Below are 576,716 nucleotides of genomic sequence, written 5' to 3' on the forward strand. Positions count from 1 at the left end.
TAGGTTTTTGCAAGGCAAATGGGGTTAAGTGGCTTGCCCAAGGCCACACAGCTAGGTAATTATTAAGTGTCTGAGACCGGATTTGAACCCAGGTACTCCTGACTCCAGTGCTTTATCCACTTCGCCACCTAGCTGCCCCTGAGTCAATCTTTTTAAAAAAAAAGACAAGCCATTCCTCAATTGACAAATGGTCAAAGGATATGCAAAAGCAATTTATAGATGAGGAAATCAAAGCAATCCATAGTCATATGAAAAATTGCTCTAAATCACTAATTATTAGAGAAATGCAAATTAAAACATCTCTGAGGTACCAACTCACACCTCTCAGACTGGTCAATATGACCAGAAAGGACAATGATCAGTGTTGGAAGTGATATGGGAAATATGGGATACTAATACATTGTTGGTGGAACTGTGAACTCATCCAACCTTTCTGGAGAGCAATTTGGAATTATGCCCTAAAAGCAACAAAAATGTGCATACTCTTTGATCCAGCAACACTGCTACTGGGCCTATACCCTGAAGAGATTATGAAAAAGGGCAAAAACATCACTTGTACAAAAAATGTTCATAGAAGCTCTATTTGTGATGGCAAAGAAATGGAAACTGAGGGAATGTCCATCAATTGGGGAATGGCTTAACAAACTGTGGTATATGTATGTGATGAAACACTGTTATTCTATTAGAAACCAGGAGGGATGGAATTCAGGGAAGCCTGGAAGGATTTGCATGAACTGATGCTGAGTGAGATGAGCAGAACCAAAAGAACACTGTAAACCCTAACAGCAACATGGGGGTGATGATACACCTTGATGGACTTGTTCATTCCATCAATGCAACAATCAGGCATAATTTGGGGATATCTGCGATGAAGAATGCTATCTATATCTTAAGAAAGAATTGTGGAGTTTGAACAAAGACCAAAGACTATTACCTTTACTTTTAAAAAAAGTTATCTTATTACATAATTCTGCTATATCATACTATATATTTCTTCCCTAAGGATATGATTTCTCATCACATTCAACTTAAATCAATGCATACTATTGGAACAATGCAAAGACTAACAAACTGCCTTCTGTGGGGTGTGTGGGGGGGAGGGAAGCAAGATTGGGGGGAAAAATTGTAAAACTCAAAATTTTTCTACTTTTGCTCCCAAGCTATTGAACACTTCTGGGGAAAAAAATCACAAAACTAAGCTGATTTCATTCATTATAGATTCATGGCAGGGTGGCTAGGTGACACAATGGATAGAGCACTGGCCCTGGAGTCAGGAGTACCTGAGTTCAAATATAGCCTCAGACAATAATTACCTAGCTGTGTGGCCTTGGGCAAGCCACTTAACCCCAGTGCCTTGCAAAAAAAAAAACAAAAACAAAAAACTAGAAAAGAAAACCTATAGATTCATAGCACATAAGTCTTACATGGAACTATGTGCCTGCTAAACTATTCTTTTATTCTATCCTTATGGATTCCTCATCTCTGTACTAGAAATGCCAGGGCACTCTCCGAAAGGAAATACTTTGTTAACTCCTTGAACTAGGTGTTAAGTCTCTGATTTTTAAAAGGAGAGAAGCCTCCCCCAAAAGACAAGCAGACAGAATTTGGATAAAACTAGGAGATAGACCCAGACATAGCAGAAGACATTGAAAGCAGATAAGGACATCAGGCACAAAAAGAGTCAACATAGTAGACATCAGACACTGGCACAGAGACACAGACCCAGAAATGCCCAAGACTTAGACACTCAGTGAGAAAGTCATGGATGCTAAACCATAGGTAGACCTGGAGAGAAGTCTTAAAACAATCTGTAGTATTTATCAGCTATCACCAGAAAGATGGAAGAGGATAGGAGATTTAGAATCTCAATTGTAGAAGGGAGGAAAATCAAGTCAACAAGCATTTAATAAATGATTAGGCAGGGAAATCAAAACAACTCGCACCTATCAGATTGGCCAAGATTGACAAAAAGGGAAAATGATCAATGTTGGAGAGGTTGTGGGAGTATTGGGACATAAGATGCACTGCTGGTGGAGTTGTGAACGGATCCTACCATTCTAGAGACCCATATGGAACTATGCCCAAAGAACAATAAAACTGTTCATTCCCTTTGATTCAGCAATTCTAATTCTAACCCTATATCCAGAAGAAATCATTAAAAAATGGGAAAAGTCCCACATGTTCCAAAATATTTGCAGCTTTTTTTGTAATAGCAAAGAATTGGAAATTGAGGGGAATGCCCATCAGTTGGGGATTTATTGAACAAGTGATGGTATATGAATGCTAAGGAATACTATTCTAAAGAAAACAAATGGTCAGAATCTAGAGAAACATGGACTGAATTACAGGATCTGATGCTGAGCATAGGGAGCAGAACAAAGAGAATATTGTTCACATAATAACAACAGAGTTGATCAGCTCTGATGGATTGCAACTGCTCTCAGAGGTTTCAGAGAGCTAGGACAATTTTTATTAGACCAGCTACCGACAATGCTATCCCCATCCAGAGGTAGAAAAACAAAACAAAAAACCCTTCAGAATCTGATGAACACTACATTCACTTTTGAAAAAATTTCTCATGTATTTCCCTTAATCCTAATTCCTCATACTGAAAATGACTAATCTGTAACACTTTTTTTTAGGTTTTTGCAAGGTAAATGGGGTTAAAGTGGCTTGCCCAAGGCCACACAGCTAGGTAATTATTAAGTGTCTGAGGCCAGATTTGAACTCAGGTACTCCTGACTCCAGGGCCAGTGCTTTATCCACTGTGCCACCTAGCCGCCCCAATCTGTAACATTTTTAACACAAATGTGTATGTACAACATTCACCTGACTTTGCCACTGAAGGGAGGGTAAAAGGAAATTATGTAACTTAAAAATATGCATATGCATATGAATGAATGTTGAAAAACTTTTATAACATGTATCTAGAAAAATAAAATATCGATTAAAAAAATGATCAGGAGGGTGGTGCAGTGAATCAGAGCACTGAGGAGGACAGGAATTCGAAATCTGGCCTCAGACAGTTGTATGATCTTAGGCAAGTCACTTAACCCTGACTGTCTCACATCCAGGGCCATCTCCAGTCATCCTGATTAATATCCGACCACTGGATCCAGATGGTTCCAGAGGAGAATGTGAGACTGGTGACTTAGCCCACCACTCCCAAACTCAAGGTATCACCTCCCTGATGTCAGGGTCTTCCATAACAAAAGACAAACAAAAGATCCAGGTACTGTTCAAATTCAAATAGGATAAGTTCCTCAAGGAGCTTATACTCTAATGGGAGAAGACCTTATATAAAAGGAAGTAGGAGGTAGGAGTAAGGATAGAGAAGCTATCTGTGTGGGGCCATGGTAGAGAAGTCTGGGAGAGTCCTAAGTATGGGCTGTTTCATCTTCAAGGAACTAAAGAAAAAGGAACATCCCAGGGAACCATGGGTGTTGAGGAGCTAATTACACTGATTCTTTTCCCTGTTCTGTACTGTTTATGAAAACATGACATTTATATAGTGATTTGTGGGCAGCAAGACGTCATGGTGTATATCTTGTCTGGCTTGGAGTATAGAAGACTCATCTTCTGAGTTCAAATCCTGGGCAAGTCACTTCATCCTGTTTACTTCGGTTTCCTCTTTTATGAAATGAGCTAGAGAAGTTAAAGCCAAATCATTCCAATGCCTTTGCCAAGAAAACACCAAATTGGATCCTAAAAAGTGTAACACATCTGAAAGAAACTGAATTGAAAATATCATGCTACAAATATTGCACTTGAGCTTTGAAGAACCCCTGTAAGATAGGAATTAGCAGTTCCATTTTTATGCAGGCTCCAAGAAATTAAATGAATAGCTAGAAAGCATCATAGGCTAAATTTGAACCCAGGTCTTCCCTGTCACCAGCTCTAATATTCTGTACTTCACCAGAGAGGAGGATCATTAGCTGATTTCTGCAAAAGAAAGGAAAGTTAGATTTTTATCAGGTTAAATAAAACCTTGCCTATAATTAAAGTCTTGTTGAATGTTTGAAGAAAAGCCAAGGGCCCTTTGGAGAAGAGACATGTGCTGAATTCTTATACTCTCAAGAGAAACTCTAGGTAGGGTGAAAAGGAGTTATAGAAATTATTACTGAGAAAAACCCTTAAGGTGAAATAATGTTCAGGAGCCCAGGTCAAATCCCACCTTCAATGAGGAGTTTTTCCTGATCTTCTCCCTTCCTCTCACCCTTCCTTTTCTTCTGAAATTACTTTTCATTCACCCTATATGGAATTTGTTGTTGAGTCATTTCAATCATATCTGACTGTGACCCCATTTGAGGTTTTCTTGGCAAAGATACTGGAATAGTCTGCCATTGCCTTCTCTAACTCATTTCACAAATGAGGAAACTGAGGCTAACAGGGTAAAATGACTTGCCCAGAGTCATAGCGTTAGTGCCTGAGGCCGAATTTGAACCAAAGGAGTCTTCTGCCCTGCACTATGGCGCCACCTAGCCATCCACTACACATAGTACATGTGGGATTTTGGGGGGGGTGCTATCTCTCCCACTAAAATGGGGTAAGTACTGTGCTTTCATTTTTATTTTGTATCTTTAATATTGTGCCATAGTCACTAACTTATACTTAATTAATAAATACTGTTGACTGAATAAGGCTTGTGGCCTCTTTGTCCCCACAGTGACGATAATGAACTTTTCCCTGGCTTAGAATCCTAGATTTACGATAAGGGAAGCAGAGTTGTAAGACTGAGGGGTGTGGCTGTGGACCCAGGTCCTCCAATGCTCTGGCACTTTCCTCCTCCCTCATGCACTGTGGCTGCTTATCCATGTCGTATTCCACCTCCAACTTCTCTCTCTGTCTCTCTCCCCTTCCTCCCTCCACACTCCTCCCCCCCTTCTTCCCTTCTCTTTGTCTCCTTTATCTCTTTTTCCCCCTCCCCTCTTTTTCTTCTTTCTTTCCCTTCTTTCTCCCTCCTGCCTTCTCTCCCCCCATCCTCTCTCCCCCTCCTGTCTTCTTTCTCTCTTGTTTCTCTTTTTCTGCCTCTGTCTCCCTCTCTGTCTCCTTTGTCTCTTTCCTTCTCTCCCTTCTCTCCCTGTCCTCTTTCCCTCCTCTCTCTCTCTCTCTCTCTCTCTCTCTCTCTCTCTCTCTCTCTCTCTGTCTCTCTCTGTCTCTCTCTAGTCACAGAAGATGATCACCTTGGGTAAGATATGCCCTTTTTCCCACTTTCTTCCCCTTCCTCCAGGACCTTCCTCTGTCAGTGAACATAAAGAACCGTTCTTTAGATGGGGGGGGGCAAGGCTGGAGGGTGAGGGGGGAAAGGAGAGGAGAGCTCCTTTGGTCCATGCTACCTGCCATACCCCTTAGGTGGTTAGTGCCAGATTTGGATACATGAAGACCTGACTTTGAATCTTGCTTTGGACACTAGTTATTTGAACCTGGAAAAATATTTTAACTCCCTCCCTCTCTCAGATTCAATTTTCTCATCTGTTTAAAATGGGGATGATAATAATAATAACACCTATTTGCAGGGATATTGTAAGGACCAAATGTGTTCAGTGTTAACTATCATTATTTCTGTTATTTCCTAACTCCTCCCTTTCATGAAACTGCCTTCAAATCCAAACCCTCTTTCCACTCACTCTCCTTCCTTCCCTCTTTATTGGATAGAATAAATAGAGGGGCATGGTGCTATGACCCAAAGCCCCCATGCAAATTCTGTAAGCAGTGTGAAAAGAATAGTGAGGGGTGGCTAGGTGGCACAGTGGATAAAGCACCAGCCCTGGAGTCAGGAGTACCTGAGTTCAAATCTGGCCTTACACACTTAATAATTACCTGGCTGTGTGGCCTTGGGCAAGCCACTTAACCCCATTTGCCTTGCAAAAAAACCTAAAAAAAAGAATAGTAAAAAGAATCCTGGATTTGGGTACCTGGATCCAAACTATTGCGTTACTTATGACCCAAGTTACCTTGGGCAAGTCATTTCCCTTTGGGAGGCTTTAGATTCCTTATCTAAATTAAATAAAGACATTGGACCAGTTTCTGAGGCTCCTAATAGCTTTCACCAACTGAGGCAGGGATTCTCCCTCTCCTCTATCTCCCTTCCTAGGAAGGCCATCAGGGTTCTCCTTGGGGCAAAAGACACGTGAGCTAGTCCCTCAGGCCCAGAGCAGGTTCTCCCACATTCCTGGGTGAGTCGTAGGTGGAGGGTGTGCCTGCCTCAGGCTCCTGGGGGAGGCCCCTGAAGGGCTGGGGAAAATCCTATGACCAGAACCCTAGGCTGCTCGGGCCACCCCTGGCCCAGTGGGGTTTGGGGCATTAACTCCTTCTCTCCTGGATGCTAGCTCTCCATAGCTTCAGAGAAGAGAGCCCTGAGACTCCTTACCCAGACAGAAACCTTCCATGACCCTCCTGGGATTCGTAGTCACACAGGTTTGGTTCCCCATCCCCCTTCTTTCTTCATTTCTATTTAGGGGAGAGAAAATCAATGCTTGTTAATTGACAGTTTTAAATTTAATATGAAAAAATATTGTGTCCTTTGTGAAGGAGGTGTGATTGGGAAGAGGGCCTAAGAAGCCCATTGTGCTCTATATATGGAGATATAGCTACATAGATGTATAAATCTATATCCTTATCCATATATGTAAAATGTGGTTCACATATATATAATAATATGCATATTCATATGTTCATATAAATATACATACAGGTATATAGGGAGGGAGGGAGGTCCAGTCCACTCCCAGCTCTCAAAGTATCTCCTGTTTCCCTTCTCAAGTTTCCACCTTCCCCCGTTTGATGTCTCTTCCTGGGATCCTGGTCCCCCAATGAGAAAGGGACATTCGCACTCAGAACCCTGGGCTTCTCCCGGTCTTACCCTTCCAGCCCCAGGTTGCATTCCCAGGCAATTAAGGCCCCCGAGGACCGCTTGGGGAAGTTTTGACCACCAGGGGGCAGCAGGCAAGCATCAGCAAATCCTTGGGGTGTCTGAGAGAGGATGGGGTGGGAGAGGAGCTACAGTGTGGTGGGGGGGCAAAGTAAACGAGTTCTTGGAGAGCGGGCAGGGGCGGAGCCGGGGGAAGTGATAATTGCCTCCGGCTAGGGACTGACTTTGTGTATTAACAATAAAAAATTCCCCACTGCCTTAAGACTCCCATTTAACTGACTTTATGCCCATTTTGCAGATGAGAAAGCCTGGGTTACCCAGCAATTGGCATGGACAGGATTAGAACTCAAAGCCTTCGGGCTTCCAGGCCAGTCCTGAGCCAGTGCCCAAAGCCTTCCCTGTCTCCTCCGCTCCGAGTGAGGAAGCTGCAGACAGAACTCTGAATCCGGCACAAGATGGACATCTGGTCCCTGCACCAACACAAATTCCAATAGAAGCTCCCCGGGCATGAGGAATCAGCCTGGGACTGTCCTAGTCTTTCGGTTTCCTTGGCCTCCCCTCCCTCCCATATTTAGATCTCCAAGCACAGAAAGAACTCATCTGCAATATAAAGGAGTGGTGGGGTCCGCGTTCCCCAAGCTCCCTTAATCCCAACCATAGCGCCAGCCCCCACCCAATTGAGAACTCAAAGCAACTCAGGGCAACAGCAGCCCATCCCGGCTGCCTCTTTCTCCAGACCCCCTGAGGAATTTCCCGAGTGCCAGGGTGGTACCACCAGGGTGCCCACCCTCTCTCCTGCCAATTTCCCCCACCCCGGTGTCCACCCCAGAGGGTGAAGGATGACAGACACTGACAATCATTAAACCAGCCTAGCCTGATTTCCCAGCAGCCTCCCGCTCGCCAGCCTGCGACATACTATGCAAATCACCCAGGGCAGGGAGCCTGGGTCCCGAGGCCAGGAAATCCCCTTGGTCCAATGAGGCTGGCCGCCTCAAGGCTAACCAGCTCGGGTTACATCAGGGAGCTGCCTATAAAACGCTCCTGCCCTGGGAGGAGTCTGCCTTAGGCTTCATTTAGGGCGGAGTAAGGAGGAGAGCTGGAGGTAGATAGCTAGTGTGTTCACTTACCTGCTTGCTTACCTGGATTACCTCCTGCCGCTGCCTTCCCTGCGCTCTCTGGCTCCAGGCTTACACTGGTAGGTTCCCAATTCACCCCCTATAGGAAGCATGCCTAGGCAGCATGGCAATCTCCAAAGTCTCATTGGGCTAGGAACTGAGGAGGGGAATCCCCCCCCCCCCCCCATCTCGAGCTTGAGGCTCCTATAGAGGGACATTCAGGTCTTTTACTGACTTGTCCCAATATTGGATACTAAGACTCTCAGGGAGGCTTGCGTGGGGGAGGGGTCTACTTTGAGGGGTTCTTTAGAACGAGTCTCTCCATCCCAACCTGTTTCAGAGTATCAGGTCCAGAGGAAGGGATCTTGGTGATGGGAAGAAATCAACATCGGAAAAATGACTTTTCCTACCTCAACCTAGAGAAGAATTCCCATGGAAAGTTAGAGTGGGGAGACAGACTTAAATTCTAGGCTGCCTCCCTACACCAAGGCGACCTTGAATCTCAGCCCTATTCTCCAGACAGTATTGGAAATTCTTGATCAGTCCCAGCGGTTTGAGAGATGCTGGCTCTGCCCCTAACCACCTGAAGTGGAGAGAGAAAGAGAGCAGACTGACTGATAGCCCTGATGTTACCACTAACTACATGAATGACCTTGAGAAAGTGGCTTTATTTATCCTCCGACCTCCCTTTTGTACATTCACAAAATGGGAGAATTGAACTCCATCCAGATTGGAAACACTTTAGCTCCTCTGGGAAGTTCTTGAGGGGGTAGAGATGGGGTGTTGGGATTTTTTTTTGTCCCCAAGTCTCTGATCCCTAAGAAAAGTAATAAAAAGTGGGGCTAATACCCCACCTGTGGAAGCCTTGATCTTCTGATCCCTGACCCCAGTTTTTCATCTCTCCTCCACTTGAACCAGAAAGAGGGAGAGAGAGAGAGGGAGAGAGGAAGCCTCATGGCTGCATCTTGTGAGATCAGCAACATTTTCAGCAACTATATCAACGCCATGTACCAGGCAGAAGACCCAGCTCCAGCCTCATCGGCCACCTTGGGTGGTGACGACCTGGTACTAACCCTGAGCAATCATCAGATGCCCCTAGAGGGCACAGGTGGGTCCTGGGAGCAAGGCGAATCTGGGGAAATGGAGCTTAGGAGTCAGGAAGGCATAGGAGAAGGGAGACTTGGATGCCTTCTCCACTCTGAAAAAGTGGAAGAGATGCAGGGAGAAGAGTGAATGAGAGTAACCTAGAGAGGGAGTTGTGGGAGATTGGGGGGAATATCCATGAAACAATAATACAACCTGGGCCCTCACAAAGGTCTGTGGGAATAAAGTGGGAATGGAGAGGCAGAGGTAAGTCCAGGCTTCCGTTTACCCTGCTAACCTAGTGCCCTCTTCTTTTGTTAGACAAAGCCAGCTGGTCAGGGATGCTGCCCCAGCAGTGGACAAAGGCCCAGGTCTTAGAATGGATCAGCTATCAGGTGGAGAAGAATAAGTATGATGCAAGTGCCATTGACTTTTCCCGATGCAATATGGATGGTGCCACATTGTGCTGCTGCCCCCGGGAAGAGTTGGGCCTGGTCTTTGGACCTCTGGGAGATGAGATCTATAACCAGCTACAAGACCTCTGTGAGTGCCAGAGGGAGGAGTCTGTCCCCCACATAGCCCAGGGTTAGAGTCATCAGTTAAGTTACCCCACCATCACCATAGAGAGCAGAACCCTTGATTTTCAAGGGCTCTGATGGCAACCTAGAAGGCAGATTGGGAGTTGGGGATTTGGTTTCACCAACAGGTTCAGGGGGCAAACTAGTGTATTTAAGTAGGGGACAGGGTTGGCATTAAATTAAGCCATTTCCTAAGGCTCTTGGGTGGGGAAGAAGCCTAGAATCTCAACCTCTAGTCAGATGGATCATAGAATTCTGGAAAATGGGAGAAAGAAGAAGAGCTACTCAGTATCCCCAGCTGATAGCTTGACAGCACTCCTCCCACCCCCCAAATTCTGACTTCTCTCTTGCCCTCCTTTTCTTTAGCATCTGGCACATCTGATGAGCTGAGCTGGATCATTGAGCTCCTGGAGAAGGATGGCCTCACCACTCCAGATATCATGGGAGACTCTACCTTTGGTGAGAGTCCTATCTTTCTCTTTATTTCTGCCTTCTTAACCTATTTACCAGCTGACCTCCAACCAACCTAGGGTAGATTCCAAAAATCTCCATGACCTATTCTCCATAGGCAAGCCATTTAACCTCCTAGAACTGTATCCTTTATGGATGAGAAATGGTGGGGAGAGGGGGAGGGGGAGAGAATTAAGGGTATTCGATAAACTGATCTCTTAAGGGCTCTGGCCTGGTCACTCACACCCCTTACCTGGAAAAATACACTTTGTCTTCCAGGACCCTCATGAATATTCTCTGAGAGAACCCCACCCAGTTCCTGATCTAGCCCAACTGATCCCTGCTATCTTCTCTCCCCAGATCATGGCAGCCCCTTCAACCAAGATTTGTTGGATGACTCAAGGTTGGTCAGTCCCTATTACCCAGGAAGCTATGGGGCGGGGGCTCCTTCACCAGGCTGCTCTGATGTGTCCACTTCAGGTAAGAATCTTAAGTCCTGGTGCCCTGAAACTACCAAACCCTCAGCCCTTCTGTATCCCAAGTGACCTTGTAAGGGATAGAAACTACAGCTGAACTGCCGATAAAAAAAGGACAGGGTTAGCTAAGGAGAAACGGCTCAGCTGCACTTGGGATGCAAGGACTCAGATAAGCCCAAGTTAAGGGTGGCCAGGAGGGTGTTTGCCAGCTTAGGGAATTCACTTACTTTCTTTCCTTCTCTGATCTAGGGACTGGAACCTCACAAAGTCCCCACTCAGACTCTGGTGCAAGTGACGTGGATTTAGATCCCACAGACAACAAACTCTTCTCTTTTCCTAATGGTAAGTGAGGGAAGAGGGTATAGAGGTGGCCCTCCCCAGTGTGGGAGCACAATCTCTGAGCTCTTTGAGGGGAGTAGTCAACTGTCTGGGCAGGGGAGGAAAAGACCTAACTAGGGAAGTTTTGTGAAGACCAAAGTGGACACTACCAACTGGACTGAGGTTGACTGGTGAAAAGCTCAGAAATTAGAGAAGGTGGGGCAGCTAGGTGGCACAGTGGATAGAGCACCGGTCCTGGAGTCAGGAGGACCTGAGTTCAAATCCGGCCTCAGACACTTAATATTTACCTAGCTGTGTGGCCTTTGGCAAGCCACTTAACCCCATTGCCTCACAAAAACCTAAAAAAAAAAAATTAGAGAAGGAAGTGTGATGGGTGCTTTTGAGTGCCTCAAGATGAGATTGGGGAAAAGGGCTGACTTTGGAGGAACCTGAGACCAAGTGAAAAAAAGTGACTGGGTCAAGGGGAGAGGGTGGTTAAGGGAGCTTCTTTTTAAACCTTGTGTGTTTGGGAAAACAGGTTCTAGTATGAGTGAAAGGAATGGTAATGGACCTCAGCAGTCTTGACTTCCAGCCTGAACCTGCTTGAGTTTGGATTCCTAGCTAGGGTTGTTGGGATGGGGGAGGAGGGACAAAGTATTGACAGATAGAATTCTTAGACATTCGGATATATTTCCAGAGAAGCTGAAAATTGATTGAACTCCCAGCTTAACCCCATTTTCCTTCTTTCTTCTCTCCCAAGATGACTTCTCCAACTATAAGAAAGGAGACCTGAAATATGGAAAGAGGAAACGAGGACGGCCCCGTAAGCTGAGTAAGGAGACTCGAGAGTGCCTGGAGAGCAAGAAAAGCAAACATGGTAAGAATAGCCCCTCTTACTATGGTTGCCATCCTTGGAGGGTGATAAATGGTCCTTTGAACTATTTAGTTTCCAAAAGACCTTCCTCAACTTTATATGCTCACATTTAGCATAGATATGCCCGCCATCTGTCAATGACAGCTAAGGTTACCTTCCCTGTGAGAAGTAAGATTTTTTTACCTAAAGAAACTGATGGGGCATCCAGGTGGCCTAGAGGATAGAGCACAGGCCCTGGAGTCAGGAGGACCTGAGTTCAAATTGGACCTCAGACACTTAACAATTGCCTAGCTTTGTGACCTTGGGCAAGTCCTTAACCCTGTTGCCTTAAATAAATAAAAATAAAAAATAAAATAAAATGCATAAAGAAACTGAGGAAAGTGATTTTCCTGAGCTCATATAGCTATTTTGTGGCAGAATCAAGAATCAAAAATAGTCATAGTTATACCATGGAAACAATGTAAAGACTATAATAGAGACTGCCTTCTGAGAGGGGGGTGGGGGGGAGGGAAGCAAGATTAGGGGAAAAATTGTAAAATGCAAAATAAATAAATTCAAAAATAGTCACAGATTCTTAGGTAGAAGGAATCTTAGAGCTTCTCTAGCTGGACCTTTTTATTAAATCCAGGAGAAAACAGGCAGAAAGAAGTCATGACTTGACTTAAGCATGACTTGACTTAAGCGGTTACCCCAAATTAGGACTCCAGTTTCCTGACTCATTCTGAAGTTCCTTTAGGCAAGTACTAAACCTGCTCTGTTGAGATGAGGATAGGGACAGTGAATTTGGGACCATTGAGGACCCAGGGGTAAGGGGTAGGGAAAAGTTGCAAGGTATGATACATTAGAAAGAAAATTGGATTTAAATTGAGCTCAGATTTCTGTTACATAAAACATCAGGATAAGTTTATTTCACTTTGGAACTTAAGGTTTTTTTAGTTGCAAAATGGGCAATAATAATATTCTGAGGATAAAACTGAAAGTAATTGAATCCCTTAGGAATCATTAATTGGGACCATCTAGTATTATCATGAGCTTTTTCTTTTTTCTTTTTTTTTTAACTATGTTCTTCTGACCCTTGAGGTGACAGAGGACTGGAAAGCCAAAGAATTCCCAGTCAGACTCTTAAAAGCCAGAATTTGCAGGTTTCAAGTCTCAGGATAGAGGCTTGGATAATGGTGAAAGAGGAGACTGAGGGAAGTTATTAGCTACATTGCTCTTATCCAATCAATTAAATAATAACCATTTGTGAAGAGCTGTTCCACTGTACATCGACAATAAATGAAGCAAAATTTGACCTCAAGTACTTAGATTCTATTGGATGAAACAGAAATAAATCTATATAGAACAAATACAAAGGAAGTAAAAAGATGGTTAGAGCTGCTGTGTTCGTAGGTTAATTCTCAGTCTTTGGGGAAGGCAGAGTCTAGAATGGGCATCTAGTGAACAGACATTGCCCCCATCTTTAAAAGCAGCAAAACAAATGGGAATATAGCCAAAATAAAAATTGGAAGCATGATAATTGCAAGAATGAAATGAGGAAAAGGATAGGTCCCTGGACTAGAAGGAAGAGCCACACGTGTTGTTTCTCTAAAGGCCTTTGGAAAAACAGATTCAGTGAAAGACTCTCAGAGTCAAACCAAGAAAACCCTGGGGTTTTTCATCTTTCTAGTGAGTGATAGATTTGGAACAAGTGAGTTGATCCTGCTTGGCTCCTCAGCTTACTGGTTCTTTGTTCACAGCTCCACGGGGGACACACCTATGGGAGTTTATACGGGACATCCTCATCCACCCAGAGCTCAATGAAGGCCTTATGAAGTGGGAGAACCGGCATGAGGGCGTCTTTAAGTTCTTACGATCTGAGGCTGTGGCCCAGCTGTGGGGTCAGAAAAAGAAAAATAACAGCATGACCTATGAGAAACTCAGCCGTGCCATGAGGTGAGCTGTCTAGAGGGTGGCCAAGCTTGGGAGAGGGCCAGAAAGCTCCTAGTTGGAGGGAGGGGAAACAGCATCATTTGGTTATGACAAGAGAAAAGGACCAGAGATTGCTTCTGATTCATAAAAGTATAGAATATTGAGAGGCAGAAGGGACCTTATTGATCATTTCTGTCCCAATCTCTTGATTTTACAGATAAGGAAACAAGTTCAGAAAGTTAACCTTCTGAGTGACTTACAAATGACTTGTACAAGGTCACAGCTAATAGATATTGGAGCCAAGACTACTTCAACCTAGAGTTTCTGACTGCCAAGCCCAGTCTCCTTTCCAAGCTGCCAATCCTAATGTTTAGGTGTCCTTAGAATAGGGTAATTTTATAAGGGCAATACTCAGCTGTGAACAGAATATTCAAGGGAAGTTTGGAGGCCCTGGTATTAAGACCTTCCTTTTTTGGGGGGGAAATTGGATTGCGATCCCTTCTATTTCTATCATTCTATAGATGATAGACACACACCTGTTCCCAAATCAGGTTACTCTATGGCATGGTCTTAAGACAAGGAACTGGTCATAAGCAGGAAAAGGGATGGGTAACATTGACCAGACCTGGGTGAGGTTTGCTCAGGAAGGCTTCCTGGAGCAGGGGAAAGGTTATGGTCAAAGATGTGGAGAAGAGAAAAAAGGGAGGGAAGGTGGAAGAAGAGTTAGATTTTAAAAGAAGAGAGGACAGTGGGGCAGGGGGGGGAGTAAGGGGGGGGAGTACCTTTGAGAAATTGGAGGGGAAACATAGGTGTATGTTGAGATGAGAATAAGGATTTATGGGATGAAGTGAAGGAGAGATAGAGTAGGAGAAAAAACTGCTCCAGTGGCTGTGTTTAGAGAGCCTGGTGTACTGGAAAAGGGGTACTGGATTTGGAAACAAACCACCCCTAGGTTCCAATCTTGCCTACTGTGTGACTCTAGGCAAATGACTTAACCCTTTGGGGCCATAGTTCCCTTATCTGTAAAACGAAGGGGTTAGATTAGATGACCTCTAAGAATTCTTCCAGGTCTCATTAATGATTTTGTAAGCTGGAAGGGATGTTAAGATAGCATCTGCTCTCTTCTTTTATAAAAGAGACAGATGAGGCCTAGGGGGAGGAGGGAAGTTAAAAGGGCTTGCCCAAAGTCACCCCCTCACACAGGAGGAGCTCTAGGGAATCCCCAGTATCTAGCATTATTTTATTGTTCCCCATCTTCCACAGGTACTACTACAAACGAGAGATCTTAGAGCGGGTCGATGGTCGGAGACTAGTTTATAAATTTGGCAAGAACTCGAGTGGTTGGAAGGAGGAGGAGGTCGTCTTGAGCCGGAACTGAACTAAAGTACGATCTAGGGACTCAGCAAACAATGAGCTCAAACCCGGACCAGAGACTTGTTCAGACATTCCAGGACCCCAGCCCTCCAAATCCCTTAAAAGAGGGTGGGTGCCCGTGTTGGCGCTGGAAGCCAGTGGGTGCGCCGCAGTGGAGTAAAACTGAACTTTGGCCTGCCATGGGCTTGTTCTCAACAGTTGTTATGGATTATGGAGACTTTGGGCCCCTCCCTCCTCTTTTTTCCTCTTGGAATTACAAACCATGGTACTGCTGACTGAAACCTAGAGGTCTCTGAGCTGGGATCCCTGAATGTCAAATGGAAGCTAAGGACCCTCTTTTTTAAGAACCCTGGGACTGATACTTTGCCAAGTAATGGGAGGCCTCTGAAGAAGGCCATAGAGAGAAGACCTACCAGCACCTTGCCTCCAGGCCTGCCCTTTTCCTGTGCTTGGACTCCGCGGGTCGTGGGTCAGAGCACTCCCTAATTTATGTGGTATAAATATGTAAGATGTACATAGAAATCTATTTTTTCAATGATACCCCTGCCCTCATACACTCCTTGACCTCTGTTGATGTGTGAGGATAAAGACCAAAGACAATTGTTCTGAGGCCAGTGACTACAGAGACTTCAGCTACTATAAACTGCTCATGGCCTTCCCCTGGACCAGGATGGATTTGTTTCTTCCTTTTGCTAAATCTGCAACAGGGGCTTGGGGGTTGGTGAAACTAGTCCCCAGGATTCCTCTTATCTCCAGAATGGATCAAAAAGTTGCAATAAAACATCTTCTGGGGGGTTGTTTTTATTTTTAACCTATGACTTGTCTGTCTTTTGAGGGCTTGGGGTTTTGTCTTTGGATAGGATCAAGGTGATTATAATGATGATGGAGGGGGCAACTGATAAGGATACCCACCCAAGGGAGGGAGAAAAGGTATGATCAAAGAAGGGGTGAGACCTTATGGAGTGAACTCGACACATTAGACACTTAATTTAGTCTCTGAAATGGGGGATAGTCTTGGGGAGAATCATTCGATATTCAATAAATTTCAAGTGACTGCTATGTCCCAGGCACATGTCAAACAAGACAATGAATGCAGAAACTTTCTAGCCATCAATACTAGTTCTGGGATCCATGACTGAACCATAAGAACAGCACGAAGAGTCATGGATTCAGTCGGGATACTTGGGTTCAAGTTTTACTTTAAGAGCTTTTCCTCTTGGGAAGGTCACTGTCTGGGCCTCACTCAATGGTATGATGAAGACCTCAGACTTCCATGGCTTCTGGAGTTCCTTCCAACTTTAAATTTATGCTCCTAATCTAGTAACTATCAGAAGCTTGTATTTCTTATTCCCTAAGGATAAGAAAAAATAATTGCTGACATTTCATTGACTCCATTTTACTAGGGCTGGCCTCCAAAGATGGGAAGATGGCTTCAAGCCCTGTATGTCTGTCACCTTGAGCCCATATATTCAAAGTGCTCTAGACAACTAATGGAATTACCTGCATTGGCAGAGGAAGTTTTTTCATGAGGGAATTCCTTATAGCAGTGAGTTAGATCACAGACCCAGAATCTGAACTTCTGATTCTTGCAGAGTTCCAAATTAGCACTCTTTATCTACTCCACTGCACTTGGTATGTAGAAGGCAGGAAGCCTATCTATAGTCTTTTGGAGTTGAGGGATCTAGGAGTTGGCAGTGCCCTGGACTAACTAATTATAAAAAAATTATCTATGTCCATTAGTAGATGACTTCAAATGACTTGAAAAAATTTGCCCAGGAACCCTTAAGAACACTGGATCAGAAGTCAGGAAATCAACTCTCATCCCAATTCTTACCACTGGAGCAATGTGACAGTTTCTTCATTTTCCAGATGAACAGTTGAGACCAGAAAACCTGATTTTTCCAGAGTAAAACAGTATTCAAATCCAAATTCTCTGACTCAAATCTGGTACTAGAACCACCTATATATAGTTGATATAAGCAAGGTGGGGTAGATAGAATGATTTATAAACTAAAACCCTGAGAATGCCAGAATATGATATACAAGAAGCATGTTTGACTTTCCAAGGCACCTGGATTACTATAACTTGTTTAGTAGGGCAATAATTGCAATGTGAATTTATTTTCCAATGAAACTGGTATTATATAATCATAGAAATTTTCTCCTGAGGAAAAAAATCCTTGGAGAAGATAAACCTTGGAAATGAAAGTGTTACTCTGGGTGGTAATAGGACACAACTTTATGCTAGCTAGGAATCAGAACATCTAGCTAAGACTTACCTGCTTATGATTTTTTATCCAGTGTCCTTTCCTAGAGTTCAAGAGTTTCTCTCATACTTTGCCATCAAAGTTAGAGACCTTAATAAGAGAAGAGGTCCCTAGGCTTCTAATCCTAACACCTTCATGAAATAATGTTTCTCCTCCAGAGCTATCTGGGTGCAGTGGCCAGATATGAATCCGGTCGACTGGAGATGGCCCCGGATGCAAGGCAAACAAGGTTAAGTGACTTAACCAAGGTCACATAGCTAGTAAATGTCAAATGTCTAAGGCCAGATTTGAACTGTCTTCCTGACCTCAAGGCCAGTGCTCTCTCTATTCATTGCACCACTGATTTACCAAAGACTCCCCTGGGTAGCAAGAAGCAAAGTCAAAGACCCCAAATTCTGTGTTCTTTCCATTACACAGTACAAAGATGCCATAGTAGTTTTCCTCGCTCTATATCCAACTGCCTCTCATGGATTGGGGAAAGGATATTGGTTCAACAGTTGAAGGATGTTTGCTCAAAATGGGCCTCTGCCCAGCAGGCTTATTGTCCCATCCTGCAGCCAAGTCTATATCACAGGGTGGGGAAAGGCACGGCAATCTTAGAATATTTCCTCATTTTAATATGGGATCTGGCCTTCACTTTCCCTATCTGGGAGTCAAGGAAGGCAAAGGAGATGGGTGACCATCAAAGGTCATCTCACAGTAGAGCAAGGACCCTAGACTGGGGCTCAACAACCTGAACTTTCATGGCAAGGAAGAAAAGAGTTCAGGGTCTGGAACCAAAGGATCTGGTTTTAAGTCCCCACTGCCTGATTCTATTCACCTTGGGCAAGTGAATCCACCTCCCAGTTTTCTTATTTGTAAAATGAAGGGCCTGGTCTAGATGATTTCTGAAGTTTTTCTCATTTCTGTATCTCTATAGACCTGTGATCTAATAGTTTGGAATTTGCAACATAGGATACAGCTGTCCTTTGAAACTGTACCCTTCCCAATGGTGTTATTGACTCTTTCTTGGTGTATCATTGTAGAAAAAAAATAAACTTTCTACTTGATCCATTCTTCCAATTTGAAGTTCTATTTGTGTTTGTACTGAGAAAACTGATGACTGGTCTATTGGTGTAGAAAGGATACAGTAAAATGTCCCAAAGAATCAGGATATGAATACAGGTCCTCTGACTCCCCAAACTGCCTCTGAATATCTTCTCTGCCCAAAAAACTATTCATCCTGAGAGAATCTGCACTCTGGTATAGGATTTGTCACTCAGGGATCCCCACAAGCTGTTGGTGGGGATACACTCATCCCTTGACCCCCAGAAGTTTTAGATTGAAACTTTTCCACCATCAGAAGGAGAGAGGAAAGAAAATGTCCCAAAGAGGTGATTGGGAAAAGGAATAAGGCTACACCCAACTGGGGAAGCTGCCCCTCCACCCTGTACCCTGTTTGCCCAGAATAAGGGTGGGTAACAAGGTAAGAAACTCATAAAGTTCATTTTTTTCCCTTCCTTTGATTGCTATGCGGGTGTGTCCTGGGTGTGGGGTAGTACTGTGACTATGAACTGGGGGGATGGGAATGGGGAAAAGGGGGTAGTAATGGTGTCACTGGACTGTTGTTGATGCTGCAGCGAATCGGCAGGTTGTTGGGTGCTATCTGCTCTCTGTCTGTTGGCATGTTATATGGGTCAGAGAGCGGTCAAGCAGCTTCTTTGTTTGGGTGTGCCCGTTCGGGCTGGCCCTGTTGCTCCCTGTCTCCCCACATAGGCCTGATATGGATTGTTTCTGGCTGTTTACTGACCTGCTGGCCTCTACACTTTTATTACTGGGCTGTGAACCATGTAGTAGGGTGGACATGGGGTCAGGAGATCTGAGTTCAAATCTTAACCGTGAATGCTTGTGAACTTCCTTGAATCCTTTAAGGCTATTGGGATATAGAAAAATGCATAGGATTCAAAAGATGTAGAGCGGATATATCCAACTTGCTCTTTTTAACAGGGCCCATTGGGTTTTTTTGTTATCCGCCTAGGTGGTAAGGTGTATTCAAGGATGGTTATTGTATTCTGTATGAGGCCCTAGAGGAGTTTTTGTTCGGCTTTGCCACCCAGAATATCCAAAAGGTTGGACACCCCAGTAGTAGAGGCAGAACTACGGAAGCTGAAGACTGATTGATTGGATTTGGGGACTGGGAATTATAAAGTCAACAACAACAACATTTTATTAAAAAAAATATTTTTGGAGATAATCAGGGATGATTTTCCGGAGGTCACACACCTAGTAAGTGAGGTTTACTATGAAGGGAGACTCAGGTCCTCTTGGTTCCAGGGTCAATGGCCTATCCACTGAACCACCTAGTTTTTTAAGAAGTTAAATATCTATTTTATTAAAATGTCACTAAATTTATTTATTTTACTTAGTTTTTAAATTAATCTTTTATTTTATTAAATCTGATACCTGTGATTTGAAGCAAACTCTATTCACCCTTACCAAAAAAGTAGAGGTATACCTCTCTCACAGGGTTGATAGATTTGAAGCCAAGTGTCATCCTATAGAGGAGTCAATGCCCCAGAGAGATCACACAGGTAATTAGCAGCAATCAGGATTCAAAACCACATGGTCTGAACCCACTTCTCATGGTTTGTTGTCAAGAAAGATCAATAGATTAAATTAAACAAATTTCTGTTATTGCCTCTTGGGTCAGGACACTGCTAGACTAGGAACCGACAAACACCAAAAGGAAACAGTTTCTTACCCTCAAGGGGCTTACCTAGGGGGGGAGGGTATAAGGAGGAGATAGAACACAAGTGTAAATGTATATTCAAAATGAATCTAAAGCCATTTCAAGAAGGAGAAGATACCAGTAATTAGGAGGAAAGAGAAAAGGCTAATTGATGTGAGAAGTAGCACCTGAACTGAGCTTGGAAGGAAGTTAGGGATTCTCCAAGGTAACAGTTAGGGAGTTCATTCCAGACATGGGGGATCAATTGCGAGATGAATATTCTATTGGAGAAAGAACTAAGCAGTCCAGTTAGACTGGAATGGAGAGTGAAGGGACACAATAATGAATTGAATAGAAATGTAGATGGAGATGAGACTGAATTAACTGGAAATGTAGATGGGAATAAGGCTGGGATGGACTGGAGGTTTTTTTCATTTTTATCCTTGGGAAAGCCAGGTTATGTTTTAAGATTTTTTTTCAGTGTATGTGTGGGGAGTGGATAACATGGTCATATCTGTATTTAGCAGTAATTTATAGCACTGATTTGAGAGAGAAGAAACAAGTCTGAAAGGTCAATTGGGAGGCTATTGCCATAGTCCAGGCAAAAAAAGCAGAGACTATTAGGATAGGGAAAATGGAAAGGATTTGAGAGATGTTATAGAGATAAAATCAAGACCTGGAGAATGATATGAGGCCTGGAAATGGTCCTTGGTTGGGAATACTTTCCCTTTATTGAAGAAGACCAAAATGACATCGCTATGATAGAGACAAGTTACTGTGTGTTTGATTGTGGCTAGTCAGAAAAATATGAGCTGAGAATGTTCTACCGCAGGTCTATCACAGATAGTCTCTGGGGATTGGGAAAGTCAACAACAATAACAGAATTCTGCGTTTTATTGACACTGGATTAAAAATAGTACTGAAAACTGCAGGGTTCAGATATCCCAAAGCGCAGATATCCCAGACAAATTCCTATAATTCCCTTGGCATCTATAGCAGCTCTAGTTTTCTATGTCTGGCCTTCATTTTTGAAGAAGACCATGACATCAGGGAGGTGAAGTGAATAGAGCACTGACCCTGGAATCAGGAGCACAGGAGTTTGAATCCAGCCTTAGACACTTGACTCTCACTAGCTGTGTGACCTTGGGCAAGTCACTTAAGCCCGATTGCCTTGCATACAGGGCCCTCTCCAGTTGTCCTAATCCATATCTGGCCACTAGATCCAGATGGCTCTGGAGGAGGAAGTAAGGCTGGTGACATGGCACAGCACCCCCTCACTCAAAAACTCAATTCACATGCTTGTCATGACATCTGTCATGGACTTTGAAAACAAAGGACAAACATTATTTCTGTGTCTGATTTCTCTCTATGATTTGCGGGGTTGTTTTGATCTTTAATCTTCATAGCCAATCAGTGACCAAAGTTAAGATCGCCAACCTAAGTGACTGGAAGGGTGCAGATACCATCAACAGAATTCTGGCTTGGATATATTGAGTTTGAGTAACCTGAGGGACAACTATATATCCATGAGGGCTTTCTAATGAATGGAGATTTGGGTGGTGAGTGGTACCCTTTCTTATTCAACAACTGACTCCCAGACACCTCCACTAGACCTCTCCATTTCCCATAGGTTCAGTCCTTTTCATTTTTAATCCAAGAAGAATAATCGAGATTATTTTCTATTGTCATCTATGGGTCTGCAAGTAAGTCAACAAATGATTCTTTATTGTTGTTTTTCCGTCATACCCTTCACGATCCACTTGGGGTTTACTTAGCAACGATACTAGAGTGGTTTGCCACTTCTTTCTCTGGCAAACAGTGAGGTGACTTGCCCAGGGTCACACAGTGTTTGAGGCCACATTTCACCTCAGGAAGATGGTTCTTCCTAACTCCTGACTCAGGAGCAATATCCACTTGGATCTCTACCTGCCCTGTTTATCCAATTTGTGCCAGACACAGTGAACAGCATAGAGCACACAAAGAAAGGCAAAACCAGCCCCTGCCCCCACAGTCTAAAGGAGGTGACAATAAGCAAAACACTAAATACAAATGAGACTTGAGTATAGCTCAAATTGGGGGTATTCTCGGAGGCAAGGCACTAACTTTAGGGGTGGGAAAGGCTTCATACCAGGGATGGATGAATGAATGAGTGAATAACAGTTATTAAGTGCTCTAGTGAGCACCACTAATGTAGCCCTACACTTCCTACTCTGGTGGGACACAAATATAGTCCCGGCCTTCAGGAAGTTTGCATTCCCACCAAGGGTGGGCTAGGAAAGAGGGCTAGGAAAGAGGAGTGGACCCCCAGGAAAATCAGTTGATTTGCCCTTTCCAGGAGATTCGATTACTGTTGTTCTATTGTTCTGAGAAAATGTGTGTGTATGGGGGCGGGGGTGGGCAAGGGTCAAGGGAAGAGTTATAGATGGAGAAGCGTTCCTGCCCAAGATTGGCTAGTGATGAGGACATAGTTGAGAGACATCCTCAGAAAGAGGTCCAGAGGGAACCCATAGTCTAGTTGAATCACCCTTAAATACCAGCTAATCCTTTAGAAGGGCATCTTAGTTGAGAGCCAGCTAGAGCTGAGGCTGGAGTGACTAAAAGATGACTGTATCTGGAATCAGAGGAATCTTGGTTCAAAGCTTTCCCCCATCACTAGCTGTGTAATCTTTCACAAATCACCTAACTTTGAAGTCTCCACTGTTCCCTCAATAGTAAGATAAGGTGATTGGGCCAGCAGATCTGGGAGGTTCAAATCAACCCCTAATCCAAAGGAAGAGGGATGAATTAGGCCTTTGAAAATGGAAGGATTTGTTTGAATGCTCAACTTTGCATTTTAAATGTAGGCTGGACTGGAGGCTGAGGGGGGTGGGGAAGGGGAGTCTGGTGGGGGAAGGGTAATTATCTTGGTCTGTGACTGTCCCTCCCCTGCCCCAGTGTCTTCAGAAGTTCATGGTTCACCTAGCTTCTGTCCTCCCTTCCCTCCCTACTGGGTTTCTCCTAATAAGTATAGGGCAAGGTCAGCCCCGGGTAGCCAGAGCAGCAATTAGCCCAGCTTGGCCGCCCGTTACTGGAACCTTCGTGTCAATTCTGGAATTTGTCCAATAACCAACACCCTGTACAGCCTGACTCAGCTTGGGTTTGCTCCACCCCTTAACACCTGCTTTAACCAAGCCTTAAAAACCCTACCCCCATCCAAGCACCCAACACCCAAGGAAAGGTACTGCCCAGGAAAACTACAATTCCCACCATGCATTACTCTCTCCTGACCCTACACTCACACTCCTGGTGTACCCCTGAGGTTTATTAGGGACCCTTTCACGGTGGCCTATGGGCTTCCATTGGGTAAGGCTGAGGTAGGGGACCCGAAAAGGGAACTTTCTGAAAATGTTTCTAATGCCAACCAATTCATAGAATTCTAGGATTTAGAGTTGGAAGGGACTTTAAGGTCAACTAAGCCCACTGGCCAGATCTGTTGGTTTGCATAATAAAAGTTTTAGATAGTACCTTTGTCTAGGGTTTTCCCATAATAAAGACAGATCTTTTAGATAAGTGCCTTCTTCCCAACCTCCCCCTCCTTTAGGCTGGGAGTGCACAGATTATTGCCCCATAGTCAGTGATTATTGTCAGTGGAGACGAGACTCCTAGTGGGAAGGGACCTCCTGAAGGTCACAGAACTGTTTAGTGTTAGCATTCAAACTCCGGTCCTTTGAGGTTTTGTTTTTGTTATTGTTTTGTTTTGTTTTTGATCCTCACAGCTCAGTTTGATCGGTGGTACAAGGATTATTACCCCCATTTTTCAAGTGAGGAAATTGAGGCTCAGAGAGGTGACTTTGTCCAAGGTCACCCAAGAACCAGTAGAAGAGGTGACATTAGAACCCAGGTCTCTAGACTGTTAGGGCTGACCTCTTTCCCACATATTTTGAATATCTAACATGACTGTACCCTGAGAACTCTAGGGTCTTTCCCATACTTTCATTCCCTCCCCCACCAAATTCTTTACCAGCTTTTCTTAACTCTATTCACTGAACAGGGAAACACCTATATTCACAATACACAATTCACAGGATTAGGTGCTAATTAAAGAAAATTGCAATAAAAAGGGAACATTTGCAGTCTGAGGAGATAAAACATACTAACATGTATCTAGTATATAAAACAGTAGCACTGTGGGCCAATGGAAAGAATGTTGAATTCAGAATTATAAAAACTGGGTTCAAATTCTAGCTTTGCTCTTTTGAAGCATTCTTCAACAAATCATTTTATCTTTCTGGGTCCCAGTTTTCTCGTTTCTAAAATGAGAGTTTATCTTAAAAGTTTAAAAGAGCCATCTGATGCTGAGAAGTACCATTAAGTAAAGGTATGAAGTCCTATAGGAGTTCAGAGGAGGGGAAAATGGTTCTAGCTGGATGTAAAATCCAGGAAGACTTAATGAGGAAGTGGCATTTGAACAAGACTTTGGGGAATAGGTAGAGATGGTGGCATGCCAGGGTGAAGAAATTTCATGAGTCAGGAAAATTCAAGGCAGATTTCAAGGAGGCTGGATTAGATAATCTCTATGGTTCTTCTGCAATGTCAAACAAAGCGAACTTTTTTTTTGCAGTTGCTACTATTGTGTTATATTCAATATATACTTTAAACAACATAACAGAAGTTCACTTTCATATACAATCATTCCTTCTGTTCTTTGCACATCAAAATGTTCACATTTACATTCATATTTTAAAGTCACTTTTTTAAAAAGTAGCTTAGTTTATGTGAGAAGAGAAAACGCTGGAAACAGGTAGGAACCAAGATTGGAGAGGGGGTTTCAAATTTATTTAGAAAGCAATCACTAAGAATTTTCCAGGAGGAGTGTCATGATTCTATGTCAAGGAGGAAGATGTTTTCATGAAATAAACTGCTATCCAATTGTTTGAAATTTTAACCAAAATCAATTTGGTAATAGCCAATGGACAACCCACCAGATCTATTTTTCTCCTTGAAACAAGGAATCCAGGTCTGAAAGTTAATCCTACGCATAGCATAGTTTTGAATTCAAAATATATCTTCTTGGTTACTGATTTTCAGATTAATAGCAACCTACTTTTAGACAAAAAATCTGTCCTGTCTTATTTAATTGAACAAATGTATATTCTCAAAGGATGACAGATTATACTTTTTAACAAAATCATCAAAATCAAGGAAAGAAAATACTAGAATAGAATCAGGAAAGTCTGTTGAGAATCTAGTTAATGCTTCTTCCAGGCATTAAATAAGCACTGATCAGTCATTGCCATTCATATCCCTTTAGGAAAAGATAAAGCAAATTCTTGCTTTAATAATATGTAAAAAATTCTATGGTTCACTCTCCAGTCCATTCATTATGTCTCTATCAGGAGGTGGGTAGAGTGTTTCAGCATCAGTTCTCTGGAATCATTGTATTAATCAGTGCTCTTAATGATTCCTTTCCAGCACTGACATGAAATTATTTCTCCATCTCTGTCCCTCTCTCTCTCCTTCATTCCTTTCCATGGCCTGTCTTCCCAGGCCTATGATTTCTTCTTTCATCATTCATCACCTGTAGAATCCTTGACTTCCTTCAGAACTCAAGGATTGGGGCAGCTTGGTGGTGTAGTGGATAGAGCACCGGTGGTCCTGGAGTCAGAAGGACCTGAGTTCAAACTTGACGTCAGACACTTAATAATTACCCAGCTGTGTGACCTTGGGCAAGTCACTTAACCTTATTGCCTTGCAAAAAAACTAAATTAAAAAACACTCAAGGATCAATTCCTATAGGAGACTCACCCTAAATTCCACAGTTCCTAGCACCCCCCAAATATTGCAATTATAAAACTTTTGCATATATTTTGTGTTTCTCTGGGTTCACATTGTTTTTCTCCAAAGGAGTGGGGTGAACTCATTGTAAGCAGGTTTCGTTTTTTGTATTTGTTAATGTGCTGACTGTGAGTCATCAAATCATTTTGCCCCTGTCCTCAGTGTCTGCCTTTCTAAAATAGTCTAGATTTCAAGAATGATCTTTAAGATCCTTTTCCTTTTTTTTTTTTTGCAAGGCAATGGGGTTAAGTGACTTGCCCAAGGTCACACACCTAGGTAATAATTAAGTGTCTGAGGTTCAATTTGAACTCAGATCCTCCTGACTCCAGGGCCAGTGCTCTATTCACTGCACCACCTAGATGCCCCTTCTCCTTCTCTACCCTAAGGAGTAGTGATCTGGGTTCAAATCCTGCTCCCATACTAATTGTTTGACAATAAGAAAGTCATGTCTTCTTAGTGTCCTGGACAATATTTTGTGGTTAATGTTACTGAGAAATTGTATATAGGCATGGACAGAAGAGATGTCTATACATTGAGGCTCCTTCACTCATGAAATCAAATTTTTGGGCCTCTGATTTTTTTTGAGTTTTTTATTTATTTGGACCCTCACTACTCAGTCTAGTAGGCAGAGCTAGGGTTATTGTCCCCATTTTATAAGTGAAGAAATTGGCCCTGACTTCCCCCAAAAGGAAGATGAGGCCAGAAATGAATATTTAAGTCAGGTCAATTTAGGAGATCTTTGAATATTAGAGGACTCTTTTCCTACTGATCCCCCAGTCTAATCCATTTGTTCCCTTTCCTCCATGGTTAAACAGTCCCCTAGATAAGTCACTCAGGTGCAGGCAAGGGACAGGAGACTTGGTGCAAGAAAGCACTGCCCCCCATCTTTCTCACCTGTCTCTGTCTTTGTCTGACAGTCTGTCTGTCTCTCCTCTCTCCTCTCTCTCCCCTTACCCCCAGCCTCGAAGTGGACCAGACTTGGGGGCAGCCTGCCCCTGGGGGAAGAGAGCCTCAGGGATGGGTGATGTCAGCTCTGGCGGTTCAGGCTAGGCTTGTTTACCAGCCCAGTTCATCTCTCTCCCCAGAGGATCTGATTACCTCACTGAGCTGAGCAAATGTTTAACCAGCCGCTGTTCTGCCTGGCAGGCTGGCCAGCCGGCAGATGGGCGGGGGTTGCTTTGGCAGCTTCTGTGGCTCCAGAGCTCTCCCCCCCAGGCAGGCAGCAACCTCCACCCACTCACCCCACTCACCCTGCCCCCCTCCCCCAGAAAGGGCCCTGGCCTCTGGGGTTGGGGGTGGGGTGGGGTGGGGGTGGGGGAGGAAACAATTGTGGACCTGGAGGGCCCACTGTCCTGAAACCATCAGCCACTAAGTCTTAAATCCCAGTTAGAGAGATATGAATTTGAAACTGTGAAAAAGGAAGGCAGATTTGGAAGCTAGAAGGATTCAGATTCAAATCCTTTGACCTACTGGGGCCAAGCTGCATCCTATCTTTGAGCTGCCAGAAACAGTACTTGTCACATACTGTAGGTGCTTAATAAAATACCCATGGAATATTGAATGAGGGAAATGTGGGATTTTCCAAGCCAATCTACTTAAAATAGGCTTTCCAACCTTAACAGCCTGGCTCTCACAGCATCCTAGAATTGAGGGCTGAGGGATGGGCGTGGGTTCTTATTTTTATTCTTCTTATTATTATTATTGCAAACTTTTATTTTACAGATGAGGAAGCAAAACCAAAAGGGAATGGGGAGTGATCTAAGGTCTTACAGATAGTAGGAGAAAGTCAAAGTCAGTCCTTGAATATAGATCCTTTATACTCATATCCAAAGATCTTTTCCCACTTTGCATTACAAATTCAGCTCTCTCAGGCTAGGGTTCTTGCCACAACTAGCTTCCATCTAATCATGCCTTACTAAAGTGTCTCTCACTCTCTCTCTCTCTCTCTCTCTCTCTCTCTCTTTTAGGATTTTTGTAAGGCAAATGGAGTTAAGTGGCTTGCCCAAGGCCACACAGCTAGGTAATTATTAAGTGGCTGAGGTCGGATTTGAACTCAGGTACTCCTGACTCCAGGACCGGTGCTCTATCCACTGTGCCACCTAGCCTCTCCACTAAGTCTCTTTAGTCACCTCGGTTGCCTTTCTCCAACTCTCAGTTCAGGGACAATAAAACCTAGATCTTGTGACCTCAAATTCAGAACTCTTTCTGTCACATGGTGCTGAATCTCCCGATTTTGCAATATAAAACTGACTGCTAGAAGAGAGGGAGACTTTGAGAGAGCAGAGGTGTGCTCACCTTTCACCTTCCCTATGGAGCAGGGACTAGACTGAACACATTCCTGAAGGCAAGTGTGTCCCTCTAAGTCAGAACTCAAAAGAAAAGGGTGCAAGATTTTGGGTCAGATCTGGACTGATTCCCAGTTTTTTTTTAACCTGGGCAAATCTCTTAATCTCTCTGGGGCTCAGTTTCCCCACCTGTTAAAAAAGAATTTGGAGCTAGATACCCCTCTAAGGACCCTCCCAAGTCATTTCATTTCCATGGAACTCAGGTTCCCCATCTATTAAATAAAGGATTTGGAGCTAGATTTTCCATAAGAATCCTCCCAAGTCACTTCATCTTGGGGTTCAATTTCCCCATCTGTTAAATAAGGAATTTGGAGCTAGATGCACTCTTAAGGACTCTCCTAAGTTTTTTCATCTCTATGGGGCTCAGTTTCCCTATTTGTTAAATGAGGGATTTGGAGCTAGATGCCTTCTCAAGACCCTCCCAAGTCACTTCCTCTCTATGGGACTCAGTTTTTGAACTAAGGATCTCTGAAGATCCTCCCATATCTTAATCCTGTGAGCCTCTGAAGACATCAGCAGCTCTAGTCTAATCCCCTTGGACTCTGAAGTCTCACCTCCACTGAACAGAAACAGAAGGCTCCTAGTAGATATCCTCTCGGGATGGAGATGCCAGGGATGTGGAACCTTCATCAGTGGGAAAGACCCCCCCCACACACAGGCTAGAGACATAACATGGCAGAGTGGACAGAATCCTGGCTTTGAGTCCAGCCTTTGGCACTTGGTAGTTATGTGCAAATCACTTAGTTTCCCTAAAACCTCGGGTTCCTCATCTCTAAAATGGGGAGCTTGGATTGGATGGGTTGATTCACCTCTAAAGATCCCTTCCATATCTAGACCTCAGATTCCCTGATTCCCTGATTCCAGGGTCCAGGGACAGTCAAAGGGAAGGGAAGGGGGTTAAACAGTGGACAGATGACCAGATTACAGTCAATAGTTTGGGCTGCACATCTTGGTGCTGAGACTAAGACAGTGTAGTGAGGAGGTGTGTTAGATGGGCACCACTGTTAACAGGTGGCACTGGAGGAGGTGTGACCTGGTGGAGGTCACAAGGAAGGTTAGGATACCCATGCCTAAGAGATTTGATTATTCCCTTGCTTCTAAAACAGGCTAAGGAATGCTTCCCCTAGAGAGCTGAAAGGAACACTGAAAGGAGAAGAGAATCTTGTCTCCCAAATTCTAGAAATAAGGATCCAAAGACAGTGTTTGTCCTCATGTCCATTATTTTTCAGTCAATTAAGGCAAAAGACAATCTTTGCTCTTAATGGGAGGGTCAGCAGGCAAACAGCTATGTGTAAACAAGGTCTATAGAAGACAAACTAGAAATAGTCACAGAGAGAACGTACTAAAATTAAGGGGGGATAGGGAAAAGTTTCTTTTTTAAATTTTTTTATTGTTTTTTTGAATTATACAATTTTCCCCCCAATTTTTCTTCCTTTCCCCCACCCCCCACGGAAGGCATTCTGATAGTATTTACATTGTTTTCATGCTATACACTGATCAAACTTGAATGTGCTGAGAGAAATCATATCCTTAAGGAAAAAATAAAATATAAGAGATAGCAAAATTACATAAGATACCTTTTTTAAAAAAATTAAAGGTAATAGACTTTGATCTTTGTTCAAACTCTGCAATTGGGGAAAGTATTCTTGCAGAAAGCTTCTTGCAGTCTTATGGGAAAACTGGGAGACAGAGAAGAGGGAGGGAATTTCAGGCCTAAAGGACAAAGAGTGAAAATCCCCAGAACTGAGACTAGGGTCACAAGATTGCAGAGCTGGTGGAGCAGAGACTAGATAGAAATGAACTGGAAAGATAGAAAGGAACCATTGTTGACAGAGATGTCCAAAGTTCTTTTAAGGTCCCAAATCTCAAAAATCCCCAGGCCTTGCTCCCTTAAATATCTATGCCCCTATAGAGTCTGATTAGATTTGTCTCAACTGGCAAAAATCATCATAAGGTCTATACATTGCTTTATTGTCTCCAAATCTCTTTCATATTTCCCAAATTTCTTCCATATAGCTCTTTCTTCTCTGATCCTCACAAGAATAGCAGCAATTCACATTTTTATAGGGCTTTGAAAATGAGAGCCTGGTGGAAGGAGGTAGGCCAAGTAAATTGAAATCCATTTTGAAATGAGGAAACTGAGTCCTAGTTGAACTTACTGATCCAAATTCATATCATGGGTAAATGTTGGAGACCTGAGGCCCGGGTTTCATAGTTTCAGAGATTTCCTAGATGGGGGTGGGACCTTAAAATTCATCTAATCTAAACAGCTCATTTTAAATATAAGAAAATCGAGGCCAGAGTTTGCATTCAGATCCTCCAGCTTTTCAATGCCCCACAAATTCCATTCTAATTCTCAGTCCAGAATTCTTTCTGCACCTGACTGACACTACTGACCCTGTGCTGCCTTGTTCTTTTATGGCCATCCTGATTTCCTTTGCTTTCTCTGGACTCCCAGATCTGGAAAATGAAACCTAAACTCTCCACCCTCCTGCTACAAATGAAAGGCTGGCCTAATGACTCAGCTCCCACTTGCTTTTCTATCTTGGTTGCTTCTCCAGCAGAGACCAGGTCAGTTGAGTAATGACTTATTGACTTGTCACACAAGAAAGTCAGTGGGTAGTCTCACCATTAGTAGGGGTTTTTATAGAGGAAATAATCTCAGAATTTCAGTTAGGAGGGAATTGTAAGCTCTGTGAGGGCAGGAGGCTTTCATTATCACATTTGTAGCACAAATAGAAATCCTTGAATAAACATTTGTCCAAGTGTATTGAAAGAAATGAAAATTCCTCCACAACAACTCAGAAAAGGAACATCCAACTTTCACGGGGAGAGCTGATGCCCACCAGAGCTGAGCCTCCTCACCCAAGGGTCCTTTGTCTCTGGGGTCTTGGACCCTTTCAGTATTATCTGCTCTGCATCAACTGGCTGAACCAAGGTACAAATAAAAGATGTAGTTTGCCCCTCAGACTTGGTGTTCTTAGTGCCTTTGTCCTTCCCCTGGCCCCTTGGCCTCTGTTTACATCCTCCCTTTCCCGTAAATGAGTCGGGCACAGGGCCCTGTTGGCCTACAGCCAGGCACACCTGTCCAACAGGTTGGGCAGAGCCTCTGGGGGGGAGGGAGGGAGTAGGCAGCCCTGGCAGGTGATTCAGGTCCCAAAGGATTGAGCTCTGCTCCTCTACATGGCAGGTACTAGGGCTATATCCTTGCCTGTCTTGTATGAGGGATTTCCCAACCAGTCCCAAGTAATAGAGATGTTCCTGGAATATTGAGCAGTGAAAGGGAGAAGGGCCTCCTTAAGAATATTAGCTAACATTGATATAGTCCTTTAGAGTTTACAAAGCACTTCCCATGCTATTTCTTTGGGCCCTCAGAGCAACTTAGTGATTACTAATTATTATCCCCATTTTACAATGAGGAAAAGGAGGCTAAGGGTGGTTAAGTGACTTAGAAAACCACAAATTAACATTAGCCATGTTGTATTGTATTATATTATTTATTTTGCTAAACACTTCCAATCACATTTTTTATCTGGTTCCAGTCACAATGGGGTTTTGTGTCCTGAGTTTGACACCTTTGCCCTAGAGTACAGCTTCCTGCACTTACTGAGTGGGTGGGTGAGGGGAAATAGAAGCTGTGGTAGCTTTAGAGATGCTCTTTGAGGGTTATGGGAAACTTGAGAATAGAATCTAGCTGTGCTACTCCTTACTTATATATCTTCTTGTTCCATGTTCCCAACTGAACTCTGAAGTTCCATAGTCAATCCTGCCTTCAAAATGCACAAGCCAAGCTTCTTGACGTTGCCACATTTCAGTTGTACCATCTGTTTCAAGAGAGGAGTGACAATGATATGGGTTGAGTTGGTTTTGGGCAGGAGGTACTGCCATGGGGTTGGGTCATGGGGGGGAGGTAGAATTTTTTTTTTTTAGGTTTTTGCAAGGCAAATGGGGTTAAGTGACTTGCCCAAGGCCACACAGCTAGGTAATTATTAAGTGTCTGAGAACGGATTTGAGCCCAGGTACTCCTTACTCCAAGGCTGGTGCTTTATCCACTACACCACCTAGCCGCCCCAAGGGAGGTAGAATTTGAAGAGAGACAAGAGGGTCTTAGAAGTACCTCATTTTTCTGAGAAAGGGGGGGGGAAAGTCCTGAGTTAAGGCATCTGGAATGCTCATTCCAATTTGGTCAGAAAGGGAAGGTTCAGAAAGTGAGGTATAGCTAGGTGGAGAAGATAGCACCCTCCTTTTGGGATTCAGAGAGATGACCATACTCAGTCTCATGACCTGTTGTCCACCTGTTTGTTCCTAGTGGCTTCCTGACCTTTTATTCCATCTGGTATCATCTCTCTTACTGAACCACTTCTAGTTAATTAAGCAACAAATATTTATAGAGTATCTAGTGATGTGCTGGATGAGTTGGAAGATACAAAATGCTAAAATCTCAGAGTTGGAGGAGAGATGGAGACTGTTGTGCATTTACCCTTGTATCCCCAGGACTTAACTCAGTGTTGGTTCCCAGTAAGTATTTGCTAAATGTTGTTTGATCGATTGAAAGAACCAAGTATCACCTCTATAATATCCCAAGATGGCATTCATCTGACTTCTACTTGGGTACTTTCAGTGAATGAGGAGATCATCACTTAAACATGGTGGCCAATCACAGCTCTAATAAACTAAGAAGTCTCTCTCCAGGATATTCCAAAAGTCTTTCTGTCTTTAGCACTAAATTAGCTTAAAACTGCATCAAGTTGGGGCGGCTAGATGGTGCAGTGTATAAAGCACCAGCCCTGGAGTCAGCAGTATCAGGGTTCAAATCCAGTCTCAGACATTTAATAATTACCTAGCTGTGTGGCCTTGGGCAAGCCACTTAACCCCATTTGTCTTGCAAAAACTAAAAAAAAAAAAAAACAAACTGTACCAAGTCTTCTGAGACCTAACCCAAATCTGCCTCCTTGTATCTTCTAGTTTGAGGACATGCTAAACAAGGGAACATAGGGAAATGGAATCAACTTGTTTTGCTTCTCCCCAAATTGAAGTAGCTGAATTTTGTATTTCCAGTGTGTTGTGGCCTCCTTCACAAAACCTTCAAGGTCACCCATGACCATGGATGCTTCCCTCCCAAATTCCAAACGCCCTCATAAATTTACTGACCCTGTTCTATAGCTAGCTAATTCCTACCAAATCCTGTGTCCCCTAATCCCTTTGATAAGACTTGTTATCTGTAGAAGCATGAATTGTCTATGTCCTTGGCTACTTCTCTTTACATTTTTAAATCCTATTCAGGTCACCTATTTCTTCCCCATCCTAGACTTTTGTCTTTCCCCTCTCTTATTGAGTTCCCTGAATCCCCATTAAAAACCTGGTCCCCTCCAGATGATGCCTCATCCATGATCATCTTCTCCAGGTCTAGTTACTTTCCACATAAAACACTGGGGTAGAAGGAGGAGTTGATATACATTTATTTCTTATGTCCTCTTACTTGAAACAAAGTACCTTGCAAATAGTAGACTTTTCTTTTAGAAAGATTTTATTTATTTTGAGTTTTACAATTTTTTTTGCCTATTCTTGCTTCCCTCCCCCCACCCCCCACAGAAGGCATTCTGTTAATCTTTACATTGTTTCTATGATATACATTGATCTCAGTTGAATGTGATGAGAGAGAAATCATATCCTTAAGGAAGAAAAATAAAGTATGAGATAGCAAAATTACATAAGATAATGGTTTTTTTTTCTAATTTGAAGGTAATGGTCTTTGGTCTTTGTTCAAAGTCCACAATTCTTTCTCTGGATACAGATGGTATTCTCCATTGCCGACAGCCCCAAATTGTCCCTGATTGTTGCACTGATGGAATGAGCAAGTCCTGCAAGGTTGATCATCCCCCCATGTTGCTGTTAGGGTGTACAGTGTTTTTCTGGTTCTGCTCATCTCACTCAGCATCAGTTCATGCAAATCCCTCCAGGTTTCCCTGAATTCCCATTCCTCCTGGTTTCTAATAGAACAGTAGTGTTCCATGACATACAGATACCACAGTTTGCTAAGCCATTCCCCAACTGAAGTACATTTACTTCATTTCCAATTCTTTGCCACCACAAACAGGACTGCTTTGAATATTTTTGTACAAGGGATCTTTTTACCCTTTTTCATCATCTCTTCAGGGTATAGACCTGGTAGTGGTACAAATAGTAGACTTTTGATATATGTGTTGAATTCATTGAAAGCATTAGACACAGTCCCTGACTTTTGGGGAATAGACAGATAGAAATTCTAAGTTCTTATTCATGTGCTCAGCATGAATATAGTGAATAGAAAACAGGTCTTGAGCTCAGGAAAGTCTGAATTCAAAGTTTCTGACACATGACTTATGACTTAGTTACTTAATTTCTTTCCGTTCTAGACCAGGGCTGGTCAAAATATGGCCAGCATGCCGCAAGCAGCCCACAATGTGATTTTATGTGTCCCACCTGTGAGTTTTAATTTTCACAAGTGAAAAAGTAAAATAATTTGTATAGAATGTATATTAGATTTTAAATTCCATCACTAATAAATAATCTCAGTGTTAATTTTCTTTGGTATTTTTAAGCAGTATTACAGAGGAACATATCACACAGAATTTTCAATCAGTCTGTGGGATATGTTCTGTCTTTACTATGCAGACTGGTCAGTGTATACCTACCTTGTTGTTTTGTTTGCTTTCGTGCTTCACACTTTGTCAGTCACATTGATGACATATGTTTCCACACTTTTTTTTTTTAGGTTTTTGCAAGGCAATGGGGTTCAGTGGCTTGCCCAAGGCCACACAGCTAGGTAATTATTAAGTGTCTGAGGCGAGATTTGAACTCAGTTACTCCTGACTCCAGAGCAGGTGCTCTATCCACTGTGCCACCCAGCCGCCCCATTTCCCCACTTTCTATGGAGTTAAAAGTTCCATGACTTTTTGTGGCACTTGTAAACCTAAACACGGTAAGACTACAAATTAATCATTATATTGATGTACTGTGTTCTTTATTCTGGGTGTGGCCCTTGAATAATTATTTTATTTTAATATAAGCCTAAGATAACCTAAGGTTGAAAAGCCCTGCTCTAGACAACCCTCCAGAGAAAGAATCTATCTTAAATAGTAGGAGTTTCCTCACTGGAAGGTGCCTATATAATTGAAACCACAAATCCAGTCCCTATCCCTATTCCTTAAAATATGGTAGGCTCTGTGTTAAGCAATGGAAATATAAATATGAAATAGGAGAGAGATTTTTCTACCTACAAGTAGCTTATATTCTAAGGATGATCTAATTAGAGAAGCAGCCCATTTTGTGTGCCTTGACTATTTCATCACCACAATAGGACTTGGTTGAGGACTTTTGAGCATGTGAAACTCCCAGTCCTGGCTTAAAGGTGGATCAAAGAAAATTGCAATGATTGCCGTGATGGTCACCATCATAAGATGTATAGTCTTGGTGTTTTTTGCAGTCTTGCTTTATTTTCCTGTTTCTACCTCTGTTTCTTGCTTCTGCCCTCTTTCTATCCCTTTCTGTTTCTTTCAGTCTCTCTTGAGAAATCATTTTCCATTTCCCTGTTGCTATCCCTCTGTGGCTCCCCCAAGCCCCCATCTCTCCATCTCTTTGGAGACTCTCCAGAGTTCACTCTTTCTTAGGCCCTAGAGGGGCTGAATGATATCACTTAAGAGCAGTCTTCTCCATCAGTAATCCACCCCAGGGAAAAGATGGAATGTTGAGATCATCCTAGTACAGAAAAATGTCTTTTAATGCTTGTGTGGGACCAGCTGACCATATGAATTAGGCTTTTATTTTATGGATCTATGGTAGGAACACATTCTTAACCCAAGGTGTGCTCAAAACAGTATAATCATAAGCATTGCTTATGCTATGTCTTGTGTTTTAGTAGATTTCAACGTGTTGAGAAAAGACTCTGACTTTCTTCTTTAGAGGACAGAAAAAAGTCTTTATAGCCTTTATACTATAATAATTATTGACCTATGTTGTACAATACTAGTATAATATTCTACTATTACTAAAATTTTTTAGTGCTTTAAACTAATAGTATTAAGTGCTTTAAACATATAATAATAGGAAGTAGCAGGTGCTTAAAAATAATAATATTATGTGATAGGTGCTTTAAAATATTTTATGATTGACTATAATATTATAATAATAATAATAATAAATAGCTAATAATTTAGTAAATAGTAAAAGAGGAGAGAGCCAGCATCTGAAAGATGGTAGGGAAAAAAGTATTCAAGTTCTGCCTCTGATACATACTATGTAAAAAACCCTGTGGAAAAACACCTCAGTGACTTTTTAGTAGGATTATAAGTGGCAGAGAAGAAGACCTACATCTGTAGAGTTTCCTCTCTGGGAGTTTCTTACATCAATAAATAACAGGACAAGTCCCAAAAGAGAAACTCCATAAAATTAATAATAGATTATATTTACCCTAAAAGAAGTCTCATTCTAGCAAAACAAAAACATGTATGAAAAGCCAATGAACTAGGGGTGGCTAGGTGGCGTAGTGGATAAAGCACCAGCCTTGGAGACAGGAGTTACCTGGGTTCAAATCCGGTCTCAGACACTTAATAATTACCTAGCTGTGTGGCCTTGGGCAAGCCACTTAACCCCGTTTGCCTTACAGAAAGAAAAAACCTAAAAGCCAATGAACTGTATCAGGTAACATGCTAAGAGTCAAGAATGGACAAGCAACTGGGCTATTGGAGTTAATAGTTATATAAAAGTACTATATCAATGTTAGCTATTAGCTCATCTATATTTACATATATAATCTCACTTGATCTTCATTTAAAAAAACTGTTAGTTAATAGTACACGTTACCATTCTCATTTTGTAGATCAGTCATTTTTTTTTCTGTTAAGTACAACTCTTGATGAGCCCATTTTGGATTTTCTTGGCAGAGATACTGGAAGAATTTGCCATTTCTTTCTCCAGCTTATTTTTTTTAGATGAGGAAACTGAGACAAATAGGGTGAAGTGACTTGTCCCCAGGTCACATAGTTAGTGCGAGTCTGAGGTCAGATGAGCCTTCCTGACTCCAAGCTAACCATTTCATCCTGTTTGCTGTCCACTAAGCTGCCTTACTTTACAGATGAGGACAGTGGCAAAGGAAGGAAAATGAAGCTCTTTAGAAATATGATTTTATGTGATCCTCACAACAACCCTGCAAGGTAGGTACTTATTATTATTATTATCCCTATTTTAAGATGAGGAATCTGAAGCTATGTGACATTCCCATAGTCATACAATCAGATAGTGTCTGAGGGATGTGAACTCAGGGTCTTCCTGACTCAAAGCCCAGTGATCTATCTATCCCACCTAGTTAGCTCTTTCTAAGAGTGAGAGATATCTTGACTTGCCCATAGCTAGTAAGTATCACAAGTGGGATTAAATGCAAGTTACCTGACTCTAGAGCCAATCTGTATTTGTCCCTATTACCTCTAGAATGTCTTGAGGTTTTATAAATCACTACCTGTCTACCATCTCATTTGACTGGCAAAGCACTCTGTAATGGTAGAGATGTTATTCATTCTGTCTTACAGATTTGTGGGGCTAAGTAAGGTTGATCAGTTCATAGGGTCATCGATTTCCAACTGGGTGGAATCTTGGAGACTATGATTTGCTCATATCTTGTAAACACCAGGGGCTCGATTTGACCTGTCTCTCTTGGCTCCAAGACTAGCATTCTTTCTATGATAGCATGTTACACCTGAAGGCATCTAAAACCTTAGTTTCGGTATCCAGAGAAGATAACATGAGCTGGTCACAGATTTTCTCTCTAGCTTTAGGCGTCATCTTCCAAATTCCTGTCCCTTAAGTAAAGCAGTGTGGGTGTATCCAGTGAAACCCATCCTCTCTCCTAGGGAAGCTGTTGATGGTAGGGCATGGAGATCCCTGGTGAAGACAAAGGACCACACATTAATTTATTATTCTAACTGAAAGAACTTTTCCCAGCCAAGACCTCAGCCTCTGAAGGTGTCCTGTAGGCACCCAACCATGGTAGGGGAAAAGGAAAGGTCAAAGCTGTCTTGAGGTGGATTGGGGGGCCAGACTTGGGAGAACAGGTTAGGACAAGTCTTGTGCCTTTTTTGCAACAGACACAAATGCAATGTATTCTGAGAAGACAGAAATGGGACTGCCCCAAGAACCTGGTCTCCATGACTACCTGGCCCACTGTTTGCCTGGGGCCTTCTCAGAAATGGCCATTTGTTGCTCCAAAAGCACCTAAGGGGGTGGGTGGGGTGAGCTCCTCCTTTCCCCATCTCCCAGGTAGCAGTTTTGGTAACCATTGAGGAACTTGGTGTAACCTGAGCCAGCCTTGGTATACGTGTGTGCGGACATGTGGGCCTATGGCCAGGACATGGAGCAGGGCCCAGGAGACGTCAATCCTATTGGCTACCCCTGGTGCCAGCACTTGGCAAACAGACACCCAGTCACGAACCTCAACAAAGCCCAGCAGCTATTGGGTCAGCCTCACGGGTGGCAATGTTGTCAGAGGATATAAGGACTGTTATTGGGGTGAGGGAAAGGGTCATTGCTAGGAGAAATGCTTGGGGTTGACTAGAGGCTAGATTAAGGAGATTATTGGGGTGGTTCATTTGTGGAACCCAGTGATGCTCATGGAAATATGCCCTGGGGTAGCTGGGAGCCAGAAAAGCTGCCTTTTCTGGTTTCCTACTGGAGGACCTTCAAATCCAGTGAGACAGGCTCACCCAGCTGCCACTTGACCCAAACCAGGAAGGGGTAACTGGGGGCAAGGCTTGGTGGAGAAAGAGTAAGAGGTATGGGAACCCCCCCTGGCACTAAGGACTGCCTCTCTTCCTTGAACTGTACATTTTAATTTGTACCTTTCTAAGGCACTTATCATGAGTTTGGGGTATTAGACTTATCTGATTATGGGTAAAAGGTAAAAGACAGTTCATCAATTTAACTTGAATCATTTCTCCCAGTCCCACCACCTCTGTCCTTCTTAAGCCTGAGGTAGCACCTGTAAACACTATGATACTGAAATACCTTGTCTTGTCTGAACATTGTCCCTTTCACTCCCAATTCCTCATTTTATTGAATATTTATTGAATTGAATTGAATTGAGTTGAAAAGTTTAGTCATTAGGATTCAAAGATTCCCAGACCTTGACTGCACCTTTACTTTACTCAGGACCTCATGTTTTCCCATCAGACTTCAGGGTAATAGTCAATGTTGGAAGACAGAACTGGCCCAACTATTTTATTTGAAAATATTTTTCTTACTGCATTTTTATTTCTTACTAATATTGTATTTCCCCAAGTTAAATATAAAAACGATTTTTAGCATTCAATTCTTTTTTTTTTAGGTTTTTGCAAGGCAAATGGGGTTAAGTGACTTGCCCAAGGCCACATAGCTAGGCAATTAGTAAGTGTCTAAGGTCGGATTTGAACTCAGGTACTCATGACTCCAGGGCCAGTGCTCTTATCTGCTGCGCTACCTAGCTGCCCCCAATTCTTAAAAGTTTTGAGTTCCAAATTATTCCCTCCTTTATCTCCACCCTCCCTCAGATAATAATCAATTTGATATTGATTCCATATCTGAAATAATGCAAGAGATATTTTCATATTAGTCATGCTATAAAAGAAGAAACAGACCAAAAGAAAACAAAACCATGAAAATATAAAGAAAATGAAAAATCATAAACTTTGATCTGTATTCAGACTCCATCAGTTCTTTCTCTGGAGGTGGATAGCATTTTTCATTATGAGTTCTTGGGATTGTCTTGGATCATTGTATTGCTGAGACTAGCTAAATCATTCGCAGTTGATTGTCATACAATATTGCTCTTATTGTGTACAATGTTCTCCTGGTTTTGTTTACTTCACTTTCTATCAGTTCTAGAAGACTTTCCAGGATCTTTTGAAATTAGCTTACTCATCATTTCTTATAGCATGATATGAGAGAATTTCTTTACTATCATATAACACAACTTGTTTAGACATTCCTCGATTGCTGTGGTCCATGGCCGAAGCATTTTAGAAATAATTTAGAATTATGCTAAAAAAAATGACTAAATGACCATTCTTTTTGAACTGCATATCCCACTTTTAGGCAAATATCCCAAGGAGATCAATGATTTTTACACACACACAAACACACACAGAGTCACAGAGTACACCAACATATTTATTGCAACATTTTTTGGTAGTAGCACAAACAGGGTCTTTGTGTAACAACTAGAATTTAACTAAATGAATTGTGATATAGGAATGAATGGGAATATCACTGTATTGTAAGAAATGATAAATATGATGAATAAAGAGAACCATGGGAAGATTTATAAGATACAGAGAGACAAAACAGAAACAGGAATTCAATACACATAATAACCACAACAATAGAAGAGGAGATAACAACACATCAATCAAAACCTAATGCTATGAAATTATAATGACCAAGTTTGATTCCCAAAAAGAGGTTATGACATTATACCTCCTTCCCTTCTTTGCAGAGTGGGATCTGGGAACTGTGTGAATACTATACATAATGGCAGACTTGGTTGACTAGTTTTGCTGAACTATTTTTTCTTCCTTTTTTCACTTATTAAAAAGAATGACTGTTGGGTAGGTGGGGAAGATATTTATTGGGAAATGCAGGTGATGTAAAAAACAAGATACTGATATAGCAAAATTTTAAGTACTTAGTATAACCCCAGCAGAGCATGTTAAGGATGAGGTCTCCCAGTGGTGTACTGGTGGTTATTTCAAGTCTTTTAGATTCCCTTCAGAGTTCAGCTCAAGTGCCTTATATCATATAGAATCTTTCCTGAATGGTACAATAGAACCTGGATTCAAATGCTGGTTCTTCTATGAATTGTCTTATGATCTTGGCCAAGTCATTTTACCTCTCTAGCCCTCATTTTCCTGATATGTAAAGTGAAGGGTTTACTAGAACCTCTAAGGTCCTAAAGATTCCCCTACGTTTCCCCATCTGAAATTGTTCCCCAGTGTGTATTTTATATTTACTTCTATGTGTACTATTTTTCCCAGATAGAATGTAAACTTCTTGAGGGCTTTTTGTCTTCATCTTTGTATTTCCAAAGCTTAACACAATAGGTCCCTTAATAAGGAGGTTCATTATTTTTAGTTTTATTTTTTGCAAGGCAAATGGGGTTAAGTGGCTTGCCCAAGGCCACACAGCTAGGTAATTATGAAGTGTCTGAGACTGGATTTGAACCCAGGTACTCCTGACTCCAGGGTTGGTGCTTTATCCACTATGCCAGCTAGCCGCCCCCAGGAGGTTCATTATTGATTGAAATTCAAAAAATTCTTAAAATTATTATTGACTTAATGGATTGCCTCCAACTCCTCCATCCCACCAAAATGCAGCAATAGGGGGCAACCAATGAAGAAACAGTGAATCAGAATATGGAGTGTCCTGTTCAAAGAAAAAGAAAGCCAATTGCTCTAGAGTCTGTGGAATGTAAGGTGACTGGAAAGGTAGGAAGGGATCAGGTTGTGATTTAAAAACCAAATAGAGAATTTTATAATTGATCCTGGAGGTGATAGGGAGCCATTGACATTTAGTGAGGGAGAAAAGGTGAGGTGAAATAGTGCATGGGGCTGCTAAGTGGTGCAGTAGATAGAGCACAGGCCCTGGAGTCAGGAGTACCTGAGTTCAAATCTGTCCTCAGACACTTCATAATTACCTAGCTGTGTGGCCTTGGGCAAGCTACTTAACCCATTGCCTTGCAAAAAACCTTAAAAAAAAAGAAAAAAGAAATAGTGCACTTTAGGAGCTGGGTAAAGGACAGCCTGAAGTGGGGAGAGACTTGAGGCAAGGAGGCCAATCAGAAGACTATTTCAAATGTCCATGTGTGAAGAGATGGGAGCTTTTACTAGAGTAGTGACTTGGTAGGCGTGTGAATGGAAAGAAGGGGATGAATATGAGAAATGTTATACAGATAAAAACTATAAGACTTGGCAAAAGGATTGGATATGTAGGGTAAGTATAAGTCAATCGTTAATACTGACTAGTAGATCGTATGCTTGGATGAGAGATAGGATGGTGGAAATCTGTCAAATGTATTGTCTCCACCATTAGGAATTGAGTTCTTTGAGATCAGGGACTGTCTTATTTCTCTGTTAGTATCCCCAATACTTAATACAGTAATCTTCACATAGGAAGCACTTAATAAATGCTCCACTCATTCATTCATTCATGTGGGAGGGGAAGGTTTTGAGAGTAAGATAATGAGTTCTATTTTGAACTCACTGATTTTAAAAATGTCTAGAGGATATCTACTTTGAGATGTTCAAGAGTCAGTTGGTGACATAAAAGTGGAGCTCAGCTCAGGAGAGAGGTTAGAGTTGGATAAATAAATTAGGAAATTTTCTACATCAAGATTAAATCCATAGGAGCTATTGAGATCTCTAAGTAAAATTGTAGCAAGGGAGAAAGACCTTGTGGGATACCCATGATTAGTATGCATCACTTGGATGAAGATCTAGCAAAGGAGACTGAGAAAAGAACAATCAAAAATAGGTAAGAGGAGAACCAGGAGAGATTAGTGTTATGAAAAACCTAAAAAGGAGAGTTCCCAGAAAAAAATTTATTCCATGTTTATAATCTTGGGTAAGTCACAATTTCTCTAAACCTCAGTGTTCTCATCCATAACATGAAGGGTTTGTACTAGATGACCTCTAAAGTCCCTTCCAGTCCTTAGATTTTATGAGAGAGATGAGGTGATTTGTCCAAGGTCATATAGACAGTATAGGTCAAAAGAATCAGTCAAGTCAGGAAGTTAATCAATATTTATTTAAACTCTTATTTGCTGCCAGGCAATGTGCTAATAGCTATGTATAAATAAGCTTCAACCAAGATAATTTGGGAAAAAACAATAGAAGAAAGGCACCAGAGAAGATGGAAGAGAAAAGTCAGGAAGTTTCCTGAGCTCTCCCCAGTTTTTCATAAAAACAGTATTAAATTAAGCCTTGAAATGAATTTTGGAGTTACAGAACCCCTAAAAAAGACAGAGTGAAACAATTTTCCAGCTAAAGATAACTTTGAAGGACTTCAGAAAAGGTCTGTCTCACTTGGGTAAAGGGTGAGTCAACAGTACAGATGGTGTCTGGGCAAGTCAGCAAGAGGCTCTTAGTCACAGCATAGATAAGCAAACGATGCCTCTTGATCCAGGAAGAGCAAGCTACTGGCACGACAAATCAGCTGTGAGGCCTCTGGACCCAGCACAGAAGGTAAGGACCCCTGGCACAACAGGCATGAATAGGTTGATCCACCTCAGTGCAGTGGGCAGATCACTAGCACCTAAGATCCTAGAACAAGCTTGGGACAGTACCACAGGAACAGAGTTCAACTCTAAAAAGTCACAAAATAGACTTTAAAAATGAGTAAAAAACAATCAGAAAAGAATCCTGACCATAAACAGTTACTATGGCAGCAGGGAAGATCAAAACACAAACTCAGTAGAGGACAATGATGTCAAAATCTGCCTACATATAACATCTCAAAGGGGAAGATGAATTGGTCTCCAGACCAACAAGCCACCTTGGAAGAGCTCAAAAAAAAATGTAAAATAAGTAAGAGAGGTAGAAGGAAAATAGGGAAAAGTAATGAGAGCTATGCAAGAAAGTCAGCATCTTGCAAAAGGAATGACAAATATTGACTGAAGAGTGTTTCCTTAAATAATACAATCGGCCAAATGAAAAAAAAATCCACTGAAGAAACAACTCCTTTAAAAATAGAACTGATCAAATGGAAAATTGGTACAAAAGTCATCTGAAGAAAATAATACCTTAAAATTAGGACTGGACATACTATGTTCTCTTTTTAAATTTTCTTTTATTTTTTTCTTTCTTTCTCATGATTTCCCCCCACCCCACTTTAGTTCTAATTGTTCTTTCATAGTACGACTAATATGGAAATATATTAAACACAATTGTACATGTATAACTCCCTGCCATGGGGAGGGAGGAGGGAAAAGAGGGTGTAGAAAAAGGTGAAAATCATAAACTTGCAAAGGGTGAATGTTGAAAGGTACCTTTGCGTGTAATTGGAAAAAAATAAAAAGTTTAAGTTTTTAAAATTAGGATTGGACAAGTGGAAGCTAATGACTCTATATATCAAGAAGCAACCAAACAAAATCAAAATATTAAAAAAATTAAAAGAAAATGTAAAATATCTCATTGGAAAATCAATTGCCTTGGAAAATGGATCCAGAAGAGATGATTTAAAATTAATTGAACTACCTGAAATCATGCTCAAAAAAAAAGAGCTTGGACAATATCTTTTAAGAAGTTATCAAGAGGGATGGCTAGGTGGCATAGTGGATAAAGCACCGGCCCTGGAGTCAGGAGTACCTGGGTTCAAATCCGGTCTCAGACACTTAATAATTACCTAGCTGTGTGGCCTTGGGCAAGCCACTTAACCCCGTTTGCCTTACAAAAAACCTAAAAAAAAAAAAAAGAAGTTATCAAGAAAAACTGCTCTGATATCCTAGAATCCACTAATCACCTTCTGAAAGAAATATCAAAATGATAACTCCCAGGAATATTCAAGCCAAATTTCAGAATTATCAGGCCAAGGAGAAAATACGACAGTCATATTCAAAATCAAGAAGTCACAGTCAGGCTTTTACAGTATTTAGTAGCTTCAACATGAAAGATCAAAGAGCTTAGAATATGACAATCTGGAAGGCAAAGAACTTGGATTACAACCAAAAATCAACTACCCAGCAAAATTGAGCATACTTTCTTCTTTTTTTAAATTTTTTTTCCAATTACATTTCAACATTCATTTTTTTTTGTAAGATTTTGAGTTGTATATTTTTCTACTTCCTGACTTTTCTTCCTACATCTCTTCACCAGCAAATAATCTGATCTAGGTTATAGATGTACAATAATATTACACATATTTCCTGATTAATCATGTTATAAAAGAACAATCAAAAAAACAGGAAAAAACCATGAGAAAGAAAAAACATAAAAGAAATTTTTTAGGTTTTTTTTTTTGCAAGGCAAACGGGGTTAAGTGGCTTGCCCAAGGCCACACAGCTAAGTAATTATTAAGTGTCTGAGACCGGATTTGAACCCAGGTACTCCTGACTCCAGGGCCGGTGCTTTATCCACTATGCCACCTAGCCACCCCTAAGAAATTTTTTAAAGAGTAAAATAGTATACTTTGATGTGCATTCAGATTTTATAATTCTTTCTCTGGATGTGGATGATGTTTCCCATCCCAAATCTTTTAAAATTATCCTTGAATGTTGTATGAGCATAAACTTTCAGGGGAAATGATAAATATTCAATGAAACGGGGTCTTTCAAACTTTTCTTTCTTTTTTTTGGTAAGGCAATGGGGTTAAGTGACTTGTCCAAGGTCTCACAGCTAGGTAATTATTAAGTATCTGAGGTCAAATTTGAACTCAGGTCCTCCTGACTCCGGAGCCGGTGCTCTATCCACTGTGCCCCCAGCTGCCCTGATTTTCAAACTTTTCTGATGAAAATACCAGAGCTGAACAGAAAGTTCAATTTTCAAACACAAGATTCAAAAGAAGTATATAAAGGTAAACAGGAAAATAATGACATGTTATTTAATAGAGTTAAACTGTTTACATCCCTCTCTATTACGGCAGTTAGATGGCGTATACATAGTATACTATGTATGATATAAAAAGTTAAGGGGTTAAAAAAAGCATTGTACTGGGAGAAGAGGAAAGGGGGAGGCAGAACAGGGTAAATTACATCACATGAAGAGATTCCAAAGGCCAATTTCAGTAAAGGGAAAGGAGAGAATGAGTTTTGTTTGAACCTAATTTTCATCAGATTTGACTCAGAGAGGGAATAACACATTCAGTTTGGTATTGAAATTTATCTTACCCTAGAAGAAAGCAAAAGGGGAAAGAAAAGAGAAAGAGACTGATAGAAGGGAGGACAAATTGAGAGAGTGGTGCTCAGAAACAAAACACTGGTGAGGATGGACTGGGTGAAAGGAGAGACAAAAGTATAAATGGGGGGAAATCAGGAAAGAGGGAAATACATAGTTTATAATCACGACTGTGAATGTGAATAGCATGAATTCTCTCATAAAGCAGAATGGATTAAAAACCAGAATTCTATAGGATGTATTTTACAAGAAACCTATTTGAAGGAGAGAGTAAAAGTAAAAGACTGGAGCAGAATATAATATACATAAGCTGAAGTTAAAAAAAAAAGGAAGGGTAGAAATCCTATCTCAAACAAAGCAAAAGTGAAAATAGATTTAAGTAGAAGAGATAAGAAAGGAAATTACATCTTGCTAAAAGTTATTGGAGTCAATGAAGTAATACCAATACTAAACATATATGTACCAAGTGGTGTGGCATCCAAATTCTCGCAACTTGTTTCACTTCTCATCCAAGAATTTGGATGCCACACCACTTGGTACATATATGTTTAGCATTGATATACTAATGGGATAGCTAAACCTCCCCTCCCCTCAGAACTAGATAAATCTTACCACAGAATTAGAAAGAAGTTGAGGTGAATTTTCTCTGGAGAAAATTGAATATGAATAGAAAAGGAATAGAACTTTTTCTCAACAGGATATGGTATCTATACAAAATTGACCATGTACTAGGCATAAAAACCTCAAAATCAAATGCAGAAAAGCAGAAATATTCAATGCATACTTTTCATTTCATGATGCAATAAAAATTATGTGCAATAAAAGGTCACGAAAAGATAGATTAAAAATTAATTGGAAACTAAATAATTTAATCTAATCTTGAAGAATGAGTAGGTCCAATAACAAATCTTCTTGAAACAATCAACAATTTCATCAAAGAGAATGAGAATAATGAGACAACATATTAAAATATATGGTATGCAACCAAAGCAGTTCTTAGGGGAACTTTTATATTTCTAAATGCTTACATGAATAAAATAGATTGAGAACAAATCAATGAATTGTGCATGCAACTAGAAAACTAGAGAAAGAACACATTTAAAATATATTAAATACCAAATTAAAAATTCTGAAAATCAAAGAAGAGAATAACACTGTAAGAAACTAATTGAACTAATAAATAAAACTAAGAACTGGTTTTATGAAAAAAAATCATTAAAATAGACAAACCTTGGCTAATTTGATTAAAAAAAAAAGAAAATTGGGGTGGCTAGGTGGCGCAGTGGGGGTGGATAGGGTGGCGCAGTGGATGGCACACCAGCCCTGGAGTCAGGAGGACCTGAGTTCAGATCCGACCTCATACACTTAATGATTGCTTAGCTGTGTGGCCTTGGGCAAGCCACTTGACCCTGTTGCCTTGCAACAAAAAAAAAAGAAAAGAGAAAAAGAAAAAAAGAAAAGAAAAGAAAATCAAATTACCAGTAACAAAATGAAAAGGATGAATTCACCACTAATGAAGAGTAAATAAAAGCAAAAATTTGGAATTATTTTGCCCAATTGTTTGCCAATAAATCTGTCAATCTAGATTTATTGAAGAATAGTGGCAAAAATATAAATTGTTCAAATTAACAAATGAGTGAATAAAATGCTTAACCCCATTTTAGAAAAAGAAATTGAACAAACCATCAATGAACTCTCTAAGAAAAAAAATCTCCAGGGCCAGATGGATTTACAAGTGAATTCTATAAAACATTTAATTGTATTACTATACAAACTATTGGAAAAATAGGCAAAGGAGTTGTACCAAATTCATTTTATGACAAAACCTAAAGAAAGAAAATCATGGACCAATTTCCCTAATGAATATTGGTGCAAAAAAATTTAATAAAATATTAGCAAAGAGATTATAGCAATTTTTAATGAAGATAATATACTATAATCAGGTAGGATTTATATCAGGAATGCATGGTTGTTTAATATTAGGAAAACTATCTGCATAATTGACCACATTGGGTGTCTAGGTGGCACAGTAGATAGAGCACTGGTCCTGGAGTCAGGAGTACCTGAGTTCAAATTCAGGGTCAGACACTTAATAATTACCTAGCTGTGTAGCCTTAGGCAAGCCACTTAACCCCATTGCCTTGCAAAAACAAACAACCCCCCCCCAAAAAACACCATAATTGACATCAATAACAAAACTAATAGAACTCATATGATTATCTCAATAGATGCAGAAAATCTTAAGACAAAATACAGCCTCCATTCCTATTAAAAACATTAAAGAGCACAGGAATAAATGGAGTTTTCCTTAAAATGATAAATAGTATCTAATTAAAACCATCAGTTAGCATCAGATATAATGGAGATAAGCTTAGAAATTTTCCCAGTAAGACTAGGGTGAAATAAAAATGCCATTATCACCACTACTATATAATATTGTACTAGAAATATTAGCTTTAGCAGTAAAAGAAGTAATTTGAAGAAATTAAAATAGGCAATAAGAAAACAGAAGTATCACTCTTTATATATATATGATAATATACTTAGAGAATCCTAGAGGATCAATTAAAAACTACTTGGAATACTTAATAACTTTAGCAAAATTTTTATATACTATCAACAAAGTCTAGTAGCAAGAGATAGAAAGAAAAATTACACTTAAATTAACTACAGAAAATATAAAATATTTGGGTGTCTACCTGTCAAGACAAAGCCTAGAATTATATGAAAACTTTTCACTCAAATAAAATCAGATCTAAATAATTAGAAAATGTCAATTGTTCATGGATTGGCTGAGCTAATATAATAAAAATGGCATTTTTTCTTACATTAATTTACTTATTTAGTGCCATACTAATCATACTATCAAAATTATTTTATAAAGCTAGAAAAAAATAGCAACAAAATTCATCTAGAACATCAAGAATATCAAAGGAATTAATGAAAAATAATGCATAGGAAGATGATCTAGCCATACCAGATCTAAACTATATTAAAAAGCAACACTCATCAAAACTATTTAGTACTAATAAATATGGTGGTGAGTAGGTTAGGTACACAAGACACAGTAGTAAATGATTATAATAACTTTCTTTGATAAGCACAAAAACTTCAGCTTCTGCAATAAGAATACACTATTTGACAAAAACTTCAGAGAAAACTGGAAAATAGTATGACAAAAACTAAACATAGATTAACATCTCATCTCATCTCATATCATATAGCAAGATAAGGTCAAAATATGTACATGATTTAGATATAAAGAGTGACACCACAGTACCTGTCAAATCTATGGAGAAGGGAAGAATAATAAATGACCAAATAAGAGAGAGAATATTATGGAATGCAAAATGAATCATTTTGATCAATTTTTTTTTTGCACAAACAAAACCAAAGCAGCCAAGATTAGGAGAAAGCAGAAAGCTGGGAAACAATTTTTACAGCTAGTGTTTCTGATAAAGGCCTCATTTCTCAAATATATAGTCAAATTTATAAGAATACAAGACAATTAGGGGCAGCTAGGTGGCACAGTGGATAGAGCACCAGCCTTGGAGTCAGGAGTACCTGGGTTCAAATCCAACCTCAGACACTTAATGATTACCTAGCCCTGTGGCCTTGGGCAAGCCACTTAACCCCATTTACCTTGCAAAAAACTAGAGAGAGAGAGAGAGAGAGAGAATACAAGACAATTGATAAGTGATCGAAGGATAGAACAGGTAATTTTTCAGATGGAGAAATTAAAATTATCTATAATCTAATGAAAATGTCTTAAACCACTATTAATTAGAGAAATGCAAACCAAAACAATTCTGACACACCACCAAACAGATATCAGATTGTCTAATATAAAGAAATAAAAAATAAATAAAAAGAAAATGATTAAATGTTAGAGAAGATTGGGAAAATTGGGATACTAATGCATTGTTGGTGGACTTGTGAACTTATCCAACCATTCTAGAGAGCAATTTAGATCTATGGCCAAAATGCTATAAAACTGGGCATGTCCTTTGATCCAGTAATACCATTAGGTTTGCATCCCAAAGACATCATAAAAAAGGGAAAAGGACCATAGTACAAAAATATTAATAGAAGCTCTTTTTGTGTTGGCAAAAATTTGAAATCTGAGGGGATAGCATCGATTGGGAAATGACTAAACAAGTTGTAGTATATAGATGTAATAGAATATAATAGAATAAGAAATGATGAGCAGGTAGATTTTAGAAAAATCTGGAAAGACATGAATGAATAGGGAATGAAGCAAGCAGAACCAAGAGAACATTTTACATTTTTCATAGTAACAGAATATTGTGTGATGATAAACTATGATAGACTTTGCTTTTCTCAGCAATTCAAATATCCGAAACAATTCCATAAGACCTATGGGAGAAAATGCTATCCACTTCCAGAGACAGAACTGTGGAGTTTGTTTCTTTTTTTTTCTTTTTCTTTTTTTCTTTTTTGCAAGGCAATGTGGTTAAGTGACTTTCCCAAGGTCACACAGCTAGGTAATTATTAAGTGTCTGAGGCTGGATTTGAACTCAGGTCCTCCTGACTCCAGGGTCAATGCTAGAACTATGGAGTCTGAATGTAGATCCAAGCATACTATTTTTTTCTTTGGTTTTTGTTTTTTTCTTTCTCTTTGTTTTTCCCCTTTTGAGTGATTGTTCTTTCACAACATGAGTAAGGTGGAAATATGTTTAACATGATTGTACAAGTATAACCCATGTCAGATTGCTTGCTGTCTTGGGGGTGGGGGGAAGGAGGGAAAAAATTTGGAACTCAGAATCTTATAAAAATGAATTTTGAAAGCTGTCTTTACCTGTATTTGGAAAAAATAAAATACTTTTAAGTGGAGGAAGAAAGAATTAAGAAAATTCAGGAAAGCCTTCCTGTAGAAGATAGTATTTTAGCCAGGACTTGAAGGAAAACAGGAGGCAGAATTGAGGACAGAGAGCATAGAGACAATCTGTGAAAATACCCAGAGTTGAAAGATAGAATGTCATGTTTGTGGTACAGCAAGGAGGCCAGTGTCACTGGATCGAAGGGTATTGTGGTGGAAACAGAAGGGAGGTGTTAGGTATAAGAAGATTAGAAGTGAGGTTATGAAGGACTTTGAACACTAAATAGAACATTTTGTATTTGATCTTGGAGGTTATAGGGAGCCATTGAACTTTATTGAGCAGGAGGATAATATGTTCAGATCTACATTTAGCATGATATTTATCTCCAAGTGGAGAATGGATTGAGTGGGGAGAGATGTGAAGCAAGCAGACCTATTGGCAGCCTATTGCAATAGTACAGTCATGAGATAATGCCTTCCTATTAGACCAAAGTGGAGGTAGTGTCAGAGGAGAGAGGGAAGCATAGGTAAGGAATGTTATAAAGGTAAAATTGACAAACCTTAGAAGTAGATTAGAAATGGGACCTGAGAAAGTGAGGAGTCAAGTGTGAAATCCATGAGGCTGGGAGTATCCTGGTATCCTCAGTGGTAACAAGAAAGTTTGGGTAAGAGAGAGAATGTTGGGGAAAAGTTAATAAATTCAGTTTTGGATATGTTGAATTTAAGCTATCTACAGAATATCCAATATGAGATGTTTAGTAGACAGAGATGCAAGACTGGAGAACAGGAAAGGTTAGGAATAGATAAGTAGATCTGAGAACCATCTGCATAACTAAATTCACAAGATCTAATGAGATTTTTTTTTAGGTTTTTTTGCAAGGCAAATGGGGTTAAGTGGCTTGCCCAAGGCCACACAGCTAGGTAATCATTAAGTGTCTGAGACTGGATTTGAACTCAGGTACTCCTGACTCCAGGGCCGGTGCTTTATCCACTACGCCACCTAGCTGCCCCCTAATGAGATTTCTAAAAGAAAAAGTAGTAAGAAAAAAAGAGAAGGGCCAGGACAGAGCTTTGTGGTCTACTGACTGTTAGCTGGCATAATCTGAATGAAGATCCAGCAAAAAGTTTGAGGAGCAGACACAAATAGGTAGGAGGAAAAACAGGACAAGCAGACTCATGAAAGCCTGAAGAGGGGAAAATACCAAGAAGAGCATGTCACAGGGTACAGAGAAGTCAGGAAGGGCGAGGATTGAGAAAATCTGATTAGATTTGGCAATCAAGAGATCATTAATAAATGTGGGGAGTTCATCAATGATGAAGTTGAAGCCAGACTGCTGAAAGTTAAGAAGAGAATGGGAGAAAAGCATTGTAAGTAGTCTTCTTAACAAGTCCAGCCACACCAGTGAGGAAGGATATGGGAACATAGCTAGCAGGGATTTATGGATTTGATGAGGGATTTCTGAGCCTGAAGGAGATGTGGAAATGTTTGTTGGTAGCAAGGAAACAGCCATTAGAGGGAGATTGAAGATAAATGGAGAGTGGGGGCCCTTTTATGATTTTCTAGCATATATTTATAGGAATTAAGGATATGAATGGCAAAAGTGATCCAAGGTTGAAACTTGACTTGGAAAGATCAGTGATAAAATAAGGGGACAAGGGACTCAACAGGATAGTAGAGTGAAACTGGCTCATCAAGTAGTCATGTGAGTGAAAGGAGACAAATGGTCAGTACAGAAGTGAAGGAGGAGACTTGTCTTCTGATGTTAAAAGAGCTGTTATACAGAAAGGGATGGAAGGATTGCTGGTCATTATGTGGAGGAAGATCAGGATTAGAGGCTACAAGGCCCAAGGAAAAGCAGAATGACAATAGATTGTGATCAGAGAAGGGAATGTCAGAGTTAATAAATATGGAAGCAGAAGATTATGAGCATCTTTGTCTTTGACTGAGGTGGTGTGGAGGTGAAGTGAATAAGTTGAGAAATAATGAGGCAAGTCTCATTATTTGTATAAATCAGTATGATGTATATGTGATGTAGATCCCAAGAATAATGGCAGGAGTTGGGGAGGAAAAACTATGAGCCAGTCATTGAACTCATTGAAAAAAGAAGGAGAATGAACTGGAGGATTGTAGACACCAGCTGCCATTATTTTGATTATGTGCTAGATAAGAATTGAGTAAAGCAACCTCAAAGGAAGCGAGGTATTGAATAATGATGGTAGAGGGAGAATCTGGAAGTGGCAGTGGGGAGCAAGTATTCTAATTCTCCTAAGATGAGGGAATGAGAGAAAGTATAACAGTTGCTGGAAAGGATGGCCAGAGAGTCTTGGCATCAGAAGGGAACCAGCTCTCAATTAGAGCCAGCAGATGGAAGAAATGGAAAAAGAAAAGATATAAGACAAAACAAGTTTGTTGTCTATGGAACAGGAATTCTAGAGAGCAAATGGTAAGGGGGTATAGTTTATAGTTAAATATGGTCAAGGGGGATAGTTAAGGAGAATGGAAATAAAGGTTTTGCAGTGGACTTGGGGAAAGAAGTTCCAAATCTCTGGGATGGGGATGATATGATCAGGATGGAATGTGATAATAATCAGGAGGAAAGAATTTAGATTTTTCCTATCTATAGAGGTTTGATATCAGGCTGGAATTCTCTCAGGACCTTATACAATTCCTATAAGGGCATAATCCTTGAATCTGAAGGAATTGTGTTAATCCCCTTTACCCCAGAAAGGAGACTATGCTGGAGAGGATGGGATGGAGTTTCTTCTGGGCTTTTCCTCTTCCAGTCAGATGCTACAGTCTAGGTAAGGGGTGTTGCTTTGATGGAATGGAATACACTCTCTCCTCTCTCCAGTCAGTAGAACAATGAAATGAATCCACAACCTCTGCTCTCACTACAAAGACAGGAGGAGATTTTTGTGATGGAATGGAACTTTTTCTTTTCTCCAATCCTCTGAGTCTTCTACATCACAATCCAGGGCTCTTTTCAGGCTGTTTTTTCCCCCTAGTTCTCCATGCCTGGAGGAGACCTGTCTTCCAATATTTAAAGAGCTGTCATATGAAAGAGGGATTAAATTTGTTTGGTTTGGTTTTAGAAAGCAGAACTAGGCTCAATGGATTGGGAAAATTTTGAAGTTAAAACTGTTCACATTTTGAAAGAGGTACTGAATTATCCAATAATCAGTAAGCATTTATTAAATGCCTACTGTGACCCAGACACTGTGTAGGGATACAAATATACAGTTCACGTCCTCATAGAGATAACAAGCACAGAAATATTCATAAGCAAAGCCACATACAAGATAAATAGAGAATAATAAACCAAGGAAAGGCGTTAGAGTTAAGAGGAATTAGAGAAAAACTTCTTTAGAAAATGGGATTTTAGATGGGTCTTAAAGAAAGTCAGGCAAGGCAGGGCGCAAAGATGAAGAAGGGAGTTTTCCAGTCATGGGAGGACAGCCAGAAAACATGCCTAAGTTGAGAGGAGTGTCTTGGTGGAACAGCCACAAAGCTGAGGAATATGTGATAAGAAGCTAGGTATAAGAAGACTGAAAAGATCATGGGGCGGAGAAGGAGAGGCTGTGTGGGGACTTTGAACATCAAACAGAGGATTTTTGTATTTGATCCTGGGGGTAATAGGGAGCCTAATGAGTAGGGAGGTGACATGGTTGAATTTAGCTCTTTGGTGGTTGAATGAAGGATGGATTAGAGCAGAGACTGATTTGAGGCAGGTAACCACATCAGCAGGTTATTGTAATAGTCCAGTTGTGAAGCCCAGGTGTGAGGGTTTGTATCAGAGAGGTGGCACTATCAGAAGAGAGAAGGGGACATATCTGACAGATATTGTAAAGGTGAAATCAACAGATTGGATATTGGATATGATGAGAGGAAGGAGGCAGAGAATGTGAATAGTTGAGCATATTACCTGGTAGTGCCCTAAATAGTAATAGGGAAGTTTGAAAGGGCGGGGGGGGGGGGTGTTAGGGGAAAGATAATGAGTTCCCTTTCGAACATATTGAGTTTAAGATGTCCCCTGGGCATCCAGTTAAGTATATTTGAAAGGTGGTTGGGGTGTGAGACTGGAGGTCCAAAGAGAGGTTAGAGCAGGAGAGATAGTTATCTAAAATGGGAATCATCAGCTGAGAGATGTAATTAAATCTATGGGAGCTAAAGAGATCATCAAGTGAAATCATATCGAAAGAGAAGAGTCAAGGACCCAGGACAGAATCCTATGGTACACCTTAGGTTAGATGAAGCAATCTGGATGAGCATCCAGCAAAGGAGACTGAGAAAGAATAGTCAGATTAAGTAGGAGGTGAACAAAGAGTGAGTGGTGTCCCAAAAATCTAGAGAGAAGAGAGTATCAAGAAGAGGGTAATCAATGTAGAAGAGGGTAAACAGTGACAATGACTGCAGAAAGGTCAAGGAGAATGAGGTCTGAGAAAAGATTACTGGCAATTAAGGGATCATTGGTCACTTTGTAGAAAGTGGTTTCAGTGGAATGACAACATCAGAAACAAGGTGGTTAAGAAGAGAATGAGAGGAGAGGAAATAGAGGCACCTAATAACAAACATCTCAGAGTCTAAGTATAAAAAGAGAGGACAGATGTTGGAAAATATCTAACAGGAATGAACAGATCAAGTGAAGGTTTTTTTGAGAATGGAGAAAAGGAACATGACCTTTCTATAAGCAGTAAAGAAGGAGCTAGCAGGCAAAGACTGAAGATTAGTAAGAGAGCAGGGACATCATGGTTGATTCTTGTCCTTCATTATCGAAAAAGACCAAAATAACATCACTATATTTGAGGCAAATGACAATGTGTCTGACTGTGGCTAATCACAGGTTGGGCACAAATGGTCCACACCTGGGGTGGGTACTCTACACTTATGTATGTCATGTTTACTTTGAGCTGCTTCAATTCTGCCTTCCTCATAGAGTGCAACCCCCCCCCCCCCCACTAATGAGGGCATGCCACAGTGGGTGGTCCTGTGCTAGTGTCTTCCATGCTTTACAATCAATTCTAAAGTTCTTCAACAAGACCTTCAGGGTGTCTTGGTATGGCTTCTTCTGACCCCCTTGGGAGCACTTGCCCTGTGTGAGTTCACCATAAAATAGTTTTTTTTTTTTGGCAAGTATATGTCTAACATTCAAACAACTTGCCAAGCCCATTGTAGTATCTGTAGTAAAGTTGGAATGCTAGGCATTTGAGCTCAAGAAAGGACTCCAGTGTCAGGTATCTTCTCCTGTCAGGTGATCTTCAGAATCTTCCCAAGCCAATTTAAATGGAAGCAATTCAGTTTCCTGACATGGAACTAGTATACTTTCCAGGTTTCACAGGTATATAGTAATGAGGTCAGCACAACGCCTCTGTAGACCTTCAGTTTGGTAGTCAGTCTAATCCCTCTTCTCTTTTGGAGCCTCCCAAAACTAGCTTTTGGAGCTAGTTCTGGCTGTGTGTGCGTGTGTGTGTGTGTGTGTGTGTGTGTGTGTGTGTGTGTGTGTGTGTGTGTGGTGTGTGTGTGTGTGAACCTATTGTCACTGTGTACCTCCTTGGAAAGTCCATTACTCATCTTTAAAAAACCCAAACAAAACTGAGAGATGACATAGGAAATAGAGGAGAGAGGGTAAAATGGGATTATTTTGGGGGGGGGTATCTTGCTAAGGAGTAGGGCCATGTGTTATTGTGAGATGGAGTGAAGGGGTAGAAAATGGCAGAAGGCATCTGAGTGATACAAGATGAGGAAAAGGGGAAAAGAGGGAGCTCAGAGCAAATATTTCCATTCTTTTTGCAAACCATGAGACAAGGTTTACAGCTGAGAGAGTGAGGAGAGAGGAAACTATGGGAGATTTAAGGAGTGTTATCAAAGTTTGGAAGAACCACTGTTGAGAGTGGGTTGATAAAGGAGGATAGTAGCACTGGGGGTCCATTTAAAGTTATGTAACATAAATTTGTAGGTCTGTAACTTTCCTGCAATGGAAGTATTTAGCCAGAACACAGGTGTTCCCTTCAGTTGAATGTTGTAGATAGAATTTTTACTTCAGTGACAATTGAAGTAGATAATTCCTGGGCTCACTTCCAACTCTAAGATTCCATGGTTTCATAGCCCTGATACTCTAAACAGCAGAACCATGACACAAATTAGGGTTTCAGATCTGAAGTTCAATGTTCTTTGCATTATAAGATATGGTTATAAACTCCTATTAGGTCTTCCAAATTCAAGTATCATTTCTTGACTGAAGTGACTCTGCTTTTTTTGTGGGCTTCTACATCTTCTAGTCTGTATCACTCACTTGGCATTTAGATTTTTAGTCATCTTACTATAGGTTCCTTGAGAACACAGTCCTCATTTTACTCTTCTCTACATCTCTCAAAGCTGGGAGACATCCCCTTCCCTTCCATTTTTTGAGGAGGAAGTGAGTTAAGAGGAAAGAATATTAGCCAACAGCAAACATTTATTAAAAATTATGAACCAGACATTATAATAAGTTCTGGGATACAAATCCATGTAGGAAAAAGAGTCCCTGTCCTCACAAAGCTTACATTCTAACAAAGAAAGACAAATATCAAAGGTAGCCAAAAAAAGTGTAGGGGTTGAGGTAAAGATACCTGCTCACAGACATGGTGAAGAAATACTAGGGTTCGGGAGAGTGGAGCACAGAATGGAATGAAAGCTAACCTAGGAACTTTCCTTAAAATGGAGGAACTGATCAATCAGAAGATGGGGCCCTATGGGCAGAGTATATTTCCAATGTGAAAAGGCCAAGGAAAGAGTGAATTTTCAGGGTGGGGAAGTTAAATGGGCTGAGTGAACTTCTAAGATGAGAGAAAGCTGATACAGTACTTGAGAGAAAGTCCTGAGAGTGAAGCAAAGGGAGGGATGAAGCATTAGACCTGAAGTCAGAAGACTTGAGTTCCAGTTCAACCATTGAGTAGCTATATATTTTTTTGGAGAAAAATACTTAATTTTCCCTTCCCTTCCCTTCCCTTCCCTTCCCTTCCCTTCCCTTCCCTTCCCTTCCCTTCCCTTCCCTTCCCTTCCCTTCCCTTCCCTTCCCTTCCCTTCCCTTCCCTTCCCTTCCCTTCCCTTCCTTTCCTTTCTTTATTAATACTCTTTGCACTAACCAAATTTCTTCCTCCCAACACATATAATATCCCTAACAATTCATCCAACCTCCACTTAAAGATCTCTAGTCATGGAGATTCCAATACCTCATAGCAGAGTTCATTCTATTTTGCACAGCTTCCAACATTACAAAGCTTCCCCTTATATGACACTGAAATCTACTTCTGCAACTTTCCCTCATTGATCCTGGTTCCTCTGAAGCTGAGGGAAAAAAAAATTAATTCCTCTCTCACAACTCTTTAGATATCTAAAGAAAGCTGGCATGTCTCCATAAGTGTTCTTTTATCTGGTTTAAACATTCCCATTTCCTTCAACCATCCTAATGTGGCAGGGTTTCAAACATTCTAATGATCCACATAATTGTCCCATCTTGTCAATGTCCATCCAAAAATATTGAGTCCAGAACTAAACATATGGTGACTGAGTAGAGTTCAATGAAACCATAACCTCCTAAATTCTGGATAATGCTTCTAGCAATGAAATACAAATTTGCATTGGCTTTTTAAAATTTCCATTACTTTATTGTCTCATATTGTCTCATGATAACCTTATAGGAGGAGGAGGGAAGGGAATGAGCATTTATTAAACACTTTACAAATTTTTCATTCCATCCTCCTAACAGTCCTGTGAGGTAGAGGCTATCACAATTTCCATTTTACAGTTGAGGGAACCAGAGAGAAATGACCATCCTAGAAGTATCTGAGTAGTATCTGAATAGTAAGTATCTGAGGTGGGGATTGAAATCAGATCTTCTGAGTGGGATTTGAACTCAGGTCTTCCAGACTCCAGATCTAGTGCTCTAACTTCTATGACACCTAAGTTCCATGTTGTCCACTTACTCCAAATCTTTTTTCATAAGAGTGAATAGTCACAACTCCCCCATCCTACAGTCATATAGTTGAAATCAGTTGTAAGATTTTTACATTTCTCATTATTACATTTCAGTCTCTTAGATTCATCAAATTTTTTTCTAGTCTGTTAAGGTATTTTTTGATCCCTATTGTCTTCTAATATATTGGCAATCCTTCCTAGCCTTTTATTATTGATAATTGGATAACTTCTTTGCTTTTATACAAATCACTTAAAAGCAATACTAAATTCAGAAGCTCATGGTACTCCACTAGATATCACTGTTAAGATTGAAATCAATTAGGGCGGCTAGGTGGCGCAGTGGATAAAGCACTGGCCTTGGAGTCAGGAGTACCTGGGTTCAAATCCAGTCTCAGACACTTAATAATTACCTAGCTGTGGGGCCTTGGGCAAGCCACTTAACCCCATTTGCCTTGCAAAAGCCTTAAAAAAAAAGATTGAAATCAATTAATTGGTCCTTATTTAAGCCAGTTATTGTCTAATCCTAAATATACTTAACTGTACAAAGATCCAGTTTACCTTTTCCAGGAGGACATTATGACATATCTGAAAGATGCTATGGGGGATTTATTATTTGCTCCAATTAGGACCCAACCCCTATTTATAGATGGAAATGGAAAGAGAACCCATTGTCACGAATGGTACATATTTGCTAGTAGTCCTATAGCAACTTGTTCTCATCATTAGTAACAGGACTCAAATGCTCCAATACTTGATTTACTATGTGAGGAAGTTAAAGATGACACTGAAGAATATAGTTAGGGAAAGTAGTGGGATGTGACTAAAAAAAGAAAAACAAAATGACTGCAATATAATTTTGAAGGTATTGAAGTATTGTTTGCTAAGATATCTCAAAGAAAGGAAGTTTTCAAATGAAGAGAAAAAAATAAATCAGAGATAATATCACTGTCCCCAAATTAGAGAAACCATGAGAAATCAGAGGCACCTAGACCTGTTTTCTCATTTCTATAAAATAATGATAATGGTGAAAAAATAGCTAACATTTATATAGTGCTTTAAGAGTTTTGATGTAGTTTTTTTTTTTTTAGGTTTTTGCAAGGCAGTGGGGTTAAGTGGCTTGCCCAAGGCCCCACAGCTAGGTAATTATTAAGTGTCTGGGCTAGATTTGAACTCAGGTACTCCTGACTCCAGGGCCGATACTCTATCCACTGTGCCACCTAGCTGCCCCTGTAGTTTTTTTTAAAGAAAGATTTTATTTATTTTGAGTTTTACAACTTTACCCCCATTCTTGCTTCCCTCTCCCCACCCCCCACAGAGGGCATTCTGCTAGTGTTTACATTGGTTTCATGTTATACTTTGATCTCATTTGAATTTGATGACAGAGAAATCCTATCCTTAAGGAAGAAAAATTAAGTATGAGATAGTAAAATTACATAATAATATAACTTTTCCCCCCCTAATTTGATGGTAATAGTCTTTGGTCTTTGTTCAAAGTCCACAATTCTTTCTCTGGATACAGATGGCATTCTCCATTGCTGATAGCCCCAAACTGTCCCTGGTTGTTGCACTGAAGGAATGAGCAAGTTCATCAGAGTTGACCATCACCCTCATGTTGCTGTCAGGTGTACAATGTTTTTCTGGCTCTGCTCATCTCACTCAGCATCAGTTCATGCAAATCTCTCCATGCTTTCCTGAATTCCCATCCCTCCTGGTTTCCAATAGAACAACAGTGTTCCATGACATACATATACCACAGTTTGTTAAGCCATTCCCCAACTGAAGGACATTCACTTAATTTCCAATTTTTTGCCACTACAAACAGGGATGCTGTAAATATTTTTGTACAAGTGATGTTTTTACCCTTTTTGATCATCTCCTCAGGGTATAGAACCAGCAGTGGTATTGTTGGGTCAAAGGGCATGCACATCCTTGTTGCCCTTTGGGCATAATCCCAAATTGTTCTCCAGAAAGGTTGGATGAGTTCACAGTTCCACCAACAATGTATTAGTGTCCCAGATTTCCCACAACGGTTCCAACATTGATCATTTTCCTTTCTGGTCATATTGGCCAGTCTGAGTATGAGGTGGTACCTCAGAGATGCTTTAATTTGCATTTTGCTAATAAGGTATGATTTGGAGCAATTTTTCATATGACTATGGATTGCTTTGATTTCCTCAGCTGTAAATTGTCTTTGCATATCCTTTGACCATTTGTCAATTGGGAAATGGCTTTTTTTTTTAATTTGACTCAATTCTCTGTATATTTTAGAATTGAGTCCTCTGTCAGAAATACTGGTTGCAAAAATTGTTTCCTAATTTACTACATTTCTTTTGATCTTGGTTACAGTGGTTTTGTCTGTGCAAAAGCTTTTTAATTTAATGTAGTCAAAATTATCTAGTTTGTTTTGAATGTTGTTCTCTGTCTCTTCCTTGGTCATAAACTGTTTCCCTTTCCATAAATCTGACAGGTAAACTACTCCTTGATCTTATAGTTTGCTTATAATATTGTTTTTTTATGTCTAAATCCTGTATCCATTTGGATCTTATCTTGGTATAAGGTGTGAGGTGTTGGTCTAATCTAAGTTTCTTCCATACTAATTTCCAATTTTCCCAACAGTTTTTATCGAAGAGAGAGTTTTTATCCCAATAACTGAACTCTTTAGGTTTATCAAACAGCAGATTACTATAATCATTTCCTGCTATTGCACCTAGTCTATTCCACTGATCCACCACTCTATTTCTTAGCCAATACCAGGCAGTTTTAATGACTGATGCTTTATAATATAATTTTATATCTGGTAAGGCTAAGCCACCTTCTTTTGCACTTTTTTTTCATTGAATCCCTAGAAATTCTTGACTTTTTATTCCTCCATATAAATTTACTTACAACTTTTCTAACTCATTAAAGTAATTTTTTGGAACTTTGGTAGGGTACCAAACAGGTAGTTTAGTTTTTGTAGAATTGTCATTTTTATTATATTAGCTGGACCTATCCATGAGCAGTTGATGTTTTTCCAGGTATTTAATCTGATTTAATTTGCATGAGAAGAGTTTTGTAATTGTTTTCAAAAAGCTTTTGAGTCTGCCTTGGTAGGTAGATTCCCAGGTATTTTATTTTGTCTGAGGTTACTTTCTTTCTAGCTCTTTCTGCTGTTTGATGTAGTTTTCATATATATATATTGCAATATTCATAACAATCCTGTGAGATAGGTTCTATTATCATTGCCATTTTATTGAAACTGAGACTGAGAGCAATTTCTTCTTTCAAAGCCCCCCAATGCCTTACTTTGGTGCCATGATGCTAATATCTTTTTCTTTTCTTTTAAAAAATGTATTTGTATCTTTTGATTTCATATCACCTTTATTTCTAAATATAATCCTGTCCTTTCCATTGGCCAGAGAGCCATCTCTTGTAGACAAAAAAAAATGAGAAAAAAAGCAATTCACAGGGTAGCTAGGTAGCAGAGTGGATGGAGCACCAGCCCTGGAATCAGGAGGATCTGAGTTCAAATTTGATCTCAAACACTTAATAATTACTTAGTTGTATGACCTTGGGGAAGTCACTTAAGCCAATTAAACCAAAAAAAAAAGCAATTCAGAAAAACTATTATATCAAACTAGTCTGACAATATTTGCAATATTATACATCCATAGTATCCTATTTCTTTGGTGAAAAGAGAAGGGTATATTTTCTCAAAACTTTTCCAAGGCTTAGCCTGGTCAATATAATTTCTTAGCATTCAGTTTCTTTTTTATTGTTTTTCTGTTTACATTTTTATAGTCATTGTTCCTATTGCTTGTTTGGTTCTGCTTCTTTCACTTTTCATTAATTTATATACTTCTCTAATTTTTTTCATATTCATTGTTTCTTATAGTGCAGCAAGACTCTTTGAGGTTCATGTATTACTATTTGTCATTCCTCAAGAGTTGGACAGCTACTCTGTTACTCTGTTTCTCTGTTTCTTTGCTTTTATAAGTGCTGCTATGAATTATCTTGGTGTATTTGGGGCCATTCTTTTCATTGACCTTATTGGTATATATACTTAACAATGGGATCTGTGGGTTAAAAAAGTATAGATTCTTTAGTCAATTACTTTGCACAAATGGTTTTTCAAAATGATTGAATCAATTCATAGATCCACCAGCATTTTTCCATAGTCTCTTCACTATGGCTGTTCCTATCTTTTGGGGATATTATACTCCTAAAGGCTCTGCCAGAGAGCCACAAGTTCTACCAGGTTCTATGGATATGGAAAGATTTTGAGTACAGGACTGATGACAGACTATACATCTGTCATTGTAGGACCAGTCTAATTAATGAATTCAAAGAGGTAGTATTCCTAGGTTGGTCAAAGTCTGGCTATCATGTCATAAGGAGGAATTACAATTTGTAATAGAGTGAGACCCACACTGAATAAAAACACTGGAATAAGAGTATAAAATCTTTTTTTTGGGGGGGGGATTATACTTGTACTGAGTTGTCCAGTTAAATTTGTTCTGGGGATATCCTTGAAGGCAAATTGAGGAAAGAACAGGTAGATTTTTGCAGATAATTTTAAAAAATAATAGACTATAGCTTTAGAGTAACACAATTAATTTAAAAGTATGAGATTCTGTATAAATCATACAAGATTTTGCTGAACTTAGTACAGTGACTTGGATATAGTAAGTGCTTAATAAATTTTTATTAATTGATTGACTAAATTCTATTTATTGATGCAGAAAAAAAGTTTGACTAGGTAGAGCAAAATAGCTTTAAAGGTCCTCTTTCAGCAAGGTGCTTCCCATGCATATATTAAGGTTATTCAGGACTTCTCAATAGACATAAACACAGATATAACTTCATTCAATGATTCTCTGATTATGAATTTAAATGAGGCATAAAATAGAAAGTTATACATTCATCATTTGGAGGACCTTGTCAAGAGCAAGGTCCATATGAAAGGCATGTCTCTCTGTCCCTATCTTTCTCTCATTCTGTGAATGTTTAAGTGAGTCAATTTTGAATTAGAGCTAGGATAATTTATTTCCCTATTTTCCCCAAAACTTACTAAACATTTATTAGAATTTGCATTTCCATATATACAGTAAAATAGAAAGTTGCTATTCATTTGTTTCAGTCCAGGGCCAATTGTTCCTGATCCCATTTGAGGTTTTCTTGACAATGGTTTGCCATTTCCATCTCCAGTTCTTTTTACAGATGAGGAAACTGAGACAAACAGGGTGAAGTGACTTGCTCAGGATGTTATAGCTAGTAAATGTTTGAGGCCAGATTTGAGCTTAGGATGATGAGTCTTCTTAACTCCAGGCTCTTTACTCTATCCACTGCACCACCTAGCTGCCTCAAAAAAAATGTGTATCAAATTGTAATCATCTATTATTTGCAGCTTGCTTTTCTAGAGTACATAATAAATCCAACTCTTAATTTTCTTTTTTTTTCTTTTTTGCTTATAGATTTTTTATATTTTATTAATATTTTATTTATTTATTTTGAATTTACATTTTTTCCCTAATCTCTCTTCTCTCCCCCCACCCCCCATAGAAGGCAGTTGGTTAGTCTTTACATTGTTTTCATAGTATACATTAATCTAAGTTGAATGTGATGAGAGAGAAATTATATCCTTAAGGAAAAAAATAAAGTATAAGAAATAGCAAAATTACATAATAAGATAACTTTTTTTTAAAATTAAAAGTAATAGCCTTTGGTCTTTGTTCAAACTCCACTGCTCTTTCTCTGGATACAGATGGTATTCTCCATTGCAGACAGCCCCAAATTGTGCCTGATTGTTGCACAGATGGAATGAGCCAGTCCATCAAGGTTGATCATTACCCCCATGTTGCTGTTAGGATGTACAATGTTTTTCTAGTTCTGCTCATCTCACTCAGCATCAGTTCATGCAAATCCCTCCAGGCTTCCCTGAATTCCCATCCCTCCTGGTTTCTAATAGAACAATAGTGTTCCATCACATACATATAACACAGTTAAACCATTCCCAATTGAAGGACATTCATTCACTTAATTTCCAATTCTTTGCCACCACAAACAGGGCTGCTATGAATATTTTTGTACAAGTGATTTTTTACCCTTTTTCATAATCTCTTCAGGATATAGACCCAGTAGTGGTATTGCTAGATTAATGGATATGCACATTTTTGTTGCCCTTTGGGTGTAATTCCAAATTGCTCTCCAGAAAGGTTGGATATCAACTCTTAATTTTCTGTGACTCCTTCTGATATGACCTAACTTCCTTTCTTCTTCTTCTTCTTCTTCTTCTTCTTCTTCTTCTTCTTCTTCTTCTTCTTCTTCTTCTTCTTCTTCTTCTTCTTCTTCTTCTTCCTTCCTTCTTCTTCTTCCTTCTTCTTTGATCTTCTTTCTTCTTTCTTTCCCTCTCTCTCTCTCTCTCTTGCTCTTCCTTTCTCTTTTATCCTTTCTCTCTTTCTCACTTTCTTTTTCTCTTTCTTTCTCTGTTCCTTCCTTCCTTATCTTTTTTTTCTGCAATCTAGCTCCTCTCTTTTCCTGCCCCCACAGTGATGGGGGGAGTCCAGGTGGGGGGACAGACTGTGTTGGGTGGGGATAAGAAAACTAAATGAAAAAAAGAGATATTCTCTATGGACATTGTTGTTCTCCAGATGCTAGCTACTATCTACCCTGATTACATGAAGTTCTAGACTAAAGAGTCTCCTTAAAGAAATCCGTGAAACCTCAAAAGAAATTAGCCTCACAATTCACAGAGAAAAATCTTCTGGGTGAAGAATGTTTTACATTCAATTAATCAATAAACCTTTATTTAGTGCCTTCTATGATACTTGGTACAGTGATATACCTTTATCTTAGATAGTCATTGCAGATTGACAATAAAATTAAAAAGAACTGCCTGGATTTTATTTGGGAATTTGCATATAACTTTCAATTATTCCAAAAGGTTCCATGAAACAAACAAACAAAATTCTTCTTTCCTAACATCAGTATTCTTCTGGTGATTCTCTCTGATTATGGTATTCACAGAATAGTATAATTTGCAAAGAATCATACTGTAGGCAATCCAAGAGGCAGTATAGTGATGCAAGGCTGATATATGGAGGCTGTAACCGATTATCAATAACCTGTTTGCATAAAAGAAGCAGCACATAAGATATTGCCTAGGGAATGGAAAAATCAGTGGATAGGTCATATAACAGGAGCAAAGGATAATAAATGGACAGCCTTAATTAAAGGACCTCAAGAAAAGTCTTCACTGTGTTGGATAGGTCTCTTATGAAAGGTTTGTGATAGAATGAGAAATAGATGCTTTCTGATATGTGCACTAACAAATTATGGCAACTTCTAGAGACCTCCACCTTTTTTTTTTTTTTTTTTTTAGGTTTTTTGCAAGGCAAATGGGTTAAGTGGCTTGCCCAAGGCCACACAGCTAGGTAATTATTAAGTGTCTGAGACTGGATTTGAACCCAGGTACTCCTGACCCCAAGGCCGGTGCTTTATCCACTACACCACCTAGCCACCCTGAAAAATAGTTTTTATCTGACAATAAAATTCTATTCTTCTAAGGAAGAAAAAATCACTAAAATTTAATAGCAAGATAAAATCTAAACATAAAGCTTTTTAAAATGTTATTTATTTTAATTTGAACTTAAAGAAAACAAGCATTTCTATACCATAGAATAGAAAAAAGATCACTCATACATACTGCTATTTACCAGTTTTTTCCTCTGGATGTAGATTGTGTTTTCCCTTATAAGTCTTTTGTGGTTAATTTGAGTATTTATAATAGAATAACTTGGTTCTTCAAATTTGTTCTTAAAATAATATTGCTGTTATTATATATATGATGTTCTCTTGATTCTGCTCATTTTGCTTTTCATGATTTCTTGCAAATCTATCCATGTTTCCCTAAGATCATTGAGCTCATCATGTCTTATAGCATAATAGTATTCCATCACAATCATATACCACAATTTGTTCATTCATTTCCCAGATGATGGGCAATCCCACATCAGTTTTTTCTACCAAAAAGAGAGCAGTTATAAATATTTAAGAGAGCAGTTATAAATATTTAAGAACATATAGATTCTTTCTCTTTTTCCCTAGTCATTTTTGAAAACAGACCTATTCTGGGTCAAAGGGTATAGGAAGCTTAATAACACTTTGGACATAATTCTAGATTGCAATGATAGGATCAGTTCACAATTCCACCAACAGTGAAGTAGAGTCACAATTTTCCCACATACCCTTCATTATTTGTCACTTTCCCCTTTAAACATTTTAGTCAATTTAATAGGTAATCTGTCAGAAAGTGGGCATAAACCAATTATCTTACACCATTTACTAAGATAAGGTCAAAATGGAAACATGTCCTAGATATAGAGATATTACAAGAAAATTTGAAGAACATGGAACATATTACCTATGTTCAGACTTATGGATAGGCAAATATTTAATAATAAATGAGAGCAATGTGAGGTATAAAATAGTTTATTTTCATTATATTAAATTAAAAAGACTTTGTACAAATAAAGCAAAGTAGTCAAGATCAGAAAGAAAGCAGAAAATTGACAGTGTGGGAGTGGGGTGTGGTAGTGGTAGGGGGTGGAATTTTAAAGATAAGTTTCTTATATTAAGGTCTCATATCTCAAATATATAAAGAACTTTACCAAATGTATAAGAATATGAATCATTCCCCAACTGATAAATGGTTAGAAGATAGGAACAGGCAGTTTTCTGATGAAGAAACTAAAACAATTTATAGTCATATGAAAATATGCTCCAAATAATTATTGCTCAGGGAATGCAAATTAAAACAACTTTGATTCCCCCATCTTCAATGTCTGCCATTCCCCCTTCCTTTACTATGTTTTGGGGAATATATGTGTTGGGGGGACTTAACTAGAATAAAAAAAGGATACCCTTTGAATTATTTCCACACACAGCAGAATATCTCTATATGTGTAAAAGAATCTCTATATGTGTAAAGTGGCAACCATTTTATTTGTGTGTTTGTTTTTGTGTGTGTGTGTGTGTGTGTGTGTGTGTGTGTGTGTGTGGTTTTTGCAAAGCAATGGGGTTAAGTGAGTCACCCAAAGTCACACAGCTAGGTAATTCTTAAGTGTCTGAGTTAAGATTTGAACTCAGGTCCTCCTGACTCCAGGGCCAGTGCTCTAGATGGCAACCTCTTTATAAACTCTGACTTCCACAGCTGGAAGAGATCTTTGAGAAGTTACCGCAATGCTTCTGGGCAGCCCATTACCAAACTTACGTTCCTACAATTTTATCAGGTAACTGTTATCCTTTTTCTTCAAAGTCTCTGGAGAAGAGAACCTTCCCCTTTATCACTTTGCCATGATGTCACATAGTGGGTAAAGATATAAGGGGTATTTTAGACCCCTATTTAAGTCCTATTCTCATCAAATCCTAGAGGTAACCCCAAGTTCTTGCCGGCAATGCCAGTAGATCAAAAGAATCAGTCATATTGGCTTACTACTCCTTTTGGGGCTACTCCCTCAACTCCATATTCATACTCATAGGTTGGAATAACTGGTAGATGGCTGACTACCCCTCTTGAGGAATAGAAATAACTTATATTTTATACATTTCTATTATAGTAGCTCTTGAGTTCCCACCACCATGTTCTCCATGAATAATTAGCCAGCTGTTTCCATGGTTTAAAAAAAAAAGGGATTTAGTGAGAAAACATTTCTATTAATAGGTGGTGCAAAATATTCCCACTCCAAGTCTGGGCCATAGTCTCACACACATGTGCATGGAAAGAATGGGCTTATATTTAAAAGTGTAATGATAGTGAGGAATGACTATAGACAACATATATTTGCAAAATAGTGCCTCATCCCATTTTCCCTTTGTGGAATCCTGGAATTAGGAGTGTCTCCAGTCTGCTGACCACTCTGCTGATCATTGATATTTTTTTTATCCAAATCTTTCATCCAAATCTTCCCAAGAGGGACGCTATGGGCATCAGTATCTGTCTTTCTTTGGACTGACAATCTCTACTTGTCCCTACCAGCTTTTACCACCATAGCTCCCATCCTCAGAGGCCAGGTTCCAATGAGCAAGGTCACTGGAGGTAAACCCTAGAGCTCTGTTGATTCCTAGTCTGTTAAGGAAAACTGGAGTCCCTAAAATAACTCTGTGGGAACCCCAGGGTACAGCCCAGAGAGCAGGAGAGGTACAAGGAGGGGCCTGAGGGCCAAGGCCATGACAGATTTCTAGAACTGGGCATGGGGCCAGGGCTTTAGCAACTTAAGCAGAAGGCCCTTCATAGCCTATAAACAGTGGCACTCCCAGGCCAGGCTCAAGGTCCCTCCCTGACTAACTCCCCAAGCCTGTCACCTGCCTCTCCTATTTGCAGGTGTCAATGGGCCTTGGCTCAATTTCCAGCTGACACTCCCAGAGTTTGCTCCCCCTGGGGCAGCTTATCTCCCACTCCCCACAAAGGACTTGAAGGTGCTGAACTGTTTACTCCAAGATTTAAGAGGTTTACCTGGAATCAACATTGCAAAAGAAAAAATCTTTCTCCTTTCCCTCAATCTCCTTTGTGGTCCCCCTCCCCACTTCCCACCCCCACCTCAGCTATGATGCTGTAAGGAGAAAAGAGGGGCCAGGAAGAAGGCAGAATTAGAATCCTGGAATCTGACTGGTCTCTGCAACTACTGCCTCTCCACTGTCATTCCCCCACTCCCAGTAGCCACCAGTCAACCTTTGGGAGCCTGGGAGCTGTTTACTATCTCTGAAAGGACTGTGAAGGCTTAGCTCTCCAGGTTTCAGAGTCTAAAGTCCAGACTTTTCTGGGGAAATACCAATTCAGTTGTCACCTTCCTGAGGCCTTTTCTGAATTCTCTTCACCACCACCATCATGATCATTCTCTTCTCTTTCCCCTCTGTTACCTACCCCTGTAACATTTAATTATCTGTCCCTCCTTAAAATTTCTTTTAAAAAAACCCCACTTTGTCTGGTTCCCTCCTTTCCTCCTATCACTTTTTTTTTTTTGGAGGCAGTGAGGATTAGGTGACTTGCTCAGGATCACTCAGCTAGTAAGTATCTAAAGCTGGATAAGGACTCATATCCTCCTGACTACAGGGCTGGTGCTGTAACCACTGAATCACCTAGCTGCCCCACTTTTTATTTATTATATCTCTTTGTATAGATAAATGGCTCACATCTCATACCAAGGTTCACTGTTACCATCTTAGACTCTTGTATATAGTTGGTACCTATTGCATGCTTATTGAATTGGGATCTCAGATGATCCTCTGTCTTAGGATTTGTTTGTTTGTTTGTTTGTTTTTTAGGTTTTTGCAAGGCAATGGGGTTAAGTGGCTAGCCCAAGGCCACACAGCTAAGTAATTTTGTCATAGGATTTGAATGCACTCTTCTAGTGATTAGAGGCTTTCCTTGGGAAGCTGCCATAGGAGTTACAGGAGACTTTAGAGATCATCTAACATAACTCCTTTTTTTTTTTACAGATGAGGAAACTGAGGACAAAATCATTCTTCAGGGAGCTTCCATTCTATCGTGGAGAATACAACATGTACAAAGTTTGGTGCATATAAAACTTTTTATTCATTTTTCAGTTTTGTTCAACTCTTTGTGATTCAAGTTGGGGTTTTCTTGGCTAAGATACTGGAAGAAGAGTTTACCATTTCCTTTTCCAGTTCATTTTACAGATGAGGAAATTGAGACAAATGGGGGAAAGAGACTTGCCCAGGGTGACATAGCTATTAAATATCTGAGATCAGATTTGAACTCAGGAAGATGTCTTCTTGACTCCAAGACCAGCACTCTATCCATTGTGCCACCTAGCTGCCCTATAAAACATATTTTAAAAAATACAAAGTGAGTTGGGGGGGGTGGGAATCAGGGGAGTTCAGGAAAGGACTGTTTTAGATAGTACCTCATGAGTTCAAAGGAGCCTTGCAAGTTCTAGAGACACCAAAAGGCAAAGATGAGGAAGGAGAGCATTGCAATCATGAGGGACAGAAGGGATCCTAGAAACCATCTAGTTTAGAATGATTATTTTGCAGATAAGGAAACAGATCCAGTAAAGTCTCATTACACAGAAGTAGTAGGGCTTAGATTCAAATCCAAGGTCTTTGCTGCCAAAGTCAACGTTCTTTCTATTCTGTCTCTCACTCTGGAAATTCTAGTGAAGGTGCATCTAATGTGAGCCCTTTTAGAGTTTACACAGGGTTTTGAGCCTCTCAATAACTTTGTGATATAGGAACTACCAGCAAAGATGGCCAAATGATACAGTAGAAAGAGCACTGGTTTGCAAATCAGGGTTCAAATACCTTCTTGGATGTCTAATACCCATGGAACCTTGAGTGAGCTACTTACTGGTCATTCCCTAGCCTCCATTTCTCCTTTGTAAGTTAAGGAGGTAGGACTAGATGGTGTCTAGAGTCCCTTCCAGCTCTAGCCTGGAATATTTTAGGATATTTTATAGATGAGGAAACTGAGGCTGTGTACCCATTGTCACAGAAATGGTAGGTGATAGAAATGAATTTTGAATCCAGGACTTCCTAGCTCCACATCTGATACTCTTAACTCCCATCTTATACTGCCTCATATATGAGGAGGGAGAGCATTGCAAGCAAGAGGGACAGAAGGGAACCTATTTAGAATGATTATTTTGCAGATAAAGAAACAGATCCAGAAAAGCTGGGCTTATACTGGGTTCATTGGTCAACTCTGGCTTCACTCAGGGTGGTCTTCCTATGCAGCATCAGCCTCAGACCTTTCCCACACAGAGTTGGGAGGGGCACGAGACTTGGACACAGTCCCTAGTTGCCCTGAGTGTCCCCTCCTTCCTGGCACTGGCCACCCAAACCATGAAAGCTGTTATTCAGAACCTGATAACTGACTGGGCTGGGCTGGGTCAGGCCAGTGATAAGAAGCAGCTGTTTGAAGTCCAGAGAGATAAGGATAGCCTAGTAAATCTAGAGATAAGGAAAAAGGATGAAGGGGAGGTAGCTAAGCCTCTAGATTTTCCCCATTTCCATCTATTCCCTTCCTAACATCAGATCCCTGACAGAAGAAAAATGCATCCCTGGAAACCTTCTATTACCCTGGAGTTAATTCTCTTTGCTTCCTGCTGGCTTCACAGAGGTTTCCAATCTTTAGTCTCAGAGAAACATGGCAGCCAGTGTCGGGCAGCAGCTCCCACACTACCACATCCTATTATTCTGTGGTCCAAATCAAGACTCTGTATATCAATTCCCTCCAGAGTTTAAGCACGGAGGTTTTTGTATGCCCATAGAGGAGCACCCCCAAAGTCCCCCTCCCAGCCTACATTTCTTCACCAACTCCTACTTCAACATAAAAATGGATGGTCCTTCCCCTTTTCTGCTTCTCATTCTACTCCCATTCCACAGAACCAAACCAAATAGCCCAAACAGGAGGTTTTCCAGTAATAACCCCTCTCCGATCGTAATTGCCCTCCTGCCACAGATCCCTAGAAAACTTCTCTCTTCCCCTCCTCAACCTTATTCTCTCACTTGCGTAACTAACCAGTGAAGGTAACTCATCAACTCTGGCATGAATTGAGTCAGAGAAGCCTAAAATGTTTAACTTAGAAGGGATTTAGCTAGATCTTCTCATTTTACTAATGAGGCAACCGAGGCACAGATATGACTTGCCTTATGCGATGCCAGCAGTGCCAGGATTTGATTCCACATCTTCTGTTTCTAGCTTCAGTAACATCCCCAATAATTCTCCTTTTTGGTGGTGGTTTTGGTCCTTCCTTTTCAAAAAGGATGAAGGATATCCTGAGTGATATCCTTACTTGCACTATCCCTTTCTTAAGAGATCTAGAATTTCTGACTAGTCACACAATCAGCAAGAATTCATCTTGCTCCTACTTTAGTGATCATCATTATGCAGGTCTACAGAGACCAGTCAGTTCTTACTTCTCCAATTATAGGCACTTCTGTTCATCTCTATATTATTCATGTATTTGATATAATCTCTATGTGTATTGCATTCAACCTGTGTGTTTATTAATATCATATCCACATATCTCTTCCATCTCCCCACTAGACTGATTGCAAGCTCCCTCTGGGCAGGGACTGAATGTCTCATCCAAAATCTCTAATCCAGAGCTGCTGGAGGGCCATGATTGGGGAGGAGATGCCAATGAGCTGGAGCCTGGAACCTGCCCTGGAGGATTGCATGCGAGGTTGGCAACTAGGAAAGGCTGAGCTTAGATGCTGTGGGTCCTAGCATTCATAGGTAGGTTGAGGGGCTTAGTAGAATGGGAGGAGATAAAAGATTGAGGCTGCCCAAGTCTGACAGAGCTACTGACAGAGAGGAGACCAGATCTTGTGGACTCCTAGACATCAGACCCCATTATTATGTATCTGGCTTTATTTTTCTGATTATAATATAGACCTAGAAGCTCTAGGAGGAACATGAAGGCAGAGATAGGAAAAGATCCTTAAAGAGATTCCCTTAAGGCCTCTGATGGGGTTAGAAAGTCAGCAGGAAGGTGGGATACCCACAGAATTAGAAGTCCTCCCCTTTTTCTTTGCAGTACAGGGTGGGCTATGGTAAAGTTGATCACTTTGCCAGGGAGGAAGACTCTGAGTCCTCAGTGGGTCTGTGTGTGTGTGTGTGTGTGTGTGTGTGTGTGTGTGTGTGTGCGCACACAAGCGCACGAGCGTGCACAAGGAGCAGCTGGGAGGGGGAAAGGTGATGGTGGCACTGTGCCAAATCAGCTGCCACCCCTTTTCAGCAGTAGTGCCTCTTGGCACGTTCATACCCTTCTCTGAGCTGGCAGGGGCTCCAATTACCAGCCCTGGATGCCAAGAAGGTGAGACACCCCACCCTTGTCCAGGTCCCCCACGGCTTCTGGGTCCCATGGTTCTTTAGGGGCCCTGCCCCCCTCAGTGAGAAAGGGGTGTTCTCGGTGGGAATAGATTAGCTTTTAGTGCATAAGGATTAGGGGCCTGATGACAGGGTGTCAGAGTGTTCCTTAGAAAGGGTGGCTTCATAATCCTCAGCAGAGCACCAGGGGCTCTGATGCCCTTTGATCTGTGCTTTTGAAAGCTCCATTATACAGACACAGCCCATGTTTCCATAAAGGGAAGAACAATCGTTTCTAGCTCAGACAAAGAGCTCTTTGTACAGCTCTGGGACCTGAGTCCAGTCGTCACAGGAGGAGGGGGAGGAGAAGAACCCCGCCCTAGGATGAGGAGGGGGGCAGGGTGATGCTGGGTGAGGCAGCTGCGTGGCTGTCTCCAAGTCTGCCTCTGGTGGGCAAAGGGCACTAATGACATCATATTGTCCAAGGGCCACGCCCAAAGCTAATGGGGTGGGGTAGGTCTGGCAGTTTGATAGGAAAAGGACTATGGGGGCCCCCTAGCCATTTTACTTCAGCTTCTGGGAGTATCAGGGTATCAGACCTGGGTCCCACCTAGCTTTCTGTCCAGTCATCCATACCCAGGTTGCCCATCTGTGTCCACAGGAATTGCAAGGTCACTCCTGGTCCCAGTCCTCTTTAGATAGCTGCCCCGAGACTGAACACATAGGGTGGTTCTGGGATGAATTTGAGGTATAGGTGAAGGTATTTAAACTGTTTTTGTCATGGAGCCCTGCAACAGTCTAATTAACCTTCTCAGATTAATGATTTTAAATGCATAAAAAATGTCCATAGATTACAAAGAAAATCAATTATACTTAAATAATTATCAAAATTAGCAAGTTAAAAAACTTATTGTAACAGAAAGTGAAAAGAAAAAGACTAGTTATAAAAATTAATAAGTTACAAAAATAGATGCATGTAGCTGGTCAGGATACTCATTAACTTGGAAAGGAGATATTCAGAGAAAATTTGGAGCTATGAGCAAAGGATGGGGTGTGGGGTGATTTGAAGAAGATCCTTATGTCTAGACCAGTGACAAACCTAAGGAAAGACAAGGTGGACAACCACCTCTAGTGGGGGGTTGCAATGAAGACCACCTTATCATGACATTATAAATATACTCATTTTTAATGATAGAAAATCTTACTATTCATTTGAAGTATTTTTTTAAAATAATGTCAAGCAAGGTGTTATACTGGGGGGCTCAAAAGTCCCCCCCCCCGCACAGTGACAGAGTTGGACATTTTCACATCTTATTTCCATCATACTAGCTCTACCCCAGAATGAAGATTTAAGAACTTATCACCATTACCACTTGCTGGGGGAGAAGGCTGGAGGGTTGGGGGGAAGGTAACCTCATATTTTGCAAATAGTTTTGCATAACAAATCAGGTTGAAGGAGTGAAGCTACTACCCTGTCCCTTGTGAAGGCAAAGGTGGAGATAATGTGCTCTAGTGGGAACCACTGTCCACCCCATGCCAACATATTTGCCAGTCAAATCTGGACTTTCTGAAAGTTCATTGCCCATTTTTGTCTTCTTTACAAATGCAAGAATTCTCCGATCTGGGGGCCATGGTTTGGGGTTCACTCATGTTTGTCTGTTTCACCTTTCTCTGAGCATACTCTGTCAGTCATAAGAGAGACAATTTGGAACCTAGCCCTGAAGGAATCTAGGAACCCATCCAGAAATGGAGGGTGTGGGGTGGGACAGATGAGGGTCAGATTGGACTGTATGTTGTCCCTGAGAACAAGCAAAGGCCCATCTGGATAACATTTTTAATGTACTTGGGGAGAGGGTCATGAATGAGAGGTCTCCCAAGTATGATAGTTAGCTACCAGATGGCAGGATGGAGATGGAGAAAAGAACCTTGGGGCAATGCAGAGAAAGAAACTCCACTTGACCCCAGGAGAAGTACAGACCAAGGCATGTGGGACTGGAAACCAGGCCTGCAGGTGGCAAACCTGTTCCTGCCCACAGAGACTTGCTGTGTTGATTTTGGCAACTCCTGCCCAGAATCTCAGATCTGCCTCAGAGAAGACTGAAACTGAGACTGGGCAGGGCTTGGGGGGTGGCAAGAGCTGCTAGGGGCTGTTGGAGATGTTCCCAATCTCATCCTGCCTATGCTGGGTGAAGCTGGCTGGGGGGTAACTGGGCCTAGCTAGACCCAACTAGGACTGGGTTGGGGGGAGCCCTGAGGCTGGAGGGACATGGTGGGCATCAAAATGGAGGTACCGCTTGGCCCTAGGCCAGCAAGGATTGACAAATAGAGGAATCTAGGTCTGTAGAAGACAGCAGAGGCTATGCCAGCTTCTCCTTTCTCTCTTTGACTGCCAGTATATAGACTGATCTTCAGAGAAGAGATAAGAAAACTTGCTCATACCAACTTTATTTGAAATAGTAGTTGATTCATAGAAAAAAACAAACAAACAAACCACAAACCCTCGAGAGAGGAGAGAGAAGAGAGAGGAGAGAGGAGAGAAGAGAGAGAGAGAGAGAGAGAGAGAGAGAGAGAGAGAGAGAGAGAGAGAGAGAGAGAGAGAGAGAGAGAGATTTACTAAAGAGGAAGGGACAGGACAGAATGATCCAGAGACAGGACAGGACAATAAGAATGATTGTGAGAACAAATGGAGAGAGGGATGGTCACACTACTACTACTACTACTACTACTACTACTACTAATAGCTAATGTTAATGAAACACTTTAAAGGTTTGCAAAGTGCTTTACATAGGATGTCTCTTTTGATATCAACCCTTGGAGATAGGTATTGTAATTCCCAGTTTACAGATGAGGAAACTGAGATTTAACAATAATTAAACAAAAAAATTTAATAATAAATGAGATGGGATTCAAGCTCAGGTCAAATGACCTTCTTTGAGAGAATCTGAGAACTAAATAAATATGTAATGAAAGATTAGGCTCCACCCATTCAATGAATTACTTTTGCTTTCTGCAGTTATTAGATTGAATCCAAGTTGAGTCCCAGATTTTTGCCTTTCACTACTTTCTTTTTTAGCTTGTCTGTTTTGGGTTTTTTTGGTGAAGCAGTTGGGATTAAGTGACTTGCCCAAGGTCACACAGCTAGCACGTGTCATGTGTGAGGCAGAATTTGAACTCGGGCTCCCCTGACTCCAAGAATCCATACTGTATTCATTACACCACCTAGTTGCCCCCTTTCACTACTTTCTCAACTTGCACTGGTCAATATTCCATTTTAAGGAAATTTGACATCTGGTTTGCTAGGTTTTCTGTTTTCAGGGAACCTTTTTCTTTCTTCCATTGCCACCATCACTAGATTCTCTTACCCCAAACCTCAGTTCTATTTTAGAAAAGACCGAAACAAATATAGTTCAACTAAGTGGCAAAATGGCAAAGTGAACCCTTGGGTTCACTGAAATCAAATCCTGCTTCAGACACTTAATACATATATATCTTTAGACAAGTCACTTAAATGCTTTGTGTCTCCATTTTTCCTATAAAATAGTAATTATAATAGCACCTACCTCCCAGGGTTGTAGTAAGGATCAAATAATATGTGCATCCTGCTTTGTGAAATTTAAAGTGTGATATAGCTGCTAGAGAGTATTATTGTCTGGATCTGGCCAACAGTAAGCACTCAATAATTGTTTGTTGGATGCCATGTTGGCCAAGGCTGGCTGGGCCATTACTCCCTATTTTTCCTCTGTTCCTAACTCCCCCCTCCCCCATGCTAAACCACAAGGTGGTCTTTTATCCAACATTTATTAAACACCTATTCTCAGATCAGTTATGTCATACATCCTTGTTATTTAGCCGATTCAATACTGTCCGACTCTTCATAACTCCATCTGGGGTTTTCTTGGCAGAGTGGTTTAGCATTTCCTTCTCCAACTCTTTTCACAGATGAGGTACCAGAGGCGAACAGGGTGAAGTGACTTGCCCAGTATGAAATAGCTAGTAAGTGTCTGAGATCAGATTTGAACTCATGAAGATGAGAGTGGGTGATTCTGAGCCCTGCACTCTATCCACTGCACCTAGCTTAAATACCTTCTATGGTTTATGAGTAAATGTTAAAGCATTTTGAAAACCTTAAACTCTATATAAATGCTAGCTACTACAACAACTACTAGTATTAGTACAGCAGCTAATACTATAAGTACTAGTTCAGTAGCTACCATTAGTTATATTACTAGTATAGCAACTGTTGCGAGTTATACTGTACAACTAATATAGCCAATATTACTCCTATTATAACAACGACCACAGCGACTAGTAGAGTAGCAACTACTCTTTATACTATATGAGTATAGCAATTACAACTAGTAGTATGGCAACTGCTACTACTGTTGCTATTATGCTATTAGTATTATAGCAATTACTACCGGTAGTACGGCAACCGCTGTTACTGTTGCTATTACACTCTTAGTATTATAGCAATTCCCGCTGCTACTGTTGCTATTACACTCTTAGTATTATAGCAATTACTACCAGTAGTAAGGCAACCGCTGCTACTGTTGCTATTACACTCTTAGTATTTTAGCAATTACTACCAGTAGTAAGGAAACCGCTGCTACTGTTGCTATTACACTCTTAGTATTACAGCTATTACTACTAGTAGTATGGCAACCACTGCTACTGTTGCTATTATACTATTAGTATTATAGCAATTACTACTAGTAGTTATACTGTACTGCTACCATAGCAACTGTGACTACATTTACAAGTACAAACCACAACTGCTATTAGCACACAAACTGCTGCTTGTACAACCACTACTATTTACTACTGCTACTACTCCCACATAGAAGTTACTGTGTCAGGTGCTGAAGATATGATAAAAATCCTACAATCCTGTCCTCAACTAGTTTATACTCTATAAAGGGAAGAACACATACACACACACACACACACACACACACACACACACACACACACACACACACCCTCCATAGACTATTATCCCAAATAGTCTATGGAGGGTGTGTGTGTGTGTGTGTGTGTGTGTGTGTGTGTGTGTGTGTGTGTGTGTTTGTGTTTGTGAGGAAGCATGGCTCTCAGGGTACTGTCAAGAAAGGCCTCTTAGAGTAGCAAGGACTGATGTTTGAGATGAGCTTTGAAAGGAGGTCCAGGATCTGAAGAGACAAGAGGTAAAAAAGTGCATTGTGAACAAGGCAGGGTAATTAGCAGTCCCAAATTAAGACCAGAACTCATTATCAGGCTGGATGGTCCTCAGAATTCCATCTTTCTCTCTAGCCTAGACCTGGTATCTTTTAGAACAGAATATTCCCAAGCTTCTTTCAAGATCTCAAAGGCCATCTCTTTGGCGTGATCTCACTGGTTCAGCCTCTAAGTTGAGGCTTACTCATAGCAAGTCCAGAAGACTTTCCTGGGCGTGACTCATTCTTAGGACTTAACTCATGTTATGGGTGAGCGTGTGTTATCTCATTCCCCTATTCTGCCTCACTTTCTTCCCCTTCCCCAAGGGAAAAACAAAGAAATGCAAGACAGGGTTGGAATTCATCACCTCAAAAATCAGAATAATTTACAAGAACACAGAGAGGTCACTTGCAAAGTTCATACAAGATAGGACCTTTAGAGATGGGGTCAGGTGATAGAGATTGAACAAAGTAGATAGAGGGAAAGGTAAAGAACCAAAAATAGAAGTCAGGAGTGGTAAGTTCATAATTATAGAGCTGTCCAACTCTTCCATTTTACAGATGAGGGCATTAGGGTCCAGAGAAATCAAGTTATTGGCCCAAAGTCACACAGTGGCAAGTAGCAGAACCTAGGTCCCAAACCCAGCTTCTTTTCCTCCAAATCCATCATCCTACTGAACTAGATTTCTTATGAACAAAGACAAAGAGAAAGAAAAGAAGAAAGGAAGAAGGAAGGAGGAGGGAGGCAGAAGGAAGGAAGGAAGAGAGAGAGAGAGAGAGAGAGAGAGAGAGAGAGAGAGAGAGAGAGAGAGAGAGAGAGAGAGAGAAGTGAGTCCCACTATTGCTTAGGAGGCTTGTGAGGGTTTGAAGGGAGGGAGGGATGGATGGTGGAGGAAGATTATTAGAGTTTGAATGGTAGAAACACAAATCTAGATAAGAAAATATCTTACAGATCTCTGAATATCCTGGACTAGACACCCAGGATCAGGAGTGTGCTGGTAAACATTTAACAACCAGCCCTCTGAAGGCAAAAAAATCCCCAATAGTTTATTAACTTTAATCCGCATCATTAGCATTTTCTCCATCACCTTCTTAAGTTTATACAATCAACAAAACCATCAATTAAGCCCAGATTTGTAGTATGGAAATGTATCCATTGAAAGTGTCACAATTGACTGTTGAGCAGGTGTACCCGCCCAGCCTGGGTTCCTCCATCCTACCAGAATTCCTTCCTCCTTTTGAATTTCAGTTTCCTGAAATGGGATTTAGAGATGCCTCAGGGATAGAATAGAATAGAGGGACAAATATACCTGTCTGGATGAAGGTAACAGCTGAGAAGGAATGTTTTCCTTGCATACTTAATGGAAATCATAGCATTTTAGGCTATTAAGAGTCCCAGAAGGTCTATTCATATAACACAATTCTTTTGATTTTACAGATGAAGAAACTGAGCCCCAGAGATGTACATTGACCTGGTGAAAATAGCATGCTTAGCTAGTAAAACAGCTAGTAGCAGAGTCAGTAATCAAACCCAGGTGTCCTGATTCCTACTATTTTACATTATCTCCTCAGGAACTGACTGAGATGAGTTGTATCATACTGAGCTCCTAAGTTGGGTCCTGGTATTCTCTGCCCCTCATTCATTTATTTATTCAGCAGATATTAATGAGCAGCTATATTGTACAACACTATTCCTCAGACTTATACATCTAACCCTGGCAACAGATACAAACTCCTAGAAAGTTCTTGTTTCTAAAGAGAACCTCCTTGTTTATTCCAGAGATCATAGGAAAACTGTGACTAGCTGGATTTTTTTAGACAGAGAGTGTCTAGGAACCTAATTAATCCCTGGGATTAATTAATTTGGGGCTTTTATTCCAAAGATCTTAAATTAACCAAATACTTAGAAATTCATGTAAAGTAATTTTAAAAATAGAGATTTGTGTATAATGGAATGTTAAAATGTGGGATAAGGATGTTAAATGCTATGGGACTTTAGAAAAAGAAAAATCAATTTGAGTGGGGATCAAGGCAAGACTCTAGCTTGCAGATAGACTCTCAATCTTTTTCACTCTTCCCAACCTTGGGAGGTCTGGAGGGTGAGGTTAATAAAGTCAGCTTAATAAATATTTGTTAAGCTGCTATTATGTACAGAGAGCTCTGTTGGCTTATTGGGTTAAGACAGAGTTTAGGTTACACAATGGGCACTGTCTTCACTGGGCAGGAGGCAGTTGGATAAGCAATGTAGTATAGATAAAGCATTGGACTTAAAGACTGTAAGATCTGAGTTCAGATCTTGTCTCAGATACTTACTAGCATGTGACCCTGGACGAGTCACTAAACTACTTTCAGCTTCAGTTTTCTCATCTGTAGAAAGGGAATGATGATAATAATAGCATCTATTTCTCAGGGTTGTTGGAGGACCAAATGAGATAATATTTTTAAAGTGCTTTTAAGTGTTTTTTAAAGTGTTTTTAAATCAGGAAGATCTGAGTTCAAATCCAGATTCAGACACTTTGTTGTGTGACCTTGAACTGTCTTATTCTTCAAGACTCTATTTAGGGTTTTCTTGGCAAAGACACTGAAGTGGCTTGCTGTTTCCTTCTCCAACTCTTTTTATAGTTGAGAAAACTGAAGCAAACAGGGTGAAGTGACTTCCCCAAGGTTCCACCACTAATAAGTATCTGAGATTAGATTTGAACACAAAAATGAGTCTTGCTGCCTCCAGTTCTAGCCCTTTATCCACCTAGCTACATTAACATTAGAAGACTTAGATTAAGAGGTAGAATGGGCTAAACTATTTCACATAAAAGAGTCAAGGAAAAAGCTTTTGCAATGGAGTAGAAGATGAGGGAGAATGAGTGAGCTTTCATCCTTCCAAGAAATGGCTCAGGGGCAGCTAGGTGGCACAGTGGATAGAGTGCCAGCCCAGTATCAAGAGGACCTGAACTTATTTATTTAGTTATTTATTTTTAGATTTTTTTAAGGCAGTGGGGTTAAGTGGCTTGCCCAAGGCCACACTGCTAGGTAATTATTAAGTGTCTGAGGTCGGATTTGAACTCAGGTACTCCTGACTCCAAGGCTGGTGCTCTTTCCACTGCACCACCTAGCTGCCCAGGACCAGGAAGGATGGGAATTCAGGGAAGCCTGGAGGGATTTGCATGAACTGATGCTGAGCAAGATGACCAGAACCAGAAAAACACTGTACACCTAACAGTAGCATGGGGGCAATGATCAACCTTGATGGACTTGCTCACTCCATCAGTGCAGAAATCAGGGACAATTTGGGGCTTTCTGCAATGGAAAATACCCTCTGTACAGAGAAAGAACGGTGGAGTTTGAACAAAGACCAAGTACTATTACCTTTAATTTAGAAAAATAACTAATATCTTATTGTTTGATCTTGCTATCTCTTATACTTTGTTTTTTCCTTAAGGATATGATTTCTCTCTCTCATCACATTCAATTTGGATCAATGTATACCATGGAAACAATGTAAAGATTGGCAAATTGCCTTCTGTGGGGGGTGGAGCGAGGGAAGTCTGATTAGGGAAAAAATTATAAAACTCAAAATACATAAAATCTTTAAGTTCAAAAAAAAAAAAGAATGTAACTCATCCCAGAAACAGAGCCAATGGTATCTGAACATGGACTGAAGTACACTTTTTTTTCCTTTCACTTAAATTCTCTTAAGGTTTCTCTATCTTTTTAGGGGGGGAGGAGGGGGGTTTTATGTTTACTTTGACAAGATTATTGTAGTAATGTGAAAATAAATAAAACATTAAAATTTTTCTTTGAATAGTTTATTTGTTTGATAGTTAATAATGTATTTCATTTATCACATAAAGAATGTTGTTAAAAAAAAACCTTAGGTTAATGTGTATGCTGTAGGACTTCTGTCAATTAATGTTCTCATCAATAAAATAGTTGATCTATCTCAATATTCTTGTGAGATTTAAATGAGCAAATGCATAGAATTATTGTTGAAAGATTTGAGTGATGAAGAGACTTGAATAGCGATGACTTGCCTCTCTTTATGAACTGTGTCTTTATGATATCAGTCAGTAGGGTACCTTGTAATGTCTATTATGTGGGATAAGTCAGTTAGCCCCATTGCCTTGGGGAAAAAACGTCTATTATGTGCTAGGCAATGCACCCTAGCAAATAGAACATTGGCTTGAAGCAGAGAAGACCTGGTTTACAGACTGACTGTGTGACTTTGCTCATTAGTGCTTTTTAGATAAATTTCTGAGGCTAAATTTCATAAGAAAAGTTGAGCATTGATAGAGGGAGTTTCCTGATGAAATCACAGGTTCTTTCTCTATCCCTATTTGCCAGGTATCAAAATATTGGAGATCATTTGGATCAGTCCTTGTCCTGCAAGGTTCATATTCCATCAGAGAAGTCAATTCATTCATATAAAAGTACCACTTTTTTTATCCTTTTTTTTTTGTTTTTGCAAGGCAATGGGGTTAAGTGGCTTGCCCAAGGCCACACAGCTAGGTAAATATTAAGTGTCTGAGACTGGATTTGAACCCAGGTACACCTGATTCCAGGGCCAGTGCTTTATCCACTGCACCACCTAGCCACCTAGCCACCCCTCATTCATATAAAAGTAATATGAGATCCTACCTCTGAGATCAGCAAGGTCCTCATGGAGGAGGTAAGTCAGAGGTGGAGGCTGGAGAAGTGCCTTTGCAGGCATGGAAGTCAGCCAACCTGTGTCCAGGCTGGGAGAAAGAACTTCATGAACAGCACAAAAGCTAGCTTGGTTGGCCTGCGGAAGAATTGGATCATAGAAAGGCAATAGTGAAGAATAAGACTGGGGCCAGATTGGAAAACCTTAAAAGTAAAAGAACCTTAAATTTGATTCTGGGTATAATAAGGAGCCACAGGAGATGTTTGAGTTGGAGAATAACATGGGAAAAATCACTATGTCAAGAACGGGGGCTATTGCTAGTGATCCACATCTGGTCACTGGACTCAGATGACTCCTGAAGAGAAAGTTAGGCTGTGATGGCACAACCCTTCCTCACTTAAATCCAACTCACTTGCATGTCAGGCATCATCTCCTTGATGGTCATGGTCTTCTTCAGAAACAAAGGACAGGGGGCAGCTGGATGGCATAGTGAATGGAGCATCAGCCCTGGAGTTAGGGGGACCTGAGTTTAAATCTGGCCTCAGACACTTAATAATTACAACTAAATACCTTGGGCAAGTCACAATCCCATTGCCTTGAAACCCCCCCCCCCAAAAAAAACAACAAAAAGGATGAAAAAAAAAACAAGTCAAAGATGGGGTGGGGGGAAAAGAGGCTGGGAAGCCAATTAAGAGACTACCAGGTGAGAGTAATTAAGGTGTGAACTAGGGCAGTGGCCACATATATGAATAGATTTTTAAGAAGTCAATTATTCTAGTACTTCAGTGACTACAGATGAGAGATTTGGGGAGAATTTTAATTCCTTTTTTCTGGGGATGAGAGTTTAGCTGACTCCCACTCACTCCAAGAGATGACCCTTTAATCTCAAGTACAGCCCCTGTCAGGTCAAGTCTATCTAAAAAGACCCCTGAATATAGAGCCAATGATGGCCAGATGTTTATCAACAAAGAATTAGACTTAAGTGGTTTCTAGAGCCTGGTATTCCTTTTGCTCCTCTTGGATTCTTCTTTAGCTTTCTTGCAAGTATTGGCTCCAGCAGGATCTTAGTGTGGAAGTCTATCTCTTACCAGGAGAACTTGGACTTCTTAGGTAGTTTCTGTATTCTGCTTCTTTATCTCCTAAACCTTCCACAGATTTATTGGATTTAGTGAATTAAATTGAATTGAAGTGAATCTCCTGAAAACTGACCACAACAGAAGAAGACTCAGTAAGGTGTGGAGGGAGGTGTGACCTAGGTTGGTAGAGGGCGTGTTAATTCCAGTGAAGTCATGACTCTTGAAATATTGAAATACTGAGTTGTCATCTTCCTGTATTGCTACAGGAATCAAACCACCCAGGAGGGAGGGTCAGCCTCTTACCTCTGAGTCTCATGACATCAGAAGACAGAGCAGTTTCTGGGGGATTGATGACATCCTGTGTGATGTCACAAGTGGCTAGCCTAAATAAAGAGGAGCAAAGTATGTCATGATGTTTCTGGTCTTTCTCTCAGGGAGGTCAAGTCTTTGAAAACCACTCCCACTGAAGCCTCTTGGTGCTTTAAGCTTTATATAAAACCTTTAATCTGGAATCTTCTCCTGGAAAACCCTGGGCTAATATGGTCTAGTGGCAAGACCTTTAGATTTGGACACTAGATAGCTGTGGGCATGTACACCACTTTAGTTCTCCAGGCTTCAGTTTCCTCCCTTGTAAAATTAAGAAGTTGAACATAGGAGGTAGCCTCTGAGGTCCTTTCCAGCTCCAGATTGATAATCAGATTAGAAATCATAATTTGAGTTCTCCCCCGCCCCCAGTCCCTCTATTATAATAGGTGATATTTATACTTTATGACCTTTGACTGACCACCTTGCATCCAGGGCCATCTCCAGTTGTCCTGATCCATACCTGGCCTCCAGACCCAGATGGCTCTGGAGAAGAAAGTGAAGCTGGCAATTTAACACAGCACCCCTCACTCAAATCCAATTCTTGTGCTTGTCATGGCATCACCTCTTGGATGTCATGACCTTTCTCAAGAACAAGGGGAAAGCATCTTACTAAGCATTTAAAAATTATTTTCTCATTTGATCCTCAAACCACCCTGGGAGGTAGGTACTATGATTACCCCCATTTTACAGATGAAGAAACTGAAGCAAAATGATTTAAGTGACTTGCCCAGTGTCACCCAATTAGTAAATTGTCTGAGGCTGGATTTGAACTTAAATCTTCCTGACTCCAGACTCAGAACTCTATTCACTGGGCCACCTGGTACAAGTATAGGTAGGTATTATTATCTTGATTTCACAGATGAGAAATTCCTAGCCACACATCAGTGTCAGAGAGCATATTCAAACCCAAGATTCTCTCACCACAATTTCAAGCCTCTAATCATAAGCCATAGTGTTAGCTATATGGCCCCTTGCTACTTTGGGGGTCTCAGTATCTCAGAATTATGATTGTGAAATTACAATGATTTCTAAAGCTTTCTACTTCTAATAGCCAAGAGTCTTTGATTTGCCCCAGAAGGCATAGAGGAGAAAATCTTTCATTCCTTTGCATAAGGATCTCCCTGCAGGCCCCTTCCTCACACTTCCTCCCAGCTCAACTCCACCCTGCCTGTCCCAGCACCCAAGCAGCAGCTGGCCAGCTGACTGAGACTGTGACTCATTCAGTTGTGGGTAAGGAGTTTCAGGCCCCCCTTCCCCTGTCCTCCCCAGCCCTCAAAGCCTTAGATGTTTACATTGGAGAGCAGGTGCAGCCAGGTCATGCTACTGGGAGCCAAGTGAAGGAGGGGGTCCTCTGGACACTGAGATGGAGGCACTATAGACACCATGAGGTTGAACTTGATGCCAAGGACAGATATGCACTGCACAGGGCAGAGGTAACAGAGGAAATAAAAACATCTCATAAGCATTAGGTATAAATCTCTGCTCCCTCAATCACAACACAGGGAGCTCAATCAGGCCTACTGTCCCCAAACATGGGGGTCCTCTCTATAGGTCCAAATTTCTGACCCCTTGCTGATTTCCTGAGGCTTCATTTCTTTATCGAATCTTTCATCCTTCCCTAATATTGTCATTCGCTAGTAGGTTGAGTTGTAGTCTTATCTCTTCTCCTCAGTTCCAGTTTTACAGTTAAGACTTCAATCCATGTAGGTAAAGGGTGGGGTAGTGGCCTGAACAGAGAGGAAGAGTAGTAGTGATAATTCAACACTGGTTGATCACTGAAGTCCTTAAAAGAGGATAGGTTCTATGTCAAAGTGACCCTTCATCTCTTGATGAAAAAGGGGTATTAACAGTTTAAGGTTTAGCAGAGGAAGGTGGGCATCAAAACTCTCATAAGGCAGTGGTATAGTAGAGAGCAATGGGCATGAGCCTGGGAACTAGGAAGTGTCTGTGTCAGACACTAACTAGCTGAATAGCATTGATTGGATCATTGACCTTCTCTAGATCTTAGTTTCTGCCTTTGTAAAATTATGGGGTTGAACCAGATGGTCCATTCCAGCTCTAATGTTCTAGAAGCTGGTGTTTTCTTTGGTCAGATAGATGGTCATGGCAAAGGAAGTTGTTTGGAATATTGGGGCAAGAAGAAAGAGTGTTTATACTTTGTTCTTATGTGACTTCAGGTAAGATGCAAGTATGCCAGATGCCCTACCAAGAATCACTAGAGTAAGACTTCTCATCCAGAAGGTAACAAGCTGTGTGACCTTGGGAAAGTAAACAATATCAAGGAATTTCAATCTGGGAAGGACCTTGGAGAGCATCCAGTCTACCTTTTGATTCACTATCTCACTACTAAAATCTCACTAGCGACAATCTAGGAAAAAACTGATATATCCTGCGACTGGACACTTGAGAGGGACTTGTGATATAGGGACAGATAGAATATTGTTGACCCATAAGAAAAGACTAATATAGTGAATATCAAACTTCAAAGTGATAGAGAGTAATGGAGACACTAATAAACAATATAATTTTCTCACTCCTTTGTTCCCTCTCTTTTTGCCAGATTTTGGAAATAAATGCTTTAATTAATTAAATTATCACATCCACCAAAATGTTACCAAGTAAATCTTCATTTTAAAGAATTTTATACAAATGAAACTTTCAAATGATTTTCTATCAGTGTCATATTTTTGTAGATATAACATAGTTCAACTGTACTTCCTTAGAAGTACTTCTTTAGATGTATAGCCAGATCTGAGATACAAAGTAGACCTGAGATTTGAAAGAGATTTTTACGACTTGGGATTGTTACTAATAAGGTTCCTTATCCCCATTATTATGACTGATCAGTTCCTGAGATCTAACCTGTTCTGTTAAAATATTCAAAGGCATTGCTCATTATAACAACATCACATTTTGCAAAGTGAGATTTGTGTGCATATATCTGTATGATGAACTTTTATTCTATCAGCAGACTTATATTTTACAATGATTATTTCTTGTAGCTGGCAAAACCCTTCCTTCATTTTCACAGCATGTAGCTGTAGTGCTGAAATCTAAAGATAATCCACAAAAACCCAATGCTTCTTGACCTCACTTGGGGTTTTCTTGGCAAAGACACTGGAGTGGTTTGCCATTTCCTTCTTCAGCTCATTTTACAGATGAAGAAACTGAGGCAAACAGGGTAAAATGATTTGCCTAGGGTCACATGGCTAGTAAATGTCTGGGGTTATATTTTAACTCAGAAAGACTTATCTTCTTGACTTCAGGCCTGGCAGTGAGCAGATTCCTGCATTGAACCAGGGGAACCAGCACCAACCAAGACCTTTTTATTTATTTTTTAGATTTTTTTTTTCTTCAAGGCAATGGGATTAAATGGCTTGCCCAAGGCCACACGGCTAGGTAATTATTAAGTGTCTGAGGTCAGATTTGAACCCAGGTACTCCTGACTCTAAGGCCGGTGCTTTACCCACTACACCACCTAGCCGCCCCCACCAAGACCTTTTTAAACAGATCTTTGAACATGTACTGATAAAGAAACCTCATTTTCATAGGGGAGAAGAAATAAAAAATAAATCTAATGTGCAGTCTGATGTGACCCACATACCATACAGTAGATTCTACTCATTTTTCTTTTCATTCAATCATTCAAAAAAACAATCATTGTGAATTATAGGCTCCAGTTGCTGCTTTATTTTTGACTAGGCTGGGTGGTTTTTTTTTTTTTAGGTTTTTGCAATGACTTGCCCAAGGCCCCACAGCTAGATACTTATTAAGTGTCTGAGGCCAGATTTGAACTCAAATACTCCTGACTCCAGGGCCAGTGCTCCATCCACTGCACCACCTAGCCGCCCCCCTGGGTTCTTTTTAAAAAAAAATGTATTGATATCTCTTGTTTTACATTGTCTAAATTTTCTTCCCCATTCTTTATAACATTTTTTTTCTAATGAAAAAGAAGAAAAATAATCTGCAAATCTGATCAATATATTGGGAAAAAAATGTATGCACTGTTTCCTGCCCCTCCCCCTCCATGGACCTCCCACCTCTACAAGAGGAAGACTGGGAGGTGTCTTCTCACATTTCTTCTTTTTGGACTCTGCTTTATCTTTTAAATTTTGCAAGAGTTACTTTTGCTGTTTTTGTGGTCCTCAGTTGTTCTATTCATTTACATTGCTGATGTCATTGTGTATATTGTTTTCTTGGCTTTGATTACTTTATTCTGTGAGTTCCATGTTTCCATGCTTCTCTGTATTTATCATCTTTGTCATTTTTACAGCACAGTAATATTCCATTACATTCACATGCCGCAGTTTGTTCACTCATTCCCCAATGAATGGCTTTCTCTTTTGTTTCCAGTTCTTTTTTGCTACCAAAAGTGTAAGCTATAAATGATGTTGATGTCTATGAGACAGTCAATAACCTGCCTACTATGTACAAGGTACTGTGCCAAACCCTGGAAATACAAAAAGTCAAAAGACACTGTCTTTAGGAGCTTACATTCTAATGGGGGAGATATAAGCAAATGAATTTGCACAAATAAACTATATACAGGATATTAAAAATCCTTTATATCAATAACCTCTTTGAATTATATAACTAGCAGTAGAATCTCTTGTGAGGTCAGAGTTCTGGGCATTTTAGTCAATTTATTTACATAACTCAAAATTATTTTCCAAAATGATTAGACTAATGCACAACTCAGCAACAATACATTAGTGAGCCTACCTTCCTACAATTTCCTTTTAAAATTGAACATTTCTATTTTTGTTACTTTTGACAACTTGCTAGATCTGAGACAAAACCACAGGATTGTTTTAATTTGCATTTCTCTTATTATTAATAATTTATAAAATTCACATATTTTCTTTTTCAGTTCTAGTCCTTTTGAGAGATGTTTTTCCTTATCCTTTGTCATTTTATCTATTTGGGAATAGAATGGACTGTTAACCCAGGATCCATGAATTTGGTTTTGTTTTAAATACTGATAACTTTATTTCAGTATAATTGATTTCCTTTGTGGTTTTATGTATTTGATTCTCTGAATTTCAAAATATTATTCTGAGAAGGGGTCCATAAGTTTCATCAGATAGCCAAAGGAGCCTAGGTCACAAGGGTTAAGAAGCCTTAGTGGAGATGATCTGAGAGGTTCTTTCCTTCTCCACTGATCTAGTAAATTTGGTCCCTTCTGACCCTAAATACAGTGTCAATGATTAAAGTTGCTTTCAGATCTTTAGATAAGAGGTACTCTGGGAGGGACCCAAGCCCAGGAAGGGGCAGGATGGAACATTCTGGTCGATGTGTCTGAGTGAACCTGCAGACGTTGAGTAGGCTTTAACAGGACAGCAGAACCAGGCAGGTGGAAAATTCCTTCTGGCCTAAAGTCTTGGCAACCAGACAGCAGCTGTGCTGGGCCTGGCCAGTAGGAGCAAAGCGTTCATGTGGCAAAGAACAAAAAAAAAACAAAAACAAAAAAACCCACCCAGTTCTTAGGAGTGCCAGGAGGTACTTGGTAAGATCCTCAAGAAAAATCAGAAAATGTACAATCCCAAACCCAAGGAAGGCCCAGGCAGAGGGGGGCCAGGGAAAACGCCTATTTTTAAACTTCTCTTTTGTAATATGGTACTTTCTCTCTGAAGGAAGCCTATACCATGAGTCAGAAGTGGTTACATTGGCCTCTCCTGTTCTCCCCTCCTCCAGTGCTCCAGTCTTAGTGACCTGGGAAAGCAGTAGAATAACCATATTCTAAACTAATTAGAAGAATGGAAGAACAGGAAGAGATGGTCTTCCAACAGCTAGCATTCCTATAACATTTTAGTTTCCTCACAACAATGATGAGTGTAGATATCAAAGCAATGGGTCCAAGGTCATAGTTTGTAAGTGGAAGAAGCAGAATATAAGCCAAGGTGTCCATACTCTCTCTTAGTTAATGTTCCTAATTCAATGAATGAGATGGTTTCATCCATATTTGGACACCAGTGCTCTGGACCAGTAATGATAATAACACCACCAACTGATCTGAATGAAATGAAGAACCAAGGCATAGTCTTAATCAATTTATACAGGCCAGGCATTGTGTATTTGTATTGCATATCTTTATAGGAGGGGGAGGGGACAGAATATAAGCAAAAGCAAAACTACCTCCACTCAAAGAGTTTATGTTGTAAGGAAGGAAACAAGAATACAAGTAGTTAAGTCTAGTCAAGAAACACTTATTAAATCAGATTTACTTGCTTGTTAAGGGGGAAGGGGGAGGGAAGGGATGCAGGGAGAAAAATGTGGAACTCACAATCATACCAAAAAAAATGTTGAAAACTATCTTTGCATATAGTTGGAAATAAATAAATAAATAAATAAAAGAACTTATTAAGTACCTGCTAAATTAGGTTGAATGTTGAGGATACAAAGAAAGGCAATGTATGGTCCTTGCCTTCTGGACCACATATTTCTTTTTTTTAAATTTTCTTTAATTTATTTATACATTATACTATTTATATACTATTTATACATTATACATTTATATATTACTAAAGTATGTAAGAGTAAACACAAGACTCCCTCTCCCCACAAAAATATAAAACCTCATGAGAAATAAAGTAAAAGAAAGAGGAAAAAAATGTGTTTCAGTCTGTGTTCTGATACCATCAGCTCTATCTCAGGTGGATCACATTCTTTATCATAAGTCCATCAGAGAAGCTACTTCCATATTTTCTCACAGTTGCTGCTGTTGATTGTAATTCTCTCCATCCATTCCTCCCCACTACCATCTTTTATATTTTCTCTCTCCTTTCATTCTGACCCTCTTCAATAATGTGTTGTGGGGCAGTCAAGTGGCACAGCAGACAGAGCACTAGCCCTGAGGCCAAGAGGCCCCAAGCCTACATCTCACCCCAGAGACCCAGCAACCACCCAGCCTGGACAGGCCATCCAATCCTACCACCTTGCAAAAAGTAAAAAGAAAAATGTGTTATATCTGTCTTCTATTATCTACCCTCTCTATCACCCATCCCCCCTCCCTTCCCCCTGTCTCCCTTCTCTACTTTTTCTTCTAGATTTCTACACCCTATTGAGTGTGTATACTGTTTCCTCTCTGAGCCGTTTCTGATGAGAAGGAAGGCTTGCTCATTCCCCCTCACCTTTCCCCTTCTATACCATTGCAAAAACTATTTCTTGACTCTTTTACATGAAATATCTTAGCCTATTCTACCTCTCCTTTCTCTTACTTCCAGTACATTTCCCTTTCACCCATTGCCTCCATTTTTACAATATGTTATACCTTCAAATTCGGCTCTCTCCTGTGTCTTATCTATAAAAGCTCCTTCTACCTGCTCTATTAAATGAGAAGTTTCATATGAGTATTATCAGTATCATCTTTCCATGCAGGAATACATGCAGTTCATCTTCATTATGTCCCTCATAATTTACCCTTCTCATGCATCTTCTCTATGATTCACCTCAGTCCTACACTTAAAGATCAAACTTTCTGTTCAGCTCTGGTCATTGCAACAGGAACATTTGAAATTCCCCTGGTTCATTGAAAGCCCATCTTTGCCCCTGGAAGAGGATGTTCAGTTTTTCTGGGTAGTTGAATTCTTGGTTGCATTCCAAGCTCTTTTGCCTTACAGAATATTATATTCCAAGTCCAATGAGCCCTCAATGTAGTTGCTGCTAAGTCCTGTGTAATCTTGACTGTAGCTCCACAATATTCAAATTGTGTCCTTCTGGCTGCTTGTAACATTTTCTCTTTGACTTGGGAGTTCTGGAACTTGGCTATAATATTCCTGGGGGTTGTTTTTTTTGGATCTTTTTCCAGGGGATATCAGTAGATTCTCTCAATTTCTATTTTGCCCTCTGCTTCTAGGATATCAGGGCAATTTTCCTGTGGAAATTCTTTAAAAATGAGGTCAAGGTTCTTTTCCTAATCATGACTTTCAGGTGGCCCAATAATTTTTAAATTATCTCTTCTGGATCTGTTTTCCAGATCAGGTTTTTTTTTTAGGTTTTTGCAAGGCAATGGGGTTAAGTGGCTTGCCCAAGGCCACACAGCTAGGTAAATATTAAGTGTCTGAGACCAGATTTGAACCCAGGTACTCTTGACTCCAGGGCCAGTGCTCTATCCACTGTGCCACCTAGCTGGCCCCAGTTGTTTTTTTCAATGAGATATTTCACATTTTCTTCTTTCTTATTGGTGTTAAATTATTGTATCTTGATTTATCTCAAAGTCATCAGCTTCCTTTAGGTCCATTCTACATTTGAAGGATTTGTTTTCCTCAGAGAGCTTTCTTATCTCCTTTTCCATCTGGCCAATTCTGCTTCTTAAAGCATTCTTTCTCCTCATTAACTTTTTGAACTGTTTTATCCATTTGACCTAAGCTGGTTTTTAGCATGCTATTTTCTTCAGCATTTGTTTGGATCTCCTTGACTAGGCTGCTGATTTCATTTTCATGTTTTTCCTGCATCTCTCTCATTTCTCTTCTCAGTTTTTCTTCTCCCTCCCTTACTTGATTTTCAAAATCTTTTTTGAGCTCTGTCATAACCTGAGCCCAACTTCTATAATTCTTGGAGGATTTAGATGCAGAAACTTGGACTTTCTTATCTTCAGAATATGTTTTGGTCCCATGTCCTCCAAGGGACCAAAGTAACTATCAAGGTCAGGTTCCTTTTTTTTTTCAGTTTACTCATTTCACCAGCCTGTGCCTGCTTTTGGGGTGCTGAGTTTTATTGGGACTATTATTGGGGTGCTGAGTATTATTGGAACTATTATTATTTTGGAGCTTCTGAGTATTATTGGGACACCCCCACAAGGACCTCAGTTCCTTCAAGGTCTTATGAGAGACTCTGACTGCTCTCCTGGTCAGTAAATGACCACAAGCTTGCCCCTTTGCTCCGGGCCTGTGAGGAAGGTCCTTGCTCTATGGGGGCCCCAGACTGAATATGTTCTGAATATGGTCAAAGCCCCAGAGTCCTTTCCCAGCAACAGAAGACAGAACTCAACAGTCTCCCCCCAATTACCTTACCTTCTGTGGGCTGAGCGATCAGGGAGCAGTTGCTAGGTGGCTCCTGCTGGGTGACTATACAGGCCTGCTTCCCTGCATTGAGGGCCATGGTTGCACTGAGGAGGGCCACACTGGCCTAGGCTTTGCCCTTGCTGTGGCAGAGGTTTCCCTGCTGATCTTCCAAGTTGTGTTTGGTGCTCCCCGGGGTGGCAGGTCAGGAAACTGCTTCTGCTGCCAGGAGCTGAGGCTCCCAGGAACCCAGGCACCCTGGGGCTAATCTCTGAAGGCTAAAGTTCCTTGCTCCAGTGCAATGCCACCCCCTCCAACTCTGTGGAGCAGAGTCTTCCCATTATTTTCCAGGTTACCTTGGGCTGGAGAATTGCCTCACTGGATCTTTCTGTGAGTTGTGACTCTTGAAAATTTAGTTAGAGTCATAATTTTAGAATTTTTGAAATATTTTGAAGAGAGCTCCTAAGAAAGGCTGTTCTCCTGCTGCCATCTTGACTCTGCCCCACCCCCACCATATATTTCAATGGGGAAACAATGTTGATAGTAAAAACTAGTATTTATGAATAAACACTTTCCAAATAATATCTTAGTTGATTCTCATGATACCCTGGGAGAAAGGTACTATTAACTATTCCTGCTTTACAGCTGAGAAAACTGAGGCAAACTGAAGTTAAGTAATTTGCCTAGAGTCACACTGCTAGGAAGTGTTAGAGGATAAATTTGAATTCAGGTCTTCTAGACTTTAGGCCCAAAACTCTAGCCACAGCAAAAGTAACTATGTACAAGTAAGTTATATAAAGCATAAACTGGAGGTAATCTGATAGGAAAGGTAATATTAAGGAAAGGCTTCTTGTAGAGGGTAAGACTTTAATAGGCTTTGAAGGAAGACAGGAGGAGATAAGGAGGGAAAGATTAAAAATGTGCTACTATCTATCTATTGCTAGATAGATACTATATATAGAGAAAAAAATATATATATACAATGATAGTATATAAATATAGATTATATATATATACAGATAGATATTACACACACACACACATACAGATTGATAGATGTCTTTGAGCAGCAGTATGGTATAATATATATAGGGGGCTGCATTTCTAGTAAAGAAAACCTGGATTTAAATCTCCTTGGACTCTTACTAATTATACAAAACTAGGCAAATCACTTAATCTCTCTTGGACTCAGTTTCTTCATCTGTAAAGTAGGTCTCTTACAGTTTTTTTTGTTTTGTTTTTGCAAGGCAATGGGTTAAGTGACTTCCCCAAAGTCACACAGCTAGGTAATTGTTAAGTGTCTGAGATCTGATTTGAACTCAGGTCCTCCTGGCACCAGGACCTGTTCTCTAACCATGTACCACCTAGCTGGCCCCTTGTGAAGAACTTTAATGCTAAAAGATGTTTCTTTATATTTGATTCTAGAGATACTAGGCAGCCTCTGGGGGGTTACTGAATAGGGAAGTGATAGGAGTGGATCTGCCCTTTAGGCATTTTATTGTCAGCTCCCTCCTCTTGGGACCACCTTGGAGGAGAACCTGCAAAGATGTGATTCCTCCCTTCTATTCTCTAGGGTCACACAAGTCTAAGCAGTCAATGAGGAGTTGAGCATCTATGGATACTATTCAGCTAAATTGCCTGTATCCAGTCAAGCCTGGCTATAGATGGGTGTCACTGGTAACATGGGTGACTGGGTCACGGACCATGACTTGATCAGGGCCGACTCATTGCTACTACTGGAAGAGCAGCTCAGAGTACATGCCCTACTAACCCTGCGTCATCTCTGCCTAATACAAAGTACATTGTCAGTCTCTGCTGAGGTAGAGGCTCCAAAGATAAGACAGGACATGAACCTGTTTTAGTGACAGGAAATTAGCAGTCGCCCAGTTGGAGTCACTGACTCACTAACAGCCGGTAAGGAGGCCTGGGTAGTTCTTTTTTTTCTTTAAATTGATATTTTATTTTTCCAATTACATGTTATTAAAGTTTTTCAACATTTATCCATATACGTATGTATATTTTTAAGTTACATAATTTCAGTCCATACTCCCTTCCTACCCCCTCCACACAGTGGCAAACAGTCTGGTGAATATTGTACATACATATTTGTGTTTAACATGTTTACAGATTAGTCATTTTCTGTATGAAGAATTAAAATTAAAGGAAAAGAAAAAACCATTATATAATAAAGAAAAACATAAGAAAAAAATTTTAAAAATGAATGTAGTGTTCATTCAGATTCTGTAGGGTTTTTTGTTTTGTTTTGTTTCATTTTTCTTCCTTTGGATGTGGATAGTCCATAGCTGGGCTCCTAGCTCTCTGAACTACTGAGAGGAGCTGTATCCATCAAGGTTGATCAACTCACAATGTTGTTAATGTGTATATTGTTCTCCTGGTTCTGCTCCCTTTGCTCAGCATCAGTTCCCATAATTTGTTCCATGCTTCTCTAAAGTCTAATCACTCATGATTTTTAATAGAATAATAGTACTCCATAACATTCATATTACCATAACTTATTTAGCCATTTCCCAATTGATGGGCATCCCCTCAATTTTGCAATTCTTTGCCACTATAAAAAGAGCTGCTATGAATGTTTTGGAACATTTTTTATGATTTCTTCTGGATGTAGATCTAGTATTGATATTGCCAGGTCAAAGGGTATGATCAGTTTGATGATCTATGGGAATAATTGCATTTTGCTCTCCAGAATGGAGATTTTTTAAAGGTTTTTTTGCAAGGCAATGGGGTTAAGTGGCTTGCCCAAGGCCACACAGCTAGGTAATTATTAAGTGTCTGAGGCCGGATTTGAACTCAGGTACTCCTGACTCCAGGGTCAGTGCTCTATCCACTGCACCACCTAGCCGCCCCCCAGAATGGAGATTTTTATTCCTTATTCTCTAAACTTTGAAAATTCTGATCAGGACATACTCATGAATATATCATTTGATTGTACCTTAGGACTCCAAACAATATGCATAGATGCGTGTGCCTCTTCTGTTATGGAAATATGGAATACTAGAATTTACAGTCATTTTATCTTGAGCTTGAAGAGACCTTAGAGAGGCAGTATGGTATAGTAGAAAGTGTTCTGAATTTGGAGCCAGGGGAACTGTATTCTAATCTCAGTTTTGTTGTTTACTATTATGTGACTCTGGGTAACTTCTTTGGACTTCAATTTCCTCAGTTGTAAAAGTGTGGTTGCTTTCTAAAAGCAGGAATCCATAATAGGTGTTTCTTCCTTATCCCATGATAAGAACTGGGCATTGCTGGTGAAAGGATGAGTAAATATGGCAGGGGAAGGAGAGTTGAGGATCACATCTGGCTACTGGGAAAAAAAAAACAAAACCAACTCTAAATCCAAGATATCTCTTCTCCAGAGCCTTCTCCAAAAATGCAGTCCATACATGAATCATTTAAGTATTCTTTCTTTTGATCCATGTGTCCATCTAGGTTGATAAGCTAGAAGGTCTCCATTAACCCCTGCCCACTTCTCTTTCCTCCCTTATAGAAGTATGTCTCAACATATAACAATCTTATGACTGGATGGGTATGGGTAAGCATTCTGCTGAAAATTTAGTTCCTGTTTTATTGAATATGCAGAAACATTATTTCCATTTCCATGATGCTTTCTGAAAGCCTTAGAAGTTAGGTATTTCAAATTTTAAAAAGAAAGAAAAAAAGGAAAAGAAGAAAGAACTTTTTTGGGGGATTGTGCAAGGCAATGGGGGGGGGGGTGAGTTGTGACTTGCCCAAGGTCACAAAGCTAGGAATTATTAAGTTTCTGATCCTGGATTTGAATTCAGGTCTTCCTGACTCCAGGTGTACTACCTAGCTGTCCCTTGGACTCATTTCTTTTATTTTTTTAATTTATTTATTTTGAATTTTACAATTTTCCCCCTAATCTTACATCCCCACCCCCACCCCAGAAGTCAGTCTGTTAGTCTTTACATTGTTTCCATGGACTCATTTCTTTCTTTTTTTTTTTTTGGCATTCACGCTGATCTCATATTTATTAGCGATCTTTATATAGCGCCTCCCAAGGTTCCCCCTGCTCCTGGATCTGGAGGAAGCCTCAAGAGGTCTGTAGAACCAGGAACAGGTGGGAGAGGGCAAGAAGGCCAAATTATATAGCCTGAAGGAACGAGCGCAAGAGCCCCTCCCCCAGTTTCCCCCAAGTGGGGCACTCAGCAATGAAGAGGCTGGGCCAGGTGGTGGTGTGTGGCCTGTCAGTGTCTGCCTCCCCATAAGAAACTAATACAAACCTGGGGAAATAAATAAAATTCTTAAGGGTCTGAAAAGATGCTGGGCTGCCTGTGTAGGAGAGGAGCTAGCTAGCTCTAAGGGGTAGCCAACCTATACCCTGGTGAGACACAAAGAGGTTAGAGGTACCTCTCCCACCCAGAGGGAATGCATGAGGTTAGGAGCTGCCTTCCCCTAGACTATAGCATATGGGGAAGGGAAATAGGCGTGTCCTTGGCAAAAAGGAGAGGGCCCTTCTCTAGATTATTTACTCCTTGATCCTCTATAATCCTTGTTAGTCTCCCCCCTAATCCATCCTATCCTAAATTGCTGTGGAACAGGGCACCTTCCTTTTTAATTTCCCTCCTTTAGGCTCCCTGCAGATTACAGTTGGGAAAAAAAGGGTATCCCTGGGGTTATATATGCAGGGGGGTGCCTCCTAATTTCCACTTTCTTACTTTCTTAGTACCTACACAAAGGAGATTGTTGGCCATTCCAAACCCTCTGTCCCTCAGTCCCAGGCACCCTGAGGACAAGAGAGGTAGCTATTTCTTACAAGCCTGGTCCCTGTTCCATCCCTTTTACCATCATATAGGGAGAAGCTTCCCCCCCAACTTCTCCATCCCTATCCTCCAGGCCTAGGACCACTGGAGAGGCCCCTAGTTCCCATCCCTACCCATCAGTCCCAGAGCCCAATTCCTGGAGGAATGGGTGCCCCAACCCTCTCCCTCTCCTCAGTCCCGGGGCCCATGGTGAAGTCCGGGGGGGCTGACGGGGGACTGGAGGGGTGGGTCCCCGAGGCCTAAAGAGGTGACATGCTCCCCGGCAGATGAGGAAAAAGCAGTAGAGCTGTGGAGCAAGCAGCAGGGCAGCCCCCAGGTTGACATGGGCTGGTATATTGAGGGGTACAGAGAGCAAGGGCAGGCCGGCATGCTGCCCGTAGGCCCAGTACAGGGAGGGGAACAGCAGCACTCGACAGCACAGGAAGCTCAGCAGCATCCAGGGACCATTCACTTTGTGCAGCAGGGTGTGTTGCTGCTTGTACCGGATGAGGATCTTGCCTAGGCAGACAAAGGGTGTGCTGACGTCTGCCATCAACATGCAGCCCAGAAAGAAGTCCCCCTTGCCTTGGTGCCACACCACGGATAGTGGAACACAGACCAGCACCATGACTGCATGGTGCAGCACCATGAGGAACTCCCTGTGCAGGTAGCCTTGGGCCACAGCCCAAGTGCCTCCTGGGGGGCCAGCCCCTCCCTCATCCTTGTGCCAGTGACACGGAAACATGGCGTAGATGTCATAGATGAAGTAGGGCACTGCAAACTGAGTGTAAGCTGAGGATAGCCAATGCGGGTCATCCATGATATGTTTGCAGGAGGTGGAGACAATGTAGCCAGCTGTGGAGGCCAGGATAGCTTAGACTGAGGACACTAGCCTGGCTGAGACAATGACCGCGTCGGCCTTCTCCCAGCGCAGCTGGGGCAGCCTCTGGAGCGTGTTCTTGGAAAGGAGGAAGAGTCCCGGGAACACAACCCCCCCAGCCACCATTGGGGACAGCATCATGGCTCAGGGATTTGGGGCAGGGAAGAATGAGTAGAGCAATAAGGACTGGGGAAGCTGAGGCCTGTGAGGAGTTAAGAGATGCTGAAGGAGAAAGAGAGAAAGGGGGTTTGGTTAAGGGACAGAAGTAGAGATGAAGGGAGAGAAGAATTAAGAAAAGAAAGAATATAGACAGGAAGGACACAAAGAGGATAGGATGGGGAGAGAGGAAATAGTAACAGGAGGGACAAGAGAAAAAAAGAATAAAATGAAAATGGGGAAAAAAAGAAAAGAAGGGAGAAATGGATAGGGACCTGAGAGGAAAAAAGGAGAAATAAAGAGAGGGAGGAGAAGGAAAAATAGAAGGATGGAAAGAGATGAAGATGGAGAAGGAAGGGGTGATACTATGAGAGGAGAGAATGGGATAGAGATAGGGGCCAGAGAAAGGGTGAGGGCGCAGATCTCATTTCTTACTGATTAACATATTTCCAACCATCTTACCCACTCTATTTCAATGATTCTGAATATCTAAGAGCCTGGGTTCAATCGCTGTTTCAATCTTCTATTGCCTAATCTCTAATTTCCATCCCCCTTCACCCAACCTCCCCCAAATTCCCCTCTAAAACTAACCAGCCTTTCCACTTTGTTCTCAGGAATGTCTATTCCATAGGTAAGAAAGAAGTTTTCATCTTAGACCCTTTCACTTCTTGATACTTCTATCTTCTTGGCTTCACTGAAACCTGGTTCTCTCCTAAAGACAATTCTGGCTAACTAAGACAATTCTGGCTAACCTTTTCAGAACTGGTTAGAGTTTTGCTCACCCAGACTCACTTGTGAGTGAATTGTTCCCCATTGCCATTTCTAGGCTCTCTCTAACATCATCATTCAGAAATCTCTCCTCCTCTGAGGTTCATTCAATAAATATTAACACCCAATCAATATTCTGGCAGCTATTGTCTGCAGACCTCAGAGATATTCTCCTTCTTTTCTCAATTAGTTTAAAGTCTGTCTAACAGTCTGCTTTCCTTCTCCCAACTCCTGCCCTCAAATCAGGGGATTTCAACATACAGATGGATATTCCCTCAAACACCCTAACCTCTCAATTCCTCAATTTGTTCATTTCCCATTATCTACTTACTTCCATTTCAACTAAACAGAAATACTCATACCCTTGGATTTTTCCATCATCCACAAACATGTTCATGAATTCAGAATTTCCTTTATCTGGTTATAATAATTTGCCATTTTGCCATTCAACCTCTTTCTTGCAACTTCAGACCATGATTTTCATTCTCAATGTGACCCTCAATTCTTTCCTAGGCTATGATCATCCCTACAAGTGATTATACTCTTTTCCCTTCTCTATCTTGATTCTCTAGTGAACCAGTTCAACTCTACCTTGTGCTCCTTTCAAAAGACCCTTGACCTTTTGATCTATAGAAGACCTCACCCTACTAAACCTAAATCTTAAATTACTTCCATCATCTGCTGACTTTCCTCCTCATTACTGAATGAAGCTGGAGGAAAGTAGGAAATCATTCTAACTGGATCCACTCCAAAGTTTATGTTACATAATCTCAACTGGACCCTCACTATGGCAAGACAATCCTTTTGTTCCTATCTAATTAATTTACTATCCCCACTTGTCATATTTGACCTTTCTAAACCTTTTCAAGCCTCCCACAACATCCCATTCTCCCTACCCTCTCAGCTGAAAATCTTGCCTTGTATTTCATTGAAAAAAAAAACTAAAGTAATTTACAGAGGGCTCTCTCTTCTTTCTTCCTTATATTACATTATTTGAATGCCTTATGCTACAATCTCCCATGTTACATGAAGAGGTGAATTTTCTTCTTACCAAGGCAAACCCCTCTACACAAGTAAACTCATTGCAATTCATCTTCTCCAGCAAGTGGTGTTTTCTATCAACCCAATTCTCAATAATTTTCAACATCTCCTTAACTTTCCTACGCCCTTCACACAAACCCATAGTACTGCCTCATCCTTAAAAAAAACTCCCAGTAGTTTTATCCATCCCTGAGAGCTGTCTTCCAATATCTGTCCTCTCTCATTACTAAACTCCTTGAAAAGGTTGTTTATTATAGGTGCCACTACTTCCTCTCCTCTCTTTCTCTTTGTAACTCTCTACAGTTTGATTTCTTTTTTTCCTTATCTTTTTTTTAGATTTTTCAAGGCAATGGGGTTAAGTGGCTTGCCCAAGGCCACACGACTAGGTAATTATTAAGTGTCTGAGGCTGGATTTGAACTCAGGTACTCCTGACTCCAAGGCCAGTGCTCTATCCATTGCACCACCTAGCCGCCCCTTACAGTTTGGTTTCTAATCATATTATCCAACTAAAATTGCTTTCTCCAAAGTTACTAATGATCTCTTCTTATTGCCAAATCAAATGATGATTTCTCAATCCTTATTCTCTTAGACCACTCTGCAACCTTTGACACTACTGTTTACCCTCTTTTCTTGATAGTCTCTTGTCTCCAGATTTTTGTTATACCACTCTCTCTAGGTTTTCCCTTACTTCTCAAACCACTCTGTCTTTTGTTGGCACTATATCTATGTTATGCCCGATAACAGGTCAATCCTCCTCACTGAGTGGCACTTGCTCTTTTGTCCCTTTCTTTTCTCCCTCACTTGGTAATTTCAGCAGCTCCCTTGGCTTCAATAATCATCTCTGTGTAGATGATTTTCAGATCTACTTGTCCAGGTCTAACGACTCTTCCAATTCCCAGTCTCTCATTTTTATCTGCGTTTTGGACATCTAGAATTGGATGTTCTGTGGCCATCTTAAACTCAATATGTCTAAAACTAAATTTTTTATATTTCCTTCTGAACCCTCCCCTTTTCCTACCTTCCCTGTTATTGTCGATAGCAACACCATCCCCCAATCCCCTAGGCTTACAACCTAAGAGCTCTCCTCAGTTTCTCACTCTCTGTTAGTTCCCACATCTGATCTGTTAAATAAGGCTCCCTTCTCTCCTGACTCTGACACCAGTCTAGAGCAGGCCTTCATGACCTCAAGCCTGGACTATTACAATAAGCTTCTGGTTCATCTCCCTGTCCTAAGACCTAAGTCTTTCCCCTCTCCAATCAATCCTCCACTCATCTCTCAAACTTATCTGACCATGTCACCCTCTAGTCAATAAATTCCAGTAACTCCCTGTCAAATGTAAACACCTCCATTTGGCTTTTAAAATCCTTTTTAAGCTGACTACTTCTAACCTTTCCATTATTTTTATACCTTCCATCCAGTGACACAAATTCTCCTTTTTCCTCCATGTAGATATGCACTTTACCCTGTCCTGGCCATCCCCCTTGCCTAGAATGTCTCCCTTTCCACCCTCACCTAGTGGCTTCCCTGAATTCCCTAAATGAAATTCCATCTTTTACAAGAAGCTTTTCCTGATTCCCCCTTATTTCTAGTACCTTCTCTCTGTTGATTATTTCTAGTCTCTCCTCTATATATCTTGTATGTACATAGTTGTTTACCTGTTGTCTCTCTTCTGACATGTAGTAGACATTATAAATGCTAGCTGAGTAACAAAGAAAGGAAGGAAAGAAGGAAGAAAAGAACAGAGGGAAGGAATGAAGGGAGAAAGATAAGAAGGAGGAAGAAAAAAGGAAAGAAGGAAGGAAAGAAAAAGTTTTGAATTAGTTCTCATTTTACAGGTGAGGAAACTGAGTCCCCCAGAGGGGAAATGACTTGTCCAAGTTTACAGTTATTCACTGAGTAACACTACCACCACAACTTGACCTAAACTGATAATTTTCTATTTTTTTTATTTCATGAACCATTTATTACTCCCTGTCGCCCTCCCCCCAAGCATACTCCCTCCAGTTCTAGCCAAAGCATCAAGTTAAGCAAAATCTCTTCATGATGTTTTCATGTCCAGTCTCTCTAAGTATATTTTCTTCCTCTTTCTCTATAGTACTCCAACCATAGTCCTACAGCCCTCCCCAATCAAAGTATCAGGTATACTTTTTCCCACTGTCCCTTTAACACCCCAACCATAGTACTAAACCCCTCTTAAACTAAAGGATGGCTTAAGATAAGATCACTTCCTGATCTCTTTATACCTCTTCTTTTTTTTTTTTTTCTGGCTAGGCAATGGGGTTAAGTGACTTGCCCAAGGTTACACAACTAGGTAATCATCAAGTGTCTGAGGTTGTATTTGAATTCAGGTTCTCCTGATTCCAGGGTGGGTGCTCTAACCACTGTACCACCTGACTACCCCTATCCAACCCTTCTAAATATAGTCCCATTTTCTGCCCCGATTGTACTACAAGTCTCTAGTAAAGTAGATCACTTCTGATTTAATTATATAGAGAGCCTTTAAACACTAAAAGTACTGGAATATCCTGAAGGTCTCTCTTAGGAACTTTAGAATTGATTATAAGGCATGGGAGATACTGGTACAGGATCACCCAGTATAAGGTATCTTCTGAGAAAGTGCTGAGTTTTATGAGCAAGACAGCATTAAAGTAGTTCAAAGGAAATGTGATATACACAAGTTTAAAGTAAACACTCCAGGTGTTTACCTGGACTATTTGTGCCTGACCTGTGGTAGAGCATTCTGAGCTCTTTTTAATCTGATCAACCACAGTTAGACACACTGTAATTTGTTTCAAATATAGTGATGCCATTTTGGTCTTCTTCGATAAAGGACAAGAACCAACTATGTCTGTGTCCTCTAAGTACATTCTCTTCAACCTTATTTCAACCCTTTAACTATCCTAAGGGAAATACAGTTCTCAAGAGTTATATATTATCTTCCCTTGTAGGGGTTGTATACAATTTAATGTTCTTGACTGACATTTGTTTCCCCCCCGCCCTTTACCTTTTTGTCCATCTCTTGAGTCTTGTATTTGAAGATTGAAGCCTCTATTCTGTTTTTTTTTTAATCAGGAAATTTTGTAAGTCCTCCATTTCACTGAACATCTGCCTTTTCCCCTAACAGAACATGCTGAATTTTGCAGGGTAGTAAATTCTTGGTTATAATCCAAGGTCCTTTGCCCTCTGAAATATATTCTAGGGCCTCTGATCCTTTTATGTTGAAGCTAAAAAGTCCTGTGTAATTCTGATTGTGCTTCTTTTTGACTGCTTGCAGTATTTTCTTCTTTATTTGACAATTCTGGAATTTGGCTATGATAGTACTGGGAGTTTTTATACTGTGTTCTCTTTCTGGAGGTGTTCTGTGTATTTTTTTCCAAGGCAATGGGGCTAAGTGACTTGGCCAAGGTCACACAGTTAGGTAATTATTAAATGTCTGAGGTCACATTTGAACTCAGGTCCTCTTGACTCCAGGGCTGGTGTTCTATTCACTGTGCCACCCAGCTGCCCTTTTTCTGTGTATTCTTTCAAGGACTATTTTGTCTTCTTGATCTAGTCCATTAGGACAGTTTTTTCCTGATAATTTCATGAAAGATATTTTCCAGACTCTTTTCTGGTAGATTAGTAATTCTGGATCTATTTTCCAGGTTGTTTGTTTTCCTAAAAGGTACTTTACATTTTCTTCAATTTTTTTCAGTCTTTTGATATTGTTTAATGGAATCTTGGTGTCTCATAGATTTATTAGTTTCTATTTGTCCAATTCTAATTTTGGGGGTTTTATTTTCTTCAGTTAACTTTTGTTTTTCCTTTTCTACTTGGTTAATTTTACTTTTTGCTGAGTTGCATTTCCTTTCCAGTTGATTTTATTTTTTGAAAAGCTACATTCTTTTTCCAGTTGGTCATTTTTACTTTTAAGGAGTTGATTTCTTTTGTCAATTTTTCATAATTTTCCTGCTTGGCTCTCATTTCCTTTTTCCATTTTTCTTCTTCCTCTCCTCTTCAATTTTTAAATTATTTTTTAATCTCTTCTATGAGATTTTGGATTTAAATCCAACTCATAGATTCCTTTGAGAATTCCCATGGAGGTAATTGCCATTACTTTCTTCTTCTGAGATGGCATTTTTATCATCTCTATCTGCATAGTAGCTTTCTATGATTAGTACTCTTTAGGGGTTTTTTTTGTTCATTTTGATTGCTGAGCCCTGCTCCAAGGATTTAAGGGGCATATCCTGAGTTTTTTTTTTGTGCAGGGGCTGGGGTCTGATTTCTGGCTTAATCTTGGCAAGATGTTGCCTATGTAGCCCAGGAGTTGCCTATGCAAAGATTTGTTTCCCCCTTTATGTCCAGGCTCTATCTATGCTGTGGTTTGTTTTCAAACCAATCCTGTCTTTTCCCCCTAGAATTCCCCTGGGTTCATGAGGTTGGGACCCTCCCTGCTGGTTTGCTATGTAGCTGCCAGCACCTGGTCCACAGTGTGGCTAGAAACCTCCTGCTGCTCTCTGACTTCCCCTTCTCCCCTGAAGAGACAGATTTTCACTGAAGATCCTCCAAAATGTCTACAGCTGAAAACTTGTTTCGATCCTTTTTTGTTTTGTTTTGTTTTGTTTTGGTGGGATCTGTAGTTTTAATGTCTGTGCAGAGGCTTTAACATAGTGTAGGGAATAATTCTAGGAACATGCAGCCATCTTGGCTCCACCCTGGAAGTCGTCAATCTACTTTTTTTATCAATGGACTTAAAAAAACTGGTCATTTTCAACTCAATGATCTTTATATTGTACTGCCCCTTACCAGGTCTAGGGCATGACTATATAACTAGGTATACATACAAATGTGCACAGACACAGGTACATATTATCCAGGCTTATTCAGAGAACATTCATATACATATATATATATATATATATATATATATATATATATATATATACATATATATGTGTGTGTGTGTATACATATATTTATTTTTCAGTTATTCATTCTTTCTCTATCATAACTCTATCCCTGTGAATTCAAAAAGTTAGTTGAAATGAATTATAGAATAGTAGAAAATTAGAGCTAGAAATGTCATTTTATAGATAGAAAACTGAGTCTGAGAAGTTAGATGATTCATGCAAGGTTACATAGCTTAGTAAATATAAGATGGAAAAAGGAGTATTTACTTCCTTGTTTTCCAGAAGTGTGTATAGGGGCAATTTATATTGCCTCTAATAATAATAATAATAATAACTAACATAGAATAATTACTGTGTGCCAGAAACCTTGCCAAGCAATTTGCTCATGATCACACTGCTAGCAAGAGTCTGAGGTCACATTTGAACTCAAGGTCTTCTTGACCCCACCTCGACACCCAGCCGCCACTTGGAGGACCAAGGTTCAAACCTTAGTTTTGCCATTTATTACCTGTAACCCATTGAGTAACCCACTTAACATTCTCTGGGACTCAGAACTTCACCTGTGAGAGGAGGTGGTTAGAAAAGATGAACCTTATGGCCTGTTCCAGAGATAAACATATCCAGAAGTTATACATTATCAAATCATCACCAGACAAAAAGAATCAGAGAGGTGGAGGTCTTGGTCAGACCTTCCTAAAATGTGCCCCACAATATAAACCAGCTTTTGGTCTCTGATTTAACCAGACTGGTTTAACCTGACTTTAATTTGAACAGAAAGAAAGTTTAATCTCCTCTCCCTCTTTTCCCTCCCTCACCGAGAAGGGTGCATGGCTGGGCAAGTTGAAGTTTGGGGTTAGAAATGTTTGCTACACTCACATTTTTGATGCCCGATCCATTGCTCTTCATTATTGTTAAAAAAAAAAAAGCAGGTCTAGACTTCCTGGTGATTGTGTCTAATCTTACTGTTTGCTTAGAGTTGGATTTGAAGAGGGGAGAAACCTAAATCATTTTTAAATGACAAATTCTCTCCCTCCTCCCTTTCCCTTCCCCACCCTTTGAGAAGACATTCAATAGAACACATTGCAAATATGTAGAGTCATGAAAAATAAATTTCCTCATCACCCATGTTTCCCTCCCCCCAAAAATTCAAGAAAAATAAATAGAAGAAAATGTGCTTCAATCTGTGCTCTGGATCCATCAACTCTCTTATCTTCAGGTGAATAGAATGTTTCATTATGGATTTGTTGATCAATCACTAAGTCTTCCCAATTGATTATCCTTATATTACTGCTACATTGTTCTATGGGTACTGCTCACTTCAGGCTGCATCAATTCATCCCAGATTTTTCCACCAGTCACATTCTCAAAGCCCTATGGATCCCCTCTATCTCACTTCAATGTAGTCCACATCCCCAAGAATAGCTCCTCCTTAGTACAGCCTACCTGCACTAGTCTGTCCACTCCTCCAGACCAAGGGCCCAGTGGTATTTTTCTCTCCATTAATATAACCATTACCCAAACTCTGGCTCTCATTAACTCTCAAGTGAGCTAATATAATGGCCTATGCTTCCAGTCTTCTCCCCCACTCCCCAATAGTCTGTTTTGAGTTCTGGGATAGAGGCCAGGTGGAGAAAGAATGAATGACTGAGATATAAATATGTATATATGTGTATAGGTATGGTCTCTGAATGGGCCGAGTGTATTGTGTGTATACCTAGTTACATAGTTGTGCCCTAGATATGGTAAGAGGATGTATGATATAAAGATCATTGAGTTGAAGATGACTAATTTTTATTTCCATTGATAAGAAAGCAGAGTGCCGATTTCCAGGGCAGAGCCAAGATGGTGGCATGAAGCTAGCATGCTTCCAGGAGATCTTCCCTACAATGACTCCTACCAGAATACTTTCCAGCTTTTCCTAGTAATTAATGCTTTTTTCTTCTTCGGTTGCCTACATATCTATGTAAATATAACATAAACCCAGAGGAATATAAGTTCGTAGAAAGTGCAGATGGGTTTTTTGGTTTGGTCTTTTATCTTCTGTTTCTAGAACAGAACTTGGCAAAAATTGAACATCTGAAGTCTTTTATCTTCTGTTTCTAGAACAGAACTTGGCAAAAATTGAACATCTGAAGTCTTATGGAGAGTCAGGGCTGGAATCAGGAAAACCTGAGTTCAAACCCAGTCTCATATATATACTGGATGTATGACTCTGGACAAATTAAATGATCTCTAGGTCTCTGTTTTCTCTTCTATAGAATGGAGATAATAACACCCACCTCCCAGAATTGTTATGAAAATCAAATGAGATAAGTGTAATATATACAGTGTCTGGCTACCTTCTCTATTAAAAGCCTATTACCATCAAAAGACACTACCATTATTCCCACAACCTAAATTCCCGGCCTTGGTGTCATCCTCAACTCCTATCATCTCTCATATCATTATCAGTTGCTAAATCTTGTCTTTTCTTTCTCTAAAGAAATATCTCCTAAATGTATTTTCTCCTCTTGCACAACCTGAACCACCCTGGTTCAGGCCTTCCTCAGCTCTTACCTCATTACTCTGTCTTGAGACTCTTCCCACTCCAAACTATCCTCCACAAACTGCCAAAGTGATTTTCTTAAAGCACAGGTGTGACTATGTCAAGCCCTTTGTTCAATACATTCCAATGGCTCACCTCCAGATTTAAATACAAACTTCTCTCTTTAGCACTTAAAACTCTTTACAACCTAATCCCCCTTCTTATTTTTTCCAATCTTTTAACAAATTTTTCCTTTCCATGGTCATATGGACCTACTTGACTATTCCTCAAACAGGATGTTCCATCTATTCCTATTTCAACATCTTCCAATTGGCAATCCCTGAGTGTCTGGAATGCTCTCCCTCCTGATTCCAGACTCTTTAGAACCTCTGGCTACCGGTAAGACTCATCTCAACACCACCATCTCCTGGAGACCTTTTAGGATTTTGACTGTGACTGTTTAATAAATATTTATTGCATTGGGGATTAATGCCTAATCTTCCAACTACTCCATCTCCTTTGTACTTATTTATGCATATCTTCTCCATTAGATTCTTTTTGGTTTTCTTTTTCTTACATTCATTGTTTAACTCTATGCTTGCTTAAGAGATTAAGTGATTTGCCCAAGATCTTATGGGCATCAAGGGGCAGCTGGTGGCACAGTAGATGGGGAACTGGCCTTGGAGTCAGGAGGATGGTTCAAATCTAGCCTTGATACTTAATACTTGATACTTAACTAGCTGTGTGACCTTGGGCAAGTAACCTAACCCTGATTGCCTCATCTTCAGGACTCTCTCCAGTCATTCTGATCCATATCTGACCACTCACCCCAGATGAATCTGGAGGAGAAAGTGAGGTTGTCATCTTAGCACAGCACCCCCTCACTCAAATTCAATTCTTATACTTGTCATGGTACCACCTCCCTGCTGTCATGGTCTTCTATAATGTAGGACAAACATCATTATCATGGGCAGTGAGCAGGACAAATTTGAACCTAGGGCTTGGTTGCCCCTTCCCAGATAACTTCTTTTTTTTTTCTCACTTGCCTTAATTACTGAGAAATCCTGACAATTTTTTTTTCTTTTTTGGAAACGGTCATTCTTAGCCTCTTGGCTTCATCTCTCAGCTGTCTCAGTCAAACTGTGACCTGGGAAAGAAAAACCTAATTTTTAAAAGTCAAGCCATCTCCAGTCATCCTGATCCATATCTGGCCACTGGACCCAGATGGCTCCAGAAGAGAACATGAGCCTGATGATGTTGCACAGCAGTCAACTCACTTGCATGTCTTGGCATCACCATCCTGATGTCATGGTCTTCTTTGAGAACAATAATGCTTGCTTAGTAAATGCTTGATAGATTGCATTAGTTTTTGTATCCCTTGAGGATATCACCATTTATGGAGTTTAATATTTGTTGAACTGAATTAAGAAGAGTTGGGATATTAGCATTGTGAATCTGGGCCTGACCATTTTGGGGACTATGACACCTTCCTTAGTTGCCTGGGTTGAAGAGCTTCTAATCCTAGAGTGCTAAAGGTGAAGAGGATTGATAGTGCCATCTCAAGTCAAGAGTAGTTAGACAGCTAGCATTTATTAAGTGCTTTACTGTATGCTAAGCATTTTGTTAAGTGTTGAAATGCAAAGAAAAGTAGAAACAATCTAAGGTAATTGTATTCTCTTTTTTCTTTATTATTTTATTTTTCTAATTACATGCAAAGGTAATTTTTTTTTAGGATGTGGTTAAGTGACTTGACCAAGGCCACACAGCTAGGTGATTATTAAGTGTCTTGAGACTGGATTTGAACCCAGGTACTCCTGACTCCAGGGCCGGTGCTTTATTCACTGTGCCACCTAGCTGCCCCCAAAGGTAATTTTCAGCATTCATTCATTTTCAAGTTTATGAGTTCCATATTTTTTTAATCACCTTCTTTTCCCTCCCCCTCCTCTTGGCAACAAACAATCTGGTAAAAGTTGTACATGTACAATTGAGTTGAACATATTTACATATTAGTCTTATTGTGAAAGAAGAATTAGAAATAAGGGAGAAAAAATATGAGAAGAAAAAGCATAAAAGAAATGTTAAAAAATGAACATAGTATACTTCACTCTACATTCAGACTCCATAGTTTTTTCTCTGGATGTGGATGGCATTTTCTTTTCTTTTTTTAAAAGCATTTAAGTTTTATTTTCCTCTCAATATTTGCTTTACTTTCTCCTTTACAAAGTTTCATGGAGTTCATAGTTTTGTACCAAAATGAAAGGGGGCCAAGGTATATTTGCTTATTAAATATTTCAGAACTGTCTCACTCATTTTCATTTTTCTAAATATACATTACTGAGTTAAAAACTGTTTTAGGGGAGGCTAGGTGGCATAGTGGATAAAGCACCGGCCCTGGAGTCAGGAGTACCTGGGTTCAAATCCAGTCTCAGACACTTAATAATTACCTAGCTGTGTGGCCTTGGGCAAGCCACTTAACCCCATTGCCTTGGAAAAAAAACTAAAAAAAAACTGTTCTAAAACCAAGAACATGGAAATAGTTCTGCTGTGTATACGTAGCTAAGAAAAAAGGTTTTTTTCCCTCAACATTATTTGGACTGTTTCCTAAAACAAAGTGTAATCCACAGGGTGTCCCAAAAATCTTAGTGCAGTTCAAAGCCTTAGCTAAGATATTTGGGACATCTGGTACATCTCAGAAAGTTTTAAATATTTGATGATTAGATTAAAAATCATATGATACAAAGACATTCTATATTGGAGAAAATTTGTTAAAATCATTGTTTTGATTTTGATAAGGGATATCTTAGACACATTTGAACATGAAAATCAGTCTAGACCCAATCACTACTCCAAGGGTAGTGTCTATTTACTATTTACTAAACTAGCAGTGGATGGCATTTTCCATACCAGGTTTTAGGATTGTTCTTTATCCCTAAACTGCTGAGAGGAGCTGCATCCATCATAGCTGCTCCATCTCACAGTATTGCTGTTAATGTGCACAATGTCGTTCTGGTTCTGCTCACTTCACTCAGCATCAGTTCAAGCAAGTCTTTCCATGCTTTTCTTTTCTTTTCTTAATACTTTATTTTAATTTTATTTTTTCAATTACATGCAAAGATAGTTTTCAAGATTCATCCACCAATGAGATTCCAGTTGAGACTTGATGGATGTCCAGAAAACTAAGAGGTGGAGATGAGCAGATAGAGCTTCCAAATCATGGAAGAATAGCAGGTAAAAAGGTATAGAACAACCAAAATGTAGTGTAGAGTCCCTTCATTAATTCTAGTGGCCTTAGGAACCTAAATTCAAATCCAGCCTGAAATACTTTCGACATGTGATCCTGGGACAAGTCACTTAAGGTTTATCTGCCTCAGTTTCCCTGACTGTGAAATGGGAATAAGAATAATGCCCATTTACTAGGATCACTTGAGATAATTTTTGTAAAAAGATAAGTGTTTAGTATGATGCCAGGTCCATAGTAGGTTCTAGACAAAGTTTTATCCCCTTCTCCCTGTTATGTCCCCTCTGTGGATTATTTCCAATTTATCCTGTATCTAGCTTGTTTACATGTAGCAGTTTGTACTTTCTTTGTTAGATCACTATCCCTAAAGTAGAACTGGGGTTTTTTTTGTTTTGTTTTTGTTTTACCTTCCTTTGTACCCCATGTACTTAGTACAGTGCTTTTCAAATAGGCAATTAGTAAATATTTATTGACTATTGACTAGTATTCAATGGAATGTAGGATATATGAAAGGGTAAAAGGACTAGAAAGGCAGGTTATGAAGTGTCAAAGTGAAAAAAATGATTACATATATTTCATTTTAGATTTAATGGGGAACCACTAGAGCTCTTTGATTGGGAGTTTAGAACCTGAGTGGAGAATGAATTGGAGAGGAAGGGGGATTTGAAGACTAGTCTGGGGGCTAGGTGATGCAGTGGATAGAGCACCAGCCCTGGAGTCAGGAGTACTTGAGTTCAAATCCAGCCTCAGACACTTAATAATTACCTAGCTGTGTGGCCTTGGGCAAGCCACTTAACCCCATTGCCTTGAAAAAAACCAAAAAAACCAAATAAAAATAACAAAAAAAAAAAGACTAGTCTGAAAGCTATTGGGAGTATAAGACATACATTTCTTGACATGGCCATTGTAGAAATCTGTTTTGTTGGACTACTTATTTGTTACACACTCTACCTACTTTGCCAAAAACAAAAACAAAAACAAAAAGACTTGAGTGCCAATCCAGTCTAAGGCAACTACTAGTTGTTTGACTAGACAAGTCACTTCACCCTATTTGCCTCAGTTTCCTTATCTGTAAAATGAACTGGAAAAGGAAATGACAAAACACTCCAGTATCTATGCCAAGAAAACCCCAAATGGGCCATGAAGAGCCAAATACAACAACTATTTGTTATTGGGGTTTTGTTTTCCTTTTTCCCCCCTAATGTGAGGGAGTAGAAGGGAGAAAAAAATAAATGCTTGTAAATTGACAAATAAATTAAGAATAAAGTTTCGGGTAAATTTTATAAAAATATTTTTGCAATTGTCTAGATGAGAGATAATGATGCCTGGAACTAGGGCTGCAACTTTGTGAGTGGAAAGCTATTTATTATGATGTTTGGCTTTCATTTTTATTTTTTTTAGGGTTTTTTTTTTTTTTGCAAGGCAAACCGGGTTAAGTGGCTTGCCCAAGGCCACACAGCTAGGTAATTATTAAGTGTCTGAGACCGGATTTGAGCCCAGGTACTCCTGACTCCAGGGCCGGTGCTCTATCCACTACACCACCTAGCTGCCCCTTGGCTTTCATTTTTGAAGAAGATCATAACATCAGTGATATGATGCTGTGACCATGCACATGAATTGGATATGAGTAAGGGGATGCTAGTGTCACCCTCACTTTCTCCTCCAGAGCTATTTGAGTCTACATATGAATCAGGACAATTCAAGATAACCCTGGATGCCAGGCAATCAGGGTTAAGTGACTTGCCTAAGGACATACAGCTAGTAGGTATGTGAGGCTGCATTTGAACTCAGATCCTCCTAACTTCAGTGTTGGCACTCTACCCACTGTTCTATCTAGCTACCCCAAAGGTATTTATAGGAGACATGTGAAGAAAGACTGGAATCTGACCATGGATTGAATATGTAGAGTTAGTGAGAGTGAGAAGTCAGGGATGACACAGAGGTTTTGATCCTGAGTGACTAAGGATGCTGGTGCCCTAGAGAGTAATAGGAAAATGAGGGAAGGACATAGGGGTTGGTATTTGTAGCCAAAAGACTTCATGAGCTAACTGAAGGTCAAATGTCTCTCACCAGAGCCTTGGACTAATCCTTCACAAGAAAAAGATATAGAGAGGGTTATAACCCTATAACTATAGAGATGAGGCAGTTAACCCTCTGCCTCCCTCCTTTGCAAAGGGCAAATTTCCTCCAGGTTTTCTCCCCCTTTTCAGGAGGTATTGTCAACAACCTTTGTCACTCCCCTCAGGTGTAAATGAAATTGCCTAGGAGGCACAGAATGTGCCATCTACTTGGGCTGTCCCAGACACACCCTGGCGGTTAACTGGAAGTGAAAGGGTAGGGCTAGAAGGAGCTTGAGGAGACCCTGAGTGAATTGGGGTGGGGATGGGGGTAGGAATGGAGGGACTGAACTCTTAACAAGAACTTAGCCATGTACTCTGCCAGGCCAGGATTTTGGCTTCTCAGCTTGAGAAGCAGAAACCAGGACCTGCATCCCCCTGGTCAAGATTATTTAGCGAAGTAAGAAAAGCAGAATGGGGTAGTCAAGGGTCCCTTATCTCAGAGCACTGGAGTTGGGGAAGGAGGGAAGAGGAGAGCTTTAAAGATGGATTGTAAACCTACTCACCTTCCCCCAACCCCATTTGAAAGCCAGCATCCTGGAGTCCACATTGACCCTTGAAGGGTTAACACCTCCCCCCATCCTACTGCATTCCATTTAGCTGAGCTCTGGGCTGGCAGGCTCTTGCAGGGCATCAGGGCAAGAGGGAGAAAAGGACAGAACTGGGGTACCTGGCAATGAATAATTGACTCCCTGGAGGATGTCTCCCATGGATGGGAATGAATGTTAGAATGAAATCTAGTTGGGGGTGGGGGGAGGCTGCTTTTGACCCAGGTACTCTGTGTTCCTCTCTGCTTAGCTCTTCCCTAAGGTTGGACAATAGGATGGGATGAAAAAGAAAGCTCCAGAGGATGTTTTGAGCCTCAGATAGGATCAGAAGCATTACCCTCCCAGCCATCATTTACACTAATCATGAGCACCCCAGAAGATCCAATCTATGGCCACCATCTCTTTCTGCACTGTCTGGGTTGGGAGTGATGGTTTGATTTTCTTTCATTTTTCCTTCTCCCAAACTTTCCAGCCTGGATGATTGCCTAGTTGTTTACTCATTGCATTTTATGCACATAGTAGGACCTTTAATATCTCTTTCAAGGTTATTGAGAAGTAAAAGACCAACAACTCATTCAACCCCATATTTTAAATCCCTAGGAGGTAGACACATGGGGATCCAGGCCTGGATCAGTTCCCTGGACCTCCCTAAATTTAACTTCCACCTTGCAGGTTGAGCCGTGGAATTTTCCCTCTCTCACCAGTCTTTCTTATGGGCTGGACACATAAATCACGGCTGAGATGAAAGCAGGACCAAGGTAACAGGGAGCCAGGCTTCCTCCCTTTTAACCTTGATTTGTGCCATGAACTTGGGCAGTCTGGTAAAGTTTATGGACCCCTTCCTAAGATAATGTTTTTAAGTTCATAAAAACTTGCCTAGAATTACAAAGGAAGACAAAGGTTAGTGTACATTTTTTTCCCATCCAAGTTCATGGACTTGCTATATACATAGACCCTTTGAGAATGCCTAGGAGGGACAGGCTTGGAGTCAGGAAGAGTTCAGATCTGACCTCAGACACTCACTAGCTGCATTAGTCGGGGCTAGTCACTTAACTGGGATTGCCTCAGTTTCTTCATTTATAATATGAGCTGGAGAAGGAAACGGCAAATCACTCCCCAAATGGGAAGAGCCCCGCACTACTGAAAACAGTTGAACAACAATAGAATTGTATTTGCCACCACAGCTGGGACAACTCAGGAACTTTCTATCCCCAGGTTTTCTCCTTCCGGTCCTTCAGTTTTTTTTTCCCCTAAGAACACCCTCTTCCACTCCTTTCTGACAAATAGCCCCTCACCTCATTCCAAACACTCCTTAATTCTGTCTTGCCCAGATGGAAACCTCTGACCCACCCAACCGGCTCAGGAGGCTTCAGATCAGTGTAGTCCCTCCCCGCCATGCACATCTGGGCCAATCCCAGACCTTCCAGATCAGCTGAGTTTGGTTTGTTGGAGTTGTGTGTGTGTTTCCAAGGTTTTGTGCCTGTCTTCTATCAATAGAATGTAGGCTTCCTGAGGGTTTCATTTAACCCCTTTGTAACCTCAGCACCTAGTGTTGGCATCAAATAAAGGTCTGTTAATTGAACGAATCAGGTGGAAGTGGGGAAGTGGCAGGTTGGGGATCCCTATGGGCTGGGACCAAGTCTCTCAGAAGAGTGCACCAATTCATACCAATGGAATATTTTTTAATACAAATTTGTAAGTAATACTAAAGTTATACATTTCAAATGGCAAACCACTCCCCAAATAGGGTCGGGAAGAGCTTGGCACTACTGAAAACAGTTGAACAACAATAAGAGTGTATTTGCCACCCCAGCTGGGGCAACTCAGGGACTTTCTATCTCCAGGTTTTCTCCTTCCGGTCCTTCAGTTTTGTTTTTTCCCTAAGAACACAAGAGCACATTTGTTATCTCATTTTATCTTTATTGCCACCCTGTGAGATAGATAGTTCAGGGGTTGTGTAGCCAGCTGATGAGAAAGCTAGGACTAGGGGCCGGGTGGGGCCCAGGTTCTGGTCTTTGCAATGAAACATCTTTCTGGTTCTTCCTCATCTATTTTTCTATCACTAAGAATTAGAGGTCCCCTTAGGAGTCTAATGAGCCTAATGAGCCTGCAGGAATTCTTCCTATAGATCTTCAGGAATCAATCAATTATCAAGAGTAAGGTTCAAAGCTAAGTGATAATTTATTAACATTTGTCCTTCCTTCTTTTTTTATTTTTTATTTTTTTTATTTTTAGGTTTTTTTGCAAGGTAATGGGGTTGAGTGACTTGCCCAAGGCCACACAGCTAGGTAATTATTAAGTGTCTGAGGCTGGATTTGAACTCAGGTCCTCCTGACTCCAGGGCCTGTGCTCTATCCACTGCACCACCTAGCTACCCCTATCCTTCCTTCTTAAAAAAGACCTGGACATCAGAGCAGTGATGCCATGACATATAAGTGAATTGGACTTGAGTGAGGGGAGGTTGTGCTAAGTCAGCAACCTCCCTTCTCCCTTAGGAGTCATCTGGATCCTATGGTCAAATATGGATCTGGACAACTGAGATAGCCCTGGATGTGAGGCAATCAGGGTTAAGTGATTTGCCCAAGGTCATAGAACTTACTAAGTGTCAAGTATCTGAGGTCAGAGTTAAACTCCTATCCTCCTGACTCCAAGCACTCTATCTACTGTGTTGCCTAATTGTCTCAAAGCTACACAATAGGCGTACAAAGACCAACCACCAACCAACCAACAAAAACAGCAACCAGTCCCAGCCTTTAAACACTTTCCATTTGATTGGGGGAGTCAATGTGAACTTATATAAATATAAATATATATATATATATGGAGAGAGAGAGAGAGAGAGAGAGATTTAAAAAAAAAGACCGTAAGGTAATTTGTGAATTGAATCTTTTACAGGTTAGAGGGAGCAACGGAGAAGGTAGATTTTGAATGCAATTAGAAATTTTTAAAAATAAATTTTATTAATATGCTTTAATCTTTACATGGGGTATGTTCCATATGCAACTGGGTCCTGGGCTTGTAATTGGGAAGACCCAAATTCAAATTCAACCTCAGACACTTACTAACTCTATGACCTATGGCAAGTTATTTACTGTTTGCTTCTGTTTTTCCCAAGAGTAAAAGTTGAATCATATTAGTATCTACCTTCTAGGATTGTTGTGAGAATTAAATGAGATATTTGTAAAATGTTTACCACTGTGCTCATTTTGTTGTTGTTTAGTCAATTAGTCATGTCTAACTCTCCATGGCCCCATTTGGAGTTTTCTTGGCACAGTTACTAGAATGGTTTGTCATTTCCTTCTCCAGGTCATTTTACTGATGAAGAGACAGAGACAAAATGGGTTAAGTGACATGGGTCACATAGCTAGAAAGTGTCTGAGATCGAATTTGAATTCAGGTCCTCCTGAATCCACTCTGCCACCTAGATGCCTAATTAATAAATGCTTCTTCTCAATCTCTTTCTCATAACCCGCTACCTCTGCAAAAAGGAAAAAAAAAAGGGGAGAAATGTCTTTTCCTATCCTTTCTTTTGGTCCAAGTTTGTTGATTATAATATCATAACATTTTATTTTGTTTTTTGTTGTTCTTCCCACTGACTTATATATATATATATGTATATAATATATATATATATTGCTTTTCCTAGTTCTGCTTGCTCTACTTTGTAATCAGTACATGTCTTCCTATGCTCTATTTTCTTCATATTCAGCATTTCTTACAATGCAGTAAAATTGAGCTCCATTAATCTCTAACCCTTGTTTAAACCCTTGTTTTCTGAAGTCCTTTCAGGATCTAAACCACATGATTATATGAGCCTTGCTATGTAGGGATGGCAGAAGCACTCTGGGCAATGAAGTGAATACAATAATGAAAAGGCTTGCATTTCACTCCATTCAAACTGGCCTCATATTGTTCATTACAGATGATCCAATCAATAAGCATCTGCTTTGAATACAGTTCCTTGCTGCTTCAACAAGGGCTGCTATTACTATTTGAAAGTATAGAGTCTTTCTTTTTAATCATTGTTTTCTACTTGGAGTATATACATAGCAGTGGATTTTCCAGATTGAAGGATATGAATGTTTTAGACATCTTTTATCCCCCAGGATAATGCTAGATTGCATGACACAACGTTTAGACCAATTGTCAGTTCCACCAACAATGTATTAAGTGTTTCTGTCTTTCTCTAAACTCACCAACATTGACTATTCTCATCATTTATTATTGCCAATTTGCCAGGTATGGGATAAAAACAGATTACTTTTGATTTTCTCTTATTGTAATTTGGGTAGCTAGGTGGTGCAGTAGAATGAGTGCTGGGCCTGGAGTTAGGAAGACTTCATGAATTCATATCTGGCCTAGTTGGGTGACCCTGGGCAAGTCACTTCATCCTGTTTGCCTCAGTTTCTTCATCTATAAAATGAGTCAAAGTAGAAAATAGTAAATCACTCCAGTATTTTTTCCAAGATAACCCCAGATGGGGTCATGGAGAGTTGGAGACTACTGAAAAACAACTGGACTTATAGTGATTTAAGACATTCCTCCACATAGTTATTGCTAGTTTGAAATTCTTTGAAAATTGTTCATATTGGGGTAACTAGGTGGCGCAGTGGATAAAGCACTGGCCCTGGAGTCAGGAGGACCTGAGTTCAAATTTGACCTCAGACACTTAAGAATTACCTAGCTATTCTGTTTATAGTAGCAAAGAATTGGTAATCGAGAGGATGTTCATCAATTGGGGAATGGTAGAACAAATTGTGGTATATGTATGTAATGGAACACTATTGTTCTATTAGAAATCAGGAGGAATGGGAATTCAGAGAAGCCTGGAGGGATTTGCATGAACTGATCCTGAGCCAGATGAGCAGAACCAGAAGGACATTGTACACTCTAACAGCAACATGGGGGTGATAATCAACCTTAATGGACTCACTCATTCCATAAATGCATAATCAGGGAAAATTTTAGGGGATCTGTGATGCAGAATACCATCTGTACCCAGAGAAGGAACTGTGGAGTTTAAATTAAGACCAAAGATTATTATTTTCAATTTTAAGAAAGGTCATCTTATGTATTAGATAATTTTGCTATGTCTGATATTTCCTTTCTTCCTTAAGGGTATGTTTTTTTTCTCTCAACACATCCAATTTTGATATATGCATATCATGGAAGCAAATATAAAGACTATCAGATTGCTACTGTTAGGGGGAGGGGAGAGGGAAGGGAGGGAAGAGGGGAAAACTGTAAAATTCAAACCTTGCAAAAAAGATGATTGGTAGAAACTAGTATTATTTATAATTGGAAAACAAATAAAATATTTTAAAAAACAGAATTACCTAGCTATGTGACCTTGGGCAAGTCACAAACTCATTGCCTTGCAAAAACCAAAAGAGAGAAAAGAGAGAGAAAGAGGGAGGGAGGGAGGGAGAGAGAGAGAAATTGTTCATTTCCTTTGAAAAAATTTTTTTAATTTGGTCATAGATTTTTGTCTTATATATTTCTTAGTTGTTTATATATTTTGGATATAAGATCCTTATTGGAGATTTTAATGCAGATTTTTCCCATTGGTTTCCCTTATCCAAGTTGAGTTAATTTTGTTTACACAAAAATTTTTCAATCTTATGTGATCAAAATTATCTATTTTATCTTTTGCAATTGCTTCTGTATCTTGTATGGTTAAAAATTCTTTCTATGGAAATGAGGGATTCTAAGAGGAAAAGGAGAAATTGTTAGTTTTTGTCCTTTGTTTTCAGAGGGCCAAAATGAAATCAATCTGTCAGAGTCAAGGTACAGCCTGTCTGGCTGTGACTGATTATCATCAATCAATCATCAATCAGACCAATATGAGCTCAGAGTGCTCTACTCCAGGTCAGGTCCAGATAGTCCATGTAAACACCTGGGGTGGATTCTCTAACCCTGCATAGATTCCCAGACTCTGGGAATGGCCAATATAAAGACATGTGTGATGAATAGTAGGAGCTCAATGAGTCCATTCATTATTCTGTTCATTCCATTGCCCAGATGCTTCTACTCTCCCTATGGATGTAGTAGGTTCATGTGATCCATGTGACTTAGATCCTGAAAAGACTTCTGAGGTTATGAATCCATATTCATTTCCAACTCGACTCTCCCACTTGATATGGGTCAGCCAGTCCCAGCCCTGCTCAGATATAATGCCAGCCCAGCTTGGTCAAGGACTTTGCTCCAAACTTCCCCTTCCTGAGGAACTTCCCCACATCTGCCCAGAGGTTCTCTCCCAGGGTGAATGCCAAAGAACAGCTGGGCCTCTTTTCTGGGCCTGTCCCATCAGGAGCACCTTCTCTTGAGTCAAGGCAGGGAAACTCCCTGGGACAAGACTGGGGAATTCCTGGAGGCCACTTGAAGGGACATTTCCAGAGCTAGGAAAGTCTGGAAACCACTATCTTCCATAGAATCATAGGTGGTTGAAGCTGGATTTTGATGTTCATTCAGAATGTTATCCTTTTTGAATGAACATCTTTCACTCTGGAAGCTGTGTCTGAGATATAGACTTCTGAAGTGATCTAAGGACTCCCACTGGGATGCTAACTTTGTTCACCAAAACCTTGGTCTCATACTCTGGAAGCTAATATATATTTTCCATATAGAGAGCATTGTTATAAAGAGAAGATGACTGAATTTGGTGACAGAGGATCTGAGCTCAATTTCTTATCACCTATGTCACTTTGGATAAATCACCTCAATTCTCTGGGCCTCAGTTTCTCTATCTGTAAAATGTGCCTATCGCCCTTTCCCACGATTTAAATCTATGAAACAGTATCTAAACTTTAGACTCTCTCTCCTTAGGAACCCTCAGGGAGATCTCCTTGAGAGATATCCTACTTAAAGGAGATGAGAAACTGCAGTTTTCCCACGGGAGACCTTCTCTGTCAATGAACATTTGCTACCACCTAGTGGCATCTCATGAACTGGTCAACAGAGGGGGTATTCTAATCTATTCAGTTCAATCATTGTCAGTCTAGACACTTGTGTCAGTGCTAGGGACACAGAAAAGGCAAAAAAAAAGCCTGTCTTCAAGAAACTTATAGTCTAATTGAGAAGACAATATGCATACAATGATATAAATATATTATAATAATAAGTAAGATATATGCAAGATAAATTGGAGATAATCAACAGAGTGAAGACACTAGCATCAAAGGGAGTATTGGTTTAATTTAATTCAATAAACACTTCTTAAACTTCTCTTATGTATGATCTGCCCTAGATTCTGGGGTAAAGGAAGTAAAAAAAAATCCCTAGCTTTAAAGGAGTTTATAGTAATGGGGTGGGCAGCAAGATGGTACAGGAAGTGCCAGGTCTGGAATCAGGAAGATGAGTCTTCCTGAATTCAAAATCCAGCTTCAGTTACTAGTGTGTGACTCTGGGTAAGTCACTTAACCTTGCTGGCCTCAGTTTTCTCATCTGTAAAATGAGCTGGAGAAGGAAATGTCAAATTACTCCAGTAGCTTTGCCAAGAAAATCCCGAATGGGTCATGAAGAGACAGACAGAACTGAACAACAACAGCAAAAAGGAAGACAAGTATAGTGCCATCTGTAAAAAGGGAAAAATGCAAAGAGATCCATTTCTGTAAGAAATTTAAGGAAATTTCACCTGGAAGAGTCAGGGAAACAGATTCACCTGATGTATGAAGGGTTTAAAGGAGGCAAGAGACTGATCAATTGGAGAGAGCTTTAACCAAAGATAGGGATGGGAGAGGACAGGATAATGGGAACATCGATTTAGAACTGAAAGGAACCTCAGAGGTCATTCATTTTACAGATGAAGACACTGAGGCAAGGGGTTTGCTGCAGCTTATCCAATAGATACTCAGAACAAGTTATGAAATTTGTGAGCATTTACACCTTGGAAATCCACCAAACACTACAAAACAGAGCTTGATTTATTGTGTTGTCTAGACTTAAGAAAGCAATGGAGGAAATGTTACCAATACAGGTTAAATTTAATTCTTTAGAGAGTGGGTTGTAAAATATTTACTAGCACACTCCTGCCTAAAATAGGTTAAGCGACATTTCCAAAGTCACAAAGGCAGTGCCAGAATTTTATTTTATATTTAATTTATTTTTAAATTTTTTTCTCTTGGAATTTTTTTAGTTTTTTTGTTGTTTTTTTTTTTACAAGGCAAATGGAATTAAGTGTCTTTCCCAAAGCCACACAGCTAGGTAATTATTAAGTGTCTGAGGTCAGATTTGAACTCAGGTACTCCTGACTCCAGGGCCCATGCTCTATCCACCTGCAACACCTAGCCACCCCTTCTTGGAATTTTTTAATCATCATAAGAGAATGAGTGAGTGGGACACCAGGTTATCTAAGGGAGGATAAAACAGAAGAGTAAAGCTCTTGTGCTGGTTACTGGAGAGATATGGTCTATGAGTAGTCATTGTACTGCCAAACTGGGGAAGATAGGAAGATCCAGTTTTTGTTGTTGTTTTTTTAAATTTCATAATTTTCGCCCAACCTTGCTCCCCGCCCCCACAGAAGGCACTCTGATAGTCTTTACATTGTTTCCATGCTATATATTGATCCAAATTGAATGTGTTGAGAGAAAAAATCATATCCTTAAGGAAAAAATAAAAAATAAGAGATTGCAAAATTACGTAATATATAACTTTTTTTAAATTGAAGGTAATAGTCTTTGGTCTTTGTTTCAACTTCACAGTTCTTTGGATACAGATTGGTATTCTCCATCACAGATCCCCTAAAATTGTCCCTGATTGTTGCACTGATGAAATGAGCAAGTCTATTAAGGTTGATCGTTACCCCCATGTTGCTGTTAGGGTGTACAATGTTCTTCTGGTTCTCAGAGTCAGAGTTTTAAGTCAGATCCTCTAGCCACCACATTATTTTTGCTCTTGCTGGGATATCAAGTAAACAAACAGAACAGTAAGGCTAAAATGAGAAAGATAATTTGAAGTTATATCTTAGAAGGACTTGAATACCAGAATGAAGAGTTGATCGATTCAGTTGGTAAGAAGTAGGGAGCCACTGAGGGTCTTGGGAGAGAGAGTGGAGCCAGAGGGAGATTACTGGTCTTGGTGAAGAATAGCTTTAGAGAGGATAGAGTGTGGAGGCAGGAGTGGTCTAATAATTCTTATATTCTAATAACAACCAAGTTATTCTGAGTATTACATTTGCTCAAATCAACTACAAAGGACCTGTTAAGGAAGATGCTATCCACCTCCAGAGAAAGAGATGATAAAAATATGCATGATATTGTTTGTTGGGGGGGGGGGACAGTCAAGGTTAAATGATTTGCCTAGGGTCAGGCAACTAGTAAGTGTATAAAGATGAATTTGGACTCAAGTCTTTCTGACTCTAGTACCCATGCTGTTTCCTTACCATCTTGCTACCTTTGAGAGCATGATTTTTTTTTTTTAGTTTTTGCAAGGCAGTGGGGTTAAAGTGGCTTGCCCAAGGCCACACAACTAGGTAATTATTAAGTGTCTGAGGCTAGATTTGAACTCAGGTACTTCTGACTGCAGGGCCAGTGCTCTATCCACTGCGCCACCTAGACGCTTGAGTATGATTTTAATACATATATATATATATATACATATATATATATGTATATATATATATATATAAAATCTGTGTCAAATGGTGACCTTCTCTAGAGCAGGGCAAGGGGGGAGGGAGATAGATTGGAACATAAAATGTAACTCCCCAAATTAATTTGATTAAAAAATAATGTATCAGAACTCCTGATCTAATATGATCATTGACTAATTTTGACAACTAAATGAAATATATCATCCCAAAATTCATTTTCCAGTAGATAAATGGCTATAGGGTATGAAGTTTTTAAAAGATAGCGAAGCAGGTCTCCTTATCTTTTTTTTTTGAGGTCACACCGCAGGAAAGTGGCTATTTATTAGAATCCTTCCAGTCTAGCCTTTTTTTTCTTCTTTTCTATTATATTCTGCCTCTTTGGAAAGGCATGAGAGGGGTGGGGTGGAGGGAGAAGGCTGGGGGCTCAACCCTCAGAACACCTCAGTCTTCCATGGCTCAGCCTCTGCTTCGGGTAAGGTCATGGATCAGGATGGGGACTGTTTTCTCCTGGCTTCAAGAGGCTTTGTGACATCTATGACTAGGGGCCTTCAGAAACATCAGATCCCCAATTCAAATTCACCAGGGTTTTTTCCCCTTCAGGGAAGGTCAGAGGATCTAATTCCCTGGGCATAGTGCAGAAATCAAGGGCAAATCCAGGGGAGGGAGCAAAGGAATAACTTTAAAATGAAACCTCTTTCAATGGCTCCAGAGCTGAAAGGCTAAGACAACTTCCCCCCACCCCCACACACAGACACACAAATATAAGGGGAATGGGCAGTGGCACAACTGTAAGCCTGTGGATTCAGAAAGGGAACCTAAAGCTTCAACAACAGATGGGGGGGGTAAGGTTATAAATTTCCCTGCTGAAACCAAGGGAAAATTTTTGGCTTTGCTAGGATTCCATATTGAATCATTGCCACAGAAACAAAAATTTAGAGATGGAGGGGACCTTCAAAGCTATTTGGTGTCATTGGTGACTTTTCTAATTCTCTGATATATATCTGGAAGAGTTGGGATTTGAACCATACATGTTGTAGTAACTCTCCCTGGAGGGGTGATCCAAAGGAGAGGTTGTCCACTTTGTGAATAAGAACACAGGGGTAACCAAGGAGGGAATTAATGGGAGATATAGTGCTGGGGCTTTAGCATTTGAGTATAGTAACTCTCTCTGGGTTGAATGAGGATGGTTTGGTCTGGAGTTTTATCCTGGGACAAAGGAGAAGAGAGATTTGTATGTATTTTGGTGTTAGGATATCTGTCTTTCTGTGGGTCTGTGTCTCCATGTACAATTGTCTCTTCTTCTGTCCAGTGTCTGTTTCAGTATGTGTCTGTCACTCTAGTAATGTTGTCTCTCTGAGACTTAGAATGTGTCCATCTATCCCTATGTGTTCATATCTATATCTATTGGTACATGTGCCCCCAGAGGTCAGCCTTGGTGATCTAAGCTGAGAAGTAAGAGGTTTCTGAGTAGTGGAGGGCTCCTGGAGAAGGTATCCAGCAGACTCTGCTACTTGCACTTGTGGATGTAGTATCCGGTAGTATAGCCGAAGATGAAGATGACCCAGAAAAGAATAATTCCACTTATCACCTTCACGGCGATGCCCATCTTCCCAGTGCATAGTTTGGTACAGATGCTCTCGCAGCCCAAACTCTCCGAGGCTGACACATTCATGCTGACCTCATCCTGGCTGTTGTTCCATCTGCTGTACTGGACAGCGCTCTCCTGGGACTCCATTCTTCCAGTACAGGAGTGGGAAAGCTGGGCTCCAGTGGGCTGGGGGGGCAGGTCAGGGCTGGGCGTCTACGGCTTTGAGGGCTCCAGCATGTGTGGATCTGGGATGCAGGGGCACTGGCTGCTGCCCCCTCTCACCTGCAGCTGTCACCTGGGGCTCCCTAGCTGGTGCCCAGACCCCTGGCTCCTTGCGTTGGGGTGGGGCCTTTGGCAGAAGAGGCTGGGGGTGTCTTGCAAGGCCAGGAGTTGAGCTGCTTGGGCTCTTCTGTGTGGGCCGGGAGGCTGGGATTAAGGAGGAGGAGGAGGAGGAGGAGGAGGAGGAGGAGGAGGAGGAGGAAGGGGGTGGAGAAGGAAGGGGGAAGGGGGTGGAGAAGGAAGGGGGGAGGAGGAGGGGGCTGGCCCTCTGGCTCTGCCACCGGAGTCAGGTCTCCTTATCTTGAAGACAGTTATTGTCCTGTAAAGTAATTTAAAACTATGACCCAAAGTTATTAAACTGTGAAAACCTTTCAACCTAGGGTGCCATTACTAGTTCAATTGTCCAAAAAATATAAAAGAGAGAAAGAAAGGTCCCATAAGTACAAGAATACTTATAGGAACTCTTTTTGTGGTACCAGAGAAGTGGAAATAACAGGGATACCCATCTTCTGTAGAATGGCCAAGCAAGTTTTTTATTCTGTTATTGAGTCATTTTTCTGTTGTGTTCAACTCTTCATGACCCCATTTGGGATTTTCTTGGCAGAGATACCAGAGTGGTTTGCCATTTCCTCCTCCAGTTCATTTTTACAGTTGAGGATCAGAGGCCAACAGGGTTAAATGACTTGCCTAGGGTCACACAGCTAGTACATGCCTGAGGCTGCATTTGAACTCAGGAAGAGGAGTCTTCCAGACTCCAGGCCTGGCACTCTGCCCACTGTGCCACCTAGCTGCCTGAACAGTATTATGAATGTGGTGCAATATTCTTGTGTTGTTCGAAATGATGAAGGGGATAGTTTCACAAAAACCTGAGAAGACCTGAATGAACAAAGTGAACAGAATTAGAACAATTTATCCAAAAATAACAATACTGAAATGGCAAACAACTTTGAAAGACTTTAGAACTCTAATCATTTAACTACCAAGCATGATTCCAGAGGATTCTTCATAAAATATGCTACCTCTTGACAAAGAGATAATGAACTCAGAGCTAATAAAAGAAATTTTTTTTTACCACATATTTGTAGCAAGATTTTTTATACTAATTAATGGAGAAGGGAGGAAGGAAACTGGAGGTAGATTTTTGCCTAATTGAAACTTAATTTAAACATTAAATTTAAAAAATTAATTTTAAAAAGTTATAGTTTAGCAAGAGAGGTAAGAAGGGTCTACAAATAACAGTAACAGAGTAGATTATGAAAGAACAATAGGATTTGCTCCTGTTTATTGTACTTATGAAAAAGTGGGGCAGCTAGGTGGCGCAGTGGATAGAGCACTGGCCCTGGAGTCAGGAGTACCTGAGTTCAAATTTGACTTCAGACACTTAATAATTACCTAGCTGTGGGACCTTGGGAAAGCCACTTAACCCCACTGCCTTGCAAAAAAAAAAGTTCACTAATAGTTCAGAGGAGAAATAGGAGTCAGGGTCAGGACTTTGTGCTCACATTATCTTCCCATATCTGCCCAGAGGAGGGCTCTACCTCCAAGAATAGGATGGGCTATTCCTCAGGAAAAGCCAGTTTGTATTAAAGATCCTGGTCCTAGTTCTACAAATTTCCTAAACTTTTAATCTGGAAGAGATCTTTGAGATGATTGAATCTAACTCTTTTATTTTATCTATGTGGGAATTGAGATTCAGGGAGGCTAATCTGCTTGTCCCAAATCACACAGGGTCCAGAGGCCATACAGGTCAGAGAGCAAGATTTCTTGGTTCTCTTCCCACCCAACAGAGCAGGATCTTTTAACCTGGGGTATGAACTTTGTTTTAGTATTTTAGTAGAACACACCCATATAACATATAAGCACACACATATAAAACATCTATTGATTATATATTATATGTAATGTTTTATAATTTATATTTTAATATAATTGGCTTCCTTTGTAATCCTCTATATTTTATTTTATGCATTTAAAACCGTTATTCCAAAGAGGGGTTCAGAGGCTCCAGCAGAACGTCAAAGGGGAATAGCCAGCCTGCAAGATGCTGGGCTTACTCTAGGTAGGATTATGTTTGTGTATGTGTGTGTATGTGTATGCATGTGAGCATGTGTGTTGAGTATATGTGGAATTTGTGTGTATGTATGTGTGCTGGTGTTGTATGTGTGGTAGTTTGTGAATCAGGAAATATAGGTTGCTAGTCTCAGTTTTGACCGTGTTATTCTCTCAGCCTTGATTTTTCCTCACCTGTAAAATGAGTGAGTCAAACTAGATGATGTCCAAGATTTGTTTCAGCTCTAAAATTCTAACATCTATGACCAATCTGGTGGCTCCAGATGTAAGCCAGAGGCCTCTGCTCCTTGTTGCTCTTGCCCCTAGGGCTCTGATGGCCCAGCTCCAGCAGCATCCTCAAGCACAACTGAGCAGCCACAATGGTTACTGGCCACCTACATCTCTGAAAGGTCCTCAGGGACCATTTGGTGCTCACTCTTCATCAGATTGCCAGGACTTTCAGAGGAGGTAAAGAGAAGTGTGCAAAGATCAGAGTGTGAGAAGACTGAATACTAATACCAAAATAATGGTTTAATGGGAAAAGTCCTGTTTAGGGAATCAGGAAATTTGGGTTGCTAGTCTCAGTTTTGACCCTGTTATTCTCTCAGCCTCAATTTCCTCACCTGTAAAATGAGAGAGTCAAACTAGATGATGTCCAAGATTTGTTCCAGCTCTAAAAATTCTAACATCTATGACCAAATACACTTTCCTCAACTTCCCAGTGAGTGGAAGTAGAGTATTTGGCCCCCTTTCTCTTCTGTCTAGTTGTTTTTACATCATCCAGAAAGGACTTGCCCTTTTTCTTCTATCTTCCCCCTATTCCCAGGCAAGATAACAATCTTGCACTGATACTTCTCCAGTTGCAATTTTCCAAAGAAATGTACTTCTCTACCCCATGTCCTGGGTATAGAACCTAGGTTGTTGGGGATGAACCTTATCACATGTACCCCACATTCCAATGACATCACTTAAGATATTCCTCCAATTCTACCTCTAGAAGTTATTCCCCCTTCTTCTGCCCTCCCCCCATACTTATTATATGCCCAGGTGGCATGCCATCCTGGAAAGCTGCCTAACACTAAGATGTGGACTTCAGGAGACAGTTTGAGGAAAGATGGGAAAGATGGGAAAGAGATTTTCCTAAGGTCCTTAATAATAATAATAAAAATTAACAATAAAAATAATAATAGCATTTACCTAATGCTTTAGAGGTTTGCAAAACTATAATATCATTTGATCCGTGTAAGAACCCTGGCAGGTAGATGTTACTAATAACCTCACTTAACAGATGAGGAGGGCAGGTAGGGGGGGCAAAGTAGATAAGAGTATTAGACTTGGAGTCAGGTGGACCTAAGTTCAAATCCAACCTCAGATTCTTACTAGCTGTGTGACCTTGGACAAGTCACTTAACCCTGTTTGCCTCAGTTTCCTCATCTTTAACATGAACTGGAGAAGGAAATAGCAAACCACTCAAGTATCTTTTGCAAGAAAACCCCAACAAGGAGTTGGAAGTAATTGAAATGATGAACGACAGATCATTGATGTATGTATCATTTACTCTAGCAGAGGGTATAGACCATGTATTATTTCTCCAAACCTTCTATTTACTCTTTAATTCATCCCAAAGTGCCTAACCCAGTACACATCTGTTTGTTGTGTGAGGGTCTTCCTTCCTTTGAGTTTATGCTTGGGAATGTGTTAGGAATGTGGGAAACAAGGGACAAAGAAAGGACTGGAGAACTCTGCAAAAGAACCTGGCCAGGTTGGGTAGTAGATGAAGAGAGGAAGGGAAGCAAGAAAAAGGCTCTTGGCTAGGAGGGTGGGCTAGTTTTGGGGTGCTCCGGGTTGGGTCAGGCCCTGGCCTGTTGTCCAGTCCTCCTTTCCCCTTGGCCTGCTCAAGTTGTTAGAACTAGTGGTCTCCAGCAGAGGGCCAGGCCCAGCCCATTGGCCTGGGACAAAAAGGGGGTTGGTGGGGAGAGGTTTTCAATGCAGTGAGAACTAGGAGCTGATGCCAGATGCTCGGCTGCAGCCAGCCCAGCCGGCCGGCTGCCTCCTCTCCTCTGGGGCACAGGACCCCTTGCCTGGGCCAGCTCCTCTCTCGGATCTCTCACCATGCTCTGGCTGTGGCTCCTGGTCTTCTTCCTGGCTGCTGTGTCCACTGCTGGGCTCCAGGGCATCCCTGGGGTTACCCTACACTCTAGCAGGAGCCTCACCACCCTGGAGGAGGAGCAGGTACGGACCAAGAGGGGAACGGAAGATGAGGAGTCTAAGGGGTTGCAGCAGTACATGCCTGAGCAGTGGGCTGAATATCCTCGGCCCATCCACCCTGCTGGTCTACAGCCCACCAACTCCCTGGTGCCTACGAGCCCCAACCCAGACCAAGAGGGTGGTACCCTGGGAAGCGGGCAGGAGCCCTATGGCAACCTGACAGGCACCCCTGGGCAGAGGCTGCAGATTCAGAACCCCCTCTACCCGGTGACGGAGAGCTCCTACAGTGCCTATGCTGTCATGTTCTTGGCCCTGGTGGTGTTTGCTGTGGGCATCGTTGGCAACCTGTCAGTCATGTGCATTGTGTGGCATAGCTACTACCTGAAGAGCGCCTGGAATTCCATCCTGGCAAGCCTCGCTCTCTGGGACTTCTTGGTTCTCTTCTTCTGCCTGCCTGTTGTCATCTTCAATGAGATCACCAAGCAGAGGCTGCTGGGTGATGTCTCCTGCCGGGCTGTGCCCTTCATGGAGGTGAGGTGCCCCGCTGCTTGCCCTTGCTGTGCCCTCAGCATGGTTATCCTCAGACAGAGCTGAGGTTGGGGTGGCAATCCAGTGGGTGATTTGGGGGAAGGAGAGAGAAGTAGATGGGCAAACTAGTAGGGACCCAAGGCAGCATGAAAGAATACACAGAGCTCCAGATATCTGGGCTCAAAATTCTAGGCTGACACTTGCAAGCCATGTGTGACCCTGGGAAAGTCATTTCCCTCATTTAAAATGGTGTTGATAATACCTGGACTATCTCCCTTGTAGGACTGTAGGATTGGAAGTGCTTTGCAAAATTTAAAGTGCTAAATACATGTGTTGTTTTTGCGATGAGTTGGAAACATTCAAGGATGAGGGAGGATATGTCTAAGTTTGATCATTTCCAGCAAAGTAACTTTCACTAAAATCAAAGGATCAATCACCCCAACTCCAGGTCTGTGTTTCTGGCTTCTGATTCTCCTGGATGCTCATCTATCAAAATGAGAAGGGCTGGGGAAGGTTTTCAGGCTCACTATTCAGGGGTTTAGTGGGTCTGAAAATTGTTTTGAAAAGCTGTCCTACCACAGTTTTTTAACTAATTTTCCAGACCCTAAAATTTATTAGTTTTCAGTGAATCAGATGATCAGATTTATCCTCAGAGGATAAATGTAAGTTAGATATGGGTCCCATTTTCTGCTCGTTGGTGGCTCTCTTCCTCCTTTAGGAAATGGAATGATGTTGTTGGTGGTGGTAGTGGTAGTAGTAATGATAGTGGTGGTGATTTCTCTTGGTGTTCCTGGAGGGTACTAGGAATTGATGGTGATAAGATGCCTGATAGTAGCAGCTCAGAGTCCAGTCTCAGCTTTCTTTCCTTGTCTGATGCAGACTTGAACAGTTTCCTTCCCTTCTCAGTTCCTCACAGTTCTATAGTATTGTAATACTCAGGAGTCAGTATTATTGCAATGACAAATATAATCTCATTTGATCCACATCATAACCTTGTGAGGTGGGTGGTATTATGTCCATTTTTACAGTTGAGGAAACAGAAGCAAACATAGATTAAGTGACTAATCCAGGATCATATGGTGAGTGTCTGAGGTTGGATTTTTTTCTTTTTCCAATTATATGTAATGATAATTTTCAACATTCATTTTTGCAAAGTTTTCTGCGTCCCACCCTTCCCTTCCCCTACCCTAGGATAACAAGATCGTACATGTACAATAGTGTTATACATATTTCCATTTAATCACATTGTGAGAGAAGAATCAGACCAAAAAAGGGAAAAACTACAAGAATGAAAAAAAAAAACAAATTTTAAAAAATATAAAGCATTTGCTTCAGTCTACATTCAGATTCCCTAGTTCTTTCTTTGGATGTTGATGGCATTTTTTATTATCTCAGGTTTTTGATCACTGTATTGCTGAGAAGAGCTAAGTTTATCATAGTTGATCATTGCAGTGATATTGCTGAGGTTGGTTTTGAATTCAGTTCTTTCTAACTCCAAACTCAGAACTCTGTCCATTGTGTCACCAGCTATATCAACATTTATTTTCACATTACTACAATACTCTTGTAAAAGTAACCATAGAGAAAGTTCAAGAAAAATAAAGTGAGAGAAAAAGAAAAAAATGTACTTCGGTTTGTGTTCAGAAACCATCAGCTTTGTCTTTGGGATGGATCAAATTCTTTATCATAAGACCAAGACCATCAAAAGAAGTTGCTTCAATATATTTTTTTAGCCCACAGTTGCTATTTTTATCTGTATTTCCCTCCATTCTATTCCTCCCTTTTCCCATTTATTCTAGTCTCTCTCTCTCTCTCTCTCTCTCTTTTCACCTTGTCCTCCTCAAAGGTGTGTTGTATCTGACTACCCTCTCCCATGATCTTCTCTCTCCTACTACCTACAACCTCCTCCCCTTCCCCTGTCCCCTTTCTCCCATCCCTTTCCTCTCCTTTTCCCTCTAGGACAAAAATAGATTTCTAGAGTCTATTGAGTGTCACCAGCTATATCTAAATAAGCACATATAATTTTTGCAGGGAGGCATAGACAAAAAGAAAAAATTAACCAACCCCTGCTCTCAAAGACCTTACATTCTACTGGACTTCCCACAGATCCTGGGAGTCTTGTCCTGGCTCTGCCACTGTTTATGTGAACCAGGGTAGACATTTCACTTCCCTGGGCTTCAGTTTCCTCACTTAAGAAATGAAGGGATTGGAACAGATGCAAAGGTTTCTTCTAACTCTACCATTGGGTGATTTTTAAGTTCTAACCTTCTTCTGGGAGATTTCAGATGCAGAAATGATTGAATCAAAACACCACATAAAAGACCCCAGTAAACATTTGTGAGACAGGGTGAGGCCAAAGTCACACTCTGATTTTATTATTATCTAGAAATCTGACATGTACAAACAAGCTCCAGAAAGCTGTTGAGGACGGAGGTCTTGTAGTGAATTTGGTCCTTCTGCCCAGGAGTTTCCTCCAGGAGGAGATAGTGCTGAAAGCTGTGTACAGGTTAGTGGATCTCATGACCTGGGAAATGATTTGGAAAACTATGACAGATCTATATTTGGACAGAATCAAAGAATTTTCAGGACCTGAAAACCTTCCTGAGCCTTTTTCATTTTGATAGCTCAGTGTCCAAGAGAACCGGAAGCCAGAAACACAGACCCAGAGGTGGGGTGATCCTTCTATTTAAGTGAAAGTTACTCACTAGCTGGAAGCCTAATTTCTTTTCTAAGCTATGCCTAGGTTTTTCTGTTTGTTTGTTTTCCCCTATCCCTACCCTTTCACTGAGTTAGTGACAATTTGAGTGGCTGGTTAACTGGAGAACCCAGGTCTGTTTGGCTCAAGAGAAATCCTGTGTAGAGAGAGGCTGGGGAATGGACAAAATGCCCTCTCTAGGCCTGTTTCATCTGGACGTGACTCCTAAGACTGGAGTTGGGATAGATGAGATAGAGTAGATTGGGGTTAGTGGAAAGAACCATGTGTGTCTAAGTCAGATGTGACTCCAGAGGCTGGAAATAACCTGTATTTGTGTGTGTGTGTGTGTGGGGTGTCGGTGTGTAAGTTGGATGTGACTCCTAAGGCTGGAGTCAGGATACATGAGATAGAGTAGATTGGGATTAGTGGAAAGAACCATGTGTGTGTAATACAGACAGAGGGAGAGAGAGACAGAGGCAGAGACAGAGAAAAAGAGACAGAGACAGAGAGGGAAAGAGAAAAGAGGAGAGGAGGGGAAAGGAGGAGAGAGGAGAGAAGGGAATGGGAAAAAGAGAAGAGAGAAAGGAGAAAGGGAGGGAGAGAGAAAGGTAGAAGAGAGGAAAAAGGAAGAGAGACTAGAGCTATTTTTCTGAACCCAGATGCTTGTCAGTATCTTAAGCCTGTGCCCCAAAGTGAGACGGGGGTGGGGGGCAGGGGCTGTCCAGAGTTCACAAAGGATGCTTACTAACTTGGGGGGTATATTGCAGGGGCTAATAAGCTGGTAATTGTATTTTCTCTTCTAGAGGACAAGGAATTTGGACTGGAGGGGGCTCTGTACACAATCCCTGAGTGTGTCCGGACATTATTTGATAGCTCTGGACAGTTATTCTCCTTCCTTTGTGCTCCGATGTGGCTTTTCTCCCCCTGCTGCTTCTGGCCTCTTCCTCTTGGCACCCAAGTCTGTTTTCCTGGGCACTCAATAGCATGATGGGAACAAGAAGCAGGCTTGGTTGGAGGGGGGCTCTGCTTCCCCTCAGGGCCGGATTCTGACATTTTCAGGGGTGCTGGGGGAAGGAGGGGAGGGTGTGTGTACCAGTTGTTTGTCCATCCGCAGACCATGTTGTTCCCATTGGCAACTAGAACCCTCAAGACAGACTGCTCTGTCCTCACGGTTGGGGGGAAGGGCAAGGCATACTACAACCTCGATAATCACTTATTGAGTATCTACTGTTTGCAGAACTCTGTGCTGGCTTCTAGGGGAGATACAGTCCAGTGTCCAGCCTGCATGATCATGGAGCTAGGCCTAGAAGGACCTCAGTGGCCAGCTAGTCCAATGTCCTCATTTTGCAGATGAGGAAACTGAGACCCACTGAGGATAAATGACCTGCTCAAGGTCACAGAAGTGATAACACCAGGGGTAGGATCAGAACCCAGGTCCCCTGACTTCAGAGACAGTGCCTTTTCTCCTGTATCAAGTACAGTCTGGACAGAATTGCAGAATTTTAGAGGTGAAGAGTTGTTTTATGTTATTTTATTTGAATATGTCTTATTTCTTTGGAATAATGACAATATAGAGTGACTTTAGCCCCACCTTGTCTCTTGAAAATTCTCACCACTGTCTATACTGGGGTTTTGTGCTGAAGTTACTCAATCCAACCCATGTCCCCCTCCTCAAATGCCCTCTAAAATACCCCCTGCCAAGTGGTGACATCATCCAATCTTTGCTTGATGTCCTCCAATGAAAGGGAGCTCACCACCACCACTCAAGGCAACCCTTTAGTTCGCTTTTCCTGTTTACTTTGCTACACTCATCCCTCCTAGTTCCATCATAATGTTGTAATAAAGACTATTCTACAAGTGCACTAGAATCATGATCATCATCACTGATGCAAAATTATGTCATTGGAGATGGTCATTATTGTTCCTGGTGGTAGGGGGAGGGGAAGAGGCAGGGACTCTGAAGACCCACACCCGGGGTATTTCTAGGTTCCTTATAATCTTTCCCAGTAACCAAACCAAGGATTTCCTCTCCTAGGCCCAGTTGCATCCACCTCTGGTCTCAGCCAACACTATGCCTCTGTTCCCGCTCTCCTGTCTCATTGCTTGGTCCTCACTCTGCTCTTTCCCGCTCTCTGTCTTCAGGTATCCTCCCTGGGAGTCACGACCTTCAGCCTTTGTGCTTTGGGTATTGACCGCTTCCACGCAGCTACCAGTCCTCTGCCCAAGGTCCGACCCATCGAGCCGTGCCAGTCAATTGTGGCCAAGCTGGCGGTCATCTGGGTGGGTTCCATGACATTGGCCGTGCCCGAGGTCCTGTTATGGCAGCTGGCGCAGGAGCCCTCCCTCACAACAGGTGCCCTGGTGGACTCATGTATCATGAAACCCTCACCCGGCCTGCCAGAGTCCCTCTACTCCCTGGTGATGACGTACCAGAATGCTCGCATGTGGTGGTATTTTGGCTGTTACTTCTGCCTGCCCATCCTCTTCACTGTCACCTGCCAGTTGGTGACCAGGAGGATCCGGAGCACCCCGGGGAAGAAGGTAGAGTGCCGTGCCAACAAACACGGGCAGTGTGAGAAGCAGCTGAACAGCACCGTGGTAGGCCTGACCGTGGTCTATGGCCTCTGTACCCTGCCAGAAAATGTTTGCAACATTGTGGTGGCTTATCTCTCCACGGAGCTGTCCCGGCAGACCCTGGATCTCCTCAGCCTCATCAACCAGTTCTCCATCTTCTTCAAAGGCTCGGTCACCCCCATTCTCCTCTTGTGTCTCTGTAAGCCCTTAGGCCAGGCTTTCTTGGACTGCTGTTGCTGCTGCTGTGATGAGTGTGGGGCGGACGAAGCAGCCTCTGCTGATGGCTCGGACAGCAAGCTCAAGACCGAGATGTCCTCCTCCATCTACTTCCACAAGCCCAGGGAGTCGCCCCCTCTCCTGGGCCTGGGCACTCCCTGCTGAGTTCTGGCTGGGGTTGGGGGGTCACGGAAGGTGGGACACTCCAGACCAGGGGTGCATTCAGTTTTTTCTTCCCATCTTATCATCTATAGATGGACTTTATCCTAGAGAGGTTTGGGGATGTCCCAGACTCCTTCCCCAACAATGGCCCTCCTGGCCAGTTCTCCCCCCTCAATACTGCCCCAGGGTGGAGATCACTCAGCTTTGCAGTCTGGGTTGGTGGTAGACCTACCCCTAAAATCCTTAGCCCCACTCTTAGCCTCCACCCAGCGGAAGCTAGAGTACCCCTGCTGGCCCTATCCCAATTCTGTCCCCCAACTTTCCCTAGACCTGTCTTCAGGATCCTTTTCTGCCCCCAGGTTAGCCCTACTTTTTCTCTTGCCAAAACATGTACATTCACCTACCCAGTGTTCCCTACATTCAGAAAAAAGGGGGCTCCATTTGGGCTAGCCCCATTTGGCAGGGGCTGAGTGATCCCAGGGGTTTTGAGCGCCTCCATCTAGACAGGAGATCTCTAAGCTCTGGATGCCCCCCCCCCCCCTCTTCTTTCTTCCTTTCTCGTCCCTTTTCTTCCTAGGGTGGCCCTGGCACCATCTGGTTCCAATCCCCCTGCCAAATTCTGACCTGTAGAAGAACTAAGAAACCAATAAATTAGCTAGAACTACCCCCTGGCCCTGGTTGTGCTTTCCATGGTGCCCTGCCCTGGCAATGTCCAGTTTTCCTTGCTCAGCCTCCCTCACCCTGGGTTGGATGGGATCCTACATGTTCACCTCAGGGTGTTTGCCATTCCGGACACCACTGATCTCCAAGGAGGAGTTATTGCTTTCTCTATGGAAAGAGACTAAGGCCTAGTCTGGAAGTTTCCTCCCTATCTTTGGCCTGGAGAGCAGAGATGCTAAGAGGTCCAAGCCATCTCTTACCATGCCAGGCTCCCCTGCCCACGGGTCCTTCTTCTGCAAACAGATCCTCCTCTCTCTTTCCAAACTTGGGACTTCCAAACCCATGGCTCTATCTAGACCTTTCTCAGAATGGGGTGTTTTGCCCATTTGTCTTGCCTTCCCCTACCTTGAACCCAGTTAGACTACTGCCACTGATGGGGATGAGACCCCAGAAGAGCTAATTGCTGAAGCTAGTTAGGCCTGTAATCTTCGTCCTACATCTCCACTGACTAATTCCATTTATAGGATTCTTTTGAAAGTGATATAGTGGAAACAGAGTACAGGTTCTGGAGTCAGAGGACCCAGGTTCAAATCCTGTCTCTGTCACTTGGTACCTGTGTGATGATCTCAGGTTAATCACTTGACTTTTTCTGGGCTTTGATATCTCCAAAATAAGGGGGTTGGACTAGACTCTATGGCCCTTGAGATCCTTTTCAGGCCTGGGTTTTTGATCCTCAAGACCCTCTCCTCTGCTTTCACCCTTAAATTGGGCCCTATATCAAATCCACCCTCCGCCTTGGTTCATTTCCCAGAAGACTGGGGCAGGGGAGGAAGGGAAATGGCCACTGAGGTCAGGATTGACCAAGCTTTCTTAGAATTTTCCTGCTCCCCAGATCGACATCGGCTCTCTGAACCCCTTCTTTGAGGCTCCCAGCCCATCCCCAGAAATGTCATAAAAGAAAATCGTAGGAGCTGCATCATAGTTGGGAGGCCAGGCCAGAGGGTCTCTAGTTGACCTCCCCTTCCCCTCCCCACCCCCTACTTCTCCAAGGAATCTTAGCTGCCTTGTTTGCTTTCCCTGGCATCCACCCCCGGGACCGGGTGACGCCGCCAAGAGAGGGAGGCAGTTGCTAGGTGACAGCCTGCCATGTGCCCGCCCTTTGTGCTGGGGAATGACACCCACCACTTTCTTGCAGACCTGTTGCCACGGTGACCAAAGCCCCCAGCTTTGTTTAGAGAAACTTAAGATGGGATAGGGGGGTGGTAGCGGGAGGTGGTCAGGCTGGTGGGAGGACTTGCCCAAGCAGAGATTCCTTCCTGAAGCTATGGGATGTTTCCCTCTTCAGCCTCCCAGGAGGCTTCTTCCCAATCTCAGATCTCATCAGGGGACCAACTTCATCTGTTTGCGAAGCAGGGGGGTAGAAATGAGGGTCCAGAGAGGTGGGAATCGGGGGAGCCTGGAAAGAACAGTGCCCTTTGGTCTAGGTGCCCTACTTGCTGGCCAACTCAGAGCAGAAGGGGGTGAGAGGTGCTGCCTTCTCTGCCCCCCAGCTCTGCCTACGTGAGCAGCTTGCAGAATTAGCCAGCCAGGAGCTTGGGAAAGAAGCTGCTGTCCTTCTTGGCCCAGGCCAGCTGGGCAAACAATGTGGAGCTTGTTGCTTTGGGATCCGGTTTGCTGCGAGGTCCAGGGTTTGGTGGTGGGGAGAGGAGGAGGGGTAGGTCCCAGCAGTTGTAAGAGCTGGGGGGGAGACACGAGGCGGGAACACTTGGGAACAGGGCTGGGAAGGACGGGGCTGGCAAGGTCCTGCCCTCCCAGCCTGCTCTGGGCAGTGGGTTTGAGTGGCTGCCCGTGCCAGGCAGAGGGGGGAAGCCCTGGGCTGGCCCACCCCTCTCCTGGCTCCCTCATTTGCTCGGGGGCAGCTTTGGAGGCTTCAGCTCCACCAGGGTTTTCCCCATCCTGTCCCCGGGCTTGACATAATTCTGAAAGCCCACAGGCAGATTTGCATGCTATTTGCATACACAGCTGGGCACACTGGCCGGTCTGTTCTAGGACAGTTTTCTAGTTCACATTGAACTGCTTGGGGCTCCTGGTTCCTCCTCCTTTATTTTCCTCTACATTCTTACTTTCTAATTTGGACAAGACGTTGGAACTTTCTGGACCTCAGTTTCCTAGTCTGTAAAATAGGGATAACATCCCTTGCAGCTCCAAGGCTTGTGTTGAGTAGGGAGGTGAGACTAGACTAGGAATACCAGGTCTGTGTGTGGGTGCAAGGGGAGAGGATGCCCTAGAAGCTGAAGTGTGGCAGGCTCTCTGTTAAGGGAGCCCTCCTTTGATCCCCACAAGTACCCTGACAGAGGCTATTGTTATCGTCATTTTACAGCTGGGGAAATTGAGGCAGAGGTCAAGCGACTTGTCCAGGGTCACACTGCTGGCATGGGAGACTTTTAAAACACAAGTTCTTCCCAGTTCAGGCCCAGCACTCTCCAGTGCACCATTTGCTGCCTCTAACTCATTTCTCAGGCAGGTATGGTTGCAACAGGCCTGGAGAGAGGTATTCTACCTATCTCCCAAAGAAAACTGGGCTCTTGCAACTACCCCTCCCCCCATCTGTTTTTCTAAGGTGCACAGGGAAAAAGAAGGTCATGGGGGCTAACTAGGTAAAAATAGGTCATGATGGCCTCATTTTTATAAATAACCACCAAAGGAAGGGTGAGCATAAAAGGGTGTGTGTGTGTGTATCAGCGTAGGGAGAGGGGGTTGGCCAAGCTTTGCCCAGAAAGGCTAAATAGGCATAAAGCTGGCCCCAGAGGAGGGCAAAGGATGACAGGGAACCCCTTGGGAGACCTAACAGGGTTGCTGTTCGGAGGGGAGTTGACTCTGAGGTCTGGGGGGAGGAGGGGCTATCATTTCCAGTCCATGGTCCTAAGGCAGCTCAAGAGCCTCCCTTGGTTGAGGAGGTGGGGTTTGGCCCTGGAGCAGGGGAGGGCAGGTAAGCATTGCTCTGACAAGATGAAGCTTGCAACCATGAGCTCCTCTTCTCCAAACAGCCCCATCTTCTAGGCAGCCACCCAAGCAGTTCACATCTCACTGTCACAAAAGCATTGCCAGCCAGGTCATCGAACCAGAGCCAGCAGGGCCTGCGAGGCTGAGGACCTTGATCCCACACACTGCTCTTCCCCCTCAGACCTGGTCAGAAGGAGAATCCTAGGTGCTCCCGAGCACCAAGAGGATGTTGGGGGCTGGTTGTTGCCTGGGTCTAGGCATGTCTATTGTGTTCCAATTGACCTGTGTGGGTCTGCCTGACTACACAGCATAACTAGAAAAATAACCGGCAGTAAAAACCGCCCCAACACAAAATTGTTAATTTATTCTTGTTATTATTAGGAGGCCAAAAAAAAATTGTACAGTTACAAGAGTCATTTTCCAACAGAAGGAATCCAATATGAGCCTGAAAGTGTTGTAAAAAAAGGGAAGATAAATGCCACTTTACAATTCATTAAATAAAAACAAAACAAACCCCAAAGAACCAAAATCCCCCATGCTGAGCTCTCTCCTTGTGCAAGTCTGCAAAATAAGAACAGAAAGGGAGGCGGGCGAGAGCTGGGGAGCCCAGGTAGGAGTCAGGGCACAGGCCGTGGGGGCTGGCCAAGCTGTCCCTTCTGGAGTAAAGACCCGGGTCAGGCAGGAGAGGGGCTGGGGAGGAAGCTTAAAGGAGGATGCTGGCATCTTGTCCCCTCTGCCGGATTGATGATCTTTGGCAACTGGTTTGTGCCTGTTATCCCCTCCCTACCCAGAGGGGAGAAGTCAGGGGGATCCTACAAGGTTGGCAGCAGAGGGGCACAGGATGGCTACCAGTGCCAGGGCCAGGGTCCAGCCCCAGGACATCAGCCTCTTCCCTATTTTCCAAGCCTTATGCTCCCCCTCTCCTAGAGTTTTTCTTCCTCCCAAAAGATTTTTGCCCTCTCCTAACCCCCTACTGGCCCTGGCATAGTCATATGGTTGATTTTAGTCGTTGCTTAAATTAAAAAATTAAAATATATATACATATATATACTGTACACACAGGACAGTAACTGAACAGTGTTGGGATGGGCAGAGTGGGGATGGAGTGGTGGTGCAAGGTCAGGAAGATGGACGTGGGGATTAGGTAGAAAGGGAACAAAGGTCAGAGGAGAGGGAAAGAAGTTAGCGGGTCCAGGTGGGACCAGTATTCTTTACAATAAAAACAGGAGTTCAGACCTCAGCAGAACAGGACTCTGGGTCCCTAGAGAGTCCCCCCCCCCAACACACTGAGGGGGCAGGAGGAAGGGGGACAGTAGGGACCAGTGAGGAATGCGGCTTCAGGTTTGGATGATGGCGGTCCCTGGTCCAGGGGAAAGGGATGGACCGCTGTCTCAGCTTCTCCGTGACTTTGAATGTTGGATAAGCCACTGTAGGGTGATGTCTGTGGGAGGAAGAAGACTCATCAGGTAAGAGCAAAAGACTGGAGGGGGTTTGGGGGAGACAGGACCCAACTCAAGGGAAGGTGAGGGATGATTCCTAAAATAGAGCTGTCAGACAGTGAATGGAGGTCACCCTCTGACCTCCTGGTAATGAAAAGTATCTGCCATGCCCAGAAAGGAGAATGCCATAGACTTTTTAGAAGAGAAAGGGGGAAGTGAAAGTCTGATGGGAGTAAAAAAATTAGAGGTGCTCAATGTGGGGCTGGAGGCAGGCAGGTTCTTGTGGTTCAGGCCCCCTCCCCAAAGTGGTTTCCTTTCCTGTTTGGTTCTCATGAATAGTAATCTTCTGGATTCCCACCCCCCACCCCACCCCCACCTCATACTAGCCCCAGCCTCAAATCTACACACCGATGTTATCCTTTTCTTTGCAGGAGATAGAATAGCAGCAGATCTCTCGGTCCTGGATAGCGGACAAATTCCTAGGGGTGGGAAATAACAGGCTTTTTTCAGACTAGAGGGTCCATCCCGACAGAAGGAGAAGGGATGGGGTCAAGGTTAGGGGAACATGGACTCTGGGCAATAGTGAGGTCTTTCAAAAAAGCAGCATCGGCTGCCACCCTGTGGCAGAATCAGGGCACTGGAACAGAAAGTGATGCCCAGGAAGCCGGTTTCCTGAGAAAATACAGGGGGCATTTTGGATGAAGAGCTAGGAGGAGATAGAAAGAGGCATCAGAGAGGAGTGCTGGGAAAAGCAAAGGCCACTATCTCTCACTGTTGGGGTGACAATTTGCCCTTCCTGGGTCTCAATGATCTTCAAAAGCTCTGCCAATGAGCTACTTCAATGAATTTCAGAAATTAAGCATTGGGGTTTTTCCTGGAGAAACAAGGATTTTTTTTAACATCTGAATTTTTACATCTGAAATAACAGAAGCCCCCAGATATTATGGACTTTAATTTAATGGTCTTCTTCCATCAATATGAAGCTGTGAAGCCAGTGCTTAAGAAAGTTGAGGAGGAGCAGCTAGGTGGTACAGTGGATAAACACTGGCCCTGGAGTCACGAGGACTTGGGTTCAAATTCAGTTTCAGACACTTAATAATTATCTAGCTGTGTGGCCTTGGGCAAGCCACTTAACCCCATTGCCTAGCAAAAAGCTTTAAAAAAAAGTTGAGGAAAGAAAACAAAAGAGCTGGGGGTGAGGAGAGGGACACATCTTCCTGACCCCCCCCAGGACCAGTCTCAGCCTCCTGGGTCTCGCTCAGCTGGGGTCCTCCTCAGTCCTGGCTGGGCTCTCTGATCCTTTCCTGCTCCAATAAGAGACCCTCAGCTATAAAAGAGGATGAGCCACACTCACATTTTTTCAATTAGCTCCTTCTCATCCAGAGCGCCAGGGAGGTCTCGCTTGTTTCCCAGGACTAGGACCTAGGGTGGAGAAACCAGGGAAAGGGAGTGGGGGTCTGGGTTAGCATCTATCTCCCAAGGGGAAGGAACCTGGCTGACCCCAGAGTGAAGAGGCTTCGACAGGAAGAGCCTTTGCCTCCTTCTTCCCATAAGATCCAGACTCGAGCCCCTCCCTCTAATTCCAGCTCAGTGGTCCTGGCCCCACCCCTCCTTCCATCCCCCTACCTAGCCTTGTTGTTGTCTACTGTTCTCTCCCCACTCTCCCCTTTCCCTGCTCCAGCCTCCCCATCTTCTGTCTCCAGCCTTGGTTCACTGACCGGGATTCCCTGCAGCTGAGGCTTGTCCAATAGATTGTGTAGTTCATTTTTGGAGGCCTCAATCTTCTCCTGGTCAGCAGCATCTACCATGTACCTGTGCAGATGAAGGGAAATGGTGATTTAAAACCATGTATAGGCTGAAACATGTATAGGCTAAAGATCAAAAAAAGGCAGGACCTGAGATCAAGGGAGTCTAAAAGCTGTGAGGACCCTTGGAGTCCTACAACCCTCTTATGATGAAGAGGGAACTCTGGTCAAGGTATCATAAACTCAGGTCCAAGGGGGGCAGAGGGAGGGGGGGGGGTGGCTCCCTGGGCTTAGCCATAGCTTGAACACTGCATCTGACTTGGCCCCCCATAAAGGAGCAAGAAATTTACCCTTGTCCTGCCCTTGTCTGAAGTATGAAGAGGTTCCTGTGAAGGGCCAGTGAAGCTCTTGGACCCTGATACTTACACAATGGCGCTCACTCCACGGCAGTATCGCTCCCACATACTACGGAAACGGGGCTGACCTCCAATGTCCCAGAGCTGGGGATGAGGGGAAAAGAGCAGAAGGGCTCAGGGCCAGGAAGTCTGCCTGCCTGCCCACACCCCAGCCCTGTTGGTCCATGGTGCTGTCCCTACAAACACTCTCACCCCCAAGGCCTCTCTTCCACGTCTTCCCTCCAGCCTCCATACCCTCTAAGGTATTTCTCTATAGTGATATTTAGCATCCTAAATGAATCCAAGAGCATTTATTGCACATTTAGGGTGTGTGCTGGGGACACAGACAAAGGCTGTCCTGTTCTCAAGGTGCTCATTCCATTCTAATGGAAGAGATGCCATGCTCTGAAAGTGGATGGAAGCAGATTCCCTCATCACTATCTTCTCACTAGCCTCCAGGCTCCACCAGGGCAGGAGCCAGATGGTAACTCAGCTTCATAACCTTCCTGCACTAAGGGGCACTCATTCTCCCCCTTCTTTGTATGCCCTCAGGCTGTAGGGTTCCTGACAGGACCCGAAAGGAATGGAGGATTCTCCTGCTGCGGTCCCCTTCCTGAGTCAGGTTCTGGCCTTCTCCCCCCTCACCTTGATAGTCACGTTCCCTTTGGTGATTTTGCGCATGTTGAAGCCCACAGTTGGGATCATGTCTTCATTGAACTGTCCTGACTGGAAGAAGAGCCAGAATTAGAGGGATCCCCCATGAACACAGTGCAAAGAAAGTCAGGATGATGAATGCTAGGCTTCTCCTGGTTGAAGGCAAGCCCACATGTTCTCATTTGTCCTTTGTCCTTGGAATGGAGTTGTGCCTAAAACAACCCAGGGGCCTGGTCCACATTTAAACCTCTTCAAGGAAAGAAAGAACACAACTTCCATCAGGCAACAACCTTGCTGTTTCTTCACACTGGATGGTCAGGAAATTTCCAGAGTTTTAGTAATTACCATTTATGAACTGTTTTAGTTAATTATGCCATTTCTTTTTTATTTTAAATCTCTACATCCATATTCATTAGTAAACTACATCTAGTTTTCTTTCTCTGCTTTATCCTTCTTTAGTTGCACTTCTTTGTAAAGTGCTTTCCTCACAACAACTTTTATACAGTTATTATTCCCATTTTACAAATAAGGAAACAGACTCAAAAGTTAGAAACTTGACTATTAATATCTGAATGTTAAAGTCCATCTATGTCCTCTGATATGCTGTCTCTATTTCATAAAATAAAAATAGAAACCCTTCTCCATCTTTAGTCCTCAATGGGACTGTCTAGTCACTTCTTAGCATCAGCATGGTTGAGAGCTTTAGACATACCATTCAAGTTATGCCTCAGCCTATTCCTTTCTAGGGAAAAGTTCAGCATACTCTGGATTATCCACAGGTAGTGTAGAAGGTCCATGGGGAATGTGGGGGTGCCAGGGGGGCTCTTCCTGTGTTCCTAAAATATGTCTGGATTGCATCATTCCATCATCAAGGAACATGGACCAATTTTCATGCAAACCTGAGTCAAACTAACACTGGGAGAGGAATTGTGCCACGTTCAGATCATAGGATGCTCCAAAAACAAATAAATTTCCCCCCTCTTTTTTGTGGATAGCTTTTATTTTTATATAGCCCTGATTTCCAAATCTTTCTCTGATTTTTGCCACATCTAACATTTTGGTTTACCCGTGTTATGATGAGTCATTTCCATTCACTTGGATACCTGAGTTTGCTGTGATTCCACTTCTGTCACCTATTTGTAAACTGTTTCATCATTTCTATTTCTCCACCTCTGGATATCTCCAAGATCGCGTTGGTTTGATATTGTTCAGTCATTTTCACTTGATTCTGACTGTGACCCCATTTGGGATTTTCTTGGCAGAGATACTAATTAGTTTAACATTTCCTTCTCCAGCTCATTTTACAGAGGAGGAAATGGGGACCAACCGGGTGAAGTGACTTGCCTGGGGTCAAACAGTAAGTGTCTGAGGTCACTTATCTATCCGCTGAGCCACTTAGCTGCCCCAGGTGATTGTCAACCCCTAAAGATCCAAGGACTGATGGAGTAGTCTCCCATAGTGGAAAACATCTGAGTTTGGAGACATTTGCTCAAATCTTAGTTTTGCTATTTATAGGACTTGGTCAGTACCCTGTTCTGTGTCTGTTTCATTTATAACAGGGTTGTCCTGTTGTTTTTTTAAGTTTTTATCGAAACAAGAGACTATTTTGATTTCCCATTTTAGTGAGAGCTCTGTGGTAGTTTGGCTTCGTTTACTAAAGCATTGTGACTCCATAGAGAGTCACATAAAAATTACACTGCATGGCTGGCAGGTCGAATTTTGGACAACAACGATCTATAAAATGAAGGCAATGGGCTAAAAGTTCTCTAAGGTTTATTCTGCCCCTATATCTGATTCTCTAATCCTTGAAGCTGGTGACTGTGGAAAATGAATTTACTTTTCTGAGCCTCAGGATCCTCTTATGCTGCTTGAAGGGATTGGTCTAGATGGTCTTTGATGGCCCTTCCCCTCTAGACTTGTGATCCTCTGACTACAAGAAGGCCACAGGTCTCAAAAAAAAAAAAAAGATAGGACCAAGTGAAGTAGAAAAGGACTTCCCAGTTCACACAAGGGCCAGCTCTAGTTAGATTTTAGGAGCAGCAGCCTAGGCAACAATACTGCTTATCACTTGTGTGTAATTAATTGGTACTGAGGCCTTGAAGCCAAGAATGGATGGTCACCTGGTGGGTGGGTTTCTGACCTCCAAATCACCCAAAATCCAGAGAACCCAAAGGTTCAGGCTCCCTCACTGCAATATCCCCTCCTGGGTTTTTTTTTTTCCCAGGACATGACTGTGCCTGACACTAGGCAGGCAGGTCAAGTATTGGGATGGTAAATAGCACAGAACCTTCTCCATCTCCAGGTGTCCATTCACATTCAAATTATCATAGATATAAACTGAAAGGGACCTGAGAGATCACACAGTTCAGCTTCTGAGAGCAGTCCACTTGTCTAATATCACACTGAAGTAGGAGTGATAGAGTAGAAATCCAGGTCTTTTGAGACTTCAGATTCAGGGCACTTTCCACTGTACCACACTGTCTTTAAAGTGATTTGTTCTCTTCTATCCTTCTTCCTTTTCCATCTGCATGAGGCTCCTATAATACTCGAGTGTGATGAAATGCTCCACTGACTCTTGGTGTGTATGTCTTATCTGTCCCTATACTTCTATATGTAGACCATACAGCTCCTACTGGGGCTAGGCAGGTTGGCCAGAGAGAACACAACAGTGGCAGAAGCTTAATAATCTGAATTTGCTTCAGGAGAGATGGCAGCAACTGCTCTTCAGTGGGTTCAGGCCAAGCCCCAGAAGCCAGATTCACCAGGCACATGACATAACCTCTTCCTCCTTCCTACAAAGTGAATTTGGCAGGGCACTACAATGATGAAATGATCCCAGATGTAGAGCTGGAAGGACCTCTGAGATCTAATCTAATCCCTCCAAGAAGAAAGTGAGAAAGCTGCTGAGTTTAAGTGCTTTACAAATATTGCCTCGTTTGGTCTTAACAACAATCCTCAGAAGTAGTACCATGAAATTTTCTATTTTACTGGAGAGGAAACAGAGGCAGAAGGCCATTTCCTTAGGAATACCCAGCTAGGAAAGTCTGAGGCAGCATTTGAACTCAGGATATTCTAACTTTAGGATATTCTAACTATATGTTTCTCCACTAAGACCCAGAGATGTTAAGTGACTTCCCAAGGTCACAGGAAACATGGTGTATAAAAACCCAGGATTCAAACCCTAGGGACTTCAAAACCAGTGGGTCCCCCCTGCCAACTACCACATTTCACTCCCTAACATTAGCTTCTAATCCTCAATTTTGGGTATTCTGGCATCATCACCACAACTCACTTTCAGATTCAGGAGACACTTTGTCTACAAAATTCTTGGAGGTGGGTCACTACAGTTGGTTGTTGTTCAATTGTGTCTAACTCTTCTTGACCTCATTTGGGATTTTCTTGGCAAAGATACTGGGGTAGTTTGCCCTTTCCTTCTCCAGATCATTTTATAGATAAGAAAACTGAGGTCACCAGGATTAAGTGACTTGCACAGGGTCACACAGCTAATACGTGTCTGAGACTGGATTTGAACTCAGGAAGATGAGTCTTCCTGACTCCAGGTCCAGCTGTGCCACCTAGCTGCCCCCACTAATTATTACTCTACCCATTTTACAGAGGAAGAAGCTGAGCAAAATGAAATGACTCCGCTAAAGTTACAAAGTATCAGAGGCCCGGGCTTTCCACTACACTCTCAAGGCTCTCAGTGATCTGTTCAGTTTACCTTCCTTCTTTTAAACTCCTACACAGCTCTCTTTGTAAAACCTGACAAGCCAAAGGATGGGGCATCCAAGCCAGACCGTACAAAAAATAAGCTAACAACAACAAAAAGAAGGCTCCCTGGATGGCTGGCGGGGAGGGGGCCCTTTAAAGGAGAGACTGAGCTGAAGCTGGGAGGAAGGCACACTCCCAGAGGGTTTGAACGTGGCCATTTTCCTTCCCTGACAGGGGTCTGGCTCTTCCCCCAACACTTTCCAAGTCCCTTGGGCCATGTTAAGGCTAAAGTAGGGGATCTCAATACATCCTACAGTGAGAATGGATGGCCAAGGTAGCTGGGGAGCAGGATGAAAGCTTGGAGGTTGCTGAGTCCAACCCAGAGCTTTGTCCAAGGTCCCTCTGAGCCAGGACACAATCTCAAGTGCAGAGGTCAAGTTTGCCTTTGATGGCCTCCTCTAACTCAGTACACCCAGGCCCAATAAGATCCAGGGCAGAAACTTTCCCAATGGGGATCAAGACAAAGGAAATCCTAGGCCCATAACCTTGGGTCTGGGCCATCAGAGGTCCCCTAATACAGCAACTTCCTTATTTTTTGGATAAGGAAACTCAAGATCAGAAAAGGGGAAGTGATTTTCCTGAGGTCACAAAGTGAGTAAAAGAGCCTTTGCACCAAATTCTAACCTAGGGACTGCTAGGTCTTATACAAGTTAAGAAGACCAAAGTTCAAATCTTGTGTGACCCTAAGCAAGTCACTTGACCCCAGTTTCCTCATTCTATAAATATAAAAATAGTACCTTCTTCATAGAGTGGTTAAGACTACATAGAGTACCAAAAGGCTGCATGAGACAGGGGCAAGTAGGTGGCACAGTGGATAGAGCATTAGCCTGGAGCCAGGAGGACCAGAGTTCAAATCTAGACCCAGACAATTAACACTTACTTAGCTGTGTGACCTTGGGCAAATCACCTAACCCCTCACTGCAAAACAACAACACAAAAACAAGACTATGTGAGATGGAATGCACAAAGGCTTTGCAGAGGTTACCATGCTGTGTAAATATGACCACCACAGTTAATTCAGGCTAAAGGAACCCAAAAAAAGTCATTGACCTTTAGGAGGTTTTACAAAAAACTTTACAAAGAACTAAGAGAAAGCCCCAACTGTGAACCCTGTGACACTGTGATGATGCTCAAGGAACTTCCGTCTGAGGGGTTTTAGTTGCACAGTCCTAATGTGAAGGGGCTGGACTATGTGATCAAGAAGGGACCTCCTGCTTCTACCATTCTGGGGGAGTCTGAGTTTCAGTTCTGTCGATATAAAAACAGGAAGTGCTCCTGTCTCCTAAGAAGTGAGGAGATAAACCCTGAAAGGAAAAGGCCCCCTCCCATCTTCCAAGGAAAGTGAACAAGAATGCAGCAGAATAAGGATATTGGGGGAAAGGGGAATTCTGGGAGAATTGGCAGAAAACACTCCCTCCTCCTGCTCCATTAATAGGGATGGGAGCTAAGCCATAAGGCAGCTGGTAGCACTGGGCCTCCAGTCAAGAAGACCTGTGTTCAAATCTATCATCAGATGCTTCCAAGCTCTGGGACCCTAGCTAGGCAAGTCTCTTAAACCTCTTTGTCTTAGTTACTTGATAATTGCTCATTGTCATCCCCTAAGCTCCTGACTCAGCTTCTGACTCTTCAACTCCTCATTTTGCTGCTGTAAATAGAGGCAGGGACAACAACTTCAGCTGTACCCGTCTCTGTGCGGTTGGCCTTCCTCTGAAGGCCACTCCCTCACTCCCAGGTCATCCCCAATTCAAGTTCTCCTCCCAGCCCTCTGGGGCACAGACAGTAGACAGAAATGTCTTGGAGACAAACGGGGAAAGTTAGGAGGTCACCGGATGCTTTTTAGGACTTCCCTTCAAAGATGGCCCCTTAATCTGCCCTTTCCTCCTGGGTTCTGCACTGCTTGAAATGAGTACAAGAGGACTGGGCAGGCGGCAGCCCGGCGCCTTGGGGGTCCCCAGGAGCATCTGGGCTGGATCCCGGATAGCGGCCCTCCATCACTGGGTGTGGCACCGGCCGGAGGAGGCCCTGTAGCAGCCGCTTATCGGGGCCACGGTGGGGGGGCCGTGGGCGGCTCCTGTCCCATCCCGGGCCGGTGCTCCAGAGGTGGGGGCGGCGATGCCCACCGGGACGGGGCACCTCTAGATCTGCAGATCCCTCCCTTTCCAGGAACATGGCCCGGGCCGCTCCCTCGGGGGCCGCACAAGGGATGCTGGGTAGCGCCCGGCTCTGCCCCCCGCCCGGAGCGCCCACTGCTGCCCGGCTCTGCCCCCCACCCGGGGCGCCCACTGCTGCCCGGCTCTGCCCCCCGCCCGGGGCGCCCACTGCTGCCCGGCTCTGCCCCCCGCCCGGGGCGCCCACTGCTGCCCGGCTCTGCCCCCCGCCCGGGGCGCCCACTGCTGCCCGGCTCTGCCCCCCGCCCGGGCGGCCCCCTCCCCCTCGGGCCGCCCTTCCTCTTCCGGCTGGGAGGGGCCCCCGCGGGGCTCCGCCGGACCCCCCCCCCCGGGCCGCTTTCGCCGCGTCATGCCCCCTCCCCGCAGCCCCGTACCGCGATCACGTTGACGAAGGTGGTCTTGCCCGAGTACTGCAGCCCCACCAGCGTCAGCTCCATCTCCTCCTTCCAGAACAGCGCCTTGAACCAGTCCAGCAGCTTGTTGAACAAAGCGATCATGGTGGCGGCCGCGGGCCCCGCCCGCACGCCCGCCCCTGCGCCGCGCTCCGCGCCGGGCCCCAGCCCCGCTCCGGGCCCCGGCCCCGCTCCGGGCCCCGGCCCCGCTCCGGGCCCCGGCCCCGCGCCGGGCCCCAGCCCCGCGCCGGGCCGCCCGCCGCGGCCCCCCGGCGGCTCGGCTGCAGCCCCCGCTCCGGCCCGCCCGGCAGGCCGCCCGCCCGGCAGTCCGCGGAGGAGGCGGCGGCCCGGAGCCCGGCCGGCCTGCGGCGCCCGCCCGCCCCGCCGCCCCTGCCCGCCCGCCCGCGGCCCGGGAGCCGCCCGCACGCCCGCCCGAGCAGCCGCGGCCGCAGCAGCAGAGGCAGAGGAGCCGCCGCGTCCGGCCGCCCCGCCCGCTCCGCCCGCCGCGCCCCGCCCGCCGCTGGGTGTGGCTCCGGGGCCCGCCCCGCCGCCGCGCTGGGCCCGCCCCGCCCCGCCCCGCCCGCTCCCCTCCCCCGCCCTCCTCCCCTTTTCTGCCCTGGTTGCTCTGCGCTCCTTCCCCATCATCCCTCCTCCCTTTGCTCTCTTCCTCCCCTGCTCCTCCCATCCTCCCTCCCATCCCCTCTTCCCCCTTTCCTGTCCTCCTCCCCGACGCTCTTTTCTCCCTCCTCCCTCCTTTCCTGTCTGTCCTCCCTATCCTTCTTCTTTTCTCCTATTCTTCCTCTCCTTTCCCTCTTTCTGCTCTCCTTCCCTCCCATCCTTCCTCCTGTCCCTCCTCCCCCTTTCTGGTCCTCCATAGTCTTCCTTTCCTTCCATCCCTTCCCCTCCCCTTTCCTGCCCCCCTCCCGGACGCTCTTCTTTTCTCCCTCCTTCCTCTCACTCCTCCTCCCTCCTTTCCTATCCCCCATATTCTTCTTTTCTCCTATCTCTTCTCCTATCCTTCCCTCCTATTCTCTCTCCCATCCCTCCTACCCCTTTCTTATCCTCCCTCCGACTCTCCTTTTCTGCCATCCCTTCTCCTCCTTCCACTTTCCTTTCCTCCCATCCCTCCACCTCTTCCTCCTTCTCCCCTTCTCCTCCCCTCCCTGCCCTCCACACAACCCCAGCCTTGGGCCTGAGCCCCAGGTAAAGGGAGAGGGAGAGAGAGAGAGAGAGAGAGAGAGAGAGAGAGAGAGAGAGAGAGAGAGAGAAACAGTGTATGTCAACTGGGGATAAAGGTGGGCAGCTGGGGGAAGTCAACACTACCTTCACCTGGCATCTATCTCCTTCATGCTAGTTTCCAGTCCCTGCAAATAATCATCACTGACCTTTTGACCCTCTCTTTCATTGGCATCTTTGCTATGAGACATTTGTGTGTGTGTGTGTGTGTGTGTGTGTTTAGGTTTTTTTGCAAGGCAAATGGGGTTAAGTGGCTTGCCCAAGGCCACACAGCTAGGTAATTATTAAGTGTCTGAGACCAGACTTGAACCCAGGTACTCCTGACTCCAAGGCCGGTGCTTTATCCACTGCACCACCTAGCCACCCCTGCTGTGATACATTTTGTCTACTTGTATGAAAACTCAATAGATGCTTTCAAGACTGTGAGCCCCTGTCTCATATTCTATTGGCACACAGTAGGAACTTTAATAAAGGTTTGTTGTTTTAATTAATAGATAACATTTTAAAGTTTGCAAGGCCAAAGGGGATTAAGAATTAATTAGTACTTTTGCACAGATAAAACCACTGTAACCAAGATCAAAAGAAATGTAATATATTGAGAAACAATTTTTACAAGTATTTCTGACAACTCATTTCTAAAATATACAGAGAACTGAGTCAAATTTTCAAAAGAAAAAAGTCATTCCCCAATTGACAAATGGTCAAAGGATATTATACAAAGGTAATTTACAGCTGAGGAAATCAAAGCTATTCATAATTATATGAAAAATTGCTCTAAATCATTACTTGTTAGAGAAATGCAAATTAAAGCTTCTCTGAGGTACCACCTCACACCTCTCAGACTTGCCAATATGACCAGAAAGGACAATGATCTTTGTTCTGCTCATCTCACTCAGCATCAGTTTATGCAAATCCCTCCAGGCTTCCCTGAATTCCCATCCCTCCTGGTTTCTAATAGAACAATAGTGTTCCATCACGTACATATACCACAGTTTATTAAGACATTCCCTAACTGAAGGACATTTACTTGATTTCCAATTCTTTGCTACCACAAACACAGCTGCTATGAATATTTTTGTACAAGTGATGTTTTTTACCCCTTTTCATAATCTTTTCAGGGTAAGATCCAGTAGTGGCATTGCTGGATCAAAGGATATGCACATTTTTGTTGCCCTTCGGGTGTAATTCCAAATTGCTCTCCAGAAAGGTTGGATGAGTTCACAGCTTCACCAACAATGTATTAGTGTCCCAGATTTCCCACAACCCTAGGTAATTATTAAGTGTCTGAGGCCAAATTTGAACCCAGGTACTCCTGACTCCAGGGCCAGTGCTTTATCCACTACACCTCACCACCTAGCCGCCCTACATTCAATTTAGATCAATGTATAACATGGAAAGATTGTGAAGATTAACCAACTGCCTTCTGTTGGGGGGAGCGAAGGAAGATTTGGGGAAAATTATAAAACTCAAAATAAATAAAATTTTTTAAAAAAAAGAATTAATTAAAAAAAACCAAAAAAAAAAAGAATTAATAATCTCTAACCCTTCTAGGGTTGTTTTGAAGACAAAATGAAATAATTCATAAACTTCTTTGCAAAGCAGTATAAAAGTGCTGTCACCATTCCTATGATTATTAGTTGAGATAATTAATCTACATCTGTGCCAGGCACAGGCAGGGCCTTTTTTTTTTGGCAAGGCAATGGGATTAAGTGACTTGAGCAAGGTCACTTAGCTAAGTAAGCCTGGAGTGAGACTGGATTCAAACTCAGCCCCTCCTGACTTCAAGGCTGGTGATCCATCTACTGCTCCACCCAGCTGCCCCATGGGTAGGAACTTTAATTACAATAATACTCTTATTTTATAGATGAAGAAACTGAGGTCAGAAAGGCTACATGCTTAGCTCTAGCTGTATAATAAGTATCTGAGGTTAACCTTGCGCTCTGGTCTTTCTGACATTGAGTCCTATACTCTGTGTGACACCATGGGGTGTGTGTGTGTGTGTGTGTGTGTGTGTGTGTGTGTGTGTGTGTGTGTGTTTGTGTGTGCGCAGAGAAAAGATTGAGGTAAAAAAGGGGTAAGGTGTGACAGCTAGGTGGTGCAGTGAACAGAGCACTGGCCCTTGAGTCAGGAGGACCTGAGTTCAAATGTGACCTCAGACACTTAATAATTGCTTAGCTGTGTGACCTTGGACAAGTTACTTAACCCCATTTGCCTTGCAAAAAGGAAAAAAAAGGGGGGTGAGGAGAGGAGGGCAAGAATTTTCCAGTCCCCTTAATCACACAAAAACCATTTGTTATGTTTGTTATGTTTGTTATGTTTCCCTTACCCATGCCCCGGGGAAGGGTAGCCAAAGCTCTTCTTGCCATCTTATGTGGCCTTACTGAGTCACATCTGAGAATGTTGACAAAATGAGCTCACTTGATCCGATGATGCCTGAGGTCAGCCTTGCAGTGAAGCTTCAGAGTGTTAATGTGTGTGAGCAGCTGGGGGGTGGGGAGAGGAGGAATAGTGGGGAAAAGGCAACATTGGCATAGTACACTGGAAGGAGACTTGAATTTGGAGTCACTGAGCCTGGGTTTGATCTTGGGAGTCTCCTTCCTCCCTGTGTGGTCTTACGCATTATCTCTCTGGGTCTCAATTTCCCCATCTGTAAAATGAAACAGTAGGGCTAGATTTGCAGGGTCCCTTCCAGGCCTACAGATATAAGGAAATTGGGTTTGGGAGAGGCAGAGAGGAAAGTAGGCACCCTTGGTAACTGGAAGTCATGATGGGAATGGGTCTTTCTGAGAAGAGAATCACAGGACATAAGTTGCCACCAGATTCTAAGCCCCAGTTGTACAAATTGTACTCAGAGGCAACAAATAGCCTCATTTTGGTCTTTTATTTCCTCACCTCTCCTTCCTGTGTCCTACAGAGGCAACCCACTTCTGTTAAGAAAGATTCAGGCCTGAACAGAGTCGTTATGGTTAATATGATTCTTACTACTGTCCCTGTGGTTTAAAAAAAAAAAGGAGGGGGGTGGTCCAGCTGATGAGAATTTCTAACAGGGGATTTCCAGGGAAGAAGGCTTGTTTTAGGGGAAGGAAAAGGTTTGTCTGTTTGGTTAAGAAATAAACAGTTTCCATCATGAGATACCCAGGCTGTAAATAGGCCTGGCCAGCCAACCGTTACAGCCCCCAAAATAGTCCTATGGATGGGCACCTTTTTTCCAGTCAAGTTAGACATTTGCTGGGTGAGCCTGCATCTTTCTGGGCTGTCTGAACCACTCTAGTCCCATGCTTTGATTGCCTTTCTGGGCTGTGTATTTAAAGAGAGTTCCTGGGAAGTGTTTCTTGGGCCAAGGTAGGAGGTTTTAGTCTTAAGCTGTATGTTGTCTGCTGACTCAAAATCTATTAGGCCTTTTCTAAAAAAGATCTTCATTTGCCTAGAACAAAAATCAGACCTCCCTCAAAATTTTTTATTTTGGCTAAAATGAAGTGAAATAACAGAACCTCAGTAGAATCTTCTGAAACTCTTAGCTGTCTTGGTTTCTGCCCCTTCTTAACCCTTCCCCTTCCCCTAGGAAACCACAGCAGCTAAAAAAGAATTCGACCCATCTTCCTGATTAAGCCAGATTGAGTTTTGGAACTTGAATGACATTGGTGATAATCTTGGGCAACTCTCTCATTTTACATCAGGAAACAGAGTCTAGAGCCATGGGGATTTTGTCCAAGGTCACAGACTTGTAAGGACCAAATCAAAGATTTAAGCCTATGTCTCCTGACTGGATTCAGATGACCTTGGAAACTTGAAGTACCTGCTTTGAAGAAGTCAGTAATGTTTATGCTGCAATGATCTTGTCTATACCTCTCTCCACTCCCTTACTAGCCATCCCTTTTTTACTTGTTCTGATCCCTAAGCTTTGAGAAATTCAAGTTGCTTAAGTGAAATTCAGTTTTTGGAGACTTTCTGGAAATTAAGAGTGGTTATATCTCCTCTCTGATTTAATTTTCCTTCCCAAAAGGAAGTGAGGAAGGGTAGCACCCACTAGCCTTTCCAGAGATGGGAGCAAGAAGTGATAGGGAACAAAAGAGGGGGCAAGGGATAGAGAGGTCATATATGGAGCATCCAGGTGCCTCCTGTTCCAGTACCACTTGCTTCATGTGGAAGAAAAAATAGCTCCAAATGGGAGAAAGTATCCTGTACTAGAGACTTCAAATAGAGGAGCTGGCAAACCAATGAGATAATCGTCCTCTTGTTCTCCCTTCCTCTCTTCCCCTTTCCTATTACTCAGCTCTACTCCACCTCATCACTGTCCTCTGCTCCTGACGGGAAGGTGGGATCATGAATCCCAAACCCCCGTCTAATGACAGATCTGTGGTCAGACTTCTCTTCACTTCTCACCTGGGACTTCTGCCCCTTCCCCTAGGTTGGGTTGTTGTTCTTCTTTCCTTCTTAAGAGGACCAATGACATCATAGGGTGATATCTTCCCTTGAGTCAGAAGAGGACTTAAGTGAGGCAGGGTCGTGTAAAGTTATCAGCCTCACTCTATTCTAGAGTCATAGAAGTCCAATGGCAAGACAAAAGACAAGACAACTGGGGATGGCCCCAATACTCTGGATGACCTTGGCATCTTTGACATCTGACCAAGCTCTAAGCCCCCTACAGCACCTACTTCAGCCATCTTCATGGCCATTGGAACAAATTTTTCTCATCTGCCCATTCCACAGAGAAAAGGGCTCGGCAAGCCCTCACACCAGAGCTGCTTCTCTTTCAACCTTCCCCACACCCATTTTTCAATTTTTTATGTTCTATCTTCTCTCATTAGATTGTAAGCTTCTTGAGGGCAAGGACTTGCTTTTTTTTTTTTTGTACTTATATTCTCAGCACTTAACTCAAGGTCTGGTTCACAGCAGACACTGAAAAAAATGTTTATTGGTGGACAATTTACACTTAAGGTTCACAAAATACTTACCTCACAACCTTATAGGAAGGAAGTGGTACATGAGTTTTTGAATCTCATTTCGCAAATGAAGCAATGAATACTGAATGACTTGTCTATGATCATTCAGTGATTGTAAGGTTTGAATGAGGTTTTTCAACTCTATCCCTTTCTCCTCTATACTATAGTATCCTCCCAGAAAGTCATCTATTCTCAGAAAAGAATTATCCCCTGACTTTGGGGGGGGGAGAGGGGGAAGGGTAGGTCAAGAAAATTCTCAGGCACCAGAATTCTACTTCTTCCATATAGATAAACCCTGGGACCTTTAGAGATCCAATTTATTTCTTGGAGAATGATAAGCCCTGTAGGAATAGACTTGAGAAGAAAGGTGGGGAAGAGCTGTGCTGAATACTGAGGGCTTTTTCTTCCACCTGGTAAGTTGGATTGGTTTGAGAATTAAGGCCTTGAAGGAAGTCAAGTTCGATGTCTAGTCCACTAGAGTTGCAGCAAAGAGATGCATAGGAAACTCAGGTGACTAGAGCAGAGGTACTACCAGGTCCATGGATTGCCTATTGGTGGCACTCTTGGGCCTGGATACCTCTATCCTAAAAATGAACACCCTTGGTGACCCAAATGCAGACCGGCATAAATCCATCCCCTCAACCAGAGACCTGATTGACAAGTAAACCGCAATAGCAAACTTTGTACTTCAGCACAGAAGTATTTCTTTCATGTAGTCAGGAAGGAAGAAAGTGTGTAATTCAAGAAATTTTTATTTTTCCACTTGATCACCCTCTCAGAGCTTTCTTGTTTCTAATGGCAGACAGGGCCATTGATTGAAGGGTGAGGTAGGGACAAGCGAAGATGCTATGGAAATCCCCATAGCGACTCTCAGCTGGGTCCAAGTTCAGGACAGGATCAGGCACTTGAGAGGCCTTCATCTATCTACAAGGATTCACCTAGCTTGCAGAGGTTGGAAAAGAACATTCTAGAAGTCATAATCTTTGTGTGGAATTTCCCAGGAAGAGCAAGCAAAATCTTTTAACCCTATTCTTTGAGGAACAAGGGGGTCATGAATAAAGGCATCTTCCTTGGGGGGACCCAGGGATGGTACTACTGTGTCCACATTGATTGATCTGAGATATCATGGAACAGGAACCAGACATTCCTCCATGCTTAGATTGGAGGGGAGGATTTATAGGCCTCTTCTCTGATTCCTATGGGACAGCCACCTGGGAAGTTAGATTGGTTTAAGAAGCCAAGTTCAATGTCTAGTCCCCTAGAGATGCAGCAAGTTTTTAATATCATCTAGAACCAAACTGGTCATCTCCCAAAGAACTCTGGATAGAAGAAATGAATCTAAAGCTAGACTAAGCTCTTTATTTTTTTCCTCCCATCCTCATAGTAGCTAACAATAATGGTTAATATTTCTAGAGTACTCACTGTGGCCTAAGCACTTTACAAAAATACCATTTGAATCTCACAACAGTTCTGGGAGGTAGGTGTTATTATTCCCATTTGGTACATGAGGAAATTGAGTCACAGAATGGTTAAGTCATTTGCCCAAGATTAAACAGCTGGTGTTAAACAGGCAGGATTCAAACTCAGGGCTTCCTGGCCCCAAGTCCCAGGTTCTATCCCACAACACTACATAACATTATTAAAGTCTTTTTCATCTCTGGGTTTGGACTGACCATCTTCTGCACTGAGCCTTAATGATTTTTCTAATTTTTATGTAAGTAATTTGCATATTTATATTTATTCACTTTTATATTGATGCAGCAAGTATTTATAATATGTGCTTGTCTCCTTTATTAAAACTAAGATTCAGGGAGTTGGAATTGTTTCATTCTTCCTCCTGGTATTCCCAGTGCCTAACCTTACAGGAGGTATTTAATAAGCGCTTTATTGGATCGGATGATTGGGTTTACAGTTTGTAGGTGGGATTACCTTAGAGAAATCTACCTGATAAATGGCAGGTATGAATGGTGTCAGAGAGAGAAAGAGAATCTTTCTCCAGACATTTCAAGAGGAACTCTCCTTTCTCTCCCCTTCATTCCCAAGATGTTTTAGGCTGGATGCCCCAAGATCTGGACCATCTCTTCATTGTGGTCCCAAGATAGGGATTCTGGATTCTTTTATCTTCCCAGGAAATTTCCAGTGCACACAGATTGGGTGATGGACAGAAGCTTCTCTATAGGACTTTGGAAAGCTTTATCGGTGTCTGGCTTAAAGAGTTTAGCGTCACTAGCATCTCAGAGCTGATTGGCTTCTAAGTGTTGAGCATTGCACAGATAGTTTTGTTTAGGACTCCTTTGGATTGCAAAGAGTGCCAAAAGGAGTGGGTAGAGGGATAGTCAAGCAATATGTTTTTCAGTACCCAGGAATTGGGATGAGGCAGAAATAGTTGCCAGGAATTTCCCCAAGCTCCTTTTGTCCTTAGGATCTCCAAACACAAGGTCTATGATCAGAGGTTCCTGGAAGCATTCTTCCATGTCTAGTAAAGGAAACTTGGGCATGTAGGTAGCATGTCAGAGCAGAGATTTTCCTTCAGGCTTGCTGAAGTTGACAATCAAGTCATTGAGCTTGAAGCAGGCTAAAGGCTTGAGAATTAGGCACACGCGCACGCACACACACAAACACACACACACACACACACACACACACACACACACACACACACACGTGTTATGTCCTTGCTGTCCATTTCAGGACTGAGGACAAGAGAGGAAGGTAAGATAAAAGCCCTGGTAATCTCTGGTCTTTATCCTTTCCAACTCAGTTTTCTCTGGCTGCAGGAGGAAGATCAACTCTCTACTCCACTCTGGTCTAAGGACTGGCTTCTGGGTCACAAAAGGCCCCCCTCTGACCCCCACAACTCCCTCATTCCTCCATCTGCCAGTCAATGAGTTAGTGATCTGGGATACCAGGTCCTTCCCAGGGATGTGGAAGGAGAATGAAAACTTGGGGCATCGGAGGGCAATGCCAGTTCTAGGATCAGAGACCCTGGGGATGGGTATGACAGAGGTAGAGGACAAAGTTCTAGGCTTTTAAGGAGAAGTTGCCCCTTCTCTGGCTGGGTACAGTTTGGATGCTATATGACTTATATCACCTCTTCAACCAGGTCCCAGAAGGTCATGGATTTGGTTCCACAGGCAGCTGGGCAGCATAGAGGGCCAGGGTGTGGTGCAGGAACTGGTATTGCTCACTGGTCTGGATCATACCCCCTCTGGAATGAGAAATAACAAAGCTGATGTCGAGAGCAACCAACAAGGTCAGGGGAATTCCAAAGGCTCCAGTTCACCATCTTCACATATTTGGTATCTGCTCTGTCTCATATGGGATTCTGGTCTAAGACTCAAAAGCTGATTTCTTTGGTTTATAAGAAATAGATTCTCTGAACAAATTTTTTAAACCACCTTTTCACTTGTGTCCACTCTCTGTCTCTCAAAACCATCCCTTCCAGTTACATTTGCTTTACTCTGAACTATGTCTAAAGACCTGAGGAGGAGATAGGATCAAGAGATCAGAGAACAGAATTTGAGAACTGGAAGGAATCTCAGCAATCATTACATCCAATTCATATACACTCTGCTCTATCTTTTACTTAGACATCAAAGCGATTTTTCTAACTAAATGTAGGTCTCACTATATATCACTCCCTATAAACTCTAATAACTCCCCATTATCTCTAGGTTCAAAGTTTTTATGTTTGACATTTAAAGTCCTTCACAATCTGAACACAAAGGCTTATACTTTACTACCCTCCATATACACTATGGTTCAGTCGACCTGGCCCTCTTTATGTGCCTCAGGCCCTATATTTCATCTATAATATCTCTGCCTTTGTCCTTGTTGGTCTCAGTACCAAAAATATACCCAATTTTTCACCTGTTTCTTAGAATCCCTACTTTCTTTTAAGGCTTCTCTTCTACATGAGGGCTTTCTTGATTCTCTACCTAAATATCAGATTGAAGAAGCAGTAGGGAGCCCCTGAAGATTTTTTTAATAAAGAAGTGATATGATCCTACCTGTACTTTAGGAAGATTATTTTGGCAACTGTGTGGCAGATGGATTCTAGGAAAGAGACTAGAAGGAGAGAGGCGGTTGTGATAGCTGCAAATTGGATTCCTTTGACCTTCGCATATCAGATCTTCTATGCCAATCATCCATTGAAATTCTATCTTTCCTTCAAGGTCCATACAGCCTCCCTGACATCCCTCTCCTTCCTACCTGAAGAGGAAAGGGATCTCCCCCTCAAATTTCTTATAGCACTTTGCCTGGTCCATCCCTTGCCTTGCTTTGTCTTTAAGCATTGTTATTTGTGTGTCTTTCTCCAATTTTAGATAGGAAGCTCATTGAAGGCAGGGAGTTTCTGGGAGAGATATTTCAGATACTCATCACAGTGCCTATACCATTTAATAAATGTTTGCTATATCAAATTAATTCCATCATCACTTGAGACCTATTTGTGCATCTTTGACATGGTACATTTTCACATTAAATCTTTCTCAAGTGTCCCATTACAATATCTTCAATTTTTAGTTCTCTTCTTTTCTAGGTTTTATACTCTTCTCTAACCCCAACCTCCAAACTCTCCCAGCTCAGGGTAATTATAAAATATTTCTATACAGATACCAAATCCTTTTAAATGAGTTATTGAGGCTCAGAAGAAATTCATATAAATATGATACAAGTTGAAATTCTGGCACCCCCCCCCCCCAAGTCAAATGATCACTCTGCTAGTTGTAAAGTTTTGGTTTTGGTTTTTTTCAGCAGCAAAGCATTCTTTTTTCCCTCAAGACACTGATGTTTGAATGATATTTACAGGTGTGAAAACATAAGAAAAAGCCCTCAATCTTGGGCAAGTCTGGGTATGGTTGTCAGGGTGGCTCTGCTCACCCTCTTAGCTTAAAGCCTGAACCCACCTGTCCAGCCGAAGCTGGCATACTATGCCCAGGATGTCTACTTCCCCTCGAGCCTTGAGCTGTTGGCAGCCAATCCGTGTGGCAATGAAGCAGCCAGTTCGGCCAATCCCAGCACTAAAGAGAAAGCAAAGGGCATGTCACAAGGAGATCAAGTATCAGTTGACCCCAAGAGTCTAGTTTTAGGCTAGCAGAATTAGAAACCTGGGAGTTGAGGGGAAAAAATCAATGCTGGGGAAACCACCTTGGGGCACTGGTGGGCAGCACAGTAACTGGATGGGTCAAGGAAAATCTGTTTAGGAAGAGGACAGAGGAGTGGTTATTGCAGCAGTCAAGAATGGGGGGATAATTATTATTAGCATGTCAGTTATCCAAACCCATCTAAGGTTACAAGACACACACCTCCTTCCTACTATTTTCTTAAAAAACAAACTTCATCTGCTCAAAAATCTCTTGTCATGTTGTCCTTTCTATCAGCTAATCCTTCTTATGCAACCATCCTCCTCTTTGATAAACTCAGGTTTGGCCCCAACTAAGCAAAGTTTCTCATGCTTTTCTGGTAGGCCATTTCTTCATTTATTGGTTTTCTTTAGAGGAGAAGTCAGGGTTCAAAACCTACCTGTAATAGTGTAGCTATGGGCAAGCCATTTAGCCTCAAAGCCCTAGCTGAATTAATGTCAGCTAGTCATTATTTGCTCTGCACCTTCTCTATCTCATCTATATTTCTAGTCTCCCCCCACCCCGGCAACCCCCTCTCTCTCTGCTATGCCTCACTCCCCCTTTTTTTCTCCCACCTTCACTGAAAAAAATATGCAATCCTCTCCTCAGCTTTGTTAGGTTGTATCTCCTGTATCACTTGTCTGGGGACTCACCCGGACCATAGACTAGGCCAGCCCCCGCCTCCACTTTCCCACTCCTCCCATCCCGGTATCCTGCTCCCACAACAGGAGTTCACTCAGGAGGGAGCCTGCTTCTCTATGTCCTCTCTTCCCCAGATCTCCCTTCAGTGGCTGGGACAGCATTCACTGTATTCAATATCAGTATGGGCTATTTGATGATGATGATAATAATAATAATAATAATAATAATAGCAATAATAATAGCATTTACTTAGTGATTTAAGTTCTTGAAAGCATTTCATGTTATATTATCTCATTAATCCTCACAACTCTGTTTTTCAGATGAGGGAACAGGTTGTACCCATGGTCATTCAGGTTGTAAAATGGGACCTGAATTCAAGTTTTCCTAATTCCAAATCCAGTATGGTAGTAGTTTAACCATTTTGTCATCTGACTTCTTGACTGACCTTCTGGAGCAGGTGTGTCCAACCTGTTGGCCCTCAGGTCCATTCATGCATGGCTTGCATTTGTTATTTTGCTCCTTGGTGATGTGGGTTTCATTGTTTTCCATGAATGGATATTGAATTTTTTATGCTGCCTTTGATGGTTTTTTGTTGGGTAGTCCAGAAGCACTAAAAGGTTGGATACCCCTGTCCTAGAGTTTCTCTTTATCAAGGTCACACTTGACATCAATTTGCACAGGTTGGAGCCCTAAGACCCAAAACTGAAGGTTGTTTGTGTTTGCGTGTGTGTGTGTGTGTGTGTGTGTGTGTGTGTGTGTGTGTGTGTATCTAGCTCAGGGGATTGGGGTAGACCTAGAAGAGTTTGGGGAAGAGACAGTGGGATACAAACCTGCAATGGACCACAATTGGCCCCGAGTTGGCCTTTGTGTCTGGGCTTTCCTCTATTTCATCCACCAGGCGTAGGAGGGGCCCAGCTGACTCTGGGGTCTGGTGATCAGGCCATGCAGAGAAGAGGACATGCTTAACTGGACGACACTCCCCCTGATACTGAGAGATGAAGTAGTTACATGGACTGAGAAGCTCAAATAGATAATTCAATTCAACAAGTATGCATTTAGGATCCTATGGATTTAAAAACAAAGGTGGAACCAGTGCCTGCCCTCAAGGAGCTTACATTGTACAGGGGAATTAACACAGATAGGTATGCTCAGGTTAAATTCGTTAAGGAGAGAGCTCTAATTATTATGGAGACCAGGAAAAGGTCATCTTAGGAACTTGAAGATCTTAAAAGGTAGAGAGAAGGAGGGGGCTTTGTGTAAGGAGCCAAACCTCATTATTACTCAGAGAATTCAGTGGCCTAGTTTTCCTCCTGCCTTCAGTGGCTTATTCTTTTCCTCCATAAAAAACTGCCGGAAGTGGAGCAGAGCCAAGATAGTAGAGAAAAGGCAGGGATTTCCCTGAGCTCTCTTAAATTTCCTTCATATAACCTTTAATCACACTTCAGAACAAATTCTGGAGTAGTGGAACCCTCAAAATGACAGGGTGAAACAAATTTCCAGTCTAAGACAACTTAGAAGGTCAACAGGAAACATCGATCACACTGGGATGAGAATGAAACACCCTCCAGTGCAGGCAAACCAGTAGCGGGTCTTGGATGGCAGTGAGTCCTTCTGGAGCTTTCAAGCCTACAGATGGTAAGTTGATGGGTCAGCTGGTTAGAAAGAAATTACAAGGGTCCCTTTGCTGGCATTGGGAGCAGGAATCTGTTATGTTTCTCATACTAGGATTCAGGTTGCAGTCCAGGGCAAGGAGGAACAGTACCATGCAGGGAACAGGGACCTGGATCATAGTTCCATAGTGGAAGAATGCTTGTGGGTCACTCATAGAGCCGAGCAAAGGTAAAAAATGTAGCAAACATACTTCTTAGATCATACCACCTTGGAGGAACCAAAAACTTACAGACCTCTAGAATTAGCTCTGAAAATAGCTGCACAAAAAACCTAAAGCTTGGAAGAGTGCCACCTTTACCCAAGAAACAGAACCCAACTTTAATGTAATTCTAAAAGTCAGTAAAGATTAGGAAAAAAATTATTGACCATAGAAAGTTACTATGATGACAGAAAGATATAAACACAAACTTAGAAGAAGACAATAAAATAAAAACTACTACATTCAAAGCCACCAAAAAAAAAGTGAATTGTTCTCAAATCCTGAAAGAACTCAAAAAGAATTTTAAAAAATCAAATAAGAGAGGTAGTAGGAAAAAGTGGAAAAAGAAATGACAAGTGATGCAAGAAAACTATGAAAAAAGAACCAACAGCTTAATAAAGGATACACAAAAATTGAAGAAAATCACATCTTAAAAAACAAATTAGGTCAAATGGTAAAAGAGGCATAGAAATCCATTGAAGAGAAGAATGCTTTAAAAAGCAGAACTGAAAAAATGAAAAAGATTTACAAAAATTCAGTGAAGAAAAGAACTCTTTAAAAAGTAGAATTGGCCAAATGAAAAAGGAGATACAGAAACTTAATGAAGAAAATAATTCTTTATAAGTTAGAATTGAGTAAATGAAAGTTAATGATTCTGTGAAACATCAAGAAGCAATAAAACAATATCAAAAGAATGAAAAAAGAGGAAAATGTGAAATCTCTGGAAAAACAGGTGACTTGGAAAATAAATCAAGTAGGGGTGGCTAGGTGGTGGCACAGTAGATAGAGTACTGGCCCTGGAGTCAGGAGTACCTGGGTTCAAATCTGGTCTCAGACACTTAATAATTACCTAACTGTGTGGCCTTGGGCAAGCCACTTAACCCCATTGCCTTGCAAAAACTAAAAAAAAAATAGATCAAGGAGAGATAATTTTGGAATTACTGTACTATCTGAAAGCCACGAACAGAAAAAAAAACAAACCTAGATATTTTTCAGGAAATACCATGATATTCTAGAACCAGAAGGCAAAATGGAAATTGAAAAAATCCTTGATCATCTTCTGAAAGAGATCCCCAAATGAAAATTCCCAGGAATATTATAGCAAAATTCCAGACCTATCAAGTCAAGAAGAAAATATTGCAAGCAGTGCCTCCCTCCTCCCCCAAAAAATCTTAAAGATTGTGTAGCCACAGTTGGAATAATACAAGATTTAGCAGCTTCTACATTAAAGGCTTGGAGAACTTGGAATATGATATTCTGGAGGGCAAAAGAGTTAGGGTTACAACAACAATATATATCACATACCACTAAAACTTAGATAATCCTTCAGGGGGTAAAAATGGATATTCAATAAAACAGAAGACTTTCAAACATTCCTGAGGATAAGACCAGAACTGAATAGTAAATTTGACCTTCAAATATAAGATTGAAAAAAAAAGCACAAAGAGGTAAACAGACAGGGGCGGCTAAGTGGCGCAGTGGATAAAGCGCTGGCCTTGGAGTCAGGAGTACCTGGGTTCAAATCCGGTCTCAGACACTTAATAATTACCTAGCTGTGTGGCCTTGGGCAAACCACTTAACCCCATTTGCTTTGCAAAAAAAAAAAAAATCTAAAAAAAAAAAAGGTAAACAGAAAAGAGGAATCATAAGGAATTCATTAAGGTTAAACTTTATATTCCTACATGAGAAGATGATATTTCTAACTTAAGAACTTTGTCATTTGAACAATTAAAATGAATATATAGAAACAGAAGACAGGAGTATGAGTTGAATATGAGAGGAATAATAGCTAAAAAACAAAATTAAAAGATAAGAAAAAGGAATGCACTGGAAGAAAAGGGAAGGGAGAGGTAAAATAGGGTAAATCATCTCATATAAAGAAGTATGAAAAAACTTATAATATAGGGGTAGACAGGAGAACTTGAACCTTATTTGCAATGGAACTGGCTCAAAATAAGAACAGCAATACACTGTGTATAGAAATCTATAGGAAAGTAGAAGGGGAAGGTGATAAGAGAAGGCAGGTCAGGGAGAAGAGTGCTAGAAGGAGGGTAGAGTGTAGGAGGCAAAGTAATCAAAGAAAAACACTTGAGGATGACAGGGTAAAAGGAGAGGGGAAAGTAGAATAAACAGGGAAACAGGATTGAGGGAAATATACAGTTAGTAATCATAACTTTGAAAAAATTTATAGCAGATATCTGATAAAAGTTTCATTTCTCAAATAGAGAACTGAGTCAAGTTTATAAAAATAAGAGTCTTTCCCCAATTGAAAAATGATTAAAGGATATAATCAGGTAGTTTTTCAGATTAAATAATCAAAGCTATGTACAATCATATGAAAAAATGCTCTAGATAACTATTGATTAGAAAAATGCAAATTAAAACAACTCTAAGGTATCTCCCCACACCTATTAGATTGGCTAATATGAAAGAAAAGGAAAAGGACAAATGTTGGAGGGAATGTGGAGAAATTGAGACACTAAGACATTGTTGATGGAGTTGTGAACTGATTCAATAATTCTGTAGAACAATTTAGAAACATGTCCAAAGGGCCATACCCTTTGACCAACCAATGCTACTACTAAGTCTGTATTCTAAAGAGATAAAAAACAAAAAGGAAAAGACCCTTTGTGTATAAAAATATTTTAGTAGCATTTTTTTCTGCTGGCAAACAACTGGAAATTGAAGGGATGTTCATCAACTGGAGAATGGCTGAACAGGCTGTGCTGTAACATTGTGATGGAGTTGTGCTATAAGAAATGATGAGCAAGATGCTCTCAGAAAAACCTAGAAAGATTTATATGAACTAATATAAAGCAAAGTAAGCATAAGCAGAGCCAGGAGAACAGGGTACATGGTAACAGCAATATTACACAATGATCAGCTATGAATGACTTAGCTATTCTCGGATCCAAGACACTTCCTAAGGGCTTGTGATGAAAAATACTATCCTCTTCCAAAGGAAAAAAACTGATGGATCTGAATACAAATTGAAACAATTTTTTTACTTTATATTTCTTGGGAACTTTTTTGTGTGCATTTTCTTTTACAAAATGACTAACATGGAAATATATTTTACACAATTGAACATGTATAACTTATCTATATTAAATTACTTGTCTTCTCAATAAGGAGGGAGGGGAAGGAGGGAGAGAGAATTTGAAACTCAAAGTTTTAAGGAAACAAATATTAAACATTGTTTTTACATGTAATTGGGGAAAGAAAAATATTAAATTGAAAAAAGAATTGCTGAAGATTGGGGTAGGGCCTGGGGAGTTGAGAGAGCATAGACCCATGGTACAAACATGAGTTTCTTCCAGGAGACCCTGCTTTTTAGTCCTAGGTTTGCCACTGACTTGTAATAAAAATTTGGACCAAATTACTTTATTTCCTGAGTTCCAGTTTCTTGAAACATGGTAAACTAGGAGGGAGAATACACCTCCCATTCCCAGCTCCCTACCTCTCCCAGTTGTTATGAGGACAACATAGATATGAATACACATGGAAAAACATAATGTGCTATTTGGGATCTCTGCTCCTCAGTGGATCAATCAAGTCTTTACTAAGCACCCATTACAGATCATGTACTATGACAGCAATGAAACAGAACCTGCTTTCATTCTATCTGGGGAAGCAACATGGACACCTCTAAGTATGCACAGCATACATTCAGAATAAATACAAGGTAATTTCAGAGGAGTGGGGAGGTGCTAGCAGTTAGAAGAGCACAGCAGGAAAGGTCTTGTGTAGGAAGTAACATCTGAGTAGGAGTTGGCATTCTAATAGGTGGAGGGGGGGAGGAGAGGGAGGATTGGGGGACATGGAGGGGTGGGGGAGGAGGAAGAGGACTTGGATTCCTGAAAATGGGGAGAACCTCTGCAAATCCATGGAGACCAGATGGAATGATATGTGAGAAGAACAATAAGAAAGCCAGTTGGTCTGGACCACAGAGGATGAAAGAAAGTTAGGTGGCCCAGAAGATAGAGTACTAGCCTTGGAGTCACGGTCCCCAAGTTCAAATCTGCACTCAGACACTTGCTAGCTATATGACTCTGGGTACATAGCATTAATAAGCGTCTATTGAATTGATCCTAATAATGATAATAACTAACATTAGCAAAGCATTTTGAATTTTCCCAAAACTTTACAAACATTATCTTATTTGATCCTCAAAACAACCCTGAAAGTTTAAGCCTTATTATTCCCATTTCACAGATGAGGAAATGGAGGGTCCCAGGGCTTAAGTCAGATTTCTTAACTCCAAGTCTACACTCTAGTCACTGGAACTTATTGCACAGAAGAGTGACCTAAAGAAAAATCACTTTGGTAGTTGTATATGGATTGAAGAGGGGAAGGGTTTGAGGCAGGGAGACCATTTAGGAGATTATTGAAAAATTTCCTTCAAGAAACATGATGGAGGCCAAATACTAAGACTCGGAGACAAATTGGTTAGATGGGATAAAGAAAAATGAAGACTCAAGGATGACTTGGGAGTAGTAAAATTGAATGACGGGAAGGATGGATACCTTGTTTTAGGGCTAAGAGAAACTTTCGGAGGTCATTCATCCAAGTTCTTCATTTTATAGATGAGGAAACTGAAGCTCAGAGAGGTTAGGTAAGCTCAATATCACAAAGGGGCAGAACTGAGATTTGAACCCAGGTCCTCGGATTCCAAATATCAGGGTATGATATAGTCTTTTTGAAAGCATTTTCACTTCAACTTATTCTTATTCTTAATGACAGCTTGTTACTTAGTCCATCCTCTCCTTGCTTTGGTTCCAGAATATACCTCTTCCGATCACTACTAATTACAGCCAGACTCAGGGGCTAGGTCCAATCATTTCTCCTCAACTGTTCTCTTTTATGCAGAGATCACTAGAGGTTCAAAAGATCACAACCAGATATTTCTATCTGCCAGGGCTCCTCTCTGAGGAGCAAGTCTAGTGTCTAGGATCTGCAAATACTTTGACCCTACAGTGGATTCCTCATGTAATCAGCTCCAAGGTTTTTCACTTGGGACACCTTTCCTCCCTTACATATTGTGAACACAGAAATGAGTTTGAGTTTTCCCTAGGACACTCTTCCTTTCTACTCTTATTCCTCAGTATTCTATACTTGCTGTAACACAGTGGCAAGCTTATGCTCTGTTTTTTTCTTTCTTACTGTTTGTCAACCTTCCACCACAAATGCAGTCACATCAAGCCCTGTTGGATTACCAGCATCAACAGAAGTTTCTAATAGCCTAGGAGGACACTTAACAATCATGGACAGCTGCATAAAAATGGCAAACTCCTTGTACAACAGCCATCCACTTTAACAATTATGATACTATTGGAAAGCAGCAATTCTGTTTTATTGATTATCATGTGGTTTGCTTAGTGATTGCAAATCTTGGAATACCTCATTTCAGAAGAATCCCAAGTGATTCAAAGGGCAATGAAAAGGCTCATAGTGGGTTTAAGATTCCTGCTGCTCATTACCAACACTTAATTATTTGAGACAAATGGAATAAATGCTATCACTGAGGAGATATATAATTGGAAGAAGAGGTGGACAAGTCATATGGGAAGGATGTGAAATAGCAAGCAGACAGCCTATGTTACATTGGTATCCTTTCACAAAGACCAGACAACGGCTTCCTGTACTTTGAATGGGGCCTCTATGAAGGAGGATTATGGAAAGGCAGACAAGAATCACACAGGATGAGAATATATTGATGGCTTGTGATCTGAACCAGTCCATTTATAAGATCATGAATTTATCAGATGTCAAAAGAAAGGTAAGACTGGAGGTTACTCGAAGGCAAGAGCAATGTCTATTCTCTTTCTTGTGCCATAAATAAAAGTATAAGGTTTTGCTAGCATGGGATCAAGAAATTCTTGTTGAACATGGATCCTGATGAAGAATCTGGAAAATTCAATTTGACTCAGATTAGAGTTACTAGAAAAGACCAGGGAGGAAAGTGGTGCCTATTGATTGGGGAATGGCTGAACAAGTGCCTATGGTGCCATAAGAAATAATATGGTTGGGGCAGCTAGGTGGCACAGTGGATAGAGCACCAGCCCTGGAGTCAGGAGAACCTGAGTTCAAATCCAGCCTCAGACACAACAATTACCTAGCTGTGTGACCTTCAGCAAGTCACTTAGCCCCACTGTCTTACAAAAACTTAAAAAAAAAAAGAAATGATATGGTTTCAGAGAAATCTATTTGATGCAAGGGAAGTGAGCAGAACCAAGAGAATTATTTATATAATAAAATCATAAAGATAAATAACTTTGAAAGACTTGAAAATTCTGAACAATGTGATGATTAACCATAATCCCAGGGAAACAATGATGAAGCACATTATTTACCTTCTGAAAGAGAGCTGATAGACAAAAAATGCATTATGAGGCATACCTTTTTGGACTTGGGGGGGAGAAAGGGCTAGGTAGCCCCTACATACTATGGAGGTCTATTTCCTTTCAGGCTCTCCAGGTACCTTTAGGATGGGAAGATTTCAGGTAATATCTCTAGAGAGCAGTTGTTATACCTGAATGGTAAGTTGCCGAACAATATATTCTGGGCGCTCATTCACATCCTGGACTCGTATCTGGAATGGTCCATAGGTTTCCTCCTCTGTAGGCCAATAGTGAACACATTTCTAGGTGGAAGGGAGATGGTAATGAGAGAGGGAAGCAGTTCTGTCAGGGGATACTCTAGATAGGAATGCCTCTTTAGGGGATAAGAGATAGGAAATTTATGTTGTCAAGACTTTATCTCTCTTTGGGTGAGAATCAGGAACCAGTTCTGTTACTAAGAATCTGTGTTAAGGAATCAACTTTACCCCCAAGTAGTTGTCCCTACCATATAAAGGTAGAGGAGGGGAAGGGAAAGGGGAGGAATACAAAGAAAGGATCCTGCAATATTCTAACTAGAGAGAAAAATAGAGTCTTCTATGGTTAGAAAACTGATTCCCATGGATGGGCTATGATTGTTTCCCTAAGGTACTAGCTGCCTCTGCTTCATCCTTCTGAGGAGGATCAATTTCAATCCTTCCTTAGTCCAACCAATATTAGGAATTTGCCCTTTCCTAACTGCCCTCGTTTCTGTTGCAATATGATCTCCTGAATTGTGCAAGGGTGGTTTTTCCTGAGGAAAGCTGTTGCCTACCTCTTTCCCCTCTTGAAGCTGGGTGAGCATGATGATGAGAGATACCTCCTCTTGCCATACCATTTCCCAAAAGTCGGACACTGTATTGCGCATGGGGCCCTGGGTGGCAATGTAAACTTTCTCACGACCATCATAGCCCTGGGGAGATGGGACAAAGTGAGGAGTAAGAATCTCAGGGTTATTCTCCAAGCTCTTTCTCCCTGGAACTTAGACACCTTGACATTAGGTTGCAGCCCTTTTACAAAAAAAACACCAGAATTCTTGACAAACGCCCACATCCACACCCACCACCCCTCTCACAATTGGCATGACATTTACATATTTTAATTTTTGCTACATTTAATGTATTTAGCAACAAAATGCAGAGCAAGGTCTTCAGGTTCTCCCCTTTGGCTCCAAAATCCAACTTCTTTCCCCTCTCCTCAACTGATCAATGAATGATAAGCATTCCTTAAGCACATGCTATACATCCAGATACTATACTGGATCTACAAAGACAGAAATGAAATAATCCTTGACTTCAAGGGTGAGCAACATGCACATACACAAATAAATTAACAAACAGATGGATGGATAAATAGATAAATGAATAAATGCTGTCTACATTTTAAAAAAAAACCCTGACAATTTGGGGAAGATAGCAGGAGCTGGGAAGATCAAGGAAAGCCCCCTACAGAAGATCCTGCTTCATGTGAAGTAACAAGGGATGATGAGGGGTCCCTGAGCAACTGCAAAGACAAAGAGATAGTGCTGGAGTGTTTGGTATAAGGATGTTATAGTTCTGGGATACTTAATTTTCCACCCTTTAATATGCTTTTACTGCTGTATTCCAGATCAACACTCTCTTTTTGTATCCATGAAACAGGGATCAGGTAGTACTGATTGATTGATATGACTGATGCCTGTCCTTTGTTATAGAAGTATATGATAGAAACAGAACTGGATTGGAGGCAGGAGACCAGGGTTCAACCTTGGCTCAGTTATGTGTGTGACCTTAGCCAATTCACTTTTCTAGATCCAAATTTACTCTGGTAGAGGGGCTACAAGAGACAGACATCTAGGTCATAGGGTCAGCCTTTGGAGGCTATCTAAAAAAAGTTTGAGAAAGCAGAAACAAGAATTGAGAAAGTGACATGGCAAAGCCCAAACAGGTAGAATAAGGATTTGAACTTGGGCCACCTGACTCTAGATCCCACAGATTTGCTATGGAACCAGACTTTGCTACATGTTCGTTGCATAATCTTGGGCAAGTTTTCTTTCTGGTCATCAGTTTTTCTCTTCTGTAAAATGGGGTGAGGAAAGAAGGGCATATATAATTTTTTTGGCTTATTGTTTTAGACAGCTAGGGTTGAGTGACTTGCCCAGGGTAACATAGCTAGTAAGTGTCTAAGGCCAAATTTGAACTCAAGACCTCCTGACTCTAGGACCAGTTCTCTATCCATTGTGCCACCATCACTGCCCCCAATTATATGATCTTGAAGGTAATTCCCAGTTCTTAATCTTATGAACAGAGAGATCCAGTTTCGTCTCTTAATTGTTCTAAGATGACTTTCTATTTCCTAACACCTGCAGAAGGATGCCCTGTGAACCACCAGAGGGCAGCAAGTTTCATTTCTACTGTGTATGAGGTGATGGTATAGGTTCCTTACCTTGAGGCACCAGGGGAGGAAATTTTTGGCATGATGCATTCAGAGACTGAAATCAAAGCCTTTTCTCTTAGTTTCCTTAGCTACCAGCTACTCAATTTTTGGAGGATTCTCAGTCCTGATCAAGTAGCATCCTTGTGTTGGATGGGATATAGAGAGCAAGGGAAACTGAGTCTTGAGAAAGGGTCTTGTGAAAAGAAAAAGGGACTTCTTAAGGGCTGAATTACAAAAGCAACATTTTTCCTGTACCCCCTGCAATGTAGGGCTATAATCAAATGAGATGATATTTGTCAGACTCTTAAGAATAAAGCTCGTTTCAGAGAAGGTATTGAAGAAAGCTTGTTGCAGACCCCTCCCCTTCCTTAGACCCTCAGGGAGAGAAGACTGACAGAAGGGGCAACTCAAAAACAAACCTGCATTACAGTCTAACCAAGGCTTATTCTTTCCAGCCTTTGACTCTTACCTCTCACAGATTTCTAGAGGCACTAACTCTCAGTTACTTCAGTGGCTGATTTTCAGCTGGTTGGGGGGGGGGGGTCCTGCCCAGTTTATGGGGATTAGTTACTGTAGGCACTGTAGATAAATTCATTATTTTAAAGTCTTGAAAGGTGTCCTTTTGGAAATCAGGAAATCAATCACAGCAGTAGATCTAGATATACAGGGGATTCCCATTTGAGTATTGATTGGAATAAAATGGTTACTAGGTGGCTCAGTGGATGGAGTCCTGAGTTTGGAGTTGGCAAGACTCCAGAAGTTCAAATCCAGTCTCAAGACACTGATAAATTATGACCGCAAGCAAATCACTTCACCTCAATTTGCCTCAGTTTTCTCACCTAAGAAATGTCAACAACAGATAATAATCACATCTATTTCTCAGGATGGTTGTAAGGACAAAATAAGATAATATTTGTAAAGCATTTTGAAAAGTTTTAAGTACTCTATATATGCTTCTATTATTATAAATTGGCAGCAAGGGGGGTGCAATGGATAGAGTGCTGGGCCTAGAGTCAGGAAGATTCCTCTTCCTAAGTTCAAATCTGGTCCCAGACACTTACTTGGCAAATTATTTAAGTCTGTTTGCCTCAGTTTTCTTGTCTGTAAAATGGATGGAGGAGGAAATGACAAATCACTCCAGTGTCTCTGACAAGAAACCCCAAATGGAGCCACAAAGAGTCAGATATATTTGAATAGTAACAAAAAAAAAAAAAAAAGAAAAAAGAAGATCGAATAGGAACATGTAGAAGTTGCAAAAAGGCAAAAACTAAATTTAATGTCAGGAGAAAAACTTCCCAATAATTAGAATTATACATAACTGGAATGAAATACATTAGGAAGAAGTGGATTTCCTTCTACTGTATATATGTGTGTGTGTGTGTGTGTGTGTGTATGTGTGTGTGTATAGGTTGTATTTATGGCAGCTAAGTGACTCAGTGGATAGAGCACTGGACTTGGAGTTAGGAAGACCTGAGATCAAATTTAGCCTCACACTTATTATCTGTGTGACTTTGGACAAGTCATTTAACTTCTGTTTGCTTTAATTCACTGGAGAAGAAATAGCAAACTTACTTAAATATCTTTTGCCAAGAAAACTCCAAGGGCTATATGATCCATGGGGTCATGAGGAGATGGATGTAACTGAATACTAACAGCAACCTTCCTTTGTGGATATACTTAATATATATCTGTATATTATATATATACATATACATATGAATATATACACACAAACACACATATAGTGCTAGCTAGCTGATCCTTGTGGCTTGATTATAGGATGATTATTTTTTGGTTATGGGTTGAGTTAGATGGTTTCTGAGGTTCTTTCCATCTTTGAAATAATGTTATTTTGTGAATACCAACAGAATAAAAGAGAATTTTGGATGAACATAGAGGAAATTAGGTCTATTTTCAGACAAAACATATATATATATATAGTAACATATGTAGTACACATATGTTCATATTTAGTATCTCAGAATAGAAAATATCATTAATATCAATGTTTTCTTACAAGTTGTTCTGCTTGCAACACTAGGACAGCTTGAAGAACATTGGTCCAAGCTAACTTCATCATTTTATAGTGAAAATGAATTTGAATCTTTGTTTCATTTGCTGTATAATGGAGAAGCTGGATTATACCCATTAATCAACAAACATTAATTAGATGCCTACTATGTGCTAGGCACATAGATCAAGATTAGAGAATAAAAATAGCTCTTGAAGTCAAGAAATTTACATTCTTTTAGATTAGGCATTCTTAAGTTGGAGGTCTATGGATCCCCAACACTTGGTCTATGAACTTGTATGAGATAATTTTACATCTTTATTTTCACTACCCTCTAACTGAAATTTAATACATCCTTCAATTATTTAAGAATTAGGTTCCAAGATAGAATTCCTAGGTTTTGCTAGACTGTCATGATACCAAAAGAACCCTCATATTATTCAATGATGCTTAACATCCTTTCTAGCTCTAGCATTCTGTGCCCTCCCTGTGAGTCACCCAAGGGTAATCAGTTATGTGAGGAGGAGCTCTCAGACCCCAAGGTCTAGAAAATTACCATGGTGGGCAGAAAAGACCACTGACCTCACATAGAGCAGAGAAGTCTAGGTTAGAATTCCAACTCTTGACCCTTTCTATATGCTGTTGTTTCGTTGGTCCAGTTTCAGTTGTGTCTGACTTTTCATGACCCCAGTTGGAGGTTTTTGGACATAGATACAGTAGTGATTTGCCACTTCCTTCTTCAGATCATTGTCCAAATGAGAAAACTGAGGCAAACTGGGTTCAGTGACTTGCTAGGGTCACACAGCTGGTAAGCATCTGAGGACTGATTTGAACTCAGGAAGATGAGTCTTCCAGTACTCTATACACTGCATTTCTCAACCTTTCCCACTCACTTAACCAACTAAATCTCAGTTTTCTCATTTATAAAATGTGATAATATCTGTATCACCTATGTAACAAAGTGTTTGAGAAATGAGATTTCTGCTACAGTCTTTGAACTATAAAATATTATAGAAATGCAAGTTGCTGTTATTAGTGATTAGAATTTAACATAATTCCTGGCATATCTACTCCTGTAGATGCTTAATAAATTGAATTGAATGACAATAATGCAAATCACACAAGAAACCCCTTACCTGGCAATGGGATTATCATGGTGCTGCTAGAGATACTTACTCGGATGTAGTTGGCATTAATGTAATCCCCTTCCTCTTGGCTCTGTTCCCGGCCAAGACAGACCCGACTTTGGGGATCTAAGAGGAAAAAAAAACAATAACACTTGATGGAGGTCAGGAGGTATATGGAATAATGCTCATTATCAGCATTATTACAGAAGGCTTGCTGAAGGAGGACTTTATTCACTAGGTAATAGGGAGCCTTTGGAAGTCTGAGCAGAGGAGAGTGAATTGAGGATTAGGATGATCACCCTAGCAACACTGAGAAAGATGGATTGGAAAAGTAAGAGACTGAAGGTTGGGACCCCAGTCGGGAGTTATTGGAAGAGCTTAAGTGACATGGACACAGACTGAGTTGGAAATGGAAAGGGAGTAAAGGATGACAAGAGAATATAACTCAAGAATGTCTTGCTGATGGAAGAGCTGAGATTCAGAGAGAAGTGACTAGCTCAGGGTCACACAGCAAACCAAGAGAGAAATCAGGATAAGACTTGACTCATATCTAAATCCATCCATAACAATTTTTTTCCCCAAAACAAACTCAAGTAGGGCTATGGAAATAACAATAAAGGCAGGGCTAGAATGGGAGCCCAGAAAATCTGAATTCAAATTCTGACTTTGACACTAATTACCTATAAGACCTTGGGGAAAATCATTTCATCTTGCTTACCTGATAACCTCATCATCAACTGAGGTCCCTTCCAGCTCAGAATCAGGAAACTATGACCAAGGAGCATTATGGGCAAGGTAGCTTTCAGCAGGAAGAAGATCAGAGATAAAGTCTACTATTGCCCAAACTCTCTTGGTCAGAGGGCTCTGAGTGGGGAGCTCAGGAACAGCCTGTCTTTGTCATCATGTTATCCTGGTCTTTCTGCCCTCCCAGCACCTCTGCAGTTGGCTTAAGTTAGGTTCAATGTTACTTTCTCTCTAGTTGTTAGCCAAATCTCCGTGGACTATGGACATCCAAAGGATAGCAGCCCGATTTTTAGAATGGAAAATTCTCCTCTGGGTGTTGGTATAGTGAATTTAGCTGTTGAAATCACCAGGATGGGACTTTGTAGATGGTTAAAGTCACACAGGGTCATGAGAAGGAGAGAGGGAGAACTGAGCATCAGATAAGCTAAAGCAGTAAAGGGTTTTGTTGGAGAGAAGGGTTTTTGCTGCTTACCGGCTCTCTGGAATCAAATTTTCACATGCAGCTGAGGCTGAAGATTCAAACTCCTTGGAGCCCAGTGTTTCCCTAATTCCCTAATCTCATTGAAAATCTGCTGGGCCAGACTGTTTTTCCTCAGCTCCGTCCCTTTCCATTTGTTCACTCTCTAAAACTGGAGGTCATGTCTCCTCCAGCCCAGCTGAGTCTCCTTCATTGTTGATAGGCCACCTCCCCATCTCAGATAGGATTCCTCTATCCCAGCTGTGCTTTCTCCCATTCTCTCTGTCACTCTGGCTCACAACCATTCACATCACACAACTCATCTATTGTCAGATTTCGTTTTTTCTATTTTTACCAATATCTCTCATGTGGCACCCTTTCTCACTACTCACGCAATCACTTCCCTAACCCATGCTCTCATAACCTCTTGCTTGGGTTATTTCAATAGTTTCCTAAATGGTCCAAGTCTCTCCCTAGTCCAGTTCATTCTCCACTAAGGCACAAGGTACTTGTTCCCCTTCTACCAGTAACTCAATAAATTCCAATGGATTCCCATCCCTTCCAGAATCAAAATGATCTATTTCGCATTTAAAGCCCTTTATTATCTGAACCCTTCCTACTTTTCTAGTCTTATACTTCATTCTCTTCCATACAATCTACAATCTAGTTTCCATCTCCTACTTAGCACATTAAAAACTCCATATCCAGCCTCTAGTCATTTTCACTAGTTGGTCCCCAGTCCTCAAATGCTCCCTCTCCTACTCTCTACCTCCTGGCTTCCTGCAAAACTCAGAATCCTCCCTCCACTTCTTGGTCTCCCCAGTGCTTAGTCTGGCATTTAAGTGTTGAATAAATGCTTATTGATTGATTCTTTTTTTTTGCAAGGCAATGGGGTTAAATGACTCGCCCAAGATCCCACAGTTAAGTAAATATTAAATGTTTGAGGTCACATTTGAACTCAGGTCCTCCTGACTCCAGGGTCGGTGCTCTCTCCACTGTGCTATCTAGCTGCCCCTTATTGATTGATTTTTTATCCCACAAGTACTTCCTCTATCCCTCCTAGGGTCCTTCTACCTTTCTAACTAACCATCTCCTCCATCTCAGTTGTGTTTTCCCAAGCCAAGTTATGCCTCCTCCAACCCAGCTGTATCTTTTCTATTCTAGAAAGTATCTTCTAATCCAGATGTTTCCTCTAGTTTAAAAGCATTATCTGTCTTTTCCTCCTCCAGAGCTGCTACTTTTTTCATCTCAGATATGCTTCCTCCTTTCCACCATTCTCTTGTGAAGGGAGGGAGGAATATGGCACCAACCCCTCCTCTAGCTTGCCCTGGATTTTAGAGCTTAGAGAAGATGCATGTCATTTGACTGGTCCCAAGTGGCCTAATCACCCCTAAATTCCACTCCAGACTTTGCCTTCTCTAGCCCCATAGAGAAGTCTCCCATCCCGCCTCCCCTGCTCCCTGGCATGGCTCTTACTTGGTAAGATGGTCTTGTATCGATCCTTAGAAGCATGGCCAGGAATGTCCAGTTCTTCAGGATTGACAAAGTTTGGGGGAATCTTCTGGCAAGTGTGAGGAGGAAGGATGTGAGTGGCTGAACTCCTGCCCTGGACTCCCTGCCAAATCCTCCTCTCTGTGGATCACTTTTCCCATTGGATTGTATATCATAGATTTAAAGCTAGAAAGAACCTTAGAGACTATCCAGTTCCTTCACTTTACAGAAGAGGAAACTGAGGCTCAGAGGATAGGTGACTTGCCCAAGGTCACGCAGCTAGTCAATAGCTAAGTCAGGATTTGAACATAGGTCTTCCCAATTGCAAGCCCAGGACTCATTACTGCATCTATTTCACTGTCTTGCTAATTAGTTAATTAAGTTTCCTAGTTTTGATAATAGCTTACAAGGTTAGATGTGATTACAGTCAGAAGAAGAGGTACCAGAGAATCCCCAAGTTTTCTAAAACCTTTTACTGCCATGTCTACTTCAGCTCTGGGGCATTGTCTCTGACTGTTCTGCTGATCTCTCTTGGCACACACATTTGTCTTCAATTTTTTTTAACATTATAAGCAATTCTAATGATGCCAAATGGCTCCCCCAACTTCTGACATCCCCCTACTGTGGTATGAATTCAGGGTGGTGATTCAGAGCCAATTGGGGTGAAATGTAAGGGACAGCCCCACGTTCCTTACCGAGAACTCTTCCTCCAGTTGCTTGGGGCTGGGTGGCTGGTGCTGTAGGACCCAGCGGGTGAGGGGGTGTCTAGCAGTCCTTAAGAAATGGAGAGTGAGCTCTCGGGGTGTTGACACAGAGCAGATGGGTTCTACTGCCCCCAGAGAGCTCACATCCAAGATCAAAGCCACGTTGGATCCTCTCCTGTGAGCAAAGACAGAGATTACAGTTAGGGAGACCCTTCCCTGCATTTCTTAATTCTAGGGACATAGAGTTCCAGGATCTTTGCATTGGAGATCTCCAAGGGATCCAGCCTAACTTGGAGCTGAACAAGGAGCCTCCCTACAACATCCCTGTGAGCAGATGACATGGGTCCAGTCTTGAAGACTTCCAATCATGGAGAACCCCTTTCCAAGGAAGCCTAATCTACTTTTAAGCAACCCTTATTGTTGAGAAGCTTTTCCTTACCTATACTGTTCTGAAATCTTTTTGTATTGCTTCTATCTGGGACCAAGCAGAATAAAGCTAATTCTTCCGCATGGCAGGCCTTCACATCTTTAAGGATCGTTATCCCCTCCTCCCTCCCCCCGTCATCCTTCTTCAAGCTAAGTGTCCCCATTTCCTTTAATGGAGCTTGATTGGCACGTTCTCCAGTACCCAGGATGCCAGTCCACTGCTCTGAGCATTTTGGGGCTAACATTCTTGCTTCTCCCTCTTCCATGGAAGATGCCAACTAGTGATGCCTCATGTGGGAGTCTAGCCTTGCTCCTCTTTCTCTGTTTCTACAATTCTCTTCTCCCTATCCACACCCAACACCCCAGAGTCCATGAACAGTCCTTTCAGGGTCTGTTGTTGGTGAGGTTATCCTGAGAAATGCTCCTGTCAGAGCCTATTCACCTTTTCTTTCAAACTAGGCCAACTGAACTTGAGTTGTTTGAAGAACATGGGTCAGAGGTCTAGGGGACCTTGGGTACAGAGTAACCTGAAACCCTGTGCTCCAGACATGTAAATACATGCAAATAAGAACATCTTGGTTTCCCTACTGATTCAGGTCAATAGTCTGCTCTGTATTAAGGTGTCTGTTTTGGAAGGATGAGGGGCTTTTAACAGTGAGGAGAGATGGGCACTGTTGGGGAGAACAGGGGAAGGAATTGAGTTTCTGGGGTGGGGGAAACCCCCTTTCTCACACAATCATTCCTCCCCATCCTCCCACCAGGTCTCACCTCTCCTGAAGTCTGATGTGTTTCTTGGCAGTAGAGCTGGGGGCAGGGGCCTGGGCCATGGTTGCCCCCTGTGGCAGAACTCCGGAGCACTCACCACGGGCCTGGACCATGCTGGGCTGGGCCCCAGGGGGCCAAGGTAGGAGTCCAGAGCAGGCTCACTCAGCCATGGTGACCATCTGAAAGACAGCCATCCCGAAGCTAACAGTCACTAGGATGATGGGTAGGAGGCCTTCACGCCTGCCCAACCAGAACAAGGAATCTGAGCAGGGGAGGAGGGAGAGCAGGTACCGACAGGCCAGGGCTGGGACTCGTGGTTTTGCCCCAGTCTGTTGTCCGTTTTCTCATGGTGGTGTTATCACTCCCCCCCAGAGTCGGTTGCATTTCCGGGGTGGGAGCAGTGGTTATCTAGAGGATAGGCTTTTAGGCCCTGGATGAGCTGTCTAAGGAGAGGATGAGAGGGACTTTGGTGGTGGTGGTGGTGGTGGGAAAGAGATAGTAGTCTACAGAGGAGAAAGAGAAGAGAGCTAAGTTTAAGATATTTGTTTATGTGTATGGGTATCTATAATCATAAAAGACTTCAACTAGGGAAACAAGAGAAGGAGCCAGAGAAGAAAGAGGTTGCATCGGGAAAAGAGAAGAGAGAAGGTTGGAGGTAGTTTTCTTTTTAGCTTTATTGGTGATGGCCCCCAAGATTCTAGACAGCGTAGCCAAGTGTTGGAATCAGATAGGGGCCAGGCATATTTATCTCTCAATATGCTCCAAGGGATGATAGAGTGAGGAAGACCCAACACGCCTACCCAGGCCCTCTTTAACCATGGGCCCTCTTCCAGCTCCAGCTATAACTTCTGGGGTCTCTGTCCAGGGAGGAAGACCGAGGGGGTGTTTCCTTCCTCTTCCTGTCCTTCCCCAACTCTTGCCTCCGTAACTGTCAGGAAACAGCTTCACTGAGTCTTTAATCTATGGTAGCATGTGGCAGAACCCAGTTGGGAACACGTGGGGGTGGGGATGGGGAGGTACCTTGGCCTTTTCCTCTTTAGAGGACAATCCCGTCTTCCAGAGTCTCAGCCACAGCTGGTCAGACTCAGGGGATAAAGAGAGGCAGCTGTGGAGCTGAACTCCCAGCATTAGAAGAAGGAAAACAGGGAAGGCACACGGAGATCCATGGGATCCCAAGGAATATTGCCCTTCTGGGGCTTGGGAAGGAGGAAGACCTTGTCTTCCTTTTCCTGGGAGACCCCTTCAGTCTTTTGGTCCCTTGTGACCTCTGGGGCGTATTGAAATTTGTGTTCACTGTCCAGTCCAGCCCTAGGGTGACATAACCTTTCCTCTCTGCCACCTTCCCCTCCCGTGGATTGCCGTCATTGGTCAGAGCTGAGGGGATCCCACTCCCCACCTTCCCATAGGTCCCTTCTAGTACTTACTGCAGAAGCTGAGTCCCCCCAGGCTGCCTCTTGCCAGCTGTCTGTCTGTCTGTTGGAGGGCTGAGGAGGCTTCAGGAAGCCAGCTTCCTCCCTCAGCCCCTCCTTGCTTACCACCCACGCACACCCCAACCACACACTGCCCTCCGTGCACCCACTGTCACTGCCACCAGGGGGAGGGTGCCCGTTTGCTTGGGCCACTTGGCAATCCTGCCAGCAGGTGTTCCTCTCTTCACTTTCCCAAGAATTCCATTCAAAGCGATGCAATTAAATCCAAAGCTATAGGATCTTAAGCTAGTCACTTCCTCCATTAGTTTCCTTCTTGGTTAAATAATGGGGTTGGGTGAGATATCCTCTAAGCTTCCTTCCAGCTCTAAATTCTATGAGACTAAGTAAATTCAACAAATTTTTTTTTCAACAAATATTTATTAAGTATGTTCTACGGGCAGAGTATTTTTTTTTTAATTCAGTTTTTTGGTAAGTAAAGTTGTGGCTGTCTCTGGCCACTAGGGGTAAGTTCCCTGCGTCAGAGATTTGGAACTGGAAGACCCTTCCAAGTTCATTAAATCCAGAATCTTGTGACTCTGTACCCCATTTTCTGAGAAAGGAAACGCTGGTCCTTATAGGCTTCCCCAAGTTCACAGGCTTTAGAGAAGTCAGAGATAATTTAGTCCGATTTTCTTGTTTCACAAATGGGGAAATTGAGGGTCACCATGGTGAAGTAACGACTTTCCCAAGATCACTTGGGTAGTGATAGCAATTTTAGGTTTCAGTACCAGGTCTATAGAAATCCAGGCTGTTTTCACTGTACATCAGTACTTATTTGCCCAGCTCCTGAAGTAGCTTCCTTCTGTGAAAGGTACCAATAACTTCCAATTAGATGGGCTTAATGGTTTATAGAGATCTTTCTCTCTTCTTCCTTTCTGATCTGGGCAGAGTGGGTTGCCTTGAATTGTCCCATGGCACCTTTTACCTGGACACTGCCATTCCTGATCCTTCGTCTTTATCCTGCTTCCCCACCTACCTGGGCATCCACATTTCCCTCTGCTCACCTAGCATCCCTGGTTGGGAGCCTTCTCCTAAGCGTCTCTTGCCCTTTCTAGCTTCTAGACTTCACAGACAAATGGAGACCCTGTGAACCTCAGAGAGGATATGAGCTACCCGCTAAGAATGGACTATCTGGTCCCCTTGCTCTGCAGCTTGAGGGAGAAGCACCCCTCCCCCAAATCTGGAGCAGTAAAACCTAACCCAGCTTCTCCAGGGCCTGAGTCTACTACCAAACTGGCCATGACTCTCTCTGACCTAGCTATAGGCAATCCAGCTGATTAGCCAAAAAAAGGAGAATGATCATTGGAGAGTCCTTCCCACCCCGGCTTCCATTTCTCTCTGACAACCCCAACCCACCCCCGCATACCATCTCAGAAGACTTATGGATCAAGGAAAGCCTCTGGCCTGAGCGAAGGAGGTCAGCTGGCTCTCCAATCTCCTGTCTCCCCCAGCTGTCCAAATGGTTCCCAGAGAGGCAGCCCCAGCTGTTTGCCTTCTTCCCTCCCCCCACCCCCGCCTTGCCCTGCCCCCACACACCTGGAGGTCTCCACCACCTTCCTGGTTCTTTTGCCGGTCAGCAATGCAAACCTGTTCATGTTCATTGTAGGTCTTTTTTTACCTTATGCTGTCCCAGGCGTCCTCCCTTCTTCCTTCCCCAACCCTTCCTGCCGGTACCCCCACCCTCTCTTTCTTCCTCCCACTTCTCTGATTCAGCCATCAAACTGTGACAGCATCAAAGAAATGAGGTACAATAGGTGCTGGGAGAGAGTGGGGGGGGCGACCGTGCTGGGGGGCTGCTAGGAGTTGAGAGGGGGTAGGAGTGTTCATAGGCTCTTAGAGATAATCGTTCAGCCCCCTCATCCTACTGGGGAGGAAACTGAGTCTGACCCGACAAAGACCTGAGAAACAGAACAGGGACAGTGTTCAGACCTGGTGCTCTGTTCCCAGGGACATTTCATTGTCCCTCTTTGGCACTTCCCTTTTGAAGGACCATGTTTTCTTTACTATCTTTGTGACCTTGGGCAAGTCACTTCCCATGTAGACCCCTCCATTTCCTCTAGTATAAAATGAGGGGGCTGAAAGAGATTGTCTCTGAGGTTTCTCTAGCTCTGACTACTCTATTTCTCCATCTAGAGGGTGGAGAAGGGGTCACCTTGGCCTTGAATTAGGGGGAAAAGGAGAGCCCCCATTCCAAGAGGGCCGGATCCTAGGATTCTCTCCTTCCTCACATCTAGCTCCAGTCTGGGTTTTCGGGGTTGGGGAGGGGAAGGGGGAGTGGAGAAGGGGCCACCCCCTCAGGGTGCTGATTGTAATCAGGAACAGGAAGCTAGGATGCCACAGGGGGGCGGGGAGGAGGAAGCACGAGTTCCCCCCATCCTCACCCCTGGGTCTCCCTCCCCCATGTTTCCATGGTGCTGAACCCCCATTCTGGTCCTCACCAGCTCAGCCGGCCGGTGGTTTGTGCGTGGGCAGGCAGCCTCAGGCCCCGGGGCCTCCCGGGGATAGGTGGGAGGGAGGGAGCTGCTTAGGCAGCAGGAGAAGATCCACAGCCTGCACCTGGCTATCCCAGCTCCCCAGGGGTTCTCTGATTATCCCCCAGGCTCCCACCCCTCTCAGCCTTCTTCAACCCTCCTGGGGTGCTTAGCCGCTCGAGCCGGAGAAATCTGCCCTTCTGTCTTTGTGGGGCTCACCCTTCTAGGATGGGCCTGGGGTTCCAGTACCCCTCAACTTTGAACATTGGAGGTTAAGCTTGGACTCCTGAATGGAGTGAGTTTCAAACCCCAGAGCTGCCCCTTACTACTATCACAAAGTCACTTCATTTCTCTAGTGTCAATTTACTCATTGATAAAATGAGGGGCGGGTTGGATTAGATCAGGGGTCAGCAAAATCTGGCTCCTGGGTCAGATCCAGTCCACTTCCTATTTGTTGCATAAAACCAAGGTGAATTTGCCTCAAGGGCCATAGTTTGCCTACCCTAACTTCAGGGACTGAGTTGCCTGTGGCAAATAAACAAATATAAAGCACTGCCCAGGTACTTCGCAAGGTCCTGGGGATACAAATGCTAAGATTAAAACGGTCCCTCCAAAGGTCTCTGAAAATATTTCAGAGAGAAGGGAGTGAGACCCTTCAGTCTTCCTTGGTTCCATCTGGAGATTGGGTCTTTGGACTTGGAAGAGATACCCTGGGGTTGCCCAGGTCAGGTTCTGCTTTGGAGGAGCCAAACAAATAAGCAAGTACACCTAAAGACACATAAGACTCCCAGCCCCCCAGGGCCCTTGGGGTCTGTTGGGAGGAGGGGAAGGTCAAGGACACAGTTTCAGATCTTGGTAGGGGTCTGGAGCTTGGAGGGGCTGTGTCCTTTTACTCTGCCCTAGGCCTAGAAATTGATTCTTCCCTCCTGTTCCTCACCCCAGACTCCCTGGAGCTGTCTAATTCCTTGTATCAGCCCCTTGGGGGGAGGTTATTTGGGATGAGGGACTGGGAATACTGCAGAGTTTCTAGAATGCACTATGCCTTGGCAAACCCCCATTAGGATTCTGGAGCAAAGCAAGCACAGGGAGTTCCCTTGGCAGGAGGTTGCCAATCCCTAGAGGCAGGGGGTGCCAGCCACTCTATAGAATTTGAGGTGAGGTTAAGGACAAATTAAGGGCTGGCCTATGTGTTGGGACCTGGGACTCCCCAGTCCTGTATTTTTTTTTCTCTACCTTCCCCTTTTGTTCTACCCCCAGGCTCAGTTTCTCCAATGTAGCATCCAGATGCCAAGAGCCCAGGATTATTGCTTCTGAACTGCCTATCTTCGCCCTATTCCCTGCCCCTCATGCCCCTCCCATCAAGGCCCTGGGGTTGAGAGGCTGGGCTAGCCTGGGCTCAGCTGCACCCGCCCCCATATGCCCGCCCAGGCTTGTCTTGCTGGTGTGATGGCTGGAGCAGGGTGGACCCATCCAAGAAGAGTTAGGGAGAGGACTCCAGAGAACGTAAGTGTGACTGGGTGCTGGCCCATGGAGACTCTGCCCTTTCCCCAGGCCAGCTGGGTACCTCTTTGTGGCCATCCTAGGGGGGGAGTTTGGGGTCCCATGCTTTGTCTTCCTTGCCTTCCCGTGACTGGGGGAGGTGGTAGTAGTGTCAACTTCTCTCCTTAAACCCTCTTTCTATTATGGATTTGGGGATCCCCTTTCCCCCTCTCACTGTCTGAGGGAACAGAGAAGGATCCTGAAAAATCCGGGATCATCAGGGAGTTGGGCTTAGCCGGGTAGGGACCATGGGCAGCCCCTAGGTCTTTCTCCCAATACTAGTTAAAACAGTACCCAAGCTCTTCAGTACCCTTTTTGGACATGTGGGACTCAGCTGGGGTATGGGGAAGGAGCAGCAACCTCAGCATCCTCCCTTAAGTCTGAGACTCCCAGATCCAGACAAAATCATCATCTGAGCAAATCTGTCATCTCCAGAATTTGGCACTTTATTACCCTAGCCTCAACACTTCCATATACTACATATACAAAGTGGAATCAATTAGTCAGTCAGCCGTTATGGGCCAAGGCTGACTTCCTTGTACTAGGGATCTGAGACAAAACAATGAAATGATCCCTACTTTCAACAAGTTTGTATTAGAATACTGGAGACAATATGTCCATGTAGAATAACATGTAGAATAAATACAAGGTAGTTTGGGAGGGAGGGCACTAACAGATTTGGAGGTGGGTCGAGAAAGACTTCTGGAGGCGGCTAGATGGTGCAGTGGATAGAGACTGGACCTGGAGTCAGGAGTACCTGAGTTCAAATCCGGTCTCAGACACTTAATAATTACCTAGCTGTGTGGCTTTGGGCAAGCCACTTAACCCCACTGCCTTAAATAAAGAAACTTTTTTTAAATAAATTTTTTTAAAAATTAAAAAAAAAGAAAGACTTCTGGAGAATTGGAAAAGTGGCTTGAAAGAATGAAGAGAATCTGTGAAGTAGGGGGAGAAGAGAGAAGAGAGGCCTTCCAGGGTCTGAGATTGCCCAGAGCAAAGATAGATGGAGGAGGAATTCCGAAAAAGGCCAATGGGACTGTATTGTAGGGAGTGGGAAGGGGTGGGATACAAAGCAAGACAGGCAAGGTGGATTGGACTAACTTGTGAAATGGAAGTGTTTATATGTTATAACTATGAGGCAATTGGGAAGCACTGGAATTTATTGTGGAGAGAAGTGGTCAAGGAAAGACTTGGATGGAATAGAGAGAAACTATAGAGATGGGCACAATGAAGAATTCAAGTGATGAGTGATGGGGGCCAGATGAAGGGGGTGACTGTGGGAGTAGAAAAAATGGGTCACATGAGAAAAATGGAGTGGTCAAAGATAGAAATGGCAAGATTTGATCACAGATATGGCATAATGGAGAGGGGGAGACCAGGTGGGATAATGCTGATATTCTGAGTGGGAGATTGTGCCTTCCAAAGAAACAGAAGTTTGGAAGATGGGTGGGTTCCAGGGGGAAAGATCATGAGTTCTGTTTTGGATATTCTGAGTTTGAGGAAACTTTGGAGCTTAAATGTCCAACACATGTGTTTACAGTAAAGTCACCCACACCATAAAACATGTATTCACACAATATATACTTGCACACACTTGTAATTAGACCAACAAGCATTTATTAAGCACCACTATGTACTGGACTGAGGATATAAGGACATATATGGATATACTGTGTTCACACAACAGATAGAAACGCTCCTAATGCTTATAGATATGCTTGCTGGTGTGATGGCTGGAGCAGGAGGGACCCATTCTAGGGAGAGGACTCTGAGGAATGTAAGTGTGACTGGGTGCTGGCCCATGGGGAGTCTGCCCTTCCCCAGGCCAGCTGGGCACACATGAAATATTCTTAGAAATATGCACACACATGCATATAGAATGTATATCCAGCACCTCTTCATACATATCATACACACAATCATAGTACAGGTACACACAGCCATGTCAGGTTCCACTTTTCATCTTCCACCAGGTCAAAATGGTGGCTTGGACCTTCCCTCCTCTACTAGGGTAGGATTTCTTGGAAGAATGATCTTCCAAGAGGTGGGACTTCGGGACCATAAGCTCCTCTATTCTTCTCACTCACTATTCTCATCCTCCTCTTCCTCTCGGGGGGATGCCTGAATCATCAGATCAAGACTATGAGGAAGAATTCCTGGACAGACCCTCAAGAGCCAAGGCTGGGAAGGGTATGGTCAAACTTATGTTTGAGAGCCAGGACTCCTGGATCTAGGCCCTTTCCCCTTACATACTGAGCCCGGGAGGTAGCTGGAGATCCTGGAAGGACTTGGGAAAGATTCAAGTTGAGAAAGATAGCTTCTGATTCTTTGAGGACCTTGCTTCCTAAATGAGTGGGAGGTGGTCTTTTTTCTTGTCCTTTGTCACCTCCTTTTTTTGCTCTCTTCTGGAGTCTGTCCTCCTGAGACTCATAGGTTGTTTTGGAGTCCAGGTCCTAATACTGCTCCCCCCCAACCTCTATTAGAGCAGGTATAGCCTGCTCAGGCCAAGTGCCTGAGTTAGGGGAGACAGAGAGAGAGACAGAGAGACAGACAGACAGGGGCAGAGAGAAAAAGAGGCAGAGGCAGAAACAGAGAGAGCAAGAGTTGGGTTGGGTATTTGATTATGCTGCCCTTGACCAGCCTCCTCTTTCCTAGCTCAGATGAGGGGCTTCTTCAGATGTGACCTAGAGACCTTTGTGCTGGGTCTCATTCAAACCTACTCCATTGTCCAAGTACAATTGCTATCATCCTCTTTCCCCATTGCTTTCCTTCTCTTTAAATACCTGCTCCAAAAAGAGGGTGGGGGAACCGAGGCCTAGCTGGCTATGGGGGCCCCAAGCATGAGATGAGGTTAGCAGGCTTCCTCTTTGGCCTAGTGAAGGCCTTGCTGCCTGTCTCCCCTTTCACCAGCCCCAATCCCCTGAGCCTGGAGCCTGGAAAATCTGATGAGTCTGCAACTCCTAAGTTTCCAGGCCCTTATCCAGGGGCCTGGCGGCAGCTCTGAGGTTTGGGGCCAGACTGGGGGGAGGGAGCATCCCCCCCAGCTCTGTCAGTAGTGGGAGGGGAAGCTCAGAGGCTTAGACAAAACCATTGTAGAGTTGTCTCTAATCTCTCCATTAGATTGTCCTGGTTCTTGCAGAATGTCCATGTCCCACAGGATAGGAATCTTGTTTCCTACCCCTTTCCTTTCCCTGTCCTCCTGTATCCCTGCTTTCCCCATCTCAGTCTATCCAACCTCTGCCACCCCTTCCTACTTTGGCTGTATGTGAGCTAACCTCCCCCTTCACCATCACCCCATCTTTCCCATATACTAGCATGCTTCTGGCTTTAGGGTGGGGTAAGGCTCCCTGGCTGGGTATCATCCAGGTCTGGCCACCCAGACATGGACTGTATGGGACAGGAGGAGCCAGTTTGAGCAGCAGTGACAAAGGGAGAGGAATGAGTTAGAGGCCATTGGACCCCTCTTAGATCAAGTCCTTTCTCTTTCCTTAGGTTCATCCCCAAGTTGAAGGGGTGGAGGGCAAGGTCTACTGACTGACTCCCTGGCTTCTCAGTTTCCCCCACTAGGGAACATGTTGATTCTCTTGACTCTGACACCAAATCAACTCTTTTGGGTCTTCACTTCACTTTCCCAATATCCAGGTGTATACAGTGGAAACAGGGCTAGGCTTGGAATCAGAGATCAGTGTCCAAACTTTGTCTTTGTCTTTTATTACCTATGTTATCTTTGTTATCTTGGGCCAGGCATTTAACTTCTATGGCCTCAATTTCCTTTTCTGTAAAATAAAGAAGTGGACTAGATGACCTCCCTTTCCCCTCTAAGTTTATAATCCTGTGATTCTATGATCACAACCACAACTATGTGGCCTAACAGATAGAGCTCTAAGTCTGAAGTCGGGAAGACTCAAGTTCAAATCTAGCTTCAGACAGTGATTAGTTGTGCGACCCTGGGCAAGTCACTTCACCTCAATTTCTATGTCTGTAAAATGGGTATAATAAAAGCATTCACTTCCTGGAGTTGTGAGGATCAAATGAGATAAAAATTTTAAAGCGCTTCATCTAGTCCTTGGCACCAGTAGGTGATTAATAAACACTTTTCCCCTTCCTTGCCACACCTTGACCTAGATTCCAATCCCAAGTGGCATTTCACCTCAGTAAAATGAAGGGGTAAATTAGATGGCTTCTAAAATAGTTAATTCTGTGACCTGACGTTCCACCTGCCCAGAGAAGTGTGTAGGTACATAGGTACATACAGGTTGAAGCCTGTGCAGTCAGGACAATGCAGAGAAAAATGACACCACCCTCCATCTGTCTCCACTGCCATCATTGCCAAATGTCTTGCCCATGTGGGCTGCTCACATTGTACTCTTCTGTCCATCTCACCGTCGTTTCTATGATACATTAAAGTTAAAAAAGTGCCTTCCCCAAACAACACTATGAAAAAGCCAAATAGCAGTATTATCTGGCTTTTAACAATGATGAACTTGAGACTCATGGAGGGTGACTTGACCACAGTCACCTTCAGAGCAGGGATTTGAACCCAACTTGTTTAACTCAGAGGATTCTAGATTTAGAGCTGGAAGGACCTTGGAGGTCTTAGACTCCATTTTACAGATGAAGAAATTGAGACCTCAAGTGAATACAGCAAGTTAAGTATATGAAGTGAGAGTTCAGCTGAAGTCTTCTTGACTCTGTCTATGCCTCTGTATCTAATACAGGCACCTCTCTTCTAGAGGGATGGAGAATTGCATGCCTTTCCAGTAAGCCCACCCTACCCCAGAGAGAGAGAGAGACAGAGAGAGAGAGAGAGAGAGAGAGAGAGAGAGGAAGGAATTGGGGAAAAGGATGGGATTGGCATTAGGGATGGAGATAGGGTTTAGGACGGAAATGAGTTAGACATGGGGGAACTCACGCCTGCCTGCCCTCATTGTTTTCTGGCCTCGAGCTGGCACCTCTGTTGCCCTCCTCTCAAAGCCAGTCCCAGATAGGCAGGCAAAGCTCCTCTGTTCCTTGCTCTCCCAGCCCCACTCTCAGCCAACAGGCTGGGCGGGGAGGTTGGTGGGTGGGTGGGTGGTGGAAGGGAGGGGCTGGCTCCACCCCCACTGTCTCCAAACTATCCCTTTCAGGTTCGGTTATGAGGCCCCTGCTCTTCCTCACTGTCCTTCTCTGGCTCAGAGGAACCTTAGCAGAGGTAAGGTGGGCATGCTTGACTGGGGTGGCGAGGGGCTCAGGCAAGTGGGGCATTTCTGGGCTTGCCTCCGCTCCTGTGGCCCCACAGCTGGTCTGCATTAGGTTAACCCAGCGGCTGTTCCTGTGTTGACTGCTGGCAGACCAGAGACCAGACTTCCATTACTTTTCTGCTTGCTGCCCTAGAAACTCTGGGAGATGAAGTGCTTGTGCTTGGGACCATCAGAGACAATGACCCATCTTCTTCCTTCTGCCCCTGTCCCATGCCAGCTAGAAGTCTGAGTACTGGGCAGTTTATCCCAACTGTTCTCCTTCTTGCAGGATGATGATGATGGATGCAACCAGGTAGAGATACCCACAGAAAGGGAGCATGGAGGTAGGTGCTCAAATAAACCCCTGGAAAGTGTGTGCAACATCAGCCGATATTCTCCACTTATGTCTCCACTTATTCTGGCCCATGGTTATATTTTCTCCCTCTTTGCATCTTTTCTGCATGAACATTAATCTTCCCTAGTCAGTAAAATAGGTGAGGCTGGTGAGGCACCCCCTATTGTGTGGCATATGGTACCATACTTGAAGGCAGGAAATCTGGGTTCATCTGCCAGGAGCTGTGTGATCCAAGGCAAATCTATTTTCTCTTCTGGGCCAGAATCTTTTCTTGTGTAAAATGAGGGAGCTGGATGTTTGATGATGAAACATGGACCTGTTCTCTCCTCCTAGGACAGCCCCTGCAGGTGAACGTCAGTAGTCAAGGTCAGCCCACGAGCCTGATCCTGAATTGGACACCAATCCCAGTTGGACTGGGCTATGTTCTCCATCTTACTCGTCTGGGCCTCTCTGACCCCCTTGAGAGACTGCAGCTCCAGGCTGGCTCCAATGCCAGTGGTTTCAAGTTCCAGAACCTGGTTCCCGGGAGCCACTACAGGCTTGAGGTGACAGTGCTTCTGTCCTGCTCCCAGAATTCCACCGTCATCCTCACAACTCAGACCAGTAAGTGGCATCAGTGAGAAAACCTGGCCAAGGGGTACCTTCAGGAGAATTGGCAGAGGCCAGGAACTGGACATAGATGGGCAGTTTTTCAGGGATCAGATTTTACAGGATGATCTAATTTAGGGTCTAGATAGAATTTTAGAAATTGAAGGGAGAGGGTTACACTTCCCCTCACTCCCTTATCTGTTCATTGGATGTCTCCTTTTTGTTCTTGGCCTAGCCCCTTCACCTGTCCACAACCTGAGCCTCAACACCACTAGGAGCCCATTCAGGCTAGAGGCCTCTTGGGACTCTGCTCCTGGAGAACAGGATGGCTACCAGCTTCTCCTTTACCACCTGGAGTCCCAGACATTGACTTGGAACATCTCAGTGACTCCGGAAACTGTCTCCTACCATTTTGACAGTCTTTTGCCTGGCAGTGAATATGCGTTATGGGTTACTACCTGGGCTGGTGACCTCCATGCTAACACCAGCATCCACCAGTGGACAAGTAAGGAGAGTATCCTGACTGACCTTTGCTGGAGTAATGTCCTCAGGGGCCTGGCAACCTGGAGGTTGGGGTGAGGAGAGGGCAGGTAGGGCAGAACCTTATAGACAAAGTATTTTGGAGAGAAGCTCATTTCTCTGATCTTCCATATCTATCTACCCACCATGTCAAGATCACGTCAACTTCCCTCATTTTCTAACTTTTAAGGTAGTTAGGTGGCATGGTAAATAGAGTCCTGAATCTGAAATCACAAAGAACTAAGTTTGAAACCTGCTTTAGACATTAACTATGTGATTCTGGGTCAGTCATTTAAAATCTCAGGACCTTAGTTTCTTCATCTGCAAAATGAGTGGATTGGCCTTACTGGCTGTTATCCTCTGATCTTTCTTGAGATTAACCATTTTTCTCTCTCTCTGCCTCTTAGCTCCAATACCCCCAGAGCATTTAGTATTATTTGCCAGGGGTACAAGTGCCCTTCAAGCCTCTTGGAGCAGGGCTGAAGGGGCAGCTTGGTTTCACCTGACCCTTTTGGACCTCTTGGATGGTACCATCCTCACAGCTGTGGCCAAGCGGGACACCACCAACCACACCTTCTTCAACCTCTCCCCGGGTACTCCCTACCAGCTGTCACTCAATGCTACTGCTGGCCTCTTACAGACTGGAGAACTCAATGCCACCGAGTGGACCTGTGAGTGCTGTTGGGGAAGTGGTGCAAGAAAGGCAAATTGGCTATTCTTTGGTATCCCACAATGAAAAGGTTTACAACTGAATAGACCCCCTCCCTCTCCAGTTAATCAGTTGATAATTACCTGCAGTAGCAGTAAGACCCCCGTTCTTCTCTAACACATGCCATGTGGTAGTCATCAACATCTGGATGGGTCACTGAACATAGAAAGATGGTAGGGTATCCAAAATCCACCTAAAGCATAGCACCTACCTTCTAACCCTCTATTTCTCCTCCATCTCTTTCTCTTCCTTCAAACTTTTTCTTCTTTCTCTGTGATTGCTTCCAACAGATCCTTCTGCCCCCTTTGACTTGATGCTGACTCCTTGGCCCCCTGGGCTCTCTACGAGCTGGCAGGCAGGGCCAGGGCATCGAGATGGTTACCTGTTGCGGCTGAGTGGGCCGGCTGAGAGGAACTATACCTTGGGACCTAAGGCTGTCAATGCCACCTTTCCAGGCCCTCTCCCTGCTGGCTATTACACTTTGGAACTCACAGCTCTAGCTGGACCCCACAGTATCTCAGTTCTGGCTGATACTTGGCTGGAGTGTAAGTTTATATGTATGGGTATAAGGTTCAGGGTGGTTTCTTTCTGGGTACTGCCCATAGGCATCGGCCTTACAGTCTGAGGTTATCTGCAGCCTCCTAGGTCTCCACTGCCTGGGATCCTCTTGACCCATGTCTGTGGGGCATATATAGACAGAAAGGATAAAACCGTTCAGATTCCTCCAAGAAAGGAAGGAGGTAACACTTAGTTGAACCCAGAATTGTCTTACCTGAGCCTTTCACCTTTCTGATAGCACACCAGATAGGATTGAGCAATAATGCTTCTTATTAGATATGAAAATAGGACAATTCAAATCATTGTGCATTAAATACCTAGGGGGAGGGTGCAGAAGGAAGGGGATTTACCCAATCCTTGCTGTGTGCCAGACCTTTTGCTAAACCCTTTACAATCACTATCTTATGGGAACCTAATGGGTTGACACAACAGCCATGGGAGGTATGATCCCTTTTACAGATGAGGAAACTGAAGAAGACAGAAAGAGTCTAAGGTTAGATCTGAACTCAGATCTTCCTAACTTCAGGCCAAGAACTCCACCCATCCATCCAATATACCCCCTAGCTGCCTAGAGCAAATTGGGCCCAAAACAAAAAGATCATGCACTTGGAGCCAGAAGCCCTGGCTTTGAATTCTGTCTCTGCCACAAGCCAATCTCAATTTCATTGTTTGTGCCCAAGTTTCTACTGTATTTTACTTCCTCTCCTTAAAAAAAATATTGATATCTTTTTTTTTATATATTTCCTCCATTTTCAAATATATTTTCCCCTTCTTTCCTTTTTTTTTTTTGTTTTGCTTTGTTTTTTTAGTTTTTTGCAAGGCAAATGGAGTTAAGTGGCTTGCCCAACGCTACACAGCTAGGTAAATTATTAAGTGTCTGAGACCTATTTGAACCCAGGTACTCCTGACTCCGCCAGTGCTTTATCCACTACACCACCTAGCTGCCCCTAGGACCTTTCCTTTTAACAGAGAATGAAAAAGGAAACAGAAACAGTTGAGCAAAGCTAACCAACACATCACTCCAATCTGACAACATACACATCCATAGTACCCACCTTTGAGAAGAAGGGAAGGAGAGGACATTTTCTCCTCTCTTCTGCAGGGCTAGACTTGGCCTTTATAATTATGAACATTGTTTCTTTAAGTTACTATTGTTTCTATTTATGCTATTATAAGTGGATTGATTTTCTGGTTCTGCTTTCTTTAATCTTCCTCAGTTCATATAAGTCTTCATATTCATTTTTTCACTGGGCACTACCATCCATTATATTCATATAGCTCAATTTGTTTAACCATGTCCCAGTTGATGGGCATTCCTTTTGTTTCCAGCTCTTTACTAAGTCAAAATGAGCTAACTCTCCTTCATCTAAAAAATAAGGAGATTAAATACTTCACTAGCCTATCTCAGTTTCCTCATCTGCAAATGGGACCATAAAATTTATTTATACTGCTCATTTCCTGAGGAAAACTTTATGGACTGTGAAATCAAATTTTGTGTGTGGGTATTATTATATTATAATTGTTATTATTATTATTATTGCTATTGGTCCTTCAGTCTTTGATAAGTCAAATGACTTTTGGAAAGAGTTGATTGGGAAAACTGGTCCATAATTTCCCGCTTATATTCACAGGAGGGAGCAAACAACTTCCTCCAAACAGTCAATTCTCTTTGCCCCCTTTGGAATGGGAAGGCACAAGGGTTAAAAAGAGAGGGCGGGGCTTTGTCCCCAGGGTGGGACAAGAGTTAATTATTGGACATTTCTACCTCTGGTACTCAATTGTCTAGATTATTATTTCATACATATATGAATATATTCACATGTGAATATTTATGTTATATATATGTGTGTATATATATATATATATATATATATATATATATATATATACTTTTTATTAGTAGGTCAATTCAATTCAACACATTTATTTGCTATTTCCTCTGTTTAGGACTCTCTTCTAGACACTGGGGAGACAGATATTGGGAAGGAAAAGGTCCCAGTATTGAGGGAATTTAACATTCTATTTTTTGGGAGTGGGGAGGGATAAAAATGAAATCTTCACAGATAAAGAAAATAAAGTTATTTTAAGACTGGAGAGAGTACTAACAATTGAGAGGATTAGGAAAGGTTTTAATTTGGTAAAGTTTGTTTTTGTTTTTTTAAACCCAACTTTGCCTGTGTTGAATTGGGGTGGAAGGATTTTGGCTGACCACTTAGGTAAGTTGTAATGGTGATATCCAGGTATCCGAGGTGAGCCAGAGAGGAACAGGAAGCCCCAACCCAGACAGTCTGGAATTCAGTGCCCATAGATTATAAAGGAACCATCTGCTCTGCTTTTCTCATACACATTTCTTTATGTTTCCCTTGTGATACTCTCAGGCAGAATGGTGGGATACCAAAAGCCATGGGCTTGGTTTGAGCAGACTTGGGTTCTAGTTATGCCTCTTAGTCATCCTTAGCTATGGGACTTAGAACTGATTACTTCATCTAAAACTTAGTTTCATCATTTTTGAAATAAGGATAAAACAACTCACAGAGTCAGGTGGTTATGACCAAGAAAATGCTATGCAAGCATGAGCTGTTATTTGCTGTTCTGGCCAACCTATAGACAAGCCCTCTTTTTCCCTTAGTTCAGCAGAGACAGAATTGTTTTTCCCCAGAAAGGGTTTTAGTAAGTAACGAAGGGGAAAGTGAAACAAAGCCAAATACCAAAGCATAGGAACTTGACAGAGAGAAGAGATCTTATCCTGAATTTTGTAGCTAGCCACAGCTTGGCTTGGCTGGCACTACATATACAACCCACTCCTTTTCTCCATCATAACTCCGCCTGGGGGGTGTTTCCTTACTGCATCCCTTCCAGATTCCAAGGCCAGGCCCCAGCCTGGGCTTCTCCACCTAACTGGACTGCAGGCATCGAGGGATCGAGGCAGAAGGGTACTGCTCTATGCTGAGGGTTCCCCAGACATCATTGCCAATGTTTCTGTGCTTCCCAATGCTACCCACATCTCTTTCCGAGGGCTGGTGCCTGGTGCCCAATATCGAGTCGATGTTATCTTACCCTCAGGGATCACCACTCAGAGCCTTATGGGGCATACCTGTAAGTATCAGGATAAGGTGGTATCAGAGGGAAGGGTGACACAACAGAATAGATCATGGTGACAAGGAAAGAGGTGTTGCTCAGTCATCCTGAGATCAGGAACCCAGGCAGCTGCTCCCTGAGAGATTGCAGGGTGAGAACTGGCCAGTGAAGTTATGTCCAGTCTTCATCACTAGGTCTTACATCCTTGCAGGGCCCTTGGCTCCACAGTCATTGGAAGTCACAAGCAAGGGCAGCACCTCCACCCTGGATGTCCGATGGGTATCTCCAGAAGGAATGCGGGATGGGTACAGGGTTTCCTGGAAGGAAGAAGGGGCCCAGAAGACCCTAGGCTTCCTCAGTGTGAGCAGCAAGCAAACTAATCTGACTCTTAAGGGCCTCACCCCTGGTTCCTGCTTCAACGTGTCAGTTTGGGCCTGGGCTGGGCACCTTAATTCTACCTCCCAGAAGACACATATTTGCACATGTGAGTTTTTAGCTCTTCATTCTCCTGATATCTAATATAGGATATCTAGAATACTCTCTTATTTCCTGGCTTTCTGTATGTTCTGTAATAGTGGTGGTGGTAAGGAGGCTTTCTGAATCTGCTTCTTCTCTGTGTCTGTAGGTCCTGCCACCCCTGCCAACCTGAGCCTGGGCAATGAAGGCAAATCTTCTACCCTGACTGCCCACTGGAGCCCACCTCCTGGGGTCCTGGATGGTTACCGGTTATGGTTGTACCATCTAATGCCCTTGAAGCTTAAGGAAGAAGCAACACTCTCTTCTGAGATCCAGAACTTCTCCTGGTCCCAGCTACCCTCAGGCATGGAGTTCATGGTGAAGCTGGTGGCCCTGCGGGGTATAGAGGAGAGTGACATTATAAATGCCACAGCCTGGACATGTAAGCACACTTGGTACCCCATTCTTCTTGCCCTAGTTTCCCCCTATTCCAGCACATCCCCATTCTATTCTTGATTTCCTATATTTTCCTATTCCTTCTGTACCATCTGCAAGAATATCCATGGGGCTTCTGGGAATGCTGCCTCATTCCTAATGCAGGGCATTGCCCATGGATGCTAACCACACTGGTTATTTCCCAGATCCTGAGGCACCAGCAAATCTGACTCTCTTCAATGTGGGCAGCCCCGAGGCCCCAGCCCTACTAGCATCCTGGAAACCAAGTGGAGCACAGAGCTTTGAGTTTACTTTGTACCAGCTGCCGATGGGCAATGCCATTCACCATGTTATCCTCATGGGCAATGTCACCAACTATACCTTCTGGGGGTTGGAGCCAGGGACAGCTTACAATGTGAGGGCTGGTGGCATTGGGGGACCTTACCAAGCCTGGGCCCCCAACTTAACTTCATGGACTCGTGAGTAGCTGTTTCTATATCTCACTCTTGGGTATGTTGGGAAGTGGCTCATTGTGATTCATAGGGGAATCCAGGAGATGGAGAGAATACTGCAGAATTTCAGAACCAGTAGGGGACTTCAGAGGTCATCCAGTTCATTCCCCCGGTTCTAAGTAGGATGGTTCCTAACCCAACTTAGACTGCTATAGCAAGATTTTGGGTATGGTGACATGCACTCCCAAGGCCAAGAAAGGAAGAGGAGAGCAGAGACAGTTCAACAACCACTTTGAGACTCTTGTCCCTTTCTGAACCAAACCTGAATCTCATCCCTTGTCTGGGGGGAACTGATGATAGGATCAAAGTTCTATGAGGAGCTCTGTCTAATCTAGTTCTAGTCATATTGGGGAGGAAGAACAACAACCCTGCTTAAACCAATTTTCTTTCTTTCTTTCTTTCTTTCTTTCTTTCTTTCTTTCTTTCTTTCTTTCTTTCTTTCTTTCTTCCTTCCTTCCTTCCTTCCTTCCTTTCTTTCTTTCTTTCTTTCTTTCTTTCTTTCTTTCTTTCTTTCTTTCTTTCTTTCCTCCTTTCTTTCCTCCTTTCTTTCCTTTTTCTTCTTTCTTTCTTTCTTTCCTTTTTCTCTTTCTTTTTCTTCCTTCCTTCCTTCCTTCCTTCCTTCCTTCCTTCCTTCCTTCCAGGATTGAGGAACAGGTTATCTAAGATCATTGCTTATTACTTACAGCTTCCATCTCCTTCTCTGCTCTCTGTTACCTCTGTCCCCATTTTGCTCTCTCCACAGTTCCTTTGCCTCCAGTCATGGTCAATGTGACCAGTAAGGACCCAAGCAGGCTGAGGGTCTCCTGGGACCAGGCATTTGGGACCCAGGTTGGCTACCGAGTCACTCTTCACCAGGAAGACACCACAGTGAGCATCACGACTGTAGGACCTGAGGTGAACAATATAAGTTTTTCCAATCTGACTTCAGGCACCAAATACCAGGTGGAGATTGTTTCTCTAGCTGGGCCTCACCATTCTGCAGCAGCCAACATCACCAGCTGGACCCGTGAGTGGAGGGAATCAGAGATCAGGATAGGGAGGAGGGAAACCGAGTAGAGTCAACCAACCAATGTTTGTTAAACTCTTATGGCCTAGGACTGTGCTGAGTGTACTAAGAAAGGAAACAAAAAAGACAGTACCTGCCCTCAAGAACCTTACATTCTAATGAGGGAAACATTGTGTAAGCATTGAGGTATATAAGATAGAAGCAAAATAGAAGACACTAAGAGAAAGCAATTGCATCTGGGGCTGGCTGGGTCCAAAGGCCCCCTGGGTTATTCCTCTCTGCCTCAGTATTTGTCCATATCTCTAGTCCACGTTAGGAAGGGACCACTGCAAGTGCTTCTAGTCTGGGTTAGAAGGGGAGGGTGATGGAAACAGAGATGGGATGCTTTAGTTTTATTTCAAAATTAGTTGTGTCTTTATTTGCTTGTCCTCCTGAAGTTCCCTGGGACTGGAGTGAGCTAGAGGCTTCAGTGGACACTAGTGCTCTCAGGGGAGGGACATGGTACCAGGTCATGTTTGGGTGACCTGTGTGCTCTCTTATTCTCTCTCACCCTCTCTCTTGCTCTCTATCCCTGCATAGTCCCACTGGTGCCCAAGGAAATGTCAGTGACCATGCAAGGAGACAATGCCATGGTGGCTTTGACTTGGGCTGCTGCCCCACATGGACAGGAGGAATGCCAGGCCCACCTCTCAGAGTCTGGACAATTATTCCACAGACAACCTGTGTCCCTGGGCCAAAGCCGCCTCATCCTCAGGGGCCTGATTCCTGGACGTGCTGTCTTCCTCTCTGTACTGTGTCTAGCTGGACCTCTCAAAGCTTCCACCAATCCAATAGTGCTACTTGTTGGTAGGTTGGATTTCTTGGAGGCTGGGCAGGGGCAGTTGAGTATTAGTTCAGGTTAGTTCACTGATGCCCACTCTGGGTCTTTATCCAGGTTCATGCTAATACCTCTCAGACTGGCATTGCCCTTTATGTTCTTCAAGGTAGGCAGTGATGCCCAATATAGAATTTCTTCCTCTTTGTGGGAAGCACCCCTTGATGCGGTAACAGTTATTTCATCTCTCTATTCCTTTTGATGGGAAGCTCTACCACCCACCTACACATGGACATCCAGTTCTCTGGGGGATACTACTTAGGAAACATTGGCCACAAGATGATGATCATCTGGTCCCTATAGAGCCCAGACCAGTAGAAGATGTGCAGTGCCAACCCGAGGCCACCCGCCTGGCAGTCAACTGGACAGTACCTATAGGAGAAGTGGACACCTGTCTGATGGTGGCAGAGCAACTGGGGCCTGGAGGGAAAGTTCAACCTGTCTTCAGTGCCAACACCTCCCAGAATGTCCTCTGGCTCCCTGGCTTGACCCCTGCCACCTCTTACCGCCTTAGCCTCACCTTGTTGGGGAAAAATGGGCTGTGGAGTCAGACAGTGACTTTGCTATGTACCACCTCTCCAGAAGGTAGGCATGCATTGTCGGCATTATCCAGACCCCCCCCCCCTGCCCCCAGTGCTGGTCTTTGAACATAATCCTAGAATATCTTTTCCCCAGTACTCCTGGGTTCTTGATTGGTTGCTCTAGCAGAAAAAGTATTATGTTTGGAGTCATGGTCTCCCTAGGTCTCAGCTTCCTCATCTGTAAAATTAGGAGCATGGGCTAGATTTTTTCCCCTTTTGATATAGTTTATTCAGTTTGTTAAATATTTCCCAATTACATGTAAAAAGTTTTAACATTCATTTTTTAAAATTTTGAGTTCCAAATTCTTTCTCTCCCTCCTTTCCACTCTTCCCTCCTCCTTGAGAAGGCATTGATTATACATGTGAGAAGATATTGATTATACATGTGAAGTCATACAAAATATATTTCCATATAGGAATGGTCTAGATTTAAAAAAAATAAATTTTATTTTACTTTCAAATGAAGATCCACCTTTTCTGCCCACTTCCTCCTTTACTTCTCCCTTCCTCTCTCTCCTTCTCCCCCCCCCCCCACTGAGAAAACAAGAAAAACAAAAGCCCTATTAAAAACAAAATAAATTCTGGCCTAGATTTTGAAGGTCCCTTATATCTGCAGGGCCTGTGAACTCAAATTCTTTCCATTGCCTGTTTACCTTTTGTCTTCAGATCCAGCTTTTAAGACTATTACCAACAGTTTCCAAATTAGGCACTCTTTTATTGTTATTATTCTGCAGTTGGGTCTTGATCCTTTCCCACTTCTGCCCCTAGCTTGGCGCCCCCCAGAGATGGCAGCTGCACCTCACTTGGAGCCTGAGGCAGGCGCTGGGGTGGTGATTACACGGGACATGTTTGGTGAGGACAATGGGCAGATCCAATGGTATGGTGTTATTGCCACCACCAATGCCTCATGTAAGTGTCTACATATGAAGTGGAGCCCTGGAGACATTGCCTAATTTTGGGGGTGGGGTGGGTGGGTGAAACTCTGATACAAAGGGCTGGGACATGCAAAAGGGTAGAAGGGGATCTACATAAGACCAGGCAACTCATATTTGGAATTAGCATTTAATGGTGGGTACTACCAGGATTGTACTTGGTTGAATGACCTCAAAGGGGCAGACACTACAGAAATGTGGACATAGCCATGGGAAAGAACATGAGATATGGTTGAATGAAGGAGAGGGTCTAAAACTACTAGACTTGGTAGGTCAAGCTAAATGCTTATCTCATATGCTTCTGGACGTTCTGTGAGGAGTTTCCTTTGGGTGAGTAGAAATAATAGGCTGAAAAAGGAACGGTAAAGAGGAAAGGGTCTGTGGAGAGGAAAACCTCTTTATGGAAAAGTGGTCTATGTTCCTAGGATTGATAACTAGATGTTCTCTCTTCCTACTTTCCCATTTTCTAGTGGTACAGCCATCCCAGGAAGCCATCTCCCACACCTGGTATGACCATTACTACAGAGGACTTGACTCTTATTTGGCTGTCTTGCTGCCCTCCCCCTTCCGCCCAGGCCCATGGGCAATGCCCCGATCTTGGACGGTGCCTGTTGGCACTGAGGATTGTGGCCAGACCCAGCAGACCTGTAATGGGAAGCTCAAGCCAGATGCCCAGTATAGGTGAGGGTTGAAGGGGGCTAGATGGATCTGGAGAGAGCCTGGTTCGATTCATCAGGTTGGGCTGATACACAAAGACCACAGGTCTGCCTGTTCTATGGGTTCAGGGAGTTTGCCAGCTCTTCTGACCTCCTGGGAAAAATTGATAGAAATAAAGTTAGGGGGAGCCTGACCCAAGAAGGCGGGGGCAGGTGGCATCCCAAATGCTCCTGGCTGGGGAACTAATACTTTCCCCTTGAACCCTGAATGAATCCCCAGGTTCAGTGTTGCAGCCTTTACCAGCTCTGACCCAGTCAATCCTACTGTCTCCTTTACAGCCTTCTCAGGTAAGCAGGAAGTGAGAACATCTCATTTGTTAGAGCTGGATTTGGGAACTAGGAGAGGGAGGAGGTGGTTTTTGTAGATTCTCTTTCTGTGAATTATTTCTAGCATGAAGGGATGAGATTGAGGTTAGATGTTTTCCACATATGGTTACTTTCAATATTTATTATTACTTAGAAGAAGGGATAAAAAGGGAGGGAGGGAGGGAGAGACAGACAGACAAGAGAATAAATGGAGGGAGAAAGAAAGAGGAAAAGATAAGAAAAAAAGTAAAAGGGAGAGAGTGAGAAAGGGAGAGACAAAGACAAAAGAGGGAATTAAAGGAGAGAGAAAGAGGGAGAGAGAATGAATAGAAGGAGAAAGGGAGAGGAATGAGGGAAGAAGGGGGGGAGGGGAAGGGAAACTAGTATATTATATATATATATATATATTATACACAAAAAAGTCATTACAGTTTTAAACCCTAATAATTTAAAGGAAGGGAGAGATCAGGAAGGTCTGGCTCCAAATTCTTTAAGTCGTTTAATCTCTTTGTGGCTTGGTTTCTTCATCTGCAAAATGATAAATGGTGATGGTGGTGGGGGTTTGGACTCAACAGCCTTGAAGGTCTATTCCAGTTGATCCAATGATCCCAAGGTTATTCCTCCAGGTTTGAGTGTTTCATGATCTCTGAATGTTCTAGAATTCCTGGGTCAGATGGGACTGTTTGCCCTGTTATTTATCTCATGGTTGGTTGCCAGTGGAGGAGAGGGAGCATACCCACGAGTTGAGGACAGGACAAACCCGAGCTTTTGAGCTCCCATTCAGGATGCCATCTAGCCTCCAATGTAGAGAGGAAGACAGGGAGGAGCCTTAGTTTCTGGAGCTGGTAGGTGGTAGGGTAGACTGCTCATTTGTTTAAAAGTTTCTGGGCTTCAGGTGTTGGCATGACTTTGATAGGGGAAGCTGGGGGCAGCCCTCAAGGTGAGCTAAGTGAATATGTCTAGGTTTGGGTGGTTGGTTGGACACGCCATCTTAGGCTGCTCCATCCTTTCCTTCGTCCTCCCCAGAGCCTCGGGTCAGTGTCTCAGGGGCCTCGGTGCCACTCCTGGTGGCTTCAGGCATTGTATCAGGTTGCCTCTTTACCCTGTGTGCCGTCCTAGGCCTGCTCTGCTGGAGACGTGTGTGGGTTGAAAGGTAGGCCTTGTGGCAGGGGATGTGGAAGGGGAAACAGGTAGAAGGGCTTCCCATGGGCTCCAACTGTAGTTCCAGAGATTGAGGACTTTGTGGTGGGCGTTGAGGCCAATTGGCTGAAGAAGAATGAAATCTCCTTTAGAGGGGGTGGGTTTACCTCAGCTATCTGGTCCTTTTTCAGCTGACTTCCTTTTTGTAGGGCAGAAAAGAATCATTTCTCCCAAGAGATGACACCCTACAGCCTAAGGTGAGTGTTATTTCCTGGGCCCCCTCCCTGGGTGAGGCTGAAAGTTGCAGATGAGGCTGCCTGGGTGGATTAAGTATCCTGTTTAATTCTTATGGAAAAGATGAAGAGGTCAGAGCATCACTTCAGAGCTGAGAGAGACCTTTGAGGTGCTTGAGTCCAATCTCTTCATTTTAGTGATGAGGAGCTGTAGTGTTATTAAATGACTAGCCTGTGCTAGGAAGTATCAGAATTGGTTTTTGAACTCCAATCATTCCTAATGAAAAAGTCCAATGATCTATCCAAACTACCTTTGGATGGATTTATAACTGATAAAGTATCCAGACTCAGAGAAGTCATTAAGGGTTCCACGACAGCTTAGAAGATCCACTGTAGAGTGTACCACTTTTGACCTTTTACTGCTGATATAGACTTTCCATCAGTGACTTGGATAAAAACATGTAAGGATTTTCCTCTTATCTGCTGATGACACAAAGCTAGAGAGACAGTTAACATGTTAGATATTTGAGTTTAAAGATCCCCAAGAGATCTTAGATGGAATCTAATAGTATAAAATTTAAAGGCCAGGAAGGTAAAGTCTTATACTTGGGTTCAAAAAACCAATTTCACAAATACAAGATGGGAGAAGACAGGTTAGATGGCAATTTATCTGAAAAAGATTGAGGGTTTTTAATGGACTTCCAATTCAATATGAGTTGGACAAAAAATGCTTAGGAGGACAGAAAAACACTTTCATCAAACAGCAGAAGAGGATAAAAACAAGATAGACTCCTCCCATACACACAGAGGCATATCATCAGTCATATCATGAGTAGGCGTGGGGACAAGGCAGGAAATACATGTGACCATCGAATATGCATAGAACACAAATAGCCACTGAACATGGGTGCTTAGGGCAATTCATAATTCATTTCCTGGAGACTGTTGAATATTTTGAAGGGATGCCATCCACCATGCTTTTCTCTTCTAGGCGTCCCTACTGAATTTTTGCTGCTCTCTGTTGCCACCTTCTGGAGGTCTTCAGCTTTCATTTGTCTTCCCACCTCCACCTCCTCTCCATCTCTGGAGAGAGGTTTTGGCAGGCCTTTTAACTTAAAATCCCAGTATACCTATACTTGACTAAGGGAAGTCCTTTGACATTTTCTCAAGGGTTTTAATTGTAATTTCTTGTCATGAATTGACATATATCAACAAATATAAACATTTATTCTTCTATGTAAAGAATTGAAAGAGGGTTGTATGTGAAACTATGAAAATGACTTTGAAGATGTATGTGCAACTTATTTAAAATAACATATTAGTTCTAAAACTGTCCTGCTTATTAGTATCTTTCTCTGAACATCTGTTCTCCTTTGTACATTAAAAAGTGCTTCAATGACCTATTCTCTTTCTTTTTTGGTGTCATTATTGTTAATCCTTCTCCTCTCCCATGGTCTTCTCCCCTCTATTGTCAATGTTAATATTGATAAGGAAAACAAATCCATAGATTGGTCATATTTGAAAATGTGTGTCTCATTCTGTACCTCGAGTCCATCACTTTCATCAAGAAGTGGGTATTAAGCTTCATTGTCCCTCTTCTGAAGTCATTGTTAGTCACTGTATTGATCAGAGTTCTTAAGTCTTAAAGTCTTAAGAGTTCTTAAATCTTAAAAGTTATTTTTCTTTACAGTATTGTAGTCATGTAAATTATTCTCCTGGTTCTGTTCACTTCCCTCTGCATTAGTTCATATGTCTTCCCAGATTTCTCCAAATACATACTTTTAGTCCTTTTTACAGTACAATAATATTCTATTATATTCACATTCCTTAATTGTCCAATCATTCCTCAATAAACATTTCTTTATTTTTCAGTATTTTGCTACAATAACAAAAACCTTCTATGAATATTTTTATATATATAACTTTGTCTTCTTTCTTTGATTTCTGTGGGGGGTATATTCCTAAAAATAGTGTCACTGGATCAAAGAGTACCCACAGATGAGTGATTTCTTGATTATAGTTCTGGAATGTTATACTCATTAATGCCTATCCTCTCATAACCTCTCCAATAACTGTTTTGTTCTTTTTTTAAAAAAATCATCTTTCTCAATCTGATGGGTTAAGAGGTAGAACCTCAGAGTTGTTTTGATTTGCAGTTCTTTTATTAATTATTTAGAGTATTCTTTTCATATGGTGAAAAATTTTTTATTGATTTAAGGCAATGAGATTAAGTGATTTGCCCAAGGTCACACAGCTAAGTAAGTATTAAGTGTCTGAGGCTGGATTTGAACTTCTGACTCTAGGGCCAGTGCTCTATCCACTGAGCTACCTAGCTGTCCTCATATGGTTCTTAAAAGCTTGCATTTCTTCTCTTGAGAAATGCTTGTTCATATCCTTTAACCATTTATCTAATGGGGAATGATTCTTTTTCTTATATATTTGAATCAGTTCCTTCTGGATCTTGATTACCAGAACTTTATAAGAAAAATCTGATGCATAGAATTTCCCAGTTAACAGTACTCTCTTAATTTTGCTATATTGATTCTATTAAAAATTTTTCAATCAAAATTTCCTAATTTATCTCCTGTGATCATCCCAATTTCTAGTTTGATCAAGAGCTCTTCCCTTAGACAGCTAGATTGTGCAATGCTTAGAGTACTGGGTCTGAAGTCAAGTAGACATGAGTCCAAATTTGGCCTCAGACTAGAGAATAGATTTATGTGACCTTGAGTAAAAGTTTCCTAACTGTAAAATGGTGATTATAGTAGCACCTACCCCCTAGGATTGCTGTGAGGTTCAAATGAAATATATTTTTAAAAGTACTTAGCATAGTTTCTAGCATATAGTAGATGGTTAATAAATCTTCCTGCTTTCCTTTCCCCCTTCCTTCCTTCCTTTCTTTTTCTTCTCTCCCTTCCTTCCTTTTTCTTCACTTCATTCCTTCCTTCCCTCCCTCCCTCCCTTCCTTTCTCCTTCTTTTCCTTCCTTCCTTCCTCCTTCTTCTTTTCCTTCCTTCCTTCTTTTCTTCCTTCCCTTCTCCCTCCTTCCCTCATTCCCATAAATTGGGAGGACCCTCATAAGAGGGACCCAGTAGTTTCCTTCCTTAGGATTCTAATCTTTCTCTAGTGTACAGGACCAGACTACCAGCAGGGTAACCATGTCCTTGACTGACTGATTCCCTTTGCCCACAGGAACAACCGTCGGCCAATTGTTATTCAGAACTTCCGACAGAGCTATGAGGCTAAGAAAGCCAATGCCCATCATGCTTTCTTCCAGGAGTTTGAGGTAAGGTCCCTGCTCTGGTCAGAGCCTCAGGGTAGCTCACAGTCTCAGATGAGAGAACAGGTCCCCTTGATCTCTTCCCCACAATACCTCTTCTGAAGGATAAGGTGGAGGTGGTACCTGATTCAGCTCCTTGATCACCTGTTATCCACAGGAGTTAAAGGAAGTTGGCAAGGAGCAGCCCAAGCTGGAGGCAGAACACCCTGCCAATACCATCAAGAATCGCTACCCACATGTGCTACCCTGTGAGTACCAGGCAGGCATTAGAAGTGGGTAAGGGAGAGAAGCTAAAAGGCTTGGGATGGGGTCTTAAGTAGAGGAAGGTGAAGGGACAAGGTAGTTGTGCTCATTGTTCAAAGTTTTTTCCCTTAGATGATCATTCTCGAGTGAGATTGACTCAACTGGATGGCGAACCTCATTCCGACTACATCAATGCCAACTTCATTCCAGTTAGTACCTTCTGTAGGGGCCATCTGTCTGTCTGTGGGGGTGGCAGGTTCTTCTATAGGGCATCTGTCCCAGCACATGTCTTTATTGAAATAGGCTTCTCTGGTCTATGTGTTTTAGTTGTCTATGCTCAATTGAATATTTTTATCCATGTGGCACATTCATGTTTGCCTGTATTATTTATGCATGTGTCCTGGTGGTGTATATTTGTATTTTGATTATCTAATTATTCAGATTATCTGTGGGATGCTCTGTCCTTGCCATTGCCCTATCCCATGGGGTATAAAGATATGTATGTATGTGGGCACCTAGATTAAAAAAAAGTTCTATGGAGTCACCCCTCCAGGTTCCAGTCTTGTGATTTTATACATATATATATATATATATACACACACACATATATATATTTGTGTATATATGGATGTATATGTATACAAATATATAAGTAAATATTCATGTTATCACATATTTACATGCATGTACACATAAATATTATTGGGGGAAACACATTGAGGACCTCCATGTTGTATTTATGGGAAGGTGCACCATAAAAATGGTGTTTGTATTCTGGTGCCTGTCCTCTCCTCTCAGGGTTATACTCGGCCACAAGAGTTCATTGCCACCCAAGGTCCCCTCAAGAAGACGCTGGAAGATTTCTGGAGGCTGGTGTGGGAGCAGCAGGTCCACACAATTGTCATGCTGACTGTGGGCATGGAGAATGGACGGGTGAGTGAGCATACCTTGTAGTTGCTTAAATCACCACGAGGTGGCAGCGCAGACACCTTTCCTCTTGGGCAGCCTCACCTGTCTATCATGCTTGAGGATGGAGGTCCTTCTCCATAGAACTTCCCCTATATCCAGAGTGGAGGAGACAAGGACTTGGGACAAGCCTCCCCATTTTGAGGAGTGGGAAGACTGAGGCTGAAAGAGGGACAATGACTTCCCTGAAGCTTCCTGGAAGGTTGAACAAGGTCCCAGAAATCCTCATTTCTAGGTTGATGCTCTTTGTACCTGTTCCCATGTTCTTTTCACCCACATCATCTTCATCTGTGGGTAAAAAAAAGGAGTAAAGGAGGCAGACATGTCAGGAAAAATAGATTAGGCCAGGGAGAAGTACTGACTCATTCTTCAGATCCTAGGATGTCAAGTCAGAAGTGACCTAAGAGACAATATCTTTTCCTTCTCCCACCATTTAGAGGAGTAAATTGGTCACCCAGGGAGTTAATAACAGAACCCAGGTCTCTTGTCTCACTAACTAGGCCACCTCTCCCTTAGCCAGTGAACAATGTACAGAAGATAGGTTTCATGAGTCCCTTGAGTCTTCCAACCTCCATACCAAACACTCCCAATTCTTTCAACCAGTCCTTATTCAGAATAACTTTTGGATTATGCCTTGGATGAGTAGGATTTCACAGAGGGAAAAGCTCTGGATATGGAGTCCAGAGGATCTGAAGACAGTAGACATTAATTAAGTATGTACTATGTACTTGATAACTCTGCTAAGCCCTGGAGATAGAAAGAAAGGCAAAACCCCAAGAAGCTCCTGTTCTAATGGAGTAAATTACATATAAAAACTTGAATGTGCAAGATCTCTCCAGTGTAAATGGGAGGTACCAGCAGTGGAACACTTGACAAGGGTCTCCTTCAGGAAGGTCTCCTTCAGAAGGTGATATTTGAGTTGAATCTTGAAGGAAGCCAGGAAACTCAATAGGTGAAGCCAAGGAGAGAGAACATTCTAGGTGTAAGGAATGACCAATAAAAAGGTAGAGAGGAGGAAGATGAAGTATCATGGTCAAGGAATGGCAAGTGGACCAATGGACTGTCAAGGACACAGAGGGAAGACTGGAAAAATAAGGGACTGGGTGGTGAAGGACTTTAACAGCCAAACAGAAGATTTTTCTATTTGATCCTAGAGACAATAGGGAAACTTTGTTTACTGAGTAGGGAATTGGCATGTCAGAATTGTGTTTTAAGAATATTACTCTGGCTGCTGAATGGAGACAGGAACAGACTTGCCGGCTATTGTGATACTCTAGGAGGGGCTGCACCAGGATGGAGGCAATGTTTGGGAAGAGAAAGGGGCCCATAGGAGAGATGTTAAGGTTGAAATGCAAGATTTGGCAAAAGATTGGCTAACTGTGGTGAACTCAGGGGAGAAGTTGTTGTTGCCACCCAAGTTTAGGTGCCTCACTAACTGGAAAGATGGTAGTTCCTTCTCCATAAGAGGAATATTTAGAAGAGGGGAGAGGTTTTTTTGGGGGAAAACTAATTCCTGTTTTGGACTTGCTAAAGTTGGTGATATCTCAAAGATAATATGAGACTGGAGTAGGGGAAGTTAGAGTTGTCCATATAGCTCTGAGTTGGAATCATCTTTATAGAAATGATTGTTCAATCCATGGGATCCAATGATATCACTAATCAGGATAGTATAGAGGGGGAAGAAAAGAGGACTCAGGACAGACCCTTGGGGAACACACAAAGTTTATGGGTTTGACATGGATGAAGATCCAGCAAAGGAAAGTGAGAAGGAGCAGGAGGGTAGGTAGGAGAAATAGAAAACAGTAGGAGGACAGGAAGGGGAGAGTATCCAGAAGAAGAGGGTGACCAAAAGGCCAAGAAGGATGAAAAGTTTGAAAAGCCACTGGATTTGGAAGATCAGTCTTGCCACTTATTATCTTTGGTGTAGTGTGATTGTATGGTCAAACAACCTAAACTCACTTAATCTCAGGTTCCTCATCAGTAAAATCATGGATACAGGCTACTTGGTCTTCTAGGACCACTTCCAGGCTGAACTTCATCATCTTTTGGTCATTGATATTTGATAGGTGGAAAAGAGATGACCAAAGGCCTGGAGGGCTAGTCCTCTTTGACAAGAGTCATAGACATCTGGGAGATTAGAGGTAGAGAAATACCATACTTCACCATATTCCTCCACATCTCCCTTGTTCCTTAGGTACTGTGTGAGCATTACTGGCCATTGGATACCACTCCGGTCACTCATGGCCAGGTCACCATCCACCTCCTGGCAGAGGAGACAGGAGAAGACTGGACAAGCAGGGAATTTCAGGTGCAACATGTGAGTTTCCCCAGGGCAGGGTTGTGTGTGAGGGGGGAAAGTCTCCCTAGACTCTAATTATGAGGCGAGTAGTAAGGGATCCTCTACTTCTAAGGATCTCAAAGCAACTTGCTGCTTCATGTTTGCCTCCCTACAACCCTGGAGATTAGTTTGTTACAAAGTAGCAGGAGATTGAGACCCCATTTGACCTCATCTAATTTTATTTTATTTTCCCAATTACATGCAAAGGTAGTTTACAACATTCAGCCATATGAAAGTTTATGAGTTCCACATTTTTTTGCCACCCTCCTTTCCCTCCCTCCTCCCCATGGCGGCAAACAATCTAGTAAAAGTTGAACATGTACAATCGTGTTTTATATATTGACCTCATCTTCTTATCTGAGAGGTGACGCACTAGATAAAAAAATTGGACCAAGAATCAGGAAGTCCTGAATCCAGAACCTCCTCCAACACACTCTGGCTGTGTGATTCTGGGCTAGTCACTTAATCTCTCACAAATTCAGTCTCTTCCACTGTAAAAAAAGGGATAATAATACCACTGACCTTACAAAGTTGTTGTGAGGATCAAATGAGATAACATATGCAAACATATGCAAAATGAAAGAATTCTGATTATACAAATTAATTGCTAGCTATTCTTAGAAATATTTCCCCCTTCTCCCAAGCCTCAGCACTCTTTGGATCCCACACATAGAAAAAAGTGTTCAGTGTTGTAAACTGACTAGGAACACTCAAAATTTCTGGACTTGCCTGGGATGAAGATCCAGCAAAGGACAGTGAGAAGGAGCAGCTGGGTAGGGAGAAAGAGAAAAGAAAATAGTAGTGTCCTGAAAACTTGGGGTTTTTGGTATTTAGGACAGGTGCTATAAAGGCCAGGAAATCAAAGAAATAAGAAACATAGAGCTTGCCCTCAGGGAACTTCCCATCTAGTGGACTGCTCTCGAGGAGTTCCCAGGCTCATGAGGAAAGATGTAAAGGATCATTATTGAAAGAAGTCTAGGAGATTTTACCCTTGAACCCAGATTTTTTCCTTTTAGTCTCAAAGCCAAACTGACTCCTGAACCCTAAGGAGAGGAACTTTCTTGGTTCCTGAGCCCCTTCACCCTTGGTTTAATGAACTACTGGATGTTTAATTATTGCTCCCACCCTTCAACGTCCATCCTCACCACTTCCTCTCTCATTGCCGCAGTGTCTTGCTTTTCTGTTTTGGTATCCTTCCATCACTGGCATAAAGTAGGCACTTGTTTTTCCTGAGGGAAGTAAGGGGGGGATTCTCCTACAAGATATTTACAGTTGAACCTCATGCCCAGAAAAAAAGAATAATTTAGCCAGCCACACTGGCTAAATGGTACAAGAGATACCTGTGTTGACCCTTAGGCAAGGTGGCACTCTTCTTCCTCATCTTCTTTTTCCACTGCCTGGCTCACATTTGCCTAGCACCTTAAAGTTTAAAAAGCAATATGATAATGATAGTCACCACCTGAGGTCTTGCAAATATTTATTTTCATAATAATAATAATAGTCATTTTAATAATAAAAGCTAATAATAGCTTTATTATTAAAGCTATAACTTTAAGGTTTGCAAATTAGTAAAAAAAAAATACCTAGCATTTATATAAAATTTGAATCAGCTAGGGCCTTGAGTCAGGAATACCTGAGTTCAAATCTGACCTCAAATGCTTATTACCTGACTGACTGACCCTGGGCAAGTTATTAACCCTGTTTGCCTCATCTGTAAAATGTGCTGGAGAAAGAGATGTCAAACCACTCCAGAATCTTTGTTAAGAAAACTCTAAATGGGGTTGCAAGGAGTTGGATTTTGTACACCTGTTATTTCATTTGATCTCACCACAATCTTGTAAAGTGGATGTTGTTTTTGTTTCCATTTTACAGATGAGGAAACTAAGGTAAACCAAAGTTAAATGGTTTGTCCAGAGTCACCCAACTAGTAAGGGTCTGAAGCCAGATTTGAACTCTGATCTTTCTGACTCCAAGTTTGGATCTCTTATCCATTGAACCTTGTGGTTGCCATCTATGTTCCATTTTACAACTAATATCTCTTTTGATCCTTACAATAATCAAGAGCGTAAAAAAAGGTGAATGGAATTGAATGGAATTTGGGAATATTTCCTGGAAGAGGTGAAATTTGAAAAAGAGTTGAGAGGAAAACATTTCTATGGGCTTGGACAGGTTTGAAAATTGTGCTCACTAGGAATAACTTTTCACTGATGGTTATTTGGTGGTTTGGTTATTTAGTGGTTATTTTACAAAAAGCACTGAGATCTCAAAGAGCATAGTTCTCTGTCATTTAAACTGTATTTAAAAGTTATATGGAGAAAAGTCTGTGGTTGTCCTTCCTTAGATATTGTGTTCTCCACCCCCACCCCCTTCTCCAGTCCTATCCCAAACCTGAAGTCTCCACTCTGATGATTAGTATTTAGTAAGGTTATAGAGGGAGACTTATTCATCCTCTCCAACTGCTATGCCTCTGGTTCCCATCTTTACAGGCAGGGGAAGTAGCTTGGAGACAGAGCTGAAGGCTTCCCAAGTGTAAGTGAATGACCCAAGCCTGGCCCTAGGCCCAGTGAGAGGCAGGTTTCACCTAGGCTTTCAACTCAGACCAGTTCAGGTTTCCCTAAGGAGCAGTAGGCAAAAAGAGAGAACTGTCCCCTCTCACCCGCCCAGGGTCTTCAGCAGCAGGAACGCTGGGTCCAACAGCTGCAGTTCACAGCCTGGCCCGACCATGGTGTTCCTGAGGCCCCCAGTTCCTTGGTCGCCTTTACAGAGTTGGTACAGGAGAGACTGCAGGCTGCCCCCTGCACAGCCCCTACCTTGGTGCACTGCAGGTGAGTGATGGGAAGAAAAGGAACTGTCTTTAATGAGAATAGGCCTGAGGCATGAGGAGGGGAATGCTGGGGGTTGTCAGATTAACTTCTGTCCTTGACCCAGCTCGGTCTCCTTGTCTTCTCCAGGTCACCCCCACCATCTCTCTCAGTAGCTATCCAATGCCCATTTCTCACTATGATGTCTTCCCAATCCCTATCCCTTACTCTAATAAAGGTCCCCAGCTCTCTTCCCCAGAACCTCTTCATTTCCCACTTCCTCAAGTACTCAGCTATTAATATAGCATTTCCCCCTCTTTCTGCCCCTCATCCCCATTGTCCTCCTGCCAATCATTTCACAATTTTTTTTCTCCTGTTATATGTTGGGTACCATGTGTTTGAGTGTATGGGAGGGGTTGTACAAAGCCAAGTCAGACCCATAATCCCTGTACTTACCCTAGTCCCTCATTCTTCTCTTCCCGGTGCCCTTTTTCCATTTGCTTTTGACCCCCTCACCTACTGCTGAGTCTGACTAGGCCAGCCCAAGCAAGGGAATGTTATTTGTTGGGCCCCACTGACTGTCCTGGGGCACTGTGAGGAACTAGGACTCTACTCACCTGGGTCTCCCCTCAGTGCTGGTGTGGGCCGAACTGGCACCTTTGTGGCCCTGGTCCGGCTCCTACAACAGCTACAAGAGGAGCAGGTGGTGGATGTCTTCAACACAGTATATGGCCTGCGGCTGTACCGGCCCCTCATGATCCAGACCCCGGTGAGCACCAGGGTGGCAGACGGAGGACAGGGAAAGAGTGGAGGGGGAGAGAAGGAAGGCAAATATATCTGGTGAACTGGATGGGCCTGAGGGTGCTCAAGTGACCATTCTGGGAAAGCCTTAGTGGATTCTGAGGTGGGCAGAATCATCTTATTATATTTCACTTACTACTAATTTTCAACAATTCTCCAATATTAAAAAATAAATATTACTTTCAAATGAGCAAAAAATCTATTTTACCTTTTTTTCCTACCTCTTCTTCCTTGGAAAAAAAAGATGGAAAACAAAACCCTTTTAACACATAAGCATAATCAAGCAAAACAAACCAAAAAAATATCAGTTGACTTGAGTCTATCACCTTTCTGTCAGAAAGTTTCTCAAATATTTACCAAGTGTCTAATATGGTTAAGGCACTAGGTAAAATCTTTTTATACATAAAAATTCCAGGATCAGAAGGCCCACATTCTAATCCTAGCCCTGACTATCAGTTTTGTGACATTAGACCTCAGTTTCCTCATTTGCAAAACACTGATGCTCATAGGGTCAGAGATATAGAGCTAGACATGATCTCCACATTTAGTCCATCTTCCCCCAAAACTGTAAGACCCAGGGAAGATTAATTTGCCCACAAGCATATAAAAAGTAAACATTTGAGGTGGGATTTGAATGCAGACTCCTCCCAAAATCTAACAGGGTCTCTAAAGTTCTGATTTCCATAGGCATGGATGTCCCCAAATCCCCTATCCTTCTATTCAGCATTCTCCTTCCCCTCAACTCTGCTGTTTGTCCCACCTGGGAAAGCACTAAATTGGACTCTTGTCACCTGCTTCTTCCTACCAGGCCCAATACATCTTTCTGCATAGTTGTCTACTGGAAAAGATTCTGGAGGAGCCAACCGGGTCTCTTGTGTAAGTCTTCATCTCCTTCCTCTTTTAGTGTCCTCAGTCTGAAGGGGAGGTGCCCAGGGAGGCATGGAACAGAGGAAGCTTCCTACTATGTTCCTGCATTGGACTGCCCTGATCAGGGGCAAAGCTGGTCCCAGCTGGCATCTCATTGTATTCCCCTCTTCTGCCAGCTCCCGGCCAATCCCTGTGAAGAACTTCTCACAGCAGCATGCCAAGAGGTCGGCCCATTCCAATGCTGGCTTCCAAAGGGAATACGAAGTGAGATTTGGATGTCCCTTGCCCTCTCTCAGCCACATTCTGGTGCCATTGCCCAAGAACATCTCTCTTTTTGCCCATCCATTTTGGTGGATACAGCCCACTTCTGACACACTCCTGTGCCCATTACCTTTCTCCCCAGCTCCTTCTGGAAGCCATCAAGGACCAGGATAATTCTGCCCGACACCAGCTGGGCAGTGCCATCTCCCAGCTCCTGCCTTGTGAGTCACAGGGATAGCGCCTCTGAAAAAGGACCTATTCCTGATTGCAGAGTCTTATTAGTTCATCTTATAAGTGTGTCTATAAAGTGCTAGCCAAGACGGGACCATTCCCTTATGTGTAAACCTGGGGTGGGAAACCCAGATGGAAATGATTCCTTACTTTGATACCCAGGAAACTGGCAGGCACCATCAACTAAGTCTGGAGAATTGTGGTGTGTTCATTGGACTCTAAGTATTGGTTTAATTCAGCTTCAAATATTCTGAGGCCTGTCTTTTGCCACCTAGCAACAGGAATTTGATGGGAGAGGCCAGGTGTTACTGGTTGGGTGAGGCACAATTTTGATCCCTCATGCAGAAAAGCAGTTTGTTCTTTCAGCTAGCAAGGGAATCATCCTGAAGGAGATGATGGAGCTATAAAAATTGGGGCTGGGCCCCCTGGGGTGGCTTGGCAGTGTAATTCAAGGCCTGGCAGAAGACCAGTTAGAGTCCCTTCTTCATACTGTGCCTCAGTTTCCTCATTTATTGGTCAGTTAGGGTCACTTCTTCATACTGTGCCTCAGTTTCATCATTTGTGGGATGGAGACATTATTCTAGAGATCACAAAAGTTCCTTTCTACCTCTAACATTCTGGAGCAAACCAAGTTTAATTAAGGGAATGACCAACTTACCTTCCTATACCCATCAAGTGGGATGACCAATCTAAGTTGACAGAAAATTAGAGCCTAAGGACAGACAGAGCTAGACAGGTTTGCTACTGTTGGATTATTTCAGTTATGTCCTTCCCCTCTGGGGGTTTTCTTGGAGTGATTTGCCATTTTCTTCTCCAGCTCATTTGACAGTTGAGGAAACTGAGGCAAACAGACTTACCTAGGATCACACAACTAGTAAATGGCTGAGGTCAGATTTGAACTCAGGTTTTCCTTACTTCAGGTCTGTGCTCCTTAGCTGAGGACATCTTAATGATAACATCTCTCACTTCTTTACACTTCATAAACTACCTTACATACATTATCTTGTTTGAACCTCTCAGCATAAGGCCTGGGATTTCATCTATGTAGGTATGCTCTCTACTAATGCAGATATGAATTGTTTTGGCCAAAAATGTTCATCACTTGATAACTAATCCACTAGGGATTAGCTTCTTCCACTTTGAGTCAATCTGTTTTCCTTCCTCCCTCCCATCTTCTCCCTCTCTTCTTCCTTTCCTTCTTTTTCGCCCCTGCTTAGCTTCCTTTTCTCCCTCCATCTTCATCTCCTTCCCTGTATAGAAGTATAGCAGCCACTCAAAGGCTTGATCTTAATGCTGACCAGCCTGGAAGTTTTCAGACCCTCATTGCCAACCTCTGCTGATTTGCCCCTCCTTAAATCACCTGTTGGTTCCCTGTTCCTATGTCACTTATTTTTCTGGTACCAGACTTCATGCTGATACCTAATTGACTTAGCCTAGGGTAACTCCACCAGTCTACCAGGTCTCCCTAGTAGCAGGGATTGCAGGCATATACCATAATGACCAGCCCCTTAGACTTACTAACCCTCCAGTTTCCTTATCTGCAAAATGGGATCAAGTAATACTTATAGTAAGTACCCACCTCAAAAGGAAACTGTGGCATTTAAAGGGGGATAATTTATATAAAGCTCTTTGCAAACTTGCTATCTCTATAAAGATGTCAGTTACTATTGCTGTTGTTTCCTTATTTTATATTTAATTTGGTTCATTTAGAGCAATCCTGGGACAGATTGATATTTTACTATTTTGTGTTTAATATTTGTCAGATGACTTTGCAAGGGGAGAAATGATTGTTTTTGTAATTGAATACATTTGGGGGTTATACATTCATCTCCTGGGGACTCACTAAAGACATCTCTGAGACAGTTCTTGTAAGGAAAGGTGACTGTGCTGATATGTCCTTGATTCCTTTCCCACAGGCTCTTGACTTCAGTCAGGTATCTATGTTTTCAAAGCTTTTCATCCTCTCTCAATGGGAGATTAGGTACATTCAGTATGTCAAACTTTATTTCAAATCTTATTCTAAGTTTTTATACATTCATGTTATCCAAGAAATTGAAGTAACAGTTTTGTCTGCCATGATGCTCCAGTTTTGGGAGAGTTTATAGGGTGAGGTTGAGGCAGGTAGAAGACTTAGAAGATAGAGCACTGGGCTCGGAGTCAGGAAGTTCAAATCTGGCCTCTGACACTTCCTAGCTATGTGATCCTGGGTAAGTCACTTAACCTCTGTTTACCTTAATCTACTGGTGAAGGAAATGGCGAACCACTCCAGTATCTTTGCCAAAAGAAAACCCATATAGTGGTGAGATCTCAGATATTTTGAAGTTTGTGTCTGAAAGACTAGAATTTGCCATCTGTTTATTATATAAAGGATAGAGTGTAATCCTGGTCGCTTAGGTGCCCTCTTTCTAGATATTGTGCAGGTGCTCAGTTTTGCAATCTGAGAGTACTTGCACAGTTTCTATCATTTCTTTGCAAAATCTCTTCTTATTAGCTGGACTTGGTCATAAGATGACAGATTCACATTCTAAGATGAGCATTCCCAGCTTTGGTAAAACCATTAGCACTTTAAGAACTGAGGGTTACTTTCCATACCACAATGATGCCTTGGGGGAAACCATCAAAGAAGACAGACTATAATAATTTTTTATTTTACAGATGAGGAAACTGAGGCTTAGGAAGCGAAGTAACTTGTTTGAGGTCATATAGTTAGTAAATAGGTATGGAGCCCACTCTGATGTCACAGTGAGCCTCAATGAGCTTAAGGAGATGCAGAGAAGGAACCACCTCTTCTAGTCTCCTAACCATTCCTTTCTTTTCCTCCTTCACAGATGAACGTTGGAGAGTGAAGTTTTCTCCACTGGAGCAGAGTCCCATTGACTCTGTCCAGGCCTGGCTCTTCCCAGTGAGATGTTGCTCCTTGGGTTTTCCTAGATTCTTGCCCCTTGCCCCTTTCTTCTTTCCTTGCTTCTTTGTTATCCGGTGCTGGCATTATCAGGGTTCATGACTGGGGGGTGGGGAGGTAAGGTCCCCAAAGTTGTTGGAGGCACCTTGGTATAGGATTGACAATTTCTTGGAATTCTAGGGAATAGCTTCAGTCAGTTTCTCCTGCAGGGAGGACCTTCTGGCTGGGATCAAGTAGCATTGGCAGGTCCTGCAAAGGCAGAAGAGTTCTGGCAGTTGGTGTGGGAGCATGGTGCCCATGTTCTAGTCTCCTTGTGCCCTCTGGGTACTCAGAATGAGGTAAGGGGCTTGGTGGGGAAAACAAGGTTGTGGTGATCATTTGGTGGAGGCTGGGGGCCTGGGCAGTGGGTAGCCCCATGAGTGATATTGAGTTGGCAATATCTAAGCAGGAATGGCGGCCAATATTGGAGCAGCCAGTCCGCACCGAGGCATTGACTGTCCACTGGGTGGTAGAGAGTGATGTGGCAGGGTGGCCTTGCCTTCATCTGAATGTCAAACATGTAAGTGCCTGAACAGTAAGTAGGGATGAGGTGAGGGTCTGCCTTGGGGAGTGGGTAGGAGGCAGCCCAGATCTGGCTCCCACAGTGGGGAAGGAGGGAGGGAATGGGAGGTCTCTCTGTGGAGGTGTTCCATTGCATTCTGCCTCCTTGCCCCACTCTCGTGGGTCCCCAGGAGAAGAAGGAAAAGGAACTCCAGGTACAGCTGCTGCAGTTTCCATGCTGGGAATGTGGGCAGGAGCCTCCAGCCAAGGCCTTATTGCCCCTCCTGGCAGCCATGGGCCAGTGTTGCTCACGGGTCAAGAGCAAGAAACCAGCAACAATGTTCATTTATTCCAGGTACCAAAGAGAAGCAAGATGTATAGAGAGGGTTGGGGAGGGAGACGTCCAATCTGGATTTTGATCTTGGGTTTTTCTCCCTGATCTGGGACAAATCCCCTTAATCTCTTGGGCCTCAGTCATGTTCATCTCTTCAATGGGTCCATGTACCCAGTGTCCCCTTCTCAGCTATCATGTGTTTGTTAAGTCCTTACTGTGTGTGAAGGATTGTCCTGGTCCTTACGTGCCTCAAAGGGATAATTAGTCAAGTGTTTAGTAAGAGCCTACTATGTGTCACAGACACCTTGACTCTGAAGCAGGCAGAGGTCCAGTTTAGGGAAGCAATTGAAGGCTTCTTTCCCTGTTGCAGCTCAGGAATTGTCCAGCTGGGGATTCTCTTGGCCTTGGAACGTCTGCTGCAGCAGGCAGAATCCCAGCGCTCGGTGGACATCTTTGGTGTGGTCTTGCAGTTGGCACGGGCCTGTGGCTCCATGACGCCAATGCTGGTGAGAAGTGGGAGTGGATGGGCACCATCTTGGGATGTGGGTAAGGGCAGAGGTTTGGGCAAGTGTTGCACCAGCAACTGATTGTGGGCACCAGGTGGCGTTGCTGACCACCTCAACTCCTCTTCTGCTGGGAGAGAGAGACTTCTGGGGCCTGGGGAAGATCCAATGGGAGGCTTAAAGCTAGAAAGGGATTCTTGAAATCAGAGCCCATCCCTTTAATTTTACAAATCAAGAAACTGATAACCGCAGTAGTCTTCTCCTGGCCTTGGGCCTTTGGGCTTTGCGCACATTGAGATAGTTCCTACTCAGGCCTTCCCCTTCCCCCTTTCCCCCAGGATCAGTACATTTACCTCTATGACTGTGTGGGCAGTGCCCTGGTCCAGGGCTAGCCTAAGGGAAGGGGTACAGCTGCCCAGGAACCGAAGAGTCTTGGATTTCCTCCACTTTGGATTCAGATTGGACTTGGCTTGGCCAGTGTGGATGAGTCTCAGGGGCCTGGCCTGGCTCCCACCCCCTGTGGGGGTGGTCTCCATGTCCAATCCCTGGTACTATGAAATTGTTGTGGGCCTCTGGAAATAAACATAGATAATCAAAAGTTAAGGCTGGATGTATTCTGTCATCTCCTCCTCTCCTCCCCTCTTCACCCATGCTGAGGTTGGAAGAAGGGTCAGAGCCAGAAACTCATCAAGAGAAAAGAAAATGGGGAGGGTCTTTTATGTTTCATTCTTATTTCTAAGGGAGCTGGTGAGGATTGGGAAATTGGAGGTTCTGAATGGGATTACTAAGGGAAAGAATTCATATTTATTTGAAGATAAATAGCAATAATAAAAGAATAGTGTATGGTCTTCTGTGATATAAGAATGATTTAATATTTTAATATTCAATGGATCTATAATCTCAAAGATGTTTTTAGGAACTTCTAATGATTCATATTGAAACTACCCATACCTGCCCAACCTGGTCTATGACCTCCTATAAATCCCTGACTGTGTGTGTGTGTGTGTGTGTGTTCCATCCAATATGCTGGGGCCTTTCTTAAACTCTTATGACATTTGTCTTTGGTTACTTCTATGTTAGCTCGTATCAAGTATGATTGTGATACCTGTCTACTGCCCAGTGATGGACCAGCTCTCCTCCTGGGGCTCAGTCAGGTGCTCTCTTCTTAACTCCCAGGCCCTTCTCTCTGATGTTACCTGTTAGCGTCTTTTGCCACATTTGAACACTTCATTTTGTGGGATCCCCTTCTATATTGAACTAGGGTACCATCTGTCTGTATATGTGTTTCAGTTATGACATCTCTCTGGGTAATGGTGTGACTGTCAGACCTTTGAGCAAGGCTGCTAAGATTCATCTTTGGTTTCCTGTGGCATGTCTCTTCCTGAAGGAAGACACTGGGATTCCCTATTTCTAAAGCTCTGTTATCCTTTGATGTGGGAAAGTGGAGGTAGTGAATGTTGTGGTTCCTGGAGATGGTCTTGGGGCCTAGCTTAACCTGTTGATACCCGAATCAGCTGGTGAAGTATATTTTGTTCTCCTGGCATAGCAATCCTTTGGAGAGATGTCTGAGATTCCTGTACTTCAATAAGGTTTCCCTAGGTCTTAGTTTCTTAGTCCTGCCCCCCCCAATTTCCTTAGTTCCCAGTATTTATCTTATCTCACATAGCACTGACATCTGTCTGTGGTTAACAAGTTTCAAATCAATTGCTAATAATACTAATAATAAACCCAAGATTAATCTAAAAATTCAATAACATTTTATTGGTAAGAAACAAATAAGGTTATTAATGCAATAATAATTACTCAAGATTTCATCTTGAAACTGTCATCTGGAAATTCAAGCAATGATGCTATCAAAAATACAAAGCAAGAAAAGGTCATTGTTGTATCTCCAGGTGTTAATACATTGCTGTAACTCCCAGAGGCAGCTAGTGGTGCAGTGGATAGAGCCTTGGGGAATCAGCAGGACTTGAGTTCAGATCTAGTCTCAGACCCTCCAGCTGTGTGATCCCGGTCAAGTCACTTAACCTATGCTCCAATTTCCTCAACTATAAAATGGGAATAATAATCTCATAAGATTGTTGTGAGGCTAAAATGAGATTTTTTTCCCTTTTAAGCTCTGACACATAGCAGTCACTTTTTGAATTCTTATTCCCTTCCCAATTCTCTACTACCTTAGCCCCCAATCACTTAATCTTCTATTTTCTCTCAAGTTCCTACAAGCGCTAGCTCTTTAGTCTCCCAGTCTTTAATGGGATCATAAGTTATAGACCTGGAAGGAACTTTCAAGATAATTTAGATCAGAGGTATCAAACTTTCCACTTGTAAAACTCCCTAGTGTAACCCAAACCAGATTAAAATATAATTGGGAAATGATTTAATGGAATAAATAAAACTGCAATACAATCTGCTGCTGCTGCTCAACTGTTTCAGTCACATCCACTCTTTGTGACACTGTTTTTTTTTTTGGCAGGGATAAAGGAGTGGCTTGCCATTTCCTTCTCTAGATCATTTTACAGATGAGGAAACTGAGGCAAACATGGTTAAGTGACTTGCCTACACAGTTAGTAATAGTTAACATGAAGCAATGTGCTAACATCTGGAGATATGAACTCATGAAGATGTTTCTTCCTGATTCCATGCCCAGTGTACTGTGCCACCAAGCTGCCCATACAATATAACACATTAATTTGTAGTTTTCTAAGTCAGTATATGACCCATAGAGATTCACGTCTATTTGAATTTGACACCACTCCTCTCATTTTTCCATATAAAGAATCTGAGGATGGAGAAGGGAGACAATTTGCCTAAAGATGACACAGCTATCAGTAGGTCTGCTAGGTTTACCCTCCAAATATAGTTTTCTTTCTGAAGTTGGAGGGAGGTTCAGGTAAATGTTTTGGTAAAGGTTTACCAACCATTTCTCAGAAAAAGCAGTATATACTTTTAAAATTTATTCTGTATTATCAATGTTATCATTAAGTCTTGACCATTGGCATCAAACTCAAAGAGAAATGGGGCCACCGAACCTTATACAATGTTCCTTGAAGGCCACAGATTGACTTAGAAAACCAGAAATTAACATAATAAACATTCTCTGGTAGCATTATTTTGTTAAATATTTTCTAATTACAGTTTATTCTGGTTTGGGCCTCACTCCACCTACAAGCTGTGGGTTTGACAGTCAACAAAACAATAAATCAAACCGTGATTTGAAGTGGATTTCTGACAATTTAACAATTGGTTCTCAAAAACTAGTTTGATCTGACTCTGGCAGGCACACCCTCAGAGGTATCTACATGCCTGAACTACCCACCTTTCTTTAAATGTTGAACTTGATAATTTGCACGTTGTTGAGTCCCCATCTCTCCCCTTTGGGCTCCCATTTATTCTATAGAAAAACTGTTCCCTCTCCCTTTTCTTTTTCCTTTCCACACCTTCCCCTATTCTTCCACTTTCACCCATTTCCTCATTTCAGTCCCCTGTATTCCCAAGTCATCTACTCTTAGCTTCCTGAATTTCTTATTTGCCTCATTTTCCCCAAATTCCAGATCTTTAGACACTTAGTTCCCAGTGTTTCCTTTAGATTAGCCATATCCCAATGGGAACAGAGGAATGGGGATCTCCCTCTTCCCTCTCCAGATGTTCCCAGGAGCAGAAACAATGCATTATGCCTTATCTACCTGCTGACATCATTGGGGACCACCCACAGCCACAATCACTTATCTGGACTCTCCATTCCCTGCTGGGAGAGGCTATGGGGGAAGGAGGAGTCTTTTACTATATTGCAAGGCTAGAAAGTAGAGGCTTGGCTGCTTCTATAGAAGGATGGATATCAGGTCAAACTGGAAGCTCTCCTATCTCCTACCCTTCTTTGCTACCCTCATTAACAGGGGTCTTAAGAGGGACTGGAAACAGAAGCAGAAAGGGAAAGAGAAAGGTAAGGAAATTGTGAGGTGGGGGAGAGAGTCTAGGACACATTTACATTTGAGTAGGTCTGTCTGTGTTTGCACAATGGGTCTGGAAGATGAGCATTAGAAAGATCCTGAGAGAGCATATTACACAGAAGTTTATGAAAGGTGAAAGGTTTCAATCTGTATCATACCATAAATAAACTAGCCCTGGAAAGAAAGAATGAATGGAAATGAATTGGGAAGTCAGTATGTGTATTCAGGTTCCCTAAGAATGTGGACATGAATACAAGAAAATAGAGATGTCTTTGCCTCAAGAAGTTAACAATTTAATGAGATAGTGACACATGGTGGGGAGAGGTGGTCAGGTACAAATGTTAGAGACAGGAAAGTCAGAGAGAATGGAGATTGAAGCTAATATACTTTCCAGAACTGGAAGGATTGATTTTGATTATTGTTCTTGGACTCAGCATTGGAAATGGAAAAGGGGAAGAGGATATGGAGAACTATGTCTTGTTGTCTGTGAGCTCCATGAGGGCAGGACCAGACCTTGCACAGCTTTGGAACCTCCTATAGTTCCCTGAATAGAGTCTCTAGAGTTGGGCACACACTAGAAGGACTGGCTGGAAGTAAAAGTCTTGAGAGGACAGGACATGGAGACTTGCAGAGCTCATCCAGGCCAACCAGAAAGCACAGCAGAAATTCAGAGAAAACACAGATAAGGCTCTCATGGATTTTCCATGTCTCAGCCTTCTGGGAGCATGGTAAAGAACCTGGCATAGGATGGCATCAGGGCCACGAGAAAGGACAAAAGGATCACAAAACAGATTGATGATTGTAAGACCATGACCCTCATAGACCTGCTCTGAGATAGGTGTTATTGATAGGGAGACTGAATGAGAAGAGAAAAACCACCCAATTTTCAGACAGGACATTGAAATTGGTTAATAAGCATTTATGAAGCCCCTACTATGGGCCAGAACTGTATTGTACTGGTGGTACAGAAAGAGGAACAAGACAGCCCCTGCCCTCAAGAAGCTTACATTCTAATGCTTACAAGCAAACAAATATATACAAAGCAAGCCATATACAGGTTCAATAGAAACTACACAAAAGGAAGGTACTAAAATTAAGAGGAGTTGAGAAGGGCTTCATTTCAAAGATCAGATTTTAGTAGAGAGTTGAAGGAAGCCAGGAGGCAGACATAATTCCAGGAATGGCGGGGGGGGGGGTACTGCCAGAGAAAATGCTTGGAGCAGAGAGATGGGGTGTCTGATTCTTGGAACAGCCAGTATCACTGCATTGAAAAGTATGTACATAATAGGTATAAGAGGTTCTTTTGTTTGTTGTTGTTTGTCCTTGCTCTCAAAAAGGACGATGACATCAGGAAGGAGATGTCATGACTTGCAAGTGAATTAGATTTAAATGAAGGAAGGGAATATAAAGTCATCAGCCTCACTCTTTCTTCTGGAGCCATCTGAGTCTAGTGGCAAGATAGAGATCAAGATGACTGGAGATGTCTGGGTATAAGAGGTTAGAAGACTAGACAAATGGGAGTGGTGGGGTTAGGTTATAAAGGGCTTTGAATGCCAAATAGAGGAAAGGGAGCCACTGAAGTTTATTGAGTAGGGAGGGGTAACATGGTCAAACCTGCACTTTAGGAAAATGTCTTTGGTGGTTGAATGGAGAATGGACTAGAGTGGGGGAAAACTAATTAGGCAGACCCTCCAGCAGGTTATGAGGTAATGAGGGCCTGCCAAAGAGGCAGTAGGGTCAGAGGAGAGAAGGATATATGTTTGAGAGATGTTGCAAAAGTGAAATCAGTAGGCCTTGGCAACCCATATTAGATATGGGAATAAGAAAATGAGTAGTCATGGATGACAATTAGGTTGTGAGTCTGAGAGATTGGAAGTATGGTGGTGTTCTCAAATGTAATAGGAAAATTTGGAAGGGAGAAACTTTGGGAGAAAGAGTAGATAAGTTTTGAATGTGTCGAGTTTAAGATTTCTACTGGATGTCCAGTTTGAGATGTCTGAAAGACAATTGGAGATGGGAGACTAGAGATCATCTGAAAGTTTAGGATTCAATAGGCAGATTTGAGAATCATTGGCTATTTAGTGCCAATATACATAGATATTGATAAGATCACCAAGTAAAGTAGTATAGAAGGAGAAGAAGAGGGCCTGGGACAGAGTCCTGGGGAACACCTGTGGTTATTTGACATGATCTGAATGAGGATCCAGCAAAGGATACTGAAAAGAAGCAATCAGGAGTAGAATGAGAAGAGAGTGTCCCAAAAACCTACAGGGAAGGTATAGATGGGGAATAAATGTCAAAGGCTACAGATAGGTCAAGAGTAATGAGGATTAAGAAAAGGCCATTGGATTTGGCAATTAGGAAATCATTGATAACTTTAGCAAAAAATAATTTCAATGGAATAAGAAATCTGGAAGTTGGATTGTAAGGGATTCGCAAGAGAGTGAGAGGAAGGTGGAGGCCATCTTTAGGAGATGACCTTCTTAGAGTTTGGTCATAATGAGCAGAAGAAATAGAGTATAATAGGAGAAATAGCAGGATCAAGCAAGGGTTTTTTGAGGCTGAGGGAGACACAGACATGCTTTAGGCAGTAGAGAAGGAACCAGCGCACAGGGAAAGATAAGTCAGAAGACAAATGAGACAGGGGCAATGACATGGAGGGCAGTTTATTGGAGGAAACAAGATAGAATGGGATTACTTATCATATAGACGGGTTAACCTTGGAAAGGAATAGGGCAGCCTCTTCTGTAAGACTTCTGTGAGGAGTGGCAGAGAACATCTTAGTGACATGAGATGAGAAAAATGAGGAAAAGAGGGAGGTCATAGTGAGCAGTCACAATTATTTTCTGCTAAATATGACTCAAGCTTCTCACCTGAAAGAATGGGGGAGACAGGATCATGAGAATAAGAAGGAATAAAAGTTTGGAAGACCTACTGTGGACAATGGGATAGTGAGTTAATAAGGGAGATATAGTAGAATTACCTAGCAACAATGAAGGCCCAGTTGAGATTGTGTAAAGTAAATTTATAATGAACCTAATCAGAAGGGTTGTATGATTTTCTTTACTTTTTTTCAGCATTTGTGTAGATGGGAAGGCAATGGGAATGATACAAGGCTAAGGTTTGGCAGGGCACAAATAAGGATACGATAAAGGAGTCAGGGACTCAAGAGGACAACTTTGTGTTGAATTGGTTCACCAGAAAGTCAAAATGAGCAAAAGAAAAGAAAATGGCTAATGTGGCAGTAATAGCCTGTGTTAGAACTGAAGCATTGGAAGCTTCAGTGTAGGTGAAGAGTAGGGTTTGGTCTGGGAAAGCAGAGGGAGAAGTGGAAAGTTAATAGATTATGGTCAGATAACGGGGTGGTGAATTTGTGGGTGATAGAAAGACCAAGGATGTGAATATCTTTGTGTATGGCTAAGATGGGGTGGAGGAGTAGGTCATGAGAAATTAGTAGACTGAGGAACTGAATGGTTAGAATGTTTGAGAAGTCAGTATGTGTATTGAAGTTCCCTAGGAATCTGGAGTAGTGAAAGTAACCCTATAATAAACTGAGAACTGTATTATCTAGTGTCAGTCTACAGATCTCCCTGGGGATGAAGGGTCAATTTCTTTGCTTCCCAGACCCTTCTTGGCTATGCTTTCCAACTCTCTCTTCCTGGACTTCTAGGCTGGAACTCTGGAGTCTGAGTCAGATAGAATTCAACTTTATATTTTTTTTTAGGTTTTTTGCAAGGCAAATGGAGTTAAATGGATTGCCCAAGGCCACACAGCTAGGTAATTATTAAGTGTCTTAGAATGGATTTGAACCCAGGTACTCCTGACTCCGGGGCTGGTGCTTTATCCACTGTGCCACCTAGCCGCCCCCAGTCAGATAGAATTCAATGGGTAGCATGGTATATGGCATATTGGATGCCTCAAATATTTACTTTGCTTTATAATCCTGGAAGTAACCTAATCTCTGACTGCCTTAGTTTCCTCAGTTGTACAATAGAAAGAGCCATGGTTTCTACCTCCTCAAGGGTTGTTGTGAGGATCCATAGCTTATCACTTTGTCTGACACATATAGTAAATGCTAGTTCTTTTCCTTCTCTTCCCTGGGAAAGCAGAATGAATGAAGGCATAGGATGCTGAGGAAGATGAGGATAGAGTGAGGGAACGAAGGAAATTGTAAAGATGGAAAAGCTGGGTCCCAGCATAGGTAATGTAAGAAAGTGTTTGTTCACTCTACTAATTATGTTGGAATTTGAGCCTTCTTTCCAGGATGAGCCTGACTGTATTGGAAAGTGAAGATATTCATTAATTTTCACTTTTTCCTTTTCATCCCATCATCTGGACCTCAGAGGGTCACATAGCTCCTGAAATGGAGGAGGTAGAGGAGAAGGTTGAAAATCCTGCCTGTGATTGAACTTGGAAGAGAACTTAGAAATCAGAGACTCAGGCTCCTCCTGCTTCCCTTACAGCATTCCCTGAGCAGCAATCTGCAAAAAATAGAGATTCCATAATTCTTTAATTCTTCAAACCAGGTTGTAGGGGAAGACCTGAGCCCCTAGGTGGAGCTCAACCAGCTTTTTTTTTTTTTTTAAGTTTAACTCAATTCAGTAAGCAGGAGCCAGCTGACATTCCCCCTATTTGCTTCTCCCTAACCTTCCAATCCCCTGGGTCCAATGAATTCAGGATCCTCCAGGGACAAGGAAGGATAATCTCTGTGTCTTTAAGCACAAATTAAGTGCTCAGTCTGGAGTTAGGAAGACATCCTCCAGAGTTCAAATCTGACCTCAGACACTTACTAGCTGTGTGACCCTCAATAAGTTACTTAACCCCTCTTTGCCTTGTTTTCCTCATGTGTAACTGGAAAAGAAAATGGCAAACCACTCCAGAATCTTTGCTGATAAACTCTTGCTTCCTTCCTTCCTTCTCTCCCATGGGGGAATAGAATAGTGGCATAGGATGGTGAGGAAGGTAAGAGAGAGGATGTAAAGTGTAGCGCAGAAATGGGAACAGAAAAGGATTTTCATATCTCAGAGGATAGGGAAAAGACAGTATATGTAAAAGATCTGAAAAGGTCTACCATAAAGGCAATGTCTCAGGACACTGGAACCCTAGATTTGGAGTCAGAGGATCCGGGAATCCTGCTCTCTTTCTTAGTATTCATACCTTAAGGCACTTAACCCATCTGGGTCTCAATTTCATCATCTGAAAGACTGAACTAAACTTCTTTTTTTTTAAATTGATATTTTATTTTATTTTTCCAATTACTTGTTATGAAAGTTTTTCAACATTCATCCACTATCTTATTTATAAGTTGGATAATTTTCTTCCATCCTCCTTTCCCATCCCCTCTCCTCAGCAAGGAACATTGTGAACATTGAATCTGAACATTTGTGCTTAATATTTTTACATATTAGTCATTTTAAGTACCAAGGGGAAAAGAAAGAAAGCCATAGGAAAAACATTGAATTAAACTTCCGAGGGCTTTTCCTATGATTACATGGTTCCTTTGGGATCATAAGGAAAGACATCAAAGTACAATAGAAGAAGCTCTGGTTTCAAATCCCCTCTGCCATTTTCTTTGGTATTTATGGGAAGTTTCTTCTCCAATCTGGACCTCAGTTTTCTTTTCTGTAAAAAAGCAAGGATTGGGTTAAATTACCTCTGGATCTAAATCTAGGATTAGGCATCAAGGCTGTCTCCTTTAAGAGGGGGCTTCTGTTCTTGGCCAGCTAAATAACCCCTGTTAAGACTGTAGCATCTGCCACAGATATAGAATGCCCAAAGTAGAAGGATCATATAGGCCAAATTCTGCATTTTTCTTTTCTATTTTGGTTTTTTTTTCAGTCTACAAAGATCTCTCCCTCCCCAAACCACTCATTTTACTAAGGATTAGACAGGATTAGGAGAGAAGTGACCCCTTCCAGGGTTCCCCATGTCTAGGGTATCAAGAGAACTTTCTCCTTTTCTCTCCAATGTTGAAGAATTTAGATTCCAACTCTGGCTTGACCTGTGTGAATAAGTTATATAAGGCCTCTCTCCTCTTCCCTAAAATGGACTTTATTGGCACACAAGGCAGGTAGTCTTCATCTGTGCCTACCTACCTTGTGAGGAGAGCACCCTTCTAGACAGGAGCTAAGACAAAGTCAGCCCATCTGATTAAGATCGCAGAGCTGGGAAGCGCCCCTTCATTGTACACGACAGGGGGGAAGTCATTCACCCAAGTCCCTGCCTTCAGGAGGACCTGGAAGCCCACTCCCCCAGCTCTAAATCGTAACCTCCTGCACCTGGGTGCCCAGTGACCCCGTTCAGCCTGAGTCAAGTCATGACCCTCTCTGGACTTGAGTCCCTCTTCCATTAAATGGGCTTTATTCGGACACAAGGCAGGTAGTCTTTCTCTCTACCCACCTACTATGTGAGGAGAGCATCATTTTAGACGGGAGCCAAGACAAAAGTGGGTCCATCCGATTAAGATCGCAGAGCTGGGAAGCGCCCCTTCACTGTACACTACAGGAGGAAGTCATTCACCCCAAGTCCCTGCCTTCAGGATGACCTGGAGCCTCTAAAGACTCCTGCACCTGGGTGCTCAGTGGCCCTCCCCAGTCCCCCCATCTGCCGCCTCCTCCCCTCCCTGGACGTCTGTCTCTCCTCTGTGCTTCCCTCCGTATTCTTTCTGGGCTTTTTTTTTTCTTGAATGAAATTCCTGCCAGCTAGGAAGGAAGGAGGGAGCGGGGAGCGTGCCAGAGCGTAGAAACTCGCCTTGACTCCTCCTCCGCCTGTGTCTCCCTCCCTTGGCAAGCCCAGCCCGAGAAACTCCAGAGCGGAGATCACTCGGCAATGCCCGGCCGCCTGTGAGCGCGCCCTGCCAGCCGAGCGAGCCGAGCCGGGCTGCCCTGTCGCCCCAGGAGGGGAGCGCCCGGGGTCCCGAGGCTGGCCGGACGCGGGAGCGGGCGAGGGAGCCTGGCCCGCCGTGCCCGCCAGGTGCCCTTCAACCTGCCGGTCGCCAAGATGCCCACCCTGGCCCCGCTCTGGGCCGTGTGGCTCTCTGCCGTGGTGTGCCGCGGAGGGGCCCCCCAGCCGGGACCAGCGCCTGCCTGCCCGGCGCCGTGCCACTGCGAGGAAGACGGCATCATGCTGTCGGTAGACTGCTCCGAGCTGGGGCTCTCCGCGGTGCCTGGGAGCCTCAACCCGCTGACGGCGTACCTGTGAGTATGGGGCTCTCCTCTCCTCCCTTCCTCCTCTGGTTCCTCCGCTCCCGGGCTCGGGGCACTGCCCGGCAAGCCGCCTTTGTGGAGCAGAGACTGGCGACGTCTCCTCCGCCCCAGGAGTGCACCCTGGGGCATCCTTGCAGGTCTGTTCCCCCCACTCTCTCCAGATCACTTGCTGATCCCCAGGAGAGTTCTCCGCTCCTGCTGGGAGAGGTTGGGAATCCAGTTGGTGTCTCCAGGTGGGCAAAGCTCATGCTAGCAAAAATTAGGGGACCTTGATCTCCTAACTTTTGAGTTTGTCCAGTTGGCTAAAGTTCAGAATCATGGCCTTGGTCACCTGGATCCTATGAGCTTCCTCTCCAGAAAGGATAGTGCAGAGTAAGATGGAAAGAGGACTGGTCTGGGGTTCAAGTCCCATCCCTTCTATTAACTTCCTGGGGGGACTCTGGGCCAGTCACTCCATTCCTCTGGACTTAGAAAGCAGAAGGTTGGAGCAGAGTGGGAAATGAGTCTCAGGGAAAGTAGTCTCGTTGGACCTGCCAAGAGGACCCAGGACTCCTGGCTGGAGGGGCATGAATAGCCACTAAACCACTATTTTCATTTCTTGAGCACAAGGTTAGCGGAGAAGAGATCAAGGGTAACTCAGGGCTAGGCTGCTTGTCTTGAATGGTGGGGTATGAAGAGCAAGGTAATCTGTTTAACTGCCCAGGGCCAGGGGACAGGTTTTGTGAAGTTCACCCAGAATTGATTTAGGGACACTAGGGCTTGAGTGTTGAAAGCACATACTCAATTCTTCTTTACTTGGTTGGGGGTCCTTGGGGCACCCTCTAACCCTGGTTTGCCCTCTTCTCCCAAGGACGTCTCTGAAGTTGTATCCCGGGGGAGGCCTCTAATTTGTGGGCAGACAATGAAGTTGAATACCAGAGAACCATTTTTAGCAGCTGAGTTGGGGTGAGATAGCCTGGGGAAGAGGGGGATGTGTAGGAGAATTTCCTAGGGGTAACACCTCAGCTCAGATGCACCAAATCCTACTATCTGGAGAGGAAAGGGGTGTTGACCCCAAATTTCCCAAGTTTTGACAGGTTCTTAGTGTTATGTGTAGAAGGGGGAAAAGATTGACTTGGTCACACAACGGGATCGGGATGTTGTAGGAGTGAATGGCTAGATGTCTGTCCCCCACTATGTATACTCTTTCTGAAGACTGGGAAATGACCCTCCTCTGCACCCCAGAGAGCTCTAACATTCTCTTTCCAGAGCAAGTAAAATTGGGAAAGTCCAAGAAGTTGTGGGAAAAAAAAGACTCTTGGGAAGACCGGTCAAGATTTGTATGTCTCTGACATTAGGGTGTGGGTCTGGGCTTCCTCTGTGGTTCCTCCTGGATGATAGGGGAGGTGGCTAAGTAAAATCACTGCATGGTGCCATGGAGTCAGAAGAATTGGATTCAAATTCTACCTCTTGGACTTATCTGTAATATGACTTTAGACAATTCATTTACCTACCAATGGACCTCAATTTTCTGTAAAATGAGGGACCTGGACTAGATGACCCATGAGCTCTAGAGTTCTGATTCTCTGATAAAAAGAGATGCTCCTTCCTACTCTCAGATTACCTTGGTCCCTGAAGCTTCTGAAAAGTCAGTAGAGCTAAGGTGCTCCTGTGGGTAGCTTTTAGAAGTTGGACAATGAAGGAGATGATCAGAGGCAGTCTCCAGGGAGGAGTAAATCTATCCCACTCTTTTAGACAGGGATTTGGAAAGCCCGCTGCTCCCCACCCCAACTTTTCTAGCCTGAGAGTTTGAGGATATCTCAGAGGCACCATTCCAGGTCTTTAGCACCTTTCTTTGAGGAAACATATAGACTATGTTTCTGACATTCTGCCTCCTCTTTCTCCATTGGATCATTACTCTCCTCCAAAGAATCCAATTTAACCAGATGGGCAGGGGTCAGGTAACTGTCCTCTGTGAGATCATAAGGAATGGAAAGACCAACACTCCAATGTTAGGGATTCCAGATCATTGGAATACTTTTTGTCACCAACTTGAAACAATTTTCCCTAACCCATCCAAATGGTTAGCCCAACTGACTTGTCTGGAGTCTTCTTCCTGGCAAGATCCTGTTGATGGGGAGCTTCAGCTAGCTTCAGGCTGTATCCTAGAGCCAAGAAGTTCTCTCCCAAAGAGATGACAGATTCCAAGACAGTGCCTGGAATTTCACAGGAGCCCTTGGAATCTGGGAGAGAAAGGGAACACAGCATTATTGCTGTGTGTCTTCTCTGCTTTGTTTGGGCTGCGGAGGTTTCAGTGTGGAGAATAGGACCCTTCTTTGTTTCAGCCCTGGACAGATGAGCAAATAACAGCCCATTTACCAATAGTGTTCCTGGTGGTGGGGAACAGGACAAGGTGCAGAAGGGACATTCTAGTTTTGTTGAAAGATATGAGTAGTCTAGAGTTGGGGGAGTCATATGAGGTCATCCTATTTAATTTCTTAATTAAAAAAAAGAGAGCAATTGAAGATGAAATGTCTTGACTCCAAATCAAATATTCCTTCCCCAAACATCAACCCTATAGATGTAGCAGCAAAGGCCTTGGTGAAAGGTGGAGAAAGATGCATTTTATCCTTTGCTAAATGGTATCTAAAGGATTTAAAAGGAAGAGAGATTAGACAGTAGATAGCGCTCTGGGCTGGAGTCATGAAGACCTGCGTTCAAATGCAGCTTCAGGTATTTACTTAGCTAAATGACCCTGGACAAATCACTTAACCTTTGTTTGCTTCCATTTCTTTAACTGTGAAATTGTTCTGAGGATCAAATGAGGTAATATTTGTAAAGTGCTAAGGATAGTGCTGGCAGACAAAAATAGCTTAACAAATTCTGGTTTCCTTCCTGCCATATTAGCTCTCACATTTGAGTTTAAGGTAACCAGCAGATCTATTTGTTGGGAAATTCTTCTAAGGTCTTTCGAAAATTCTTGCTGCAGCTTCAACCAATTTCCTCTTGTTTGGTCAAACTTTGAATTTTAGATCTGATAGGAATCTTAAAGGTAGTCTACTCCAGTCTCCTGATTATGCAGATGAGAAAGTTGAAGACCAAAGTAGCTGAGACTTTTTCAAGATTATCCATTTAGTGAGCTGAGGCTAGATTCCCTCTCTCACACCAAGATTTCTGATGCTTCAAATAACACAACACTCTCTTGAATTTCTAGCTCTCAAAGATAGATGAACAAAATGCTAAGAACAGACATTGTATTGGTATTTCTAGTGCCTAGCACTATTCTTGGTAAAAAGAGGTGCTTGTTGATTGGTTAAGTTGTCTGTTATGTATACAGCAGGGGAATCAAAGGATGGGTGAAAAAACCAACTTGATATAAGAGTAGGACTTGGGGGGCAGATAGGTGGTGCAGTGGATAGAACACTGGCCCTGGAGTCAGGAGGACCTGAGTTAAAATCCAGCCTCAGACATTTAATAATTACCTAGCTGTGTGGCCTTGGGCAAGTCACTTAATCTCATTTGCCTTGCAAAAAAACTAAAAAAATATATAAGAGTAGGGCTGAATGAATGTTAAATGAATTGAACCAGAGGGAGTTAACTTGATGTGGATGAAGAGTTAACTCAGGAGTCAAAACCTTTGAAAGCAACCTCAACCACCTATCACCTGTAGATGATTCCAATTACTGGATTGTCCAGCCCTAACCTCTCTTGGTTAAACGAGGTGGTTGAATTAGATGACTTCAGAGGTCTCTTCTAGAGAGAGAGAAGCTCTTTGGGGAGTCAATTGTGGGGCACTTATTTTTAGCCTAATTTGATAATTATGGGCTTATGGGCCCTTGAAGGAGGTGAGAGGCTGTCTAGAGAGAGTATTTTTGATAAGGGAGATCAGTTCCTAATCATTTTAATTGAAACAGCACTTCAAGGTGGACAAAGTGCTTACTCCACAAGAACCTTCTGAAGTAGGTAGGGATAAGGACTGGATTTATGATCTCACTGACATGGGGGACTTCTGGGTGAGGAAATTCCCTCTACCAGTGCACATCAGCACCTTCTCTGTGACTTATAGTCCTAGAGAGTTGTTTAAAGCCCAACAAAGTTAAATCACTTGTCCAGGATAACAGGCAATATGTATAAAGTCCCAGAAGTGGGACCTGAACCCCAGTCATCTTGACCCTTTATCCACTATGCCTCTTTACTCTCAGCATAAATGTGATTACCACCATTTCACAGATTAGGAAACCCAAGTGGCTCATGGGCAAAATCCTTCCATGGAGAAGTGACTTGCCTATGGACAAGAGGTGTTAGTCAAGTATCAGTCTTTTTTTTAAAGGTTTTTTGTAAGGCAAATGGGGTTAAGTGGCTTGCCCAAGGCCACACAGCTAGGTAATTATTAAGTGTCTGAGACCAGATTTGAACCCAGGTACTCCTGACTCCAGGGCCAGTGCTTTATCCACTGTGCCACCTAGCCGCCCCAAGTATCAGTCTTAATTCATATCTTCTGACTCCAAATCCAGTGTTCTTCCCAGTATCAATGTGTGGCAGGGAAAGTTACTTATGTGTATGTGTATGTGTGTAGGGAATCATTTATTTCTCATTCCACGAAGTAGGTATTTTATAATGAAATAAAACAAGCTATTGATTTTGGAGAATCTTTAGGAGAAGTATCTCCTAGAGGAGCATTTTATTCCCTATGAAGTTGGACTTTGAGGGGACTATTTTTTTTCCATCCAAATTTAATCCACGGGAGGGGTTAAGGGGGAAGAGGTTTTCTCCTATTTGCCAAGACCTTGGGAGGAAAAGATGCTACAGCATCTCCTTTGAACATTTTTTCCTCCAGAGGTAAAAATCTTTCCTATTAGGGAGTTCTTCCTTATATCTAACTTAAACTTTGCCACTCAGACTCAATATATACAGGCACTTTGGGGTCCACCATATGCGGTGTTCTGTCTGGATTGGGAAGATGGAGCATAAATCTCGACAGACCCTTAGGTTCTCTATTTGCATCCCCTCTGAACTGCCCCATTCTCTAGGACAGCATTTCTAAAGATGGACATTTCTTTCCCACCCAAGTAGATAGAGCCCTGTCCTCGGTGCTAAGGGGCAGGCAGAGTAACGGGAAGTTCAATCTCTTAAATAACAAGTGTTCATGAAGTGCCTACTATGGGCCAGGCTCGATGTGAGCATTGGCTTTCCTTCCCCAAACATACTTTCAGTTGGATATCTCAGACCAGGGGGAGATTCTCAGGAAGGAGAGAAAGGTAGCTGAGGGAATATCATTCTCCTGGGCCTTCCTCCCCACCTGCCTGCTGTGAGCAACCCTGGAGTTCTGGCCCAGATGCTCTGTAGGATACAGAAGAAGTTTGGCAGTTTCCCCACAATTCCTCAGGGAGTTTCTATTCTGAAGGGGGAAACTTCCCTACCTGAAGGAGGACTTCCTCCCTCCCCCCATAGAAAATGATATAAATGAAAAGAAGAAAAGCCATACCCAGAACCACTCTTGGTTCCCAGTTTGCTACTTATAATTTGTGGAACCTTGAGTAAGATCACTTTGCGTCTTAATTCCTCCGCTAATAAAGTTAACGAGTTGCTCCAGATATTTTCCAAGGTATCTCTCCAATCTAACATGCATAATGCTTTGGATCTAACCCTAAGGTTCGAGGTTTTCCCTGGACTTTGCTTTCCTATAGCCTGCATTGGCTGGACAATGACTCAGAGAGGCCTATCAGAGGAATTGAGGGAGAGATGTCTAGGGTGCTGAAGAGAAGGGGCAAACGGGGGGGGGGGGAGTTATTCCAAGAAATCGGTCCCCGGGGGATATCTCCTGTGCCAGCCTCACTCCAAAGCAAGGCCTGGGGGCCCGGGCTCATCAGAGGGCAGACCCCAGGGGAGAGTTAGGGGTGGAGGAGGTTTGGGGAGGGGGTAAGGAGGAGCCAACACCCAAGTTCAAAGGAAAGGCAGGGAACAAAGCCTTAGGCAAGAGAAAAAGGAAACCTCTTGGTTGGTTCTGGCATCAGGCATGGGGTGCGGTTGGGTGGGGTGCGGCTGGCGGAGGAGAAGAAAGCTTGGTTCAGAACAGTTGCCCCCCCTCCATTCCCCACATCCCCACCCCAGTCCCCTTCCTCCACTATCCTATGAACTTTCAACTTTGGGGCCCAGCTCCTCTCTTCTCTCTTCTGTCATCCCCCTGTCTCCAGGTTGGCATCTTTGCTTTTGGCATTGACCCTTTTCCTCTCTTGATTGGTTGTCACAGCTTGTCTACCCCAAAGGTAGATGGAGGTGGGTAGACAAGCTCTCCAGAGGGAACAGAGATGAAAGGAAAAAAAGCAAGAATCTAGGTTTAGAAGCCAACCCACTCTGGACTCTGTCTCCTCAGCATCCCCCTTCTGCACCCAGGGAGATGTATAAGGGAATAGGTTGGGGAGATGCCTCCTGTTTGAGAGGGGATCTGACTTATCTTCTGATTCCTTTCTGGGGGGGGGGCATTGACCCCTCTCCCTCTCCCATGAACCCATTGGCTTACTGGAAAAGAGAAGACTTCAGGAAGGGTCTGCATCAGAGTTTCCTAGATTTAGATTTAGGGTCACTGAGATAAGGGAAGGACTCATTCTCCTCTCCTCTCTTCCCCTACATTCCACCTCAAGACGCCTAAGGATTTGGGGTCAGGACTGGGAAAGGTTGTTCCCTTGCCCTGGATTCTCTATCAATGTGTATATTGATAGAATTCAACTCTTCTTAAAAAAATGGAAATCCTTAGTTTTGTGACCTCCCTTCTTCCTCCCTGCCCCACCCCCACCTCCTGGAGCAGCTCAGAGAACTTTGAGGGTCTCCCATAGTTCCTATGCTTTTCATGGTGTAGTACCTCCAGAGGGCAGTGTCTTCCTCTAGATTCTGTCTTCTAAAGCTGTGTGACCTTGGAATGATTACTCACCCTCTCTGCTTAGGTAGAAGTAGGTGGGGGAACCAGGAGGATGAAGACAAGGACAATTGTATTTGAGTGCTGTGGGTTCCTTAAGAAAGATATAAAAGATGAAGAAAAATTTGAATCTAAGAGGAGAAGGAGGAGGAGGAGAGGCAGCTTCCAAATTTTTTTTGTTCATTTTCTAAACAAGCCTTTTCCAGTTGGACCCATTTTAATGAAAAGGGGGTGTGTGATGCCTATTCCCCTACAGTGGTTTAGGCCTCTCCTCTCTGTCCTCCAGACATGAAAGCCTGGGCCCCAGGAGGAGAAAAACATCAGAGAAGCCAAACTTGGTCAGTGAGAAGAGAGTTATTTTGGAAGCGGTGAGAGGGCATGGCAGGCAGGGGAGAGCTTTCAGAGAGCTCTGGGGTTGGCACATCGCCCCTCCCCCCGGAGCTGTGCCAACCTGAGCAGCAGGCAGGGGCCGGGGCCAGCTGCTCAGGGACAGGGCACCTCAGAACTGAGGCTTCCTTTCATGTTCCCGCTCCCAGCCCCTTCACCCACTTTCCACTATCTTTTCCATCCTTCCCTTAGGGCTGCCTGGAGGAGGGGATCTTTGGGAAAGATAAGGAGTCTTTTTTGCCCATCCTGTGCCCTGACTTTTCTCTAGCTCTTTGAAGACAGGTACTCCTTGTGACCAGCCTTTAGACACAGAGCTGAGACCTGGAGTCATAGGAAAGGCATTGTGTTATAGTTGAGTATTTCTTGGCTCTAAAATCAAGAGGCCTGGGTTCAAATCCTAATTTTTACCTAGGCTGAAATCTAACTTAAACCCTCTTGGCCTCAGTTTTCCATATCTAAAAAAAAATGGGACTAGATAATCTCTAAGGTCCTTTTCAGCCTTCATTGTATGATTTTGTGATCATAGGTTACAATTTCACTCTTCCAGTAGCATTTTCCAGTTTCCAGATAGATTCCTTTCTAGAGTCTAAGGTCAGCTAAGTTGATTCCCTTTGACCCAAAGGAACCTGCCAGGTCCCTCCCATTAGGTATATACCACATTAGTAATGTCCTCAATTAACCCTTATTCTGCCAGACTCAGGCCAAAGCCACAGGAATTCTGAGCTCTCCCAAGGGATGGACAGGACCATGGGTACCATATCAGAACCTGAATCCAAATTGGGGTGAAGGAACATGGAGGAAGGAGATCCATAATGTATCCAACTTCCCACCCCTATGACTTTAGCTTGTGCTCCACTCCAATAAACTTTTATTTAAGAATCTACTGTGTACTAGGGGATATAATTAACAAAAGTAAGTGCCTGCCTCCAGCTTACAATCTAATGGAGAGAGGCAACATAAAAAAAAGACAGGAGAGCAGAGGGTAAGTGGGAAACCAGGGGTACCCAGACAGGGGTTCCTTATTTAGTGGAGTTAAAACCGGCAAAGTAGGAGATGCAAAATGGAGCAAACAGAAAGTTCACTTTCTGCTCTGCAGTGGGAGAAGTTTGGTACTTTGCCCTCCAGCCCTCCAATTAGAGGGGAGAAGAGGCTGAGGGAGATCCTCCCAGAGCTTCCAATGTAATGATCAAGGGAAGAAAAGTCTGGGCAGTTAGAAGGCAGGAAAACCTGAATTTGAATCTTGCCTCAGACACTAGCTGTGTGATTCTGAACAAGTCACTATAAGAATAACATCTATTTCATAAGGTTATTGTAAAGGTATGATAACATGAAAAGTGCTTTGCAAATTTGCACTGTCTTTTTTTCATGAAGAGGACTATGACATCAGAAATGTGATGCCATGATATGCAAATGAATTTGCAAACTTGAAAACTATATAAAAGCAATTTCTTCTTCTTTTCTTGTTCTTCTTCATCTTCTTTTCTTTTTCTTCTTCTTCCTTCTTTCTTCTCTTTCTCTTCCTTATTATAGAGGGGGAAAACAAGGGAATTCTGCTTGGGAAATCTTATAGGAAGAGAGAATCAGCATTATTAAAAACTGTTTATTAAGTAACTACAGGCCACTTTTCCAAGTGCTGAGGGGAAAAAGAAAAATGATTTCTTACAAACATGCTCTTCAACATCTTATTGTGTAGTTGGGTAGATGAGAAGAGATCCTTCTGGGTGGAATGCCCTCAGTTTCTTGTGAGGGACCCAGACAAGTGCAATGAGCACTCAGGTGAGGGAGAGGGTTGGGACAGTCAAGGAAGATTTTAGAAAGGAGATAGACACTGGACTTAGATGAAGGGTTGGCCCTCTCTCTTGACCTCCAGCCTCACATCTCCAATTGCCTACTAGACATTTTGAACTGGATGTCCTATAGACATCTTAAACTCAGCATGTCAAAGACAACTGATTCTTTTCCCCCCAAACCCTCCCTTCCTCTCACCTTCCCAATACTGTCGATCTTCTGACAAAGTGATTTTCCTAAAGTGCAGATTTTGCCTTGTCCTTCTCCCTCTGCCCTCCCCTACCCATTCAATTAACTTCAATGGATCCCTATTACTTCTGAATGAAATCTTCTGTTTGGTGCTTAAAGCCCTTCATAACCTGGTCTCTTTCTAAAATCTTCTTACATCTCACTCCCCTGCACTGTGACTAACAAACCAATCAGTCCATTGACATTTATTAAGTGTTGGATACATATGCTCTATGTACACAGTAGGTGGTTAATAAATGCTCATTGCTTTTACTTAGCTGAGACTTTCACTTCATGAAAAAAATGTTCAGCTACAGATAAGGCTGTGAATAGGGATCAAGGCAGTACTTGTGTTTTCATTGGAATAGGTAACTCCCAGGTGAGATGCCTCCCTGTACTATTACAAGTCACCACCCATTCTTGCAACTTCTAGTATTAAAGAACTGTCTAATTGCATATGGACTTTGTTTTAAAATGCAATATTTTCATGTTCATTGACTTTTTATTTATTTATTTTGTTAACTATCTCCCAATTACATGTTAATCTGGTTCAGAGTCCATTCAGGAGTGTGGTGGCCTGTGTTTGAGTCCTCCAGTGTAGAGTGATGAGAAGGCAAAGGACTTGCCAGGATCCCCAAACTCCAGTATCTTTCAGAGACAGGACTTGAACACCCATTTTTCCTAACTCCCATTTGACCCTTTTTTTTTAGTTTTTTTTGCAAGGCAAATGGGGTGAAATGGCTTGCCCAAGGTCACACAGCTAGGTAATTATTAAGTGTCTGAGGCTGGATTTGAACTCAGGTACTCCTGACTCCAGGGCTGGTGCTCTATACACTGTGCCACCTGGCTGCCCCCATTTGACCCTTTTTCCATGTACCCCACAGTCTCTTGACATAGGAGCTCCAGGAATTAAGAATGGGGACTAGATCTATACTTTTACTGGCGTAAGAAAGTTCCAGGTGGACTCCTGTCCACCAATGTAGATCACCACCTGATCTGCAATGTATAGTTTTTAAATGTATATTTTTTCTCCCAATTACACATGAAAACATTTTAAAAACTTTTTTAATGTTTTGAGTTCCAAATTCTATTTTCTCTTCCCTCCCTCCCTCCCCTCCCTCCTCCCTGAGATAGTAAGCAATTAGATATATATTAATATATAATTTTTAATTGAATTTTATTTCATTTTCAGTCCTCATTTTCTTCCCTTCCCCTGCCCATTGAGAAGGCTAGAAAAAGAAAAACTACCACAAATATAAATTATATACTCATTTGCTGATGAGTAGTATGCATATATGTGATAGTATATGATACAAGAGAGACTGGAACCCGATGTGCCCCAACCCAAGACCTAGCTCCCTGTCCGCTTCTCCAAGCTGCCTCCACAAGGCTGTGAGTCAAGGCCCAGAAATGAGAGTAATATTGGCTCTCTTAAACTTCTCACACAAGCAGCACTGCTCCTTAATGATCTGTGATGACATCCCCTTTGGGAATGGGTTGGAAAGACATGGGAAGAAACTGAGGTTTGTAGGGAAGCTGTTCCTTTTTTCAAACAATGTAGATCCTTGCTGAGAGCAGGATCTGTGTCCTAATTCCCATTTCCATCCCTGTTGCTTATTTGCTTTTGTCAGTAGGTAGGGGGGTGGGGGGGTGTTCTTGAGAGCGTCCAGGCTGAAGGAATGATGAGAGTCTTTGTGGGAATGCCAGGGATTTAGATGTGGTTCTTAGGCTGGAAGTCATTGCAACAGGAGGGCAGAGCTCCAGGGGGAGAAGGGCAGCTTTGTAGCCTGACCCCGAGGATCTGGTCACCCATCACCTGTCACCTCTATTGAGCAATGATTCTATGTGCCCATTGTGGGTGGGGCTCCTCCATTGCTGGGCAGGGTTAGGTGGGGGCCTGCTTAGAACTGGGGAAGTGTAAGATAAAATGACCCTGATCCTCCAAGAGTCATAAGTAAGTTAGGACCTCATAACCTAGATTCTATTTCCTCTCTCTGTGCAAAACAGGGGTTGGAGACCCCCCCCCCCGCAAATTAAGCTCCAATTTCATCTTGGTATAAGCAGACAAGGTCAGCAGGTACTGATTACCTTTCTTTAAGGAAAAGTTTCTAGAGTCAGTCAATATTATCACTCCACATTTCTCGTCCCTTGTGCATCCAGATTCAACTAACTAAGAGAGTGCCTCAGTTCCCACATCTGTCAAGTAGGAATAATAATCATAATTCCTATTCTGCTTACTTCCCGGAACCCTTTGAAAAGTTCAAATGGCTCTCACTTGGTTTTATTACTCTTCGAAGAGTAGTGTGGTAAATAGAGAACTATTTGAAAGTGGGAGCATCTGGACTCAAATTCGGCTTTGAATATGCACAGACTGTGGGACCTCGGACCTCAGACAAGTAACTTAATCCCTTACTGGCAACTCTCAAAGATAAATATGATTGTCAATAAGGTGCCAGACTACATTGGTAGAGGGAGGGAGGTTCTCTCTAGCAATGAAATCACAGATCAGTTCCCTATTTCTCTATTTCAACATCTGTGTCCTGAAGACATATCTCATTTGCTGCTGTAAAACTGGAAATTATATAGAAATGCCATCATCATCATTATTCTCCTTTAGATTGGAAGCTCCTTAAGGGCAGGAACTAGGTCTCTTCCCTCCCCCTTACTAGCATTTAGTACCTAAATCAGGGTTTTGTTTATATTCTGGTAGACATTCGAGGTCTAGAGATAGAAGTCATTCTGAATATCAGCCATTTAGTCATCAAGCATTTTTATGCACCTATTATGTGTTAGGTTGTGGGGAAATAAAGGCAAAAAGGAAATAACTTATGCCCTGAAAGATCTTACTTTCTATTTGGGGAGTCAATATGTAGATATTAGTTATCAAGCATAACCAGACATCCATATATACATACAAATAAGCAATCAATATAAGTTGGAGTCAGGGGGAAGGTATAAGCAATTTCCTGATGAAGAAACTGAGGTTCAGGGAGGCTCATTGGATTATGATATCATTTGAATTATGCTGGTAGGCATGGCAGAGGACAGGGAAGCTTCCATGGTGGTGCCATGGTAGTGCCACTGCTCCACTCTCTCCTGTCTGAGAATCTATCTTCTACCCCCGCTCCCAGGTCTTCTCAAAATCTGGGGCAGTCTTCAGTTGAGGTGTTTGTAGGGGGTTGGGGATGAAAGAGGATCGGGTGTCCAAGAATTGTGAGTTGAGGCAGGAAGAGATGTAAACTAATCCCTTACCTTTGTGCTATAGGGCGGATGAGCAGGCAGGGATAAGAGCAGAAAGGAAGAGAGCTATTGTCCAGGACAAAAGTAGAGAATAAGAACTGGGCCAGAGACCCTGTGGGGGCCCACCCCTACCCCAGAAAACACACACATGCTCCCTCCCTTGGGTGGCCAGAAACAGTCTCCAATTCAGGACCCATTGGAACCAAGAGAAGTCTGTTGTCCCTCCCCTTGCCCCTTGGGAATCTGACAGAAAAAAGGAGAGACTATGAAGTAGTTATCTTCTCTCTCCCCTCCAAACCCACCCCCCAATTCCCTAGGAGAGAGAGAGAGAGAGAGAGAGAGAGAGAGAGAGAGAGAGAAACTGTCCTTTTATAATTTAAAAGACCCAGTGCTACCTGTGGTTGGGGCTTAAAGAGCCCCCCAAAAATCACTAAAAAGAGCTAAAAAAGAAACTAGGCTTTGAGCTTAAAAAGAAGCTAACTCTTCCCTCCAGTTGACTTGTGTTGGTTTTCTTGAGAATTGGACTTGATTGACAGACTATGGGCAGAAGGAAGGAGAGCTCATCTGGATCTCGGGTGGGATGGGATGGGTACTGAAGCTGCTGAGAGAATCAGTGGATTTGGCAATTTTCTAGGTTTACAAGTTGTAGAACTGCTTGTGCCCAGGCATGGATCCAGATGGAGCAAGTGGAGGTTAGGTTAGGAAGACAGGGTGAATGGAACCCTTGCTAGAATGGGAGTCAGTAACCAAGTAGGCTCTAGGGTCAGGTATATGTGTGGTATCTCAGCTGGTCCTTACAATAGCCCTGGGAGGTAGGAGCTATTCTTATTTCCAGTTTACAGATGAGGAAACTGGGGCCCGGGTCATGTTCTGTTTGCCCAGGCTCACCTAGCCAGCAGGATTCAAATGCAGGTCTTCTGACCCCAACTCCAGACCTCTAAAACTCCATCACGGTGTTGCTTCTAAAAGAACTTAGAATTCCAGTCACTCCTACTCAGTCCCCCCCACCCCCAGCCTCAACCAGCACAAACTTTCCTCTCTGGGCTTTCCTACCCTCAGTCTATGTTGGAGACCAGCTCTTAGACAACACCTTTAATGTCCTGGCAACCTACCTCCTCTCTCTCAAAGTGGAACTAGAACTTGAAGGGCTTTTGTTGGGTGCTAAAGGGAAGCCTGGGTTGGCATCAATGGGTTCCTTTCAATACCACATGAGTCAGGTCCTAGGTTTAATATACCATCCTCCCTTTTCTCCTTTCCCCACCCAGCCTTATCCTTTAGTAGACTGGGAATATGGAGTTTACACCAGACTTGCTGGGGAACTCTGTTGGCTGACTTTTCAGGACCTTGGTTTCCTCTTTAAATATAATTGTCCATGGCTAATGGGATGTTAAAGGAAAAAAGGGACAAGGATTTGGTTCTGGACTTGAAGATCCCAAGAAACCCAGGACTGAAGAGAGAGTCCACAGAATCACAGAAACTTAGGAATCATTTTATTCTAACCTGTGTCTGAACAGGCCTCCCCTTTCTTTCTATCAGACAAGTGGCCGTCTGAATTCCAATCAAGGGGGGCTCTGCTTCCTCCCCAGGCAGCTTATTTTGCTTGGGCATAGCTGTCAATATTAGGAAGTTTTTCCATGCACCAGGCCTAAGTTTGTCTCTCTGAAAATTCCACCCATTGCTCTTCGGTCAGCTCTTTGGGGACCCTTCCATGTGACAGTTTTTCAAATAGCTAAAGGCAGCTATCATGTACCCCATAAAGAAAAGGATGGTGTCATGGCTTCTGAATTCCAAGTGGGCTCTTAGTGGGACTCTGGGGATCTTAGGGCCAGGCAGACACAGATTACCCGGGAAGTGCCCTCCTCTAACCCATTCCCTCTCAGCTCCATAGCCTTTCCCCCCTCCAGCACCTCTGAAGGGCTCCATGCCCGGGCCAGAACAAGGCCCCCCATTAAGTATGTGCAGTGGGCGGAATGAGGAATGCCCACCTCCCCCCTGCCAGCCGACGCTACGCCAGCTCTCACTTCCATGTCTGATCCCTGTTTCTGAATGCAGAGGCCCAGGGTGCTCTTCTCCCTCCTCTCCTCTCTCTGCTTGCCCTGCTGGGACCTGCCAGAAAGTGTTAGCCCTAATGGGCCAAATTGGCACAGGAGCAGGGGAGGGGGAGGCAAAAGGCTACTCCTCCTCAGGGAAATGGGGGTCATTATTCATTTTCACAGAAATAACTCTTGAAGGGGTAGGTGGGTTAGTTCTCTGAATGTTGACACCCCCCCCCCCCATGAATTGAAAACTCTTGAAACCTACGGATCTAACTGCTTGATCTCGGGGTGAAGTTTCCTATAAAGGCCTGGGTTTAGTTTAGATTGCCAGAATTATGATTAGAGCTAATCACTAAATATCAAATCTAAAATCACTTAAGCCTCCAATTTTAGAGATGAGGAAACAAGCCCAGGAAGGTGAAGTAACAATCTAATTAATGAATGATTGAGGGGTCCCATTTTTCTGGACATCCAGTTCTTTCCACTATATACTCTACTGTGTGAGGGACCACTCTTGAAGTCATCTTGTGCAGTCCCCTGCCTCCAGACTAAGATCAGGTGGGGACTGAGTTAATTCCAGATGTTACAAATTCCAGAATATTGATTTTTCATCCCTATGATCATTAGGAAATACTGCTTGGTGTCTAAATAGAATCTTTTTTGCTACAGAGTCAAGAGGTTTCCCTCTTACTCTGGCTAGAATGGATGTCAATGAATCATATAGAACTGAAAAGGACCTTTCCAATATTGAAATCCAGTTCCTTTATTTTTAGAGATGAGAAAACTGAGGCTCAGACATTCAGAGATTTACTCATGGTCACAAAGTAAATTAAGGCAAAATCTCACCTTTCGTTTCTGTTTGTAGCAGCTGATAACCACTCTACTCCCAAGGTTCTCCTGGATCTCCTTATTTTCTTTTCTGGGCTCTGTTCTTTTAACCTCTCCTGGATCTCTGGGGTCTTCAACCAGGTTCTCAGAGTCCTATCTGATGTCCCATCGGGGGTTTTGACTTTAGCTCAGCTCATAACCATGACAGACTGAGGGATAGTGATGGTCAGTGGAGGAAGACTGGAGCAGCATCTACTTGGGCTAAGCTCTGCTGGGCAACGGATCTCCAGAACCTTTTCCCTTCCAACTGGTGATAGTGCTGGGAGAGAGAATGGACCAGGGACCATCCTAAATTTCCTTCAGTCACAGTCAAAGCAGCAAGGGCTTTCCCCAAGGGATCTCCATCTTGACTGTCAGGGCTCCTTATCAGTTACACTCTCCCCAACAGCTCTCGTCACCCACCAATTCAGATTCTCAAACTACAGCTCATCTTCCTATAGCCCTGATGATTTCCCCCATTCTAGACCTAACCAAGTCCCTCTGGTCCAGTTCAGTTTTCAATTGCTTCAGGAAACCTCTGAACTCACCTGTCCTGAGTCAATGCATCTAGTATTTTCTCTCATATTGATATCTTCAGTTCTTGGTTTTTCTCTCTCATGTCTAATTCTTGAACTTCCTTGAGACCAGGGACCATGTCTTCTTTCTCTATTTTTCCCTCCCTGGCTCTCCTATCTCTCCTACTATCAAATGAGATAATATTTGTCAAATACCTGAAACATAATTGCTTGTTTCCTTCCTTCCTTCTTTCCCTCCCTCCCTCCCTCCCTTCCTTCCTTCCTTCCTTCCTTCCTTCCTTCCTTCCTTCCTTCCTTCCTTCCACATGAACTTTGGGCAGAAAGCACCTGTACTCCAAGATGGCATGTGAAGATTCCAACTTCATCCTGGACAAAGTGTTTGCTGTCCAGGCTCCTGACTATGCTCTATGGCCTCCAGGCAGGAGAGAGGCCTCTCCATGCTCCCTACTAAGCCACTGCCAGGGGGTTTGTGTTTATCCTGGTCTCGGGTTTAATGAAGGGCAGAACAACTCTCAAAACACCAAAAACTTCTCAGGAGAGAATGGGGACTTAGTTCAAGTCTTGAGTGATTCCCTGGAGAGGGCCATTGGGGGCATGAATGCTTGGCCTTTGGCTTATGGACACTGGCTGAAGATCAGAAGATCAGCAGATCAAAAGATGGGGAGATCAGTGGCACAGCAGGTGGTCACTTGGAGGCGCCAGAGGCTGCAGCTGCTGCCTCATCAGTCCTGGGACTGACCCAGGACTCTCTCCCCTCCTGTTCCCTTCTCCCCAGTCCTTTTTCAGCTAATCAGAAACCTGGACAGGCTCCCCTTCTGCCCACCAGGGGCTCCCAAGTTACACTCTTGTCCCAGATGCAGGCCAGGAGTGGAAGTGGGACGATCTCTGAGTGGTCTTCAAGGCGACCTTTGGGGGACACAGCTCAAGTTCATTGGTACCAAAAAAGCAATTCTACTCCAAACCAATTCTACTCCCGATCCCCTGACCCGGCAGTGCAGAAAACCTGAGGATCCTATTTTCTATTTCAGTTGACTATCTAGTCTCTGACCTCAAATTTTTGGCTCTTACTGCAGCATGAGGGATGTTAAACTCTTATGCGACTGAGGGCGACTGTGGCATTTGTTCCCCTAAATACCAGACAAAGAAGGAGGGATCTTTGACTCACTTTGGCAAGTGAGGAGAGGTTGAATATGATGACCAGAATGACCTCTTACCCAGGACCTAGTATCAGTATAAGGGCAGAAAAGGACCATTAGTTAGAATAGTAATAGTAATAGTAATAGTAATAGTAATAGTAATAGTAATAGTAATAGTAATAGTAATAGTAATAGTAATAGTAATAATGATGATGATGACGATGATGATTAAAAGTTAACATTTACATAGATCATTTGTTTTTCAGTCATGTCTGACTATTCATGACCCCATCTGGGGCTTTCTTGGCAAAAAATAGTGGTCTGCCATTTCCTTTTCCAGATCATTTTACAGATGAACAAACAGGCAAAATTAAGGGGTTAGGTGACTTGGTAAGGGTTGCACAGCTAGTAAGTTTATGAGATCACATTTGAACTCAGGAGGATGAGTCTTCCTGACTAGAGGTATCCACCTAGCTCCTCCATATAATACACACTTCACAAAAATTATTTCATTTTCTCCTCACAGAAACCCTGCTCATTTTACATATAAGAAAACTGAGTCACAGAAAAATTAAATGACTTATCCATAATCACAGAATTAGTAAGTGTCCAATGCAAGATTTGAACTCAGGCTTTCCTAACTCTAAATCCAGAACTCTATTGAGTGACTAGGTTAACTGGATTGAGATAGAAATCATGTAGGAGAGCATCTTGAGTTGATCAAATAAGAGAATAATTATAAAACACTGGTACATGATAAATATAAAATATTATTATTATTGTTGTTAGTTTTTTGTAAGGCAATGGGGTTAGTGTCTGAGGTCACATTTGAACTCAGATCCTCCTCACTCCAGGGCCCGTGCTCTATCCTCTGTGCTACCTAGTTGCCCCTATTATGATTATGATTATTAATTATTATTATTATTATTGGTGGAGGTTTTTCCTGTCAGATGGGCAATCTTAAATTTCTTTTAGCTCACAAATTACTTCATTTCTTAAGTGTTTTAGACAACTCTCTTTAAGATTTTAAGTTGTTTAGAAGGTGCCAACTTGCATTGGTTTAGGAAATTTCCTCATCTGGAGGTAAGGAATGAATGAATGAAACCGCAGGTCTATTCAGGAATAGGATATCCCAATGGTAAAGGGATGCCAGGAACTCTGAGGGTGCATGTTGTGTGTGTCTGTGTGAATGTATTTGTGTATGTGTGAGTGTCTATGCATATGTGGATGGAGGTATATATTGGGGGGGTGTTATACCTTTATTTAAGGCAATGGGACTTAATGACTTGTCCAAGGTCACAAAGTTAGGCAATTATTAAATGTCTGAGCTTGGATTTGAACTCAGATCCTCCTGACTCCAGGGCTGGTGCTCTATCCAAGTTGCCCCCTGCCTATAATTTTCATAGGACATTCAGGAAATTCCAGATTCGGCCCAGGATAGGTCAAATGGGCTAGCCCAGTTTGAAAGAAGAAATGACTGGTTGAGATGTTCTGTTAGTCTGCCCTGATGGGTGGGACTATAAACTATATAGTTTATTATTAGGGTGAATTTGCTTTATCCGAAACTAGAAATTGTGGCTAGAAAGAGAAAAGAAAGGAGAAGAGGGGCATACAGATGGGAGAAGGAGACCATCCCGTTAAGACAGTAAATATTGAACAACTCGATGAGGAAAGGCAGGAACCCTGTAGGAAAAAATCCTTGCCCATCCTCCAGCTTTCTCCTTTAGGCACACCCCTGCCTGTCTGTTTATTTAGTAAAATAAAGACAGCAGGATTAGGAGCTTCAGCTAAACAAAGAGCACAGCGGATGCTGTGATCTCAACTCAAAGGAAGACCCTACCTTCTATATTCCTCCGCTTTCTCTAGATAACCTTACCGCCCTACCTGTCTCTGTTTTGGGGCTGGGGTGGCAGACAGGCGTGGATTTCTGGCAATAATAATAATAATAATAATAATAATAATAATAATAATAATAGTAATAACTCACCTTTCCATAATGCTTTGCAGCTCATAAAGAGCTATCCTTGCAACAGCTCTGTGAGGTAGGTGGAGCTTTGATGCATTTAAGGGATCTGGGATCTCATCAATCTTGGGTTTTCCTTCTATGGATGAAAAGCAGAGCTCCTCCATATCATCTCACCTGTTCTTGTGCATGTGTTTCCATACACCTTCCAAAGGTGACACCTCCAACTCACTCAGAACCTTCTCTAAAGTTCTTTTGACAGATTGTAATTCACATTTATGAGGTTCCTTAAAGCTAATAAGAGGGTTTTGTCACACCGAAGGTAGGTAGGAAGGTAGGTAGGTAGGAAGAACATCTCCATTTTAGAGAAGTAGACTAAGTGAAAGGCTTAGAAGGTACACACAACCACTGAGGATCAGAGTTGGAGTCTGAACCCAAGTCTCCTGACTCCAAGACTTGGAAAGAGGCTCCTAACTCTTCATGCATCATCAGGCTGCGGCACTTGCATTGAGCATCTGTTCTCTCTCCCTCTTGCTACATAACCGGCACACTTCTTTTTCCAGCTCTCCATGTCCTTGGTGTCCACACTTCTGGCAATGAAGTCATCTGCAGTAACTTGCTACCACCTCCTTCTGCCCACCATGTGTCTTTCCATTGCCCTTTTGGATTACTTGTAGCTTTGATTCTTTAGATAATTCCAGCATTCCATGATTCCTTTCTCCAAGGAGAATATTGAAGTCAAAAAGTTGAATATTTCTAGCATAGTAAAGTTTGAGATAACTAAAAACTACTGTGATAGTCCTTAAATGCAACTGTCTGAGCTGTTAAAAAAAAAAACCCACTAAATATTAGGCCCAGCTCATTTTCTACTTCCTTTTCCTAAAGCATACACACACACACACATACACTATGTGTGTATACATATATCTATATATGTATGTATATATAATTATATATATGTGTGTGTGTATATGTGTAATTTAGTCCAACTTCATGTCATAATCTGAGTAGTATGTTTTTTTCATCCGTTTGCTTTTTCTAGTGTAGATGGTTAGTTAAACCAATCTCTTTATCCTTACTATTGATTCCATGGAAAAGATCTGCAGTGTTCTAGGGCTCACTGCGATGAATGTCAACTCAAATAGGAGAACCTTGCCATCAGTAGAGAATCTCTTTGTTGGAACTTTATGAAGAGCCCCATTCATGAGGCTAGTGAACAATTGAGGTGAATGTCTCTCTGTTTCACTGCTCTCTTTGATGTTAAGTTTTCTACAATGGCAAAATGGAAGCTGGAGCAAATCCTCTGGAGCTAAAGAGGCTTGAAGTACAGGCTGAGAGACAGATTGTGTCTGTCTTATGGGAGGGTCTGACTAGCTAAATTAAGATAAAATCATTGCCAGATTGACCATAGAGTAATTAGTTTCTCAGCCATACTGACTTTTTTTTTGTTAGGTTTTTGCAAGGCAAATGGGGTTAAGTGGCTTGCCCAAGGCCACACAGCTAGGTAATTATTAAATGTCTGAGACTGGATTTGAACCCAGGTACTCCTGACTCCAAGGCCGGTGCTTACTGACTTTTGAAGGCTGTTTACTAAATCATGGAAAACTTTTTATCTATTTCCCTGGAGAGAATACCCAAACCAACAAAAGCATGGGTCCTTGAAGTATGGATGTTAATACTTAGTAGTTTAGCATCTATCATAGTCATATAATTTAAATATATGAATAGAAGATATTTTATCTGAAGAGTCTTCAAGACTTGATTTTTACTGGGTCAAATGCTTTTTTTTTTTTTAGGATTTTTTGCAAGGCAAATGGGGTTAAGTGGCTTGTCCAAGGCCATACAGCAAGATAATTATTGAGTGTCTGAGGTCAGATTTGAACTCAGGTACTCCTGACTCCAGGGCCAGTGCTCTATCCACTGTGCCAACTAACCACTCCAGTCAAATGCTTTTTCTAAAAAAATCAGTGAATAAAAAAAATCAGTGAATAAGCGCAGAATGAGAAGACAAATTTTCTTTACCTCTCAATCAAGTATGTGACCAAAATGTGGTCTTATGTAGAAGACCATTTGGGAAAGCCAGTTTGGTGATTTATATTTTCATCAAGGATTCCCAGTAGTTTACTAGCTTAGTATCATTTAAAATTTTTTAATGCAGTAGAAGTAATTTCTGATCTTTTCCTTTCTTTTTGGAATCCTCTGATCCATTAAAATAGCTTGAAAATCGATCCTCGAGTGCCTTTAAAACTGTGCCAACTATATGTCTTTGGTCAGATCCAGTTACACTGCCAACTTCATCTTAAATTCCATTGGTACTTCTGTGCAATCCAATTAAACATGTATTAAACACCTATTGTGTACAGAGAACTGTGCTAATTCCTTGGTAGGTACAGATGAGACATATTTATTGCTCTCACAGAGATTAAAACTATAAGGATACAGTCTAATAGGCTCCCAGTCTAGTATGTTGCTACTATCCAATGTACCAGAACTATCCAATATCTAGGGAGCTCTCAGTCTAGTACATTGGGTACTGAGACTGGTAGCATCCAAACATAGTGACTGGAAAGCTTTGTAGACCACCATCAAAGACCCTGGTCTTTCTGTTTCATTTTATCTCCCTTTTTTTGTTCTTCAGAGTTTATCTATAAATGCTCTTGGAATTTGCATTTAATTTCCAGTTCTCTCCAGTCTCATTTTTTCCTCTGTTGTTATTCTTATTTTGTAAGTGAACCCGAACACCAAATTGATGTTGCCCTGGGCTGCCATGACTCTGCTGTTGGCACAGAGATTGACAATTTGCTGGCTGAGTCAGTTTCTGGATACTCTAACCATCCTCACTGGGGTGACTACTTTGCACTAAGAAATAGTGATAGAGTCTTTACTTTTGTCTATTTCCCTTTTTTTCCTTTTTTGTTTCTTTTTAGCTGATAGCTTGTTTAAACAGGTGGGACTGGAGCAGCTGTAATCACATGTTGTATCTTCTTCCTCTCTCTAGCCTTTCTTCCCGTGTGGTGTTTACTTTGACCTTTGTTCTTCCAGTCGATGATATGACTGCACACAGACAGCTGATTCTGAAATGACTATCACATCTGTAAGCAATCATTTCCTGTCTGTTATATAGGGTCAATTTCATTTTTTTTAAAGTGTTATTCAATGTTCCCCATGTCTAGTGAATTCCATTTATCCTCTTTAACAAAAGCTTTTATGATGTACAGGCATGATGAAGCTTCTGCATAAATGACAAGGCTCTGGTTTCTTTCCTTTCTTAATCCCAAGTAGGTACAACATATATCATTGCCCTCATTTTACAGTTAAGGAATCTGAGTTTCAGAGATATAAAGTGATTTACAGCTGGTAAGGGAGAGAGTTGTAACTTGAACTCAGGTTTTCTGACTCAAAGTCCAATAGTCTTTCCACTATACCATTTATACAGATCAACCTAAATAATAGAATCCTATAGAGTCTCTGGCTCTGCCAAATAAAGTAGGAAGAAGCAGAGGGAAGATGAGAGAGTGGCTTTATCTATGGGGAGTTCCCGGAGGATGGGGAAGACATACAATCTGACTTTGCACTTATCTTCAGGGAACTCCCAGCCTGTTGGGGGAAACAAAACTCATCATAACCAGGATACTATCTGAAAGAGAGAAAAACCATAGGAAATCATACACTTGAATATAGCTGTTGAAGGAGTTGTAGTGTAGTTAAGTGAGAAAGTCTTACTGGAGATGGTATGTGGGTTTGGGCTAGTGGATGACTTGGGAAGAAGCATTTCAGGAAGGAGGAGATTGCTAGCTGTGTGTGGGAAATAAGGAGCTAATGTACTCAAATGAGAGAGAGAGAAACTAAGCTAGAGAGAAATTGGAGATGAATTAGGTGAGATGGAATAGAGACTGTAAATGGTTATATATCTTTGTCATCCCTAAAATGTGCTTGTATGTATTATTTGCTACCTCATTGACTTTAAGCAAGTTCAATTTTTCTCTAAGCACCTTTACTTCATCATCTGTCAAATAAAAGGGTTGTGTTAAAAATATATGTGGTTGGCAGGGACAATTTTGGGCTATCTGCGATGGAGAATGCCATCTATATCCAGAGAAAGAATTGTGGAGTTTGAACCTTTAAAGATCAAAGACTATTACCTTCAATTTAGAAAAAAACCCATTATCTTGTTATGTAATTTTGCAATCTCTTATACTTTATTTTTCTTCCTTAAGGATATGATTTTTCTGTCATCACATTCAACTGAGATCAGTGTATACCATGGAAGCAATGTAAAGACTAACAGAATGCCTTCTGCGGGGGGGGGGGGGGGGGGGCAAGAATGGGGGGAAAATTGTAAAACTCAAAATTAATAAAATCTTTATAAAGTAAAATTAAAATAAAAATAAAAATTATATGTGGTTGGAAGGATGTATTATTAATACTTTTTAGTGTTTTTGTTCACCACTTGCATCTGTGTTGCCTTGGGAGGTCATTCCTTCCCTCTAGTGGGTATTTTTATATTGAGCGCCTACCATGCTAACAAAAATACAATATAATATAGACAATGTTAATTTGTAGTTTTCTAAATCATTTTGTCATCTGCCAGATATATATGTATATATCTATACACACACACACACACACAAACACACACACACACACACACACATACATATATATATATATATATATATATATATATATATATATATTGTATCTTTGCCTCCTATCACATCCTCCAATACTATCCAGGAAGGATTTCCAAACATTTCCAATTACATCTTGCCATCTGTCTTTCTGTTTAAAGCTGTCCAGGAGTTGACTATGTACTCAGTTCTTCAGTGGATAACATATTTGGGACTTCCTCTGGAAAGTACCCAGCACAATCATTTGGAATTGAGCAATATCCCTTCCCAAGGATGCTGATTTTGGTTCAAGGACAATTGGGGGAACACTGTGGGTTTAAAACTCACTCTGTTATCCTTGCCCTTAAGGAGCTTCCAATTTATTTTCAATTTACATCCAATCTATTTTTCCAGATTGACTTCATGTTATTTCCACTCATGCAATCTGTTTTCTAACTTACCATATTTGCTGTTCAACTTGTAAATGACATCTCCTACCTGTTTGTATAGGCTGTCTCACATGCCTAGGATATACTGCCTCTTCTACTCTATTAGCAGCCTTAACTTCTTTCAAGGCTCAGGTCATATACTTGCTACTTCCTCCATGTAGTCTTTCCTCAGCCCTCTGGTGGTATTGCTCTTGACCTCTCATTTTTTCATGTAAATATTTGCCTGATGTATTCATTCTTCTTGTAGAATGTAAACTCTTTGAGAACAGACTATTTTTCATTTTCTTTTTGTATCCCTACAACAGTGCCTTGAACATAGTGCTTAATAAATTCTTGTTGAATTGTTATATTGAATTGTCATACTCCCCCAAGATTTACAAAACACTGTCCTCATAACAATCCTGCAAAGTAGCTACTACATTTTAAAAATATTTTAAAATACTTTCCCTGACTTACAAATGTGGAAACCAAGGCTTAAAGAGGTCACACAACTAATAAGTAGCAGAATCAGAACTCAAATCCAGGTCTTCCTGGCTCTAGGTCTGATATTCTTCCACATCATTGTTACAGGCTACATTTATCTTTTTTTCCTAGCCTTGCCCTCCCACAATTTTGAGTCAAGATGAGTTTGAAAATGGCAGTTTTAAACAAAAAGCATTTGCTGAATACCTGAAATTATAATAACAATATTTAGTCTCAAAGAAGAGATATGAGAAGGAACTTTCCTGCTTTGAAGAGGTGGAAGATCATGTATGGAATAGTATAGATGTCAAAAATTTTTTTTCTAGGTTTTTTGCAAGGCAATGGGGTTGAGTGGCTTGCCCAAGGCCACACAGCTAGGTAATTATTAAGTGTCTGAGGCTGGATTTGAACTCAGGTACTCCTGATTTCAGGGCCGGTGCTCTATCCATTGTGCCACCTAGCCACCCCTATGTCAGACATTTTCAGTGGTTCCTTGACTTTTGCTAAAACATTTTTCTCTTTTTTCATGCTTTCACATAAGGGGTGGATCTTTGAGAGGGGGAGGAAGAAAGTATATGTTAGAAAATGATGCCAGTAACAATTTTTTTTTAATGAGAGGTATACAGTTTAAAATATTTGCCCAGTGTATGACTGGACAACACTAACTTTTGTTTTCCTCCCAAACTCATTAATCATGATTTGCTGTCAAATAAACTTGCTCCATCCCTGATTCCAGCCCTAAGATAGTGACCTCCCCCCAAAGCCTTTCAGTAGGAAAACAGGTTGGGCTCTTGATATCTGGATTAAACTTATTGGTTTATTTTAGAATTCATATTATAATTAATTATTCAATTGGGAGTGGCTACCAACATCTAGCTAGGTCTTGGCAGATGATTCACAAACTTAAGTGTGATCACTAATAGATGTCTAATGAATGAATCACTCAAGAACAAATATTAATTCCATCACCAATTATTCTCCCTTCCTAAACATTCACTAGTATGTTCCACTCTTTAACAAGGGAGAATGAGAGTTTAGAGAGAAGATAGACCACTGTGGGTTAAAGAGTTGGGGAAAGTTTAGTAAATACTTGGACTTGTCCTGGGCTCTGATGGATGGGATTTGGCTAGGAATAGCAAGCTGTGATAGAAAGGTCATTGGATCTTACCCTAGAGAAAAATGAGAAGAAAGGGACAGGATAAGGGGGAATGGGGGTTGAGGGAAGGGGGGAATAGAAGACAGAAGAGAGGGAAGATCCAGGGAGAGGTTACTTAGATACAACACACTTTTGGACAGGCCAGGATAAAAGGAGAGAGAGAATAAAATAAATAAGTGAGGTACAGCTAGTAATAGCAACTGTGGGGAAAAATATCGAAGCAACTTCTCTGGTGGACTTATGATAAAGAAAGCAACTCACCCCAGAGACAGAGTCATTGGAATCTGAACACAGACTGAAGTACAATTTTTTCCTCTCTCTCTATTCTTGAGGCTTCTCATCTTCTTTGGGGGGGGGGGGTATGTTTACTCTTATGTTTGCTCTTATAACACATTCAATTTACATCAATGTATGGCATGGAAACAATATATAGACTGTCAGACAGCCTTCTGTGGGGGGAGAAGGGAGGGAGGAGAGGGGAAAAATTGTAGAATTCAGAGCCTTGCAAAAAATGATGGGTATATATTACTATTGTATATAATTGGAAAACAAATAAAATGCTTAAAAATAAATAAATAAATAAATAGCAAAAAAATAAAACAGATTCATTCATTATGACAAGGTCTACTTGAATAAAAAAAGAAAGGTCATTGGATGTAGAATCATTGAGACTGAAAACTGGAAGATGAAGTGGTTTTCCCAAGGTCACATGGATTGTAAGTGGTTTAGCTAGAATCTGAATTAAGACCTTCTAATTCCAAATCCAGTTTCAACTTTAGCTCTCCTGTTTGCTAGTTATGGGACAAAAGGCAATTCACTTTCCCTCTGAAGGTGATGAAGGGATTGTACAAGATGATGTCTGAGGTCTCTTCCAGCTCTCCCAGTCTAGTGAGGAAAGAGGAATCCAGCTAGTTTCTCAGAATGGGGGAAATGAGGTGAGACAGGAGATTGTTCTATGTTGGGGAGAGACTGGGACAGACAAATGGTTCCTCCTAGTTCAGGTTCAGTGTGGGCTGCAAACCATCCTGCAGGCATTGCCCCACTCACTTGGCAGTGCTCCACCCTGACTATTGCAGAGGTCTAGGCCCAGGAGGTAGGACCCAATAGGCCTGGATCTCTTTAATTTCTCTGCCTGTGGGTGGCAGGGCTTGGCAAGGGAGAGAGAGACATGGAAAAGAGATCGAGACGAAGGTTACGCAATCTCTCTGCCACACTCAGCTTTTGTGAAACCTTAGCCAAGCCCCAGACACAGGCAAAGTGACAGCTCACACAGGGAGGACCCTTTTTCCTTCCTGATATCTGTCCTTGGAGTGTCATAAATAATCCCTCAGCAGGGAAAACAGAGTACCATGTATACAATAGCACTCTCTCATGATAAATAGCTCATGACTGTGGGTTTCAGATGGACCGCAGGTCAAATCCTGCTCACCCTCCCAACTCTCTCAAGATCACATAGTTTCATATAAGAAAAGCCGGAAATAGCCCCATTAGTCTGTCTGTTCTTCTTTAGGCAGGGGTCCCAAGGGGGCTCAGAGCTGACATGACTGCTCCCCTCCTTCAGAATGGAGGCCCTGATCCCTGTGCTTAGTCCCCACCTTAGCTCATCACTGTGGTCACGCCAACCACACCCTTGGCACTACTTGGTCTCCATGTTTCCTCTTTTCCAAATGAAAAGGCATAGGTGGAGCCAGGGTTGGCCCTTTACCTGAAATTACTTCCTGTGGCTCCAAAGGATAATTTCCCAAAGTCTGGCATTTCTGATCAGAAAGGACCTTCCTTCCTGTGGTCTGTCCATTCCCAGCCTTCAGGCAGATTTCCCTGAGTCACTTGATTCAGGGATGAAAAAAACTTTTTACATTTAGTAAATTCCTTCTTTTCTTCCTTCTCTCTTAAGTCTCTTCTTCCTTTCTTTCCTCTCTTCCTATTGCTTTCTTCCCATCTTTTTCTATCCATCCATCCATCCATCCATCCATCCATTCTTCCTTCCTTCCTTCCTTCCTTCCTTCCTTCCTTCCTTCCTTCCTTCCTTCCTTCCTTCCTCTCTTTTTTCCTCCCTTCCTTTCAAATTTTTAATATAGATATTAATTCATCCAAAATATCAATAATAAACAAAAATGTTAATATAAGTAACATTTAAAAAGAAAAAGAAACTATATAGTTCAAAACAAAAAATAGTGAAAAGTGGCATTGTTTTATATAATTTACAAATCTCTTTTAATATCTGGCTTAATAGAAGACAGCTGTTTTCTAATTTCTCCTTCTGCATTCAATCTGGTGTGATATGTTGTTTGATTGAAGTATATGAAGAAACTTTGGCTTCACACAGAAATGTAGTTGGAAAAGGGAGGAATATTTTAGTAGACAAATAACGTTTTAGTAGTTTTATGAAAATGGTTTTGATCTTGTGAATTCCCTGAAAAAATCTTGAGAATCCCTTAGGGTTTTATGGATCACACTTTTGAGAACTGTTGGTCTAGTAAGTATATGAAGAAATTTGACTTCATACAGAAATGTAGTTGGAAAAGGGAGGAATATTTTAGTAGACAATGTCTTAGTAGTATTATGAAAATGGTTTTGATCTTGTGAATTGCCTGAAAAGATTTTGAGAATCCCCTAGGGTTTTGTGGATCACACTTTTGAGAACGATTGGTCTAGTAACTACTCGGATGGGTCTAATTCTCTTCATCACTTGTTGAGTTCTCTGCTCCTATATTTGAGATAGTGCATGGTATATGCAGCCCATCACTATCATCATAAATTAGTTTCCATATGCCTGGACTTAAAAATAGGGTGAACACAATAGGGGAAGGTTGACTGTCAGTATTTTTTTACTCGGAGGGTTGTATCTATAGCCTAGAAGCCTTTGAAGTTCTAGTCCAGAAAGGGGTTGAATGTGGATTTAGTTCTCTTGTCCTAAAATAATACATGAAGTGTTCTTTGTATGAAACATCGCCAATATCTGATTTAGTCTTTATACTAGTAGATGATTTCTTTTGCTCAGTATCCAACAAAGTAAATGTCCATTCTTTTTTTACTACTTGTTCATTAGAAAGTACAGTGAATAGAATGCCAGCTCTAGAGTCAGGAAGACTTTTTTCATGAGTTCAAATCCAGTTTCACTTACTAACTGTGTGAACCTGGACAAGTCAATTAATTCTGTTTGCCTCTGTTCCTTATCTATAAAGTGAGTTGGAGGGAAAAAAATGGTATCTTTGCCAAAGATACTGAAGCAACTGACCAATAAAAATGAGCAATAAATAGTTATGGTGGATGATCTTAATAGGGTCCTCTATTCAGTAAACAGACATGTCGCCTAGTGTCTCTTTAACTTTGTATAGGTTAGCTTTCCATCAGTTAGCTAACATGTGAATTCTAAGGTTGCTAAATAGAACTCTCTCTTTCCTTGTCATAGCTGTTAATGATGCACCCTAGCATTATGTCATCTTGTGTTTTGTTTTTTTAATCACAGCTCTTCTGAAGTAAAGCCATGGCTGGTGGGTAGTCTTCTCTAAACTTTCTCCCAACTAGAAAATGTAGTGGGGATAGTTATTTGCATCCTTTCCTTCATCTGGAGCTCCAAAGCATGAATTTGGGCTCCTACCCAAGCATGAGCAAGTATAGTTTAAAGAGTGGAGCATTATTCATGGTGGAACTGTATACATGAACTAGAAATGACATATGGTGTCTACGTGGAGCTTTTTCTTCTGGCAGGAGAGGTCCCAACATGTTCAAGGGCTTGTGGTTGAAACACTCAAGCTGTGGGTATCTTTGTGTATGGTAAGGTGTAGTTCTTGACTTTTTAATCTCTGCAAAGCCAATGTTTCCTTGGATCTTCTGTTCTCAAAGTCTCTACCTTGGTCAGAGAGGATCCTGTCAGGGAATCTATAGACTGAAAAATTATTTTGTCATGGGCAACTGAGGATGCTTTTTGCACATGTGGTGAAACCATCTGTTGTTATTAAGATGTGACTTACATTTTTATTCTCTCCTTTCAAAGTTAGAATGCCAATACAACACAATGCAGTGACTTGCTAGTACTTTTAATTTCCAACCATGCAGCATGAGTTGGTACACATTGGTACCAGTATCCCACTTCTTGGCGGACATTTGCAGCCATCTTAGGCTGGTAAAACCTGTTTCTGACTAATTCTAAGCTCCTTCCTCAAGTCATATGTTCAAAGTCACCCTAGAAGACACTTGTATCTATTGGGCAGCATGCCCTAGGTTTCACTAGTTGCTTTTCACTAGTTTCATGCCTTGGCTCAAGCAATATCCAATACAACATGTTATTGCAGGGCTCCCACTTCTGTCATTTTCTCAGCATCACTCTCTTGGGATAATAAAATCCTCAAATCTTTCATGTAGGCATCCTTGTTGAAAACAAAAGGTTTGCTTGGTTCTAATGTAACATAAGCTAACATCATTACATAGATAGGGGAGCTGAACATTTAAATATTTGAAGATTTTTTCCTATTTGTCTATCTGCAAAAGGCTTTGTAGGTCTGTTTTTTTGCAAGGCAAATGGGGTTAAGTGACTTGCCCAAGGCCACACAGCTAGGTCATTGTTAAGCATCTGAGGCCGGATTTGAACCCAGATACTCCTGACTCCAGGGCTGGTGCTCTATCCACTGCACCACCTAGCCGCCTTGCTTTGTAGGTTTTTAAGAAAGTCTTGCTTTTCATACATTTCCAGTTCTTAATCTCTTCGGTCACAAATGTATGAGTAAGGTCATTAACAACAGTGGTATAGTTATTTTTCCCCCAAGAAATCTTTTAAAAATATAACTTTATTTTACTAAATATTTTCCAATTTCATTTAATTTTTTGACATTTTTCTTTTTTAAAATTTAAGTTCCAAATTTTTTTCCCTTCACTCCCTCTCCTACCCCTTAAGAAGATAAGCAATATATCAGTTATACATGGGAAGTCATACAAAGCATCTTTCTATATTAGCCATGTTGCAAAAGAAAAGACACCAAAAAACAAAAAAAAAGTGTGAAAAAAGAATGTTTTGATAGCCACATAGTCCTTAAAACTGTTGTGAAAATAACCATCAATTTTCTGAAAAGAGTTTAAGTCTCTATGACCATGTGGGTGTGCTTATTTTAGAAGGGCTTCTACTTTCCAGATCTGTGCTCACACCTTGTTGGGATATGATATGGTCAACACATTTGACTTTGAACTTTAGGAAAAGTTACACTCTGCTGCTGGGGTAGAGAAGGTACTGTCCCAAGTTTCAAACTTCTCATGCTGCTGTTTTCTTTGTTGTTGTTTTGTTTTGTTTTGTTTTTTTCAAGGCAGATGGGGTTAAGTGGCTTGCCCAAGGTCACACAGCTAGGTAATTATTAAGTTTCTGAGGTCATATTTGAACTCAGTTCCTCCTGACTCCAGGGCTGGTGCTCTATCCACTGCACCACCTAGCCGCCCCCATGCTGCTTTTTTCAAATCTAAATCTGGAGACCTGTAGATTTTTAGTTCTTTCCAAGTGGTATGATCTAAAGAGAGGCATGGTCTCTGCTTCCTGACCTGTGCTCTGGTGTGTGAGTGACCCTAAGGACCCTTTTCTGCCCTGGAACTGTGACCAGGTTCCCTGTAAACTCTAGTGTGCTAGTGCTCCTTATTGCCTTTGGACTTTGACCTGAACCTATGACTGGATCCCTGTATGGGAAATGCAAGAGAGTTCTGCATCAGTATCAATAAAGGGATCTCTGAAATCTCCATATAACCAATTCTTTGACTCTCTTACCATCTGTGGGCTAAGAGCTCTGAAAGCTGCTATGGCAGATTTAGTTGCCCCAAGGTCTGCTGCTGGCTTTCAAGAGCACAACCTACTCTATTCTCATCCCAGTGAGACAGACCTTTCCTGTTGACCTTCTAAGTTGTCTTAGACTGGAAAATTGTTTCACCCTGTTCTTTTGTGGGTTTTTGCCATTCTAGAATTTGTTTTGAAGCATTATTTTATAGTTTTTTGGAGGGGAACTTGGGAAAATCCTTGCCTTTTCCTCCACCATCTTAGCTCCACCTCTTGTGGCCAATATAGTTGAAGAATTATCACATATCAAATTGGCAATTTCTCACCAGCTTCCCCAAGTCAATCTAACTTTTATCAGTCTTTTCCTCATATTCTTTTAATATTCTTCCAAAGACAATGATGTCATAAAGGTACATCAGAAAATACAGATAGTTCATACTACCATGACCTTCTCCATCAGTCCTTGGAAAGTGGCTAGTAAACCAAGATGCCTTGAGGCATGTGCTCAACTGGTCAAAACTAACTGAACAGATGCAAGTCTTTTTCTTCCTTAGATATAGGAATCTGATAGCAGCCATTACATAAATCCAGAACTGAAGACCACTATTGCCTAATACACAATCCAGGTATCTTGAACCCATGGCATAGTGGATCAGCCTTATTTCTGACTCTAAGGTCAGTATTCAGAGGCCTTGACCACCTTATCAGAAGGTAGCTTTACATGCTTAGAAATAACTCTTATTTCATGTAATAGGGTAGTTGGTAGTTTTCTGCCTCTGCAGAAACCTGATAATCTTGGGCAGATCAGAGTTGTTTTCTACCTTGACATAGTTGCTGCAGGCTTCTCTGGTTCAACTGATCATCTCTGCCCTGATCTTTGCCCTGATCATCTAGATCTGAGGATAATGTTAGTAGGTTTTTCTCCTTTATGCTAAATGGAAGTATCAATAAAGCTTGAATATGCTTCTTGTAATATCTTCCCTCCCCATACTGAGTTTGTAGCCTTTTCAAACAAAACTACTCAATGCAAACCTCCCAGTGCTGTTTTCCTGGGAGACATGGCTCTTTTCCAAAGAAGAAGCCAAATTTCAGTCTAAAGTATTTGTTTACCACAAGGGGAAGGAGTTCAGCTTTCTTTACAGGTGAAACATCCCTTTTAGCCTTGAGTGGGACTTTTGTTTTGATGTAGTAAGGTCTTCTTTGATTAGAAGAGCTCCTACTCTTTTAATAACTCTTTCTCTCAGAAGCAATCTCCTACTGTTAGTTCCTTAGATATCTATCTCCATGGTCAAAACTCTCAAGTAGAATTAGAAAGGGCAACTTTCTAGAAAAGGTAGATAGAGAACTGGATCCGGAGTCAGGGAGATTTATCTTCCTAAAATCAAATTAGATCTTGGACACTTACTAACCATGTGATCCTGGGCAAGTCATTTAACCCTGTTTACCTCAGTTTCCTCATCTGTAAAATGAATTGGAAAAGGAAATAGTCAACTACTCCAGTATCTTTGTCAAGAAAACCCCAAATGGAGGTCATGGAAAGCTGGATACAACTGAATAACAGAATTAGAAAAAACATCCTTATTTGTCTCACTTGTCTTAACATTAGGGACTTTAATTGTACACTTTTAAACCTTTCACATTTCTGCATAGGTATCTTTAAGATATCTCTATTCTTAAAGTGAAAATCTAATCTTAATAGTAGGAGGGTTTTAGACTTTCAATTGTAAACGCTTGCTAATGGAACTCAAATTCTACCTTATGCATCTTTTTTTTTTTAGAGACTGCATCATATGTGGCTACATCAATACCAAAATATTAACGTGAGCTAAAAAAGTACAGGATTATGGTAAATTAATATATTGTGCATAACAAAATTTCAAAGCAACACTTAGAAACTCAAAATCATGAATAAAATCTTGATAACTTTTCTGTATTTATTTGTAGGGAAGTTATACATACAGTAGGCATTCAAAACTGATTCATAAACACCTAACATATTAATAAAATTCAACCACAGACACATCACATGACAAGTTTCATGTTAACTTCAGGTAAGATATGAAGCCAAGTTAATTTGGATAAACATTCTAAAATTCCAGAAAATAAATGTTAAAAAACCCCCAGTAAAATTGAAAATAAACTGGACTTTCTGGAATAATCCACGGAAGAATGAATAATTCTAATATACAACCAGGAAATGAAATGAAGTTTTCTGTGCCTAAAAAAAATAATAATTTAGTCATTATGGGGAAAAAATGCAATACAAAATGTGAGTTCTGGAATGGAAAGGTAAAAATCCTCTGCTGAGGCAAAATAGCCAATGTAAGATAGATTACACTAAGACCAAAGAATATGCTAACAGGATTCACAACTGCCTGGCTGGAAAAAAATAATTATACTATTGTATAAATTACCAAACATACCGGATTCTATAAAAACAAGGAGCCTGATTCTGTGATCAATTCAAATTCAAAACAGTACCAAAGTTCCAAGACTAAAAATACAAAATTAGTGAAGAAGCAAGCAGAGAAATATGAAGGGGAAAAATGAATATCCCAAGGACCAACCCTCATGTGGAATGGAGTAATGGTCTATAACACAGGTTATGAGGCTTATGTTGTTTCCTTTCAGGAGAAGTGGATTGATTGCCAGGGACAGAGGGACTTAGGGCAAAGTCTGACTACACAATCCCTCCCCTGGCTTCTATTCTCCAATTCTCAATCTTGGGCTTATAAGGTTGGGCTCCTGTACATAGAAGGGGAAGGGTGAATTCAAGTTCAAATATAATGCTCTCTCTGGTCTTTATTTACTTATCCAGTTTATTACCTTTTGTGGCTTAAAATGTGGTGTCCTTTCCAACTCTAAGTCCTTTGACTTAACAAGAATTTGTTGAGTGTCTATTAATCCTCCCTTATATCTAATCTCCCTGCATCTAGCCTCCTGGTATCATATAAGCCTCCGTCTATCCTCTGGGGAGAATGAAGCATCTTTAGTCAGACCTCTCAGATCACTTCCATTTGCACATGCTTTCTCCTCCACCGCACTGTTGCCCAGTGTGGTGGGTCTTGCCTCACCCATGCCCACACAGAGAGGAACTGATAGCTGCAGAAGGTTTTCATTGCAACCTACTAGTCACTCCTCCAAGGAGGCATTGAAGCCGGATCAGGCTGTTGGGACTGGCAAAAGAAGGTTGAAGAAAGACCTTGGGATCATCTTCATGTCTCTGAGGGATTCTTCAAAGGAGATCTTAAGAAAAGGGGAGATTTTCCTCCCTGCCCCTCCCTATCCCTTCTTCTATCTGTTTGGACAGAGTGAAGTTATGCCTGAAGGCAAGGGTCACAGGAGATGAACAGTGGAGACCATCTCTGAATACAGATCCGGTCTCTTCCTGACAGCAGTGATGCAGAGTGGGGAAAGACAAAAGATGGGGCTACCTTTCTTCAGTATCAGGTTTCCACTACCTTAAAAGCTTCTTGTTTGTCTCCCCCTATCACAAGAGAGATAACCATCCTAGTGAAGACTGGAAGGAGGCCCAGATCACCCTGGCTTCCTTCCCCTCTGGAAAAGGGCACCAAAAAAAAAAAAGAGGTTCCCTAATGGGCTCAAGAACTAGATTCTCTTCTTGGGGAGACTCCCAAGTCCCCCCTCCTCAGGATTTCTCCAGAAAGGTCTAGGTTCTGTGATATTTCAGGATTCCCAAACTACCCCTTCCCGCCCACCCCCCCCAACATCCCCACTCTTATCAAACCTGTTCCCCATTGCTATGGTGACATGGCCTCACCCAGCTCCCTTGGGTGGTCTGGTTGCTTCACAGGACTGAAGCCCTGAGAACATTTTCCTAACATGCAGCCAGAAACTTCTCCTTCCTGCGCCTGGGGGCTGCCCCTCCCCTCCCCACTTCTCCCCTCCTTTCCCTTCCCGGCTCTTGCCAGCCTTCCAGGCCCCCTTCCCAACAGTGGCTGACTATGCTGAGTGGTGTGACTCTGGTCTCTTTTGAACATTTTGGTGCTCCAGAAACTGCTAGGAAAAACTAAACAAAACAAACAAACAAAATTATCTTAAATTAGATTTGAGACAGGCCTTATAGGGGGGACCGACCTTGAGTTGACGGGCTGATGTTGAAGGTGTGGCCAGTGTGTGGTAACTGTACAAGGTGAATTGAGGCACAGAGGTCTGAACTCCTTCCTTTCTTCCATTTCTCATTTGAAAATAATCTTCAGTTGCCCCAGGAGCTGGGATGGCGGCCTATGTGCTGGAGAGGAAGGATGGAATTGGTTTTGGAATGCACTCTGGCATTTCCTTCTCCCTTCCATCTCTTAGAATTCTTAGCTTCTTTGAAGGCTCTGCTCAGGTGCCAACTTCTAGGCAAAGCCTTTCCTGATCCCCCCCAGTTGTCAGGGCTCCCTCCTCAAGTTACCTTCTATTTGTACATGCTGTCTTCAGCCCCCCCCCCATCCCAAAGTAGAATGTCCCCTATTCATGGAAGAGGTCACAGATCATTTCACTCTTGCCTTGCCTTTGTGTCCTTGGCTTTTCCCGAACCCTCTTAATTCTAGGTCTTTCTCCCTGTTGATTATTTTCTCTTTATCTCCTTTGTAGTAATTTGTATTCATTGGTTTCCATGTTTTCTCCCCCATTAGACTATAAACTCCTGGAGGACAGGGACTGGTTTTTGCCTTTCTTTGTTTGCCCATCATTGTAGGTGCAGAAAGCTGGTAATAAATGCTCAGTGATGTGAATTTTGCTCAGAAATACACTCCAGCCAAGGACTCAAGAGCACTACTGGTCCTAGAGTTTCAGGTCTCTAGAAACAGCCTAATCATTTTCTAGTGTTTTTTGGAGTCTTTCTCCCTGTGTTCTTTCTGATCACTTCCTCTCCTCTAGTAATCTTTACCCTACTTTCTTCTCAGATTTTCTCTTTTCTTTCCCTAGGAAATAGACCAAAATCTAACTCAGACGAAGAAGTGGGCTCCTAGTAGGTCACACGCCCCCAGTTCCAAACCCTCTTTCCTGATATGGTTATGGCACTTGTTAGCTCCAAACTTCAATTTCTCTCTTTGTATAACCAATCAGTCAATAATAAACATTTAAGTCTCTATGTAGGCCTCAAGAAGTTTACATTTTATTGGGGCATAGACTCCTACACAGAGAAGTAAATATAGCATGTATACAGACATATAAATTATGAAGTAAATATAAGTATAAAACCTATATTTATATGTATATATAGCATATACGTATTTATATTTTATATACATTATATACAAATGTACATTATCTACATATAAGTATATATAGAATATATAATGGTTGTCCTTCATTTTCAAAGAAGACCATGTCATCAAGGAGGTGATGCCAAGACAAGCATGTGAATTAGATTTGATGGGGATGCGGTGCAATGTCACCAGCCTCACTTTATCTTCTAGAGTCAGATATGAATGACCAGATATGAATCAAGGAGACTAGAGATGATCTAGGATTTGAGGCAAACAAGTTTAAATGACTTGCCCAAGGTCACACAGCTAATACCAACTGTCTGAGGCCAGATTCCAAGGCCAGTAGTCCAACCAATGCTCTATCCATTGTGCCACCTAGCTTTCTATATTGGGGAGGAGTCATATAACACTTGGAGGATTCAGGAAAGGTCTCTTGAAGGAAATAAAGATTGAACATAACTTTGAGGAGAAAGGAGGTTCAAGAGACAACAATGAAACAAGAGAGCATCCCAGGATTGTTCAGAAGAATGGAGGAATACCTTGTGTGGGGAATAGCAAATATAGCCAGAATACTAAATCTAACACTAAATCTATTTTCCAAAAAGAAGGCTAGAGCCAAATTGAGAAGAGTTTTAAATGTCATATGACGGAGTTGGTATTTGAGGCAAGAAGCCATAGGGAACCATGGAAGCTTCTTTAGCTTTGAGGAATTTCAGTCTGGCAGCAGTTGTGCAGAATATGCTTTGGAGAAGTAGAAATTGGGTGCAAGAAGACCTATTTAAGAGGGTTTTGCAATAGTACATGTGAGAGGGACTAAGGTCCTGAACGAGGTTAACTGTGGTGTGAGAGGGAATGGATGGATGTAGGGATGTACTAGTAAACATTTAACAATGTCTTAAGAAAAATGTAGGTGCATTTTTTCATTTAATCTGCATTTCCCAATAAATTAATAAATCAAACTCTGATGTATGACTACTTGCTAGTTTCTGAGTCGTAAATGCTCACCCTGAAAATTTAACAATTAAGAGATGGTTGACGTTGGCTCCAGGACACCCCAAGGATGTGAAAGATACTGACAAGGTAGAATTGGAAAGACTTGATCAATGAGATCAGCTAATTAGATAAAGAGAGAAGAGCTAAAGACAGCTAGATTTCCAGTCTGATTGCCCTCAATAGAAATTGGGAAGTTGGGAGGAGGGGTAACTTCAGGAGCAAAGATGAATTCTGTTTTAGGCATGTTGAATTTGATATGACTGTGAAACATATAAGCAGAAATATCCTGCGGGGAGGTATTGATGGGGGCCTAGAATTTATGAGAGTGATGTATTTAGTTCTCTGCTTAGAGATGATAAATCAAATTGATGGCATCAACTAGAGAGAAAACACATAAAGAAAAGAGTCCTGGAATCCTGTCTGCACAGAGAGGGCTGGGTGTTGGATGAACTACCTGAAAAAAAGAGACTGGGAAAGATAAATCGACAGGAAAAAAAAACCATTATGGAGAAGTTTATTCAAAACAAAACAAAATAAAAAATAACCCAGGAAGGAAGGCAAGTGAATATCTGTAAATAAGAGGGGGTTGAATTAGAATATCTCTGAAGTCCTTTCCAGTTTTAAAGTGTGACCTTATCCTTTTACCTTTCCTGTAGAATTTAAACACTCCCTTAATTTCACAAATAAGGAAATCTAGACTTGGGTAGATTAAATGATTTTCCCAAGACCATGCAAATTCCAGATATGAGATTTGAACTGAGGTCCTATAGCTTGTACAGAGAGTCTTTTTCCACTAAGTCACTCAATAAAGGAATCATTACTGATGCCAAAGAGAGAAAAATTTCTGTAAAGAGGTTGAAAAGAGATGAGCTTTTGAAGAGTAGAGAACTGGGGAGATGAGAAAGTAGAGACTACTAGGTAGACAGTTCTTTCTAGGAGTTTATCCTTGAAAGGAAGGGGAGGTATGGGATTAAAGGATCAAAGAAATCATTTAGTGCACTTCTTTCACTTTATAGGTAATGAGACTGAGGTCAAGGTCAAGGTCATGGGTTGTAAATGTCAGAGGTAGGAGGACAATAGCTTTAGCAGACAGTGGGACTGGTGGAAGATTTTTGTTTTTTAAGAATGAGGAGCTCTTGGCAAGGGAAAAGTTTGAGTAGGCTCCTTCAAGGAAAGTAAGGAAGGACCTCAGACTTCTGGCCAGAAACAGTCAAAGATTCATCCAGTCTTTGCTGGAAGAATTCCACTATACACACAGACCCATATGTATATCCAGATGGATAGATACCCTCAAAACCTAAATGCACCTAAGGACCCGTGGACCTGAATCCATAGATGTACGTGAAGACAGTGTGGTGGAATGAAAAGAAGACTACCCTGAGAGTCTTGCCTTTGCAGTTACTCCTCTCATAAGACTGAGAAATGGAAGAGCATAGAAAGAATACTGGGTTTGTAGTTAGAGGGCATGGGTTCAAATTCTGCCTCTTCTAATCACTTCCTTTAGGCAATTCCTTTTGGCATTATTGTAAAATGAGGGGGTTGGACTAGGTGATGGTCCCTTCCGTATTTAGAAACTATAGACAGGGGCCGGGAATGTCTTCCTTCCACTGCAGGACACTGGCTCTCTTGGATGACCTCTACGTTCCCTTTTAGCTGTGTGCACACCCACGAGCCAAAAATGTTTTTCCTAGCCTACCCTCTTCACAGTGACCCTAGTTAAGGTCATGGGATTCAGAGATGAATGGGACCCTAAGAAACCTCTCTAGTTCAACTCCCTTACTTTACAGATGGAGAAACTGAGACCCCCAGAGGAGGGACTTGCTTAAGGTCAGACAGGTAATAAGTAGCAGAAGCGGGATTCGAACTTAGGACTTCTGATTCCTACACAATCTCAGAAGGATGGGAATCTCCAGTAAGACTTGAAGAGGAAAGCCCCATACCTTCGGCCAGATGCAGCACTCTTTCCATGTGTCTTAACTATATGCGTCAGGAAGGTGGGGAAAGGGGAAGGGATATGTGTGTGTATGTCTGTATGACTATATGTGTGGACACACACGCGTTTGTGTGTGTGTGCGTGTGTATGAGTGATCAGGTACAGTGTAGGGCTTCAGCTTTGAGGGTCTCTGCTTTGAAACCTTCATTCCTAGCCCTCCCGGCTGCCTCCCCCCCTCCCCTTAGCCATAACCGCAGCCCACCCCCATCCTTTTGTACAAACAGTCGGGACTGAATGGGGCTTCACCCCTGCCCCCTCCCCCACTGGAAATCCATTCTCCTCTGCTCTTCCCTTACAGACACTGAACCCAGTGTGTTGTCTTAACATAGGATCTGCTGGGGCAGGGGGTGGGAGGGAGGAGGAGGAGGAGGAGGGGGCGAGGAAAGAGAAGCACCGTCTATGCTGCAAAAGAACAATGAGCGTGCTAATCAGGAAGGTAAGAGCGGGGGGTTGTGAAAGGGGCGAGACTTCAAAGCTTAGGAAGCAGCCCCTGGAGGGACAGGTGAGTTATGAACTCTGAGTCACAAGCCCCGCGTTCGCCTTGAACTCCGGTTCCTGTGCCTGTGTACACAAGTTGAGAAATGCTCAGGGTAAATATTTAGAATTAATCGTTTTCGCAGCACCTCCAACCTCCCTGTCGGGGTGAGGGGCGCTCTGGGGGGCGGTGGGGGGGGGGAGGAGACAGAAAAGACCCCAGGCTTCCCATCCTGCAAACCTGAATTTCTGTAGTCCCCTCCAGGCCCCTCCCTTCCCGGGCCCCACGCAGGCTGCCCCTCTCATCCTTCCGCTTGGACCCCGCCGGGGCCCACCCGAAAACCCACACAATTGACCAGTCTCAAAAAGTTGGTAATGCCCCTGCTTCCTGACCTTCCTGCTTCCCCTCTGGGGGACTGCGAGTCTGCTTTAGGACAGGTGGTACAGTCACAACATCTGGAAGCTATATGGTACAGTGGACAGAGGCCAGAAGACCAAAATTCAAATCACAAGCTCTATGACCTCTCACTTACCCTCTCTTCTCTCTGCCTCACCTGTAAAAAAATGAGGAAGCAAAAAAAAAAAACCCTCCTAAAGTTGTGAATGTCAAATGAGATATTATCTCTTGGTTTGATATCTATAAACTGCACAGAACAACAACTCCTGGACCAACTCCTTTCCACTCCCACCCCCCACCCCAATTTTCAAATTCCAGCTATATGAAATTTATTGGCAATAATCATTTAATCCTTGAAGCAACTCTTGGAGAATTTTTTTTTAATCTGCCCCGAGATGAAACAATTCCACCTCTCAATACTGACTGGCACTTGCTCTGTATTGAATAGTCTTAGGGTTCTGGGAGCCACTCAAGTTAAGGAACTTGTCTAGCATCCTGAAGTTAGTATTCATCAGAGGTCAAACTTGCAGCTAGGTCTTCCTCCGGGGCTATTTCTCAATCCACTACACCACATTGACTTTCAAAATAGTTATTATTCCTATTTTACAGATGGGGAAGCTGAGACTCAAAGAGTTAAATAACTTGACCGGCTCCTCACAGCTAGTTTGTATCTGATTTGAATGCAATTCCCTCCACTCCCCTTGCCCTTGTCAAGAATTCTGTCCACCATGCCAAGTTGCTTTCCCAAGTTTAGTGGTCACCTGCGGCTTGTCATTAATACTTTTGAGCCTTAATTTCCTCATCTGTAAAATATGGACAATAATATTCTTTCATATCTAACCTAAAGGACTGTTAAAAAGTATGTTGTGAATCTTGAAGTGTTATATAAATGCCTCTTGTGCTTATAGCATCATGACCATCAAAATGTTTCTTTGATTCAGCCTTATTGACAGCATGGAAAGAGTCAATCACTGTGAAATAGGAACTATTGGTTCTAGTTCTGGCTCAAGAATAAATTTGCTGTGTGACCTTTCACAAGTCACTTAAAACAATCCAAGTCTTAGTTTTTCATGTATATGCTGAGGGGTTTAGAGTAGATAATCTCTAAGGTTGCTTTCCAGCTCAGACATGCTATGATTCCCACAATAGGGCCCCATCCTGCCCCAAAGATGGACATCTTTTCCTGGTGGGGAGAGAGAATTTCAGACAAAGGAGTGTTTGGACTTCAGACTTCAAATTTTCTTGATCCAACCTGCCCGGACCTGGAACGCCTTCTTTAAAGGCCACTGAGATCGAGCCCAGGCCTTATCAAAGATAAAACATTTGAGACTAAACAGTCTTTTTATAGATCTGAGCTGGGCTCCAGAATGCATTCTCCCCCTTCTTTCCCCTACCCCTCCACCCTAGACCAACTCCAGCTTGCCTTTTTGAGCAACAAAAATAAACCTTATGTGGGGGTTCTTGGGGAAAAGGACAAGGCCAGGATTCAACATCGAAAGTGGATTTCTGGGGAAAGGGGGCAAATTCACGACATGCTGAGGAGACCAGTCTAAGTGGTGGTCTGGACTGGGCTTACATCTGTCCCCCCGGGAGAGGTGGGTGGGAGCTCCAAAGGGTGGGCAACAGCTGTTGGGAGCTTGAAACAGGGTTTCCTGGTAGCCAAATGTGTCAGACACACGCACAGATACAAACATCAGTTGCAAATCCAGGCATTCATGGATAAACAACCTTTGTCCCGTGGTTCAGACACAAAACCACAGATCAAACTCATACCCACCCTCCATATGTATATGAGACTTTGGCACTTGCATGGGTGATACCAAAGGGCACCCAGGGTGTCATTGTAGGTAATTAGAGATTGTTCTTCTAGGGAAAATTCTGCCAGGGAGAATATTGAGGCATTCTTGAACACTTTCTTCCCCTTTGCTCAAGTAACACCCAGTGTTCTCAAGAATTATTTCCTAATTCATATAGAGCTTGAAATCCTCCCTCTTCCATGAAGTCCCCATAGATTGATATCTTACTCCCCATCAGCATCTCTCATAATCCCATTCTTCCCCTAAGACTGAGCTTGAGTGCCTCTCCTGATCTACCCAAACTAAAATATATTTCCTCTCCTTCCCCACTGCCCCTCCTTCAGATATCCCTAGTGTCTCTGTCTGGATTTCTTCTTTGATTCCAAAAAACTATTTGCTTTTTTGTTAAATCTATCTATAGGGGTATATTTTGAACCTTCTTCAGGAGAATGTAAGCTCCTTGAGGGCTGGGATTGTTTAGTTTCTTCTCTATCATCTATCCCAGAGGCTTAAGAAATGTTTCTTGAGCTGAGTGGCACACTGATGGTTACCTTCCCAGCTCCCCATCCCTAAAAATATGCTCTTCCTATAAGGAGGAGCACTTGATTGGATTTGAGATATAAATGCCTTTATTGCTCATGTTACACATCATCTTTGCATCCTTTGTATAGCCAGTCACATTATGATATCTAGTTTTGATTGTAAATTCATTGAAGACAGACACCATGTGTTGGTTTAGAACAGAGCTCAAGCTAGGAGACCTCTAAAGACTCCTGTAATGTTGGTGAACACATGGCAATGCTCACAGAGAGAGGGCTACTTACTCCACATCTCATCCCCACAAATTGCTCCACTTTCCTGATTCTAGTCTTTGTAAGGATACGATTCACAGATCAACACAGTCCATAGATAGATGAGAATCTCCCATCCCTAGGTGACTCAAAAGGTTAGAAAAACCACTCTTTTCCAAACCCTCCATCTACTTTCTGCTGCCACCTATAAACATCCTACCTGGGAGAGGTAAGCAGGACTCTACAAGGGGAGAGAGTATGAGTTCTGGAGTATGAATCTTGTCTCTGATGGTCAATGTCTATGTGACTTGGGGCAAGTCACTTTATCTCTTTAGGTTCCAGTTTTGTCATGGTAAGGTGAGAGGGTTGAACTAGCTGACCTTTGAGGTCTGAGGTCCTTCCAACACTAGATCTGTGACCCTCAGATTGTTATTTTAGCAACTTTATGACATGTCAAAGGGAAGGTGGAACTAAAAAAGTCACATAGGCTGGGGCAGTTTACCATCTTAGATAGGACAGGCAAGGCATAGTGATTTCAGTTGGGAGTCTGCTATGGAAACAGTGCTTCTCAAATTATTCACCTCTGAATCTTGCCCTGAGGTCTCTAGGGATTGGAGGAGGGGAGAGAGATTCAGAATCTCCACTTTGAGAACATTAATGAGATAAGACAGACAGATACAGAAGAATCTAAGAGGAGAAAGAAAAAGACTTGAAAGACTTCTAAAGTCCTGGAATATTCTAGATTAGATGTGTCCCACACTCAGCCCCCAAAGCCATACTTTATTACATTTTATTATTATACTCATTGGTAATAGAGGTTACATTGTAGTCATAACTAAATATTAAATTCTATACATGACTCTTGAAAACTTTTTGCTGAGTGATGCAGCCTATGCTCTTGATGGACAACCTTTTAAAATCTTTTTTTTTTTAATCATTAGAATGATTGGTCTGGAAATTTGTCCCTAATAATCACATCTTTTATATGAATATGTGCTGGAAAACAGAGTAATCCTTGGTTTCCCTAACCTGTTTCCTTTTAAGGAATTCAGATCCCTCTGCTTTCCCAGACTCAACCAGCATTACAGATTCACAGTGGTGGGGGAAAAAAGTGTTGGAGACCCGGGTTTTACTTCTGGTTTTGCTACTAACAACTAGTTATGTGATATTGGGTAAATCACTTGACCTTTCTAAGCTTCAGCTTCTTCCTCTGTAGAAATGAGGGTTTTGACTAAGATGATCTCTACAGACCCTTTCAATTCTAAAAGCTTATTCTTCTGACCCTGAGGCAGATGGGGTAAAGGGAATGTGGGGAAATTGAGGCACAGAAAGAGTATGACTAGTCTCAAAGAGAGAAACCATAGAAAGAAGCCCAGGATATCCTGCCTCTCAATCCACTTGTCTCTGAAAGTCATACATTTTGTAATGCCCAATTGGCATCGAGTATTGGAAGTAGTGGTATTTGTTATAAGAACTTCTGCTGTGACCCTCTGTACAAATGAATAAAAAAGCCCTGATAAATGCTTTGGCAAGAGTCAGACACTGGGCTAAGTGCTGGATACAAATAAGAATAATTAACAGTCCTTGCTTTCAGGAAGCTTACATTTCTCCAGGGGAGAAGAATTGGAAGGGAGGAGAGGGAGGCTTGGTTGGCCTGGGATGAGATGAAATCAGGTGAAAACTCACCCATCAGTGGCCAGAGGTAGGAATCTGATTTCCAGTCAGAGGAGGCCACCAAGGAGGCAGAAGTGCAGATTGCATGGTATGGAGATGACCTCTGATCATAGGATTGTGACCACAGCAGCAATGATCTCATTTCCTTATGTTTTCTTGCTTTCCTCTTAGGGATCTGAGCATGAACAACCTCACTGAGCTCCAGCCTGGCCTCTTCCTTCACCTGCGCTTTCTGGAGGAGCTGTGAGTAGAAGCTACTCTTTGCTGTGGCTAGGGATGGGGGTGGCTGGAGACAGGTAAAGCCTAGACAAGTGGAAGGCCTGGGAGATGGCATCCATGGGGAGCTGGCTCTGGGTTCCTCCAGGATGGGAAGCTGAGCTAGGGATTCCAGGCAGGAGGAGAGAAGAAAATTAAGGAGGGGCTGGGAGAAAAAGGAAATGCAGATGATACTGGTGACTCAGTTGTGTTCCCTCATCCAGCTAAGTGTCACAGTGGATAAAGTTGGGAATTAGAAAGGGGAAAGGAAGGGAACATGCATATAGTAGATGCCTACTGTGTACCAGACACTGTGTTATGCCTTTTATAAAAGACCTCATTTGAGCTTGGAGTCAGGAAGACATGAATTCAAATTTGACCTCAGATACTAGCTCTGTAATTCCCTAGGAAAGTCACTTAACTTCTGTCTGCCTCAGTTTTCTCTTCTGTAAAATGGGGATAATAATAATAATAATAATAGCACCTGTTTTCCAGGGTTGTTGTGAGGATAAAATAAAATAAATTATGTAGCATGCTTTGTAAACATTAAAATGCTACATATCAGCTATTTTTAAAAAATTGTTCTTTTAGATTTTATTTTTGTTTAGTTTTCCTCAATTACATGTTAAAAACAAGTTTTAACATTCATTTTTAAGACTTTGAACCCCACCCCCAGTCCCCCTAATTGAGAAAGGTTTTTGATATAGAGTAAAAAATCCATTATTATTTTTAATGTTAGGACATAGTATTTTTATAAAAAAATTTATGATCCACATTCTTCCACAGAACATGATTTTTATCCTGTAACATCAAAATTCGTGTCCCTACTGATGTTTTTTAGTCATTTTCAGTCATGTGCCTCTGTGACCCTTTTGGAGTTTTCTTGGCAAATGGTGGGTGTCTGAAGGTTTCCCTGACTCCAAGTCTGGGGCTCTCTCCATTGAATCATTCAGCTGTCCTTAACCCCACCTTAGAGTTTCTCATTCAAATGTCTTGTCATGCCTTGTTTGTCACAGGAGGTAGTAGGTGCTCCCTCATTGGAGTCTTTAAGCTAAGTGTGGACAGCCATTTAATGGGTAAATTATAGTGGGAGTCTTCTCGGGACAAGGGTTGGACTCAGCTGTTGGGGTCTATTCCAGTTCTGAAACTCTTTGATAATCCATTTGCAGAGGCTAAACCCACAAGAGGGAAACAGTTGGAAAACAATTTTGACACTGAGAAGTAAGCTAATGAATATTCAAGCGCAAATTATTAATTTCAGATGTCCCTTGTCTATTCCACACCCACAACTTTTCTAACATTCCTGTGACTACTATGATGGCAGCTTATGTGTTTGCCATCTTTTGCCCAGACCATTGTAGCAGACATTTAATTGGGCTCCCTGCTTCTAATTCCTTCTCTCCAATTGGTCCTCTCCATAGCAACCAAAGGGATATTCCTAAAGATCAGGGTAAACCATGCTCTGGAAGCTCCAGGTCCTCCCTGATGTCTCTAGGATAAAATACAAACTAATCTTTTTGACCTTCATAGTCGAACTTCAACCTATCTTTCCAGATGTATTTTCGATGACTTCTCCTTATGCACGCTACTCTCTAATTCACCTGAAACACTTACTTTATCCATATATGGCATCTGATCTTTCAGCACTCTGTCTTTGGAAAGACTGCCTATCTCTCCTGTCTGACATGCTCCCCTTCCTCAGTTCTCCTTTTGGATAACTTAGCTCTCTTTGAGGATGGACTTAAATCATCTATTAAAAGAAGAATCTCCTGATTCTCCCAGTTATTCTCCCCAGAAATTGCCTCATGGTTATATCATATGTATATTTTGTATTACATAATTATCTGTGTGTATGTTTACCCTCCTAGTAGAGTGTAAGCTTTTTAAAAAATTTTCTCCTTAAAAATACTTTTTTAAAGTGTCCCCTTTATTTCCAAATATGCCACTTCTTTTCTGTCCCCTGATAGATATTCCTTTTCATAAGGAATAAAAAGATAAAAAAAGAAAAGAAAAGAGCTTCTTGAAACTATTCAATCCATCAGCTAATCTGACAGGAAATGCAATATCATATACTCATAGTTCTCCCCTTTTCCAATGAAGGTCTTAGGTCAGGCTTGGTAAAATGTTCTTCCCTTACAGGCAAGGGTCTTTTCTTGATTTTGTATCTTCACCAATTAGCTCAGTCCCTTGCATGTACTAGTTACTTAGTCTGTGTTTGCTGAGTTGAATTAAAGATTTGATGTTAGTGTAGACTGTAGGTGGGAGTTAGCTTTCAAAGGTACCTTATCATATTGTCAAAACTCTAAAACTAGGTGGGTCCTTAAAAGTCATTTTGCAGCTGAGGAAACTGAGACCTCAAAAGATCACATGGGTACTAAGTGGCATAGCAAGGGATCGGTTATCAGACTATTGTAGCAGACATTTAGTTGGGCTCCCTGCTCCTGATTCCCTCTCTCCAGGTTTATATCTTATTGATAATCCCTGATAATAGCATCTTTACTTTGCAATTTATCATGAAAACACCTATAACTCCAGGTTTAGCATTTTCCCACTGTTCCAAGTTGTTTCTTAAAGAGAAGAGTCTTGAGCAACCATCTTTAAGGAAGTCATGAAGATGTGAGGTGGCAAGAGGACATTTTGGCATGATGATGAATGAGCAGCAAGATGAAGCCTTAAGATACTAGCACAGTGACATTAGGCAAATCACTTAGCTTCTGTGTGCCTCAGTTTCTTCATCTGTAAAAATGGGGATAATAATAGAATCTATCTCTCAGGGTTGTTGTGAAAATAAAATCAGATAATATTTGGAAAGCACTTAATAATACCTGGCACATAGAAGATACCTTATAAATACTATTTATCTTCATCATCATCAACATCATCAAAGATAAGGCTTATAGAATCACAAGACTTCCAAAATGGGAGCTTCTTCAGTGGTCATTAGTCCAACTTAGATATGAAGCAGTAGTCTTTCTGTAATTTACCTTACACTCTCCATACAAAATATGTTTAACTGGAAAAGGTGAGACTAAGGAATATGACATAGCTAAGGAATAGCAGAAGCCCTCATTTTCTACATTATTCAACCAACCAATCAAGTAGCAGTCATTTATTAAATGCCTGTGGGGATTTAGGGAATCCTAAGAAGAATAAGGGATGTGCTGTCTACATTTTGTATTTCTTTTGGCACCTAACCCAGTGCTCTCACAAAGTAGTTGGTTAATAAATAGATATTGAATTGAATTGATCCTAAGTTGTGGTTCCTCCAAAGGTAACTTTTAGTTCAAAATCCCATTTATACAGAATCTTCACATCTGAGAGCTCAGATAACCAGATTATATTTTCCTCAATACAGTTCCTCTCTCCTCACCAATATGTTTTTCAAGTTTTATTTCTGCTCCATTTTGGCTGTGTGACCCTGGGCAAATCACCTTCTCTTCCAGACTCTAGGAAATTCTATAAATACTGTAAATTTCAGATAGATGTAAGTCTACATTGGTAGTGGAAATTTCTCATTTATAGCCTTCTACATTAATGAAATCACTAGTCAATGGAAAAAAATGCATTTTTGTGTGATAGGAAAATGGAATTCATAAACTTGCAAATGGATGAATGCTGAAAGCTATGATGGCATATAACTGGAAAAAATAAAATAAAATAACAAAGAAAAATGTGTTTTCATGAAAAATAGCAAAGTAAAGATGTTATTATCAGAGATTATTAATAAAATAACTTAAAATTTTAATTCCTTTATCTTTTAATGCTTTTATATAATTTACTTAGGTAGGTCAATTTCCCCCTCCATGCCTCAGTTCACACCACTGTAAAATGCAGGCTTTAGATTTCTTGATCTCTAGACTCTCTTCCAGTTCTAACAGTCTATTATTCTGTGGTCAGAGTAATCTCTCTGAGGCTCTGCAAGATCAATAAATACCTTCTGAATCATTAAAGATTAAATTATATTTATGTAGTTTTCACACTGAGTACATTTTTCTTTTTTTTTTTAATTGGCACTCCCTGTGCGGTGAGTATGATAATTCTCAGTGACTCAGAATGTTAAATTTACTAGAACAGCCCATTTCCCTGAGACCTCTGGATAAATGAGAGTTTACCATATTTGGTTCTGGAATGCCCTGGGTCATATACTGTTCTCCCCCTCTTACTTGCACACATTTATACATATTGACTTTGGGAATGCAATAGGGGAAACACATACCTAACATATGTACTCATTCTTTGCCTCTGTCTTTCTGTCTCTCCTAGACCCCCTTTCCCTCACCCCTTCTTTTCTTGATTCTGTCATTATCTTAGAATCAGGCTGAGAAGTCAGGGATAGGATGCTGTGGGTGATCCAAGACTATAATCCTTTCCCATATAATTGAGAATTGACTGTAATTACTGACAAAACCCACCCCTCCCTTCAGGTTACCCTTCATATTCTCCTTCCTTCTGTTTTACAGCCGTCTTTCCGGAAATCACCTCTCCCACATCCCAGGACAAGCATTTTCTGGTCTCTACAGCCTGAAAATCTTGTAAGTATAGGTATTTGTCACATTACACACAGACATGAGATCCTGAACAAGCCGTGGGTGGAACTTTCTTATCAAAAGCCAATGGTGCCTCCCAAATTCTAGTCTCCATTTGCTTACTTCACTATTTCAGTGTTTCTTGGTCCTTATTTTTGGTGGATTCTTAATTAACAGAAATGCCAATTATTTGAATTTCTCTGATTCCACTTTGTCATGCCAATATACCCCACATGAGTATAAAAAAAAAAACAAGAAATAATACTCACCTTTAAAGAAAGGACATTCTACCAAGCTTAGCATAAGGAAAGATGTCTTCTGTTCAGTGGAAAAGTGAGAGGGCTATAGTTTTGAAACATTGCTATATTCTCTGATTTGTTGATGAGTTAGATAATTTTGAGGTGCCATTTTCTTTTTCCTTTTGCTTTTTTTTTTAAAAATTCTTTGTTATGAGTTGACTGTCGGGGAGGGGAGGTAAAGAAGAATATTTAGAAATAAAGGAAATATTTAAAAAGATTATTTTTTAAAGAGAAAAAATTTTTTAAAGTTTTAAGTCTAGTAGGAGAATAACGATATACAGGTAAGGGGTACATACAGGAAAGGATTGTCATTCAGATAGTTAAGAAGCTATAAATTAATATGTTGGTATATTAGGAAAGCTTGATATCCCAATACTTTGGTAAAGGGAAGAATCTTCTTTCTTGTTACTCCACTGATTCTGTGGTTTCAATGGATTCAAATTTTTGTATAAATTAGCCATAGAGGATTCAGTTCATATTATGATAGCTTCCTCTTCTTTTAATGTCTCGGGACAATGACCTACCTCCTTTTCCCATCCTATGTGACCCTGATTGTGTCTTCCTCACTTTTGGCATTCAAATCAGCTTGAGAACATACTGTAGCAACAGGAATAATGGCCTCCTGATACTTTTGGAGGAGCTTGAATTTTTGTAAATAAAGTGGGTTTTTTGTAAAATTACCTTTCTCTTCCACCTCAGCATCCCAATAGAACTTTTCCACGTAACAAATAGCTAGGCAAAATAAGTCAACGCAGTCATCATGTCTGAAAAGGTATTCCTTACTCTTCACTTATTGTCTACCACTACCTATCTGCTGAGAAGAGGGAGGTATGCTTCATCATCAGAACTTTGAAGTCATGATTGGGCATAGTTATGAAGTCTTGTACTGTTGTTTTTCCTTACATTATTGTGGTCATCATATAAATTGCTCTCCTGGTCCTGCTTGCATAGATCCGTGCCAGTTCCTACAAGTTTTCCCAAGTTCTCAGAATTCTCCCTATTCATCATTTCTCGCAGACATTATTACATTTGTAACCTGTGGCTCTGCTTTCCCAAGCATTCTAGGCTCATGCAGGTAGGATCTGGTCTTGGGGGCTGAGCCAGGAGGGTCATTTTCTTTCCTTTATACAACACCTGGAGTACTTCAGAAAAAATCTAAATACAGTCCATGTCTTGGTTTCTTAAATGAATGCAATAGGACTTCCAATTCTGACCAAATACTCAATAATTTGAATACATACAGAGTTTGGAAGAGCCTTTGTTTCAGTCCCATAGAAAATGCAAAAGACAGGAAGGACCTGAGAGAACCCATGAACAGATAAACACATTCAAACAGATAAATATATTCAAACCGCCTGATAACTCCTGCCAGAAGGGAATTAAATTTGGGATTGCTATAAGAGCAATACCCTGAAGTTCTGGTGAAATCTTTCTCTCCTTCAGGGTTCCTTCCAAATCCATAGTGCCCCCACCCCCCATGGCTTAGATTTCAAGGGAAAATACTTTGGGGGCTACTGAAAAAAATCTTCTATCTGCTACACTGTTAATTCACTGACTTTTCAATTAGGACATTGTGCAGGAACTATGTGGAATATTTTCTTTTTGCTCTAATGAGCACACCCCGTCAGGAAATCTCTCTAGAACATCTAATTACAAAGGTCTAGTGTTGGGGGATGAGACAGTTCCCCAAACTACTGCTACCAGGAACTGTCCTCTTCCTTTTCTGGCTAGAAGGCCAGATTCTATGATAATGCTCTGTCACTCATAAGCATTTATTAAGCACTGACTAAGAACCAGTGTGTTAATTGCTAAGGATGTGAAGAGAGGTAAAAGAGTCTCTTCTTTCAAGGAACTCAGTTTAATAGAGGAGACAACATGAAAATAACTGCATTTAAAGAAGATATATTTGGGATAAACTGTAGATAATCAATAGAAGAAAGGCAGCAGCATTAAGGTAGATCAAGAAAGGATTCCCATAGAAGATGAATTTTTAGCTTGGACTTGAAGGAAGCCAGAGAAACTGGAAGATGGAGATGAGGAGGGAGAGAATTCTAGGCGTGGGCACATCAATGAAAATATTGTTTTAGAATTCAAAATCCCCTTTCAGAATGAAATAATGTCAATGGTCACATTCTTTTATGATGGCGTGGGGGTTAACTTACAGTCCATGGATAGATTTAGGGGGAGGAGATAGAAAAAATTTACATCTTTATTTTCACTAACCTCTAACAAAAATAATAATGATAATTTAAAAAACCCAACATAATTCTGAATGGAGATCCATAGCTTTGCTAGGCTGCCCAAAGGGTCACATTACAATGATTACTTTGCACCCAGGACCATCTCCAGTCATCTGGATCCATATCTGGCCACTGGATGCAAATATCTCCGAATGAAAAAGTAAGGCTGATGACTTAGCCTAGGACCCCCTCACTCAAATCTAATTCACATGCTTCTTACGACATAATAATAATAATATTTATCCTTCAATTTCGAAGAAGATCACTACATCAGGAAGGTGGTGCCATGACAAGTACATGAATCGAATCTGAGTGAGGGAGTACTGTGCTAAATCACCAGGCTCACTTTCTCCTCCAGAATCATCTGGATTCAGTGACCAGATATGAATCAAAATGACTGGAGATGGCCCTGGATTCTGAGCAATCAGGTTAAATAACTTGCCCAAGGTCAGAGTCAAGTGTCAGAGTCGGGATTCGAACACCCATCCTCCTAATTCCAAGGTCAGTGCTCTATCCACTGCACCATCTAGCTGACATAACCTCCCTGATGTCATGGTCTTTTTCAAGCACCTCCCTCCCCCCCACCCCAATCCCCTTACACATCCATATGCTGTTATTTGTCCAGCCATTCCTCAAGAAAGAACTTACTTTGCTTCCAGTTCTTTCCCACTATAAAAAAAATACTGCTAAAAATATTTCTGTGTATCTAAGAACCATTTCCCACTATTTTTATTCCCCTTAGACTACAAACTAAGCCATGGTATTGCTAATTAAAGGAGATAAGTCTTTTCTTACTAGAGACCATGTTTGCACCTGTATCTCTTCATGTTTTTCAGTACTGAACCCAGAGAAACAAACCTGAATTCTCTCAATTATACTTCATTCCACTTCCTCCCAAAGAAGAACTAAGAATGGTTTCTGAATAGAAATATTTATTTTTCCCTTCTTCCTTTCTTTCTTCAGAAGTCTAACCTCAATGTCTCTGACTATAATTTTAGTCTAATTATCTTGTTTCCATTGTCAAAAGGAGAGGAAGTTCATTGAATTCCCATTCTTAGAGTAATCAATCATATCTTTTATGAGTCTAGAAAAAATTATTTGTCTATTCCCCCTTAGCCTTCTCTTCAGATTTGATCATCCCAGTTACTTTCACCTTTCCTTTTAGGTGCTATTTTTCAGAAGAGATATAGTTGGACACACTTGTCACACTGATTCCATCTGATTTTTCCTTGCAACTGATTTGATGACCACTTTATGATAATGGAAAACCCAAGACATTTCTATTCCAGCTCGAAATTTTTTTTCTTTCTCCCTTTTTTTACCTCTCTCTCCTTTTTCCTTCTCCCTGTTCTCTTCCTTATCTTCCTCTCTTTCCCCTTTCCTCTCTGCTTCTCCTTCTCTCTCTGTGGCTTTTCCTCTTCCTCTCTATTCAATTTGCTCCTAAATTGTGTTCATTGGACTACTCACAGATTTCCCTTATTTTCTGTTGCGAATTAGCCTACAATTGGTCTTCTTTGAGTTTCTCCCCTATATAATTCATCCTCCACAAAGTTGTCAAAGCAATCTTCCTAAAACTTGATCATGCCTCTTCCCTTCTCAAAACTTTCCAGTGGTTTCCTATTGTTTCTAAAACGCAAACTCTTTCATCCGGCATTTAAAACATTTCATGATCTGGCTCCAGTCTGTATCCCAGCTTATTTCACATTCATCATCTTCTTCACACACTCTGCATTCCAGTCAAATAGCTCCACTTGGTATTTACCAAACTTGGTATTCCAATTCGATGTCTTTGCATAGACGATCCCATCCCCTTGCCTGGAAAATGCTCCCTCCTCATCGATAGCTCTTAGAATTCACATCACTTTTTTCAAGGCTCAACTGGGCGCTACCTCTTAACAGTTTTTGTGTCCTTTTAACAGTGTGCTAAAGCCTAGAGACCTTCTCTTAGAATAACATTTTTAATATATAAATACATAGGAAATTAATTTAATGAACTGCAGTTATCAAGATACTAAACAAATAAGAGAGTCTGAAATCTATTCATGGACTAAGATAACCTCTTTGGCCCTGGAGTCAGGAAGATCTGAGTTCAAATTCAACTTCAGACTCTTGATATACATTAGCTGGGTGACCTCGAGCAAGTCACTTAACCCTATTGCTTCACAAAACTAAAAGGGAAAAAAACCTTAAAAAAACCACTCCGCCCAAAATCAAAAACTTCTGTCCTTCATGAACCCTGTCTTGAATGGTTATTAAGTCCTCTCTCCTTCCTCAAACGATTTTGCATTTCTTTATCTCTTTGACAGGTTGTATGCTCCTCTTAGAAAATAAGCTCCAGAGGGCAGGAACTGGTTTTCTTTTCTCTTAGTCTCCTCAGCACTTTACTTAGAGCAATCATTTAAATATTTAGTGTTTCTCTGCTCAGACTGCCTACCAGCTTGTCCCAATCTCATCCTTCTTGAGATAGGCAAATATGAGAGATAGCCATAGGGACTCAAGGCTTGGGTGCCAGAGGGTCTCTGAGGAGGAAGAAGCTATCCAATGCTATGGAGTTCTGCAATGAGGATCTTGTGGATTAATCACCAAACAATAGTCAGAGTCCTTAGTCCTTAGTGGTATCCCTTCCCTCCTCCTATCCCTATCCATGGTTCCTAACCTTAGAATCTTCTCTCCCCCCCCCCCCCCCCCCCCGTTGCCTTGTCTTCTGCAGCCCACTCTTGCTTTCTCAGTTCTGTCAATGTCTGTTTCTGTCTCTTTTTCCTTCATCATTTCTGTCTTTAGACTTTCTGAGTCTTACTTTCTGCTCCTGAGACTCGCTCTTGGGTTGTCTCTTGCTTTCAGTTTCTCACTGTCTCTGACCCCCCACCCCAAGACCGGTCTTTGATTTCTCTCTCTGTATTTGTCCCTCACTCATTGTTAGTCTTCTGAATTTCGACTTTGCCCTTTGGAGTGCAGACTGTTCCTAAGTGTCTCTATTTAGAGGAAATGTAACCTCTTCTCTCCTTCAGCCTGCTGCTTCTCTGTCTCTGTTTCTCTGTCTCTCTATCTCTCTGTCTCTGTCTCTCTCTGTCTCTCTGTCTCTCTGTCTCTCTCTCTCTCTCTCTCTCTCTCTCTCTCTCTCTCTCTCTCTCTCTCTCGTCTCTATTTAGAGGAAATGTAACCTCTTCTCTCCTTCAGCCTGCTGCTTCTCTGTCTCTGTCTCTCTGTCTCTCTGTCTCTGTCTCTCTCTCTCTCTCTCTCTCTCTCTCTCTCTCTCTCTCTCTCTCTCTCTCTCTCTCGTCTCTATTTAGAGGAAATGTAACCTCTTCTCTCCTTCAGCCTGCTGCTTCTCTGTCTCTGTCTCTGTCTCTCTCTCTCTCTCTCTCTCTCTCTCTCTCTCTCTCTCTCTCTCATCTCTATTTAGAGGAAATGTAACCTCTTCTCTCCTTCAGCCTGCTGCTTCTCTGTCTCTCTCTGTCTCTCTCTGTCTCTCTCTGTCTCTCTCTGTCTCTCTCTGTCTCTCTGTCTCTCTCTGTCTCTCTCTCTCTCTCTCTCTCTCTCTCTCTCTCTCTCTCTCTCTCTCTCAATAAACATTCACTGCCTGGGGGAGACATTTTGAACCCAACCGCAGCAGTGCACACGGGAGGGTTGGCGGCAGGCTGAGGCCTGCACCCCGGGATTAGAGAGTGGGGCACTGTTGGCTGGGCTTTTAGAAGATGTGAGGCTCGCGTCTCTCCCCTAAGTCTCCAGCTTAGAGATGAGCTGCCTTTCTTCTTCTCCTGAATTAGGCAATAAATCAAAGGCGCTGGGTAAAACCGCAGCCTGCCCGCCCACCCCCTTTCCACCAGCAGAGCTCTCAGTTGAAGGAGCCGTGGGGCCGGGCGAGGTTCAGGGTGGGAGCTCTAGTTCAAGCATCCCAGTGGAATTTGGCTGCTTGGGCTCAATCCCATGATCCCACATCCCATCCTTTCCAGGGTCTGCCAGGGTCTCTAGAGCCCAACCTGGCCAGCCCCCTGTCTCCAGGGATTCCCTCTAATCCAGCCTAGAGGGATTAGGGAGTGGGATAAGGGAACTGATTCTCTTGCTTAAACTCTTTACAACTGGAGATAGCATGCTCACCCTGTCCAAATGCCTCTGCACCATCAGTGGCAGAACTACAATGGGCAGTTCCCAAGAAATCAAGACACAAAAATGGAGGCTAGATAGGTATAAGGATGAACTTTCATGCCCATCATCCAGTAGACATGAAATGGGGAGGATATGAACTCAGGTCTGGCCTCAGACCCTAGCTGTTTGATCTTGGGCAAGTCACTTCACCTCTGTTTGCCTCAGTTTACTCAACTGTAAAACAGGGGTCCTAGTAGCTCCTACCTCCCAGAGTATTGTGGAGGATCAAATGAGATAATATATGTAACTCCTTTGGCACAGTGCCCAGCACAAAGCTGGTGCTACATACACGTTAGTTATTTTTCATTAATTAGTATTCTTGCTTGAATTCACACAGGTAGTAAAGGTAAAAGGTAGGCTTCCAATCTAGGTCCACTGATCCAGAGGCAATGCTCTTTTGACTGAACCACATTGCCCTTTGAGAGGATAGAGTCCTGATTAGTTTCAATACTTTCTTGTTGTTATTTATTCATTTCAGTTGTGTGCAGATCTTTGTGATCTCTTTTTTGGGGTGTTATTGGAAGAGATAAAGGAATGGTTTGCCATTTCCTTCTCCAAGTCATTTGACAGATGAGGAAACTGAGGTAGACAGGGTGAAGAGACTTGCCTGGGGTCATGCAGCTAGTAAGTGTCTGAGACCAGAATTGAACTCAGAAAGATGAATCTTTTTTTTTTTTTTTTTGCAAGGCAATGGGGTTAAGTGGCTTGCCCAAGGCCACACACAGCTAGGTAGTTATTAAGTGTCTGAGGCCGGATTTGAACTTAGGTACTCCTGCCTCCAGGGCCAGTGCTCTATCCACTGTGCCACCTAGTTGCCCCAAGATGAATCTTCTTAACTCCAGGCCCCCATACTCTAACTAACTGTGCAAATGATATCAAATTTTCCACAAGAGTGAAGGCTCATATTTTCTTTTTTTCCCAATTACATTCTTTTTTTTTACCTTTTTCAAGGCAATGGGGTTAAGTGACTTGCCCAAGATCATACAGCTAAGTAGTATTAAGTATCAGGTTATATTTGAACTCAGATCCTCCTGACTCCAGGGTTGGTACCCTATCCACTGTGCCACCTAACTGCCCCAACCCTCCAATTACATTCAAAAATAGTTTTCAGTATCCATTCTTTTGCAAGTTGTTTGAGTTTCACATTTTTCTTGGCCTGTATTCTGAATATAAACATTTTGTTGGTATTTCCATATGGTAATAAGACCTGGAACAACAGTGACGGACTTGGAAGAACCAAAGATGGGCATCACATGATTTATTTATCAATCATTTCCTATTGTTTAAGCACTAAGTGCTAAGTACTGGATGTACAAATAATAAAGCAACTCTTGCCCTCAGGGAACTCATCTTCTGATGGGGACACAACACATAGAGGAGGTTTCAATTGCAAGTCAGAGACACATTTCCAGCTGTCCTTAGGGAGCAGTGGCTAACTAATGCATCTTTTAAAACATAATTTCCATTGTTAAAGCCACATTCTTTGACCTTACCAAGGACTTTGATGTATTTCTTATCTGGGTCCTCAGTAGCTATGGCTGCTGAGAAGGCAGCAACTGCTACACCTGAAGAAGCAGCTGCCAGGTCACATCTTCAGAAAGGTGCTATTAACAGGGATCTTGGATTCAAGGTCCATGGCCATCTCCACTGAGATCTGAGGAGGGTAGTGGTCAATTTGGTAGCAATGGTTGCCTGGCACATTCAGCCTCCTGTCTCTTCCTCAGAGCTCCTCACTGTTTCATTGATGCTAGTTCACCTACCCTATGGGTGGCAATTATTGGGAATCAGGTTGCAACATGTAACCAATGAGAAACTTCAAAGAACTGGAATAAAGGGCATCATCAAATAACTGTTTGAAAGAAAGAGGGATGAGGGATGCTCTCCTGATCCTCTCCCAATGCTGAGAAGAAGTGACAAAGATCTCTAGCATGTTTGGTGAATCCCCTTGTGATGAGCTCTTTAAAGGAGTTGGGTGAAGTATATACACAATAGGTAGGCATGGATGGATCAGAGATCTGAATTATTGAAATTCAAAGTGTGATAAGGTTACAGATCCATCTCACTATTTGATGATCTTTTATTTTTATAGGAAGGAAAGAAACAAGAATTTATTAAGTTCCTTTTATATGACAAACAAATCTCGTTTGAGCTTTCCAACAACCCCTAGGAAGTAGGTGCTATTATTATGCCCAGTTTATAGTTGAGGAAACTGAGGCCCTCTCTAAGGAGCTATTCCTTGGAACAAAGAACAAAAAACAATTTAACAAAACAAATACATTAATAGAAACTGATGCTATGTGCAAATGTTCTATCTCCATAGTTTGCCACTTCTATGAACATGAGGGGTAGGGACCTTTTCTCATCTCTCTTGTGGGGACATTTGATCATTCTAATTATACAGCACTTAGTTTTATTCATCATTTTATCTGAATTGTATTTTAGAGTGGATAAAACTCATATTCCTGAGTTCAAATTGGTCTCAGACACTGTGTGACCCTAGGCAAGTCACTTCATCCTATTTGCCTCAGTTTCCTCATCTGTCAAATGAGCTAGAAAAGGAAATGGAGAACATCTTCATGTAGCACTTGATATTAATTCACTCATTCATTTATTTATTTAATTGTTATCACTCTTTAACAGATGAGGAGTAGAAGCTCAGAGATAGCAAGTGACTTTCCTCCATTTACCCAGACAGTAAGTGTCGGTGCTGGGATCTGGAAGCAGATCAGGCCTCATCCTCTGTCTACTGCACAATTACGCTGCTGCTGGCTGAATTGCTTCCTCCCTTCATCTCTTCACCCTGTGCTGTTGTTAGCTCAGGTGACAGCATCATTCTTTAGAGGAAGACAAAGGAGCATGCCAGGATTCCATCAGAAAACACACTGAAGAGAATAAAAACTGTTGTTCAGGGAAAACTTTGCTCTAGGCTTGCTTTTGATGCTTAGATTCATTTTTCAGTTTTGTTCAGCATCTTGCTGGCTCCCCAGATCCCTCATTTGATTCTGACTTCTGTGAAATGATGCTGACAGCACCACAGACTTCAGCTGTCAAATGCCTTCCTTGGGTGGTAACTCTGCTCTTTCTGGTTTCTAATTCTGACCATCATCATGTGCATTAGAGTTTTAGAAATTTGCTTCTGCTTTGTGGGGACTCCTTTTTTTTGACGAGGGTGGGGGAGCTGCTGCTATCTATAATGTGAGTATGTTCAGTCATCCAGTTGTATCTATTTCTTTGTGACTCCATGGACCATACTATCTATGGGGTTTTCTTTTTTTAATTAGATAAATATTTGTTTTCCAATTACATACAATGGTAGTTTCCATCAATCATTTTTTTTTTGCTCAGCCATAGCTACTGAGGACCCACTGCCCCCCCCTTAACAGAAGGCAATCTGATATAGGCTTTATATTTGCATTATGGGGTTTTCTTGGCAAAGATTCTGGAGTTGTCATTTCCTTCTCCAATGGATTAAGACAAAGAGAGGTTAAGTGACTTGCCTGGGGTCACAGAGCTAGTAAGTTTCTGAGGCTGGATTTGAACTCAGGATTTTCTTGACTTCAGGCCCTATTCACTGAGCCACCAAGCTGCCTCTTATCTCTAGTATACAGGATCATTGACCCTTATTATACCAATTGCCTTGTGCACCCTCCCAGAGATGGAGGGCATTGTTCCCAAAGAAATAGAAGTTCCTTCCTGATCCTGCCTGGGATTTTGGGGTATGCTCCCAAGCTCCTGCTCCTTTCCCTATTGATTTTTCTGACCTATGCTATCTTTATTGCCAAAGGATAATCTTTCTCTAGGAAAATCCTAACTCTATATCTGCCCCCTTCTTGAGAATCCCTGAGTGAAGGTTCTGCCCTCAGCTTGGATAACACTTTCTCATTCTGATAGTCCTGTGAAAGGTGAACAGGTTAACATATCCAGGTATGCTTCCCCAAGACATTTCCATTCCAATGATGCCAACTACCAGTCTCAGTGGCAGCAGCTCACTCACCAGGAGGCAGTAGCGTATGTAGCCAAAAAGACTATGGAATAGAATCATACTTTGGTTATATTTTCTTGGAATGTGTAAGAGAAGGGAACAGATGGGAAGACTTGCATGAACTGATGCTGAGCCAGATGAGCAGAACCAGAAGAACACTGTAACAACAACATGGGGGTGATGATCAACCTTAATGGATTTGCTCATTCCATCAGTGCAATAATCAGGAACAATTTTAGGGTATCTGCGACAGAGAATGCCATCTGTATCTAGAGAAAGAATTCTGGAGTTTAAACAAAGACCAAAGACTATTACCTTCATTTAAAAAAAAAGTTGTCTTATGCACTACATAATTTTTGCTATCTCTAATATTTTATTTTTTCCTCAAGGATATGATTTTTTCTCATCACATTCAATTTTGATCAATGTATAGCATGGAAATAATGTAAAGATTATCAGACTGCTTTCTGTGGGGGGGAGGGAAGGGAGGGTGGGGGGGATTGTAAAATTAAAAACTTTACCAAAAATGATAGGTGGAAACTAATATTGTATATAATTGGAAAACAAGTGAAATATTTCTTTTTTTAAAAAAAGAGAAGGGAACAGTAGGGGCCGCAGTCTCCTGTATGACTCCTAAGGTTTGTAGACCTCAGGGGTTGAGATGAAGAAGAGCTAGAGAGAAAAATAGAATCCATGGAACAGAGGACCTTCCTCTGTGAACTTTAGGATCCTCCCTATCCCTTCCTTAACAATTCCATCCAATGCCATTTCTGTCCATTCCTAGATTTTTAGGAGCAAGGTAATGAATATTTGACAGGGATCTAGCAGTTGGGGGAAAAAACAGACTAGGGATCAACTCTAGACTTATCCTTTTATCCAGATGTTATTCCAGGTGACATTTTAAATTTTCATTGCAGTTATGGAGAGCTCAGAGAAAATACTACTATTACTAATTATTATTAATCTGTCCTTGAAGAAAAGGACTTCTTATGTTGTAAAACTTTTATGGTAAATTTGGAAGCCTGTAAGAAATCCTGTAAGAAATCTCATTTAAATTCTGGTGAATTGGGTTCTGACGTTATCACTGATTGGGTGAAAACCTCAGTCATTGTGATGCAATTGCCCCTAAGAGTCAAAGATGAGAAGGCATAGATTTTTGTTCTGGCTCTCTTCAAAACCATTACAATGATTGTATCGACACAGAAGATAACTAATTGAGCAGCGCTCCTTTTGTATTCATAAGAAGGCAAAATATACCAGAAGAAATCAGAAAAGTGGATGCCCCATTTGCTGAAAATACTTCAGTGAAAATGACACTGATCACTAAGACCAACAAATGGGCTGAAGAGGAATATCTTCATTTTATATCATATTATTATTATATTATATTATTTCATATTATAACAGAATTGGAAATGGTAAGGGCTTCATGATTACTTTTTGTCAAAACCCAAGTCATGCAACAATATATTGCTGGCCAGTACAGAAATAATTTCATTTCTAAACCTAGATTTGTTGAAATAAAGGAGCTATTAAAATATGAATAGGAAAAAATTGAAGAAGCTGAGTTATTGAAAATCTTCACTTAATGCAAACTCCAGCAATTATATCTCATAGTAAAATATAACAGAAACATCACAAAACTATATCTAATATTGAAATATGATAAAAATGTTTCAAATGACTTTGAAAAAAGATAAGAATACTTAGACTGGAACTTCAGAAAGTCCCTATTGAGTTTCATGGCATGAATCCAGTTTGCCAACTATACCAAAGCAATTTTTATTTGCTACACCAGTATGAACAAATATATTCCTTATAATATTTGACAGAAAGTATAAAAAACATTTTAAAACTAGCATGGAGTATTTTTCCAATTATATCAAAATGACATTTGCACTCAAGTATAAAATTTTCAATGTGTCAAGGAAACATAGAGACCAATGCTTTGAGCATGAATCTGGACATCTAATTAACCAATGGGTGAAGGCAACATTTACAAATATCTTGGTCTTCTCGGAGCAAATTACACCTGAACATAAATCTATCAAGGAGCAAACTGTGGCTGAATATAGTTTCTTTAAAAAAAACCAAAACAGAACAACCCAATCATTTATTTAATTATTTTTAAAATTTAAAATTCTAAATTCTTTCCCTTCCTTCAGCTCATCTACTGAGAAGGCAAAAGCCATGATACTCATTATACATGTGAAGTCATGCAAAACATATTTCTATGGTAGCATGGTTGAATATGTTAAGAGATTTATATGTATCCTGAAGTCAAAGTTCAGTGGGAAGAACACAATCAAAGTATGTAATCTATGCAATTCCAGTCTTAATGAATTCTTTTGGAAGTATACAGTGTGGCATAACTGACCTGGAAAGTACCCTAACAAAAAACTGTATAACAATTAATGGAACTTCCCCCTCAGAAAGCCAAACACTTCCTCATCAAAAAAGAGGAAGAAGATTGATAGATATTATCAGACTAAATGACAAATTTCTCTTTTAATCTGTAGAAATACTTTTGAAACAAGCATCACTTCATTGAACAATAGCAAAGGTTATTAACATATACGCACCATTGGATCTGTCAGATGTAACCCAAAGCGCTTTACCTCCAGATGGAGCCTTTGAAATTTCTAAGATCCAAGAGAGCAATCAAAACAACTGTGGGAGATGTTCGCATGAACGCAGACAACAATATATTCCAATAAGTAGGCATCAAACAAATATCTGAGTCATGTGGCTTTGTTTATGGAAATGGAAGGGTTTGTGATGGCAACTTAGCACAAGCTCATCACAACCAGAAATTACACAAGTCATTTTTAAGGAGTCTGTACTTAATGATTGTTGCAGAATGTGCAAAAGAATGGGTAAAAACTACAGCACATCCCTGAAAGGGAGAGGTCAAAAACTTAGTACCTGCTGAGTATCCACAAGATGTGACCTAGAGTCTGGAAATATATACAAGGCATCCCAAAAGTATTAGTGCAGCTTAGTCACGATTAAAACTGCACTAAAACTTTTGGTGTAAGACTCTCACTTGCTTTCATGAAGTGATCCAACTCTGTAGATTGTAATTCTCTTCTCTAGAGCCCATCCATATCTACCTATTTGTGCCACTCTTGCCCAAGTCCTCCCTGAAGGTTTGCCAAAGTGGGTCCACACAGTGTGCAAGAGGTTTTTCCCTGAGTTTGCAAGGTGACCAGTGGAGCACTTTGCCTGGCATCCCTTACTTTGTTCATAGAATCAACCATCCCTTTCTAGAGTGTGTACTTTTTTGATGACATCTTTTATTTCTGTTCTCCCTCAAAGGTCTTTATTGGTTGCATGTTGCATCCAGCTCCCACCATCGCCCTCTGTGTGATGCTCATTTTCCATTTCTCCAAGGATGTCATGTTTATATCTCTGCTATCATACAACAGTACTGGTATATTGATATTAAAAAAGATGGGCCTTGGTTTCTAGGACAAGTTGAGAGTCATTAAAGAAGCTTTATAATTTCTTTTTTTTTAGGTTTTTGCAAGGCAAATGGGGTTAAGTGGCTTGCCCACGGCCACACATCTAGGTAATTATTAAATGTCTGAGACCAGATTTGAACCCAGGTACTCCTGACTCCAGGGCTGGTGCTTTATCCACTGCGCCACCTAGCCACCCCAGCTTTATAATTTCTAAGAACATTCTAGTCCACTAATCTTCTCTTGTTTTGTTCTTTACTTAGGTGATTTTTTTAAAAAAAAGATCTTTTAAAAGAATTATAAGCTCTATTATCTATAAAATTATTGCATAGAGCATAATTATAAATATAAAAAAACAAGGGGCAAAAATCTCACCAGAATCCTCCCAGCCATTAAAAAGGCAGAAGCAAAAGAATATACAAACAAGAAACAAGCAAATAAAATGTTTTTGTTCTGGGCTCTCTTCCAGGCCTAGTTTTGACCTTGTTTTCCTTTTCTCCTATGCTTAACATTTAGTTTTAGTCAATGTCCCTGTGCTAAATCCCTTTTGTATCCCTTTCATATGTGTCTTTCCACATTTCATTGTAGGTGTCATATTTTTGTGGTGCCATATTATATTATTATATAAATAGACCATTATTTAGGCATTTGGTTTAATTAATGTAATTAATTTAACTTAATTAATTGAAGTAATTAAGGAGGGGAGTTTTATCACGCTAGAGTAGGTACAAAGCTTAGATGGCCAAGTTGACAAGGGTGTAGAGCTGGTTCATTTGACCCCATCTTACCTCGTCTGCTCATTAGCTATTCCTGCAGGTATAACCTGGTCTTCCCTGGGCATCCCCAGTTCTCACAGAGAGGTGATTTCATGGAACCATTCTGATCCTAGCCCTACAGCTGAGATAGGAAAGAAAAAAATAGAATTTCTTTTTTCCAACTTTCAATCAGGGTATATTTCAGCAATGTTTCCTATCTACTGGCAGGACTGGGGAGTGCATTAGTTTATTTCTGAGCCTTGTTCTCCATTGGGGAAGGGTGGAAGGAAGCGGGAAGAGGAAAAAGAATGTATTTAACATTTAACATTCCCATGTGCAAGCCCTGTGCTAAGTACTTTACAGATATTATCTATCTAGTAGTTGAGGAACTCAGCTGAGGCAGACAGAGGTTAATTTACTTTCCCAGGGTCACACAACCAACTATTTGTTTTGAGGCTTGTTTTGAACTCAAGTCTTCCTGACTACAGGTTCAGTCCTCTATCCACTGTATTGGCACATAGTATCAAGTGTCACATTAGAGAGAGCAGGCTTGTTCTGTATTGTCTCTGCTTCTAAGGACAATCTTAAGCTGCATTAATAGAAAACAGAAGGAGGGAGGTGGTCATCACATTGTGAGGTCTGCTATGTTCAAATCAGATCTGGAGCAGCATGTACAAATCTGAGCAGCACTTTTCAGAAGGAACATTGACAAGATTGAGTTAGACCATTGAAGTGACACCAGAATGATGAGGGGAAAATCATTTATATTAAAGAATTTTAGAAGTTTAGCCCCCCTCTCCCCAAAAAGAAGTCTTAGGGAAGAATATGACAATTGTCTTCAAACTTTAAGAACTGCCACATGGGAAAGTGCTAGAGAAAATAGGTTTACTTAGAACTTTAAAGACATGAACTCATTACCTCCTTTATTCCTCTGCATTTCTTCCTTAAATACCAAGTGGGTCTTGGTGAATGATCACAGCTTCCTCAGGATAAATCAAACTTATTTAGTTTTACAAAGTGCTTTGCTCAAAATACTGAGGAAGGCAATACCAGTGCTATTATTTCCATTTTTAGAGATGAGGAAACTGAGGTTCAGAAAGATATCTGTGATCACACAGCTAGTAAATTTCTGAATTAAGAATCAAACTCAGTTCAATTAAACAAGTATTTATTATGGGTCCACTATGTGACAGACACTGTACTAGGGTGCTCGTGGCAGAAGTCATATCTCATGACTTAGTAGAGGATAATCAATAGTGTCAAAAGTTGCAGAGAGATCAAGGGGATTGAGGATGAAGACCATTGTCTTTGGTGATTATAAAATCATTGGTAACTTGGAGAGAGCAGTTTCAGTGGAATGATGAGGGTAGAAGCTGGATTGTAAGGGGTTAAGAAGAGACTGAGAGGAGAAAAAATGGAGTTACTTCATAGGTAGCCTTTTCCAAGAATTTGACCACAAAGGATAGAAGGGATAGATGATAGAGAGAGTGAAGGAAGGCTCCAGGGAGATATTTTTCACCTGTGTAAGGTAGTGGGAGTTCTACCTACAGATTCACAGATTCCTAATGATGTTTGTAAGTTCTAAGGAACATTTTCCTTTGTTGTTCATTTGTTTTTCATTTGCACCTGATTCTTCATGATTTCATCTTGGCAAAGATACTGGAGTGGTTTGCCATTTCCTTATTATTTTAAAGGTGAGGAAACTGAGGCAAACAGGTTCACATACTTAGTGTCTGAGGCTGAATTTGAACTCAGGAAAAAGAGTTCTAACTTCGAACTCAACACTCTATCCACTTCATGAAATAGCTGCTCCTCAATTTTTCTTTATAGTGAGCCAAAATCTATCTCCCTGTAATTTTCAGCCATGAATTCTAAATCTACTATTGATAACCAAACAAAATAACTTGTTATAATTCCTCTCCCATGTGATAGTTCTTGAACATTTGAAGGCAGTTGTCATATCCCCTGTAAGTCTTCTCTTTTGGGGACCAATCCTCCAAAATTCCTTCCTATAAAGGATACATATCACCCCCCATCGTTCTGGTTACCTTCTACAGCCTTATTCTATCTTTTCAATGTCCTTTCCAAGAAAACCACAAATAGGGTCATGAAGAGTTGGACATAACTGAAAACAATGAGCCAGAAAGTATATTGAGCCCTGAGGATAAAAAGGCAAAAATGAAAACAGTGCTGATCCCAAGGAGCTTACATTCTATTTAAAATTTTTTCTTTTTTAAAAAATGAACTAACATCCATACATAAACATTTTCAAATATGAAGAACAAAAAAGTCTATTTTATGTGGAATTGCAACTATTAAATACAACTTGTTTTGTGCCTGTCTTCTGAGAATATGTCTAATTTATCATTTCATATATATATACATATATATTATATATAGTTTATATATAGTTGTTTATATATTGTCTTTCCTTCCATCCATCCCATTAGATCAAGGGCTAGGAAGGTCTGGTCCTCAGGCCATATAAGACCCTGACAAAGCAGGACTCAAAATTCAATAAATCTAGGAGATTTTTAGAGGTGAACTAATTAAATTTTTAAGTTTGGGTCCTTAGCAGAAAATGGTTCCCCACCCCTGCTTTAGATTTTAAACTTCTTGAGGGCAAGGATTGTTTTTATCTTTCTTTGTATCCCCAGAAGTTAACACAGTGTCATTTTCATAGGAGTAGCTAATAAATGTTTGTTGAGTTAATTAGTAAGGATGAAATTTAGCAGGGAAATAAAATTCTACATTTGAGATTTTTAAAAAAATCAATTTCATAAATATAGAATGGAGGAAGGCATTGTCAGTCAGTGGTTTGTCCAAAAGAGAGAGAGAGAGAGAGAGAGAGAGAGAGAGAGAGATCCAGGAGAAACTGCAAACCCAAATTGAGTCAACCATGTGACACTGCAGTCATAAAAGTTTAAGTAATCTTAGGCAGCAATATAAGTGTCCAAAACAAAGATGATGCCTCTGGTGTCCTTTTTCTGCCTTGGTCAGATAACTTCTAGAGTACTATATTCAGTTCTTGGTACCATATTTGAGGAAAGGCATTGACATCTGGGAATGTGTCTGGAAGAGGGTGACCAGGATGATAGGAGAAATGGAGGCCCAGTCTATGAAGATCTTTGAAAGGAATGGGGGTGGTTCAGACTGGAAAAGAAGAGAGACATAAGAGGAACATGATTGCCATCTTCAAATATTTGAAGGGCTGGCATGGGATAGAGGAATTTGATTTGTTCTCTTTGGCCCTAGAAGACAGAAACAAAAGGCAATGGGTGGGAGGTGAAGAGAGATGTTTTGGCTGAATATAAGCAAAGACTTCCTAATAATTACAATTGTCTAAATAGGATACTTTAGGAGTTCATTCTCTTTGGAGATCTTCAAGTAGAAGCCTGATGGCCTTTTGTGAGGGATCTTGTAGATGGGATTCCTGTCCAAGTACAAATTGTCCTCAGTGACCTCCAAGTTCTGAGCTTCCGTGATTTCCTATATCCTTGGGGGAATGATAGGCTCAGTTTCTCTCACTTTGGGGGCTCATTTTCTTCTAAAATTTTCTGAAGAACAAATGTTTAATTAATGTCTTTTTTTTCTTCCTTCACTCTCACTTCCCAATGACTCCACTCCATCCAACCCCAATGGAAGCTGCCTTTAAAACAAAGGAGCACAGTTAAGCAAAAACAATTCATCCTATTATTTATGTCTGACAATATAATGACTTATTTGGTTCCTACCTCACTGAGGTCTTCTGAAGTCAGTTTTGGTTACTGTAGTAATCAGAGTTCTAAACCTTTCCATGTTGTTTTCTTCATATTACTGCGGTCTTATAAATTATTTTCCTTTTCTGCTAATCTCACTGAGAATCAATTCATACAGTTTTCCAAGTTTCTCTGAATTCTTCATATTTTCTTTTCTTATGGAATAATGATATTCCATTAAATTTATGTACCACAATTTACCCCAACATTTCCAAATCAAGGGACACCCGATTTGCATCTAATTCTTCACTAGGACAAAAAAAAAACCCGGTGCTATAAATATTCTGGTGTATTTGCTTTCTTTCCCTCCAACCTTACTTTTTTTGGAAGTATGTCTCGAGCTGTTTTCTCAACTACTACTTCTTATTCATCACTTATCTGGTCTTTTAGGAAGAAACCCAGTCTCAAAGGACTACTTTATTTTTCCCTTGTATCTGCTGCTTGCACTATGTTCCTTACCCTTGTTGCCCTAAAATATTCATTCATCCAGGTATCTGATTTCCTCAGCTATGGATAGAAGGTCCCACTTTTCTCTGGGTCATCCCTTCCCTCATCTCCTGTGGCTAGTACAGGTCTGCACTAGAGACCTTTCTCAGCTGCAGGGATTGAAGGGCTCCCAAAAGAAATCTTTTACCCAGAGGTCTCATTTCTACTCACTCCCTTATTAAAAAAAAAAACTCTTTCTCCTAATTTACAGATGAGGAAGCTGAGGCTTGCTGAGGAGAACCAACATCTATCTTCCTCCAGGTCAAAGTGACACAAGATTCCTAGTCTTCAGCTCACTCCATTTGATAGAGCATCTTTCACACTCTTAAGGACCCCACCTCAACCACAACCTAGACCCCAGCTCTCCTGCTCAGAGCCACATAGAGGGAGAGACTGTCTGCCTCTCTGCAGCCACACTGCCAGCTCCTCTTAACCTCATTATGCTCTGGCTAGTCTTTCTGCCTTATTGTTTTATGGCTAATGAGGAAGAGTAGCTTGACCTGATGCTCCCTGGTGGCCCTTAAGAGGAGACAGAAAGGACCTGGCCTGGGAAGGAGATTGCCATGATGCCTTGTACACATGGATGTGTGTATTTAAGACCCTTTTCTGTTCTAATTATAGGATGCTGCAGAATAACCAGCTGAGTAGAATCCCTGCTGAGGCATTGTGGGAGCTGCCCAACCTCCAGTCTCTGTAAGTCATTAGTGTGCCGACACTTGGAGTTCTGTGGACTCGGTCTCCTGGGGCTGTCAGCTTCCCCAGGCTTGAGTCACAGGCTCTGCCTTTGTTGAAGCCTCTTGGGCCCCCCTCCTTTTCTTCCTCCTCTTTCCTCTTCCCCTCACCCCCCACCATGTGCTACTCTTAGCTTTGGTTTCTGGGGAAGTGGGGTTATTCTCAGTGAGTATAACTGTGTGTATTTATGTGTGTGTGTGACTTTTGGGGAAGGTATGAAACCCCCTGGAGGATTGTGGGAACAGGACCTCCTGATGTGGGGCCACCAGAGCAGAGGCTCTGGTCGGAGCCAGCGGTCTGCCATGGGAGCCTGGGGGTACAGGAGGGATGGGGGGGGGGAATCGTCTGCTCTCTCTCCTTCCTACCCACACCCTGGGTCTGGACTGGGAGTTTGGATGTGTCCTTGTCTTGTCCTCTTCCAGAGAGATTTTGAGTCACCTTCTGCACCAGAAGAGTACTTTCATTCTATCCTTGCCTGGCTCCTTTTTTCCATCCATGAAAAGCTTGAACTCATCCTCCCTTCTTTCCCCTCCCTATTTCCTCCACCAAAACTCCATTCAGAGCTTCAGTGTAGTCTGAAATAATCCCAACCTACCCTTTTCCCAGGTGAAGACCCTTTGGAACTGAAGCAGGAGAGGAGAGAGGAACCAGGTCAGATTAGCAGGGGCAAGAGATGATGTGGGGGCATTTGAGTCAGAATGGAATGACATGCAAGAGTCATGTGAATTAACAAGTATTCTCTGGGAAACCAAAAATCAAGGAATTTACATTAAAGGCAGTGGTGCGCTGGTAAATGTTCAACAACAGGTTCACAGAAATAAAATTTACTGTAACACACTTTTAAAGTGCATTTTTAACATTTTACACATCTCTTTCTTAAATTTAGACAATCAGCTAAATAATAAATCAAGCCCTGATTTATAGCATTTACCAGTTTCTGAGGTGTAAACATTTACACTGAGAATTTAACCATTTCCTATGAGCTTGCTCCAGCATACCCCTATAAAGGAATCACTAGTATTCACAGCAAAGGAAACTGAGGCATATAGACTATGTGGTAATCCCAGTTCTCAATCTGTTAAGGTTGCTTGCTAACCCAAAGCCCTAACTCAGACCCTGGGGAAGAATACTAGGAAAGTAAAGATTGTCCTCACCTGCTCTTTGAGGCCAAAAGAAAGGGTGTCTTCTCCGCATGGCTGCTTTTCCGGTCCTAGAATAATACACATAGCTGACCCTGTCCAGTTTTGGAAGCTCCTAACTGGCAGAAGGTAAGCTCGATATTTTATGGACATGGACTTCATATTTCTGGATATGTCTGTGGCATATTCAACTTTTATTCTGCAATTTAGGGGTTCTTAATCTGGGCTTAAGGAGTTTAATAACTATATTTCACTATAATTAGTTCCCTTTGTAATCGTTTTATATTTTATGCATTTAAAATAATTGTTCTGGGAAAGGGTCCAGTCACCAGACTGACAAAGGGGTTCAGTGCAGAAAAAAGGTTAAGACCCCAGACCTAGATCCTCAGTTCTACCTGAAACTGACTTGTGTCTAGGCTGGAATTGAAGACAGAAAAGTTTATTTGGAAACTCAGATCTGCTGCTCACTTACCACTGTGACCAAGGACAAGTTATTCTCTTGGTTTCATTTTCCTCGTCTATAAAATGAGGTGATGAATTTCCTTCCAGCACTAAATAAATGATGCTATGAGCTACCCCAATTGTTGAAGCCTCCTTTTCTAGGCATGGTGACTGTACTTCTCTTTTCTCTTGCCCTTCCACATGCCAGTTCTGAGTCACTAGCCTTCAACACCACCCTGTTTACCACTCAGCCCTCACCACCCTTGTTCATACCCAATATTATGTCACCTATTGTTTAGAACCTAGGATCCTGGTGAAGTCTCTAGAATTTGAGAGCTAGCAGCCCTCACCTAGTTAAAAAAAGGGCAGGGGTATGTGTCTGATCTAGAATTGGGTTTAACGTGCAGAACTGGCATTCCAGGAAGCAGACAAAGGTCTGAATTATTCTATTTTCCCCTCTCTATGGGGAGGGGAATGAAAGAATGGCACTTAAACTAAGGACTTATCCAGACTCACAAGGACTTGAGCCCTTTGGAAAGAATCTGGGTCCTAGTGGTATCAGTACTCTGCAACTTTAAAGCTGGCTAAATGGGTAGATAGACTCAGAGGCAGGAAGACTTGAGTTCAAATGTGATCTCAGACATTTACTAGTTTATTTTGTCTCAGTTTCTGTATGTATAGAATGGAAATAATAATATCAATCTTGTAGGTAGCAGTGGCAGCTAAGTGGTACAGTGGAAAGAGTACTAGGGCTGGAGTCAGGAATTCTCATCTTTTTTAGTTCAAATCTGACCTCAGACATTTAGTAATTGTGTGATCCTGGGCAAGTCATTTAACCCTGTTAATCTCAGTTTCCTCATCTATAAAATGACCTGGTAGGGGTGGCTAGGCTGCACAATGGCTAGAGCACTGGCCCTGGAGTCAGGAGTACCTGGGTTCAAATCTGGTCTCAGACACTTAATAATTACCTAGCTGTGTGGCCTTGGGCAAGCCCCTTAACCCCATTGCCTTGCAAAACCTAAAAATAAATAAATAAATACATAAAATGACCTGGAGAAAGAAATGACAAACAGCTTCAATATCTTTGCCAAGAAAACTCCAAATGGGGTTATGAACAACACTTCACAGGTGGAATCAAATGAGATAATATATGCAGTTTTTTTGCAAATCTTAAAGTACCAGAGAAATATTATTATCTGTATGACTTTGGGCAAATCATATCGCTTTCTCTGTTCCACAGTTTCCTCATAGAGAGCTAAATGATGCCTAAGTCCTCTTGCCAGTTTAATGACTATGATAATATGGGTTTCCCAAGAATACAATACAGTATTGGTTTTGCCCCCAGCTGGGTGAACCTGGAATGGAGGAGAATTAAGGCATTGTCCCAGGTGGGAAAAACAGGGGTCTGCCCCGGCAAGAGGGAATGATCTGTGTTTCAAGGCTCTAGCTCTTCCTACTGCCTTAGAGAACCTCGATCCTCATTCAGTTTAGTGGGTTGTTGTTGGCAGTGGTGATCACAGTGCTGATGGCGTGTCTGTTCTTGAGAGTTAAAATAAACCTCAAATCATCTAACCCACACTTTACAGAGAAGGGAACTGAAGTTCAGAGAGAAGAGACTTAACCAAAGTCACATGAGTACTGAGTACTAGATTCAGGATTCAAACCCAGGTTCTCTGATTCCCCAAACCATCACTTTTCCTACTATGTCTTTCCACTTTTGCCTGACCATTTTATTAAGAGATGTTCAATCTTAGAGTGGCTAGGTTGCTCAGTGTGTAGAGTACCAACCCTGGAGTCAGGAGAACCTGAGTTCAAATCTAGATTTGAACACTTAATAATTACCTAGCTGTGTGATCTTGGGCAAATCACTTAACCCCATTGCCTTGCAAAAACTAGAGAGAGACAGAGAGAGAGACAGAGAGAGACAGAGAGAGAGAGAGAGAGAGAGAGAGAGAGAGAGAGAGGTTCAACTCAACCCTTCATCTGCCTTTTTTTCTTCTATTCCCAGTGTTTATTAGCATAGGGTCTGGCACATAGTAGGCTTTTAAAAATGTTTATTTAATGACTCTTAAATCCCCCAAGCTATTGTTGAGAGGCTGGTGGGTTTCCTTGGAAGACAACTCTGCCGGCCAAACTCAAATCCTTCATATTGCAGTGTCATCCCATTTGCTCTTTCTCTGGTCTCGGTGGTCTCCATCCAACTGCTTTCCTGGGGCTTCATCCCTTTCCTGGTTGTTCCCTTCTCCCCATTGGCTAATCCTATTAAGCTACAGTTTTCTCAGTCTTAACTGCTTCTGTTTCTCCCTTTGCTCCTCTTATTTGTACAGCATCCAACACCTTGCCTGCACAAGCTGCAGAGGGAGGGAAGGGATCGGGCAACCTAAGGTGGGAGAATCAACCCAGATCCAGCTTGACCTGTGGAAAGTGTCTCAGGCACCCATGGGTTATTCCCCAGAGCAAAGGACCTTTCTTTGCTACTACCAGTTCAGTTGCAGAAGGCACTGGAATTCCTGGAGCTGCTGCCTTCGAGGAACCTTCTGTACCTGACTCTACCCTGGGCTAAAGTGGGGATGGCGTTGAAGATGTTAAATGGCTTTCTGAGAATCTCCCCCACCTCTCCCCTCATCCGGAGGGAATTGCTCTATAGCTCTTTCTGAGAGATGAGAACCTATAGGTGGAACAGGGAATCTGGGCTTCTCTCCTTCCCATTCTCTAATTGGGTCAGGGCCAGACCTCACAGAGGAACCCTCATTAACTGCTAGTTGTTGATGTGAAAATGAAATAATTAGCTTCCCCCCCACAACGCCTACTTCCCTCCCTTTTATTTTAACCATTCCCCAAAAGGCCCCTAGTCAGGGCTGGGCTGGGCAGAGATAGGATGTGTTCCCCCTGAAGGGTTCTTCCCTCTTGTCCCCCATGCCAGAGAGTACAGATAGTGAATTGCTGTTTATTTAACTCAGAGGTGAGGTAAGTCTTGGCAAGGGAAGAGTTGGGGAGGAGGGGCAAAGAGAGTACACTAAGGAGGCAGGTAGAAAAGCAGATGGATGGAACAGGAGTGCCCCCACTGCACTGACTGAACTACAAGTGGCTTCTGATAGACTGGGTAGATTTAGAGTTGGGAAAACCTGGGTTCAGATCCTACTTCTGACTTTACTACTCTAGGCATCAGTTTACTAATCTGAAAAAGGAGGTTAACAGTCTCTAAGGTCCCTAGGGGATAGTGTGCTGGAATTGGAGTCAGGAAGACTTGAGCTCCAATCCACTTTCAGACAGTCACTTAACCATTGTCTGCCTCAGTTTCCCCACCTGTAAAACGGGAATACTAATAGCATCTACCTCTCAGAGTTGTTGAGAGGATAAACTGAGATGGTATTTTTAGAGTACTTTGTAAACATGAAAGTGATATATAAATCCTAAGATCCTAGTGGTTCCCTTTTGTAGGCAAGAGTGGTAGGTAGCCTTTGTTCCTCCTTCCTCAAACCTCACTTCATGGTCCAGCTAGAAGTTACATGTGATACAATGCAACCCAAAAGGGAGAGAGAACACATTCTACATCTATTTCTTGGTTACCTGTTAGGATAAGACAGTCTGCTAGAATAAATCAGTCATATTTCCCAAAGGTCAGGTCATTAAGCAGTTTGGGGGGCTAAATTACTACTTTTGCCACCCCCCTCTCTTTCCTCACTCCCCAAAGGATCCAAGTCATTCTAAAGGTTCCTGGCAACAAGCCTAACTGTCCTTAGGGGAGACTTACTTCCTCCTGAGGAAGTTGAATTCCATGATCTCCAAGATTCCTTCCAGTTATAAAGTCCATGATCTCAATGACTTCTCTTAGGAATTGAGTCTTGAACTTTGGGTAACAAAATGGCAAGAGGAATGGGGGGGTCGACAGGGGAGTCAGACAGATAGCCAGAGACATAAGTATGCCTGTCATAAGCTCAATTGTATATGAGAGAAAGACAATGAAAGAAACTGGGGCTCTCCCTTAGGAAGTTTATAATCTAGTTGGAAAGATTGGATTCATCTATGCACACTTCTTAGCTGTGTGACCTTAGGCAAATGACTTGGTGTCCTCACCTCTAAGGTGATTATCCCTGAGGATGGATATTCCTAGTTCTTGTATTCTAGAATTCTATTCTCATTATCCCAGAAAAGAAGTAAAAGGAGTAGTTGGAATTTAGAGCAGAGTGAAAAAACAAAGGTGGTGGAGGAGGTGGGAAATGGCTAACCAGTCCTAGTCATTCAGTGAAAAAAGGACCCTGAGTTCCAGTCTGGCATTATGTCCAGGTTGTTTGGGTTAGCACCTAGACTGGCAGATTATATGATCATTGATTTAATGCAGGAAGGTACCTGGTTTTTAGTTATTTTAGACGTGTTTGAGTCTTTGTGTCTGTATTTGGTATTTTCTTGATGGAGATACTAGAGTGCTTTGCCATTTTCTTCTCCAGTCCATTTTACAGATGAGGAAACTGACGCAAACAGGGTTAAGAGATTTGTCCAAGCACATACAACTAGTAAGTATCTGAGTCTTCATTTGAACCCAGGTCTTCTTGATTCCAGGCCTGGCACTATCCACTGTGCCACCTAGCTGCCCCTAAAAACTACCTTAGAAGCCAAGTTCAAACTCCTTATTTTACTAATGAGGAAAATGAGGCACAGAGAAATAAGTAATTTGCCAAGGGTCATTTGGCTAGTAGGTGTCTGAGGTGGGATATGAATCCAGGTCTTCCAAATTCAGAGGTTTATTTATTATAGTGCATTACTTCTCATGATACCCTGGTCCTTTTGCTTTGAGCACAAATGTCTTCCAGAGCAGGAGTGAGGGGGCAGCAATGCCAGTCACAAGCCAGAACTGAGCTCAGGCTAAAGAAACAAAGAGAGCTCATTAGATCTGAGGCAGGGTAGGATGGGTCAGGGGAAGGGTGGGAGAAAAGATTTGGGGAAAGACCACATGGAAAAGAAGAGGAAGAACTCCAAGGAAACTCAAAGCAGATACTTGGGGCTTGGATTAGGGGGAGGAGCAGTGTTTATGTGTGGAAGGGAAGGGTGGTGGTTGGGGAATCTCCAAGCCAGAAAGTCTCAGGGAAGGAATTGGAAAACACAGTGGCAGAATTGGGGGAAACCCAGCAAAACAGACCAGTCCAGAACACTTTGAAGGGGGAATGCATCATTGCAAAGGAAACCACATCCACCCAGCAAATATTCTGCCCTGTTGGTGAAAGTAATGGAGAACAGCTAGGGCTTCAAATCTAAAACTGTAGTTAGAACCTTCCAATTTCTACCTCTATCCTCACCTCACATGGCAAATCTGAAACACACTGTGGGGCTGACTGCTGAGAGGAAAGACCCGAGGGAAGTCTGCATGTGGGAAAGAAGAAAAAGAGAGAAAGAGAAAGCCAGATATAGTCACTGAGACAGGGAGAGAAAAATGGCCTTTGGGGACAGAATGTTTTTTCTCAGTCTCACTTTCCTCATTTGAAAACTGAGAGGGTGGGACTCAGTGACCTCTAATTCCCTTCCAGACTTCAGGTCCATGATCCTGTATCCTTACAATTCTATAAAAGCTCAAGGTGTTAGTAGTGGCACTAATCCTTTCTCCATCCTGCTGGCTGGCCTTTGACAGACAACATAATCACTATGTGCCTTAGTTCCTCCCTCTGTATAATGGGAAAAGTCCTATCTGACCCCACCTCATTTCTGGTCACCTAGGAATGCAATGAAGAGGGATGAGGTGGGAAATCAGAACTTGGTGATAAAGTAACTAAGTCATGCCAGGGGTTTATACTGGTGATTTTGTCATAGAAAGGTCCCCAATGGGAGGCATAGGAGTTTTCCTCTACTTTCCAGGTGGAAGTCTGAAAATTTGAGAATACTGACTCCTCTGAAAGGGAGCAAGGCAGATAGACACTTATCTTCAAACCCAGGGAATTCCATGACAAGAGGATTCCCAAGGAGATTGAGTAAGAATCAGCTGCTTTCTGTAGTCCAAGTTCCAAATTCTATTGGCTAAGAGCGGCGGGGGGGGGGGGGGGGTATGATATATCTGCAAGTTTCTAGGAGCAAGATGTGACTTCAGAGCTTTCCCTGAGCATCCTGACTCTTCCCAGACCCTCATAAACTCATCTTGTGGGGTAGGGAGAGATAAAAAAGGATCAGACTATTAGAATGAATCTAAAGATAATCTCCAATATTGAGCAGAACTTCCAAAGGCCCCAAGCTCCATCCAAATTCAAGGGGCAAAGAAGCTGAATAATAATCTATTGCAGTGACACCTAAAAACATTTCTAATAGTGTTATTCCATCAACTAGCTAATCTCTTTTATCTTTGCAGTATCCCTGAGAGGTAGAACATGCATTAGCCCCATTATAGAGAGTTTATGGATGAAGTCACATGGCTCGATGGAACTAAGAGTGGTTTCTCTGGTCACCTGGTTCCATCCCAGGTGTCCTGACTCCCAAGGCCAGTCCCGTGCATCTATTACACCACTGCTTTACCACAACAGGAGGTGCCTGCTAGAGACCCTGAAGATAACAAGTGAAACCTGAGGGGAGCAGAGTTTTGGGGTGTCTTCAAGGTTGATTCTCTGGAGAGTCCCTCAGAATAAGAGTATATGGAACCTAGCAAGACATGACTTCCTCGGAGAGGGAGGAAGAAAGAGGAGTTCTTCTGGCTCAATAGGGAGATGGGGACCAAAGAACAAGACAATACTTGGAAGGAAACAAAGGAATGGATCCTCCCTAGAACACCATCCCTTCTGGAAAGTGAAACAGAGAGTTTAACTCTAGAAAAACATTAAATCTGGTTACCATAGGCATTGTTCAACAAACATTTCTTGATGTCTCAAAAATATCCCTAATAACTGGTCACCCTTTTTTGACTTACAAACTTCCAGTAAGGATTGAAGACATTTTTCAAAAAATTGGAATGGGCTGCCCCCAGAGGTAGTGGAATTCCCCTGTTAGAGGTTTTCCAAAAGAGAATGGGTAACACTTTGGGGGGATATTGTGGAAATGAGATCTGGTCAAGAATGATTTAAACTCATTGACCTCAGTGAAAAAGCCTTTATTAAATATTTGCCTGTCACTGTGCAAAGTGGAGGTATTCATACACGTAAGCAGACGGTCCCTGTCCTCAAGGCTGGTGTGTCTTCTAGTTCTGAGATTCTGCTGTTATAAAAGCAGAGCTCTTTTCTACATACTTTTGATCAACAAGAATTCATTTAGCAAGCCAGATCTTGTCCTAAGGGCTAGAAATATAAAGGAAAAAAAAATGAAATGGTCCTTTTCCCTCAAAGGGATAGACAGATAACACACACTTAGAGGGTTATATAAAGTCTGTACAAAATTAAATATGAGATAGACAGATGGTTTAGTGGAGAGAGTCCTGGACTGGAATCAAGAAGGCTTGAGTTCAAATCTTGCCTCAGACACTTCCTAAACTGTGTGACTGAGGGCATACTTGACCTCTGTCTCAGTTTCTCATATGTAAAACTGGGATGATAACTGTTATGAGGACAAAATGAGATAATATTTTTAAGATGCTTTTCAAAATTTAAAGTGATAATATGAATGTTATTATTATTAAAGTTAATTATAATTAGTATTAATTTGGGAAGGGGAATTCACAAGGAGCTGAGAGGGGCAGGTGTGTGGGGCACTTTACTAAGATGAATAAGAAACCTTCCTTGCCCTTAGAGAGCTGAGAAACTGAGAGAAGAGGCTGGGGAAATTGGAGAGATCTCTGAAGGTAGTAGACAAGGGAAGCTGGCAAGTAGGACCATTCTTCCCCAGATCACAGTTGAGTATCTCATCTCTCAAAGGCCCTGGAGAAAACCTTCCTTGTTCATACTTTTCTTTAGGTGAGGGTGAGGGAATAGGAAGCAACAAGGGTCTGAGCTCCTGGATACTTTCCCAATGTCTTAAACCTCCTGTGTCTGGGCCTGAAATACTCTGGCTGTTCTTCTTCTGCACCAGGGATTTGAAGGAGACCTGGTGGGAGTGGTGGAGCTGACATCTAACTGATTTGCCAGCCTGCACCCATCAACCCCTGAGGCAGGTCCCTAAGCCCTTGTCACGTTTTGGGGCCAGAAAAAGGGGCTTCTGGCGGGGGATAGATTTGGGAGGTGGCGGGGTAGCAGGCTGTCCTCCCCAGCAGGGCTATTTTGAACTCCTTGATTATAGGCTACTTTATTTGGATCACCCCAGGGTTCCGGGAGTTGATTGCTACATATGGTTGGGGCAGCAGCTCTTTCTGGGACCCAATAGGCATGAGGGCAGCCCCCTGCAGCGGGTGGGAACCAGTACACAGGGTAATTTGGTTTCTTTGAGATGCCAAAAAAGTGTCCACCGTGGTCCAGGGCTCACATCCTCAAATGGGTGTCTCTTTCAGCTCTGAATGTTGGTCTGGGAGGTTGTTGGTAAAGACCAGGCCACCCAGGAGCAAAGTTGACTTGTTCTCACTGGAGATACCCCAGCACAGATATGAAGGACTTTTCAGGTTTTCCCTTAACCCTTACCCAGGTTGTCCTTGGTTCCATGGCTTAGAATAGGCTCTCACTTTCAGAATTCTCTTCCATAGTTGAGCTACCCTTCTCCCCCACCACTGGGGCCCCATGAAGCCCCAACAGGTCTGGGCCTGAACATGGTGGGAGGGCCTGAGGCTGAGTATGTAGGGAGCTAAAAAGCTCTGATTTGGCCACCATGCTGGAGTAGTCCTTTGGGCCCACATGGGCAGCTGTGCCCAGATGTAGAGCCAAAAGGTAGGGCTGCCACCTGGGGAGAGATGAAAAACAGATCCCAAACCTCCATTCCCTACTGCTACCTGCCAGTGAACTCCTGGCCCACCCCGTGTGTGGCCCTGTCTTAGGGACTTTGGAGAGACTTCTCCAGGAATTCTCAGTCTGAAAGTAGAGACAGCTTCAGTATTCAAGCAACTCCCGGTCTGACAGGGAAAGATTATTAGTTCAATGATATGTTGGTAAATGTTTATCAAATGATTCTACTACAGAAAAAATTATGAATGACATACTTTTAAATCGTATTATTAATATTTTTCTATCACTTTCTTTTTTATGATTAATATCTTATTTTTTATTTTCACATAATTCATTGAAGAGTCAATAAGTTCACACTAAATTTTAGTCATAGCTGAGATGACCTTTTTAAAATTTTATATATATATATATATATATATATATATATATATATATATATATATATATATACACACAAATTAGCACAAGCAGGCACAACAGAATCAATCTTCAGGTGGGTAGATCAAATAGTTGTACAGACTGAAAGCCAATGGTGACCACTGATGGTCAGAGTAATAGATGAAGCAGAGATCCTTAAATACAATTTAGTCCAACTTGATGAAGCCAATGTCTTTCGCATACTGCCGGAAGCACTGGTGGCACCTGTTCAGGCCGTGGCGGTTCGAACAGATGCAGCATGACCGAGACCCCCGGCCGAATTTTATGAGGGTGGCTCCAGTAGAGCTGTTGGTGACCCATGACAACACTAGCAAAGACACGAGACAAGTTTTCTATCACTTTCTTAAGCCTAGACAATTGATGAGAGACAATAAATCAAATTCTACATAAATGCTTTTATTTTATTTTAAATCATATTTTATTAACAGTAGCAGCAGTGGCCTGAATTTTTGCAATTGGACATAAGGAATAGCGTATCCTCTATCCAGATCTGCCCCCAATTTGTCCTGAGGATGTCCCAAGAAGTCCCCAGTTTCTTAAAGCCCCTTTTTTACATCTCCAGGAGATCTTAAAAAATGTTTTGAATGTTGACCTGCTTGGAAGCAGGAAGCTGGACCATATGAGACTTCAGTCTAGTGACCTTTGGATCCTATATGGAGAATCCCCTCTCCAGACTACAAACCACAGTGGTAATTCATCCTTCCTCTTTCCATGACACCTCATACTCCTCTGATCTACACTAGGGGTCAGGTCAGTGCATTGCCCCTAACTCCCCTTAAATAAGCCATCTGGAAAGTAGGGAGACCTCCATATTTCCTGGGTGGGGGGGACTACATATCTTAACATCCATCCCACCCTGTCTCTGTTTCTATTGTTCATCTCTCCTTGATTCTTACTGAGCCTCACCCAAAAATTCATGCTATTTCCATAGGTCCAAAAGAAACCTAACACTGTCAGAGCTGGGGAGACCATTTACTCTAAATCTTTCTTAATACAGGTAAGGAAACTGAGCTCCAGAGCATATGAACAGTTTTTTTGACACAGCATTCACCAACTGGGCCCTTCTTTTCTTCCAACTCTAGTTTCTTAGCCTGTAGTAAGATGTGGTAGGCAGAGAGATTGCCCTCAGAACCAGGAAGCCATCTGGGCTCAAGTCCCATTTGACACATACTGGTTAGGTGACCCTGGATGTCACTTCTTAGTTTAGACAATTCTTCAAGATTTGCAGAAAAGGTGCCAATGTGCATTAGTAATAGGGAGTTCACTCACTTGGAAATTGTATATATAAATGAAATCAGAGGACGGGACCCCAGCCTATCCATCTTCTTTGGCATGACAACACACAAAAGAATCAAGTGTCTATTGCAGCAGGAGGGACCTTGGTAGATCTCAGGTGGAACTTCCTGATGTGTTAATGCGGGGAGAGACTAGAACAGGTGATTATCTTTGGGGCAGAGGCTGTTGTATAACTCACACATTTATGGCAATATTCTAATTCCAATTCTTTCTTATCCAACAAGTATTTATTCACCGCTGTACTGAGATACAGAAGGCAAAGAGGGGAAACCCCTTCCCTTACGTTGTTTATATTTTACCGAAGGAATGCATCATGCAAGATCTGATGCCTTCCACCTGTATGCCCTAGGGCTTGTCACTTCACTTTTCTATGCCTAGGTTTCCTCATTTGTAAAGGAAAAGGGTTGTACTAAATGGCTTTTTATTATTTTGAATATTTACTGGATTTTTAAATTTGTCATTTGAAATTTTTTAAAGTAGGCAAGTTGAATATTTTGTGTCTTTAAGACTAAGGAAAAAAATAAATCTGAGAACTAGAGGCAAGGAGGGAATGTGTTTCAGACACGGGTGATAGATAACCTGGCATATATGAGGAAATATAGATCCATTTGGCTTTACACATTTCTATAGACTTTAGGATCTACAAAGTTCTTCTCTTATAACAAGCTGTAAAACTGAGCCATATTATCTAACCCGTCTTGAGAACAATATTTGCACTTTAAAAAATTTTGTATGATAAAAATTATAACAAAGATATCTCTATGTATTTATTAAAGATAATTTTGATCAATTACCCAACCAGTGTCTGGTAGGTGCTTAATAAACATTTATTGATGGCCAAAGGGCTGTTTAAAAACAAAAGGGGCTTACCAGATTTATAATGCAATTATTGTTATGCCCATTTTACAGATAAGAAAACATAAAGTGATTTGGTCGAGGTCATAAACCATTTAAGTGTTGGAACCCAGATAAGTGGTCTTGTTTTTTTGGGGGGGTGGTCTTCTTTGAGGCAACCTCCAGTTGTCTGGGATGGCTGAGATGAGGCAAGGGGGTGAGAGGACTTTAGTCCAAGGCATCTTTGACTTTTTTCTAAGGGAGAATCTTTTTTAAAAATTATATAAATATCTTATTTGTTTTACCTATCATTTTTTGGTAAGGTTTTGAATTTTACACATTTTCCCCCACCTTCCCTTCCTTCCCCCCCCCCCCGACAGAAGGCAATCCAATAATCTTTACAATTGTTTCCCTGCTATGCACTGATCAAAATTGAATGTGTTGGGAGAAAAAAACATATTAAAGAAGAATCTTAATACCTAAGATTTCTAAGCTATGAGAGCACAACGTAAGGAAAAGAATAGTGAGAAGATAAGAAAGGCAAGGGGAGGGACCTGATAGAGAAGCAAGGAGGGAAATAAAGGCAGCACATGTGCATAAAAGAAAATGGTTTTGCCAAGACCTCACCAGCTGGCATGAGCAGAGCCCCCCTCACCCTCCCTTACATCTTTCCAGCTCGTCCGCCAGTCCCAAGGAAAGGAAAGGCAGGTCTGAAAGAGTGGAGGCGGATTTTTTTTTTCATGTCTACAAGTAATTTTCCACCAGTTTAGAGCACCAGCTGCTGCCAGTGCATTAACTGAAGTATAGAATGATCCCACAGATCTGGGCAGGGAGAAGATTCAACCTCATGTCCTGGAGCCCCTGTTGGCTGATGGCTATTCTCTAGGGATCTCATTGATCCCATGAAGTTTAGGGTTAGTAGGGATCTTGGAGATTGTTTAATCCAACTCCCTTATTTTACAGACTAGAAAACTGGAAGGAGGAAAATAGAATAAGGTATGCAACTAGTTAATGGAAAATAGCTGGAACTAGAACCCAGGTTTCCTGACTTCCAATCCAGAGCATCCCAAAAGGGAGATCTGAATATAATTCATTAAACACACTTCTTTTGGAATACCAAGGTTGGCTAGTCTTCAAATACTGATTTGAAGGAGGAATGCCCTGTAGCCCCTGTCCCTCCCAGGCTCTATCTCTGAACTCTAACTCCAGAGCCAGCTCCCTAAGACAGATTGGATCTGGGGAAGGGATGAGTTGCTATTCATCTCTTCCATAGTTAGTAAAGAGAAGGAAAGGGTTTATCCTGCTGCTTTGGGTGAGGGTCAAATTTATACAGAGGCAAGGAAGATCTTGGACTCCCAGCAGATTCTGAAATTTGGACACTTAATGTGATCCCTCAGGGACTTTCAGAGGCCTCTTCAAAAAAGAATTAGAATAAAAAAACCAGAGTGCAAGCCCCCAAACTCTTTAGTGCTCAAATATTTCCTTCCTTCCTTCTTTCCTCCCTTGCTCCCTCCCCCAGGCCCCCATCTGTATGCTCCACTTCTCCCAGAGAATCTCACCTTGTGTTTAGGGTCCTCCCACTGAGGGCTATTTCTGGATTCTCTAGACAGCTGAACATCTAGGCTTAGCCATTTCTGCGGTTTGTTTGCAGTTGAACCAACTGGAGTGATTGAGGGTAGAGAAAACTGGGGAGGTCACTCAGTCCTAGGTCTTGCCACCTGGTCTCTAAGAGGCTAAAAAGGGGCCTCAACAGGACTCACACATTGGAGTAGGCAGGGCTGAGAAATCTCCAACTGCTGAAGTACAGCATCTTTAAGGAAAGAGATGTTTATACTCTAATCTGCAATGGGTAGGCAAAGCCTAGGGAAACTGAGTGGGTCAGAATGTTTGCTTATTGAAGGGATGCACATGTATATGTCCTTGGTGCAGGCAGCAAATAGGGAGAAATAAATTTATAGTTGATAGGGGCCTAAGAAGTTCATTTAGTCCAATCCTCTCATTTTGCAGATAAGGAAACCCGGAGACATTAAGAGACTTATCCAGAGGTATGTAGATAGTAAATATCAGGGGGTGACTTTAACAGATGAGTTTAACACACCCAAATCCAGTGTTCTTTATATCATACAGTCACTGACGTTGGTGTGCATTTAAAGACTCTGTGCTGATTTATGCAGCTATCTGAGGAAAATCTAATGAGAAAGGTGAATTTGGTATAAGATAAATATGAAAATAAATCCATGTAATACAACCAAAAGTCAAAAAGGGAAATATTTATTTTATTGATGTTATTATCAATTAAATGTACTTTTAGTATTAATATTTCATTATTTTATTTGATTTAGTGTTTTCGAGCAGCTAGGTGGCATTTAAGTCAGGAAGACCCAAGTTTGAATCCTGCCTCAGATACTTACAAACTGTATGATCCTAGACAAGTCACAACTTCTCTTAGATTCAATTTCCTCATATGTAAAATGGGAATAATAATAGTACATACAATGAAATAATATATAAAGCTCTTTGCAAATGTTGAAACTCCACATAAATCTATTGTAATTTTAATTATTATCTCCAAGAGGGTTTTTGATTATTTCTGCTTCTGTTTTCCTATCTCAGAACTGGAGATCTAGTTGACTTTATCATGAAAAAAAGACAGGTTTCACCAAGAGGAGAGGTCCCCTGAGAGTTTTTGACTTTTTTTTCTGTTTTCCAAGTTGAAGGCTGAGAATTTGTCCCTCACTATGGAACTTTTATCTTTTTTTTATCTTATGTTCCCCAAAGACACATCCTATGTCCCTCTCCCTCCCTTCCTCCTCTATCCCTGCTAGCAGAAAGAGACCTTTGCCCTCCCCATGGAATCATCCAGTCCTTTGGGTTCCCAAAGTCTCTTCTGCTCTGGCCTTGGCTATCAGTGCAGGTCCCTTAATCCCTCTTCTCTGACTCACAAAGACACAGAATCTCAAAGCTGGAAGGGACCCTTTAGGTCAGTCACTTTTACATGTAACTGAACATCTCTTAGAAGTGATCATCCAATCTCTACTCAAAGCATTCCAGTAATTTTTGTTGTTCCGTCATTTCAGTCATGTCTGATTCACTGCAATCCCATTTGGGGATTTCTTGACAAATCACTGGAGTGGTTTCCTTCTCCAGTTCATTTTACAGATAAGAAAATTGAGGCAGACTGGGTTAAGTGTCTTGCTCAGGGTCACATAGTCTGAAACTGGATTTGAACTCATGAAGTTGAGTATTCTTAATTCCAAGGCCCATGCTTTAGCTACTGTAGTGATCTATAGTGATGGAAAACCACTATCCATCCTGTGGTTTTGGAAGAATTCTACTTCAATTTTTTTTCCTTGAAACTTTCACCTTTTGCTCCCTGGGCTTTCCTTTTGGTCTGAGCATTCCAAATCTGATCCTTTTTCCATATGAAGACAAAGACAACCATCATCACTTAAGAACTCTAAATATTCATTTCTTCAGGTTAAAAATGTCCAATTCTTTCAAAGATCCTATTATGTCATAGGATTAAGTTCACCTTATGAGCCTTGGCACCCTCCTCTGTATCTGCCCAGTTTTAGTATGCCTTTCCACGTATGTGACAACAAAAACTTTAGATATGGGCAGAGTATAATGGGAATATTGCCTCCCTCCTTTTGGAAATGATGCCTTTTAATGCAGTCTAAGATTAATTAGTTTTTGAGTGACATGTCACACTGTTTATTTATATTGTCTTTGCAACCCACATTCTCTCATTGTAAAGTTGTTTTTGAACCTTAATATAATGATATATATATTATGTTAATAATACGAAATTTTAAGTATAAGATTTTATATTTATCCTGATTAAACTTCATCATATTAGAGTCAGTGCATCATCTTAGCCTTTCAAGAAATTTTTAGATCCTGTTTATGCAATTCAATGTGTTAGCTCTCACTTCCAGTTTTGTGTCACCTTCTATTTTGATAAGCATACTACTGGATCAAGTAATTAATAAAAATGTTGAAGGCATACTCCTGGGTCTTTTCATTAGAGATAAATCTCCAAGTTGACACTGATCCATTAGTTATTTCTTTTTGAGTCCAGGCATTCAACTAATTCCAAATCTACCTAATTATATTCATAATAGTTAACATTTTTACAGCACTATCCATATATTATCTAGCACACTGGCTTGGAATCAGGAGGATGGGAGTTTGAATCCAGCCTCTGACATTTGCTAGCTGTATGACTTTGGACAAGTTACTTAAACCTGATTACCCACATCCAGGGTTATCTCCAGTTGTCCTGATTCATATTTGGCCACTGGACCCAGACGGCTCTGGAGGAGAAAGTGAGACTGGTAACTTAGCACAACACCCCTTCACTCAAATCCAATTCATGTGTTTGTCATGGCATCACTTCCCTGATGTTGTGGTCTTCTTCAAAAATGAAGCACAAATATTATCTCTTTTAGTCCTGACAACAACTCTATGATGTAGTGGTTGTTACTGAGTAATTTTTCAGTTGTACCTGATTCTTTATGACCCCAACTGGAGTTTTCTTGGCATAGTTATGCCATTCTTGGAATAGTTATGCCATTTCCTTCTTCAACTTATTTTTACAGATGAGGAAACTGAAGTAAACAGGGTTAAATCACCGTTGCCAAGGGTTGCATAGCTAGTAAGTGTCTGAGAAAGGACTTGACCTCATGAAGATGACTTCCTTATTCTAAGCCCTATGCTCTCTCTACTGTACCATCTAGCTGCCTTTAATCCTTATTTTACATATAAGGAATCTGAGTCTGAGAGGTTAAGTGATTTGACCTGAATCAGACAACTTGTAAATATCCAAGACAGGAGTTTAATTTAAGCCTTTCTAATTTCCAAATCCTATGGCTCTATCCACTATGTCACCCGGTTACCATTGTCATCTAGCTCACATATTTTTAAAATGTCCCACAATAACAGGATAAGAGGTAAAACTCAACTACACTCAACTACACTGTGTTTACTTGTATCTCCATGATCTAGCAGTCTGATAAGTCTATCTACAAAGGGAAATGAAGTTGACACCATTTCAAGATAAACCCATAGTGGTTCATAGTGATCACTGCTTTCCTTTCTAAGCACTCATTAGTCATCCCTTTAATAATACTTTCTAAAATTTTCAAGGAATGAAAATCAATCTCATTGGTCTATAGCCTGAAGAATTCTGTTATTTTGAAAACTGGAATAGTTTCCTATTTTCAGGACAATGACGTTGCCCAGATTTTTCAAAGATCAAAGAGAGTGGTTAAATAATCCCAACCACAAATCCTTTTAGGAACTGTAAGTTGTAGTTAAGTAGCCTCATTGAAGAAAGCAAGGTGTTCTTTGATCATCTCCTCACTTACCTTTATTTTTAACTCCCAGTTAGTCATTTTGTTCTGCCCTTGCCAATCTACAGATCTTTCTCATTAGAAAAAAAAAAAAACAAACCAAAAATATTGTTGAATAATTCTATCTTCTTTCTGTCATCTGTTACCATGGCCCCATTAATTTAGGATGGTTCAGTCCTTTTTTTTTTTTATCTTTCTCCTTTCCCCAACACAGCTTTTGTAGCTATTCAATCATTTTCAGTAGTATCCTACTCCTTGTGACTGCATTTGGGGTTTTCTTGGTGAAAATATTTGCCATTTCCTTCACAAACTCATTTTACAGGTGAGAAAATCAAGGTAAAGTGACCTGGGTCACACAGCTAGTAAGTATCTGAGACTGGATTTGAAGAGAGGTTTTTCTGACTTCTGTCACAGTGATCTATCCACTGTACCACCTAGATGCCCTTCTGGACCAACTGAATTGTAGTTTATAGGATTTATCTGGCTATAGATATACAGACTAGATTGGTAGACAGCAATTATAGTGGGGAAAGCACTGTCTCAGTGGTGGAAAATTGTTTCTAAACTTGGCTTATAATCTGTGAGGCCCTTTTGATTTCTCTAAGCCTCATTTTCCTCATCTTCATCCCATCGAGGTCAGTGTGTTCTCAGGGGTAGGGCTCTTGGTACTACTCATATAGGATTGTGGCTGCTTTCCTCACTCATCCATTCTTCCTTCCACACTCTACATGTGGATTCGAGAGGGAGGAGAAAAAAAAGAGAGAAAGATAGAGAGAAATGTAAAAGAAAGAAGCCCCAAGAAGTATACATACATGTATTCTGAGATACTTTTAGTATATCATATTCATCATTAACATTTTTTCCATAATTTTCTTAAGTCAATCAATAAAAGAATAATTCAAATCCTGATTCGTAGCATTTGCTGAATTCCCCCAACAGAAATTGAACTCCCAAGTCAGTACAAACTGACTCCAGCCATTGTCTGTGTTACCCTGAGCAAGTCACTTAGCCTATCTTAGACTCAATTTTCTCATCTCTATAAAGGGATAATAATAATAATAATAGGACCTATTTCACTTGGTTGAGTGAGAATCAATAAGATAATATGGGATTTTAAAACTATTAAAGCATAAAACTACACTAATGCTTTTAGGTCACCTTACATAAATAAGTAATTTAAAGTCTTAAAATGCTATATAAATGTCGGCTATTACTATTACTTCCTAAAATAACCATCCATTTCTTCTTTCTGTTCTGACAGTCCACAGTACATTTCCATCATGAGATTGCTTCTGTTTTTCTCTATTGACTGTCACCCAAATACTGTCCACTGTCTTAAAATGAATGCCTCTTCTAGGTATATAATGTTATTCCACTGCCCCTTTTATCTAGCCAATTCCTTCTGAACGTAGCACATACTTCTGTAGCTGCATTTCCCAAAAGGTATCCCAACAAATTCTGTAGCCAGTCTCCCACCCACTTTCCTCATCCATTGGCCCTTCTCCAGTATCATTTTAGTCCCACAGCATAAAACATAGAACTGATACATGGTATAAGTTAGTCAATATTCCTTAATCATTTGACTGGCAAGTCTTGATTACAAAGATGAAAGGCTGGTCAGATCTAAGTGAGGATTTTTCAGAAAGGCTTTTTGGAGAAAGGGAGTTTGGGAGTTTTAAGTATATTCTAAAAGAGAGGAAGGACGGGGTTTGGGAGTAAGGAAAGAAGAAAGGCATTTCATGATGGAGGAAATAACTTGTACAAAAGGCAAAGAGATGGGAGTGTGAAGATCATATGTTTGAGGTCAAGAAGGAAGGGAGTGGTGCACATATTGGTTCAGAAGGAAACAGCATGGAAGAGCCCTGTAAAATTACTTTGATGAGATAGCAGGGGTTAGGAGAGAAAGTATCAGGGAAAGAAGCTTTATGCCAAAGCTGAGGGGTTGGAAATTGATTTGGAAAAATATTTCTAAACCAAAGGTTTGGGGGGGGGGGGAGTGAATAGGTTCAATATAGAGGTAACCTAGATCCTAAAGTGTTACCTTTCTTTGTAGGAAGGAGATAGCAAAGGCCTGTGGGAGGGGTCATAGGGAATCTGGCATCAAAGTCCAGGTAAAAAGGCATCTGTCCTACCAGATTGTAGTTTACCAAGGGCCTAGAACTGAGTATTGAGAAGGTGAATCAGAGATAGCGGTTCAGACATAGGAAACTCACCTGACTTTCTCCTACTTTTTTCTCCTCCCTTGAACCCTCTCTCATGGACTTTTTTGAATAAGTTATATGTAACATCTTTCAACTTGATACCTAATACCAAAATGTCTGCTAGAACAAGAGGCACAATGCCAGGATCTTAGCATTTTAATGACATTGGAATGTCACTTCCCATTTCCCAAACCTCCTCATTTTGACTCTCTCTCCCAAGAGGCGGATTGGGAAACCCCCAAAGTGCTTCCTCCTCCGCCAACCACAGTCATCCTTGGCCAGGGCAGGAGTCCAGACTCAGAGCAACCACAGTCCCAAATCCAGCTGCTGTGGTAGTCCAGGCCAGACTGGTGTGAAGGGTACCCCAGAAATGTTTTTTAATACTTGGGATCCAAATGGAAATTCTTAACAGTTCCCCCAAACACTTAAGGCTGGGAGACAGATAATATGACCTGTTGCAGTCCCCTTCCCCCACCTCAGAATTCCTGGATCATTACCCACTCAGTTGGCCACCTTCCCAAATCATCAGATCTGGGTCTCAAGGGGAAGCTCATAAAGACTACATACTTAGCCTTTTCCCACAGGGCGGATAATTATTTTTATATATTGCCACCGATTAAAACACAAGAAATAGCTTGGAGGAATGTTCAGGTATTGGGCCTTTGATGTAGACAAAGGAAGACCTTTCTCTGCCTCATCGGGCTCTTGCACACACATTAATTCCTCTGACAGATGGAGGGGAGAAGGGTTGTTTGTGAATTAGCCTGGAGACCTAGTTGCAATTGCCTGCATTTTAATATCCCACCTTTGATCTGTTGAAAAGCTGACAGGGAGAGGGGAAGGACCTTATTAGGTGGCATAAATCATACCTGATGAAATCACTTTCCTCTGACAATTTAAGACCATTCCCTGTCTCTAGGAAGAAAGGAAGAAGGAAAGATGGGAATGAGAGCAGAACAAGCATTGTCCTTCCTAGAATTCAGAAGCCTGTGGATTTCTGGACTCATGGATTAGAAGCCAGCAATGTCAAACTCAGGAAGAGCAGCCACCAAACTGTATATTATGATCCCTGGAGGCTGCATGTTCACTTAGAAAACTGCCTATTAGCATTATCCATGTTTTATTGAATTTTTATTTATTTTGACAAATAGTCCCCAATGACAATTCAATCTGCTCCCGGCCTCAATGGTGAATGTTGCTGTCCACATGTGACCCATAAGTTGCATTTTCTGACACCATTGATCTAGTCCAAATCCCTTAGAAATGAGGAAAGCCCAGAGAAGTTACATGATCTGCCCAAGGTGAATTCAGTCCTTCCAACTCCAAAACTGGAGCTTGTTCCACAATGTCATTAACAGGTAGAATTTTCTCAGTTTGGATATGGGTTACAAGAGCTAATTAATCTGCTTTCCACACTCAGACTAGCAGCTGGAGCTTCAGTCCCTGGCCACATAAACCACATTTTTTTGGTGAAGTCCAGACCACAGTATCTATAACATACTTTATGGAAGCACAGGATACTTTGTCTAGGAGACCTTGAGCCCTAGCCCTCCAGCCCAGCAATGAGGACCTTGCACGATTTGTTTTTATATCCTTCCCAGGAGAGGAGTCTCCTGATGGATTCCAGATGTGGTGAGGCACAGCTGGGACTTGAGCAATAGATCCCAGATGTTGACTCTGAACATTTAGAGAAGCTGGAAGGACCAAGGGTCAAGGGCTAGAGGAGTGTGTGCTAGTTTGGAGAAAGAGACACAGAAAACTAAGGCACAGGGCCTGAGACAAGAGAGAAGGCTTTTCTCCTCTCTTACCCTGCAGAGAAAGCTGTTCCTATGGGAACCCACTGTCTTGGGTCTGTATTCCAGTTTCTGTCACACACTCCTTGTATGAACAGCAGTTTGCTCATCTGCAAGTATTGTAGAAAGAGCACAAGAGTTGGACAGAGTGAACCTCTATTTTATTCCTACCAATTGTTGCCCTAAGCAAGCCCCCTTCTGGGCCTCAGTTTCCTCATCTGTAAAATGAGGAGGTTGGACTGGATTACCCCTGAGATTCATTAAAATTCTTATGACCTTTGTGACCTTAAACAATCTTTTTCTGAACCTCTTTTCTTCTGTAAAATGACACATTTATGCTAGATGGTCTCTGGGATTCCTTGAGGCTCTGGGATTGAGAATCCCACAAATCTATGATTTTATCAATTATAAGACTCCTTCCTTCTTTAACATTATAGAAGTCTCATAAAAGAGGATTCCATAGACCCTGCAGCTTCCTAGGTCTTTCCCTAATTCCCTTCTGCTGGACCCATCTGGGATTCAGTTTTTCAGTAAACTGAGGAATATCTGTGAACAAAGCTTTTTGCTAACTCTGGCCAGAAACCAGAGGGTTAGCATGAGAATGAACATTAGTGGTCATCCTAGATCATGGACATTCAATGTCTTGTTCAAGTTTTACAGGTAGTAGGTGGCAGTCCTAGGATTTGGACTCAAGCCAACCCTACAAATCTGGCACACCTTCTGCTACGGCAAGGTCAATAAAAGGAGGAAATTTCATCCTTAATCTAGTGACAAACTTACATGATTGGCCCTGTGAAGGAAACAGTCTAATGGGTAACAGAACAGAGACTAAAGATCATTTAAAGAGGATAGAGGACGAGAGAATGTTAGTGCTTTAAGAACTATTCTTTTTTTATTATTATGTGAGGTAATTAGGGTTAAGTGACCTGCCCAAGGTCACACAGCTAGTAAGCATCAAGAGCTTGAGGTTGAATTTGAACTCAGATCTTCCTGATGCCAGGGCTGGAGCTCTATCTACTGTACCACCTAGCTGACCCTTTAAGTGCTATTCTGAAAGGACATTTAGATACAGCTTGGTGGCGCAGTGGATAGAGCATAATATGGGAAATCAGAAAGGCCTGGGTTAAAATCCTGTCTCAGAATCTTACTTGCTATGTCACTCTGGTCAAGTCTCTTCACCTTTGTCTGCTTTAGTTTCTTCATCTGTATGATGGGGTCCATAATAGTCCCTACCTCCCAGGATTGTTGTGAGCATCAAATGATTTAATGTGTAAAGTGTTTAGCAAACTTTCAAGAGTTAGATGAATGTCTATTATTACTATACAGTGTGACCCTCTTATTTTATGGAAAAGGAAGTAGGTCCTGGAAAATTAATAGATCCTAATATGATAGATTTTTAGATCTGAAAGGACTTTGGAAGCAATTTAGACCAGTTCCTTCATTTGACAATTGAGGAAACTGAGACAGGCAGTGGTTAAAAGACTTCACATCACTTGATAATTAGGTCTTCCTGGAAGCAAGTCCAGGGATCAATCCACAATATCAATAACCTAGATACATAAATGCTATGGGAACCCAGAGGGAACAGGGTAATCAGGATGGACTGTGCTAATGGTGACAGAAGGCTTCTTGGAAGAAGGGAGGAAGGAAGTTTGGAGCTCTCTCAGTCTGGCTGAGGCAATGAGGGGTATGGAAAGAATGCCAGTGTTGGAATCAAGAGACCTGAGTTCAAATCTTCCCTCAAACATTCTATGTATGACCCTAAGCAAGTCCCTTAACCTCTGTGAGCCTCAGTTTCTCCACTTGTAAAATGGAGATAATAAAACTTGTAGTACCTACCTCACAGGATCATTTTGAGGATCAAAGGAGCTAATGCATATAAAGCATTTTATAAAACTTATAGGGTTATATAAATACCAACTATAGTTATTATTTAAGATGATGTCATCCTTTACTTAAGCTGCCACCCAGAATTCAGCCTTAGGATGGGAGGGAAGAAAAAAATACTTGATTTTTTTTTCAAGGATGAGTTCTAATTATAAAAGAATTACTTTCCTTCAGGGAGGAGGGGTCGAACAAAAGCAAAGTAATGGCAACCAAAATGAGAGGGTATCTCAGTTTCTCTCAGTCCCATCTACACACACACACACACACACACACACACACACACACACACACACACACACACACCCCTACCTCAGCAGAAGACAAGTCTTTAGTTCTAAGAAAGAGATAGAATTAAGGAGATTTTATTGAATTGTCTGAAGATAAACAAAACCAAGGGAAAGAAGCCTGTTCTTTGCAAGTAGAGCTCTTAAGGTAAGAACAGTATGGTTAAAAAAAAAAATCAACTTACAGAGCTCAACATTGATGAGGAACAGAGCCCTGAAATTTTATCCTTAGGTAGCCTTCATTCAGTCATAATTAGCTCTGCTCTCCTGTCACCCTGGGGAAATCCTGGCATGGTCTTCTTTCTGCCCATAATCCAAACTCTTTCCCCAATCATTGGTATGAGACAGTGACTGCAGCGCATTTTTGTAAACATAAAGGATGATGTAGATAGTGAACTATTTTTTTTTCATTCTCTATTCCTTCCCTTTTCCCAGCTCTTCCCACCTACTTCAGGAGGCAGTAGGTTTGTTTATAGGTGATATTCATTCACCACTTCATCAAAGCCCTACCTGGACAGGGTCACAAGTTTCTAATGCTTGGGGCAGAGGGAGAGTACCAATGGATTCATTCCCCAATGTACTTCCTGACAATGATGAAGGCTTCCCTCCCCCATACATGAGGACACATATGCAATCATGGCACCCCAGAATAGCAGTCATAAGGGACCTCAGTGGCTTACTTCTCTAGCTAAGTACCAAATCCTATGTTCTACAGCAGCCCAGGATAACAATCATCCAATTTTTATTGAAGACTCTAATGAAGAAAGGTGCAACTAGTTGGTATAGAACTTGGAAGTCTCATCTTCATGAGTTCAAATCCAGTCTCAGATACTTAGTAGCTGTAGGACCCTAGGCAAGTCCCTTTACCCTGTTTGCCTCAGTTTCCTCATCTGTAAAATGAGCTAGAGAAGGAAACCCCTCCAGTGTCTTTGCCAATAAAATGCCAAATGGAATCATAAAAATTCAGACATGACTGAAACAACTGAACAACAATAAAAAAAATGAAGGAAGCCTACTGCCTAATTTTAGGACATGTCTCCTGACATGAAGTTTAAATTTTCCTCTTTGTAAATTCTGTCCATTACTTTTTTTAGTTCTGCTTGCCCTTTGGAGCCAAGCAGAATGAAACTAATCATTGATTGAACCAAATATTTTTTGGTTCTTTTCATGACCCTCACCCACAAAATCTTCCTTTTTCCAGATAAAACATTCCTACTTCCTAGCAAGTCTCAACCTCTGCCTGCCTCAATTTCCTCAACTTTAAAATGGGAATATTAATAGCAGTTACCTCCCAAGCTTATTGTGAGGATTAAACAAGATAATATTTCTTTGAAAAAATCACAGTACAGTAATGGTACAAGTACACAAAAGGCACTTAATAAAGACTTGTTCCCTTCTCTTTCTCCCTTCAATCAGTTCTCATATGGTATGAACTCAATCTTTTCCTTCCTGGTCATCCTAATAAATGAGAAAAATCTCCAATTTATATGTATTCTTTGTAGAATATTGGTCCCAGAACTGAACACTAGAACTATAGATGTGTGTCACCTGGGTAGAGTGCAGTCAGATATCATCATCATCACCATCATCATCATCATCATCATCATAGCTAGCATTCATATTGAACTTATTAGGTGCCAGGCCCTCTGATAAGCACTTTGCAATTATCACAATCCTGGGAAGTAGGAGATATTATTCTCCAAATTTAAGAGTTCAGGAAACTGAGACAGAGATTAAGTGACATGCCTAAGGTCACACAACTAGTCTGAAGAAGATCTGAACTAAAGTGTTCCTGACTTCAGACCCAATTCCCTACTGATTTGGCCATCTTGCTGCCTCATCTTCCCAATACTGTACATTACTTTTTTCTTTGCTGTTCTGGTTCAGATCCATGATTTCTTTGATATAGAGAACTCCAAGTGTAGATGTCAAGTCCACCAGTGAAGAATTGAAAACTCAGCTGCATGGGGCAGCTAGGTGGTGTAATGGATAAAGCACCAGCCCTGGAGTCAGGAGTACCTGGGTTCAAATCTGGCCTCAGACACTTAATAATTACCTAGCTGTGTGGCCTTGGGCAAGCCACTTAACCCCATTTACCTTGCAAAAACCTAAAAAAAAAAAAAACTCACCTGCTGTTTGTGGTCTTAAAGTGCCTTCTGAGACCCTGAGAGGTACATTTAAACTAGGTCCTACTGAGTTTAAGGTTGAACCTCTGTTTGTCCTGCCATACTGATTCTTTTTCTTGGCAAGCCTGTGAAATAGCTGTGTTTTCATCTGTTTGACATCTTCTCAATTCCTTTATCTCTCCTTTCTACATGCTGTAGGATTTTTAAAAATTTCTTTTTTGGACCTCAATATCTTCAACACTAAAATGAGGGAACTTGACTAAAAATCCCAGGAAGAGACTGTATTTTTTACCGAAACTATTGATATTCTCCAGTAGTCATCACCATGTTCTGCACAAAGGAAGGGCTTAATAAATCTTTGTTGAATGAACAAATACAGTAATCAATCTCTAGTAAACATAGTAAAAAAAGTAATAAACGAATGAGTTCTAAGTTTCTTTTCAGTTCTATTGCCAATGACTCTCTGATCAATCAATTGCTTAACTCAGCAACATGATTAGTTGGAGGGATGGGCCCCATATGAAGATCACATACTTACTATGGGAAAAAGTAAGAGTTTTATGATGGGTTTTGATCTCTGAGTTTAGTTTCCTAATATATAAAGTGGGAATAACTTTGTCCTACTTACCTTATTAAGTTATTATGGGGATTGAGTGATATGATATATAGTTGAAAGTACTTTGAGAACAGAGAAACTCTGTGAAAATTAGGCATTGTGCCATAGGGCTTTATGTTCAGGATGACCTAGGCTAAACAGAGATGTGATTGGTTCAAGATGCAGAATGAGGCATACTTTTTTTTATCATAGTCAATATGAGAATTTGTTTTGTTCTTTTTTTTTCTTCAGTGGAGGAGGGGAGATGGAATTGAGAAAAATGCTTGTTAATTAAAAATAATTATATTTTTAAATATTTTTTAAAAATCTGAGTTGAGGTCTAGCCACTGATGGGGTTGTATGACCCACCCTCCACCCCGCCCCCCCAACCAGGGTTTGGGACTTAAAAGAATGAAGTTATACTTCCAGGACACGTATGTGAATGTTGCTATTTGATGGATGGGTGAAAGAAAGGGAGCATCTGCTGGTTCACCCCACAATAAAGAGATAGGCAGAATTTATTGTGTCATGTCATGTCATGACATGACAAGAGTGCTAGCTCTAGAGTCAGAGAAAGGACCTGTATTCAAATCCCAGCACTGCCTCTTATCACCTGTGAGATCTTAGGTGAGTCAAACAGCATTTTCCTCCTGGATAAAATGAGGGACTTGGACTAGGTGAGCTTTCATGTGCCTTCCAGCTTTGAATCCAATGAGTTCTGGACAAAATGCCTCCCACCTTCTAAACACCTTCTTGGAAACCTCAGCAGCTCCAATGCTGGAAGCTGGGCTTTACTGTAGAAGGCAGAGGGGTGGGGTGGGGGAAGGGCGTTTCTGCCCCTTTTAGAAGGCCCCCAGGATTCACTTCTGGTTTGCAGGTGCCAGCGTGCACTCTGCCAGGAGCTGTCTCTCCACCTGGCAGGCACTGGGTCAGAACTGTTGGTCCCTTCAGGCAACCAACGGCTTCTATCTGGATTCTTTCCCTCCCTCACATCCCCCCCAAAAAACCCCAAACATTATAACTCTGGCTACTATTTTCCAATTTCAACATTTTCTTCCCTCCCCTCCCCTCCCCACCCTTACCTCCTACCTACCCCCACCTCACCTAAGCCCTCCCCAGCATTCTATAACTTTTTTCTCTTATATTAGGAAATAAAGTGAGGAAGAAAAACAGGCTGCAATTCTGGGTCCTCCTTTAGAGCTTGAGAGGTCCAAGTACTGGGGAGTCTTGAAAAGAAAGATAGCAAAGCCAGTGGTGTGGGGGAGGAAGGGGGCTGGACACATATCCTTGGGTGTGAGTAGTAGCTCCTCCCTTGGCCATAGATCCACGCCTTGATTCCTTCCTTTATTTGTGACTTAGTTTCATGGAATCAAAGGATTTAGAGTCCAAAGGAATCTTAAGGTTCCTCCTACCCTTTTTATAGATGAGACAGATGGGGAGAAATAAGAGTCTAACAGTAAGAGTCAAACAGCAGAACCAAAAGTCAGACCAGGTCCTCTGACTCCAAATTCATTGAACTAGACTGATTCTCATTCATTTTCTGAAATCAGTTCCACCTCCATAGGTAGCAACCCATGCCTAGGTAAACAACTGGCACAAAACTTGCCAAAGGCAAATGGCAATAAACTATGCCATCATTTATTTTAGACAGAGCAAGGGTGCCAGTGGCAGAGACATTACACCACCCCGAGGCTTCTGCTGAGGAGGTCACTGAATGGGGGAGATACTAGGAGAGGGCCTGGCCAAGAGTTTTCCTAAGTTGGCCATTGATGGGGATGGCATCTTCCATCAGGCAACTTTGTGACATAATTGGTCCTTCTTGCTAAGTCTGTGTTCAGTCCAGTTTCCTTTGCTCTGGTGAAGGATTGGGAGCATCATTGGTGTTCTCTAAATCTCAGTCTTCCAGATTTCCACCTACATTACATCATGGCTACTCAAACTCCTCTCTGATACTAGAGATTCCTAGGGGCCAACCAGAGAGTGAAAGGAATACTACAGAGTCTGGGGATGTCTTAGGAAATCTTGTTATGAAACATGAATCATTTACTGATTGATGAGAAGTTCCACCTACACATCTGCCAGACTGGAGAACAGATCTCTTTTCACTTCCCTTATGTATTCTATTTTTCATTATTGTTCTTCTGATTTTTTCAGGCCATATCATCCTCTTTTAGTTACAGAGCCCATTGCAAAATCCTACTGAAAATAATAAGAGGGAAAATGACTTAATTCCTCCTTGACACATTCTTGTTTGTCTCCACAGATCCTTTATCCTACAATACACAATGGTGCAGTACATCATGACTGAATCAGGTGGTGGTCTATTATGAACATGAGATCTTTTTCCTCTCTCATTTCAAATTTAAACATATATGGATGACATTTCCCCCCTCTGGAAACACCTGGTATAGAATATGTCAAGTAGAAGTATGACTTTGCCTAGTCATTTGACTTCTTCAGTATTGTCGATATTCCCCATCTGCACATTATTTTACTAACTAATTTACTTACAAGAATCACAGAACTTAATAATGTAAAAGCTTTAATTGGCATAATTGGTTCAGTTATTCCCAACTCTTTTTGATCCCCTTTGAGGTTTTCTTGGAAAAGATGCTGGAGTGATTTGTCATTTCCTTCTCCAGCTCATTCTACAAGATGAGACAAGTGACTCTCCCAGGGTCACACAGCAAATGTCTGAGACTAGATTTAAAAGGAAGTACAAGTCTTCCTGACTCTAGGCCTGGCACACTATCTAATATTCCTATTATTATATTTTTATCATTATTATTATTGAATGAGATAAAGACAGTTGATTGCTTTGCTAGACCGATCAACATCTAACACTATAGATTTATAATTCTGGGCACGAAACAATTGTTACTTTAGCAAATGATATAATATAGATTTGGTTTTTTTAGTTTTTGCAAGACAGTGAGGTTAAGTGGCTTGCCCAAGGCTGCACGGCTAGGTAATTTAGTGTCTAAGGCCAGACTTGAACTCTCTGTACTCCTGACTCCAGGGCCGGTGCTCTATCCACCACCCCTATAATATAGTTTTAAAAGAGTGGGAGGAGGAACTCAACAAAGCTTGAAAGCCACCTCAGGAAGTTATCTGGTCTTTTTCCCTATCTGTAAGCAGATCAAGGCCAAATTCTTCTTATCCTAATCCTCCCTTGGAAAGGACTGTTTTATCCCCTCCTTAAAAATCTTGGAGTTTTCACTACTAGTTTGCAAAATAGAAAGAGTATTGAACCTGGAGATTCAAATGTGACCTCAGACTAGTTGTATGACCTTGGACAAGTCATTTCACCTCTGTCTACCTCAGTTTCCTCAACTATAAAATGAGGATAAGAATAGCGCCTATCTCATAGGGTTGTCATAAGGATTAAATGAGATAGTATTTGTAACATGCTCAACAGTGTTTCCTTCCTTCTTTCTCTTACTTGTGGTAACTCAGTTTCTTTTTCTTACAGTCTATTTAAAATCCCTTCTGCTTCAGTTTTCCTTTCTAGCAAAATGCCTCCCCACCACTTCTGACCTTCTTTCCCTCATGTGGCTGCCTTTATATGACTAGGCAGTATGATGGCAAGCACTCCTTGGGGCTTGGGGGAAGGGGAGAGAGAGGCCCCCATCTCTAGCATAACCTCCCTCCCTCTGGCCTGGGTTAAGGTATCATGAAGGAAGAGCTTGGCAGAACAGAGGTTAAAATGTTTCCCCAGGGATCTGAGCAAGCCAGCACTGGTCTATGGGGTCCCTGCTAATCTGCCCAATTACCACAGGTAGGAATCATAATCAGGAATCACTTAAGGAGCAGGAGCCCACTTGGAAGAAAGAGAAGGGCTGTTGGGGGCTGTTGACTTTTTTTTTCAAGCTTTAATTGGCATAATTGTTCTATCTTTCCTGCCAAGTGAGATTCTGTCTGGATAGATTCTCCTGCCTGGGGGTGAGGGGGAGGAGCTTCCCCAAGAAAAGCTTTTAGCTAAAGACAGCACACCTCTGTTCCAGGGAGGTTGGCTCATCTCTCCACCTCAAAAGATAGGAGGCTAGGTCCCTGGTGGTGAGCTGAAGCTAAAGCAAGACGTTCCCAAGGGGCCACGGGATATGTGCCCAGGAACCTTTTAGGAAATGTGCACTTCCCAACCTCTCTGAATCTCTGTTTCCTCATCTGTAAAATAGGGTTAATAATATCACCTACTTTTCAGGGATGGTATGAGAATCATTGAGGCAACCATAAACCTTAATTAGCAGTACACATAAATGTTGGCTGTCATTGTTGTTCCACTTGACTCAGAGGACTGAGAGTTGCAAGAGTGAGTTTTGGGGAGGCACCAGGTCAGATTATAGGTAGAGCATTCCTTTATCCTATATTTTCCAGGATAATCCCATATATCATTGTCTTTTGGGATGGGGTGTGTGTGTGTGTGTGTGTGTGTGTGTCTGAGTATACTTTTAACATAGCTATGTTAGCATAGCATCCCAACGCTTGCTTCCAAAACTATGATTATAAAATGGGGTGGGTTTAAATTCCACATAGAACAATTGCTCAGGATATCTGATGGCTGTATTAAGTTTCTGATACTGGTGACTTCCCAAGTGCTGTCACTAAAGACCTTGGTCTGGTGACATTGGTTCTTCTGTTGAGTTCAATTAAATTCAACAGATTTATTTCCAGCAACTTGGTGGCACAGGAGATAGAGCACCAGACCTGGAGTGCAGGAGACTCAACTTCCTGAGTTCAAATCTGGACTCAGACACTTACTCTATAAGGCAACTGAGGCAAATGAGTTGCAAATATGCAACTCTATGACCTTGGAAAAGTCACATAACCCTGTCTACTCAGTTTCCTTATCCGTGTAATGAGCTGGGGTCCAATAACTCTGCCAAGAAAAGTTCAAATGGAGTCACAAAGAATCAGATGGGGCGGCTAGGTGGCACAGTGGATAGAGCACCGGCCCTGGAGTCAGGAGTACCTGAGTTCAAATCTGACCTCAGACACTTAATAATTACCTAGCTGTGTGGCCTTGGGCAAGCCACTTAACCCCATTGTCTTGCAAAAACCTAAAAAAAAAAATCAGGTAAGACTGAAATATATATATATGTATAATATTTTAAAATATATATATATAGTTTAGTATAATACTATAATATATAAAAAAACCATAATATAGTTTAATATATATACTATAATTTTAGCAAGCCTACAGCTATAGTGTATTATACTATGTAGTATAATATGTACTATAAAATCAAACCTACAGCTTTGTATCTCCCACACTGGACTAGGTTCTAGGAATACAAATATAGAAATGATAAAACATCCCCTTCCATCAAGAAAGTTATATCTGAATATTTAGTGAACTGATCACTCATTCTCACTGCCCTCATGGAAATCCAACCTCATAACTCTTTAGCAACCATTACACTTTGAAAGTGTAACAACCACACCAAGGAGGAGAGAGAGTCCTCTTAAATTCATTTTCTCTTCCAAATTCCTGCTTCACTCCCTACTCCTAAGCTGACAGAAAGCTGCCCTTAGGTTACCTAGTGGCTACTCTGAGGAGTGGGAGTGGGAGTGGGATACAACCATACACACACACACACACACACACACAAAATCTTTAGTGCTCATGTGATTAGCAACAAACCTCCCAGGATTTAAATCTCCTACACTTCAATGGATTTGGGATGTCAATAATGAGGGAATTCCTTTCATTGGTGTGAGCTGTAGGTCACCCATACCCTTGTTTCCAGTGTAATTCTTGTCTACTTTATGCCCACCTGTCTCCTTTCACCTTTTCTATATGTCATCTCACTTCTCTAATTTCATATACCATAGATGATGTTATTGATATTACTTTTGGTACTCAAATCATCACTGATAATGTGCTAAAGTTGACTATATCCCACTGTGCAGGAGTCTTCCAAGACATGGTATTTCATGGTTCAAAGCCAAATTATAAACCACCAGGAGAATATTAGTGTTGAAAGGATAAGCTTTTGTGTCATTGAGTTACTTGGGATTTTTTTCAAGTCCTGTGCAGTTTTCCCAATTTGATCTAGCCTGATCTCTTAATCCTATTCAATTATGAGCCCAGATCATTATCCATCTGTGCAGTCTATTCAAGATAGATGTACTGATGGAATAATTTAGTAATCTGTCCATCTATTTGCATGTCACACCCTAGGTAATGTGGATTCTTCTTCTTGGTTTTCCCTGTATAGATTGCCTGGTCAATCCCTTTTCAGGGACTGTAGATTGCATTTAGTAAGCCCTAAATAATTTCAGAGCTTAATGGAAGCAACATAATGTCATCTGAAAAATGGAGCATTTTTAGGATTTTTATCAATAAGGGATATCAAGATACTGAGAGCAATCTACCTATCATTTCTCTCAAACTCATTGGATTTAGGGAACAAGACAGTTATTTTCTCTCTCTCTCTCTCTCTCTCTTCCTCTTGGGATCACAGAATATCATAATAATAACTGCTGTTCAGTTGTTTCAGTTGTGTTCAACTCTCTATGACCCCAATTGGAGTTTCCTTAGCAGAGATACTACTGGAGTAGTTTGTCATTTCCTTCTCCAGCTCATTTTATAGATGAGGAACTAGGACAAATAAGGCAGCTAGGTGGCATAAGTGATAGAGCACTGGCCTTGTAGTCAGGAGGACAGGAGTTTGAATCCAGTCTCAGACACTTGACACATACTAGTTGTGTGATCTTGGGCAAGTCTCTTAACTCTGAGGGCCATCTCCATTCATCCTGATTCATAACTGGTCTCTGGATCCAGATGGCTCTGAAGGAGAAAATGAAGTTGGTGACTTAGCATAATCCTCCATCACTCAAATCCAATTCATGTGCCCATCATGACATCACTTCCCTGATGTGATCTTCTTCAAAAATGAAGGACAAGCATCATCATTAATAGTTTCATTTTGGGGAGGCTAGGTGGCACAGTGGATAAAGCACTGGCCCTGGAGTCAGGAGTACCTGGGTTCAAATATGGTCTCAGACACTTAATAATTACCTAGCTGTGTGGCCTTGGGCAAGCCACTTAACCCCATTTGCCTTGCAAAAAACCTAAAAAAAAATAGTTTCATTTTACACATGACAAAACTGAGGCAGACGATTTAAGTGACTTTCTCAGGGTTATCCAGCTAGTAGTAATAGCAGCAACAGTAGCAGTAATAGTAGTAATAGTAACAGTAGTAGCAGTAGAACTAGTGGTAACTGTGGTAGTAGTAATAGCAGCAGTAGTAATAGCAGCAGCAGCAGCAGTAGTAGTAGTAGTAATAGTAGTGGTGGTGGTGGTGGTGGTGGTGGTGATGATGGCAGTAGCAGTAATAATAATAATAATAATAATAGCTAATTTTATATAACATTTACAATGCACCAGGCACTGTCCTGAGCACTTTACAAATATTAACTCATTTGTTCTTTTCAACAATCCTGGGAGGTAAGTGCTTTTAATATCCCCATTTTGGGGGCAGCTAGGTGGCGTAGTGGATAAAGCACCGGCCTTGGAGTCAGGAGTACCTGGGTTCAAATCCAGTCTCAGACACTTAATAATTACCTAGCTGTGTGGCCTTGGGCAAGCCACTTAACCCTATTGCCTTGCAAAAAAACCCTAAAAAAACCCATTTTACAGATAAGGATACTGAGGCAAACAGAGTTAAATGACTCACCCAGGATCACACAGGTAGTGTCTGAGGCTGGATTTGAACTCAGGTATTTCTGACTCTGGGCCATGCATTCTATCCATTGCACCACTGAGCTGACCTCTATCAGAATTGGATGGGGGGAAAAATTTACCCCCAAATGGGTCATTCAGCCTTTAAACTGAAGATTTCTAATAAAAGGAACCCCCATCTCCCAATGCAACTCAATCTGTTTTCCCTACCTTCTGTAAAGTCCCTCCTAAAATCTCCCCTTCTGCAAGAAGCCCTTTCTGATCCACTTTAATTCTAGCCTTCCCTCAGAGATTATCTCCAACCAAGTCTATCCATATCTTGTTTGTGCATAGTTATTTGCATATTGTATTTCCTGTTTGGTTATGAGCTCCTTCAGAGCAGGGATTCATCATTATTTTTTGTGACCTTGCTTTGTACTTAGATACTTAATAGATGCCTGTTGACTTTTGGAACAGGCTTTTTTTTCCCTTTGTTATCATCTGAGATATTCATTCTCCCTTAGGCTTTGCTCATTTTCCTCAAGTCCCCAGTTAGAGGCTGCTGGGGAGAGATGAGAATATTTCCAGTTCACACATCACAGGACAGTAGCTGTTTCAGCAGACTGCATCTCTTGGCTTAAGAGATGAGCTTCTTGACTCTGTCATTCACCTGGATGTCTGCCTTTATTTGGAAGTTCCCAGGATGACTAAACTGGCTTTATCCAAGTGGTAACTGGAGCTACCATGCTTGCATATATTTGAGCTTTACTGATGCTGTTCCTACCTCTTCCTCCTAGGCGGCTGGATGCCAATCTCATCTCCATGGTTCCAGAGAGGAGCTTCGAGGGGCTCTCCTCCCTCCGCCATCTGTGGCTAGATGACAATGCCCTAACTGACATCCCCATCAGAGCACTCAACAACCTTCCCTCCCTGCAGGCCATGACCTTGGCTCTTAATCGCATCCACTTCATTCCTGACTTCGCCTTCCAGAACCTTACCAGTCTTGTGGTGCTGTAAGTTACTCCTCCTTCTCCTAATACCCTGGAGAACTGTTCTTGGGTTCTTAACCCTTTTTTGTGTCATGGACCCTTTGCAGACTGGAAACACCTATGTAGCACTTTTCAGAATAATAATTTAACATGCATAAAACAAAATAAAAGAAATAGGATAACAAAAAAATAAATTATTTGGAGATAGTGATTAATATATTTTTAAAAACCCATAGATACAAAGTTAAGATCCTCTGTTCTAGAGTCTAATGTAATTTTGGTTAGGCTTCAAATATCTGGATTCTAGCCCATTCAGGAAAGCTAGTTTTAGCTCAACTATTGCATCTTGGGCACCTTGGGTAAGTCAATTAAGCTATATGAGCCTCAGTTTCCCCTCAGTTAAATGGTAAGAACCATCACCTTCTTGATCTACCTCCAGATTTTTATGAAGATAAATGAGAGGACTTTTAATGAGCTGTTTTTTTTAATGAGGACAAATGAAAGGAAAACTTTGGAAGTGCTTTGAGTTCCTTGAAAGAAAAAAGTTACAGGATAGCATTACACTTACATTTGGTTGCCAGAGAGTCTAATTCAGTTACTGAGAAGAGAGAAGAAAGAATAATAATCCTAACCTGATTTGGGCATAAGAGAAAAGAAAAAAAAAAAGAAACCTGCTGCCTCTCCAGTGCCTCAGTCACTGGAAAGATCTGAGCAGGGAAGGGGTGTGTGTGGTGTGTTTTGTGTGTGTGTGTGTGTGTGTGTGTATAAGAAAAGTAGGAAATAAGCATTTAATAAGTGTTAACCATGCTATGTGCAGTTAGATGGCTCAAGGAATCCAGACTCAGAAATTTCCTTGCTGTGTGTCCTTGGGTTAGTCACTTAATCTCTGTATGCTGATGATGAAGGATTTGGCAAACCAATCCCATATCTCAAGAAAACCTAATGGGGGGCAGCTAAGTGGTACAGTAGACAGAGCTATGGACCTGGAATCAGGAGGACCTGAGTTCAAATGGCCACAGATACTTAATACTCACTTAGCTCTGAGACCTTGGACAAGTGACTTAACCTCATAGCCTTGCAAAAAACAAAAACAAAAACAAAAAAAAGGAAAAAAGAAAGAAAAGAAAAAGCTAATAGATAGAGGTTCATGGAGTCACAGAGTTGAATGTGATCGAAACAACTGAACAACAACAACCCTACTATGTGTTAAACTAGTATGACATTTAATCCTCAAAAACCCTAAGAAGTAGGTGTCTTATTATCCCCAATTTACAGTTGAAGTAACTGAGACAGGCTAAGTGACTAGCACAATTTATTAAGAATCTGAGGCTGGGGGGCGGCTAGGTGGCACAGTGGATAAAGCACCGGCCCTGGAGTCAGGATTGGGTTCAAATCCGGTCTCAGACACTTAATAATTACCTAGCTTGGTCTGCTTCAAAAGCAAGTTGGTGGGGTGGTTAGGTGGTGCAGTGGATAAAACACCGGCCCTGGAGTCAGGAGTACCTGGGTTCAAATCCTGCCTCAGACACTTAATAATTACCTAGCTGTGTGGCCTTGGGCAAGCCACTTAACCCCATTTGCCTTGCAAAAACCTACAAAAACAAAAAAGAATCTGAGGCTGGATTTGAACTCAGATCTTCCTAACTTCAGACGCTATGTTTTATCCACTGTATTTCTTAGCTGCCTTCAAGTGAGGTTTTATGGTAAAGGAAGAATTCTTTCTCTTACCAACAAAATCCCAACAATGTATGAGTGAGAAATAAACTTTTCAAAGATCTTCCTAGAGACCAGGTAAATTCATCTTCTTTACTTACCAAGCCTAAAGAAGCAATGCAAAGCCATCCTTCCTAATTACAAAGCAAAGCCCGTCAGAGTAATTACCTGGGAGATAGCATCCCTGGCAGGAATTGGGGACTCAGGGTTAATTTTGCCTTCTCAATGGGAACTTTACAATGCAAATTAGTTTCCAGCTAATTGCTCTGAGTGATTGGTAAGTTCATAGAGCAATTACTAAGGGCTTGGAGGTCATGGGTAATTACTTTCCCACACATGCTAATTGCTGAAGGAACATGGCCCCAGAGCACTGCCATTAGTGGCTCTTTCCAATGACCACATACTTCTAGTGGTTCCTGACTCAGAGGAGCCAATGTTTATGACCAAACCCAGGACTGGGTCAGGGCCCAGGAGTAATGGTTGGATCTTGGGCTCATTTGAGAGATGGAAATTTTAGGCACATTGTTGATGAGGTCAGAGCCTCTACATGGGGGGGGGGGGGGAGTTGGTATCACTGACTGGAAGTGGTACCACTTTGGGAAATGGGGAGTTAAATTTTAGACATGTTGAGTTTGAGATGATGAAGGAAGATCTGAGTGGAGCAGCAAGGTCCTCTAGAGAGATGAAGAAAACGGGGCTGTACTGTGGTTGAACAGTCAGGACTGGACTATAGACTCCTAAGTTATCCAGAGGCAATAGTTCAACCTATGAGTGGACCAACAGGAATGTGAAGAATGGGGAAGAAAGGTTTGAGGATAGAGCACTGGGAGATACTCCCAGTGTAGACAGCCAGAGAAAGAAGAGGAACAAGCAAAGCAAGGGCTAAGGATGTGAGAGAAGATCATAGGGAGATCACAGATTCAGAGCTGAGAGGAACTTTAGAGACCATTTAACACATATTTTATAGATGAGGAAACTGAAATGAGACTCAGAGAGGTTTTGGTGACGTAGTCAATATTGCCCAGACAGAAACCAGAATAGAATTTGAACCTAGATTCTCTGAATCCCAAACCACTGTTCTTTCCATACACCATACTACCTCTCTGGGCTTCTATTTTCCTCTCTGTAAATGTGAGAATTGGATATATTTGATTTCTGAAGTTGTTTTCAGACCTAAATCTATATTCCTATGATCCATGTTGTTCAGTGTCTTGAAAACTAAACAAGGAGGTTCAAGGAGTGGGGGAATCATTAGTGCTTCAGAGAAGACAAGTGAGAAGAGATCCCCAAATGGAATGCCAGAGACTGTCTCCCTTATTAAGCTCTTAATTTCTTAAGACAAGGGAACTGAATCTTCTTTATTGAACTGAGAGCTCCTCAAAGACAGAGACAATATTTCCCCTTCCTCTGAACCATCTCTGTCCCCAATCTTCTCCAGTGTCCACATGCAGGATTTTGTATACAGAAGGTGTCACTCAAACCCAGTACTGGAGCAGACTGGGACTAGCCACTCTCAATCGAGACCTTCTTGCAGGAATGAGCAGACTCCTCTACTATCTTGGTCAAAAGAACCAAACTCAGACCACTTCCACCTTTTTTTGGATAATTTTCTGATTCTTGTCAAGCTGATACTTCTAGCTCTGAGTCAGTCAGTCAATCAAGAGACATTTATTATCGAGAGACCAATCCTATTCGAGCACTGAGAGTGCCAAAAAATAGTCCTTTCTCTTAAGGAGCTCATTATCCATTGGAGGAGACAACATGGAAATGACAATGTGCAAGCAGCCTATATTCAGGAGAAATAGGAGATAGTCAACAGAGAGAAAGGGTTAGTAGCACTGTCTGCCTAGAATGACCTCCTTCCTTTCTCCCTTTGGGCCTGTATAGAATCCACCCATCTTCTAAGTCTTATTTCCAGAAACTTTGCTCCCAGCACTTCCCTGAATTCCTACAGAACTTACAGTCTGTCCCACATAGCTTAGCACTTCATTATAGACTTTCTTCTATTATTTTTTCATTTTGTATGCATCATCCTTGATGTTGGATGAAATGGGTACTGAGCAGGGTGGGCTGTGGCTAGAGAGAGCAGGCCTTCATAGAGAAAATTTTAGGCTGTTTTCTATCAGACATCTCACTTCTCTAAATAGACAACTGTGGGTGGGCCCTGGTCTCTTCTAATTTCTTCAGGAAGAACCTGTAAGGCTATCATTTTCAAAAGAATTCCTCCATCAAATGGAAAATCAGTTGATTTTGAAATCAATATTTGTCTTGGTGTCTGGGGTAGGGGGAGATTAACTTATCTATTTATTGCCCTTCTTCCCTTCTACCACCTGCTATCTCCCTTATTTAATGACTTCTCCTATCTATACAGGTAGAGGAGGGGTCCTGATATGTCCATCAAACCATTTTCCCACCTTTTTATTCTCTTGGTCTTGATCTTAGGCAAATGCGACCTCATGCTTCATGTTGACACTTTTTTTCATTCCTTTTTATAGGCATCTTCACAACAATCAAATCCAGCATTTGGGTACCAACAGTTTTGAGGGACTGCACAACCTGGAGACACTGTGAGTGCTTGGGCAGAGGTTGGTCTCCAGCCCATGTTGGGGGGGGAGGGGAGTTGGAAAGGAGAGAGTGGGAAAGTAAAGGGCAGAGGTGAACTGAGTTGACATTGGGCTCCATTCATGAGACTAAAAGCTGCCAAGTGCCCTTGCCATTGCTATCTCTGTGAGGTCATTGAAAATAAGGAGTTGGTTCCATTTTCATATAGCATTGCAAAGATGACTAGAAGCTTGGTACACTTGGGTTATTCCTAGTTCCAGCAAAAGTTAATTGAAACAATGAAAACTATTTATACCAAAGAGAGTGTCAAAGAGAAGCTACAGGAATTGGGAGTATCTGTTTTGAGAGCCTGGAGGGAAGGACTAGTCAACAATTACAGTTGGGGAAGGAATAGCCATAAAGATTCAGGATGCCTTGCCAGCATTAATGCTAAGAGAAAAGATAGAGTGATGAATGAAAAATGGCCCATTCAGGGCTATAAAAAGAGTCTGAGCTATTGACTCTTAAAATAACTATATTATTTGCACATCATATGCATGGAATTCATTTAAGGTCAAATGAAACCCCAATCTTCCCATCCTTTTCTCTGGGTGTCCGCCAACCACCACACTGGGCTTGCTATGGTTAGAAAAAAGAGAAGTGGTTGGGTTTCTTTGAGCAGTTTCTCCATCTCATCTGTGTCTCTCATTTATTCCCATGCGGAAGTCTGGAAACCACCCCACAACTAGAGATCTCTTGCTTTGTTGTTTGTTCTTCATTCCAGAAGAATGCCATGACATCAGGGAGGTGATGCCCATGACAAGCAAGTGAATTAAATTTGAGTGAGAGAGAGATGTGCTAAGTCACCAGCCTTACTTTCTCCTCCACCCCATCTGGGTCCAATGGTCAGATATGAATCAGGATGGCTGAAGATGGCCCTGGATGCAAGACACTCAGGATTAAGTGATTTTTTCAAAGTCACACAGTCACATTTGAACTCAGGTCCTCCTGACTCTAGGGCTGGTGCTCTGTCCAACACCTAGTTACTTATAGATATCCTGCTAGAAAGAGAGAGAACAAGAGAGCCTCAAGTTCCACCACAATGCTGCTAGATGGAAACTCAAAGCAATAGTCATTCCTTCAACATAGAGTAGGCTAGGTTAGTGTCCTTAATCTAAGCTATAATGTTGAGTTCCTTTCTCCCCATTGATGTAAACTCTATTTGTGAAGTGGGGTTTTTTCAGTAAAGGCTGAAAGACAAGTTACAACACAGAGAAGTTTTATTTTGGCTAGGTCTGTTCTGCAATTCACCTATATCTGGGGTGATAGGGAAAAGAAAAGCTAGGAGGCTGAGACCAAATTACATTTGCCCCTGTCCTGTGGGTGGGCTAAGTCCTGGACATGGAAACACAGGATAGTGAAGATGGTCTTGGAGTCCTAAGACCTTAGTCATCCTCTTAGTTTTTCTGCTTCCTTACAAGTAGGACTCGAGAAAATTCAGTCCATCTTTCTGGCTCTCAGCATTCTTATCTGGAAAATGAAGAGAATGTGTTTGGTGATCCCCAAGGTCCTTTCCAACTTGAAATCTCATGGTTCCCTGAGCCTTCAGAGGCTACACCCATGTCTCTTTCCATCAAAGAGTCCTTAGAACTGAGTGGGTCCAGGACAGCATAGGAAAGATAAGGCAAGAATCAGGGGAACAGCATTAAAGATCTTACTTTGCTGGGTGACCTTGCCAGAGTTCTTGTGTTTCCATTTACTCAATAGTCCAGTAGCCATTCTGACTCTTAGAACAGAAGAATTCCTTAGAATAAAGTGTTTAGGGACCACTTGACTTTAAACAAGTAGGAAGGATTCCAATCTCAATTTCTCTGTTGTCTTGAGGATGAGGGGGTGGGGAAGGGAGAAAGGGGGCAAGGGAAAGAGGAGAGCCATATAAGGATATATTGGATGAGGGACAGCAACTTCAGAAAGCCACCCACAGCAGCTATTTCTTAACATCTGGGGCTCACTGCCTAATTCTCTCCCAATTAGCTTTTAGATTGCTGCTCCTAGCTGACTAGTGCTAGTTTAATTACAGAGCAATCACCCCCTGTTCCTTTCATCTGGGGCTCTCAGATGATTCCCCTTTCCACACCCATTATCCCACAAAGCTCAAGTACTGAACCCATTTTTCAGATGGCATAGAGGCTCCATGAGCAGAATGATGTTCTCACCTCTCCCTGATCTCTTCCATCCTTCCTCTAAATTTTTCTATCCATCATTTTCACTGACCCTCCCCCCCCCCCCCTTACTCACTGCCCAATCTACAATGACTTAAGGGGCCAACATCTCTCCTACCTTTTGAGGCTTCAATGTTTTTGATCTCCAAGAAAAAAGGGAAAAGTTTGCTCCTTTATTCCAGGTTGCTTGGGGCATTTTCTGGGGCCCCCAGCAGCCCCATCAGATGTCAAAAGGGAGCCAAAATGAGGTTCACGCTTTTTAATTGTTGCCCAATTGGCCAATTCTCTCTCTCCCTTCCTCCCTCCTCTTCTCTTTCTCTTCCCCTCCCTCCCTTCTCTTCCTCTCTTTCCCTCTCCATCTCTCCTTCCTTCTCTTTATCTCTCTATCTTTTCCTTTCTCTCCCCCCGTCTTCAGATATCCTAAAACTTTACATGGGAGCACCTCTTTTCTTCTCCTCTAGCCCAGGCTCTAAATCTCTAGCACTTTCACATCTCTCACCCCAAGTCTAAGGAGGGGAGGATCAAACCCCCGAGGCCCAAGCTGTGGTTTGGCTTCCCTTCCAGCCTCCTCCTAGGAACCAGAGAAGGCACCCACCAGCTATTCCACCTCAGGGTGGGGTGGGGGAAGCTGAAAGGAGTCCTCTCCTTATGCATACACCCCCCACATACATACATACACTCAACCACCCCCTCTCCACAAACCATACACGCCCAGCATACAAAGACTTCCAGAAATACATACCACACACATACCACAGACACATGTGAATCACGTACCACTTCATTCAAAGGACACCCACATATAACACCATACATACAACATAGACACATATGCCCCCACCCCCTACCTTCCCGTTGGGGCTAAGCACATTAATGCTTCTTCTCTTCTCTAACAAGAGCACTGATTTCCCAAGGTATCTGAGACAGGAACACCATAGTCCTCTTTAGACGCTAGAGAGAAAACTTGAGTGGATTTCCAAGAGTATCTTGCCCCTGAATCATTCTAGTCTGGACCAGGAAATCTGCACCAACCATTTCCCCCAGGGAAAATTTCACCTCCTCTCTCAGTCTGAAATAGGGTTAGTACCTGCTCAGGTTTGGAAATGACCCTAGAAAAGTGGTGATCAGACAAGAGACACAACCCCTTTCCTCTAAAGGTAGGTGAGCCCAGGGACCTAGCTATTACATAGTTACAGGGGCTAGAAACATCCAGTCCGGAGGGCTGTATAAGGCCTGAAAAATCATTTAGTCTGGCACTACACAGCAACCAAAGGCAAGACTTGAAATTCAATAAATCTAGGAGTCTTTTAGGAGTGAATTAAATGTTTGACCAGCTAAAGCAGGCTATTTTTAATTGATATTTTATTTTTCCAATTACATGTTAGGAAAGCTTTTCAACATTCATCCACAGGCATATGCAGATTTTTAAAGTTAAGTAATTTCCTTCCACCCTCCCTTCCCTACCCCATCCCCTCAGCAGCAAACAGTTAGGTGAATATTTTACATACACATTTGTGTTTAACATGTTTACAGATTAGTCATTTTCGGTATGAGGAATTAGATTAAAGGAAAAGAAAGAAAACCATGAGATAGGAAAGAAATACATGAGAAATTTTTTAAAAAGTGAATGTAGGGGCGGCTAGGTGGTGTAGTAGATAAAGCACCGGCCTTGGAGTCAGGAGTACCTGGGTTTGAATCCGGTCTCAGACACTTAATAATTACCTAGCTGTGTGGCCTTGGGCAAGCCACTTAACCCCATTGCCTTGCAAAAAACAAAAAAAAAAAGTGAATGTAGTGTTCATTCAGATTCTGTAGGGTTATTTTTTTGTTTGTTTTGTTTTTCTTCCTCTGGATGTGAAGAGTATTGTCCATAACCAGTCTCCCAGAGTTGTCCTAGCTCTCTGAACTGCTGGGAGGAGCTACATCCATCAAAATTGATCAACTCACTACGTTGATGTTCATAAATGTTCTCTTGGTTCTGCTCCCTTCAAAAATGATTATTTTTAAACTAAGAATTTTGTATGGCCCTTGAATGATGTTATTAAGATTCAAATGACCCCTGGCAGAAGAAAAGTTCCCCACCCCTGAAAAGGAAATAAGCTCCATAAGGGCAGGTAACATCTAAGTTTTTTTTTAATCTAGCTCATTCTCTAGCCTTGTGTAATGCACACTGTAGATGCTTAATAATTGTCAGATTTTAAAACTGTCACTTTTTTTAAAGGAAACAAAAAATATCAATAAATGTCACCTCTCCCTCCCTACTCCTCTCCTCTCTTAGATGGCCATCTCCACTTCTTGGGGGTAGAGAGGTCATAGAGAAGGTACTCCAAAAGAACCATGAGAAAAACAGGAGATAGAAGAGAGAGGGGAAAGTAGTTTGTGCATTCACAAGATGCAAACTTGTAGACAAAGAATATGGAATCATAGAGATCTGCTGCAAGGGATCCCAAGAGACCAATTGTTCCTTGCCTCAAGACAGAAAAAATTTAATAATAATAATAATAAGTAGCATTTATGATTATACATATATAACTCTGCCAAATTGCTTGCCATATCAGGGGAGAGGGAAGGAAGAAAAAGAGAGAGAATTTAGAACTCAAAATTTTTTTTTAAATGAATGTTAAGGGGCGGCTAGGTGGCGTAGTGGATAAAGCACTGGCCTTGGAGTCAGGAGTACCTGGGTTCAAATCTGAGCTCAGACACTTAATAATTACCTAGCTGTGTGGCATTGGGCAAGCCTCTTAACCCCATTGCCTTGCAAAAAAAAACCTAAAAAAATGAATGTTAATAATTGTCTTATATGTAATTGGGAAAAAATATTTTAAAAATATCTATATAACACCTGCTATGTAAACTGTGCTGAATGCTTTATAAATATTATCTAATTTGATCCTCACATTAATCCTGGGGGATAGGCACTGCTATTCTGATCTCCATTTTACAGTTGAGATAAGGAATACAAAAAGAGGTTATATGACTTCACCAAGGTCACACAGCCTGAAGTAGCTGAAGTCAGATTTGAACTCAGCTGACCCCAAGTCTAGCATTCTGTCCACTAGTCATTCAGCTGCCTCTAGATGAGAAAATTGAGGCCTACACATTTAATTCGTGGTGGAGTGGAGAACAGAGTCATCAGCGTCACTCTGCCCTCCAGAGTCATTGAAGTCCAATGGCAAGACCTAGGTCAGGACCATTGGTGATGGCTCCAGATGCAGTGGGAGACCTTGGCCTTTTCAAGCTAAGGTTTTCCCCAGGTCTCAGTTTAGCTGTGGCAGAATCCATTCAGTTGTTAAAAGCTAGGTAAGAAAGGAGGCAAAAGATGGACACCTTTGCCTCCACAAACATGAATCAGTCTGGGAAGGGAAGACCTTCAGAATTTCTGGCCAGAATTGAAACAATTGCTAATTATACTGTGTTTAGAAGCAGGGGAATGAATGAAATGGTCTTGGGATAGCCATTCCTGCCAAACAGTGCTGTTGCTCATTAACATTGATTCTCCCAAGACTTTCTAGACTTTCTAAAGATCAGAACATAATCCCAAACCCTGTACATCCTACTTCCCTTCCAAAGGATCCATTCTTGGACCTCAGGGTTGGATGTTTGATATCCATTTCTGGCTTCTCCCCCACCCTCTCCCCACAAGGATGTCTTCTCAATGCTTCTTCTCTGCTCAAGCTGTCATCCTAGGGCCTTGTTATCACCTTGTTAAACAAATTCAACCCAATTGGAACCACATTGACAATGAGGGCTTCCCTGCCTAAAGAATGAGTCCATAACCTTAGTGAAAACAGAGGAAGCCTGGCCCCAACTGTCTTTCTATATTGGGAGTAGTATTTGTGTGAGGGCACTGGGGAAAAAAAAGAATGGCTGATAGGAATTCATAGAATCTTTCTATTATAACATAATAATGTATATTCCATGTGAAACCTTCTTCCATGACACAATTACCACCTTCTTCACCCAAGGATCCATTTCCATAAAACCAAGTAGTTCCAGTGAGAACATTCTCTTCTCTCAGAACTACTGATCCCAGTAGGCTTCACCTCCTACAAGCTCAACTGATTTCCCCCTTACTCTACTCTGCCCACAGAATTGTCTAGCAATAAGTGTGAGGATCTATAGATTCCTGGGGCTAGTGCTAGTTTAATTACAAAACTATCACTGTGCTTTGTCATCTTTGTACTGTTTTTCAGTCATGTCCAACTCTTCCTGACACCATTTTGGGGTCTTCTTGGTAAAGATACTAGAGTGGTTTACCATTTCCTTCTCCAGTTTAATTTACTTATGAGGAAACTGAGGCAGGTAAGGTGAGGTATCTTGTCCAGGGTCACACAGCTAGTAAGTTCTTAGGCTAGTTTTGAACTCAGAGGAATTCTCCTGACTCCATATTGGGTACTCTACCCATTGTACCAACAATCACTCCTTTAATCTGGGGTTCTCAGACTATTCCCTCTGGGGTATTCAAGTACTGAACCTACTTTACAAATGAAGAATCAGAGACCATGAAGACAATTATGTTCTCTTCCATCCCTCCCAATGCCTGAACCTTATCACCTACTATCCAACCCTTCATCAAAATTTTTACTAGTCCCTCACCAACACTGAACCCTTGGCCTCATATCATTCTTAAGAGGTCAATCTGTTTTCCATTTCTATGCTTCAATAATTTGCTCTCCAAGGAAAAAGGGGAAAATGTTCTTTTTTCTAATTCCTTAGGAGCATTTTTGCCCCCCCCCTTCATTTCACCCCGTTCCCCAGTAGCTCCATTGGATGTAGAGAAAGAAATAATCTAAGAGAAAGGAACAATGGTCAGACTTCTTATAAGTGATACACAATTGATCTGATCCATATCTTCTAATAGAAATCTTAGCAAAATCCAAATAGCTCTCAACCCAATAAACCAAGCAGATCCATACAGGACCAGGTCACCAGGGTGGGCATACTAATTGGTGATACTCTTTGTGCCTTCCATAATATGTTTTCATTAAATTTTCTCAAAATTTATTTCTGTTCTGTGGAATACTTAAATTTATTTCTAAAGAATATGTTAATTATCTGTAATTAACTATAACTATCTGTAATCTGACCTATAATACACATGATATGTTATGATATCATCTAAGATTATATCTTATGAATGAATATATTTATGAAGTACTTATTACATATGAAGCACCATGCTAAGTTATAAAGATATAATTACAAACAGAAAAAAAGGAAGATGTTGCCTGCTCTCAAGGAATTCACATTTTAATTGGGAGAATGGGGGAAGATGTAGTGAATAGAGTGCCCAGGATAGAATCAGGAAGACTCATCTTCTTGAGTTCAAATCCAGCCTCAGATGCTTCCTAGCTGTGTAACCCTGGCAAGTCACATAACCCCACTTGCCTCAGTTTCCTCATCTGTAAAGTGAATTGTAAATGAAGGAAGTGGCAAACTACTTTTCTTTGCTGAGAAAACCCTCAATGGAGTCATGAAGAGTCAGAGAGACTGAACTACAACAATTGGAGTTCTCAATTTACAAACAAATATGTGTAGGACACAGAGTCAGTCTTAAAGGTCATTTGGCTTAATATAGGTCATATAGCTTGGATTAGAACTCAAGTCCCCTTTGCTTCCAGCAGGCACACTCAACCATGCAAACCATGCTGCCGTTAGAGTCTAACTCTCTGCTAAGACTATAATCATGAGAAACTGTTTCCCCTCCAGTTCCTAATCATCATGCCTTTGTGGCTTTATTAGTTGCAAATTTGTGGGGTTTTTGTGGCCTATGGAGGAATTTATTGTTCCATATAAAGGCTTTTTTTTCTCTGGCTTCCCCTAAGGAACCACTAATGACTTTTAACAGGCAAAAAATTGAGCCACCCATTGAGTTTGCTTGTGTTTTGTGACCATGACGAGTTATTAATAGTTACACTCGGTATGACATTCCCTTTGTCATCATGCTGGCGCCAGGGGGAACAAGGTCACCCTTGCAATGCCATTATTCTATTCTCTCCTACTGGCCAGAGGGTCTGCAGCTTTCACTATTAACTCTCCCACCTCAAAGACATACCATCCAGCTGGTTCAGAGAACAGAGGAAATGGGACTGAGAAGGAGGGAAGAGGTAGTAGGGACAATTCCCTCAGGTGAAGCCCTAAGGAAATGGATTTCTTTTAAATGACAAGTTTATATCTTGCCTTATTTGGAAGTATTCTTTTTAAGCACACTGTCTCTATTCACATTTTTGTTTCTTTGAGACACTCAAAAGCATGGCGGTGTTGGAAACACTACCAATGCAATTTATAGACTTCAAGACCTGTCTGGACACTTGATCAATCAATCAATCACCTTAAGAGGTTAAGTAATTGTTTTGAGGTCACCCAGCTAACATATGTCAAAGGCAGGAATTGAACTTAGGTTTTCTTGGTTTCAAGATCAACTCAGTACCCACCCACAATTCCATGTTGCTAGGTACTGAGCAAAAAATGGTCTAGCCTATCCAGGAACCTACTGGATTGGGAGTAGAGACATCAGAGCTAGTTCCAAATCTAAATATAACTTTGTACAAATCTTTGAAATTCTCAATGTTTCTGTTGTCTTCTTATATGTTAAAAAGAGGAGGTCACTTTAGATGACCTCTAGAGACCCTTTCTACTCTATACTACACTTTATTCTAGCTTATACTTCTCTCCTTCCATCCACATTTGTTTGTCCTGGAAAGTAATTTCTTACTGGCTTTGGGATTCTATTCTTTGCATAATTAATTATTTCTATAGTGTCTTCTTGTCCCAGGGTACATGTTAGGGGAGATTTTGCAATTCTTGGTGCCAGTCTACCCCAAGAACTTCATCACAAGACTATATCAGAGATTACCCAAATGGATTCAAAGAAAGTTTGCTCTGGTTTCAAAACAGATTGTTTTGATGTTGTAAAGGGGGTGCTGCAGCTACAGTCTCAGTCAATCAATATTTAGTAAGCATCTATGATGTGCTAGACACTGTACTAAGTGTTGGAGATAAAAAGAGTCAAAAAGCAGTTCCTGCCCCCTAGGAATTTACAGTCTGATGTAAAATATGGCATGCAAACAAATATATACAAAGCAAACTATATATTGGAGAAATAGGAAATAATACGGGAATTAAGAGGGTGTGGGAAAGGCTTCCTGTATAGAAGGTAGGATTCAGGTGAGCTTTTACAAACCAATTCCAGAGCAGTCTACATTTTTACAATTACATAACTGACTGAAGTTGAGAAATTATAAGAGCCCAAAGAGCTTGTTTTTGTTGATGATTAAAAAAACATTTGCTCGTGTAGAGAAAAATACAAGTTGTCTTCAGTTCATAAATTAAGATCATTTTTAAAATAGTATTTTATTTTTCATGAATTAAGACTTTAAAAGATTTCTTGCTAGAGGCAAGACAAAGATAACTTTGTTCTGCAATATTCTGATTATTACTATCAAATGAAGCATAAAACAAGGAGATGATGCTTGACAAAGCTGTATTATCACCATTGTGCGAAACGTCCAATGTAGAGTCAATGTAGAGGCATTCCATGTAGATGGAGAGATACTCCAGTTGTTCCTATTTTCAGAAGTTTGAAGTTGACAATGCATTTCATATATATTATTTCCATTGATCAGATGACAATTGTGTTAATTGTACCAGTTATACCTGAGACATTGTAAAGTTTTTTAAACAAGATGCATAATAATTCAAAAGAATTGAGCTCTTCAAGAGATCTAGAGAAACGCTTAACACATTGTTCCCTGTGGAGGATTTGCAGGAGGACATGGATATAGGTCACAAAAGATGAGAAGGTACCAGTGGATTGTGATCTACACTGTTGGAGGGAGAGGTTATGAAATAAGACCACCACTCCATTAAAGTATTGATGTGACCCATTGTTCAAGTCTGTTAAGATTTTTTGGGATCTTGGCATTGTCATTCAATGTATTAGTTATTCCTATTATCTTGGTAGGAGTTGCAAATTCCTTAAGTAAGCCATCTATGCCTTTATTCAAATTTTGTTATCCCTATTTCAGAGATGAGAAAAACTAAGGTTTAGAGGGGTCTGATCCTTTGTCCAAGGTCCAAAAGAGTAATTAATGAATCCTGGAATTAAACCAAATTTTCTGATTATGAATCTAAAGCACCTCCCAATACATCACACTGTTTTGCATGTGGGTAGTGGAATGGATGCTGGATCTGGTGTAAGAGAATCTAAGTTCCAATTCTGACTTGACAGTTTATGATCTGTAAGTCACTTTGGACAAATTGGTGGACCTGGATCCTTTTCTGAAAAATAAAAGGATTAGACTGAATTGAACTGAGTCTTTCTCTGGCCATCATCTTTTCTTTTGCCTTTTGATACCTCTTCATAAACAGTGGCCCATCCTTGACTCATGAGATGAATTTTTTTCTGTCAGTAATGAAGTCAATGGCCCTTATATAATTGTCCCACAGTTCTCAGAAGTTATTTGATTTATAATTTTTTGGTTATAACCTTCCAAATTTTGAAAGCATTCCTGGGTAAATGAGCTGACAAACCTCAATGCATTGCAGTCATAATTAGTCGGTGTTCTGCCTTCAAACAAGTCCCCTTAGCCCAGTCTCTTCCCAAGCATTTTTCTCTGAGGCTGTGTGTTTCTTCTCAAACTGATTTTATCAGTGTTCTTGCACAAATGTTCTTTCATTTTGTCCCCTTCAGCAACCAAAATATTCACATAACACATGGGCGGTACCTTGCAAATGAATTCTCTATGGTTATTTTATGGAAGGATAGGGACAAGAATAGCACAACATGAGTAGGTAACTATGGGCTGCTATCTGCCCTACTGAGAGACAAGTCAACAAACATTTTTTGAGTGTTAACTATGTTCCAAATACTGTTTAAAATAATAATAATAATAACATTTATATAGCATTGAATATGTTCCAGGCACTGTGCTAAGCATTTTTCAATTATAACTAAAATATATATTTAACAACCCTGGGAGTTAGGTGCTATTATTATTCCCATTTAACAGATGAAGAAACTGAGGCAAATAGAGGTTAAGTCCATGGTCATGTAACTAGTAAGGGTCTGAGACTATATTTGAACTCAAGACTTCCTAATTCCAAACCCAATCATGGGATATAAAAAGAGGATACCCTCAAGGAAATTACTATCTAAAAAAAAGGTCATGGATCCATTGAAATTTGGGGGCATAAGAAGAGGGAAGGGATAAGGTCCCTACCCAAGGCTGAACATAGAATGTAAACAGATGACACAACTACTCAACTTATAATTTGCTTCTTTCTCTTCTGTCAACGTGAATGATCTTCAGTCTAGAAAGGATAGAACAAGTATGAGTAAGAGAGGATAGACAGGAGAAAAATGAAGAAATAATAAGAAAATGTCTGATTGCACAGAGTCTTCATCCCTGATTAAATACATTCCAATGTTTAGAGAAATTCATGGAGTTACTCTTTATGACCTGGGAAAAATCATGGAGAATTCTAGAGTTGCCAATTAGACGGGATAAAGGCAGAGATTGTACTGGTTTTCAAAAATAGGACAAAGGTGGGTCCTGGAAAAAAACTCAATATTAAACCCTAGGTTGAATTAATCATGGAACCCATTAAGAACCAGCATAAATTCATTAAGAAAATACCAAATTAATCTAATATCCTTTTTAGATGGGGCAACTAAAAGAAATAGAATTGGTAATGCTGTAAACATGATGTAACTTGATTTCAGTGAAGCATTTAATGAAAGTTTCTAATGATAAACTTGTAAAAAAAAAGATGAAGAATCCAAAGTTGAGTGACTCAAAGCTGACTGAGAAAAGGTGTTGATTAATAAAAGATTGATGCTAACCTGGGGGGTGGGGAGGGAGGAGGAAGTTCCTTATGTTATGCCATGGGGCCCTGTCCTTACCTGCTCAACATTTTTATTAATATCTCAAATAGAAATATTACTGGCAAGCTTGTAAGATTTTCAGAGGACATGAAGCTAGAAGGAATAGATAGCATATTAGATCTTAACAGTTAAGAACTATGGACCAAAACTAACAAGAATGAGTTTAATAAAGATCTTTCTCTTTTCTCTTAATGATTATCTTTCTCTTAGGTTTCTATTCACTTACTCATCTTTGTTTTACCCTTTATAGACTGAAAGTCATTCAGGTTGACAGAGAGAGGAAAATATAAAAATCCTGCACTAAGGGTGAAATAATCAATTACACAAGTACAGGACAGAGGAGAAATTGTTAGTTCAATTTTAATTAAATTGTCTATGAATGCCTATTATGAACAAATAACAGAAGACATATAAAAAAAGTTTGTAGCCTTTAGATGGTCGCAAGGTCAACATGATGAAACTGATGCTGTTCTGACTCTACAGGTCTGACTCTACATGACTCCACTGACAAGTCCATGAGATTTTCTTGGTAACGATACTGGATTGGGTTGTAGTTTCCTCTCCATTGTGTCCCCATTTGGCCGATGAGGAACTGAGGCAAATAGAGGTTAAGTAACCTATCCAGGGTCACACAACTAATAAGTGTCTGAGACTGAATTTGAACTCAGGTCATCTGGATTCCAGGGCAAGATTCCATCTACTGCAATACCTAGCTGCCCCTGGGATATGATTATTAACAAATAAAACATTATGCTACATTTATAGATGAACAACATTCAACTCAAGAGAGATAATAATCCTATTGTTTTCTACTCTGATCAGATCATATCTAATGTTCGATTATAGTGACCAGTTTTGAAAATTTGTATTTTCCCTTTTCTCCTTTTAAAGTAAATGCTAAGGAATACCTTCTTGTGGTCTGGAATGCAGGGATAGACCACCAGTTCTGGAGTCAGAAAGACGCATATTCCTGACTCCTACCTTTAGACATCCACTAGCTATGTGACCCTGGGCAAGTTACTTAATCTTAGTTAAGTGTATGCCTTAGTTTCCTCATCTGTAAAATGAACTGGAAAAAAATGGCAATATCTTTTGCCAAAAAAAAACCCAAATGAGGTCAAGAAGAGTTGGACACAACTGAAATGACTGAACAAAAACATTTATCCAGTGCTTGCTATGTGCTAGGCAGGTCATGAAAAGTCAGATATGAAAAAAAATAGATAGAACAGGGACGACTAGGTGGTGCAGTGCATAGAGCACCGGCCCTGGAGTCAGGAGTTATCTGAGTTCAAATCCGGCCTCAGACACTTAATAATTACCTAACTGTGTGGCCTTGGGCAAACCTCTTAACCCCATTTGCCTAGCAAAAACCTAAAAAAAAAAAAATAGAACATTGGATTTGAAGACAGGAAGATCTGGGTTTAAATTCTCAATGGTTAACTTTGTGACTCTAATCAGGTATCTTCACCTCTTAGATTTATTTACTTCATCTGTAAAAGGGGCTAATAAAATACCTACCTCATTGAAGTGAAGATCAAATGAGATAATGTATCCGAAGCCCTCTGCAGCCCTTGTGGCAACTCATAAATGTCTGCCATTATTACAATAACTCACATTTACAAGGGCTTTGAGGTTTACAAAGCTCTTTCTTCACAACAGCCTTGTAAAGTAGAGCTCAGAAAAAGTTGAGAATCTTGGATAAGTACAAGATGAAAATTCTAGGAATGAAGGCAAAGGTCTCCCCAAAGCAGTTCTGAAAAGAAGCTGACCACCTTGAAAGCTAAGTGGATTTTCTAAGGCTCAAAACTGGATCCTTTGACTGGTTGTCATATAGAAGAAAAAAAATTAAACACATTTTCTCCAGGAATGAGAATTAAGATCAATGATTGCAATTTAAGGGAAGACAGATTTCCAGTTTATTTTTTTTCCCATCAGATCTGTGAATTCCTAGGGAATAAACTTGAATGAACCTAGTAAGGAACTCCAATACGCATAGGCATCTGTTCTGCAGTGTGAAATTTGAGAGAGCTAAGCAGGTGCATTGAGGGGAATAAGTGACTTTCCTAGGTTTGCACAGAACTTGGGCCCAGATCTAACTGACTCTGAGACCAGCTCTCTATCCTCTGGACTGGGCTTCCTCTCTTTAGTTCAACATCAGGACTCTTTGTAATAGCTAGAGCTGTCCAACAATTGAATAGCAACCTTGCAAAAGAGAGCAGATGTTGGAGCAGAGACTTAGTATATGTCTGTCAAAGGTATTGTGGCAGATAAAGTTTTTTCCTGCCCTGGAAAGTAGGTGGATAAAATGATCTCTAAGGAAAAAGCAGTGACTCTTGGGGGAGAAGACCTGGGTTCAAATCCTGGCTCTGATACTTACTCCCTATGTAGCCTGGGAAAATCATTTGACTTCCATGAACCTGTTTCCTCATCTATAAAATGAAAGAATTAAACTATTTGACCACTGAGGTCTTTGCCAGCCCTTGATCCAGGAGCCTATTACCCCTGTAAACCATCTCAGCAGAGGGTCTAAATGGTGGTAGATCTCAAACCTGAACTTGTTATTCAGTCATTTCAGTCATGTCTGACTCTTTGTGACTCTATTTGAGGTTTTCTTGGCAGCAATACTGGAATGGTTTTCCATTTCCTTCTTGGGGAGAAAGTCTCACCTAAGCATGTGAAGATTTTTCTTGGTGGAATGGGTGAATGAGAACAATTTGTTCCATCATCCATGAAGGTAGCTGAAGCAGGTGGTGTGATGTGCTTAGAGTTTTGTTAGGTAACGAAGATGCCAAGGTCATTCTTTGCATCCTGGACCATCACCTGTCATCTCCACTTTTGCCTTTGGACTTTTATGGCTCAGGAAAAGAGAGTAAAGTTGAAGACTTTGTGCAGCTCTAACTCACTTAAATACAGTCCATGTGCAAGTCAAGCTATCACTCCATGATCCTTTTCAAAACTGAAAAATGGGGGCAACTAGGTGGCCCAGTGGATAGAGTCAGGAAGACTCAAGTTCAAATCCAGCTTCACACACTTGATACTTACTAGCTGTGTGACCTTGGGCAAGTCACTTAACCCCATTGCCCCACAAAAACTAAAAAAAATTGAAAAATGAACATTCTAAGATTCTATGTTTCTAAATTCATGTTTGAGGTAGAGTGGCAATTAATAGCCTTGTTAACATAACTACTTGCAGGAGAATAAGAGGAAAGTGGAACTTTGGGCCTCAATTTTAAATTGATAAAAATATTATTAATTACTATCCTTATCCATCCCTGTGTAGACCGTTTTTGGAGTTTGATTAGAGCTTCAGGTCATAGTTTTTGTTCCATGTTTGGCAAAATGATATGATCTGAAGAGGGAAACTCCAGCTGTAAGACATATTCCTGTCTGTAACAGAAAAATTCTGTTAGCAAATTAAAAAATTGTTTTGCTTACATTTTTTATTCTTGAAACTAATTCTTGGGACAGCTAGGTGGCACAGTGGATAGAGCACCGGCCCTGGAGTCAGGAGTACCTGAGTTCAAATTTGACCTCAGACACTTAATAATTACCTAGCTGTGTGGCCTTAGGCTAGCAAGCCACTTAACCCCATTGCCTTGCAAAAAACCTAAAAAAAAACAAACCCTAATTCTTTCTTAATTACTTATTTTGAACCAATAATTAGTGTATTTATCTATTCACAAGCCCATTAATGGAGTATCTTAAGTTTTGCAAGAGGGCAGTTAGGTTGTATAGTGTCAAGTCTGCAGTGAGGAAAAGTCATTTTTCTAAGTTCAAATCTGACTTTGGACACTTATAAGCTTGTCCAGGGTCTTGGACAAGTCACTTATTCCTATTTGCATCAGTTTTCTCATCTATAAAATGAGCTGGAGAAGAAAGTGGCAAAGCATTCTAGTATCTTTGCAAAGAAAACTCCAAATGGGGTCACAAAGAGTTGGAGACAATTTAAATGACTCAGCAACAAGTTTTGCAAGTTACAGTAAGAAACTTGACTTGCCCTATATATTTTAGTACTGATACCTCCAATCAAGGCACAAAACAAATAATCAGTCAGGAGAATAACAAGCAGAAACCTTGGAATAAATTTCATAACCGTTGTTACTTGCTACATCCGAAAACCCAATATTTGTGAATTTCTAGGTTTTTTATAAATGAATAACACCAAAATTAGACTTCTTATTCTTCCATCATTTCAGTCATGTCCAGCTCTCTCTGTGACTCCATTTGGGGTTTTCTTGGCAAAGATACCAGAGAGGTTTGTTGCTTCCTTCTCCAGCTTAATTTACAGATGGGGAAATTGAGGCAAATAGGGTTACATGTCCATGGTCACATAGTTAATAAGTATCCAGGGTCAGATATGAACTTATGAAGATGAGTCTTCTTGACTCCAAACCCCACCGCGCCACCTATATGCCCATAAATAAGACTAATAATCCTCAAACTTTCTTTATATTCTTAGTTCTGAAATACATGCAGAATGAGCTAAATCTTAATTCCCATTATTCCACCATCTTCTCTTCATAGCTTGCTTACTTTTACATGAACTTACTTAAATGTTCATCCCCTTTCAGGCTTTACCATGAATTCCTTTCACTTCATAACCAGACAATTCACTATTTTACATGAAATAATTCAGTGGATCTGAATTCTAATCTTGATTCTTCCACCAGCTTGCTGTGTAATCTATGTGAGTTGGACAGATGCCCATTCCTACTCTGACATCCAGTGCCTCTCTAAATCCATAAACAGTCCACAGAACTTTAAAATAATCAGGTTCTGCAGAGAGAGGCCAGAATTAGAGGGTTGGCCTTGGGATTAGGAAGCCCCATTTTTATCACCCATTGATTGTGTGAACCTTGGAAAGTCAATTAACTTCTCAATGCATTAAGCAACTTTATAAAACGATTAGGTACAGAATAGTTGGCAATCTGCATTACAACTAGAAGTTACCTCACCAAGGGTTCATTCCTTAATTCCAATGGAATCACAGGTCTACAGATCTGCACCACAACCAATTACTCTCTCCCTCTTCTCTCTCTCTCTCTCTCTCTCTCTCTCTCTCTCTCTCTCTCTCTCTCTCTCTCTTTCTCTCTCTTTCTCTCTCAGCAATCAGGGTTAAGTGACTTGACCAGGATCACACAGCTAGTAAAAACCAGATCTGACCTCAGGTCCTTGTTACTTCAAGGCCAGTGCATTATTTATTGCACCAATTAGCTATCCCCCCATTTATTATTCTATAAGGAATTATTATTATTATTATTATTATTATTATTATTATTATTATCATTTAATGAATTGGGGGTATGGATTTCCTTACTTTAAGGGAGTAATTAGAATATACTTTGAACCGTTCCTCCTATAATTTTATAACATATAGGCTTAAGAATCATTTTGATTGTAAGTGATGCAAAATGGCACCAAATACAGTATAAGGATTAGTAGCAAGTGGCCTTAGAGTGCAAGCTGTGGTGTGTGTGTGTGTGTAGGGGTCAGAAGGTTCATTTCTCTCTATGCCCAGACTCTCCCTGCTTGGACCCTTTCCTGTTTGCACTGAACTTTTAAGAATTGAGCAGAACAATTAACTCCACAATCTTTGGGTTGATTCTGAGCTATTAAAGATTAAATAGACTATAAAATCGTGAATCGGTTTTCCAGTTGGCTTTCAGAACATTGTAAAACATTCTGGAAGGGAGGCAAGCATTTGCACCATTTGCCAAAAAGGGACATTCCCTGGCTGCTTCCTGTACTGTGCTTCAGTTTTTCCCAAGAAGGACAGTTCTATTAAACTAAAGCTACCCACCAGAGGAGTCAAGGTGTCTCTGGGAGTGTGTCAAACAGGTTCTACACAGTGTGCTCTTTGGAAAGTGTTCTCACCTATGACTCTATGCTTCAGAGGATCTACTCTGGCTGGGAAGAGAGATGGGGAGTACTCTTAAGCAAGATGAGGTAATATATTAGGAAATACTGCCTGGAAAAATCAACTTAACCTGATATTATGCATACACAGGGTAAGTAGAGTTTCCAAGACTATTTGCATTATTGAACTGGTGTAGATATTTGGATGGATTAATTCAATCTATCTTATTTGTTTGTAGTCTGCAATTCAATCAATCAATAAATAGAATTTATTAAGCACAACTTTATGCCAGACATTGTAAAGGGTAAAAATACATATAAATGTATGATAAATATATAAAACAATCCCTATTCTCAAGAAGTTTATAGCCTAAGGGGAAAGACAACAAATACCTATAAAAATGAGGATAGACTACATATAAAGAAATAAACACAAGATAATAAAATAGAAGGTAGCATGGGAAGGAAGACTCTAACAAGTGTGGGGATTAACAGCTATAGGGAGTTGGTGGTACTCCAGATGCTTCATGAAGGAAAGGAAGGATGCTCTGAGAGACAGGTAATGAAGGAGTGTATTCTGGACTTGAGGGACAGCCAGTATAATTCTTTACAGATAATTTCCATGCTCTTAATTTCTTTAATATCTATATAAATGTTCTCCCACTCTGTGTTCTTTGGCCATTTCAACCCTGTGCTGGATTGCTCATTAGTCTTCTTCCTTTATGGAAAAGCACCTACTTAGAAAGGGCAGCTAGGTGCCCAGTGGATAGCGTACCAGACCTGGAGTCAGGAAGGTTCATCTTCTTAAGCTCAAGTCTGACCCCAGACACTTCCTAACTGTGTGATCCTGGGCAAGTCACTTAGCCTTGTTTGCCTCCATTACCTTATCTGGAAAATGCACTGGAGAATAGCAAACTACTCCAGTATCTTTGCAAAGAAAATCTCAAATGGGATCATGAAGAGTTGGACATGACTGAAAATGACTGAACAACAAGAATAAAAGAGAGTGAGGGAATTACCACATTCCCCATGTATAAGATACATCCTTTTTTGAAAAGTTTGGAGTCTAAAAATTGGGAATGTCTTATACAGTGGTTGTAGATTTTTTTACTTGCATTTCCCACTTTTCACATTTGTTACCAGTATATTAGGGAACGTTTTTGATGTTCTGCCTGGAAATGTCTCAGAAAAGATTTTTGTCCAGTGCTGAATTCAAGTTCAAAGTGATCTAGTTTGCAAGAGTGAATGGAAATCATGCTGCTGAATGTGAGTTTGGTCCTCCTCCAACTGAGGAAACAATCCAAGACTGGCTATGGGAAGAAGAAAACCCCACTGAAAATGAGAGGCAAGGCAGCAAATGGCCTGAGTTAGAGAGGGAATTGAAGAGATGGATTGAAGAGCAAAGGGCCATTGGAATTTCTGTGTCCAAAAAGATGGTTCAGCAGGAGGCCAGAAGAATTGCTGATGAAAAAGAAGTGACTGATTCCCAAGGAAGACATGATTGGTGCTTCAGGTTCATGAAATGGAATGGACTAAGCATGCATCCACATACCAGACTTGACCAGGGAGTGCTTGTGATCCAACCCAGACCAGAGCACAGGCAGGAGAACAATCAGAGCTTTTCCTAAGACAGTGATTTGTCATCAAATGCAGATGAACTAATGGATGGGAGTTTTGACAGTGATGAGGAATTGTATGAATTTTATGATGATTAAAACTTGAGTTCAATAACTTTAAGTAATACATTTTTCCAAATTTCAGGCCCCCAAATTAAGGTGCATCTTATTCATGGGTGCATCTTATACATAGGGAAATATGGTATCTAATTTGCCTATTGCAGCAAGGATCAGATGAAATGACTTAAAAAAAGGATCATCAGCTTTGTCCTAGGGAGTTAGTACTATGGTCCCTCTACATTAGATTCTGTCACCCTAAAGTGCCATAGGGCAGATTGCAGGAGAACATGGTTGTCCCTTTGAGGTTTCAAAGATTTAAGGACAACCCTTACAAAACATCTTAAATTTCCATTACACATTATGAATCTGTCATCTATGAATTTGACTAAGTAAGCCTTCTTTGAATTTATTTAGATTTCCAACCTATTTGAGGGCAATCACTTTTTCCTACCTTATTTTTTTCCCTTAAAACAGCTCTTCTTCCATTCATTCATGGTCTTTTGTGATGAATTTTAATTTTCTTGTAAAATTAATTTCTTCAGCAATTTTGCTCCTTTTTTCCTGTTTTCATTATTCTTAGGGGGAATCATGAAGTCACCATTGCAAAAGTCTCTCCAGAAATTGCTATTAAGGTACTTACCTAAAGACTTCAGAATCAAAGAGTCACAGAATTTCAGAGAAGGGACTATGATCATTTACATCTGCATAGTTGTTTTTAATAAAGCACTTTCCCTATAATCCACCTGTGAACCTATCACAGACAATAAGAATTATCACCCCCATTCAGGAAACTTGAGGCTCAGAGAACTGAATTAACTTTCTCTTGACTACACAATGAACAGAGAGGGACTTGAATCCATGTCACCTGATTGCCAGTAAAGTTCTCCTTCCCCATGCTTTGGTCTCCAGGTTCCATTCCTCTCAACTACAGGAATTTCCTGTTCTCTCTCACCTTCCCCACCCCCGTAACCCAATAAGCCAGTCTCCAGTCACCTGTGGAAGTGTGGAAAGTCCTTTTCTGTTATTTAGTATTAATCCCTCTACTGCAATGAGAGCTCCTTTCCTTAATGAGAGTCAGAGTGATGTAATGGAAAAGACACTGAATTTATTTCTGAGTCAGAGAATCTGTTCTACTTATAGCTGATGTGACCTTGGGACAGTCAATTAGCTGCTCTAGGGCTCAATTTCTCCATGGGTAAAATGAGTAAGTTGAATTAGATGACCTCGAAGGTCCCTTCTACTCTGACATTCCATGAGTCTTCCATCTTCTACTCTATGAAATCCCTTCCCTATCTCAGATCATGGAATATTCTGCTTAGAAATTAAGTTCAGAACATAGTAGAGCAAGTTGGTCTCAGTGGAGAATGGAGGGAATAGAAGGGGCTATGCAATACATATACATGAATGGCAGGGGAGGAACTCTTGAGAGTAATAGGTTAATTAGTGAAGAAGAGGTTAGAGGACAATGATGCAGCTGGCAGTCAGACTTTTGTCTGAATTCTCTTAGCCCTGGTGGAAAGTTGCTACGAATTACCTGTAAGACTATTAAATGTAATGACCCAGCAATCTGGAGGAGTCTGTCATTATCACCATGTTAACATGGTATTTATACCCACAGTACCTGCTAGGGTGCCCTGTAATTAAAGGGCCTCCACGTGGTCCCTATGTTCTAGCCTTTTTCCAGGATAGGTGTGGCTTTAGGAGGCTGACCTGAGAAGGTGAAGAATGGTGTCATCTCAAGGGTTCTAGCCACTGATGCTGACCCTCCTCCACCTCTCACCTTACATTAGCTACTCCTGAGGGTCAGCTCTGAGCACCCGGACTTTCCAGGGGACCTCTGACTGTTTTCTCCTATAGGAAGAGTTGGGTAAGGGATGGGGACTTTGGGGCTAGTAGTAAAAAGGAGGGAGGAAAAGAGGTTGAACAGTCGTAATTATTGAGGCGGCACCAGGGTGGGGATCTGAGCAGGAGAATCATAGATTAAGGAAACTTAGAAATGACATGAACTTCATGCATATGAAGGCAAACATAAATCTTGCCAATCTGCAACATGGTCACTTACTATAACCACACCACAACCCAAGCTGAGAATGCCAAAAGAAACTTTTAGCAGGAGCAAGAGCCCTTCCTGATATGGTCAACCTGGTGATAAGGAATTAAAATTAAAGACTGTGGTCAGCCCCTTACCTATTTTTCCATGTCCAGGAATAAGTCAATGCCTCCTGAAGTTTATCATCTATTTAAGGGGCCATTTGGGGTAAAATTAGTTCCTCTCAGTGAGCACCCCCTCCCTTTACAAGAAAAAAAATTCATGACTGGTGATTTGGGGATCAGGATGGAGTGTGAATATTTTAAAATTTGTTTCCAGACGTTGGCAGCTGGATCTCCAAGGTTGGAAAACCCATTTCTCTGTTGAACCCAGAGCCAAGTTTCCATTTCTCCAGGACCCTGACATGCCCTGTTAAGCCTCCCCTCTAATAACTACTCTGCTTTTGCCTTCCAGAGACCTGAATTATAATGAGTTGTTGGAGTTTCCTGTGGCCATCCGGACCCTTGGCAGACTCCAGGAATTGTAAGAGCCTCTGTAGGTTTCCATGGGTCTTCCCTTCTTAGGAGAGAGGTCAGCTGTCTTGGAGGGTTTGGGACAGAGGCAAAGGGAGCCCCTGCTCAGGGGAATTCTTCACCCTCCTCCCTATCAACATTCCTTTAAAGTTGCTTTTGCTCCCTCACAGTTTAGGAATAAGTACTCACAGACCTCATTAGCCTGACTTAAATCATTTCTACTGTGTTTGTCATCAAGAGAAATGACTCTTGGCCTTCCCTGGCCCGGGGCTGCCTCTCCCCCCAAATGCATGGCGTGCATGGTGTGTGCCTCAGGGTCCTCCCCACAGCTGGACCTCATGATGCCAGGAAGAGAAAGGAATCAAAGATGAATCTGGATGATGATGAGAAAGTTCTATAAGCAGAAATTGCAAAGTCAAAAGGAGGAACTGGTCTAGGAGAGGCAGGAAATGAGATAATTAAGCAACCAATCCATAAGCTTTTATTTCATTTAGAGACATTTTGGATTTGTGCTAATGTCAGGTCATCTAGATACCTATGTCTCATATAAAGTAAGAGAGCAACACAAGGTGGAGATGAAGATTTGGGAGTCATTGCCTTAAAAATGAGGGTATAAGCCAAAAGAGTCAACAAACTCTCTCTGGGAATGAATGTAGACAGAAGTAGGTTCAGGACAGTATCTGGGGAGATACATGCATTTAGGGGTTAGAAAGAGGAAGAGAAATCTCTGAAGGAGATGGAAAAAGGATGGTTATAGACATACAAGGAAAAATTGAAGAAAGTTGCATCACTGAAGCCAATAGAGAAGAAATTTGTTTTGTTTTTAAAGAGAGGAAATATCCAAGCATATTGTATCCAGAGAGGAAGGAATCAATAGAGCGGGAGACATTGAAGATGCAAGATAGAGGAGAGGATTGATGGGGCATGACCCTTTAGGAATGGAGTGGGGAGAATGGGACCAAGGGCACCTGTTGAAGAAGTGATTTTTAGAAAACCAGAGGGACAATTCTTCCATTGATACATTCTGAAAAGAAGAGAAGGAAGATGAAGGGACAGAAAGATTTTTAGTTATCAAAAAGGAAAGCTGAGGGAGCACATTTTCTATGCCCCCAGGCTCAGGAAATTGGCTACCTTGGTACTACTGCCTTCATGTCTTTCACAGATTTATCTATAATCACATATGCAGATGTAAACTTAGCTTGCTTACTTATCTTCATGAAGGTCCTTTTTAATCATTGTTAGAAAATATCTCTCCTCAGTTGCCCTGGACCATAGTGGCCCTGAAGCTATGATTCTACTCTGGGCTTCTACTCATTTTACTTATACTTCCTCCCTGAAAATTAGTCTCCTTTGAAGGGAGAACCCTATAAATGGGATCTGAACTCAGCATTCAGCCTTCCATTCTGGAGAAGTTCTTCAAAGACAGCCTAAGCTTTGAGGCATTTTAATTCTTTCTTTCTCACACCTTCCAGGAAAAAGGAGAAATAGTTGGATTACCACAAAGAAGAGTTTTAGGAAAGCTTTGAATTTCAGAACTTTAGGTTCAGAAACTAGTCGTGGGATTTTAGGGTTGTAGGTTTTAGGCTAGCATGGACCTTAAAAAAGTCAGCAAAGGTAGTGCTCTGCTCCAGAAACACTGTGCATTTCTCTCATTGTACTAATTCTCTCTTTCATTTCCTCCCTATTTGTGGTTTATTCTCTCCTAGGGGTTTCCATAACAATAACATCAAGGCCATTCCTGAGAAGGCATTTGTGGGGAACCCATTACTGCAGACTATGTAAGGGCCAGCACTCTCCTGGCAGTAAGGGATTTTTTTTACCTTATAGTGGGAATCGGGTGGGGGTCGGGGTGGAACTACCTTTCCAGAGATCCCAAATTGAAACAAGGAGGACTATGTGCTCACAGTCTCTCTAACTCATTTCCCATTGACAGGATCAAAAAAATGAGAGAACCAAGTTAGTATGGGTTAAAGGGTTTGGAGAGAACTGATGTAGCTATATAGTTGAACTGAGAGTTTGGGTCTTCTCATTCCAGCCATTTTTATGACAACCCAATCCAGTTTGTGGGACGATCAGCTTTTCAGTACCTGCCAAAGCTTCATACACTGTAAGTTGGTATGAGTTGCCTGGGATAGCTAGGACTTCTTATCTCTACCCTCTCCCATTTGCTTTCTCACCTAAACTTTCCCTAAAATTTCCTTATTCTTCTTTACAAATCTTAACTGACACATAAATGTTTATTATTGTTGTTATTGTTATCATTATACCAGGAAAAGGGGATGTGTCTTGCAAATAATTACAGAAAACTTATTAACCTGATGAAATCTTTAAAATCTTAAAGGGCATGAGAATTTCATTGAAGAATTAGCAAGATCCCATTCCAAGATAAAATGAATTCTCTATTTTTTGGCACTTTGGATCTGATTTTTTGGTCTCCCCAGATCTGAAAAAGGGTGAAATGATCTCCCATCTTCAAGAACAGGGAAACACTTCCATTTAAAGAATTTCTCACAAGTCTTCATCAAAATCCTGTTTTGTACGAAATGTCTATGTGTAATGGTATAAAGAAAAGGACTGACCATTGTGAAACAGCTATCTTGGACTATAAAGCACTGGACCTGGAGTCAGGAAGACCTGAGTTTAGATCCAGCCTCAGACACTTACTAGCTTATTATAATTATTATTATTAATAACAAGAGCCTAGTTCTTAGAGTATGCTTGGGGATTTGCTATTCCTGGTGGATTGTTACAAAGATGTGCTGGGACTAGTTCTTATAACTCACCAGAAATGCTGCTAAATTTTCATTATGAGTATTTATACCTTAGAAATCAGTAACTGCTACAAATCAGAGCTTGATTATTGTTTTACTAATTGTCTAGATTTAAGAAAGAGATAGGTAAAATATGAATAATGTTGATTAAATTTAAAAGTTGTTAAAAATTTACCAGCATGTCCCTGGTTATAAATATGATCTGTATATATAGTACTTACCTGGGTTTGTGTGTTGATTAGAATCAGGCAAGGAAAAACTTCCTCAGGGCCAATGTCAATGATCATCTGGAGTCCTTAGAAGAAAGTTGGTCTTCTCCTGACTTAGGTAGCCTTTGAGGAGAACCCATCTTGACCTTATCCATATCCTGAGATCAGATCAGCTCACACTTCCTCTGTAAGTCTTTATTCCACATGACCTAGTCCACTATGTTAGAATTATCACCAACAAATATCTACTGAGTACCTGATGTATATGTATTATATATATATGTATTTTATATATATATATATATATATGTATATATACATATATATATATGTGTGTATATATGTATATATATATATATATATATATATATATATATATATATATATAAGCTCAGGAATCAGGTTATCTGTACTACATTCAGAGGAGCACAGTCTCTAGGGAAATCACCCTGAGGGAAAAGATCAGTGCTCCTAAAATGGGTCTAGATGTCCACTATGATTTTATAATAGAGGCAGCTTAATTTTGTAGATAAGTGAGTGGGACTTGGAGTCAGGAGGACCTGGGTTCAAATCTCTCCAGACATACCTACTAGCTCTGGCAGCTTGGCCAAGTCACTGTCAACCTCAATTTCCTTATCAGTAAAATGGGGATAAGAGCAACTACCTCACAGACTTTTTGTGATGGATCAGAGGAGACAGCAGATAGAAACTGTTACACAAATTTTAAATTGACACATAAATGTTTATTATTGTTATTATTATTATTACATTAGGAAAGGGGGGTGTTCCCTGCAGATAATTACAGAAAACTTATTAACCTGATGAAATCTTACCCTAGATTTCCCTGATTCCAGGAGATACTTGAATCATAAAATAAATTAAACTCTAGAGTTCTTATATAAATTACATGTCATAAATTATTACTCGTGGTTTAATTAATCAGCAAACATCTAATAAGGTCTGCTCTGTTCCAGGCACTATGCTGAGGCTATGAATACACAAGTGAAACAGTATTTGCTCTCAAAGAGTAGAATTCACATCTTTCTATCTTTCTCTTCTAGGAATTTACCATATTCCAGTTCATATTATAGTTCTCTGTGAACATGTCTTATCTCTCCATCTTAGATTGTAACCTCCCTGAGAGCCTGAACAATATCTATTTTTCCTTTGTATTTCCTCAAGCACTAAATACAGTTATCTTATACATAGTAGGTCTTTGATAAGTGTTTTTTGCATGAATGAATGAATGGATGAATGAATTTATAATCCCCTTCTGAATGCAGTAGATAGAGCCTGGAAAGGGACATAGAGAGTTCAGAGCAATTCGAAGGAAATCTGATTCTTTCTTAGTTTAAATGCATACTCATACTCCTTTGTAGCAGATATCTGGATGGCTGCCTATAGAAACCCATTGTTCTTGGTGGCAGCCTTGTAGCTTTTTGATCAGAAGTACCTGTGCAGTTGACTTTTTAAAAAATAAATTCCAATGTTCATGTTGGTTGTTTGGCATTTTTTCATGGTCAAAAAGCATAGGAATTCCCCCCAGCATTTTCTCTATTCCTATTTGCTCTTCTATTTCCTTGTTCTTTCTCTCCTGGGTGGGTAGGGGTGGGGTGACCCCAGATGGATGTATTTTGTTCAGCTGTGTCAGGTTGCTCTTGCACCTAAGTGCAAGTCTGGGTCCAACCCTACTGGCCACGGTTGACTTAGGATAGATTGAAGTGGAGTTCCAAGGGAAACTTAGAAGGTGGAATCCCTGGAGAAAAAAAAGCAAAGGTTTGAGGGATTGGCAAGGATGATTCTCAACCATTTCCTTAGTAGAGAATCTACTTTGACCCCTGTCTATCCCCAGCCCCCATCCCACAAAAACTATTTCTTTAGAGTTTCTGCTCTTCCTTCCTAGGTCACTGAATGGTGCAACTGATATCAGAGAGTTCCCTGATCTTAAAGGCACCACCAGTTTGGAGGTCCTGTGAGTAGCAATGCCCCCCCCACTTTGAGGGTTTTTCTTATGCTCTCTATGACATCACCATCCTAAGACCGCTCTAAGGAGATTTCCTCTTTCTTGGGGCATTAGGGTACAAAGGAAAGTGCATTATGTTGGAAGCTCAAAGACAGGTTCAAATTCCAACTCTGCAATATATTAGCTATGTATTCTTGGGTAAATGACTTTTTCTGTGCCTGTATACACACACACACACACACACACACACACATACACACACATGTATGATATGTATGACTATATAGAGAAATAGATACAGAGATAGCTATAATAAGGGCTTTGTACTAAAGGATCTCTCGGGTCTCTTATAGTTTTAAATATAGGATGTTATGATGAAGTCACTCCCAGACAGTTGACCTGTACCTGGTCCTTCTCTGACCTAGACTCCCCTGTTCTTCTGGCCCTGACTCTGGTCAAGCAGGTTGGCCTGAAGCCACTGGGGCTAGAGGAGTTTCCTCTTGAAGAGACTTGGTCCCATTGGCTAGCACTTACAACTTTTCCCATTAGGGATTTTTCTAGGAGCCTACCATTGTTGGTCACAACAAGGCAGGATGTGGAATTGGACTTCTGTCTTGTTCATCAGCTTAACTGCATCTGATAAATTTTTCTAGTTTGATCCTTCAACTTGCTCTGCTCAAAAGCCATGGGAAAGTTGTAGTGCCAGAGGAGGCAGATGGTTAGCCAGATTGCCTTCTTTATAATTCTGTAAGGCTTTTGCTTCTACCAGTGCTTAGCACAGGACCTAGTATGTAGGAAGTACTTAATAAATTTTAATGGATTGATAGATTGATTCCATTATTTTTCCATGCAATAGTCTTATCAAATTAGGAATGACAAGTCTGATCTCTGCATCATAGATAAGAAAAGTAAGACCCAGAAAAGTTGGAGGACTTGTCTAAACCCAGTTTGTCCATGATAGGACTTAGACTAATTTCAAGTTCTTTATGAAAGACTATCCTGTCTCTTCTCTCAATTTTTCAGTAAATCAATAAATATGAATTAATAACATAGTGCCAGACACTGTGCTAAGCACTAGAGGATACAGAAAGAGACAAAAGACAGATCCTACCCTAAAGGAGCTTACAACTTAATGAGGAGACATGCAAACAAATATATACAAAGCAAGGATAAATAGAAAATAATTAACAGAGGCAAAAAGGGTTGGGGAAGCCTTCATAGGGCCTATTCCCTACTTGAAAGCTTTCCAAATGGCCAACTGGCATCAATTTTCCTGGTCTCAGTTCTCTACTGGAACAGACACCATCCCTTGTGCCTTTATTCTCCAAGCTAACCCTATCTTTTACCCCATCTTGCCCTCTTCCTATGCATGTAACCTTCCTCTCTTTCTGTCTCTTAACAATTCCTATTCTGTTTCCCAAATTCCTTCCACCCCCTGTCAAACCAAATCAATGAGTATTTATTAAATGCCTACTATTTGCTTGGACACAAATATAAGCAACCCTCTCCCCAACAGTTTTTTGCCTGAAGAATCTTACTTTCTAATGGGAGAAGGCAATACATAAAAGAGAGTTAAAAAGGGGGGGAGAAAGGGAAATGTTGATGAAGTCTGAAGAATGAGAAGCTGAACCAGGAAAGGAATAAAAGATGTGGTCCTGGGCCCTTCCTCAAAATGATGGTTATAGGAGGGATGCAATGAAGGGATGGAACTGCAATGGTGGACAGATGGTCCAAGATGAGAAGGCCTTCAATGGAATTCAGATAGAAATGCTTCCAACTGCTTTCTCAGGGACAAGAAAAACTCTGCCAAGGATGTTTTGGGGGAAGACTGGAACCTGAGGTAGGATTAGGAGAGGGGTAAATGTTCTCTGACATCCCTGGGTATCAGGGCTCATTTAACATGACCAAAATATTGCAAGTGTCCTTCTCTAGGACCTCTGGTCCCTGGGTTTCCTGCCCCAACTCCCCATCCAATCTGCTCTCTGTTCCAATGGTCTGTGTAGTAGCTCAGCTGCAGTGGAGGGGAGGAGGGAAGAGAGGAAGGGAGCTCAGAGTGAGAGAGACAAGACAAATATCTTCATGGAATCAACACAAATATATAAATGCATTAAAAGAGAATGAGATGAGGGCCAGGAAAAAAACTATTCTGTCAGCTGAGGGATGGGTAGGAAGACTTTCTTGAAGAACTTGGTTAGAAACTAAACTTTAGATCATTCTCACTCTTTACCCAAACAAATATGTCTGTACTCTCCTCTCCTCCAACCAGTCCCCCCCAGACTTTTCTCTCTCTCTTGCTGCCTGTTGCTTGACCCTATTGTTGGCTCTGTCCTCACACATCAGCATCAGACCCAGAGATACAGAGAGGGAAAACTGTGGGATAAAGTTGGAGAGAAAATGGGGGGGGGGGACATGGATTCTAGGCTAGGTGCCAACTCTATTTGTCTTCTCTCCTTAGGACCCTGACAAGGGCAGGCATCCGGCTGCTTCCCTTGGGGATGTGCCAACAGCTCCCCAGACTCCGAGTCCTGTGAGTAGCTCTTTGACCTGCCCCAACCCTGACCTTGTGTCCCCTTTCCCCCATGGTCTTAGAAATGCCCATCTTATTCTTACTCTACTAAGTGAGATGATGTCCCTGATAGAGAAACACATCCAGGCCCTGCTGAGAGTCTATTAAAGAGGGGCCATCTTTCTTAGCTGGGTTTATACAAAGGAAATAAATCTCCCATGAAACCCCAGGAATACTTGTGTAGCCCTGCTATCTGTGAAACCAAAGGGAATTTTTCTTTTTCCTTGTCTCTGCTTATGGCTCTGAGGGCTTTCAGTTAGGTCCCATATTACCAAAAATGTCTGAGCAGATGGCACCAGAGCTCTTAATTGGAAAGATGATTCTGTGCATAAATCTGTATCAATAGACAATGCTAAATCTGCTCATCTTATCCCACCCTGGGTAGTCCCTTCCTTTGTCCACTATCTCCCCTAGTTTCTATCCCTCCATTTCTCAGGGCCTTCCCATCCTCTGCTCCCTTCAGGTATTCTCTCCAGCCCCTCTATCTTTCCCTAATCCAATGTTTCCCAGCTTCTAGTCAATGAGTTTGGGTCAGGTCTCACAGGAGAAACGTCATATTGTTCCCTCTCCTGGCCAGGTTGCAGGAATCAAGGTTTAGCAGAGGTAAGAGGGTGGGAGGGAGTAGTAAGTCATATCATTTTCAGGAGGTGAAGGTTGATGTCTGAGGATCAGGTGTGTGAGCAGTGGCCCTGCCCCCTAGGACCTTCTTACTCCCCCACTGAGTAAGGGAGACAGCACCCCTCCCTTCACTACCTTTCCCCCAGTTTGACTTTCCCCATCCCTCATACACATATCCTGCTGCTTTACCTCCTGTCTTGGCTTTTTCCTTCCTTCCTGCAGTGAACTCTCTCATAATCAAATCGAGGAGCTGCCCAGCCTACGCAGGTGTCAGAAACTGGAAGAAATGTGAGTCAGAAGGAGGGAGGCTGGGGAATCCAGGCTAGCTTCCCAGAGTCTGTCTGCAGGAATGGGGCAGAAAAGTTCAAAATGTACTATTGGTTTTTGTCTAAGGGGAGATTTACACCCCCCTATTATCAGGGTTCTCAGAATTGTTCGAGTCCTATAGAAATGTGAGGCATAATCATTATTGTCACTACCATCATAGATATTTTGGGGTAGATGAAGTCTGGAGCCCCGGAGGAGGCACATGGAGTTCAGAATAAGAAGTAGGCATGGTCCCTGTCCCCGGTATCTGATGGCTCAGAGGCAGTGGAGGATGAGGGAGACAAGACAAATACACAAATAGAATCAACAGAAATTATGTAAATAGAAGAAAACAGAGTGAGGTGAGAGTAAAGAGCTATTCAGTCAGCTGCAGACTCGGTGGGAAGGGTTTCTTGAGGAGCTTGGTTGGAAGCTCAACTTGGATCATTCCCACCCCTGCAGGAATAGCTATCAAAGGAGAGAATGCTATGGAGATAAGGGGAAGAAGCTAGGGAGAAGATGTCTAAGTGGCTCTATAAGGTTGGACTACAACAGGGTCAGGTCAAATCTAGAAAAAAGCCTGGAATATCATTGAGAAATGCCATTTTCTTTTTTTTTCTTTTGTTTGTTTGGGGGTTTTTTTTGCAAGGCAATAGAGATAAGTGACTTGCCTAAGGTCACACAGCTAGGTAATTACTGTCTGAAGCCCAATTTGAACTCAGGTACTCCTGACTCCAGAGCCGGTGCTCTATCCATTGCACCACCTAGTTGCCTGGAGAAAAACAATTTTCTTACAAAAGAGTTAGTCTTTGGGCTTTGTAAACACAAAGATGGCCTGGGGACTGACCAGGTTTCCCACCATTCAAATCTGACCATTTTGGTCTATATGACTATCAGCAACAAGGTATGGTTTGAGGGGAGAGTAGGTTGTAAAGAAGAGAGTATATCCTGTTCTTAAAAATTCCTAGGAGATTCCCTAATATTCCAGAGGTTCTCTCCCTATCACATCTAAAGGACTATTCTGGACTTCTGGCTTTTAGGGAGGAATGGGGAAGATCCAATAGAGGCAGAGAGAGAACCCAGAGACAGCTTTGATCTCCAACCCAAGAGCTAGAGCTAGTCACTGTTCCTTTAGAAGAGTGGTTTACAAACCTTTTGACATATATCTTATAAAGAGAGTATATTCCTCTTTTCCTGTGGATGTGATGAGGGGGAAGGATACAAGGGGATTTTTAGCTACGAGGGGATTTTTCCAGTGACAACTATATAGCTACTATGGCTATCCAGATTGGGATAACTTCCCAGAAGGGCTAAAATCTAAAATCTCAGAAGGAAGATTAGTAGATCGTGTCAAAGTAGAAAGGGGTAAGGGAGAAGAGTGTTGGGCTACCCTGTGGTCAAGTTGGAGAATAGTCTCACAACTGACTCTGTAAAAAAGGGTGAGATGTAATTACACATCCCATGGGTTCATACCATAGTTCCCTTGAGGTCCCAGTTATCCTGATACACATTTTGGAGGTAACTTTCCTAGAACCCGAGGACTATGAAGAGGCACCCAATTTGTCTATAGGCCTGTAGGACCTAACTATTCTAGGAGTATAGGAATCACACCACTGATCCAAGGACCTGAGAAGTAGGATCATAAGTCTTTGAAACAAGGAAAGATTGCTACTGATTATGGGGCATTTTAATGGATCAATTAATCAAGGGAAGCCCCCCCCCTTTCAATCTAATCCTGGGCAGGAGGGTTCTGACTGATTCAGGAATCTAGGGAGGATTCCCTCATCCAGGGAACAGGAGGGTCTAGTGACAAAGAAGGGATGGGGCTAGGATCCAAACCCAGTGGGAGCTCTGAAAGCCGACTCCTCTGGGCCACACTGGTGGTTTTGTGGCTTTGTTTCTTGACCCACTTACCCAAGCAACCGGATAGCCATCTGCTCCACTTAATCCTGGTGACTTCCTCGGGCTGGGCCCTTTCTTCCTTCGCCAGGAGAAATGGGGAGCTTCCTCCCTCTTCTTAGAGAGCCTTCCCATTGTCCCCTTTCTTTTTCTCACTCTGATTTCTCTTGCTGCCCCAGTGGCCTCCAGCACAATCAGATGTGGGAAATTGGTGCTGACACCTTCAGCCAGCTGAGTGCCCTTCGAGTCCTGTAAGTATTAAAGAGTATTAGAGAGTTCCCTATACCTTCTTATACAGCCCAGGATGCCCTGGGGGGGGGGGGGGCTCTCAGGAAGGTAACATGCTTCAGATGAAAGGCCCTGCCTTCCCTCTCCCCAGCCTAGCATACATGGGCATAGTATAAGCTTGTACACACACACTCCTATCTATTGATACAATATAAACATGCAAAATATAAACATCCCTATATACAAATATACATATAATCATTTTATACTCATATGTACACATATGAATATATTGGCATTCAATACATATATAGGGACATACATAGCTAGATAAATCTATATAATACACACTCATACACATACCTGTGCAATACACACCTATAAATATTGATATATACATTTAATATACATAGACTTTCTTTTGTTTCTAGAGACTGAGACAATTAGAAATTGCCTATTATATTCTACTACTCACATGCTCCTGAACTGCTGACCTGTACCAGCAATATAGATAATTCTTTAATCCATTTCTCAAACTGGCACTCATGGGTCTAAGGGTCTTCTGTTCCTTGGGGAATCAAATATGAACCCAGGGCAAAGTGGTACCTTCCTACTTGAGTAGGTTGCAGATGGTCTTATGAAGAACAATTGGATGGGAAAACTAGCAGTTTCAATTGCTTTCCTAACTTCACCTCCATTATTCCCTTTGGATGCTGTAGGGACCTGAGCTGGAATGCCATCCGATTCATCCACCCTGAAGCTTTTGCAACCCTCCACTCCCTGGTCAAGTTGTAAGTACCCAGCCTTCCCCTTTCTCTAGTTCCTGGAGGTAGGAGCTAAGACTTAAAGCCAATCAGCAAGACTGGGGCAACAGGAGGTCTACATGCCCCAGGGAGGGAACACTTAAAAATGTTTGATCATACATCACAGAGTAGTGTGTTTCTTGCTTAATCATTCATCTGAACAGACTCTGAAAGGCAGCAGGGCAAGATAAATAGTGGGATGACTTCCTATGAAGCTGGGAACATCATCTGTGAATGTTTTTCAACATTTCTACAATACTAACCTTCATTGTGCACATCCACCCTCTCTTACTAACCCCTTTCCTGTCTTCCCCTCACTAAAAAAATCTTCACTGCATTTAGAATTCTTGGTGGTGGAATTTCTTCTTAGACATGGTAACACTTTTACCTATTTGGAAGCTTAGCCAAAGTGTCCCAAAGAGGGATATTCCCTAGAGGCCCAAGACAGAAGCTTAGGATCTGTCATTTGGGGAGACAACTGGAGCCACCATTATGATAAACTGCTTTAAATTCTAAAGAAGAAAGATTAATCAGTCCACTGATTGTGTGCTATTGTATGATAAGTGTATTATGCTCCAAGTACTGCACTAGATAATAGGGAGACAAAGACAAGAAATTCAACAATCTCCTGTAAGGAATTTACTTTATAAAAGATCATTGCATCATTGCTTTAGAGCAAGAAAGGAGTTTAGAATTCAACCTCTACTTCATAGACAAGAAAACTATAGCCCAAAGAGATTAAATAGCTCACTTAGGATCACACAGTTCAATAAGGTCCCAGGTAGGATCTGAATCAAGATTTTCCTATTGCCAAACTCATCACTCTACCCCTTATGCCATATTACTTCCCTTCTCTCCTCAGATTCTCTCTTCTCTCCTTCTCCTTCTCCTCCTGCTCCTCCTCCTCCTCCGTCTTTCTTCTTCCTTCTCTTAGTTCTTGTGTTCTCTCTCTCTCTCTCTCTCTCTCTCTCTCTCTCTCTCTCTCTCTGTCTGTCTCCTCTCCTCTCCTCTCTCAATTTTTCTCTCCCTCTATCTTTCTCTCTCTCATTCTCTCATCTAGACCCAGGACTTAATCTCTGCATGGAAATTTCCTCAATGTTACAGATCAGCAATTCCCAGGGCAAATAGTAGGCACTTAAATGTTATTGACTGACTGTCCAGAGTCATCTAGTCATTGTGGGTCAGGGGCAGTACTTTCTGAAGCCAGAACTGACCTCTCCACTATACCCACCCTGCCTCTATAGAGAATTCATTTATACATGGAAGTGACCTTAGAGATCACATACAAACGGCGATGCTATCAGGTGAGGTGAAGTGACTTTCTAGATTAAGGACAATAGCAATCTCTTAGAGTTTTAAGATGCTTTTTTACAGACATCATCCTGTGGTACTTGCCCTCTCCCCCTTGAGGAGGCCACAGTAGGTATTACATCCTTGCTCACTGCAGGTGAGGAACTGAGGCTTAGAGAAGTATTGTGTCCAAGACATACACACACCACAAATCAGTGGCAGCAGCAGGACTAAACTCTAAGCCTCCAGGCTCTTGAGTCTGGGGCTCTTCCCACAGTTCCAGGCAGCCTCTCAGACACAGTCTGTGGTTATGGTGTTTGCTTTGGAGCTTTGGCCCCCTCTGTTTCGCCGGTAGAATAACATGGGTGTTCCTGGCTCTCCACTTTGTTCACCTCTGAAAGTGACTGCAGGGTACAAGGATTCCCAGACCGTTGACTTGGGATCAGGGCCTATGATGAGACCACAAACAGTGACCTCTTTTTCTGACAGAAGAGCCAGAGGGGAGCCAGGAGAATGGGATGGAAAAAGAAGACATTCCCCAGGAACATTTCCAATGAGCATGGGCTCTCCTGGGAAGGACAGGAAACCTCCAAGGGCTGTCTGGACCCTAAGGACAGGGAACTTTAAGTGGAGTTTTGCTAAACAACCAAATATCCCAGGTCTGAGGCTTCTGGAGCTTTGGAAAGGACTGTTCCTGACTGAATTTCCCAAGCACTTTGGCCCTATCTGTCCAAACCTTTTATTCTCAGTCCCTAGTTCCTATTGAATCTTTGTGAAGTCAGGGGGCATTTTTAATTGCTTTCACTGAGAACAGCAGAGAACTCATAGTAAACCCTTACTCATATTTTCAAAGTCCCCCCTCCCTGGCATTTAACCTAGGGATGGGGTCATGCTAACTCTTTCCTATTTCCCAGGCTCATTTCACATTCCATCTTACATCTGAAGGAGCTCTCCGGTCATACTGCTTGTCTTTCCTTAGGGACCTGACGAACAATCAACTGACCACACTCCCACTGGCTGGGCTCAGTGGGCTGGTACATCTCAAGCTCAAAGGGAACCCAGCTCTCTCTGAGGCCTTCTCCAAAGACAGCTTCCCCAAGCTGAGGTGAGAGGCCTTGATTCTTTCCCAATCACAGGGATTTCCACTAATGACAGCCAAAATGCTCCAGAAGAATCAAAGAACATCAGAGATGAAAGGATTCATAAACACCATCTAGTTCATTTTACAAGCAAGGAAACTGAAGCCTATAAGGGAGAAGTGATTTGGTGAAGGTCACACAGCTTGTTAGTAGTAGAGTTGGAACTGGATAGAATCAACTTTAGGCAAATTTCTTCCTCTCCAGATTTTTTTTATTATCTCATCATTTTCTGGACTTTGGAAATTTGGTGGGGAAGAAAAAAGAACAAGAGAGGCCTAAAAATATGCCTTTTGTTATTAATATTAATGATATTTATTTTTATATGATTGTACTTCAGAATACTTATTGTCTTGGGGGAGGGAAGGAGGGTAGAATTTGGAACCCAGAAATTTTTTAAATTTAAAAAAAATTTGTTTTAACATGTAATTGGAAGGAAATATTATTTAAAATATTAATAACATTTACCTATTGTTCCAAGCCTATGAAGTATGTAGCAGAAATACTGTTAGCATTATTTCTTTTTGGGGGGGGTTGTTGTTTTTTGCAAGGCAATGGGATTAAGTGACTTTCCCAAGGTCACACAATTAGGTAATTATTAAGTGTCTGAGGTCGGATTTGAACTCAGGTCCTCCTGACTCCAAGTCAGGTACTCTGTCTACTACACCACCTAGCTGCCCCTAGCATTATTTCTTAAGGGAAGAAACTGAAACTCGGAAGGGTTAAGTGATTGAGTGATTAAGTGATCTTGGTCACATTTTGGATCTTGGTTGAGACTGCATGGGATGGGATGGGAGGGATGGTCAAGGCCAAGGGAGCTCAAGGTTCATTGTACTTGATCATTTTTCTGTAAGATCCTTTGAAGGCCTGCCCCATATATATGTTTCTTTTTCCTTCCTTTCCTCCCTCTTGTCTCCTTACCATTCTGGCTTGCCCATTGCTTGCCAAATCAGAGAAGATGGCATACTTCTTGTGTGTCAGTGGGACCAGAGTTACCCTAATTGGGAATCCCAAGGGACCTTCCCTGTTGTCCCATCAGCTCTGTGCACACATGCTTTCCATCCTCACCCTGATCATGGCTTGGCTCCTGGAATCAGGGTGAGAGGCTCAAGGAATGGATGAGTGGAAAACATGCTGAAAGCCAGTCCCTTTGAGCTAATGACATCCAGGCCTCTTCCACTCAGGGTAGGGCAGTCTGTGTGGCCCAGGTCTTGTCTGCTACAGATTAATGAGATACCCGTGGGGCAGTAATTAAACAGTGAAACCAAACAAGCTGCCTGTTCTGGGGTGCCCAGGAGGGCAGGGATGAAGAGAGAAGATCCCCAAGGGAGAAGGCAGAGGGAATCTGAGAGAATTTCATCCCCCTCCATATCTACCCTAATCAAATACCATCATGAGTTTTAGATTGGTTGGGTAAGGTGGTGAGAGCTCCTGAGGCTTCTTCCAAGTAATACCAATATGGTACCAATACTGGTAAATTAATTCTTCCCTCTGGGCCTATTTCTATAGAGAATAATAATAAGAATAATAGTGATTCCTAGGTCCCTGCCTCACCTCTGAGGAACAGAATGACTTTTGAGCTCTTCAAATCACAGGATCATTGATTTAGTGTTGGAAGGGACCTTAGAGGTTGTCATGTAGTCCAACCCTTCATTGCACACATGAAAACTCTGAGGCCCAGAAAGAGGAAGCAATCTGCCCAAAGTCACAAAGTTAATGCAGCACAGGGCTGGAATTTGAACTCAGCTCCTCTGATTACAAATCCAGAACTCTTTCTACTAGATAATGCCCATGAGCTCAGCTTCATGTTGAATATTATGGTGTTCACCAGCTAATTATTAAACATGTACCATGAACAAGACCCTCTGAAGAGAATAAAACTTGAGTTGTAGAAGGCCTTGACTAATAGGTGGTGAGTCCCTGGGTTAGAAGTTGCTTAATCCACTCTTTTTCAAGGTCCTCACTGTTTCCTCCTCAGGGTCCTGGAAGTGCCCTATGCCTATCAGTGTTGTGCTTATCGCACTTGTGCTGGTTACTTCAAGGCTTCTGGTCAGTGGGAGGCTGAGGATGGTCCCATGGAAGAGGAAGAGGCCCTGAAGAGGCCCCCCGGGATCCTTGGCAGTCATACAGAGAGCCACTGTGAGTGAGCTGAGGAGATGGAAATGGGACTTGTGGGGAAATGACTGTGGGAGAATGAGTCAGGAGACAAACTGAAGGGAGGGAGGGTTGGAGGTTCCTGCCAAGAGAGGTAGATTCTCTATAATCTGGGGAGGGATCATTGGTCTTTGTCCAGTTAGGGAAAGACTATCACTGCCCGCTCCTTTTCCTCACCCCAAAGGAGAAGAGCCACATAATGGTCGGTTAGTTATCCAGTAGTTTAGCTCCTGCTAGTGCTGAATACGAGGGCGCCTTCCACTGGAAGCAGTTTTATAGGATTCAGAGATAGAAGAGCCTTTGAAAACTCATCTACTTCAGGGATTCTTAACCTAGCATCTTTAATATTTTGACAATTGTATTTAATTGTAATTGATTTCTTTTGTAATTCTCTGTAATTTATTTTATGCATTTAAAGTATTCTGAGAAGTGGTCCATAGGTTTTCCAGAGTGCCAAAGGGGTCTGTGATATAAAAAAGGTTAAGAAACCTACTCTAGCCCAATTCCCTCTTCTTATAGCTGTAGAAACAGGCCCAGAGAGGGCAAGGGAAAATCACAAAGGGGGTTAATAATAAAACCAATATTTGTACCCAGAGCCCCTGATACCAAACCTAAACCTTTTCCCACCATATCATGATTCCTATCTTATTTCCACCACTGTCGGTCTGCACACATAAAGAAAATGAACTCATTATAGTCTTAGCCTGAGCCAAGAAGAATTGAATTACATTTACACCCTTCCCTCCCTGCCAATAAATGTACAAAACTCAAACAACAAGCCCCCATCTCATACAATATATATTGGAGAATCAAATAGAAGAGAGGGAAAAAAAGCTCATTGTTTGTTCTTTGGAATGATTTGTGCCCCTCCTTCCTATTCCTTATCAAGCATCGTCTGGGGTTGACTTTACTGCTTAGTGACTATTCTTTCCAGAGATAATGATGATAATGCTATGGGTCCTGATTACAGTGACAGCCTTATGGGACAAGTTAGAACTCTGCCTTTGGAGTAGTTGGGATAAAAGGAAAAGTTAGGTGGGGCCACGGAGTTAGGGAGAAGAGAGTGGTTCAGAACCTTTTCAATGATTGGTCTCTGAGATCAAAGACAGACCTTTTTCAGCCAATTGTTCAGTGACTTGAGAAAGTGTTCCCCCTTGGGAGGTAAATGATGCTGGGAAGCAGGGAGCTTCAGAAGGGAGGGGAAATGGTCCTTTTTCTCTAGTGTTTTGTTTTGTTTTACTTTTAGATCTCTCTCCCTTCCCTTTGTCATAGAAAAAAATAAATAGCAAAATCAATCTCAGTATAGAACAGTTGTGGAGATAAGATGATTTAAGAGAGGAACAAATGCCTATTCATTGAAGAGGATGTATAACTCATGATAATGAAGATTGTTGAGAAAGGAGGGAGTGAGGGGCAGCTAGGTGGCACAGTGGATAAAGCACCGGCCCTGGAGTCAGGAGTACCTGGGTTCAAATCTGATCTCAGACACTTAATAATTACCTAGCTGTGTGGCTTGGGCAAGCCACTTAACCCCGTTTGCCTTGCAGAAAAAAAAAAAACTAAAAAGAAAGGAGGGAGTGAGAGAGGGAAGAAAAGAGAAGTGAGAGAGGAGGGGAAGAGAGAGAGAGAGAGAGAGAGAGAGAGAGAGAGAGAGAGAAAAGAAAAGGGAAGAGAGGAAAAAAGAAGAGAGTGGAAATAGAGAGACAAAGAGACTGAGAGACATATATATACATATATATGTATATGTATATATATATATATATATATATATATATATATATATATAGAGAGAGAGAGAGAGAGAGAGAGAGAGAGAGAGAAGGCAGAGAAAGAGATAGGGGGAGGAGAGGGGAGGGGAGGGGAGGGAAGGGAAGGGAAGGATGTAGAAAGCACTTTAAAATGTCCCTTACTGTTAGTTCAGAGTTTCTCCCTGGGCAGTGTTGGAGGCAGGCAGGACCCTTGACAGGCAGGGGCCCAGCCTCTCTGGCTCTAATCCCAGCAGACGGCTGTCCACAGGAGGATTTTCCGGATGTCTGGTATACACTCCCTGGGGTGGGGTGGGGGGGCTGGAAAGAGGAGTGGAAACTTTCCTTCCCTAAGGGAAACTTTCCACAGTTCTAAGCTCTGCAGTAGAACAATAGGGGTTCAGGCTCCTGGGCTCCTTGTTGCCTGTAACAGGAGCTGGGACAGAGGCTTGGAGCTTCCTGGGAGAACTAATGAACCTCTGGAAGAAGCACCAGGAACAGTCCCTAAAGCCAGGTTGGATTTCCTTCCTGTTGGAGGAACAGTTACTTAACACCTAAGCTGTGATTTTCCCAGCTTCAGAATGAGTCTATTATACTCATTTGTGTTTCATTCATGAATTTTGACTTCAAAGGATACCTGAACCCATTGCTAAGGGACCGGGATGATGGGGGGGAACAGGGAGGGAGAAGAGGAAAAATGAGGGGGGGTGAAGACTCAGGACACATCCTTTGCCTACACCTCCTAGATGCCCCCCAAAAGAATAAACTTTGGTATCTCTTAGTAGGTTATTGATAGATGGAGTAGAAGAGGAGAGTAAGGCATAGGAAGAATTGAAAATTCTTCCCTAACCTAAGTCATCTCTTTCCCTTTGGGAAGAAGCTGGACCCACTTACGTAGGAAAGAGACATAAGACTCAGCTAGAGAGACAAAACAAATACTTGCATCTTTCTGCATAGATGGATGATGTTTGAAATCCCCTTTTCTTAAATACATGATAAACTTTGTTTTGAAGTAGAATTACTTTCCTACTCATATTTTACACTGATTGACAATAATATTCAATATAATCCTACCCCTGAATTCATGCTGAATCTTCAGAGCTGGAAAGAAGCTGTAGAGGTTAACTTTCTACCTAAAGCAGAGGTCCCCTCCACAACCCCTGACAAATGGCAATCCAGTCTATGCGTGGATATTTTCAGTGGGGGGGAAGCACTACTTATCAAAATGGCATTTTAAATATTTTGACAATTTGAATTGTTAGAAAATTCTTTTTTAGATTGGGCTAAGGTCTATCTCCCCAAAACTGCCAACCTCTGGTCCTAGTTTAGCCTTCTGAAAGAACACAGAAAAATTCTGATCCTTCTTCCACATACCAGTTTATCAAATATTTTTAGACAGTCCCCCAAGTCCTCTCTTCTCCAGGTTAAATAAGTATCCAACTCCTTCAGCCATCCCTCACATGAAATAATTTTGAATCTCTTCCTCATTCTGATTACTCTCCCTTAAATACCTTCCAGTTTGCCAGAGTTCCTTATAAAATGGGGCACTCAGAGCCAAATACTCTAGATGTAACCTGACCAACACAGAATCCAGAAACCATCACTTCCATTATTAAAGGCAGATTTGATTCTCCCAAGGGCACTCTTGCACAGTGACTTCTGATACAATTTTCCTAAACAACTTGATGAACTACAGAGTGCTGAACTTTTGGGGGGATTCTGTGAGCAACTCCCTAAGGACAGTGCAGGCTTGTTCAAATGCTTCACTGAGAGGAATAAAGACATTTCATGGATGAAGTTTTTGGTCAACTCATTTCCACTCAACTAGAGTAGCTAGATGGTACAGTGTTGGACTTGGAGTCAGGAAGACCCAGTTCAAATCTTGCCTCAGATGCTTATAAGCCATGAATGGATTGAAGAAGGAAGTAAATTTAGGGGACTGCAGCAATAGTCCAGGCAAAGAGTGATGAGAACTTCAGTCAGAGAAGAATAAGTGAGGGGCAGAAAAGACAAAAGTGAGAGGGTTTGAAGAAGAATCATTTGATGAATTGAATTAAGGTTCATTTGGAGGGAGGGTCAAGCAAATGCTAAGGGATGAATAAAATTGGGTTGGAATTAACACTAGGTTGGAAAAAACCCAGGAAGAAAATAATTCAGTTAATCAAGAGATGTTGACATGCCTAAAGATTGAAATGACTGGGAGGAGTGGGCTGGAATGATTGGGGTGAGAGGTGTTGGATGGAATTAATCAGAAATTTTAGAGGCAAGTAGGGTTTGGAACAACAGGGTTTGAAAGAGAGGAAGAGGAAAGGTTCAATTAATTCTAGGACTTAGAGTTCTAATACATCTCCTCCTTTCCTATTCCAGATGACCTTGAACTGGATGAGTTCCAATTGGAGATGGAAGACTCCAAGTCACACTCAAGCATCCAATGCAGTCCTAGCCCAGGTAAGTTAAGAAACTAGTGGTAATGGGAGAAGGGGTGAAAGGAAATTATGTTATACGTAAATATGTTATGTGTATAATATATATGCTCCATGCATATATAAATTCTTTGAGTGGAGAAACTTAATTTGTATTTTTCCTTTCTTTTTCCATAGGGTATAACACAGTCCCTGGTAGCATTGTAAACATTTAATAAATACTTGTTGATTGACTTTATTTAGACTTGTTTTCCTGAGCATGTATTTTGCTCCATTAAGACCCTTTTATTTTATTATATAAACATAAATGAATATATATGTATAAACATATTTATCTAGAAATCTAACTATCTCTCTTTATATTTATCCATAGTTCTCCTAAGCATCTCCCAGGAAAACACTCAAAAGGTTAAATAGTTCATTTTTATCAGGTCATGTCTTGAACCCTTACCTTGAAGAATGATAGACAAGTCCACAGGGTTTCTTTTGAATTGCCAAACCATTGGTTACTTGGTGGGGTCCTAATTTCATTGGTCCAAAAGGGGATGCCAAGTGATTTCCCCCTTCCCCCCATAATTGCTCAGGCTCTCTTGGTCTAAAACCCTCCATTGGGGAGAGATGGATTGTCAACTACAGAATAATATAATATTCTTGGTTAGTCAAATATCTACTGAGTGCCTACTATGTAGTCTCAGGCAGTGTGTTAAGTGCTGGGTAGCAAATGAAGGCAAAAACATCCCTGTCCTCAAGGAGTATATGTTTTCACGGGAATTAATGGGTTAATAATTAGGTAAAGTCAAGATATGTACAAAGCAGATGGAAGGCAATTTGAAGACAGTTTGGAGGACCAGGAAAGAAGGACTTCTGTAGAAGATGGGCTAAAGCAAAAAATTTTTGTCTTTGTTTTTACCTATAAGAAATCATGGAATTTTAAGAAATTAAAAATTTTTCAATCAAAAAACAAGGGGGGGAGGAGCAGCTAGGTGGCACAGTGAATAGAGCACTGGCCCTGGAGTCAGGAGGACCTGAATTCAAATGCAACCTCAGACACTAAATAATTACCTAGCTGTGTGACCTTGGGCAAGTTACTTAAGTCCATTGCCTTGAAAAAAAAATAAAACGAAATTTAAAATTTTTCATTGAGAACATTCACATATATATATATATATATATATATATATATATATATATATATATATATATATATATATATATATATATGTTGTATGACATTCAAACTATCCTGGAAAGATTTCAGTCAGGTCTCTTCCTAAAGTTCTCCAGGGGGTAACACATAGTATACAAGGATTCCAACCTAGGCCAACCATTATTAATATTAACCCCCAAGAACAACCCCTTCCTTTTCAGAGATGAGAAGACTGAAGTCCACAGAAAAGTCACCCAGGTAATAAGTGGCAGACCTGGGATTCAAATCCAGGTCTTCCATCTCCAAAACTAATGGGTTTTCTACCATATGGCATCTTCAATTCTCCTTAAATCTAATAAAAATCAATTCTTCTGCAATTAAAGCCCATTTTCCTCAACCTCTGTCCCCTGCAGTTTACGCAAGATGCTCAAAGTAAAGAAAATGTCTCCATCCTTGGGAACAGAGTATCATTTATCCACCCCAGCTAAGCACATCATGTCTGGAGTCATAGCTGCTGGATAATCTTTCAAGTACCAGACACCATCTTCATTCTCTTCTACGCTACCCCTTCCCTATCCTCCCATCCTGCTCTTGCTCACTCCTTTGACTCAGTGGCCTGTTTTCCCCTTGCTGGTCACTGCAGGACCAAGGAGCTTCCTAAACCCACTCCCCATGTAGCCATCTCCCACTGGGAGTCCCCTGGTAGACCTGGCAGGTTCAGCTTCTATTCATGCCTTTAGACCTAGATTCCAGGTTTTGGCAACACAGCGCCTCCTAGTGCTGGTGAAAGTCCAGTCCATGTATCCTAAGGAAGGAGGGGGAAAGTAGCTGTTCTTTCTGGCTCCTGTGAAATTAGAAATTTCACATATTTTTTCCATATTGGGGGGGGGGGGGAGCAGAGATGCCAAAGGTCCAAATCCTATTGATTATTTTAAAATAGTAGCACAAGGGGTAACTAGGTGATTCAATGAATAGAGCACCAGCCTTGGAGTCATGAAGACCTTCTTCAGAAGGTTCAAATTCTGCCTCTGAATACCTGTGTGTCCTTGGTCAAATCATTTAATCTCATAGGACCTCATTTTGCAGAAGGAGTGACCTCAGTCTTTGGTGACTGACTTCTCTCTTCTTCCTAAAGACTAAGAGCTCAAGTTTAGACTGGAAACTTTTTGTGGGCAGGGACTGTTTCCCCCATTCTACTGGGAGTTTCTTCAGTACCCTATAGCACATTTGTTGATACTAATCCACTGCCTTAAGCATACAGTAAGTGCTTAATAAATGCTTGTTGGTTGCCTGACTCATTTCTAGAGATTGACTGCTTGATTCTCCCCACAGGTCCCTTCAAGCCATGTGAACACCTATTGGAGAGCTGGGGGATCCGCCTGGCGGTGTGGGCCATTGTCCTGCTTTCCGTGCTGTGCAATGGGCTGGTCCTTCTGGCCATCTTTGCGGGTGGACCTACCCCGCTGTCACCTGTCAAGTTTGTGGTGGGAGCCATCGCTGGTGCCAACACCCTTACGGGTATTTCCTGCGGTCTCCTGGCCTGTGTGGACACTCTGACTTTTGGTCAGTTTGCTCAGTATGGTGCCCGGTGGGAAACGGGCCTGGGCTGCCGGGCCACAGGTTTCCTGGCCGTCTTTGCATCGGAGGCCTCTGTACTGTTGCTCACACTGGCAGCTGTTCAATGCAGCATCTCTATTTCCTGTGTCCGAGTATATGGGAAATCCCCTTCGCTGGGCAGTGTCCGAGCTGGTGCCCTAGGTTGCTTAGCACTGGCAGGGCTGGCAGCAGCATTGCCCCTGGCCTCAGTGGGTGAATATGGGGCCTCCCCTCTTTGCCTGCCTTATACCCCTCCTGAGGGTCGTCCAACAGCCCTGGGCTTTTCTGTGGCCTTAGTCATGATGAACTCCCTTTGCTTCCTTGTCGTCACAGGTGCTTATATCAAACTGTATTGTGACTTGCCCAGGGGAGACTATTTTGATGCTGTATGGGACTGTGCCATGGTGCGGCATGTCGCCTGGCTCATCTTTGCCGATGGGCTCCTATACTGCCCCGTGGCCTTCCTCAGCTTTGCCTCCATGCTCGGCCTCTTCCCGGTCACCCCGGAGGCTGTCAAGTCTGTCCTGCTTGTGGTGCTACCCCTGCCCGCCTGCCTCAACCCCCTACTCTACTTGCTCTTCAACCCCCACTTCAGAGAGGACCTCCGGCGCCTGCGCCCCCAGGGAGGGGTCCCTGGTCCTCGGGCTTATGGAGTGGCGGATGAGTTAGAGAAGAGCTCCTGTGATTCCACCCAGGCCCTGGTTGCCTTCTCTGATGTGGATCTTGTCTTGGAAGCCCCTGGGGTGGGCCACCCCCCAGTGCTGGAGACCTTTGGTTTCCCCTCAGTGACCCTTGTCTCTTGTCAGCAGCCAGGTGTCCCCAGGTTAGAGGGTGACCATTTCATAGCTTCTGAGAGTGGCCGTCTGGGAGGGCCTCAGGTCCACCCCACTGATGGAGAACTACTGCTTGGGGCAGAAGGGGTTACGCCAGTGGGGGGCTTCCGGCCTTCCCTCTCAGCCTTTGCCTCCCACTTATAACTGCCCCATCATCTTACTCTTCTCTTCCCTACTCTTTCCCCTTTCCATCACCTCTCCATGTACAATTGCTGCTTATTAAATAAATAAATAAATGAAAACAACAAAAGCAAATTGTGTGATCTCTATCAGCATGCCCTAGTCCTCAGCTTCAGTCGTCTCCTCCCTGTCAAGGGTCCTCATTACCCAATGGCTCTCCTCTTATCCTACCCAGATATATCCCACATTCTCTATGAGATGAATTACAGAGATGAGACAACTTGTCTGATGGAAAGAAACAAGGTGGGGGGGTAGGAAAGGATGAAGGATGAAAAGATCAAAGATTAGTGATGGGGTCAAAGGAATTCTTAAACTCCACAGTGTATAGTGACCTCAAAGGTTTGTAGGATGGGGCAGCTAGATGGCACAGTGGTTAGAGCACTGGCCCTGGAGTCAGGAATATGAGTTCAAATCCAGTCTCAGACCCCTAATAATTATCTAGCTGTGCGACCTTGGGAAAGCCACTTAACCCCATTGCCTTGCAAAAAAAAGAGGTTTGTAGGATCAGAACTGGAAGGGCCCATAATATCAACTAGTCTAAGAGTTCTTAATCTTTTGAGGGGTCATAGACCCCTTAGACAGTCTGGTAAAGTCTGTAGACCCTTACAGAAGAATGTTTAAATCCATAAAATAAAATACAGAAGATTACAAAGGAAGCCAATTATATTGAAATGAAGATGTAAATTTTTTTCTACCCAATGGACCCCTAATATCTCTCTATAGACCAAGTTATAAATCTCTGATCTAATTCCATCCCCTCCCCTTTTAAAAGTCAATAAACTTTTATTAAGCACCGATTATGGGCCAATCACTGTACTAAGTGCTGAGAAACACCGAAAGGCTCAAATTTGTCCTAACCTCAAGGGTTTTGCAATCTAAGGGGGGGAAATATGCATCCTCCCTTTTTAATTTGCCGATGAGGAAACTGAACTCTAGAAATGTGAAGTGATTTGTGTAAAGTCAGATAGTTATAGAAAATAGCAGGGGTGGGGCAGCTAGATGGCGCAGTGGATAAAGCATCAGCCCTGGAGTCAGGAGTACCTTGGTTCAAATCTGGTCTCAGACAATTAATTCCTATTGCCTTGCAAAAATCTAAAAAAAAAAAAAAAAATGGGGGGGGACAAGGAGAGGTGGAAGGTAGGAGAGAGGAAGAGAGCTCTGGACTTGGAGTTAGGAAGACCTGTATTCAGATTCCCCCCTAAGATCTGAATGGTTTTTTTTAATGCATAAAATGCACAGGGTAAGAAAGAAAATCAATAATTGGAATGTTATCAAATTGAAATACAGTTATCAAATTATATATGTGTATATATATATTTTTTAATTCACAAACCCCAGGTAAAGAAATCTTGCTCCAGGACATCAGCACTGGGTCAGTAAACTCAGATGTCCTGACTCTGGGAAATCACTATGATGATTTCCTTCCGCTCATAGCTTTAGAGTTGGCATCACTTAGGCATCACTTGATCCAATGTCTTCGTTTACAAGAAGAAGCTACAGCCCAGAGAGGTTAAGTGATTTGCCCAAGACCACTCAGGAAGTCAGTGGCAGAAAGTCCATTCACATTTTCTGATTTCTGTAGCTATAACTTTTCCATAATCACTGTGACTGAATCTGTATTCCAGTTAAGACAGCAAATCCAGGACACATGACAGAGAGATAATTTGCTAAGCTTTTGGAATTCAGTTTTGACTAAAAAATTGCAATATTGTTCACCTCTGAAGGGACCACAAACTCCTAGGACTGTGTTCCTAGATGCTAGGGGCTCATATGACTTCTGTAGAACTGGGAACATTTCCTGAGAATGGAATTTCGCATTGATGGTGACTGTCTAATCTACTTTGAGCCTCATGACTGACCATGTCCCATGGTTCTCTCCATGATAGTGCCAACCACCCTCTCCCAGCAAATACAGTCTATAGTAAGAAAACTGCTATACGCAGACAAGCATAAAGAGAACCTCCTTGATTCTAGGTTGGCTTTTCCAGTCTGGGGCTCATCTGCAGAGAAAGATCATGTGGTAAAGCAGAACATGGATTTAAGTGAGCAAAAGCTAGATTCAAATCCCATTTCCAACAAGTACCACTTTTATAAACATGGGCAAATCACCTAACCTCTCCTGAGCTCAGTTTTCTCATTTGTAAAATGAAGATAAAAATACCTATAGTTAACTTCTTCAGTTTGTGAACATAAAATGAAATCAGATATGTGAAATGTTTTGTAAACATTAAATTCCTTTGTAATTCTTACTTATCATCACCACTATCAACACCATCACTGTCATTGTCATAATCATGTCAATACTTATTGCTATGACCTCCTCATTTCTACTCCTACTTATAAAGTTTTCCTCTATCTGTGAAACTTTGGTGTGGATCAAAGATGGATGAGACAAAGCCCATGTCACTTATTCTTCTCTATCAAACTTCCTAGGAATGGTGAGAGGTGGTTAAAATCTTCTTTTCTTTGCCTGGACAGCACCCCCTAAGATATTTCTATCTAGACTGGAAAGAACCCTGTACTTCCCCATCTACCTTCCCCATCCTTGAACTGTTCTTGGTTTTAAATTCCACCCCACCATCAAGTTATAAATATTTGGATTTTTCTGTATAATAAAATGCTCTTGAAGTCTCAAACACCATTCTAGTTTTTTTCCTGCTGCCTTAGGACTTATGGGGATTAGGGAGAAATTCTGGGTTAAGAAGTGGATTGACACTACCAAGAAGAAAGAATCGGGAGGCATGTGAATGTTTCTGAACCTTAAAGTTTGTGGAGGAGGTCTGTAGAGTTAGAGGGGACAGAGGTTCTAAGTTAGATGCAATAGTGTAGATTGAATTCTTTCCTTCTTCCCTGACTTGATTTGATTCAATTTAATTTAATTCATAAAATCACAGAATCTTAGGAGCTGGAAAGGATGTCTGCAGTTATTTAGTCCAACTTCCTTATACAATGAATATCCAATGAACAGCCTCTGTAATAAACCCTTCAGTTAGTGAGAACTTTTAAGCTGCTGAAGCTGTTCATTCCAATTTAACTTAATTCACATTGGAGTTGTAAAGGATGTGGGGGGAAACATTGAGTTCAAACACTCCATTTTACAGATGAAGAAAGAAATACCTAGATCTTTTATGTGGTAATAACAATAACACTAACATTTATATAGCACTTTGCAAAATGCTTTAATACCATAATAGTTAACAGTTATAGAGCACTTATTCTATTCCAGGCCCTCATTTGATCTTCCCAACAACCCTGGAAGGTAGGTGTGATTATCATCATCATCATTATTATTATTATTCTCGTTCTGCAGCTGAGGAAACTGAGACAGATGGAGGTTAAGTAATTTGCTCAGGGTCAATTAGTGTCTGAGGTTGCATTTAAACTCGAGCCTCCCTGAGTCCAGGATTCAGCCCACAGTGAGCCTCCCAGCTGCCGAGTCACACGAGTAGTATGATTCAGGTGAATTAATGAACTTTTAGAAGTATCTTGTGTACCTAACCTTTTTAGGTTCAGCAAACAATTGACACAGGTAGCAAACAATCACTTAGATGTAAAACTTGAGGGTCTATGAAGGGGTCCATGAAAGAGTTTCCCTTTCACTAAAAACAAGTCAACCTCTATCATCAATCTCTCAGATTGTATGAAACTCTACTATTAGAGAAAACTCACCTTCTTGGGGTTCCTCATACGCAGCACTCCATCGCCTCCCTCTGGAATTTGAACTGGCTATCCTACATGCTGGAATGCACTCCCTCTTCAATCTGGTCTCTTGGAACCCCTGGTTTTCTTCAAGGTTTGAATCCAAAACTGCCTTCTTCCTGGGATCTTTTGTGATCTTCTCAGATACTAGTGCTTTCCCCTAAAATCTCTCTCTGTAACTATATTGCATGTACCTATTCATACATGTGTGATAGATATATGTGGTTGGGACATAGAAAGACAAAGACAACTGTCTCACAGGAGGGATGGATGGATATCTAGTTTGGGATTTAGCTCACCTCTCTCTGGGGGAGACTAATTTTCCTCTGTGTGAGGGAAGTCGGAGAGTCATGGCTGGGAGCTCCTTTACTTATTCTTCTCCTAAAGGGGTACTCAGCTAGAATTAGATCTAAGGGTATAATACTTTGGGGAACCCAGGATCAACATCACTGATTGCTCTCAAAGGGAAGGTAGTTTTTACCTTGCAATTTCTTGGCTGAGCTCTTTCTTTCCAAATGCAAGTTATACAAAAGACCACCACTGATGACTAATACAGCTTATATTTGGCAAAACAAGAAATAAAAGGAAATGGGGAATTCATACAGATGAGACAAAAATCAACAAATATACAAAGGTAAATGGGCTATATTCTGGAATTAGAGGAGATTTAGACTCAAAACAGGAGAGATAAGATCTCACTGAGAGACCATACTCCCTTGCATAATGCTAGGGTTGTAAGGCTGAAAATCAAAGGACATGTTGGGGTTTGGCTCCCCAAATATCTGCTGTTCAAAGAGTCTTTCAAAAGTCTGCCCCAACTTTTTCCCAGAATCTTCTTTAAAGTCCTCCAACAATCTCTGAAGAAGTCCCTTCCTTCCCCACCCCACCTCCTAAGATCTAGGCTCAACATCCTATCATCCAAAGGAGAGACCTCTCCTTAGGTTAAGGCTGTCCTTCAGGGCACCACTCTTTGAGTGGGCAGAGGTGTTACACATGTATGCCAAATACTTACTGATGAATAGATTGGTTCTCTTCTCTTTCTCGGTTTCTTTTAAAATGAAACTCATCTTAGAAATAGTACCTCTTCAAGCTATTGTTATCAGCCTTCATACCCTACGATGAATGAGTTTATAAGATTCTGACCTAAGAGAACTCTAGAGATGATTTTGGAACTTCAGTACCACAGTGGGGTGGGGAGAGGGGAAAGCAGGCTTAGGAAGAGTGATGCAACAGAGAGCAGGAGAGCATTTTACAGACTATAGAGGTGGGAGGACCTTGAAAACAAACTCCATTTACTTCATCTCATAATGATGTTGGGGAGAAGACAGAGAAATGAGAAACAATTAGAAAGTGCTATAAAGCAAACTTCTAAGCCTGATGTTTGTGTAAAGGAGATAAAGGGTGAGTGGTAGACAAGGTGGTTTTCCATTCATTGAAAATAAAAATGGTTAGCTTGAATTTGTATTTAAAGTTTGCAAAGGGCTTCACAAACATAATCTCAGATATGAACTCAGAGAGATGAGTGTTATGATTAGCCCCATTTTATAGAGGAAGAAACTGAGGCAGAGAGAGGTTAAGTGACTTATCTAGGATCACACAGCAAATAAGTGTCTGTGGTTAGTTTTACACTAAGGTTTTCCTGGCTCCAGGTTCAGAGCTCTCTCTTTACTGTACCAGATAACTACTCCTTTAAAAAAGTAAAATTAAATTTAAAAAACAAAAACACCTCAAGCATGTCCAAAACATACTACTTCATCTTGGCACTATAATTTTTTTTGATTCATTGCAATTGTTGTTATTGTTAATGAATGAGGGGAATGGTTTTTAAAATACATTAAATGCAAAGGATTGAAAATGGACACTGTATATTTTTATATCATTACACAAAGCCAGTATAATAAAATTTAAAAAAATGACAGTTGCCCCTTGCTGTGGGCAGCCCAACCCCTTAGTTCTTAGCAAGAATCTGTTGTGTAGGAAGCCCTCCTTTTCAGATCATTATATATGTCTTCTGCCCATGCTTTCTATGTCTGATGAATAACTCCCACCCATCTTATAAAGGCATTTGGAAAGTATTTCTCACCATGGGACCCAGGGACTCCCTTCTCCTCATAGACTGACATTAAGCAACATGCCAAAGGTCCCATAGCACACTAATTAATGGTCCATGCCAAGAATCAGATCACAATGCTAAATCTGAGAGGGAAGTCATTCCCCTATTTCCCTATCTTTTGGTGAGGGCTCAAGTTTCTTAAGCCCAGATCAGAGGTTAAAAGTTGAGATAATATTCAACAAGGGTGGGGAATGGGGTAAAATGTTAAAAAAAGTAACCAATCAAGACAAGGAGAAAATTCACCTATGAATGAGTGGCCTTTCTATGCTACCCAGAAACAAAAAAGATGCCAAGCCAGCCTGGGCTTGCCTTGAGCCAGAATCAGCCCTAATCAGATCCAGCCCAACCTGTGAGTACCTAGCCCATCTCAGACAACATAGACCATAGAGAAAAAGGCTAAGAAAGAACACTGGACTAAGATCATAGAGTTATGGAATTAGAGCATGAAGGAATCTTAGAAATCATCATTTTACAGAAAGGTAAACTGAAATCCAGAGAGTGGTGAGCAGTCAAACTGGAATTTGAACTCACTTTTTATGTGACAGATTAAGTTTATTCCTGAAACTCAGATGTTCTCAATTCTTCCTATCTTTTTTAGAAAAAGATACAGCCTATCATTTAAAGCTCTTAACAATCTACCTTCTATCTATTCCAGTTGGCTTGGCCCACTGTCTATTCCTTGCCTGTGATTTGTCTCCCAGCTTTGTCTGCACAGGAACTGGTCCTTTTATGGATTGTATTCTGCCTTCCGCCTTATACAATCCCATACTTCCTTCCAAGCCCAGGTCCCTGGTACTATCTTCTGCACCCCTCCACACCCTGCCATCTCCCACCATCCCTCAAGTGCATGTAATCTTAAGGGCAGAGACATTGGTTTCCTTTGAATCCTAGGACTAATGCAATGCCTTATATGTGGTGTTATTCAGTCATTTCAGTCATGCCCAACTCTTCATGATCCCATTTGGGGTTTTCTTGGCAGGATACTGAAGTTGTTTGCCATTTTCTTCCCCAGTTTATTTTACAGATGAGGAAACTGAAGCAATAGGGCAAAGTGACTTGCCCAGGGTCATAAATCTGGATTTGAACTCAGGTCTTCCGGACTCCAGGCCTGGCACTCTATCCACAATATACTTAGCTGCTCTTGTAATCATAATACATAGGAACTATTATTGTCACTATTTAACAAATGAGGAAACTGAGACCAACAGGATGAAAGTGACTTGCCCAGGGTCATACAGTTATAAGTGTTTTTTGTTTTTAGGGGTTTTTTTTTTGCAAGGCAACCAGGGGTTAAGTGGCTTGCCCAAGGCCACACAGCTAGGTAATTATTAAGTGTCTGAGATTGGATTTGAACCCAGGTACTCCTGACTCCAGGGCCAGTGCTTTATCCACTGCACCACCTAGCCACCCCATGGTGTCAAGAATTTTCAAGGACTGATATCTCTCATTCTCTTCCTTATCACTATGATTTTATGCTGGAGTTCCTTATGCCTACAATGGACCTTAATAGATCAAGTCACATTGAAGTCTTTCTCTTCATTTAAAGCTCATCTCAGTTTCCACTCCTCCATAAAGACTTCCCTGACCCCTTCAGCTCAAGATAATGTCTCCAATTCCACTTCTTAACTTATCCTAACACTGCTGGAACTTTTCCTTTTCATTTTTATAGCAGATAAGAGTGGATAAATCTTGGTGGGTGGAAGAGGAGGAGGTTCTCTATAACTCCTCATTCACATCAAAGGATCCCATGATCCAGTCCTGAGCCTTAGGCTTCACTAACTAACATACAGTGATTTTCTTGGGGGCATTAACCCCTCTTCTCTGAGCAAGATCTGACATCAGGACCTTCTCATTCATTGTATTCCTTAATTATAATTCTAAACTGTTGTCACCTTTCACTTCCCCAGCTCCTGCTCACTGATGTGGAATGAAGCTGGGGAGTGTGTTGAATCCCTTACTGAAAATTTATGTAACCTCTCCTACTCCTCTCTAATTGATTCTCTATTTGACTCACTGTATTTGACTTTTTTAAAACCTCCTTTCCTTTCCTATAACCTCCTTTCCCCTACTGTTCTCTAATCCCCAAGCTCTTGAGAACCTTAATCCACACTTTTACCAAGAAAACTAAGACTATTTGACATGAGATCCTTCTCATTTCAAACCTCTTAACATAATCCCTGACCCTTCTTTACTCCAGTCTCTGATGAAGAGCTAGTTCTTTTCCTTGAAAAGATCAATCTTTCGGGGCGGCTAGGTGGTGCAGTGGATAGAGCACCAGCCCTGGAGTCAGGGGTACTTGAGTTCAAATCCGGCCTCAGACACTTAATAATTACCTAGCTGTGTGGTCTTAGGCAAGCTACTTAACCCCATTGCCTTGCAAAAGCTAAAAAAAAAAAACCAATCAATCCTTCTACATGTACCTTAATTTCATTTCCCACATCCCCTCCAGTAAGTCACCCCCACCATTGTATTCTATTATTCAACATTAGTCTACTGATTCCTTCCTTGCTGCCTACAAACACATCAATATACTTGAAAAAAAAACTCACTGGATTCCACATGCTCACCAGCTATCTCTTCTTTGCTAAATTCCTTAAGAAAATTATCCATACTAGTGCCTCTATTTCTTCTTTTATCATACCTAAACTGTGATTTGACTTCCAATTTCACTATTCAACTAAAACTGCTCTCTTCAGAGTTACCCATGATCTCTCGCTCTCTCTCTCTCTCTCTCTCTCTCTCTCTCTCTCTCTCTCTCTCTCTCTCTCTCTCTCTCTCTCTCTCTCTCTCGGCAATTGGGATTGAGTAATTTGCCCAAGGTCACACAGCAACTAATAAGTGTCAAGTGTCTGAGAGTGGATTCAAACACAGATCCTCCTGACTCCAGGGCCTGGGCTTTATCCACTGTGACACTTGGCTGCCTCAGTTAGTGATTTCTTAATTGTCAAATATTTACCTCAGTCTCCTCATCTGTAAAATGAACTGGAGAAGGAAATGTCAAGCCACTCCACTGTTTCTGCCAAGAATACTTCCAATGAGATCACAAAAAGTCAAACATGACTGAACAAAACACAATGTATAGCCCACTTCCACTTATTTATTAGAAGTGATTATGATATAAAAATGAGAAAAAATTCATATAATACTTAAAAAGAAAAAAGTTCCCTTTTGAGATGATTCTTCTTTTATAACATGACTAATATGGAAATGTGTTTAACATAGTTATACATTTTGACCTATATCAGATTACTTGCTTTTGGGGAGAGGGAGGGGGGGGAAAGGGAAGGAGAAAAATGTGGAATTCAAAATCTTACCAAAAAAAGTTAAAGCAATCTTTGCATAAGATTGGGAAAAATTTTAAGGAAAAAAAAGAAACTTCTCCCCTATGGAATCTCCCAATCAGAATTATCCAGTCCAATATGTAGAGAACCTCTAAAGTTCAGTTTAGCCACTCCACTCCATCCCAGGACATACAAGGGGTGTGGAACTTCGGGAGACAGGATAGAATTCAGCTTGTCAGAGGACTGGGGAGGTGATGTATGATGTTTCCAAGTCCCATGGAGAGAATGTATTGATTCTGATTTCTCTCAGGGCTTCCCCAAGAATCCGACGAGCAGCACTATCCTGCATTGGACTTTGTGCTTTCAATTGCACCCCAGCCATAATGGTGACCAGGTCCTCCAAACCTCCCCATAATCCTTTCCTATCCCCCTCTTTCCTCCCCCTCCCCATCATCCTCAGGTTTTTGAAACCAACCCTAACAAGCCAACCTGGGAGGGGGAGGGAGCATGCTGATGGAAAAATACACACTAGAACTGGAAAAGGAGTTTTATTTGTGTGTGTTAAATTCTCTCAGCAGCTGAAGGATAAATAGCCGGTGCCCAGCCTTAGCTCAGTGACTGCCCACAAGGTGGGTGGTAAAGTCTGTTCTTATTTAGCTAGTTTGCGGGAGTGGAGGGGAGGCAGGGTAGGGGGTGGGGCAGCTGGTGAGGGAAGCTTAGAATCCACACTGTTTATAGGATCAGTCATGGATGTCATCTTTCCTCTTTAATTAGGGGCTTTAGAGACGAGAAACTTTTCCCTGGGCTAGGAAACCCTCAGTTTACAGTTTTAGAGTAGTAGAACCAATTGACTACTGGGGAGGGAGATGAGGCAATTTTCTTGAGCCTTCCTATGATTATTCTTTCCCTTCCTCTACCTCCCACTCCCACTACAGATTTGATAACTAGAAAGTGTCTACAATATTAGAAACTGGAAAAGGTCTTAGAGGTGCTGGATGGACAGCTCCAAGGTTCCAAGAGGGAGATTGGTTTATCTCAAGAAAGGGATAAAAGGTAAAGGACAGGGTGGGGAGGCTAACCCTTATCTCTCTCCTCACTTTCCTACCCTAACTCCAACCTACTTCTCTGACCAAGAAGGAAAGGGTAAGGAAACAGGTCACCATTTTTGTTTTAGAATAATGTTAATTTTGCTTTTATATCATTAACTTTCCCCTTTCTTCTTCCCCAAGTCATCCTTTATAACAAAAATATGACATTTTATATCCCTCACAAACAGAAATATTTGTCTCCTTCTGTACTCTTGCTATGTAACTGGCAGAATTTATCACATCCTGCTTATATTGTTTGTCTTATTCTTTTGAGACATTAAGTTGAATAGCACAGAAGTTAAGAGTGTTGGAAAAATTCTGAATTCAATTCCAGCATCACTTACTAGCTGTGAACCCTGGATGAATCACTTAACTTCTTGGTACTTTGGTTTTCTCATCTGTAAAATGGAAATGCCACTTACCTCCAAAACTTGATCAAATGATATATTTGAAAAGTATTTTGCAAGTCTTCTATTATTAGTCATCTAAGTATTTCCTAAATCTAACTATTCACAAATTTACATCAAGGAAACCGAAAAACTGGAAGAGAAGATTAAAATTGACTTGCTGGGGAGGTCCATCAATTGGAAAATGGCTGAACAAGTTATGGTATAGGATTGTGATGGAGTACTTTGTACTATAAAAAATGAGGAGAAAGATGGTTCCAGGGAAACATGGGAAGCCGTATATGAACCAATGCAGAGTTGAAGTGAGCAGAACCAGGAGAACATTATACACAACAGCAATATTGTCCAGTGATCAGTTGTGAATGACTTAGTTACTCTGATAATATAAGACAATTGGAAAGATTCATGATGAAAAAAACTATCTACCTCCACAATGAGAAGCAGTGAATAAATTTTTCCTTTTTCCTTTTTCTGAAACATGGATAATATGGAAATTTTTTCATGATTTCAATGTAGAATTGATATCATGTTGCTTGCCTTCTCAATGAGAAGACAGAATTTGGAATTTAATTTTTTTAAAATAAATGCTAAAAATAGTTCATTAACTTTTTTAAAAATTGGTTTTGCACTTGCATATCTTTCAGGTGTCCAAAACAAAACCCCTGAGTATATACTATTACCTATATCTATATATTTTTGTCTAGTCCAGAAGGTCAAGGTCACATATTAGAGTGTAACAAGCCTTTGTCAACCAGATTAAAATATAATTGGAAATTTTTCTTTTTTTGCAAGGCAGTGGGGTGACATGCACAGCTAGGTAATTATTAAGTGTCTGAGGCCAGATATGCACTCAGGTCTTCCTGACTCCAGGGCTGGTGCCCTATTCACTGCACCACTTGGCTGCCCTGGAAATTTTTTTTTTAAAGAAAGATTTGAGTTTTACAATTTTTCCCCTATTCTTGCTTCCTTCCCCCCACCCCCCAAAGAAGGCAGTCTGTTAGTCTTTACATTGTTTCCATGGTATGCATTGATCTCAGTTGAATGTGATGAGAGAAATCATAACCTTAAGGAAGAAAAATAAAAGTGTAAGAGATAGCAAAATTACATAATTTTTTTTTTCCCTGAATTGAAGGTAATAGTCCCTAGTCTTTGTTCAAACTCCACAATTCTTTGTCTGGATACAGGTGGTATTCTCCATCGAAGAAAGTCCAAAATTGTCCCTGATTGTTGCACTGATGGAATGAGCAAGTCCATTAAGGTTGATCATTAGCCCCCACCCCCATGTTGCTGTTAGGGTGTACAATGTTCTTCTGGTTCTGCTCATCTCACTATCAGTTCATGCAAATCCCTCCAGGCTTCCCTGAATTCCCATCCCTCCTGGTTTCTAATAGAACAATAGTGTTCCATCACATACATATAACACAGTTAAACCATTCCCAATTGAAGGACATTCACTTAATTTCCAATTCTTTGCCACCACAAACAAGGCTGCTATGAATATTTTTGTGCAAGTGATGTTTTTACCCTTTTTCATCATCTCTTCAGGGTATAGACCCAGTTGTGGTATTGCTGGATCAAAGGGTATGCATTTTTGTTGTCCTTTGGGTGTAATCCCAAATTTCTCTCCAGAAAGGCTGGATGAGTTTACAGCTCCACCAACAATGTATTAGTGTCCCAGATTTCCCACATCTCTTCCAACATTGAGCATTGTCCTTTCTAGTCATATTGGCCAGTATGAGAGGTGTAAGGTAGTACCTCAGCAGAAAATTATTTTTAAGAAAATAAAAATGCAATAGAACATACTGGTTTTTTAAGCAATATGCACCAGCAGGGATCCTTAAAATTATTGTATTCAGTATCACTGTGCCAGTCAATACGTCTAAAATAACAAATCAATTAAGTTATTTAGGTGGTGAAAAAAATATTGTCTACTGAGTAAATTCTGCAATATATATACCTTAAGCTGATTTCATGATAGTTTGCTCTGATTGCTTTTATGGGGCAACAATATAGCTGTTTTGAGGTATTTTCATTTGTTTTTGAATTTATTATTTTTGTTTCATGGTCTGACTCTTCATGATCTCATTTGGAATTTTTGGGGCAGAAATACTGGGGTAATTTGCCACTTCCTCCTCCAGTTCATTTGAGGATGAGGAAACTGAGACAACAGGGTTGTGACTTGCCCAAGGTCACATAACTCAAGTGTGTGGGGCCAGATTTAAACTCACTTCCTGACTCCAGGCCCAGCACTTTATCCTTTTTACCACCTAGATGATTTTAGCTATGTAAAAATTATTGAGAGGCTAACGGGCAAATAAGGGAAAAAAATGGTTCTAGAATCACAATTTCCACTTTAGGCAACATTCCTAAAACCCAGTGATAACTGAACTGTTTGTAACAGCAATCCCTTAATCTGTCAAAGTTTCCTTGATCATGGTGGGAAGAGAGTAAAATTGTAATCAATAGCAACAATACTAATTTAACATTCTGATTATATACTCTCTTCCACCAGCTCACTCCCAAATACACACACAGGGTAAACACAGACCCAATGTTAAATGATTATTTATTTTTCAGGTTAAAAGGTTTCAAAATACATATGTACAAGATAAATACAACAAATTACATTCAGAGAATTAGTCTACTGCAGTATACATAAATATACAAAGCCTGTTTTATAAGGGAAAAATCCTTCCACTCTCATCAAAGACCAAAAAAAAAAAAAAACATTCAGAAGGATGAGGTTCACTCAGAATCCTTGACAAAAGTGGATTGCTATTAGCTGCAATGGCTTGCAATAGGCTTCCTAAATATCAGGACAAAGTCTCTTCTCTGGTCCCTCCAGCTTGGAACCTTTTCTTTTCTGTGGCACTTCTGCAACTTTGGGGTTACTGGGTTCTGGTAGATTCTCCACATCCTCATTCTCTTTGTTCTGGGAAAAAGAACAGAAAGGGTAAATAGAAGAGGAATGAGCAGCAACACTGGGGCTCTTTGTTTAGAGCACCATGGTAAAACTCAAAGTACCTTCTTCCCTTTGTTTTCCTTTCACCTACTGGGGGGGGAGGGGATAACAAAGGAGGGGAAGATGCCATTCCTCTCCTTTGCTTTTCTCTTAAAGATCACCCAAATCCTAAGCAAGCAGGCCTAATTGCAAAAGACCCCTTCACCATCAGGAGGCTCCCTCCTCTTGAATTCCCTTCAATTCTCCCCAAAGGGAAGAGAGACCCTATGGGGTCAACTGTCAGCTCAGGTCACTTGGATAAACACCTTCCAGTGAGATGGAGGGTCACCAGGTCTTACCATTTCCCCTGTCACTATGACCTGAAGACTTCAGTGATATATTGCCTGATCTACTCATGTAAACACAGAGAAATGGCTTTTTTCATTCATTCACTCATTCCTCCAAACCCCTGTGATTAATAAAAAATCCCAGCTGCCTGAACATGTGCCCTGCTTCATGGTGGACTTCCCTTACATGAAATCATCAAGAACTTTTATTCTGAAGGAGCCTGTAGTTCAGCAGTTTGGATTCTGAAATGGTGAAAAAAAAACTTGTAGCTAATTGAAACTGATGGGGTGAATCTAGAAGATTCTGCCAGGGGGTCACTTCTCTCTTCTTTCCTAAAAGGCCTCCGGTAAATTCTTAGGCAGACTCTCCTGAAAGCCGTCATCTGTCAAGCCCCAAACAACCCCCCCTACTTGTGTAGGGGAAACTGGAAGACAAGGCTCTTCACCCCAACCCCCAACCCACCCTGAACAAAATGTTCCGGTAAGCAGAGGAGGCATGCCCTCTAGTGTTACCAATGGAGCATGGCTGGCAGGTACCAGCTGGGCAAGGCAGAGAAAGGCCATCTGGTCCTTCTAGAGAGGGCACTGTGATGAGTTTCTCCATGGAACAACTTCCACTGAAGAAGCCCAGTCCCCCTTTTTTGGAGGATGCTTCCTTTTCTCTGGTTCCCTAATCCTACCCCCTGCAAACACATGCAGATACCTGAGCTCTAAGGTATTCTGATCCCATAGTCCTCTTCCACCAACAAGGGGACATAGTAGATATATTGTGTTTAGAAGCAAGAAGACCTGGACTCAAATCTTGTCCCAGATACCTAACAGCTCAGTGACTGGAAAAGCTGCTGTATGTTCCAGTTTCCTCATTTGTAAAATGAGGGGCTAGACAGCCTCTGGAATCCCTTCAGCTTTAAATCCATGCTTTTGTCAAATCTGTCTTTTCTGGAGGCAGAGGGACTGAAGGGTGAGGATGAGGTCACATGCACCTGTCCCCCAGGGCCAGGCAGAGTTGAGTGAGTGGCTCCCCTTGGTCTAAGAGAGATCCACTCACTCCTCACCACTGAGTCACAGGATGAGAGGTGTAATCTTTAAGGTAAAGGAGCCCTTTCTCCCCTCTTACTTTGAGGGGCAAAATGAAGAAAATCCAAATATTTCACAGCACAATATGTACCTGTTGGATGGGAGGAACCCATTATTGCTATAAACACAGGAGGAAGCCATTCAGAACATTACCTCTTGCCTTTGACGAGCATGCTTCTCGGTCCACTCTCTGGCATTCTTGAGGAAGATTTGTTTGTTGTACTTAAACTCTGAAGACTAGGAAGAAAACAAAGAAAACAAAGAAGAAGAGTCTTACCTCTGAAATCAGGTGCTACATCTTTGGGGTGAGTGGGGCTGCACCAGAGATGAGAAACTTACTATGTCAGCCATGAGGGGGTCATCAGGGTTGGGCTCCGACATGAGCAGTTGGATGGAGGTCAAAACGGTGGAAATGTTCAGAGATGGTCTCCAAGCGCCCTATACAAAGATGCAAACAAAAGAACTTCTATTACAAGGTAAATGATACAAAAGCAGGTGTTTTCTATAAACCCCTCACTTTTTAAAAAACCATTTTTTGTTTTTTCCCCCCAATTACATGTAGAGGAAGTTTTCAATATTTATTTTTGTAAAATTTTCTCTATCCCTCCCTTCTCTTCCCCCTCCCCTAGACAACAATCTGAAATAGGTTATACATGCTCAATCATGTTAAACACTTTTCTATATTAGTCACGCTGCCTCACTTACTTTTGGTGGCAGTTTGAGGACATCCAAGCAGATCCTCCCTGCAGAGTCAATGTTAGGGTGATAGATGGGAGTCAAAAAGCGTATCTTTGGAGGTTCAAATGGGTACCTTTGAAAGTATAGGACAGAAAGTTCAGTTCCTTGCTGCTGCTGCTACAGTTTATGGAATCATTCATAGTTTTCACAACAACGCTATCCCAAGAAGCCTACCTATGGGTTTTAGAAGGGCTCTTTGAGTCCAACCTTCTGGAGTGACTTTTGCTCAAATTAACCTAGGTAAAAGTGGGTCTACAAAAGTCAGCATTCAATTCCGGTATATAGAAATATCTAGAAAATATAGCCTCCCAAATGGAATTGACAGATATATTTGATTGCTTCTTAACCTATAGTCTCATTAATGATGTATCATGTGGTGAATCTCCTCAGGATGTCAGTTTGCAAGGTCTAGCTTGATGAGATCTAGAATAACCATTTGAATATTCAGAACTCCCCCTCCTCATCCTAAATGCAAGGATTTTACCTGATAAGGCCCTTAGGAGGTTCATATTGCTAGAAAGAACCTTGGAGATGATCAATTCAAATCTCATTTTACAGACCCAGAGAAATGATGAGTTTCTGAAGCCACATAAAGAATTAATAGTAAAATAGAGGCTAGAATTCAGTTCTTCTGGCTCCCAGTCATATGCCCAGCTCACTATAGCTTGCTGCCACCCAAAGGGCTCCTTGCCTTTGCAAGTTTGCAATCAAATCTGCACTGACCTTTCAGGAATAGAGACTTCCAGCTTGAAAATACCCTTTTCATAGGGTGTGTTGGTTCCACCTAAAATCTCTTGTAAGGCAAAAAGGAAAAAAAAGAGATGAGTTATATTGCTCAACACCTTAGTTCTAAATTCTCTAGACTGGAGAAACTAGGTCTGGGCCTACAATTTTCTTCCCAAGGTTCTAAAACCAGTCCCTTTCTCAAAACCTTCTTGCTATTCAATATGGTCATACTTTACCCACAAATATTTTTAGGTAAGGTATTAAAAGGCTTATAGAATCTTAGATTTAGAGATGAAAGAGACCTCAGAGGCCGCTGTGATCATTCTCCTCCTTTTACAAATAGGGAAACTAAGGCACAGAGAGGAAAAGTAATCATACAAATGAGAATTTAAGCCGCCCTGTCCTGACTCCATGCTCAGCGACCTATCCTGGTACCCTAAGCAGCCTCTCAATTTGATCATTTCCTGTCAAAGGGAAATAGGCTAAAGTTGCTCTTCTGAAACCTGGAAAAATAGAAGGGAATATGGCATCCTTTTTATGAAAACAGACACTTGGGCTAGAAAGGGACTAAGATGCTTGGTCTTTCTTCTAAAATTTAAGAGAAAGGGGCAGCTAGGTGGCGCAGTGGATAAAGCACTGGCCTACCTGGGTTCAAATCCGGTCTCAGACACTTAATAATTACCTAGCTGTGTGGCCTTGGGCAAGCCACTTAACCCCATTTGCCTTGCAAAAAAAAAAAAAAAAAAAAAAAACCCTAAAATTTAAGAGAAGAGACCAATTTCTGAAATTCAACCTGCCCTTCCCAAGGCTCATGGGGTGGGGGGCATACTTACGAGCTCGGAGATCATCCATTTGGTTTGTGTTCTGCCAGCATGTGATGCCTGGGGGTGGCTCTGTGGCTAACAGGTGCAGCTCCCGCTTTAGGCGTGAAGTTCTCTGCATGGTCTTCTGAGGAAGCTGGCACACCTTACAATGGAAGAGTGGAGAAAGAGTCAGCAATCATTCCTCTGGGGTCTCCAATCCACCAAGTACTCACGAAGTGCCTACTGCTATACCAGGACCAGGCTAAATGCTAGGGTTTCAAAAAAGGCAAATGACAATGCCGTATGTCTTCAAAAAGCAGAAAGACAATTGGAAGAAAACAGTACATGCCCAAATAACTAAAAACAAAATGAATACAATACCACTTCAGGGGAAGGGAATGCTACTAATAATCAAGGGATTTTGGAATGGGCTCATGTAGGGAGAGGGGGACCCAAGAGTTAGAATGGAGGAAGGAGGGCATTTCAGGAAGAGGTATGGAGACCAAATGCCAGATACAGGGATCAAAAGATTGTGTAAGAGGGTCTAAAGTAAGAAAAATATCAATCTAAATGAAATTAAAACTAGACTGTTAGAGCTTTAAATGTCAACAAAGTCTCAATTCCTGGTGGCAACAGGGAGCCACTGAAGCTTTTTTTTTTAAGGTTTTTGCAAGGCAATGGGATTAAGTGGCTTGTCCAAGGCCACACAGCTAGATAATTATTAAATGTCTGAGACCGAATTTGAACCCAGGTACTCCTGACTCCAGGGCTGGTGCTTTATTCACTGTGCCACCTAGCCACCACCACTGAAGCTTTTAAGGTAAGGGAGTGACATAGCTACATCTGTGCTTAGGCAGCAGGAGGCTGGAGCAGGAAGGAAAAAGCATAGTTGAGTGGCCATTGTCCAGGGAGATGCCCTGTGGGTAGAGATGGGGATGAATGGGAAGTGTTGTGACAGTGAAGTCAACACGAGCTGGCAAGAGTGATAAGAAGGACAAAGGCAAGAAGTGAAAGTAAGGAACCAAGGAGGACTCCTAGGCTATCAACACAGGTGACTGGAAGATAAGGGGTTCCATTTCAGAGACAGCAAGTCTGAGGTGCTTTAGAGGCAACCTGTTGGTGAGTCTAGCAGACAGCTGGCCATGATGAACTGGAACTTGTGAGAGATGAAGTTTAGACACATAGATCTGGGAATCATCTGTGTACAGTTATCAAGTGAACATAGGGAAAGTGATGGGACTACAGAGATAGAGAGGACAGAGAGGGTAAGATAGAAATAGAGGGGGGAAAGGGAGAGAGGAAAAAAAGGAAGAGGAGGAGGAGGAGATAAAAAGAAGGTCCGGATAAAGCTTTGGAGAATATTATTCCAATTTCCCCCACTATTCTTTTTTTTTCCCTACTATTCTTCTAAAGGGAACTGAAGTTTGGTTGTTTTTCACTTCTAACTGAATTTCACCAATGACTTCAAAGTATCCCTTGAATTCTTCAAAAGACCATGGACTTCACAAGCGTAGTACCTCCCCTGCAGATACAGATGGAACCCCTGCATACCCCAGTGGATGTGCAGTGATCCTGAAGAAAGCCACAAAATTGGGCTGATTTTATCCACTAAAACTTTATGATATGGGCAGCTAGGTGGCGTGGCATAGTGGATAAAGCACCAGCCCTGGAGTCAGGAGTACCTGGGTTCAAATCCAGTCTCAGACACTTAATAATTACCTAGCTGTGTGGCCTTGGGCAAGCCACTTAACCCTGTTTGCCTTGCAAAAACCTTAAAAAAAAAAAAAAAAAAAACTTTATGATACAATTCGGAATCCTCAGTCAGTGGCCATAATACTTCTTCCCCCTTTTTTGTATCTTTTTTTTTAACCCAGTAATGCTGATGTTTCTCACTTACAGCAGAGGTTCTAGCTTTCTAAGTGGTCTAAGAACATTTAGGCTAATGAATGAAGGATTCAAGTCTCCTGAAGGTAAGGATCCATTTTGGTTTTGTCTTAAGAAGTGGTTTGCCCTTAGTAGATAGAATATTGAATGAATTTTTTTCAGTCATTTCAGTCATGTCCAACTCTTCCTCATCCCATTCCTAGGCAAAGGGAATGGAATGATCTGTCATTTCCTTCTCCAAAGGAATGGAAAATTGAATGAATGGATATGAGCTATGTTGGCTTCCCTCTCCATGCCTCAAACTCTATCAAGCAAGAGGGGAAAAAAAAACAAAAATCAAAGTCTCTGCTCTCAAGGAGCTTCCAGTCTGCCTAATTTATTGCCATCTTCACCAGTTTCTTGAGTATGAAGTGAAACATTTTTGTTTTGATTTGCATCTCTCATTAATGATATATAACAATCTCACAATTTGCATTTCTCCTTTTGAGAATTGTTTATTTATATCCTGACAATTTATAAGCGAGAAATAATTTTTTGGTATATTTATATTTTGTTTATTCCCCATATAGCTTTGATATCAGATCCTTATTAAGCATTTAATTGCTAAGTCAACTTTCAGTTGAGTCCAACATTCTGGGACCCCATTTGAGGTTTTCTTGGCAGAGACACTGGAGTGGTTTGCTATTTCCTTCTCCAATTTATTTTACAAATGAGGAACTGAGGGAGTTAAATGACTTGTCCAGGGACAAGTCAGGTCCTCCTGACTCCAGTATTAGCACTCTATCCACCACCTAGTAGTTTTCCTTTATTAGATATAGTTAATACAATTATTTTTTTCCAAAAAAAAAAAAAAAACAGTTTGCTAGGCTGATTTTTATTTGTGCAAAAATTTTTTTATTTCATATAACTGAAATTACCTATTTTATACTCTGTAATTGTTTGTATAATATATTTGGCTAAAAATTTTCCCCTTAAATAGTTGTGAAAGGAACATGATCTTGATCTCATAATAAAAAAAAATGTTGTGAGCTTTTATATTGATGCTGAATATCCAATGAATATATTATGCTACATGATATAAGGTATTTGGCTAGCCCTATTTTCTGATAAATTAGGTCACTGATCAAGTTTCCCTAATACCACTTAACTCAAAGGAGTCCTTGCTCCAGTAATTTATTTTTCTGGGACTTATTAAACATTGGTTCCCTGTTTTTCACCAATTATCTAATCTAATGGCTTTCCCCCACAGCCTTCACCTGTTTTGACTTCTCTATAGTGTTGACTCTTCTTCACACCTATCCTTTTCTACTCTACCCTGTTCTCCCTAAGGTTCAAAGATGCTATCTTTGGTCAGTTCTCCCCAGGCCTAGGATTAGTCCTTCATTGGCTTCTTATCCCCTTCACTACCCCCTCCCAGTCTCTATACTTTCTTTCTCAGCAGTCTCATTCATTTTTATCAATTTGGTTACTTCCCTTCTCTTAATGATTCTTGCCCTGATCTTCTAAGATCTGGATCAGTATTAACCTTTTTTGTGTGTTATGGATCTCTTTGGCAGTACTAAATGAAATTAAAACTAGATTGTTAGAGCTTTAAATGTCAACAAAGTCTCAATTCCTGGTGGCAACAGGGAGCCACTGAAGCTTTTTTTTTTAAGGTTTTTGCAAGGCAATGGGATTAAGTGGCTTGTCCAAGGCCACACAGCTAGATAATTATTAAATGTCTGAGACCGAATTTGAACCCAGGTACTCCTGACTCCAGGGCTGGTGCTTTATTCACTGTGCCACCTAGCCACCACCACTGAAGCTTTTAAGGTAAGGGAGTGACATAGCTACATCTGTGCTTAGGCAGCAGGAGGCTGGAGCAGGAAGGAAAAAGCATAGTTGAGTGGCCATTGTCCAGGGAGATGCCCTGTGGGTAGAGATGGGGATGAATGGGAAGTGTTGTGACAGTGAAGTCAACACGAGCTGGCAAGAGTGATAAGAAGGACAAAGGCAAGAAGTGAAAGTAAGGAACCAAGGAGGACTCCTAGGCTATCAACACAGGTGACTGGAAGATAAGGGGTTCCATTTCAGAGACAGCAAGTCTGAGGTGCTTTAGAGGCAACCTGTTGGTGAGTCTAGCAGACAGCTGGCCATGATGAACTGGAACTTGTGAGAGATGAAGTTTAGACACATAGATCTGGGAATCATCTGTGTACAGTTATCAAGTGAACATAGGGAAAGTGATGGGACTACAGAGATAGAGAGGACAGAGAGGGTAAGATAGAAATAGAGGGGGAAAGGGAGAGAGGAAAAAAAGGAAGAGGAGGAGGAGGAGATAAAAAGAAGGTCCGGATAAAGCTTTGGAGAATATTATTCCAATTTCCCCCACTATTCTTTTTTTTTCCCTACTATTCTTCTAAAGGGAACTGAAGTTTGGTTGTTTTTCACTTCTAACTGAATTTCACCAATGACTTCAAAGTATCCCTTGAATTCTTCAAAAGACCATGGACTTCACAAGCGTAGTACCTCCCCTGCAGATACAGATGGAACCCCTGCATACCCCAGTGGATGTGCAGTGATCCTGAAGAAAGCCACAAAATTGGGCTGATTTTTATCCACTAAAACTTTATGATATGGGCAGCTAGGTGGCGTGGCATAGTGGATAAAGCACCAGCCCTGGAGTCAGGAGTACCTGGGTTCAAATCCAGTCTCAGACACTTAATAATTACCTAGCTGTGTGGCCTTGGGCAAGCCACTTAACCCTGTTTGCCTTGCAAAAACCTTAAAAAAAAAAAAAAAAAAAAACTTTATGATACAATTCGGAATCCTCAGTCAGTGGCCATAATACTTCTTCCCCCTTTTTTGTATCTTTTTTTTTAACCCAGTAATGCTGATGTTTCTCACTTACAGCAGAGGTTCTAGCTTTCTAAGTGGTCTAAGAACATTTAGGCTAATGAATGAAGGATTCAAGTCTCCTGAAGGTAAGGATCCATTTTGGTTTTGTCTTAAGAAGTGGTTTGCCCTTAGTAGATAGAATATTGAATGAATTTTTTTCAGTCATTTCAGTCATGTCCAACTCTTCCTCATCCCATTCCTAGGCAAAGGGAATGGAATGATCTGTCATTTCCTTCTCCAAAGAAATGGAAAATTGAATGAATGGATATGAGCTATGTTGGCTTCCCTCTCCATGCCTCAAACTCTATCAAGCAAGAGGGGAAAAAAAAACAAAAATCAAAGTCTCTGCTCTCAAGGAGCTTCCAGTCTGCCTAATTTATTGCCATCTTCACCAGTTTCTTGAGTATGAAGTGAAACATTTTTGTTTTGATTTGCATCTCTCATTAATGATATATAACAATCTCACAATTTGCATTTCTCCTTTTGAGAATTGTTTATTTATATCCTGACAATTTATAAGCGAGAAATAATTTTTTGGTATATTTATATTTTGTTTATTCCCCATATAGCTTTGATATCAGATCCTTATTAAGCATTTAATTGCTAAGTCAACTTTCAGTTGAGTCCAACATTCTGGGACCCCATTTGAGGTTTTCTTGGCAGAGACACTGGAGTGGTTTGCTATTTCCTTCTCCAATTTATTTTACAAATGAGGAACTGAGGGAGTTAAATGACTTGTCCAGGGACAAGTCAGGTCCTCCTGACTCCAGTATTAGCACTCTATCCACCACCTAGTAGTTTTCCTTTATTAGATATAGTTAATACAATTATTTTTTTCCAAAAAAAAAAAAAAAAACAGTTTGCTAGGCTGATTTTTATTTGTGCAAAAATTTTTTTATTTCATATAACTGAAATTACCTATTTTATACTCTGTAATTGTTTGTATAATATATTTGGCTAAAAATTTTCCCCTTAAATAGTTGTGAAAGGAACATGATCTTGATCTCATAATAAAAAAAATGTTGTGAGCTTTTATATTGATGCTGAATATCCAATGAATATATTATGCTACATGATATAAGGTATTTGGCTAGCCCTATTTTCTGATAAATTAGGTCACTGATCAAGTTTCCCTAATACCACTTAACTCAAAGGAGTCCTTGCTCCAGTAATTTATTTTTCTGGGACTTATTAAACATTGGTTCCCTGTTTTTCACCAATTATCTAATCTAATGGCTTTCCCCCACAGCCTTCACCTGTTTTGACTTCTCTATAGTGTTGACTCTTCTTCACACCTATCCTTTTCTACTCTACCCTGTTCTCCCTAAGGTTCAAAGATGCTATCTTTGGTCAGCTCTCCCCAGGCCTAGGATTAGTCCTTCATTGGCTTCTTATCCCCTTCACTACCCCCTCCCAGTCTCTATACTTTCTTTCTCAGCAGTCTCATTCATTTTTATCAATTTGGTTACTTCCCTTCTCTTAATGATTCTTGCCCTGATCTTCTAAGATCTGGATCAGTATTAACCTTTTTTGTGTGTTATGGATCTCTTTGGCAGTATGGTGAAACTTAGAAATTTTCAGAATATTTTTAAATTCACAAAATAAAATTACTATGACTACAAAGTAAATGAATGATATTTAAATAAGCTACATGCAATTACAAAGGAAACAAATTATATTGAAAGTTATAATTATTTTAAAAAATCAAAAAAAAACCCAGCTAACAGACCTTATTTAGGTTAAGAGTTGGAGTTCACTTTATTATTCCACTCTCACCTAATATTGAACATGTCTAAAATGGAATTCTTTAGCATTCCTCACCAATCTGATTCTCCTTCTGTCTTTATGATTTGTTAATGAGCACCTAGTCTTCCATATTTATAGGCACATACCATATCCAGTGAGATCTTGATAGTCTCATTTCTAATATCTTCTGTATCCAGCCCTATCTATTCTTAACACAAGCACATTAGTACAAGTCTCATTTCCAGTCACTTTGGTTCCAGAACACCCTTCTGGATCCTTCCTATTCCTCATCACTGTTCATACTGCTGCCAGAGTAACTTTCACACCCACAGATCTGGCCATGGCACTCCTCCACTTAAAAGTCTTGAGAGAGTGCTGCTGCCATGATCTTAATATTGAAATCCCTGTACCAGCATCCTAGCACCTCCACAACCTGGCACCACCCTACCTTTCCAGTCAAATCTCATATATTACTCCTCTCTGTGCTAGTCAAATCTGATGATTCTCAGATTTCTGCTTATCCCCAAACCCAACAAGTAATGAGCTTCCCTGATTTCAGTCCTTTGGTCTCAGGATTTTCCTCCAATCTGGAAATACATTTCATCCCCATTTTCCACAATGGACAAATCTTACCTGTTCTTTACAGCAATGTCTCAAATACAAGCTATCCCAGGATGTGTCCCTTTGGTCATGAATTTTGTAATGCTTTAATTCACACATCATGTCATAGTGTGTACTGCAGGCATCTTCTTTGATGTCAAATCCTACTAGACTGCAAATTCCTCCAAGATAGGAACTGTGTCTCATTTAAATGTTAAATCTCTCTTGGAGCTTAAGCAGAGTTTTGCCTGGGTAGTCCCTTCACAAATATATCACATTATCAAATTTTAGTTTTTCATTTGGGTGTGACACTTATCAAATCTGTTATATGATGGAATCAACTTTTTTTTTATGTTGGGCCTTAAGCTACCCATTTTTATGGACCCAAACTCAGGTTTTAGTAGATCTCATCAGATTGAAGTAATCTATACTTCAAGAATGCATGATCAAGCTATTGGTGGGTAGTTGTGCCACCAAAACAGAATCATCTACATTGGCTGTTTTCACTTCTTCATCCATTCACTTCTAAATTCCTCTCAATTTGACTTCTGGCTCTACTACACTCAAATAAATTTTCTCCAAGATTTCCGAAGATCTTTTGACAGCTAGATCCAACAGTTTTTTCTTCTAAGTCTTGATTCTCCTTGATCTTTCTGAAGTATCTGACACTGCTCTTCCTGGATACATACTTTTCCCTTGGCTTCCATTACACTACTTTCTCCTGGTGATTCTCCTACCTACTTACCCTTTTTAAAATCTCCATTGCTGTATCATCATAACTTCTGGAACCCTTAGCTTGGATATTCCCTCTTTTCTCTTCCCATTCTATCTAGGTTCTCTCACAAATCTCATCAGTACCCATTAGTGCAGTTATATCTCCTTGCAGATGACTTTCAAATCTATTAATCCAGTTCTAATCTTGCCAGATCTTTCTTTAAGGCCATCCCAAAGGCATTTCAAACTCAGTGTGTTCAAAACTGAACTGTCTCCTCTTCTACCCAAACCAGTCACTTGTTGAAACTTTTCTAGTCAAACTTGAAATTTCTCTCCCTCATTGCCTACATTTAATCAGTCACCAAGTCTTCTGGGTTCTCCCTATACATCTTTCATTTCAACCTCCTTTTCTCTGTTTGCACAACTATACCCAACTTGAGGCCTCTAACACCTCCCACCTGGATAGCCTTCAAATCTGTTTTTTGGCCTCCAGGCCTACCTCCTCCACACAGTTGCCAAAATAAACTTCCTGCAGAGGCCTGACTGTAAGTCATTCACTTGGTCAAAAACCTTCATTTCAATTCAATGGGCCTTTACAAAGTGCTTACTATATATGTCACTGCAGGATGCTGGGGGTCCCAGAACAAGGGTTTCCTCAACATCTTGGAGTTCCCATCCTATTGGGGGAAACAAGTCTGCATTTTTTTTTACTTGTCCTGCTACTCTGAATCTCCCCATTAGTGTATCATTTATCACCTGCAACTTTAGAGTAATTCTATTTTCCAATAGTGTGCACTATAGACATAATACACATGTGGAGAATAAATATTAAGAAAATTGGGAGCAATTGGTGGTACAGCCTTGGAATCAGGAATACCTGAGTTCAAATCTGACCTAAGACACTTAATAATTGCCTAGCCGTGTAGCCTTGGGCAAGCCACTTAACCCCATTGCCTTAAATAAAAAAAAAAATTGGGTTTAAACTATATTTTTATGAAAACTCGGGATTCTGTGAGAGGGTAGTGAGAGAGAATACGGCATCAGTTTGGCAGGAAGGTGGAAGCAGAGAGGTGAAGGCTGTGAGGTCAGTCCGGCTTTGCCAAAGTGGGCTTTATTTTAACTTTTTAGTTTCTGCAAGGCAATAGGGTCAAGTGGCTTGCCCAAGGCCACACGGCTGGGTCATTATTAGGTGTCTGAGGCCGCATTTGAACTCAGGTCGTCCTGACGCCAGGGCCGTCGGAGGCCTCTTGAAGCGGGAGACTGGCCAGACCCGCATCCACGCGGTTCTGAGGCCTCTGAATCCGCTTTAATCAACACGAGGAGAGCGCGGACCCTTGGGGAAAATGGGAGAATCCGAGGGAGCTGCGAGACGCGGAAACAAGGCCGGAGGCTTCGCAGCGGCGGGACGCGGCGGGAGGGAGGGCTTCCCTTCCCGGAGAAGGCGAGCCGGCGGGCGGGAGCGCTCGGTTCCGGACGCTCCGCTCGGGACGCCCCGCAGGGAGCCGGAAGCGTGTCACTGATTGGTGGAAGCCGTTGATCGACAACTCCCCCAGCCAATAGCGACTTTCCGGAAGCACTTCAAAGAGCAGCGCGATGTCTAACGCTGAGTGGCCGCCCCTCCCCCCAGAAAGCCCAACCCCTCCCCCCCGCAAACGGCACAAACAGCACTCCCGGCGGGCGAAAGAGGCGCCCCCTGCCCCCACGCTGCACAGCGGCCGCACACAGCGCGGAGGAGAGGGCTCGGGCCATTGGTAAGGGTGGGGAGGGAGCAGTCCTTCTCACCTGAGCTAGCCGAACCCGAGCTCCTCTGGGAGGGGTGTGGCTCCACGAGGGCGCCAGTTTCTAAAACCAAGAGCGCCGCCCCGATTGGTCCTCTCCTAGCCGCAGGGGGAGGAACGCGGCCGGCTATTGGTCCGCCTGCCTTGATGTCATTGCGCAGCTGCGGTGCAAAGCAGCACGCGCTATGGATGGTGGGCATGGGGAAAGGGGCGGGGCTTCCAGAGGGCGGTTGCCATGGTTTCTCACCAGCACAGCCCAGGCCCCTCCTCGGTCCAGGCTCCTAGTGGGCTGACTGACTGCGCTCTTAGGGCACGATCCCAGGCATGGGACCAAAAATAAAGTCCGTGACCTTAGATTGTTTTTTCTTTTTGTTTTTGTGTTATTTTTGTTTATGGGTTTTGTTTTTGGTTTTTTGGTTATTTGGTTTTTGCAAGGCAAATGAGGTTAAGTGGCTTGCCACACAGGTATTAAGTGTCTGGGGTCGGATTTGAACCCAGGTCCTTCTGATTCCAGGACCACTGCGCCACCTAGGTACCAAAACCTGGGGGTTTTTTTTAGTTTTTTTGCAAGCCAATGGGGTTAAGTGACTTGCCCAAGGTCACACAGCTAGGTAATTATTTAAGGTTTTAAGGTTTTTTAAGGTTTTTTTTTTGCAAGGCAAATGGGGTTAAGTGGCTTCCCCAAGATCACACAGCAAGGTAATTATTAAGTGTCTGAGGCTGGATTTTAACTCAGGTCCTCCAAGGTCAGTGCCGTATCCACTGCGCTGCCTAACTGACAAAGCCTTAGATGTTTTTGCACAAGTTCAAGTTTTTGCACAAGTAAGGCTACTGAACAAAATGGACTTGAGATGCTATTCCAAGGATGCAGGTTGATCTCATTACCACTATGACTGAGAATATTGAGGATAAGGACCTTATATATAGAAATGGAATGTAAGAGGTGTGTTGGAGTAGCATTAAATATTAAGAAATGTTCATATAAATAAATCCAGGAGTTGGGAGAGCAACTGGGTTGAAGCTAGATAGAACAATTACTGATGGGGGAATATACCATCTAGATGGGACTTGTGAAGAGAGAACTGGTACTGGAATCTGGAAGATCTGGATTCAAATCCTGTCTTAGACACTAACTGTGTTACCTTAGGCAAGTCACTTAGCTGTTGTGTATCTCTTTCCTCCACTATAAAATGAGGATAATAATAGCACCTACCTCTCAGGGTTGTGAGATTCAATAATAGTTATAAAGCACTTAGTACAGTGCTTGGAACATATTAGGCACTTAATAAATATCCAACTCAATTTTTTTAATGAATTAAAAATTGTCTTTGGGAAGAAAATATAAAAAAAAAGACAATATCAATTTTATTCTTCCTCAGACATGGAATGGAAATTTTCTTTCCTCAAAGGAAAAATGTCCTTTCTTACTTCCTCCTTCCCTTCCTTCTTTCCCTCCTTTCTTCCTTCCTTCTTTCTTTCTTGAGAGGTCTCAAGTGGTATGTTTCCAAAGATCTCTCCTTTGCCCCACGTTTTACATTTTTTGTCAATGACTTAGAGAAAATCATAGATAAGTTGAATTTTGAGATGGCCCAAAGAGAGGAGGCATAACTAACATATTCAGTGACAGAGTGAAGATCCCAAAAGAACTTGACAAACTTAATAAGAGCATTGAGACAGCTAGGTAACTCAGTATAGTCAGGAAGACCTGAGTTCAAATCCAACCTCAGATTCTTGGATTGCCTTTAAAAAATGAACCAAATCTAATAAATCATGTTTAATAGGAATAAATGCATATCCTGTACTTGGATTAAAAAAATTCAATTCCTCAAATACAAGGTGAGGAAAGTGCTTAGTCTCAACTGTGCTCTTACTAGTAACAATACATCTTTCCTATCTAATCTCTTCACTGCTTCCTATACAGCCTATTCATTTTTTTTTTTTTTTTTGGATTTTGCAAGGCAGTAGGGTTAAGTGGCTTGCCCAAGGCCACACAGCTAGGTAATTATTAAGTGTCTGAGGTTGGATTTGAACTCAAGTACTCCTGACTCCAGGGCCAGTGCTCTATTCACTGCCACACCTAGCTGCCCCTCACAGCCTATTCTAAATGTCTCTCCTCAAGCTTTGCAAATCATTCCCTTTCCCTTTTCTCTTAGGTGAGAATCCTGTTTATACTTTGCTGCATTCCATCCTCTCTACTTCTCAAAATCCTTTGACATCACCTCTAATCTTCTTCTCCTTCAGTTTAGTCTCTGAATAAGAGGTGGTCCTTTTTTTTCCTACAGGTCCAGCCCTTCCCCAGACTCTTGATTCCACACCCCACATCTCCAACAAACTGTCTCTAATATTACCAACCTCTTTAACCTCTCTAATTGTCAAGCTCTCCATATCTACTGGTTTCTTCTCTACTGTCAGCAAACACCCAAAGTCTCCATTGTTATTTTTTTTAAATCACTGTATCTTACCTTTCAAGCTACAGTATCTCTATATTTCTCCTTATTTGCAATCAAATTCTTAGAAAAAGTTGCCTATACTCAATGCTCCACTTCCTTTTCTTTTGTCCTTTATTCTTTGAAATCTGACTTTTGACTTCTAAGTCCACCCAAATACTCTTTCCAAAGTTACTAATGATCTTTAAAAATGATTTTTATTCATATTTTTTGTTTTTAAGTCATCCAATTTTCTTCCCCTTGAGTTAGGCTCTTCTTTGAGAGTTATACCCTATAACAACAATGGAAAAGAAAAACAACCTGGCAAAACAGACACGAAGAGATTTGACATTTTATGTAATGTTCCATACTTACAATCCATCACCTCCGTCAGAAAGTGAGAGAAATACCTTCTCACTCTCTTCTATGGGACCAAACTTGTAAAAAATAATTTCATATTATTTGTTTTTGATTGTTATTGTTTCCATTCACATTGTTGTACTCATTGAGTATATATTATTTTCCTATTTGCTTTGCATCAGAAGCCATGTTTTCCCATGTATCTCTGTATCTTATTCATCCTTTTTAATAGCCCATTAATATGCCATCATATTTACAAACTCACAGTCTGCTTAACCTTTCCTCAATCAAATTCTTCCTCCATTTTCAGCTTTTTGCTAGTATAAAAAGCTGTCACTATAAGTAACTTGGAGTATATGACCCAGTGAAGGATCTCTTCATTGCTCCCTCTGATGGCAGTTTCTCAATACTCATTCTTCTTGACTCATCTGCAGCCTTGGACATTATTGACCAGCCTTCTTCAATATACTTTTTACTCTCTGGTTGTTGGTGGCTCTTTGATTCTTCTCATACTTGTTCAACTACTTCTCAGTCCCTTTTCCTGGGTCATCCCCTATAAATATGCGTGTACCCCAGGCTTTGTCCCAGCCTCTTTTCTATTCACTTATTATATTCTTTCATTTGGTAACCTTGTTAACTCCTGTGGGTTTAATGAGCAAATCTGTGTAGATAACTATAACTATTAATCCTATATAGATAGGATATTTATTTATTTGTTTGTTTGTTTGTTTGTTTATTTTTAGGTTTTTTGCTAGGCAGTGGGGTTAAGTGGCTTGCCCAAGGCCACACAGCTAGGTAATTATTAAGTGTCTGAGGTCGGATTTGAACTCAGGTACTCCTGACTCCAGGGCCGGTGCTCTATTCACTGCGCCACCTAGCCGCCCCAGGATATTTATTTATATTGACTGTATAAGTTTATCTATTCAGTCCTAATATTTCTCTGGAACTCTAATTCTAAATTCTGCATATTTCAAACTGCATGTCCTGCAGATCTCTCCAGCCCAACTGTCCAAAGCTGAATCCCCCCAAACCCAATCCTCCAGAATTTTCCTATCTTCATGAAGGGTTGCCACCATGTTTCTCATAATTCACTTTCTCAATTTCAGTGTCATCTTCAAATCTTTTCTTTCACCAAACATATCCAATTATTTGTCAAATTTTGTCATTTCTAACTTTGTAACATTTCTCTCTTCCCTTTCTGCTGCTGCTCCATCTCCTTTCTGTCATGGTAGACTCTCATGCTTACTCCTCCTGGTTCTGGTTCTTATTACTGCTTATCTATACTATTGGCAATAGTCTACTAATTAGTGTCCCCCCAGGTCTCCCCTTGTCCATTCTATCTTCCTCTGGGCCACCAGGTGGTGCCACAGTGCATAGAGTGCCAGACCTAGATTCATCTTCCTGACTTCAAATCTGGTCTTCTAAACACTAGCTGTGTGATTCTGGGCAAGTCAACTTAACCCTGTTTACTTCAGTTTCCTCATCTGGAAAATGATCTAGAGAAGGAAATGGCAGACCATTCCAGTGTCTCTGCCAAGAAACCTCAAGGGGGTTCATGAAAAGTAGGTCACAACAGAAGACCATCTTCCCTAACAAACCAAAATGAATTTCCTAAAAAAGTTTCCAGTATTACCATGCTCCTCCCCTACTCAGTAATCTTCAGTGGCTTCCTAATGTCCGTAGATTTTTATATAAGCTTCTCTATTGGCTTTCAAAGCTCTTTACAGCCTGTCCCCAATCTACCTTTCACCCTTAATAAAATTAAATTATTCCCCTTCTTAGCCTCTTAAGTCCAGTCCAACTGGCCTTCTTGCTTCTGCTCCATCTCCTGTTTATACTCTTTTGCACTGATTGCCCCTTGTTCCCAGAAAACAGCCCTTTCTTATTTCAACCTTTTAGAATATCCTCTTTCCTTCAAAACTTTGCCCCAGAGCCACCTTCTAAATAATCCTTTCCTGTTCCCCCAAGCTAGTGGTTCATGAATTTATATTTAATCAGGGCAGCTAGGTGATGCAGTGCATAGAGCACTGGTCTTGGAATCAGGAGGACAGGAGTTTGAATCCTGCCTCAGACACTCACCACATACTATGAGCTATGTGACCTTGGGCAAGTCACTGAACCCCAATTGCCTCACATCCAGGGACATCTTCATTGGTCTTGATTCATATCTGGCCACTGAACCAGATGGCTCTAGAGGAGAAAGTGAGGCTGGTGATTTAGCACAGCACCCTCTCTCTTAAATCCAATTCACATGCTTGTCATGACATCACCTCCCTGATGTGATGGTCTTCTTGAGAATAAAGGACAGACATCATCATCATTGTATTTAATGATTATAATCATGTACATATTGTCACCTGCATAGAATGTAAACCTCCTCAGAGCAGGTACTGTCTCATTTTTTACTTTGCATGCTCATCCTAGGCCCTTAATAAATGTTACTTCATTGACTGACAGCACCTAGTCTTGAAAAGACCGGGTTTTAGTGAGTCAACCGTGTTGACGGAGGCATCCAGCCCAGGACTAGAGCATTTATAGTCCTGTTCTTCTCTGCCCTGTTAGGATGGAAGGAAGCAAGCATTTATGATTTATGAAGTGCCTACAATGTGCCAGACCCTGTGCAAAGGGCTCTATAATTTACTCACTTGATCTTTAAAACCCACTTGACATTTGAAGAAATTGAGGTAGGAAGAAGGTTGTCTAGATCACACAGCTAATAAGTGTCAAAGATCGGATTTGAACTCAAGTCTTTTCTGTTCTGATATCTACATATTGGACAATGTCTGAAATATTGTTACATTCTGGATACCCCAATGATTAAGGGTCTCACAATCGTGACATAACATGATTAGAAAAAGAAGGTAGGGGGGGTGTTCAGTCTGTAAAGTAGAAGATTTAGGAAAGGACCAGAGATTTCTTCTGTTGGTCCTAGAGGATAGAATAAAGTGATGGGTAGAATTTGAAGGAAATCAGGTTTAGCCTTTATGTAAGAAAAAGAGATTAGAACATGGTGAAACAGAATACTGAACTTAGAATCAGAAAGACAGGGGGTCATATCATTTCTCTGACTTTTCTTATCTGGGTGACCCTAGACAAGGCAGTCCTTCGAGGTGTATGGGATATTCAAGGAGGACTAGAACCTTTGGTATGAGGGTTTGCTGAGCCTTTTTCAGAGCTGTTCATCCACCTTTACCCAACTTTCATCTGAGGTTTCAAGAAGCTATTGGATGTGCAGTATCCACACATCAGTAAACCATCTTGGTAGATAGGCTAAACCAGGTTAAGGGGAACCAATGACTCAGATCTGTTGGTGAATTAGAAGGATGTCTATTCCAAGTATAGAACAGTTTGTTCCAATGGCCATGAAAGCAACAGACACAGGTGTTTTGGAGCACTTAGAGTTTGATCAGACATTGATGACACCAAGATCATCCACTTCATCCCTGGCTATTACCAGTTGTCTTGACTTTTGTCTTGCCACTGGACTTGGATGACTCTAAAAGACTGTGCAATTTGGCCTCACTTAAATCCAATTCACATGCAAGTCAAGACATCACCTTGATGTCATTAGTCCTCTTTGGAAACAAAGGACAAACAAAAAACAACTAAAGGAGAGACAAGTTGGTTGAAATCTATATTTATAGAACAAGGCTGTCCAACCCTACTTTTAAAAGTTTTTATTGAAACAATAGACAATATATTTTGATTTGCCATTTTAGTGAGAGCTCTGTGGTAGCTCAGCTTCATTTACTCAAGTATTTACTAAACCTATAGAGGGCAGCTAAAATGGCACTGGAGGTCACATTTTGGACAGCCCTGGTTTTAGAAGAAGCTCCTATCCCAAGTTTCCTATTTTATAATGATGAAATAATAGAACCTTCATATATTTACATGTAAGGAAAATTCTCTAATGATTAGAATTACTCACTTCCTTGGGAGAACATTGGCAAATCTGTGGCTAGTAGGGAAGGCTATTTTTCTCCATTTTACCCACCCCCCCCACTGAACACTTCTTATGGGTCTTGTAGAAAGGATTCTTATTTATACAGGAATTGGACTAGATGGTTTCTGGCTTCTAAGATGGATGGATGGATGGATGGATGGAGGGATGGATGGATGGATGGATGGATGGATGGGTAGGTGGGTGTATGGATGGAAAGGCCAGGTCTAACCAGGGACTCACCAGTCAGGAAAGCAAGCTCTAGCTAGCACTAGGGCATCCGAGAATATCATTAGGCTTCCTCATTAGCCACACATAGAGGAAGTCTTCTTGGGATTCTATTGTTACCCTTATTGTATAGTAATAATAAAGAGTTTCATGATTCAAAATGCTTATATGGTGCGTCATTTTTATGCTCACAACCTTGGGTGGTCAATAATGCAGAGGTAGTAACACATCATTCCTGTTTCACCCCTTCATTTCTCTCTCCCAACTGGTCTGACTCTGTGTACTTCTCCACCGAGATTCATCAGATCTCTCACCCTGGAACTTTCCTTGGTCCTGAAGTCTTCTCCCCCCTGCAATATCCCTCCACTTTCCTGACCCTCAGAAGTTCTGGACCTTCCTGAACACCCCATACCCAAATTCCCCCCCTCCCCTTTACTATATACCTGGGCAAAGGTATTCAGAAGTGGATTGAAGGAGGGGCTGTCCCAAAGCTCTTTTGCAGACCCCTATAACTTAGACGGTGGTTGGACTTCTGGCCTGTTCTAACAGAGGCAATCCATATTGATCCAGGTCACCATGCTTTATTTCCCTGCTTGCTATTTCTGACTCTAAGGACTTTGCCACCATGCCTTCCAAGTGTTTAGCCCTTCTGGATAGCCAGCTCCCTTTTATGTGTTATCTTCCCTATTAGAATGTAAGTTCCTTAATGGTAAATGTTGTCCTTCTGGTTGCTTTTCTTTGTATGACCAGAACTTAACACAGTTTCTTCCACAAATAGATTGCTTAATAAATGATTGTTGCCTGCCTGACTGTTGACTTTAGGCAGCAATTGGTTCCCTATGATCTCTGTCTGATATAGGACCGAGTTATTCCTTCCTAATCTTCTTCTTGGAGGAGCATGTACTTTTAGGACTGTGCCCATTTCTAGGGAAGCAGCAAACACCAGAGACAGCAACTAGTCCAATAGCCAACAAGCCCCAACAACAGAATGGGAATTCAGGACTGGATTCTCTAGCAACCAAGAGAACTAAGATTCTTCAAAGACAGACCTCAGAATGGAGTATTTGTCAATCACCATTGGCAAAATGGTGGACCAACTAACTAGTCTAGGGAGAAAATTTCAGCCAGGAAGAAGTCCAAAATCCAATTTAAACTTTCTCAACAAGCTTGTAATTTCTGTGCTTTTCTTAGCATTTAGTCATTTGTGTTGAAATGTTTTCAGTTTATGGACATTTGCTCCTGATCTCACATATAATTCCCTCTTTGTCTTCCTCCTACAATACAAGCTCCTCTCATTTTCCCACCTATGTCATATGTTCTCTTGAGACTTTTTGTAATGAAACTATTTGACTTCAGAAATGGAATTGATTTTAACTGTAGAATAGCATACTGCAATGTAAAGTTTATTATTTCCCCCTGAAAGTGCAAGAAAGGTATACAATTTGCCTGAAAACTAGGATGTGACTGTAAACCTAGCACACCCTTTAGTGACAACTAATCTGTTAGAAAAATCAATAAATTAATAAATAAAATGTAAAGTCCCCATTTATCCACCAGAGGGAGGTAGTTAGATTCTATGGATTAAACAGGCCGAAGAAAACATGGCTGGGAACTATCATTCATTCATTTAGCCATCATTTTTCCCTTCTTTCTTTTTTCCTTCATTGTTCAACTACTACTAATGGTTAGTCCTAAGGCAATCCCAACAATCCGCTGCCTCTGCTCTTATTCTTAACTGGGGGAAGTTGTGAAACTGAGTGGATTGATTACCTTATAAATTCATATTATTTAACTTCAATATTGACCCCATTATGAACCCTCAAAGCCATATAATAATCGCATTATTTACCTGTAATTGACCTTATCATACCCTCCATAGAACCTGTTCTCTCCTTAAGCCCCTATTTTTACCCAGACACTCTTTTCCCCTCTCTATCAATAGATGAATTTTCCTGAAAAGGTGAACTCCTCCATCTCCAGTTCTCTCTCCAACTTTGGCTGTCCTCTCTTCTTTTACTCCACTCTCAGAGGACAAACAGTTTCTTTTCCTTGTCAGAGGTAATCTTTTCAATCCTTTCTTTGATCTTGGTCACCTTTGAAATCTTGTCCTCTTGTTTCTCTTCATCTTTAGTTTCTTCTTCTTTATACCAGCACAATTCACAGTGTCTAAGAACATCCCAGGTCTGTGTCTAAGAACATACCATGGAACATTGTTCTCCTTCAAAGTTATTGTCACGGGGTGGGGGGGGGGCGGCTAGGTGGCATAGTGGATAAAGCACTGGCCTTGGAGTCAGGAGTACCTGGGTTCAAATCAGGTCTCAGACACTTAATAATTACCTAGCTGTGTGGCCTTGGGCAAGCCACTTAACCCCGTTTGATTTGCAAAAAAAACTTAAAGAAAAAACAAAAAAACCCCAAAGTTATTGTCATCTCTTTATTTGGGGTAGGAAACAGAGCACTGCATTTGGAGTTTGAGGACCTATGTTCAAATATCAACTCTGCCATTTAATATCTGTGTGATCTTGGACAAATCCCATAAGCTCCTGGGGTCTCAACAGTTTCTCTCTTTGTAACATGAGAGGGTTGGACTTGAGCTTTAAATCCAGGAATTGCTGAATTTATAGGGGGAAAAAAATTTTTCACTGCCTCTATTTCCTCCCCACTCATTTTTCAACTGTTTATAAGTTGATTTCTAATTTTTTTTTATTATGTTGAAACTGGTCTCCAAATTGTAACCAGTAATCTCCCAATTGTTAAATTAGACAATTTTTTCTCCATCCCTTTTTTCTTTGTATTTTTTGGTAGTATTTGATACTTTTACTATTTTTTTCATATGAATGTTCCCCTTCTCTGAGCTCTGTGACTTTTGGTTCTTTTCTTTCTTTCTTCTTTTTTTTTTTGATTAAAATGTTTTTTATTAAGATATCTTAATAAAATGGCACACCTCTCTCAAGGTAGGAGAGAGGGGCCTGGTTCTTTTCTTATCAACCACTCTTGCTATTTCCTTCTCCTCTTCTTGCCCCTTCTGAAGTGTGGGTATTCCTCAAGGCACAGTTTAATCTTTCTTTACTCTCTATCTCTCCATGATCTCACTTCCTTATTTCTGTTGCTGGTACCAATATTTGCTTGGTCTTAAAAACCCAGTTTAAAATCTTATAGCCATCAATGACTTTTCCTACTCCTTCATTTACCAAGTCCAATCAATTCTATGTCTATGGTCAGATTTGCTTCTTTTTCCTGCACTCTTCTCACATTGACATAACAATAGTTCAGTTCTTTCTTTGTCTCTTTACTATTGGAACTATTGTAATATCATAAAATTATGTAGTTTATAGATACTTCAATGCCCATGCTATCTTATCCATACCCAAACAGGAATATCTTACATGTGTTTATATAAGTGGTCATACAGTTTTTCTTGAAGACTTGAGACAGAGCCCATTTTGCTTTTGGATTTTACTCTTATTGTTGATAGTTACTACTCATCTTTCCCTGGGGACTTAACAAACAAATCTAATCCCATTTCTTCATGAGAGTTTTTCATATTCTTGATAATAGCTGTCATGAACTGTTTCATTCATTTAGTTCCTAGGGCATATTTTGTTATTGTCCTTTCCAATCCAATTTTTAAACAATTATCAAAATAATGTTTATACTACCAGGCTCATCTAGGAATTTGAAACATAAAGACAGTAGGCAATTATGATTTTCTTTACTATTGTGTTTCACACTTTCCAAAAGGATTAGTAGAGGCTTCTCTTGAAGATCCAAATCCCAAAGTACATTTAAAATAACTACAAAAATATTTTATTCTCAATTTGTTAGAATTTATATGTTGTGTAAATAAATAAAGCAGTGATACCTTCCTGAGGACAGAGTCTTCAGTTAAGGTGATTTAGCTAACTTATTTGCTTAAGGTGCTAGCTATATGCCTTTTTAAAATTTTTATTTTTTTTTCCAATTTCATACAAAGGTAGTTTTCAGCATTCATCCATTTGCAAGTTTATGAGTTCCACATTTTTCTACCACCCTTCCTTCCTTCTTCCTCTCCACCCATCTAGTATATTTGTATATAAACAATCATATTTAACATATTTTCATATTAGTCATGTTGTGAAAGAGAAATTAGAACTAAGAGGGAAAGAAAAAAATTAAAAAGTGAACTTAATATGCTTTGCTCTATATTCAGAATCTATAGTTTTGTCTTTGGATGTGTTATTTTCTATAACAGGTCTCTCAGGATCACTGAACTGCTGAAAGGAGCCACATTCATCATAGTTGATCCATCTCACAATGTTGCTGTTAATGTTTCCAATGTTCACCCAGTTCTGCTCTGTTAGGAATTGTTGTGTGTGGGAGCACTATAAACTATCATCACCTGGTGTCCTTGAGTACAGAACCTTAGTGCCACAGAAGTGGGAGTAGATTAGGGACTGGAGAGGATATTTAAGCACTTGTATTTGGTTCAATAAATGGAGACCCTGGGGGCGGCTAGGTGGCACAGTGGATAAAGCACCAGCCTTGGAGTCAGGAGTACCTGGGTTCAAATCCGGTCTCAGACACTTAATAATTACCTAGCTGTGTAGCCTTGGGCAAGCCACTTAACCCCATTTGCCTTGCAAAAAACTAAAAAAAATAATAATAATAATTAAAAAAATAATAAATGAAGACCTTAGAGACCTTGATGTACAAAGGGAAAACTTGTTTTCCTTGTCTCCCACCCCCTCAACACTCACCTGGGGAAAATTTGAGGGAGTCCAGAAAGGGACACAACATATGACATCTGAACAGGGACTCCACACTGCTCACTTAACAGTCTTCCTATGCTTTTCTAAAGTCAGGTCACTCATGATTTCTTATAGAATAATAACATTGCATAACATTCATATACTATAACTTGTTCAGCCATTCCCAAATGATGGAAATCCCCTCACTTTCTAATTCTTTGCCACTACAAAAACAGCTGCTAAAAATATTTTGTACATTTTTGTAAAATTTTGTTCATCCCTTTTTTATGATCTCTTTGGGATATAATCCTAGTAGTGGTATTGCTGGATCAAAGGGTATGCACAGTTTTATTGCCCTTTGAGCATAGTTTGAAATAGCTCTCCAGAATAGTTGAATCAGTTTACAATTCCACCAAAAGTATATTGGGGGCAGCTAGGTGGCACAGGGAATAGAGTACTGGCCCTGGAGGCAGGAATACCTGAATTCAAATCCGGCCTCAATTACCTAGCTGTATGACCTTGGGCAAGTCATTTGATCCCATTCATTGCCTTGCTAAAAAAAAACAAAAACAAAAACCAAAAACAGTGAATTAGCAACCCAGTTTCCCCACATCCTCTCTAACATTAATCACTTTCTGTTTTTGTCATTTTAGCCAATCTGGAAGAGGTGGTACCTCAGTTATTTTAATTTGCATTTCTCAAATCAGTAATGATTTGGAGAATTTTTTCATATGACTCTCCATATATCTTTAATTTCTTCATCTGAAAACTGCCTGTTCATAGTCTTTATTTATCAATTGGAAAATGACTTGTATTCTTATAAATTTAGTCAGATTTCTATATATTTTAGAAATGAAGGGTGGCTAGGTGACGCAGTGGATAGAGCACTGACCCTGGCGTCAGGAGTACCTGAGTTCAAATCCAGCCCCAGACACTTAATAATTACCTAACTATGTGGCCTTGGGCAAGCCACTTAACCCCATTGCCCTGTAAAAACCTAAGGAAAAAAAAAAAGAAATGAGTCCTTTCTCAGAAAAGGCTCACTATATATGCCTTTTAAAAATAATGTTTTAAACTGGGGAGTTTGAACAAAGACCAAGAACTATTAAATTTAATTTAGGAAAAAAACTGATATCTTATTGTCTGATCTTGCTATCTCTTATACTTTATGTTTCTTCCTTAAGGATATGATTTCTCTCTTATTCAATTTGGATCAATGTATACCATGGAAACAATGTAAAGACTGGCAAATTGCCCTCTGTGTGGGGTGTGAGGTGGGGGGAGGGAAATAAGATTAGGGGAAAAATTGTAAAACTCAAATAAAATCTTAAAAAAATAATTTTTATTAAAGGCTTCTATTTCTTATATCTTCATAGTTATTCTTTTCCTTTCCCTTTCTAGAGAGACATCCCAAATAACAAATATTTTGAAGAGGAAAAAAATCACAACTGATGATACATTGAAAAAGTATGAAAACATAATACTTGTGGACTTTCTACCTCTACAAAGGAGAGAGATTTGGAACTGTTGTCTCATATCTTTTTATTGGAGTCTTGCTTGAGTTTTATGATTCTGCTATTTTACTTCTAATTTTTTTTTTTTTGGTATATGGTGGTTGTTCAATGTACATTGTTGTAGTTATTGTATATGTCATTTTCTTGGCTCCACTTATTTCACTCTCAGTTTTCTCATCTGTAAAATGAGAAGATAGGATTCAATGAACTCCAAGGCTCCTTCCAGCTATAAAGCTCTAATACTAATAAAAATGAAAGAAGGTTGCTTCATTCAAGGTGGTGTGGGGATTGCTACTTAGGTCTTATTGTTGATTACTGGGCTTGGCTAAAGAAAATATGATTATTGTCAAGTTGGAAGAGAACCTGAGAATCCTACTTGGTTGGGGGGGGGGGTGAGAGGAGGAAATCATAAGCATTTATATAGTGCCTACTGTAGAATAAGCTTTTATACAGCACTTATTGTAGTAAGCATTTATATAATGCCTATTGTTGAATAAGTATTTATATAGCACTTGTCAGGCATTGTGCTAAATTCTTTACAAATTTCTTATTTGAATCACACAACAACCCTGTAAAGTAGGTGCTGCTATAATCCCTATTTTACATTTGGGAAAGCTGAAGCAAACAAAACCTAAGTGATTTACTCAGGGTCACACTCTCAGATCTTCCTGACTCCCAGCCCAGCATCCTATTCACTACATTACCTAGCTGCCTCAATGTAGCCAAATCCCTAGGCAAGTCTGTATTCAAATGATCTTTTAATGTTTATCCAAATATAATAAAATGAAATAAATAGGAATAAATATAAGGTTTGTGTTTGGGATAAAAGCAGTTTTGCTAGTAAAAGATGGAATGGGAAGTTGGGAGAAGTTATAGCTAGAAAAGATCTATAGAAAAGATTTGGGGAAGCTAGGTGATAAAATGAGAAGTTGTACCTGGAGGCAGGAAGACCCGAGTTCAAATCCAGCCTCAGACAATTACTAGCTATATGTACACAGACAGATCATTAAACTTCTCTGGGTATCAGTTTCATCATCTGTAAAACAGGGATAATCATAATCTTGGTTGTTACTTCACAAGCTTGTTATGAAGATAAAATGAGATAATATGTGTAAAGGGCTTTGTGAATTTTAAAGAACTTTATACATGCCAATTATTATGATTATGGCTTGGGGGATCCAACAACACTCTTCATATGTTTTAAAGCTATCATGGGAAGAAGCACTGGGTTTTCCTTGCTTTTACTGCCAAGGACAAATTCAAGACCATTGATGGCAGTTGCAGAGAGACAGATCCAAGCTCGATGAAATTTCATATTTCCTAATCATTTTGAGTGATCCCCAAATAGAAAATATCATTTTTGGAAGCAGTGGTGCAATCCCCAACATTGGAAGTACTTGAGTGAAAACTGAATGGTCACTTTGTGGGGTCATTATAAAAGTGATTCTTGAGCTCATTTTGGCATTCTTGGCAGGAAGAATAACCAGCAAGGGCTCCCTTTCCCCTTGCTTCTCCTTCATCCAAGGGTTTATTAAGCCACCTTGAACCTTGAGAACTTAAAAGTCAATTATTACATTTTTCATTATAAGCCTTGACAATGCAAAAATAATGAAGGCTACAGATTAGGGCTTGGTATATTATTTTGTTTTTTGGATAGATTTGAGAAATGATGAAGAAAGTGTTAATACTGTAGTTTAAGCCTAAAAGGGTACCATAGGTACTTTTTTTTTGCTAGCAAACCCCTGCTCCCTTTACTTATCTTCTTCCCATTTCACCCTATTCTCTTTTCTGAATTCACTATTTCTTTTTTTTTTTTTTTTAGTTTTTTTGCAAGGTAAATAGGGTTAAGTGGCTTGCCCAAGGCCACACAGCTAGGTGATTATTAAGTGTCTGAGACCAGATTTGAACCCATGTACTCCTGACTCCAGGGCTGGTGCTTTATCCATTGAGCCACCTAGACACCCCTGAATTCACTATTGCTTTTGAGAATACCATTATCCTTCCAGTCATTCAGGTTTACAGTTTTAGTATTATTCTCAACCCCTCCCTTTTACTCAGTCATCATATCTTGTTTCTTTCTCTAGATTATCTCTTATATACAATCTCCTCTTTCTATTCAAAAGTAGTCTTCCTAGTTCATTCAGTTCTTCATTGCCTGTCATTCAGACAATTGTAATAGCTTTCTAAATGATGTCTCTGCCTTAAGTCTTTCCCCACTTCCTAATTCATCCTTCATTCATCTGTGAAAGTGATTTTTCTAAAACATGTCACTCACTACCCAATAAACTCAGATTTCTCCATTACCAGTAGGATCAATAGAAACTCTTTTCTTTGACATTTAAAGCTCTTTACAAAATGGCCCTTTCCTTTCTTTCCAGTATTTTAACATAGTATTTTCCTCTATGTAAACAGTGTTGCCATTATGGTTTCTCGCTTCACCTACACCTGTAAGATTCCTTGACATTCTTTCTCTAAGACTCAGCTCAACCTATGTTAGAGCTGGGGGAGGGAAGAGGAGAGAGGGAGAAAAATGTAAAACTCAAAACCCTGTCAAAAAAAACCCTGGAAAAACACAAAACACACACACACAGACACACAGACACACAGACACACACACACACACACACACACACACACACACCCACACACACACACACACACACACATAGAGCACATGTGCAAACAATAAAAAAGACTTAGTTCAAGTGTCCCTCTCCTGGGAGATTTTTCATGATCATTCAGCTGCTAATGCTTTACTTGTTCTTTTTGAGGTTTTCTTCTATCCACTGTATATTTATTTTCTATGTGCATATGCACATATTGACTACAGTAATATAATGCACCAAATTTAATTACATAATGTACACTGAGTATCTTGCTTTTAGACCTTCTTAGTGTATGTGCCAAATAATAGGATTACTGTATCAATCTTACCTTATTTTAAAATCATCAGAACAAAGATTAAAAAGGATAATATAATTAGATAATTTAAATTTCTTAAAAAGATATTTATTTTTAAAAGCATTATTTCTCCCTCCCATTTCCCCACCACCATTTGAACAATTTTAAAACCTGGGGAAAAAGTCATAACTAATATATATAGACTGGCAAGACAAATTTCCCATTGTCTGAGTCCAAAAATACTGGGTGGTATGATTGGTCTAGTCTTCAGGACTAATGGTTTATCATTATATTAGAGTTCTAAGGTCTTTCAAAAATTTTTCAAAAATCACTTCACTCCTTTTCAGTTCATTGAGGACTTCCCAGTTTACTCTAAAACTATTTCTTTTATCATTTCTTATAGGACAATAAATTCCATTACTTTCATCCCCACCATTCCTTTAACCATTCTCCAATGGAAGGGCACCTCAATAATTTCCATTTTGGGGCTACTCTGAAAAGAACTGTTATAAATATCTTTGTACACATAGGTCCTTTTCATCTTTCTTCAGTGTTGGGGCATAAGTGTAATAATGGTACAGCCATTGCTTTTTTTTTTTAAGTTTTTTCAAGGCAATGGGGTTAAGTGGCTTGCCCAAGGCCACACGGCTAGGTAATTATTAAGTGTCTGAAGCCAGATTTGAACTCAGGTACTTCTGACTACAAGGCCAGTGCTCTATCCACTTTGCCACCTAGCCGTCCCATATCACTGTTGTTTTAGGACAGTTTTAGGACCAAGTTCCAAATTGCTTTCCAAAATGATCTGACCAATTCTCTCAGCTCCATTAATAGTTCCTGTTTTCTTATAACCCCTCCAATGTTTGACATTTTCCATTCTTATCATCTTGCCATGCTGATGGATGTGAGGTACAACCTCAGAGTTACTTTAATTTGCATTTCACCATCAGTACTTTGGAGAATTATTGTATAAAGGTCTTGATAATTTGAGTTTCTTCTTTTGAGAACTGCCTGTTCAAATCTTTGACCATTTATCTATTATCTACCTGTATACCCTGTATATCTTGGATATATCACTTTATCAGAGAAGTTTACTGCCAAGTTTTTTTTTCTCCCAAAGGAAATTTTTTTTTAATGTGGAAAGGAAGAGGAGAGAGTAGTATTAAACCTCAAATTATGGTAAAAATAGTTATTGTTAAAAAAAACAATTCAGTGCTCATTAAAGAACAGAGAAGTTAGTCAGTAGAACTGATTAGGTGCCCAACATACAGAATTAAACCTAGAGACCCCAAATACTATGTCAAGGACTTACTATCTGACAAAATCTTCTGGAAAAATGGAAAGCAATTCAACAGAAATCAGGTTTATATCAACATTTTATACAATTATCTCAATAAATTTCAAATGTATGGCTTACTTATAAAAGGTCTTATCAAAAGGAGTAAGGAGGTAAACACCTATTGTAATTAGAGGTAAGAGGAATTCATAACCAAACATGGATCAGCCGATCTTTAAATTCTTTGTGAGTAGTAGTTGGGTACTCTACTTTAGTAGTAGTTAGGTCAAAGGTAATCACAATTTAATCCCTTTTGTCATATAATTTCAAATTGTTTTTCAGAACGACTAAATAAATTCACATTCCTATCACTAGTGCATAAATCTTCCTCTTTTCCCACAGTCCTTCCAGTTAGTATTTATTTACTTTTTCTTTCGTTGTCATCTTGGCCATTCTAAAGTGTATGAGGTGGAACCCTGACAGTTACTTTAATTTGCATTTCTCTAATTATTAATGATTTGGACATTTTTTCATACAACTTTTAAAAAAGTTTTTATTATCTTCTGTTTCTCACATTACCAAAGAATCCTATGTATTCATCCCCTTCCATTCCCATTTATTTTGCAGTTTCTCTGATAAAGTGATATATCTAGGATATATAAAGAATGAATTAAAATTTAGAAGACTAAAAGACATTCAATAATAGAAAAATGTTCAAAGGAGTTGAACTGGTCATTTTCCAAATGACAGTATTTTTTTTTCAGATAGGACAAAAAAATGTCAGCACAACTGATTAATTGAGAAAGTCTAAAATCATTTGTAATACCTTTGGATCTCCTACCTCCATGAAGGTGTAGATTGGGACTCTCATCTCATATCTCTTTGAGTTCCATTTAATCTTTATAATTTTATTACATTTACTGGTTACTGTATATATTGTTTTCTTGGATGTGCTTACTTCACGCTGCATTAGTTCATATCTTTTGTTATTTAAATTTTTTCTAATTTATATTTTATTTTATTTTTCCAATTACACTCTATGAAAGTTTTTCAATATTCATTTATATGTATACTTATAAGTTACATAATTTCCTTTCACCCTCCTTTCCCATTCCACTCCCCTCAGTGGCAAATAGTCCAGTGAACACTATACATGTACATTTGTGTTTTTACATATTAGACATTTTCTGTGTGAGGAATTAGGACTAAGGAAAAAGAAAGAAAATCATGGGACAGGAAAGAAAAGCATAAGAAATTTTTAAAAAGCGAACAGAGTGTTCATTCAGATTCTGTAGTTTTTAAAATTTGTTTTGTTTTTTCCTTCATTGTCTCCCAGGATTGTCCTAGCTTCCTGAATAGCTGAGGGGAGCTGTATCCATGAAATTTGATCAACTCACAATTTTGTTAATGTGTGGTTCTGCTCCCTTCACTCAGTATCAATTCCTGTAATTCTTTCCATGTTTCATATAGATCTTTCAATGCTTCTCTATATTCATTACAATCATCACTTGTTATAGCATGGCAATTTTCCATGACATTCATGTACCACAATTTGTTCAGTTATTCCCTAAATGATGTGCATCTACTTTGTTTCCAATTCTTAGTTATCAGAAAAAGTGTTGTTATAAGTATTTTGGAGTAGATGGAGACATTTTTCTCATTAGTCTTGAAGTATAATTTCGGTTATGGGGTCCCTAGTTCAAAGGATTCAAATATTAGTCACTTTATTTGGATAATTCAAAACTGCTTTCCAAAATAGTTGCATCATTTTACAACTCCAACAACTGTGTATTAGTGTACCTTTCCACAACACCTCCAATATTGACTATTTCATTTTTTTCCTCATTTTCCCCAATTTTTAGTGTATATGATGAAACCTCATGGCTATTTTGGTTTGCCTTTTTCTTAATTATTAATGATTTGGAGCTTATTTTATGTGGTTCTGAACATTTTTACATTTTTAAAACTATTTGGGGCAGCTAGGTGGAGCAGTGGATAGAGCACCCAGCCCTGGAGTCAGGAGTGCCTGGGTTCAAATCTAGCCTCAGACACTTAATAATTACCTAGCTGTGTGGCCTTGGGCAAGTCACATAATCCCATTGCCCAGAAAAAAAAACTATTTGTTCATATCCTTTAACCTAGTTTATACATTGGGAAATAACTGTCATGTATATGTGTGTGTTTATGTATGTGTACATTCACAAATATATGCGGTATGTGTATAAATTTTTTACAAATCTTGGATGCCAAAATATTATCAGAGAAATATTATAAAAAGATTTTTTCCCCATTTCAACAATTCCCTTTCTTGTTGCATATGCATTGATGTTGTCTGTGCTGAAGCCTTTTAGTTTCAAATAATGTTGTTCATTTTGTCTTTTGTTATTGCTTCTATCTCTTGTTTGGTTAAAAATGCACTTCCTACTCATAGCTGTGAGAAGTACATGATCTTTTTCCTCTTTGATTTTTTTTTAGGTTTCTTTTTGCAAGGCAATGGGGTTAAGTGGCATGCCCAAGGTCACACAGCTAGGTAATTATTAAGTGTCTGAGACTGGATTTGAACCCAGGTACTCCTGACTCCAGGGCTGGTGCTCTATCCACTGCGCCACCTAGTCGCCCCTTCTTTGATTTTTTTTAATGCTATGATTTCTAATATTAAGGTTGAGTATCCATTTAGAATATATTGTGGAATATGGTATAAGGTGTTGGTCTAAATTTATGCCAAGTTGCTTTCTAGTTTTCTCAGCATTTTTTTTTTCAGTTAGGGAGTTTTATTCCTAGAAAATTAATGTTTTCCACTTTATCAAATACTGGGTTATTGAATCCTATTGCTTTTCAATTATTGTCATCCACTCTAGTCTTTAGCCAATTTTAATGATGGCAATTTTATAATATAATTGGAGTTCGGGAAGTGCTATTTCTTAGTACTTTTCAAATTTTTTCTTGAAATTTAAGATTTTTTTTTCAAAGGAATTTTGTATTATTTAATCAAATTTTGTAAAGTATCATCTTGGCAATTTGCTTAATATAGCCATAAAGCTGCTGATAACTTGGTTTTCTTCCTTTGAAACTGCCTATTCATATCCTTTGACCATATGACTACTGGGAGAATGACTCTTATATAATTTAAATTGTACAAAATTAACATATTTCTTTACAAGTTTTTTTAATTCCACAATATTAGTTCATGTAGCCATTTAATAATACCTATTCATGAAGTATATGCCTTTTCCATGGTCATACAAGCTAGTGTGATTTACTCAAGTAGGCTTCCTTTTAATTAGCATTTCATTTATATTGTTGTAGTCATGATGTATTTTGTTTTTCTGTTTTTTCCTTATTTCATTTTGCATAAATTCATAAAGATCTTCCAATGATTCCCTAAATTCTTCACATTTGAAAGTTTTTGTTATACAATAATAGTCTAGCACATTCATATTTCATTAAGCTATTTCCTGGTTGATTGACACCCATTTTATATACTTTTATTTGATATCACAAAAGTACAGCTCTAAAAATTTTTGTTTATTTTGAATCTTGATCTCCTTGGGCATACCTTTTTAAGGTATTATTATTTCTTATTATTTTGAACTTAAGAAATACGAACATTTTTATAGAGAACATAAAAAGATTATAAATGAAACCACAAATCTCTATTATGGGCATCTCATATTTTTAAAAAGTAGACAGTGAATTTAACATGGTTTCAAAGCTGTTCTTCTTGTCTGTATTTCCCTCTGAACATCTTTTGATTCATTTAAAAATACTTCAGTGATATTCTTTTCCTCTTTTTTCAATATTATTATTCTTTAAAGCTGGAAATTCTGTTAAGATTTTTCCAAAGGAGAACATTCCTTTGAATTAGAGATAGAAAAAGGTAAAATGTGCTGTATGTGGAGGTAGTGGATCTCCCTTAATAGACATCTTTAAGCAAAGGCTAGATAAAGGAAATGAAGTAGGTGGGATTCTTGTTCTAGCCTGGATAAAACTAGAATGGGTAGTTCCTTCCAGTTCTGAGATTTTATGTGCCTGTGACAATTTAATCAGTAACAAGATGCTGAGGTAGAATTATAGGAGGTTCTATGTTGACAAAGTTATACGGTAATGTTATAAAGAATTTTAATCATAATAATTAACTGATATGACAAAGCAATACATATAGGAAGGAGATATGAGGCATTTATAATAATATATGCTCCCCATACTGATTATTATGCATATTTTATTGATACTTGACTAGCATACTGTAAATGTTAATTAGTGTTTATGAAATAATAAAAATACCCATGAAATGCACTTTGGAGATAGATACATTATTAGATAAAAATCATTTTGCATTCATATTATAGCTTTTCAAATGGGATCTCCATTTGATATTTCATTTAATTCAGAGAAAAAGAGAGAGATACAGAGAGAGAGGCTGAGTTAGATCATTACTTTATATAAGGAATAACTGAGTCATAAGGTGGCTTGTGAAAGGTCACATATCAAGTGAGCAGTATTTCTAGAAAGGATCGACTTTTTTACTACCTGTTCAATGCTCTAATCATTAGATGGTCTTTACCTCTATGAAAAACATTTAACTATATATAACTATATATTTATGTATCTATATATAATTAAAGCACTAGGACCTTGAGGGCACTATTTTAAGTACATGAAATACATACTTTAAAGTTTGCATAATATACTTTGTAACTAACACAATCTGCCTCTGAAAGTAGCCTTCCTTTTGATTCAAATTGTTTATTTTGCCACATAATTCCCATGAACTTCCACATTATAACTAAAGGATACAGTGTGTTCCCTCCTGTCTCATTTCTGATTCTTTTTTAAAAGAACATCTACCATTGTGTTGAAAATATTTATTTATGTATTATGTGGATGAATGAATGGATGGATAGATAGATAGACAGATGGCATGAGTGGCAGTGTAGTATAAGCGATAGAAAAACTGCCCTTTTAGGGAAGCCGGGAAGATCTGGGTTCAGATTCTATCTTCGACACATACTGGCTGTGCTATTGGAACCTAGAAAAAAGTCATCTAACTTTTTAGGGAAGGGACCCAAGAAGCTCCACGAGCTTGTGAATTGCAGAGATGGGGTTGACCTGCATTGTTAAGGGGGAACACCTTCTTGTAGAATCACCCTATGTCCCTGCAATTACAGGATCTATCCTTAACCCCCCCCCCCCCCCCCCAACTTACATGATGTCTATTGAATAATGTTAAGATATTCATCAGGACTTGTCTATTCTTTCAGGTATCCTACGTCTTGCTTTTCCATCCTGGGCAAATGATTGTTCCGAGAGGATACGATAGTAAAATTACACTTGCAATAAACTACAACTCCCAAAACCCCCCGAGGAAAAGCCTGACACCTTCCCGTCCCACTTCCCACCGCCCCCGATTAGAGATGGTTGGAGTATTTGGAACACTTCAGGGCAAAGGTGACCCTGTTGGATATTCGGACTAGGAAAGAAGCCAAATGGTGACCGCCTCTTTTGCGAAGCATGCAGGGATTTGTAGTTGCTAACCGCACCGCAAGGCCTGCCCAGGTCCGCCGCGGGATACTACATGTCCCATGAGGCCCCGCGGCCCGGGCAGCGCCTGCGTGCTGAAGCTGGGGGGGTAGAGCGGGCGGTGCTGGCGGCGGGAGGAGTAAAGATGGCTGCGCGGGGGTCTCCGCCTTCTGCTCCCGGTTGAATCGCTGGGAGGGCGGCGGCGAGCAGGCGAGCAGCAGCGGCCGGGGCCGGGCCGGGCCGGGGCCATGGCGGAGCTGGAGCACCTGGGCGGGAAGCGGGCCGAGTCGGCGCGGGTGCGGCGGGCCGAGCAGCTGCGGCGCTGGCGGGGCTCTCAGACCGAGCAGGAGTCGGCGGAGCGGCGGGGCTCCGGGCGCGAGCTGCCGTCGTCCCGTCGCGGGGGGCCTCGGGTCCGCTTCGAGGACGGGGCCGTCTTCCTGGCGGCCTGCTCCAGCGGGGACACCGACGAAGTGAAGCGGCTGCTGGCCCGGGGAGCCGACATCAACACGGTCAACGTCGACGGGCTGACAGCCCTGCACCAGGTAACCCGGGCACCTGCGGGGCGCCCGCCGCCGCCCCCCAGCCGCCCCCCTCGGGCCAGCGTCACGCGCTGCCAGGTGCGAGCGGGCATCGCCCGGCCCCGGGGGGCCCGCCCGCGCCGCGAGGCGGTGCCACTTGTGCCCGGCTACTGTTGCGAGAGCGGTGTCGCCCGTGCTGCCCCCTGCACCAGCGCCGGCCCGGAGTAGCCCCTCCGGACAGCCGGACCCGCCCGCCGGGTCGGCCGGTGCCCTAGCAGCTCAGGAGCGCCCGAGCATCGCTAGTCCCCCTTAGACACGGTCACCAAACTGGATCTGGCCCAGAACCCTCGCCAACTCGTTGTTTTCTTCCTAGCACAACCAGTGTGTGACCTGGGTGCTGTCCATCATGGAGAGCTCGCTCTGTCACTTGTGTCCTCTGTCACATATAAAATGACCTCTCCGCTTCTCGGGTTATGGACCCCAGAGACCGTAATACTGTATAAGGGTCACTGTAGAAATTCTGTGCACAGCTTGGTACTTGGTCATAATACCTTTCTTTACTCCTGATGATGCACTGCTTCTTTAGAATGCTCAGGATAACTAAGTCCGTCTTTCCAAGCGTTACTTAACCAGTCAATTTGGTGAGCTGGTACCTTACCCATTATTGTCTTAATTATTTCTTTTCCTTCTACTAACATCCAAAACATTCAACAAGTATTTTTTTTTTTTTTTTAGTTTTTGGGGTTAAGTGGCTTGCCCAAGGCCACACAGCTAGGTAATTATTAAGTGTATGAGATCGGATTTGAACTCAGGTCCTCCTGACTCTGGGGCAGATGCTCTATCCACTGCGCCACCTAGCCATCCCCCAACAAGTGTTTATTAATGATAATACTGCTTTATATCACAATTCCCTAAATAATTATATCTACTAGTTAAATTCCTTGCTATCTTTTACCATGTATATAGCTGTTGTAGATTGGTTAGAGGAATATACCTTCACCTTTGTTTACACCCAGTAGTCTGTATATGAGAGAATTTGTACCATTATACCAATGCCTCTATACTGATACTGAGAATGTGAAATTTGAGACAGGAACTCAGATTGGCAAGTATGCTTTAATTTTAATTCTCTTTGGGAGAGATTTGGTATCCAGGAGGATTCTCGTTTTGGGGTGGGAAGCAAATATATCTAGCTAATGGAAGGAGATCACATAATTGAATTAATCAATGTCACAGAAAGTTTTCTCAATGTAACATACAATTTTTTGCAAAGTGACTCCATTGCTTCAAACTTATATTGAACTTTATTTTATAATAATGTATTAAGAATAGCCATCCTACTCATTGCTACCCCCTACCTAGCAAGTTACCATTGCCTGATGACTGCCCTGTGATTCATCCTTATTTCTCACTATACACTCTGAAGTGCAGTCTCTCTTATCATTGACACATGACTTTCAACATTTAGTATCCTCAGGAATCATGGCTATAATAGAATGAAAGTGGTGGGATTTTATTTTCCTCACATCTGGTTATCCCAAAGTGAGAATTTCTTGCCTCATCAACAAGGCCAACAGTGAGCCCAACTAAGTAAGTAGTAGTACCAATTTATACTGGAAAGAGCTCAGCTAGTAAGTTAGGGCTGCTCAAGGCTTTGAGGTCATAACAGCCTTCTATTGAGGAGGCTTTCTTTGTTAACATCTAGACAAGGGGCCTTTATTGGCCCAGGAACCCATTTGTAAGTCAGTATCCGGCAAAGTAACATTATTTCTCTTCATGGTTTGAATCACTCTCAAGGTAAACAGAAGATTATTTTCAAAATGCAGGTCAATGGCAGCCAGAAATTGAACAACCTGCTTTATAGACAGATCCTTTTCTGATAAAGTGAAGAATGATGATAAATCAGTTATTAAAAGTGTTGTTTATTCATTGGTTCTGCAGTAGATTTGATCTTAATTATCTAGATAATTGCTCCCCTTCCTACTTTTTTTTCCCATCTTACAGGTTTAGGCAAATGTAGCAGCATCTGTATATTTGGTTTATTAGAAGGAAGGCACCTTACAAAATTGCTCTACTTTGAAATGCCTTCATTGTGTTTCCTGCTTGTCCCACAAGGTCACCTCAGACTTTATCATTCCACATGCTAGTAGGTTTTGGTAGGTGTTGTCTTAGTACTTCTGACTTACTCTTCTTGGCAGTCTTGACCAATGCCACAAAGTGCCTGATTCCAAGATAACAAACACTTAGGGAAACTATTAATATATTTCAAAATGGGTGTGATTGGAAAACCTGTCCAAGGTTAATATATTGTTATTAAACTCTGGAAACTTGATGCTTTGCCTAAGATGGTATGAATTGCCATTTTTCTTTGTGGTTGTAAAGGTTCTTTAAAAAATAAGGTTAAAGGGGCGGCTAGGTGGCAGTGGATAAAGCACCGGCCCTGGAGTCAGGAGTACCTGGATTCAAATCCAGTCTCAGACAATTAGTAATTGCCTAGCCCTGTGGCCTTGGGCAAGCCACTTAACCCCGTTTGCCTTGCAAAAAAAAAACTAATAAAAAAAAAATAAGGTTAAAAACTGATTATATACATTTCAAATAACCACTTCTCTAAGTTAAGTAAATACTTCATGCTGGATACATGCAAAAGAGTGTCTTTTTCATTAATTAAATTAGGTATTTTGGGGGAGAGATTGGGCTGATAATTTTTTGAGGGTTGGTAAATCTTAGATTTTTTTTTTGGTAAGACTAAAATACAGCATTCTATGTGGAAAACCTTAACATTGTGGCTCTTGGAGATGTTGGTTTCTGAGTATTGGAATGGAGACTATTTACTAAATAATCAGACTGCTATGACTGGGTGGGAAAGTAGTAAATTCTACTGAATTCCAATCTAAGGTAAAGGACAGAATACTTCTTAATTTCCAGAAGAGTTGAACTTCAAGGGGTGCATTGGCTACCTGCAGTAACCCAACCCCATCTGTAGAACCTCCCCAAGAGTCAAGATACACTTTTTTCCATAAAGGGCAGGTCCTATTCTTAATTATCAATAATAATTCCCTGTTTCTTCTTCAATCAGATACAAATTTTTCTGGCTTTCAGAACTCTTGTAATCTAGTCTATGTTTTTTAGCATCATTATACATTTATCTTCTTTTAGCATTTCTTACATTGACCTTCTTATTGGACCTCATTCATAAGCAACAGCATTCCATTTGCTATCTCTAAGCCTTTGCTAGCCTCCTTTCCTGCAATGTAGTTTCTTCTCATCTCCACCTCTTAGAATTCCTTTTTCTTTTCAAACTGTGCTCAAGTGCCACCTTCTACAATTGTTGATCCTTTCCTGATCCTCCATTTGCTTATGTTCTACCCCTAAGACCTTATATTTATTCAGTATATTCTTTATATACTTATGATTGTAAATATGAGAACCCATTAGAATCTAAGCCCTCTGAGGGTAGGGAGGGCAGTTTGTTTCCTTCCTTCCTTCCTTCCTTGCTACCAACATAGTATTGACATAGTATTGCTTTCTGTTTCATTGATTTTTAAATTGACTCGCTTCCAGATTGTCTTTAGTGGTCCTAGGTTTTCTACTTTGGATTGCAATATTCAGCCCATCTTCAAATGGACCCAATTCCCTTATCAATTCTTGCTATATTAGAATTGTTCTAATTTGAGTCTCATCCCCAGGTTCATAGAATTATTGATTTAAAACTGAAAGTGACCTTAGAGATCTTGAATATAAACCTCCTTTCTATTTATTTATTTTGTTTCATTAATGCCTTTTGATTTTATACTATAGTTATTTCCTAAAAACTCTCCACTCTTCATTTACATCTTCACTGAAAAAAACAAAAACAGTTCAGCTCAGTTGACCCATACAGAGTTGTCTGATAGTTCATATAGCATTTTAGCCCTCTACCTTTGTATCTAGAGTAGGGAAGTGAATTTCATCATCTGACCTTCCACATTAAGATTAATCATTATATTTCATCCAAGGTCAGCTGCCTTTTAAAGTTGTTTTCACTTATATTATTTTAGTCATTGTTCATATTATGGTCTTTTTAGTCAGTAAGCAATTATTAAATACTTACATTGTTCCTGACACTAAAGAAAGACAGTTCTTGCCTTCAAGGAGTTTACATTCTCATGGGGGAAGCCAACACATAAAAGAGAAACTGAAAATTACTTTTCTTAAAGGAGGGAGACATCCTTGATATTGGGGCATGTTGGCTACTTGAATAATATCCTTGAGGGAAGGAATCCCACAAGAATGGAGGCAGCAGGTGAATTATGGCTGCTCCTACTACAATATAGTCTGGAGAACACTTTTATTTTGTAGCATACAGGAAGTTGATTGTTCTGTTTTCTGGTATTTATAGGGTCTTTCTTCATCTGTATTTTTTTTTGTCTTTTTTTTTCTGGAAATGAAAGACAGTGACTTCTTATAAATTTCTCTTCATCTACCATTATGTCAGGTAATAGATTGTAGTTTTAGTTAGACGGAGTCTCTCTTTTGATTTTCTGTTCTTCAGGACTACATCACATCAGTCCATAAAGGACTGCATTACTCTAAACCTCTCATATTTTTCACTTGCAGTGGTACAGTAGTAAGCCACTGTATTCATATACTAACTTACCTGGCCATTCTGCAGTTGTTGAACAACCCCTTTTATTTTCAATTTTTTGCTACTTCAAGAGGACTGGATATTCTGGTATATATATATGTACATATATATATATATATATATGTATATACACACACACACACACACATGTCATGTACATATTTGAAAGATCATGAAGAATGAATTATCTGATAACTAGATCAAACAGTAATAACAAATCCAGATCAGCTGGATCAGACAATATTAGCAGATTACTCACTTTTCTTGTATAATTCCAAATGAGTTTTCCAGAGAGCTGGACCACCAATAGTCTATATGCCAAGGATTCTTAATCTTTTTTTTGTATCATGGGCCTCTTTAGCAATCTGGCAAAGCCTTGGAGTCCCTTCTTAGAACAGTGTTTTTAAATGCATAACCTAAAATACCTTAGATTACAAAAGAAACCAATTACATAAAATCTTTTCAAAAACAAACCTTGGTTAAGAATCCTTGGGTCTAAAGGACCCTCTAGCATAGATAGTTCCATCTTTTATCATTGCCAGTTTGGTGAGCATGGAGAGAAATAAAATTGTATTAATTTGAATTTTTCTTACTAGTGATTTGGGACTTTTTAGTTAGCCTTTTTTAAAGGTTTTTTTTGCAAGGCAGAAAGGGTTAAGTGGCTTGCCCAAGGCCACACAGCTAGGTAATTATTAAGTGTCTGAAGCGGGATTTGAACTTAGGCACTCCTGACTCCAAGGCCTGTGCTTTATCCACTCTGCCACCTAGCCGACCCCAGTTAGCCTTTCTTCTTTTGAAGATAATTTATATTCTTTGGCCATTCATCTCTTGTCAAATGATCCTTATTATGCAAATGAGGAAACTTAGGTTAAGAGAGATTTAAGTGATTTGCGCATTGTCATATTGCTAGTGAATGTCAGAGCCAATATTTGAACAGGGGGCTCTTTTCATTTCACACCATACTACCTCTTAATTAATCTGAAACTGGATTGACCCTGGGCAATAGAAGGGAGGTGAGCAAAGGGCTGCACAAAATTGCAGTGCCAGGCCTGGAGTCAGGAAGACCTGGGTTTAAATCTGACTTCAGGCATTGACTTATCTGTTAGGCCTAGGCAAGTCATTTGCCCCGTTTGCCTCAATTTCCTCAACTGTAAAATGGGGATAATATCAGTACCTCCCTCCCAGATTTGTTGTGAGAGTCAAATGAGATGATTTTGTAAAGCCCTTTAGCAATGCACCTGACACCTAGGAGGTGCTAGAGAAATACTTATTTACCTTCCTTCTCCCTGGGAGACTTAAGTCACTAAAGAAGACTATCATAACTATGTTCAGATTAGTATAAAATGGTTAGCTTGTATGTAGAAATGAAAATGTTTATCCCTGTCTCTTCAATGCTGCTATTGGTGCTCACTGTAAATAATCAGTCATATTAACTTAATTGGTATGTTTTAAGGTTTATAGCTGATTTCTTCTCTTCACATTAATTCTGTTAACTGATACAAATATTAACCCTATTTTACATGTAAAGTTTGAGGCACAAAGGATGAAGTGACTTGCTCCTAAGTAAGTGTTAGAGGAGAGGTGCAAACTTTGGTCCTTTTTTAAAATTCAATTTTATTTTACTTTCAGTTTTAAAATTTCTCTGACCTCCTCCTCCCCACATTGAGAAGGCAAGAAAATTGATACTCATTACAAACATGCATAGTCAAACAAAATAAACTCCTCATTAGCCATTTCTGGTATTCTTTCTACTATACCATGTTTTCATAGAATTGATCTATTGTCAGTTTTAACTCTGTCATTTTTCTTTAGTTGTCAGGGTATAGAAAAGTCAGTGTTCTAAATGAAGGTCTTTTTGACTCCTTTCTTATGGTGGGACCAGAAAAGTTATGGTTTAACTATCTCTATACTTTGATTTTTATGATTTTTTAAAAATTCTAGTATTTTAGACAGCTGACTCCTTTTTTTTGCTTAGTGACTAAACCTCTTGTTTCCAGAATTTGGATTTAGAGCAGAGCTAAAGCTGGATATAGAGCTTTTTGTTTTTAAGAAGGTAACTATGAGTGACTGTCTATGCCTGCATTTTCTTTAGAGTCAAAGCCTTGCTTTCTATTTAGTAAAGTTCTGCCAAATAGCTGTGTGGAATTTTGTTGTTGAGCTTCTTTAAAAAATATCCAATATGCTATTTTTTTGTAATTTATTTGTAATTCTGATAGTCAAGGGATTGGGCAGGATGACTTAGTCAGATTCCTTTTAGTGGTTTGAATTTTAACCTGAGAGTAGATTTTCTTGAATCCTTAACAATAGAGATTATTATTAGTTGTTTTTTTGTTACTTAGAGTACATTTAATAATTGCTGTTGACTTCCTGTGATAAACTCTGGGTCCAGTTCAGATTCTTCCTTTCAGTTTACCTCCTTTTACATATTCACCTTTCCTAATGATTCCCCAGTTGCATGTCTGGCCATTTCAGTCATCCAGTAAATCGTATCAAGGAGGAAGTCTGAGTGTCAGAGTTGATCAGATCTTGCAGGAAGAAAAGTTTCTGAAATCAATGATGGTGTCCAGGAGATGCTGTTTGAGTTGTTTTTCCAGTTGTAATAATAGGTTGTGATGATCTCCTTCTCTCCAGCCCCCTGGGTGACAAGCACCTCAAACTGGAGCTGACTGATCAGCACTTGTGGAATAGACTAAAGCTAACTGAGAATTGTTGAACAGTCAGGAATTCGTGCTTGTTACAATACTGTGGATCTAGATGATTAGTTAAAAACTGTGCTATGACTCTTCCAGATTTGTTTTTTTTTTTAAATTTTCATTACTCTTTTATTCCAATTGACCATTTTTTCAACAAAGTCTTTTTTTGTGGGTTTGATTTTTTTTTTTTTGCAGTTTGTTTGTTTGTTTTAGGTTTTTGCGAGGCAATGGAGTTAAGTGGCTTGCCCAAGGCTAGATAATTATTAAGTGTCTGAGGCTGGATTTGAACTCAGGTACTCCTGACTCCCAGGGCCAGCATTCTATCCACTGTGCTACCTAGTCACCCCCAACAAAGTCTTATTAAATATCTGCCTTGTGTACTCTGCTTAATGATTGGTGCCTCTTCAGAAAAGATAAGGAACATCTTGGGAAGCAAACCTCGATTGTTAGTTACTTGAGGTTTTTGGCCTGGGTTTGATTCAAAGAGGGGAAATGTTTTTCTTTCTATATCCTCTCCAGCCAGCATGAGATGGGATCACATCACCATATCACTCAATTCACTCAATTCACACACTAGCTATGGGAGGTAGTAGAGGTATGTGGTCATCTATATCATGCAGAAGAGGAAAGTGAGGGTTAGAGAAATTTTTGCCTAAGGACTACTATTACATAGCCAGTTAATGACATATCTGGGTCTAGGGCTCAGGTTTTCAGATTCATAGTTTTATCTTCTTTTTTAACACTATTTCCAAATTACCTTCATTTATGATGCTTTCCTAGACATGACAGGAAGATAATGTGAACAATGAACAAGAATGGTAGCTTGGAGTCAGAAGAAGTAGGTATAAATCTTGGCTTCTGTCATTGTCTTAATACTATTATGACTTTGGATAGGTACATCACCTCTCTGGGGATCAATTATCTTTTCTGTAAAATAAAGAGAATGACTTAGATAGTTTCTGAGATTCCTTTGAGATCTAAAATCTGTGATCCTATGATCTCATTAGATGACATGCTATTTTATATATTGCCCATATTCCTTTGTACTACATTTACATCCTTGGTTAAATAAGTCTGGTCATATTGTGGAACTTGAAGTGATTAATTTTTTAAGTAGTTTTAATAAGGCACACCTACCCAATATTGTTTAAATGGTTCCATGAACACATGAATTTAGGGGAAGTGATGTTATAGGGAACAGTTCCAGAATAGTGTTATAAATGGGTTGAAAAAACTTGGTTATATTTGAATGATTTTGCAGTAGAATTTCATATATTTATCTTGGAGTATGATTAAAATTATTATTTTTATTTAATTTTTATTTTATTTCTCAGTTACATACAACCACAAATTTTTTACATTTATTTTTAAAAACTTTGAGTTCCAACTCCTCTCCCTCCCTAAGAAAGTAAACAATTTAACACAGATTATACATGTGTAGTCAGGCAAAACATTTTATATTAGCCATGTTGCAAAAGAAAACAGGCCAAAAAACCAAGAATAATAAAAATGTATGCTTCAATATGCATTCATATGCTATCACTTCTTTCTCTGGAGGTGGGTAGCATTTTCTGTCAGAATTGTCTTGGATCATTTTATTGCTCTTTATAGCTAAGTCATTCACAGTTGATCATTGTGCAATGTTACTATTATTATGTACAATGTTCTCCTGGCTCTGTTCATTTCATTTTGCATATAATTAAGATCATTAACAAAGTTATAAAATGATACTGGTCAGATTTTCCTTTTGTAAATTAAGCCTTTTCACTGAATGTAAATATCAAGCTCTCAGGGTCTCAGTTTAATAATTATTTAAAACAAGTCAAGTAAAGAAAAAAAGACTATATATGAGTGTGGGGGGAAAGCAAGAGAGTGGGGGGGGAGGAAGTGAGATTGGGGGGAAAATTGTGAATTCAAAATAAAGAAAGAAAAAAGAAAAGACTATATATTAGATAAAATAATCTTATCACCAGAATTTTGATTGTAATTTTAAGTATTTTAAATTCATGTTTGTCATACTGTATCACTCTTTTTTTTTTTTTAAGTTTTTGCAAGGCAATGGGGTTAAGTGGTTTGCCCAAGACCACACAGCTAGGTAATTATTAAGTGTCTGAGGTCGGATTTGAACTCAGGTACTACTGACTCCAGGGCCAGTGCTCTATTCACTGCGCCACCTAGCCGCTCCTGTATCACTCTTAATGTTCCTTAATGTTCAAGCTGGAAAGTCTTTAGTTAACAGTCCACATTTTTATCAGTGACTGGATGACTTAAATGACATGCTTATCAGATTTGTTCATGACACAAAGTTTAAAGAAGTGGTCAGTATATCAAATGACAGAATCTGGATCCAGAAAGCATTTGACACACTGAGTCTGATGGCAGAAAACTCTGTGTGTGTGTGTGTGTGTGTGTGTGTGTGTGTGTGTATGTATTTATGTGTGTGTACACATATGTATGCATTTTTTAGTCTATCTCCAGCAGTAAAGTCATTCCTTTCTAATATTTCTATTCAAATGCACATAATATGTCTAATGAGATGGAATAAAGCAGTGCCCATTAAGCAGTAGAGCAGGGGGAAAAACTCTTGATTAGATTTAGAGAACCTGAAATCATATCTTCCTTTTGACACTTAGTACCAGTATGACCTTGGGCAAATCACTGAAACTTTCCAGAGTTCAGTTTCCTATCTTTAAAATGAAGAGATGGACTTGATGATGTGCCATCCTGTGACTGTCAGTGTGGGGTAGCCACAGTAAGAAGGCAACAAGATGTCCCTTCAGTCCTCATGGTATAGTCATCCACAGGGGCTCCCAGGACTGACTCCCTTTCTGGGGCTTCTTTTCTAGAGAAGGATTTGTGATACAAAGGAACAAGAAGGAGGAGGGATAATGTTTTTGTTCCTTTGAGGATTTTAATTACAATCACTTGGGCATGGTCTGACATACAATACACCCTAGATTTTTGAGAGAGCAGATTTCACAGGGTTCAGAGAAAGGATAGGTAGGATCTAGTGGCCTAAAATTTTTTCAGAGAAAAGTAGTCCCAAAAGAAAAGGAAGAATGAAACTTTGAAGAAGCAACAAACAATTTGGATGAAAAAGAAAAGTGACCACTGTCAATGTTCAAAGGCCTCACCAAAAATCTTAGATCAAGGGTAACTGAAGATGTGTTCAAAAATCTGACATGGTGCTGTAAGAAAAACATCAGGAATTCCAAAATCATGCTAAAGTTCAAATTTACTGATTCTTTGGAAACTGAGGGCATCAAAAAGTATTTTTCACTTTTTTGTTGTACTGAATATGTAAATTTCATTGGTATAGAGAACGTCTACCAATGCAGATCAACATGTATTCATTCCTTTAAAGTCTTTGTTATCTTGGAGATACTAAGAAATGATGATTGGCCAAGGTTCACATAGTAAGTGTCTCGAAACAGAACTTGAACCCTGTTTTTGTCTCTGAGATCAGCTTAGCTGTTTTTTGGAAAAGATAGGAATGATAATGATAATGAATAATGGAGAAAAGGACAGAACTTTGCAATTGTAGTTTTGCTTTTTTTCCCCTCTCTCAAAGAGAATGATATTTTCAAAGAGTTGAAAGTCATTATAAGTAAGGATCTAGAAAGAGAATATTAAGCTGTCTTCATTAAGTTTACTATCTGGATCATGCAGACTATGTCCTAGAGTCCTGATGGGTGAGATTGCTGGGTCATTATCAGCCATTTTTGAAAGATCATGAAGAATGAGATAAGTACCAGAGGACTGAATTAAGGCAAAGCAAGGTCTTGGTCTTCAAAAATAGAAAGAGAATAGAATCTACAAACTATAACCTAACAATTTGTTTTTAATTCCTGATAAAACTATAGAATGTAATATTATAGTATAGTTTGTTAACATGTAGGAAAGGAGATGGGTATCACAAAGAACTAGCACATCATCAGGATCAGGACATTCTAGATTAACCTTATTTTCTTTTTTGATAGGATTGCTAGATTGATAGATCAGGGGAATATTGTAGACATAGTTTATATATATATATATATATTTTTTTTTTTGGAAAGCAGTTGACAAAGTCATTCATTTCGTAAGGAATTGATACCTATATGTGGGGAGCTCTCTAGTGGAACTTTCTAGGGAGTGGTCCTTGACTTTATGCTGTATCACATTTTTATCAGATGGTTTGTATAAAGGCACATACTTGTCAAATGAATAGAAGGAAAAACCAATGTGTTGGAGTCAGGATGCAAAAAAAATTTTGATTGGTTAGAATGATGTACTGAACCTAATAATGTTAACTATAATAGGTCTAAAGGCAAAGTCTTGCATTTGTGTTTAAAAAATATCTTCAGTACAACACCTGGAAGGCGTAACTAGGACAAGTTTATGTGAAAAAGATATGGGGTTTTTAGTTAATTGGAGTCAACAGTGTAATGTTGCAGCCAAAAAAATCAACAACATTTTAGACTGCTTTAGGGAAAGTATAGTGTCCAGAATGAGAGAGGGATTGTGTTCAGATGAGGGAATTATATCAGCCTAGAGAGTGTTTTGAAGAGGATGACAAGGAATAAAAGGGTTTGGAGACGATTCCATATTCTGGATTGATGAAGGAACTAGAGGGGACTTGAGGGTGAAGGACAAACTAACTGCCTTCAAGTGTTCTTGTTGTTTTGAGGGAAGGGAAAACCAGTTCTATGGTGCCTACTGTATGCTTTATGAATAGTTTATTTGATCTTACCCCAACTCTATGAGGATAGTTGCTATTAAAGGAAAGTGAGGCAAGAAATTAAGTGGCTTTCTAAGGTCACACAGCTAGTGAGTTTCTGAGGATTTGAACTTGGGTTTTCCTGACTCCATAACCAGTAGTACCCTATTCACTGTACCACCTAGCTGAGGGAAGAACTGGGAACCAGAACCAGTGGGTAGTAGAGAAGTTATTTTAAAAAATTTAATTTTTTCAAAAGTTTTCTTAAATCAAGAAGAGCTATTCTGAAAAAGAATGGGCAGCTTTTGGAGACAATAAATTCCTCCTTACTAAAGGTCTTCCAATAAAGATTGGTTGATTACTGGTATATCCTAGCAGAATTCTGATTTGTTAATGGGGTTTTACTGTTTGACCTCTGAGGTCCCTTTCAGTTCTAAGATTCATGTCCCAGAGACCTTTAAGGGATCACAAGGATACTGAGAATTGTGTAACATGTGCAACAGTTGGAAGAGCTTGGAATATTTAGAGTTGAGAAAATTTAGAGGAAACAAAGTCACTGACTTCAAATATTTAAAAGTCTGTTATATAGAAGATTTGATTTTTTCTGTGTCATGAAAGAATAAAACTAAAATGAATGGGTAAAATTTACAGGGAGGCAGATTTCAGCTCTAGATGAAGAAACTTTATAATTCATGCTCTCTGAAAATGAAAGAGACTCACTTGGAATAGTCTTATTCTTTCTTAACACATAATATTTGAATAGTTGTGAAGGTTATTTGAGGGGTAGTCATATTTAGAATAGTGGTTGGGTGAGATTTCCTAGTTTTAAGGTTCTATGAATGTTACTAATATATCAGAAAGTTTTCAGTTTTTTCATGCAATTTAAAAATGATTTTATTACAGACACTAATTTTTTCAGTGGAACAGAGGTATAGATTTATATTAGAGAATTATAGAAAACTGAATTTCAGTTTGAAATTCATCTGGAAGCCCTGTAAACTCAGAATACCCAAAACAATCCATTTTTTTCTCCTCTTAAACCTGTCTTTTCTCAAACTTAACCTATTTTTATTGAGGGAAGCACCAGCCCTCCCAGGTATCTCAATTTGCAACTTTGGAGTAGGTTTTGATTCTTCCTTTTTCACACCTTCTCCTCCCTCTTCTCTCATATTCAAGATTGGTTAATTTTATTTTTACTACAGCTTTCAAATCCTGGATCACCTGGTGACCACTCCTGTTAAAGCTCTTATCAGTTCTTTCCTGGACAATAGCCTTCCAAAGGAATTACTAAACCTCTCTTCCTCTCTAGGCTATCATCTCCAAGTTTGTTATTCCTGAAGGATCAATCTTACTGTATCACTGGGCCCCTACTTAAGAATCTTTAGAAGTACTCTGTTGCCTTTAGGATAAGATACAAACTTCAACTCAGCATTTAAATCTCTTCACAATTTGGCATGAAGTTACTTTTTTTCTAGATTTACTTCCTAAGGCTTCCTCTCTCTGTGTGTACAAACACACACACACACACACACACACACACACAGACACACAAACACACACAGAGCTATCTTTGCCTTGAATATGCTCACTCTTCACACTCTCTGCTTTCTTCCATAATTTTCTTTAAGAGACAGCTAAGATAGTATGTCATTCTACAAACCTTTCCTGATGCCCCATGGGTCAGTTCTCTCTTCCTCCTCAGAAGATCTAGTACTTAACTGTTTTTATGTATTCTATCTAGAGTAGAACTGATGTTCCTAGAGAAAAGCTGATGTTTTTCCTCTTCTGTCCTTGTATTCTTGGTTGTGGCCAAAGCGATTTACCCAAAACACAGGTCTGATGACATCATACCTTTATTCTATGATTCCTGCTCCCTTTTTCTTCTCAGGCCAAATATAAAGTCCTCAATCATTTAAAATCCTTTACAACCTGACCCATTCTCTTTCTCTTATCTTTCTAGTCTTTTTTATACTTTGGTTCCCTCCTTGCACTCTATGACTTAGGAGCACTGGTCTTCTTGCTGCTCCCAACTCTACCCCTATCTTTTCTATGGCTGTTCCCCATGCTTGGTACTCATCAACCCCCCGGGCCTCCCCTCTTCCCCCTCCTGGATTCACAGACTTCCTTTAAAATTAATATCAAAACTTACTATCTACTTTCCCAGTGCTGCACCATCCCTACCTCCCTTTCCATTTATATTACATCTCTCTTTGTTTATAGGTGTGATGGATGTATATAATATAATGTATATAATTTATGCATGTATATATTTATTCATGTATATAATTTATTCATATTTTAGAATATGAACTTCTTAAAGATAGTTTAAGGACTTAATATATGTTTATTGACTGACTAGAATAATGTTTTGCATATTATAGACAAATAATAATTATTGAGGCCAAGTAAATTGAACAAAATTAAAATAAACTTTAGTGGCATGGTTTTGCTCCATTGATTGGAAGATTAAATAGTTCAGAATTGGAAATTTAAAAAATTGGAATTAAAATTAAATAGTTCAAAGTTCTAGCTAGAAGCTCAATTATTTTGAGCAAAGTTTTATACAGTGAAATTGTAGTTCTTTTAATTAGTTTGAGCATCATTTTGAGCTTTATTTGTACTTACTTGATTTTTAAAGGAAAGAATTAAAAGGAAATAGAAATAATGAAAAGAGAAGTGAATATAAATTTGATATCTTTCAAAAATTCACTACATAAGAGAAGAGGCAGAGTTGATTCATAGACTCTTTTCTCATTGAAGGAAGATAGAATTGGACAAGAAGGATGGCTAGGTGGTATGGTCGATAGAGTGTCTAGTCTGCAGTCAGGAAGACTCATTTTCCTTCAAATGTGACCTCAGAAACTTACTGCTGTGTGTCCCTGGGTAAGTCACTTCACCTTGTTTGCCCTCAGTTCCTTATCTGTAAAATGAGCTGGAGAAGGAAATGGTAAACCATTACAGTATTCTTGCCAAGAAATGACTGAGGTCATGAAGAGTTGAATACAATTGAAAATTAATTGAATAATAACAACAAAGAAGAGTGTCCATTCCTCAGTCCAACAGTCAGATATGGGCAAGTCACATGCTTGTCTTGGGGAATGGAAGTGCCATTTGGAGCACTCAAATGGAGACTGACTCCACCATCTGTGGACTGAACTTTGAGCCTTGGGAGAGGTCTGCCTTTCTTTTCACTGTGGATTTCTATTTCACAATAGGGTGTGTAGGTTTTTTGAACTTGGATTTTTTACATGGGAACATTTTCTTGGGAACAGGTTCATTCTTCACTTTGCACCTTGACCATATCTTGCCAGTCTTTTTGTCTTTCCTTTTGGATGGGATGGATGGATATGGCTATATGATATGGCTATAGCATGTTTGAAGGAATGCTGAGCAGAGTTCCACAGCTCCCCAGAGACATCTTACCAGCATGAGGTCCCAGGCAGTTTGTGAACATAGAAGTACATTTCCTGCTTCACCAGCACAAATATTTGTTTATTCCTGGAATTTTGGAGTTGTAAGAGACTTTAGAAATGATTTTTTTTTTAAGGACAGGAAAACTAGAATTGGTTTACTTATATTTTTAGAGAGTAAGGTTCAAAGATCTCAGAGAAGGGATTGGTATGAGGGAACATTCTGAAGATATCTTCTAGATTGAAATTTTAGCCATACACCTGCAAATAATTCTGATGGAGAAGAAAATTCAGCTCTTTATCTGTCAACTTAGTGTTTTGGTTAAAGTCATATAACAGATGGAAAAAAGAATAGGTAACTGAGCAGCGAACAAACCTTAGATCAACTTACAGGTCCTTATCCCTAGCAAGAAGAGGCATGGTGGGCACTCTGGCATCTTTTGAAAAACCCTGTTGATGGGAGCTCTGGGGTTACTGCCCACTTTTTTTTGGTTGCCTGTCTCTTGGTAAATCCTTGTAAGAGAATAAAATGCCCAAGCTTCCAGTGTCACTGGTCTATTTTCCACCTGAAGACAGCCAATTCTAATGGTGCATGGGAAGAAGTTATTTGTGACACAGTGGGGATAAGTGCTTTCTCTTCTCATACTCATACTCCTCCTTGACTCTTCCCTTTCATTATGCTAGTTTCTATCCCTAGACAAATTAGTAAGTAAAGACTAATTTAAAGGAGTGGCACTGTTCTGTATGAATAGTTTTCCTTCTTTTTTTGGGGGGGGAGGTTTGGCAAGGCAATGGGGTTAAGTGACTTGCCCAAGGTCACACAGCTAGGTAATTATTGTCCGAGGCTGGATTTGAACTCAGGTCCTTCGATCTCCAGGGCCAGTAATCTATCCACTGCATCACCTAGCTGCCCCAATCTGTACAAATTGTTTTAAGAGAACTAATAATGATCAGAAGGAATTCAGGTTGATATTGAATGCTAATAAGAAAAACAAACTTTTTTTAAAAAAGCTATTTTAGGGGCAAAAGAAAGATCAGAAAAAGGGTAACACCCACTGCTGATAAACCCCAGTATGGTAACCAAGGACAGAAAATCTTTACTCACTAAATTCTTGCTTTTGCTTCTATTACCTCTACCAAGGAGAATTGTCTTGGACAAGAAAATATAGGGAAAAAAATGGTTAAATGGAAGTTGAAACCCCAAAATAAACTAGGTGGTAAGGGAGCACATAACTTCTCAATGAATTAAGATCAGCCCAGGATTCTGTGAGAATTGCTGATAGTGATTGCTGAACTTCTGGAAAGCCAGGGAGAATAATTTTGACTAGATTTGACTAGAAGGGAAATAGAGTATAGACTAGTGAGTTTGACCCATTACCTTGTGTTTATTTTTTGTGTGCTTATATATTTACATTTTGTCCTCTGATAGAGCTAAAACTTTTGACCTTGTATTCTCAGAACCTAGCACATTTCCAGGCAGATAGATGCTAAGTAAATGCTTATTGATTGATTGCTTATAAAGGGGAACTATATAAAGGAGAAATGAAAAGAGGTGCAAGTTGAGGGGTAGGGGAGAATGACACACTAGTGAGGGCTCATAAATGGTATTAGAAGAATTGCCCTTCTCTCCCCTACACCCTGCCAGACTCTCAGTTTCCCCACAGTGTTGAATGGAGAAGTAGCTGTCTTCTCAGGGCCCAATCTGGCAGTACCAAGTGATGATTGAGAGAGAGAGAGAGAGAGAGAGAGAGAGAGAGAGAGAGAGAGAGAGAGAGAGAGTAGTTTCAGAGCACATGCTGCATTGGCAAACTTCACTGGGGTATTTTAGTGGAGCCTTCTTTGTAGACTTTTAAAAAGTGGAAATCCAAGATGAAGTACCAAGTGGTGTTAGGAACATTTATCTCAGAGTTATTTTAAGCCAGATGTCATTACAGACACTTCTTTGTCTCTTTAGATGCCTTTGACCCTTTCCCCTTCTTATATTGGGGAGGTTTGAGGTTGGCATGCAGACATAGAGTTGCTAAGCACAGAACTTATGTTGAGATGAACTTTACTTGGCAACCATCTGAACCAGAGCTGAAGAGAAGCATTACTGATATGCTTTTGTGCCCCAGTTCTCCTGGCAAGGAGATGATATGGAAAAGAATTAGACAAGAAATAACAGTAGCATAGTATACTAATTTGTATCCGTCCACAGACAGTGTGAATGGTAGACTCCTTTGTGAACTTTGGAGGATAGGGTTGGTTTATTCAGACTTCCTATTGGTATCTCTCAAGTGTAAACCAATCAGTCAGAAGGCAAAAAAGATTTTAGTTAAAAATAATTTATTAAATGGTTACTGTGTGTTAGGCAATAAAGAAAGGCTAAAACGGGTTTTCTGCCCTCTAGAATGGTAGTGGAGGAGACAGTTTGATTGGTGAGTGAAAGGGAGTAATGTATAAAAAACCCTAGAAAGTTAGGTTAGAGACTGTTTTTGAAGGACTTTAAATGCCCCAAAGGAATTTGTACTGATCTTAAACTTGATCAGGAGCTATTGACATTTATTGAGTAGGGCAATGACAGGAGCCCGACTTCTCTTTTACAAATATCACTTTGGCAGCTGTGTGAAGTGGGGAGTTAATTGGCTGCAGGGAGACCCATTAGGGAGGCTATATTCTATTGCATTTATCCAATGAAGAGGTGATAAAGATGCAAACTAGAGTATGGACTGGGTGGAAATAAAGGGACTGATGAAAAAGATGTTATATTATAATCCTAAAAAGCAATATGAGAAAACTATTTTGCCCTGTAGGAAAGGTATGAATTTATTATATGAGGAATTCTGAGATTTCTGTTATTCCTGCAGTGTTGACAAGGGGATCAAATGAGATAAAATGTACTGCATTTGTAAATCTAAGGTGCTTCATAAATACTCATTGTTATTCTTGGGTCATTGTTACAAAGAAGGCCAAGGTAGATGAGTCACAGGAATGTGAGAAGTAAAGTACAAGAAAACTGGAAAGGTAAGAAGTTTGCCAATGCAGCATATGCTCTGAAGCTACTCTCTCTCTCTCTCTCTCTCTCTCTCTCTCTCTTTTTAAAGAAAGATTTTATTTATTTGTTTGTTTTGTTTTGTTTATTTTATTTGTTTGTTTATTTTGAGTTTTACAAATTTTACGAAATTTTACAAATTTTCCCCTATTCTTGCTTTTCTCCTCCCTGTTAGTCTTTACATTGGCTCCATGTTATACATTGATCTCATTTGAATGTGATGACAGAGAAATCAAATCCTTAAGGAAGAAAAATAAAGTATGAGATAGTAAAATTACATAATAATAATATAATGGATTTTTTTTCTAATTTAATGGTATTAGTCTTTGGTCTTTGTTCAAAGTCCATAATTCTTTCTCTGGATACATCTCCATTGCAGATAGCCCAAAATTGTCCCTGGTTGTTGCACTGAAGGGATGAGCAAGTCTTAGTTTGATCATCACCCCCATGTTGCTGTTAGGGTGTTCACTGTTTTTCTGGTTCTGCTCATCTCGCTCAGTATCAGTTCATGCAAATTCTTCCAGGTGAAGCTACTCTCTTAACCATCACTTGGTACTGCTAGATTGGGCCCTGAGAAGACAGCTACTTTTCTGTTCAGCACTCTGGGGAAACTGAGAGTCTGGCAGGGTACAGGTTACATGACAAATGGGAGTTTGTGTTTAATCCTGGAGATTAAGAGGGGGGTCTCTGAAACTTCTTGACCAGGTAGTGACATGGTCAGACTTTTATGTTAAGAAAAACTGCCATGGACATGGAGAGATTCCAGGCATGAGACTGGTTCCTCCTTTTGCATTATTCTAGGTGAGAGATAATAAAGATCTGAATTAGAGTGGTGATTCTGTGAATGGGTAAAAGTGGATATAAAAGAGAAATGTTGTGAAGGTAGAAACAATAAGATATAGCAACAGATGGGATCTATGAGGTGAGTGAATGAAGTGACAGTGGGTTTGTGAACCTGAGTTACTGTGAAGATGGTAGAACTCTGAGCTATCATAGGGAAATTCAGAAGAGGGAAGAATCTGGGGAAAAAGATGAGTTCTGTTTTGGATATATTGAGTGTGAGGTGCCTCTAGGGCATTCAAAAGTAGTTGGTGATGTGTGACTATAGCCCAGGAAGGAGACAATGATTGGGTATATATATATAGGGTTAGGAATCTATATAAATGATAATTGAATGTCTGTACCTGGTGGTTCAGATTTGATACTGGAAGGAAATAAAACATTTATAGATTATTGAATATTTAACAAAAGGGATTTACTTAACTAGAGCACAAAAGAATAACAGCACAAATACAGTAACATTTAACTTCAGCCTTGGTCCTTCCCACATGGAAATTTACCTGGTCAATGGGATATGGTGATTGATGAGGTTTTGAAACAAACCTCAAGTCTGAGAGGCCCAGATGCTAGCTAGGACATGGTGTTTTTTTCCTCCCTTGGATGAAGAAGGAGCCAGTCAGGTCTAGGTAATTATTAAGTGTCTGAGGTCATATTTGAACTCAGGCCCTCCTGACTCCAGGGCCAGTGCTCTCTATTCACCGCGCCACCTAGTGTATGTATATTCAAGTTTATGTGAGTGTTTTGGGTACACAACAGTTTTATATTTTTGCCTTCATAATTAAATTGCTACAACAAAAATTACTGTACCAAAATTTATTTTGGTGTTTATGGGACTCTTTCTGTCTTTGACCTACTGTAGGCCCAGCAATGGGATCTTTTGGTCATAGGGTATGAACATTCTAGCTGCTTTTTTGTTAGCATAATTCCAAATTACTTTCTTGAATGGTTGAAGTACTTCAGAGTTCCATCAATATTATATTTATTAGGTATCTTTCCACAAAAACTTAAACATTGTCTTGGACCATTTTTAAGAATCACCTTTGCCTATTTTTGAGGAGTGAAGTGAAATATGAGATTTGTTATTTTTTAGGTAGAGATTTAGAGCAGTTAGTAGTTTGCAATTTTTCTTTTAAGAACTTTATGTTCGTATCCTTTGATCATTTATTCAGAAAATGGTTTATGTACTTTTTTGTGTTATTTTTCTTTGTATTTTGATTACCAGACTATTATCTAGAGATATTTAACACAAAAGATTTTACCTCCAATGAAGTTTCCCTTTTGCAAAAGTTCTTTATTTATCCTTTTATTTTTTCAAAAACTTTTTAATTTCATGGAATCAAAATTATTTTATTTTGGTGATAATGTGAAGATTGAAAGATACTTATCTGATCTCTTTGAACTTTTTTAATGTTATGATCTTTAATAATATGCAGGTTATGTAATCATTCTAAAGCTTATTGTGATTTATGGTTTAAGATGTCCCTCTAACACTATTTTTCCTCTATCAGTTTTCTGATTTTCCTTTGTTTTTGCAAGGCAAATGGAGTTAAGTGGCTTGCCCAAGGCCACACAGCTAGGGTCTGAGGCAGGATTTGAATTCAGGGTCTCCTGACTCCAGGGCTGGTGCCCTATCCACTGTGCCACCTAGCCACCCCTCTAATTTTCTCAACAGCTCTTTTTATGTACAGAGTGCTTTATGTTCTTGGTTTTATTGAATATTCAATTATTGAGTTCAGTTGTCTCCTATTTTTCCTTATTGTCTTTTTTGATCCACTGTTTTACTTTCCTATTTTTTTAAACCAGAATTACATATTTTTGATTATTACTACTTTATGGCATATGGCCTATTTAGTCCTACCTTAAAAAAATTAATTCTCTATAGATTCTAGACCTTTTGGTCTTTTTTTTTTGGTAAGGCAAATGGGGTTAAGTGACTTGCCCAAGGTCACATAGCTGGGTAATTATTAAGTGTCTGAGGCCAGATTTGAACTCAGGTACTCCTGACTCCAGGGCTGGTGCTCTATCCACTGCACCACCTAGCCGCCCGGGATCTTTTGTTCTTTTAAGAAAGTTTATTATAATGTCTAGATTACAAAGTATCTCTTTGGTAATTTGATTGGGATAGTCCTGAATTGCTGTTTATGATAATATCATTTTTGTTTTATTGGTGGGGCCCAAACATGAGCAATAGATATTTCTTTAATTATTTGTCATTTTTTAATCTCTTTAAAGAGTATTTTGTAATTACAGTTTTATGAGCCTTGAGTGTACCTTGGTACACTGCTACTTTAAATTTTTGAGTTGTATAAACTAATTATATAACTTTTCAGGAATATATATTTGTATTTTATCTTTTGAAATGCAATTATATGTGATAATATGCAATGTAGTTATTTCTTTGTGTTTTACACCCTGCCCCCCCATTAAGCTCCTTGAGAAGAATGAGTCTTACCTCAGCTTGATGTTTTCTGCAATGAATGGTTAGTACAAGACTCAAGTGCCTAATAAAGTTTGTTGAATGAATACATGAAGCAAAACTTAAATTTTTTTGCTTCCAAAATCTTATTATCATGAATATAATCTTTCCCTTTTTAGCATCTGAGATAGGAAGGGGGATCAGGTAAGATTTGAATTTAGATCTTTTATTCCTTTATAGGATCATTTAGGAAAAAGCAATGTTCTAGCATTAATGAGGACAGTGGTGTACCAACAATGATTATATAGAATTAATAGAAGAATCTAGCTGTTGAGAATTGTTTCCCTTTTTATTACATTGAGTTTGGCTTTTTTTTTTCTTTTATAGTAAAAAGACAAGATGACTAGACCATTGGTAGTGATTATGGTCTTCCAGTCTTTGGTATCATAGAAAGACTGATCTTATAGGAAAGAAAATTCACAATTATGTAGCACTTTAAAGTTTATAAATAACATTCCTCTTAGCAGTCCTGTGGAATATCAGATAGTTGATTGGATTGGACTGGATCCGTGGTTTCATTGGTACAGAGAAAGGCCAGAGAAGAAAACTCCCTCCATGAAGGCAGATTGGCTTCTTTTCTGCAATTTACCCTTTGCTGTCAGAGCATGGAGATTAAGTGAAGTGACTTGCCAGGATCAACCAACCTGTGTCAGGTGGGTTTTGAGCCCAGATCTTTCTAGCTCCAGGGCTAGTTTAGTTTTCTGTTCCCTTTGTTCCTTTCTGTAGAAGTCAGGTAGTACATGTTTTATCACTCCCATTTTATGAATCAAGACATTGCAACTCAAAGAGGTCTAAACATAAGTGGCAGAATAAATACCTAGGGAAAAAAAAATCTCTTTTTCTCCCTAGCCCTTCATAATTCAATCATATTACAAACTATATGTTTAGGAGACAGGTGCTGGGAATGACATTTTGAAAGTAATCTGTGATATTAAGGGGGGCTATACCTGGAAAACCAAATGATAATTCTGCAGAAATTGGATCTCAGCTTTTTTTGAGGTTTAGAGTTACCTTAGTGAAAGGATTTCTGGACAAATTGCAATGAGCAATATATCAAGTATTATTTTGAGAATCCAGCCATTTGTTTAGGCCATTCCTTATTTCTCTTTTCTTTGCAGATTTGCTTAAACTGGGCATTATTGTATAGTGGAGTAGCACTGAATTGGAGAGTCAGAAAGACCTGGGTTCTAACCATATCCCTTATCCTTATTAGCTGGGTAGCTTGGGTCAAGGGACTTCACTTTGATGGATTTCAGTTTCCTCACTTGTAAAAGGCAGAGAATATTTGTACTACCTCAATTAGGTTGTTTGTTTATAAACTCTAAAGTTGATTTGAGCCATTTTTATTATTTAAATGTGATTAGAGCTACAAATCAATTCTTCTGTTTTTAAAATGCTTCTGTTTTTAACATTTTTTCCTAACCCTTATAGCCACACTCTTCTTTCCCTTCCTCCCCTTTCATTCAAGTATTCAGCTGAATTTTGTTGAGGTGACCAAGGTATTCTCAAGTGGATATCACAAATTGTAGTGAAAAGAACATTAAAAGTGTAGTCAGAAGGTTTGGGATTGAACTCTGACTCTGCCATTCATGAGTGAACATGAATGAGCAAGTCATTTAACTTCTCATTTTACTCTTCCTTAAAATGGGGAAGGGAATGGATACAATTTAATAATTTCTTTAGAAAAATTGTATTAGTGTTTTTGTTTTTACATCACCTTCATTTCTGAATACATTTTTCTTCCCTGGCCTGCTTGCAAGTTATCTCTTATAACTAGGAATAAAAAAGATTGAGTAAAAAGCAGTTCAGCAAAATTGAGTACGATATCAATTGAATCTTAGGAAATGTACAACGTGATTTCATACCTCATTGTTTTTCCTCCCTCATTCTTCTCCCTTCTAAAGGAGGGAGGGAAGGACATACACCCACACAACTCACTTTTTTCTTTCCATCTCTTTGGGACAAGGCTCTGTCATTCTAATGACACAGCATTCTATTTTGTTATTTTCTTCTCATTTCCATTGTTGTAGTTATTGTGTACATTGTTTTCCTGGTTCTCCTTATATTTGGGTGCATCAGTTTGTAGGACTCAGTGATTTTCTCTAACATTAAGTGACTTTGTTAGGGGAGATTTCAGATGACATGGAACAAGCCTCATATGAAGTTGATCTATATACAGAATTTATCCTTATCATAAAAACTACTTGTAGAACACAAAGGACCGTACATACATTTAAATATATGTCTCCATACTTGTGTTTGTGAGAGAGTGTGCACAATCTTTCTGATTTATTAGCTAGAGTACCCTCTGTCATCATTGTCTTGGGGGTGTTTGGAGGAGTTGAAGCAGCATGCACATGTATATATCTGAAGCTTGATCCTGCTGCGGCCTTAGTTTGGGGCTAGTTTCTAGATGCTATGGAGGGCTTTATGTGGAGGCAGAGGAAGGAGTGTCAATGAAGGATGAGCAAATGTAAACACAAGAATTGGTAGAATTCTTTTGGTAGCAGGATCTGTGGTCTCCCAGATATTTCTGTCAGTCTGTTTCTATTTTCATGTTCTTTCTCCCCCATTTCCATCACCATTGGGTGAAAGAACTGTTCTGATTTTCATCGACACTTTGATTCAGTATCTTCCCACTTGAACTCCTCTATTTATTGCCTGTACTACTCATCCTGGCCTTAGTATCTGAATGATATCAGCCATAAAAGCATACATTTAGATGGCAATTAACAGTAAGAATCCCTTCTACAACATCCCTGACAAGTGATTATCAGCCTCTGCTTGCAACTTTCCAGAGAGAGTGAATTTATTACTTCTAGGGACAGCCACAACTGTCCACAGCTAGACAGACAGCTGTAATTGTTAAGGACTCTTTCATCACAAAGTCTTTTAATATCAGTTATCTCATTGGATCTCTTAACAGTCCTGTGAGGGATATAGTACAAGTATTATCATCCCCATGAGAAAAGAAGAAACTGAGGCTCCAAGAGTCTAAGGCCTTGGTACAGAAGACCTAGTTCTGCCTTTGTTATGAGAATCCAATAAGATAATTGATATTAAAAGACTTTGTGATGGTGAAACATTATATCAATGTAAAAGATTATATGAAAGGTGTTAATATTTTGGTGACTGATTATTAAATTAGGATAAGAGTATTTTGAAATATTTTTTGGAGGTAAACATTAGATTCAAGGTAGTATTACAAAATATATTTGTTTTTTGTCTAAGGTTCTTCCCTCTTTCTTATTTTTCTCAAAACTAGTCCTAATCTAATATAACTTCTGTGAAGAAACTCAGACTACGGATAGAAAAGTCCAAAGAGGTAATTATACTTCCCAAATGAACAAAGATGAAATATCTCCTTCCTCTTTCTGTGAAAAGGTTAAAGAGATTGAGTGAAAAAGTTTTCTTGAAAGCAGAGCTAAATTATTCCTGTGTTGCTTTCCCCAAGGTTGCCTTTATGTGGAAAAATGATGTAAGGAAGGGATGATGTGAAAAGTGCAGCTTACCACTCCACCTATTTTTGTGATGATATCCAGGTAAAAGGCATTTTTAGTTTAAATTTTATCATAATTATTCCAGATTTCTTTATGTTGATATGTTTTTCTTCTTTGATTTCTGATTCTAATTTGTGATATTTCATTAATTGTCTTTCAGTTCTGTGTATAGTATGAGATAATAGAAGTTGACTGGCATTGTTCTTTTACCTTTAAAAGAATAGGAAATTTAGGAAGAGAGAACCAGAAAAAACAGAGAACAGAGATACCAATATTTTAAGATTGAGCTCTTTGGCCTTAGAGAGAATATGAGTTGATGAGCACTTCAATTATAAATAGCTTTCTTCTAGTGTTGAAGGTTTTTACAGAATTCTTGCATCTTGCTTTGTCACAGATATTGTTTATAAGTAGTAAACTACTGTAATTGAATGATAAAATTAGGTTGGAATTTAAATAATTCAATTTAAAATAAGATAACTTTAAGTTTAGACATTGGGGTTTATATGTTATATTGCTTTATACATATGACCCAAAACTTTATTAGCCATACAAAGTCAGTTCTTTTTCTCTGCCCATCCCTGCTACTTAGTTTTTAAGTAACAAATGAGCTTAATCTTATTTACCATTTATCGGACATAGATTATTATCCCTGTAGATTACTTTCTGTAAAACTGAAGAAAAGACTCTTATGACTTTTCAATAGATCATAAATATTAAATAATATGATAAGGAATAGGACTAGTTGATTTTCTACTTTTTAGTGAAGGGATAATAATTAAATACTCTAGTTCCTGTTATTTGTTAGATACAGTTAATAGGGAGACATAGATAGCTCTTGCCTTTAGGGATCTTATAATCCACCCTGAGGCATAATGCATATATTCATGGAAGAATATGCTAATTACTAATAATATACAATAAATAAATGCTAAATGAATAGAATACACAGTAAAATAATTCTGAAAGGGAAAGGAGGGAGCAATCCTATTATTAGAAGACCTGAATTATAAATTGATAATAAAAAGAGGTAGAATCTGAGTTGACCTTGAAAAATGGGTAGAATTTAGATGAATGGAGAGAGAGGAAAAGTGTATTTTTTGGAGAAGATACAGCATGATTGATTGACAGAACTTTAAGGTTTCCTCAGTACTTTCTTTATAACTGCAAGAGGTAGTGCAAGTATCATTATTTCCATTTTGTAGATAAGGAAACAGAGATTATGAAGTGTTAAATACTTGTCTCTAGACCCACCACCATTAAATGTCTAAGCCAGGATTTAACCCCAAGGCTACTTTCTTTTCTTTTTTCTTTTTCTTTTTCTTTTTCTTTTTTTTTGCAAGGCATTGGAGTTAAATGACTTGCCCAAGGCCACACAGCTAGGTAATTATTAAGTGTCCAAGGTCAGATTTGCACTCTAGGGCTGGTGCTCTATCCTTTGGGCCACCTAGCCATCCCTTAAGTCTACTTTCTACCAAGCCATACCAAGTAATGACTCAATAAGACTCTAAATGTGGTTCATACTGTAGAGATGAGGCTGGTAGCGTTGTAGGGTTGGAGTAAGTTGTTTAGGTCCCAGAATAAAAGGCCAAAGAATTTGGATTTTATTTGATGATTGTTCAAGAGGCACTAAATATTTTAGAATATGGTAAAAAAAAAACTTTTCAAAAGAAATATGCAGGAAATGTACTGGATAGATGGAAGGGAGAACTGTTTGTAGAAAGGGAGCCATATATATATTATATATATATACACTTTTGCTATAAGCTCATTATGAGTTGCTAAGGGCCTGAACACAAATGGTGACAAATAGAAAGTAAAGAATAGATGTTCTGGAAAGTTTGAAGGAAGGAAGAATCATCAGAATTTGGTGAGTGGCTACTGCTGAGTATAAACCTGGAGGGAAAGCAAACTGTAACTGGAGAATGGGGAAGCCATTAGAAGAAGGCAAGGAAAGAATTGTTTTGGGAGTGGTTAATAAGCTAGTTAGTTGAGTTTGACAGATATCCAAATGGAAGTGTCTAGTGGAGCCCTAGTTTGGGAGAGAAGTTGGGCTTGAGGTATAGAAGTGGGAGTCACCCACTCAGAGCTGGATCCATGAGAGCTCAAAGGAAGAGAAGAACAAAGGATCAGGAACTGAAGCTTAAGAAATGACCACATTTAGGGAGAAGGAGGGAAAAAAAGAACTGTATTACAAAGCTAAGAGGAGAATCAGATTAATGCATTATTACTTGACTATTAAAAATAGAAACAGGAGGCAGTTAGATGATGTAGGGGATAGAGCACCAACCCTGGAATCAGGAGGACCTGAGTTCAAATGTGACCTCAGACACTTCATAATTGCCTTGTCGTTTGTCCCTGGACAAATACCTTAATCCCATTGCTTTAAATAAATAAAATTTAAAAAAAAATGAAAGTGGAAAACATTTTAAGAATGTTAGGATGATTAACATTATCAAATGCAGAGAAGTTGGAAACACACAATTTTAAAACTTTTTAAATGACAACAAAAAAGTTTCTTCTTCATCTTTTGAAAAAGAGGAGCCTTGAAAGATTTAATCACTATTTCAAGATCTTTGGAAGACTTATGTAGAGGAAGAGCCACAAAATTCTTTGAATATTGTCCTTTAAATTGGATTTTAAGTTAAGTAGATTGTAATAAGATTAGATCAGAGGCCCCAAAGAATGGTCTGGGGACTCCTGAGGGTCTCTAAGACCCTTTCAGGGCTTTGTGAGGTAAAAACCATTTTCATGAGACCCTAAGACACTTTAATAACACCGAGACATTTTAATTTCTAATATAGTAATATTACTGTAATATAGTTATAATATATATTCCATATCAATAAAAGCTCTTGGGGGGTATAGGGTCCCCTCATAATTTTTAAAGTGATAAGGATTCTGACACCAAAAAGTTTGAGAACTACTAGAGTAGACTAAATCTAAAGTCTTTTCTGACTTTAAATCCTAGTTTATGAGTTTCTAGTTGTTGTTTGTTGTTATTGTGTTGAGTAAAGTAGGACTTTTCATGTCTCTCTCTCATTAATTCTGCTTTTAATGAGTTACCAGTAATGCCTTTAGCTGACTCAAATTTTGCATATGTTCAACTTAATGTTGAAGGGGGTTTTATGTTTTACCCTGGCTTTACAAAGAGGGCATAATTTATTGCTTATTTTGCAACTTTTCCTGTCTCATTTGTTTTGGTATAGTTGAAAGACTATAGGGTAGGGGTAGTGTTGGGTTTGAGAGAAGATCCAGTCCAAGACTTCAGTTTAGGCATCCAGTAGTTTTAATTATGACAAATTCTCTTTAATTTCCCAATAAACCAGGATTGAATTCTGGAGACAAATGGAGCCCTTCAGCTCTGCAGGCTTTTTGTCACATCCTTTCTGGAAGCCACAGAGAAAGCTCTGGAGAGAAAGAAGGTCTCATTATTTAACTACATTATCTTAAGCCTAAACCCTCTTCCCTAGTGGAGACATTAGCTTTTGGGGATTTGTCTTGTAAGTGGACAGTAGGTCTTAAAGAAATTTGAACACGATTTGAGATTTGAATAATCACAGTGCTTCTCTTTCCTTTTGAGAATGAGCATCCACTCTTTCCTGTGAGTTAGCTTAGTTCTGCTCTGGCTCCAGCTTTTTCATTTCCCCCAGGACCTTCTTCAGAATGTTATTGAATATTCATTGCCTGCTTTAGTTCCCCTTTAGACTCTTGCCTTTTTTTTAATGTTCCTTTAAGGCTTTGTTATTGAAGACTTATTCCTTCTTCAAAGAAATATTGACTTTGTTTGTGGCCCTTGGGCATGAGTTGAATCCTGTTAATAGTATCAGTTTGATTCCTCCTTTGCTCTAAGCAACTTGAGGGATAAGGCCACAGATATGTAGGATGTAGTCTTTGAAAGTCAGTCTTACCTCTTTAATAGTTGAATTGAATGATACTCTTGGAATTTGTTGAATAATGAACTTATTTTATTATCTAAAGGGAGTCCTCCTAATGTCTGATGTTAAGTGAACTGAACTGAAATGAAAAAAATTTTAGTGAATAATCATCTTTTATTGACTTATGTGTAAACTTTTTGTCACCACAATCATTAAAAAATATCAATCAACATATTTTAGTCCAGATGATTAAAATTTACCAAAAGGGCACTATCCTATTTAGTTACTTAGGAACAGGGGATATCAAACATTTTCATTTGTGGACCACTTGAGTGAACTAGAAAAGCTTGCTCTCTTCCTGCAGCATCCTTCCCCCTGAGACAGGGGAAGTAGCTTTTGAAGCTGGCTAACTTATTCAGGCACATTTTAGATAAGTGTTTAGAGGTGAGTCTGTGGATGATGAGAAGGAGAGGAATCTACAACTGAGTGAAAGATGAGGCTTTCTTTAGTGAGGCCCTTCGTGTCTCTTTCCTAGCTGCTTCCTTTGACCTTTGTTGAGAAATGTGAGTAACCAACCAGGGTTCAATCTATCTACACTAGTAGTGGTAGCAGGATTGCAACTGGCATGTTTTCCCACTGTGGTGAGTATGATTCCAATAGTATTTCTCCCTGTCCTGGTTAAGAGCTTCATCCAGGGGACTTCCAGGGTGGAGCCAAGATGGTGGCATGATGTTAACCTGCTCCCAGAGCCTTTCTCTACCAAAGATACATGAAGCCTCTACACTGACATCCACACTACAGATCCATCAAGAAAAAGAGAAGATTCAAAGAAGTTGTCAACTGCAGACATCATGGAGGATCTTCAGTGAAGGTCTGCCTCTTTGGGGGGGAAAGGGGGGGAGGAAAAGTCCAGGAGGCAGGAGAGTGGGAAAAACCAGCAGGAGGCTTTTAGCCACAGTGCAGTACAGGTCCTGACAACTTAATAATAACAGAGGTCAGGGTGGCTAGGTGGCAATGGATAGAGCACTGGCTCTGGAATCAGGAGTACCTGAGTTCAAATCCGGCCTCAGACACTTAATTACCTAGCTGTGTGGCCTTGGGCAAGCCACTTAACCCCATTGCCTTGCACAAAAAAAAGACCCATATAATAATAACAGAGGTCCAGGCAGGTCCATAGCAAGCCAGCAGGGAGAACTCCAACCCCAAACAAAGTCTGAACCCTAAGAGCACTGGGGTAAAAGACAGGACTAGGTTGGGAACAATCCTCTGTTAAGTCAGAACCTGGACATAAAGGAGAAAGCAAACCTCTGCAAAGGCAAGGCCTGGACTGCAAAGGCAACAGCTTGGCCAACAACAAGCTAGGGATCAGATCCTAGCCCCAGCAAAAGAAAAGCTTGGATCCAGACTCCATATAACCCAGGAACAGAACTGCAACAACAAAAATTAACAAAAAAGCTAAAAGAGCGCTCGCTATAGAAAAATATTTTACAGATAAAGATGACAGGTTATCTGAAGGGTTATCTGAAGAAGTTAGGGTTATCTGAAGAAGAAAGCAGCACAAAATCACTCAGGGAAAGTATTAAAACAGTCTATGAATTTTACTCAGATACAAAAGCTCATTAAAGAGCTTAAAAAAGAATGTAAAAACCAAAGAAGAGAGGAAGAAGAGAAATAGGGAAAAAAAAAAAGAACTTCATCCAGATGAATGGCCTATTTTAATTTGGGATTTTTGATCAGTCTTACAGTTTTACTACAGACCACATTTTGGGAACCATTGTCTAAGGTAGCCAGTGATATATAACCCATAGCCTCTGGAAATAGCCTAGAAAAAGCTAAATAAGGAAAGCCCTTATATAAATGTTCATAGGAAGATAAGTATTCTAAATCCTGTTTTTAGTGTGTCATTTCATTCTATCATTGAGACTTTTTAATGGTTTCTGTTAATAATTTTGTTGGTTAGACCTTTTTGAATTTTATTTTCTGTTTTCTATTTTCTGGTAGAAGGGCTGGTGAATAATCTGAAGGCTTAAAGTAGGTCTAGGGAAGAGAAGTTTGTCAGTACAAATTTATCAGGTTCCAGGGACTATGCTAAGTGCTGGGGGATACAAAGAAAGACAAAACCAGCCTCTGTCCTGGAGGAATATATTTTCTGGTGGGAGAGAAGCCTGCAGATATCTAGGTATGGATAGAAGTGAAAGCACAAATAACTGGGGATCCAAAAAGGTCTCCTGCAGAAACTGGGCTATGAAATGAGTATTGGGGAAAGCTGGAATTAGGTGAGCAGGAGATCTTGTCTGCTTAGGACAACTGTTGCAAAGACCTAGAGACATGATAGTTCAAGTGACCTGTTCAAGAGTACAGAGCTGGGAGAGGGAAGTAAGGCATCATTCTAAGTGTCAGAACAAAGGGGCCTTTATTTGATCCTGGAGGCAATAGAGAATCTTCTGATCATTGAATAAAATGATCAGATTTGTATTTTAGGAAAATTGCTTTAGCAGCTCAGTGGAGGATGAATCAAAGTGGAAAAAGGGTTAAGGCAGGAAAACTAATTGGAAGACTATTGCAATATGATCCAGAGGAGAGGTTATTAGGCTCTGAATTAAGGTGGTAGATGGAGGGGTGGGGGAGAGAAGGTGGTATAGGAGAAAGATTTTGTAAAAGTAGAAAAGATAAAATTTGGCAATAGATTGAGAAAGACACTGATATTAGGGGTCTATCATGGGAAGAGAGTGGTACCCTTAACAGTAATAAGAAAGTTATGAAGAGGGAAGAATTTTAGAAAAAAGAAGAGTTCTTTTGTATATTTTGAGTTTGAAGAATCCAAATTGAAATGTCCAAATGATATACAAAGTCATTACATCAAAAAGCATTTATTAAGCACCTTGTATGACCAGGTACTATGATGACCACTGAGAATTTAAAGAAAGGCAAAGACTATCCTTGCTCTCAAGAAGCTCATAGTCTAGTTTTAGATATGTACAAATAAATTTTGTTTAAGGTAATGCTTAGGAGACAGTCTAGACTGGCTATATAGATGTGGGAATCATCTTCAAAGATCCTCCTATAGGATCACCAAATAAGACAGATTTGAGAGAAAAGAAAAGATGTCCTAGGAGACAGTCTTGGGAAGCGCTGACACTTAGTGGGCATGTCACAGACGAAAACCTGGCAAAGGAGACCGAGAAGGAGCTCATTAATAGGTAGGAGGGAATTGAGAGACATCAATGTCACAACAACATAGAGGGGGAAAGAGTATCAAGGAGGAGAAGGTGAGCAAATTGTCAGATGTTTCAGTAAGACCAAGAAAGAGGATGATTGGAGAGAGTAGTTTTAAGTTGAATGATGGCATTGGAAGCCAAACTGAAGCAGGTTTAGAGGTCAGTGAGAAGAGGAGAGGCACCAAAGGTAGATGATTTTCTCAAGTTTACTCAAGAAAGAAGAGAGGTAAAGGATGATAGCTCACAGAGAAGTTAGAATCAAATGAATAGTGTGTTTTAAAAAATTTTGTTAAGAATTAGGAAAGCCCATGAGCATTTTTGGTGAAACAGAAAATAAACCAACACATAAAGAGACATTGAAAATAGAGAGAGAGTGGATTGATAGTGGGGGCATTTTTCTGGAGAGAATGAGAGGGGATGGGATTAAAGGTGCAATTTAGATTGACTTTGGCAGATAGAGAGAACATTTTTTTGTTTTGTTTTGTTTTTTGTTTGTTTTAGGTTTTTGCAAGGCAAATGGAGTTAAGTGGCTTGCCCAAGGCCACACAGCTAGGTAATTATTAAATGTCTGAGACCAGATTTGAACCCAAGTACTCCTGACTCCAGGGCCCTTGCTTTATCCACTGTGCCACCTAGCCGCCCTATTTAAACATTTTATGAGAGGCAATATCGTTTGAATAATGAACTAGCTGTTGAATTAAGAATCCTTGGCTTCAACTCCAGACTCTTGCCTGGTGGCTGTATAGTAGAATCTTCTTCCTCATCTTTGCCTCTTGGCTTCTATGACTTTACAAGTCCTGGCTAAAATCCTGCCTTCTACAAAAAGCCTTCCTCAACCCCTCTTAATTCTAGTGTCTTTCTTTTGTTAATTATTTCCTATTTATGCTGCAGTCCCATTGTTTGTATATAGTAGTTTACTTATCATCTTCCTCTTGGAGACTGTGAGCTCCTCCAAGCCAGGGCTACCTTCTCCCTTTCTTTGTATCCTCTGTCATTTGATACAGCGACTGGACCACAGTAGGCATTACTGACTGACCCTGGGTAAGTCACTTTAACCTCTTAACCTAGTCAATTCTCTGAGATGATAAATTTTTATAAGAATTGTTTTTATTAATTCAGCCAACAAACATTTATATTCTCTGCTTCCCTCACTGGAAAAAGAAAAAAACCCTCGTGAGAAATATGCATCATCAAGCAAAGCAGATGCCCACATTAGCCACTTCCAGAAATATATGTCTCTGCATTTTCAGTTCATCACTTCTGCCAAGAGGATGACAGTGTTCTTCATCCTCTGGAGTTGGGGTTAGCCATTGTATTGATCAGAGTTCTTTAGTCTAAGATTACAAGGTCCTGAGCAAGTTCCAATTAGCATTGGTGGAGGAAATCTACTCCTTGGGAGTTCCCTTGATCAGTGAAATAAAATGGTTTACAAAGCACTCTCCTCACAAAGAACTGCTGGGGTAGGCAGGATTGCCATTGTTATCATTTTGCAGAAGAGAAAACTGAGGCCTCAGGAGATTAAGGGACTCCCCCCTCTCCCTAGGTCCTGTAGGTAGTGAGGACAAGAACTGGGACAAAACTGAGTTCTAAGTCCAGTGTTTCTTCCCCAGTACTATAATTGGACAAACCATAGTCTTCAGCTATAGCTTCAGCTTTAATGGTTAGACTTGTAGACTATTTGAAATTTGCCAGCTCATCTGCTCCTGCTGCATTAGACAGACAGACTACTTTTCTGTAGTATAAACAAATCACTCTTTGTATGCCACAGCTTCCTTGGAGTTTTTCAAGAGTATAGGGAGTTGAATTGATTTTCAGAAACTGCTTTCTCCCTCTAATAAACGACCTTGTAGAGGCATCTTGGAGAGCAACAGTCTCTCTAGGCTGGGGCTTCCTTAGACTTTAACCTTGGTTGCAAAGTTTCCAGCAATGTACAGTGTGCAGAATGGCCACCTGCCCGGGCCAGCCTTTTGGACGCCATTGCCTTTTCAGATGCAAACTGAGCTTGGTCCCCTCTCTGCTCCTTCTCCGAGCTGTGGCTCTGATCACTTACTGTCCATTCCTGGACTTTGCCATCACGCTGGTGCTATTTATAAAGGACTGTTGAAGGTGACTGTCTGGATTGTTTAATGCATGGCAACAAAATCATTTAGATTAGTTTGGACTAGGTTGTATCAATTTAAGGTCTGCTGTGAGATGAAGGGAGATGCTATTTGGTTTCCTTGATTTTCCTGAATCCAAGTCCATTGCTCACAGAGGATATCTGGGCTGGATTCTTTTCTCTCTTTGTTTCTGGCCAGCATCTTGCCGCTGGCAGGAAGTGGAAAATTTTGTTTTGCTTCTCTGAGAGTTGCAGGTGGTTACACAACATTAACATTCTCAGGACAGAAGACAGATCAAATGTTTCTACCTGTCCATGTGATGTACCATCTTCCTTCCTCCGGACAGGTAGAGGAACAATAAACTCCCCACCAAGTAAGTCATCCAGCAGGACAGGACTCATTGGAATGGTTAGATGTCTTCCACAGACTAGGCACTGGCTCTTATTGATGCTTGGGCCTTTGGTAGGTTTGGAGTTCACATATTGAGAGTTTGCTGTGGGCAGAATTAGATGTCATGAAGAGAAACCAAGTTCTCTATTCCTCAAAGACTTCTTAATTAAAAAGGAGAAACTAGATAAACCAGCAGATTTTATGTGCTAGTTATAAATAAACATTTGAACAAATAGCTTAGGTTTTCAATAGAATGTTGCACAATTATAATCACAATGATGGTTTTATGATGGTCTTTTTTTTTAATCATTTCATCCAATTGACAAATATTAAGTGACTTCTCTATGCTAGGATCTGGGTATACAAAGACAAAAGTAAAAACAAAAAGCTCCTGCCTTTGAAGAATTGACAGTCTTGTGAAAGAGACATGAGGAAAGTGCATGGGTGTATAGAACATTGCAGGGAAGGCCCTGCCAGGAGCTGGGAGATCATGAAAGATTTCACAGAGAAGGTTGATGGAAGCTAGGAATTCTAAGAGGCAGATATGAGAAGGAAGAGTATTCCAGGTGTTGGGGCAGCTGGTGCAAAGGCAGAAAGATGAGGTAAAGGGCAATGTATTGGTACCAGTCTGGACATATGGGGTGGGACAGGAAAGGCACAATGATCAGGTTTGGGAAGTTGGTTGTGATCAGAGTTTTATGTGCCAAACAGAGGAGTTCATATTTGATCCTGCAAGTAAGAGGAGGTCAGACAGTTGGGGACATAATAAGACCAGAACTTTCTGAGAATCATTTTGGCAACAGGATAGAGGATGATTGGGACAGGAAGAGACTTAAAGCAGGATGACAATTTAAGAAGCAGTTTCAGTAATTCAAATGAGTGATGGGGAAGGACTGAACTGGAGTGATGGCAGAGTGAGGAGGCTTGAAGGCAATGAAGGGATAAGATATTTAGGTAGAAATGACAAGGTGTGGTGACTGGTTGTGAGCGAGGGTGAGGAATCAAGCTTGTGGACCTGAGTAACTGGAAAGATGGGGGTGCCTTAGACATCAAGTTTGAGAGAGACTAGGGAGTTCTTTGGGACATATTGAATTTGAGATGCTTACAGAATATGCAATTTGGAATATCTGAAAGGCAAAGCTTGAGTGAATCTCCAGAGAGAATAGACTTGATTTTTGTTCTGACAGTTATCAGCATTGAGATCATAATCCTGACCATGTGAGCTGAGAGTATAGAGAGAAGAGGATTGAAAACTTCCTGAAAGGACCCATAAATCCATTGGTCTAGAAACAGGGACTGGGACTTTTAAAAAGTTAGGATATTTGATAGGTAGCTAGATGATGCCATGGCTGAGAGTTCTGTACTTCATGGCAGGAAGGCTTGAATTTATATCCTTCCTCAGATACCAGCTGTGTCACCTTGACCAAGTCTTTTTTTTTTTATTTATTTTTATTAAAGATATTATTTGAGTTTTACAATTTCCCCTCCAATCTTGCTTCCCTCCCCCCCCCCCCCCCCCCCCCCCACGGAAAGCACTCTGTCAGTCTTTACTTTGTTTCCATGTTGTACCTTGATCCAAATTGGGTGTGATGAGAGAGAAATTAAGAAGAGAAATCTCAGAGGTAACAAGATCAGACAATAATATATCTGGGTTTTTTCTAAATTAAAGGGAATAGTCCTTGCACTTTGTTCAAATTCCATAGCTCCTTATCTGGATACAGATGGCACTCTCCTTTGCAGACAGCCCAATATTGTTCCCGATTGTTGCACTGATGGAATGAGCAAGTCCTTCAAGGTTGAACATCACTCCCATGTTGCTGTTAGGATGTACAGTGTTTTTCTGGTTCTGCTCATCTCACTCAGCATCAGTTCTCGCAAATCCCTCCAGGCTTCCCTGAAATCCTGTCCCTCCTGGTTTCTAATAGAACAATAGTGTTCCATGACATACATATACCACAGTTTGCTAAGCCATTCCCCAATTGAAGGACATTTACTTGATTTCCAATTCTTTGCCACCACAAACAGGGCTGCTGTAAATATTTTTGTACAAGTAATGTTTTTACCCTTTTTCATCATCTCTTCAGGGTATAGACCCAGTAGTGGTATTGCTGGGTCAAAGGGTATGCACATTTTTGTTGCCCTTTGGGCATAGCTCCAAATAGCTCTCTAGAAGGGTTGGATGAGTTCACAGCTCCACCAACAGTGTAGTAGTGTCCCAGATTTCCCACAACCCTTCCAACAATGATCATTATCCTTCCTGGTCATATTGGCCAATCTGAGAGGTGTGAGGTGGTACCTCAGAGAAGCTTTAATTTGCATTTCTCTAATAATTAATGATTTAGAGCATTTTTTCATATGGCTATGGATTGTTTTCATCTCCTCGTCTGTAAATTGCCTTTGCATATCCTTTGACCATTTTCTTGACCAAGTCTTTACCGTCTTGATTTCAGTTTTTTCATTTGTTAAATGAAATTAATAATAGTACCTACTTCTCAAAGTTGTTATGAAGATCAAAGGTAATGGATAAAGGCACTTTTCAGTCCTCAAAGTGAACACATAATCTCTTTTTTACAGCTTCAGATTAACTTCAAATGAATAAAAATCTTATTTTCTTTTGTGGGAATTGGAATCATAATCTAACTGACTTGAAAATTAGGTAATAGGGAGCTGGCACAGTTTACAGCTGGGAGTGTCTTATAGTCTTAACTCTCACTTCATTTTACAGATAAGGAAATTAAGACCCAGAGAGGGGAAGTATGTAAGTTGCTTGAGTTTAAATTAGTAATAAGTAACAGAGCCAGGATTCACACCCAGTATTCTCTGATCTGTAGGGTGCTTTTGAAGAGCAGGGAGAAAGGAGATAAGACCCCCACCCCATGCTAAAACTTTTTCAGTACATAGTTTTTAAATCCAATTTTTCAGTTTGTGGATTATCTTTCAGTCCAATTTTGTCTTTCTGTTTTGCTTTTCTCCAGATTGCAAATTGAACTATATCTGTTGTTGTGCAAATTGAACTATATCTGCAATTGTACTCTACGCTTTTCTGAGAAAACACTAACATAAATATAGTGATGTTAAGGCAGGGACTCCCCAAGCTGTCCCCCAAACCCCTCCAAATTTAAATGTTGACTCAAAACAAACTCTAGTGGCAAAATCCACAAAAAAGATGGAATAAAACAGTTTTTCAGCCCAAGACAATTTGGGCACCAGGGTGTACCAGGGTGACAAAGGAATGCGGTATAGGTCTCACCAGTCTAGACAGGCTCCAGCAATCCCAGACTGGGCAACTGGATGACTGAATCAGAGGCCGCAGAGGCGTTTCCTGACCTCAGCCCAGAGCCACCAATGACACTTTGGAAGGTCAGCAAGGAAGTCTGTTGCACCAAAGAGAGGGTGGAGCCCAGCACAGCACAGGCTTTAACAATGCTGACCTGGCCTGGCAGACCAGGGCCAGGCCTGAGGAGCCCCTGAATCAGCAGAGGCAACTGGTTCCAGATCTACAGACAGGGTCTCTTTGCTTTGCCCTTACTCAGATCTGATCACAGTCCTGGCTTGCAGTCCCAGAAAGAAGAGGAGTGATGACACAACAGACCTTGTGCATGGGGGTGGGGCACCTCCTCACAATTCCAGAGCAGAAAGGAGTGCATCCACAGACCAGATCACAGGCCAGGACTGTCCTTGGATCATTCCATCTTGGAAGAACTGAAAATTTGCAGTTCCCTAGAAGTAGCTCTGAAAACAGCTGCACCAAACCCTATAAGCTTGGGACAGTGCTCCCTCCACCCTGGAAGCAGAGCCTTATAATCAAGTCATAGACTAGGGAAAGGAGCAACAACAGCAAAATGTTTCAACTATAGAATATTAATGGTGGTAAAAAGGAAGATCAAAAAACCCACTCAGAAGAAGATAACAAAGTTAAAGCTCTATATCCAAAGCTTCCAAGAAAAAATATGAATTGATCTTAGTCATAGAAGAGCTCAAACAGCACTTGAAAATCAAGTAAAGAGATAGAGGAAAAATTGTAAAAGAGAGTAATGCAAGAAAACCATGAAAATTGAGTCAGTAGCTTGGTAAAGAAGGCACAAAAATATTATGAAATTAACATCTTAAAAACCAGATTAAGCCAAATAGAAAAAAGAGATACAAAAGACCAATGAGGAGAAGAATGCCTTAAAAAAGTAGAATTGCTCAAATGGAAAATCAGGTATGAAAGTTCACTGAAGAATATAATTCCTTAAAAATTTGCATTGGACAAATGGAAGCTAATGACTTTATGAGAAATTAAGAAACAATAAAAAACCAAAAGAATGAAAAACTAGAAGACATTGTGAAATATCTCATAGGAACCTAGAAAATAGATCTAAAAGAGATCATTATAAAACCTGAAAAGCTATAATAAAAAAAAAAAGAGCCTAGGCATCATATTTCAAGAAATCATCAAGAAAATCTTCCCTAATATTTTAGAACCAGAGAGTAAAATAGAAATTAAAGGAATCCACTGATCACCTCCTGAAAAGAAATCTGCAAAATGAAAACTCCTAGGAATATTATAGCCAAATTTCAGAGCTCCCAGGGCAAGGGGAAAATATTACAATCAGCCAGAAAGAAACATTTTATTTATTGTGGACTCACAGTCAGGATAACTATCCAAGATTTAATAGCTTCTACATTGAAGGATTGAAGGACTTGGAATATGATATTCGGGAAAGTAGCTTGGATTTCAACCAAAAATCAACCACCCAGCAAAATTAAGAATATTCGGGTGGCTAGGTGACGCGATGGATAGAGCACTGGCCTTGGAGTCAGGAGTACCTGAGTTCAGATCCGGCTTCAGACACTTAATAATTAAGTAGCCGTGTGGCCTTGGGCAAGCCACTTAACCCCATTGCCTTGAAAAAAAAAATAAGAATATTCTTTTTGGGGAAAAGATGGACATTTCTGATGAAAAGACCAGAGCTGAACAGAAAATTTGATCTTAAAATATGAAACTCAAGTATAAAAAGATAAACAGGAAAGGCAAATCATAAAGTACTTAATGATGTTGAAATGTTTATATTCCTACATGGGAGATGATACTGATAGCTCATATGAACTTTCTCATTGATTAGGTAGTTAGAGCATATTTGAACAGGGTACAGGTAAGAGTTGAATATGAAGGGATAATACCTTAAAAAAATAAATTTAAGGCGTGAGAGAGGAATATATGGGAGAAAGAGAAAGGAGGTAGAAGGGGGTAAATTATTTCACATAAAAATGACAAGAAAAAACTTTTACAGTGGAATGGAAGGGGGGGAAAAGAGGGGCTCTGAGAGAACCTTACTCTCACCAGAATTGATTCAAAGAGGAAATAACATACACATTCAATTGGGTATAGAAATCTATCTTATCCTACAGGAAAGTAGGAAGAGAAATGGATTAGAGAAGGGAGATGGTAATAGAAAGGAGGGCAGATTGGGTCAGGGGTTAATCAAAAGCAAAACACTTTTGAGGGGAGACAAGGTGAAAGAAGAGAGAAAACAGATTAAACCAGGGCCAGGGAAGGGGAATAGGATGGAGGGAAATTCAGTTAACAGTAGTAACCGGGGGGGAAAAATATTGAAACAAGTTTCTCTGATAAAGGCATAATTTCAAAGAACTAAGTCAAATTTATAAAAAATAAATTATTCCTAATTGAAAAATAATCAAAAGATATAGTTTTCAGATGAAAGTTATATATATCTAATGCTATCTATAGCCATATTTTAAAAGAAGTATTCTCATTACTGATTGGAGAAATGCAAATTAAAAATAATTCTGATGTACCACTTTATGCCTATTAGATTGACTAATAGGACAGAAAAGGGAAAATGACAAATATTAGAGGGAATATACAGAAAATGAGATAGTAATACATGGAGGAGTTGTGAAATGCTTCAGCCATTCTGTAGAACAATTTGGAACTAGGCCCAAAGGACTATAAAACCATGCTTACCCTTTGACCTAGCAATGTCATTACTAGGTTTATATTCCAAAAGAAATGAAAAACAAAAAGGAAAAAGATCTATATGTATAAAAATATTTATCAAAGCTCTTTTCTGGTAGCAAGGAATTGGAATTTGAGGGGGGTTCCATCACTTGGGGAATGGCTGAACAAACTGTGGCATGTAATTATGATATTTGCTATTCTGCTATAAGAAAATGATGTAGAGGATACTCTTTTTTTTTTTTTTTGCAAGGCAATGGGGTTAAGTGGCTTGCCCAAAGCCACACAGCTAGGTAATTGTTAAGTGTCTGAGGTTGGATTTGAACTCAGGTACTCTTGACTCCTTGGCTGGTGCTCTATCCACTATGCCACCTAACTGCCCTTTGAACAGGATACTCGTAATAAAACCTACAAAGACTTAACTGAGCAGATGCCATGAGAAATACACTGTATTCAATGTAACAACAACATTGTGGTATAATCAGCTGTGAATGACTTACCTTTTCTCAGCAGTGCTGTGACCCAAGACTATTCTGAAGGATTTTTGACAAAGAATGCAATCCATTCCCAGACAGAGAGCAGATAGTATCTGAATGCAGGAATACTTTTTTTTTAATTTTAGTTTACTTTTTTTTTTAGATTTTTGCAAAGCAAATGGGGTTAAGTGACTTGCCCAAGGCCACACAGCTGGGTGATTATTAAGTGCTTGAGGCTGGATTTGAACTCAGGTGCTCCTGACTCCTTGGCCTGTGCTTTATCCACTGTGCCACCTAGCCGCCCAATTTTAGTTTAATTTAAAAATTTTTCCTCTTTTTTTTTTGAGGTGGGGGTGAGGGCTTGTGTTTTCTTTTACAAAATGACTATTATGGAAATGTTCAGTCTATAAAAACCAAACAGAAATTAGAATATTCACAATTGCTACCTGTTATACATAGTTTGTTTACTGGTTTTGCCACTTTTTTTTTTAGGTTTTTGCAAGGCAAATGGGGTTAAGTGGCTTGCCCAAGGCCACACAGCTAGGTAATTATTAAGTGTCTGAGACCAGATTTGAACCCAGGTACTCCTGACTCCAGGGCCGGTGCTTTATCCACTATGCCACCTAGCCGCCCCTGGTTTTGGCATTTTTGAGCCAGTGCCCTGAGTCATTTAAAACTTCCTGCAATGATTCCTTAATGCCTTGGCACAGTCAAGCAAATAGGTAATGTATTTATCCTTTCATAGAAGACTTATAGATCCTTGCTTTTAATGGTATAGTCACATAACATTAGAAATATATCTTTCTATTTGCTAAATACTTGTTAAACAAATAGGATTTAATAGGTTCGAAATTAGATAACTTCCAGGATTTACACTGGAAGGAATAATGGGAAATTAGAGGAATTTTGGGACAGGAGGAGTAGAGGGTGGTCACTGAAGAGAACTTTAGGAGGGTTAAATTTTTTTTTTTTGCTTTTTGCAAGGCAGTGGGGTTAAGTGACTTGCCCAAGGCCACACAGCTAGGTAATTATTAATTGTCTGAAGTCACATTTGAACTCAGGTCCTCCTGTCTCCAGGACCCGTGCTCTATCCACTGCACCGCCTAACTCCCCCTGGAGGACTACACTTTAATGATATTTAAATGTCAAGCTGTTGACCCAAAAAGTAGTTTGGATTCATGACTTAATGTGTAATTATTACTTTCGTTCTTCAGGGATTTCCAGTTAGTTGCCAAATATTTTTTTTTATCTTCTTGTTACTTGCTACTTGCTACCACCCTAGTTCAGGCTCTCTAGACCTCCTGACCAGACTTTTGCTTCCTTCCTTTGTCACCCCATTCCCTAATTCCTTTTTCTCCTAGTTCTAAATCAGACTTCAAAAAGAAAATGCTTTGATCACTTTGCTTTTCTTCTCGTCTTTCTTTTGGATCAGATATTTTATTGACCATAACTTTCTTAAATCTGTCTGTTTAATCCTCAGAACTGCCTTAAGCAGTCAGTGTTCACTAGTAATGTGAATTCTTCTAAAAAAGAAAAGCTAGAGATATGATAAGTTAAGTTTTCTTTGAAGATCTTTTAGAAGTAAACCTTGGCCTGAGGGAATAGGGTAGGGATATCATTAATTTAGTCCTAAAGTAAAAGCCTTAGGGCCCTCTAAGCTTAGATAATGAAATCTGAGAATCTTTATTGCTATTTTAAGCCAGTTTCTGACCCACCTACCCCATTACAGTATTGGATCATGTAGGAAGGTCTCTGAAAGTGCGAACCTGTAACAGTAAAGCAGTTGAAGCTTGTCTGCCCTCTGGCTGTGCCTCTAGCTTGACCTGCTTAATACTTCAGCTGTGCAGGGGGATTCCTCAATGATTTCCCAAAAGGTCAGTGGTTGTTAGGCTGTTAAAAAACAAAAACAGAAAAGCACTTTGATTCTTACTGCCAGGTCCATTTAGACTAAACTTTTCTGTGATTCTGTTAGTGAAATATAGGACTTAGATCTTTTCTGACATTAAGCTATATTTCTTTCAAATATTTACTGCAGACCTCCTATGTGCAGAATGCTGTGCTTGTTTAGTTTCACAGAGAGGAATAAAATTAGGGATTAGGCTTTAGAGATCATCTACACTAACCTCTGCATTTTAAAAATAAGAAATTGAAATCATAAAAGGTTAACTGACTTGCCCAAGGTGACAAAAAATAGCAAACCCAGATTTTTACTCTGGTTCTAATCTAAATTTATGACTCTTGGAAATGGAAGAGCTAGAAGATCCTCAGTGGAAAGTAATAGAAGTTACTGTTGTTATCATCCTTTGTAATCAAAGAGGACCATGTCATCACATACATGATGACACAACTTGTACATTATGTTTATTATAGTGAGGGGAATGTAGTGCAAAGACATCCTTCTCTGTGCATTTTCCAGAACTGTTATTACCCCATGATCTGATTTAATAGGAAACAGAACTTCTGATGATGGCCTACATCCTATCAGAGTCTTTGGTTAACTTTACTGGCAGAAGACTGGACCCAATCAAACGAACAGAAATCCAGACCACTGATTTCCTAGCTTCCTCTTGGTTTCTGTTACATAAATTGTTTTGTCTGGATTTAAGTAGGAGAACAAGGTGATGGAGCAAGTATTTGTTATCTGTTCAACAAGAAACTTCTCCCACTGGAGAAAGGAACATAGAAACTCAATTCTAAATCTGCCTGAAATATTTAAAACTTTGATTTCCCTGAACTATTACCTGCCTTAAACACTGAATGGACTTTGCCTTAGTCAAACTTAATCCTGTTAAAGCCCTTAGCTTAAAAAGATCAAGGTCAGGGCCGGCTAGGTGGGGCAGTGGATAAAGCACCTTCCCTGGAGTCAGGAGTACCTGGGTTCAAATCCGGTCTCAGACATTTAATAATTACCTAGCTGTGTGGCCTTGGGCAAGCCTTGCAAAATCCTTAAAAAAAAAAAAAAGATCAAGGTCTCCCACTGCATCCAGTTCATCCCCAATCCTGATCTGACCACTGGACCCATATGGCACAGAGGAGAAAGTGAAGCTGATGACTTTGCACAGCCCTTCCTCACTTAAGTTCAATTTACTTGCAAGTCATGGTATCACCTCTCTTGTCATGGTCCTCTTTGAGAATGAAGTACTAAAAACAACAGAAAGAAATCTCATGTTTCTTGCCCCAAAAGAATTTATAATCTAGTAGGATGGTTAAAAATTTTGCATAAAAAAATTGTATTAATGCAAGACAGAAGTACCAGGGAGATTATGCAAAATTCTGTGAGTAGAAGGAAGTGGCATGTGAACTAGGCCAAAGAGAGAACTTGGAGTGAGGAAGATGTGGGTTCAGATCCACCATAAATAGTTTCTAGCTGTGTAACCTTTAACTCTGTTTTATCTTTCTCATCTGTAAAATGGAAATGATAGCCTTTGCTTAAATCAGGATTATGGAGAGGATTAATTGTAATAACTAATATTTGTAAAGTGCTTTGCAAAATTTAAAGCACTATATAAATATTAGCTATGATAATATGAGGAAACTGTCTCTACCAAAAAAGATAAGTATCTTCTCTATGGCTTATACAGCTAAGTTACATGAATTGGGTCACATTATTTGAATTTGTACTATTTGGGTTTGTAAATATATGTAAAGTATGGTAATTAGGTCTAGATCAATGGAATTATGCAATGAAAACATTTAAAAATAAGTTTTTTAACCTGTTAGCTTAATATAACAGCAGAGGAAAAATATATTTATGATTCAAGTTTATTACATAATAATAGAGGAGTTATAGAAAGCAAAATTTTTAAAAAATTGCTCTATAGCATATCATATCAAGCTTGATACTGATGAGATGATGAAAATGTTACTATCATTTAAACTATTTTGGTGACAGAAACTGAATTATCTTTAAATCTTCATACATACTCTACTAGTTGTAGCGTTCTTTATCCATGTCCAAGAATTTATTTACTTTCATTCTCATGTGGTCAATTAAATGTATTTAGATGATCTGGGCCATTATTTAAAACCAGTAATGCTTTGAACACAGTTGTTTTCTTTGCAATGTATTTCAACAGCTGGACCTGAATAACGTGAAAATTGTTCTCAGAAATAGCTTTAGTCACCATTGTTTTCTTATTTTAACTACCATATAATTGGAAGTGATAGATGGTTGGAGCTTCTCAGGGTGTTAGGATTTCAAGACTAATAAGCATTGTTTTTTTTTTAAAGGAGATTTATTTATTTATTTTGAATTTTACAATTTTCTCCCTAATCTCACTTCACTCTCCCTACCAGCAGGCAGTCTGTTAGTCTTTACATTGTTTCCATGGTATACATTGATCTAAGTTGAATGTGATGAGAGAGAAATCATATCCTTAAGGAAAAAAAATAAAGTATAAGAGATAGCAAAATTATATAATAAGATAACATTTTTTTTTAAATTAAAAAGGTAATAGTCTTTGGTTTTTGTTCAAACTCCACAGTTCTTTGTCTGGATACAGATGGTATTCTCCATCACAGATGCCCCAAAATTGTCCCTGATTGTTGCACTGATGGAATGAGCAAATCCATTAAGGTTGATCACCACCCCCATGTTGCTGTTATGGTGTGCAACATTCTTCTGGTTCTGCTCATCTTGCTCAGCATCAGTTCATGCAGATCCTTCCAGGCTTTTCTGAATTCCCATCCCTCCTGGTTTCTAATAGAACAATAGTGTTCCATTACATACATATACCGCAGTTTGTTAAGCCATTCCTCAATTTATGAACATTCACTTGATTTCTAATTCTTTGCCATCTCAAATAGGGTTGCTATGAATATTTTTGTACAAATGATGTTTTTACCCTTTTTCATAATCTCTTCAGGGTATAGACCCAGTAGTGGTATTGCTGGATCAAAGGGTATGCACATTTTTGTTGCCCTTTGGGTGCAATTCCATAGTGTTCTCCAGAAAGGTTGGATGAGTTCACAGCTCCACCAACAATGTATTAGTGTCCCAGATTTCCCACATCCCTTCCAACATTTATTATTGTCCTTTCTGGTCATATTGACCAGTCTGAGATCTGTGAGGTGGTACCTCAGAGAAGCATTGGTTTCAATTTGAAATCTTAGTATTAGATGATCCTTAGATACTTTACATTCCAATCTTTTTTTCCATATCCTTTTCCAGAATAAACCTGTTTCATCCACATTGAGCATGTTGATCACTGTATCCATTTTCTTTGACTATTTTCTTCAAAATAGTAGAATATTTAGCTGTCACAACCTTATCTGCACTGGTTGCCAGTCTGCTTATATTAACATTATGTAATTTTAACTTAGAGTTTTAAAGTCATTGAACCAACCAGTGCTCACTAAAAGTTTCTTCCATATTTACTTCATTCCTATTTCCTTTTTACTGCTTAAAAACTATAGACTTAAAGCTTTTGTTTGAATAACTACTCTTCTGAGAAATCATTTTTCATTGTAATCTTCAACCCATGCAACTATTTCTGTATTTCTGTGTCATGCCCTTATAGTTATTTGCAAATCACAAAAAGCTGATGCATTCTTGTCATTTTCTTTCATTTTGTCTGCATGTTTCATTATTCTGTTTTATAGATTCAGACATAACAACATCTTGCTCTTTTCTAGCATTATTATAACCAGGTTTATGTAGTCAATTCTAAAATTTTTGTTCTAATGTAATAATAAGCCATTCCCTTTTCGTGCTGACAATGTTTCCAGCTGAAGTGTTTTTCTTTTACCCATTTTTGTTGAGGTCTCTTTAAAAAAAATCAGCACAATTGCTTATAATATAATTTGTAGCAGCACGACACATTCACAGGATTGTGCCCTCAGCTCCATTAAATACAACTTGGTTTCCTCTAACAGAGCTCTCTGGGGGCCCAGAAAATTTAGTGATTGGAGGAGGGACATGCTCCAGGAATTGTCCAGGCAGAATTTGAACCTCTGAAGTCACTCTGCCAAGTTGCCTTTCATCTTCCCCCTCCTCCTCCTGATTAGGGGTGGTGATGGCACAAGGAACAGTGATAAAGGGGGAGTGAATGGGGAATTGACAGCAGCAGCCTGGGGACAGGAATGAGTAGAATATGTATGGGGAATAGAAAGTCCTTCATTGGCTTGGAGGGCAGGGTTCTATGGGGGGAGACTAAGGGGATAAGACTGTAAAGACAGGCTGGGGCCTGGCCATCCTGGAGCTCCAGAGTGATGGTGTTTGTTCAAATGGGGATTCTCAAGTGGTCCAAGGCCCAGAGAAGAGCAGGAAGTACCAACCCTCGGATTTCATCCAGGCAGCCAAGGGCCAGTGAGGCCAGCTTGTGATTCCCAGTCCCGGGTTCTTGTCTGTGTGCTGTATGGTTTCTCCTGTTGAAAGAGATGGTTTCCTTTTGACCAGTTAAAAGTCTTATCAAAATCAACCAACCAAAAAAAAAGGCTCTCTGGATTTTCACAGCAGAAGTGTCACCACAGCCTCAGGATCCAGCCATGAGCAATGGTTTACTAGGCTTAGTTCATCTTCGTCCCAGAACTTCCCCTTGAAGGAGGCTGCCCTGCTCGCTGGCTGGGTCTCCATTCCCTTCCATGCTGCCCTCTGGACCTCTGGACTTTGTCATCTCCTCTTCCTCCCTTCAACTTTCTCTCTTCCCCACTTACTTTTCTTACCATCCTAACTCAGTAGAATGTAAGTGCCCTGAGGGCAAGAACTTCCTTTTTTTCTACTTGTTTTGTATTTCCCCAGGCTTAGCCCAGGGTTGACTCTGGGTAAATTCTTATAAATGCTCTTAGGGAATATTGGGGTATGATTTATCAACATGAGGAATATACAGAACTACTACAGACCTTTAGGAAGAATGCAGTAAATTCTAATGTGTAACAGGTCTTGTGGTACTGTTAAATTTAGCCTGTTATATCAATCCGTGATTTGGGATTAAAGTTGGCTAATGATGGTGCGGCTAGATGGCACAGTGGATAGAGCACCATCCCTGGAGTGAGGAGTACCTGGGTTCAAATCCGGCCTCAGACACTTAATAATTACCTAGCTGTGTGACCTTAGGCAAGCTACTTAACCCCATTTGCCTTGCAAAAAACCTAAAAAAAAAAGTTGGCTAATGGAGTTCGCTGTCAACCCAGAGACTTGCTCTGGACAATGTGGTCCTCATCCAGAGAAAAAATGATAAGAGTCTGAATGCATATTATGTTCACTTTTTAAAAACTCCTTTTATGTTTTTTCCTTCCTTGTTCATGGTTTTTTTCCTTTCTCATTAGTTCTAATTTCTCTTTCACAGCATGACCAATATGTTAAACACAAATATACATATATAACTTTTACCAGACTGTTTGACACCATGGGGAGGAGGGAGGGAAGAGAGGGTGATAGAAAAATATGGAACTCATAAATTTGCAAATGGATGAATGTTGGAAAACTACCATTGTATGTAATTGGAAAAAGTAAATTAAAATTTCAATTAAAAAAAATTTGGTTGGTGTAAGGGAAACTCTAAAAGAATGATCTTTTAGATACTATTTATTGATGCTAAAGTCTAAAACTATACTCACTTAGCTCTAAATTTATGTGAAAACCTGGCTATTGAGATGAACAGTAATAATGATGATGATAGCTAATATTTATATATAGCTTTAAGGTTTACAAAACCCTTTACATATGGTCTCTCATTTGTTCCTCATAATTTCCCTGGGAGGTCAGTGCTATTATTATTCCCATTTTACAGATAAGGACACTGAATTTGAGAGAGGCTTAGTGACAGGTCCAGGGTCACCCTGATAATCAGTGTTTGAGTTTGGATATGACTTGGAGCCCAGCACCTGGTCACTGCACTGCTTTACCACCATCACCTCCATCAATGTTCTCCACAGATGCCTCATTTGTAGCATAGACATGACTGTGAGTTCTAGGAGATTGTGCCAAGCCTGGAGGTCCAGGTCTGTGGAATCTGTGATAGTCCATGCATCTGTGGTCTGATGACTAACTTAGTTAAATCAGAAGAGGTTCAGCACCATCTTGGCTCCCAGGGATAAGGCCAGGATCCTTGTGGGTAGAGGGTGTATCTCTAGGGGAGAAGTCCTAAGGTAATGATGTTGCAGCAGCAGCAGCCTGCTGTGGCCCCAGCCTTGCTGTAGGGTGAGAAAAACTAAGGAAGACTTATAAGAACTGATGCAAAGTGAAATGAGCAGGAACAGGAGAACTTTGTGCACAGTAATAGAAGATTGTCCAATGAACAACTGTGAATGACTTAGCTATTCTCAGTAATGCAGTGATCCCAGACAGTTCCAAAGGACTCATAATGAAAAATGCTTTCCACCTCCTGAGAAAGAACTAATAGCATCTAAATACAGATTGAAGCAAACTTTTTAAACTTTATTTATTTTTCTTGTTTTTTAAATTTTGATCTATGTTCTCCTTTGTAACATGGTGAATATAGAAGTATGTTTTACGTGACTTTACATGTATAATCTATATGGGGAAATGAAAGTAGAGAGTGAATTTGGAATTTAAAAAATATAAAAAACAAATGTTAATAATTGTTTTACATATAATTGAGAAAAATATTCTTAAAAAAATAAACTTCAAGGACCTTTGACTTCATTCTTTTAGCTACTATATCATCTACCAACATTGTTATTACCTTTTCTTGAAGGATATTAATCATCTTTTGAAGAAGGAAAGATGGAGCTTAAGAAAGTCATAATGTTGACATCATTTCTACAGCAGCCCATTCAGGTTTGAAAAATATCTTTAATCACTTGGTTTCTGCTCATCCTTACTTTTTTGTTGATACCTGGTCATCTATGACTTAAGCTCTCATGTGGGGTTCTTTAACCACTTTCACTCTGTACCTGGAGGACTGCAATCACATATAGATCACAGTTTGACTAATCTTCCCTCTGGAAGCATTTTGAACTGTCTTGAAAGGTTAATAATTCCCTCTTCCTCTGCATCCTCTCCCAGGACCCCACTGCTTTTTTTGGTGATGGTGTGCCAGGCTTCAGTCAGCACAGCATTACTGGGTACAAGGATCCTTCTGTTAGCTGGGAGAAATGTTTCATGTGGCACATTGTCAACTGGGCACGATGTCATGGATGGCTTCAAAGTGCTCTTGGAAGGGGGAGAGCTCTGCCCTGCCCAGAGCAGCAGTCCAAGAATGGTTGAGGGCCGTTTTAGTGGGCTGTGCAGATAGCTCTAAATTGGCTAATTAAATTTCTGCCTTCCTGAGAAAACATTTCTCCCCATTGCCCCTAGCTCCGGCAAATATTCTTGATGCACTGGCTCATGTTCCTTGAAGAGTATGGAAAGCTGGGTCAGACAAGGCCTTTTTTTTTTTTTTGAACTTATTCCACAGGACAATTCCAGATTTATGCTTTGAATTTTATTCCCTGGAGAAGTCTGAAAGGCTTTACTAGTGTGGTGAACAATAACAGCAGGACTAGAGGCAGCATAGGTATGGTGTTAAGAGCCCTGGATGATGAGCCCTAGCCCTGACACCATCTGTGACCTTGGGGAAGCCACTTTACTTTCCTTGGATTTTGTTTCCTCATCTGTAAAGTGAGAGTTTAGATTTAGTGAAGTCTGAACTCTCTTATAGCTCTAAAATTGAATGATTCAATGATATAATGGTAATATTTAAAAGAATTATCTGAATAGGCTATAGACATTTACCATTTAAGCTAAGTATTATGTCACATTGCCCTTTGTTCATGCTTGTGTTTTCAATAGATAATTCTGATTACAGCCATGTTGCTGTGATAGGAATGTAAAGGAGACACATGGATTGTGTGTTCTTGTGTGGCAGCCTGGGCTGGGGTAGATGGGACTTCTAGACAGGGTGATTGAGCCAGTTTTTACCACCCTCAGTTCTTAAACTCTAGGTTGTAGATCGTGGCCGTTCTGCATTGACAAAAGGACTTTCCCCACCAGGAGTTCCCTATCTTAATGAAATTCTAGGCCTATGTGAAAAAAATCTTTTCAATATTATTGTGGTATAAAGAGAGCAACGATAGAGGAATACAGTGAAGAGAAGACCTACCTTTCAAACATAAGAGTATTCAGATAGTGGTGCTCAACCCTTCCTGTACTGCTGCCCTAGGGCCCAGGTTGGGGGTCCTGGAGGTTACCGCTAATGTCTGAAATTCTAGGTTCTGGCCAACTTCTCCTCCTGATTGTGCCTTTATGTGATTTGATCCTGTGCCTTATGTGGTTTGAACTTTATGGCAGTCAGACATTCAACTGTAGAGGAGATAGGAGAATTTCTTATGTTTTTTTCAGGTTTTAGGAAAATCCCTTTACTTAATGGAAAACTTTTCATCTTTTTACAGGTAGTCAGGTCTCCAGAATCCATTAGATATGAGGTCTCCATCTCTTTACTGCTCTGGCCAGGTCTTGGGGTTGCTTCTCCCTTCTGAAGCATTCAGAAGCTTCCCTTGTCACCCAGGCAGTAAGAGAAAGTCCAGCAAGGAGGGTAGCATGAGGTAGTTTTAAGGTTTACAAACTTTGGAACTGTCTGGTAATGGAGTGTGAGTGTGATAAAGAGGGTGGTGTGAGGTAGTAAATGCCACAATAAATGATTTTTTTTTATATTATCTGCTGTTTGGAATTCTCTCTATCATTGCTCTTTTCTATTAGCATTGATAATGGATAATTAACTATGGGTTGTTTTTATTGTGCTTTTTGCCACTAAGCTCAGTGTCTACAGAATAATTTCTTGTTTTTACTTCTAAAACTTTCAGTATGCATATTAGTACCTTCACAGTGAGTCCTAGAGGGATTTCAGAATGGAAAGAATGATCTGAGAAGTAATCCTAGATTAACCAGATTTTTACTACTAGAAGACTGTAAAACAAGATGATTTTTTTTAGTATTTTATAATATTCAAATATTTTCCCCTGCATTTTCATTTGACACAGACAGTTTTTGTTGACATTTGTGGAATTGATTTTAATCTCTAACAACTCTATTAAATAAGAGAGAAATCATCTCCACTTTACAGATGAAGAAACTGAGGCTTAGGGGAGTTAAGATACTTTACTCTCTCTGAAATTGAAAGGAAATTTAGAGTCACTTAGTTAAATCTGGCCTTGACTAGAAAGTTGTATGCCTGATTAGTGCTTTGAATGGAAATGAAGCCACCACCTTTGTGACAACTGACTTTGAGGTCTTGTTAAGGCCTTAAACTACCTCCAGCTCCTGGGCTGTGGCCTGGTAGAGAATACTTGCCAGGACTGCATCACCAGGTCTGGGACACTTGGACCTGATCTGGACCTTTGTTCTAGCCGGTGACCAACTGGGAGGGAGGGTGGTTGGCAGAGGCTAATGCTTCAGATCATTTGACTCAGAAAAGGCGACAGGTTATCTTTTATGCATTCATTGGGTAGCTCCGAGTTGAATAAGATATTTTATCTGTTCACCTAATTGACAGAAATTAGTTATGAACTTTCAGAAACCAAGGAGTTGAAAAGGTCATCCAGGCAGAGGTTAGGATTATCATTGAATTTCCTTTGTTCTCCAAGAACTTTGGAGGTACAAATTTGAAAAATTTTCATCAAATGAGACAGTCTATGGAGTCAAGAGAACTGAGTTTGAATTTTGTCTCCCATGCTAACTTTTGTGACCCAACAAGTTGCCTGATGTCTGTGAAACTCAATTTTCTCCTTTGAGAAGTGGGAATAATGATATTTTGTTGTGAAAAAAGTGTTTTGTAAACTTTAAGGTGCTATCAAAAGGTGAGTTGTCATTAAACACTGCTAGATGTTTCAGGAGATACAAAAATAATACATAGTTCCATAGATAAATAACTCTAAAACAAAATACTTCATAATTATATAACCAATGCAGAATGCTGTGAGAATTCCAAGGACAGAGAGCTGACGTGCAGCTTGGGTGGGGTTCTGGGAAGGCTTCTTGGAGGAAGAGGAAATTGAGGTAGACCTTGAAGGAATCAGGCAAATATCATAAACTTGGGAAGATGAGAGGAACTTTTAAATAGAAAGATAATGTATGAACAAAGATGTAGGGGCAGAAATATCAGGATGTTTTTGTCAAAGAGAAGTTGTTGAGTTGGACAGAAAGGACAACTGGAAAAAAAGTATCACTAAGAAGCTATTAACAGTAGTTCTGATAAATGGAAATGAGGGGCTCTCCCCAATCTGGGGGGCCAGCAGTATTGCAAGGAGGGGGTAGCTAAAAACAGTGAAGCTGTTATTTTGTTAAAAACAAAAATAAGGAAACAGTGGAGAAGAGAATACTAGGTTTCATTTTAGGTAAGGGAGTTTGCTTTACAGGTAATGCAATTCAGGTGGAAATTCTTATTAGACTGTTAGAGATGTAGGATTAGACTTCCGGACAAGAGGTTAGGGTTGCGCTGAGTACCGTAATGGAAACAAACTAAGGACTCACAAATGCTTATTGATTTATTGAAGCATTTTAAATTGGAAAATATTTTGTTGATGGGAGTTTTTTTGTCCAAAAGGATTCCTAAATCTATTTCTTTTAGTAGCAGGAATCAGTGATAAACTCTGGCCTAAAGTTTGCTTCCATAGATTTCCTCCTCAGGACCTTACCTCTGGGCTACATAAATAAGAGATGGAAAGAATCTTCCTCTTGTCAAATTGCTTTCAATTTAAGTGAAGTGAGGTTTCTTCTTGCCTTTCATATGCCTCTTGATTTTTTGTTATTGAACCATTCCCAATGTCTCCTACTTTAAATTCTTTCTTAAACTAACTTCTTCCCATATTAACTCAGTGAGAATCTGATCATTCTATGCCTTATGTACTTACACACATAGTTTAAACTATATTCAGAAAATTCAGTTTGGTTGAATACCTTGCTATTTGCAAGGAATTGTGTGGAAAACCAAGTGTAAGACATTGTCCCTGCCCTTAGGCAACTTACAGTTCAGTAGGGTAGATGAGATACATACACAAATAACTATATTTTAATACAGTTATGTGACAATATGAGAGATATGTGACAATGCAATGAGAGAAGGAGGTGCAAAGATAGTTCAGAGGAAGGCTCAGGAAGTCTTGCTGTAGTAGATGACCTTTAAACTGGACCTTAGAGGTTGACCAAGATTGTAGGTAATGTAGAGGAAGAAAAGAGAAGGGTGAAGGATATTTACAAGTAAGAAGAAACTGAGAGCAAACACATTCACATGGAAAAGTTTGAAATATGATTGTAAAAAGTAAATAATTCAGTTTGGCTATACTATTGTTTTCTTCAATGGAATCTTTCCAACTATTGATAATCATGTTGGATTCATTTTTCACTAGTTAGTAATATACTACTTCTTTCTCTCTCAGTTCCTGTGATCCTGAATCTCACTGTGGCAGCCTCTTCTTCCAACTCCTTCTCATTTCCATCCATCTCAGCTCTAGTCCCACAATCCTTACTTGTATGCCCACTTCATTCATTATGGTCTTTGGAATTTTCTCTCCAGAGTTAACAAACATCCCTTCATTTTATACCTTTTCCTTTCCTGCTCCTTCTACCTTCTCTCTATCTCTCCCTGGGGCATGACTTCACTGTGATAATGCTGAATACCTGGCTCTCCTTTTCAGCTGTTTGCTGAAATGTGTGAGGGTCAGGAGGAGGTCTGACTGCTCCTTCCTCTCCCCTCTCACTTTCAGGACATCCTAGCATCAGGGCCATCTCCAGTTATCCTGACTCATATCTGGTTACTGGACCCAGATGGCTCTGGAAGAGAGAGTGAGGCTAGTGACTTAGTGCAGCCCCCCCCCCCCAATCCAATTCACATGCTTATCATGGCATCACTTCCCTCCTGATGTCATGGTCTTCAAGAATGAAAGTCAACTATTATTCAGAACATCCATCTTCCACTACCACTCAGCAATTTCTCCTTTTCTTTCTTTTTTCTTTTTAGTTTTTTTTTTTTTTTGGTAAGGCAAACGGGGTTAAGTGGCTTGCCCAGGGCCACACAGCTAGGTAATTATTAAGTGTCTGAGACCGGATTTGAACCCAGGTACTCCTGACTCCAGGGCCGGTGCTTTATCTACTACGCCACCTAGCTGCCCCTTCTCCTTTTCTTTTAAAAATGTTTAATAAAAAAATAATAAAAAAATGTTTAATAATAATATTAATATTCCATTACAATTGAATGCTACAACTTGTTCATCATCCCCTAATTAATGAGCATCCTCTCAATTTCCAATTTCTTGACACCCAAAAAGAGCTGTTACAAATATTTTTGCTCAACCCCCTCCCCCTTTTTTATCTCTTTGAGATATAAACTTAGTGGTCTTGCTGGATCAGAGTGTCTACTTTTATAGCCCTTTGGGCATAGTTCTAAAGTGCTCTGCAGAATGGTTGTATCATTTCACAATTCCACCATCAGTGCATTAATGTCCCAATACTCCCACAACCTCTCTAACATTGATTGTCTTCCCTTTTTGTCATCTTAGCCAATCTGATAGGTGTGAGTAGAACCTCATCGTTGTTTTAATTTGCATTTCTCTAATCAGTAGTGATTTGGAGCATTTTTCATATGATTTTATAGAACTTTAATTTCTTCATTTGAAAACTGCCTGTTCATATCCTTTGTCCATTTATCAAGTGGGGGATGACTTATAACCTTATAAATTTGTTGCAATTCTCTATATATTTTAGAAATGAGACCTATAACTGTGAAAATTGTTTCTTAGCCTTCTGTTTTCCTTCTAATCTTGGGATGATTTTGACTATATTAAATTAACAAGGGTTTGCACTAATAAAATTTTGGCAGCAGTGATTTTATTAGTGCAAAACCTTTTTTAATTTAATATAGTCAAAATCATCCATTTTGCATTTTATAATGTACTCTATATAGTCAAAATCATCCATTTTGCATTTTATAATGTACTCTATCTTTTGTTTGGTCATAAATCTCTCCCCTTTCCATGGATCTGACAGAAAGAATATTTCTTGATCTGTTAATTGGTCTATGGTATTGCCTTTATGTCTAAATCCTGAACCAAGCGATTTTATTTTGGTATAGGGTGTGAGGTGTAGATCTATGCCTGGAAAAATAGTTTTTTCCATACTCTTTTCCTATTTTTTCCCAACAATTTTTGTCATATTTTTGAGTTCTTATCCTGGCCATAGTAATGTTATCTGGAAAATTCTTTCTTATCTGTGTATCTTTTGGCCCTCTCTTCTGTCCCCAGATCTTGCCCATCATACTAAATATGCAATCAGATGTAGTTCTTTTCATCTGGAAACCTTGTGGACTCTCCAGTCCTTCAGTGCTGTCTTCTTGTTGAATGTACAATTTTTATGTATGCTGCCTTTCTCAATAGAAGGGGAGCTCTGATGTCAGGAACTATCTTTGCCATTCTTTGTTTTACCAGTGCTCAGCACAGGATTTTACACCAAGCAAAACTTTTAAAAAATGCTCATTGCTTGACTTATTGACCCTCTTATAAAGTGTTTGATGTGGCCATGTAGATTATGAGTTTCTTATATGGGGATATGCTATCTGTGAAATGGACTGATGTCTTAAGCTATGGTTGCAATATTTCACAGTTTGAAGGAGAGATCATGTTGGAAGGATTATGACTGCAGCTTCTCTTAGGCAGTTATGACTGGTGATAATAATGAAAGCTTTGTAATTTTGTGGATTTAATGACTTAATACCTTTATTTTATACAAAGTTTTTCTTTCTTCCCCAACTACTGCCCTCATTCTACAGGGTTTCAATATATTCTCATTATCTCACACCTGGATTATTATGGTAGCCTGCTGTGTAGTTTTTCTGCCAAAAGTCTCTCCCAACTCCAGTTCACTCAGCTGTCATAGAGATCCTCTTAAAGCTCAGATCTGACCATTCTCCCCACATTCAAACACCCACTCCCACCCCTCATTAAACTTTATGGTTTCCTATCTCCTCCAGAATCAAATATAAAATTCTCTATTCTCCTTCTACTGCGCTTTGGGATCCAGCGACACTTGCTTTTCCTTCCACAAAGCATTCCATCTCCTGACTCTGAATATTTTTGCTGACTGTCCCCCATGTGGGGAATGTTCCCTCTTGCCTTCCTTCAAGTCCAGCGAAAATCCTACATTTTACATCAAGTCTTTCCTGCTCCCTCACCAATGTTGTTGCTTTCCCTCTGTTGACTATCTCGAATTTATCCAGATTGTTTGTACATTCTTGTTGGCTTGTTGTCTCCTGCTGTTAGACTTTGCCTTTCTTTGTATCTCCATTGTTTACCTTAGTGCTTGGTACAAACATGGTGGGTACTTAATAGGTCTATAGTGACTGACCAACCACAGCTCTTTGGGGGCAGGAAGCTTCTCTGACTCATAAAGAGTAAAGAGAATTTGTTAAGAGTTGAAAGAGGGAGTGTTGGGTTTCCTAGCTGACTCATCATCAATAAGAACTATCTCATCCAATTTTAGTTTCATTTTCTTTGTGGGATCTCAACCCGGATGCCTTCAGAGAAGGACTTTTTGAAGAACCAGGATTAGGTTTTCCTAGAGCAGGAATTCTCTTCACCTTTTTTATGTCACAGACATCTTTGGCAATGTGGTGAAGCCTTTGGACCACCTTCTCAGAAGTGCATGAAGTAAAATACATATGACATATGTACAGAATGAAACCCATTATATTGACATTGGTCAACAAAATATTAAAGAAACAAGTACACTAATCTAATGTTGAGTCTGTTTTAGAAGAATTGTGGCTTTTTTAGGATGCCATCTGAGCTTAAGTTTGGCTCAAAACTTCCCTCAATTTTCTAGTAAAATTATAATTTCATGATTTTCAATGCCAAGTGTTGGCAGTCTTTTAAAAATAGCTGATTTCTTTCTGTTATACCTGGGTAGGGATGGGGAGAGTCAAGAAATGTGCCACTGTCTACTTGGCCAGGAAGGTCGTGGTATGTGGAAGCAACAAATGGTGCCAGTGGAAATCAAATTTGCTATAGATTATTGATATCCATTCTATATTAATGCATGAGGTGGTGGTGGAAAAAGCACGGATCAGATCAAATGGATAGATTACAATCACACATAAATTCATGTGTACTTAGCCTGGGCCTCTGTACTTGCAGTGATAATTGATTAGAACTTGGTTGAGCAGTACAGGTCCCTTACAGAAAGTTCAAAATATGCCTTACCTTAGTTGGGCACTGATCACCAGTGTTGTGTTTGATGGTCTGCTTAGTACCAGGCCACTCTTGATTTTTACCAATATGGCTTGGGAATTCTGTGCCTGTCTAATAAACATTTGGGTGAAAGAAATTATTTTTTCTTGTTTATAAGTTTAGGATTGTGGTGATACAGTGAATTTTGCCAGAGTCAGGATGGAATATTGTAGAAGGACATGAGCAAGGTGACATGTTGTAGGAAGCATCATCACTCCACGCTTTGTATCAGTATAATCTATTGAAACTGAGATAGTTCTGAGCACAGAAGTCAGGGTAAGGAAAATTCTGGCTTCCTTTTCCATAAAACAGCTTCTCTCCTGCCAGACCATGACTATGGAGTCTTAGCCCCTTGGTACAGTGGCTGGGGGTGGGAGCAGATAGGAGCGGCCCTGCCCAAGACACAAAGACAAGGTCAGCCTCACAGGCCGCACTTGGTGGCGGTGACAGTTGCAGGCTATTTTAAGAAAGGAGGAGGCTTTGTTCTACGCAGACTTTTCCTCTGCACTCCTTGATTTAACCCTGGCACTGACGAGCCGTCAGCAGCCTTTCCTTGGGTTGTAGAAGTGCGTGCCACTCCAGCTGATGGGGCTTGATACCTATTCTGTGTTTAAAGCTAAAGTTTATCAGGGAAATGAAATGTTAGCATGTCAGTTAGGAAGACTCAGCTATTATTTACTCATTTGAAGACTGAAAGGTAGTAAAGGTAAAACAGGAATAAAATATGATCATAGTTGCTGAAAAGGACTTTTCCAACCTTGATGACTATTGGCAGAAGTCAAGAACTCATAACGGGTATTTGGATGGGGGGTAAAGATAATGAGTTCCCTTTTGGATGAAATGACTTCAAGATGTTAGTGGAGCCATCCAGGAAGCAATTGGAAATGCTTTTTGGAGATCTAGAATGTCGGGGAAAGGATTGGGGTGAGAAATACCTATTTGGAAATGATAGACAGTTAACATTTCTTTGGTTTAGCAAGCTATTCAGGATTAGTGATTGTAGTCTTCGAGATACTTAAAGAAAATTAAAGGTAAAAGATCCATTTTGTGCATGGCATTTAGTAAATTTTTTAAGGATGACACAAAAAGAAGAAATGGGTTTATAACTCAACCAGAGGAATTTGAATAAATGCAAGGAAAATTTTTTTCAATTTTAAGTAGAGGGCAAGACAAGATGCTTAATTGGTAATAGGTTTGTTGAATCACCTTTTCTGGAAATCTTTTAACAAGTAGAAGACATCCATTTGTTTTTAATGGTTCAGAACAGCCTGGTGTGAAGGCAAGAGAGCATACTCCATGTGACTAGATTGTCTTTTTCAGTCTACAGCTTTGTAGATTGGGGGTGATTGGGCAAGTCGGCTTACTTTGCCATGCTTCAGTCAGCCGGTGAGTCAGGGCACAGCTGTGGAGAGAGTGGGTGGAAGGGCATCTAAATTTAGTAGTTATTCATTTGAGAAGATTTTCAGGGAACCATTCCTCCCTCTCCAATGGCTTTAGTCATGTTCCTCTTTCTGGATACAGGAGAAACAGGAGGATAATATATTCTCTATGGTATTTCATGAGAATGAGTGTCATACAACTGCTTAATTGTTCTTTAATGATGATGTACACCAGATTAACCATGGCACACATAGCATGTAAAGTCATTTGAAAACATTAGGGGAAAAAAAGAAAACACTAAAGAGGAAATCGCCTTGAATATAAGTATCAAGATACATATTAAGGCAAAGACGTTTTGAACCCAGCCGTCTTTTTTTCAGCAGAGATACTTAAGGAAATAAAAAAATAAAATCTGTTATCTCTACTGACTGTAGGATTCTTGGAACTACCATAATTGAATTTCATTTTAGTTTGTGGAGGGCATCTGAGTAGTGATTAAAGCATTCGATCCTTTACTTTTTCCAAGAAGAATTCCCTCTGCCTATATAATATTTATATGCTGGCCACAAAACATTCCAAGTGAACTCAGCATTTATTAATTCCATTACACAATACCTTCCTCAAAAAAAGGGGAGAGAGGGCCATCTCATACTTAGAAATGATTGAAAGAGAAAAGGAGAGGAATGGAATGATATGTTTTTTCTTTGTGTTTATTTGTACTCATGGGGTATCATGTCTTGGCCACTCTGAACCTTGGGGACCTGTCCTTTGCAGAGGGTGATAAAGATCCTGTTGGCATTGCTTTCCAAAGCCTGCCTGATGTTATTGTGGCCATTTGAAACTAAGTATTTGAAACTCTCCATTGAAAGCCAAGAAAGAGGCTAGCAAATGGCAGCTGATGCCATTAATGACCATGCTGGCCCACGATTCCTTGGAAGGAGTCGGCACACTTGACCTCTGTGATATTGGAGGCTGATGGTCATGGAGGCAGGAAGTGTACAAGTTTTACTTGTTCTGTTTTAGTTGCACTTTCTTCTTGAGGGGCCAGTACCTTTTATACATAAAACCATTATCATCTCAAAGTCTTCATTAATGACTTTAGCTTGGTAACATTATGGAGTCGCTCTTCTTTATGAGCTACAGTCAATCTGAAACAAGAACATAAAGCATAGAGGCAACTGAATAACAAGTGAATAATAAGAAACATAAATTAAATGAAAAGAAATATTTGTTATAGAAAAATAAAGGATGAGTGCCTTTTGAGAGAGAGGTAGTTTTTGGAATGAGTGACATGTTTAGATGGAAGGAGTGAAAGGGAGTTGATTAATCCACTAAAATCTTCATGAAGGAATTGGAGTTTTGGCAGATATTTGAAAGAGAACAAAATATCCATCTTGATTATAAGAAGTCACTGAGAATGGATTGGCAATACTTGAGGAAGGTATGGGACTGAATGTGCAGTTGCTAGTGAAAGGACTACCTCTTTTCAGTGAATGGTGATTATTCTCTCCTGTTACTGATACTTCTGTGGTTTGTGGTTCGTGATTTAGCTCTAGTCTTTAGAGAAGGAAGCACTGACCCTAAACTGCTCCAAGATGGACCTTACAGAAATCCCCTTTATAACCTGTCCCCTCCCCAATCGAAAGACCTCCAGGCAGGAAGATCTGCTAAGGACTCATAAGAACTCCTTTTGTAGGAGTTGTTTTGTTTTTAATCAAAAACCATTTATTCAAGCACTGGGAATATAGATACAGACAGAAAGCCTGTTTCTGACCTCAAGGAATTTGCCTTCTCACTATGGGAGACAGTGCATAAAAGGGAATTGAAGAGGGAGGTAGAGGTACAGATGCCTGCCTTGGGGGGCCAGGGGGGAAGGTCAAGTATTCAACCTGGAGGGAAATGAAAACATAAAATGGACATTCTGGGGGGGATCAGTCCATTTGAGGCCACAGGTGGGGAGTACTTTCACATGCAGGGATTGAATGAGCTTCCAGGATAAAGAGAAAGTGGGGAGAGTCAGTTGTGCAACTTGGAGAGGAATTAAGACTTTTTTTTTTTAGTCATAACTGAGATAACCTTTTTTAAATTATATATACAAATTAGCATAGCAGGCACAACAGAATCGATCTTCAGGTGGGTAGATCAAATAGTTGTACAGACTGAAATCCAATGGTGGCCACTGATGGTCAGAGTACTTAATGAAGCAGAGGTCCGTGAATACGATTTAGTCCAACTTGATGAAGCTGATGTCTTTCTCATGCTGCCGGAAGCAGTGGCGGCACATGTTCAGGTCATATTTGCCGATCAGGCCATGGTGGTTCCAACTGATGCAGCACGACCCCTGGCCGAATTTATGAGGGTGGCTCCAGTAGAGCTGTTGGTGAACCATGGTGCCACTAGCAAAGACCCATTTTTGGCTTTTTAATCTTACTTTTCCTGGGAGGGGGAGTGGGGGAGAGAGCATTTGCTCATTATGATTCTAATATTCTTTGAGATTTCTTCAGGCATTCTTCTTTCTAGATTAACCAGCACTTTTCCCAGCTATGGTTTTTAGTATTTCTTTGAAGATTGAAAATAAGGTAGAGAGGTAAGAAGGGACAGCACTTGTTTTTAGGAGACAGATTTCCCCAATCATTGTAGAACCATTTGAGCTTAGATGTCATTATCTGTCCTCATCTCTCTTCCTTTCTTTTTTTTAGGTTTTTTTTTTGCAAGGCAAATGGGGTTAAGTGGCTTGCCCAAAGCCACACAGCTAGGTAATTATTAAGTGTTTGAGACCAGATTTGAACCCAGGTACTCCTGACTCCAGGGTCAGTGCTTTATCCACTGCACCACCTAGCTACCCCCTTTCTCTTCCTTTCTATCTCCTCTTCTCTTCCCTATCTTCTCTCTCTTTTCATATATATATATATATATTTAATTTAGCTGTTGGTGTGCCTCAATTCATGGTGGTGGGCTCCCAAATGTATACTCATCATTGAAAAGATTAGTGCAAATTTTCTAAACATGTTTTTCCTGCCTATTCTGTCCTTCTTTTAAGCTGTGGGTGTCCCGTCTCCCCCCCCCCCCCCCCCCCCCCCCCCCCCGCTTAGATTGTGTTCCTTATGATCCTGGTATATGAGTGACTTAGAACCATTAGTTACAAAGTTTTTTCCTATCTGGGATTGCAGTTTGACAGGTTTTCAAAGCCATCCATGATCACAAATTTTTTGCTTGCATCATTTGAGATCAAGTTTCTTGCCATCCTTGTAGTATTTCTTGTACTCAAGATCTCCCCATTTCAACTTAGCGATGGTTGTTTAGATTGTATATGATTTTTACAACTGGAATTTTCCTCTGAGAAAAATCTGTATTTGATCCCTTATATATTTCTTTCCTTCGTTCCTTTGTTCTTTTCTTTTTTCCTTCCTTAGATTTTTATTCATTTGGGACTTAAATATAAAAAAGGCAAAAATGAACATTTCCACGTATCTAGGACAACATAAAAAGAAAATTCGATATAAAACCATGATTTTCATTTTACAGTTTACTTTTTTTGAAAAACTATGTAATAAAATATGCATCATTTCCCAAACTGCTCTGCTTGTGTGCTTCCTTCTAAGTTTTCTTTTGTTCTATGTTGTGCACTTTTTTCTCACCCCAACTCCACCCTGGAGAATGCTACCATTAGACACACACACACACAACACACACACACACACACACACACACACACACATATATATGTAAAATCATGCTTTCTTATCAATTCTTTCTCTAGAGTTGGATAGCATCTTCCTTCTTAAGTCTTTTGTAGATGATTTGAACATTTATGGTACTCAACATGAATTAGTCATTTGGAGTTGTTCTTATGACAATATTTCTGTTACTGTGTACAGCATTCTCTCTGTTTTGCTTGTTTCACTTTTCATTATTTCATGTCTTTCCATATTTTTTAAGCTACAAGTAATATAAACCTTTTAAAAATTGACATTTTATTTTATTTTTCCAATTCCTTTTATAGTTAAACGATCAGCCATTTGCTACCCTCTCTTCTCTGCCCCTACCATTGGTAGCAAACAGTCTGACAAAAGTTGTACTTGTACATTTGTGTTTAACATTGACATATTAGTCATTTTGTGTAAGATTTTCATGGTTTTCTAAAACCAAGCAGCTCATCATTTCTTTCAGTACAGTAGTATTTCATCACAACCATATTCCACAGCTTGTTTAACCATTCTCCAATTGAAAGACATCTCTTCAATTTCTAGTTCTTTACCATCATAAAGAGAAGTGCTACAAATTTTTTGGAATATACAAATTATTTCCCCTTTTCCTTAATCATCTTAGGAAACAAACCCAACAAATAGTATTGCTGAGTCAAAGGGTATTCACAATTTTATACCTTTGGACATAATTCCAGATTACTCTCCAAAATGGTTGGATCAATTAATTCATAGTTCTACCAACAGTGAATTATCCCTTTTTTCCCCACATCTCCTCCAACATTTGTTGTTTTCCCCTTTTACTATTTTAGCCAATCTGAAGGGGGTAAGATGAAATATTTTAATTTGCATTTCTCCAAGCAGTAGTGACTATATATGACTATATTATAGTTTTGATTTCTTCATTGGAAAACTGCCTATTCATATCCTTTGACCATTTATCAGTTGGGGACTTGTATTCTTATAGATTTGACAGAGTTTCTTATGTATTTTTTTAAAAATCAAATAAATTAGAGTTCAGGTGTCAGTATCCTATAGCTTTTGAAACATCAACAATACCTAGTTATGTGCATAGCACTTGAAAATTTTCAAAATCATTTCACACCTCTCATCTCATGTTATTTCACAGTAACTCTGAGAAGAAGAGCACATGGTATGATTCCCACTTTATAAATGACAAATTCCCACTTTATAAACTGAGGCACAGAGAGAGATTAAATAGCCTGCTTAAAGTTACATAGCTAGTTAGTGATAAGAGTTTGGTTTAATAATAATGATGTGAGTATATACATTTATAATACTTTAAGGTCTACAAAACACTTTATATACATTATCAGATTTTATTCTCACAACTATGCTTGGAGGTATGTGCTGTAGTCACTTGGGGCTCAGAGAGCTTATGGAGTTTGCCTAGTCAGTGGCTAAGGTAGGACTTGAAGCCCAGTCTACCTAACTTCAATACTATAGCCACTCTACCTAGAGCTCCAAAGATGATAAGAGCAATATTTCTCTGGCAAACTCTAACTTCTATTGACTATAATACCAGCCTTGACAATATAGCACATAATGAGTCCTGTAATTAACCCTCTCTTCAAGTTTCATGTCCCTAATTCAGTCATATCACTATGGCTTAATTTCTGGAACAGTTGGGGATTTATAATCTGATTCTTCTTGCCTCACCCCTCCATTCATCCTACACAGATGGCAATGGTCTTGAAAGTACTAAAACCAAGAAGGGACCCTAATCTTTCCCCACCCCCAATCTTAGTTGGGTCCTATATAAAAACTTTGCATGGAAGGGATGCTAAAGTATGTTGGATTTAATTGCATATTGGAATTAAGTTGCCCATAACCTTGGGTAGAAGTCAATACTGGGTTATTTTGTAGCCTGAAAAAGTATTGATTCTTTATGAGGGCATTTACATTTGGAAATTTTTGTTCTGTGTTTTGCTGGGGGCAACATAAGTTAGGAGAAACAGTTTGAGATATTCATCAGGAATGACTTGGATGCAGATCCCAATTTTGATACTAACTTTGTGACTAAGGGCAAGTAAATCACTCAACCTCTCTAAGATTCAAATTCTTTATTTATAAGTGGGGATAATATTACTTGTAATATCTCACAGGATTGTAATCCTTAAATCTTAAAGTGCTATCAATCTCAATCATTATTATTACTACTAACTTAGTTTTCTGAAATAACAGATTACTTTTTAGTTATACACATCATTTCATACTCACCAGAATTTATCATACTTAATCAGAATTTACATGGGCCTTTGGAGAAATCTGAAATACATGTTGATCCTTGGGAATGGAGGGGAGGGGGAAAAGCAGATTGATAGCATCTGAGGGAGACTAGCAAATGGGGAGGATAAGGGACATTTTAGGGTCTCTAGCAATATTTAGAAATCATAATTGATTTTTTGGCTTTTTGACCTCTTTCTAGGCCTGTATTGATGAAAACTTGGACATGGTGAAGTTCCTAGTGGAGAACAGAGCCAATGTAAACCAGCAGGACAATGAGGGCTGGACTCCTCTTCATGCGGCAGCTTCCTGTGGCTATCTTAACATAGCAGAGTGAGTGAGTTTCAATGGGTCCTGGTTCTTTGCAGTAGTTTGTATTTATCTCTTTCTTATTCTATTCCTGCTCCAAAACTTTAAAATCATGAATGGACTCAACCATTATAGATCTCAAATAAAAAAATCAAAAAGGAGTTACCGATGATAAATCTACAGCTAAATTGAGTCCATGTTTTTCATTTGAAATATTTCCCACATTAAAATAGGTTTTATTGATAGTTTCTCTTTTATGTCACTACATTTCCCCTATTTATTTCTCCTCATCTCTCCCAGAAAACCATGTTCTAAAATATGGAATAATCTCATATATATATCATTTTTCCTATAGATTCTTACTTCTGCAAAGGAGTAGGAAGAGGTATTTTCACCAATCTATTCTTTGAGATCATGCTTGGACATTACAGCTAAATGTCACAGTGATTAGAGATCTGGAACTGAAGTTAGGGAGACCTAAGTTCATATCCAACCATAGTTAATAAAAGTATGAACCTGGACAAGTCATTTAACCTCTATTCAGTTTCCTCAGTTGCAAAATGGGGATAATGATTATACCTTCCTCCCAGGGTTATTATAAACTTAAAATGAGATAATATTCCTAAAGTACTTTGCAAACCTTAAAGAGTTATATAAATGCTAGCTATTATTATTATTATTAATATATTACCATTAATCCTCATAAACATGATTTCATTTTTATTTTTTAATTGTTAATTAAATTGTTGTAGTCAATTTATATTGTTTTCCCTTTTCTGCTTACTTCACTTTGCCTCTGTGCACATGGTGTTCTCATGCTTCTCTGCATTCATTAATTTGTCATTTCTTGTAACACAGTATTTCTGTACATTCTGACATTTCATTTTGTTTAGCCATTCCTCAAGTGATGGGTGTCTAATTTGTCTTGAATTTAACAAACTACAAAAAAGACAGATAGAAAAAGAGGAGGATTCATGAACCCACAAAGCTTATAATAAATATAACATATAACTTATTGTTTTGCTCCCTGCATTTTTTCCTTGAATGGTTTCTTTTATGAGCATTTCCTTTTTTTTCTCTTGTTTTTGGCTACCAACAAAAAAAATGTTATAAATATTTTGAAGTGTATGCAGACTTTCTTTATGTCAGTATCCTTCTTGGGGCATATACCTGGCAAGAGAAAGTCTGGATGATTTTAGATATTTTCTTATAACTCCAAATTACATTTAACAATGGTTGTATCATGTCATAGTTCTTCCACTTCAGTACTGATATTTCCTACCTTTTGTAATTTTTGCCAGTTGGATTCTCAGCCATCTAAATTACCACTTGATATTAGATAAGGCTAATTACTTTGTATTTATTCCAGTTTATCTAGAATTTGACATATTTTTGGATATAAAGATGCAACTTCTTTCTGTTCCCCTGTCTAGATTTACTTTGTTAAACATTTACAGGCAAATGCAAATCTCAGTAGGCCCAGAGATTTGCTTGAAGTAGTATATTCAAATATTCAAATATATCTATGGTCACATTTGAGGTATTCATTCCCTTTAGTGATGTCAGTCTTAAACCATTGATGCTTCCCTTCCTGAGAACTCTTGTCCACATCCTTTTATTAGTTCATCAGAGGTAGTGCCCCCAGTATTTTTGGGACACTGCCTTGATCTCTTCCGACATTATGAGAATACCAATGGAAAACATTGATAATCTTTTGCTTTTGTCCAGAAGACTGAATTGTCTTCTTTTTTGGAAGATGCCTTTGTTCTTTATACTGTTCCTCTGTAATTCATTGTTTGTAATATGTTGCAGTCTATTTAAAATAACTTCATGGGGGCAGTTAGGTGGTACAGTGGATAGAGCACAGACCCTGGAGTCAGGATGACCTGAGTTCAAATCCAGCCTCAGACACTTAATAATGCCTACCTTTGACCTTGGGCAAGTCACTTAACCCCATTGCCTTGCAAAAACTAAAACTAAAATAAAATAAAATAAAATACCTTCACTATGAAACTAGGTTGTACAATTTTAAATACTGTTCAATTTCAAGTTTTTGGAGACAGTTATATTCTATGGCTTTTATTTATATAAAAGCAGAAAAATAGAAAAGAAAACTTTTATTTAAGGGAGAAATTTAGGGTCATTTAACTAATTTTATAACTCTCAAAGACAATTTAGTCTGTTTTATTCATTCTTTTCTGTTCTGAGCTCAGTTTTTTTGTCCATCTGCAGCATTTGTTCAGTTTACATATACTGATGGATGAACTCTTTGGTTTTCCTTTCAGTTGTATATTGTAGATTAAACACTAAGGTGTCCTTATCCACTTAGTTTTCCCTATGTGGATAATAAGGGCAAACTCTTCATAGTAATTATGGGTCTTGTTTTAATGGCTGAAATTTCTGGGGCTTCATATAATTAAATGCCATTCATAAGTAAGAATATTAGGAGAATGTTACCATCTTTCAAAAATTTCTCATCCAATGTATTTTGGATTGAGTGTGATAATGGTGAATACCCCTAGCAAGCATGTCTGGTTTATTCTTTAATATTAATGATCAGAAGTTGAATTTTTTTTGTTCATTAAGTAACCTAAAATTTTGATATATTCAGGAGGAGATACCTTGTTGGAGGGGAATGATTAAGATTGTATTGTGTTGTATCACATAAAACATTTTTTCAAAAATTGGAAACAGACAAATACAATGTGATCTCTTTTTTCCTAGCCTTCAGCCTAATTATTTGTTGTGCTTCATTATGGAATATCACTTGTGAAAGATTGCTTGTTTCTTTTGATGCTCCCATCAATGGTGTCCTTGTAATAACTATTTGTGGATTGTTTTCATAAAAAAAATTATATAGCTAGGAAAGTAGCAATGGATTGCTAATGAATGATGGTCTCTTAGTCAACTTTTAAAAAATAATACTATGGCTAAGATTTCTTCTGTACCTTTGGTATCTCACCTTCAATAATTGTGTACCTTTGGTATCTTAACCTTAAGAATTAATTCCTCAGTTATTTCAAAATTGTGTTAAATTTAGCATGGAGCTTACAGAGGAAGCACTAACATTACAATCCCAGAATTATTCCTACATACCTAGGCTACAATATTGGAGTCCAGCTGTAGTGACTCCATTGGCCTCAATGCTAAAGAGTTAGTTGATGGTCTTCACAACTTTTATTTTGTTGTCCCTCCTACTTTTGTCCTTTAATGACCCAAGGATTATAATTCCTGTCATGCTCTCTTTCAACTAGCTTTTCCTTCCTCTATTTTTTTTCTCTTCTGTTTATGAGACATGACAGTTTTGGCAGCTGCTCATAATCTTTCACCCATCCTCTATAAAATTTTACAAACTAGTTTGTATTCTAAACCAGCATTGACCATGGCTTCCCTTTCTCCCTACTTGGTAAGTGAATTAAGTATTTGCTGGCAGAATTGACTTCTATGCTCTTTTGGTCTCATTATAGTAATTAATAGCATATATCTTCATAGCATTTTAACAATTGAAAAGCATTTTCAAAAACATTACCTCATTCTATCTTCATGAAAAACTCTAAGAGGTAGGTTTTATTATTAGACATTATATAAATGAAGAAACTAAGAGTTTCTGGCAGAGTTTAAGGGACCATCCCCACTGTTAATAAGTGTATGAGACCAGATTTGAACTTAGAACTTCTTGGCTTTGGGGTGGCTAGGTGGCGCAGTGGATAGAGCACCGGTCCTGGAGTCAGGAGTACCTGAGTTCAAATCCGGTCTCAGACACTTAATAATTACCTAGCTGTGTGGCCTTGGACAAGCCACTTAACCCCGTTGCCTTGCAAAAACTTAAAAAAAAAAGAACTTCTTGGCTTTAAGTATCTTGCTATATCCATCATGCTACCTGTCTCTGCTTGGCAAAATGCCAATTGTTTTCATCAGGATTGTTTTTTTCCTTATACCCATTTTCTGTTTTTACCATCAATTACTTGCTTAAATAGCAAGTTGGAGTTAATTGAATTTTGGACTTTGCCCTAACAAATCAGACAGTTCATTCAGGAATAACTACCATATTGGTCATGAGTCATTTCCTGCCAGTTAAAATATGATCGATTTCTTTTTTTTGTGATATTGCTTGGTGTTCATTACATCCAGAACTTTTTTTTTTTTTTTTTTTTTTTTTTAGTTTTTGCAAGGCGGTGGGGTTAAGTGGTTTGCCCAAGGCCACACAGCTAGGTAATTATTAAATGTCTGAGGTTGGATTTGAACTCAGGTACTCCTGACTCCAGGGCTGATTCTCTATCCACTGTGCTAGCCACCCCCATCTCTCATCAACTCTTACCTTTGCATTGAAGGTCTTATGTATCAAAGTATATATTGATTTAATTTGAAGGGTCGTGTTGAATTTTAATAGAATTTATTCAGCCAACATTGGTGCATAGACCCAGCTATTTTTTTGTGGTGATCTTTTTTCCAAATACTTATATTGAGCACTGCAATATGAGATGATCAAATATCCCATGAAATGTTTTTCTTGTTGCCTTTGGATATTCAATAAAACCAGAGACTTTATTTACCTCTCCCAGGAGAACGTGTGACCTATTCTTTTATTTAACTGTAGTTCTCTTCTGTTTTCTGCATGGGGATTCCTTTCCTCTTGTTGTATATCTGCTTTTTGGTTATTGAACAAGCATTTCATAGTTAAATTACCGAGAGCTAAGTTAATGTTTATAGACAGTGCCAAAACTGTGATTCTTGGCATTGCCTAATTCCTTTTCTCCTCTACAGAAGTAGAAGGGGAATTAGGCAGATCTAAAGGTCATTTTGTAATTTTTTGTTGTTTCATGAGTTCATGTTTCCCTCCCCCCACCCCCTGTCCCCAACCAAATCATCACAAAGATTATTACCTTGGTGATAAGGCCTCCTTGTGATAGCTGGACTGATCCTTAGAAAGTAGGTTGCTTTAGATAAAACTACTGTAACCAAGATCAAAAGAAATGCAGTAAACTGGGAAACAATCTTTACAACTAATGTTTCTGACAAGGGACTCATTTCTAAAATATACAAAGAACTGAGTCAAATATTAAAAAAAAAGCCATTCCTCAATTGACAAATGTCAAAGGATATGCAAAGGCAATTTACAGATGAGATCAAAGCAATCCATAGTCATGAAAAATTTCTCTAAATCATTACTTATTAGAGAAATGCAAATTAAAGCTTCTCTGAGGTACCACCCCTCACACCTCTCAGACTGGCCAATATGACCAGAAAGGATAATGATAATTGTTGGAAGGATTGTGGGAAAGCTGGGACACTATTATTGTTGGTGGAGTTGTGAACCTCTCTGGAGAGAAATTTGGAACTATGCCCAAAGGGCAATAAAAATGTGTATACCCTTTGATCCAGAAATACCAATACTAGATCTATACCCTGAAGAGATGATGAAAAAGGGTTTTTTTACATTACTTGTACAAAAATATTCATAGTAGCCCTGCTTGTGGTGGCAAAGAATTGGAAATCAAGTAAATGTCCTTCAGTTGGGGAATGGCTTAGCAAACTGTGGTATATGTATGTCATGGAACACTATTGTTCTATTAGAAATCAGGAGGGATGGGAATTCAGGGAAGCCTGGAGGGATTTGCATGAACTGATGCTGAGTGAGATGAGCAGAACCAGAAAAACACTGTACACCCTAACAGCAACATGGGGCTGATGATCAACCTTGATGGACTTGCTCATTCCATCAGTGCAACAATCAGGGACAGTTTGAGCTGTCTACGATGGAGAAATACCATTTGTATCCAAATAAAGAGCTGTGGAGTTTGAACAAAGACCAAGGACTATTACCTTTAATTTTTTCGGGGAAAAAACCCTGATATCTTATTGTCTGATCTTGTTATTTCTTATACTTTATGTTTCTTCCTTAAGGATATGATTTCTCTCTCATCACATCCAATTTGGATCAATGTATACCATGGAAACAATGTAAAGACTGACAAATTGCCTTCTGTGGAGGGTGGGGGGAGGGAAGTAAGATCAGGGAAAAAATTGTAAAACTCAAAATAAATAAAATCTTTATTAAAAAAAAAGTAGGTTGCTTGAATTGTACTTGGAGACTTTCTAACAAGGGAGTTGGTGTAATTTTCAAGAACCCAGGGACATCTTTATCCCACCATGAAGTTTCAAAGTAAGACTTTTTGGAGATAAACTTGAATAATTATATTTTAAAGCAAAAGAAGTAGACTTGAAGATGGAAGGACAGTTGCCTAAATATCATTTTATTCAGAATTAAAGGAAAAAGCCTAAACATAGTGAACCAAAGACAAGGCTGCAACATATATTTTCCATGTTCATCATATAATTATGTTTCATAAAACCACAAAGACAACTTCTTGTCCTCCCTGAGGCAAGGAAGCATCACTAGAGAAGTAGTTTTTTTAAAAGGAGAAAGATAATTGAAAATCACTTTCAAGGGGGCAGCTAGGTGACACGGAGTCAGGAGGACCTGAGCTCCAATCCGGTCTCAGACACTTAATAATTACCTAACTGTGTGACCTTGGGCAAGTCACTTAATCCCATTGCTTTGCAAAAGCCAAAGAAAGAAAGAAAAAAACACATCTTAGGTGGAAACCTCTAGATGAGACCTTTTTTAGGAGCAGCTAGGTGGTACAGTGAATAGAGCACTGACCCTGGAGTCAAGAGGACCTGAGTTCTAATCCTACCTCAGACATAATAAGTGCCCATCTGTGTGACCTTGGGCAAGAAAGTTAACTCCACTGCCTTGTAAAAACTTTTTTAAAAAAGTGACATAAAAATAGAAAAAAAAAACAATTTAAAAAAAGTCACCTTCAAAATAAGATGTTCGGTGTATATTTTAGATGAGTACAGGTTCAGATTATGATCAGGAATTTTTTGTAATGAAAAGAGAATTGGAATGTTAAGGTTGTTTAAAGTTAGCTTTTTTTTAATTGAAGTTGGTGCTAAGGTGCTTGGTACTTCATTGCACTTCTCTTGTTCTACACCCAGGCAGTGAGAGCAAAGCCAGGGGCCTCCCCTTCCCTCAGGATCTGTCTTAGCCCAGTCTTGTTGAGCCTATGGCTTTCCCCCTTGAGCCCCATGGGGTCTGGTGGCATCGTGGGAGAAGCTGAGCAAGGAGTTGGGCAGCACTACATGGTGTTGCAGCCTGGGTGTTAGCTGGACTGTCCCCAGAGCAAACAGAAAGGGGCAGCAGAGTTTTATTTACTCCTGGGCCCCTCACTTTGTTTCTTGTAAGTTGGTGCCCTCTCCGCCTCTTAGGCCACCCTGTTTTTAGAGTCCCACGGCAAGGCTCTAAATCTCCACTGGGCCCACATCTGCCAGATTTTGATGCCCGAGAGTTAAGATGACTTCTTGGGGCTGCTTTTGGTAAAAGTTTGATTCATTTTGGAGCATATCAACTCCCTTACTTACTGGCATTTCAGTTTTGATCAGAGACTAACTACATCCATGACTTTGAGCTGCAGAATCTCGTGAAATATAGCCACCTTTTTTTCCTACCCATAGCTAGATGGATAAACATAAAGACACTAAATGCTGAAGATACCCATATGAGCAAAGGGATTGCCCATGTACAAGGACTACATTCTCATGGGAAAAGATGACTTATGAAAGGGGAGAACGGTGGGCAGGGAATGAGAGGCGCCAGTGGTGGAGACATCTGGAGAGTCCAGAGTGGAAGCAGGAGGGAAGAAATTGTGGATGGCCTGGGCCCCCCTTGGAAGAGAGGGCCCCCAAGGTATCTGCAGACTGTGGAGGAGCCAGGAGCTGAGCAGAGGGAAAAAGGAGAGCATTGCCCAGAATCAATACACCTGTTGGTGTCCTCTATGGACCTGACTTTTTTTTTTCTTCTTTCCTTAGGCATCTGTGCACAGAGAATAATTTTAAATCAGATCTGTTAGATTCCTTTGATCTTATATGAACTGGTCACAGTGATTTCTTTAACTTGACATTTTGGGTAAATAAAAGTATGAAACTTTTTAGTCTTTTTCCCCCCTTCAGAAGAATTACCTGGTAAGAAGTGAATCACTTATTTACCACTTCTAGGATAAACCTGAAGCCAGGGGATATTTGTAAGACTGATTATGGTGAATTAACTTCACACAAAACCTACTTAGATAATTCTGTGGGGTTATGCTGCAGCTCATTTCTCATTAATGAGAGACTTTAAATTTCACTGTTATTATTAATTTTTATCATACATGGGTTCATTTTTCAAAATATTGAAAACTGCTTTTATATATATATCTTTAGGCCAGGAATTATAAAGACTCTTTCAGAGTTTGTCAGTCCCTAATTACCTATTTGCCTTCATTTGGTTCTTCATAGACTTTGTAGTCTTGCTAGAAAAGACACTTGTGAGTTTTTATTTTCCTTGTTTTTTTTTTTTTGTTTTTAGGGGTTTTTTTTTTTGCAAGACAATGGGGTTAAGTGGCTTGCCCAAGGCCACATAGCTAGGTAATTATTATATGTCTGAGGCTGGATTTATTTTCCTTTTTAAAAAAAAAATTTCCCCCAATTACATGTAAAAACAATTTTCAACATTTGCTTCTTAGAATTTTGAGTTCCAAATTTTCTTCTTCCCCCTTCCCTGTAAGCTGTCTGATAATATGTTATATACATGTGCAGTCACATTAAACATATATCCATATTAGTTATTTTGTGAAAGAAAACTTGGACCAAAAAAAAAAAAAGACAGAGTAAAAACTAGTCTGGTGAGCCCTTTTTTCCAAGGGAGAAAGAAGAAAGTGAGACACGATTTTGTTTCCTCTTTCCAGGAAGACTGTTCATGTGCTTTCATTTCATGATTTTAATGATATGCTCCCATCTCCCTTTTCTTTACGCTAGCCAAAAATATTAGAACACAGAAAGAGCTTGACCTGGTTCTGTTTCTTTTCTCTGTCTTTTACATTCTCTCTCTCCCCTCTGCTGTCCTCCCTTCCCCATGTTTATTCTGCCAAAAGGTTGTGTGAGGGCCTCTAAATGTCCAGGTGCCTCCATGAGGATCCTAGGGAAAAGGAATTAAACTACATAAGAATTCCTTGGATCCCATTCATTATGCTTAAGGAGAAGAGAAACTCTAGGTTGGGATTTTTTCCTTTTGTAATGGTAGTTTTGGAGCATGGTGCTAGATGAGGCCATGTTTTCCTTTTATGGAAGTCCATTTGTGGGTGGGAGTGTGCGTCTTCATTTAACAAACATTTGTGAAGTGCCCTCCATGTTCAGGCACTGCAATATCCCAGGAAAGGGTGCTATGGAGTCCAAACTGAAGTCTTTTTTTGCTTTCAGGTGTTTCTGAAAGTATGATATTGCTAACTGTTCATTGTTGAGGCCCTTGCTGGTTCACCACTTAATTCACAAAGGCTTAATAAATTCCGCACAGACTTTGAATTACACAATTACATATTAGTGAACATAAAAGTATTTATTATGTAGCAGACTTTGTGCTCAGTGCTGGGGATATAAATAGTAAAACTGACAGTCTCTGCTCTCAAGAAGCTGCTCTAATTGGGTGGCATTGGGGGAATGAAACATCTAAAATATCTCAGCTTCAGGGTGGGTTGAAAAGCCTAGATGTCCAAAGGGGGAGGTTCTGGGTTGCGTGACAAGGCCCAGGGGTCTTTACCATGGATCAGAAGGTCTGATGTGTGCCCAGGGGTCTGCAGGAAGAATGGCAAGATGAATGATAAGACCTGGTGATCTATCTGGTGACTCCCAGTTCATCGAGTGGGTGTGAACAGGCTTGTGTTCTTTTGCCCTGGGGTGGGGGGGCAGCCTCAGGAGAGGGGAGACCCTTTTGAGAGGGGCAGTTCCTCTGGCAGTTCTTCCTGTGCAGCTTTCCTATGAAGTCTAGGTGTCTCCTCCCAGGGAAGGGCAAAGAAAATGGGGGAAGGAAACTTTCACTGGTGAGTCTTCCTTCATATAGTCTATATGAGGCCATAGGCCGCCTAGGTGGCACAGTGAACAGAGCACTGGCCCTGGAGTCAGGAGGAGAGGGGTTCGAATCCCATTTCAGGCACTTGACTCTACCTGTATGATCTTGAATGTATGTGAGGCAGTTCTATGTGTGTGTGTGTGTGTGTGTGTACACACATGTATTCAGATTTGAATAGATACCTTAAATATACATTCTTGAGACCACAAAAATATTTCATGCACCCTAATGTAGCCATTGATCAAGTCCTAGTGAAAATCATTGCTCTGTGTCTCTTCAGGTGTTTGTGTTGAAATTATTCCACCATATGGCGAGGATTTTTCTTTTAGGAAACTTGCATTTGGAGGGAACATGGTCTTACTCCTTAGGGTCTTCAGTAAGCTTCTTAGCCATCCATAGAAGTTTTTATCCTTTTTAAACATTCTCAGTGTTATTTGTGAAACATGTCGTGCTTGTTGCTATAAAATCTTGAAGAGAAAGAAGAGCCTCGGGGCGGCTAGGTGGCGTAGTGGATAAAGCACCGGCCTTGGAGTCAGGAGTACCTGGGTTCAAATCCAGTCTCAGGCAATAACTACCTAACTGTGTGGCCTTGGGCAAGCCACTTAACCCCATTGCCTTGCAAAAATCCTAAAAAAGAGCCTTGCTTATTGAAAGTTCTTAGATATCTAAAGGGTTAATCATGGACCATCTTATTTGAGACTTGTTTGAAATCCCAAACCAGGTACCTTTTTCTGTTCATTTTTCAAACTCCTCTCTAACCTTTAGTGCATAAATGTAAGTTGACCCCAGCCTGGCATAGATAACGTTACTCCTGGGTCTTGTCTGCACAGGTATTTCATTAACCATGGAGCCAGTGTGGCTGCAGTGAATAGCGAAGGTGAAGTTCCCTCTGACCTTGCAGAAGAGGCAGCAATGAAGGACCTTCTCCTGGAGCAGGTGAAGAAGCAAGGTAACTCATGGGGTAACTTTGGGGAGTCCAGTTGCCTCTCCTAGTGAGGCATGAGAGAAAGAAGCAGCTGCACTGACACTTTAGAAATGACCCTCTCATCTTTTGGGAGCCTTTCATTAATGTGTGATGGTGGAGTCCATCTGTCTGCACAGCATTGGTCGTCAATGATCAACAACCTGGATCCTCATAATAACTCAGACAAGAGAAGACTAAATGCCACAAAGATGCAGTTTTTATGTGATTTCTTAAGGTTAGACACAAACCTAGTATTGCTCAGATGATCATTCTTTGATAAGGCAGATCTGATACAAGTTAGAGAGACATGTGATTGCTTATTTTTTCCATTGATGAGAGCCTGGAATAAACCTGGGCAAGTCATTTATTTATAACATCTGAAAAGATCTTGAAATAGTCACATTTGTCAGATCAGATTGCTTAGAAATGTAAAGAAATAAGACAGTAGATTAAAGAGGCAGAGATTAAATTTCACTTTTTCATCCTTATTTTAGATTTTCAGGAAAACTAGCATCTGGGGATAATTCTATTATAGCCACATGGTTTCATATTTAAGTGCAGACTTTGGGCAAATCACTCAACCTCTGGGCCTCAGTTTTCTCTTCTGAAAATGAGGATTTGGGTTAGATGATCTCAAAGGCTTTTAGCCAGTCAGGATACATCCTAAGTCCTTTTGGCTTTTAAAACAAGTTTTGTGGAGGCAGCAAGTGGATAGGAAATATTTATAAATGTGGGTGGGATTATTGCTAATTCTTTGTAATCCATGTTTATAATAGTCTTAGAACCCTTCAACAATGCAGTATCCACACTGTGGTCAGTAGTGCAATTTAGCAATGAACCTTGTACTATTCATTAGCCATGTCCTAAATTGATTCTGCATTGATCTTCTTGTATTAATTCACACAAGACTCGTCACCTAGTATAAGTGGAATCATAGTTACTATACTGAATGTAGCTGCTTGGATGAGGAGCCAAGGGGGTGGTGCACAGTTGTCAGTTGTGGCACTTGGACTGAACCCCTAATGAAAAGGAATATATTTTCATTTATTCAGCAGTTACTGAGGAGCAGTATGGCATAGCCAAATCTGAAGTTTGGAAGGTCTAGATTCAAGTCCTGTCCCCAGGACCTACTACTTCCTCAACTTCTCAGTATCCTTGGCTGATCTCTGACACTGTAAATTATGATGTGTTTTTGTACAGCTTTGGCAGAGGGCAATTCCAAACAAGGACTTTCTTACACATACATCTGAAGTCTAGACTAAAAATAAGTGTTTTGGACTACCTATTACATTCAGAGCCCTGAATTATCAGTAGGAGATGCAGAAACAAAGACAAAACCAGTCATTGCATTCAGGGAACTTGCATTGCTGAGAGAGAATGCAATGGAAACCATAAGGAGTTGAACACCAGCTAATCTGCAGAAGGAGAGGAGGTGGCTCCCAAGCAGGGTTGTGAAGAAAGCCAGGGATTCTAAGAGACAGAGGAGAGGAGGAAGATGACTTTAGTTCAGGGGACAACTAATGTGAATTCATGGAGGGAAGAACCCACACCAGGGCAGCAAGTCATCTAGTTGACTGGAAGAGTAAGTGTGTAAGGCAGAGGGATGTGACATGAGTCTGGAACCCTAGATTGGAGCCTGTCTGTAGGTGGTCTTAAATGGTGGGCCAGCAATTTGTACTTTCTCTTAGAAGCAATGGGGAGCCACCAGGATAATGAAAGGATAAGACCTATGCCTTAGGAATATGAGTTTGGATGGAAGCAAAAAGACCATTCAGGAACCTATTGTGATAGTCTGAGAAAGAGATGATGAGGATCTGAACTGTGGTGGTGGCTGGGTGATGAAGGAGAAGTGAACAGATGCAAGTGAGATCATATCTGAGCAAAACTTGGCAACTGATAGACCTGGGAGGAGACAGGGATGACCTCCGTGATAAGAACCTGCATGACTAAGAGGTGCCCTCAACAAAAGAAGAAAAGTGTGGAAAGAGAGTCTCTGTCCTCATGGAACTTGCATTCTCATAGGAAAAATGTATTCATGTCCTCATACATAGACATACACCATATAGACAGAGGGACCAACCTCTATGTATAGTTAAATGAACACATCCAGAGATGTACATCGTACAGACAAATGGATTGGCTTCTGTGTACAGATACACGGACACATACTTGGATGTACACTGTATAGACAGAAGAATTGGCCTTTATGTACAGATACATGGATACATACATAGATGTCCCCTGTATAGACAGTTTTATGTCTCTATCCATTTGTATCTCTGTACTAGGTAAGGTGGCTCTATCCAGGGCAGATAAGGGATGTATTGACAAGATTGGGCATTTCCAGCCTAGGTAAGGACTGAACAGGTAGAGCCCACATTGTGTGATGAGTGTGCGGATTTGGAGCAGCTTTGATCCAAGGAAAACTGATTTATGGTCAGTCAGTAAACAATTATTCAACACCTCCTGAGTGCTAGGCCAATGTAAAATGCTGGGATTACAAAGAGGGTCAAAGGGCATTTCCTTGTTCCAGGAGCTCATAATCTAATGGGGGAGACATCCTGCAAACAGCTCTGTACAAGCCAGCTCTCAATAGGATTGGTGGCAGATAATCAATAGAAGGATGGCATGAGCAGTAATGGGATGGGGAAAGATTTCCTGTGGAAGATGGGGTTGTAGTTGGAACCTAGAGGAAACCAAGGAAGGGGAAAGCTGAGAGGAGGAAGGAGGGCATCCCAAGAAGTGGGGCAGTCGGTGAAAAGGCACCGGGTCAGAAGATGGAGACAGGATGGGGCAGAGAAAATGAGAATTGAGGGCCCAATCCAAGAGTTTAGTTTTGGAAAATTATATTTCCTTCTGAGACAAGTCAGAGGAAAGAGATTCTGTTTTGGATTATGAGACCCTCTGTGATTGAAATATTTGCTTTCTATTTCTCAAGTTTGGGGGCGGCTAGGTAGCGCAGTGGATAAAGCACCAGCCTTGGAGTCAGAAGTACCTGGGTTCAAATCTGGTCTCAGACACTTAATAATGACCTAGCTGTGTGGCTTTGGGCAAGCCACTTAACGCCATTTGCCTTGGAAAAAACCTAAAAAAAAATATATATATATATATATATATATATATATAAAGTTATTTCTCAAGTTTGAGTGGACACAAAATCTCATCTGAAGAATGATTTGCTTGTGTTAGTTTTGAGCTCCTGTTGGCCCTTTATTATTTATAGTATTCAGGATCTCTGCAACTAATTTCTACCTTCCCACTCAATTTCAGCTACAGTGCAGATTACCAGAAGTCTAACTTAAGCTGGGAGGGGTCAGGATCAGGGGAGGAGTGTATTTGGATTTGCCTGCATGAATTTTGGATCTTCCTGTGTTGAGGAAGAATGCCTCTGTGATGGCAAGTAATGTAAAGTTGAATACCTTATAGTAATTTACCATTTAAATAGTATATATAGATTTTTCTGGAGCTTGATGACATTTCTTCAGAAGGAAGACATATTTAACTCCAGTTACCATTTTATTACTAGCTAAAAATATTTGATTAGGAGTCATCTGCTTTGGAAATTTTATAGACCAAAGTAGTGTTCTACCTTATGTTTGATGACTGCTTTTGGAAAATTGCTTTATCAGTTTAAATACTAATAGCGATGGGTATATGTATGGTGTGTGTGTGTGTGTGTGTGTGTGTGTGTATGTGTGTGTATGTGTGTGTATGCATGCATGCACATGTATCTACACACGGATTTTAGAGTCTTAGTGATCATATATTCCACTTTGATTTTAGGTATTATAATAATAGTAATAACTTAGTTATACACCATTTTGAGGTTTGCAAAGTGCTTTGCATGTTTTATTTCATTTACATCTCACAATAACCCTACAAAGGTAGGTACATATAAGTATTATCCCTTTTTGAAAGATAAAGCAAAGATACTTACCCTAATCACACAACTAGTGAGTATCAGAGCTGGGATTCTACTCCAGATATCACTTGACTCTCTCTTCAACACATTGTCCACTATTATATGTTTCTTCAGTGAGGACTGGGATGGAGGTACTTGATAAAGAACACTATTACTTAGTGGAAGAGATCTCCTGACTCTGAATTTTACACCCTACCAGACTTGTATGTGTGTGTGTGTGTGTGTGTGTGTGTGTGTGTGTATGTCTGTCTCTGTATGTGTGTCTGTGCCTGTGTGTGTTTGTCTATGTGTGTCAATTATGTTTAAATGTCACAAAAACTTGAACCTTGAAGACTTAGCTTGAGTTCTGGGACATGTTTGGGATCCAGACAAAGAAAAGATCCTATCAGACTGAATTGGGTGCTTCCTTCTCCACTGGTTTCTGCAGGGGTTGATCTAGAACAGTCCAGAAAAGAAGAGGAGCAGCAGATGTTGCAGGATGCTCGCCAGTGGCTCAATAGTGGTAAAATTGAGGATGTGAGACAGGCTCGTTCAGGGGCCACCGCCCTCCATGTGGCTGCTGCCAAGGGCTACTCGGAAGTTCTCAGGTATGATCCATTGGTAACTTGAGCAAGTTTTGTCAGCTAATAATTGATCAATGATTCTTTTATCTGCTGCTTCTGGAAAGAGAATAATGGATTTCTCAAGATGAACGATTTTCTTGGTTGGTGTGTGTGTTCCCTCACTAGGCTTTCTTGTGTCTGTGCCAGGTTCCACGCTCTACCTTCTGTCATTGTTTATAATGAGTTCCCCTCTTTCTTTTCTTCTTCCACAGCATGTTTATGAGCATATAAACATGTAATGGAATATATAGAATAAAACATCCAAGTGTTTTTTGGATAGGAAAAAAAATTGGAAAGGATTGCCCTAGTGGACTCTACAAAGCCCCTTTCAGGCTTCTGACTTATCACAGATAGCATCTGCAAATACCACCTCTTGTAACCTGTAATAAAGTATGAATCTGTAATCATTTTCATACTCTGTCATCTCTTGTAATGACTCTTGAGATCTTTAATTATATAGATACCAGTTCACTAGATTGCCTAAATTCTAATTAGGTGAAAGAATAAAACTTCATTAAAGGCTCTCCTTTTTATACAATATATTAGAGTTTCAAATTATCACCTGCCCTTCTCATCCTTTCATCTCTACACAATAGATACCAATCTTTTGATGTTGATATTAGCTAAGGTTCCATAAAAACTTAAATGATGAGGACCAACCAAGAACAGTAGGTACAAGTTGCAAGCAACTTCAGGCTTAACATAGTTCCCTTCATCAGTTACTTATTATTTGCTTTGTGTAGCTTCTCCCTGTGTTCCAGCTATGCTAACTCTCTCCCCCAGATACCATTTGTTTTTGTCATTCTCTTCCCTATACTCACACAATGCCTGGCAAACAGTAGATCCTTAATAAATGCCTATCGAGTTGTTGAACTGCATTTGAAAAAATCATTCTTAATGCGGGGATGGGCTCCCTCCTGAGGCAGAGGGCTCTGACTGAAGCCAGACAGCCACTTGGCCACTTGGTCAGGTGGGTTGTAGAGGGAATTCTTCATCATGTAAAGATTGACTGACTCTTTGAGAGTTCTTCCAAATCCAGGTTCTGTGATTCATGGCTTGAAGGTGGGAGCTAGAAATCCTCAGCAACCCTCTGATGAGTTTGGACTGTAGGATTTCCTTCCTGCCACAATCTCAAGTTTGAGTTGAAGGTTTTGATTATTTAGGCTTTCCTGGCTGAGCATTTGTAGAAGTGAGAGTATCTGGGTCTGTCATACACCTGCTATTAAATATAGGAGAGATTTTTCCAAAAGTGCCCTGAAAGGAATTGGCTTTCTAGTTTGTGTTTTTTCTTTTCCTTGTATGAGTAAATAGAAAATGCATTCTCATGATACGTGTCAGGGTAGGATGTAACTAGTTGAATCATTCTTGAGTTAGTATACATATTGAAGGTACACAACTTTCTGTATTCTCTGTTTATAGGAATAACGTGAGTGTATCAGGAAAATGGTCAATAGAGCTTCTGATGGGCCCCCAGAATTGATTTTGAAACCTCAGCTTTGCCTTAGAGAATGGAAGGCATGATTCAGTTCATTTTAGTGGAATGTTTATTAAATGCCTTTCCTCTATGTAGAAAGCACTTGCGAGGAACTGGGAATGCATAAGTTTTCAGAACCCAAAGCTAAACTGGTAATGGGCTACAGAGGACTACATTGTCAAGCATTTTACCTTTGATTTTTCTTCTCAGGCTTTTGATTCAGGCTGGCTATGAACTGAATGTTCAGGATCATGATGGCTGGACTCCCCTCCATGCTGCTGCTCATTGGGGGGTGAAAGAGGCCTGTTCCATCCTGGCAGAAGCGCTCTGTGACATGGATATCAGGAACAAACTGGTCAGTGAAAGAGATATAGAGTAGGCACCAGTGGGCAGAGTGATCAATAACTTGTCAGGAGGTTATCATACTGCATATTACCTTTTTTTAAATAAATATTTATTGATTTATTTTGTTTTTATTTTTATATCACCTTTACTTCTCATTATATCTCTTCCTTCCACCCACTCTCAGAGAGCTATTCCTTATAACAGAAAATTTTAAAAAAGAGTAGGGAATATCAGATGGCAAACTATCTTAAGGAGGGGGGAAGGAAGGAAAATTTTATAAAAATTGTTGAAAACTAACTTTATGTGTATTTTAAAAAACAAAATACCATTAAGATTTTTAAAAGAGTAGGGAAAATAGTTTAGCAAAAACTAATAAGCATATCAAAGAAATCTGAAATATATGCAGTGTTCCTCATCCTTGGTCCCCCTACCTTTTAAAGACATGGTGGGAGGAGGTTTCAGTACTAAATCTTGTAACATGTAAAATATCACTTTTAAGGGGCTGTTAATTATGTCCTGTGTTAGATAGGACAGTATCATAAAATAGGGATTCTGCAGGCAGAGCATGGAAGTGTGGGGTCCCTAGGTCCAGGGAGCACTGATTTTGTTGCTGTTTTATTTCCTGCTGGTCATGGTGCCCCTTCTCACTGCCAGGGCCAAACCCCCTTTGATGTGGCTGATGAAGGGCTTGTGGAACACTTAGAGATGCTCCAGAAGAAGCAGAATGTGGTGAGTCTGGGGCTGGTGCCTTGTACTTAATCTGCTTTAACAATTTAGTATTTATTCCAGGTATCTTAGCCTGCTTTAGTTATGCCTCTTCTGAGAACTAAAACAGACACATCCTCCTTCCTGAGATGATAAGTGGTCTCTTCGGAAATGATCAGGCAATCTATTAGAAGGAAATATCCCAGAAATCCTATTGTTGAAAATTGTTTTTTAGAACAAGCTAGCCTATTAGTTGATACAGATTTTAATCTTCTGGTTGCTTCTGAATTCTAAGCAGTTGCTATAGAATTATAGTTTTCCCTCACAGGAAGTAACTAGCCACCTCATAAGTTGGATTTCATTGTTGGAAAAACTGAAACGATCAAGAAGCTTTTGTTGCTTGAAATTGAAAACAGAAGCATTGCATTTTGAGTCATGGGCTCTGGATAGCTGAAAACTCTCAGTTATTCTGGAAATTCTAACTATATAAATAGGAAGATTTATCATCATTATCATCATCATCCTGCCTTGAGTTTAACTGTATGTATTACTTTGCTGCCTCCTGGGCAAAATAACAATAGAAAGCTCTACCCTTTATACAGAATTTTAATGTTTTCAAAGGGCTTTACATTCCCTATCTCTTTGAGCCTCATCACAACCTCATGAAGTAGGCACAAGCTGTATGAGTATCACCATTTTACAGATGAGGAAATTTGAGGCTCAAACATGGCATATGAGCTGGTCCTAGTTACACCTCTAGTGAATATGTGCCGTAGGATTTGAAACCAACTCTCTCTTGACTCTGGGTTCTCTACTTGCCTCTCAGTAAACCAGGATATCTAGGGCATAAGCATTTATACAGTGCATAAAGATGACAGAGTAGAAACTTCAAACCCAATATGTGTAGGAATAGCAAATAATTGTCATTATACATATGAACATTTTGAGTGGACTGGGAAAAGAGAACAATGATTGATGTAAAGGACAAAATAATTTGATATAATTGGAGTGAAGGAGAAAAGTAGTCACCTTGGAAATTCCAACTTGAGAGTAGGAAAGAAAAAATTAGTCTTTCTTATGCATCTTGTTTGTCTATTTTTTTTTCACTTTCTACTTGACTGCAAGGTAAGGAGTAACTGTTTGTAGTTTTAGGGCAGAGACTGAGCTCTGCCATATTTTTGAATTGATGAATTGAATTTAGAGCAAGCATAAATGAAAGAAGTATAGATTAAAGTTCTGATAGAAATAAATATTTAGAATGATTGGCACGTATACCCCATAATCATGAGATCTCCAGAAGAACAGAAAGAAGGATTTGTTTTGAGATGTTGAAATAGAGTTGAGTCTTACTGTTGGTATTTGTTGATTGACTGGGGAAAGGACACTAACAAAAGCATAACTACTAAACATATAAATATAGATGTTTAACTCAGAGAGCATTAGATTTTTAAATCTGAGAAGGCCATTAAGTTCTCCCCAGGCCAGAATTTTTAACCTGTAACCCATAAACTTTTTTTTTTTTTTTTTTTTTTTTTAGTTTTTGCTAGGCAGTGGGGTTAAGTGGCTTGCCCAAAGCCACACAGCTAGGTAACCATTAAGTGTCTGAGGTTGGATTTGAACTCAGGTCCTCCTGACTCCAGGGCAGGTGCTCTATCCACTGTACCACCTAGCCGCCCCCACCCATAAACTTTTTAAAAAACATTTTGATAACTATAATTCAGTATAATTGATTTTGTTGTGATCCTGTGTGTTTTATATCTTTAAAAACATTATTCTGAAAACATATCCATAAGGTTCACTCAACTTCCAGGCAAGACCTTGACACAAAAAAGGTTTAGAAATCCTGCCCTGGGCCACCCTCTTCATTTTCAAGAAGCTATATGTTTTCCATGTGGTAGAGCAAGGTCTAGAGTTCTGACATCTGAATTTTGCCATGTGCCTTATAAAGTGCATGGGTCAGGGTCCTTCCTAAGTAGTTTGAGTGATGGTACACTTCCTTTGCTGTTCCTTTGGCTGGGGAAGAGAGAATCATCTAAGCGGAGAGATTCTCTTTGCCTCCTTTTCCTGCTGTCATGGTCCTGGCATGTGGGCTTTCATGGAAGCTCTTAGGAGTGTAAAAGCCCTTTAAGACAGTGGTAAAATCAAGAATTGCATTCCAAGCAGAATAATGACTAGCTAACTCTTTTTATCTCCTTTGTTGTACAACACATCACATCACTAAGTGACACCATTTCCTAAATGACAGAGATTAGAGCTGCTACATGGCCACAATAGTATTCCTAAAACAGAAGTAGTTTATGTAGTGGTTTTGGAAATAACTGGAAGACTTTAAGAGATTAATCCTCAATGTCTCCATTGGTAGATGAGGTTTCTTTTTTACTTTACCAGCAGAATTTGGTGCATTATCTTGCAGATCTATGAATACCCTTTGATTAAGATCTTTTCTTTTAGACTTGAGTACTAAGATTTCTTAACTGTTGATTTTTTTTTGAAGAAAATAAATAAATGGGTCAAATCTGCTTTTTCATAATTAGAAGTCTATAGTGGCATGATCTTTTTGGGTCAGAGGCAAGAGCATTGGACTTAGAGTCACAGGAACTGGGTTCAAATTCTGGTTATGCTATTTGTTACTTGTGAAACTGTGAACAAGTCACTTCCCCTTTCAATTACCTCATTTCCTGGATGACTTTTAATATTGGTTTCAGATTTCATGTTTTATGATTCTATGATTAATTGACTTTCTTTTCATCTACTTGCACCTTTTTGGATTTTTATTTTTCCGGGAAAAAATGTTCTGGGAAGTCAGAGTTAGCACTTTTGTGCCTTTCTTGAGTCAAAACTTCAACTCTCATCTTTTTTTTGCATATCCTGACCATTACTTTCTCATCATAACCTGTGGCTTCTTAGTGAGGTCCTTGTTAAAAAAGATCTAACTTCTATCCATCTCTGTACTCCCATCCCCTTCAAATTCTAATGATCACCTCTAGAATAGTTGTGCCATTTTAAGAGCCTTCCACTATTGCTGATATTTAATAATCAACAAGCTATTTTTCTCTTTTCCTTTTCTTCATTCTCAGCTTCGAAGTGAGAAAGAGACAAGAAATAAACTCATTGAAGCAGACCTGAATGGAAAATTGCAGAGTGGACTCTTTAAAAAGTAAGATATTTGACAATAAGAACAGGACAGAGAAGAACAGACTTTTATCTACCTTGATGAGGCAGATAGAGCAGCAACTCCTTCCTAGACACTGAAAATGCATTTTTTTAAGTGACATGAGATTAGAGGTGCCTCAGTATAATTTATGCTCTTTACTTTTGGTTCTTTTATATATAAGCTTGTGTCATGGCACAGTAAGCCCAAGAGAAATATAACAAAGTCTATTTCTTTTCTGTGACCTCTTAGGAAGGTTTTTATGGGAATTTCATTTATTATTACTATCACTATCATAATCCTTATCAAAAACAATAATAATAATAATAACTCACATGTATTAATATATTATAATTTGCAAAGGGTTTTCCTTACAGTGAGATTTTGGGTAGATACTCAGGGACTGACACACAGACAGGAAATCTTGGATTACATAGAGTTGTTTGAGAAGATGGGAACTGGCATTTATTAGTAAAGAAGTCACTGAGGAGGAATGAAATATATGATACCTTTGAAATTAGTTGGATCTACTAGCATTTTCTTCCTTCTGATTCAAGGGATCTTAGCCCATCTACATTAATGATGGCTTAAATTTTATCATCATTTTATGATCATTTTATCATCAAGATGCTGGTATAGCCCTAGAGCTATTCAAGTTCAGTATACTTGAATCAGGGCACTAGATAAGGCAGACTTGAGCCAGGGTTTCAGAGAAAGGAAATGGAAGAGGAAAGAGTTTTGAAGGCAGTACCCTTGTTAATGTTGCCTACAAGTAAATCTTAGACATTGCTTGTCTTGTCAACACTGTTTAGTTTCATTTCTGATTTAGCAAAGAGAAGATTCTATATGATGAGGAAACACCCAAGTCCCAAGAAGCAGAGGAAGAGATTAAGGAATCTAGCAGCTCTAGCTCAGAAGAAGAGGAAGAAGGGGAAGAGGAAGCTTCAGAGTCAGACACCGAGAAGGAGGCAGGTAATACAGTGATGTTTACAAATAACAATTTTAAACTGGTACATAAGAGAGCCTTTCTTATTTGAAAACTATCAGGCTAGCAAGTATTCCAACCTTTAATTCTTGTTTAGAGTTGTATCGACTCCGTTGCAGAAACTTGGCTACAGAGCTCTGGGCTCTGGCAGAGTATATTTAGCCCTTCCTAAGTAGTGAGATGATAAGATGCAAAATATACTGATACTGAGTTGGTGGATGATATGAAGATCAAATTTTTAGACTCAGAATTAAAGATGGGAGGAAGAAGAAAGGAGAGCTTGCAAGTATACTTTGAGGCAAATACTTTTTATTCCTCTCCAATGAATAAATTTGCATTTTGTTCTCTGTAAGATCCCTTAAACAGTTTGAAATCTTACTTCAACATTTTAAGTTCCCTCATTTCTCTGGTCAGTGATAAGATGTGTGAAATGTAGTTTCCACAAGGGGAGAGAAAGGGGACAGTGCATTTTCCTTCTTATTTGTGATATTTTAATTTGAACATGCTATAGTTATCAAATATATCTTCTTGGGCAGTTTGACGAAGACCTCTTTAATGGTGAGATGATAGTATATTCAGCCTAATACTCCATAAAATGATCAGTAAGTTAATCTAAAATAATTTATCTGATACTTAGCAATGAGGTCAGACATACCTTTGGAGGGAGCTACTCACATTTGTTTTTATTTCATTCTATCTACTCTTGAATACTTCCTGAGGGTCTAAGATCTCTTTGAACAGTAGTTCACCTTAGATGATTCATAAAGCAGAATAAGCTCTTACATCTGATCCCACATAATGAGAGCATTACTTTGATGGACTAAGCATTTACCATCAGATTACATTTCCCTGTGAGGGCACACTTTAGAACACTACAGAATCATGGATGCAGAATAATTCCAATGTATGTGCAGTATTTCTGGTTAAAAGGACTGAATTGGTTGAGAAAAGGTCACATAGTTACTTTGGAATGGAGCCTATTTTCTCTTAAATTCTGACATTGCCAGGCTGCCCATAGTAAAGACAGTAAAACCTGAATATTCTTGGTCCTTTTTGGGGGGGATTATGTTCTGGTCAGTTTTGACTTGGAGACACCCCCTTTAGGTGTGGGATGCTGTCTTCTCTCTTCTTGTCTGATTCTCTGGTGCCATTAAATTTCAGTGAAGGAAACTGAAAAATTTGAGGCCTGGAGAGAGGATAAATTGATTTTGTAGTGCAGCAGATTTCCTTCTTCTCACTTAGTTGGCAAGTATAGCTTGCTGGGAAATGCTAGTTCAGTGCTGATTTGGGTGACTCTGTTTAACATGAGTACTTTAATATTTATTCAGTATCTCTATTGTCTTAGACATTATCTATAGTCACCCTCTGGTAGCTGACATATTAAGACCTAGGTAGTATTCTAGAACTAGAAGAATGGAAAGGCTCTCCAGATTATTGCAGCAGCCCCTCCTGGTTTCCATGACTTTGGTTAGTCTCTTCCCTGCCTCCTACCCACCCTGCCAGTCTTGCCAGCTTAATCCTCCTGCATCACTGCTTTGCTTACATTCTCTCCTCTGCTGCAGACTGGTCAGTGTCTCTTCCCTTATTACCAGATGATGTTCAGCCTCTTAGCCTAGTAATCAATGCCACCTCGAACCTGTCCTCAGCAGCCCCAACAACTTTATCTGATAGCACTCTGATCCATATATCTTGGACAAATAAACTACCCCTTGAACATGTTTTGCAGATTCTTAACTCTATGCTTTTCTTCATACTGGCATTTATTAGTGAAGAAGTCACTGAGGATGAATGAAATATTTGAGTCCTTTGAAATTAGTTGGATCTACTAGTATTTTTCCCCTTCTGATTCAAGGGATCTTAGCCCACCTACATTAATGATGGTTTAGATTTTATCATCATTTTATGATCAAGATGCTGGTATAGTCCTAGAGCTATTTAAGTTTCAGTATACTTGAATAAGGGCCCTAGATGAGGCAGACTTGAGCCAGGGTTTCAGAGAAAGGAAATGGAAGAGAGGAGTCCTTTAAACCTGGATCCCCTGTGTAGTGCCTTTTCAAGGTCACTTTCTCTCTGACACTTTTCAGGATGAACAGCTTACTGTGAATTTGTATTTTTCTAAACTGCTGATAGTTCTTTGATAGTTCCATTCTGATGGCACTTATCAGTAATCCTATGTTGTTATCAGTTGTGTCCAGTACATGTTTTATCTTCCTTACCACATTTATGGATTGTCATATAAAGTAATACAGAAAGTAAAAGGAAGTTGCAGATAAAAAGAAAGGCTAGCCACAAGCTATGCTTAGAGAGAAAAAAAGGAGTTGAATGAATGAATGAATCCAGAGGTAACAAAAAGTAACATTTCATGGGATACTCATTTACATCATCATGCTTATGACAATCATTTGCAAAAAAGATTATCAAAAAAAATAATTGTAATTTATGTATGAACATTAGTTGCAAAGGATGAGGAGGTAGACATATTTTGCAAGGAATTTGATTAGAATTTCCAATTAAATACCAAATGGGGGTGGCTAGGTGGCACAGTGGAGTCAGAAGGACCTGAGTTCAAATCCAACCTTAGACACTTAATAGTTACTAAACTGTGTGACCTTGGCAAGTCACTTAACCCCCATTGCTTTGCAGAACCAAAAAAAACAATACCCCCCAAACCAATACCAAATAGAATGAATATTTCCATAAACATAATCTAACAGAAAAAAAGAGGAACATACTTAAAACTGTCATTTTATTATGTTTAATTTGCTTTTCTTTTAAAATATATAATAAATCAACTTGTAATTTTCAAAGCTGTCCTACTTGTCTGATTCTTCCTTGTCTTCCTTCTGTTGTCCTCTATTTAAAATGTTAATGACCCTCTTTTTTTTCTTTTTCTCTCTCTCTTTCCCCTCAATATTGAAAGAAAAAAAAAGGCAAGTTATCTAAGATTTATTAATATGCATAGTTAGGCAAAACAAATTTCCACTTTGACTATATTTTAAAATGTTTCCCTTATTCTGAATTTTGAATCCATCACCTCTCTGTCAGGAGGTGGATGGGTACATGCTTCTTCCTCAATCCTCAGGAATTATGGTTGGTGTTTTCTTCAATCAGCATTCTTAAGGCTTTTAAGAATTGCTTTTCTTTATAATATTGTTCTTATGTAAATTATTTTCCTGAATCTGCTCATGTCATTCTTCATCAATACTTTTAAAAGCAAATTCTTTTCACCATTAATAATGGTAGAGTCTCCAGACATTACCATCCTGAATATGCTGTTGGGAAAAGTGGAAATGAAAAGCACTGAAGAAAAGCCATTGGCTAGACAAAGAATATAGGAGGTGACAATTTTGATGATACTGAGGGATCAATACTCAAAGAAAATGAAAAAAAGTATTAGAAAGGAAGAAATCAGACCTAAATATTACCTACCACCTATGCTCCAAAACATGACTTGGAGGTTTCATTAAATGCCTATCCATAAACCTATTTCACTAGCTTTTCAAATTTTTATGAAAATAATCTAAAAACACATTTAGAGCATCTTTAAATAAGAATTTTTATTATAGCCCTGTCTGATTTCAACAGGTACCCTTCCCACATTTTAAACTCACTGCCATACTGCTAGCTAACTCAAGTCTTGATTCACTCCATCTCCCTCATCCTCTTCTCTTCTTTTATTGATGAGAATGAGGGCAGAAAACCAAACTCCTCCCAATGCCATCCTTTATAGAGGGGAGAAGCTGGACTCTCAGCTTCAAAGACTCCCCTTTGTATCTGTTGCCTTGATTGGTTTTAACTCTATGGAACAAGATGTCCCTCCCCCTCACCTCCCCCATTCCTGCCCTCCTTTTGTGTGTTATCTCCTCTAGATGGTAACCTTGTTGAGGGCAAGTACTCTCTTTTTATTAATTTTATCTCCAGTGTTTGGTTCAGTGCTTAGCTTGATAAATCTTTATTGAATTGGGATCGTTATTTTCACAGATATTATTCCACAGTACACCACATCTTTATAATCAGAAATTAATGGAAAGTATAAAAAATATAAAATCTTATTGTTCTTGTTGTTTATTGATTTTTTTAAAGGGTTATTTGGGATTTTTTTTTGTAAGGCACTGGGTTAAGTGGTTTGCCCAAGGCCACACAACTAGGTAATTATTGAGTGTCTGAGGTCAGATTTGAACTCAGGTACTCCTGACTCCAGGGCCAGTGCTTTATCCACTGAGACACATAACTGCCCACTTTTTGATTTTTTTTAATTTATTTTTTATTCTCATTTTGTACAAATGTTTTTTTTACATTAATAAAATATACTTGTTTACAAGTAAACAAAATACCCCTCCCCCCATGAATATAGATAGACTTGCTTGGGCGAAAAAGTAAAGGGGAGAGAAAAAAATTAAAATTAAAAAAAATAATAGTAATAATTGTAGGTATGGCCAGGTAGCGCAATGGACGAAGCACCAGCCCTGGAGCCACGAGCACCCGAGTCCATATCCAGCCTTGTAAACCCAATAATCACCCAGCCATGTGACATGCAAGCCACCCTATCCCCACTGCCCTGCAAAAACCAAAAAGAAGGAAAAAAAAGACCCAAAATAAAATAAAATAGTAATAATAGTAGGGGTGGCTAGGTGGCAGACAGAGCATTGGCCCTTGAGCCAGGAGCACCTGGGTCCGAATCCAGCCCCAGACATCCAAAGATCACCCTGCTATGTGGCCCCAGGCAGGCCACCCAGCCCCACTTGCCCTGCACCCTCCCCCAAATAATAATAACAAAAAATGTGCTTCAGTCTTTGTTCCAACACCATCAACTCTGTCGTGAGTGGATCACATTCTTTATGATAAGTCCATCACAAAAGTTACTTCCATATTTTTCCAACGTTGCCATTGCTGATCGCAACTCCCTCCTTTCTTATTTCTCCACTACTATGTACTATATTTTCTCTCTCCTTTCACTCTGACTCTGCTCTAGGGTCGCTGAGTGGCGCAGCAGACAGATCCCTGGTTCTGGGGCCAAGAAGCCCTGAGCCCCCATACCACCCCTTAGGTCCAGAATCCACCTGGCCCTATGGTCCTGGGCAGGCCTTCCAATCCCAGCCCCTTGCAAGAAGTAAAAAAGAAAATGTGTTATATCTGACCACTCTCCCCCCATGGTCCATCCTCTCCTCCTTTATTCACATCCCCACCCCTTCCCCCTGCTCCTCCCTCCTTACTCCAGTTGTCTATACCCCATTGACTATATTTGCTGTTTCCTCTCCTAGCCATCTCTGATGAGAGCAAAGGTTCCCTCATTCCCCCTTGCCTCCCCCCTTCCATATCATTGCAATAGCACATTGTAATAAAAAAAATCTTATTATGTGAAATATCTTGGACTATTCCCCCTCTCCTTTTTCTTTCTCCCATTTCCCTTTTTTTCATTTTTACACCATATTTTATCTTCAAATTCAGCTTTCTCTTGTGCTTCAACTATAAAAGCTCCCTCTACCTGCTCTATTAAATGAGATGGTTCATATGAATATTATCAGTATCATTTTTCTACACATGCAGTTCATCCTCATTAAGTCCCTCATATTTCCCCCCTCTCCTCCAATCTCCATGCTTTACCTGAGTCCTGTATCTGAAGATCAAACCTTCTGTTCAGCTCTTGCCATTCCAAAAGGAACCTTTGGAATTCCCCTGGTTCATTGAAAGTCCATCTTTTTCCCTGGAAGAGGACATTCAGCCTTGCTGGGTAGTTCATTCTTGGCTGCATTCTAAGCTCTTTTGCCTTCCGGTATATTGTATTCCAAGCCCTATGAGCTTCCAATGTAGTTGCTGCTAAGTCCTGTGTGATCCTGACTGCAGCTCCACGATATTTGAACTGTGTCCTTCTGGCTGCTTGTAATATTTTCTCTTTGACTTGGGAGTTCTGGAACTTGGCTATAATATTCCTGGGGGTTGGTTTTTTGGGATCTCTTTCTCGGGGGGATCGGTGGATTCTCTCCATTTCTATTTTGCCCTCTGCTTCTAGAATATCGGGGCAATTTTCCTATAGTAATTCTTTGAAAATGATGTCAAGGCTCTTTTCCTGATCATGACTTTCAGGTATTCCAATAATTTTAAAATTATCTTTCCTAAGTCTGTTTTCCATATCAGTTGTTTTTTCAATGAGACATTTCACATTTTCTTCTAATTTTTCTTTTTCTTTTTGGTTTTGAAGTATTGATTCCTGATTTCTGGTAAATTCAGCAATCTCCCTGAATTCTATTGTTTGTCTGAAGGATTTGTTCTCCTCAGAGAGTTTTCTTATCTCTTTTTCCATCTGGCCAATTTTGCTTTTTAAAGCATTCTTCTCAATAACTTTTTGAACTGTTTTATCCATTTGACCTAAGCTGTTTTTTAGCATGCTATTTTCTTCAGCATTTTTTTGGATTTCCTTGACTAAGCTGCTGACTTCATTTTCATGTTTTTCCTGCATCTCTCTCCTTTCTTTTCCCAGTTTTTCTTCCAACTCCCTCATTTGATTTTCAAAGTCTTTTTTGAGCTCTATCATAGCCTGAGCCCAATTTCTGTTTTTCTTGGAGTCTTTAGATGCTGGAGCTTGTGCTTTCTCATCTTCAGACTGAGTATTTTGATTCTTCTTGGGCTCATTTGCAAAATATTTCTCAATAGTCTTCCTCTTGTTTCTTTGCTTGTTCATTTTCCCAGCCTAAGCCTGTTTTTTGGGGTGCTTCCTGAGCTTTTGGGACACTCCCACAAGGGTCTCAGTGTGTGAGGTTCTGTCCTCCCTCCCGGTCTGTGAATGACCATAAGCACCTCCCTCTGCTATGGGGCCGAGGTGGGGGGGCCTAGACTGGGATCAGGATCTGAATGTGGTCAGAGCCCCAGAGGCAGAGGACAGAGCTCTGCAGTCTCTCTCTCTTCACTCCCCTCCCTCAGCTCAATGGGCTCATGCCCTAGGGGCTCCTGCTTATGGCTCCGCCTGCTTCTGTTTCAGGGTTTAGGTTGCTGAAAGACCAAGCTGCTTGCTGTGTGCCCTGAGGTCTGGGCTCCATGTGCTCACTCTGGCAGAGGTCCCCCGCTGTTCCCCCACTTTGTGCCGGTGCTCCCTGGAGTGCAGCTCAGGAGACTCCCCCCCCCCCCACTGTGAGCCACGGCTCCCTGTGCCCTGGGGCTGCCTCCGGGAGGCTGAAGTTCTTTGGCTCTGGCAGGCCACCCCTCCGACCCCGGGGAGCAGAGCATTTCTGCTCTTTTCCAGGTTACCTTGAGTAGGGGAACTGCCTCACTGGATCCCTTTGTGGGTTCTGTCTCTTGAAAGTTTAGTTAGAGTTCTTAGTTTATGAGTTTTTATCAGAGAGCTCCTAAGACTCCATCCCTTCATGTTGCCATCTTGGCTCCGCCCCCGTTTTTGATTTTTAAAAAAACCCGTTTGATTCAATAGAGCAATTGCTTCCTTAAAAGCTCTCTTCCAACAAGGTATCTTTCATGTATAAGTAAAAATAATATAAGCTTTTTGATATGTGAGAGATATAATAAACAAAAAGAAGTCTTTTTTTTTTTTTTTGATGGCTTTCTGGTTATTTATACCAGAAGAAATATAAAACAGATAAAAAAGAGTTTTTACAATCATAGAGATGTATAGCCCAGAGTTCAAGTTGGGAAAGGATCCCCTTTGGATTTGTGAGATCCTTTGTTGTTGTTTTTGCAAAGAAATGGGGTTAAGTGACTTGCCCAAGGTCACACAGCTAGGTAATTATTAAGTGTCTAAGGCCGGATTTGAACTTAGGTGCTCCTAACTCCAGGGTCAGTGCTCTATGCACTCTGTCACCTAGTGGCCCCCACTCCCTTGTTTATGGTTACATTGTGTCTGTTGATTCAAGTCCTACAGCATTGCAGAGCCTCCCAAGGAAAGTTTATCAACATTTTAGAGACATATGATATAACTTTCCACATAAGAAAAGCCAAACTAGAAAAAAAAGTCATAACCAAAATAAAAAAAACCCATAACAAACCCTACCATTTATATAATATTTTACAGTTTGCAAAGTGCTTTGCACATGTGTTCTCATTTGATCCTCACAGTAAACCTGGGAGTAGGTATTATTATTATCATTGTTATTATTATTATTACTCTCATTTTTTTTAACATTTTATTTGTTTTCCAATTATATACAATAGTGATATGTACCCATTATTTTTTCAAGGCTCTGAATTCTACAATTTTTCCCCCTTCCTCCCTTCCCTCCCCCCCTGACAGTCTCTACATTGTTTCCATGACATACATTGATGTAAATTGAATGTTGTAAGAGTAAACATAAGAATAAACATAAATTCCCCCCTCCCCAAGAAGATGGGGAAACCTCAAGAAGAGAGAGAGAGAGAGAGAGAGAGAGAGAGAGAGAGAGAGAGAGAGAGAGAGAAAGAGAGAAAATGTGGCTCTATCTCTGGGGCAAGTTGCTTTCTTTATCATAAGTCCACCAGAGAAGTTGCTTCAATATTTTTCCCTCAGTTGCTATTACTAGGTGTACCTCCACTCTGTTTCTCCTCACTCTCATTTATTCTATTTTCTTTCTCCTTTCATCCTGGTCAAGTCCAAAAGTGAGTACCCTCTCCCTCAATATTCCCTCTCTTACATCACCTATTCCCCCCCTTCCCTCCCCCCATTCCTCTTTATCCCATCCCTTTCCTCCCATCCTTCTCCAGGGCAAGACAGATTTCCTCACCCTATTAAGTGTACATGTCATTTCCTCCCTGAGCCATTTCCGGTGAGAATGAAGGCTCACTCATTCTCCCTTGCCTTCCCCCCTCCCCTCCATTGAAAAAGCTTTTTTTTTACTCTTATGTGAAATCTCTCAGCTTCTTCTTCATCTCCTTTTCCTTCCTCCCAGAACTTTGCCCCATCGCCCATTGACTCCATCCCTTTACTACATCATACCATTATATTCCTCTCCTTCCTATGTCTTGTCTATATATGCTCCTTGTAACAGCTCTTATAAATAAGAAAGTTCATATGAGTTATCAGTATCTTCATCTCATGCAGAAATACAAACAGTTCAATATCATTAAATTCCTCATAGTCCTCTTCAACTCCCTCTGTGGTTCACCAGAGTCCTGTACTTGGAGATCAAACTTTCTGTTCAGCTCTGGTCATCTCATTAGGAAAGTTTGAAAGTCCCCTGTTTCATTGAAAATCCAGCTTTTCCCCTGAAAGAGGATATTCAGTTTTGCAGGGTAGTTGATTCTTGGTTGTAAACCAAGATCTTTTGCCTTCCAGAAAATCATATTCCAATCGCTATGAGCCCTTTATGTAGATGCTGCCAGATCCTGTGTAATCCTGACTATGGAGCCTCAGTAGTTGAATTGTCTGTTTCTGGCAGCTTTTAGAATTTTCTCTTTGATTTGGGATGATCACAGCATTGCCCTCTGCCCTGAGGCTATAAGGCAGGATCCAGCTATCTTAGTATGGAGGCCCAAACTGCACCCTGGGTCTGAGTGTAGGGAAATGGCAAAGTCCTACCCCAGGGAGAGCAGAGAAATCTGCAGACTTCCCTTACCATCTCTGGGGGGTACAGGCTGCTTCCTCCTGATTCTCACTGCAGGTTCTGTGAGGGGTGCTCCTCATTCCACACTCACCCAGGTGCAATACAGTTCTCTCACTGCCCCTTTAGGTTATTGTGGGTGATCTCTGGGCTTTGCTGGGCTGAGCTGTTTTGTGCTGTGGCTTTTTTTCCAGCCCCCAGTCCTGGTGAAGCACACCTTTCCCTGGAACTTCTAAGTTATCTTGGACTGGGAAAATGTATCACTCAATCTTTCTGTGGGTTCTGCCCCTCTAAATTTTGGCTAGAGCCATCCTTTGTCCTTTTGGGGGTTTGGGGTTTGGAGTTGGTCAGGGAATGCTGCCTTTGCACCACCATCTTGGTTCCACCCCCCACTCTCATTTTTTAAAAGAGTGAACTGAGACATAAAGAAGTTAAAATAACCTGCCCAGGTTCCTTGGAGTTTCTGAGGCAAGATTTGAAGGCAGGTCTTCCAGACTCCCAAGGTTTAATACTCTCCACTGTTCCTTTCAGCTTCCTCCATGTTCTGCTATTTTTAAAATTTTGATGTTCTTTTTAACATACAACCTTTTAAACTAATCCTTTAATTTATATAAATGAAACAGATGCTGCAGATTAACTTGAACACACATGCATGCACACACACATAAGCATGCATGCATGTGTGCACACATGTACACCATTCAGGAGTGACAGCCTTTACTGTCAAGTTCAAATGGAATGGCATGCAAAATCCTCAACAGCCCAGCCCCTTCTCACCTCCCCATTATTCTCATGATTTACTCTCCTCCATCCACCTGCAGCCTGGCTGTCCCCATCTCTGAACCCTGCCCTTTCCCTATCCCTCAGTAAATGCCTATTGACTGATTGTCGGTGATCATGAATGACTGGAGACTTGTTTGATGGACGCGGGGCAGGTGTGCATCTTGACACTTGGTCAGCATCTTATGATCCTGGAGTAAGGAGATTTGACTGCAGGATCATAGAATTTAAGGTTGAAAGTAGCCTCAGGCAGTCATCTGGTTTTTGTGCCTTTGGATCCTCTCCCCAGAATAACTTTTAAAAGTGTATTAGATAAAATACATAGGAGTGCAAAGGAAATCAGTTCTACTAAAATACAGTTTTCAAAATAGTTTTCTAATCCAAGTTCTTGGACCTCCTGAAATCTATCCTTGAATCCCCTGGGGGTATATTTCAACTCTAGGTTAAGGGCCCTTGATCTAATTCATTGATTGCCTAAAGACTCTATATTCTGTCTTACACTACAGAGTCAAATTTTCTGCTTGAAAACCTCCCACTGAGGAAAAATTTACATCCCATTGAGGGAAGCCCAGTCCTCTTTTGTGTCAGTTTTAGGGCCAAAAGGTTGAAGTTAGCAGAGGCTCTGCTCTGCTGAGGTCTTGTTAGGGTTGTGGGACCTGAGTTTTGTGGTGGGGACTTAGAACTAGGAGCTCCCGGAGATAGTAGGCCTCACCCCCTTTTCCCACAGGGAGTCTCCCATTCTCCCTGTTCATACCAGTCATTTGAGTCTTTGTTTTATACTTTGGGACTTTAAATTTTGTTTTGCTGTTGTTTGTATTGCTATGTGCTCATTTTGTCTCCCCAGTCACATTACAAATTTGTTGAGGTCAGGGATAATGTCTTATATTTGTCTCTTCCTAGCTCAGTCTTGAATATAAAAGATACTGAATAAAATTTTGCTAATTGATGAAATATTTCTTGGTTATGTGACTCAGTAATTTATTCATCAGATCAAATATGTTTCTAATCCTCTTTGTACATAAATAATATTTAGGCTAAAGTTTTTAGGACAGGGAAGCAAGTTCCTGATTGAGTTTATTTCCACCTCCAGCAGTCTGTTAGGACTTCAGGTGTTTGTGTGGATTCATGCTTTTTAATTATTTTGCATAATGATTACCAGGTGACATCTTTTAAAGAGCAGAAAAGGGCATGGGAGAGAAACAAAATTTTAATAGTATTTTTATTTCTTCTTCACTGTCAAATATCAGATCAAAAGCCAGAGGCTATTGTCAACCACTCCAACTCTGAATCAAAGAGCACTGTCATGGAGCAGATACCACCACCATCTCAGAATCTCTTCTCTGCTTCTCCTGCCAGAAGAGTGAGTATCTTGGGAAGGCCATGAAATCAGCTCCATTGATATGTTATCCCCTCAAAGACCATGAGGAAGATTTTGGAATGAAGTTTTGTAAAATGATATTATCCTAACTCCTAATAGATTATGTATTTATGGTGCTTTAGGGCTTGTAAAAATGCTCTTGATGTTGATTCTGTGAAACTCTTATCTGGATAGTATTATTAGTGTATAGAACAAAAAGGGCCTTTGTTAGAAATTGCTTGTGATCTGTCATCAGAAAAGAATTTTTCTTAAGATAAAGTTAGTGTTTCCTACAAAAAGTCTTATATAGGCAACTTTCTGGGGAAGCTCAGACTTCCAACCTGTTCCATTTTAACAGCTGCTCTCTGCTCTTCACCTCTGCTCTAAAGCTTTTCTTTTCAGACTCCCATCTTTGCACTTTATGAATTGAAGTGCACTGAAATGCAGAACACAAATTGGTTTATACACTTTGGTTCCCTGAGAGCCTTGAGGACATGTGGGGCAATGATGGCTTCTTAGAGAAGGGAGCCCAAGACATTTTGGAAAAGGCTTTTAGACTCCCTAAAAGCTACAAACTAATATAGGCACATCTAAGTTCTCTGAGAGATTTTTTTTTTTAGCAACTAGAATTTGAATGACTTTTGGTAAAGATTGCACATTTTTACACATTTTACTCATTACACATATTTGTAAAGCTTAATGCTTCATATCACCTTAGCCAGCACAGGGTAGGATTTTAGATTTAGGGTTGGAAGGAATTTTGGAGGCTATCCAGTCCAACCCCTTCATTTTACAGCCTTAATTATTTTCTTTAGTTGCTATACCTAAAAAAAAAAAATTGTCACTTACTAGTGGTATGACCCTCTCTGAGTTGGTTTAGGCTGGTGCTACGTGACAGATTGACAGTCTGTTGCTGAGTCCATACTCTTTGCCTTTCTAGTTGGTGGAACCTGATGGGCACAACCTTCATTAGAACTTAGTACCACACCTCCACACTACAGTGAAGACTTGAGAAACAGGGTTCCTTGATATTAAAACAGCTTGTCTTTCTGCATTTCTTGCCAAGAACTCACTTGTTTTCCAACCTCTGGATCAAGGCAATGTCTGTATTCCCCATTTTATAAATGGGAATAATGAGAATAATGAGATCTTAAGTGGCACATATATATATGTAACTAGAGTCCAGTCTAGTAATCCTTGCACAAGACAACAGCATTTTATCGAACTCCTGTTAAGAATGGAATCAGATTAAAAAAAGACTATTGAGACTGGGTGATGATTGCTATTTGATCAGTTCTTCCTCCTTGTTCATTCTTTTCCTTTAGTTCTCCTCTAGTTTCTTCAGCAAGGCAGAAGAGCCCAAGGACGAATCACCTGCCTCATGGCGACTCGGCCTCCGGAAGACGGGCAGCCACAACACGCTGAGTGAGGTGGCCAGTCCCCGGGAGGCTCTGCGAGATCGTGGTTCCTCCATCTACCGTTCCTCATCGAGCCCCAGGATTTCTGCTCTGCTGGACAACAAAGAAAAGGTACTGTTGGGGGGTGATGGAATCCTATGACAGTCCAGCCATAGGGGTAAAGAGAAAACCTTGTCGATCCCAGAAAGTCACAGGTGTTGAAGTTAGATCATCACCTTAACATGAGGGATAAATTGTGATTCAAAGAGGCAAGTCATTGTTGACAAAAGCTATAATAATTCTTGTTCTACAAATCACATAATTTCTCCTCTTGATTCTACTTATATCCAGCCTTTTCACACTGAGGACAGCAGCAGGCTTGGGATGGCTGAAAAGGTCTTAGCAGAAAAATAATGCTTGGGTTTTTTTTTTAAGACTTGGTAGCAAAACAACTAAATGACATTGGGCACAATCCCTTTGTTTGGGCTTTCAACCCAAAAGATCTTAGCAGGAGTAGAATTTAGACTAAAAAATGCTCCTGAAACTTCCACCTATAAAAGGGGGAAAATCTATTTTGTTGTGATTAGGCAACCCTCACAAATAGCTACTCATCCAGGATGAGGAAAAATGGTTCATTTCAAATTGCTGTTTCCCAGGTTTTAAATTGGCTCACTTGTTATTCTCAGTCTTCTCTCTGAGGTCATGATGTGTTATTTTAGTTAGCTTGAATGGTTCTTTAGCCTACTGAGAACACTGAGGTGGAAGGAAGTATGCTTACTTAGTTGCCCCTGTAGTGATGTTTGTTGTACTTTTTCCCAAAGAAGCATCTACAATTTTTTCCTCACAGTATAATTCTCTAAGAACAATCTAACTTACCTATGCTTTATATTTGCAGTCTAACTGTTCAAAAAGCAAATAAGATGGAGGGTGGGAGAGAGAGGTAAATGAGTACTAATCCAGTTGTCTTTTAGAAATGACCCAGGAATTCCTGAGTCACTGAAAACTTGCCATTTGTATTTAACCTGGAAATGGAATTGGTGTCTGAACCAAGCAGGATAATTGGGTTATGTTTGAGGTGATGAATTTAGTCCCAGACTTTATCTCCTGTGTCAATACTATACCAACTCAACTCTTTCCTTGTTTTGATTTTGCAGGAGAGGGAAAACAAAAGCTATTTCTCCTCACTAGCACCCCGGAGACTCAATAGTGCAAGTGATATTGAGGAAAAGGAAAACAGGTATGACTGCATCAGACTAAAAGGCTGCTCTGGTTTGATGCTGCTTTGCAGAAGTCTTCCTGGGTTCTTGTTTCTCTGGCCTAAGGAGGCAGATATCCTTGGTCCATTTTGAATGTCCCCCTGCCATCATCTTAATGCACTATTTACATTTTATGTGCTCCTGGTCCTTCCTTCTCCTGATTTTTTTCACTTTGATACATTCTTCTGAAACTTTCCTTTTAGTTTTTCTGTTTCACCATGCTCTGAAGCTACTGCCCTTTCTTCCTCAGAGTATCTTTTCCATAATAATAAACATCTCCCATTCTGAGTCTAAGTGGCACAGTGGATAGAGTGCTGGACCAGAGAGGGACAAACCCAAGGTCATAGCCAGCTCAGAACTTATTAGCTGTGGAGCCCTGGGAAAGTCACTTAATTTTAGATTGCCTCAGTTTCCTCAACTGTAAAATAGGAATAATAATAGTACTTCCAGAACTGTGGTGAGAATAAAACAATATTAGCAAAATGATTAGCACAATACCTCCTTCCTGCAATCTCCTTCCATGGTCTCCCCTTTCTTTGCCTCATCTTTCCTTTTCTCCTTCCCTTTCTGCCATCCTTCCCACTTGTATTCTAAATCCAGTAATCCTGTGATTTATGCTCTAAATTTGACTTGCATAAAGAAGGTACTTAATGAATACTTGTTGAATTGAACCGAAAATTATAGGCTCTAAGAACTTGGACTCTTATTTATATTGAATGTTCTCAATACTTTCATACCATGATGGTGAGATATCAGTGCAGAACTTTAAAAAAGGAATTTTAGCACATTGGTGAGAAATGGTCCTTGTTACTATAAAATTATTTCCTGTATGGACAGATCTGCACAATTATAAATCATCAGCTCCTGACTGCTGTGAACCTACAGAACAGATCTCCCTTCTGATTCATGGCCATCTAATAGCCATAGTGCTCCAAAAGGCCAATGATGTGATCACTAGAGGGAGGGAAAAGATTTCCAGGCTTGGATTCAGAAGATCTGGGTTTGAATCTGACTTTTATTAGTCATGGGACCATGGGTAAGTCACTTTTCAGGGCTTTATTTTCCTCATCTGGAAAATGAAGATCTCATCCTAGCAATGGCAAAGGTTCCTTTCAGATCTGATATTCTGTAATTCTGGGGCTATGAAATAAGATGTCCAAAATTGTTTACATAACTGTTTAATTGTGTAATTAATATATTTTTGGGAAATTCATTGCTAACATCTAGTAGTATTATTCCACTTATTGTATCATGGAGCAACCACAGAATTTTGTTAGTCATCTTCCATTTTAGTTCCATTGATACAAAGCTACAAAGGAAGGATGCTGTGATTTGAAACCCTGAGGAACTTAACAAAGTATGCAAGACGAACATAGATAATTGTTGTAAGAAAACATGTGATTCATGTATAACCCATTTCAAATTGCTAGCCTTCTTAATGAGAGGGACAGAGAGAGAGGAGAGGATTTGGAACTCAAAACTTTAAAAAATGAATGTTAAAAATGTTTTTATATAAATTGGAAAAAATACTTTGAACATTTTAAAAGAAAAAAATAAAGAATGTGTTTAAACCATCACAGTGATTGGCACAGACAAGTAAGTTCCTAGACCAGGAGAAGCATTGTGTGTTGAAGTGATTGAGGAAAAGAGGCAGAATATGAACTGAGCACACTTCAGAAAGGCAGACTAGCAGGAACCTTCAACAAACACAGCATTTTTAGGGTCTGAGGGGTTGGACCAGCCTGACCGTATTGGAGTTGGTTAGTGCTGTAAGATAAGGTGGGATGGGTTTTTTCTTTTATTGACCAAAAATTTTTCTATTGTAACTTCTGCCTGTTGGTTCAACTTTGTAGGTTTTCTTCCTACTCTGAAGAAAGGAGAAGTAGGACTAATGGAAGTTTCTGGGAAACATTTTAGGTTATATTAAAAAGAACTACCTAATAAAGTATGGAAATGAAAAGAGATATTATTAATGATACAGGAGACAGCCTGTATTCAAGCATGGAGATGAAAGAGAGAATCCAAGTTTAGTTAGGCTGGCACATAGGGAACACAAAGAAGGAATGACATGAAATACAGTTTAGAAAGGAGGTGGCACCTAAGGTTTGGTCGATTTTAAGTCCAAATTTTGAAGTTTATATTTTATTTTGGAGGCAAAACAATCATTGAAGATTTTTGAGCAGTAGCATGATCCAATCCTCACCTTTGAAAAATTATTTTGGCAACTTTGTGGAGAATGAATTGGAGAGGATTCTGGAAGCAGAGATGGTGATGAGGAAGTTGGTTCAGTAGATAAGAACCTGAAATCAAATAACTGTGTAGGTGGAGAGAAAGGAGTAAACCAGAGAGATGGTATTAAGCAAAACTTGACGAGACTTGCCAACTGATTGAACGTGGAATCTGAGGGAGAGGGAAGAGTCAAGAATGACTTGGGGAGGGGGGCAGGTGGAACTTGGCTACCCAGGAGAATTGTGATGCCCCCAACAGAACTGGGAAAGGTGAAGAGGTGAAGATTGGAGGTTAAGGCAACTGCTTCAACTTGGGAGATTTTTTAATTTGACAGGTTTTCAGGACATCTAAATGGATATGTTCATTATGTAGTTAGAGATGCAGCACTAGGAATGAAGGAGAGAAATTAAGGTTAGATATATTGATATGAGAATCATCTTCATACCAGTGATAATTGAACACATGGGGACTGATCAAATCATGTAGAGCAGTTTTGAGGTTTTTGTTAATTTTGAAGAGACTCCAAGAGTTAAGATTACATGAGATTGAGAAGTGAGAGAATGTTGAAAAAGTGGAAACAAATAGTTCTGGAAGTTTGATTATAGAAGGAAGAAGATACATAGCACATAATAGCTTGAGGAGATGGCAGAGTCAAGGGGTTTTTTTTTAGCTTATTTTGTTTTGGTTTTCCTAAGGAGATGGAAACACAGGAGAAACCAAGAAAAATGGGGAGATTGAAAATAAGAGAAGTAATGATGGAAAGGTCAGAATAGAATGAAATGGGATCAAAGGCATAAATAGAGGGGATTGGCAAACTGAAGAATTATCTCTTCATTAATGTCTATTGTGAAGGAAGAAATAGTGGATATTGATAAGGAAGCATATTCAGGGCTGGATTAAAGGATAAGAGGGAACTCAGGAAATATGCCCTCTGTTTTTCTCAATTAAGTAGGAAATAGTATATGGAGAGGAGAAAAGACTTGGGGTTGGAATAGAGATAAAAACTGTGATCAAGAAACTGAATTTCTTGAGAGAGGAAGAAGAATGAACCAGACTTTAATAGATGTCAAGTTTCTATTTTTTTAATTAAAGATTTTATTTATTTTGTGTTTTGCAATTTCAAGTTTCCATGTTGTGTTATCTTACATACTGAAACTTTATCCTTCCACTACCCAAAACCAAGCCCCCCCAAAAAAGTCTTTTAATGAAGTTTCATCATATTGCTTGAAATTCTAATAAACATTCTTTTCTAAGAAATATATGTCCTTCTCAGAAAGTTAAGGATCAAACATTTACACATTAGTAAGAATTAATTCAGTCACTTTTTTTTTGTGTTTGAATCTCTTGCACTGAGCAGATGAATGGGAATGATAAGTAACGATTAATTGGTTGGCACTACCCAGCTGAAAGTGTCAGAATTTTGATTGGGGGAAAGTTGGTAATTTTTTAATATGGAGTAGTTTAGTGATTGTAGCCACCTGGATTTGAATGTCAATCTGTGAAAGATGGAGGTACCTAGAAAAGCATGGAGGTCCTGGGGAATCTTGTCAGTGAAGCATTTGGAGCTGACAGTAAAATGTGGAAGGTCTAAAATATAAAATTGCCTATTTCAACATTTTCCTAGGGTCAGCTTTCTACCAAGGAAGGGGGTAAGGGTCAGGGGTGAGGGTCTTCACATCTGCATGACATAATCCCATGTTTCTAAAATTCAGAAACTCAGACCAATGCTATTAGTTCAAACTAATGGATGAAATGGACCTCTTTGAACTGCCTGGGAATCCAACCACTATTTATTATATTTTATCTTGGAATCTAATCACTTTTCTTCATAATGTTTTTCTCCATGAAAAAATGCATTACTCTCCAATTTTTCAATCTAAATAGTCTATTTACAAATGAATTTCCGGAACACAACTGTCTTATAAGTATGGTCAGCACATATAATCAAGTTAAGATAGCATGCTTATAGATTATATACATAAACATTGGAAGAATTCAGAGTAAAAGGAATATTAGTATAGGGTAGGATAGCTTCATAGATTTATATCAAGCACTTATTAAACACCTACCTATACCAGATATTGGGGGAAAAAGACAAAAAGAAATGGTCTTTGGCTGTAAGTTGCTTATGTTCTTGTGGGAAGCCAGTATATGCACACAGTATGTACAAAATAAAAATAATTTCAGAGTCAATGGAGGTATTAGCAGTTGAAGGATCAGAAAGACCTCATATGAGGTGGCATATGAACTGGGCTTTGGAGGAAGCTAGGTAGTCTTAGAAGCTAGGAGCTAGAATGATCTCATGATTATCCACTCCAATTGTTCCATTTCATGGATGAGAGATCTAAGATGGAGAGGTGACAGAACTGCCCCCAAGCCACTTGTCACTGAGTCACGTGGATTTGAGCCCAATTTGTATCTTAGATAAATATGTTCTTATAAGAAATCTTCAGATGGTTAAAAATTCAATGGGTTAGAAACCATTAATTTAAAATGAAAAAATATTAAAGGGTAGTTGTTCACATGTAGGCTTTGAATTGTCACAGAGTAATGAGTAGTTTTAAATTTCTAACTCCTCTTTCTCATAACATCCACTGAGATTTTTAACTTTTGCTTATATCACAGCAAATTGTTGATGAGAGTGCAGCTCAGGCATGGCTTTCTACCCCCCTCCCTCCCTCCCCCAGAATACTTTAAATGAATCTGTTACTTACTTTTAACATATTGATCTGGAATTTTAAAGATTTTGAAGTACGTTCTCAACTTTTATGAGAGGATCAATTACTCCAAGAATCAACATAGTTCAGAATGATCAAGATTTAATAATGAGTATGCCAGAGAAAAACCAGATATGGTTGAATTGTTTATCTAGCTTACATGATGTTCAAAAAAACCTAAAAAAGAAAATGTTTTGAACCTTCTTCTGGCTACTCAGGATCTCTCATGGGTAGGAAGGTTGTTGTACATGTCCTCAAAAGCCTGATGAATGCACATCACAGGATTTAGGGATTTTCTTGCCATGGTCAAGAGAAAGGCATTTGAAATGAGCAAGGGAGCAAGCATTTATTAAGCTCCTAGTATGTGTTAGCTGCTTCCCTAAGCACTTTATTCATACTGTTTGATGCTCAATTTTGCAGTTGAGAAAATTGAGGCAGGTAGAAGTGATTAACCCAGGATCACACGTCTGGTTAAGTGCCTGACCTCAAGTTTTCAGTACTCCAAGCCCATGGGACCATCTACTTTACCATCTGGCTGCTTCGTTGCTGTTTTCCTGCCTTTAGTCATTTCACTAGGAATTTTCCTTCCTGCTGCTCCCTCCCAGTTTGTATTGCATTATAATCAGAAGGCTGGGGCAGCACTGGAGTAGAGGTTCAAGGGGTTGAAGATCTTTCCAGGCTCAAAGTGTTGTTTTGGTTTTTTATTCTCTCTTGCCTCCACAGAGAATCTGCTGTCAATCTGGTGCGCAGTGGTTCCTACACTCGGCAGCTTTGGAGGGATGAAGCAAAGGGAAATGAAACTTCTCAGACTGGTGCTCCTTCCACCTACGTATCAACCTACTTGAAAAGGTAAAGATCTTGAGGAAGAATTCCCAGGAATCAACCTCAGCCTTGGAATCTGACTCAGATGGAGGCAAGGTCCCTGAATTGGATCTCTGTTGGCTGCCCGTTGACTTATTGTTAAAATGGAGTATTATCAATGTGTGTTTTTATTTTGCTAATATTTCTCAATTACAATTTAATCGGGGCCAGGCTGCCCTTGGGAGTATTGTGGGCCGCATGTTCGACACCTCTGCACTACAGAAGCAAGAATGACAACTGCATGCTTCACTAAAATGAAGGATTTTTTATTTTTAGCTTTTTTGATTTATTTTGACTAATCTAACTTAAAATTAACATTAATCAATTTAAATTAAGTCTTTGCTATAGATCTTAATTTTTCTTCTAACTTTATTTCCCATGCCTTCTCCTCATTTCCTCATCTCCGTCCTGTCATTGCCATAGAATCCTAAAATGGAGGCTCTGTCTGTTGTAAATCTGACTTTAATTCTGAATCATTCCTATTTCTAAAGTTACTGGAGGAAGCTTATGTGTATGTAGGCTTGTATCTTTTTTAACTACCAAGTACTTTTAGAAACAGACCAGTTAATTAAATACTTCAGTTTCCTAAATGACTTCTTTTGTTCTGTAGTTTCAGACACTTCAAGCTTAGGGAATACTTGTGTTTTCCTTTTTCTTCTTGTCCCTTTTCCATAATTACATTGTTTGCTATTGGTCAGTCAGTAAAGAAGCTTCTTTGGTAAAACTGCACGATTAGTACTGTTTTGGACCTTGAGAATTGTTGGTTTGAAAGATTCCCTCCCTTTGCCAATTCTCATCCTTTTCCCAGCCTCTTGGAGACTTCCTCCTCCTTGATTTTCAACTCCCATTGTGTACCATAGCATTGTAGTCCTTCGTGTTAGTTGATTGATTGTCTCAGGCTTGGAAAGAGAGACTATGCAGGCAGCTTACTCAGGCAGGATCAGACCCTATTTTTGTTTGATAGGAAGTAGCTCTACTCTATCTCCCCCTCCTTACTGCTGTCTAGTAGCAAGTGAGAAGCACCATAGCCGAGGGGTGTTTGAACAACCTGGCATTGGGAAGTACCAGCTTGTGAAATAAACCACCTCAGTAGCCTTTGAGTGGTTTTCAGTTCTGCAGATACATGCTGTAAAAGAAGACACAGATAAATATAAGAAATTATTTTATTCTGGTACAAAAGTGTCTTTGATCTTCAGTTGTGTATGCTCAGTCAACCAGGTGCAGCAAGATGGCGGAGAATAAGAGAGTTAGGCATATTGAAAAGGTCAAGGGCTTGTTCGGCATGCTGTAAATCAGTGTATCTTTTAATATTAACTACTGATAATGATATTCTTTGCCTAGGTAAGTGGGTCTGATGTTATTATATGATGGATGTTGTGGTTATCAACCTAGCTCTTTCTAAACAGATTAAATTGATGCCATTTGGTTTGACAGATGCAGTAAATTTCTTTGGCACAGCTCTTGTGAGCAGCAGGGAGAAAGACTTTGTCAGATCAGGATGAAGAGCATATTTTTTTAAGTTTTTTTTTCCTAGGCAATGGGGTTAAGTGACTTGCCCAAGGCCACACAGGTAAGTAATTATTAAGTGTCTGAGGTCAGATTTGAACTCAGGTACTCCTGACTCTAGGGCTGGTGCTCTATCCACTACACCACCTAGCCGCCCCTTGAGAGCATATTTATTAATGAGCATTTTGAAAGAAAATATATTGAAGATTCACCAGCAATTGAATTTTTAAAGCTTTTCCAGTTCTGAGAATGCAAAATATTTTCTTTGTGATTTCATTTGTCTCCAAACCTGGCTTGAAGGTAAATATGAAGAGAGTACTCTCTTTTATAAACAAGGCCCAAAGAAATTATGACTTGTTCTAGGCCACAGACTGCTAGAGTTATAGTACTAATTTCCTAACTTCCAAGCCTATGCTGTTTTCCTTTACATGATATAATTTTCAATCAAGAGGACATAGATGGAGTCATGATTTAAAAGGAAAAGTTGGATCACAATTCAAGTCATCCTGGGGCTAATAAGAAGACCTTAGAAAAAACCTGTAATTTATTTTCTCCCTACAGTGAGGATTGTATTCATACCATCTGAAAAACACCATATTTCTCCTTTCTTTGGAGGAGACTTCCACTGCATTCTAAATATAGTTCAATGTCTGTACAACTCTTGTGAGTTCTAAATATCTAACCTAGACCCTTCTTGCTGCAATTTGATCTGACTCCAATATTTAATCAAAACAAAGAAAAGCCAACTTTTTTTTTTTTAACAATTCTCTGCCTTGGACTTATCTCCTTTTTTTATCAGCCAGTTTATTAATGGTCTTAGTTTGTTCTCGATTTTCTTTAAGCTCTTCCCCTGGGGTCCAGCTGGGCCTCCTTTAATAGGGTCCTTCCCTTTCTTCTCCACCACTTACTCTGCTGTCCCATTGCCCAGCACATTCTTCTCCTCTGTCCCTTTTGCTTCCTAGGAGCTCTGAGGAGAGGCAGGGCTTCCTCTCCTCCCCATACTCCTCTGCTCCTGCTGCATGTATCCTGGCCTCTTCAGTAGCTGCTGACCTCCACCCTGCCCTCCCAGGGACCAGCCCGGTCTCTGGTTGTGAGGAGTGCCCAGCCTGACCCAAGGGGGAGCTGGGCTGGGTTGTGGGGCACTCGGGCCTCCAGGGAAGTGACAATGCGACCCTCTGTGCTGTTTTGCAGCGCTTCATTTGGTAGAAGTAGTGACCCCACCAGTCCCTACATTTCAGCCAATCGCAATTCATCTCCAGCTACCTCACCCACTACCATTGGTTCATCTACCTCTCGAGGCAGTCAGTGGCAGCCTGCCTCTTCCTGTCCTCCACCAATCAGTGCAGATACTACTGCATCCGTTCACCGTTGCAGGTAAGGTCCACTGGAGCCATTTGTCTTAGGTTCAACAAGGTGGGACTGTGGATAACCAGATGGAAGTCAGACTTAGGCCTCAAACTATGGATATTACCTACAAAGCCAGCTAGACTCTTGGGTGCATTTCAGCATACACAATACTTGGGATATACATTTAATAAATGTAATTGGATTCCTTTGTCAGTTATGATTGGAATTCCAGGTGACCCTAGTGTGTGTTAGAGCAATTGTTTTAATACACGCCCCATTTTTCAGGTATGAAATTTCCTACAGATACATAAAGGTCAGAATACCTCTTCTTCAATCTTTATGGAAGATGAAATATGACCCTAATCAGGATGAAAAGTGGCACTTTATTCTAAAGGCAACCTCTGGCAGAAAGCCTTATGCTTTCTCAAGAGAGATAGTGACTTGCTCCATGATGTGGGAAGGGGGATGTTGTCATTCATGTGAAGTTTATTTCTAGGTATTCTCTTCTTGGCTTGTAGGTGAGTCCAAAGACAGCACGGTAAGGAGCACTATGTCAAAATCCAGCAGTGACTTTTATGAAAAAATAAGTTTTTATTGTTACCTTTTGATTTTTATGTGGTCTACATTTCCCAGTGTATCCTTTCCCCTTTCCCCCTTCTGGGGAGTATATAATAGAATAAAAGGAGGGTAGGGGATAGACATTGAGCAAATTCACCAACCCTTTGAAATAGTCTGAGATCTTTAATGGTTAGTGATCTTTAGACCCCTTTCTCTCTAAAGAAGGAAAAGAAGTTGAGCAGTTACTTTTAACTAGAATTATGATATTTGTGATTTTTGTTAAGTATATGTTTTTGTTTTTTTAGTAGAGCTTTTACTTACTTTTTATGGCCTTACATTTTACAAATAACTGAAAGAAAATAGGTGATGGTAATAACTCTAACATTGGGGCCATATGAAAGCTGATTCTTACATAGATTGTCAGATTGTAAGATAATTGAACAGCCCACATATCTTGTAGTTGAGAAAAATGGAGACTTAAAGCTAGGTGTTAGTAGAACCAGAAGATGAAGTTCTGTGGTGAATTAGGAGCAGTGAGGTGGTTCAATGGATACAGGACTGACCCTGGAGTCAAAAAGACCTGAGTTCAAATATAGTTTCAGAGAGTTACTAACTGTGTGACCCTGGGCAAGTCACTTCACCTTGATTGCCTTCTTCTCTCTCCCACTCCCCAAAGAAAGAAAGATCAATGAAATTAAAATTTGTAGATCTAGATTCAAATTCTAATTGTGCTACTTACTGTTTAAAGATCTTAGGCAAATTCCATCACCTCTCTAGGTCTCAGTTTCTTTATCTGTAAAATGAGAATATTGGACTCTGACTTAATAGGTTCCTTTTGTCTCTCTAATCTGTGATTTTTTTTGACCAGGATCTAGGTCTCACAGCTTCCAGTTCAGCCTTTTCTTGTTATGCTGTATTTGACACCAGTTAAGTCACCAAGAGACTTTTTTCCCTTAATGTAGGCAATTGTCATTGAAGATAAGATCTCATTATTATTGTTGCTACTAATGACAATTTTATCACTAATGAGCATTCATATAAGGGTGATCATCTCCTTGTTTCCATTATTCCTGAGAAGCATCCTGGTGGAGTGGACAGAAGACTGAAGTCTGAATACCCTTAGAGGTCCATGACCAGGGCCTTTCACTTCTGGGCCTCACTTTTCTCCTTTGGTAGAGGTGCTCTCATACCTGAAGTGGACCCTGGGATAGGGCTGGAGCCTCCCAAAGCCCTCTAGAGAGTGAGGCAGGGTGGGGGTTCGGGTGCCCATTTGAGAGGCCCCAGGACTTAGGTAGGGCCAGGACTGGGATGACTGGATATTGTGCTCCCTCCCAGCGGGTACAAGATCCCTATGCTTTTGACAAAGAATAATGATTTTTAACACTAAAAGGACCAGGATTTAAGAATACTTCTAAGCTATATCCTTTGACAGAGCACATTTTTTATCCTTAAGACAGAACAGTCATAGTAGGGTGAAAGTTTTTATAATTATTTTGCTTAGATTGTTCTTCCTAGTTCTTTCTAGTATTAAAACTCCAGTATTATTAAAAAAGACTTTCTAGCATTTCTATTGATATTGATTTTAACAATTCTACCTGATATTTAGTTTTGTACTAAACAAGAATAAAACATGGACCCAGTGTTCTACTTCTTGTGGACTCAAACTCTTGTGTAGGTCTTACAATATTGACTTAAATCACTTCTGTTCTGACTGCCCTTTTGCAGGAAAGTATTTGGGTGGCATTTCTCATAGCCTTTCTTGATTCCAACAGCTACTAATGTCTTCTCCAAAAATTTGCCTATCATTTCTTTTGTATATGTTGTCTCCTCCATTAGATTGTAAAATGCTTGAGATTGAGGATTTTTCTCTTTTTTGCCTTTGTGACTCCAACATGGTACTTAATGTATAGTAGTTGCATGATAAATGCTTGCTGAGTAATTGAGAGAGATCTAGAGATTTTTTTAAGTTGAATTTTTTCTTTGAAGCTTATTCTGACAATGTAATATTTGACAATGAAATTATGATCATTTGTAAGTATTCCTTGGATTAAGCTTTTGAAATCAGGTATTTAGGAGTTTTCATACCCCTGATTGCTTCTCTGATAAGTATGGTTTTCAGTTTTGGATTTTTGTTACCCTAGCAACAGCTGTGATGTTACAAATAATAGCTTTTTGTGAGGAGAGCCTATGGTTACAGCCAATCCTTTAAGGAACAAAGATCCTGCTCTTATGCAAATGATTTTAATTACACATCTTGTAGATACAAAATCTGTAGTTAAGGTTCCACATAGCATCCTACTTGAATCCCATTTTGAGCCAATAATTATTTGCTCTCTGATTTTCTTTTTTATCAGAAATATATTATGCTAACCTGCATGCAAGCAGCAGGGTAATTGGCTCAACTGCAAAGAAGGAGCTAGGAGAGGGAGAATTAAATATGCTAAGGATTTGCTAAATATTCAGAATATTTATCTATGGATAATACAAGGAGCTCACCTTCATATCTTGGTTCAAGACTCGCATGAAGACTCCCTTTCCCAGGTATTATTTGGGGGGGGGGGGTAGATGAGACTGGAATTGTGAGTGATTCAGTGTTCCTTTCATATGTGGCCAGAACCAGCATGTGTGGGGTCCAGATGGCAGCAAGGGATTCTGCAGAATACCATCGCCCATGTCAGTCAGCATCTTGGCTGTGCCATAGCTAGCATCTTTTATCTCAGACAAGGAATTTCATTAAATGCAGCCCCATGGATGGCAGGTGGGAGGTAGTTATGCATGGGCACAGTTTCCAAGTGATGATGAGCTTTTTAAACTTAAAAAGTTCAGAATTAAAGAGTTGTTGCAAGGGTTTGCCATTCAATTTGACTTGATTTCACTCTGTCAGGGTCTATTGGAGAAAATGCCTAAGTGTTTTCTGTGTTGCATCTTCTTTGATTTCAGAACTCCTTACAAGCTCCTTGCAGATCCATCTGTGGAAAAAGCTTCAGACAGTGTGTCCTCTAGCACCCCGCTGTGTGTGATCACCAATCGCCCCCCGCCTAGCACTGCCAATGGGGTTACCGCTGCCAATGTGCTCTCAACTACTGGGACAGACTCCTCCACAGAAGCCAGGGAGAGGAGGCGGTGGGTGACAGTTTTTATTTTCATCTATTCAGTATTGCTTTGAGGCAGTTGATAAAGAAGTGGAGCATAGTATTTTTTTTGTCCACCTTAGAATGATTTATGTTGAATGATTTCATATAATTCAGGATTTATCTTTGTTCTCAGAGAAGTTTTGTGAGGATGGAAGGGTGGGAGGTAGAGATCTCAAGGCATTAAAAAGTACTTTGATCTATAAGTGCTATTATTTCATTGATGCTATGAGCCTAAGAAGTGGGAGGTGATTTTTTACCTGTTTTACATATGAAATAACAGAAACATGAAGGTGTTGTTACTTTTAAAGATTACACAGCAAACTGGCAATAAATTCTAAGGAGTATATTAAAATAGAAAAGTTAAAGAATTAAAATTTCAGGGAAAGTTTCAGTTATCCAAAAAAGATATGACTAGAGTAAAACATAGTAGGATATGAGTCAGCATGCTATAGTAAAAGAACAGTTAAGTCTAGAAGTCAGAAGATCCTGGTCCTTGTCTGGCTTCTATCACATAGGAGCCTTATGACTTTGGTTAAGTTATTTAAATTAAATCTTTTTTTTTTTTATTTTTGCAAGGCAAATGGGGTTAAGTGGCTTGCCCAAGGCCACACAGCTAGGTAATTATTAAGTGTCTGAGACAGGATTTGAACCCAGGTACTCCTGACTCAAGGCCTGTGCTTTGTCCACTAAGCTACCTAGCCGCCCTAAATTAAATCCTAAGTCCTTATCTGTAAAGTAGAGATAATAATACCTGCTGTCTTCCTACAAGATTGTCCTGAATATCAAATGAAAGCACTTCATGACTTATAGTCTTGTTCTAATAAGTGTAAACCATTCTGATGAGCTGTTTTACTTTTCCCTTGGAGGTGGAGCATAGGAGAAAACTATAGATTGCAGAAGGAAAGATTCAGATTAGACACTAAGAATTTCTGACATGTGAGACTTGAGATCCCTTAGAAAAGGTCAAGGAAGAAAAAGAGTTTTCTATTTGCCTAGGAGCAAGTAACCTCACAAAGTCAGATCTGATGATCCCTAAGACCCTACTAATTATTTTCCTCATAGTAAACAAAAAGTGTGATTCTAATTACTAACATTTGAATTTAAACTATCTTCAGTTTCTAAAAGAGGATTTTCCTTGTGATAGAATAACAGCCCTGGAGTAGATTTTAATCATTTAAGAAGATTATTTGGGACATTTTCATTCTGTTTTATTTTTAATTGATCTCTGGAACTATAGAGGAATGAAATAAGATTTTAGCATGAGAGAGGAGATAAAAGGAGAGGACAGAATTAGGAAACAAGTACTTTCTCCCTACCAATCATTTCTTTCATTGATAGCATATTAAATGAAGGAAGACTCATTTTTTTAACATTCATCTTTTTGTAAGCTTTTTAGTAAAGATTTTATTTATTTTGAGTTTTACAATTTTTCCCCTAATCTTACTTCCCTCCCCTCCACCCCCACAGAAGGCAATTTGTCAGGAAGACTCATTTTTTTTTTTGCAAGGCAAACTGGGTTAAGTGGCTTGCCCAAGGCCACACAGCTAGGTAATTATCAAGTGTCTGAGACTGGATTTGAACCCAGGTACTCCTGACTCCAGGGCCGATGCTTTATCCACTACACCACCTTGGGGTGGCTACCCCAAGACTCATTTTCTTAAACACATTTCAATAACCATAATTTCTTCATTATGTATTGGTTTGCCACCAAGAAAATATTAATGATTCATTGTTGGACATGTAATATATGTCTAAGTGGTAGCCCATATGTAATTTAGACAGTTTCTAGGTGAAAACTCCTTCCATTTAAATAACTCTACCTTGCCGAGACAATTAAGATCATCCTCATCGTTATGTTCATTCTGAAAAAGAGGGAGGAGTCAAAGAATTCATCATTCATCATACAAGAAGTACCCTCTTGCATCAATCAGCAAGTTGTAGTTTCATGGTTATGGTGCTGTGTCTATATTTGGAGATACAGAACCAAAACACAATAGTCTTTGTTTTCCAAAAACTGAAATTCTCCTGGAGAAGACCACATATGCATTCATAAGTGTCTACAAAATAAAACCAAGGGGAGGAAGAGAGGAGCAAGCAGAAGCTAATAAGGATCAGGAATGACCTCCTCCTCATCATCAATAAACTTATCTTAAATTTCTACTATTTTAAAGTCCTCTAATAAGTACTGGGCATACATAAAAAAAAAAATCATGATTCTTGACCTCAGGGAGCTCACATTCTTTTGGAGGAGGTAATCCATTAAAAAAAATTGATATAAGCACAAGAGACAGTGTAAAGAGGAGGAAATCTCAAGAGGTGAAGTACTATTGATTGAAAAGGTAATGTAGGGATCAGAAAAGTTCTCTTAGGGATGGTGAGATTTGAGTTTTGAAGAAAGTCAGTAAGCAGAGCTGGGTGGAGAGTGGATTAGAAAGGGAAGAGATTTAAAGCAGGGAAGGTTCCTTTAGTCCAGATGAGGGATGAAAAAGTCCTGAGCTAGGGTGGTGGCTTTGTAAGTAGAGATGATTGAGAGAGAGGTTATACAGATAGAAACATAGTCTGGCAATTGGCATGAATTTAGAGGACTGAATCTGGATGACTAGAAGGATGATAGTGTTCTTAACTAGCTTTCCTAAGAAATAGAAAAGTTTGGAATAAGGATCAATTTAGTTTTGGACATAGCAAGTTTAAGATGGGATATAGGATAGCCAGTTTGAAATTTCCAGTAGCTATTTCATGGTGTAGATTATAGCTTAAGAAACAGTAGGATTACGTTAGGATATATATAATTGGTTCCATGGAAACTGACAGTCACCAAATGAGAAAATATGGATAAAAAAATGAAATGGTTCAGGACAAAACCTTGGGATCGCACTCAGAAAGTGTGATATAGATGATTCAAAAAAGAAAATGAGAAAAAATGGTCAGACAGGTAGTAGCAGAACCAGGAAAAATGAAGTATCCAGGAAGAGTGATAATTTAAGAGAGTGCCTGATGCTCCAGAGATAGTCAAGAAGGATGAGGATGGAGGAAGGACCACCATATTTGGCAGTTAAATCATGATTGATGACTTTGAGGAGAGTAGATTATAGCTTTCTGAAGACCTTCAACTGTATAATACAGTTGCAAACTAGTTTTCAAAAGGTTGAAAAATAGAATAGAGGAAGGAGGATGCTGCTTTTTTCTAAAATTTTGGCTGTAAAAGGGAGGAAAGATAATATATCTTGGATGTAGGCAGGAATCAATTTAAACCTAAACATATTTGTAAGAGCAGGGAAGGATCAAGTAGATAAGAGGTTAAAGATTAGAGTAAGTGGGGATTGTGGAGGGCAATCTGCTGGAGAATACAGGTGGGAATGAGATTAAGAGTCAGGGAAAAGGCGTGGTCTTGGACACAGGAAGGGTTTGTAATAAAAGAGAGAATAGCAAATGATATCTGGGATTTGAAATGGAAAGAGATGGAGAAGAAGTGCAGAGATTGGCTGTATGTCCTCATTAAAGTGGGAACTGAGAGGCAGTGATGGAGTAGTTTGGGAACCTTAAGAGTCAAAAAAGTTTGTAATAGTAGGCTATGAAGAGGACAACAGAGAGTTAATTAAGAAAGATTGAAATCATTTCCTTGCTGTTGTGAGGTCTCGTCTGAGATTAGATGAGGTAAATTTGTAGTGGATCCAGTTAACAAGATATTTCAGAAGCAAAAGAGTAGGAGTGGAGGAGGTGAATTGTGGTAGTTATTTAGGTTTGAGTTTGGCCACACATGAGGGGAGATAGGACAAGGAAGTCAAGAAAAAAGAACAATGTAATATTGATTAACTATAGAATTGAGATTGGAAAGTTGAAATCATGAGTTATTATAGAGAACAATAAATAAACCTATTTTCTGCTTTTGGGGGGGGGAATTACAGTTTAAGACTTGTATTAATTCAAATACACATAATAGGATGTGGAGATATTGGAACAAGAACATTAAACCAAGGAATAAATCATTTGTAAATGCATTTTAGGACTAAGAGAGTAGCTTGTAAGTTCAACTTCTGCTAGCACCTCGGGTGGGCTGTATGTTATTCAAGATGCTGCATATCAGAGATGGTACAAGAGAGGCCAGTGAACTGAAAAATGAATTAAGAAGATGTGATCCTATACCCTCAACAGGTTATGATCCAACTAGAGAAATGGAGTGCATTTTAAAGTGCTTTTAAAAGAATAAAGTGAATATAAAGTATTATTGCAATATCTAGACTTTCCACCAACTCTTTTTTTTTTTTGGCGAGTCAGTGGGGTTAAGTGACTTGCCCAAGATCACACAGCTAGGCAATTCTTAAGTGTCTGAGGCCAGATTTGATCTCAGGTCCTCCTGACTCCAGGGCCAAGGCTCTATACACCATGCCACCTAGCTGCCCTTCCACCAACTCTCTTTATCCCAAGAGAAGACTGCATTTATAATAATATTAAGTAGATAGCTAAAAAACCAAATCAACACATTGATCATATCTTTTTAATAAATTGCACTTTGGAGGGAGAGAAGGTGAGGCATTTTACCCTAGGTCAAGAAGGACTGAAGGATTTCTCTTGTTAAATGAAAAAGTTGTAGTTTTAGGACTTTGTAGGAAATCAAGTGGCAAGGTTGTAGGTGAGGAAATGTTCCACTTCCAAGGCTTGGAGTTGCAAATAAGGTGAATAATAAGAAGAGTATTTTGAATAGCACTTAGAGTGTGAAAGTCAGAGAACTGGACAGATTCTCATTTGAAGTAATTGAGTCAATATTTCTGTCATCCTTAGCCTCTCCTTCTGCCTTTTCACAAAAAAACTTTTAGTATCTCATTTCATGTAGTTCTGGGTTGGATGCTACATACTGAATAGGCACTCACATTCTAAAACAGGATACACTGATATGGAAAAATATATAAAAGACATATGTGTCTATGTATAAGGCATGTATTCTCTGGAATAGAATAAAAACTTTAAACTTTGATTTGAATTATAATGCTGTTAGCCTACCTAATAACACTAAGGATATGAGTGAAATTATTCCTAAAACTGTTATGTTGAATGGATCAAATAAGACTTACAGGTATAGAATGCTGAAAATATAATATCTCTTGAGAAGGCCCACCTTTTTTGGAAATGAAAAAGTCATACTCATAAAACATTTTATTATAGCAATTCATTTTCTCTTTTCACCCAAATATGAGTTTATCCTTCCTCCCCCCCCCAACCCCCAAACAAATCAAATTTTTTCCAAGCAGCCTTTTCTCTCTAATAGCATGTGCTACTGCTTAATTCTTTCCTTGAAACTGCAGCATTCCCTGTAATCAGCCTTTTGTTGCACTATAAAAGGACACATCTCAGTTCCTGCTGGGAATCAGTGCAGGCACACAGAGTCTGTTTTCAAAATATCTAATTTAAAACTCATGATGATAGGTAAAATGGGACTTTAAAACTGATTTTGGAGAGGCTGTAGCTCTAGGAAGGGCAAGATTACATGGCCAGTGGAAGCTTTCCTTTTAATAATCAGCTCTAAATTTAATTAGTGTAATTTGATCTTTCAGTAGGGAGAATATTTTGTTTCCTAAATATCAGAAACGTGGGCTTTATTAGAGGGATCTATCATTCTCACCAAGAAGGAAAGAATTTTGGACCAGAGACGAAGCCAATATCTATGTTTGCATGAATATAAATCATTAGCCTACATTCTTAGTATTGGTGAGAGTTATATTTATTTTGCTCACTACTGAGGCTAAGGTTTATTATTGTGTAAAATTTTAAGATGGTTTTTTAGCTTCTTCAATGTCCATGAACATGTCAGAATGAATCAAATGAATTGGTTAGCTTCAAGTCTCATGGGAATCCAGATGATTTACTCTGTTGAGTATTTTTAAAAGAGATATAAGCTTGAATTAGGAACCATTTAAAGTACTCTTACATTTATATTTATTTTGGTGCTATTCTCTCTGTTTTATAGATATGGGAAAATGAGCCCAACAAAAGGGAAATAATAATATTTTTAAGGTCTCTCAGTGAGTTAGCAGAAGACTAACACCTTAGTTCTCCTCAGTCTCTATATTGAATTGTTTAATTAATTCTTCCTTTGGATGCAATTTTTCTTTAAGTTCAGAATTTAAGTCTGAGTTGTAGGACTGCCTGTTTTTTGATTTTTGTTTTTTGTTTCAATTGATTATCCAGGATGAGAGAATCTTATTGTCTCTTTGAATGAACCTTTGACTGAAATCATTGTTCTAATAGCTGTCATACAAATTTGATAGTTCTTTTTTTAATTCATGTTTTTAGCTTTTTTAAAGATTTTTTTTTCTAATTTTATTTATTTAAGGCAATGGGGTTAAGTAATTTGCCCAAGGTCACACAGCTAGGTAATTATTAAATGTCTGAGACTGGATTTGAACTCAGGTCCTGACCCAGGGCCCATGCTCTATCCACTGCTCCACCTAGCTGCCCCAATTTGATAGTTCTTATGGACATTACAAAAACTATTGAAGTCATTTGATTGTAAAGGGATTGATTTGGCTAGTTGACAACAGGTTAGAAATGGAAAGTGGTAACCAGTTGGAAGATAAGCTTATATGGATATCAGGTCTGAACAGCAGCTGTCACAGTGGTATAGTGGTTCATTTTCCAAAGCCAGAAGTTTTCCTTAGCAACAAACTATAAACAGGTTCCTTGCTAATATTAGAGTCCTCTAACAGCACTTATTCACTTGCTCTGTTTTTCCAGTCTCTCTCCCTCACCTTTTATTCTTGTCTATAGCCTCATTCTTTTCTTCTTCCCTTTTTCCTCCCTCCTTCCTATATCCCTCTTCCACTCCCCTTTTCTCTCTCTCTCTCTCTCTCTCTCTGACTTCCCTTTGTATTTCTCCCCCTCCTTTTCTTCCATCTTCTTCCTCCTACTTCTCTGCCCCTTTGTTGTTTTTTTCTCATGTTGTACCAAGTTCTTTTGTCTACTAGAGGGCAAAGACTTTTAGTTTTTCCTCAGTATTCCTTGTACCTAGCAGAATGACACCTATGTTGTAAATGCTTAATAAGTGCTTAAAACTGAATAAGTGCTGAATTATGTTGTAAATGCTTAATAAGTGCTTAAAATTGAATAAGTGCTGAATTAAATTGTGTTGAAATGTTAGGTTATGGTGGTGGTAGGCTTCAAGACATGAATGGATGAGAGGATTTGTTTCTCCTCCCCTTTGCTTGTTTCCTGACAGTTTCATGCTGCATTTATGTTCACAATGCTATGTCAGAATCAACTCAATGACTCTGCTATGGACACAGTATGAAAAGAACTTCAATCAGTGCAAATGTCTTCTAATGCATTTTAGTGAAAAACTATCAAATTCTAATTCTATCATGTCTTATTATTTTCCTGAGCTATACAATTACTCCTTCTAATGTGAAGCAGATGAGACCATTATTGGTTGCTTGAAAAATTTTAGTTTCATAATTTTTTTTATATCTTTTTATGTCACCATTTCCAAATATAGCTCTTCTCTCCCTTCCCAGAATGCCTTCCCTTGTAACAGAGGTTGCTAGAAATTGAATTGCATTGTATTCTCATGAACATTGGAAAGAACCCTTCGTTATCATTGGGTCCTAGATGGAATCATCTAATATATTTTATGTATGAGGAAACTACTATGAAGATAAGTTATGTGACTTTTCCAATGTAGTTCAGAGAGTAAGCTGAACTGGAGTTCATATCTAGGTTTTCTCCAGTGCCCAGCACCACTCTATTGTGGTCTCATCCAGGCTTATAACAGAACTTTAATTCAAGATACATTAGTAGCCCTATGCTAGGTGCTAAGGGAGATACAAAGTTAAAATTAGATGCCATCATGACCCTACTATGTTAACAGGCATAGATAACTATAATACAAAATAATAGGTGAGAACATTACAGTGGTGCAGAACAAAATGCTGTGTGGGGACTGAGTAAAGGTCATTACTAATTTGATTCAGGGAGAGTTTTTTGAACAGATGCTATTGGAGCTGTATTTTTATTTTGTTTTTATCATATAAATATTTGTTTTCCAATTACATATAATGATAGTTTCTGCCAATCATATTTGTTTTGCAAGGTTTTGAGTTTCACAATTTTTCTCCCTCCCTCCTTTCCCTCCCCCCAACAGAAGGCAATCTGATATAGTCTACATTTGCCTCCATGATTGAGCATAGATTGAAACTGAACTTGTTGTAAGGGAAGAATCGGATCCAAAAGGAAGAAAAAAAATCAGAGATAGCAAAATTATATACTACATAAGACAACTTTTAAAAATTGAAATAATAATCTTTGGACTTTGTCTAATCTCCATAGTTCCTTCCCTGGATGCAGATGATATTCTCCAATACAAATCCCCTAAAATCATCCCTGATTATTGCACTGATGGAATGAATAAGTTCACCATGGTTGAGCATCATCACTCCATGTTGTTGTTAGTGTGTATAATGTTCTTATGGTTCTGCTCATTTCATTCAGCTTCAGTTCATGCAAATCTTTTCAGGTTTTTCTGAAATCCCATCCTTCATGATTTGTTATTGAATAATGGTGTTCCATCATATACCACAAATTAAGATGGGCATCCCCTTGATTTCCTATTCTTTGTCACCACAAACAGGGCTGCTTTGAATGTTTTTGTACAAGTGATGTTTTTTTACCTTTTTTCATGATCTCTTCAGGGTATAGCCCCAGTAATGGTGTTACTGGATCAAGGGTATGCACATTTTTTTTTTGCCCTTTGGGTATAATTCCAAATTACTCTCCAGAAGGGTTGGATCAGTTCACATGGAGTTGTATTTTTCAAAGATGATAGAAAATTCACCCACAAAGACAGGAGGAAGGGAGAATGACATAGGGAGCTCTGTGAGCAAATAGCTAGAGACAGGAAAATACAGAGTGTATTTAGCAAAACTGTATAGAGTACAGTTTGTTTGGAGCTTAGAATATGTGGAGCAGAGGAAAATGAAAAAGACTAGAAAGAAAGGTAGGCATGGTAAAAGTATTTTTGATTTTTTTTACCTAGTGGGCAGCAGGATCATTGAAAATTTTTCAGCAGAGCAGTGCATACTCAGTTTGATATACCTGGAGAAGGGAAAAAGTGGAGGAAGGAAGGTATATTTGAAAGCACTGTACACATACATACACATACACACATATCCATACTTATACACAAACACACGAACACACACACACACACACACACACACACACACACACACACACACATATACAAATGTGTATCTCCTCCAAGAAGAATGTGAGCTCCTTCAGGAAAAAGGCTGTTTTGCTCTTGTATTGTCCAGTGCTTAGCAAGTGCCTGGCAGTTAGTAGGAATTTCATAAATGTTCGTTGTTTGATTGACAAGACATACTAACTAATTGGATCCAAGATGAAAATGACAAGAAAAAGTTATGGGAAACACCAAGGTTTTAGATATGGGGACTTGTCAAAGAGCAAATTTAAAGGGAAAGGAGAATAAAATTGACCATGGAAATGGTTCAAAATAGGTAACATGAAAAAGAATTCCAAAAACTCTTTCAATCTCTTCAGTTTTAGTCTAAAAGAAGGATTTGCATTCTTTATGCAAAAGTCTAATGGTAATGCTGCACCATCATTTCTCTTTGTTACTGTGGAACATATAATCTGAGGTCCCATGCAACCTTCCATGTCATAATGAATGAAGCAAGTGAAGCGTGTAGTTTATGTACTTGTTCTAAATGTAAATGCTCTAAATTTTAGAGAAAAAAAAGATTTTCTTCTCTCCCCACCCCTGTACTCTCCCTACTTTTAGAAGGGATTATGGCAGTGTATAATAGAGGAGTGAAAAAGATGGGGCCAAATGTATACTGATTTAAGACTTAAGAAGTTAGACTATTCTATTGGAGATATTACTTAGGAGAGCAGCTGACTATGAATGGGTGGAACAACTAGCTAGACACTTTACATTATACTGAGGAGAAATATTTTAGCAGCTTAATGAAGTTTATAGATAAAAAGCAGATAGAATGAGAGGCAGTTGGTATAGTGAAAAGAGCACTGGATCTGGAGTTTAAGTTAAGAACCTAGTTCAAGTCTCATCTCTGCTGTTTACTATTTGAATGACCTTGAACAACACCCTTAACCATTTTGGATCAATTTCTTTAACTTTAAATTAAGAGTATTATGTTTTGTGGGGGTAGGGGGTGGTGGTGGTGTGTGTATTGGGGGAAGGGGAGTTGGGCATAGATAACGTCTAAGGTCCCTTCCAGCACTAAATACTATGATCTCTATGTATATATAGCAGTAGACATATTTTCCATCACTGAAACTCTGAAAGTTTCCAAATTACTTGTGTAATATTGAATCAAATTACCAGTCCTGTGTTCTGGAAGAAAAAAACAAACCTGTGTCATCTCCTTGAGTATAAATGGTAACACAGAATCTTCTGGAAGCTAAATGACATGAGGGATCAGGCTGAATTAATATGTTCTTCAAGGGAAGTAGCAGTGTGTCTAGGGTTTTTGTTTTGCTTCTTATTTTTATCTCACATTTGCATCTGTTTTGGAAAAAATAGAGAGAGTAATGTTTGTTGTTTCTCAGTATCATACTGCCCAGGAAATACTCATGACTTCCTAGAAAAAACTATGTGCTAACTTTTCTTTAATTTCTAATAGTTTATTATTTTTCTTTATTAAATAACTGATAATTTTTATTAATCTGTCCCTTCCACTATTCCCCTTTCCCCATTTAAGCAATTTTTTTTAAACTGAAAAATCCTTAAATACGTATCTATATAGTTTGACAAAACATTAGTAGTGTCCAAAAAAATCTATCTTTTTTTTGTATTTTAACTTCATCATCTCTCTCTTGGGGAAGTGAGTACTGTGCTTTAACTTCATTCTTTTGGACTTGTGGTTTATTGTTGCATTTATCAGAATTCTAGTCTTTCAAAGTTTGTTTTCTCTGTAATGTTGTTGTATAAATGGTTTTCTTAGTCCTGTTCACTTCAACGTCAGTTCATAAGGTCTTTTCTGTTCCCCCAGAAATTGTTTGTTTCATTATTTCTTATGCTATTATAATATTCTGTTACCTTCAGACTGCCCAAAACAGTCCTTTGGTTTCTAATTTTTATTTGCCACCAAATGAGCTGCTATAAATATTTCTATTCATACAGATTCTTCACTTATTTTGTACATTTTGTACTTAGAGATTTTGTAAATAATTTGTGCCCATAGATCATTTCTTTCTTTCTTTGAATTCTGAATAAGCCTAGTAATAAAGTAGCTTGGTCTGAGTAAAGCAGAGTTTGTTAACTTTTCAGGCATTATTCTAAATTACTTAGCAGAAGGGTAGGACCAATTCCCAACTCTACTAATAATACACTAGTACACTTGTCACCTCCTACATTTGTCATTTTTTCTTCTATTGTCTTTGACAGTTGAATAAATGTGGTGTAGAACCTCAAAGCTGCTTAAATTTATATACTTCTTTAATTAGTGATTTAGAACAACATTTCATTTGATTATTGCTTGACAGTTATCTCTTCATATCTTTTGATAGTTTATGTGTTGGGTAATGGGCTTTAATATCTTAGAAAGGAAATCTTTATTAGAGAAATTTGTTGAAAAAAATTTTTTTTCCCAGTTAATTTGTTTCCCTTCTAATTTTCATTATGTTAACTTTGTGTAAGGTTTTTAATTTTATATAATCAAATTTGTTCATTTTATCTTTATAATTCTGTTACTTGATTGTGAACTCTTCCCTATCCATAGCAAATATGGTATTTTATTTTCCTTGCTCTTCTAATTTATTTATGATGCTCTTTTTATATTCATTTGAAGCTTATCCTGGTGTATGGTGTAGTTTGGGTCTAAACCTAAGTCTGTCACACTGCTACCTGGTTTTTCCAATAGTTCTCTCCAAGTAACTGGGATCTTTGGGTTTATAAAGCTACTGCTGTGCTTCCTTCTATGTGTTGTGAACTTGATCTATCCTTGTCAGCTTCTTTTTTTTTAAACCAGAACCAAATCCTTTTCATAATTATTGTTTTTGTTGTTTTTAGTACAGTTTGAAATTTAATTCTTATAGCTTCCCTTCTCAGTTTTGTATTTTTATATCTCACAACTTTGCTGAAGTCATTAAATCTTTTCATTGAATTTTGTTTGACCTTCCAGAATTCTTAAAGTATATCATTTTGTCAGTGGCAAAAAAAAATAGTTCATTTAAAAATAATATGTTGGAACCAACATTTTCATGTTATTTTATAAACCACACATAAATAAGAGTTGTAAGGATCTCATTTCCAAAATTCCAAAATTAATAATAGATGCCATTTTCATAGTGCTTTCAAGTTCACAAAACATTTTACATTCATTATCTCATTGAGCCTAATACCAATCCTCTGGTGAAAGTACTAAAGGCATTATTATCTCTGTTTTTACAGATGAGGAAACTAAGGCTTAGAGAGGTCAAGTTTCTTGCTCATGGTCAGTCAATCATATAACAGGAAGTATCAGAATTGATTTTCAAAGAAGGTGGCTTTCCTTCTTTAAAGTCCAACTTCTTATTTTTTCAATCTACTTGGTTTGCCTAGGTTTTTCTTTCCTGTAATTTAGAAGGTCCTGACTTTAGGGACAATGGATCAGTTTCCTCAAACTTTTCTAAGAGTAAAATAGTAAGTGGCAGTCATGGGCACCTTTTGATACCTTCCTTTTCAGTGACAAAATGTTTCCAAGAATCTAAACATGTTGTAATCTATTTAGAGCTATAATTAGCTAGTATGGGTACAGCTGACCTTGAAAGGGAGGTTTGGTTTGAGCAAGGTTTCTTTCTGTTTACTCTCTGCCTATCCCCTAAGATATACTTCATAGTTTGAAAATAACCACAACACTGTCTATTAATCTCTATGGAATAATTTTAGCAAAGGGGACCAAGAGTACCTAAAACTCAGACTGTAAGGGGTTAAATCTACAGGGTGAAATAAACAAAAAGTAATATTCAGTTAAAAAATTAAAAATTAAGGTAAATGAAAATTTTAGAGGTGACAAAAATCTCAATTTCTCTTTTTTAAAAAAAAGCCATGACAAAATGGATACAGTTTATTTTTCTAAGAATGTAAAAGCACTTGACAGTTTAGAAAGAGTGGGACCTTGCAATCGTATTTTTTATTTTATTTTTTCCAATTACATGTAAAGATAGTTTTCAGCGTTCTTTTTTTTTGTAAGATTTTGAGTTTCACATTTTTCTAACTCCTTACCTTCTCTATTCCCTCCCCTTGACAGTGTGTAATGTGATAACATGTGCAGTCATGTTAAACATATTTCCTTATTAGTCAAGTTGTGAAGAAACACAACAAACAGGAAATAGATGATAAGAAAGAAAAACTTAAATCCAATTTAAGAAGTGAAAATAATATACTTTAGTCTGTATTCAGATTCCATAGTTCTCTAGATGTGAATATTTTCCATCTTCTTAGAATTGTCTTTGTTCACTGTATTGCTGAGAAGAGTTAAGTCTATCATAGTTAATCATCACACAGTATTGCTGTTAATGTATACAGTGTTCTGTTTCTGCTCACTTCATTCAATATCAGTCCATGTTAAGTCTTTTCAGGTTTTTTCTAATATCCATCTGATAATAATTTCTTTCAGAACAGTAGTACTCCCTCACATTCACATACCACTGATTGTTCATCTGTTCTCCACTTGATGGGCAACACCTCAATTTCCAGTTCTTTGCCACTATAAAAAGATCTATTATAAATATTTCTGTACATGTGGTTCCCGCCCCCCCCCCCCTTTATGATCTTTTTGGAATAAAGACCTAGAATTGCACTCCTATTTTGAAAGTCTTCTATTGTCAGGTACATAAGTACACAGAAAGTAGAGGGAATCCTCCTCTCAGGGCTGGGGAGCCTCTGGTTGCTTCTTCCCTAGTTTCCTGGGTCCTTCAGAGTAAAGTGAGCAGTTATCTAATACTTACTACTCAAAGCTCTCATCAGCCATGTTTTTATAGCTAATCTACTTTCAGATAAAGTTGATCCTTTTTCTTGGGCTGTGACTATTAGCATAAAGTGGGAGGGTCCAAAATGTTTTTTTTTCCTCCCTTCCACTTCTCTCAACTGACTATTTAGTAGAGAAGGTTACCATTGGCTTTATCAGAAAACAGGGTCAGTGTTTTACTAGAGAAAGGGCAAAGGGTGGACATCTGGCTCTGGAGAGCTGGGCATATAGAAGTTTTCTTAGGTGTATTGAGGTAGAGTTTGGAATCAGTTCCTTCTCTCTCTGCTGGTTCTTTAGAAAGTCAAGAAGTGTGGGTTTGCCTGGAGAGGGTTGACCTATTGTATGCTAGGCAGGTGTCCAGCAAACTGCTGCCCTGGCACATCAGCCCCCTCTGAGCTCTTCTAGAAGCTCCCTAGGGTAAGTGAGTTGTTCAGGTATGCTGAAAGTCTGAACAGCAGCTGGAAAAGGGGAGGCAGTAACATCAGGTAAAAAGCTCCTTTAAAATAAGATCCCTAATCCATTGTAGCTGAGGTGCATGTTTTTTATCCATTTGTTTTTGTGATGGTTTGTGGGAGACTGGCTTGATTGCCGAAATTGTTTTATCCAGGGGAAAAAGTCAGGGGAACAAATGCTCAAAATGAAAAGTGTTGAGCCTTTTTGATATTTTCCCATTGCCCTAAGTGGTTTTAAGTAATAGTTGACTGGAAGATTATGTGTATGAGATTTGAGTATAGAGGCAAATGGAAGAATGGTGAAGAGCCAGGAAAATGATTTCAGCCTTAAAATTAGACAGCTGACTATTTAAGTGATATATATTAGGCCGAGGTACTGACTCTTCCTGGTATCTCTTCTTTGAGAAAACCTATGAATGCATGTTGAGGGGGGGTGGGATGGAGGGGATTGATGGAGGCGTAAGGCTTAGCATTTGAGTCAGAAATCTCACATTTAAGTAAAGATATTTTTAGAACTGTTTAAACCAGAACTCTTTAGTCACTATAACCTGTAGAGTTTGGTTGTACCTTTCCAAAAAGAAATACTTTTTTAAATATAAGATGAAAAGTTTTAAAGTGTCACCATCTGATGAAAGCAAAATGTACTGGACAGAAGTTATATATGGGGGCAGCTAGGTGGCACAGTGACTCCAGGGCCTGGTGACTGACCCTAGAGTCAGGAGGAACTGAGTTCAAATGTAACCTGAGACACTTACTAATTACCTAGCTATGTGATCTTGGGCAAGTCACTTAACCCCACTGCCTTGCAAAACCAAAACCAAAAAAAGAAGTCATATGTGAGGTTTTAGAAGAATTCTACTAATAAATAGCAATGTGGACCATCTGTACAAATAGTATCATAGATGAAGAACTCAGAGATGATTTAGCCTGACCCCCCCCCCACCTATTTTTTCAGATGAAGTTAAGTGAGTTGTAGAGGCAGAATCTGAACTTTGGTCCCTGACTTCTAGAACAATCCCATCCTTTCCATGGTTCTACATTGCTTCCTCAGTGAGCTGGAGATTTCATGTCATGTTGAACCTCCTATGCCCATAAGATGGCAGCAGAGGCACACCAGAGCCACTCCATACATTTTGATACTCCCAACTTAAGAGTTTTACAGTGTGGACCTCTGCCACAAGTACCTTCTCTTGACAGCACCTGTAGCAGGGTCCAGGCTCTGCTCGCCAGATGGGTGAAGCTTCTCCACACCTGAGCATGGATTATCCCATCTACAGAATAAAGGATTTGACCAGACAGTCCCTGAGGATGCTTCCTGTTATAACATCTTCTAATTGAATTTTATGAGTGGGATTGGGGCAGAACCAGGAGACTGTAAATTAAAAATGAAGAATGAGAGATATGTGTGGGAGAGTGGGGGTGGTAGAAGGTTAGGAAGAAATAAAGGTGATTTAGCTGAATTATTTTTCCTGCCTCTTCACTGGAAGTTTCTTTGCAAAAGTGATTTAAGATTATTGGTATTTTCTTTGGAGGTGATTTGGCACCCTTGGAAGATGGGCACTTTTGGGCTACATATGTCAAATTTCTGTGTTTAAAATAGAAACTTTTGGGAACCAACCTAGTTATATCATTCAGTTCAAAGCTTTATAGATGATAATAATAAGTAGAAGGAACTGGTACTTAGAAGAATATATATATATATCTCCTTACTCTGGGGCAGACCAGCTTTATTCGGCAAGGTTTCACAAAAATGGAAATAGTGGTTAAAGCCTTTTCCTTATTACTCATTGTCTTTTCCAGTAGGATGTAGGATTCCTAAGCCCAGAGATTTTCCTTTTTGCCATTGTAGCCATAATAGTACATTCAATAAATATGGATTGATTAAGTTCTTTGTTATATACTCTAAATTTTCTTTCTTTATCTTTCACACTCTCCTGGATATCCCAGGGGAGCTTTTAGTTTCAAGCTAACATGTTTCTTTGGAGAGACCAGAGAGACCAGCAGCTTAGAGAATACCAGAAACATATATTAGGAAGGGATCAGGACAACTAAGCACTAAGTTAGCAGTATCCATGACTTGTCTTCTTAGGGCAGGGCTGGAAAACCTTTTTTTTCTGCCAAGGGCCAAAACTTAAATATTAACCTACCATATTTTGTCAAACATTTAATTAATTCATCCAGAAAAAGCTCCTAAATTTTTGAATTTTGAGTCCTGCCTGTGGTTGCCTTGGGCAGCACCAGACCACATGATTTGTGGACCTTATATGGCCCATGGCTGGATGTCCCCCACCTGTTTAGGATCTCCTCCTTATGATCTAATAAGGAAACTACAGCATGATAAACTACACAAGGAGTATGGACACAAACTAACAAGGTTGCAAATATGCAAATAACATACAATGCCACCTTGATTACCAGCTTTCCAAGAGCAAAGCTCTTCTAATAATGAAATTAAGGGTTTTTTTTTTTAAGAGCACTAATATCCAGAAGGCAGAAATACAAGCCCAGTAGCTACTGGGTTAAGTAAATAATTAGTAAGTCTGTGAAGTGTGAAGTGACTTGTCATCAGGTTCCTTTTTCCTTTGATCATTTACCTCTTTTGGTGACTTCTCACTTTGGATATATCCCCTATTTACTGCAATTTCTTCTACAACTTTCCTCTTCCAAAAGAGGCATGTGCACACACTGCACACACACACACACACACACACACACACACACACACACACACACACACACTGCACACACAGAGATCTAAGACTAGTTTACTTACTTAACTGTGAATAAGTATCATTTGTGGTATTAACCCAGCAGCTCACATTTGCTTTTTTAGTCTTGCATCTGAATGCTAGAATGGAAGGTTTGTTTCCAATTAAGGGAATTCTGAGGCTAGAATTTCCTTCAAATATTAGGAATCCTATTCTTAAGATTAGCCCTCAAGGTGAGGCTTTATAGGGGTACTGATGCTGTGTCAGTTGTGGGAAAAGTAAGGAAAAAGAGACAGCTTTTGGTCTTTGACCCCTACCACTAGGAAGAATTGCTTGGAATTGAAAAGAGTGTTCCTCTACCATGTCTTAGCATAAGACCTTTCTTCTACTCTTACTTTTCACCTAGCTTCCCCTTTCTGTATTACAGTTCTTGTTTTCCAAGATATTTGACTTTTTAAAATTCGTTTTTCATTCTATTTCTTACCATGAAGGTAGCTTGGATGGGTCAGGGGATAGAGCACTGCATGTAAGAAAGTCCTGAGTTCAAATTCTGCCTCAATCACTTACCATCTGTGTGACTCTGGGCAAGTCATCTAATCTCTTTCAGCCTCAGTTTCCTCACCTGTAAAATGAGAATAGGGATGATACCTATTTATTTATTTGTTTGTTTATTTGTTGGGGGGGTACTTAAAGATTTTATTTATTTTGAGCTTTACAATATTTCCCCTTCTCTTACTTCCCTCCCCCCACCCCCCACCCCCACAGAAGACAATTTGCCAGTTTTTACATTGTTTCCATGGCATACATTGATCCAAATTGAATGTCATGAGAGAGAAGTCATATCCTTAAGGAAGAAACATAAAGAGATACCAAGATCAGACAATAAGATATTAGTTTTTTTCCTAAATTAAAGTTAATAATCCTTGGTCTTTTTTCAAACTCCACAATTCTTTCTCTAGATACAGATGGCATTCTCCATAGCAGACAGCCCCAAATTGTCCCTGATTATTGCACTGATGGAATGAGCGAATCCATCAAGGTTGAACATCACTCCCATGTTGCTGTTAGGGTATACAGTGTTTTTCTGGTTCTGCTCATCTCACTCAGCATCAGTTCATGCAAATCCCTCCAGGTTTCCCTGAAATCCCGTCCCTCCTGGTTTCTAATGGAACAATAGTGTTCCATGACATACATATACCACAATTTGCTAAGCCATTCCCCAATTGAAGGACATTTACTTGATTTCCAATTCTTTGCTACCACAAACAGGGCTTCTATGAATATTTTTGTACAAGTGATGTTTTTACCCTTTTTCATCATCTCTTCAAGGTGTAGACCCAGTAGTAGTATTGCTGGATCAAAGGGTATGCACATTTTTGTTGCCCTTTGGGCACAGTGATGATACCTATTTAACAGGATCATTATGAAGATCAAATGAGATGATACAATAAATCGATTGCTAAATCTTAAAGCAATACATTACCCTGCGTTTTGTACCTCCCTTTTCCATCTTCCCCTGTTATCAGACATTGTAGAATGTCTCTCTCTTCACATTTTCTATCAACAGTTTTCAAAGATTTTGTACTTTTTCAAACCTTTCACTTATATTCACTATAAAGAATAAAATCTTTAAAAGTAATTTTGAAGTCTACTTATTTTTATTGTGAATGTAATCATAATACACAGAACTTCATTTCATTAAAAGGACTTATCTATTTACTCTCAATAAGTTTCTAACTTGAAACAATACTGATAATGATGATTCTCCTTGTAAGATTTTTTTTCTTACATAAACTAGTATCTTGGGAAATTGTTCATCATATTATCACATACATTTTGAATGGTATTTTAAAATTTTCTCTTCTTGTGAATTCCTTGACCAATCTATTGGAAGCATGGACTACTATTGCCATTCATCCACTATTGGCCTTTTTTGGTGATTGATTCTAGAATAAGAAGCCACTTTTTCAGTCATGATCAATTTGGGGTGATAATTTTTTGTTGGAAGATAGCCTGCCCTATATTGGCCAGACTACTGAAGCTGGAGTCAGATGAATGCAGTAATGGTTGAATGATCAAACTTGGGATAGTTGTAAATGGTTCAGTGTTAATATGGCAGAAGGTGGAGTATTTATGGACTTTTGCTGTTGTAACATTTTTATCAGTGACTTGGTTAAAGTCATAGATAACATACTCATCAAATTTTCAAGTGACACAAAGCTGGAAGGTATTGCTCAATAGTTGGGATTTAAATGGATCTTGGCAAAAGCCTGAATTTATAAAGAAGAAATTCAGTTGGGATAAATGTAATATCTTGCTCTTGAGTACAGAAATGATCATTGCAATTATAAGATGGAGGATGCATGGTTACATAGTAGTAGTTCTGATACAGATTTTGGGAATTTTAGTGGACAACAACTCAATATGAATCAACAGTATAATATAGCTGCCAAAAAAATCATTGTGATTGTGGGCAGAACTTCCAAGCATGTGATAATTCCACTGGATTCTACCCTCATTTGATGCCATCTGGAGTATTGTGTTCAGATTTGGACAATACTATTAAGAATGTCTTTGATAAAGAGGGAAGTTTCCAGAGGATAGCCAGTTTGTGAAGGGTCTTGAGTCTATGAATTAAGAAGAGCCTTTGAAGGAACTTGGTATGTTTATCTTGTAGAAGAGAAGATTGGGGGGGGGCATGTTCCTGTCTTATAAATATTTGAAAAATTGATTTGTAGAGTAGGAATTAGTCTTGTAGTTTGGCACCAGGGCAAAATGAGTGTAAATCACAGGCATTTTTAGCCTTAATGTCAGGAAAAACTTCCTACAGAACTATCCAAAAGTGAAATGGGATTTCTTTTTCTTTTTTCAAATAAAAAAAATATTTTTGATTCTTATTTTTCTCCTTCCCACCTATCTATTGAAAAGGCAAGAAGTAAATTTTGTACCCATTATAACAAAACACATTCTATATTAGCCACTTTGCAAAATAAAAAAACAACCACAAGGAAAAATAAAGAAAATTTAAAAAAAATGATTCGTGCTGCCCTTGGAGTTCATTAATTCTCTTTCTAGAGGTAGATAGCATTTTTTTTTTTTTATCAAGAGTGCTTTGAAATTGTTATGGCTCATTGTATGGATCAAAGGAACAGTTATCCCTACCAATAATAATTCAAAATAATAGGCAACTGACTGGAGCAGTAGATAGGGAACTGGACCTGGAGCAGAAAATCTGAGGTCAAAGATGTCCCTTGGCAAATCATGTCACCTGTTTGTTTCAGTTTTATCATTTGTAAATGGAAAATAATAATACCATCTACCTCCTAGGAGTGTTGAGAGGATCAAATGAGATAACAGATGAAGTGTTTTGCAAATCTTTAAAGTGCTTATAATGCCAGTTGGTTTTTTTTTTTGTTCTTCATTTTCTTTTTTTCTTTTTTTTTGGTTTTGCAAGGCAGTGGGGTTAAGTGACTTGCCCTAGGTAATTTTTAAATGTCTAAGACCGATTTTGAACTCATGTCCTCCTGATTCCAGTGCCAGTGCTCTATCCACTGTGCCACTTAGCTGCCTCTTATCCTTCATTTTCTTTTTTTTAAGATTCTTAATTTTATTTTATTTTTTATTCTCATTTTGTACAAATGTTTTTTTACATTAATAAAATATTCTTATTTAAGAGTAAACAAAATACCCCTCCCCCCCATGAATATAGACTTGCTTGGGCAATAAAGTAAAGGGGAGAGAAAAAAAAATTTAAATAAAAAAAATAATAGTAATAATTGTAGGTATAGCCAGGTGGCGCAATGGGACGAAGCACCAGCCCTGGAGCCATGAGCATCCGAGCCCACATCCAGCCCTGTAGACCCAACAATCACCCAGCCGTGTGACATGCAAGCCACCCCATCCCCACTGCCCTGCAAAAACCTAAAAGAAGAGAAAAAAAAAGACCCAAAATAAAATAAAATAGTAATAATAGTAGGGGTGGCTGGGTGGCAGAGAAAGCATTGGCCCTTGAGCCAGGAGCACCCGGGTCCAAATCCTTGTCCTTCATTTTCAAAGAAGATCACGACATCAGGGGGTGACGCCATGACAAGCACATGAATTGTATTTGAGTGAGTAGGTGCTGTGCCAAGTCACCAGCCTCACTTTCTTCTCCAGAGCCATCTGGTTCCAGTGCCCAGATATGGATCAGGATGATTGGAGATGGCTCTAGGATTAGAAACAATGAGGGTTAAGCTGGGAAATATCTGAGTTCAGATTTGATTTCAGGTTTTACTGACTTCAGGCAGTCACTCTACCCACTGCCCTATCTAGCTGCCCTAAATGCTAGACGAGGAAGGAAAATATTCCAGGCATAAAGGATGTTGACCATTACAATGGAATGGGAGAAGATTGTGACAGGTGTGTCTAAGTCCAGACCTGTAGGATTTCAATGTGAGCAAAAGAGTGATATGCAGTAAAAGGAAAGATAGATTAAGAAAGATTTTTAAAACTAAAAGAGGGGACTGTACTTAATCCTTTGGTGAGCCACATAATTTTATTGATTAGGGGAGGAAGATGATTATGCCTATGCTTTAAGATTGTTCCATTGGTACCTGTAAAAAGGATGAATTGGAGTGGGGAAACACAAGCTAGGGAGACCAGTTTGGAAGCTATATTAATCTAGGAGCAAGTGATGAAAGCTTGAAATAGGGTGATGGACATGTGAGAAGGTAGAAGAGAATGGAGAAAATGATGTCTCTGTTGTAATCAGTGACAGGCCTTTGGATCTGTTTAACTGGTACATTTGGTAGCTATGGAAATAAGGGAAGGTTGCATTTCCTTTAGACAGTGGAATTTGCAAACTTGGCATCATTACTATTGATATAAACACACAATACCTTTGATAACAAAACCATTGTCTTACACAAGAATGACTTTGTCACTTGTGGCTGAAATATTTTTGGGAGGATGAGTGTGCGGTGTTTAATGATGTCCCTTGCAGACTCAAATGCTAACACAGCCTATAAGCGATCAGTCTCTTGGAACATCTCCTTCATGGGCAGGCAGGTGAGGAAACTGGAGGCTCAGGTTGGTAGAGAAGAAGCTCATCAGAAACACCCAGGAAGAAGCAGAGCTGGTGCTCACATACCAGACCCAGGTCTCTTGATAGGACAAACCCCTGTCCCTTATGTCTAATAGGTCAAAGTGATATTTGCCTTATCCTGTACCTGAGCATAAAGGAATGTCCTGAGTAGAAACCAAATAAAGTATGATTTAGAGGGTTTGGAGGAAGAGTTAGGGACAGTTTTCTTTTCATAAACCTGAATAATGATATCCCAGTGTCCTTTTCCTGATCTAACATCTGTTTTAATGTCACTGTTAAATTGGAGAGGTCTATAATCATCTGAATGAATGGCAAAGTCTCAATTAGTATGGAATAACAATCTTGCCCCTGCCTTCAGTTGCATTATTCAGATTCAAACTGTATTTCCTTTAGATTAGAACCAGTCACCATGTTTTACATGTTTATAACTTTGAATAGTGTGAATGTGAATGCTTGTAACCACTTGTGGGATTCATCTTTCACACTAATTGGGACCTAGTTAAAGTGTGTCCTCAGAATTCTTTACAAGTCAAATTCCATGCAGAAATAAAAATATCTATATTGCAGAAATCTTGTTGACTTGTAACAAGATTATCAAACTGGGAAGTATTTGCAGGCTCCCTCCATCTTCATTTAACACATTTACACCAATTCTGGAATTATATCCCTGAATTTCTGCCTCTTGGGTGTCTGCTTACCTACTCCTCTGCCACCCTTGGGGTTTGCCAGCTAGCTTTCCTTCAGTCTTAGTTGAGACAGTACTTAAAGCTCACATGAAAGGATACAGTAACTGGGGTTAGCCCAAGGGCAGAGGAAATGATGCTCAGAAAAAGCTGAATCTGTCCTGTCCTGTCCTTCCTTACAAAGAAAGAAAATAATATAGAGCCCTTTCCTCTACACCCAATCAGAAGTATTGATTTGCCTAGTACAGTATATAAAATATGCATCTAATGGCATCTTCTTTGGGGAACTGCTCTTATCATTGGCTCTGCACAGCCCTAAGATTCCAACTCCCCTCCCCCCCTTTTGTAGACAGCTTCTTAGCAAATTACAAGCTTTACCTCGGGCTTTCTGGGTAGTGGTGACAGTACAAGCCTTCCCTAGTTTCCAAGGGAAACTGGGTGCTGAGACTGCAGTCTTTGCCGGCAGCTGCTTACCTTTCTTTGCTATCCATCTCCACGCTTCTTTTGACCTTCATTCTGCTATGCAGGCCTACACGAGGAGGTAACTGAATGCTTTTTATCAGAGGTAGTTTGTCAACCGGCAGAGGACACACTGGGTTCTAGTGGGGTAAATGATGAGGGGTGGCAGACTACAAATGACACAATTGGGAAGAAAGTACCTCGTTCTAGCTTATTGTTCTCTAAATTGTGCCTATTGCTATCTATAAATATCTGGAAGAGTGGAAGGCCTGTACTGACTACCTCATATAACTTAAAAGTGCCACACTTAATATCACTATAAGTGGGGAGAGACTTTTGAGGGGCATGGATGGGAAAGAACCAAAAACTTTACCTTTAAGGAAAAAAAATAAAATTAAACACTTTGCAACTTGGAT

The 576,716-nt window shown here is 40.7% G+C and overlaps 8 protein-coding genes and 2 pseudogenes across 18 annotated transcripts in view; 5 read left to right on the forward strand and 5 right to left on the reverse strand.

Moving 5' to 3' along the window:
- Positions 1-7,919: 7,919 nt before the first annotated feature.
- ELF3 (E74 like ETS transcription factor 3) lies at positions 7,920-18,659 on the forward strand. Of its 2 annotated transcripts, XM_074222370.1 has the most exons (9): positions 7,920-8,066; positions 8,905-9,094; positions 9,391-9,612; positions 10,014-10,106; positions 10,458-10,577; positions 10,823-10,915; positions 11,652-11,768; positions 13,505-13,700; positions 14,940-18,657. In XM_074222370.1, the coding sequence occupies exons 2-9, from the start codon at positions 8,941-8,943 to the stop codon at positions 15,052-15,054; spliced, it is 1,110 nt and encodes a 369-aa protein (XP_074078471.1). In that variant the 5' UTR covers positions 7,920-8,066; positions 8,905-8,940; the 3' UTR covers positions 15,055-18,657. The 2 variants fall into 2 exon arrangements, with proteins under 2 accessions (XP_074078471.1, XP_074078472.1); XM_074222371.1 differs by lacking the exon at positions 7,920-8,066 and having other exon boundaries at positions 8,931-9,094; positions 14,940-18,659.
- Positions 18,660-98,742: 80,083 nt separating this feature from the next.
- Positions 98,743-99,751, reverse strand: LOC141511118 (ceramide synthase pseudogene; annotated as a pseudogene).
- Positions 99,752-125,989: 26,238 nt separating this feature from the next.
- On the reverse strand, positions 125,990-126,217 carry LOC141511119 (small integral membrane protein 1 pseudogene; annotated as a pseudogene).
- Positions 126,218-130,491: 4,274 nt separating this feature from the next.
- On the forward strand, positions 130,492-137,763 carry GPR37L1 (G protein-coupled receptor 37 like 1). Its single transcript, XM_074220408.1, has 2 exons — positions 130,492-131,137; positions 135,972-137,763. Exons 1-2 carry the CDS (start codon positions 130,511-130,513, stop codon positions 136,782-136,784), a joined length of 1,440 nt encoding a protein of 479 aa, XP_074076509.1. The 5' UTR covers positions 130,492-130,510; the 3' UTR covers positions 136,785-137,763.
- A 1,560-nt stretch (positions 137,764-139,323) lies between these two features.
- ARL8A (ARF like GTPase 8A) lies at positions 139,324-151,158 on the reverse strand. Of its 2 annotated transcripts, XM_074222372.1 has the most exons (7): positions 150,991-151,154; positions 144,669-144,749; positions 144,055-144,128; positions 143,602-143,695; positions 143,238-143,305; positions 142,292-142,362; positions 139,324-141,885 (listed from the first exon to the last, which is right to left on the reverse strand). In XM_074222372.1, exons 1-7 carry the CDS (start codon positions 151,111-151,113, stop codon positions 141,836-141,838), a joined length of 561 nt encoding a protein of 186 aa, XP_074078473.1. In that variant the 5' UTR covers positions 151,114-151,154; the 3' UTR covers positions 139,324-141,835. The 2 variants fall into 2 exon arrangements, with proteins under 2 accessions (XP_074078473.1, XP_074078474.1); XM_074222373.1 differs by lacking the exons at positions 139,324-141,885; positions 143,238-143,305 and having other exon boundaries at positions 142,297-142,362; positions 150,991-151,158.
- An 8,623-nt stretch (positions 151,159-159,781) lies between these two features.
- On the reverse strand, positions 159,782-182,872 carry PTPN7 (protein tyrosine phosphatase non-receptor type 7). 2 transcript variants are annotated; one of them, XM_074222374.1, is made up of 10 exons: positions 182,764-182,872; positions 181,343-181,518; positions 180,140-180,323; positions 179,430-179,514; positions 176,802-176,878; positions 171,975-172,112; positions 171,355-171,465; positions 163,783-163,940; positions 162,095-162,208; positions 159,782-160,395 (listed from the first exon to the last, which is right to left on the reverse strand). In XM_074222374.1, exons 2-10 carry the CDS (start codon positions 181,450-181,452, stop codon positions 160,302-160,304), a joined length of 1,071 nt encoding a protein of 356 aa, XP_074078475.1. In that variant the 5' UTR covers positions 181,453-181,518; positions 182,764-182,872; the 3' UTR covers positions 159,782-160,301. The 2 variants fall into 2 exon arrangements, with proteins under 2 accessions (XP_074078475.1, XP_074078476.1); XM_074222375.1 differs by lacking the exon at positions 182,764-182,872 and having other exon boundaries at positions 181,343-182,188.
- A 3,671-nt stretch (positions 182,873-186,543) lies between these two features.
- On the forward strand, positions 186,544-221,685 carry LOC141512974 (receptor-type tyrosine-protein phosphatase V-like). 2 transcript variants are annotated; one of them, XM_074222376.1, is made up of 35 exons: positions 186,544-186,782; positions 191,945-192,009; positions 192,327-192,381; positions 192,726-192,995; positions 193,216-193,485; positions 193,907-194,170; positions 194,499-194,753; positions 197,626-197,862; positions 198,056-198,328; positions 198,470-198,742; positions 198,942-199,214; positions 199,990-200,253; positions 200,833-201,099; positions 201,431-201,712; positions 202,477-202,617; positions 203,111-203,321; positions 203,577-203,644; positions 204,689-204,815; positions 205,012-205,059; positions 208,227-208,320; positions 208,472-208,562; positions 208,690-208,766; positions 209,356-209,490; positions 211,718-211,840; positions 214,526-214,686; positions 215,296-215,431; positions 216,272-216,339; positions 216,507-216,594; positions 216,734-216,812; positions 219,651-219,724; positions 219,934-220,062; positions 220,170-220,283; positions 220,456-220,619; positions 220,969-221,104; positions 221,440-221,685. In XM_074222376.1, the coding sequence occupies exons 2-35, from the start codon at positions 191,953-191,955 to the stop codon at positions 221,491-221,493; spliced, it is 5,358 nt and encodes a 1,785-aa protein (XP_074078477.1). In that variant the 5' UTR covers positions 186,544-186,782; positions 191,945-191,952; the 3' UTR covers positions 221,494-221,685. The 2 variants fall into 2 exon arrangements, with proteins under 2 accessions (XP_074078477.1, XP_074078478.1); XM_074222377.1 differs by having other exon boundaries at positions 220,173-220,283.
- A 10,362-nt stretch (positions 221,686-232,047) lies between these two features.
- Positions 232,048-388,217, forward strand: LGR6 (leucine rich repeat containing G protein-coupled receptor 6). Its single transcript, XM_074222378.1, has 18 exons — positions 232,048-232,244; positions 277,261-277,332; positions 281,805-281,876; positions 301,619-301,690; positions 337,355-337,570; positions 341,755-341,826; positions 363,944-364,012; positions 365,709-365,780; positions 366,038-366,109; positions 368,886-368,954; positions 371,401-371,472; positions 372,352-372,417; positions 374,514-374,585; positions 375,282-375,353; positions 377,635-377,760; positions 379,770-379,930; positions 384,058-384,138; positions 386,593-388,217. The coding sequence occupies exons 1-18, from the start codon at positions 232,048-232,050 to the stop codon at positions 387,831-387,833; spliced, it is 2,874 nt and encodes a 957-aa protein (XP_074078479.1). The 3' UTR covers positions 387,834-388,217.
- A 12,799-nt stretch (positions 388,218-401,016) lies between these two features.
- On the reverse strand, positions 401,017-414,793 carry UBE2T (ubiquitin conjugating enzyme E2 T). Its single transcript, XM_074220409.1, has 7 exons — positions 414,693-414,793; positions 405,120-405,252; positions 404,284-404,353; positions 403,528-403,633; positions 403,162-403,260; positions 402,976-403,059; positions 401,017-401,389 (listed from the first exon to the last, which is right to left on the reverse strand). Exons 2-7 carry the CDS (start codon positions 405,226-405,228, stop codon positions 401,264-401,266), a joined length of 594 nt encoding a protein of 197 aa, XP_074076510.1. The 5' UTR covers positions 405,229-405,252; positions 414,693-414,793; the 3' UTR covers positions 401,017-401,263.
- A 23,017-nt stretch (positions 414,794-437,810) lies between these two features.
- PPP1R12B (protein phosphatase 1 regulatory subunit 12B) overlaps positions 437,811-576,716 on the forward strand; it is a 263,657-nt gene continuing 124,751 nt past the window's right edge. For 4 of the 7 annotated variants that reach the window (XM_074222381.1, XM_074222382.1, XM_074222379.1 and 1 more), the window contains exons 1-14: positions 437,811-438,119; positions 504,076-504,206; positions 514,959-515,077; positions 519,442-519,601; positions 521,301-521,445; positions 522,090-522,164; positions 525,218-525,297; positions 526,121-526,263; positions 537,822-537,934; positions 539,257-539,460; positions 540,483-540,565; positions 546,254-546,379; positions 549,089-549,271; positions 552,743-552,925. In XM_074222381.1, coding sequence (XP_074078482.1) covers positions 437,826-438,119; positions 504,076-504,206; positions 514,959-515,077; positions 519,442-519,601; positions 521,301-521,445; positions 522,090-522,164; positions 525,218-525,297; positions 526,121-526,263; positions 537,822-537,934; positions 539,257-539,460; positions 540,483-540,565; positions 546,254-546,379; positions 549,089-549,271; positions 552,743-552,925 — 2,039 coding nt within the window. In that variant the 5' untranslated portion in view covers positions 437,811-437,825. The remainder of the gene's footprint in view (positions 438,120-504,075; positions 504,207-514,958; positions 515,078-519,441; positions 519,602-521,300; positions 521,446-522,089; positions 522,165-525,217; positions 525,298-526,120; positions 526,264-537,821; positions 537,935-539,256; positions 539,461-540,482; positions 540,566-546,253; positions 546,380-549,088; positions 549,272-552,742; positions 552,926-576,716) is intronic. The other 3 variants (XM_074222384.1, XM_074222383.1, XM_074222385.1) reach the window with 2 other exon arrangements.

This window comes from Macrotis lagotis, chromosome 2 (genome assembly GCF_037893015.1).
Source record: "Macrotis lagotis isolate mMagLag1 chromosome 2, bilby.v1.9.chrom.fasta, whole genome shotgun sequence".
Classification (NCBI taxonomy): domain Eukaryota; kingdom Metazoa; phylum Chordata; class Mammalia; order Peramelemorphia; family Peramelidae; genus Macrotis; species Macrotis lagotis.

Coding starts and splice junctions, on each gene's coding strand:
- LGR6 (XM_074222378.1), top strand. CDS start 232,048: ATGCCCACCCTGGCCCCGCTCTGGGCCGTGTGGCTCTCTGCCGTGGTG. Junction 364,013..365,708: donor CTTGGCAGACTCCAGGAATT/GTAAGAGCCTCT, acceptor ATTCTCTCCTAG/GGGTTTCCATAACAATAACA. Junction 377,761..379,769: donor GACAGCTTCCCCAAGCTGAG/GTGAGAGGCCTT, acceptor TTTCCTCCTCAG/GGTCCTGGAAGTGCCCTATG.
- GPR37L1 (XM_074220408.1), top strand. CDS start 130,511: ATGCTCTGGCTGTGGCTCCTGGTCTTCTTCCTGGCTGCTGTGTCCACT. Junction 131,138..135,971: donor GGGCTGTGCCCTTCATGGAG/GTGAGGTGCCCC, acceptor CTCTGTCTTCAG/GTATCCTCCCTGGGAGTCAC.
- ARL8A (XM_074222372.1), bottom strand. CDS start 151,113: ATGATCGCTTTGTTCAACAAGCTGCTGGACTGGTTCAAGGCGCTGTTC. Junction 144,129..144,668: donor AAGGGAACGTGACTATCAAG/GTGAGGGGGGAG, acceptor CCTCATCCCCAG/CTCTGGGACATTGGAGGTCA. Junction 142,363..143,237: donor AAGGAGCTAATTGAAAAAAT/GTGAGTGTGGCT, acceptor TCCCACCCCTAG/GAATTTGTCCGCTATCCAGG.
- UBE2T (XM_074220409.1), bottom strand. CDS start 405,228: ATGCAGAGAACTTCACGCCTAAAGCGGGAGCTGCACCTGTTAGCCACA. Junction 404,354..405,119: donor AATGGATGATCTCCGAGCTC/GTAAGTATGCCC, acceptor TTGCCTTACAAG/AGATTTTAGGTGGAACCAAC. Junction 403,060..403,161: donor ACCCCCTCATGGCTGACATA/GTAAGTTTCTCA, acceptor TTTTCTTCCTAG/TCTTCAGAGTTTAAGTACAA.
- ELF3 (XM_074222370.1), top strand. CDS start 8,941: ATGGCTGCATCTTGTGAGATCAGCAACATTTTCAGCAACTATATCAAC. Junction 9,095..9,390: donor GATGCCCCTAGAGGGCACAG/GTGGGTCCTGGG, acceptor TTCTTTTGTTAG/ACAAAGCCAGCTGGTCAGGG. Junction 11,769..13,504: donor GAGCAAGAAAAGCAAACATG/GTAAGAATAGCC, acceptor CTTTGTTCACAG/CTCCACGGGGGACACACCTA.
- LOC141512974 (XM_074222376.1), top strand. CDS start 191,953: ATGAGGCCCCTGCTCTTCCTCACTGTCCTTCTCTGGCTCAGAGGAACC. Junction 208,321..208,471: donor CTTTCTTCCAGGAGTTTGAG/GTAAGGTCCCTG, acceptor TGTTATCCACAG/GAGTTAAAGGAAGTTGGCAA. Junction 220,063..220,169: donor CTCTGGGTACTCAGAATGAG/GTAAGGGGCTTG, acceptor GCAATATCTAAG/CAGGAATGGCGGCCAATATT.
- PTPN7 (XM_074222374.1), bottom strand. CDS start 181,452: ATGGTCCAGGCCCGTGGTGAGTGCTCCGGAGTTCTGCCACAGGGGGCA. Junction 180,324..181,342: donor CACATCAGACTTCAGGAGAG/GTGAGACCTGGT, acceptor CTTTGCTCACAG/GAGAGGATCCAACGTGGCTT. Junction 163,941..171,354: donor TTCGGCAACTTACCATTCAG/GTATAACAACTG, acceptor TTCATCTCTCAG/TATCAGGGGGAGTGTCGTCC.